At 34.0% G+C, this 465,854-nt stretch overlaps 15 protein-coding genes and 1 long non-coding RNA gene across 55 annotated transcripts; 10 read left to right on the top strand and 6 right to left on the bottom strand.

The window, feature by feature from the left end:
* The first annotated feature begins 8,143 nt into the window (after positions 1 to 8,143).
* On the top strand, positions 8,144 to 11,291 carry Rab32 (RAS oncogene family member Rab32). Its single transcript, XM_066302039.1, has 5 exons — positions 8,144 to 8,758; positions 9,462 to 9,672; positions 10,543 to 10,724; positions 10,778 to 10,921; positions 11,004 to 11,291. The coding sequence occupies exons 1-5, from the start codon at positions 8,258 to 8,260 to the stop codon at positions 11,106 to 11,108; spliced, it is 1,143 nt and encodes a 380-aa protein (XP_066158136.1). The 5' UTR covers positions 8,144 to 8,257; the 3' UTR covers positions 11,109 to 11,291.
* Positions 11,292 to 11,454: 163 nt separating this feature from the next.
* Shark (SH2 ankyrin repeat kinase) lies at positions 11,455 to 16,426 on the bottom strand. The gene is made up of 12 exons (XM_066302022.1): positions 16,177 to 16,426; positions 15,002 to 15,142; positions 14,704 to 14,857; positions 14,453 to 14,651; positions 14,153 to 14,399; positions 13,900 to 14,099; positions 13,706 to 13,846; positions 13,263 to 13,530; positions 12,929 to 13,210; positions 12,676 to 12,814; positions 12,237 to 12,396; positions 11,455 to 12,182 (listed from the first exon to the last, which is right to left on the bottom strand). The coding sequence occupies exons 1-12, from the start codon at positions 16,250 to 16,252 to the stop codon at positions 11,991 to 11,993; spliced, it is 2,199 nt and encodes a 732-aa protein (XP_066158119.1). The 5' UTR covers positions 16,253 to 16,426; the 3' UTR covers positions 11,455 to 11,990.
* A 1,604-nt stretch (positions 16,427 to 18,030) lies between these two features.
* LOC136350397 (solute carrier family 41 member 1-like) lies at positions 18,031 to 21,775 on the top strand. 2 transcript variants are annotated; one of them, XM_066302033.1, is made up of 6 exons: positions 18,031 to 18,321; positions 19,875 to 20,193; positions 20,252 to 20,431; positions 20,485 to 20,776; positions 20,830 to 21,013; positions 21,121 to 21,775. In XM_066302033.1, exons 1-6 carry the CDS (start codon positions 18,311 to 18,313, stop codon positions 21,635 to 21,637), a joined length of 1,503 nt encoding a protein of 500 aa, XP_066158130.1. In that variant the 5' UTR covers positions 18,031 to 18,310; the 3' UTR covers positions 21,638 to 21,775. The 2 variants fall into 2 exon arrangements, with proteins under 2 accessions (XP_066158130.1, XP_066158131.1); XM_066302034.1 differs by lacking the exon at positions 18,031 to 18,321 and adding an exon at positions 18,359 to 19,163.
* An 83-nt stretch (positions 21,776 to 21,858) lies between these two features.
* On the bottom strand, positions 21,859 to 24,402 carry Alg10 (alpha-1,2-glucosyltransferase Alg10). The gene is made up of 5 exons (XM_066302035.1): positions 24,116 to 24,402; positions 23,756 to 23,917; positions 23,361 to 23,520; positions 23,168 to 23,307; positions 21,859 to 23,111 (listed from the first exon to the last, which is right to left on the bottom strand). The coding sequence occupies exons 1-5, from the start codon at positions 24,272 to 24,274 to the stop codon at positions 22,365 to 22,367; spliced, it is 1,368 nt and encodes a 455-aa protein (XP_066158132.1). The 5' UTR covers positions 24,275 to 24,402; the 3' UTR covers positions 21,859 to 22,364.
* Positions 24,403 to 24,546: 144 nt separating this feature from the next.
* On the top strand, positions 24,547 to 29,351 carry LOC136350391 (BOS complex subunit NOMO3). 2 transcript variants are annotated; one of them, XM_066302016.1, is made up of 13 exons: positions 24,547 to 24,734; positions 24,885 to 24,984; positions 25,040 to 25,323; positions 25,377 to 25,542; positions 25,910 to 26,146; positions 26,199 to 26,364; positions 26,422 to 26,677; positions 26,763 to 26,947; positions 27,002 to 27,180; positions 27,236 to 27,952; positions 28,009 to 28,202; positions 28,259 to 28,511; positions 28,572 to 29,351. In XM_066302016.1, exons 1-13 carry the CDS (start codon positions 24,598 to 24,600, stop codon positions 29,190 to 29,192), a joined length of 3,495 nt encoding a protein of 1,164 aa, XP_066158113.1. In that variant the 5' UTR covers positions 24,547 to 24,597; the 3' UTR covers positions 29,193 to 29,351. The 2 variants fall into 2 exon arrangements, with proteins under 2 accessions (XP_066158113.1, XP_066158112.1); XM_066302015.1 differs by having other exon boundaries at positions 26,763 to 27,180.
* A 955-nt stretch (positions 29,352 to 30,306) lies between these two features.
* LOC136350706 (rho GTPase-activating protein conundrum-like) lies at positions 30,307 to 42,385 on the top strand. Of its 11 annotated transcripts, XR_010734190.1 has the most exons (12): positions 30,307 to 30,660; positions 35,492 to 35,638; positions 36,152 to 36,393; positions 37,002 to 37,129; positions 39,363 to 39,618; positions 39,702 to 39,914; positions 39,964 to 40,114; positions 40,300 to 40,644; positions 40,705 to 40,906; positions 40,970 to 41,183; positions 41,410 to 41,477; positions 41,553 to 42,385. XR_010734190.1 is itself a non-coding variant. In XM_066302710.1 (11 exons), exons 2-11 carry the CDS (start codon positions 35,542 to 35,544, stop codon positions 41,561 to 41,563), a joined length of 1,908 nt encoding a protein of 635 aa, XP_066158807.1. In that variant the 5' UTR covers positions 30,307 to 30,660; positions 35,492 to 35,541; the 3' UTR covers positions 41,564 to 42,385. The 11 variants fall into 11 exon arrangements, 10 of the variants coding, with proteins under 10 accessions (XP_066158807.1, XP_066158797.1, XP_066158806.1 ...); XM_066302710.1 differs by lacking the exon at positions 41,410 to 41,477 and having other exon boundaries at positions 40,970 to 41,232; XM_066302700.1 differs by lacking the exon at positions 41,410 to 41,477 and having other exon boundaries at positions 30,308 to 30,660.
* Positions 42,386 to 42,489: 104 nt separating this feature from the next.
* On the top strand, positions 42,490 to 50,797 carry mon2 (Mon2 homolog, regulator of endosome-to-Golgi trafficking). Its single transcript, XM_066302699.1, has 17 exons — positions 42,490 to 43,283; positions 43,346 to 43,481; positions 43,537 to 43,665; positions 43,716 to 43,898; positions 43,974 to 44,345; positions 44,396 to 44,593; positions 44,646 to 44,895; positions 44,947 to 45,091; positions 45,144 to 45,559; positions 45,856 to 46,128; positions 46,185 to 46,448; positions 46,498 to 46,846; positions 46,904 to 47,066; positions 47,414 to 48,807; positions 48,939 to 49,361; positions 49,419 to 49,501; positions 49,554 to 50,797. The coding sequence occupies exons 2-17, from the start codon at positions 43,362 to 43,364 to the stop codon at positions 49,727 to 49,729; spliced, it is 4,938 nt and encodes a 1,645-aa protein (XP_066158796.1). The 5' UTR covers positions 42,490 to 43,283; positions 43,346 to 43,361; the 3' UTR covers positions 49,730 to 50,797.
* Positions 50,798 to 51,122: 325 nt separating this feature from the next.
* Vdup1 (arrestin family protein Vdup1) lies at positions 51,123 to 55,356 on the bottom strand. Of its 3 annotated transcripts, XR_010734191.1 has the most exons (7): positions 55,142 to 55,356; positions 52,655 to 52,771; positions 52,378 to 52,595; positions 51,968 to 52,097; positions 51,656 to 51,909; positions 51,362 to 51,596; positions 51,123 to 51,306 (listed from the first exon to the last, which is right to left on the bottom strand). XR_010734191.1 is itself a non-coding variant. In XM_066302711.1 (6 exons), exons 1-6 carry the CDS (start codon positions 55,260 to 55,262, stop codon positions 51,423 to 51,425), a joined length of 1,014 nt encoding a protein of 337 aa, XP_066158808.1. In that variant the 5' UTR covers positions 55,263 to 55,356; the 3' UTR covers positions 51,123 to 51,422. The 3 variants fall into 3 exon arrangements, 2 of the variants coding, with proteins under 2 accessions (XP_066158808.1, XP_066158810.1); XM_066302711.1 differs by having other exon boundaries at positions 51,123 to 51,596; XM_066302713.1 differs by having other exon boundaries at positions 51,123 to 51,596; positions 51,968 to 52,082.
* A 4,223-nt stretch (positions 55,357 to 59,579) lies between these two features.
* On the top strand, positions 59,580 to 149,327 carry LOC136350451 (lachesin-like). 6 transcript variants are annotated; one of them, XM_066302147.1, is made up of 13 exons: positions 59,580 to 59,894; positions 60,059 to 60,277; positions 60,332 to 60,367; positions 64,771 to 64,831; positions 110,920 to 111,049; positions 132,508 to 132,647; positions 134,015 to 134,038; positions 137,580 to 137,765; positions 137,820 to 138,144; positions 146,045 to 146,164; positions 146,349 to 146,519; positions 148,216 to 148,350; positions 148,428 to 149,327. In XM_066302147.1, the coding sequence occupies exons 5-13, from the start codon at positions 110,971 to 110,973 to the stop codon at positions 148,574 to 148,576; spliced, it is 1,329 nt and encodes a 442-aa protein (XP_066158244.1). In that variant the 5' UTR covers positions 59,580 to 59,894; positions 60,059 to 60,277; positions 60,332 to 60,367; positions 64,771 to 64,831; positions 110,920 to 110,970; the 3' UTR covers positions 148,577 to 149,327. The 6 variants fall into 6 exon arrangements, with proteins under 6 accessions (XP_066158244.1, XP_066158245.1, XP_066158242.1 ...); XM_066302148.1 differs by lacking the exons at positions 59,580 to 59,894; positions 60,059 to 60,277; positions 60,332 to 60,367 and adding an exon at positions 60,376 to 61,452; XM_066302149.1 differs by lacking the exons at positions 59,580 to 59,894; positions 60,059 to 60,277; positions 60,332 to 60,367; positions 64,771 to 64,831 and adding an exon at positions 102,755 to 102,906.
* A 3,266-nt stretch (positions 149,328 to 152,593) lies between these two features.
* Positions 152,594 to 163,087, top strand: LOC136350426 (uncharacterized). 6 transcript variants are annotated; one of them, XM_066302088.1, is made up of 6 exons: positions 153,759 to 153,879; positions 154,239 to 154,326; positions 160,369 to 160,798; positions 160,853 to 161,240; positions 162,091 to 162,325; positions 162,383 to 163,087. In XM_066302088.1, the coding sequence occupies exons 1-6, from the start codon at positions 153,862 to 153,864 to the stop codon at positions 162,532 to 162,534; spliced, it is 1,311 nt and encodes a 436-aa protein (XP_066158185.1). In that variant the 5' UTR covers positions 153,759 to 153,861; the 3' UTR covers positions 162,535 to 163,087. The 6 variants fall into 6 exon arrangements, with proteins under 6 accessions (XP_066158188.1, XP_066158187.1, XP_066158183.1 ...); XM_066302087.1 differs by having other exon boundaries at positions 160,354 to 160,798; XM_066302091.1 differs by lacking the exons at positions 153,759 to 153,879; positions 154,239 to 154,326 and adding an exon at positions 152,594 to 152,726.
* A 1,407-nt stretch (positions 163,088 to 164,494) lies between these two features.
* On the top strand, positions 164,495 to 168,504 carry Crk (Crk proto-oncogene, adaptor protein). The gene is made up of 6 exons (XM_066302810.1): positions 164,495 to 164,914; positions 165,246 to 165,368; positions 166,212 to 166,416; positions 166,480 to 166,608; positions 166,663 to 166,752; positions 166,805 to 168,504. Exons 1-6 carry the CDS (start codon positions 164,880 to 164,882, stop codon positions 167,006 to 167,008), a joined length of 786 nt encoding a protein of 261 aa, XP_066158907.1. The 5' UTR covers positions 164,495 to 164,879; the 3' UTR covers positions 167,009 to 168,504.
* Positions 168,505 to 169,111: 607 nt separating this feature from the next.
* LOC136350764 (IDLSRF-like peptide) lies at positions 169,112 to 190,525 on the bottom strand. The gene is made up of 4 exons (XM_066302816.1): positions 190,307 to 190,525; positions 173,614 to 173,731; positions 173,009 to 173,175; positions 169,112 to 171,554 (listed from the first exon to the last, which is right to left on the bottom strand). The coding sequence occupies exons 1-4, from the start codon at positions 190,449 to 190,451 to the stop codon at positions 171,361 to 171,363; spliced, it is 624 nt and encodes a 207-aa protein (XP_066158913.1). The 5' UTR covers positions 190,452 to 190,525; the 3' UTR covers positions 169,112 to 171,360.
* A 27,713-nt stretch (positions 190,526 to 218,238) lies between these two features.
* LOC136350760 (lachesin-like) lies at positions 218,239 to 299,956 on the top strand. Of its 4 annotated transcripts, none has more exons than XM_066302808.1 (10): positions 218,239 to 218,498; positions 267,306 to 267,412; positions 276,840 to 277,047; positions 277,878 to 278,039; positions 280,345 to 280,473; positions 282,994 to 283,168; positions 283,301 to 283,410; positions 287,418 to 287,486; positions 296,402 to 296,566; positions 297,128 to 297,470. In XM_066302808.1, exons 1-10 carry the CDS (start codon positions 218,432 to 218,434, stop codon positions 297,139 to 297,141), a joined length of 1,206 nt encoding a protein of 401 aa, XP_066158905.1. In that variant the 5' UTR covers positions 218,239 to 218,431; the 3' UTR covers positions 297,142 to 297,470. The 4 variants fall into 4 exon arrangements, with proteins under 4 accessions (XP_066158905.1, XP_066158906.1, XP_066158903.1 ...); XM_066302806.1 differs by lacking the exon at positions 297,128 to 297,470 and adding an exon at positions 298,680 to 299,956 and having other exon boundaries at positions 218,241 to 218,498; XM_066302807.1 differs by lacking the exons at positions 218,239 to 218,498; positions 297,128 to 297,470 and adding exons at positions 232,993 to 233,122; positions 298,680 to 299,956.
* Positions 247,143 to 251,309, bottom strand: LOC136350446 (uncharacterized). 2 transcript variants are annotated; one of them, XR_010734159.1, is made up of 4 exons: positions 251,145 to 251,162; positions 248,113 to 248,138; positions 247,921 to 248,031; positions 247,143 to 247,871 (listed from the first exon to the last, which is right to left on the bottom strand). It is a non-coding gene; the product is annotated as an uncharacterized lncRNA (long non-coding RNA). The 2 variants fall into 2 exon arrangements; XR_010734158.1 differs by having other exon boundaries at positions 247,921 to 248,138; positions 251,145 to 251,309.
* A 4,444-nt stretch (positions 299,957 to 304,400) lies between the features above and the next one.
* Positions 304,401 to 329,530, top strand: LOC136350762 (regulator of G-protein signaling 7-binding protein A-like). Of its 5 annotated transcripts, none has more exons than XM_066302813.1 (6): positions 304,401 to 304,507; positions 311,431 to 311,552; positions 317,846 to 318,012; positions 326,231 to 326,367; positions 327,058 to 327,234; positions 328,226 to 329,530. In XM_066302813.1, exons 2-6 carry the CDS (start codon positions 311,463 to 311,465, stop codon positions 328,339 to 328,341), a joined length of 687 nt encoding a protein of 228 aa, XP_066158910.1. In that variant the 5' UTR covers positions 304,401 to 304,507; positions 311,431 to 311,462; the 3' UTR covers positions 328,342 to 329,530. The 5 variants fall into 5 exon arrangements, with proteins under 5 accessions (XP_066158910.1, XP_066158908.1, XP_066158911.1 ...); XM_066302811.1 differs by having other exon boundaries at positions 311,431 to 311,561; XM_066302812.1 differs by lacking the exon at positions 304,401 to 304,507 and adding an exon at positions 308,336 to 308,398 and having other exon boundaries at positions 311,431 to 311,561.
* A 1,773-nt stretch (positions 329,531 to 331,303) lies between these two features.
* On the bottom strand, positions 331,304 to 450,733 carry LOC136350713 (cytotoxic granule associated RNA binding protein TIA1). Of its 8 annotated transcripts, none has more exons than XM_066302725.1 (13): positions 449,958 to 450,733; positions 416,747 to 416,789; positions 397,392 to 397,424; positions 377,825 to 377,875; positions 360,566 to 360,785; positions 337,949 to 338,036; positions 336,729 to 336,804; positions 336,532 to 336,649; positions 335,877 to 336,054; positions 335,692 to 335,821; positions 335,459 to 335,640; positions 335,263 to 335,407; positions 331,304 to 333,836 (listed from the first exon to the last, which is right to left on the bottom strand). In XM_066302725.1, the coding sequence occupies exons 1-13, from the start codon at positions 450,011 to 450,013 to the stop codon at positions 333,828 to 333,830; spliced, it is 1,329 nt and encodes a 442-aa protein (XP_066158822.1). In that variant the 5' UTR covers positions 450,014 to 450,733; the 3' UTR covers positions 331,304 to 333,827. The 8 variants fall into 8 exon arrangements, with proteins under 8 accessions (XP_066158822.1, XP_066158819.1, XP_066158821.1 ...); XM_066302722.1 differs by having other exon boundaries at positions 331,304 to 333,405; XM_066302724.1 differs by having other exon boundaries at positions 331,304 to 333,405; positions 336,532 to 336,634; positions 449,958 to 450,730.
* Between the last annotated feature and the right edge of the window lie 15,121 nt (positions 450,734 to 465,854).

The following is a 465,854-nucleotide window of genomic DNA, read 5'->3' as shown; positions in this document are numbered from 1 at the left end:
CATAATTCTGCGTGTCTTTTCGGTATTTCCATAAGGAATATATTAATCCTCGTATTTCCAAACGCTCAAGAATTTCATTACCAAACCTAAAGGAGCCCGGAAGATTTTAAAATCGCAGACGTCGCATTATTTATATCGCAACCCGCTGAGCAAGAAAAAAAACATTAGCATTCAGCAATAACAATAAATTAATTAACAATTACCTTTCAAGTGGCTTTATCAAATTGATGCCCATTTGTATGGATGCATTCTAATTCTCGTTAGTAGAACTTAGTGATTAATGTTGATTGCCTACTTGCAAAGAAGGCATCATGAGTATTCTAAGCCCGAAAATAGTGCTTGTTTGCTGTACGAATAATTTTAGAAAAACATTTTGTTACCAAGATAGAGAGTGACAAAATTTCAAATATTTTTCTAATTTTAAAACGCAGTTATTATTATTTTAATTTGAAATTTGAATATACGGTTCCATTTAGCATTCGCACGATTGCAATTCGTAAATTATTGAAATTAAAACGTTTTTGTCGGACACAATTTAAAATAGAAAATTTTCGCCTCGTGTCTGGTTTCCGCATCTGGTACCGTTTTTGAGTTATTTACAAAAACATCTAGGAATGCACATAATTTTCCCATAAAAGTGCACGTGCTTCATGTGTGTTCGCATCTCAAAATAGAGGTAATAATCTAATAAAATTAAAGAAACCACTCTATTTTTACTACAATTTACTATGTACCTGAAAATTAAAATCGAAACATGCATGAAGCACTTGTTACGGAAAAAGCATATGCGTTTCTAGATAGTTTTGCAAATAAAGGAATTCAAGCTCAGAAAAGAGGTGATTAGTGGTTTTTCACAAAAAAGATGAGAGTGGTAAAATAGACGTTGATCTCAAAAAGATACTATCCTAAACAACTTATCGACGACTCATGAATAGTATTCATGTTAATTCTAAAGACTAGTGTATGTTAAAAATTTCAACGTCATGTCTTAAAAACTATAATATTTGTGAAATAAAAATGTTTCTCAAACCAAACATTTCAACATTCTGTAATTTGGTTTTTCGAATACAATTAAAAAAAAAAAGGTAATTTAGGGTGTAGAAAAGAAAATTGTCTGTGTAAATCATTTTATTATAAACACGTGGACACCTTGAATAACCCCCACGGTACACCAAACCATTGGCGTATCGCAGCCTTCTAAAATTCAACAATTTTAAAAACTTCAAACGCTCCGCTATTGAGATAGAGGTGCGAAAATGTCACATTTTTAAAGAATTTGTTTCAAATTTGCTTTAGTTTTTGAGATTTTCATTAAAAATTTGTATACACGGAATAATACTTTGGCCCCTTTTTTTCATGCCTCAGAATTTTGTGTTGTATCACTAGATACCCAGTTCCTAAAATTCTAATTCTTTGCTCCATTTAAAAAGTTTTTTTAATGTTTATTCAGATCTGTGTTTGTTCATTATTTGAAATTATCGCCAATTTTAAAATAATTTAAATTATAGAAATTACATTGGTGTGCCATCTACAACTGCTATATTGTTACTATTAAAAAAAATGTGAAAGTTTACGTGCATCGTCAACTTTGGCTACTGCGAGAAAGAGGGCGACACATGTTAAAACTTATATTTTGTTGCATTGTGAAGAGCATGAGTGATATTACTGCGCGATACCGTTACTACTAGTCAATGAATCAATCGCACCGCCTTTATCATTTAGTTTAATTTGATATACATAATTTAAAATAGATAATATGAATGAAAAAAATTATTACATTTTTTTATTGTTTACTGTAATGATTCAGGTAAATTCCAGCATTTAAATGCGATTTGCCCGAAAAACCGTTTGATGCGTTAGCTGTATGCGCAATGGGAATATTCAAACTTTAGTTTAGTAGGACCATTGACGTACTAAGAATTTTAAAATCGCCTATAGTCCCGTCAAATACCCTGTATCATACGTTAATGATTAATTACGAGCATGGTATTCGCCTCGGAAAAACATTGATTGCAATCTACAATGCAAGCTATCAGAAAGTAAATAATATTTTATCGCATTCGTAAATATAACACACAGGTTAAGAGTCGTGAGTGTTAATGAGAACTGAATACAAATGGTTCATACAAATATCATTTTAGCATCCGAAAATATAGTGAAAGTACCTACGCCAAGTAAACTATAACAAAAAATCCTTTCATTGTAAACCGTGATCGATTTAAAGCACGATTGAACCATTGATATTTGGGTTCTCGATTTCGTCTGAGAAGTTTGTAGTGACATGTATACTCAGGGCACTATGCCGGGATGGTACTAAATAGCTGGAAAAGTCTGTTTAATCACCGTTCCTTATCATGAATGTGGACTTATCAGCAGTAGCTCTGATAGACAAATACGTAATTCACGCTAACGAAGAAGTTATTTAGTGTAGTTTAATCGAAGTAATTTTGGTTTTTTGAACATTAGTGCTCTCAACGAAACAGGAATAACGAAAGAATAATTTAAAATGGTAAGTTTACATAATGTGGATTAATTTCATCTCATAAAAATCTTTCGTGGTGGACGAGTAATTTTGTCTAAATGAAGAATTTTTTTGAGTCTGTAATAAAATTTTACTTGTGAATTTCTGTAATTAACACGTAACAAGAAATAACAGTAACGAAAAACGTTTTTTTTTTTAATGTATACCCGCTAAAATACACTGATTTGCAAAACGATTCCACATTCTTCGGCTTCTATTGTAAAGGCCTTTAACACGTGCCCCTAAGCATGTTTGTTGAATTCTTAATGTACATATGTAGCTGGTATTAGCAAGATTTTTAATTACAACAACAGTTAATTTTTGCAAAGCAATAATAATTACTCAAGAAACTTCCACGTCAAAACAAGGAATTTTAATCCAAATAACGGAAATTTTCGAATTTAGAACCATAATAGTCTTTTGTTTATAGTTATTTAGACGTGTCACTAGTGCTGGAAATTTCGTTTTTCCCACTAGATATAATCAAATCATTAACGAATCCGACCGGTTAATAACCTGACTGGTTCATTTGTTGTGTTTACGGGTTAATGGCGCAACTGTTATATTATTTTTTATAGAGTTCAAGGTTCGTATTTAAGGTAGTTTCTGGAATACAAGAGTCTTAAATGTAACATTAATTCGTGACCTTAAATTTCGATGCGGGATGACCGAAATTTTGGAAATGAAATTATGGGAGCAGCAAGAGACTTGAAGCTGATTAAATGGTAAAAAAGTTGCACATTTCAAATTCCGAAATGAAAAATGAAATTTATTAACTCGGCTGGTAAATGTCATAAGCGTGCGTGAAGGACCAAGAGTCTCGCAAAAACACTTTTCAAAAAATTCTTTTTCGGACATACATCAATGATCTTCTCATACTTTATTATTTCAAAATTTTAACATAAAAGTTGAATTGAAATCCATGCGATAAAAATCACAGGCGTATTCCAAAGTGAATGATTTGTGAAATCAAGGAAAGTTCCCAATTTCAAAATACTAAACATTATAGTGACTTGGAAAATAAAATTCTGGGACTTACTACGCCTATAACATGTTAACATTTTATGCTCTTACAATTTCAAATAATTGAAATTTATGAATCCATCTGGTAAACTCAGAGGCTCGTTCAACGGAGAGCTTTTACTCTCGTAAAATTTACACTTATTTTTTTCACTTTTTGAAAATTGTTCTGTGTTTCGATAGGCAATATTTGTCGACGAACTCTCTGATAAGTAATTACTAAAATGTTGGAATTTATCTACTAGAGTACAGGGGCATAATAAGATCAAGACTATTTCGAAGATGGCTAATACTTTCCTGTTTCTGAAGTCTTTCCCTTTTCAAAAATGAAGTTTTCAGTGGCGCATCTACTATTTTTTAATACTCGAAAGTCAAGCTAAGACAGTTGTTTACCGACTCTCCAAGAGATGTTCCTGATTTTTCTGTTAATGGTAAGCAGGAAATAAGTGAAATGTAGGAAAAAATAGGTAAAAAATAGGAAAAACCAGAAAATAATATGTAAATTATCGATCTCTACGTTTGACTTTTATCTACTTCTATCATAGTTATTGTTGGTTTTTCTATGGACTGCAAAGGGATAAATAGCGAAATTCCTCTCTTGCAGTCATACCTTCTTCGTAGATTTGATGAAGTTATTAGTATAGTAATTATTCTATTAAGTATTGCGACTCCTCATATTTGTTTGTGATTTTGATCGACTATTCTATTCAAACAAATTCGATAATATAAGGCAAAATCGTTGAAAGAATTCTTCGGGTTTATTCCTTAGTTTTGAATACAGCCAAAAACGCATGAAATGCACTTGAAAGATGCATGACGGTATAGAGCTAAGTAGGAAGTCTTGATTGATAAAAAACTTATTTTCCATGAAAGAGAGCTTTTCTAATATGGAACAATATATCGAGGAAATACAAGCTTGCAAGTATACGAGAGCCAAAAAATGACGAACACATTTTTGTCATAATGCTGCCGAGATTGACTGAAGAATATGAGGCGATGACTAGGCATTGGAACACAGTGGTACATAATTACGAGTGACTTAGTCAATACAAAATTACTATAGGAGCTTCGGAACTTTTCACAAAACACAAACGAAAGTCAACGAATCCTTGATGTTGGAAGAGCAAGACGCAAGAAAATTTCAAACAAAACTGCCCTAATGCAAATCCAAATAAAAATGGCTGAAAAACCTAAAAATGGACAAAAAAGGATCTAATTAATGTGAAGATGGGCAAGGTAGTTAATTAAGTCTGAAGTCATTAATTGATGGTGTGCCAGTATTTAACGCATATCCAAAATGGACACATAATTTAGGCCAGATAATCGTGACCAAGAAGTTGTTGCGGCGAACTGATCAAAACTTCAAGTTAAATGTATTGGTGATGGCGCTATTGAGGTTCAAATAATTGCTGATGTTCACGTTCTCAATTGAACTACAAATTTGATGTCTGTTGGTTCAATGACTCGCAAGGGGTACGCGATAGTGTAATAAATAATAACGGAATTTAATAATATTCACTTAATTTTACTTTCTCATGCGAACGCACTTTATTAAAATCGCATAAAAAATTAAATTTTTTAACAAATAGTTCTAACAATGCTATTAAAATTAGCTCTTACTTACATATTTTTCATTTCAAGTTGGATGGAGATCCAGGTCTATAACCTGGGCAGGTTTAATTCAATTGACTAATTGAATAACACAACGAGAAAACTATAATATTGCTCTTATTTATTACATATATATGTAAGTACTTCATTTAGAAAGATAAAATGTCTCAATATTTTTCCGGCATGAAGAATAGATAATTACCATACAGGGCGTAACATATCATCATGGATATATATCAGGAAGCCATAGTACTCTATAAAATAATTAACAAAGGCTAATAGACCTATGGTAAAAAACTTATCACTTTCGATATACAGAGTGGCAAAGTTTCCCATTCTTTTTTATATCTCGCCAGCACTTTTTCAACAGTTTTTATAATTTGATTTTCATTTAGATTTTTTTTTAAGAAATTTGATTATATGTTATGAATGGCTTCAAGTAATTGACAACTGAACCGTACAATTATTTCTTTTCCTTACTTCATTTGCTTAATTTTTGCATTGATAGATATTTTTGCAAATGCTACGAAAACGATGAAAGAGTCGAAAATACTGTAAAACACAAAAAAGCTATAAAAGTGACGAAGAAATTTAAGTTTGGTGGCAAAATTCATATAGGGTGTTTCAAAAAATATACTAACAATGAAATAGGGGATGGCCCAAGAAAAAACATAATATCCTGTATATGGCTACCCACGATTTTTACATTTTGTTGTAAGGGATCTAGAAGAAAATAGGTGTACCAAATTTGAAACATACGTGAGAAACACAAAATATGAAAGAGAAACTGAAATTTTGCCACCCTGCATAATGTAAATGTTGCGTTTTTGACCATGGTCTATTAGCACTCTTTCATTATTTTATAGAATACAATCGCCTCCTGAAATATCTCCATGATAATATGTTACACTCTATATACTTGTGCAGAATATACCTGATAAAAAAACCCTTGAAAAAAATATCATAAATAAAAATTATGCTGTGTGCCATTTGCCTCGTGTAAAAATGCTCGTGTTGACTCTTATGTTTATGAGTAGGGATTTTGATAATTACTTGTTGTGTATTACTAATGTCACTTTAATTGTAGTTCTTGTAGATAAGTAAGACCAAAATTAATTTTTAAGTACTATGTGCAATCCTTTCAGACTTCTCACTAAACACACACCAAAATTTCCCAAATTCTCGAACCTCGTGGAGGCTCGTGGAAGTGTAAAAAAAAATACAAATTTCAATTTTTTTCAGCCTCATTTTAATATATTTTTCTATTCTCTGAATTAACGGTACAAGATTATCAATACCAGAACCCACGAAGCAGGATTTTGGAAATCTCATATTTACAAAGTAGTTATTTCCATCGAAAGAGTACTATCAGTAATAATTATAATTTTATTGACCTCAAGAGTTGTTTATAATTGTCATCAATGGTAGAAAATAATAGTTTTCGTAGTGTATAACCGAGAGCTGCAGAGCAGCACATGCGATTTGTTGGTCGTACAAGTGATAAAGTCTAATTAACCTAAAGTACGAGTTATCTGACCCATTTTTATGTGGTAGTCCTTGTAATGAACTCATTAAATCGGATAATTATTAAAGCTTCATTATGTTTGAAGACCAGTCCTACAGAAGGAGTAACAGAAGAACACGCGGGGAAAGAACGAAAAGAAGAGAAAGATATTTGTTATCTAGTGCTAGTAAAATTAGTTGTAACGGGTTATCATCAGAGTCTCAAACGTCTTCTTTGGAATCTTTGAATAATTCAATAGAGAACAACAATTTTTATATATGGAAACGATCGCGAACGCCAGAGATGGGAAACAACTTGCTGGTAGATATTTGTTTAATTATTTTTATTTTTTCATGGTTTTTGTTTCGGACTTCTTACAGAGCTGTAATTGAAATTTCTGTGAGAAATAGTTTGTTTACATTTTTAGCATTTACGCAGAAGCAGACATAACGCGTACGAAGTAATCCTGGAAATTTTAAAAGTTAAAAAACAGTGCAACTATAAAAACTATCAAATCTGCCGTAGATGAAAGTTTGCAGAAGTGAGGATAGAAATTAATATGAAGGAAATAAAAAATTTAGAAGAAGATGCGTTTTGTGACTATTGCAATCCATCTTCTAAAGTAATATTTTCTGAAAGGGCTCACATTACAAAACTTGAGAATGCTCAAATTAACATATTTTGACGGATCTCAGGTGTGCATCTAAATTTAACAGCAAAATCACCCCTGAAAATAATTTTAGGCTTTAGAATATTTTCCTCTTTTCACAAAAGGGCTGCACCCTTCCAATTTAGTCCAGTTTCACAGCTGCTCCAATCTAAAGAGAAGTCTGATTGACTGAAGTTAGTAACGCCTTGCAATTAGTCATGAGTAAATATGAAATATTAGAAAATAGAAATTCACAAAGATTCACTTAATTGCGTATTGAGGTCACAGATTAATTATATAGTATATAGACTTGACATTTTTTAGTTGGTTTTTAAATGGAAACGGAAACACTTTGAATTTGCAAAGTTATTCCGAAAGGAAATGCATCCTTAAACAATGCTCCGGTTGCCCCCTTTTAAGTAGTAGCTGTTATGTGTCGGCTAGTGTAAATTCTTTTTCGCGTTCTTTTTTATCTTGCGAATTAATATATAAAATGCTTTTAGAACATCACCACATTTAAGACTCTTAGAAATTCCTGCAAAAACAAACTAAAAGGAAAGAGTAGGTTTGATAAAATCTACACCCTTTGAGTACAAGAAAAACTGGTGTAATCTTATTAGTGCAATATGATATGTCTTTTTCACCTTGCAGTGGTTATAATAGATAATTACAGCACAAACCCTGCGAAACCCAACATAAAATCTGTATTTCCCTATTAATAACTACAGAGCCTTGAAGTTCAGTGTTATACTTACTTCCTAGCTAAATTATACCACCCAAAGCTTAATTGCATCTAGACAGTTATTGATCTTGCAGAAGTGGGTGCTAAAACTGCCTATTGAACTGAGTCCCACCACAAAAATAACTAATCAACTTGGTAGCCAATGAAACCCTAACTAAGACAGTTCTCAATGTGCAACCCCACAATCCGTAATGCGGCAGCATAAGTAAGATGAAAAACGAAAGCGATCCTTCGGACAAGTCAGAGGAAGGAACGTCGCTGACAAAACGCGCTAAAAAAATTTTGATCCCACCAAAATCCCCCAAAAGTGTTAAACTCAAACGTGCGAACTTCCTGATTAAGAAGCTGAAGCTGAAGTCGAAGAGCGTCCCCACTAAAGCCGAGTCTGCGGATATTTCTAACCTACCATCGCAAGGTTCCAAACAAACTGTCCCAGTGGAGAGACAAACTCCTGAGGGAGATGACAATTTCGTTCTGACCAAATCTGCTTCTGAAGCTAATTTGCAAGAATCCTGGAACAGCGCTGAAAATTTGGACAAAGAAAATACGTCTGCAACTTCCATCCCAAAGAGCGAAATTAGTGTGGATAATCCAGAATTTTACGTCAGTTCTGAGCCTAGGAAGAGCATTTTAGAGCGCACCAAGTCTCTGGAGAATCTAAGGAAGATGCCTGCTTATGGAGAGCTTTTTCTGGATTCTTCAACTCTTGGGGTAAATAATTGCCTATTACGCTGTTTTCGAGACACGAGATTCCTCGTTAAAATCAACAGACGATTTTCTTATCTCACACAGTTAAGGGACATATTTTCTTAAATCAACAACAGAGACGCTACTGAAAAATCTCTGTTTACTTGCAGGTATTCTCATTAACAAAGTTAACAAATAAGAGTCTTAGGATATTAATTTATTTGGGGCAGAAATTTCTTTATTATACGTAATTAACGTATCGTCAACGCAGATACACATGTGGTTGTATTATCTACCAGAAACTAGATCCCTGCTTGAAGGTTCTGTAAATCGATACTCTAAGCCAATATTCCGTTTCCTACTTACACGTAAGAATTCAGTGGCATGACACCTTCAAGGTGGATCAAATGCGCTTACTTTCGAGTCCCCATCCATCTCTTCTCACTCACACAAAGTTCGAGGCAAAATTTCCAGTGAACCATATTTGAATCGTTGCTAAGTATCTATGAATATCGCATTTAACACGCATAATCACAAACGTTTTATCCATAGTAAATCGAGAGATTGGCGTAAGATCTCGTTAAATATTTACAAAAAAAATTTAAAAATATGTATCATTCGAAGTAACCAATTCGATTACCTCTATCAGGCACTTTCACGGTTTTCTCAAATTAAGCGTTTCCCTATTAAAAGAATCTGAATAAACTTTTTTTGTTTTGTTTTTCAGTCCAGTCCAAACACGAACAAGCCCAAAGACCATCTCTACAAAATCCTGGTAATCGGAGATTTGGGGACGGGCAAGACTTCCATAATTAAGCGATATGTGCATAGATTCTTCACCCAGCATTACCGAGCAACAATTGGGGTAGATTTCGCCTTGAAAGTGCTCAACTGGGACGAAAATACGCTTATACGACTTCAGTTATGGGATATTGCTGGTAAGTCTTAACCAAACATAGGTCGAACTACCTTTCACGATTGATTAGTAATAAGTATCAAATATACTATCAAGTTTAAGTTTTTTTCCATGATCGGTTTGCGCTTATCTATGCACAAATTCGAGAAAATCCAATCTACTGTGGCTTTTAAGATTGGCAAATTTCACAGAAAGAGGTATAATGGTGAAAGTCATGGTTTTTGCCTGCGTCGATCAATATTTCAAATTTAATGGTCGTTTATAGGTAGATCACCTTCGGATCCGCTATAATAGTTTTTGATAGTAATTCTTCTTAGGTTCAAGAACAGTCATATTGCCTGCTGATATTTTTTTACTCCCATTTCATGATTCGGGAGTTTCGCCAAGCATTACACCTCTGAAAATGGCACCCAATGATACCTTGTTGTATTAAGGTCCCAAAGAGAATTAAATTTCAAGTATACGAAAAAAAATCACCTGTTATGTTTTCATATTACAAAAAAATTACTATGATTAAAAATTTTCAATCAAATCTCTAAAGGCGGAATCGAATTGAAAATATTTTTCACTTGTACCCCCTGTCCTACATGAACTCGTAACCTACAGAGAGGGCCGGTCTTAGGAAGTTTGGCTCTCTGAGCCCAATTTTTAATTACCGCCCCCTTGCTTCCAAGAAAAACTGCCGATCAAGAAAGTTCACCGCCCAACCTTGACCCCCCTCCTCCCAAAGTCAGTACTTTCTACAGATGACTTTTTGCCTATTTCGACAAAGTTCATAATCGCTCCTTTAACACCCTTTAGGGCATGAAAAATACTATTTAGTATCCTTCATTTTCTTTCAACTTTTGTTTCCTGCAACCTTCATTAAACCACAATACAAATTCTCCCTTAGGTCAAGAAAGATACGGAAACATGACAAGAGTATACTACAAAGAAGCAGTGGGGGCTTTCATAGTCTTCGATGTTACCAGGAGAAATACTTTCGAATCTGTAGCTAATTGGAAGTCAGATCTGGACTCTAAAGTACAACTTCCAGATGGGTCACCCATACCCTGTGTTTTATTGGCAAATAAGGTAAACAAACCATAAACTTTATTATTAAATTGTTAAATGATTATTGAATTTAGTGTGATCAACAAAAAGAAGGTCTAGTAACAAATCCCGCCAAAATGGACGAATACTGCAAGGAAAATGGGTTTGCTGCCTGGTTCGAGACTTCAGCGAGAGATAACATTAACATAGATGAGGCAGCTAAGGCTCTAGTGGAGAAGGTGCGTATGGCCTACTTCCATCGGTTACCTATTCTCCAATTAAAATTATCTTTAAATTCTTACATTTATTTAATATTTGCAGGTGTTGGAGAAAGATAGCATCATAAATAACGAGAAAAGGGGAGACCAATTTTCAATAACCAGAGATGCAAACCCCGAATCTGGAGCAAGCAAGTGTTCGTGTTGACAGTTTTAGTGTCTATCCTACTTAAAGGTTGTTCTAGCGATCTAGCGTAGATGTACCGAATATGTACTCCGATTGTTTAATTTTTAGTTTGTCATTATGTTTTAGGTAAGAATGTTTGTAATTTTGCCAGATTTTAAATGCGAAACTCTTTTTAATGATATATTAATACATTGCATAATTATATTTATGATTTTTCATCCCAATTTTAGGTTTAAAGTCCAAAAACAAACACTCAAAACCAAATTGAATAATAACAAGAAAACTTAAAAAATGTCTTAAGTATGCTTTTGAATGTGTCCTGCCAGGAATTATCCAAAATTACGTTCAAACCAATGAAACAAATTAATTCATGTAAAATACCACAAAATATTTAATATTGATGACTTACGTTTTATTTTAATTTTGTTAATTGGCCATTCCCAGGCTTATTGAAGATGCAGAACTAGCTGTGGTTTCTAGTTTCTCTATATTCTATTCCAACTATTTATTCTGCAGTGGTTATCTAGACCTAGTAGTAGATATTCGGCCGAATTATTCTATCGTTACTACATTTGGAGTAATTGCCTTCATTGCTGCCAATTTAATATGATTTTTTGGAAATAAACACACTTGTATATATATAAATAATATAGTTTAAAATAGGTCTGCATTGCAAAATATACAAGAACAAAAAATTGCACACACTGAAGATCAATAATTGAAGACATTGGACATATGACTAGTAAAGCATAACAATAAAATTATCTGCAATTATCAATTACTTTATAGTTAAAACTTAAATTTATACAAATAAAACTCAATATCTTAATAATCTAGAAGAATTGAAAGCCAGCAATTTCACACCTTGGAACATTTACAACGAAAAACAGCGCATCAGGCTCTCTAAACTAAATTAGCTTCGGGAAATAATTCCCTTATGTTTGTATAATCACACTGGAAGAATTCGACCAATTCTTTGAAAGCGGGACGCTGATCTTTGTTCTCAGCCCAGCACTCTAAAATTTTCATATAAACTTTTTCAGGGCAGGCCTCAGGTCTCTTCAATCTTTCACCCTTGTCTATAAGGGCTATGGCCTATAATGGAGAATTTTAGATTGTTATTTAGGGAGACAAGTTTATAAAAAATACCTCGGCGCCTTTCATATCGCCATAAGGAGGTGCACCATATGAGTATATTTCCCAAATTGTTACCCCAAAGCTCCACACGTCACTTTTATGGTCAAACTGGCCGTAATTGTATGATTCTGGAGCATACCATTTTAAAGGCCACCTACCACCTTTCAAAGCCCTGCGGAAGGAAAATATTTAATCCGCTAAAAGAAAGCCTTAATCAAATGGATATGAAACCTTCAAAGGACAATGAAAAGTAAAAATTTTACATTTTAAAGAAAATTGCTAACAAACGAAAAATTACGGATCCTTTTATTTGCAATTTGACAAAAGTGTTCGCCTCTAGAAAAATTATATATCAATAATTGAATTAAATTCGACATTAAAAGAGAAAAATTCAGAGAGAAGGGTGGGGGGAGGGGGTGTTAATATTAACTAAACCTTTAAAATCACTCACCTATAATACTCATGATTGGACTCTAAAGCCCTTGACAACCCAAAATCACTAATTTTCGCTTGAAATTTTGAAGAAAGAAGTATGTTTCTAGCAGCTAAATCCCTGTGTACAAAGCGATTTTCCTCTAGATAATTCATCCCTTAAAAAACAATTCAAGAGAATCAAATATTTACCTACTCTCAGGATCCTTGAGGCACAATAAAGCATAAAAACATTATAAGTCAATATAAGAGTTAAGTTTAAGGCGACTTACCACATGCAATCTGCGCAGCCCAGATTGTGAACTCCAATTCCGGGTTTATTTCGTGCTGGTGATTATCGATATACTGCAGGATTGCTCCTAAAGGAACTAGTTCCTGGATCATCTGCAACGGAGGTCCTAGGCAAATCCCTAAAAGCTTCACTATGCAATGATGATTTAAACCTAACATGACCTGGGCTTCTCTGTCAAAATTTACTTTGTTGCTCTCCGAATGTTCGTTTCTAAGGGTTTTTATTGCCACCTTTATTTCAGTGTGATCTCTCAATAATAACCCTAGAAACATTTTAATATTATTAAAAATTAAAAGAAAATCAAAGACATATACCTTCATAAACTGAGGCAAATTCTCCTTCTCCAATTAAACCGTTACATGTCAAGTCAATAGGGTCTATGAACCGATTAACCTTATCCAAAGGATCACTGTTGTTATTAATAATATCATTAGTGCTATCAACTAAGTTTAAATCACTGACAAATGAGATATCTTTAAACATCAATGGCGTGGGAATGTCATTAGAAGTGTCAGTTCCCTGAGGTATTTGGAGTTTTGGTCTTACTGTTTTCAAATTGTTTTTCTTCTTTAGAGTTGATATCTAAAAATGAAAAGTTCTTTCTGTAGATACTTTCACTATTAAAAATTATGGTATTAAACAATAATTAACATAGCAGCTACAGAAATGAATAAAAGGCAATGATGTGTGTTTGTGATTTAAATAAAATGATAATTATTTTGTATTTTGCTAAGAAACACTATGTAAATAATATTACAGGTGGTGCATCAGGCTTTGGAGGAGGCGGTACTGGAATAATCAAATTGGTAGGTAATCCATCGGACATAATACTATAATGTTCCACTAAATGCTCAAGAGAGTTTAATAACGGACCGTCGTCAATAAGGAAATAACCATCCTAAAAACAAATAAAATAGATATTTTTGTTATACAGATAGATTAAAAACCTACCTCTTGTTTAATTATGTAATTCCGAACCTTCTCATGGAACAGAGATAAAATATAGGCTTCATATCTCTCACTATAACGTATCAAGTACACCCCACTTTGAGCATTAAATGCCATTATTTTTTCTTCTGCTTCATTTCTGTCTAAAGTGCCATGGTAAAAATCATTACGACTTATTGTTGGTGAAGGACACTCATAATTATCTATAAGATATAATATAGAAGAAATATAATTATATAAACAATTATTACTCTACCTAAAAATGAGGCACAATTAATATGTCCGTTTTTCTTAGCTAGTTGAGAAGGCACCAGGTTCTTTTTAGTTCTAGGTTTAATTGGAGCATGAAAAGCCAATAACATTTGCACAACTTCGAGATGTCCTTCACTGGCAGCTACATGCAAAGGAACTTCCCCGTTTTCCGTATTTCGTGCCTGAATATTAGCTTTACCAGAAGTTATCAATAATTTTACAGTAAGAGGCCGATTATTCTTGCAAGCATACTGAAATACATCAATTAGAAAATATATTGTAAAGTTATAATTTGCAAACCTACATGCAAAGGAGTAACTCCCATGGCGTCCCGCAGGTTAACATTAACTTGGTGATCAATTAATTTTCGTAAAATTTCATTTTGGCCATTGATAGCAGCTAAGTGAGCAGCAGTTTTGCCATCTTGGTTTTTTGCATCACAACCCATATATCCTGATTGCAGTAGTCCAGTCACTATTTCATAATTTCCTACATCTGTGGCCCTGCCAATAAGCTCTTATAATGCTTGATATTTTATAGTGTTACAATATGAACCTATGAAGTAAATTACTGCTCCCAGATCTCATAGTTTGATGTGGAGGTTGGTAACCTTTGACAAATTCAGTTAAAACTAATCCATTTCCTGACAATGGGGTTTTTTTGTAAAAATCTATAAGGTTTTCTAATCCATGAAATTTTACAGATTCATCTAAAAATTAGGAACAATAAAGTATATGCTACTAGAATAAACCAATTGTTAATGTGGGATTTAGAAAACTGATATGCAAATTTGCTACAAGAGGTCTGCTTATGTAAACAAAATATATCAAATGGGCATAATTTAAAAACTTACTTATGGAAAAAATGGCGTCCTCTTGATGCCTGCGTATTTGATAATTATTTACTTCAGTCTCACACAACACTGAAAGAACATAATCATTGGGAGAAGAAATACTGTCTCTCACAATAAATAGACCATTAACTTTTCGAGGATCTGAAATCATGCCCAATCAAAATAAGTTAGGAATCAACTAGTGAGGAAGTGAATAGAACTAGTAGAAATTGGTGAATAAAATTAATAGAAAAGGGTGATAAATATTAGTAGATATCTATTTTAAAACTTCTATTTGATCTATAATCTATATGTGATTCATACTCCAAATACTATTTACCAATATTTAAATAACTGCAACAATTATATTATGAGTAAGAGAGTAAATATGAGACATGCTTGAAACTATTGATCATAACATATATTAATACATATTTCAACACATAGTGGTTGTTTATTTTGCAAATTCAAGTTATTGTCAATTAGTCCTTTGCAGCAATAAATTGGAGAAAATTTTTTCTTTAATACTATTAAAATGTGACTAAAAAAGTAGATAAAAGAATAAATCATGCTAAAAGTAGGATAAAATACATTATGTTGTAATTCATAATATGAAAAAAATATAACCTGTATATGTCGCCTCTAAAAAGTTAGCTATAGTCCAAACTTTAGTTCCAAAACTCATAAACTCTGAAAGCTATAAAGAAAAAATTTAATAATTTTGAAATTTTTGACAGCCTGTATCTCGCAATGTGAATGTTTGTCAACCATAATTCTTTTCTTTTTTTCTGGTCATAAAATATACTGTCGCAATTATGCAACCTAATTTTGAGTATATTATATATTAAAATATATATTGTTTCACTTTTCCCTAACAAAAATTATGAATGACTGATTAATATAAAAATATAAGTGATTAGATATCACATATAATTAAGCCCCTATTAATAGATCGGTACTCTTAAGTCTTAATTTTTTGTCATAGGGTTGATAAAAGACAAAATGGCATGCTATTAGTAAGAATTTACAAGGATGGTATCTAATAGTAGTAAGTGGTTGAGTAAGTGGTAGAAAGAACTGCTTATGAGAGGATACTATCACAAATGATTAATTATGATGAGATTTACATATGAGTAGATAAATTTAGGTATGAAATGAAGTACTTCATCAATGATATAAATTTATATTTTACATACTTTCTTGCAAAAGTTTTTCCCCAACTTCTCTACTAATCTTTGGATGATACCAACAAATTTCTTCGGACTGACTCATTGTTGGTGTCTCTTCTTATTATCACCATATGTGTTGTGGTAAATGCAATATTTGTTCAATTTGCGTTTATTAAATAATAATATAATTTATACTTTCTCGGGGATTTTAACGACGAAAAGCAAAACAATAACATTTCACTTCTATTTTTACAATTCTGAGAATTGTTTTGACATTTTAAATGACATCAATGACACGAGTGACTTGTTTGACGTTAAATTACATTTTAGGCACTTTCGCAAATTTCCATTGAAGTAACACACGAGTGCACTACGAGTTATAAATTCCTACATTTGATGACCTACTGCATATTTTGATTAAATTCGTATTTACTTCATTTTAACCTTTATAGACAACAAGAAAACGTGCAAAGATGCATAGTAAATCAATTTTTAAACATAAGACCGCATTTATATCTTGACAAGTTGTTTAATAGTTAATGCTTCAAGGGTATTGTTCTATGGATTAAAACTAAATATCAGAGAAATTTTGTATATAAGAATTTTTATAAATAAAAAAATCTATATCAAACACTGGATCTTGTATTATCTCCTATATAAATATAAAATAATGAATCTTAACAGGATGTCGAAAAGGGTTACGCCACCTATTTCATATACAATCTCAAAAGAATAGCAGTATCATACATTTTCCTCTTCTTGGACTATCTACATCAGGGGATGAGGAAAATATCATAAAACTTGACATTTGTAGGCGTTAGATTATAAACATATGATGGAGCGTATGAACTCTCATCAGTTTGATTTTTTTCTAGTCGATCGTACCCAAGCGGAAAGTGGTAACTAAGTGAAATATGACACAATAGAGGTCAAGTGCCTTTGTGGTTTATCTACGACATTTATGTTTGTGCTCTGCATATAATTAGAGCAAACTATAACATATCTACATTAGAAATCATGCCCTGGCACCGGAAACCGATGACGTTTTGGCACCGGAAATCGTTAACGGCATGGCGCGAGATTCTGGGTCCACTGTAATGTGGAACGTTTTTAAACATGAGAGTATGATTTCCTGTGATAGTCTTTGGAATTGGTGGACATTTTTTGATTTAGTCATTTTCCCAAAAAGTTGTCAGGAAAAACTGTACAATTCAATGCTGGTCGAGATATTAGAACTCGCAGTAACTGTTTCTGTTTTGCTACTTATCGATCTGAAACAATTTTATTATGAAATGAAGTTATTGAAATCTGAAAAAAAACGTCATTCTTAAAAAAACTGAGTCAGGTGAAAAAATAATATACGCGGTGACCCAAAAGTAAGATAAAGTACCAAATTATCTCTATTTCTTTATATAATATAATATAACTATAACACACTGACTAAGTTTTGTTTTACAACTACTACTTTAATAAATAAAACTCTAAAAGACCCGTTTAAAATGGTCAAAACGCGATTGATCTTTTACAGGTCAGATTTACCCTGCCTCAATGTACAGCATCAGTTATGGTTTTAACCGACGGTATGAGTGAAATATCCATCTCCCTCGTAAAAATGCTACATCTCTGCACACTGAGCCGATTTGTTAACTAAATAGAGATTCTAAGTTAAAAGTTAGTAGATATACTTAGTGAACTTGGCCTCCTGACCTGAAACTTTAATGAAACCTTATACTTATGCAACTTAAGCAAAGGAAGGAAAATTGCGGAAGGAAGCTAAATAAAGACCTCAGCACGTTAGATTCAAATAAAGTGACTCAAGGCCTATATCTCCTAGCAAATTCAGGGGCCATTTTTACGCATTTAAAGCATTTGAGGGCGTAATAACATAATGGCCCATAATAACTACTAGCTATTGCGACCTAAGTAGTTTGAAGTAAGACTTTCAATTGAAAGCTGTAAAAATAATATTTGCGAAACGGCTATTGTTTCATAGTGCCCTCCTTAGACCCCACAAAATATTTTCCACTGCAAATAGTGAACGTAAATAATCTTAATTTATTTGCTGGAAGTGCTGTGTGTCTCTTTTAAATGTATTGTCACGACATAAGTGCTTCTCAAAAATGATTTCTACTACAGGAAGTTACCTGCATATTCAACACGGATGGATATGGGGTGAGTTAAATCAAATCATCAAAAGTAGGACAATCACAATAACTATTTCAGAATGCAAATATTTGATCATGCGTTATGACATTGCATATTCGTGATTGTGTAATAGATTTTTAAGCACGTTGAACCAATATTGAAACGCTGTAAAAATTATATTTCATTAATAGACATCAATGCGTTTATACCTGGTAAATCCCGTTATCTAAACAACATAGAACAAACCCACGGACTTCTGATGTCATCACAGCGCAAAACGCAAAAAATTTTAATAGGCTCACAAAATTAGGCGATTTACAAAAAAGCCCATTTGTCAGTTACACATGTAATTTAATAATCATATATGTATTAACACCAACACGATTTATTTAACAGCAGAACTTTAAAGGTGGCCGATTATACTAATACATGTTAACGAAAAAATGTGGTTTAATGTTAAGCTTAAACGGTTCTCTGTAGTCCTGTCCGTCTATTAACATAATTTTAGCTTTAAATTAAGATGAAGTACATATTTATTTGCACTTATACAGATGGAACTATCAATTTTTACTGGGGGCACACAAGGAACAATAGAGTGGGTATTAGCGTTACCGAACATGACAGACCTACATTTTATTAATATGGATTGAACAAAATGTTTATTGGTAAATAATTGTACAGAAAGAGTACAAATGAATTTCAATGGATCAATATATCCAGACAAGTCCATGTAAAAAGACATTTGAAGCTAGCAGTTAATGCTTTATGGAGATTTAATTCCAGAAGCGCTTTGCCCTATTCTGCTAATAGCTTTTAACTGTAAAAATTTTATGAAAATTTGGAGAAATTACTGAGTAAGGGTAGTTCAGGTGAGAGCAAATTAGATATTTCGAAAATTTGGTTTTTACATATTTCCACCATAACACAAAAATATAATTCTGGTGTCAGAAAACAGTCACCCAATTTCAATTGTACAATAACTAATTATATTAAGACACGTGTAAAAAGTATCTTATCATGTCTAAAAATGTGAACTCATTAAAATCACTTGAACGCTTCAATGCGCCCAATATTGAAACAATTTCTCTAATGTATTTTGTCTAACACTTTCTGGTTTAACAAATTTGGGTAGTAAAAAGCTCATTTCGATCAAAATCAATTTCAAGTAGGAGATAATATTGAACTGTTTTAGTAGGCTGATAGTTTGAAAGTGGTGAGCTCACTAACATTAATAATCGACTGCTCTATCCTCAATATCAAAGTGAAAAATGTTGCTGACGTCGGAGCAATAAGTATATTTTCTTATTATTTTTATTACTTGCAAAATTGTTATGGAAAACAAAGTGTTGTCTGTAAACTCGATAAAGCATGAAGTACCGAACCGATTCAACCTGCGACTTAGTATTCATACTAATGCTTCACAAGGTGAAAAACTGTCGTTTATTTTAACTAAACTTTCATAATTCTCACCACAGCGATGGAATTTAATTAAAGTATTAAAAATATCCACAGGTATAAACCAAATAGTTAAAATTTCCTTCAATATATCACTACGTCAAATACTGTAAGTTTTCTTTCAGAAAAAATAGAGATGGAGGCAACATGGATAACAGCAACCATATACAAACATCAATGGACAGTTCTAAACCCTCCGAGCCTAAGGGTGACGGGTTTATCGTCTCGACAATAGAAATGACATCAATTATTGCAACTGTGACGGAAACAGACAACAACGAAAATGACAATGGAAAACTTCCAGATATTGTTGCAGAGGCCAATGCATGCCAGGATGTTCAATCTGAAGAAACTTTCTTTTCTATCGCTATTCAAGTTTTCATCCCATTTTTAATCGCTGGATTTGGGATGGTATGCGCAGGACTTGTCTTGGATCGTATACAGGTTGGTCCACAACAGTAAGCATACCTTTGCCCAATAATCTTTACCAAGTGCATTACAGCATTGGGAAGTATTTGAAGAAATATCCGAATTAGTAATTCTAATTCCTGCTCTTCTTGGATTAAAAGGAAACCTTGAAATGACGCTAGCTTCCCGATTATCCACGCAAGCTAACTTAGGACATATGGACACTACCCAACAAAAAATTAGCATTATTATGGGAAATTTAACACTTATTCAGGTAAGGCACCCACATAATAAAGTAATACCATGCGTATCACCTCAATGTTTCAGAGTCAAGCAATTGTAGTGGGTTTTCTTGGTGCAGTAGTAGCCATTGTCATGGGAGGGATTAAAAGCAGCGAAGTGGAGCTAGACCACGCGTACATTCTATGCGCCAGTAGCTTAATTACTGTATCTATAGCCAGCCTTGTACTTGGCCTAATTACGGCAGGAGTTATAATTCTCTCCAGGCATTGCAATATTAATCCTGATAATGTGGCCACTCCTATTGCTGCTAGTTTGGGAGATATCACCTCTCTTAGTTTACTTTCCTGGGTGTCAACGTTATTATATGAATCAATTGGTTAGTAGTTGAATTTGTAATAGTACATTCAATGGCTTTGATTTGTCCATCAGGGCAACAAGACTGGCTAGCGCCTCTGATAATCGCTGGTTACATACTGGCAATACCTTTGTGGGTTTGGATTGCAAAAAAAAATCCTCAAACAAGAGAAGTTCTTCTTCATGGATGGACTCCAGTTGTAGGAGCAATGCTTATTAGCTCTATGGGGGGACTCATATTAGATTTCATGGTTTCCAGGTAAGCTCAACTCATAAATTGTCTTGTAATCAAAATCGTTATAACTACTATACTCACAACCTGTAAACTATGACATAATCGAAGGAATCTATTTCTTTGGTCTATAGATTTGAAGGAATCGCTGTTTATCAACCGGTAATAAACGGAGTTGGTGGAAATCTAGTGGCAGTGCAATCAAGCAGAATAGCGACTGCTCTCCACAAGGAAGCCGAGCTAGGTGTGGTACCCCCGGGAAACTCAAATGAGGAAGACGAAACCAAAAAAATATTCATCTCTCCAATGGCAGCCTTTTGCGGAAAAGGTCCCCATGCGAGAACCACACGGGTACTAATGACCATGGTTATTCCCGGGCATATAATTTTTATTTATACCATCGATTACATCAAAGATGGTGAAACATCTCTCAACTCAATCTTCATTGTAGTCTATTTATTAGCGGCAGTAATGCAAGTTGCCACTTTACTATATGTGGCCTACATTTTGATCCACTGGATGTGGAAAAAGAAAATTGACCCGGATAATTCGGCTATTCCGTATCTGACTTCTGTAGGTGACCTATTAGGTATTACATTGTTAGCTATAGCCTTTCAGTTTTTATATCTGGTTTCTGATCATGATGTATAAACAGATTGAAATTTCTTCTTTAGTTTCATGTGATATTGATGAATTGTAACTCTGATAGGTAGACATATAAGTAGTATTATGCATTTCATGTTAGAAAATATAGATAATTTATTTTTAAATAAAAAAATGTTGCGAGAAGCGATTTTTTTCATTGTGGTTGAAGCAACAAAATCTTATTGGAATCCTATAAGGGACAAAAATAGGAAAAAAAACAGATAAAATATTAAAAACAACATAGCAATATATTGAAATAACCAATAAACGAAGTACATCAGATTAGATCTAAACACAGTAACGTATACTTCACGAAAGAAATGCATATGTATGTATATCATCAAGTACAATTGGAATATATAATCAAATATATTAAATGCGTCAATTTAAAAGAACTTTGATGGAACCACACCTTACAAGATTGAAGCAGAACTTACTTTTAACGTTCGGCCAATGCTTATTTTCTTGTAACAAAGTAAATCACTAAAAGTTTTTCCAAACAAGAACAAAAAAACGCAATAAACAAAATTTTAAAAGTAAATACCTCATCATCACTTTTACGTTTCCCTTTAAACCAAAATTGGGTGGAAAAATATATGGCTCCTATCTTATAGTAACATCTTCCCTAATCAGACTTCTTTAGGAAGGAACATGCAAATACAACCACACAGCCGCTGTTTCTCAATATAAGAATATGTGTTAAATAACCTACAGATGGTTTGAAGATGACTAATTACCATATGATTTTCTGAGGATAATCCATCTTATCCCAATGCAATGTTTTGGTGAAAAATATATTGAATGTTATCATGTTCATGACACTATATGTAACAAATTCTAAAATAACGTTGAACACTCCTGAATCCTTGTTTTTCATTTTAAGTCTTAATATTACATACGGGGTCAAGAAATATCGTAACTCCAACAGCGATTGACTAGCAAGCAAAATCGTCACGCCCAGAGTGAAAGGAATGAAGAAACTCAAGTCAGTTTTGTCCCAGAGAGTTTTAATTATTACGTAAAGGCCGAAAATATAAAATGGAATTAGCGCATACCTAAACCACCAATACTTCCCGAAAAATCGAGACCAAATATAAAATATTAAATGTCTGTTATCTGCTAATAAATAAGGGTGGACTACAGTGTTTAAGTGGATGATAAGACCAGAAACTACAGTAAGAATAATAATTAATACTTTGTGTCTCTTGACAAAATTGGTGAAATTCAATACTTCACCTACAAAATAAGGCCAACCAAAGACCAAAGAAAACAAACTAAAATAAAAGATTTGAGGGATGTTGATTCCAATGTTATGGGCATTTCTATCACCTACCACTATGCCATCATTTAACCATAAAAATGTTAAGAAACTGAATATTATACTAAAATAACAGAATGAATTCATCCAAAAATTGAAGGTACTGTTTCGTAAAATCTTGATTGGATCTGCTAATGCACCCATAATAAATGGTTTCAGGTTCTAAAATATTATTATGAGTTAGCAGCATCTTTCTATATATGTCTTTATAATTATACCTGAAGGGGAAATTTTCCTGCCTTCATATATGAATCTTTTTTCTGGGCCCAAAAGACATGGAGCTCAGTTAAAACATATTTTGCCCCATAAATTGCCACAAAAAGCACATTAGTCTGTCTGCAGACAACTGACAAGAATCCTTAAAGTATTTTTCAGCTTAGATGAAATTTCATTTTTTTTAACAGGACTTACCAGCTATCGACGCGGTGTAATGATAACCTCTTTCATTGGCAATAATGAAGAGAAGCAAAGTTGTTAATGACACTATGTCTGTATAATAAATATGTGACAAAAAGTAAAGTGGGGGTAAAAGTGTCATCATAAGAGCTGAAAATACTGTTTGCCATTCATTCTAAAAAAATAATTGGAAAGTTAATATACAAGGGAATAAAACTAAGAAAAAACTCCTATAGACATTAAAAACAACTCTTAGCATTTTCAAAATCAAATAGTACAATCCTTCTTGGTATTATTTTATTTTACACATTCAAATTAATATGTTTCAGACATCTAATTTGTTTGGTGACTACCTTGTTGAAAAGAAGACATACATATATAAAGTGAAGCATATAGTGGCTATTACTTACCTGAACAGTCTTTGAAAAGAGGATGTAGAACAGTATGAAGTTGACACATGAAAATAACAATGAGATTGATCGGAGCCAATAAATGGAACATAATCTTAAAGGGCCTAGAAATACAGCACTGATTAAGTAGAGGCCTGGTAATGTTGTGACTTTTGGATCCCACTGAAAAAACAATATAAAAGTACTTCATTAATTTGTTTTCTTAGTTAGTAATAATTTTACTCTCAAATGCCTAATGAAGGATATTAACGCTATATTGGAAACTTGATTGGAAGTTACTGTTTATGGGCTTAAGAGGATACTACTAAGAGCATTCCATCACAGGGTGAATAAGTAGGTAAATAAATAATAAACACTTACAATATTAAAGTTTAAATAGCAATACTGTTGCCCTAGAGGCAAGTGAAACTCTTCATCAACAATTAAATTTGAGGTTATGTAAATTTTGTAAAACAGGAATTTTGAGAAAATAGCATACAATGAGAAAGTAATGAATAAATATATTTTAGGGAAGCCCATTATATTTTAATGGGAAACTGGAATAGAAGCACAACTCATGAGATTAAGGTGAAATTAATTAATCAAAAATGAGAAATGATGAAAAGCTGCCCGGACTGTGTATATAAACAAATGAAATAAGGGATTTCCATATTCTGCAAGTCTAGAATTTCTGTTTATGCCTAACTGTTGATATCTTTGTTTATCTACAAGATAGAAAGAGAAAACAATACCATAAATTTAACTAATTGTCATATGTTGCTGTCATAAGGCTCCTTCACCATTTTCTCAAAACTTTAAAAGAAGTTTATGATTTTAAAAAAGCGTAAAGTTAAACATTTAAAATGTTTCTAAGTTATTTAATTTTAGTAGAACTTTTTGGCCAATGGGCTCTCTCAGCTAGAGCTGACGAGGTTCTAGGATGTGGAGGATATATCAAAAGCCATGTCTCCATAGATTTTTCTAAAGTTGAAGTCAAATTGTAAGTGAATTTAGGTTAGAATATTCATTAATTTCCGAAAATTATGCTTTAAATTGCCATAAATTCTCATACCTTAACTTGAGTGATAACTTGGAAATTAATCATTCAGAATAGTCTTGAAGAAAGTAAAACTTCTGTGAATGTTTTCAGAGTCACTAAGCAAGGAATTGTAAAAGACAGGACACACTGTGCTCCTAACAATGGCTACTATTTCTTACCTTTATATGATAAAGGTGAATTAAAACTAGAAGTAAGTAAACAATCTGTGTAATTCCCTCCAAGTATTGTTGTTTACTGCTTTTCAGTTGTCTCCACCTCCAGGGTGGAGTTTCAGCCCCAAAGTCTTCAACTTTAATATTGATGGATCAGACCCTTGTAGTCAAGGGAAAGATATCAATTTTGTTTTTGAAGGTTTTGGTATTGCAGGCCAAGTTCAAAGTTTAGGTAAATTACCTGGTGGCCCTTCAGGGGTTACTGTTAAATTATTATCTAAAGAGGGCAGCAGAACTACTCAAACTCTTGAAGATGGAAATTTTTCTTTTTCTCCTGTTTATCCTGGATCTTACACAGTGTCAATTTCTCATCCTAAGTAATATTGATTTTTTAATTTATATTTAATATTTAATTTCAAATCAATTACAGGTATAAATTATACAAAGATTCAATTAAAGTTGAGGTAAAAGAGGGCAACACAGAATTACCTGGAGGTAGTTTAGTTGTGCATGGATATGAAGTAAAAGGAAAAATCTTGACAGCTGATAAAAGTCCAGTTAAAAACACTATTATTGCCCTTTTTACTCCTCAAAAGGTAAGTTTATCTAGGTTGTTAGGTGAAATTTTCAGATCATTAGTTTAAAATAGGATGCAGATACATAATTTTCTAGTAAAAATAAATAAATCAAGGAATTATTAAGTTTGAAAAGATATTTTCTAAGTGAGGTTTTATCAAGTGTCAAAGCAGGATATGTAGACATAAGTGTCCACAAAATCAGATTGTTTCTTTTACTTTTTTGAGATCGTGATTTTTTTCTTAGCACCTATGAAGTAATATATTACCATTCAATATGATTATAACTTGTCATCTCAGAATCCTACTAGATTAATAGTATCACCAACTCACACCTTTATGTTTCAATACTATTTTAGTGTAACTATGACAAAAAGTATATTTTTAGGATCAAAACACTATTATTACTGGTTGTGATACATCTAAATTATCTGGTTTACCTTTAAAAGATACATTTCTTTGTCATATCACCACAAGTTCATCAGGAGAGTTCACATTTCCAGTAGTACCTTCTGGTACATATTATGTGGTTCCTTATTACAAGGAAGGCAATATCCATTTTCAACCAGCAAGAATTCAGTTCTTAGTTCAACATAAAGATGTAAAATTAGAACAGAATTTTGAGGTATTTTACGTAACAATACTAAACTGAGAAATTAAATTTGATGATTTTAAAGGTAATTGGATTCACTGTTAAGGGTAGGGTAATAAATGATCAAAACAACCCTATTCCAAATGCCAAGATATTTCTTAATGGAGAAGAACTGACTCAAACTGATAATGCAGGAAATTATAAGTTGGAAAAGTTGCGAGTGGGAAAATATAATTTGAAAGCAGAAGCAGGTTGGCCTATTCTTCTAATTAAACATTTCAAATTTCAAATTAAATGTTATGTTTTAGAAAATGTCCTATTTAATGCAGTAATTGTTAATATTGAACCAAGTCTACCATCTTTACCAAATTTAATCCCTTCAGCCTTTAAAGTTTGTGGCAAAGTTGTGAGTGAAAAACCTCATATTGTAGCATTTTCTCAAGTAGGAACCAACAATCTAATTCTTTCTGAAACGAGCCAACAACAATTTTGTCAATATTTACCTCCTGGGAAATATGATATTAGTGTTAAAGTCAGTGATGAAGACACTAAAAAGGGATTACAGTAAGTTAGTGTTGAGAAGTTTTATATCACATTGTATAAAATGCTATATAAATTGTCATTAAACTGGCAATTTTTCTGTCAATAGGTTTTTCCCTGTAACCCAGAGAATAGAAGTTTCTCAAGGTGTCTTAATGGATTTAGTTTTTTCTCAGTTGAAATCCAGTATTTCTGGCAGTGTATCATGTATTAAGAATGAACACAAAAATGATTGTGAGGGAATAAGTGTTCTCTTAAAAACTGGTTCTGAGGAAATGTTTCTACCAATTTACAGTAAGTTGATTTGTATCAAAGTTCCATTAAAGTACATATTCAAATTTATTATAGATTCATTGTACTCAGCTGCTGACATTCATCCAGGCATTTACATAGTATCTCTTTCAAAAAATAATTTATGTTGGAAAAGCACTAAGCAGACTGTTAATGTTAATACTGAAATCGTACAAATACCTCCGTTTATACAGACAGGGTATTTATTGCAGTTTGTGTCTACCCATGATGCCGAGGTAAGTGCATTAAATTAATACTTTTAAAATTTTCAGATAACTTATTTGTACACAGATAACATATAAAAATTTGAGGGACAGAAAACCTACAAAATTAGCCATCAACAGTGGAACAACTTCTATATGTTTGGATGCTCCTGGAGAATATACCTTTTCAATAAATAGCTGTCATGAATTTGAATCTGAAACGGTCACTTATAGCACATTATTTGAGAGGAATCAGATCATGTTGAACGCAAAAAAACACACAGTAACGTTGTCATTAGATAGTGATAAAAATCATGGGCCTATAGAGGTGAAAGTCCAGGTGGGAAATGACCAATTTAAACAAATTGTCCATTTCGAAAAGAACGGGTATGAAATTCGATTACTTCTGAAACCTTTTGAAGTGGCGAAAATAACACCTAAATCTGATAAATTATTTTTCACTCCCAAGACAAATGAAGTTGAGGGTACTATAGATTGCAGTCATGTTGGGCATAAATTTAAGACGGTTCTTGGCAAAGTGTTTAAGGGCCAAATTCAGCCACAGCTAGCTGGTGTTATAGTTACTGTTAAAAATTTAATCAGTAATGAAGAACAATCTTTGGAAACCGATTCTCAAGGAAATTATAAATTTCCTCCTCTGGAGAGCAATTTTGAGTATAAAATAACTGCTCATAAGGATTCTTATATTTTCATTGGTCCTGATAGTAATGGGAAGTTTGTTGCTCAAAAATTAGCGGAAATTAATGTTGAGGTATTGGATGAGGATGACAAATCTCCATTACTGGTAAGTGTTTATACATAGGCAGTAGAAGTTCCCAAATTATTTTTAAATGCTTTCAGGGCGTTCTTTTATCTTTATCTGGTGGAAAAAGTTATCGCAGAAATCTACCAACAAACTCAAATGGAAAAATCACCTTCCATTCTCTAAGCGCTAGTGACTACTTTTTGAGACCTATGATGAAAGAATATCGTTTCGAGCCTGCTTCGAAGATAATAGCTTTGAAAGAAGGGGAAACAATTAACGTAGTTTTGATGTAAGTTTTATAATCGTTATGTGTTTCATTAATGTGCACTCATATAATTGGGTTAGGGGGAAACGGGTTGCGTTTAGTGCCTTCGGCAAGTTAATAACAGTTAATGAGGAGCCCGTAGAAAATGCTAACGTCATTGCGTCAGGAGAAGGCAACTGCACCGGCTTATCTGAAGAAGCCACAACTGACTTGACAGGATCTTTTAGAATACGTGGTTTGCAGCCATTTTGTACTTTTAAAATCTTTGTTCAAGTGGGAACAGATCCTTCAAGTTTAGTGGAAAGAACCAGTCCAGAGTTTTTCAAAGTTGAAGTAATTTTACGTTATTAAAGTATTGTTTTATGTAAAAATTACCTTAATATCACTTTTCAGAACATACATGAAGACATAAAGAACTTGCATCTAACAGTGTTTAGGCCAGTACTCATAACCGACGTGCTGGTGAAAGTGTTTGCCGAAAAAGTAGAACATTACCGGCTTCTGAAAATAATTCTCTATCGCGAATCTACCAACCCTTCGGTGATATATTCAACATCCGTTGAAAGTCCTAAAATAAAGGTAGACAAGGCCAGGAACTACGGAATACTTGTGCATCTACCCTCAATACAATTAGATAACAATGAATATTCAATTCACCTTGAACCAGCGCATAGCCTCAAAGGCCCATCTGAAATAGAGTATTTTAGAGCGAACAGCTCATTTAGATATATAGAAATGGAATTTAATCCTAAAAGCTACGTCAAAGAGCAACCGATCAAGCAAACATCAATTTGGACTATAGTTTTAATTTTAATCATTCTTTTAGCAGCTTACAACATTCAGATTATCTTAAGGTTACTAAAAGACCGTTTGAATTTCAATATAGAAGGACTGAGTTCCTACATTCCAATCCCTAGTAATACTAAATCGGTTAGTGATTATGATAACGATATCGACCAAATAGTGCAGGATATTAATAATGTTAGAAAACATAAGCCAAAGAAAACGAACTAGGAATATAAGCAAAAGTACAGGTATTTACAATAAGCTCAATCTGTAAGAGTCTGGTGTATAGGTAACATTGTTAGTATAATTTGGGATGTAAGTTGTACGTTATAGAATAAGTATATATAATGTATTGTTTAAATGTTATTAAATTTATGTTAATTGGAAGTAGTGAAAATTATTTTTGTCGGATAAAAACTTGAGCCTGATTAATTCTATGCCCTCTTCCTGTTTCCACCTTGTTGGATAATGTCGAAACCCGAGTGCAGCGTTGAGAACACTCAATTCTCTTTCCCGATCAAGTTTTATAGGGCCATGTGGAAAATCTCGTCACGTCTAGAGCAGTTAAGCAGGTCCTGCAGTTCCTCTGGATCCTTTGCACCCTCATGGAGCGGTTCCTAATAGTTTGACTTTGACATTCACAGTAAGTGGCAAAATTATTTCATTGCAGTCTGAAGTATCCTCATCTGTCGTCTCTAATTTAACCTAAAGATGAAAGGCATTTATCATCACCACAATGTGAAGAACATTTGAAATTTGATCGCTGTTGAGGGGATATGTCTATCTTAAGAATCGGATGAACCCATAACTATTACTCCTGTTGTATCAACCATGTCCAAAAGAATATCAAGATCATCATGCTGGAGTATATCCTGCGGAGGCTTACTATACGCGTAGCTGAACGTTGAATTGACCATTGTTGATATTTGCGCTAACTTATTTCGGTGTCTTGAATGCCTAAGCAATGATACTCAATGTTATTTTACATCATTATAGTAAAGTTATTTCTGATGAATCTTATTATAACGATATGTAGTATATCCATTCAGGAGCCTCGCCTAAATGTGCATAAAATTTTTATTTCTTGGATCGTCAGATTTTTTATTCTCCTCCAAGACCCACTGGATCTCATTCATATAGATTTCAGCTAGCACAACATAGATGGCGCCAAAACTGATGGACATTAAAGTTTCCTAATGATTCCAGCCAGTGGTGCCTGTACCTAGGCCCCTTTCCTCTTTGTCTACTAAACCAATCATGTATAATTGTTTCTCTCTTTTTAGACTGTGGGTCGGATTGTTTATATGAAATGAATGACTGAATCTTTGGGTCAGCATTTTGTTTTCATATTTGAAATAAGTTTGTTGACGTCGGTGCTTGGCGTAGGTACTTGTAGTACCTGCTCTATTAATAAGAATGTACTGACAAATAAGTGCGTCTCCATCTACATTATTCTGCAAATTTACCAATCTTTGTTTAATATAATAAATCGGAATCGCAAATTGTAGTGTCTGTTCAGTTTTATAATCTTTTTTCTGTTTACGTGGGTTCTTAGTGGTTCGTCAAGGTTTTATTGAGATGATTACCTTTTGTCTTTGCTAATAAAGATAGTTTCTTGACGCGTCTCTCAAGTAAATGTTAAGAAATCTTATGTTATTGTTCGTTTTCAAAGGTTTTCAAAGAAAGCAACGTTCAGGTAAATATTTATGTTTTGGTGCTTGGTTATTCATTTTTGTGAAGTCTAGTTTTTCTGCGTGGGTCTCATTTGACGTTTTATCTTAACCTAACTTTTGACATTACATAAACTGGACGAGCAGGAGGTATGTTTAAATTTGTAATTTTAAGCAAAGAAATTATCTGTTGCACATAGTTTTAAGGTAGATTTCTATTTATTCATTTACATGGGTATTTTACCCATTTGTATATATGTATGTCATTTGCTCATTTGCCTAGGCTGTGTGTCAGATCTTTAGCATATATACCTCTGTATGTTAAATGTTTATTATATAGTTTCCAGTTCCTAATCAGTATCTCATCTTCTCTAACGAGTCTTAAGACAAATGCTGATGAAATAAATATTAAGTTAGATACAATATTGACAAAGAGTGAATACTAAGTTAATTCTCATTTCTTAAAGTCCTTTAAAAAGTGTGACAGAAAGGCATTTGAAATACCTATGACATCCATCATGTGGATACCTAGCTTGGTATCTATGTACCCAGTTTGAAATTATTAAAAACATTTTCTGTAACCCATAAAATTCTCTATGCTCTTACTAATCTTCCACCTATTTAGGTATCTTACTATAATTAAACATCTTAACATCCTATTTATTTTCACTCATGTGTTATAAAAACCTAATGAGTACCTTAAGGATAGTCTTTATTTACCTAATACAAAATACAATACCTACAACTCACCTTACTTAGCTAAGACTGAAGTAGTCATAAATATATTCCAAGATATATTTTATATACAGGGTGTTCCTTAATTATATGCAGATATTTTAAGGTGAGATTTGACAAGAAAAAATAATGATACTTTGTTATAGAAACTATGTTGCAAAAATGTTCCATTATCAATGTTAAAAAAAAATTGAACTTAATGAATATATCTGAAACTGCTTTAGATATTTCAAAAAAAATTTGGAATGTAAAGATAGTTTATAAAGGAGTATTAATTGCGATAAAAATATGTGAAACAATGCAAACTTATTCAAAATTATTTTAATATGATAAATAAAACAATAGAAAATTTAACACATTATGGGTTGACAAAAGGGTTTTTCCTAAAAACTGAAATAGGTGTGTAATTAGTATTTTTATACGGAAAGTAAAATAAAAATTACAAGCAATTTTCACCTACTTACGTCCTATCTTTATTGCCAAAGGTGAAAAACCGATTAAGTACGTTTATTATTTCCTCAATAAAGTTCATTCTTTGACATTTCTAGGGTATATTATTGAAATAAGGGGGAGTGGTAGATAAATACAGATCATTTACATAGAAAACCGTAACAGTAAGTGAGAAAGGACATTTATGGAGTTTCTTAATGCAGCGGCTTTCAATTGGGAAGTTTTATCAGTGATTCGATTAAGAGAGATTTGACCAAGGAGGTCGTTTCACCAATAAATTAATTAAATTGAATTACGAATCTTCAGACATAAACACAATGGTTTATTGCTTGCTAATGCGGTATATTTCGTTATCAATTGAACCACAATGTGATTATTTGGAAGTAATTTTCATTATTTACTCATAAGCACCTGCATTACTATATTAATTTGTTTCCTTTTATGATTTCACTTTAATTGACTCATCATACTTCATACTTAAGTGATGTCACTTCATAGACTTAATTAACGCTATATTTTTCATATTTAGTTCAAACTTTTCGTTCCTTTCACTTTTAATTTTTATTATTTTTAATTATTGTTGTGAAGTAATTGTTGGGTGGAACCGCGTACCATAGAACCGTGAAAATAGTTGAAGCAGATCTTCAGGAATTTTGTAATATATCCTCAGTGGTATTGTTAATCGGAAATACTCGTTCCACCTTATCTGTAATCTTTTATTCGGGTATAGTCTGTGTGTGAGTTCTGAGTGTAATAGTCTTGATATCGCCTTACACAAGTACTAATAAGATTTAAGGACAGGTAATTAGATAAATGAGACTACAATTAGTTAACTAAAAATCATTGTTCCACCACTGTATGTGCCAGATAAAACAAGGCTGTAGGTAAATATTGCTATCTTTTTATCAGAGTATGCAGTTAATTTTGCATATTTTTATGTTTCAGTACAGTTTGTTTTCTAGTTATATCTGTTTGTTCGTGGTAGTTGTGGGTATGTGTAAGTATTCACTTAACTTCAAGTTGGCGTTATAAAAATATTAAAGTGTTCATAGCATCTGTTTAGCATTGAGAAGGTATACATTATTCCGTTAAGGATCAGTTACCTATAGGTTTAAATGCATATTGATTGTCACATGTGCGTATTGGTTGTAGGTACTTGTTATGGGAATTTGTGGTCAGCAATGCGTGGTGAATTCCGGTAAATTGCTGCTTACGTATTATTGTTTGTTTTTCGCTTTCTTTTGCAATGTTAAAAGAAAGTATGAGACCATGATATACACCAATATTGCTTGTGTGTATCTACACATAATTGTTCAGATTGCGTGTTATTTGTAATTTCCATTTTCAATGTGCGAAATAATTATTATTGGGGAAACTCATCAACACACAATGAAATGCAGCTAAGGAAGTCAATACAGGTTTTGAATTTAATTTTATGATGTAAGCTTATATTCGTAAATTAATACGAAATAGCTTGGTGAAAACCGCGGTCATATTACCTAAAACAGATTTGGTTTAAAAAGATTAAATTTTATTGCAGAAGTTTGGCATAATATAGAAATTTGGCTCTATAAATGACCAAATAACCGATTTTTAACTTATTAAAAATTTACTTTTTTTATAGCAACTGTAGAACATACAATTTAGCCGTTGTATGTTATGTAGCATATCGGGAAGTCTTCTGATCAAAGTACCTACTAATCACCCATCACAAATTGGATCCCATGAATAAATTTTGGTTTATATCTTCACCAAGTTAAGGATCTTTAGTTTGTTTGTTGTTTAAAATTAATTAAGACATATTTTGTTCTGAGTGATGCTAAAATTTTTACTTAAAAGGATTTCTGTTGAAACGGCTAAATGCGATGAAAACAATTCGTCGGTCGTTCCTTTATCAACGACCTTCTTAGATTAAATATTTGTATTGGATGCGTAGTATATATTGTATGTATTCATGTATAATAGGGCGTAGTGAGAGGATTATAAAAGTGGTATCGTGTTTTTAAGATTGCTGCAGGTCCATAAAACATTTCCAAAAAGTATGGAAAGCCTTAATTATTTCAGGAAATATTGCAACAATTTGAACAAAACTTGGCACTTCGAAATAAAAGAAAATTATGCTATCTCAACGATGTTGTCTGTGGTTCTGCTTTTGAAATATCACTCTTTTAACTTTTTTTTGGGTCAAGTGAAATACCGATTTTTTCCTTATATTTTAATAATGTTGTTATTATTTACTATATAATGACTAATATTTTAAAAATTTTACGTAATGTATGTCAGTTATTATATGTTACTGTTTCTTTTTGCCCAATGTGTCCGACAGTATTATGTGTTCAAATGCACAAGTAAACTAACTACTATACACAATAAATAGATTAAATTTGTATAGCACATCTAGAAAAAACCATACTTTATGTATGTATCTGTCTCTGTGTACATCAATTTCTGTCTTGTCACCGGCAAATTACCAAATATCGTTCTCAACCTATACGTGTATAGTACTTATAGTATCACAATTTATCAAACGTATACGGAGTCTGTAATTTGTATGAAGGTGTCCGGATACTTGTCAAAAAACAACACTTTCTCGAAGTGGCCGTGAATTTTTTTAGAAACTATTTTAGTACTAATAGTAATTAACAGAAAGAACCATTGACATGTCGCGGTTGTCGCATGTTATTACACTTATTTGTTTGTTTTTTTTTTCACTTAACTGCATAGATAGTCTTTATTACCGGTACTATTCGTTTTATTACCGCCGCTTTTCTGACCCACTAAGACTAGCAAAAAAGTGTAAGGCACAAAAAGTGCAAGAATGAAGCTTTCTCGACTTCGTTGAAGGTATGTGCAGAACGTAGAAGAAAAGTTTTTACTACCATTTTTTCATATAAAGAAAAAAATACATATTCGTCATCATCATAAGAGGCACAACCGACATGTTTTGAGAACAATAAGTCTTTTTTTTTTCGTACGATATTAACAAAATAATAATAGCACTGCCCTTGAGTGTTAAATACATATGACTTAGCAAATATTGGTTCCATTTTACTGACTAATCTTTTTAAGTGTATCCTCATTTGAAAAAAAAAATGATTATATTCAGACGTTAAAGGTGAGGTGTTCCACTTTACATAATAGCGGTAGTTCACTGATAAGGCCGCCTGATCTAAATGTTCAACCGCATTGTATCGCATGCCGATAATGTACTTAGCCGTGGTTTAAATTTCGACTCATTGTAATCCCTGTGCTACTGCTCTTTTGCGAGAATCCTTGAACATGCTTAAAGTATGTTGCAAATCTAAAGTTACTTGAGGGTACCAAAAAACTGGTTTCAAACATCTAGAAGTTGAGCAAACCGTTCTGATTCAATTTACAATTGAAAATCTGACGACTGATCTTTCATTGCCTTTAGATAATCGCATTTGATATTTTAAAACTGTGGGAAACCGGCTTTGCAAACCTGCCAAATGAAAATGCATTTATAAAATTAGAAATTTGGTAATCCAATTTTAAAGTTTGACGTCTCTATTAGCTTATGCCAGAAGTTCATATGCCGGACCTATAGTTTTCTCATAAAAATTTTCCAACATTAATAATGATTCACTTTTACTTGTTGTACTGCTACTTTGATGTTGGTATTTGAAATTCGTAAATCGCTTTCTCTTTCAGGGAAGAACAAGGGGAATGTATCGCATATGATCGCTCTAGATTTTTAAGTAATGGAATCTGAAGATCCGCTGCGATACTATTTAGATGAAGTCAACAATACTCAACATGATATCAATAATTTAGAATTAGAGGAGCATATACCAAACGGTGAGATTTATTATTGAAGCGTTGTCCTGTAATTCGAGTAAATACTGAGGTTACCGTGCAATATTTAATATTTCCAAAGATACAGGGGCTAGGTTTAACTTAATCTCTTTTATTGCCTGCTTTATTAAATATTGGATAAATACATCAGATAATTTCATTTACCACCTACATTTTCTCAGAATTTTTGGCTTATATGCACATGTACGTATATCACTATCTTATTTTTCCACTCAATTTCTCTAGTGGTTAACCACTCGATTATGAAGCTGCTATAGGTACCTTAACACAATAATAATATAGAAATAATGTAAACACAAAGTTTATTGTATAGGGAAATTCTAATTCGAGGCATTAAGCAAAAACCCCAGCACCAGGAATTATTAATTTTAATTTTTATGTATTTTCAAATCTATGATAAATCAAAATAGTATTTTATGAACCATGTTTAGTGATTGCTTATAATGTCGTTAATGATATTCTCTTCCTAATTTGGTATGGTTCCAACTAATTTAGAAGCTGAAAGAGCTGCCGATTTTCTCGACAAAGCCGATTTATCGAATCTAAACCAGCTTTATCAGCAAGGGCAAGAGATTCCAGAAAATGTGGTTGTAAACTCAGTAAGACAAAAACAATTGACTGAAAAACAGGCCCAAACTGTCAGATCTCGGGTTGCTACCCTTAACAAAACTTTGCGTAGCCGCCAGCCCCGCAGGAAACAGAGGCAGGATGTTAGGGATGTTGCTTGGAATGTGGAGGTGAGTAACAAGTTATTTAGGAACAACACCGTTTTCTATAAAACATCAATTTCATCCTAAAATAAATTGGAAAAATAAATTGTGAAAATTTCCAATTTGGAGAGGTACGTAGCTCTTTTTGTTGTTTTTCAAATATTTTAGTACTTATGGCGGGCATAATTTAATTAGTGTTGAACTCCGTTCAGCAATATTGTACACGCATATTTTTTTGTTATATTTTAGACAGTTTTTTTTATTGCGTTTTATCCATTAGTTTTCCTTTAATTGATTGTTGATACTATGGTTGTTTCCTTTCAAGTCTTTTTTTAGCTATTTTGCTTGTTAAGAAAAACATTTGCGGCGTTGTTATAATTTTTTTTAGTAGTCATTATAGTCTTGAAGAACTTTCCCTCGGTTTATCGGATGTTGCTTTAAAGAACTGTTCTATTTGTTTATTTATTTAACCTAAATTGTTTCTACTTCATTATACTTCTAGTAACGTGGATCAACCTGATTTTTTTTTAATAGAGAATTTCTCTTTTTTTATGTGACATAATTACCTGTGCTAATATATGGCCATTGTATTTTTACCACCCATCTAGGTTGGTGAAACATATTAAAATTTTCAGACCTCAAGCACTGGGACAAGGTCCAGAAGTGCCACCCCAGATTCCCTAGATTCTGGTGAGAACCCAAACTCGCAAAACGAAGATCTCACTTCCGATGAAGATCATCAATTATCTTCTTTACCTCCATTGTAAGTACTCTCCTTTTAATTTCTATTTTTTATAGCCTAGTAAATTATTTATTAAATGGTCAACTTAAACAGCTGATATCTAGCTAGATAAGCTAAACTGTTTTTTCTGTTAAATAACAATAGAATTTTAACATTGTTTCCAAGTTAGTCCTCTAGATATGGACATTTTAATTGAAATTGTGTTGTTTATGTACCAATTAGCGATCATAGTTAATAATTTCTTATTTTCGATCTCTATGGTGTTCAAAAAAGTGGAGGTGTTGTCGAAAATTAAGGAAAATTATGCACTCGCGGAATAGGATGCATAGTTACTTAACCAAAGGGTATGTTAGCTGTTTTTGGATTGGCCTAACAAATTGACGTGAGTGTTGAATGATTAATTTCCTTACATAATGTATGCTTGAGTCCGTTTTGGAAGTTTTTGAGCGTGTTAACTAGTTAATTGTCACCAATTTGCATTCAAAGCGAGATCTTGCTGCATTTATTAAATAGGTACATAAAACTAAATGTTCCAAGGTTGCTTCTGTGTGTATTAAGAAGATCTCTTATTACCTATAAGTGCGAAAAAAGGCCTTTGGGATCTCTCTGGTTCTCGTAAATACGGCGTGACGCATATTTGTTTATATCAACGAGTCTGTGGTCGCTAAATTCTTTAAGGACATCAATTATATTCAAATGTATGTACTCACAAGAAATAAAGCGTATTTCCACCTACTGAAATTCCGTGGCAAAAATTCAGCTTCGATTTATTCACTATTAGTTACATACTTTGTATAGTCGAGGCACTCTTAATATTGTTATTGTAATTATTGGAAGCTAACAATTATGTGTATCAAGACATTATTTATCTATAACGACATTACTGTAATAAAATTTAAATTGGCTTTGCTATTGCCAAGTCAGACAAATTGACAGGCATTATCATGGAGAAGCCATGCATATTTCATTAGTAATTTACATTATCTTTTGCGATGTTTACTTGTTGCTATTTTCTTGATCGCTCGAATTAGACTATTTCAGTTCCTCATTTTTTCAATAAATGATTTGTCGTGTCGCAGAAATGGTTCTGCTCTCGTTTTTACGGTAATTTTTTACTTGCAATTTCGTTAGTCTTATATGAAACAATATAAAGCAATGTGTCTCAAACAAGTTACCATTGTTAAAATGTGTAGTTGCCAATTTTGGAATGGTTCTTCATGGAGTAGTTGCCTTATTTGGGAGATATAGTTGGTATAGCTTCTTCTTACCTATTAACGATGCAGTAGTTTTCGTTTGTACTTTGACTGAATTTATTAACAGGGTTCATAAGTTTGGCATGTATAGTTCATTCGACTTTTACTAGTTTTTTAAGAAAATATTTTAGATAAAGTATTAGAATGTGCTGTTTATTGATTATTTGTAACACCTTCATAAATTATAAATATAGAGAAGTTTTCCAAGGTTTTTATTTTTTACCAATCATGAAACTATAACAACAAATTTTCAAAAAATTTTCGTTTTCTGCACCCTCCAATAATACAAGTTAAAAAAATATGGAAAACTTGTTTAATCTTTACAACTTCGGTATTTAACTTTTTGAAACATCTTACGTGAATTACACAGTCATTTTGAATTTTTTTTAAATGTAATTTTTTAGCTTCAGAAACTTTGGAACATGGAAGAAAAACTTTCCAGTCAAAAGAGTTGGCCCTCAAAAAGTTGATGCTTGAATAATTTATGTTTGGAAGCGGAATTATGGTTTTCAACTGTACTTGCCACTTCGCCCTGGTTGATTTTTATGGTGTGAGAGATAAAATTTGTTGCATAGCAGTAATCACAGTAGATAGAAAAACAAATAAACTAACGGTTCAAAAAACCATAAAACTCTAATTTGGGATTTAAAATTTAATTAATTTAGTAATGGGATTAAGCTTAAACTGTGCACTTAACCTTGTGCAATATTGCGATCTCATCTTAGAAGGCTACAGTGTGACCTCAAATCATTTGCCCTGTCATTCTTCAATAATGCAATTATTTCCTTTTAACATTTCATCAATCATTCGGTATACTGTTGCATAAGAATCACAAGTGGACCATAAAAGCGGCATTTAGCTTGTCAGTTTTTACTCAAGCATGAACTAATTATACTTTCCATACCTACGTATATATGATTTTTCCTAATTTTATGAAACTTTATAATAGGGTGTGTCATAATTGAATAAACCAGTTAACAAGATACTCTGTCAATTTTCAGCCCCTTAGAGCATTCCCAGCAAATAAACACAAAAAAAAAAGTAAAATGGACCTCCAGCGAACCGTTGCAAGGCAAGAAGTTCAACAAGCACGACAACAAGGGCGATATTGCTCATTTGGGCTCCGAAAATGTGGTTTTAAAAGGGTATCAACCTTTAACAGAGAGTGGATCTCCGATTCGTCCCGTGAGGGAACGAAGCGGAAGTGACCCCACTACGGAGGTGCATTTGCTACAACCTCTTAAAACTGAAAATTTGGTAAGTTATCTGTTGCGAGTATTGTAGTTAAAAAAATGACTCAAGTTAAGGGACCTGTAAGTCCACTATGTAAAACATTTTAGGAATTTAAGAAATCAGAACTTTTTCAGGATTTATACGCATCCTCAGCACCAAATTTTCATACTCAATTAACTAGGACTAGCAATAATAGTGTGCCAACTAACAATCATTGTAGTACTGTCTATATTCATCATAGTGACGAACCTAATGAAAATGAAGTTTTAAGCTTTGAGGGACTGATTAAACAGGGAGAAATAAACAATTGTGATTCAGCGGTAAGAATCCATCTTATCCTGTGCTATATTATATTGCATTATGTCATAGAATAGGGAATTAGAGGACGGTGTGTATGTAGAGGAACTTAGTGATAGTGAATACCAGCATTTGAAGCCGCTGTTGTTTATGGAATTAGTTGCCATATTTGATCAATATAAAATTAATGCTCATAAGAAGAAGGCCAGTACAAAGAGTAAAGGTATAGTATATCCTTAAAACTTAGCTTTATTCATTTTGAAACATGATTTTTTGCAATTTATCATTTTCTGATGTGGAAATTTGCCCAGGTAGGGCTCAAAAAACCACATTCGTATACAATTTGTATGGAAATTTTTCACAAACGCCAGACTTCAATTAGAATCACACAATCAACTTTGTCTTTAGGCGGAAACGTGTTTGGAGTAAACCTATCCACTTTAGTAATGCGTGATATGCCAATACCAACAGATAATTCGATGGTGCCACAAGTTTTCCAAAGCATCGTTGACCAACTAAGCATCCGATGCATAACTGAGGAAGGGATTCTTAGAGTGGCAGGGCAGAAACAGAAATTAGAAGTCTTAAGCAATGAAATTGAAAACAAGTTTTACTATAATCGCGCTTTTGTTGAAGACCTGTTAAAACAGGCTACCGTACATGAGCTCACGGGAATCCTTAAGAAGCTGCTCAGGGATTTGCCGGACCCGATTTTTACCATGGAGTTGTTCGATATGTTTTACAAAACTGGCTGTAAGAGTTTTAAATTAGATTGGTTTATTGTTTATAAAAAAAGTTTATGTGAATTATTAGCAATTTCCAATACCGAGGATAAAGTGAGGTCACTGAATTTGTTGGTATTAATGCTACCAATAGAGCATAGAAATACTTTTAAGGTGTTGCTGAATTTCCTGTTAAATATAATTCAAAATGAGAAGAAGAATAGGATGGGTCTTCATAATGTTGCCATGATTACAGCTCCATCATTTTTCCCGCCAAAGTTACTATTACCCAAGTAAGAGTTATATAAGTTTGGTTTATGTTTCTCATAAATCTTAAAATACTTTCTGCTCCTTAGGGACAATCGTAAACTAATAGAAAAACAAGTAACAAAAGAAGAATTAGCTAAACAAATAAATGGTGCTGCAGTGTGCTGCCGAATAATGGAAACTCTTCTTAAAAGTGGAAATAAACTATTTACAGTACCAGAGAGACTAGCCTCACAAGCCAGAGAAGCGCAGCGTAAAGCACAAGTTAAAAAAGACATGGGAAAAGAAAAAGATCGAAAAATAGTACGTTTCGTAGCGGAATCAGTTTTATGTGGTGTTGGAAACTGTAGAGGTGATGGACAAACTTTGGTGTTGTCGAAATTTGAATCGTCCAAAGCTTAATGTGCTTTTGTTTTTATTTTGAACATTTTGTTGCAGTAGTACACGTAATTATCATATATTCTAACTTAAATTGCTCTCACCACATAACACTAATCTAGTAATACGTAATTTTTCTAATTTCTGCCAGAAGTTCCCGTTTATTTAGCCGCTTACACCTACCCAACACTCACAAGTCTAACACTAGTACACCTTCATGTAAGTGCCAGCGCATTGTCTATTCAATACCACATAATTAAGTTTCTTCTTTACTTATTTTAACTAAATTTTCAGCGATCTGGTAAAACGAAGTTAGTGAGAAGTAGTACTCAGTACGAGCCAGGTGCAATGAATCTACCTAGGATTAAAAAGGATTTTTACGTGTAACATTTACAATATATTCCGTTGTTGTTGAACTCATTCCTTTTAATCTATAAGGGTTTTAGTATTATGTGAACCATTGGTTTGCAATTATTATCTACGTATAACTGTCACGTTTAATTTTCATTACAATGTTTTAATTGTAATTTAATGATTAGTAAAAAAGGAAATATTACTTCCTAAGTATGTGTCTTCTATGAACTGATATGTAATATTAACTTATTTGACCTTTCATAGGTTTTTACTAAGTTAAAGCTGTTTTGACGCTTTAAAGCAGAGCGATTCTATGTTGAAATCTTTGCTATTTATAAATTTGATATTATTTGAGATTTGACGGGTATTATAGTTTTAACTATATCAACCATTTTTCTTCAAACTATCAAATTACGTGTATGTTTGAAATATTCTAAATCAAATTTTGACATTAATTTGATAACAATTTACCGATGTTTCCTCGTATTATACACCCAAAGGGGAAACTAACGAAGAATACAAGAAGTTTTTTCTCTATATTTCCCTCAAAAACTTTTTGTAGAATGCCATAAAATATTGCGATACTTCAATTTTCTCTTCAAGTCTTAGTCTTATTTTATTCAGCGTCATATATGTAAGTTCTATTAGCTCATTTTTATCTTGCTCATCTTGATTAATATGTGATCGTAAAGTTATTAATACTTCATAGTTTACTGTTGTAATTAATTATATTTTAATACATCCACATGTGCCAAATTAAAGATTGTTTTTAATGCGTGTTTTTGTCTAAAAATAACTATGCTCTTTTCTTCGTTAGGGGCAGAATTCTTTTTTTCTAACACAGTATACACTCATTTTTTTTTTAGTTTTGGATATTTTTGGACGGTTTTTTCAAAATATTCTTTGAAAAAAACTTATACTTGAAAGTATTCCCACGTAAAAATGTTGCTTTCAAGACAATCGACGTGCTGATTTCTCCGAGGTGCCCAATCTGGTGAAATTGGTGATGAGGTAAACGTGCCCTGTGTGAATCATTATGATGTTCTTGTTTATTGCCTGTTTAAATGTATAAGAGACTGAACTCTTTCTTTTGATGGCCCCGTAAGGAAAGTCTGGGAAGTGTGTCACATACTATACATACAGCAAATAGGAATTATTTGTTTGAATACTTAGGTAACAAATTGGAACTTTTTTTGAACACTAGGTATAGCATTATTAGATATGTTTCACAGTGTACCAGTAATAGGTAGCTATTATAAGTAATATCTTTCTTGGTCTGTAAAGACGATATTGACGCTTACTCACGTAAAGTTTACTCAAGTTATCTACATGTTTTGTTACATAACATGCAAATAGTATATCTATATGTATTTTGCAAGGAACATACTAGATGTCATAGGTGCAAACGTCATCAAACCACAACAAAGAAGAAGAAATAAGGTTAGATTTTTGGCAATATAGACTATCTTCACTATTGTTAGATTTTAATGTTGGTGACGGTGGTAATTCTTGTTAGTCCTACGACAAAAATAGTCAGTTTGCCATAAAAGGGGTTTAAATTAATATCTGTGCAACATAACGATATTCTCATTTACGGAACAATGGACAAAATTACAGTTATCACTAGGAAATATTTTATTTCCAGGAATTGAATTAGTGACAATTTGACAGGTGCCAGCTCACCCAAATATTTTTATCAATACGTGTTATTATTTAATAATTTACACTAATAGATTAGTTACAACTATCATGGCGTTCGAGGGGGGTACAAACAATGCGGAATTAACCCCCGCGTTAGTGGAGTCTCTGCAGCTGGACTTCAAGAACTTGATTTCTGAGTCGAAGAAGAAATATCCCCAAGTTAAAGAAGTAAACTTCAGTTAAAATACATCAGTATTGTAAAGGTAATTTGAGATATCTTTAGGCTTGCGAGGAAGCAATTGGAAAATTGAAGAACTCGGCAGCACAGCAAAACAATGTTTATGCATTGATTAACCAGACTATTTATCCTATATCGCATGGTTGTGAAACCAAAGATGTTAAAATTATAAAGGTAAGTTCAAGAAATATTTCAAAGCCAGGGTTTTACACAAATTGATTTAGATATGCTTGCAAATAATGCAAAAATTAATGACACATCAACTGATTGATCAAAAAGGGGCTGTATATGTTACTGACGCCCTTTGGTCTTTGATGGAATCAGGAATTGAGGAAGTACGAATTTTACAGTCAGTGCTTTTGCTTCTCACTACAAATACCGTTGTGCATGGTGAAACTTTGGCCAGGGTAAGTTCACACTAAAATTGCAATAAAAAAATAGAAATATTGCATTTTATTTCAACACAACCATAATCTTTTCAGACACTTGTCCTCTGTTTCCGCCTGCATTTTGCTAAAAACTCAACAACCATTAACACTGCTGGTGCTACAGTGCGCCAACTAGTCTATGTAGTTTTTGAAAGAGTTGTTGCTGAAGATGAGCAATTATCTCAATTACCAAATAAACCTGAAAAAGCTTCTGTGAATCTTGAGGAATTAAAGTCACCTAGTGGAAGCCCTCCTAAAGGGTTGCCACCATGTGCAGGTGATGCTTATCTTTTATTTCAAGATTTAGTGCAATTGGTAAATGCTGATCAGCCTTATTGGCTGATAGGAATGACTGAGATGACAAGAACATTTGGGTTAGCTTTGCTGGAATCTGTCCTTACACAATTTTATCAAGTATTTTATAAGGTAATATGTAAAAACTAATTTCTGAGTAATTCTGATATATTTTTTTGCAGTTTCCTGAATTTAGTTTTTTGCTAAAAGAGCGGGTGTGCGCTTTGGTAATAAAGTTGTTTTCCCCTAATATTAAGTATCGAAGTAATGTCCCTAGCAATTTGCAACAGGCAACTTCTTTTGAAAAGCCATATTTCCCTATTAGCATGAGGCTATTAAGAGTAGTTTCTATACTCATACAAAAATACCACAGTCTTTTGGCAAGTCTTTTAGTTCTTTCACAACAGTCAACATTAATTAATGGCATTTTAGGTGACAGAATGTGAAATATTCCTGTCTTTAATAGTAAAATTCCTAGATCCTGATAAGCCAACATGGCAAAGGTCATTAGCTTTAGAAGTTCTGCATCGAATGACGATTCAGCCTGAATTATTGCTATCATTTTGTGAATGTTATGATCTCCGAAAACACACAACAAGCATTTTCCAAGATATTGTGAATTCACTAGGTGCATATGTGCAGTCCTTGTTTGTCAGTCAACAGTTACATATGGGCACAGGGTGTAAGTTTTGTGGAGTTAAAAATATTTCTTTCCTCAGATAAAGAATTTTAGTACCTGTAACTCAAACTCAGCCTCCAGTATTTCTTGGTGGTTTACCTGTAGGGCCGGGTATTTCCCCACAACCAGGATTCTTGTTACGTGGAGTTTGGTTGCCTTTGATTACAACTTTTCCTACAGGGCAGGCAAAAGCTACTTTGTAAGTTAAGTTTAGTGTTTGTTTAAATGCATAATCAAAATTAAATTTCCAGCCTTGAAATGCTTGATAAAGTGGAACCACCAGTGATTCAAGATGGTTACGGTATTTCCGTAGCCTACGCTTGTTTGATGGAAATAGTCCGTTCTCTTCAAATCACTATAAGTCCACAACCCCAGCCAGACTCTACCGAGGAGTCTGTCCAAGCTAAAGAAAACAGCAAAGAATTAAATTGTCAGTTAATTAATTCGAGTTGGTGCGGGCTTCTTGCAGCTCTAAGTCCTTTAGTTGATGCTAGTACTGATGAGTCTATAACGGAGACCATTCTAAAAGCCATGCAAACTTACACGTCCCTTTGTGGGTCTTTAGATCTGCATACTCCTAGAGATGCGTTTATTACAGCAATTTGCAAGTCTTCTCTTCCTCCGCATTACGCTTTGACTGTTTTAAATACCGTTAGGGGAGCTGAAGGTAAAATTTCTATGCACGTGATAAGCAGTTAACTGGTGTAACCAAAGATGTTTTAATACCACTTTATTACATGTCACTACAAAACTTCTAGCCAAGCAATAATTTAGGTACTAATTCTAAATTATACTTGTCGACGGCACATATTCATATTATTAATGTATCTCTTTGAAATTCTTTGTTTTCGTAGCAATGACGTGTAAATGTTATTATGTGGAGTAATCAAATTTGGTTGAAAACACTTTTTACTAGGAATTATTTGATACCGCCTTTACATATTTGAGGTTTTTGTGCTGCAGGTGGGAATTTGAGGCAAGGTCAAAGTGGGGAAGTTCAGAATATGTTAATGCAGTATGGAGAGAACGACTTTAGGCAGCAAGTGGTAGCTGTTGGGACTCCATTGCCGACTTCTTCAGTTCCTGCAGGTACTCCTCAAGGCCCAGTTATGTTGACCTCCAAGAATTTACAGTCAATGAGGGCTTTACTTAGTTTGGCCCATTGTCATGGGAGCATTCTAGGCACTTCTTGGCACTTAGTTTTAACCACCTTGCAGCATTTGGTGTGGATATTAGGTAGCATTTAGACAAAAAAATTGTGAAAAATTAGGGAAGTAAAATAATTTTTGAAGGCTTGAAACCGACCACGGGAGGCAGTCTTAAAGCAGGCCGTACTTCTTCAGACACAAATGCGGTAATCACAACTTCAGTCATGGCAGATTTGCCAGTTTTATCTACAATGCTGAGCAAATTATTCGAGTCTAGTCAATTCTTAGACGATGTTGCCTTACATCACTTAATAAACGCCCTTTGCAAATTGTCCCAAGAAGCCATGGAACTTGCGTATTCTAACAGAGAGCCATCTCTTTTTGCCGTAGCTAAATTACTTGAGACAGGTTAGTGCTTTGACTTGCTGACCTCCTAAGGAAATCTGGATTTTCACAGGTTTGGTCAATATGGGCCGAATAGAGGTCCTGTGGAGACCTTTAACCAATCATCTACTAGAAGTGTGTAGGCATCCACATATCCGTATGCGTGAATGGGGTGTTGAAGCCATAACATACTTAGTTAAGTCGGCTTTGTCATACAAACATGCAGTTCCGCTAAAGGAAAACATGAAGTTGCAAACATTGTTGCTAGGGCCTTTGTACGAGCTTTCGTCAGTGCCACATGGAGATGTTAGACAGAGACAATTAGAATGTGTATTGCAAATTTTACATAGTAATGGAGAAACTTTGTCTCATGGTTGGCCTTTAATTCTGGGAATTATTGGGGCTGTTAGTGATCAACATGGGTACATAACATTCAAATTTGATTTTGTGATATAATTTATTAGAGGTTTTATTTAAAGGGAAAACCTAATACGAGTCGCATTTCAATGCTTACAGTTGGTGATAACAGACTTTTTACCTGTTATGCCGTGGCGCTGCTTACCTCAGTGCGTAGACACTGTAGCAAAATTTGGTTCTCAAACACAGGAACTGAACATATCACTTACTTCAGTAGGATTAATGGTAAGTTTAGCGAGTTAACTATATAATGAAAATCAACACGTTAATTATCAATTCGTCAACATTCATTTATTAATCCAAATACATTAAAAAAGAAATGCAAGTTTCTTTGTAAGAGCAGTTCAAAAAATATGTGGGACGGATTTTAAAATTTAAAGTTTTACTATTTTCGTATTGTCTTGGCACATTGCGTATCAGAAAGATGCATTTTTTTTCAAAACTTTCTCATGTAGTTTCGATATATTTCCATTTTGAAATTTTCGGGGACATAACCTTTCCACATTTTTTCTATAACCTCTATTTGATACACTATCATGTTCAAAATAACTTGATTTATTGATACATTTCAGTGGAATATATCAGACTATTTCTACCAAAACCAAGGCAAACTAAGTCAAACTTTGTTAGATGACACTACAGTACTGCCAGATTTCCCAGGTACTCTTGACATGCCTGGTTTCGACAAACTCTGGATGTGCCTATATGCCAGATTAGGAGAGCTATGTGTGGATAGTCGTCCTGCAGTGCGAAAATCTGCAGGTCAAACTTTATTTTCCACAATCTCCGCTCATGGTGGTCTCTTGAAGCAATCCACTTGGCAGGTGATGATTTGGCAAGTTTTGTTTCCCTTGTTGGACAAAGTGAAGCGGTTATCAAATTCAGCTAGTAGCGAGAAGGTTGATGCAGGAGGGAATATTCTGATACACCATTCGAGGAATACTGCTCAGAAGCAATGGGCTGAGACTCAAGTTTTAACTCTCTCAGGCGTGGCCAGGGTGTTTAACACGAAAAGACAGCTTTTACAAGCTTTAGGAGATTTTTCCCGAGCATGGTCGATATTGCTGGAGTTTATAGAGAATGCGGCTTTGAGTAAGAATAATGAGGTCAGTATCGCTGCTCTGAAGTCATTCCAAGAGGTGCTGTTTTTGAGCAAAGCTCAAGGAGGTGATAATAGTGCTGTTTCGGAAGATAAAGACGTTTGGAACGTAGCTTGGAAGGTTTGGCTGAAAATTGGAACTGAAGCTACATCGTCTGTTAAAATTAAGGACATCACTAACAGTGACGATTACTTTCTTCCTAGTCAGACGTTCTTAACTGCTTTAGTGCAAATATTTCCAAACGTTTTTCAGCATATAAAAAGCACATTCACTTTAGAAGACTTAAGTCAATTGGGAGTAGTTTTGACTAATTCGGTATGCGTCCCAGTCTTCGGAGAAACGTCCCCTTACATCATATCAATGTCTTCGGACTTAAGTTTAACCCCTCTGCACGACGGAGTTCTGCATGCCATGGAATTGTTACAAAACGAAGCCTTGCAAAGGAACAATACGAAAATGATCACAGAAATATTCAAACTATTGTTGGTATTTTCGAAATTTACTTCTTCAGTTCCTAGCTACACTAAAGTCGAAAATAGACACTCCAAAGTGTCGGACTGGGTCACAATGAATTATATTCCATTTGGAGAGAAAGCAACTACCATGGTTGTGAGCTTATATGAGAAAACCGCAGACACGGGTGAAGTGATTAACGGAAACATTTTGAAAGAAATCATCGCCACTTTGCACATTCCTTTAGCTTTAAAATATAACTGTGTTAGTAGTAGTGTATGGAAATTGGCAGCTAATAGTCTGATTGCAGTTCTTAAAGTGGGGTTGAAAGTGGCGAGATCTCATGGGAATCCTTTTTCAAAAATGTGGAGCGAACTGGCTGAGACGCTCAATGACTTCCTTTTTCCAAGCAAGTGAGTATTATTTGTTTTACACAGAATAGCTGTTATGTTGCTAACAATTTTGCTTAATTATTAATCCATTATTCGATACTTTCATTCACCTTTTCATCTTCTTATTTATATTAATTCGGATTATTCTCTAGTTGTGTTCCAAGCCTTGGTGAAAAGGGTCTTGATGAAATGGTATCAGACGAGCAAACTGATTGTCAGATCATCGAACTCCTTCGTAGTGAAGTCCTCCCGTATTCTCATAGCATTCCTAAAGAATTCATAATGCAAGTGGTTATTCTCCTCAACAAAGGCTCTATTCACTCTGCCACTAATGTCAAAAATGACGGAGACATAGAGCTCACTCTACGAGAAGATTTTGCCAAAACTTGTTTCGAAACTTTGCTTCAATTTTCGCTTATCGATGGAGATTACAACAGTTTAGTAGTAAATGCAGACGAGAAAAGCAACGGCATCGCTGGACAGTTGGCTGTGACTTCATTGCTCCACCGATTTGAAGAAGTTTTGAAAAAGTATATTGAAGATGAGAAGTTAAGTGGGAAATGTCCGTTACCCAGGTATTGCACACATCTCCTTTGAAATATGTTTCTATAAATTTTTTTGTTTTGCATCAGATATCGTTTGTCTGAAATATCATTCGTCTTGAAGGCTTTGACTACTTTAATAGTGTCAATGAAGAAATCGTCTGTAGTGAAAGGTAAGGAAAACTTTTGGGTGTTAATTTAAAAATTCTTGAATGAACATTTTAGATGATAATAAAGCTTGGGAACAACTGATATCTCTGTATCCTTATCTGGTTCATTGTACAACCACCACTTCAAGCCAAGTTTCCAGGCCCTTAAGAGAAGCCCTTTTGCAGTTTTGCGATTTGCTACAACCTCCTCATAATAAAAACAACAATCTAATTAAAAGCTCCATTTTATAAAAGTAATTTTCTAGTTGACCTTTCACAGAAGCAGTTGGAGAATTTCATCAAGCATTTTACATCAATATTAGGACTGAAGTTTGTTTAAGTATTTTGATTGAGGCTTAAGGTATTTTTTGTCGTGTAAACCTGTTTCTCAAGCACCCTAATGGACATTTTAGAAGCCAATTGAGGTTTGCTTATTGCTTATTAGTCGACTATTTAGCGCTTAGAACTAATTGTTTTAGAAACCAAGTTAGGTGTTATTTGTATTACTCATTATTATCCAGTCTTTGAGTCAAATTTTTCGACACCTATCAGATGAATGAATCGTTTAAAGCGATATTTTACATGGAAGTGACTTCCGACTGTTTTAAGAAATTATATATAAATGAATATACATGTATTTTATACCTACCAAAGGTCTATTAAGTGTGTATGTTTGTAATCGATTCTATCTATATACGTACTTTTTCATGAAGTATAGTGATCACATTCTGATTAAATTCACTCGTTCTGGTGCTGATAATTTTCTGTGATATTTTGCAAACCTGCCAAGGCGACCAAACTTTATTTAGAAGAGACTAGACTTTATTTTTTCTAGAAGATTTTTGTTCAGAGTTTGCCATAAACTTGAAAATTGGTCCTTGAAGATGTCACATCGCTTGTACTACCCTATATAAACACGCACTCTGATCACTGTATTTCACTGTTTTTGTTCTATATGCACTAATGAAAAGGCTAATCCTAAAACATATTCAAGCAGAGCGCTCTGATAACAGGAGAAGTACAAGATAATTTATATGATGTAGTTAGTACCTATATAAAACATTCTAAAACAATCGGAAGTGTAGTGTAGGTAAGAACGCTTCGGATAACAACAGTGGCAGGTATACTATAATGATTTCAACGCAAGTATTATTAAATTGTAATTATTTTATATTCGTTAAGTCTGGCAGTGCAATTTGAATTTGTAAAAAATGTGATCATTAGTTTAGTAGTATGTATGTACGATTGTTTTTTGTATAAATTGTTGCTTAGGGTAAGTAAGATTATTGTAATGGATTAATAAAGTAATAATGTCAAAGGGTTTTTTGTTTCATTTAAATAAAATTGTCTTAATGTTATATCAATTTGGGAAAATACATGTGACGATTTTACGCTGATTCAGACAGAGCCAAAGTATTATAAACATTTTTCTTTTACATAGAAAGAATGTGCGATATCCCAACCCGGTCGGTGGGATGAATCTAATCGACGCATCTGGATTGCATAGTAACGATATCTGGAAGATCAACAGAAGAAAAAGAGGATGAAGGGTGATTATCCACAATATGTTTGATCCGCTTGTTTTGTCCAGCAGTTAATATAGCCGTGTTTTAGAATATTTCCGACATTAGATCAACGCATTACATGTCTTACTAATCAATTTTATTTATTCATCACATATTAGGTAAAAACATTATAAAGGTAAATATTTTTAGCGCACTTAAAAATTCATTTCAGTCTAAAATGTTTGTTCTATGCAAAAACCAATTTTAAAGTAGTAGTTTTACTAGGTTACTTTTTACACTTTTTCCCATCCTTGTTACTACCAACTAATAATAAATTAGAATACGTACAGCCATATTTAGCCCTATAAATGGCACCTACCAGTAATGCCACATAACGTTACTTTAGATTTCTACTCCTTTTTCTTATTAAAATATCACGATTAGTCCTGCGATTTATCTTCCAACCATGGCCTGAAGATGGGTAAAGTTGAAGGGTAGTGAGTCCCAGTTTTATTTCCATTTTCATCATCCGAAGACCTTAAAGGGTAAGTCGCCATCACAATTGGTAGCTGCAGTTTCACTTCTTTCTGTAGTCCACTTGGTTCTACTATAAACTAATAAGGTGTGATTCAGAGTTGCCCCGCATCCAATTCTAGGTGGTTTTGGAACTTACAAAGACATCATAATTAATTCTAATTAAATGGCACCCTCTGAGATTAGTGGGAGGCAAGGGAAGGATGTAAAGCTGCTCGTTGTCCCATTCATCCCTCTCCCCCGGGCGAATTTTGCCCCTTGTTAGAACCGCCAATTCTCTCTTTTCTGTTTGCACCACTTTACCTCTGGCCATGTAAGTTATAGTTTCAGTTAAAGCAGCTTTCGTACTTTTTATAGTTACTCTACTCCTGTTCATAACACTAGCTGACACACCTTGATTTATGAAATAAATTAAGAAACTATTAATCGATTGTGACTTATTTAAACTCACCTATACTCTCTCCAGGCACATATCCTCCTCTATCCAGTGCAACTTTGACTACGACAGACCCAGAGCCAACGCAACTCACTCCGAACTTATGCTCCACTTCGCACCTGAAGGTTTCCTGTCCCGAAATTTTCTATTTTAGATAAGAAGAGATATGGACATATAAATTAGAAACATGCAAAGGAAGGAGATCTGTGGAGAGAAACATATAAAGCCAGAAAGTGCGTGTACAGTTAATTACACAATTTACAACATATAATAAATACTCCAGAAACCAAGATACATAGACTAGCAGGAGACTAGGATGGACATGAAATACCCCAACATTTTGCCAATACATACTTAGGTAGTCCGTGTAAAACCTTTACCATGCACACAGATGCGTTACAACACAAAGAATTCAGCACACTTACCCCTAAAACTGCAGGTTCCAGATTTAAATCTATGGGATTCATGACTATGAACACCTGTTGGTTCTTATGAGTAAGTCCATTGGGTTCCCTAAGGGCAGTTTTACAGTAGTATTGCACCCACCCGTGCTTTCCTAAAAATGTGGATGGTAGTCCTAAAGGGAGTCCTAGTTTGAAAGGAAAGCTGTGGATCCCAGGTGATAGGACAGAAGGACCTTGACCTGAAGCAGAATTGTAGTAAATATCAATTATTGTGGGTACAAAGGATAATTTTGGATACCAGGTTCTCCGAGCAGTCGCATCCTAAAATCTATATAATTTTCTTTGTCATAGACTCTTTCTTGCCGAGGAGTTCGCACTCTTACTACACCTTCTCCCACTACGTGGAAATGAAGACCTGGAAATATGTTGCAGTTTAGTTATACAAAAATTACCAAGATTCGTAGTGAAATTCATTTAAGAGTAAAATAAACACTTTTGCTACAATTTTACTTGAGTCCATCTGTTACAACTCCCGAGATTGCAACACACGAATCCAAACTTTGGATACGCTATAAGTAGGTCGATAAAGGAGGTCAACAGAATATGGTAAACTAAAGCAACTTGGAAATATATTATTAGTCGTTATTATTATATTTACATCATGGTATTCGTAAAACGCACATTAACAAAGATACAGGGTGTTTTTTACAATTTTAGTTTTTTCGTGTAATCATAGATATTTATATAACAATCACTTTTGCTACAAGAAGTTTGGACACCCTGTATATTTACAGCGGGTAATTTTGTTTTTGTCATGCTCGGAAACAAGTTTGTGCTTTCATCTTGGGGAGTAATTTTAACTTAATAGCTCCAGAGGTGCAGTTGAGAAAATCTGAGATGTCTGGCTGCGCAGAACGCTTTTGATTTCTCTTTTCTGTGTTCTCCGGTTGCGCAGATTTTTCAAAACAGCCATTAATTTTTTTTTCTTTTGTGTTGCGAATCTCTCAAGAATTTGTTTTATTGATTTTTCTTGCAGTTACCAATCGCTATTTATACGTGTGTATAAAAGCCTGCGCTTCTTAAACATATTTTGCTCACAATATATAAGATATTTTAGATGTCAGTGTTGCCTTTAAACTAATTTAAAGTAGAAACTTTTGCTCCTTAATCTTAAACCCCGCATTATTACATCACTCTTAATATTCTTTAAAGGTTACATTAGACGTATTCAATGAAGGTGGCGAAGACGCATAAATTTGGGTTGCAAATTAATTCCTACAATAAATTCTTGATTAATATTTCTTATGGGATTTGCGAAATAGTTAATAACACAAAGATCTTTTGATGCTTTTCCTTTGGATGTGTATCTGTATGTGGTGCGACATTCAACTAGCCTTAAAAGTGGGTCATTGCTTTGTGCCTATCGCCTCTGAACAAAATGGATTTATATGATGGTGTTGAAGAAAGTTTATGCCTAGATAGAGAGTGCAAAGTCTATATAGGAGTGTCTGTTCTATGTTTAAAGCCTTGTTAGTTGCTTTTGGACGTACTTTCTATTTTTTTCTAAGTACCTTTATTTTGCTTAAGTAAACATCAAATAATATTTAATATACACATTAGGTAATAAAGTGTGGAAGCGGCGTTAACGAGGTAAGACACGCAAGTCTTCTTACTATTGCTACATTAAGTGTTGACTGATCTGTAGCATGATATCAACTAGATGGTTATAGCGAATAAATTAGTACCAAAAGCGGTGTCGAAATAATAACAGAGCAACCGAAACTTCTTTAAAAATCATCCAAAAGGGCTTCTTAAAACTTTATCAGGTGGTCTCATATATGCAGCTAGGACTCTTTATAGGGGATTTATGGACCATTTTCTGCAGCTTCAAAACTGCAAAAATATTCAAGGCTGTTTGCTTAAAACTGAAAAGTTAGATGCGTGTTTGAAAGTATGTAGGTAAATGCAAACCATGGTGTGTGTAGCCATCAGATTTTATTTTAATTTATTTTTACATTAATGGGCAACAATAATTTATGCCTCGAAAAAGCCATATAATTTGCATAATATGAGAACAGTCCGGCAGTTTTTTAGGGAACATTAACTTCTCACAGACAATTAACGTTAACCATAACCAATTGCCATATCTGAGGCTTCATCGTTTTCATCTAAAGATTTATCGAATGCAGTCACATCACGCAGTGATCTGTAAGTAGGTCCGTGTAAGGAGATTCGCATTGACTTCTTAACCTTCTTCACCCGGCTTTATCTCATTAGGCTTAAATTGGTTTTGTTTTCTTCCAAATAACTTTCTTTATTTCGTTTTATGGCCATAATGCAAAATTCGCATATTACATTAACGCGCTTTACTTATAAATAAATTCTAATATGTTAAAAGTTTGCTGTTCAAATACGATGTTTAAATAGCAGCGTAGGAATATCAATGACATCCTGAGTTTAAAATCTTTTTGCAGTGCCTCATAAGGAGAAATTATATTTTGCAAACATTCACTTTGTTAATTAAATATAGACAATTAGTCATTAATAGGAAATTTAATTTCTATGTTAAACAGCTGCATAATGTGGAGTGATACCAACAGGCGGTTCGAAAAGTCACTCGGATTGCAACATGCATCGGTTTAAGCATTGAAAAACTTTAAACCGACGAAAAGAGACCTGAAAACATACTTGAACAACTAATAATTATTGCCGAACACCAATAAATTACATTTATTTATCAACATTACCAAATCTAACCAAAACCCATTATAAAATTACTACCTACCTAGTGCAGGTGTGTCATCTTGCAGTTCAATGAGTACCCTCCCTGATAGGAACTGCCCTGGAAAGTATAGGAGAGATGTGTTATCGAACAAAATCAAAAATTTCAACAGTTTCCTCGGCATTTTTCATTTATTTGATTTTGACTGAAGTAGTAAATGGTGCGCGAATAAGTACTATGGGTACGCCATAACCAAACTGGTGCCGCTGCACACAACAGTACGCCCAATGCTTACTTAATTTCATGCGAAGGTGAGGGAATTCCAAGGTTGTACAGGTGTGTATTCGCTTTGGATTTTACTTCTTCTTCATGCATTTAACGTTGTTTAATATTGTGGCCAGTGCTGAATTTTATGAGAGAATATTTTTGATGTAGATAGACTTTCTTCGATAATTCAATTTTGAAAATTTTTGCGCATTTATACCTATACATGTAAATCTAATTGGTTAGACGAGACACACTTAGTACGCAGCTCACATCATTTGGTAATATTCTCTGCCTGCGTGAAGTCAAATGCGCATAAATTCGATTTAAATTATTTTATTTATTTGATTGTTTTCTTTTAGTCCAGGTACAATTTTTCCAATTTCAACTGCGGACATTACTTAACTATATTGTTGCATTTGAGTCGACTAGGTATATTTGGACTATAAAAATAATATTACCTCTTTTGTGTAGGACCATATAAATAGACATAAAAGCTAGTTTAATATATTATTTGAAACAAGAATGTAGAAGCCTGTATGAATTCATATGCTGAGCTTGTCCCCAATTCTTATTTATAATTGAAAATAGAGATTTCGCTTACTGTATCAAAAGGCATTACACACGGTGCCCAAACAACATAAAATCGTTTTTCTCCTTGTCTGTATAGAGTTATATCAAAAAGTTAAAAGTACATAGGAATGAAAGTCAGTTAAAAGTGAACATTGACAATTGCAATAATAATTTCTGTTCTATTGAAAGTCGTATCAATTTTTTCCTTTGATGTTTCTTATTTTTTGCGATCTTGGAAAACGCTCTAATTGCGCAGAATAGTTACTTAAATCTCTCTGAGAAGAATTCAATATGGCCACTTCCTTAACACCATAATGAATTTTAAAATTGAATAAAGTTAAAAAATTAACAGATTCCGTCGTTTGTAGTTCAGACCACGCAAGAGTAATCTCTTCGAATTGGGAAAAAAGCTTAAACACGAGTAGAAATACAAAATATTACATTTTAATTTATTTTGATAACGCTTTTTCCATATATGAGATTCTTAATCTAAGGACTCTATTTTGAATAGGGCATTTCTCTTGGCAACAACCAATTCTAGATTTATTTCTTTAAAGAAATATTGTAATAATAATTAAAAGTTTTTTGCCGATTGAATTTCCTTCCTTTTGTGTCGATCATTAAGAAAACTCGAGCGCAAGGCCCTTTTAGCACTAGAAAGCAAATAATCAAAACATTCCGTTATTAAAGTTCGGAGCTAATTTAATTTCTGTCCCTGTTTTGTCAGCTCACAAAACGAACTAACGGCAACGTTAAAGCAAACCAACAAATGAAGAATTTGAAATATCTTCCAAGTCTGACAAGGGAGAATCAATACAAGGGCATCAATAACAGAAACAGAAACTTAACAGGTTAAATGAAATAAGCGGCACGGCGGCCACAATTACTTACAACCAATGGCGTAACCAAATACCCATCATTTCAGCTCATAGTATTGTCATCTGGTTAAATTACTGACACCTGTTAGCTACCCAAAAGCTAGGATAATATCTCTTTGACAAGTGACATTGACATACATGTTTATAATTGCACTGACGTACGTCAACTTCATTGTTGTCAGTTTTAGTCAATCCTTAGTGGAGAAAGTTTCGCTGGAGGAGGATTGAAATTTTGCGTACGACTATGGTTTAAAAGGGACATTAACCGGTGTTTCGTTCGACATGTCGACACTAAAAACCGGAGGCTTTCTGGAATTATATAACCATCAAAGATTATCCCCTTTTGGCAATTGTTTCGATTTACTTAAAATCGACCTTTAGCTACACATGGAATTACTTTTGTTGTCCGTTCATGGACAATTGACATTAATTGAAAGTCGCCGATCGTATTGGAAAGGCTCCTTTCCCTCTCTTTTGTTTCTTCGAAACGTTTTTTTAATCTCTTTATATGATAATAACATGTTCCAATGGTAAGATGCCTTGGAGATTGAGAATTATATGAGAATCACAAAGGGTGCAAAAATAGACCTGCATTTTATGCGTTGAAATAAGTCACGAATTCCATTATATCCTCATATCTCTAAATTCAACAGTAAATACAACATGTTTGTTTATTTTGCTACATATGCAAGGAAATCGTATACCGTACGTGAAATCCTAAAATTTCAGGAAAACTTTTCTTTTGTATTAGCTTATGTGCCACACATAATATGCGTCTTATTTTTACATTGCTATGTACCATTTGGACGTACCAATGCGTTCATCATGATACGAATATTTGAAAACATCCATGACGAAGTTACTTTAATTGTTCTGAGGACTTAACGAAATCACTTATTAAATGTTTTCGTATTGCAGTCTTGTCTTACGGATATTAAAATGTTCAACGGGATGATTAGGACTATTGAAAACAACTTATCATTACGTTTGCCATGAATAAATGTTTTCGAATTAAACTACTTTATGATAGATAACTCAAATCTGCTAATGGTCAATTGAGGCATTTATTGAAAACTGGAACTATCTTAAGGCAACCGAAGAAATTTTCTGGGTAATATATATTATTCTTTTTAAAAAAAATATTTTTATTTAAAAAAGTGATATTGGTAAATGGTAAGATTTCTAAGTTATAAAGAGAAAACGAAAAATTAGTGTTCTTGCCATAAAGTCGAGCCATTCGTTTTATGAGAAATGGTTTGTTTTCTGTTCTGCTACACTTCATCGAACAGAGCTGACGACGTTTGGTCACTGGAGACAAATCATTTTTCTCGGGACATGGGAAAAAATACGTTCTATAAGCGTGGAAAGAATCTTTAGATTTATGGCATGATTAAATAAAGTCCACGTTTTCCTTTCATGATGATTCCACAACGTCGGAATTGAGTTCACATCGACAAACTTTCTAGTTAGTATACTAAACAATTTAGCTAAAGATTAATCTTATAGCGCATTTGATATTTCCGTCTTTTTTAAAGCAATAAAAGCGCTCTGTTTAACGTGAATTGTATAGAAAGTCAATTTTAGTAGATTCAATATGGTAACTAGTATTTGGCAATTATCGAGTACCTACAAGTTTTCATTAGGACCTTGGTATATAAATTTTCAACCTTGTCACTTATTTTTATTTGACATAACATCTCTCATGGCATATATGACTCACGTCTTGAGTGCACAACTTTCATCTGTCAACTATTCGTGCCAAGATTGAATGTTGCGCGTGCTCATATAATAATTTTTCACCTCATCGTTATTGCGCTCGAATTATTTAATAATTTATACGTGTCCATTAAGAAGTAATGGAAATCAGGTAGGTAATAAATTGAACCCGATATTAGCGTATCTGCTCAAATCAAAATCGACGAACGTATTAACTATTTGCGCTGTGTTTTAACTTTCTGAAGCCGGTTCACCTTTGTTTAATCTTCGGATCATCCATCAAAGCAAAGCGACATGAATTTATCATTTGGCATCATTAATCATTGACTGGCAGCTTATTGTTGTAAACGAGGTTTTTCATTAATACTAACTTTAGGGTTGAGCATACGTATTTTTGTGTAATTTCTCGGATAAATCTGTTTTAACGCTATCAAAACAACAGAATTTAGAAATTAGGATACCTAGCCGAATTAATTTTGCTTTCCGTCTGAAACGAATACGAAAAGTAAAAGACTCAGAACACAGTTTGTCCACTTTACAAATGTCATTACTATTCAATCCACGAATGGTTCGTGAGCAAGGCACCCTGTCATTTCTGTCTTTCTGCATACTACACACCCTTTTTTTGGAAGAAAAATTACTAAAACTGTAGTTCCACTCTTTTCGTTTCTATTTTCCTGGAGCATATAATCTTGTCGATATTTTTTATGCTCTTTCTCTCTGATATTGAGCGGCCTTTCCTTTTTTGCCGAAGAGCTATACCTCTAAAGGGTTGTAAGACATTTTAATTTCTGGAAGTTGTTTTGGCCTAATACTTCTCATATGAATCTTTAAACAGATCTCTTAGCATTTGCATTGACTTTCATTCGGTTTTTTTATTAGTCAAAGAAATTGAATTTATGCATGCAAATGTATCGCAGAAACTGTGCGAATTGCCTTTCCTTATCGAACGGAGTCTCTAATCCGCGCCCTATTTATCAGCTTCAAACAAACAAAACGAATTTTCGATTCTCTATCTCGAATACGCAATTTAATTTGCGGACGCCCCTGCAATGAAAACGTTTAAGTAAAGTGTTAGACCCAAGGGCAGGGCTTCGCAACAGCGGGGTATACAGCCGGGCTACATTGCGGTTTCTTGAGATGCCTAATATACTATAAGTAATGAACGCGAGATAGAACTGAAACAACGATCAAGATCCCAACATCGCTTGATGAATAGTGTTAATATACTCAGCTATAAATATGTTGCGCTAAATATAAATTAACCCACTGACTCACATTGTTTGATGTTTTACTTCGCTTTTGTGTCTTGTTGTGGATTAGTTTGTGCTTCATTGTGTGCTGAATCTTACTAGGCAATACAAATACTGTCCTGTTTCTGTTAGGTAAGGACCGAATTTAACTTAAACGATGCATACTTATTTTTAAAAAATAACTTCCATTAGTGTAGAGCTTGTGTGCCCGAAAGAGTCAAAGAAAAGATAAACCTCAAACAATTAAGCTCTATACGTTTGAGGCAGATTGTTCATCATTATTTTTATTTTTTTAGAAATGACGCCTCACACGCCAGCAGGGGTTGTAGCGGCGAAATTGCACACTATTCTCAGTTAAAGCTAACTGAGAATAACATTCATTCTTTAGTAAGGGCTCGGACGAACACCCTTGTTAGCGATTCGGTGACAATTTTGTTACCGTTTTCACGACCTAGAGAGAAAGAGTAAAAAAATGAAAAGGAACGGCAAACTAAAATATATGAGAGATGAATTGTGTAAAACAGTACGAAATTCCTCTTTTCAATCGCTGACGAATGACTGTTTTTCAGGTGCGTCATGTCACCATTCGGAAATGCTGGTTTAAGGTAACTGGTTGGTGTTTGATCATTGTATCCACTTAGACCTGATTAAATTTATATTGACGAAACGTTTAGACTCTTCAAAGAGATAATTGAGGAACACAAAGACTATATTAAAAATAGAAAATTTTGTAGAACAAATATATTATTCTGCGTTCATATACTAAAGGACATAAACATAATATTTGTACCTCGACATTCACCAACTCGTTCATCAATATTTTGTATCATTTAAAATTTATCAACCAGTCATTTGAAAATGAAAGATAATTAAAATAATAATAGCAAAATTTCACTTAGCGCTGGTCAGTCCGTTGAAAATAGAACTAATTTAATGTAATTTTTTACACTGAATTTGAAATATCCAAAGTTGCCCCTTGTCCGAAACTGTCCTACTCCACTACGTTATAAATTTGTTAGCCTGGACTGAAAAACTGTGTTAAAAACCCATTTGGGTCTTAACATTGTAATAAAGCCTGAATGCTGTAAATTATAAGTTTGTCAGCAAGCTTAAAGCCATTTTGGATCGTAATTTTACGGACGAATTAAAATATACTTTACCTTCATGGCTGCCGCTTTGTGACGCTGCTTTATTACTTTAAAATAACAATAATTTTACAATGCCACAATGAAACTCCAATGAAACCGGTAAAAAACCAAATAGAATTTATAAAAAGTTATTTGAAAGGGCAATATTACTGACTAGATTCTGAAATGCTTGCTTTTGAATTTGCTTTAGTTAATTTTTAATGATTTTTGTGAATATGGAGCGTACCCTCAAAGAACAAATGCCGATTCCTAAATTTCCACTTGGAACGAGCGAAATTAAAATGTAAACAAGATCGGGGAAAAACGATAGCAAGCAAAAAAGGGCAAACCTCAAACAAATAGTCATCATTGAGTTCCTTTATATCATTTATCGCAAAGACGACGAACGATAGCAGAAGCTGGAAATAAGCATCCGCAAATTGAGGTAAACTCTGGATTTATATTGTAATCTGAGTCGAGAAGGCCTCGTGCTGCCGAGCGCGTGCCGCTTGATCCACCAAGGGAAAGCTCTGATTCAGCACTTTTCCGGATGAAACTTTTACGTAAGCAAAAAAATGTTTATTTGTAAATAAATGGTTCGAGGTGAATATTCATTAATCAATCATGCGAACTTCCTTCATGATTAAATCTTGTGATGCAATCATTTAGTTTTGATACGTGAAGTAGGTAAAATGTGATGCATCTCGTAAACGGAGAGGGGGCCCAGCGCGTGCCGTCTGAGGCATAGAGTAATGAAACCGTAACCGAGACTTATAACTTTGTTTTCCGTGTGGCCGATCCTTGTGATCTGGACTGAGAACAGAACGGCGCTGTATGCTTTGATGAAATTGCATTCCTGTGCAGATTTCCGTAAGCGAATGGGGGGCGCCGGGGCACTTTTGCTAAAGCAACAGTTACTTCGTAGGGGGCGGAGCATGAAAGGCGCCGCGATGCTTCCACGACGTGCCGCTGCCCTATTGCCATATTCACTTTTTCCATCTTCGCTCTTCAATTTCACTTGAATAACTTATCACATTACTTTGCTGCCGGAGTTTTAATTTTCCCGACACTTGTCTTCTTATTTACAAGGGAATTTTGAGGCTTATGTAGAAGTGAGTGCTCTGCATTACCCTTCGGGATTATTAATGTTTCGGGTAAAACTTCTTGCTTTATAGGCATTCTATTAAGTCAGTGGAGGTGGTTGCGTTATGTCTCTTATAAAGTCGAATGCTCAAATTATCAAGCTTCAATTTCAACTTCACGTCTTGCAAATTAAGCTCTTTGAGACAGGAATGTCTCGTACCTGCGTTGCAATTTTAACTCAAGCGTAAAAATGATTATGAAACGTGCTTATACAGGGGGTGTCATTTTAAAAGAATCAGTGAGATATCTCGTAATTCATAGCTAATACCAGAGAAAGGTTCTTTAAGTTGCAAAGCTGGAAGGGGAAAACCTGTATGTGAAATGTTTGATGAATAGGAGACGTCAGGTGGAGAGAATAGAATCCGATGCAATATTTAATTCTGAACAAAAGAATACAATGTACGAGAATCTCGGAAGCGATAAGAGTTACGAAGTCGGTCAAATGGGAGAACTTCTAGGCAATTATGCTAGTAACTGAAAAAGTAATGGAAGTTTCTTATCGATGCCGCTTTATTTTTAGATTTTCTCAAGGACTTCATAAGATATTTATCGTGACCAATCTCAGGTCATTATGTTCCTTAAACTCTAAAAACGAAAAAACTTTTTTCCATCGTATGCTTTGATTTACTTTGTCCTCTACCATAAACCAAAAACCAATATCACGGGATTATACCCATTATTTAACTTTCCCAAGTTACAATCAGACTTTAGATTAGATCATTTTTCTTTAAATTTTCATGTTAAATGTCTAGCGTTCACGTGGTGGTGTGACTCTAAGCTATTCAACTGAAATTAATTTAGATCTGATAGAAGTTTATTTCAAATTGCATCGAAATATGCAAGCTGCAGTTGATGTGCAGGAAGCACAAGTGTCAAAATAACATGGATAGAATGACGTGGTATTATTAAAAACAATATTCTCCAGAACACGTACCAGTTCGCATGAGCAACCTACTATAAAATGGCGATGTATTCCTAATGAAATTCTGATCATAAAAATTTGGATATCCTGTACAATATTGCATGAGAAACATACTTGCAATGAACTTAGGGTTGTAATAGCAATAGAAAATATGGGGTGCAAACCTCAATTTTCGATTCTCCTTTTTTGAGCCACCACTATGGCATTGAAAATAGTTGTAAAATGCAATTTTTATATCTAAAAGTTCCTTTTTTAAACTTTTTTTGTGGTGGTTTTAGATTTCGTGCAATGCTCTGACACTAAAAAATTCTTTAAAAGCTCACTCTGTATGGGTCATTAATAATTTATTGCAAGCAAATTCTTGTTTTCGAAATTGCCTCTAACGCTAATAAACCCGACAGTAGACAGTTTTTGGAAGTGACTAGGCAAATAGACATTCTTCATTAACTTTTACGTTAGTATACAGGGTTCTCAAATAATTTTCAGTCCGAGTTGATTGGACATCAATTATGACTCAAGCGCCGTAATGTATTTTATTTTAATCAATAAATTTTTCATCGAAAATGAAAATTTGTCGTGCAAAGGGCAGAAAACAAAACAAAATTTTATTAGGTTTTTCTAATAGTTGTTTCCGTAACGGCTTTTGTCTATCCCCTGTCAGCTAATGGAAACCCACGGAATCGATAAACGGTAACCGACATTTCATAATGTGGAATCTGTCAAATAGCGTTTACTGGATTGAACTTTTGTTGCTACGAAAAACGGTCTCTAACATGAAGCACAATTCGTCAATGTATGACACACACGTTTATCAACCCCCCGAACGTCTAAGTCTACACTGTCGATCTCTTTTCGATATCAAAATAACTGTGTTTGTTTAACCCCGTAGTCCAAGTATTTAATTTACTCAAATCTCATGAATAATTCCATTGTAAAACTTGCGAAAAACAACACTTTCAGTTAACTTTAAAACTTGACCGGCAACATTGCGCGTCTTCAAACGCGGTGGCACGCTTAGACTATATTTCGGCACAGTGCCTGACCAGAACTCGCGGTGAACTCTGTAGCTGAAGTTCGCTCTGTGGACTTCGTAAAACGGCACGCAACTTCTTTGCGAAAGTTTGCTTTTCGGAAGCTTCTTGTGGTAGAGTTCGCGTATTTCCTGCAACTTTCATCGGGCGGATTTTGGGTACGCTTTGGTTCATATCCTCTCATTTCGTGTGCTTTCATGAGAATGTTGTGAGTGGTTTAAGCACCACGTGGTTGAGATACCCGTTTACTTATCGTTTTTAAAAAGTTTTATCAGGTTTTCCCGAAATTTGAGGTTTGAAGTTAATTGTTGTTGAAATGTTTTTGTAAGCACTTGTAATTGATAAGGAAGTTGGGCGTGTGAAAGTGGCGTGTTTACTGAATTTAACTTGGCAAGTGTTTTCCAATGAATCATGAATAGTCACAATACAAGCGAATTATTAATTAAAAAGAGGCATTTGCCACAACCGAATGAAGCATGACTGACCTTTTATTAGTAAATATTTAGAAAGTTATTCCGTACGTGAAGCTGCATAAAATATTAATTCTTGCTTAACTTGTTTTACGATACACGTGTTTGAAGGCACACGAATTCTGTTTATATTCAGAAATTATACGATCATAGTGCCACGATTACATTGTTTTATTTTTTATGCAAATTTTTAATTATAAATAAACCAAGGTTTAAGAAATTTATTTAGTGACTTGCCTTGAGTGCATATTAAAGAGTTTTTGTTCTGTTAAACTTTGAGGGTTAGTGCAGTAAAACCAGTATTTTTATCGGTAGGGTGGCAACAACTCTGGGTAAAGGAGGATACATCGAGAGCTGAAATATAAGTGTATGGCTGGTGAGTACTTTAGTCTCAGTATAATGCTAATCTAAAAAAATTTAGGTTTGACCCTCATTCCGACAATCAATCATATTATTAGTTTTTGTCATAACTGCTAATGGAATATAAACAGTATAAATTATATTAGGAGCTAGGGATCGACACTAATCCTATTAGTGTCAGCAACAGGTATCACTCCGTATACATTCACAAAATATAATGATAACAATTATAATAATATAATATCTGGGATGAGGCGATTGCCCCCCGCCTACAGGGAAGTGAAAAGGTATTTTCTTATAGTTGATAATAATAATGTTTAATAGTTGCTTTGGTTGTGATGTCCCCACGGAATCGAGTGGCCTTATTCGCCAGGGGTAAATGTCGAGCTAGGCTGGACACTATCCTGTGGATATTTGACTTACCCACGTACTTGACCTTTGTACATCAACTTTGGCCCCTCCATTAGTGATATTTACCCCTTTTGATGCAATACGTCTCCAATTAACCTTAAATCGTCAAATTTCGCCTTTCAATTAACTTTCTCATGTCCCGTCTATTGGAGAAAGTTGTAGGGTAGAATATCAAGTTGTAAATTGTCTACTTTACCCCGACACAACAACAATAATGGGGCAAACGCCGAGTGCAGGCGAAGTTATAAGCTGAGGACATTGAGCATCCGACTTTCCTATGGACTCGGCCACTGTCCTTGAACTTTAACCTGAACTAGCAACAATCCGGTCACAATTTTCCACATCCAGGTGTCAATTACTTTTGACACTATAATGATCTGAATCAGTTTGAACTTGCCTGGCCTTGTTATCATAAATAATAGTATTAATAATAATAATAATAATAATAATAATAATAATAATAATAATAATAATAATAATAATATAATAATAATATCACAGGTGGTAGCTAGTTTGTACAAGCTGCTTTCAGGTGTGATGTCCCCACGAAATCGGGTTAGCTCGGTCGACTGGGAGTAAACGACGACGTAGTCCTGATTATAATCTATGAGTATTTGACTTCTTAATGGCCTTAGTGTAATCATTTGAACTCTGACTCGTTCATCGGGGATACAGCCACCAGTGCAAAAACAATAATAACCTGAAGTACCCTTAAACTATTCAGTTTGGACTTGCAATGAATTTGTCTTTATCCGGCATATTGGATAGAAGCTGCAAACTAGAGTATTGACCTAATAAAAGGCATCTATCTGGCAACTAAATAAAAATTATCTCATCAATACCAGAAGCCATGTCTAAATACTGAAGTGTCCTTGTCCGAAATCTTGTCGTTACTTTTTAACACAAGTCTACAGCCACATTGAAGCTTGGCCTATGAATTTCTGGACACCTTGCATACGTAAAAGACCTCAATTCCCGAAATGATTTTCAAACTTCTCCAGCGCTTTGTATACTCAGCTATAAATCATTGTGATCCCGTCTCTCACTGCCGGTCTCAGGGTGTTCGTACAGTGCCGCCTCGTAGGGGGTTTGCGCCCTTAGTAACAATACGTTTTTTTTATATGGGGTTTCGCTCCCACCTTTTGAATCAGTAATGAGACAAATGCTGCACACATTTTTCGTTAAGCGATGCTTCGTATACAGTTGTATAATGTTTAATCGAGTCTTATTCCATAGTAGAAAACTTAATAAAACTGTTAACATTCGGCTTAGAAGTTGTTATACAAATTAGGTAAATGGAATAAATTAATTTGCTAAATGCTAAAGTTTTACTTGGAGGGAGAACCGGTTGGAGATTTTTGAGCTATATAGGTTGGAATATTATGCCGTGCGAGGTCTTTTGATGTGCTTCGAAATGGCTTTCAAGCTCCCACAGTTAGAGTTTACACTATGCATTAGTAAAGGATTTCCCATCTTGATTCTATTACAAAGTTAGTGATCAATCAGTTTGAATCTAAGTTAATCCGGTGGGGTAGCTAAACCGCGTCTATGCAAATGAATAATTTTATTTAACGTATGATACATTTGTTTCATAACGCTAACAAACGTTTCGGCGATACGTGAGGATTGACCCTATATATCAGCTTTACAAATCGTTAGTCACATGCCTCTCTTTGATATTTCACCCTTTTAATACTACAAGTGACGCGAAATTGTGAATTATGTATATGGCTTATATGTTTTGCTTTTATCTTCGGTGTTGGAGGGCGAAACACCTAAAATTTCAAATAATTTAATTCATTCACTAGAGAGCCTGCGTTTAGAATGTGGATTGCTTCTTGAACGTTGAAGGTACGTAAATGTGCTCTGCTTTAATGAAGAAATCCTAACATACATAGAGCAGTATTTTGGGATTAATAATGTATGTCGAGACCATTGTTGCTGACAGTGTAACATAAATTGTATTTAATTGCTTGAATAATTTCCCGCATATAGGCCAAATATTTACATCCATTTGGTAGCAGAAATGTTTCCTACATTCCAAATGTATTTCTTAATTACACTTTTTGGTTAATAAAAATGTAAAACATGGAAATATCTAAATGAAGCATCGAGGCAATAACATAGTTATGAAATTGAAATCGATATTTAATTATCTCAAAACCGATGCGACCAAGAAATTCAAACATTCTCCTAAGAAAACTAAGTTTAAGAGTGGCAAAATTTAAACAGTCAAAGAGAAAAAGTTAAATTGACTTTAAAAATCTTTTTAGAGCACCCTAAAAATCCGGATATTCTTAAAGTTTTACCGTAAATATATGTTTAAGTTGTTTTTGATTTAAGAAACGACGCCTGAAAAACTTTTATGTAACAAGGACACTTTTGTCACACGTGAAGATGAATTTGAAAGATGATGGGTTTAGTCTAGATTCGTGAGCGAGTGATACAAGTGCAATTGGCACTACGAATTTCATACGAGGCAATAAATACAAATTTGGTAATACATAATTCTTGCATTCTCGGCCCTAGAACTGCAAACATGATTTAAACCATCTTGAAATATATTTAAATATCTATGTGCCTCTTCCCTCTTGAGATCTTACGGACGTGGAATATATAGCTCACTATACCGCTACACTATGCAAAGCCCATTCTCTAAAATGACAATATTACTCACTCAGCTAAGGTAAATATTTAAGCCATTCAAGACGCTTTCAATACGTATTACATTTTTCTTACCAACGTCGAATGTAAAATATAATATAAAGTGGACAGGATATTGTAACTTCCAGCAGTTCAGTCACTGAATAGAGTTTCAGAAGCAGATTAGCTCAAATTTACAGACAGATTTATCCAAGTGTTAGAAACTCCTATAAGTTATGACGAATATTTTAAAAGATATCACCTTCAAATGCTTCTGTTAAAGTCAGAGTACAGATACTGAAGATGCTGATTTGCTGAAGAATTCAATATCTTTTACTCTCTCGAAATGTAAGGCTATCTCCGGTGCTAAGCTGCAATAAAAATCGCAAAATCATAATAAAAATTTTTTAATCGCAAAATTGTATTACATAGAAAAATTCAAAGCTTGATGAAAGTGCACCAAAAAGATGTTTTGATGAGAATACTAAGTTTAAAATTTTCCCCTTTTTTAATAAATAATAAATTTTGCTGCGTGTCTTACATGTAAATACCTTATGCGGATATGAAATAATTTAATCCAAAGTAACCTAATCGATTTACACATTATTATATATTACTTCCCACTGTTTATTTTACAAAATAGACAAAAAAAGAGTTCACCGCCTATTGACTTTAAATTAATTGTTTTTACCTTCTAGAAGATTAATCCCATTATATAGTTAAGTATTAGTTTAACTTCAGAAATCCAATAAGCTCTTGGCTAATATTTGCAAGAATATGATTCAAAGCTGTGACGAGCAAATAATGTGAAAGCGTTTCGTATAGGTCCTTGCTAATTTCATTTAGCAGCTTTAATAGAACCTTTAAAACATAAACAAATTTGCTGGTAGTAATGATTAAAGATCCCGTATCATTTGCCGTACGTTCGTTAAACTGTTTCATCGCCACTTGATGAGTTGACCGGTTCTTTATGAGTATATTTTCATAGTGAATGATAAGTCGGTTGCATTGTCTTTATATCGAATTGATTAAAAATCTAAAAACAAGACATTTAGTTTCTTTCACACAACAGGTCAATCATTTTAAGATTAATGTTTTTCAAATGGTCGCCGATATAGTACGTGTCCACTGACCCAGTGTCAGCTGGTTAAACAGTCGACAGGATTAATAAATCGTTAGGTTGCAAAACCGAGAAAATATTTGACAAGAACGAGATTATCTCTATTTATCTTATTTTCGGTTATTCTTTTATTTAATTTGCTTCGAGACTTTCAAGAATACGAACTAAACTAATAAAGTGGATAAAAGCAGTCAATAATAAATTACATACATTTTCGCGAGATTTCCTTGATAGCGATTCTTGAGAAAATCGTGAAGGAATTTTGGTCATCGAGCATTTACTTGATGCATCGCCTGTTTCCTCGAGCTCAGCTCAATTTTAAAGAACAGACATTAAAAGTTAATTCGGCCGTAATATGCCCAAATAGTTTTAAGATTCCTATGTTAAATTCAATTACGCCATTTAATAAACTGTGAACTCCAACTTTAATTGTTTCGCAAACTTTAGGAAACGAATTATTAGGGACATGCTTAAGTATTTTGTTTTTTCGCCGTTCGATGTACTTACTCACTGGATGTTATTAAGATAAATCTTTAATTCTTGCCATTAAAACATTAGAAAAAGTTTTGATTAGTGAAGCCGATGATGAGAAAAACGTTAAAGATATATCGGGATGAGTCATTATATTTCATAAGATGCGACAAAGCAGAGTACACGTAAACATATAAAGACCCACAACGATAAAGGTTGACAAGTTCGACGATTGATCTCCTTTAAAAAATTATCTTCAGAACGTGCAAACAGCTTTGTTCTCCCTGTAGAGTACCAAGTAAACAATTTATAAATGCCAAGATAAACGCCTTTCATAAATTCAGAAGCGGGCTGACTGGCAAGAATGCCGCTGTTAGGAAAATATTTGTACTTCTAATAGGTATCTAACTTGTTTTTGTTTTCAATGGTTTGAAGCTGTTAACGTTGTTACTTTTGCTTCAGTCATTTGTTCGTCTGTTTTGCATGTCTATGGCGTATGGAGAGTGGATTTTAATGAATCCTTCATTAGATATTGATAATGAGAATATAAGTGGCCTCCACATTAACTTTTGTTAAAAACCGGGTGGTAATGATTTTTTAATTGTTTTAGTATACCGGGCGCATGTTTCGGGTGGCGTAGAGTCTTAGCATGAATAGTTAATGTAGAATTCATTAAATTGCATTATTCGCGCCTCCATGCATGCAACTGGAAGAGAACACACACCAAGTATACCAAAACAATTATTACACTCCATTTGAAAAAAAAATTTAACGACTGTAAAAGACTTTTTGTGCCATCCTGTATATTTTACAGAGTTTTTTCTCCTTTTATCTTATCCAAAAATGTTTTGTTACTCCGAAATATTATTGAAGATCCATGAATGGTTACGACTGTTAACCACATTTCGGGGAGTTACTTGGGTATTGTTTCCTCAAATTTGCATAATGCCTATAATGTGTGCGCGATTCTACAAGTTTTTAAATCCTTTCCACCGTTAGAACGGGACGCACGGAAATGTACAAGGTGTGCCATTTTCGGTGTAATTGGGGGGTTTCAAGTATTTCCCGAGTAGATGGAGAAAAACGATGGTCCGGGCCCTCGCCCCGATTTTTGAATTAATTTCAATGACTTAAATCGTCTTTTGACATCGCGACTTGTTTGGGAGATACAGGGTATTCTTTATTTTTTGTCGCTTTCTTTAAGGGTCCATAACTTTTCTGTTTGTGAATATTTTCATTTTTGACACAAACATCTTCGGTATATTTTCTTATGTGCACTCCAGTGGCATATTCGAATGTTTTCTAGTTTCGTTTGTTTTAAGGTTACAGTCCCAAATTTCTGTTTTTTTAATGGAAAGCACAGTTAATCATGACTCCATTATCTAGAGAATTTTTTTTAGTTTTCTGAAAACAAAGTGAGATCATTTAAATTTTATATCTAGCCAGGGGCAAGATTATACACAAGAGAAGTAGAAGATAAAAAGTAAATCGTAGCTTCATCATATATATGTAGTATAAGGTTCTATATATTTATCCTGCTAAAAATGAAAATCACAAATGAGTGTTTGGAAAATACCTCCTGATCAAGTCACTGACAAACCGTTGTTTATTGCACGCGTTCGTAGTTAGTTATTTCACCCTTCCGCAGTTGTTTCATATAAATAAATATTAGAAATGTATATGTAGTTAGATTTAAAGATTTAATTATATTTGCTATTTGGAAATTTTTCTTAAAATAATAATTAATTATTCAAATCCATAACTTTTTTTGTAATGGCTCATGTTAATAATGCAAGTATGAAAACTTTGAAAAGTTGGATTTGATTCAAATTTAAAACGATTAAAAAATCGTCTATAATTGTCTCATTTACCAAGATAAATATGTATATGAAACTATATGTTTTCAGAAAGCTAAAAAAATCTCTAGTTAATGGAGTCATGGTCAACTATGGTTTCTATTACAAAAAGGAATTTTGGTCTGTAAGTCAAAAACAGATTATGCTAGGAAAAATTCAAGTACATCACCAGATTGGACATAAAAAAGTGCACAAAAGGTGTTTTTGCCAATAATTAAAAATATTCACAAACAAAAAAGCAATGGGGCTTTAAAGAAAGGGATAAAAATTGAAAAACTCCCTGTATTTCCCAAAGAAATTTATATGTCAAAACGCTGTTTAGATAACTGAAATTTGGCTCAAAAATCGGACCAAGGATTCCGATCACGGTTTGTTTTCATCTACTCGGGGAATACCTAAAATCCCCGAATGACATCGAAAATAGGACACCCTGTACAGATGATCAAAGTCTTCTACATGAAATTATTTTCCGAGGGCTTGAAACAATTTTCGATAAACCATTTTGCACGTCCTGAATTCGAACCTGATCAAAAGAGAATTGTTTGAAATCGCGAAGAGTTCTATAGCAAAAACTGCAACTAGTGGCAAAAGGGGGGCCAATAAAGCCTACACCACTTCTTTTTGATTTATTTTCGGCTGAAATGCCATAAAGCATGCGGAGATTGTGAAATGTCAGACATTTATCGACTTCCGCCCTATTAATTTATAACCGATATTTAGTATTAAATAGGGCCAGAAATACGCAGAACAAAAGCATTTCAGTAATTTAGAATTCGTTTACAATATAAAATTATAATTCAATCTCGGTAACATAGGAATCACATATTTCATATAAAAATATATGTTGTCCATATTTAAATGGCAGTCCGAATACGTTTAAAGGTATCATTATGTGGAATACATTTGTCATCTCACTGTAAGCCAAGCGGCAATATTTCTTTTAAATATCGATAAACCTATTTTCCAAGTCAGCTCTGGTCGATTTTATATATTTTATTGTCGCCAAATATGAATTTCCAACTGAAATCTTTCTTCACGGGACGCTAAATTCAGCCTTTTCTTCCCGCATTTGTCTTTAGAGTTGCGGTGTTGTTTGTCTTCGTTTGGCGTCCATTTATACGACTTACGGTTGTTCATTAATTATGTTAATGTCGCATTAAATGCGATACTGTTAATGTTGAAACGCCTGTAGATGCATCGGTCGAGTCCAGGTTCGTCTCATGAAATCCAATTATAAATTTTAATAAAATGCTCAAAAGCTAAGTAAATTATTTTAATACCAACTTAACAAACTTGCAAGCTGTTGAAGAAATTAAGGAAACTTTATACCGATTATCTTTTTGTATTTTCCTAATACCAAAGGAGAACCGGTCTTGTGGTAGTTTTAACGAAGCACTGGAAAAAGTTAATTTAAACTATTCGTGATCGTATTTCCTTTATTATCTTAGCTTGCCATTAGTATGCATATATGTGCGATAGAAGTATTGAAATTATTTTAAGAAACAAATTTTGTCCTATATTTGGCCAAGTTTGTAGTTTTTTAAATTTTCTACGAGCAAGTCTCAGAATACCAATTGCGAATGGGAAAGAAAGCAATACTAATGCATGAGACAAAAATTGCAAGTGTTATAGTAATTATAAAACATGGTTAATTAAGCAAATTGTAAGGAAAAATACTAAAATAATAGTTTGATTTGGCTCTGAATTGTACCCAAGCAGCCTATTGTTAGAACGTAATCGCTCGATATCTCTTTTAACATGAAAGTTAGAGAACAAGTTGCTCGCGAGAGTTGTACGAAGAAGAGCTGTGTACATTTTGACATTATACATAAAGACATTTTCGAAAAAATGCAGCAATGAATATCTTCGTGCTTTTGTGTCCTAATTATGACTTTATCCAATTCTTATGAAATATATTTTATAACCATCAGTTTTTCAAATAATTTGGTATAGGTTATCGGGATTCGTATTCCTTTGTAATAATTGGAATGGAAGATGGAAGACATATTTTAGTCACTGTGAATATTCTTCTACAATATGAGCAACCACGATTTATGCAATTTTCCTATTTAACTTTTCGCTCCAACTCTAACGCTAAAGGGTATTACACATTTTAATGTATAATATATTTGATTAGAAAATTCCTGCCCGTGATCTGTTTATACAGTGATGACATAAATATTGGAAGAAAAACAAAATACTCTGCCAGAACGTTGGGAAAAATCCTTTGGGTACGGCCACCCTAATTTTTAAGTGCACAAGATCTGACAAAATCATATTTTATGACTTCATTGTTTCCACAGATACGAGGTAACCTTCTTCTAATGGGTGATTTCAGGTTTGGACAGTGACGTATTTTTTTCTAGATTAAGATAAATTAAGTTTCTAGAACCTTTTTCGTGGCGCTTTCCAAAAACCTTTGAAATAACTGATTTTTGGACGAAATTTAATGTTACATGAATGTGTTTCGGTCACAGTTCGATGGTTACAAATTCGACACAAGTGGAAACTGTAATGAATCAATTTAGCAAAAAAGAATTGTACTTCCCATCCACAGTTTTGTCGGACGCAGAGGGCAGCGTATTCTCGATTCGTACATACATCGGAAAACTCTGATAAATGTCCGGAATTAATACCAACGATGATTAATGAACGGGACCGACCGATCAGGAACTGGTGTAGTTATAGATTACCATACCGTATACACATTTACTTCGTAAACGATGCCAACTTTTTATTTGTCACTGCGAAAATTCGACAATTCACTTAAAGTACCCTTGCATTGAGAGCTTGCGTGTATAATAAGCAGATTAATTACGAAATAATATATGCTTAAAACATTTCTAGATATTAATGACAAATACGATCCATGTGGGAATTGCCAACCGCGTCAAACACAAATAATGAACAGCATTAATGAGCATTTAAACTTTCCTCCTGGCGAGAGCTTCACATATTAAACAGCAGATCTTGTTTGGAGCGATGTTAATTATAGGTATTTTTAATTTAAACTTTTCCGAATGAGCTTCTATCTTAATCAGAGGGCCGTATTTCTTTGAAATCACGAAGGGGCTATTGAAAAGTAGTGCAATTGATTTGGATAAGAATACCGTGTGTCAGATGGCCGGCACGATCTCAGAATAGCGGCATGAACATCTGTGTGCGTGCTTAGCAAAAGCGGAAAGTAAGCTATTACAGTGAAAATGCGGTAGTTTAACGGCAATGGAGGAAAAGAAGTGCAAAAAGCATCGGCCAATGGAGCCAGCATAGGAACGCTGGTAACATCGTTCATATTGCCTTTTGTCCGAGTATTTATTTTTTCCCTCAAGTGATATACTGCCTCGACGTTGAATCTGGAGGTGTCGAACTATTGCAAACGGCGAAAATAAACTCTCATAGACAGTGGCGGATACCTTTTATATGGATTTCAGATAAACCTTTCATTTTCTTTCAAACACAATGCAGTACAATCGACTTTAGCATCGTAATGTCGCCGCACTACGAACAGGACTATATTTCAGTCTCCAGGAAAAATTTGTGAAAGTAAAACAAAGAAATATGCTGAGAATTGCTCCACAAAAAAACGGAGACAATAACTTATCACAAAAGACTGACAGATTGATATACAGGGTGGCACAGTAACATTGCTACTTACGAGCACAGCGTGAACCCGAAATAAAGTTTAACTTGTTAGTGGTATTTTGGCCTTGTTACTTTGCAGTTGGAAGTGAGAAAAATAATTGATTCGCTAACATCTCGCCATCAAAGAGAACATAAAATCCTATGTAGTCAGTCGTGGCTTGCATGATTCCTGAGCAAAAGCAGTTCTCAGCTGGCCCCAATTCTACTGCTGACCACGTGCACATAAAACGTTACTACCTTCGGATGGGCTCGATAGGTACTCTCTTAAGTTCTGAGAACGAAGAGAAAACCATTATATTCCGAAACTTTTGCTGACTAATCCTAAAATCAATGTTCCATTATAACCTCTACTGCATAAAAATTGAAACCAATAAATCTGCAATCAGAATGTAATGAACTTTGAGCTTTAATATTAATTAAATAATTTCACTCTAGTCTCTTGCGAAACTACTTAAAATGTATTTTGGTATACCTATTACAAAGTTGGATGAGTTGATCAAACATTATCTTTGCGTAATAACCAAACTTATTAAGTAAGCCTACATGGGGCATAAACTTTTATGCATTGGAGCACTTTAAGCTTTCATCAGAACTGAATTTCCTATGCTGTTTGATGAAAAAGACAATGGTACTGCTAAAATTATCCTACAAAATTAACCTCAAGTTCTCAAGTTCTAGGAAATGCAATTTCTAAAGCTCTTGCTCCTGTATCATTAGTTTAATAAAGCTTCATTACCTTTCGGGAAGACGAGAATTTGAAAATTACTTTTATATTGCAACAATTATGCTTTATTACTTAATTTGTACACAATCCAAAGTTTGTTTCAGCTGTAAACACTTAGTTTAGTAGTAGTGTATCCCTCAGTTTGAACACTGAATATAATGAATAATTTAGCTTGTGTGCTCTTAAGCGTATGTCGGTAAAGTCGAATATCCTTATTACGTAATTATTATAATTGAACCCCTCTAGTCTTTACGGTATTAATATCATTAAGTACGAGACTTCGTTAGAACTCACTTTTTATCAGAGGTGCACCAATCGTGTGCTACAAGATGCTGAAACATGGGTGCATAAACTCTCCGACATGGTCAACGCAAACGGATGGGCGTCAATTATCATGCACATAGATTGATGCGTGTGGTGTTTTCTAATCCAAAAAGCGTCTTTAATCGGATTAAAATGTATTAACAATTTAATTATTGAATATTTAAAGCCGAAAAAAACCGTCTTTAAAATTTATATTCATGACACATACATAATATTTCGTGTGACCCTCGTACCGAAGAATCAGCCTCGTTCGAGCAAAATTTATTTAGAAACAAATTTTTCTGCAAAGAATAATAGAAGCTCTCGTCGCGGATTCGAAAAATGTGTTCATTCGAGATAAAACGGAAAACATTCATGGCTCCGGAATAATAATTAATGTTTGGGCAGCAGCGAGGTCGGTTTTGTAAGGGTGCCTGGCCATGCACTCTCTTTCATTACCAGAATGGCGAAATTGGTTCATGGTTTACTTAAAAATTACATTTTTCCAAGTTAGAGTGGTATTAGTTATAAGCCGATTTTTGGGCATTTTCAAAGTGGTCATTTATTGTATACATCTTTCATGACACTTTCATGACTAACTCTAAAAGGCTTAGAGAGCATTTCGTGTGAGATATACTAATTATACTGCGGGTATACCCTTACGTCCAGAGTTATAGAGATGTTCTTGGCTCGTTTAGGTGCAATTAAAAGATATGCGAAGCTGACTCAAATATTCTGAGTGTGTCTATGGGGAATCATCATTACGAACTTATTACAACTTTAAATATACTGCGTGACATAAAAAAGAGAACACCCCGTAAAAATGATTTTATTTCAGTAATTTTTGGTATGTATGTTTCTTGTGCTAAAACAAATACTTCATTAAAAAATTAAACAAATTTATGTGTTAAAAACCAAAAAAAAAAAAAAATGTCGGTCCTCCACGGTGTCTTACACATTCCTGCACACGAGTAGACATGGATCTAATAAGGTAATTGGTCTCTTTTTGGAGTTCTCATTGCAAGCTAACTGGACAGCATGACATAGCGCTGCTAGGGTTAGTGAGGAGTGCTGTAAATTATGCAACCATCTACTTGCAAGGTCCCATAAATATTCAATCGGTGAGAGGTCTGGAGATCGCGGTGGCCAAGGAAGCAAATTTATTGCATTTTGATGAAAGAAGTCCACAGTTACTCTAGTCACATGTGGTCGTGCATTGGCTTACTAGAAAACTGGATTAACAAGAATTTCCAGATAAGGCATGAAATGAGGTTCCAGAACTTCTTAGATATATCGTTGGGCCATCCTACTGTCTCCAATGAAAAGTAAAAGTGCCACCATATGCAATAGCATTCCAAACCATTACCCCAACAATCTGATGAATATGCCTCTGTGTTGTAAACTGAGGATCCCGTCTTTTAACCTATCTTCTTCTTATTCTTGTCCGATCATCATGCATAACCAAACAGAATCTGGATTCGTCACTAAACTCGATATTATCCCATTCCAGATTCCGATGTATCCGTTCTCTGCTCCACTGCAGTCGATTTTGGCCACCATTTAAGGTGAAGGGTAACACAAGATGCGGATGATAGGAGATCGTTACCCAGCGATAAATGGTTCGAATTCCAATGGATTTTCCATACTCAGCAAACCAATGACTCGTCAGTGTCCTCGACGGGACGAACCTATCTTGCAGGGCCATAATTCGAAGGCAGCGATCTTGGCGTTTTGTAGTGCTACGTGGTCGTCCAGTACCCTACCTTCTGCCCGTTTGCTCTTGTTGGAATCATGCCTGTCAACATCTTGCTATAGTATTAACACTACGGTTCAATCTAGTGGTAGTGTCCCCAAATGATCGACCTGCCTCTCGTAGACCCACTCTTCGACCTCTCTCAAACTCGCTCAATTGATGAAAATTTCGCTGTATTTTGCGTCTAAGGATATTGGATTCATCTAAAAGCACTTTCTAAGCACGCTGTATACTAGTAAGTGATTTTTTGCAGCCACATTGTTGATATTTTATTGCAATTTTTGTAGTAAAAAAAACCTTAAATTCCTAATAACTCGTATATAAATTGATAAATATAGCTGAAAATTTAATAATTTTTTGTATTCTCATATACACAAACGCATACCACAAATTATTTAAATAAAATCATTTTTACGGGGTGTTTTTTTTCTATATCACGCAGTATAATACATACATACATTGGATTTTTTAATATTAAAGATCGTTCACAACACTTTGTCTCCTGCTTTTTCAGACAGAATCTGTTATTTTGGTTCCCTTCTTTGAATTTTCAGTACCAAATTATGCAAAAAAAATCATTCATCTATGGTTTCTGCTGGTTCAAATCTTAAAACCTTTAAACTGATAGGCGTTATGTGCTTAATACATCAGACTGTAACTCGCCCAAACTGAAGTGTACATTTCAGATCACTTTCACATACAAATTCATTGGTGTAACTGAATTGTTTAGGTTTTTATGTTTATTTCAAAGACATTCCGGAAATTTTTGTATAATACCTTCCAACTGGCTTTCTGGTAGCTCACACTGTAATGTCCTCAAATTGAAGACCAGTCTGCTGGCTGCTTTCACCTGCGCACACGTTGGCGTAGTAATAGTTTTTTTTCTTAATTAAAAAAAGTAAACTGTTTTATTGTGGGCGAAGATAAGGGCCGTATTAACTGATTTATTTAAAAATTTGAATTAATTTCAAAATTGAGAAACTGATCGAATATGAAATCTAACATGAGATGCGACGTTCAGACAAAAAATTCTATTCTCGGAACATCACACGGTATGTCATCTATGAGATAGTCGTGGGACTCTTCGAGAAGTTAATACGAAGTAAGCGGAATTGGATAGGAAAGCTATTCATTGTAATTGAAATGGTTTAATACGCTCCATCAACTATAAGGAGAACATTCTCCAGAACACAATTCGGTCCCGTAAATCAAAACAGATTTGTCGGTCGATTCATTCATGTTGAAGCCCTAATATTGTAAATGCGAATATTTGGTTGATGTTTTTGTCTTGATAATAGGCGGACTTAGCAGTGGATTATGTAATGAGAGGCAGGGCATAGTTAGGGAATGATTCGCGATCCCGAAATGGTATTTGGCAAATATCCGAATGGGCGACTAAAATTAATTCATCTGTTCTTAGACATCAATTTATATAATCCCTTCGGTGACATTTATAAGTCAGGAGTGTATTGTTATCCTGAAGCGTTGCGGTTGGGAGTATTTAAAAGCTCTGCTTATCAACGTGATCTCGTGGGATCCGGCCTGTCCCAGCGGGGTGAGCTTCTCTGCAAACAATTTCCAGACAGAACGGGAAAGACCCTTATTAACATTATTTTTTATTTGTTTAGAAACCAACACTTGGTTATTCTTTATCTGGCCCTAATTTCGTCTTTTGACAAAAGAATACCACCAACTCACTGTATTATTGCGTTGCTAATGCTACCTTATGAAAACAAATTTAATTACACTTATACTGTGAAATTATCTAACTTGGAATGAATTCTGGATAATTAAATTTATCCATTTTTCTCAGTGGTTGAGAAGTTTGAACTATATATAAACTTTTTTAGTAACACGATAGTAACAACTTGTTTTAGAAATTGGGCATCAGAATATCGCAGTTGATAATCTTGATTCAGGACCTTTTTATGGCTCCTGTCATGTTTCCTCATGTCGAAGAGGAGTAGTTAAAGACTTTTTGACACTATGAAGAAGTGTCAAAAATCTTTGCGCACCTCTACAAATACTGTCAGATGAAAAACGAAAAAAGTTCTTACGGGACTACTTACTTACAAAGTCGTTTGCATATAACAAGTTATGTCTAAAAATTTAAAATTTCGTTAAGTATTGCTTTTGGGGCACAAAAAATCCATTAAAAGTTTAAACGTTATTTAGCCAAGCCAATAAAAAAATGCCTAAAAAAGTTATAGTTGATGTATTTAAGCGGAAAAAACAAGTAAATTTAATTATTTAGAATTTATTCCAAGTGAGTTATCCTCACTGTATAATAAAACCGAAATATGACATGTGGCACTACTGACAGAATTTGAAACGTTTGTCTGGTTTAAACAGAGACATCCCAGAATCTCGCTCCCTATATTTTGAGCCTCAATTCTAATTGTATTGAAGCTAATCTCCTATCGATAAGCGGAATGTGTGTCCTCTTATTCTAGATGCGGTTTATCTATTATTTGGAACTGAAGCGATGGGGTTGGGTAATATGGATTCAGTGGAGTGTTGAAACCTGCTGATTTCTAAGTGCCGAAATTAATATCGGTTACTAGTTTGGTAATTTGTCCGCATTTCTGATTGAAATACAATATCTTTGTGGCTGAAACAAGGTTTCGACATCTCTAATGAAATAATAATGAATTAACGTAGCTGCAGAAATTTTAGACCTGCGAACTGGAGGAAAGGTTAGAATGTAAAATATTATTTTTAGAGGTGTCCAAATTTATTTATACACAGCGAACTAAAAGTCCCACAAAAATTCGTTAAAAGTCGAAAGAAAGGTTTTTCGCGAAAATGTTGGAACTCTGGTCAAAAATTGTATTTAATTGTGCTTTTTTAGACGTAACAGATATGTTTACAGGTTTACCCATTTCTAAATTCAACAGTCTTCGAAAAAACAAACAAAAAATAGAAATAATAATAGAACCATTAATATTTAGAAAATAACAATATAAACTACTTCAATTTAATGTTTTATATGTTCAACCTGTGTCCCGTTGACTTTCTGACACTGGACAAGCCGGAATTCAAATTATTCAACAACTTTTTCTATTATTTGAGGAGGCGTTTGTTGATTTTCTTGAGTAATTTCATTTTTTAACTCTTCTATGTTGTTGGGCTTATTTAAATATACGGCACGTCTTAGATAATCTCGTAAAAGAGTCCATATGGGCAAGGTCACGCAATTTAGCAGGCCGTTCTAATCGCCCCATAGCAGAAATATTTCGATAACTGTTGAATTTAGATATGGGTATGTTACATGAAATATGTTCAGAATTTCTGAAAGAAATCAAAAACGTCATACTATTTACCACGTGGGTAGCCCTGTGTACATGTTACTGTTACGTCAAAAAATGCTCAATTAAAAACAACATTTGACGTGTTGCAGCATTTGCATGAAAAATATTTCTTTGAATTTTAAACGAGTTTATGCGGGGCTTTTGGTCCTCTATATAGATTCCTAATGTATAAATTCAAAATAAATCAGCTTCTTGAACGGTATAGAAGTAATAATTTTCTTAGCCAATCGAATGACGCTGTCCTTTAGGAAAACATGCACGTAACCCAAAAAAGAGAGCATTTGAGCATAAAAGTAGTGCACTGGACTGAACCCTTATTTTACTTAGTGTTTGCTTCTCTTTTTGCAAACTCTATTGGATGTTTGTGTACGAGGTTACAGAAATGGCTTGACTCCGCCTGTAAAGCTGGCTCTTTCAAGATAAAAAAGGGAGGCAAATAAACACTGACTGTTGAATGGATAAATATATATATATATATACATATCTATATATATATATATATACCTCTTATAAAACTGAAATGTGTTTTCGCTACGCAGAATACCATCATTTGAAATAAAATAAGTTTTAAATTATTCAGGCAGAACACATCCAAATAGATGTAAATACTAAAACATAATTATAATTTTAACACGGAATACTGCTTAAAACGCAACTCCACTTTTACATAGCTTTTTACACTTAAAAGGAAACGTGAAAGTTTTGAAAACCAGCGACGGCAGTTGTACGCTGTAACGAAATTACTGTTAACTTCCGTTACAGTCAGGTTCATAGTAAATCGCGATTTCTTAAATCAGCCTGATTGCAGTCGGCAAAGGCAGCTCTTTTCGTCATCTTGTGCCGCCCCGTTACTTTTATAACTACTTGCCAAGACAATGTAATTAAATGGCATCCATTTGTAATTTCGGGGCGGCGTGAGGCGAATGTAAACGGCCGAACATGGAGAAGGTGTGACTGTGCTGCCACCAGGCAATCGGCCCATCGTCCGTTGATAAAAATAAGGACCTGCAGTGTCAATACTCCTCCTAGAATAATTACTCCGAATTGCTCTTAAAATTAAACATTTCGCCGCTGTTAGAAACCTATTAAAGCAGGGAGATAAAAAATTATGGCGAAATACCTTTAACGTCGCCCTGTTGAATGTGAACTTTTTGGTTTTTGTTTCAACATAAAAACTTCCAAGTCGATCAATATACAGGATGTTCGGATGAGGCAATTCTTTAGATTAAACTTAAATCGTTTTTCGAATAGACGCGGAGTCGCCAATGCTTCCACTGACGAAGAAAATAGCTACTCCAAATGCAATTTCACCTGTCGCAGCGAGCATAATCCATTTCACCCGAATTCAGCAGCAAGAATTGGCGGTCACTGTTGTTGGGTGGTTATTGTCACCAAAAGGAGATTTAAGCAAGAACGCAGGGACGCATAGGTCGTACCTCCTCTCACAAGACAATAATACTACTCTAAAAATAACTATTATAAAAAACCAAGCTGTATGTGATTGCAGAGGACGTGACAAGACGGCTGTTGACCGAGATTCCGCTTAATGGCTGCAACTGAAAAGCGTTTGCCGTTGTGCGGAGACTCACTGTGCTCTTTCACTAGTCACGAGGTCAATGCGGGTGACCACCTGACCATGCTACTTGCCTAATATTGGCTTTTAATAAGGCTTGCAAGGTAAAATGTTTTTCGGCAAACTATAAAGTATACTATGGTGTAAAATATAGGGTGTCCCACCCAAAAAATGTTCTCGCGCATTTCAAAAAAATAGCAACGGTTGAGAGCATGCCATCCCTTCGTTAACCTCTTTGTAAGGTACATGCGTACCTCTAACAGCTTGGAACTAATAAAATAAATTATGAAATTGAATCTTATAATATCATCAATCTCCTTCCAATAGTATCGTCTCGCTTCAGTCGCCAACTAATTCTCTTTAAGTTTCATTGCTAAAATGCCCAGAGTAATTTAATTTTACTTCTAGAATGAATGGTGATTACAATGCAATCAAAAAAGAACATCCAAAAGACCAATTTGTTACCTACTGGGTGATATAATATTGGGACGGCATTTTACTTATCTGGCTCCGTAACGTTCGCAAGCGCTAAATAATGATGAAAAATGTTTTAATTATGCATTCCCATAATATTACAAATTTAAAGCAAAAATTTGTGAACAGTTATCGTCCAAACTAATAATAAATCAACATTTTTATAGTCCACAGCTTTTATTAAAAGCCATTAGTTTGGTGGCCTGTATTTCTGCCCTCGGATACTCGGATATCAGAATGGGAGTGTGGATTTACGGGGAGCAAATGAGTAAATATCTCTGCACGATGGATGTCACGCCACATTTTATCCTACTTTTTATTGTCTGTCCTACTTTTCGTTAAGTGTCGCCACTTTAAATTCTTGAATTCGGATTACGCTGCCTTCTCGGATACTCAGCTTAAATTATTTTTACACATGCCTTTAAAAGCTTAGCTACTAAAACCCACAACTACTTAATTGTAATTAAACTAGTATCATTAGTGAAATATTACCTCGTAGGAATACAACTCCTCACCGCAAAACAAGGGATGTATTGCTAGCATGCTACCCTAGTCAACGTGCTCGTTCATCTTAACGCCAATAACGTATTCCTTTATTTGAAGACAGCTTACGGCAGCAGAATTGATTTCGTGTAAATCTCTCCGCTGACCCTTTTGTACAATAGTCCAGTCAAATTGTTTTATTTGCCAAAGAAGTAAAGAGCCTCTAGATCTGAATTTGAAGCGAAGTAGAAAGCGCACCTTTTTGGAGTTGGTATTTGAGGTCTTCCAGCTTCGCTCATAGGTACTTATTCCTCGGATTTCGTCCTCAAGAGGAGAATTAATTAGTTACGTATTGAAAATTTACCAGGGCCTTAAAATTGTAGAATATTTTTGGAGTTCCTTTCAGTACGGCCCTGATGTTACTTCTCGCCAAAGCCAAACTGGTCTCAACTATTCTCCGAGATTTAGGATATAAATATAATATCTCATTGGTGTATACGTTTTTTCAGAAGAATAAAGGATTTTTAAAATTTTTGGACAGTGTACTAGACGAGGAAAAACTTATATTTCGACAAAATAGTTGTCAGAAAGACGAACTTGCAATATATACCATGTGGCTTTAAATTGTCCCCTCTTGTTAACTTTTTAACAAATTATTGTTTTTTAAAATTCAAAAGCAGCATTAAATCAGACAACAAATCAATTTTTTTGTCTGCTTTTTTACATTTGTTGATTTTTTTCAGTGTTGCTTCTATCATAGGCAGTACAAAGTGACCGATTTTTTAAACTTGAAACATGGATAAAGTGACAACATAAATTGAAGGTCTCTCAAAACTACATTCAATGGTGTATTGCGATTAAAAATCTATGGATTAGATATTGAAAAAAAACAGGATTAAATTTGATAAGAAATGCAGTTCAATCTTGATAAAATGGTACTTAAATAATGAAAAAACTTGTTTATTAATAAAAAAATTGGCTTTCTTGCGATTTTGCGCTGACAGTCTTTGATAAAAAAAATCATTATAAGACTGTTAAAAATAACTAAAAACTGTTTGTGAGCACAAAATCGAAAACAAACCAATTTCCTATCAACTAAAAAGTTTTTTCATTGTTCATATTCTATTTAACTGAGTTTGTAATGCATTGTTCACCCATTTTTCTCAAAAACTAATGGTTAGGTTTTCAATCGCACTACATCATTGAATGTAGTTTTGAGAGACCTCCAATTGGAGGTGTCATATGACCCACGTTTCAATTTTTAAAAATCGGCCGTTTTTGCTACCGGTGATGTAAACAATATTAAAAAAAATATGGTAAAATGTCAAATATATGTTTTTCACATAGCATTTTTTGTTCTGCTTTCGAAAATTAAAAAAATGATAATTTGTTAAAAAGTTAAAGAGGGTGAGGGGGGTAGAATTTAGAGTCGCAGTGGATACGAAAATAATATAAAAATCGTGTATACATCTCATTTAAAAATACAAAAGTAACTCTGACTCCGCCGCTGACTGAAAGGTGTAGATATTTTTATTGAATTTGCGTTGCGGTTGCATTAGCCATTTGAAATCTGCGAAATATTTCCAATTTGATATCGGCTCAAACGAGCCAGACCACAGTCAAAATGACAAACTATATCAGAAGTAAAGCCTGCGCGGACCTGCGTTATCCAAAATAGAGCCTGCCAACAACATTATTGGCAAAATGAAGGTCTCATTAAGTAGGACTTCAATGAGGCATTAATGAGTGAGTATAAGGTTCGAAACTTCCTCCCCACCTTCAGCTGACTATCATTCTCGCTTTGCATGCCACTGACAGGCATCATTTTCGGAGTGCTAATAAAGAGTTTTTTTGAATATCGAGCCGCATAGTTCCGGGGCGACAAGCAGGAGAGGGCCTAGCCCCATCAGATAGTACACATTATTGGTGTTGACAGCATCACTGCGGTCATTTATAAGAGCAAGGTCAATTAGATGTACACGACTTGCCCTGCGGATGATAGCTGATGCAAAGTGACAGTTTTGAGTTTTGTCAAGTGCCTTAGTGCCCTCGATGGGGCGGGATGAATAATTTCTAGCAGAAAGTTTTTATTTTGCTCTGTCTTCTTCATATTAATTTATCCTGATCTAAGATAGGGTCGAGAAAATCTTTATTTTTCCCAGTTCAAAAGCCGTTTAGCAGCACTCGTTGATGTACATAACGTACGTTTCACCGCTTTAGAAAACAAAAACCGCAATGTAAAGAGTTAATTTAAAAAATCATTACTTACGCAGAAATTAAAAATCGCATTTCCTCAGTTTCCCATCTGGCTAAAAGGGACGTAAACGAGGCTTGATGTTCAACGAGTACATTGTTGGTTCAGGTTCAGCCCTTGCAAGGGGGTAAATAGTGAACGCGAAAAAGTTTGTCGCATTCTGAAAAACACATATAATAGAAATCTGAGAGCTGTTAAAGCTGTACATAAATCATAAAACCACAATGCTTTAGGTTTATTGTTGCAAGCTCGGTAGTTTTAGTGGCGCGAAGGAAAAAAAGGCTCGAATGGAAATAAAAATAGGGAAGTGGAGAAAATAAGAGAGCTCGTGTTGAATGACTATCGGGAAGGTTACATTATGCAGACGCATGTACGGCCCTATCTTAAGAAAACAAGCAAAGTCGCTTGTCATATGAAGCAATCGTACGGGGATAAACGATTTCGATAGCCTCTCTAAAAATTATAGGTTTCCCTAGGAAACTTACGATTTTCACATTTCATATATTTTTACGTCGTCTCGATGGGTTTAAAGTCCTTTTTAAAGCGAGCCACTTATGGTTTATGTTTATAAGATCCCGCAAAAATTGCTTCTGTACAATTTATCTCTCCTTAGACAAACTGAACACAATACATTTTTAGAATAGTTGTAATAGTTTACATCCTCTTCTCTCAATCAATTTTAGTAAATCGAAATAATTTTTATTGAAAACACATTTCATTTCAAAAGCCAAAATCCCACGTCTTATTTCTATACATAATCTCCACTAAAAATATAAACATATTGCAGTATTTAGACGATGAAGAGAAATGAGGTTCCGAGCAGGATAAATTTAATATTGGAATATTTTGCGAAGCTATGGAGAAACAAAATTAAAAATCCAACTATATTAAAGAACAAAGTGGACAAAATTCAATTTTATTGGAGGGCGTGTATGCGGCGCATACTTCATTGAGCATTGAAAAGTTCCATCAACAGTCTTTTAGTCTTATATCAGCGACTAATGATAATACAATATAAGGGTTATTAAATTGATAGGCATTGATGTGCTGTAAACCATGAGAATCCGGTAAATTGGTTTTGGGGCTGGGCAATTTTCATACACATGTTTTGATCCTGAGATATGTTTTCAGGTATAACATTGAAAATCAACTGTATATTTTATTGCCGTTGTTCACCATCAAATTAACATGGTAGTTCTAAAGTCAAAAATTAACTTTTTTTTGCATGTTATGTGTATTTTTAAATTGCCACCGAGCAAACGATTTGCGCGCACTCCAAAATTTCGCACTCTCAAAAAAAAAACAAAAAAACATCAAAATAAAATCTAAACTTCAAAATTATCTGCTTTGGTGCAAAAATATTTTTTAAGTTCCCGTGAATTAATAGTCACATTTTCGGCCCACACAACACACGTTAAATCATAGCTTTTCACTTCTGGAACATTCTGAGCAAGAAGACAAGACATTCTTAGAAATTCGCGTCAAATCTACAAACACAACAAAATACTGTGCGTTTCAAGTAGCATTCTACTAGCATTTGTGAATAGAGTTTTATTAGATAGCTTGTCGTAAGGAAGCGCTGAAACGAAAAACATGCTTCGCCATAGTTCGGCCCTTGTCAGGTCGTTCTGTTTTTTTACTAATGCTGTATGCTTCTATTTTTTAGAACTAAACGATTCGCATTGAAATAAAAGAATTAATGGGTGAAACGCTCTATTTTATCTAACTTGAAAGGTGAGCAGCAAAGGAAAACGGCGTTAGCTCGCGCGCTATTTATTAATTAGAGTAATGTATGAACTGTATGAACTCTGGTCGGGTTGTAAACTTGGATATTCCAACCAGATCCATCCTATTGATGTTGCGAAACGTTTTACCTTCCTTTCTGTCTATATATGCTTTTCCATGCTCATAGTCGTATCGTTTTCCATCTGCATTTAGATTTGCTGCCTAATTAGGTAACGTAATCTCCTATAAACATCACTGTAGCTTAATTTCTGTCTAGATTTATCATGTCATTACATTTCTATAGTAGAATTAGACGGTTTAAGTTGGAGAGGAGGAAGGAAATGTATAGTGCGCCACTGTATAAAGCTATGTGTTAATGAAAACTTCCCTCGCCTCACTCGAGTACGGGGTGACTAAGATTCATTGACAACGTCCATATCTTTTCCTGACTTCGGGATTTGGCTCGTCCAGAGTGTTCCCCCTAAAGCTGATTTTAAATGTTTCGTTTCATTGGACTCAACTGTAGCCATTACTACTTCTTGTTTAGGCCAGTTAAGTTTTTGCGCTCGTTCCGCATTGAACTTTTTCTGAATAGCTTTAAACGCACGAAGGGGCTAAATCTAATTCGCGGGAGTAAAGCAAAAGCTATTTCCTAGTCACCAAATTCGCTGAAAAGGGATAGTACAGTTCTTAGGAGTAGGGAAGTTGCTTGAATGTTTCTCTAAGTTACCGCCGCTCGCAAAGCAGAAATATATATCTTTTGCCCTGGGCCCTTTACCAATCCAATTAAATCTAAAATACATGGAGGTAGTGGAATGTTTTCATTATAACTAAGCTACACCACTTATTCACGTTTATCACTTTCTGCGCTTAATTTATATTGATTTGATTGTTTGTACAGTAGCAACGTGTGGGTTATTGATCTGCATGAAATGGAAGAGATTTACTCTTACAAGTAATATTCAAAATATTCATGTGTAGCCTAAAGCGATACGAACGTCAGCATTTATTACATGAAAAATTAGTTCAGGATAGGTGTACTGGCGCACTTTACAAGGGTACATAAACTCTCCCTTACAACCGCAGGATGGTTTCCTGCATCAAATAATATTAGTAAATACGGCAAGATTCGTCTTTTTCTGGTAAGGCATTTACTCAAGTGGAGTAAAATTTTTCCTAAAAATTTTTAAGTATTTTTTATACCTTGCTTTTGATTCATCATAGACCTCAAACAAGAGAGAAAAGGATCTTGGCAAATTACGAAGTGAAATTTGTAGTTACGTAGTTTTATTCGGAGTTTGAAGGATAAAGGAGTAAAGTTGCGGAGATTGCGACTGTGAAACTTATGCCAAATCCTGCCGAATGGAAGGTTTGGGAAGTAATTACTGTTTCTACATATAAAGTGAAATTTATAGTGTCAGTACCATTGTGTCAGCGTAGCTTTACAAGTTTAAATTATGTATATAAATAATAAATTCTAAATTAGGTACATACATAGTTAACCACAATTCCTCATTTTTCTTCCTACCACACATATTTCTAAATTTCTAAAATTGACATTTTTATATTTATTGTTTTATTCACGAATTACTTGTATACAGCAGGATATTCAGTAAAGAATGGGGCATACGTTAACCGGAGATTATTTGCGTTAAAATTAAACCGATTTGACTAAATTTATCTTAGTCCAGGTTGACTAACTGGATAGAGTGTCAAAGTCGAAAAAATAAATCACACTTACTTGAATATCTTTCAACTACTTCCAGCTATTTTAATGAATTTTCTTATACGGGGTTTTTTGGGATGAGAAATTCAAAGTCATCAAGTTCGCTGTATCTTCTAGAAGACACCACCGCCGACGATTTTAAACTCTCTAAACCGTTAGAACTCGTTTGTTCCACTTTGTATGTTATTTTGGACTAGAAACATTTCTTTCCCTGTCTTTTCTAGTTTAGAATGGTATACCTTATTGAAGTCGCTGGGGCCAATGGTTTCCGAGAAAAACGCATCTAAAAGTAATGACGTACTTTCATTTAGTATTACTGGAATGATCCTATAAGGTTATCTTCGACTGTACCAAACCAGACGTTAAATTTAAATTCATGCAGAAAGTGCCGCACCACTGTAATGTTCTGACTTTCTTCAGTTCATATATGACCATTTTTGTAACTAAAAATTAATGTTGGCTGATGTCTGAGGGTGCTATGATATATTTGCTATTGTTTCAATTTGTTGAAATGATATTAATAACATTAAATTTTCGCTGAATAAAATTCGCTATTTTTGTATAATGTCGCGACGTAACTCCTTCTCAAACGGTAAAATGACCGAACGTGAGAAAAGTTTACGTGCAACAAGATTTTAATGCACCCGCTGCGGCAAGAAGTTATGCATAAATTTATCCTAATCGAATAAAGCCCTACCATAAATTGTTTTCACACCTAATTAGCAGATTAAGGGAAACCGGAAATTTTCACCCAAAGAGGGTCTATGGACGACCTATGGTTTGCAGTGTTCAACAGAGGGAAGAGATATTAAATATTGTTGAAGATGATCCAATAACAAGTATCCGTCTTATATTTACCAATGTCGGATTGAGTCAGGGTTCTATTTTTAATATTTTACACGAACAACAATTTTACTGCCAAATGATATTTTAGCGAGAACACATTTTTGCCAATCTGTCTTAAATCAAAATAGATCAGATCCATCTTTTGTAACTAAAATTTTCCTCACTGATGAGACAACTTTTACAAGAAGGGAAATTTTTAATTATAAAAATCGTCATACATGGGCTGAAGAAAATTCGAATGGTACAGTGGTGCGTCACTTTCAACATAAATTTAAATTAAAGGTTTGGTTTGGTATAGTTCAAGATAGCCTTATAGGACCTTTCGAATTTCCAGTAACACTCTGTAGGCGTAATTACTTAAATTTTCCCCAGCATAATTTATTCGATCTGCTAGATGATGTTCCTTTAAATATTAGGGCTGGTTTGTGATACTTACCGGATGGTGCTCCTGCCCGTTGTACCATAGCAGTATAAAATCATTTAAATAACGTATTCCCCCATTAGAGGATCGGAAGCGGAGGTGAACACTTATGGCCTCAACGCAATCCAGATTTAAATCCTCTCGATTTTTATGTCTGGGGATGTATTAAGCCACTAGTTTATACTAACCCTACTGTTAATACCAGAAATAAATTGTGGCAAATAATGAAAGGAGCGGCAAATGTTATTCAACACAACCGCTCATTTTTCTTAGTTGGAAGAAATTTTTTAAAAAGATGTAGAAAACGTATTGAGGCTAACGGCGGACATTTTAAACATCAAATTTGAATTAAGCTTTTCCTTTAATTAGATAACTATTAAAAACTTTTCTCAATTTGTTATTTTAAAATGTTGTCTATCATTCATGTTGTCATATTTTTGTGTTTAAATACTACTTGAATACCTTTATTTCACTTTGTTTTTTTTTATTTTTATAAAAAGTACAAAGTTTATCCTTGTTTTATGGTGTTATATCTTTGTGTTTGTAGATAGGAGTCAAATACGCCAATAAACTAACTCTACTTTTAAATCATTTGTATGCATCTACATTTTTAGATGCGTTTTTTCTGAAATTGTTGGCCTTAGTGACCTTAATAAGGTATACCATTCTGAACGAGAAAAGACAGGGAAAGAGGCTTTTCTCGTTCAAAATAACACGCAAGGCGAAACAAAAAAGTTGTAAAGGGTCAAAGGGTTCAAAATCGTTGCCGGTGGCGTCCTCTAGAAGCTATAACGAAATTGATGACAAATTTTAATTTCTCATCCCAAAAAACCTCGTATAGGAAAATTCATTAAAATAGCTGAAAGTAGTTGAAAGATATTCAAGGAAGTGCGATTTATTTTTTCGACTTTGACACCCCGTAGCTCCGTTAGTATCAATTTTTAGTTTAAGGTAAATTTTGTCAAATTGGCTTATTTTAACGCAAATAACCTCCAGTTAACGTATGTCACATTCTTTATTGAACAACCTCTATATAAAAAATTTACTTTTTCGGATAACAACTGTAATCCTGGGTGGCAACACTTTTTATGTGAGAATAACCGAAAGTGATTGATATTTTTCATTTATTTTTATCTCCTAAATACCTTCCCGGATTTATGGGATGGTCAATTTCTTATGACATGGACGCTGAAGCTGTACATCATGCTGAACTTACGCTAAATAAATCTTTATTTTGGAATGTGTTTTATCGGATTCCAGACCCATTAAGGTTCTTTCCGGAGGCAAGCAAAAGTTAAACATTGGTTCTAGAAAACGCTTTCTTCATCTAGCGTCGAACGTTCATAATACTATCACAAAGATTTTTGAAAAATGTACAGGGTGTCCCAATTCTATTTAGACGGCGGAGCTCAGCGCTCCTGAGATTCCTAGTGATAGTGGATTATTTTCATTGTAACAAAGTTACACCACCTATCACTTTTTATTACTTTTGTGTGAAATTGATATTGATTTGATTGCTTGTGCGGTGACTACGTCTGGGATATTGATCTGATTGAAATAATAATGCTTTAAATTTACAAGTAATATTCAAAATATTCACATGTAGCCAAAAGCGATACGAATATTATCATTTATTACATGGCAACATGGGAAATAATCAAGGGAATAACTTACCAAATTTACCATTGAAAGCTTTTAGCAATATTGGTACCAGATCATTAGCAAATGCATCTCGTGCAACGAAAACTATTGTTTTATATAACCCACATGTAATAAAACTTAAGTGCTTGGCTCTTACACGGTCAAGCTACGAAAAGACCAATATTTTTCGAATCTGCACTATTATGCAATACCCAACTAAATGAAGTGTCACCATAATGGTCCAGAAAGCGATAATATCGTAAATCGAAAATCGCCATATGCGATCACAAAATAATTCAAATTTGAATTTGCAAAACTTGGTCGGGGAAAGGGGCGAATATGAAAAGCTTAGCTCTGTCAGGCTAAAAACCCGCCAACGTATTGGGCCAATGAAATTCTCGGTATTAAAGTGTCCATTTGTTTCATTTATTAATTAATTGGTTTTTACCTATGATTTTGTTTTGAACTGGACTCGTCAGATTAGTCCGCTAGTGATTTCAATTAACTACAAACATTTAGAAGATATTCATAATGCTCTGGCTAATGGAAATTGGCGTTACATTGCCGATTTGGACTAAGCTTTTTATGCTGTATTTTTCAGTTGGTGTGCCTATAAAGTACCCGGTTTTCGATTGTTAATTTTGCTTGCAACGAAAATTGCCGGACAAAGTAAACGGGACAAACTACGATACTACGTAACGTGATATGAAAAAATGTGTTTGCTCTATTTGATTTGCCCAGCAGTTTGTAACATAAATTTAACCAGAAGTGTTAGATTAAGATACTGTTTCTTAGTTGTGCTAACTCATAAAACAAGCGGGAGCCCAATAAAATACGGTTATGTTAACATGATGCTTTAAGCAAGTTATTCGTATAAAGAAAACATGATTAAATTAGTTCCAGAAAAGAAACACTTTGTGGAATTGCCGGGAACATTATGGAGAGCGTTGCTACATATGCTTTTGTTGAGTGGTAAAATTAAGGTTAGGCAAAAGCTTAGTGCTTTGCTGACCGCGTAAAGAAATATACCAGGTTTGATCGAGTTAAATATCAGAAAAAATAAGCTCCTATCGGATCGTCTGAATATTCGACAGGATTTCCCCTTCAGTGCGATCTCTGAGAATGCTGCACAAAACTTTGTTTCAAATTGTAAGTGAATCCCGTATGTCTATTTTTATGGTTAATAAAATTGGAAACACCACTGGCAAAGGTAACTTTAAAACTTTATTTTTGGGATGGTCTTTGAGTTAAATTTATCTTAAATTGTGGGGCGTCACAGAAATAGACACATCAATCCAGAAATTTAATTTCACTGCCTTAGTTTAAACAGAGAGTACATTTTACACAAACATCATTTACAAGAAATAATAACGCGAGGCAAGCTTTTTGCAAAAGGCAGAAACCATCTGACTAGAATCATGTTTGAAGCTATGAAGCCCGAAAGCAACAACAGTAATATTGCACATTTCGTTTTTAGGTTTATTGCTTCAAGTTTGAAACAATACCTTTTGCAACAAGGAAAATGAAATATACTGCACCAGGATTTGCATATCCCAAAAAGTAAAAGCGCATGAAAAATTCCTACCTGTTTTAATTAAAGGGTATTTTATAGGAGAAATTTACGGTTTTGTTTAGCCTCCTCTAGAGGTTTATCTTTTCATTAGGTCTCTTGTGTTCACATTTAAATGTGTCATACGTTTGTGTTAAAGAATTAGATGGAATATTGTTGTCGTAGCCACAATGCCTATTTATAGCTACTATGAAAGTTGTAGAAATAATGACGATCTATTGAGGTTATTTAGCCCTAGACATTAAATATTTATTTAATTGAACGATGCCGGTCACCCTTTGTATTTCGGCAATTCCTTCTATAATTTTAATCAAATTCGATTCACTTTATCCATTGATTCTGTGGTCTTCCATATCTTACTAAATGTCCCAGTCTTTGGGGTTTTTTAAAAATTATTTAAACTCGATTAAATTTATTCGTAATTTTTTCACGAGCAGAAATTTAATAATTTTCCCTTTTGTCGGAAGACAAGTGTGTTTTTCCAAAATACCTTTCCATAATTTCGAATTTTGACCCGTTTTGGAGCAATTCCACACTTTTATAATTAGAGTCGCACTGTCAGTCTTAATTTTGATTAACCTGTAGCTGAATACCAAATTGTTTTTCAGCTTTGACCAATTATTAAACAAACGTAATTAGTTTTCGTTCGGTTATGAATGTACGTAAACACAAACTGGACTGAAATTGATCTTGCAGTGTGAGTTGCAAAAAAGTTAAAAAAAAATACATTTTAGGAAATAGTTTCTTTAAATCTTATGCAGTAGATTGGTATATGATCTTTTGAACTACATCTTGTAAAAATACAAAAATCAAAGCAAATTAGTTGCATATGGAGTATTCCATTGTCTAATGCCTTAGGCAAAAGTCATTCGTCTATTGAACTTTGGGACCCTACGGATCTGTAGGCTACATGTTCTTGGAGTGCTGATCATGGTGTATGATGCGAGGTATTTAGGTGAAGGAAAGTTCAGGGAACGTACTGATCTGGTGAAAATTTTTACAAGTATACCTCAAGTGGTCTGCTTCATTTAGTTAGAGTAGCGATTAAATCAGCGCGTGAAGGCGGATGTCCATGGGAGTCAGCTTAGTTTTTTCAATGACGGACCGCTTGGAAAGAGGAGACTTATTTTTTACCATAAAAATTATTTCTTCAATTCAAAAAATGTATCATATTATAGGCGAATACGCAGGCTGCTGTAAAATACATGTTATCAAGACATTTTGTCAAGGAAAAAACTGCAGTTCCATTCCACAAAATTTTGCGCAAATCAAAACGTCGATTGTAGACTTTCGGTTCAAAATGTTGTTTGTCAAACTTTGAGGGTTTATACTTATTTATTTTTAATTAATAATAAATGATTGATGCTGGACATATCTCAGTTCAAAGAAGCTTTCTTTAAAGAGTGTTCTGGAGTTTCTTAAAAATACAATGCTATATCTTGTTGATTGTCTTCAATTTAAACATTTATGGGTATAATTATTCTTTTTTATATTTGAACACCCCATGCTATTGGAAATCTTTTTAAATCCCCTGAAATATCGTTTTTCCCGAACATTTTCGTGAAAACTTTCGCAAATAAAACCTTAAAGCAATACACTAATTTTTATTAATTCCTATGTAACATTCATATAGTGTTAATCCTTGGAGCTCATTCACGATTACGGATGCATACTGCGTGACGTAGAAACGAGAACGTAAAAAATCGTAAAAATGCTTTATTTAAATAATTGTTGGTGAGCATGTTTCTTAGGCTAGAATAAATATTGCGTTAAAAAATTGAAGAAATTTAATTGTTGAAAACCAAAAAAATAATAATAATTTGTCGGTCCTCCGCGGTATTTTATACATTCCTGTACACGTCTAGGCATGGATTTAATGAGGTGATTGATGCCCTCTTGGGGGACCTCATCCTAGGCTAACTAGACAGAATGACATAGCGCCGCCAGGGTTGGTGGGTGATGGGGTAAATTATGTAACTTTCTACCTACAATATTCCATACATGTTCAATTGGTGAGAGGTCTGGAGATCCAAGCGACCAAAATAGCAAATGGATTCCATTTTGTTAGAAGAAGTTCATAGTCATACAAATTACATGTGGTCGTGCATTGTCTTGCTGGAAAACTGGATTAACAACAATTTCCAGATAAGGCACGAGATGAGGTTCTAGGACCTCTTGGATCGTTAGGCAGTCACACTATCTCTAACGAAAAGTAAAAGTGACCTGCTACCATATGCAACAGCACCCCAAATCATTACCCCAACAGTCTGATGGACATGCCTTTGTATTGTGAACTGAGGATCCCATCTTTCACCCCATCTTCTTCTTTTTCTTACCCGACCATCATGCATGCCCAAACAGAATCTGGATTCATCAATAAACACGATATTATTCCATTCCAGATTCCGATATATCCGTTCTCTGCACCACTGTAGTCGATTTTGGCCACCATTTAAGGTGAAGGGTAACACAAGATGCGGATGATAGGAGATCGTTACCCAGCGATAAATGGTTCGAATTCCAATGGATTTTCCATACTCAGCAAACCAATGACTCGTCAGTGTCCTCGACGAGACGAATCTATCTCGTGAGCCATAATTCGAAGGCGGCGATCTTTGCGTTCTGTAGTGCCTCGGGGTCGTCCAGTACTTCTCCTTCTGCCCGTTTGTTCTTCTTGGGACTATGCCTGACAATATCTCGCTATAGTATTTACACTACAATTCAATCTAGTAGTGATTTCCCCAAATGACCGACCTGCCTCTCGTAGATCCACTCTTCGACCTCTGTCAAACTCGCTCAATTGATGAAAATGTCGTTGCATTCTGCGTCTAAGCATATTTGATTAGTCTAAAGGAATTTTCTAAGCACACCGTATACCAATAAAAAGTATTTTGCAGTCATATTGATGTTTTATTGCAATTTTTATAGCCAAAAAGCTAAAATTCCTGATAACTCGTAAATACATTGATAACTATAACTAAAAATTTAATCGTTTTTTGTGTTTCAATATACAAACATGCATACCAAAAATTGTTTAAATAAAACGATTTTTACAGGGTGTTCCCTTTGTTATGTCACGCAGTGTATTTAGGCCGTATACTCATTGGATTATCTATTCGCCAGCATCTCCTATTTGACTGCAGGTGGATTGTAAGATGAAGGTTGGCAATGGGTCTTCATTAAGCGACGTTCATTATGTAAGTAAATTTTTGGCTAAACTTGTGGTCTGTAATACTCCCTAACTAGAGCAACTCTAGTGTGGAAATTGGCCATGTTTAACCGGGAAATTGATGAATATTGAAATCACAGTTAGATGTATGAAATGCAGTTATAAAGTAATATCAAAAACCGCATTCCCCTTCGACCAACAGAAAACAAGCCGGAGGAGAAATTAGGTTTATTCAAGTAATATCTAACGCTAGGATCGTGGTAAAATATTTATTAATCCATAGGCTTGCGAGTGTAAGCAAACGGGCCTGTGAACACTCAACATCAATCGGCGGGATTCGTTTGAAATGTAGAGATTTCCATTTATATATATAGCCCTTCCATACGGTTTATATACATCCACTCTAATTAATAAATGGCAGTCTCGCACATAAGATGATTAAAGCTATCACTCTGGTTGCCGGAATCGACTTTCTACGATAGATGACTGTTTTTATTATTTAATGGCTCCAGTTAGTCACGATTCAATACCTATAGTTAGGACAATCATCAATCTTTTATCTGCAGAAAATGTTCATGTTTTCCTCTCCGCCCTTAAGAAAATTTTAAGTGTTATCTGCTCGGCCTCTGCAAGTCATTTCGTTTCATTTAAAAAAGCCTCCCTTTCGTCCTTTTGTACTATCTGTTGACGTAAATGTATTCCGTGCCCTTCTTACGATTATTAACGACAGGAAAATGACTTATTGTGAATTATCCCTTAGGGCAAAGCTTAATTACACCACCTGATATAATTTATTTGCACTAGCGCACAATTTTATTTGATTAAGCACCCGCACCCTTCACGCCCCTTTTTAATAGTTATGAAGTAAGGGTGACCTCATGTTAGTGCGAAACTAAATGTTATCTCTTGCATACTAATACGTTTCTAAGGGAAGTTGGGAAGCGTGTGCCCTGTGAAGTTTGTCTCCGTATTATGTGACAGATTGAGAAGTTATCGAGATTTAACTATATTCTGATTAATAGGCAAATTGCGTTATATTAAAGCTACTGAAATTGTTGGAAATTGTTTTTGATCCTAGCTCCGCTGCGGCAATTATACAAAATGTCCGCAATATTTCTTGAAGACGACTGTAGCATTTTCCTTCGGGCACTTCTACTAACAATTTTTTTACAAATTATCAGAGCATGAGAAATATGGCAGATGACCACTGTCAATGGACCGCTCTATCCGCAAATCACGATCGATTTAATATCGATTTTAGTTTATTTGCTAGTTGAACTGGAGCGCCGCTGGGCTTACCTTTCGACAGCGATGTTCTTAATCTAAATAAAGAGGCAGAAGAAAACACTAAATCGTCCATAGCTCAAAGGGGGATGTAAAAAGATAAAAGCGAAATAAACGAATATAATAGATTTATTTTAAATAAAAAACCTTAAAGATAAATTTCCTTTTTGATGTTGCATAATTCAGTCATTATTCATTTGATCTCGCTTTATCATCACTCCTTTGGTGTGGGCTCAAATTTGATATAAAACCATAATACTAACCCATCAGCTTAAAAAAGGATAAGGTCAATAAAAAGAATGTAATGGCGGATTTCTACTTGACGATTGATGCAGGATCGGACTTGAAGGGACCTCTCATTTATAACTCGAATAAAATGAGAGTCCTATGAATTTATTAAGAGTTAGCGGAAGCTGCAAACAGAGAAGGAATATTATCGGTTGTGGAGGAAGGAAATTGAAATATTTCCCACCGTCCAATAAAAATATAATGTAACGACGGTTAACGTAAAATAAAATGGAACTAAAGTCTGCAAATTTCAGATAAGGTTCTTTCAAATTGCGATCATCAGCATAATCCCGGCATAAGCTATAAATCATTACCCTATCACGGATGTCATATATTACGTTGAGAAAGCATTTAATTAAAAGTTTCATTGTTTTGAAGTAGAGTGGTTTATAAAAATAACCCTGGCAGATTGCATTATACACCTAATGTTGAACTAGCGGCATTGATCTATAACAGGCATTTCCTTCATCAATTGGTCAAAAAACTTGTGATGATATCAACTGTCTTTAATTCTCGAGATAAGCGATTATGTTGATTCTGTTTGCGATTTCGAAAGTGCTTCTAAATGATGGCGCATTCATTTCTGAGGTTCACAGTTTTCTAGTGAGGTAGTGCCCAGTGAGATAGTGCTCGAGTCTCATCATTCTCATTGACGATGATCATTATTCACTAAATCTCTAATTCATCGCTTAAAAGCACTAGAGCCATTGATCGAAAAACTAATCACTAAAATTCTTCGCCAACTGGTGACGAGTAACACGATGTCCTTAATGGAATTTCTGCATAACTTTCTCTACACTTAAGAGCAATTTTCAGCTGAGAACTGGTTTCGATGTCATTTTTCAATTTGAGGAACTTTAACGTCTATGCAGGTATTGTAGGTTTTATATGACAGCAATTTTCTGACAATCTCGTAGAGATAGAGATTTTCCGATACGAAACTAACTATATGGAGCCAGACACAAAAGGTGATTATTGAATGAAATCCTTATTAGCTTTGAAATACCAGAGATGTGTCTTGAATAAGTTCACCTACTAGCTATTGTGAGTGAAATGTTTGATAACGAATATCAAACGGATTAATCAACTCAGTACGTTTACGGGTCGCCGCTAACTTCGAGATATTTTTTTGTATCGATATTAATTAATTTTTATCGCCTGTATATTTGTGTGTTTTTAGACATTCTTTAAATTTTTAGGTTTATTTCGTTTCAGATTTCCTATTGCCATTTCGAGCTGCTTTTGAAATATGGCGCTTTTGCATTTTGGATAGTTTCCGGCTGCAGTTATGGACAGATTACCTGTATATTCCTATCCTAATATTTGAAAACAAATTGGAATAGCAAATTTACCGTGTACCAAAAAGGTGTCTAAAAACTGAGATAGAGACGAAAAAGTGGTTTTCTTGTAACTCAAAAGGTTCGAGAGCTACGAGTCTCGGAAAGCAAAACATTTAATATTTCAAACTTCGACATTTCGAAAACGATTGAAAATAAGATAAAAATAATATTGCTAAGCAATTTGCGAGAATCGTAAAAAAATGATAACTTCGCTTAATGTAAAAAAGTTTGAATTCCTTAGCATGTTGGATTTTTTCGGGATTTATTGCAACGAAATTTTCGTAGATACACGGCGAAAAAACGAAGAATATGAGCCAAGGAAGTCAACCACGAAATTGAAAATTCTACAGCTGAACATTTTGACCTTCGCTCTATTCTCTTCTCATGCCCCTCTTTTCCTTGCTTTAATTTGTAGTTTTACTTAATTCCACATTTGGTCTCCCCCGGACCACCACATTTTGCTAATTATTATCATACATCTTTCATTGTCTTGATTAAATTAGTACCTCCAAATAATTACCTTAATTTGTCCGAAGCAGTGTTCCAGTAAATCCATGCAAGTCTTCGGGAATATAAAGGGTCGTATGACATTATCGCAAGAAAGTTTCAGGTTACGTTGACGAGGTTGACACAGCATATCAATTATCTCGCCTAAAATACCCATTAGGTACGTTTAATAAAGGAGAGTTTTAAGATTATGTCCCCCTCAGAAGAAATAATTTGAAGGAAATGAAACAAATGGGATCCTCATGAGCGTGTACGGACCCTGGCGTGTAAAATTCTCCTTCACCCGCTAAGGAACTTGGATGTTCAGCAATTTAGACTATATTTCTCTTCCCTTGCTCTGACGTTAATCGACTTCTCGGCTTTTGAACGGACACGACGAAAAGATCTTTCTTTCCCCTTTCCATCCCGGTCGCCCTTTTTACCATTCCTATAATGTTACGATTCCTTTTATGGATTGTTCTTTTCAATTTCTGTTTACGCCACCATAAAAGCAATTATTCATTATTTTCTTAATCTGTTTGTTCGATTTCGCTCCAGTGGCGTAACTACAAACTTCCAAAACTTCACGCAAATTCTAATTTTACGCCTTAATGAGCAAGGCGATAAATTTTCTCCTGGAAATAGTTGCATCTCATTTGTGTGCCAGTACTTCGAGCACACTGGAGATACATTCGTAAAAAAATTAGTGCGAGTTGATTAAACTTAATATAATTATAAATATACGAAGGGGGGGGGGGGGGGAGTACTAAAAAGAAAATGGATTAATAGTAATGTTTTCGGAGTTTAAAAAGGAAGTCGCTTAAAAATAAAAAAAAACACGATAAAGATGAAAAACCATTTACCATATGTTGAGTCATGTTTTGCACAATTCATTTTCGCACATTAGCATAATAAATGTAAACCAAACTAAGTATGTATGAGTAGTTATATAAAAATCATTTATATGTAAATGCTCCGACATCTCTCTGTAGCTCGGTGAAATTTCATACAAATTTTTGTGTATCATGGAAGGTCTTAGAGAAGATGTGACTGCAAAAAAAAAACACATTACGGTTAGACATTCTCGATAGGATTTCTGTAAGTAGACCCAAATATGTCTCCATTTTTTGCTGTTTTTTGATGATAAATGTACCACATTTTCATTTATTTTTCGTTTATTTCAGACTATTGATCCAAAAACATTTTATGATAGAAAAGATGAGCCAATGGATATGTCAGATGGTACCCACGAGGAGAAACTCTCAGATAACGATGAACCGCCTATTATATTGATCCAAGAGCCAAAATTCAGTGTGAAATATTTTTTGCTGGTGCAGATGCACAAACTTTTTTCAAGGTTTCTATGAAATCAAATTTCATGTTAAATAAAATAGTCAACACCTGTAGTTGATTGATTTATTTTAAATAAATCTTTTTTGCATAAGCCTGAGATTTTTTTCCCCCTCATACATTTTTTCAGAAAAAGGAAAAAAATCGTGCAGTAATGCGTTAAATAAACGAATAAATTAATTTCAGTTAGGATACTTTGACAGTGATAGTGTTAATATCCTCGCCAGATTTCTCGACCTCACAACTTTTACCTGAATCTCAAAAGTAGCGTGAAAGGGAAGAAGGGCACTTCCTGGCACAATGTAACATTTTTGTGTACAACAGCTAGCATTATGCCTCATCCCTTTGAGGTATTTATCGTATACATTAAAGAGCGAGAGCGGGGTATATGGTTAAGACTCGCCAAGATAATAGGTCCCTTCCGGAATGTAATATGCGAATTATACTTTGTCCCGTAAATCTCTCGCAGGCTGTAAAGACACTATTAACTCGGAAGCAGCCAGATAACATTATAAATGTGTAAGGCATATCTCTGGAAAGACTGATGCAGACAGGTCATCGTTTAGTGGTGCCCTTTTTTGCGTCGACCATCTAGTCTCTGCAAGTCGCCTTCATAACTACAACACGTACGATAGACATTTTTTTATGGCGGAAAAGAATGGTGAATCCTATAAGCCACGGTTATGAAAACCGAGTAAATCGAGGTTAAAGTCCGAGCGACAGGTTCAAGAAGTCGTTTTTAACTGAGCATCTTATGACAGACGTGGAAGAAAACTGGGGCAACTAGTTAAGAGATGTAGCTACATACTCAGTTAAAGAACGGTTGCTCTGTTAATTTACTTCGTTGCGGCGCACTGATGGAATGTCACATCAGGAAATTGAGAAAGTATTGTAATGGAACACCCTGACACTGTCTGAGTGACAGGCGGGGTCCTTTTATCAGTCGTGACTGCTCTGAAACCTTGCAGTTCCTTTAAAATACAATTTTTAAAAAAATGTGTGCCTCAAAGTTTGCCGGACTCTTCAGTGGTGCGAACTAATTTTAATTAAGTATAGTCGACGCGTCAAACAGCTAATTTATTTTTTTTTGCAAATCGATATTTTGGAAGTTAATTAAACGGAGATGAGTACGGTTTGTCTGGGTGTCAGTTCATTTGACGCCCATTTAATTCTAGATAAGTATTTTTCTTAGCGGAACTTTTAAGTTTTCAACAGGGACACAGACAGGTAAGACATTTGGAGAATTCATCTCTTCTTCGATCTTCAGTTAGGCGAACATGTGCTTTAAGAAGGATCCAGTTAACGAAGACATGTCAATCTTTCCCAAAGCCTCTGCTTCTTGCTATGTAAATCTTTCCATATTCGAGCGCGATACACACTTTACTCATATATTATTTTTTAATGTGAATCAAATAGTATGAAGAGGAGTGTCACGTTTTTAATGTCTATGCGTGTCTCAATCTATCATTTGGTGTTATTCACACTCTAATTTGTTCCATTCACGTGAGCAAGCCGAATTTTAGTGAGGCTCACAAGACAGATGCTAAATGAAGTTCAATTACAATTTCGAAAAAAAAGCCATTTGTCGAAAATCGAGTAGTCTCAGTCGGGATCGAGGTGTGAATGGTAGATAGACGAGCTTGAATTCCTTAACGAGAGAAAGAGCCCGGGTCCCAGTTAAATAAATAGTCGATTTCTAAGTTTAAACTGCGTGGAGTTGGCATCGCAAGTCCTAAGAATTGAGAGCGATAGAATCTTTATGTTAGGGGACTAAATACTATTAGAAATTGGTATTTTCATGAAGATTAACAGTGCATTTTCATGAACAGCTTTCAGCATATGTACTTCTTTTCTTGTTTGTAAAAAAATTTCTCATATAGCCATGCGCAACCTTAGTCGCAGCATGTCACAAAGGCACGGGCAATGTTACCAAGCCACCACGTGTAGTTCTTTTATAGGCTTTTCTGCTTCTTCCGCATTATACTGTAGAGGATCGTGACTGCATTCGTGGTCATCACTATGCAACTAGACCAAATAGATGAAACAATTTATCAAATTGGATAAGATAGCAGGATTTATTTGGGGACAAAAAGGATTAATTCCACAAATTATTCCGAAATGCATGTGAACACTTACGAATAATTTTAAATCCTGGAAAGCCCTAATCATATCTAAATGCAGCAAGCAACCCCCGATGTAATATATCTTGGCCTTGCCATAGCTCTGTAAACGTTAAGTTGAAAGCTGTAAAGATAGTAGCGGCACAACACGCAAATTTAAAATTAATGTTGTCTACTGATTAAAGCTCGCCGTGAATTAATCGTTTCCAACTATTTTAATTGATTTTCGGGGGCATATCTATTCAACAGTCGCCTTTTTCGTTTTCTCATTGAAAAATTATCAAGCTTTTGTTCTTTTTCTGATGGGGAATTGAAGTTGATTTTCTTGAATGGGGGCAATTTTTTTTTTTTTTTTACTTGTACTGACACGAATGGGACTCCTTTGTGAAGTTAACGTATTGATTGAACCTAATTCAATTTTGCTTTTGTTGCTAGTTCTACACAAATCACTGCATAATGAGCAAGAACGTATTCGAATGTACGTGTATGGCCATTTTGTATGCGATAATTTTATTTAATTTAAGTAAAAAATTGAACATTTCCGGGTCTAAATTATTTTCCCACGTAGCACACCTAGAGAATGCAAAATGTTTTAATTTTCCCCCTGCATTTACTCTAAAGCTATATGTGTGTATGAGTCGTGTCCCGGTTTAAATGTAGTGAAAATTACACTTAGGTACGCTTCTGTTCGAACAAAGAGGTTTACTAATTAAAAGTGGAATATATTTTATGATTTTGTTTTGGAAATATGTGGATAGGCTACGCTTTTACAAACAACTTCCTATAGGAATTACTCGGGAACAACATTTTAAGAAGAATTTAATTACACGCCAGCATTAGACTAGACTCTCTTAATTGTGGCATGGTCACAGAACTAATCCTGTAGGGAAATAACTGTTTCGTTTGTAGAGCACACCAAAGCTAAAACAAATATACTTTACAATTTACAACAACTGAAATGAATATGACACACCAGTTTTCATTGTCCTATATAATTGTTTGTTTAAGTTTATCAACTAGAAACGTGAACACTTCGGTTTCGAACAGTTACCTCAAATGGACTTAAAACTTTTCCAAACTGGGACAATATTTTCGGTTTCTGTATGACACGAAACTTGAATCCTTATCCATCTTAGTCGTTTTATGAATAAAAGCTTTTAATTCAAAAACAGAAAGTTCTTTTAAGCCGCACATAATTTTAACACCATTAATTTCGGCCCGTCTGGACTCCTTGACTTTCATTAATCCACTTACTTTATTAGCCCTTTTGTAAATACAAATAAAAACATTTAATTTTTGGTTTGAAATCCTTTGAAAAAGTGCTACCGGGGATTCTGCGAGCGTTTCGTTGCTCTTCCGAGTGAAATCTTTTTTGTTTTACCCAAAATTTGTCACGGTAAGTTTTCACGGTTAGACCGGAAAATTATCCCATGTCAATTTACGATAATTTCAGCAATGTTCATTGTCTTATCATTTCCGAATCCAATAATCCAAAGCTATAGAAATTCCCAATGAATAAATTGCATTCTGCGTTGTAAGGGCCGTTTTATGTTGGAGATTTAGCTGCATAAAGTTAAAATAATCAAAGGCCTGGAGAGTGTGAAGCACACGCGTAAAGAGTCCATAATGAATATTCAAAAGGGATCGTCTCAATTATAGCTTTACAAACACGTAACACTAAAACTATTATGTTAATGCGCTTATATTAATTAGAAAGGAATGTTTTGATCGTTTTTCCGGATAGGCGGCTTTATTCGCGGGCTTATTTAGAACTGGAAACCAGCTTTCACTCCTCAATAATTATTTTCGATAGAATAATAGATATCTATGTTAAAGCTTTGTCATTAATGCAAACTCTCGCGCCAAACGCAACGTATTTTGCTGCCTAGTGAATACTGAATTGAGATTATCACCAATAAAATATATTCATTTTTTAAACGTTTTTGGGGAGATAATTACTTTCAACGCGGAGAAGGGTTTTGTGTGTCATAGTGAAAAACCATAAAATTACCCATTTTAATATAGGAACATTACTGTGAATACTCAAATTGTCGACTACGTAGATTGGTGTAAATATAGAAAGCCTGTACATCAATGTACAGGTGGACGTATCATTAGATCTCGCCGAGGGTAGGCTGGGGGTAGATGTGACATTGAAGACATCTTTTCCCGCGAAGGGAGCGATGGGGACTATTGCGCTACTGACCCAAAGGTCTTCCTGTCGGATTAAAAAAACAGTTTTTACAACCGAAGGTCGGGTCAGATGAGTTGATCAGTGTCACCAGTCATGATCCACATATACATGGAGGAGCTTGGAACTGACTCCGCCACAAACAGCCAAAGTGTTGTTTCGGTGCCCGAATTAACCTGACCGAATATCGATGCAGCCCTGTAGACTCTCAGCATCAGTCGATATGCAACATCGTGTATGCCCTTATGAGTAGTTCACTCCCACTTGAGGCGTTGACCGCAAAAGTGGTCCAAGTTAAAATTTTTATTTATAGAGATAACGGTCTTTGAGTTTTTTTTTTTGTTTTAAAACTTCTGACGCGATCTTATCGTAACTTATCATTTAAACAGTTTTTTTTTCTAACAGGCATTGGCATCACCGTCGATATGACGTGTGTAACACTAAATGTTCAGTGCTGCTTTATAGTCACAACTCGATGTACTGAATTCTGTTTGAGCCGTTTTTGCACTCAACGCTTTAATTTGAATGAAATATTTTGCATGTTTTCGGAGTTGTAAAAAAGAATGCGCACCATTTTTAAATTTTAGTACAACTTATTTCAATAGCTAAATGGTTCTGGAACAGTAGAAAATTAAGAACAAAACTAAAATTTGTAGAGTTCTCTGAAGAGCATTTGTTACTCCTTTGTATACTGCTGTTGATAGTAAATTGTCAATCTCTTCAAAATGTTTTGTGCACGTACAAACATATTTTTTCCACTGAAATTTCCCAAGCTAATGGCATTATCTTCAAACAATTGTTGCAAGAACGAAATTATACCGATCTCCGCCAATGGGGGAAACATTCCTCCACACGTTGTAATGTGTTTCAAATACGTGCCGCAGGAAATGTATTTGCAGGCAGAAGTTGGAATCTTCTCTTAACACGAAAAGGAAATGTTCAAACATCCCTGGATCGGTTGTTGGTATTTTATTCTGCAGGGGCAGCAATCGGAGATTCTTCGGTTGAAAACTTTTTCTGATTTTCTTTACTACAAATTTATTTAATCTGCGAAATAACTTAAAACTAATGAGAAACAAAATTAATTGTGATCTAAAGTATTGCCATTTTTATCAGTTGACAAATTGGGTATTGAACATCAATTAAAATCTACTTTATCAAACGCCAACAAATCTGACCTTAATTGGATCGAACAGAATGATTGTATCACACCGCCAGTGGTAAATAAATTATATCAACCACCTTTGAACAGGCAGGTGTAGAGCTTTTATTACAACGTTAACTTCGCAAACGATTGACCCTAAATCTGTACTTTATAGTAAAAAAAGGCCACTCGGGGAACTTTCTTAACATAATTCCCAAATCGTTTTTACCCTTCTGCTATTATTGGAAATTAAAGCAGCCCGACTTCCGCAGCTAAAATCATTTTAATGCGAGAAAATACGTTCAGCTCAGTAAATGATCCTAACATTGCTAAAACATCATTTCTGGAAGCCAATTAAAATTGTTACGGGGTGCAAGAAGTTTTTAGCATGCGTCATTTCGGTTTAACTGAAAGCTTAGGAATTTCAATTAGAATTTGTCACTTCTCGAAACGAATGAAAGTGATGAGGTTCGGTTAAAAAACTGTAATTCTGAAGAGGAATTTCAGCGCTTTAAAACCAAGATATTTTTGGGTAAGCTCTGAAAACAGAAAAATAAAGGAAACACATTATTCGTAAATTAAAAACCTCCAACTTCCTGAAGGAAGAGTCTTTTTAGCGGTGGCTTTTAAGTTAAACGAATAAATATTTGCCGAGCGAATTATCAAGGTTTTCATTTTTCATTCCCTGCCGGGTTAGTTATGTCATCCCGTTTTCCGTCTTAAAATTTAGGATAACAGTAGGGTTATTTCAAAGAGAGTAGGAGCGAAAAATCTATTTTTTAATTAAAAAGGAGAGCCGCATTAAGTTAAAATAATTTATCTTTTCCCAGTGCGGACTCTTCTTGTTCTCACTTCATTGTTCACTAATGTTTAATTTAGGACCCAACGAAGTTCTGTTTCAAGAAAGTTCCATCCATAAAACGCTTCGTTTAAACTTTCATTTTTGCTTGGAACCAAGCCCGAATGTGTAGCTACAATTCAAAAATAGGTTAATTTTAATCACCGCCAAATTTTCGAGAAAAACATGCACGAAATGGCATTGTAAAACTCACGGGTGAAAACAAGTCCATTTAATTTAACCTTAAAATTAAAAAAGTGTTGGATTTGACCCTCCTTTGCAGCATTTTAATCAAACTTGGTGCGCCAGTCTATATCGAAAAGTAGCTACAGTGATAAACTAATCAAAATGGGCCACTTCTATAAATGCTCATAAAATTAATTCCCAATTTTTCTTTATTTAGCAAATATTAGGTTAATTAGGGAATCATCAGGTTTAAACTTGACGTTTGGTTTTTAAAGACTGAGCAAAAAATGATAAAGCTATCAAAGAACTACTGCAAGTATTTAATTTTATACCAAGTTGTATTGTTGAAATAAACTTAACAAATTCTATAAATCAAGAGAATGCATCACGGGTGTCTGCCTCGGAACAATCGGACTTCTTGATACCGCCTGGGCATAGAGGTGATTAGGTTTTCTATCATTTCCGTTGGAATGTCGTTCCATTCTTCCTGGAGCATTTCTGTCAAGTGATCTAAATTTTCGGCAGTTGGACAATCTCTCAAGAATATCCAAACGATATTCTATGGGGTTTAGGTCAGAGGAATTGGCTGGCTAATCTGAAACTTTGATATTGTCTTCCTCAAGGTATTGCAATACTAATCAGGCGATGTGGTGTTTCGCATTATCTTGTCGAAGGACGAAGTTTCGACCTTCTTCTGCTACAACTTGGATGACGCAAGATTCTATGATGACCTCTAAGTACTGACGGCCATTCGCAATTCTATCTTGAACATGTCCTCATTGGTCGATGTACCAGTTAATATGGGATCTATGGGTTCTGGAAAATTTTAATCGCCCTCGCCGACGTTCACAGCTAACTGGAGCCTCACAGCTATGACCCTGGATCGCATGTTGACGTCATGAAACGTATTTCATGCAATCTGAGAATTCCCATAGCGCCGAAATGAATATCAGCAATGTTTTTTGCTCTTTTGCTGAGTTTTGGAATGCTGATCATGTCAAATTGCGGTCTTCACGAGGTGTTATCTTCTGTTGATTGTAGTAAATTTTCTATGCCGATTGTGAAGTTTAGAAATTACCGAGTGGCTTCTTTGAATTCTTCGGCAATTGCTCGGAACGGAGTAACCTTCTTCAAATGTCCTGACAATTTCATCTCGATTTAAAAGTGTCCTTCGGGCAACGAAGCTTCCTACAGCGTCTAAATTCATCGCGAGATGCAAAAAACGCAATGCCATGTACTGTACTGCAATGAACAATGCAAAACGAACTAAATGTTTTTTTCAATATTTTATGGTATAAAATTTTGTCGTCTTTTTAGAAAAACATAGAAACAAAAAATGAACATTCTTGATATTCCTTAACTTTCGTGTTGAGAAGGTATCAGGAAATAGAATTATGCAGAACCTACTTCAAGAGGTACTAAATTGCAAGCATAACAAAAAGTGGTCCTTAATTGATTTTGACTAGCTTAAGTCTTTATAAAAGTTTCCTGTTTACCAAATATGCCAAAAATAGTTTAAACTGGGTTAAACTTAATGGTAACTTTATCATGAGTAGATCCAAGTTTTTTACTATTCAATAAAACTAGATAACCCTAAGAGACTTTTTCATATTTCTTAACAGGAAAACGTATTTACTGCTTGAAGTTACCTGAATTACGAATTTTATAAATACGTTTTTTGTCAGGACAAAACTCTAACCTTTGATGATTCGAACTGACCTTAAGAAAGTTGCTTCAAACTTGTGACAGGAAGATATTCCTATAACCTTTAGTAACCCTAATTAGCCTTTAGAGTTTTTATGAAGTGAGCTGAGTAGGGTTTCTATAAAATTTTCAGAGGAATATCTCCCTATAGCTTTCAGTAACTTATACACACTCTAACCGAATTGGGACTAAATCACAGGAATTTTTAAGGTTTTTTTTATTGGTGAAGACAAATTGTAAGTCTGTTCATTGTGGAGACTAATGTGCAGGTTGGTACGGAAGGACAGTTTTTGGTATGAAAACGATTCTCTAACCGTCACTCACTTGTAAAAACATTAAGAGGAATTTTCTGAATCATCGGCAGAAAAATCTTCTTCACATAATAGCATAAACGGGCCACAATTGTCCATTTTATTAATTTTTCAAAAGATTTTTCTTGTCTCCCAATGTGTGCTTTAGTCTGGAATGATTAACGATAAATTGTACCTTTTTTCGTCTTGAGCGAATGATAATCCTCACTGAAAATATATGTATAGTCATAACAGAAATGTAACATTTCCAAGTACTGGAATAAGGTATTTGCCCGACAAGTCAAATTAAGTCATTGCTCGTGAGTTCCGAGATGAAATAAATTTAACACATTGTAAATTAACGTTGCGTATCTAACCTAGAAGGATTAAATTCGATTAAATGATAAGATCAAATAAAATATCTCGACGTTTAATGGGGACAGAATCCTAAAGGCTTGACAAAGAAAATGTTTAATTTTGTCAGAATATTAATGAAGATATCACTTATCAAGGGGGTGAACTTTCATTGTTTGAGAACGTTTTTCTAATAGAAGGGTGCTAGTTGTAGAAGTAGCAAAACTCCCAGAGGAAAATAATATTTGTCTTTATTAAGGCCCGAGCGGCTAGGAAATAACACTTAACTCTGCTGAGATACAATTGCTCTAACGTTTTCGTTACAGGCGTTCTCATATTTGAATATTAATTCGAAGAACTTCCTGTAACCATAAGAAGATATTATCGAATTCAATTTGTTCTGTCCTTTGCAGGGCCATGGAAGTCGCAGTCCAAATAACTGGAGTGGATTGAATCGAGCAATCATGCATACGCCACAAACTTTTAGCAGTATTTCCACTTACCCACAGCTGTTCTATATTTTGCTATTACTTTTGTTTAATGGTAAGTCATTTTCTGTAAAGTTCGATTTTATTGTTATAGTCTAGTATTCCGAGGTGACGGTTTCCTTTTGTTTTGCTAAATCGAGACGAAACAAACTTTTACATTAACTCCATTATGTTTGTTCCATACACTCCTAATACTAAACGAAGTTGTTTTTAAGTTGAAATAAAGAGGCCAGATGCGGGATATTTAACTACTATCGATTTAGAGTTTTATTTTATTTAACTTTGCCCGGCCGCATTAACCTATTTATAGTCAGTCGGAATCTGCTAAGTCAGAAGACATCACAAAAATTCACTGCACTGGTGGCGGGGTCAACTCTGTACATTAAATACGCCCAGCCACATACTTCCCCTGAATCTTTTTGCCAATCTCGTAAATGAAGAGTGTGAATAGTTTAAATTGGATGCCACAACCGAAACTCAGCGGAAGTGAAATATATCTTTCAATGTTCGCAACTTATCCCTCAACCCTCCCCAACCCAGCAACGTTTCGTTCTCTTTAAAGGTTCCATCAGTTTGGCTTACAAAAATTTGCCACTTATTTTGTGATTGGTGCATGCATATACAAGGTGTCAGTTCAGGTTATGAAATGTCGAAAAACAGGTTTCTGATAGGCACTTGCGAGGTTTGTTGCCGAATGAACACGTTGTAATTTTTCGCGAAAATAATAATCAAAAAATGCGATAGCAAAACACAATACGATGCATTAAACCAAGTTGAAATAAGATTTTTTTTTTAATTCTGTTAGTCGGTATTCGAAAAACTATTGGAGATGAAAATAATTCATACGTTTGGGAAATAAGTAGAATCGCTCGCAAGCTGTTGAATATACAAAGATTATTCGCGATCACGATTCATAAAGTTTATGATCGCACACGTCCAATAGCATAATTCGTGACTTTGCCTCCCGTTTCACAAACTTAAAATAGTGCGACAATGAGCTACTTTGTAAAAATGGTATCTTAATAGACTGCTTATCCAATATTGTGATAGACCCTTCATAACTGATGGCTGAAAGAAAGTCCAAACCGCTTATTGCCATTTCGCAGAGTTTAAAATCTATGGCTGCGTAAAATGCGGAAAATTCAAAAAATGATATTAAATTATTCAAATAAGTCAAACCCCTCACCATGCCTCATGGTAATGGGACATCAGAAATCAGAAATAGAAAACAAGAAGATAATAATACTGAAATTATTCCATTAAATCAGCCAGTAATGCCGCTCCTTGAGGAACCTGTAATTCCATATACCTTTCTAGTACTCTGCTTTGGCTGAAATTCCCATGTCGAAAGAGATTTAGACCGATTATACATTTCTGCGTCTTTAATAAGTGTTGATGTAAAAGAAAGTGCAATTATAGAAAAGCATCTAAATTAGTATTTTAAGTTTACCAACCAACCAAGGGATAATGTTTTTACTGTGACGAGGCCTGAATAAATCGAGGGGGTAAATTCTTTCCCCAGTAGAAAGTTTAATCAGTATTCTGTGAAAAAGAGGGGGGTTCACTAGCTTCTAAATCGGTATTGTAAATGCTTGGCAAACATCGTAGGGGCGGTTAATATAAGCGCGCTAATTAAGAGCTGAGCTTGGAACTTAAAAGGGTAAGATCTCATTGATGTGTGGCACACGTAGCGGAATTGTGATTCTAAGGTGTAAGTTAATTATTCAGATCGTTGGAACAAAAACGTTCAACGGCCTACATGCAGCAAGAAATTAAAACAAATTCATAATGAAAATGGCGCGGAGCCGCAAAAGGGGTTTAATGTGAATACATGCTCGTCGCTGCATTGTACGTACACACGATTTGTTTTCACTCCTCATGCTGGAGCGGTGGATTTGAGTTAGGCTTGGATAATAAATGCCAGTATACTAATATTTGGGACAACCACAGTTTAGGAAGATAAATTTGCTTCCTCGTATACCATCCTGATAAATCGATAGGAAAAACAAAATTAAAATTTTGCCTAACTTTTGAACTTGCATTTGCTCCTGATATAAAATCAATTTAAAATGGGGGAAAAAAGTTGCCTTTTATAGAGATTTTTAATGTGCCGTTACCCGGCATCGCCAAGATGTTTTTAGTTTTTCGAAATCGAAAAAAGCTTATTACATTTTATTAATGTTTTCCTTTACGCAACACGGCGTTATTATTGTCTCATGAATCACTTTTTCAAACGCGGCCCTAGACTTTCTTAACACCATGTGTAACGCAGTTAATAACGCTGGTTTACACAATATCTGTTGCTTGAAATGTTTGAACTGTTGCCAATTACTGATGATATGCTCAATTCGAAAATGTAAGTAGATTTTTTTTTATTACATCTTGTTTTCGATTTAACAATAATTGAAGTCAAGAAAAGAAATAACACGTTTTTCGTAAAAGAAAATATTTTAATAAAACAGTATCAATTGTTAGCTTCAAAAAAGCTGCTTCTTAAAGCCTTTTTGTCTAATGTTGGAACAATGACGCGTCAGAGACCAGCAATGGTCGGACATCATACGCGTATCCCAAAAACCCCGGTAACGCCCCTCACTGACATGTAAATCTTGATGCATACATTTCCTCGCTCTTCACTCATATTATCTAAGTTGTCAGGAAACTTTCCAAGATGACTATAAATAAAGTTAATTTTTATATTGATCTACGTCACGCATTTTTTAATCGCAGCAGTAGATCTTGTGCTAGTTGGGCGTAATTATTCGATTTTCTATTACCCAAAAAATTTTACATCACTAAAACAAAAGCCTCCCGAGCATTTGATTCAATATCACTCATCGAATCTATGAAGTTGGTATCTTGCTTGAGTTGTCCGATTTGAGGACCATCAAATATACTTGTTTTTAGCTTTTTCATTGTAATTTGAAAGCATTTTCGGTGAATGCATACGAAACAGCTTCTATTTCTATGAAGACTTTTGAGAAACTGTTTCGTGATTCCCAGTTTTGTATATAATGGTGGCAGGATGATTTTGTCACGAGATACCAATGGATTGTGAATCGCATTTTGTTTACCAGGTGTCATATATTATCTCAAAGGCCAATTCCTTCTTACCCAATGATCATCTTTGGCTCTGCTATTCCAGTGACACAGCAAACATGGGAACTGAGTATACCCACTTTGCCAACCAAGAAGGATGTTAACAATTTTCAAATCACACAAGTAACCCATTGACGTTCATAATACTTCATTTTTTCCAAAATTAATGAAACATTACAAAATTCTCCTTTCAATTTTATGCTATGTGCAATAGGTGTCCCAGCGTATTTATTTCCATTATGTAAAAAAATCATTTAAAGCTACGTTTTGAACTATCAACAAACAAACGCCATTCACTTGGTTCATATTGCATCAAATCCATTTTTATCAACAAACTTTTTATATGTAAACAGAATACAATTTTTTCATCGTGATCAAAAAACAGCGTAAGTTTTTCTCTCGCTCTCGATAAAAAGTAATTTTTGCGTCTAAAGCAATAAAGCTTTTTTTCTTGTAACTGTGATTCCAACGATTCCGGTGATTGTTTAGAAAGATTTAGATCACTTACAAGATCATCTAATTCATTTTACGGAAAGAGTTGAGGTTTTTCATCTGATAAACTTTCAAAATCAGTATTAGTTTCTGTTGATGCAGAACGTTTTCTTATATTTCATGTTCAGATACAGTTTTAGTAACTGAAACTGAAGAAATTGAAACTTCAACCGAATGTTGTATGGGACGCAGCACAGATATAGTATTTGGATAGTGCAATTTAGTTCGATTTTTACTATTTATACCTTTTATATTCACACTACAAAAAATAAAAATTTTTTAGTTCATTTTTTGGTTTTTGCCAAATAGTTGGGATTACAAATTTAAATGCAATCCTTTTTCCGCTTTTCCATAATCCCCAGTATTCAGTAGACAATTTACAAACACAATCAGGTGCCCAGAGTTTATCATTTTTGTCCAGCGTCAAGCTAAAATATAACGAATAGGTATTTCTAACGCAGTTGGTGATAGTTTTTCTAGAATTTTCAAACACATATTCACCAAATATGTCAGAAATATAGTTCTTATTATTTAAACAACACTTTTGCGAACTACTCGTAATACCAAAACTTTGTTTATAATTGTAACACAGTGATAATGCTTAAAACTTGCACGTTATGAGCAAATAAATAAAAATAAGCAAAAAACAAATATTGTAGAGACGAAAGGTGTACAAAAAAAGATTCATAAATTTAAAAACAGCATGTTATAAATAAGTCTTATCAACTATAATTTCTGGCAAGAGAGAAAAGTTAAATTTTGTAAACCAGTGTAATCAACAATTATATCATCGCTATAGTCGAATCGATGAATCTTTGTAGAGGGTTCATCAACGCGCTACCGTTAATGTTGCGATCAATTGTTATTTGAGTGTGGAGGACGAAACATCTATTACTTACTGTTATTTTGTTAGTAAAGATAACCTATCCACCTTACACACTAATACCTGTAAAGCGTCAAATTCATTTTTAGACTTATGTTAGATTATATCTTCGCTTAAAACCAAATATCTTTTAGTTTCTGATTTTCGGTTAGAAAATACTTATCTTCTGTATCTGTTATGTCATGGAAACTATTTTATAAATAATAAACATGAATCTGACATCTTGCGTTGCTTGAACGTGGTTACGTGCACCAAAAACCAAAACGTCAGTTTATAGAACCAAAGACGCAATTTCCAGCTGGTTTGTGCTTGTCTGTTTGCAAGCTAGTACAAGTACTTGATACGCAAATCTTTGTAACGGCGAAGCTGAAACCTTGCTCAACTTTATAGAACTTATACACTACCCACAGCCACCTGAGGCCGATCCTTCAAAGCCCTAGTAACTTTGCCAGCAAAATAATTTCCATAGTAACGACGAAGTCAGAGCAAGGCATTAGTGAAAATCTCAATTACCGCGGAAAGTATCTTGCTGGCGTAGTTACCAGCAGTTTGAAAAACCGGGCCTCAAGCCAATTACACTTGAATGTAACTAAAATGAGTAGGTATGGTAAATTTAACGTACAAGTATCTATCCCGGATACTCGGAGGATTGCAATGAGAAATTTCAATTACATCATATTATTGTGCGCTAAATATTTAGAGTTTTTTTGTCGCCCGTTTACTATTATTTCAAAGATTTTTCCAAAAGAATTAATAAGGCGATAGTCTTTAATTGGTATTTTTCTAAATATCCTTTCGAAGGTTTTCTACCAACCGGTAACACTATCTTCCATTCCCGAGCGGTATTTCATCCAAACTAAAGCTTGGTGATATACAATCCGTTATCTGCCTATTAGTGTCCTCATTTCATATTTAGCCGCCAACATTTCGATGTCGATGTAGAGACTGGAACAATTTAAGCTCCTTTTACCATAAGTGAACCAATATACGGGCCAAACGCATCACATCTCGTGAATTTTAGTACCAACTTTGAAATTTTAAATCTGGAAAACACTTCACTGGATTTAGGTAAGTGAGATCATGTCAGATACGCCTACTGTCCAACTAACTTACCGAGATAGTCAAAGGTCTGGATTTTTCTCAGGTTCAGAAACACGGAGCTGAAATATCATATTTTGTAATTTTACTGAAATTTCTTCATAACAAAATTTTTAGGGAATAAATCAAAACTGACTTTCCTGGTAAGGAATATCAAGCAGAACGTGTTACCTCGAGGCATGTTTGGGTTATTTGCGATATCTTGTTTCGTTCAATAAATGTAATGCATTTTGAAAAAAAATTACTTTTTACTGTTTACTGTTTATTTCGCTATATAATTACCTAAACCCATCTATGTCCAGGAAGTGATTTTTTGGTGGTCTAAATATAAAATGGTGACAAAAACATTGAAATTCAACACCCATTTTCACCAACTGAACCACACACAAGTTTATTTATATAAAAAATAAGGTTGTTTACGTTTTCGAAACGGGCTGCGATGTTGTTGACGAATTTCAGTTTTTTGGAACGGTCCCTGTTTTTTCTGGACCAGGCATTTCTTTGAGGATATTTTTTATTTCGGATTCGTTTTCTGTGGGAAAGTGTCAGATCTTAACAAGATAAATAGTTAATTAGATTTGCTGACTATGAGGTATCCGTCAAGTGTTATTTTAGCGAGAGACCTAGAGGAAAGTGTCGGTCTGGTAGGAAAGACAAAAATTATATTCCCATTCTTGGTTTTTACCTTTGTCTTGAAACGGTGTTATTTTGACCTCAAAAATACTCTCTTAAAATACACTTCACCAAAAAATTAACGCATCACCAAAAAGTAACCAAAAGTTTCAAGTGTTTTTTTTTAAACCTGCTCGGTTGGTTTAGAATTTTTTTTTTTAATATGATGTCTCTTGTGGAACGTTGGTGTATTTACTGCTTTCGCATAAAAACTTATTTTTTATAATAATATCCTATAGAGTTTCGCAGTTACATTATCAAGTTTCAGTTGAGATCACACTATTGCCTAATTATTTTTTTTATTTTCTTTTTTTATTTATTCCATTGTATTTCCTATTACACAAGAAACACCATTTTGTTGCATAACATGATTTTATTGAAAATTAATATTTAAAAGGAACAAAAAAAACGAAATAAAGTGCAAAGAATCAAGTCAAACAAAAGCGTCAATAGCGAGTATTTTCACCTCCGGCGCAAATAACTTCTTCGCCACGACGATCCATACTTAAAGTAAGAGACCTTATGTCATTTTGTTCCAGTTCTTCCCATATTTGCATCCGTGTCTGCCGTACGTGTTTCAAAGTATTTGAGTTACGTTTCTCTTGTAATCTCCTCCCAAGAGTGTCCCAGAGATTCGCTATGACTTACATTAAAGTTTCTACCAATTCTTCAATAACTTCAACCTTCCTTAAACAATTTTAATGCCTGGGCACATTCTTCATGCGTAAGATTCCGTGGTTCTCGCTGCATATTAACCAATAAATAAACTTGCAAAAAAGACGTGACGAACACTGTATCTGTATTTAACAATTACTGTCATTCTTTGGTTTTCGAAGGACTGTTACTTACTTTGGTGTTTATAATGATAATTATAATCAATAAAATCATGTTATGCTATAAAATGTTGTTTAGCGTATAATAGGAAAGATAATGGAGTAAACCAAAAGGGAAAATTAAAAAAATATATTTCTATGCGAAGAGAGCCAATACACTAAAGTTCTGGAAGAGACAACCTGTCATAAAAAAATTGCCCAAATCGGAAAAGAAGTTTTGGGAGAAAATCATTAGAAACTTTTGGTTATTTTTTAGTGGTGCGCAATTTTCTTGGGGACGTGTATTTGCTCTCAACTTTGAATCACCCTGTATACCAAATAGTATACAGCGCGCGTAAGGGGGAGTGGCTCAATTTCGAGAAAATGACGCAGAAAGAGGTTTTTCTCTCCCTCACATCATATCATGTGAAATGCGAAGGGGAAGATTTAATCAAAAAGGTCCGTTCTACATAGTACTTTAGGGACCGGTCAAGCATTCCAAAGGGCGGAGGTGAGGAGAGAGAGGCAGAGGGAGAGGGAGAGAGAGTGAGAGAGAGAGAGAGAGAGAGGGGGGGGGAGAGAGGGGGGGAGAGAGAGAGAGGGAGAGAGAGAGAGAGAGAGAGAGAGAAAGAGAGAGAGAGAGAAAGAGAGAGAGAGAAAGAGAGAGAGAGAGAGAAAGAGAGAAACAGAAAAGGTGAGCAATCTCTCTCTCTCTCTAAGTTCTTTTTCGAAATTGGCTCAGCCTACCTCATGCGTACCGAACAACCAGTTGCGGCAGCGTAACAAATTTGGTACTAAAGCTCGCTTGAAACGTTTCGTTTCGCCAGTGGTTTACTTGAACTGGTTTTTTATAAAAATCGTGCGGATGGAGGCATAAATAAAAATCCTTTACAGGAGATGAATAAAGAGTGCTTTCAGTCCCGGCGTACACTAAGGCAGTTTTCATGGCCGATTTCACCGGGAACTGAAAGAACAATTCTCAAGCTCAGTCCAGATCGGCGAACATTTGTCAACAAGACCGGTCAGTGAAACGCCGGTTGTCCATTCGATATGTCATCATGGCAATCACACCCCGAGCGCCAATCATTCTCCCACGGCTTCGAAATTGAAAAAGCGCGAGAGTCACGTCGGCAATAAAGCGGGCCGAGTGGCCGTCGGCCGTCAGTACGCGTTCCCTGCGTTTATCACGATAACGTTAAGGTCAAGCTGCCCATGTTGCCGACCCCACCACCCCCCTTTCCATACACTTTGAATCATATCCCCAAAAGATTAACTAGGACTACCGAGCGGCGCCACGTTTGCAAAGGGCACATTCAGTGCGACAACCTTTATCGGCTCCTTGACAAACCCGACGATTTTATGTCTTTTCTTCTTTGTTTTTATACTCGAGAACTCCACGACTTGTGTATGCGATTTTTCAGAAGGGGACTCAATCATAGAAATAAATCAAAATTGCCTTCAGGGATTGCCACGCTGCTTTCGATATTACTAAAAATATACAACTTACAAAAGTCTGGGAAATATATAGGGTGGTCCTGAAACGATAATACAATCCTCTACCGAAAATTCCATCACCAGGAACAAGGCGTTGTAATATATATAATATAGGCAAACTTACCGATATCCAAGGTTGCTTCGTTAGCTGCTACAAAACGCCGAAGTGCTCAGATTAATATCGTTTTATCAAAATAATTGCTAAACGTTATTATCGATTTTCACTATTTTTGTAACAAAATTCATTAGATGCATTGCCGCATTTTGCCGTAAATGGAATCTTTTTTTAATGCGTGAAAATACAAAAAATGGCGCGTGATTCGTAAATAAAAGTTTATATTTTTGTAACCCTCTGTATGAATGACTTTAATTTCTTCTCTGCAATAGCTGACTTTATTTTGAAAGTTTCTCGTCTCTCGTAAAGTTTTCACCAGACATACAGTTTCTCTAGAAATAAATTATTTACGATACCTTGCAATTCATCATTGTTGTTTAGTCGGAACAACAACATGAAAAAAGTTTTAATTCTAAATAACCACCGACTCAGTTTAATTCTTATAACAAATGTTGAAAATGTTGACCGTTTTCCTGAATACCCAAACAGATTTATGTCAAAAAATTCATCAGAACTTCGGGTATCGTGTCCGGCTTTTTTTAATATAATTTTCACAAGGATAAATTGCAAGTTATCGCAAATAATTTCCTTGTAAAAGTACTGTGTGTGGTGAAAATTTTACTGACGACAAAAAAGGTTCAAAATAAAGTCAACTAATGGTAAAAAAGAAATTCGTACAGGGGGTAACAAAAATACAAACTTTTTTTACTAACCACGTCATTTTTTATATTTCCAAGCATTAAATAAGGCTCTAGATCAAAACACGCTACTTTATGTAGCAACTGTTAGTTCCAAAATTAATGAAAATTTCTTAAAGCGTTTAAAAATTATTTTGAAAAAACTATATGAACTTAAGAACTTCGGCGTCCTGTATTGGTAAAACACAACATCATTGGATGTAGACAAGTTTGCATAGAATGTCTTATTTATGGTTTAGGAGCTTTTGCACTGTATAATCATTTCAGACACACCCTGTAGGTTTCCAATTTTCCAAATGCACCTAAAATTCAAATTTCTTCCAAATTCCAATAACACTCTGCCAAATTTCCGGCAGAGTATTAAATGAAATGTCCTGTTAAATGAGGATAACAACACTGCCATTTAACCTTTTTTCTTTAGAAGCTCAAATTTTCTTTTTTTCTCTTTTTTGTAATTCATTTTAAGTATTTTCCATAAACTATGTTCTGTTTTCATCTACAAAAGTGTATGAAACAGTGACGCACATAATTAGAGTTTTTTTAACTAAATGACCAGTAACTCCGTAACGGTTTGAGATAGAATAAGACGGTTTGAATTTGCTCATTTGACTTTTCACTGATCTGGCAATAGGACCAGGTTGTGTCGACGTTGACCATCGGTCAAATTAACTTGTTTCACACTCTTCGAGTTTTGAATCGATGGTGCAAGGAAACTTGTGTCCGGGGTTTTATTTACATCTACTTTAGACATCAAACTCAATGAGACTATTGACAAAGCGATCTTTACGATGATCGATATAGCAATTGGATCGTTCATCGTATCAGAATAGTCTCCAATTTAATACAACAGCACCATCATCTTGACCAGGAAACAACTTTCTGCACATGAGTTGTGCGAGCTGGTCAAAGGGGGGGAGGGGGGGTAGAGTTCTGCTGTAGTACCATCTAAGCTATCCAATCAGTTAAAAATTCAAGTTAATTATGAAACGAATATTTCTCATTATTTACCTAGGAAGCTAATGAAGAAGTTGGACACAATGCTACCATCAACTCCATGGCTTATTTATGGTTGGTTTCCGTTGAATAAAAATTGTATATAAACCGCGGTTGTTAAATAATTATGATCTTCATGCCTTAAATCTCTCGGCACGTTGGGTTTTAAATTTGACGTTCAGATTATCATAATGAATTTCACAACTTCGGTATAGAATTTGTTTATATATGTTTATTTATTATTAAATATATTTTGTATATCATAATTTATTTATATGCTTTATTTATATATTAATATTATCATTTTAACTATCTGCTGTGAATCTTTTACAAGCTTGAATATGTAAAATTACAAATAAGTTCCATAATGCCAAACTAACCGTAGAGGGGCGAAAGTTCACCCATGTTCTGTCTTTACTTAACTGAGGGTAATGATGTTTTCCCGTAAATAGCTTATGGGAAATGTTTCATTGCCCTTGACACTAATTTGAAACAAGGCCCCGCATTTGGCATTCACACTGCCATAAAATTTTATTTAGAACTCTCACCTTAAAGTTGCATTTTTCACTTTAATAGCTAGCGGCTTAGCCCTAGTGAATGTGAATGGAGTCAAAAAGAAGTTTATGTTTATGAAAACTTAAAAATATAGCACAACAGGAGCAGCGTTAGTTTTGCCGGCCGGTAAAGACCATTTAACAGAATTTTTAAGTATCTTATGAATTGGAAAGATTATTCTGTAGAGCAAAACGTATATGGCCCAGAATAATTGGTTCAATTTCCTAGACCCAATTAACACGACCGGCATAAATTGCGTTAAAAAACACCAGGTGGCAGTGTTAAAATCATCCTACAGGGGTTGTGAACATTGCCGCAACACATAAATGTTATACCATAATTAAATACGCTACTGCATGCGGTGAGGGATGCACAGGCCACCCCCCACATACAACTCCATATTAAATAACATTGCTTACATCTATGTTACAATTTCACGCGTTCATAATTTTATTACTGCATCTGCAGAGTGGGCCACCAAGGCATTTTGTGTTATCGACTGCACGGTGCTGAGGAGATAATGCCATGGCTTGGTAAGTTGTAAATTAATCACCACAAAAGTGGTGAAACTCGGGTTGTTGAATAATAATTGTTCATTCGGTAAATTACCAAGAGACATTTTACAAAAGGGGCAAGGAAAATTATATTTTTCGGAAATTTTGCTTTTTGTCCATCGCATGTAAGAAAGAAAAGAGGGTGGCTTATTTAGGTACTGGTAAAATGATATTGGACAGTAATTTAGCTGAGAAATATGTAGAGCTTAAGTACAGTATAAAACTCGTGTGGAACTCTTGACATATTTAAGGATCAAAGATTTTATTACGCAAAACGCGGAACCATTGAGTGGCCTGTAAGGCCGCCAGACTTGAACACAGTATAGCAAAATAAATCTCTCCAAAACTCTATGGGTGGTATACGTGCGATGATGGCATACTCCACTGCTTGCACATCTCTGACAAAATTGAATTCTCTATTTCTAAATAAGTAAAATTTTTTCTTAATTTTTCATATCTTTTGCAAATCGTGCTTGGCATGACTCATTTTCTAAAATCTAGGTAAGTTTTTAATTAGCTTCTGATTCATGATTTTGTCCATCAAGATAAATACTGTATTGCTGAAACCTTAGAATGCTGCTTAGGGTCGCTGTATCCAAGTTTATTCAAGGTTTTGATGAACGTAAATGGTCAGTTAGTCTATTGATATAGAGGGATCGAATGACTAATTTGTGTCCGTCTATGCAGAATCTTGCGAGCCACATTAAATCCTTGAATGTGCCAGCAAAGATGACTTTGTTCCTATCCACAACACTTTTGTGTAATTTTAGTTTCTCGTTTTAGATTTTTTAACGAACTAGGGTAGTCTCTTCGCTGAATAACCCCGTGAAGTATCGCGTAGTAAAATAATTTTCCTTGACTGGACATGCATAGGCATTTTATTTAATGTTCCCTTTTAGTTCTAAGTTACTCCTGTTTGATATTCGGTGAAGTACCAAGCTGAAAGATACAACTTTCAATCGTTGCAGTGAAGAAGCGATAAACTACAACTATCAACTAATTTATCGTTGTAACAACAATACAATTATGAAAGTCAAGTATGTATCAACCTCCTCCTTCATTTTTTCAGACAAAAATTTCAAAATTTCCGTACAAACTTTAAGGAAATATTTTAATAAAACTTTTTTTTAATGAAGTATTCGCACGAAGTAATGTAATTTAGAAAGTCAAAAGCATTTGCAGGTATCGTCAAAGCCTTACTAGACAATTTAAGCCGACTTAATGTCCGGGTGACGTTTACGTGAATTTAGGCAAGGGTGGAGAGAAAAAGCATCAATATTATAATTTCTTTGGTGTACAGGGAAGCAAAGCGAGCCTTCGGAGTTTGCCGAAGGAAAAACTTAGACGTGAAAAGTTTGGCTAGAACAGGTTTTACAGGCTCGTTGCCTAAGAGGAAAAGTTTAGTTTAATATTGTTTGGTTTGACGTTAAGCCCGGTTCCTGTCACTTTCATCCTGACTGTTGTTTGGAGCGGCGGGAGATGTTTCCTACAATATTTGCTTTGCTTCTATTTTAAAGTTATTACATAGTTTCGCATATCTTTTAGAACTTACACGGGTAACCTCGAATGGTATCCAGTTTTCTTTGACATATGATCTATCTTCTTTCGTTTTGTATTGGACTATTATTTCTCTGAAGTAGCTTCCAACAAATGTCTTTCTCCAATTTACAACAGATCAATACGGTATCTTGTTTGCTGTTATGCAGATGGCATTTTAGTGAGTGCAAGCGAAACGCAATTAGGCGATTGATAAGTGCGAGGGAGACGGACTACCGTTTCCCCTTCCACTGTCAACGATCGGCTACCGTCGTTAATTCGCAAGCAGTACGCTTTAATCTATAAAGGGGCGTAGTTCTACATTATTTTGGAAGTCGGAAATTACGTGCATACATGCAAATTTGAATGTATTCTTCGAGAATAGGTTCCAATGATAAATTTTAATGTAGCCTTACCTATATAAACGCCACGGTAGAAATGGTATTTTTAAAACACATCAATAAAAAAACAAACCATTTTTGCAACATAATCCGTCCTAAATTAACACGTACTATTAGGGGTACAAATAAGTTTCCGCCGTTTTCTATAAAAAAATTGGAATTAATTGTGAAAGAACGGGATATTACGTTTTATTCAAAGTATTGCCCATCAACGGCCACTACTTTTTCCCATCTTTCTGGCAGCATTCGGATACCACGGCGAAAAAACTCTTCATCTTTTGAAGCTATCCATGAATCGACCCAATTTTTGGTATCTTCATATGATGTAAAGCGCTGCTCAGACAGACCGTGTGCCATTGATCGAAACAAGTGGTAGTCGGATGGGGCAAGGTCTGGTGAATATGGCGGGTGGGGTAGGACTTCCCAATTAAGTGTTTCCAAATAGGTTTTAACCGGTGCCGCAACATGCGGACGAGCATTATCATGTAGGAGAATAATCTTGTCATGTCTAGAGTAGTAATGAGCGCGTTTTTCCTTGAGTGCTCGGCTCAATCTCATTAATTGTGTTCGGTAGAGAGTTCCAGTAATAGTTTCGTTCGATTTGAGCAACTCATAATATACAACACCAAGTTGATCCCACCAAATACACAACATGAGTTTTTTTCCATGAATATTTGATTTGGCTACTGATGTTGAAACATGGCCAGGTGGACCCCATGATTTCTTCTTCTTTGGGTTATCATAATGGATCCATTTTTCATCCCCAGTGACTACACGATGCAAAAAACCCTTTGTTTTATGCCTGGCAAGCAGCATTTCACTCATGCAAAATCGGCGTTCGACGTCTCTGGGTTTCAGTTCATAAGGAACCCAATTCCCTTGTTTTTGAATCATTCCCAACATTTTTAAACGATGTGAAATTGCTTGTTGCGTCACTTCTAATGTAAGTGCAAGTTCTTTTTGTGTTTGAGACGAATCTTCCTCCAATAACACTTCCAATTCCGTATCTTCGTACGTTTTCGGCCTTCCACTGCTTCCTTTGTCTTCCACGTTAAACTCACCGTTTTTAAACTTGTGAAACCACTCACGACAACTTCTCTCACTCAAAGCAGCCTCACCATATGCTTCTACAAGCAATCGATGCGCCTCAGCTGCAGATTTCTTCAAATTAAAGAAGTAAATCAAAAGTTCCCGCAAATGACGCTTATTCGGCACAAAACTTGACATTTTTGCAAGAAAAAAAAATGTGATGCTGATACGAAACCACTAATACTTCTAGGTTATGTTGTTACTAGTTGATCAAACTTGCGATAGTAAGATTTACATCTAGCAATTTCAGCATAACCTTCTGGTGGGACCATGCTTTGTTAAACGGCGGAAACTTATTTGTACCCCTAATACTTGCGACTCAACGACAGCAGTCTATCTCCATCGCACTTATCAATTTCCTATTTGCCTTTTGCTTGTACTCACTGAAACTATATGCATAGCAGCGAAAAAGGTGCTCTATGTCTTTTGTAAACGGGTTTGATAACCCCTCCCTTTCCGCTAAGCAACCAATCAATTCCATAAATGTTAGTTAAAACTTAGTGCAACTAAAGACAACAAAGTATGAATAGTCACAAACAGGATGTTCCGAAATTTGGAGGCTTAAAGTTCAACAGTGAAATCTTCAATCTTTGATTTGCAGCTGAAAGCAATTTTGCCCTAATCAAAATGGTTTAAAAGTTCCAGTCATACAAAGTGCAAAAAATGGCCAAATAGTGCAAAAATAGCTCAATACCGTCTAAATTTAAGTATAACGTTGGGAATGGAAAAACTAGTAAGAATCTTGCGACAGATTCTGATCTGTGGCGATTAGTGATACCTCAAATTTGGGTACTCAGACGGGTCAATTCAGGTGATGCGTTACATCCCTACTAATCTCCTGTTAGGTCTCTGGTTGATACCGTGCACATAACAAAAATAACTGTACCTTTTTTCACTTTTTTGTCACACATTACCAAAGAGAAGAATTCGAAAGGAATGGTTGATCTACATAAGGTGAATTTTCTGTTGGGTCTACCTCATCCTTTCAGACGGTCAATGTGAATTTAATAGAGGTCTGCAAGCTCTTTTTCTTCATTATACCTAGACGTGATAAATAACCTGGTAAATAATCTCTTCTTCTTTTAGAAATGGCATAAGATGAATAAAATAATCCAAAGTACTTCAAACTCATAAAAAACAAAAACTACTGGGCACGCAAATTCTGATGTTTACATAAGAAATCTCAGTAACTATAGAAGAAAGAGAAAATACAAGTCTAATGGAGTGATTAAAAACTTTCGTTCGTTATTATTTTTAAACTGGAAGCAAAGTTCGATTTTGGCCCAAATGCCAAAAATTCTATGCCCATTCTTTTCATATTAAATTAATTAATTTATCACTTCTTTTATATAAATAAGTATGTCAGAAGGTAAGGCAACTTGTACGAAGCAAAAAAACATGATAGTGAATGCCTTTTTGGGAGGAACGAGCGTGACTGCTATTTCCAGGCAGTTTATTTTGGCCACAGACAGTGTGTATAAAATTATTGCGCGTTACAATGAGAGAGGGCATGTAGAAATTATGCCGAACTCAGAAAAGCCTCGCAAAACCACATTTTAGACGAATGGAAAAATTAAAAGAATGTCTCAAAGAGATCTGTGGACGTTTGCACCAAGAATAATTGCTGAAATTCCTGATTTGAAGGTTCACCAGAAACATATTATTTACCGTCAAATTTCGACATAAAACTTGCAGTTTGGATGAAACGAGGCGTGTCTGCTTAATTCAAGATTCCACCCCAAGTACGTTACATCGACAGTGAAACATGGACAGGCTAGCATATCATTGTAGGGCTGTTTTTGTGGATCAAATTAAGTTCATTGCACTTCATAAACGGGACTATGGATCGATTGGTATACAGCGACCTCTTCAAGAAGTTATGTCGCCGTATGCTCGGTGGGAGATGCCTCTAGGATTTGCATTTCAGTAGGACAATACAGTGGCCGACACAATCATCGAACTGGAATACCATCGAGAATGTATGGAAAAAGATGGAATGTTGGGCTAGTACCACATGGTGCGCAAACGGTCCCTGAAGAAAATATTGATTAGTAGTACCTAGAATTTTATTTCATCCCTGCCGCCGCATGGCAACAGCAAAGTGTCCCATATAATATATATAAATTCCCATATAATATAAGCATATCTTGTCATCCTAATATATCTTTTATAGCATCCAAGACTAATAAGTGTAGTACCATTCTGCGCTTGTACTTTGAAAATGGCAAGATACATTCGACTATTGAATTTAATCTGTTTTAGATGCCCTATCGAGTAACCATTCTCTCCTCGCTGGACATGCTTCTCCTCGGCTTGAAACAAATTTGCTACTTCATAATATTTTATTATATGTTTAAAATACATTTTTATTATTTAATTTTGTTAACAGGCGTACAACCCGAGCGTTCGCCTGTTCAAGCTCAACCATAAAAGTGAGATTAAACCAAATCACATTTCCTACATTCTATCTTTTCTATATATTCTATATATCCCCATTTTTTCTTGTTGAAGTCTATTTTTATGCATGTACGTACACTTCGTTAACTGTTTGATAGTCACGTGTTACGAACTTGAAAAAGGCAAAGTCACTGTCATGCTTCAATCGCCAATATGTCGAAAACATTTGACAATCAGTGTAGGACTGACAGACAAGTGAAGATACTGGCGCTCCCGGTGTAACCGGTATTCTATGAATTGTTCACATCAACAAAGGAATGCCTAAAAAATTTTTAATTTTTGAAAATAGAAAATTCTCTTTTTAGCTATAACCTCCTCAGACTCAATCTTAACTGTTTAAGCACGAGTTGATGCGAAAGACAGATAAATCTTTGAAACACAAAAACGGTTTCTTCCCATAGTAAAAAGACAATTTTTCTTAATCGAAAACATATTGCTTTAAATTTGTTTAGAACATTACCGAACCATACATGCAGTTTAAATTAACGTATATGTGGAAGTAGAGTAATACCCGTCATTCTACCGTCCACAAGGAATTTTATTTATGGTTGTTTTACAAATTGCCGGATAAATACCCGTCTATAATTAATGAAACATTTGTTTATTTAGTTTAGTTAATCAATAACCACTGTGGGGCTAACTGTTTCAACATAGATCGGTCCATTCAGATTAAATAAAACGAAATTCAATTAAGCTTTTAATTTTGTAAATATTGCGTTATATGAAACACCTTAAACTATTCATGCCGTAATTGTAACCATTATAGAGTAAGTGCTTTTCTTATTATATTTTACTCTTACTCGGGTTTAATAGTTTTCTAATTCTCCTTAATGTAACCAAATTTGTTAAGGGGCATTCAATTTAATTGTAGTACTAAACCGCTAAATATGCTTTATTTAGCAGAAATTACCATATAAACAGGCAAAACTATCAGAACTTAAACAAAGGGAGAGAGCTTTAATAGCAGCAATATGGCTCATTCGTCCGGGTATGTGTTTTGTGTTTTATTCATATTATGCAAATTATCACTTAGCCAACACGATTTATTGGTGACAAATGATGTGTCATTGGGTGAATAATGCAAATGATACTGATTAATTAACAAAGGCTACAACACCAGCGTCCTGTAAACATTTACCAACGATAAAGTTCATTATATCGGTTATTAGTTTGGCTGTGTAACTGGGTTACGGTATTGTCTCAAGACCTTAATTATAATTAAAACACTATTGTTGCGGTATGCAGCAAATTGTGTTACTTATGAAAAATCTAACGCAGTATCAAGCAAAAAATCGTCCGCGTACTAATAACTTGGATCCGTCATTGGGACAAAATAATCCACTTCCTGCTAGACTTCGAGAATCTCTAGTTTTTCCGATAACGTCAATATGTAATTTACTGGCCCCTTTGATTGCTATTTATGGCACCGGATTTAGCAGTTTTTCAATAAACTCCTACTAACATTTATGAATCATGTCGTCTGCTTTTTTGATTTATGGACCAACTTTTCTCATTTTGTTTCATTTGCACCGAGCGCCAAGGCGACAAATTATTTTTGCCTTTATCGCCGATTTCCTATCCCCGCGGCAAATCCTTATTAAAATCCGTTTAAATCAGAAATCAATGAAATCGAAAGTATTTCTAAACATAATTATCGTTTATTTATCATTTCGGAACAACTCCTGCACATTACAATCATACCTGTTGCAATAAAATTCTTCAAGTTTCATGCTTGGAATGGCGAACTTCCGGATAGGATGTATCCAATATAAATACAAAATACACGTTCAAATAAAGGAAATAACTGGAAATGGCCATTTCGAAACAACAACGGGGCAAAGGGAAAAGAGCAGACACTTAAGATTTGATGTCCACACATTTAATCTATTTGTTTTGAGGTTACATTGCCTCAAAATATTTCTAATGTTAGGAAGAGCGCAAATCCCCCGTAGGACTCGCGCAATTAGCCCTTTATTAAACCTGTTAGAGATAGAGGAGAAATATTCTACAGCTTTTAAGATAAACCTATACCAATTTTCTCATTCAAATCAGGAAGAAAGGAAGAATTTTCCTTCAAATTACCCCTGAATTTGTGCAATTCACGGCATCATATGGCAATATCAAGCTCTGTGTAAGGTGAACCCCATGAAATGTTGATACATATTTACACATTTTTGCTGATATTTCTGAGTTGATATCGGTTTATCTTCCTGTTGAAACAGATCTATGAATACACTGAACTCCTCAGTTATTGCTTCAGTATAGGTCGAAAGACGAAACTTGTTCATCACCTCGTCGTTTTTGATAGTGACCACTGCAGTTGCGGGTGAACTATCAGGACTCAGTTCCATTTCATACCTATCCATCATCGATTGTGTACCTCGGAAACAGTTTCAATACTAAGCTCGTTCAATATTTTCTTTCATTTTCGTTTTTCATTCATATTCCTACCTAGATGTCGCAACTCGCAAAGACCATTCTGAAGTTTTTCATAGTGCGGAGGACTATGAATTCGAACTCCTCTGGGAAAATTTAGCACCGGACCTAGGAATTTTTTTACGACAGAGGACCCATGAAACCTCGCACTGAACGACAAAAAACATTTTCACATTAACTTGGGAGTTGCCAACAATTTGATGTAGTGCGGTTAGGAGACATGATGGTAAAGGAGAATTTAGATGAACGTTTTGCCAATGCGCTTAAGAAAACTACAAAGTTACAAGTTAATTAGGAACATACATTAACATACCAGAATATTTGAAATTCATAAAAGGAAGTAATGGATCACGCGATCGGGCGCGACGGCACTTAATACCTTTGTTTTGGCTCACCCGTAGCAATATGTACTGGGTGGACGTTTTTGGGTTTTATGGGGGTTCAGCGCAAAAGGTGATGAATGGTGAAACGATCAATGGTGAAAAGGTGAAAAAAAGAAGATAGGTGTAAAAAACTAACATTTAAAAAAATTGGGAAAGTAGCAACAAGACAAAGATAATGGCGACTCTGTATACAGTGTGTCAGAGTTAAGGATTTACCTCCATGTAAGAATATTAATTTTTCTACCAATTACTTTTATTTTATTAGTTATGTGCCCAAAATGCACATTCAGTGAGTGGGTAAGTTTTTATCCCTAATCAGAGCCCACTAAGCAGCGGGGCTAATATTTTTATCCGAAGAAACGTTATTTTTATAATTCCACAATGAATCTATAGTTCAGTAAATATCTAAAAATTACTATCAATAACTTTCTAAATATTATAAATAATAAGATAAAAAATAATATGTGATACTAATTATCGAAATTTGCCAATCTCATTAGAGGCGTCACAGATGAATGGATCTAATAAATCGAAAACCCATATCGTTTAAATCATTCCAAAACAAGATAACAATGAAATTTCAACTTTTTTAACTGGAATGATTTTTCTTAACTAATTATGTTTGTTTTGGGGTGACTGGAGGGCAGGATAGGGACAAGAAAATGAGCTCGTGAAAATGACATAGGCGGTTCGCCGCAATGTTACAGTGGTGTCATCCGCAGAGATCGTGGTAGACATCCGCAGGGTCGGATTAAAGTTCGATGTCTTTAGGCTATTACGGCCACGAGGTTAACTGTCTCAAAAGTAAAATTTTCGTTAACAATCGTTGCCCTTGATGGAGGTTAGGAAGAACAGCCTAACGTATTACTTTGATCTCCGTTCTTCCGGAAATGCTCCTCTGGCTTAAGGTAGAATTATGACGTTTATTTTTAAACACTTTTAACTACTTTTTCTGAATCTGTCTGAACTAAGTTAAACTGCGTTGCCAGTTAATAAACGGCTCCATGGCCGTCAAGGAAGTGGAGGGCAAGAAAAAGCTAAGCGATCCGTCCCTCTGCATAAATGAATACCCGGCTTAAGATTAATTTCGCATCAGCTGGATTCTTCATACTTGTAGCAGTAGAGCAAAGCGGGCAGTTCTACCCAATAAGTTCCCGAGAATATGCGAACTATGTTATAACTTTAAAATAGAAATAACCGCATTAAACTTAATTAAGTAAGAAACAGGAAACCCGAACAAATAGCATCTTTAGGCATTCGTTTAAATTAGGAATTCTTGGAATGTTTAGTTTACGGTTTAGTTTTACATAGGGATCATGTTTTAAACTCATTGCATGAAACCTAAAAGTTTTTATAATTTTATGCATCCATTGACGAGGCCCGGAATAAAAATTTCTGCACACAGGTCCATTCCTCTCGTGCACTTTCCACAAGCTACCGTTTATCATCTATTATAGGAAGTATAAGTAAACATTTTTACTTTTCTGTGTACTCGGTGTTAGCAATGCAAACAGGCATGCTCCTGGAAATGTTATTGTAAAGTATAATGGAACGAGTATCGTTCGTACCCACCTCCTTCGAACGTCTTCCTAATTAGATTTGCCAAATTAAACAAAAACATTTTTCGGGAAAAAATTCGATGGTATTTGAAGCCCTCTCGGAGTTTTATACCTATATCGTTCTTGTGTGCCTAACAGGACACAAATATCTGGATGTATATTTTTCTAAGACACCGTTATGTTGTTTCAGACGCCGCATTCGGCTTTGAACCAGACTTCCAGTACCCTTTAGAGAACCTTACAGTATCTCAAGGGAGGGACGCCATTTTCACCTGCGTAGTAAATAATTTAGGAGGACACAGGGTGAGTGGGGATTCCGCGACAGCAAGGGTGTGTATCTTTTCAATATATTTCTCATACCACCATTGCGCTGCAAGCCGGAGCCACATTTTAAAACAGTTGTATGTTGATTACAGTCTAAAAGTATTTTAATAGTGCTGTTTTAAGATTGTGGTCTTTAAGTGGCCAAAAGAGCGCAAGCACCGAGCACTGAAGCACTGATGCACAGCACCAGCACGTAATTAAAGAAGCACATCTGCACCATTTTTCTTATTCAGTTTGAGTTTCTTGTTTTATCTTCCTTCTTGTGGATTAATTATTTTTAGATTATCTACCAATTTTACAACTAGGTATATATGTAATTTTCCGAGATAGAGGTAGAAGTGCGTCTCTCGACGCAGATTGAAGCAGTAACTGAAAGATTCAGTTTATTTATTCTTTCGTCAACTCGTAGGGGGCCAGTGGTGGCAACCCGAATTAAGCGCAGTGATTTCTACTTTTATGTTTTGAAGTCATCCTCCCCTTTCGCTAGTTCAACTTTAATCGGGAAAAGCAATCACCGCTCTTAATTCGCACTAAAAGCGGCACCCTCCTGGTGCGTCAATGCTGCACCTCCCCCCCCTATCACGAGAGGAGAAACGAATAAATACTCCAGACTCTCCAGTTATCGCTTCAGTCAGCTTAAACCAAAGTGTACCCTGAAACTTATATTAACCAAATTAAATATAAAATAAAATAGTTGTTTTACCACAGTTTACAACTAGCAATTTTAATATCGCATAATATATCATGGGATAAAGGACGATTTGCAGTAATATTCCGATAGAAATTTTACGTAAGCTTGGAAATAAAAGGGAAGAAAATTCGCATCTTACCTGCATCAATATCTCCAGTCATGTAAAAACTGCACATACCAGAACTCAATTACAGAACATGTCAGTTGGTATATTTGTTATCTCTGCACCGACTGACAGGCTGTTATGACCCTGCAAAATTCTTTGCATGTTATTTATAGAAATATATTTTCGTATATTGAATTATTATCGGAAATAATTTGAATGACTTGTATTTAGTAGCACATGCAGCAAAAACAGTCAGCTAGCTCCCTGATTCGAAAGCAATAAACTTTTAACCTAATAACTCGAGAGTGTGAGAGGAAACGCGATAGCTATTTCCTAAGTTTTAAAAGCTTTCCGGAGCTTATAAAAACACAGAGATAATTAAAGAATGAAATAAGTGTACAGAAAAGTTTTAAAGAGTTTCAGAATTAAATATTACAGCATGGAACGTTTTTATGTGTAAATATTTTTAAGAGCAATAGGTGTAGATGTTGACTGTCTTGCCATTTATTTTGATAGAGTTTTGATTGCCATAACTTTGAGTTCCCCATTTAAATTTTTATTTTTTTTTTATTGTAGGGGATAGGATTAACACCAACTGGGGTAAGTTTACCCTTTATGTTAACAGAATTTTTTTGATAATCATCTTCCTCGTCCCTATTTTAATTTACAGAACACGTATTTCCTAAATAAGACAATTCATAATAATGTAACGAAGGATGCGAGTTTTAAAGTAATATTCCTGAAATGAAATAAGTGAACAAGATAATTAGATTTATTAACCCTTGCATGATATGTATCTTTACTATTGGTCGTTTTTCCCAATTTTCATGAATCGAGTTCTATTTTATGTCCAACAGTTTTAAAAATAATGAAGTATAAAATTTCAGACTTTTCACAGTTCGAGGGGTTAATAGTAAAACGGGGAGGCCGAAGCCCTACAATTAGACCCTTGAGGGCTGTTTTCGCTCCTCAATCTGCCTTTTTTTACTCAAGTCATTCGAGAGTCGGAAGTTGTTCCCAGAGGAGAAAGATTGCTCCCAAAACCCTGTGTCTAAGATGTTCCACCTATTGTACACTTCTAGGAAGTAGTATGAAGACTCCTCTTCAACATCTCAGTATTTGCAGAACGAGTTGTTATTCATTACCAGGAAATCCACATGTCTGTTTAGCCTGCCATAACCTGTGGGAACCCCCACTAGTATAGTCACGTATTATCAAGTGCTATAAATAAAATAATCACGTTTGTCACGTTTCATACTGTAAAACATTTCATTTATTTTATTCGAATTTCTAACGCTCAATTCAAAGATATAAATATTACTGAAAATCGAGTTATTTAGTACTTGTCATATACCAATTAAATAACATGGCACGAGTAGTGCTTTATAAAATAATTATAACGTACCAGAAATTCCCTATTTCCCTATTCTCAAGTCACATGCGAAATATGAAAGCGATGTGGAAAGCGAGTTTTACAATCACGGTCAGACACCAAATGAAATAACTTCAATTCACTCTGCAATTCTCTTCATAGTATAATTTGCTTCAAGTTAGTTCTGACGATCTAATAATTGCATTTATTGCGCCCTCTATTGGACATTATTTTCAACTCTCGAATAAAAATTTTTGAGAATCAACTTTCGTAATATTGGCAATTCTGGCCATACGTGAATTAAATAGCTTCATATCATGGCAGGTTGTAAAGTAATAATAATCTATCAAAGCACAAATTAAACATATTATCACTACTTCCAACAATCTTGCTGTAAACCATCAACCTTCCATACATTTATAATTTTGAGATACATCTTTCCACCTGACAATTAATAAATGGATATGGGGAACGAATTCTGTGATAATTTTCAATAATTCGCTTAAATAACTTTAGCCTGAAAATATGCGTCCAGTAAACCCTTACGACAAGAATTACCTCATTTATTAATTTTCCTAGTAAATATCACCCCATTAACTAGATTTGGGTTTGCAAGTTGGTATGCAATGGCAATTTATCGACTCGTCGATTTGAATAACAAAAAGTCAGTACTACAGTCATTATAGAAAAGACTGTTTCTTAAATCTGATTGCCGTTCAACTCTAGGTTATCTCGGTTCTTTTAAATATCAATTTAAACTGTTCACACCTCATTAAGTTTCAATTTTACAGCTATTGTCCCATCTGGGTTATAGCCTAGGGTAGCATGCCGCTGAAATCTGAGATTGCTGCGCGCGTGCACACCACATTGCTCGTCTCACAATTGTTTTATAGGAATTTCCTTTCAGTTTAGGTTTTTCTGCTGTTTTGGCTCGGATGAAAATTTAAAACTAATGAGATTTTATCCCGATGAACATTCCATATTTGTCTATAGTGCATTCAATTTGCTCTCCATCTCATGTTTGCAATATATTTCGATGTAATTTAAATAAACAATACAAAGAAAGAAAAATAATTTATGTTGTTGGTGCTGCTATTATTTTTAAAATTATTTACGTGGATGCCATAAACAGACGGGAAACTATAAAAAGACTTTCATTAATGTGTTACAGCCATACCACCGATTTTACTGAGGTGTTTTTAACTTTCGTTATTTATAACCGTAATAATTAGGTTCAGTTAATATTTCGTTCACATGGGACTCATTAGCATGAACAATATCAATTATATATTTTTTAGGTTGCTAGAAAAAATATCCCTCCGTCACTGTTTCCCAATTTTCTAGAAGTTTACCTCTAATTTGAATCTAGTTTCTTTTAAAGTCAAAAATAACAGTAAAGGAAAACTGAGGCGGATGTGATGTTGTTTGTGCCGGAGGTAGCTCTGTGTCCCATCACCTGTATATGACGTGCATGAAGGTCGATCCAAAGGTCTAGCGACACGGGACTCTGCCATAGCTTTCATATGTAAACAAGATTACCATTATTCACCTTCGACATCCCTGGTCCGCCCCAGCAGGCGACACATTCTTACATACAGGGATGAAATGGCCAAGTCAACTACATATGCATGACCTGTTTACCTTTGCAGTTCCATGCATATTATGTAGTTATTAATGAACCTCCACGAAGGATATTATTATGAATTTTTTCGTGGCCCTATAGATTTTTAGTCTATCACATTATTGGTTATCGTTAGTAACATTGTTATTACGCCGTTTAGAGACCACTTAAGAGTAATGGCCTTGCTATTAATTTGGTAGTTAAATATGGCGGATGTAGCGGTCAGGGGTAATTTACCATTCGTTATGAAATTTAATTTTAGTAAATGTAAATTTTACCACTTAATTTAGATTGAGACTCGGTGGTTGTCTAGTTAGTTATGTAGGGATGAATTCTCTATGGTTCGGGAATTAAAGAATTCATTTTCAGGCTGAAAATTAAAACTTAATTTGATAGTAAAAGAAGTTAACAGTTTTTTCAAATTTGCTTGAATTCCGCGACAGATCAAGTGCTTCGCACTTGATTTCAACGTTGTAGAAATTGAATTTCTAAATTAAATTGTACATAATCAAATTCACGGTTGAATATTAAAGTTGCATGTACAGCGATAGCTTTGAAATATCCATATTTTGGCGAGGTCAAGTTCATTTAATCATTTATTGAAATGTGTTTAATCATTAAATTTAATCGCAAGTGGCACGTGCAATTTCGGGAACGTGTTATTAATTTTTAGGCAATTAAGTTGTTACAAAATGACAAGTAATTTTGTTACGCGAAGAGCTGAAAATCCTGTTTATGTAGAGATTTGATGTACTACTTCCTGTGGGCCGGGAACTACTTAATTTTGCTTTGGAAACTCCGAAGCCTTTGATTGTTAATTACTGTTTAAATTATGTGTGTGTGTACAATGACTTCACAAGAGGGAAGATTTTGCAAGACAATTATAACGCATGTAACAAGCGTTTTTTGTCAAACATAAACACTTACTTATCTTCAACGAATGAAACGCTTGATGTATACGTTGAGTAGATTTAAGGCAAATAGATAAAGAGGAGAGCCAATAAGACCTAGCGTTTCCGATACTACCCCTTCTTTATCTAGAACCATGCACCTAAAATTACTGATCCTCAAAGGCGTTTAAGAATATTTCAATCACTCATAGGAGTAATATGAGCTTGTAAATTATCCCCTGCCGAATTATGTCATAGGTCGCTTGGATAAAGGCAGACACCAAAGCAATATTAGCCATTCACGAAAGCGTCATAACCAACAATGCAAGATTGTCTGTAACTCACAATGATTTCAATACCTGGACTCTTAATATTCGAAATGTTAAAAGGGAGGATCGAGGACAATATATGTGTCAAGTCAATACTGACCCTATGAAAATGCAGGTAAGTCAACAGAAATAATCTTGACTTTATTGTAAGTGGTACTATTTATTACAGACAGCATATTTGGAAGTAGTCATTCCTCCAGACATAGTCTACGAAGAGACATCTGGAGATATGATGGTACCCGAGGGCGGTTCCGCCAAATTGGTCTGTAAGGCCAGGGGATATCCCCCACCAAAGATAATCTGGAGAAGAGAGGACGGAGGGACAATATTGGCCCGCGGGAATCATTCCTCAAAGAGGGAAAAGCTGTCGGCTGTTGAGGGGGAAGTACTGAGCTTGACTAAAGTGACGAGGTCCGAAATGGGGGCATATCTGTGTATAGCTGCCAATGGAGTTCCGCCCTCAGTGAGCAAAAGGATGATGTTACATGTACATTGTAAGTAACAAAAGTCCGAAATATGCGACAGAAGGATTTAAAGTTTAATAATTCATTTGCGCCCACTTTGCCAAATCAGCTATAAAACTTCACAATAGGCCCGGGCAATTGTTTTTAATTCATGTGTCATTTGCGAAAATAGCAGACGCGTAGGGTCAAACAACAGCAGTTTACAATGAATGGCAAAACACGGCTGGTAACAGCACAACAGATTATAAATCCATCATTACAAAATAATATTTGTGTCTATTTTAATTATTGTCCTTGTTTCTGTTTGCCGCACGACACATCGCTCACGATTAATGTGATGTACCTTTTGTTTGTAAATGTCAACGTAACTGACTTGATATATCGTTGAAGGGGGATTTTTCTTCTCCTGTTTCCATTGACTGCATTTTTCCAGGTCTGATAAACAGTTTGGTCATTGATGCAAATTCAATGAAACTCGGTCGTGGATATATTTTAAATCTTTAAATTAAGGTAACTGTAGCTACTTTTAACTTTATTGACGAAGCTTCAAGCGTCATTTTTCCATTAGATTTGTAAGGTTTCTATCACATTCTTCCCGCCTAAAGTGGAAGATTACCGAAGCAGCACACTTTAATTATGTTTATTTTTAAGCCGCTTAACCTTTCTGTTCAAATCAGTTATGATGCAAAAATCTCTTTTCCCTGGTTTCAAAAATACGATTTACCAATATTTAATTCAGCTATGTGTGAAATAATAAAGTCCAAAGTTTCGCAAATATAGTTGAATTTCATGTCAAGAATTTAGGTTCGTGTTTCAGTACACTATATTAGCTATTCAAGTAATATGCAAGATGGTTCATTTAACTTGATTCAATTGTCCAGAAAATTATAAATAAGCGCGAAGAGTTTCAATGATTGAGATAAAAGGGTAAATAAGATGGTAACGAGACCAAACATGAAAAAATAATAATCATATGATAAAATGAAATTTGGAACGTAGGCCACGCTACATTTACATTACATCTATAAGACGGCTGTCAAATGTTTTGGATGACTGCGTTCGATATCCCAATTTGGATACCCTTTTTTATATACATTTCCTATTTAAATTTATTAGTTTAATGAGTAGCCCAAATTCAAGACTCAATAATTGTGTTAAAAGACCCGACTCTCTCTTAATCAAATATATTTTAATGTTACCTTAATTTTCCCAAACGGAAATCTAGTTTATATTCGGACGCTTCAACAACCAAAAAAAAAAAAAAGCTTTTTTTTATAAAATAACGAACACAACATTAATTCATAATTCAGATATTATTCGGTTAGATATTGTTAATTTATTAAGCGTGTCTACATTTTCCATAAATGTTTAGTAATATGATTAATTTAATAATAATGCTAAATTAGTTATTTGAACACTAAAGAGTATAAAAAAGTTGGAAAGCAAAAACTCCTTATTTATATGTTGAAAATGATGAACCTTATTTCCGTTATATGCGATATTATTCTGTAAAAAAAATTGCGAATTTTAGCGTTTTTTTTTAATTGCCAAAGTGTGGTGTAACATTGCAAACCAATAAATACGTTGTATTTCTTGCGTAAAGTTTATTGGATCGATTAAGTTATTCACCATTTTTGATTTGTGATGAACTAAAATCTATCTAAAACGTTATTAGATCTTTGCAAGGGACATACCGCTTTCAAATATTTTTCATGAACGTGCAAAAATTAATCAAATAAAAGCACCAAACATTTTTAAATATTGGAGATAATGACCGAATTCAAAGTAATGAAGGAACGCATTTCGGAAAATGATTGGTAAACGATCGAGACAAATTGATGAAAAATGGGAAAAGGTGTTATTATTCGAAAAACGGGGTGCTTTTTTATGACACAAGTTGAAAATGAACGCGCCAAACGCTAAATGATATTCGCTGGTCGAAGCCAGTGATTCATAACAATAATCCGATAAGCCTGCAAAGTGCTCACTGCTGAATTAAAAATTCTCACGCTTTTTAACAGAGGATGGGAGTCCTGCCTTTAGGACCACATGAAGGTCCTTAAGAGATGACTTTCAATTTCAGACTTTACATAATATATTTACAGAGCCCTTTCTCGGTTCGGCACATTGGGTGTGTGGTTGAAATTCATTCCCCTCGGCGATAAAACTTTAGGGCGCAATCAAATTATTCACCATATTGTTGCTCGCCTAACAGAAACCGAAAACTGATAACAAGAGAGTCGAATTGATTGACTTCCCGGAAAGTAACCGACTTTTCCCCAACAGTCATGAATTGAAATTGTTTCTCAACTCCGCGAATTCCATAATTGTCCATTTCATTGAATTTTGAATTAGATTACACACGCTCCTTTCATTTTGAGTTTCACTTCGGCATAAATATGTAGACGACACAAGCAAAGAGCCTCACAACATGGATAAAATTTAAACGAGACGTTTCTAGCAAATATAACGTGTTTGGCTTGAAGGTATTTATGTTTCTTTACAAAGCCCCGGAATGAAATCAAGCTCCGGCATAAACGAAATGCACAAAGCAACCCATTTTAAGCTCCAATTACAAAAAAAAAATCTCAAAGATTTCGGAGGTGTGTTTTGTTTTGAGCCTTCTTAATCACGAAGCTAAAAGGAAACATGGCCATGATGCACATCAAAAGATCTTCGGCTAATTTCAACTTAATTAGTTGCTTCAGGCTTTGTCAAGGATATGTTTGTGTGTGCGGTCAATTCAAAATCCAGCAAATTGGAATCGAAATGTTTTCCAAATAAGCTGATGCGATGATAGTGCCCGAGTATAATTACGAATTGCCCAGGGTCAGTAAATATTTAGCTGTCCTAAAAGGCAATAAGCAAAATGAATTACATTTAACGGGAGGCATTTATCAAATTTTTACGGTGCATGCAGTCATTCCCACTGTTTTATTTTGGTGATAGCATAGGATTCGTTTTTCAGTAAATCCAGATCCTGTCTACACCCGCCTACTACTGATCAGCCTGAAATGAATGAGTGATGAATGAAATGTTTTCGGTCTTGCCTAGAGGCTAATAATTCATTATTACCCAATTTTAGAAATAATCAACCTACAGATTTAAACACATGTGCCAAAAGAAGTATTAACTTTCTACGTTATTACACTTCCCGGTAAAGTTTCTTCATGATTTGTGTGGTAAATTGTTTCGAACGTGTTGTGAAAACTTCAGAAATATCTAATCCCTCGTTTGATTTATCTTTTGTAACTTTATAATGAAACTCGTCATTTTGACATATTTCCTACATTCTTAATGTTTTTCCTATATTGTCGTGGCTTATTGGACTTAATTTGGGTATGGCGCACGATGACATAAAATATCCGAAACTTATTTTCTTTTCAGTTGCGTCATCCGGGGATATTTTTTTAAGCTCAGAAAAAACAGATAGTTGAGTTATGGGATGAAATTGAAACGGAGAACTGACGATAGAGCAAAATCAGCCAGTCCAGGCTTTGGTAATTGGGTTCAGCTTCTGTGTCCTTTGGCAATAAATACTGTAGAAAAATAAGAAAATAACGCACTTGTTTTCTTGGTGATACATCTAGGTGTGATTTTATTATTTAGATAGAGGGAATTTGTCTAAAAGTACAATTTTGCTTCCATTCCAAACCGGGCCCTAATTTTTCGCATTCTACAACATATCATACGCTACACTGAAAGGTAATTTCAAATTAAAATTCATTTAGCTAAATTTTTGATAAAATCGTTTTATAATGGATTGTAATAATTTGCTTTTAATACCTGATATGATGCAACCAAGTAATGGTATCAACTTGTATTATTAATAGAATAAAAATTATCGGTTATGTCACAAATTGCAGGTGCGGTATTATTGAAAAGATCAAAAACAACATTGATACATTCGAAAATTAGATATTTTCGTAAAGTTGGTAAAATTGCTGAAAAACTATACAATCAAACTTTCCCGGTAACAAAATTAATATTATAACATCAAAGCCCCTGATACAATAATTATTGTTTTAAAAGCTCATATGAATATGGATGCAGATCCCAGGAATGCACAATAGGATGGGCTAATATTTCTGCGCCAAGTACACAATGGCTCATTATAAATGAAACCATAAATACAAATGTTGGCAACTTCAATCATTTCCTGACACGTTTTATTCACTGCCGTATGTAAAACGTTGCACCTCTTTGCAAACCACTCACCCTTCGGCGCTTTTGTTTATGAGGGGATTTTTTCTCTTTCTGCTTTAGGATTAACACTTGTATAATTTGGAATACAGCACAGGAAGACTGGGCAATAAATTTTAGGTCGGGTAATTTTCATTGTCGTTCCATATTGGGTGATGTTAAAGCAGAAAAATCCAACTTCAAATAATGCTCTAATTTTTCGATGTTTGTTAAAGTCACTGACCAGTAGAGTTTCAAATATATTTTTATTATCCTTAAGAACGGAAACTCTGGATTGCAATGGCCCTCAACGGATTTTTAATTGCTGAACTTATCTAACAATTATATTTCCCCTCTGAGACTCCAAGGGGTGTTTTATATTCCTAGCGCGTTTTTATCCGCTTTACTCATTTAAAAATAAATTCACATCAAGCAAGAATTGTCGATTCGTGATAAAATTTAATAACTATTCACTGCAATAGCAAAGAACAAGAGATTGATTAATTCGAGTAGCTTGATGTTTTTATCGAAAACTTTATTTTATTCTAAAATGGAATTATTGCAAATTATATGTTTTTCTTTACTTTTCAGTTTGTTTCTCACCTGTATTCATGTCACTTTGGTATAATCAATAATGTGGAAATAGCAACACCAAGAAAGCATGAAAACTTTTTGCACTGCTGAGGCCTTTAAAAGAAATCAGAAAGTCTCCGGTGCTGAGACAAAGCCTTTCTTCAGAAATAACTTTGGACGTTGCGGTCTTTCCCAATATTTGCTCTGATGTATTATAGATGAAAGCAATGCAAAAAGACATTTTCATTTTGAACTTGCAGATCGAACAGTGTCATATCTCTGCTTTTATTGATATCGGGTGTTGAGGCGAACCCTGGACATAGAATATTGATATTCGAAATAATTTTTTTGCGCCTGTGTAGATATTCAATTCGAAAACTTTCACATAGAGGTTACGGTACTTAGAACCGGCCGTCATTTCTCATTTTTGTCAATTGTTTAATTAGAGCCGTTATGGCTGAAAACGTCCTCAAATTTCAAAAATTTGAATATCCCGCATAACTGTTCGGATAATTTGTGCAGGCTTAAAAAAATAAAAACGTAATTCTCATGCTAATCTCCTATATCCAAGTTCGCCTGGACACGCGTTATATTGCTTCAATGAGAGTAAGAACGACCGTTTAAACCTCTCTTCTGAAAATCCTATAAACCTTGAATACCTCTCTCCTGTGGATTATTATGAATAAAGTACAAATAAATCTATGAACTCTTCTATTTCTTCTTTAACTAGAGAGACCATATTGGTTCAAATCCCCTTAGTGTTTCCGTTCGAGATCCAATCTCACCCATCTTCCAGAATGCTCATGAAATCATTTTACGTCGTTTTTATTCTTTAGAGAGATGCCTCATGCGGAGCCAGTATCTTATAAGACATATAAACTGTTAATGAAAGATTATTTAGATTGAGGTCATAAGGATTTCATTGAACTTCCTGGCGATAAGGAGAGCCCTTACCATCTATATACCCCACTATTACGTTTTAAAGCCCGGCAGTTCAACTAAATTTCGTGTAGTAATCCACGTTTCAAGAAATAGATTTTTTTATTTTATAGAAAATAATGCCTCACACACCAGTTGGTGGGGGTTGTTGTAGCATAGACATTGTGCTGTAAAAAATATTTAAAGAGTATTGTCAAGATTTAAAAGCTCCGACCCAAGTGAAAATTTCAATTGAACACTATCCCATATGGTACCTTTTCGTCTCCATTTTTCCCCACTACAACCATCTCTCGATAATGAGAGCGATTACCAAATGGCTGCTCAAGTACTACAATATAACACTTCCGTGGTTAACATTAAGACGGGGAAGTATGGGTGTGAATACTTTATAAAATTGGTTTAATTAATGATGGGACAATTATTAAAAGTCCTGGTTTGCTTTGAATGTTGGTAATGCAGCACCTATCATCCGGATATTTTGTCTCGTCTGGATTCTGCTTTAATCAAACCAATTACTTGACGTTTGATAAGGAATTCGGCACAACAGGTACAATCTTGAAATCCAAAATTCGATCCCCTTAAATTTCCAACGCTAATAACTCTTGTATTGAAGCTTGTTGTACAGAAGTTATGGTCAAGAGGTTTAACCTGGAATGAATTGGCTCGTGTTGATTTGGTGAATAAGTGGCGATGCTTTAAATTACATATCGATTTCATTAGTCAACTCTCTCTTCCACAAGTGATGTTTATGAACAATATTCACTCTCTGTAAATTCAATCTGTTTTGCAATAGCTAGAAGTCTGCATATGCAGTTATGCAGTGGTGGAACATTTCTCTGCAACATTTGAAGAATACAACATAAAGATATTTTTGATTTATTTAAAAATTCGGGTCGTTCTTCTTGACACTAATGCTATTCCTGAACTCGTGCGTCTCTGTTATTAATAAAACTCATTATATCTGAGTAATCTAGTTACAAACGGTATTTTTAGTTGTTTTTCGGCTTATACTTAAGCGGATTCATCAGAGATCATTCGCCTTGACTTGGATCAAGTGGTCACTTCACGGTTGAAGTACGTAGTAATTGTGTGCCTCAAACACAAGAAATTGTTCCCTTTCTGTGTTGGTCTTTCATTCGTTCAAAACATAATCCAGGTAATTATGTGACTGCGAAATAGATCTGCTTTAGAATTATTTCTCTACAAAACAAAGATAGAGAAGACTTTTCCGTCTGCATTGTTTCGTAAAGTTCAAGCCAATTATTACGATAACTATATACCTCTAGCTCCAATCAAAACTGAGATACTCAAAACTTACGAGGAAAATCTACATCCTATGTACTTGACCATTAAATTGCCTGACCTTGCCTGATATTCTACGCATATAAATTCCGTGAAGTTGACTTGATTTGAAGTCAAACTTAAAATTGAAGATCGACTTGAAATCAAGGCTAGACAAATGCTAGAACACAGTGAGTCTACATAGGGCTAGCAATTATTTATCATTTCAAGGGGGGTGGTGGGGGTGAAGGAGAGGGAGGGGGGGTAGTGATTTTGTTCACAACACTAATCGCATACTCCTGACGGAAATCTTGTTAGGACTACGACCTTTCAATTACTACATGGAAAAGGCTTTAAGTTCAGTAATAAGGTCCAAAACTGGATTTCTCTTTATCAATTAAACTAAGCCCTTCTAAAATAATGGCAAAGGCTTAGTGCGGGATTAACCCAAATTTTAAAAGGCACTAGAGTTTTATATACTGACGGTGAACATAAAGTTCGTTTTCTTCATATAGAAAATTTGTTAACAAGAAGCGGGAATTCTATTAGGAGACACTTTGCACATTTATTTATTTAATGCTATACATAAATTATCAAAGGCCGTATTGCGTAAATTGCAAATATACGTGTACAGGGCTGTCGACAAACCAAAACTGGTCCCGCATGTCTGATGCTCTAACCGCAAAACCACACTATGGTTTCATTGAAGTTTGTTAAAAAATTTAATCATCCCACTGACTAATACCCTAAGGTAAATACGTGACTTAATAGGCAATTAATGGTTGTCGGTATGTATTTACTATTCAGCCAGTCTGCCCTAATCATGTATTATTCCTCTTTGGTAATAGTAAGCTCTGATTGCATCGCCTCAAGAAGCCCATTTGGTGTAATGTAAACTTGATCGAGTGATTCGAACCTCGGAATTTTTTCATTTAACAAAGTGCACTTCTTTCAGTTCATCCCCTTATCCAAGTGCCAAACCAGTTAGTGGGAGCACCTGTAAATACCGATGTCACACTTCAGTGTCATGTAGAGGCATCCCCAAAGGCAATTAACTATTGGACCAGAGAAAGCGGTGAGTGGGTAATATACGAACCTTTCAATCAGATTTTGATCAATAAAACAGCATGATGGATTTTGTATAAGGTCTATAAGAGGTTACACCTTTAGGGAATCATTATTCACCATACCGCAGAAGATTTATTACTAGTAGAGTTTGCCTGCATAAGTAATTAACACCCTGTGGTGGCCCTTTGCAGGAGAGATGATCATTTCCAATGATAAGTATCTGATGACTGAGATCAACAACTCTTACTACAGTGTCCAAATGAAGCTCACTATTCGGCGAATTCAAAAATCCGATTTGGGAGGATATAAGTGCATATCTAAAAATTCAATTGGGGATGCTGAGGGAAATATTAGGCTTTATGGTAAGTTTTGTGTGTATTTAATAATATTATTTTTTCTTCTGGTGTTGTTTATTAATAATTTCATTATTTATTTATTTTTTATTTTCCGAACAAACTCAAATTTCCTGATGGGTTTAGTTCGGCTAGTAATGTTTGGTAGTTTCGAAGATGCAGACCGTTTTTTTTTCAGTTCCCAAACTCCTCAAGGAGATTTCTTGATTCTCTATATTTTCAAAAGAAGTGTCTTGAATTTTTTAAAATTTGGTCTTGTTATCTGTGTTAATAGCGCAGCCAATAGTTTATAAAAATGTTTTCTTTTATCGACTTATATAACTAACACCACACAAGACGCTTAAGAATTACCAGAGTCACAAAAGGACTCCCTTATGCCCATAAATCCATAATACTTCATTTTCAAACTATTTAGTTTTAGCTTGTTAGTGCGTAAACCGAAACAAAATTTAACGTTCCAAATAGGGTTATTAACATTTTGATAATGGACCCTTCAGGTTTTTGCTTCCGTTAGTCATTTCAGAAATTAGACGACATTTAACATAAATTTTCAAAGTCACATAAGAAACTCGAAAGACTCCGGAGCGAATGGAGTATTCGTTCGTCTCAACGGTAAGTTGAATTCGCAGTCAGATTTATAGGGTCGGAACTATGAAAAGTTGATGAGATTTCCACTTGGAATTGGCTACAATAAAATAAAATTGGATTTTTTAGAAAAGTTGAGAAATTTTCAGTTACAACTGCTTTATGTATCGCGAGTTATCGGTTGAGTTCAGGGACGTCATGAAAAAAATCGCTTATTTTCCTCACATTAATTAGAATATAAACTCATAAACTAGCAAACCTGGGCTGTGTTGAACTAATGAAGTCTGTTCAGGAAGTTACCGGAAACCATGAAGGCAATCGAGATAAGCAGTTTATGAAGTTGTAAAGACGAAAGAGAATATTGCAGGGCGCAATAAAAATAAAAGGAGGAAAAGCGCTGTATTGGTTTCAACTGATAATAGGGATAAGAAAAGGGGAAACGGCAGAGATGGAATACGAAAAATTTCGATCTCCTTGCCCTTTTTTATTTGTTGTATGATCTGACTTAATAATTGGATGCTAGGCACCTTTCAATTTTTGTTAAGTGATATTCGAGGTTACTTGTCGTCAACATACTGTATACCTGCAAAATACACATGTAATAATATGCACAATGTTAATGTGATCATATTACAAACTTTGAAGGTAAGCTTCCTGCCATAAATTCTAAAAAAAATTCAATAACAAAATATTCGCGAACGTCTCATCTCCATAATACAGGGTTTAAGCTTGGAATTTTTAGCGTTTACACAGAAGTAGTTGCATTGAATATGAAGCAATAAAATTAAAATGAAAATTTGCAAGAAAATCTACTTGGAGGTTATTCCACTGGTTGAAATTGATTGTTACAGATTGATAGGGATTGAAATTGCGGATGAAGTCACAAAATAACGCAAATAACGAAAAAAGTTGAGGAAAAAATTAGATTGAGTTTTGAAATGAGGTTCATAGACAACTTATGTAATAAATAGATAATTCACGGACTTGTGAACATTTTAGTACTGGGACATTTTCATCACTTATTGAGAGAAGTCTTTCCTAAAAATTTGTAACTTGAGCAAAGTAACAGCCTGAGTGCTTTTAATCCGAGAAAGAACTAATAAAACACCTTTTTTTCTAGAAATGGAATTGCAAAAAGAAGATTCCTTGCAAGAATATGATCAACTAGAAATCAACGAAGAAACGGAAAACACAGAAAAACACTTATATAACGACTTCCACGGTCCCTCCACTATCGAAGAAGAAAGCCATCTAGGTTTGAATGTCACAGAATCAAAATCTAGAGCAATCGTAAAAAACGTTTATCTCCTAATTCTGGCCTTGTTATTTCAGTTTTGACAAATAGTTCACTTTCAAAGAAACAGTGTCTGAAACTATGTGATATGTGCCAAATCATTGTGCTTCGCTCTAAGTTAAACGCTGAGTGTCGTAGACAGATGCGACGAAATGGGACTACGTATATCTTGGTCGCATATCAATAATGTAATTTAAAACTTGAAGGTAAGGTGAAGACTGCTCATATAGACTAAAAACTATTGTTTGTAAAGTCATTCATATTTCTTCTGTAAGGATTGCCATCTTGTCATGCTCAATCATCGCCAGTTTCTTATGTTTCAAAGCTATTTAAAACAAACAGTATGAAAGACATAATCAAAACTTATTACTTATAAAATTGCGTATGGTACAACGACTCCAAATTTATAATTAACATTTGGAAACCTTACAGTATTGTTTCACGAAAATCTAGTTTCATGTACCATAAATATTTTATTGTAGGTTTAGTAAAGAATAAATCAATTAATACGTGTTAAAAAGTATTCGTTGCTGCAAATAGTTGCATTTAACATCTTGGTAAAATTATGAAAAAATGTTTTTGCGTTGTTGGTTCATTGTTCAACTGAAGCTTTATACCGTACCGGGTTGTCAGGTTTTTTGAGTTTTTTGACAAGGACTTTTCTGTCCAGACAAGGCAACCCTGTACATTTCCATTTCAAATGCGCAAATCATTAAAAAAAAATCCCCAATTTTTTCACTCTTTTGTCGGTGAAGATATTACTTTTGTTAATACGCATTTGAAATTGGAATAAGGACATGTTTTCCATACGGTTGGCTTTAATTTTGTTCTCAAGAAAGATAATTTAATTGCAAAATGTTCTGTTTAATAAGGAAAATGTTTATATATACATACGAGGATATACTTAAGTGAAATAAAGTTATTTTAAATCTGTAAAACCCAACTTTGTTTTTGAGTGTGAAGCATGGCATTGAAACTAATATTTCACTAGCTTCGGAGAGCGCGAGCTGGAAATATTAGAGTAGGAAAATAATGGAAACCCTCTTCGGAACGCAGTGTTGTTAACAAAATTTGTCCGTTTGGGTGAAAAATTGAAACATGCTGACTGATAGCATAAAAATGTGGAAACTCGCTGGCAAAAACGCGCTTGATTTTGTATTCAGCAAACACCCCCAGAAAATTAATCGTCATAGGGGAAAGTTTACAACACGTAGACGTAAATATCCGCCTACATGTCTACAGTGGCGTTCATTAAACATTAGAGTTAATTAAATTACCCGTAAGATTAACCAAACTATAAGTTAAATTCGTGTCAAACTTCTTAGCACCTAATTACAAAAAAAACTTCAAACATTCGATAACATTCGAATTGGCCGCTTCTATCTAGACATTAAGACTAAACTATTTCATATACTAAAATTGCCTGAAAATTTTATGGATGATATATTTTGGTGCGCCTCTGGGAGCTTAATTACAATTCCGATTGCAGATATTGGACTGTCAGATTTAAATTGGTGGTAAAAAGTCATCCTGAGTACGATGTTGAGGACTCACTCGTTAGGCCGATGGGGAATATATTGGGGAAATCCGGGCAGTTTGTCAGTCGTGCATAATATTTTAATCAGGAATTATATCGACGGATAGGAACGTGACTTCCGCAATGAAAAATTCCACTTTTTTCGAATATGGTGGGAAGAGTAAAACATCTGGCGCCACCTGTTGAGAGCAAACACCACTTTAGCTGCAACATAATGGCGCCATTGTCGTTTTATATAATGTTTTGTGCAATTACGGTATAGCTACTTTTTTAGTAATTATTTTTTGTTATATTTTCCGGCTCAAACGAAATTCGAACGTAACTCTAATTGCGAGCGACTTGCCTTACTCCCGTGAACACTATCAACAAATAATTCCTCCAGAATTTAGTTTAGATTTGTATAACGTAATAGTTCTTATTACTCTGAATCGCCATCTATTAGCCCATCTACAAATGATCGCATTCCAGGAACAGGCTGCTTTCTGACGCTACAGATCGTTTATTTGTTGATTACGATAATTACACTACTAGCCTTTTCGTCGTCGTAAGGTGTTATTAATTTTCAAGGTCTTGTGGCCCTGGAATGTATAACCCACGTTTTCTTAAATTCTCGTGGCTTTTGTTTAACAGCGCCATCTGCTACCGTTATCCCCAAATATTCTTTTTAAGCATATGCAGGTTTGTACAAGAGGTGGAGCCATAGATGTTTTGTCACTATATTGACTCGATTTAATTCTTTTCAAATAGCTGGAAAAGGTGGCGCTAGTTGCGTTCCCTGTAGTATTTGAGTAATTTAGATATCTATGAGAGTCCTGTGATTCCAAGAATTCTGGTGTTGGAGCAATGGAAAAATGAGCATTTATTATCTGAGTTAGCGACAAACTAGTAAACTCCAAATTTTACAAAATTTCTACAAAATTAATTAAATTAATGACAAACGTGTTTAACAACTGCAAGTTTGGACTTTGGGCTGTTCTATTTTTATTGATGTATTGATAAACAAGAACGTGGATATATTTCAAAATGTTTGTGTTCCCAACAAGAATCATGTAGGTTTTTTTTATGGTCATTAACTCTTTTGTGTATATCGAAAAACTCATTCAACAATTCATCATATCCAATATACTTCCTGGCACAAATTTAAAACAAAAAAATTACAGACATTTATTGGAAAATTTCGTCGAGAATTTATATAAATCCTTCTATTGAAAAAGCCTTTTAAAAAAGTTTCGAAATCTTCTAGAAAAATTCAAAATTCCCGAGCATATTATCACGAAGGGCTACTTTCTAACCTTACCAGATAGACTCATGGTGTATTGAGTAATCTAATCTAGAGAAAAAACTATTGAAAATTGGTTAATGAGTACTTCTATCGATCATTTAAAGAACTTATCGTGTGATCAGCAAGTTAAACCGAAAAAATGTTCTATTCCAAAAGTTAAGTTTTACAACGTTACTTTTGTAACACAAAATCGTAGCCCACCAGCAAAAAGATGATGACCAAAATTAATAATATAGTGAATATGACGAAAAGGTAAAGTACAGATTGGAAGAGAAGCGATAAAAAAAATATCGGCACCGAATTATAGTGGGATAAAATAGAATCGCATAAGGTCTTTAAAGACCCAAGGAAATGGTGACGAATTTACAATTCAAACAAAACGGATTTTTCAACAAGCAAATAATGACACATCTTATATTGAAGATATAGAGAGAAAAGTTACAATAAATAATTAAATAAAAGTAGAACTTGCGTAATCGCACCCAAACTGAAACAGATCACACGAAACCCATAATGAGAACTGACAGCAACTCCTCAACAGAACTGAGTCGCCCCTTGTTTGTTTTAGATTTTATATCTTAACAAACAATATAAGCTCCCTGTGGTGCAACTTACTGAACACATAATAACTTCATTTATTGAGCAATGGCTAAATTGATTAAACAATAGTATTTTTCTCTTGGTCAGCTTACTCAGCACACCACGAGCCTATTTGAGAAACTTGCACAATGTTGGAAATTAGCACTTTCTGAAGTAGAAAACGTGCTGTGAAATTGTAATTCTAGCCAAGATTTTGCTTTAACAACTTCTGATTAAAAAAAAATGGCCCGAAAAGCAGTTAAAATTATGAATGGTGTACTCGTGATAAAGTTTCAATTAAGTCTCAAAGGATAGTTTAAAGCATGACAAAATAGATATTTTTATACATTAAAAATGGCTTAGGGTTTTAAGCTGTACGTGCAACGTTTTTCCAACTGAAAACGCGCTAATGACGTAATTTATTTCTCCATAGACGCTACAGATGTATATTATTAACATGAGAAAGGTGTTCGAGGGAGCCATGTGGGTCAGATATTTGTAGCCTTGCATTCGAACTGTTCGATCGACACATCGTTTCATCGAAAACGATGTGTTACGCCACTGGAAATGCTACTGTGTTAACGTAATATTATGATGTTAATTCCATTTTTCAAATAACTGCACTTCTTCATAAAACAAATCTAATTATTCTCAGCCCTTTCGCATCCAATATTACCTTACTCAGTTACGGCCTTTTACGCAAATCGCGAAAACCACCCCCGTTTTACCCTCTACTATAAGCTTTCATTGATTCCGCATATCGTAGCCTCCTGTTTACAGTGCGTCTGTGCAGTATCTTTGTCACCCTTAACGCAGCACAGCATCCCTAACATCTGTGGGGGTAAAAATTCCGAGCTTCCGAAGATTTGTGTTATACACTTAGACGATTTGTGAAACATATGGACAGTTATCCTGTTAATGTTATTTGTCATAGACCTGGTGAGTTGTGTTTTTCTAAGGGAAGATGTGAAAGTAAGCATAAAAGGATACATAATGCGTTGTTGAGTCAAAGAGACAGAAATAAGTATGATATCGCAGAGAAAATTTTATAATATTGCTTTACGGTTGTCCACAAGGGCCTCATTAAGCTAAAATTTATACTCAAATGACACTCAAAGAACACAAAGATATTCGCCTTGCAATTACTCGCTTCCTTCCTATGGCTTTGCAGTCCCACAGTTAAGTATAATTTACATAAATTCCCATTATTTTTAAGTCTCCATTGACTATAAAGCCGGGTTTGCACTAATGGTTATATTAGGAGACAATGGGAGAATGGTTTTAAGCCACTTCATTAAGTGATATGAGATGTCGAATTGTGTGGGGTGATGGTAAAGACTGTGCGAGAGCTTTCGATTGCTTATTTTTCGGTCAATATCTCGGAAACATTCAACACTTAAAAAAAGCAATAGTCTATTTCTCGAATTATGCTTCTGAAATGCGATAATTGGTTATCATATGAGACCTGATGTGTCAATACATTGATGATCGAAGACAATGAAAATATTATGTAAATTTTCATTTATTGAGCTTACATTTTCCGGTCTAATTAGAATGATGGAGGTTATGTGTAAACTTTGAAATCAAAAAGTTGAGTATATGTATGTATATCCAAAACATATTTGCCAATGGTAAATAAACTCCTAGACTGAAATGGTACCACTGTGTTTCGTTAATCAACCCAAAGCGATATGCTATGTAGTTCCAATAAAATTGCGAAGATATATTTTATACAGGGTACCACTAGAAATATTTCCACTGCAGTCCATAGAAACACTGTTGGACCAAATAACAACAAACCCACTTTTAGATTAGTCAAGCGAGGCATTAATTTATTGTCATATGCTCTTATGGAATACTAAACGGCATGGACACCTAATCAATAGCCTACGTATGATAAGAACCCCGTATAATGCCCGTAGGGTACCGTTAATATTAACTAAATCTACCCATTACGAGCCTGAGTTACTGTTTACGCTCAGCAAGCGTATCGTCGAGTCTTCAAAGAGTGGTTCAACAAATAGCTTCGAATTTGTGGTGTTTATTAGTTTTATGTGTTCTAAGGCTCTTTTTAATGATTTTTCTGATATTGGTAAGTGCCCAAATATCTTATCTGTTTTTACTGTTTGTCGGAAGCGAAAGGTCAGAAATTCGTTTAAGTAATTAAAAAATTGCCGCTCTTTTCGGTAGTTTTACGCCCGGTTTTGTTACGGATGACTAATGCATAAGAGATGTTTGTCTATTGTCTAATTGGTTTTATTTGAAGGTAATGAATCGATTATTTAGAACTGATTCATACTAATGCGTTCTAATCTCATAAATATTTTTTTTAAGCTCAAGTGTTACCTGTTTTTGGGGCGCATTAACATAGCAATGACAATCTAATATATCAATTAATCTTTATTAAACAAATAGAAAAAATATTGATAGAAATTATTTGGAAATTCGCAGGCCACTTGTCAAGACATCTCACAAATTCAATTTGCGCAGAATTATAAGTGGACTGACTATACGGGGCAGATCTTGGAAATGATAAGAGGTATGAATTCAGGGAAATTAGGAAAAAATATGCTTCTCTAAATGCCGAATTCGCATATTTCCAAAAAGACGCAAAATTCTGAATGCTATTCGAAAAAAACGAATATTTCGATATTTGTTTTTTCAAAATATTCAGTTGCAAACTCAAGCCTTCCGTGTGCAAGGGCCCATGGTCCTATTCTTAAGCATGTGTTACATAAGGTACGTTGGTGAGCTTCATATGAGGAGTCCGAAATTACACAGATCATCTTAGAATTACTTTAGACCAAATTTTATTGGTTCTATATTGGCATTTTGGGTGAAATGGTGATGATTTATTTGAGATTATTAGGAGATTGTTATTATTATATGCAAGTATTGTTAAGACCGAAGATGAATTATGTCATCGGATTATTCAGAAATGTAACCTCCTGAAGAATCATTCAGAGGTGTTAAGAAGCGTCCAATTTAGTTTCTAACTAAGTCCAATTATGCATCCACGAAAATGGCGGTCATTTTGAAAACTTGCTATGGTCTTTTTTTTATTTATTATTTTTTGCATTTATCGTTTATCATCATGCATTTAAATAATAATTTATTATTTTAATTATTTATTTTTTGATGAGTTCAGTCTTCACTAAAAATAAGAAAACATGACCGGCTATTCAACTGAAACAAAACAACTGTCAGGCTATCAAAAAACCATAATTTTAACCATATCGGTCATTTTTTCATTAGAGAACGCCATTTTTGATCTCAAAAGGAAGTTAAAAAAATTCTAACACATTTTTATATTTTCCATAAGCCACCTCAGTATTCGCATCGACAAGTATCAATAATAATCGAAGTGATGGTCAATAGGTGTTCTGTAACAGAAAAGAAAATAATTTTTTCGACGTGAATGGTTAACCGTTCAAGATATTTCCAAGAGATAAAAAAGTTGAAGAAAAGGTTATTGCATCATCAGATGAAAAATCAATACGATGCAGCTACCCAGTGACAAGTCCTGATCATTTTTATACGAAGGTGGCTAAGAGCTTACCACTTGCATATTGCGAATAGATATGAATTTTATACGAAGATAATCTCTGTGCTAATGAATAAATGCACAATGAGTTTCACTGAAATCCATTGATACATTCTCTAGATATAGCAAAAACATGGTTTTTTTTTCAAGATGTTTGGCCATCAGTAGCGTCTAACGGAGACACTTTTTTAAAATAATTTTTGAACAAAATCTTAATATATTGACCCAAACAATCTCATAATATTATTTTTAACATGCATTTTCGGAATGCCCTATATATCTCACAGTGAAATACTGTGTAGGGTTTGTCTCGCGTAGTTTGTATGCCTAAGCGTATAAGGAATTTTCTTATTTGAACTGAGCCTTTTGCATTGAAACATCGTACAGCTGAACGAAACTGGGAAAGATAAATATGATTGACAGCTAAATAAACTGGTTCTATTGTACCGAGTTACACAAAAGTAAATGTTGGAAGGCTTAGTCATTATATCAAGTTGCTCTAGTTCCTAGAATAACTCTTATGCTCAGTACATATATTAAATCTTTTGGCTTTTAAGGCGATAATAGCTATCATTCATCGCGTTTCTACATCTAGGCTAAGGAGATTTACGATTTCTGTGAATATCTGAATTAATAAGTCTTTTGTGGTAATCGGAGCACGCTGCCTCAGTCTAGTCCTTTAAGGGCTTTTTGTTGAAGGCTATAAGAGCCAAGCTCCACAGAGAGATGATTTTGTTAAAGCTATATAAAACCCGTGACTGTTTAAATTATTCAGCTTGAAGATGTCTCTCTCGTTGTGCTTCAAATTGAATTATTGAGAGACAGCAGGAAACACCGAGTAGCGTTTAAAATATCAGATAAAGGTTAGGCGTGCAGCATGGTGTGAAATTGATCAACAATAACCTTCCTTTTGTTTATAAGCTATTGTCAAAGCAGTAAAGGTTAACTAAGTTGAGAACCCAAATAGCAAGAAGTGCGATAATAATTGTAGAGTCTCGTTGATATCTACAAATGTTACTTGGAAGAATATTATAGGTTGGTTTAAACCTACCTACAATTTCCTTTTGACATTCAAATTGTGGATACACTAACTTAGTTATGCAAATATAATGAATTGTGAATAGGTTGGGTCCCAAGGCTCTGCGAACCTGCCGAAAATTTCGTGACTGTGGTTTAGCATCAAATTTGAACTCAATTTTATAATATATTGATATGGGGCATAAAAGAAATATTCAATTTTCCCATGACACTGTGATAGGTATGAATATCAAGTATTCAGGTCCCTCCACTAGCCCCACTGTTTTATGATATACATATCCTTTTCCGCTTGTATCAAATGTAGAGGAAATATGATTTTTTAAATGAAACTATGTGAAATTTTAATAGCTAATTGCTTCATAAATTATTCATCGTTATGTAACCCTATTTTAATTTAGTTCAATTAAGAGAATAAAATGCTGCATACGGAAAAACATCTATGTTAAGCTGGGCGTAAAGGAAAATTGTGTCTCAACCTAGGCATAAACTTAACTACTTGAAACTTTCGCTTATTCCCATTTTAAACTCCTTGATTTCTATAACTAAAAATTCGATATTTTTATCAATTTTTGGGCTTTTGAAAATTGTCATTGTGATTTTTAATATTTTTCCCTATTTTCATTCTTATTGTTTTCAGGTTATAGAGGCTCAAAGAAAACTATAAAAAAAAAATTCTAAGCTCATCTATTTTAGTTTTTTCAGGATTGTGCAATTCAAAACTCGGAAGAGATTTTACAGTATTCTGTCACAGGGATATGTAATTTGCCTAACATTGAAGGTTAAGTAACGATATAATACTATAAAATCCGTTCAGTTTAAAAAAAATGGCGTAAAAGAATCAAAGAACGATGGAATTTCTAAACTCTGAAAAAAACTCCGAAAACCTTGGGGTCCGATAATATTTATAAATTAAATAATTTATGGAAGACAGAATCCGACTAAAAATCAAGATAGAGAAAATTTAGGCAATAGATTGAAAAATTTAAGAAAAACATTAAAGTTTGGCAGCGTTGTACCAGTGAAATTTTTAAAGGTTTTATGAAATAAAACCTCAGAAAATACATTACCCTGTATAGTAGTTACAGGTAGTCTACTTTTGTATTAAACAGCACCTAGTACCTCATACGCATATAAAATTTGAAAGCTTTATCCGTAGTAGATCAAACATAATAAAATAAAAAACTTCTTTTTTCTTATCTTTTAACCCCCTGTAACTCCGCTATCGAACGAGATTGGCTACATGCATATATGAACTTTTTTCTTTATTTTTTACTAGAGAACATACACCTCGAATAATGCAGTGAGATTCTGAAATACCCTGTATATGTACGTCTGACCTACATAATGTCTTTAGACTCCTTAGAGAATTATTCATTTTCATTTCAGGTTTCTGACTCCTAAAACTCCAAATTTTTAATGAAGCACCCTGAGTAATTTGTGCTATCATAAACCGTAACTACGGGGAATGGCTTTTAACTTAAGTGTAGTATGTTAAGTATGCCTTACTCTGCTCGAGTTACAGAGTTAGAAAAGGAGCTTGATACCGAAGAATTGAGGATAAAGCAAAATTGCGAACAAATTTAGAGAGCGATTTAATGTAATTTAGTGCATAAAATAATATTTATACTTGCGATTACTAGGAATTATTGAACAATTATGTTCCCGAACAAAAATTCATATCTTATTTTTTATCTTATTCTAAATTGCTCGTCCAGCATAGATTTGCATTGAAAAAGCCAAAAGAGCTTTTTTGCTTTCATGGAAGCGTTATTCCACTTGGTCTGGTTTTGATCAACATTCAAGTGTTGGCCATGATGAACTCTTAAAGTAATAACCCAACGAGATAATTGAATTCAGTAACGGTGTTATTAATCTGACAATCTAGACGTCATTAAATGCATTACTCATACCGTATTGAGGAGCATGGTAATTAGGTTTGTACTTCATGTATGCATGTCAGGTTCTTTTAGGACAAAAGGTGGTTGGTCACTGAGGCAATTTTTGCTCACAGAATATTAATAAAATGACACTCATATAACCATTAAAGCTGCCACTCTAAATGGAATGTGGATTAAATTATTATTGTAGTGCATTTCTGCATAGATTAAACTTTTTTTGGTTATTACTTTTTTTGATCTCATAAATTTATCCATCTCATGTATTTTCAATGTCAATGAATTCTTATGTTGCGGCCTTACAGCTCGTTAAGCTTTGATGTTTGATCAATGCGAAATTCGAGCGGTTCGCGGTTTAAGGCAAAATTCAAGAAAGCATCAATCAACTTAAATTTAAACCTTATCTTTGAACATTAACATTGCCAGCTTGCATCTACATATGTAAGGTTTTATCGCCATGGCCCTAATGAATACTGTGGCTTCAATTTTAGCATCTGTTTACAACAAACAAAGTAAGAGTTATTTTGATAAACACAGGATCACTTTATATACGTTCTAAGATAAATGATCGTCGGATTCCTTTATGTTTACTTGTTTGCCAATTTATGACGTGTTTTATGCTTCATATGGGTTTTGTCTCAAAGGGAAGTGTTCTCCGGGGTATGTTTAAGCGGCTTTTAAGAGGAAGCGCGGTACCAATAAAGTTATGATATATTTATTGTTAAACAAACAATTATCTAACCATTAAGATAAACATCAAGGTATATTAATAATTTGAAATTTGCAATCTTGAAACAGATGCTTGCAGAAAACCGTGAGACACCTTGGTGGATAAACCGTCTGCATTTAGTCAAATGCACCCAAGGACTTGTATCTGCAATATGATAGTAGAGTGCCCCGAAAATTATAAATTAAGAGGGAACTTATTTGAAATAAATTCCAGAAGTCAGTAAGTGAGTTTTAGTAATACTATATTCTACAGTACTGAATAACATCATTTGTTTTATTGAGGAGAGACACTCTTTAAAACTCTTCAAAATAATATTGGTGTGTTAAATCTGCTTAACTACTGCCAATTATCTCTGCAGCGAGAGGAATTAATTAACTTATTAAAGAAAACATTACAAGTTCTAAGTTTCCAACATGGTACTAGAAAGTGCAGGTGTCCGAACTTTATCAAGCATTTCAGTTTGGCTTGGCTACCAAATTATGGTTCATTTATCTTATAAAAAATTTTAATGTTTATTGAAGCATTTGAACCAATTCAACTGAAACCTTCAAGCCTCCTGCCCAGGCAAACAACGTGCATATTCAAAAAGAAGGTTCCAAGATTCTTTTTTACGTTAGATCACCTTTCATTGGTGATCAAGACTAAATCACTGTACCAGGGTTTAAATATGATGAAATGAAGATTAAGTCAGTTCAAATTGCTTTAAATTTAAAGCAATTGACACCAGCTTAGCGATGGAGTGAAACTCAATTTCTTTTTTTCTTCCAGAAAGAATCTCATATGATTTTTAATTCAGTATACACCTAGAATTTAAACGTGATTGTTTCAGAACTAAATGAATTTAAATCACTTTAACTACAAAGCAAAATTTTTGGTTAAGGTGTCCCGTTGCGAAAATCTGCCTTATGATAATAATCCGTCCCTGGATGAACTTTCCGATTTCCTTTGAACCATTGATTGATGCCCATCAAATGCCTTCAGGTTTAGCAATAATCATAAATACAGCTGTTCATATTCAGAATGAGAATGCCATGTCACAATGTAAAAGTCTTAGTAATGTGAATTTAATTTGAATAAATTACACCGAGCCCTCCTCCGTATGACTAAATAATATGCACCAGGTACCGAGGTACTTATTTGTGTGTATATCTACACAAATATTAAAAATAAAGACGAACAATTTCCATGGTAATTATGACTCGACAAGGTTAGTTTGTATACCTGAGCCACCCGCGACTGCCTTCCACACTTAATCACTTGTGATTTAATAATTTGTTATTGCTTCGCGCACTTCTGTTTTGCGACCATGAACCATCATTAAGTGCTATAGTAATTTAATTTAGACTAGGTTTTATTCAGGGCCACGTTTTGTAGATCTAAATGGCAGCATTTCGCAAAAGTGGAAACGACTTCGCCAATGCTGTGCCTCGTTACGAGGTCATAACTCCGAGGCATCGAAAAGTGCTCTCCTCGAAGAAAGTAGCCCTCACATCCTAGTCAGCACACCCCACACGACCTCCTCTCTCAGGCTGCCCAGCAATACTAAGAAGACCAGCGTCCAAGATGTCCTCAGAGCCAAATTCAGCCAAATCCACGTCGGTCTCAGGAGAAGGAGGGCCTTGTCCGTCCAGGAGTTCTTCCACGGTGCTGCTAACGGAAAGAAGGAAGAGAGTAGCCAACCAAAGACTGCCTTTTACGTTCCTCCACCCGAAGGTCTGACTCCTGACACCAAGAAGTCAAGGTCCTTTCATTCGGCCTCGGAGAGGAGACCTAGGTCTCGACGTCGAGAGTCTCTAAATCTTAGGTAAGTTTTAACTCCACGCCTTGAATGACATCTTAGGTTAATCTGTGAGGTCAGTCTTCCAGGTACTGAGTACTACTACGAGCCTCCTCCAGATTATGACGTGGAACCTGCCAAGTACCGTCGCTGGTCTGTGGCAGCTAATCCCGCCCAACATTTGAGCCTACCTCAACACACCATCCACACCCATCCAACGAAAACCCAAAACATCTCTATCATCGAAAGTTACAACATCAAGATTCCCAAAACTAAGCTACAGAAACATCAACAGCACTTAGATCGGGCAAGGTCGCAGTCGCCGAGTTGGAACAAAAGACAATCTGAATGCACTAAGGCGGAAAAACAAACGAAGTTTAAAGTAGCCAACTCGAAAAGCTATTACGAGTTGGGAGGCGTTAAACAAAAAGCGGAAGTACCACCGGACGGTACATTCGAACGTGACCAGGTATACAATTGTTTTTTGTTTCCCGTAGTTTACATTATTTACAACTTTATTCAATTAGGCGTGAGCATAGTATGGCGAGCTAAATACGGACATCCTATATAAAATTGTTAAAAAATTTCATATTAAGTAACTTTTCAAGTTAGATCGCTTGTTAAACAAATATTACTGCAATGTTAGCAATTTCCACCAGTGAAGTTAGCTGGCTAAAACTGAGCATCTGTTAGATAACCTAGATACAAAGATAATAATGCACATCAAAATAATAAACAGAAAAAGTAGTAATATTTAGCATTAAACTTCAAAAAGCTGCACATAAAACTGTATCAGTTATTTCCATTTGAAAAAAGATATAATAATTTGAGTACGGTCCTGGATAATGCCACGATTCGTTATAAGAAAGTATTTTACGATAATTTATATCGACATATTTATTATAATTGGACACCAAAAGCATGAGGAAATTTTGAATAACACCGAGATAAAAAGAATTATCCCAAATGATAGTTCTCAAAAGAAGGAAAAGCCGCCTGCCTCCATCCCACGTGAGGGCAATAAAAGTGCCATGTAGTAATTTTGTTATTACGATTGTTAGAAGTCATGGCATCTTTTATGCAACAATAACAAGAAAAAGACATAGTGTAGGTGGTCAAGTTTAAATCCTTTAATGGAGCTTATAGCAGTTTATGTTAGCTAAACAGTCTCGTAATTCATTATCAACCTTTAACCTTATGTTCCAGTTATAGTGGCATTAATGCAGGAGTTAAAAAGAAAAGCCTAATTTATCGAGTGCTTTGCATAATCATTTGGCTTCAATGTTAAACAGGAAATGTAATTTACAATTTTCTTTTAGAATTCCATAGAGGAGTTAGAGGAAATCGAAGAGGAAGAAAGCAAATTCTGTACCCTTCCGAGAGGAGGAAACACCTTCACCATCAGACAGGTTGCATTTCAGAAAGGACATAATTTTAAACCTTTAGGCTTCAGTATAGTGGGTGGCAGGGATTCCCCTAAAGGCAGTATTGGGATTTACGTTAAAACTATTTTTCCTAATGGACAGGCGGCTGAAAATGGGACCCTCAGAGAAGGTAATAAAGTTCTTATTTTTTAGAAGTAATAAATTTAAAGCAAAAATAATTTTTCAGGTGACGAAATTTTGGCAGTGAACAATAAGCCACTGCACGGGGCCTCTCACAAAGAAGCAATAAATGTGTTTAAACAAATCAAGTCCGGGACTGTGCTACTGCATATAGGCCGTAGAATTAACAAGAATAGGCGGGAACGGCTTGTTAATTAAGTCGGTTGTTTATGTTCTCTTTCTAGGGTAAATCATATTATTTATATACCAAAGATTTAACATTTTAAAATGTTTTATCGTTAATGTAGTAGTATAAGAATCAAGCCTAGCTTTTATAATTATAGGAATTTTAATTCGTATCTGTTTCGTGTGTAAAGAAACTATTTGTGCGGTCGTAAAGGTTTCCTTAAACTCCCACAGCAACTTCATATAGTACGTTGAAAATTGTTCAAGAAATGAATCATGGAGAATATAGCATCTATTAATGCAATACTGCCTATTCTAATAATTATTTCGCTTGAGAAAAGCTACTGAATATGGCCCATATATTAATATATAATGTATTAGTACAACAAAGTAATATTTAAAGAGTGAGACTTTAATAATAATTAAATTATTACAAATAAATCTTAAACATAGGCATTAGTGGAGGAATCTGTATCTCGACCTATATTTTCATTTTCAATAATCGCATGTATTTTTCACGTACTTTGAGAGTAATCAAAATGTGATACTTTTATATCATTTTTAATAAAGGAAAATGCTCGGTAAATTTTTTATTTTGTCTTTCCTTCGTTGATCTCATAAAGGTAGCTTGGTGGCGTGTTCGACCACTCACGTAAAAATTTGGTTTGTTAATGATAATTGAAAATTCTTTCAGATATAAGAAGTCGTGGATGGAAAATTTATAAAGCCTTTAAGCAATAGAGTTTAAATTTTTTAACGTGAAACCTAATAATACGCAAAATTCTTGCCGTTATGGTGACGAAAAATTTCAACCATAACAGCACCAAAAATAAATTGTAAACTTCAGTTCTTACTTTAACACTCAAATGGAAGGCTTAAATGCAAATGGGGATGCGAGTGGCTAAGCCAAATTTAAAAAATCCCCCAAAATCATAAAACCACTAGGAATATCGTGAATAATAATGTGTGATTACAATATAGAGGATAGATCCGGCTTAGACCAATCCAAAACCATGTGAAACACCAAATAAAACTTGATAATAATAAAGTACTAAAAGAGTATTTAATATTTAGGGAGAATGTATAATTTTTTTCAGATTAATAGAAAAATATAAAAACAAAAGGTTTTGCAGTATAATTGAATGATCAGATAGTAATTTTGACCACGTCAAATAGCGGCTATGTTAACAATAAGGCAATCATAACTGAAAAAAGTAAGTTCTTGAAAATCCATAATAATGCCTGAAACAACGCCTTCCACTGAGCTCTATGATCGTCTAATGAATGCTAACAAGCACAAAACGAGTAAAAATCCTAGTCTTGGGTCATATATTTCTATAAATCAACAAATAAGGACGACATATTATAACAGTCGTTATATTATGACATCGCTTTTGCAAGGAAATCGTAGCTTAATTCAAAGTAACAATCAAAATTAAAAATTCTCTCAAATGAGGTGTTACTTGACCCATAGGAACATTTGAATTTCTAAAAAATACACCACCCCGTGAAGGAGGTCGTTTTACTGAATCTGCATTTAACCACAAAATGTGCCCCCGTCGAAAACAAAATCAACTTGTTGCGGCAACTTCTAATATTTTGATCTTAATTCAAATTAAACCAGGTGCAAAGTTTTCAATTGTACACCCTGTATATAAACAAGTCGCTTACATCAACCGAAGTAAAACTATAACCCGAAATAGAAAAGGAACTTTGTTAATGGTAGTACTAAGTTCGCTTACCGTATTTACTGCGATAACTATTTGTAAATTACTGCACAATACGTCATTTTGTCACCACCAAACACCATTAAATAAGTTAAATTTTAGTTTTTACTTGTTATAACTGACAGATATCTCAGCCTTAGCAAATAGACTAGAATCATATGGGTGTGAGTGTTGAGTGTAGAGTATTTCGAACAACGTCGTGTGACAAGCGATTATGACAATTGAAGTAAGAGTGACACAATTGACAGTTGTTATAAAAAATGAAGCACATATGCGCATTTGTAATCGCCATTGTTGTGGTTTTTAATCATTATTTTTATCAGTTTTAGCAAATTTCGCTTATAGTTTGCAATTTTTACATATTTATTGGTTTAATTACTTCTAGGAAATTAAAATCGAATATTCTAATGTAGAAGATAGGCAAAGATAGTACGAGTACTGGTACCAATATTACGAAGTTATCTGGTGTGGGTATAGCAAAATGTTGGGACACCCTAGAATAAAAACTAATTAAAAATAATTATTCCAATAAGGACACTTAATTTTTAGTGTCTTTGTTCACTGTATCGTTAACTGAATATGTTCCTCTAGGCAATTTTGAAACAGTAGCCTCAGTTTGCTGCATATATATTTATTTTTGTACATAGAAAAATGAGCAGTCAATTTGATCATGAGGATGAAAGCAGGTAATTGGTTATCTAAATACAATGCTAATTTACACGATAAGCAAGCACCCAACTCCAATAAATGCAATTTGTTGATAAAATGTTAGGTACATTTTTTCAACTAACCTTAGTTTTCTCTATGTTACAAGTTATTAAGTTCACCCAACCCTTACTATTCAACAGTCTCAAGTCCTGATTCATTTCCTTCTTTTAAAAATGTTAAAAGTTCCTAGGTGATTAACAAACTAGCTCATATTAGTTATTGTTGGTACATTCATCAAGTTTTTATATTGTATAGTTAGTTTTTCCTAAGTTTTTCTAGCAAGAGTGTTCATTTCCCTTTGAATTTTAGCTGGTTCTTTGGTGCCATCAATAGGCAAGAAGCACAAGAACTCCTTATGGCTGAAAAGGAGGGAGGAGTATTTTTAGTCAGGGATAGTACTACCTCAATGGGAGATTATGTTTTATGTGTTAAGTAAGTTTTGTTTTCTATTTATTTCGTTCATAAAGTAAAGTATCAAATTGTTTGTAAAAAGTTGAAGTGATTACTGTCTAAAATGTTTCAAACCATTCTATAACAGATAAGTATAAGTCAGGAGATAAGCATTTCATATCATGAAGTTCTTTGTGTAGAAACATAAGGAAATTATTTTTCTTTAATCATAAATTGATGTTTCTAAACTCATAAAAACAGAATTCAATAACAAATTTATAAGTATTTTTTTATTATTTCCTTTTATTATAGAAATACTGTTTGTTTTACTTCTCCATTTTATATTAAGTTTACTGGTGTTTCTGAATAAGTAAATTTGAATACATTATTCATATGTTTAGCTTATCAACGCCATAATGTGTAATATGAAAAGTAATAAATTAAGATGTTTTAAGCAAAATTTGATATTGAAAAGGCTTTAGTTAGTTGATAGAGTTTTGGAATTATTAGTGTGATTTTTTGCAAATACATTAAAACTTTAGATAAAACCAATATCAATATTATTGTGCATAGCTTTTGCAGGGCCAATCCTTAGTCTTTAAATTTTATTTGAAATTTAGGATTTAATTAGGATTGTAGAATATTACATCATGTTAATCTTTTTTGGAGTGATATTTAAAATATTAGTAACTCTACTGTAAAGTTGTATTTTCTCTGCAGTATTTGTTAGATTATTACAAACACACTTAATTCACAAGGTTATTCACCTCTCAATTGAAAGGAAAATAATTTCTAATCGTGCTGGGGAGTTCTCAGGTCCTAAATATTAGTTGCTATTCTGGTTGTAAATCTCTTTCACCATTTAAACAAGAATTACATTTTCAGAGAGGATAGTAAAGTCAGTCATTACATAATAAACAAAATGCAAACCAATGATCAGACTAACTACAGGATTGGAGACCAATTTTTCAAAAGCCTGTCAGAGCTGGTTTCTTTCTACAAGCTGCATTACTTAGACACAACTCCTTTAATACGTCCTGCAAAGAAGAAATTAGAGAAAGTTGTTGCTAAGTTTGATTTTGAGAGTACTGTAAGGATATCTTCATATATACGTTCCATCTTAGGTGTCTCAAAATTGTACTTTTTTTTAAAGGAAAAAGACGACTTGACTTTTAAAAGAGGAGATATTCTAACTGTGCTTTTCAAGGAGGAGGAGCAGTGGTGGAGAGCGAGGGATAGAAACGGCAGAGAAGGGTGCATACCGGTTCCATATGTTCAAAAGGTGTGTACACAATTAATACAAATTTTAGCCTGAGGTTTTAATGTCAATTTTAAGGTTGAAGAAAACTCGTCTCCAGTGGATGGTGCAAGGCCCCAGGAGAGCCAAGTCAATAGTACTCCTGAATCGAAACCAAAACCAAAACAGGTTAATTGATTATTTAAATGCAGTTTATGTTATACATTAATTAAAATTTTAGCGAAAATTGCCAGCCAAAGCACGAGTCAAACAAGCAAGAATCCCTAATGCCTACGACGGCTCGGCGTTGAAATTAGACGTAGGAGATATAATTACAGTGGTGAAGACTAATATTAACGGACAATGGGAAGGAGAACTGAACGGGAAAACCGGCTTTTTCCCATTCACGCATGTAGAGTTTTTAGATGATGATACTGTAAGTTAGTGATTTAATTCAATACTCTTTGTCAAAGGTTGTTTTACCTCTTAACGTGTACCTAATCAAGGATCTTCTGCTTCATGCGCATATCTGGTGCTGAGGCTTATTGGGTTATTCTAGGAAATACATTAAATTGCAGTTATTGCAAATATGGCTTCATATGTATTAATGTTAAATAGATGATGGGCAATCAAATTTTAATTTCAGATAAAAGATGCCAATCAATCTGTAAATGTAGCTTAATCTTGGTAAATAAATAACCTCTTCAATATGAATCATCAAGGAGGTATAATAAACCATGTAATTTTGAAGTGCATTTCTTGATTTCAATGTATGGAGCACTGTCTTTATAAGGGTATAATGTATGATCAATAGTTTTAGGTAACCTAAAACCTAAGCACCAGGCTGAGACAATATTTATGTTAAATAATTACAAATTTCCGTTTAAAGTAGTGTTTTTGCGCAGACAATACTATTACGGTTTTACTTAAGGTTATATTAGATTAGGTTCTATGATGTAGGTATTAGTCAGTTGCAGAAGTTAGTCAAGAAACAATGTTAGTCTCTTGTCATGTGATATCTTGTTTGGAAGGCCCGAGAGAGGATTGTTTGGACATTTTGGATAGTTCTAAAGACGTTAAGAGTTTACGACCAAGTATTTTAATCGTATAAGGATAGCTGCTTTGATTGATCCATAATAACTCTTCAAAATAGTCAAAAAGTGGATCGATCTAATCTAACATAAGTAGCATTAAAAGCTAGGTGGATCAATTTGCACATTCTAAATAGAAAAGATTGCCAAAATAGTCAAATATTACTGACTGCCACAAGAGCAACATAGTTGTCCCTTTGTATTAGGTGTATTTTGATTGTCTAAGCCTTTTACTTTAGATGTGACGCAGTGTCTTGGATTTAAAAAGCAACATTCGCTCAGTTGTAATGGGGATTTTGTCAACTAGAAAAGGAATTTTGAGATACTCGCTGTAGTTCTATACGCCTCGAATTAACATTAAACGTGTCACTAACGACATTTACGGTATACATTTATTTATAAATTCGTTTGTATATTTTTGCGCATTTACGAATACAGAGTGCCTCGAAATTATTTTATATAATTTTAATAGCATATTCAACGGTAATCGGTAAAGATTTACCCCCTAAAAGGTAGCTATATTTTAGATTTCAGCTAAATATCTCATATATATTTTTGTGCTATAAACACACTTTCATATTTTTGTTTCCGAAACAAAGAGTTTGCGGACTTATGTTTTTATGAACCTTTTGTTTTATTTTCAGCCGTAGAATGTGTTGCTAAAAATATACATCTTAATTTGGAACACTTACTGTGAAAATGTAATTTTAAGTACATATCATATGTCACTATTTTTTCATCATGTTTTATGCAATACATAATAGAATACATATTTAAATCTATCGCTTTGAACAGTCTGTATAAATAATATGTATACGTTTTATTGTGTATTATACTAAAACACAATTTAGTTTTATTTCTAATTTTCCCTTCTTTCCTTTTCCAAAAATTGATATCCATTTTCCAGGAGTATGAGCTTGCTGGAAAACTTCTCTACTCTGATATAAATTATCGGGACACGTTTTCATTGAGTTTAACGTGTATAACAGAATGACATTATAGCTAGAAACTATTTTTTTATTCATTAGCAAAGTCCCTGGCAAGGTTCTTAGTGGGATGTTTTTTTTTGCAAGTCATAAATAAAGGAGTTTGTTTTGCTATTTCAGATACCCGAGAATATTTCTCTATAGGTATATTTTATGTCGTTTATAGGATCGAAAGACAGAGAACAATATACATGTGTAATTACCTATACGCAAAAAATGTATATTAGATATTTTTGTAGATTTTCACAAATTCACTTTTCTTAAGTTTCTTTCAAAGTATAATTTAGAAAAATTCACTGTATCGTAGTTTTTCCTATCTGCATTCTTTTAGAGTTACATATATTACTTCTTTACACACTCTTCAAATGTCGGATTTGATATTCGCTTCTTTTAGCTCATTGTCCATTATTAATTATAATATTAAGGAGAAGGAAACAAAAATTCAGACATCTACAAATAAAACACACAATATCACGTATTATATGTATTTAATAAGAAAATTTGTTTTCATAATACGGCACAACCGAATCGAAAACATCTGTTAAGCCCTGAATCTACCAAAATTACTTCAGTACTGCCAAATCAGTAGGTTTGTGGCAATCGATGAATTAAATAGGCCTGCAAACGGGTTCTTAACCACAGCTTTTTACAGCAAATTACTGCATCAGTACTTACAATGTGTTACAAAAGTATGATATGTATACTAATACAAACATTTCTAGACTTAAAACTTCGTAAGTCTGATCGCATCCAAACTGAACTTTTTTCCTTATTAACGTGAGCCTCTGTTAGGTTCAGAAATATGTTCCAAGAGAAAATGTGAACTAGATCTCAAAAAGCTCACAATAAACTGCTAAATTGGAGCTGACTCAGATTCTTTCTTGGACTTTGCTTCTAAGAATCCGTCATGAATCAGCAGGATGGTAATTGTCAGGTCGTTATCTTGACTCATGATGGGTCCTTTCAGAATTAACTTTTTCTGTAGGAACGAGAGTGATTTCTACACAGAAAGTTATTCTAGATCATTCGGGAAAAGTATGATGATTTGCCAGACTGTTATTATTGGGAGAAAACAAATTAGTCATACTTTTACTTTGGCAATTTTCAAGTAGATTTTGCTGTCTCCTAAGAGGCTCTAAAATAACCATGCAATGCAAATGAAAAATTACGAAGTATTGGGTTTTTAATTATAGTGATTTAGGCTCGGATGTGGTCATAAGTACTTCAGGCCGATCGTTGCAGGAGAGTTGAAAAAATATATTTTCAAGAGGATAAAAGCTTGTTCTAGCCCATTGCACCTCATGCGCCTTCAAGAAAATCTTATAAACAAGCTTTTAACCACCATCATATTAGTCTATAAATAGAAATAGAAATACATATAGATAAATATACTTCGATAAAGATAAATATTTATTTGTTAACATGACTAAAAATCTAGATATAGATTTCGTGCGGTACACCACATGATTGTGCTTTGTTGATTCTTAAAATGGCAAGAAGAGTGTCGCTCATGGGAAAGATGGTAAGTGTCAGGTCGTTATCTTAATGAGTGACACTACCTCATGGAATTTTCTCACATCGATCACAATATATTAATAGAAATTTGCTTTTTATTAGAGAATAGCAGGTCATATTTTATAATAGACATACGACTAAACTATGTGCAGTTCAAAAGGTAGACCCAAATGTGTGCTACAGTAATTGTATTGGGAGTCATAGAGAAATAACACATAATATATACTGGACAACGATGAGATAGTGATATAATTGTTAATTGTGAAGAAAATAGCCTTCTATTTATGTATTTGTATATACGCTTCTCGAGACCAAAAAGCCGATTTAAAGAAAATCTTTATTTTTCAAAAATATGACTGTCAATAGAAGACGAAAAATAGAAAAATACAGATTATAGAGTGCTAGTCATATTGCACTTTGTATCATATACATTTATATTTAAAATGAATTATATGACAATACGCTTCATTGATATGTATTGGTTTCTAGCCGCAAATGCTGCATTGGATATATGCCACATTTAAAGGCTTTGTTGATATGTTTTCGTACTAAGAACATCTCCTAAATCTACCACTTAGTCATAGAGACGATGTGTTACAACGTCATCTACGTTATACATTTTTAGTGATCAAAGGTGCTCCAAAAACTAATAGAAAGGAGCCTCTTCGAGTATATTTTTATGGTATTCATTCCTCTCCTTCAAATTTGCTTTCCAAAACCAAAGGGACGGAAATTTTTAAAACTGACACTGCTGCTGATTAGTTAAGTAAATGTGACCAAGGTGGTTGCCTCACCATAGCAGATTAAATCAAGTGTCCAGTTTAGATCTATTTCCTCACCCTTGTAGGTCTTAGAATTTAGTTCTTACATAACTAATAACTTAAGTATAATCTAAACAAAAAAAGCAATTGACGGGCTCATTCTGTGGAAATCCCTTCGCCCGATCCATAAACTTATTATTGAATTCTGTTAATGGTGTTCAACTAGTTGGTCGCCATGGTAAGTTGCAAGCTTTGCAATATCGTCTTTCTTGAAAAGTCATGACTTATCAAGAGAGAAAGTACTGCAAAGCTCCCAAAGGAACATTAAGACCAACGTCTTCAAGCAAACATTTAATTATGCAAATAAGAGTAGAAATGTTTGCTCAACGGCAAGTGTGGTTGCGGATGGGCATAAATTATTTCAGCAGCAGAGTCAGGCCAACCTCAATCTAAGAATCCTGTGTTTACCAGCTTCTCAAGGAAAAACTTCACATCCCCTAACTCCGAGTCTTTTATTCCCAAAGATTTTAGCATTCCCAAATCTCCATTTTCAACAGCCATAAACACTGAACGTAGATGCTCTAAATCTGAACGCATCAGATGGAGTGCTGCTCCAAAGTCTTCTATGGTCTGAGATTCTGAAATCAGAGAAATAAAATCTAAAAATACATTCTCGAATTAATCGCCGCACAGTCGTCGAGTCGGAGCTGGGAATTTCTCGTTTTCTCGCAATTTGCATCGTTTTATTGCTTTGCGCGTGCAATTTCTTTAAACAGTAAAATAATGATTTTTAAAATTCTTTATGATCAACATTAAAGTGTTGCGTTTACTTAATTCATAGATTTTTAAGAGTGTGGTTTACACTGCGGTTTTACTTTTCAATTTGGTTAGCGCCTTTGTGAGATATAGAAACAGGAGTTCTGTTGATTGCTTTTATGTAAACAGTGTTCTGAAAGAGCTAAGCGTAAAATCAAATCATGGTTGAATTATAGTCAGCGAAAATGTGGTTGAAACGATGATTTCAAAGCAATGAAGTGCTGGATTAAAAATAAGGGTTTCTGTGCTTGTCTCTGATTATCATAATAGTTCATGTTAAAGAAGCTAACCATAATCACTATTATTATTGACTAAATGGTGAAGGAAGAAATAATTGTATCAATGATAACAAAAAAAAACATTATAAAGGTTCAAAATTATTTTGCTTTATGACGCACCCTGAAGCGACGGCTTGTTCGTGGAAATATCTTTTTCGGTTTTTAACCAGTAACTATTAAAACCAAAAAAGGCATTTACCTTACCATTTCGTTATCGTTTTTGCATCGGAATAATTATTAACTGAAAATTTTCAAAGCATTTGGAAGATATTGCCTCAGCTAAAATTCTTAATTATTAATTAACTATTAAACGTCTCCTGTTAAATTTATTACAGCACTTAAAATAACCTATTTGCTTTAGCTTTTAAATTCAAAATCAACGGACTTGTATTTCCTTGTTGATCGCTGTTGTTTGTTAATGATAACAATAGCGTATAATATCGATATTTGGCTGTTTGATGCGATATCTAATAATATCGACAAATAAACTCACTTTAATTTAAGGTCAAAGTTCATTTATAGCATGGAAAATAAAAAAGTATAAAAGTAACAACTTCATTTATTGCTGAGCTTTTTTTTTTTGAGAGTTAATAACATATCGAGAAACAAAGCAAAACGTGTTTCAGGCAATTCTGAAAGAAAAATATTTAAAACCCAAAGTTAGACGCTATTAAGTTTTATGTGTACATCGGCTCTATATCCCCTAAGGTAAAGCCACCTACATAACAGCCTCTGCGTATTAAATTTTTAAGAGCTTCGTTCACCAAATGAATAGCTATTTTTTGTCCTACACAGTGCAAAATGGGCCGCTGCTCGGCATTTAAGGTTTTCTTTATCGATGTTTTAATTTTTGTTTACAAAATAATTCATTGGTTGGAATATTTCACGTGGAATTTCCCGCTGGACTTGGAAAATAGGGCAGTTTTCTTTTCAGAAAAACAACTTACACTAATTATTGTAACCTTCTCTAGACTGCAGAAACTTTTCTACTTGCTTACCTGATAGCGCAATAGCAACTTTATCGACTCCCCCAAGTGGTTTTAGTGCATCTCTGGCCTTACTTCCGAATAGCTTTTCCAGGTAGTTGGGACCATGGCTGGCCAATAATGATTTCAGGAAACTTCCTGTTTCTTCAACTGGAGGTCTTTTGGCTGCGGTACACAACCTACAATAGTGTCACTTCATTAAGAAATTTAATTAATTTAGAAAGAACACATCATTGCAAAACACAGAGGTCATTGTCACGTAAATGGAAAACACAAAGGTGTGGTAAGTCTGGTGGCATACAAAAGTAACAATTTAGTTGTTTGGGTTGTCTTGAACATATAATTTCAAAAACATGAATGGGGGAATATATTGCGTGACCAAAAAACTTATTATTGAGCCTCGCAATAGTTGAAACTATTAATCAACGATTGATGGTGAAGGCACATTTACCGATAATGGCTCAAAGGAGGGAATGATAATTCTCTGATGAGAAAGTTATCGTTATACATCGGCTCACATCCTTAACATAATAAGTTACCAGGCTGTTTGCCGGCATGATCTGTAATCTACCTGTCATGTACCATAATAGGGCAATTAATAGATAAATATAACTCGCCTAGAATCTTCGTCATATCCATCAGGACAGTCTGGTGCTCCGTCGCACAAATATTGAATCGATATGCAGTTTCCATCTCCGGGACATTTGAAAGGTTCGTATGGGTGGCAGGCGTCACCTGAAATAGAACATTCGAGTATATCAATTTGATATCCTTCCGTGAATAGTGGGAAATGGATCAGATAAATTGTGGCATGGATAAGCCATTGAAACGTATCGAGCGCGACGGTTCGGAAGTAGATTTGTGCGGGAAAATTGCCATAAAACTGAAAACGGATGATTTTAAATCCAGTTTATCGCCGTATTTGAGAATTAGTCATATTGAAAATGTGGATGATGAAGACAGGCAGGCGAAGATAAACCGTGATGGATAACGCAAGCAAATGAACACAATCCATCATACTCGTCTACATTTCAGTTTTTTTAGCGTCCTAGGGCGGACGTTTATGTAGCTGAGATATCACCTGAGAAAATAGTGGGATTCAAAATATAGACAATGACAATGTTAGATATGTAATTTATCAATCACAGATAAACTTGTTTATTTTAAAACTCGTTGGTTTTATAATTGGTTTATTTATTGCTGCATTTGAGAAAATATTTATGTTGAAAATGTGGATGATGAATATGAATTTACGAAGAGGAACGGCAACGGTAATCAATCACACCAACCTACATTAAATTTTTTGAACGCTCTTTTGAGGAGAGTCATACATCACAAGTATAATTCTTTAGAGAGCTGTTAGAAATAGGCAATTCGGGAGTTAAAGCGTAAAATTTAGTATCAGCGGAGCTACATATAATTCGAAAACCTCAGGATATTCGAATTCAAAAGAATGCAATAATAAGTGTTTACAACACAATTTATACGTGTCTTTGCAGTTAATATTAGCAGTAATTAGAAATCAATCTATATTATTATGTTACCAGGGTGAGTAGAAAAAAGGGCATAGTAAAAATAGACAATAAAACCAACAATAGATAGTCAATGCCGCATTTCATTTTTCTGACTATAAATACAGTTTGCCCACGATAGATTTTACAGCAAATACCTCACAACCTTTTAGGAATAAAAACATTTTTAAATAGAAACATATAGGGTTGAGTTGGGGCTACAAATTGAAATGATAATAAAATATACAGGGTGGCGCATAAAACTAGGACGGAAGAGACTTGCATTTTTTTTATACACCCTGTATATTTCTGTATATTTGAATTCCTAATTGCAATATAGGCATGTTTTATAGAGCATACGCTATTCTTAAATTTAAGAGATTGTCAATTTATTGATGATAAAAAAATGTTTACTTCTGAACAAGTCCTTTTCATCAATTATTGAATAGGATTCGGTTCTCTATAGGTAAGGAAAGCTCGATATTTAACCCCACTGGATATATATATATATATATATATATATATATATATATATATATATATATATATATATATTTTTCTTTTTTATTAAACTTGGCGAATGAATTTAAAAGACATGAAAGATCACATTCGAGAGGCTTGCCGTACAGTTACACCTGATATAATAGAGATAGTTTGTGCTAGGGCACTGATTGGTTGACTTGAAACATGTTTTAGAATCTCAAAGAGGACACAATTCGAACACCTTCTTTAAATACCGTTATCCTATTGTGATAAATATTTATTTTCTAACTGGGCCTTATTTTTTGTAAGTGTAAAAGTAAATTTTTTAAATACATAACTGCAATTAACTTCATAATCTCTTGATTTAGATATAGCATATCCTATATCAAATATATCTAGATTGCCTAGATTGAAATATACAAAAAATATAGGGCGTACCACTTAAAAATTTCAAGGTTTTTTTTGTTGCAGCTTTATGCGCCATCATGTATATTTTATTATTACTTCAAGGTCTGGCCCTAATACAACCTTACATGTTTCAATGAAAAATGTTTTTTAAATGTCTACAGGGTTGTGAGATATTTGTTGTAAACTTGGTTATGAGACGTTCATGTTCGTTTGCTACCTGCCACAATTATGTAAAAAAACACAATTATATATTCAAATTTTGTAGTAGAGATCAACGTGAATCCATTTTATTACATATGAAAAACCTTCCGAACGTTATGAAATAGTCTCTAGATTTTCTGTGTTACCTCCAGAAGACTATTTTGGAAGAAAACTGGCAGACAATTTTCGTTATTAGCTCAATATAAAACCTTTTACTGACTTTATGCAATAAACTACTTGCTGCTATGTACAAATCTATGGTTATATTGTAAGTGCGTAGAAAGTAAAGTTTATATATTTTCATTTTTGTTGGATGAAATACAATGGAAAGCCATTGCTAATTAAAGTGGAAGTCAAATTAATTTCTTTTTTGTTGTGGATACATAATAGGTATAAACCTATAAATAATGAATATGTTAAGCCTCTTCGAAATGTCAGTAATCTTGTGTGAATAATGTAAATAATCATTAGCTTGTAATGTTAGCGCAAATTATTTTCACACGAGCAACATATGCTTCTGAATATCTCAATTTCAGAGTTAGATTTTCTGCTCGAACCCTGTCGCACAAATTCTGTTTTTGTTGTTCCTTTGATTTTGCTTATTATATTTCCAATAAATTTCCATTAATGTTGCTAAAATGAAAATTTCACCCACGTAATGAGATTTTTAACGGGTTTGCCTTATACATTATGTATCTACCTTACGACCCACACGGTTTTGAGATTTCGTGCTTCAACACCTTTCAGGGGTCTGTTCAGAGATTCATGATTTTTCATGTTTATGACAGGAAATTGATGGTGAAGCTTCCTTGAAGCCAAAATTCGAATTTAATGATTAAATGTATGTAATAAACGCAGTCAGTGCCCTCTAGTACATATTGTACAAAATTTAGCATGCATGAATATTGTAATTTTTTTTCTGCATTTTTATTTCTTATTTTAGCTAATATTTGGTATCAGAAAATCTAGGCCAATGGTAAAGTGGATTCATTTCTTTTGCACCCATCAATGATAGATAATCGAGGAACTTTAAATCATTCGCTTCGAGGTTAAATCATGAGTGGATACTAGATTTAATCTTCGTGTATCTAGAATTTAACAGGGCAAATATATTCATTTTGGATTAAAAATTATCCCAAAAAACAGGGGAAATTTTAAGTTCACATTAACTTCACGGAGTGAAGTGAAAGAAGATGTCGAAGTCACAAAAATGTAATTTAGCACTTTCTATTATAGGTACCTATTCCTTCTGTCCATATTTTCTGATGTTATTGATTTATTTTTTGAGATCACTGCTGCTGAAGTTTAATCAATTTATTTCCCAGTGTCCTTTAATTGGCGTAAATGCATTTTGGAGTTGGAAGGTTACAAATGTACCTCGGACACGTAATTTTAGGGCGGCACTGAAAATTTTATTTTTCGTTCATTATTTAGGGAAATACAATGAAATATCTGATGATCAAATATTAATATTCTATTGTAGTCAAATTTGTCGTAGGTTCTCACGTTACATTGAGAGAATTACTACTTGAATTAGTTACACAGGGAATTTTAAATAAGTCGTTCGGTCTAATTAATTTTTTACCCGTATCTGCTGGGTGTAATAGCCCCTTTAACCCTCTTTGTGTCCCCTTCTAAACGTGTTAATATTTAAGTCTTTAGGTTATGAATATCGAAGTACTTTTAGTTGATTTCAGTTTTCCAGCGAACCGAAGTTCTGATTGGTTTCTTATTTACGTGTCTAAAATTTTAAATTGTCGTTAATAAATTCATTCACAGTCGAAAGCAAGTTAAGGGTCTCCATGAACCAATAAAAACTTCATCTCAACAAATATTAATACATTTACAGTTAATTTTCACATGTACAGTTCACCTATATCTTTTTCAAAATCAATAAATCAGGAAGCTATTACTGAGTTTTGTGTAATTTGCTAACCTCTAGTGACATTCCAACTTGAAAACCCCCAAAGGCTTTATATAAAACATCTAGATATTTTGTCCGAAAGAAGTGCAGAAGGACCATTTGTTACTGTCTGTCATATATTGGATTATAAATGATGGGTAACCGGGAGTTTTTAAACCGGATGAGGGTTTCTTTTGGTCTATTGGGAATAAATTTGGTCCCAGAAGGTTGAATTTAATGTGTACCTAACGCACGCCTGTGTTTTGTTTGTGGGAACCCTTTGTATTTTTTTACTTCCTCTTGAAATTTCCTTTTTATGCCTTCATTGTGAATTACGTGGTGTTATACCTAGGGGCTCAGAAATGTAAATAAATAAAAGCAGCATCCCACAAAATCACGGGCATTGCCGGATATATACTATTCAGATTAAATTACTCTGTGTGACCACAGTGTGGATTAATAATTATCAGCTCATGCGAAATGGTTTTGAAAAAATTGAGACCCGAAAGGAAAATATTCTAGTTGGAAAATTATCCAAAAAAAAACAGATCTAGTTGTGACTCTTGGCACTAAATCTAATATTTTCATAGAAATCAAGTTTAACAAATATTTGGAAATCGGAATTAAGAAGGTGTTTTCCGATAAATTGTCCGGAAAAATAGATCTAGTTGCACTTCTATGAACTCCAAATATGGCAGATTTTTATATCAAATAACCACCCAAACACAAGGCATGAATTTATCCTTTTTCAGAAAGTAGTTGAATAAATTGGTCAGTTTAAAGATCTTAAAATAATTAAAATCTGAATAGAAAACACACATTTATGTTAATCTATCAGAGATAACAATCTCAATATGAATATATTCTTGGGGCTAAATTAGGCAATTCATTTCGACTTAAATCACGAGCGCACTACATAGTCCAGGGACTTACCGAAAAGACGAAAACATAATTTTGAAATTCTAGCCGCTGGTAAATTTTGACACTACAATTTCTGTCTCTATAGATTCTAAATTAGCACTCTCTATTACCGCAAAATTATGGAGACGTGACTCACGAATCTGCGAATTCTCACGGAGAACTTTTAAAGTTCAGATTGAGCGGTCCTAATTGTCCAGGAAATTAACCTAATTGTTCATCCATAATCTTGCACCTCCGCTCAAACTCTGAATATAAGAAAAGCAAATCTAAGAACTTCAGAACGTTATTTGATCGACTACCATTAAAAAAGTTCCAAATTGGAATTTGAATATGGCTTGAAACGGAATGGGAATGGGAACGTGAATAGAGCCGTGCTGCCATGCCAAAGAACAGCTAGTTCAATTTTATATGTTCTTTGTGCATTCAGCGAGCTACATGCAGTGCCATTGTTCAAAATAAAAGGGGTGTTTCGTCGCTTCATAATATATTTAAATTCAACTAATCTCTATAATCAAAGTTACAGTTAATATTTACCAACCAGCAATTTTCCTTGATCCGGAGAAATTGATTTTCATAACAGATGATGTGGAATATATTTCGACGGATAAACATTGATGGTTAAAACTCGAATTTTAATTACACAGAGTGTCTCTCGATTTTTGAAACAAACTCGTTTTCTATGTATATATGCAGAACTTGACGCGAAATCGATTTAAACAGAAAAAAGTTGCATTTTTAATGCTTCGGATCATTGCATGAGGCAAATCAATTATGTGAGCGAATATCACGTGATAATTCCTTCAGTCCTCATATGAATGTGTTAGTGTAATTAGTTTAATGTCATTTTATCGTGTTGCGTTATGCATGCCTGATATTGTGACTTGTACGTGAAGGAAATAATTTACAGCGTTAGTATTACGAGGACACAATTGTAATTTTTAGTTAATAGCCCGCCGAGATAGGGTTATGGCTACGTAGATTTATAAGGGTTTTGAGTGTTTGTTCATGATGAGGTGTGGCAGATTTTAATCTATAAAAAAAAATCTGAAGCGAACCGAAATAGAGGCATGTTCTCATGACTCAATTTTTAAAAACACCAATTTAAATAACACAAAAATATTTATTCTTGTTGTTGCGAAATAAATTTCAGCTCAAAAGCTTTGGGATCTACGTGCATCAGTATTTCATTTGAACGCTGTTTGTATGTTTAGTTCACCCTTTCTCTATTTTAAATTCAAATTTATTTCATAAAACTAATGTAATTTCTACAATTCTTATTATGGTAAATAACTTACCCGCCGAATCGATAGAATTGCAATTTTACTTCTCAGTTCTTGTAATTCGAATTTTCGATCTCCTCTGAATATTACAGGCAAAAGCAAGTAGAAAATTCCAAAGTTATTACATTTCCTCAATTTCCTTGGCCGTATCTATTAATATTCCACGAAGACTTTTTTCTAATTATCTTTATTAGTTTGCAAGCTATTGGTACGCCCTAGGTTGTTGAAACCTAGCCTATAATTTCAACAAACTTTAAAATCTAATTAAAAGTTTAGTGACTGACACTGGCGTAACATTTACTATGTTTTTAAGCCCTATACGGAAATGTATACGTAGTTGAAATTACATAATTCGTAGCTCGTTTGACTTTCAAAGAAAACACTCGTTTATGCGTTGTATGACCCTCAACAATGTCTTGTCACGGAAGCTAAATGATCAGTTTTAATGTAAAACAAACAATTTTACCAAACAAAAAAAAACTTTAAGTTCGAAGAATTGCCTACATGTAATTTAGAGGGACTACACAATATTTTTGTGGTAAATAAGGAACTGTATAAATACTAGGAAACCTAGTCCGGTAGCGCCATTAAACCTATTATATGCTAATATCCGCCAGCGGGTCTACTTTTACAGCAAGTTGACATGGAAAGCAAAATATTCACAATTAGTTGTAATTTGTTAAGTACTTTGTTAGTTGATCTCACGACATGAACAAATCCTGCATTTGTTTAATGTAGCAACTAAAAGTTCCCCTTTGTAACCTCAAAATAATTTTCCCAATGCATTGTTAATGGCCTAAAACGAAGAGATTTTGTCGTGAATTTTTCCAACAATGAGGCATCTTGCTGTATTTCTGAACATCATCCTTTTATTCCAGACTGGATAAACTGTAGAGTTTGAAAGGCTCTTTCCTGCTGATAAATTTGCATGTACCCGATGTCTTTTAACAGAAAACATTCATGTCTAAAATGTGTAAAAAATATGCTAGTTGTAGTGAGTAATGGTAGTCTACAGTTTCTTCTTGTTTCTTCTTATTTCTATTAAAACTTATAAATAAATAGATATAAGACAAATATTATTGCCTATAAACAGGATCCATCAATTAATCTGCCTTGTATTTTATTCAATTTTTGTTTATGTAGTTATTGTTTTCAAAAATATGGTTTTTGGGTTTGTGGAATAAGGACAATGTAACCTTCTCAACGGAGAAAATAATTGATAGATATTCCCAAGCTCGGGATGTCTCGACAATCTCAAGATCCCATTGAGTATTCTCCCGACACCATTTTCGTCTGTTCACTCTGTATTCGTATTATCTCTTTCTGCACCTTCAGTACTCCAACAGAATTTTCCAATCGTATTGTTAATTAATCAGAAGAGAAATTCTTTCCGCTCGATTTCCACAAAAGCAGGGCTTTTTGTTGTATATAGAGAATTTTATCCTTTTATCTCAAAGCGAACGAGAGTGGGTAGAAATATTAAAGATATTACAGGGGACCGTAAGCTGTCTACCGTTACCTTTTTCTGCTTTCAGCATTACGTTCAACTAGCTATTGTGAATGAAATATAATCATGTAACTGCGTAAAGTATTTAAAAAAAGAAAGATAATCTTATGAGAGCCATTCCCTTTTGAGCGATATAAATATGGAAGATTTACATTGCACCATATGTTTGCTGTGCAGGTAATTATTCACAATTTACGGTAATTACCTACTAAATATCTACTTATAACGCCATGTTAGTTTCAGCGAAACCATAAAATATACTAGTACGGGAATAGTTCCTTAAATACACGATCTGACATACAGATAACAATTTTTTTTGTTAAGAATTTGTCTTAATTACGAAAACCTGATTTTTAAAAATTTTATGTCTTAAATTTATTTGTGTTGATTTTGGAGTCGTTTTAATTGAACGCTTTTGGACACTTTATGAACATGGAAAAAATAGGTAATCGATACGCAATTTAACACTTCCATTTGAAATATCTTAGTCCATCCAATATCAAAGCAGAATTAGATTCTACTTTAGGAGAATCTGGTCCTTCATTAATAACTGTAAAATATCAGGTGGCAAAGTTTAAACGTGGTTGCACCGGCTGCCAAGGCGTACACCGCAATGGTCGATCCAATGACCCTCCAAACCTGACCACTGCACATATTGTGGTCAAAATCCACAAGACTGTACTGGAAGATAAGCATTTCAAACAGTACTCTACATCGCATTTTGACTGAATAATTGGATACGAGAAAGCTGTGCGGAAGATAGGTGTTGTGTTTGCTCACAATTCAAAAAAAATAGCGCTATGAAGATGTTTCAAGGGAGTCTGTGTTTGGAAAAGATTCATAGCGATAAAGCCGAGTTTTTGCGTCGATTCATAACCATGGATGAAACATGGGTCCGTCATTTCATACCTGAGAATAAAGAACAGTCAAAGTAATGAACACACAGTGAAGAATCTGCTCCAAAGAAGGCGAAAAACTTTCCATCTGCAGGAAAGGCGATGGCGTCAGTTTTTTGGGATGGACATGGAGTAATTTTTATTGACTATTTCCTTAAAGAAAAAGCAATAAACTGAGTATATAAAAATTTATTGCAACTTTTGAGCGAAGAAATTAGGAAAAAGTGACCGCATTTGGTGAAAAACAAAAATCTTGTTTCACCAAAGCACCGCACCAGTCCACAGTTTCGTCATCGCAATGGCTGAAATCAATTAACTTGGTGGCAAACTTTTCTTCATCACCCCTAGTTGCCAGAGTTAGTCCCTTCAGATTATTTTTTATTTCTAAACTTGACAAAATGGCTCGGTGGAAAAAGAGATTTTCCAAAAATGAGGAGGTATTTTGAAACACTCGAAGCTTCTTACTATGAAGAGAATAGAGAACGTCGCGGGGAAAAGTGTGTCAACCTCAAAGGGGACTATCTTGAGATATAATGTAATAACTTCTAAAATTTCATTTCTTTAGACCGTGAATTTCTGGGTTTATTTTCGTAATAACTACACTATATCAAGGTATTTTCACATACAGTTACATTCTCTGACCATGGGTGAAAAGAGTGTGATTTTAAGAATTTAGGAGAAGATTTAAATTAAGGTTGAGACGTATCAAATGAAAAGGTACTTATGTGAAGATCTTTTTATTAAAACATATTTAGATTCGACTAAGTTCTAAGGCCAAAGCGTGATTCAATCTTATCGACTATCGATTTTCTTTGCATGGATAAAGAAGAAACGCAAACTCTTGATTTTATGATCATAAAAGAGACGAATGGTTTGAAGATAAATGTAAAGATTGATTGAAGGGGGAACTATTTTTGGGAGGAAGGTTTTTAAGGTCTTTTAAGAATCCGATGCACGCATTGCCAGTTTTATGGTTCACGAATATTATTGTTTTAAGTAAAATCACCATATAATCACCAATTAAAACATTTGTTGATGGTTCGAAAATGCATGTATGGCTGTATTTGTCCTTTGTACCAAATGATTTGAAAATTAAAGTAATTACTAACGTTCAATATACAATACTAGCTTTCAGGAACGCAGATAAAGGTAAGCAACAAATATTTACACTAATAATGGAGTTAGGTTAAGTAGAATTAATAGTAGTAAGTAGTGAACAATTCGTTGAGGTGAATGGTTTTCGGAATACAACATTTTAGTTTTCTCAATAATTAATATTAGAGACGTTTGAGTGGACCCACACTTTCTATTTAGCGATCCCTCTCTTACATGGCTTGAGCAGAAATAAGCAAAAAAAAACAAAGCTCGTTATATTTTCCAATCCAGGCAATATTTTTCTTTTGAGTGTTGAACATAAAAGCGAAACGTGACGTTCCTATTTCGGTGAAAAAGTGCTGAGACGTTAAAAGCTTTTTTGCTGTGCATTTTCAGCCGTTTCAAACCATGAATTAAGGAATTAATGTATTACAACAGCCCTTTTCTGGTCGTTATGCTCTGAATAACGCGAAATAAAATCTTCGTATTTATAAATTATAGTTGACCTGATAATAACATAAAAAGTGAAATTCATGAATTTTGCTATTAATAAAAGTTGGTAGAAGAAATTTATTGTGATTGAAGGGGAAACTTGACAATTATTGATGTAAATGTTAGGGCATATCAAATTTGTAAATATAGGTTATAGGTTACAATTTGATTTCCGGTGAATCATAGTCAATTAGCTTAATGGAAGCACTGGTGGGGCACGGTAAATGTTATTTTATATTTTGTATTCTTTGCAAGGGTAGACACAAATCTAGAGCAACCCACACGAGTTGGGATATAATTTCATTGAAACAAAAAGGTTAGATCGATTCGGAGATAATGGATGATAATGCAATTGTATACAGTAAGGCTAATGGTTATAGGAGTGTCATGTAATTCACGACTTTTGTAAAAGAAAGATGTTAAGATGATATTAGGCGGATTATATAAAACTCTTGATGGTGAGCAAAAGGTGATGCTTAGAATTTTGAACGTAGCAATAGAAACTAGTTGGGTTATGAAATATTGCACCACAATATTTCGTCGGAATACATAATTTTTTGATAGCTTTCTTGGGTTACTTTTAAAAAGTTCAAGAAGAATTCGATCAATTCCCAATTTGCTACGAAGCCATTAGAAAATTGTCTCTCCATACGGGTATATTTGTTCATATTATATATAGATAAAATATGTACACTCAAAATGCTTTCACCCCTGTATCAACCAACAATCAAATTTTTAATTCCAAATTACATGAAATCAAATTTATATGTATCTAGTTCTGAATTTTCAATTTTAATAAAAAATATACAAAATATTTCTAACAGCTCTGTACAAAATTCTACCACATATTTTCGAGGCGAATTAGAACATTATGACGATTTAATCCAAATTATTTTAGTCAAAAAATGAACTGAACGTCAAAGTGATAAATAAAAAAAGGGAAAAATTAAATATTTTGTTTGTAATGATACTATCCGAATAAAAGGTCGCATTAAGGGATTTTTAGGAATGAGAAATCAGAATCCATTTACATTTTCGATGCACTTTGTAGAAGGCGGTGCAAGCGATAGTGAACTCTCTTCAAAGAGGCATAACTTTTTTACCTCCCGACCTAAAATGTGTTTATGTCTAATTTTGTATTTCCTTTACGTTCCACGAAAAAATATATCTCGGTACAAGTCCCTACGGGCATTCCTTTTTGAAATATTGAAGTTTGAAATTCGCTGCATGTTTTGAAAAATAACTTTAAAGTGCATATTTGTTCGTAGAGTTGAAACGAAAAAAATGAAAACATTCGATTAATATTCTATTCTTATTATTTTTTTGTAATATTCATGGTTTCATTTAGCTATATCATTTTTTTATTATTTGTTTTGTTGTTCTGTATAAAAATGTATTTAAAGTTGTTTTTCATGACATGCAGCGAACTTTAAGCCTCAAATATTTCAAGATGGAATACCCGTAGAGATTTATACCAGCATACTTTTTTTCATAAAACAAGAAGGAAAATACAAATTTAGTTGTAAATAAATTTTATACCGGGCGATAAAAAAGTTATGCTCTTTCAAGCAGAGCTCACCTGGTGCTGACAGCACCTCTTAAAATGTGCATCGAAAATGTAAAATGTAAATGGATTCTAATTTCTCGCCTCTAAAAACTCCCTGCTGCGCCATTTTGTTTAAAAAGCACCAATTCAAAGTTACGTTTTTTTTCCTTTTTTAATTTTTACTTTGTCGTCCTGTATTTTTAAAACCGCCCATTTTTGAGCTAAGATAAATTGGGTTAAATCGTCATGTTTTCTCCTCAGAAATCGGTGGAAGAATTTTCTATTGGAATAGCGCATTTCCGCAAAATTTCATGGGCATCTCACTCGAAAGAAAAGAAGCTGTTTGCGAGTTATTTTGTACGAAGTAGGTACACTCACATTTATGGGACATATATCTTAGTACATACGCCCATTCAGCTGTAGCTTAACAAGGGATGAAAGAGAAAAAGAAAAAGAAACCACGGACAGTCATCGGCTTTGCTATTTGTGCGAATTCACAGAAAATTTCTCAATATGCTGGAGATATGTCCAGGATTTCCACGATAGCATTGCCATGGATACTTGTTGTGGAAAATTTCAAATAAGATCGTGATTGCGCAGATGATTGTACATAATAAAAAAGCATTGACGGAATTTTCGTTAAATTTCATGTGGTTTTAAATAGGAAGAAGAGGGGCTTTCTACTTAAAGAACTTTTCTACACCTCTTTTCTATAATTTTCGACCAAGTGCTCGTCATCGAATTTCAACAGAAAGTTTCGTAAATCTATAATGTACCTTTGAGAAATACATACAAATTCGTTCTGGGTAAACTAGGGTTCAAAATTTGGTTCAAAACAGAAGAGCTACAACATAAGCATAACAATAGGAAGTAGATATTGTGGAGTTTGAAGATTGTTTAACCACCGTGCCGGATCCTATCAAATACCCTATTAATGTTCAAAAATTGATTTGCTGATCTTCTGTCATTTAAATATGTTCTTTGCGATTAATAGCATTTCGGTTAAAAACCATTGAATTCGAATTTAGTTAAATTCGAAAGCGCAAGAACGCTGGCCTTTTCATATTCTCATTAACACGAAAACTTTTTTTATAGAAGTTTTTCCTTGAAACTCGATCCGATAAAAAAAAAAATGAAAACACTGCAGTTTGAAAAAGATGAGATCAAGATGTTATAACCTTTAGAAAATATCTTTTTCCATATTCAAATATTCAGATTTAAAAAGATCTTTACGGTTGCTGACCGACCGATGTAATCCTTTCCTTCAAGAAATCATGGACTTTTCTTAAGATACTTTTGTATTCTAATTATAAAGACTTTTGTAATCTGGCTCGAGTTTCTGTTCTCGTTTATTTTGAGTTTGAGATTTGACATATATTTTTCCAAAGGAGAATATGTAGCAAGTTAAAATTGTTATCGTCGAAGGACAGATTACTAGTTCCATAATTAACTGAAAAAATTGCAACTAGAGCAGGTAATAAATAGTAGATATTGTTAACGGCCATGAATCCGTCGGTTAGGCTTAATTGCTGGACATGTAAATTTCTTGACTTTATGCAAACAGAGCATGTAATAACTATTATACATACAATTAGATATAGTATAATACATTGTCAATTAACTAGTGTTATACTCATATTTGGCCCAAACCATTTACGCAGATATAAACTGTAGCAATAAGTAACCTTCGAGGAAATCTGTACTGATTAACTTTTAATTTTAAATAATACTGTGGCAGTTTCCATTCAGGAAACTTAGTTCTGCGCCCTCTTAAAAATTCACCTCTTACTTACCACAACTTTAAATCAACCTTGTCGAAAACTTTACTTAGAAATTTATGTCAAGGTACGAAATTCTCGAAAAGTTTGGTACATAATATATAGACGCACATAGCCATTTAATGACTAAAGGCGACCTGTGGCTTGTAATGGGAAAGCAAATAAATTTAACGGGAAAAGAGCAATATCCATTTTTTAACTGAATTTATTAGGTTAGTTCGCTACTTTGTATGATAGAGAGTCCAGAGAAATTGATTAAGATGGTTTAATACGAGCAATAAGTTAGCGATCTAATTTGTTTGATGGATAATAAAATGTGCGATTTTCTAGAAGATGTTGACCAATTGCATTCAAATAGAAACGGTCAATAAGTAACATTCAGTAATCGCGATATGAACCCAATTAGTTAACACCACTATAGCACCATTAATGATATAATATTACCCCCACAAGCAGGAATCATTTTATAGTTAATTGTATCATACGCTTATATTTGGCAATTCAAAGAAAATAAATTCGACATTTCCACCACCATCTGGTTATATGATTTTTCATCTGATGATTAATAGATAGAAACCGTTGATAATGAACGATTAATAATCCTTCACTATCGAATCCATACATCATTTCTACTATATCCGAAGCGGCTTTCAACAGCTAATTACAATATTACCCTTGTAATACTAAGGCTGTAAATTATTTCCTGACCTGAATGCTAAATATTACACGTTAAAAAGGGTTTTATGTATCTAGTAGAACTTGACATACTTTATGATTCATAGAGGTTAATTTTCAAGGTACTAAATACGCTATATGGGCAAAACGATATGGTAAAATGTATTATTGAAATTTACTCTCTCGAATATGGCCAAGCAGAATAAAAATTTATTGCTCAAGTAGCTATAGTTAATAATGGCTATCTACGCTAAAAACTCCTGAATAATTCCTAAACTTATCGAGCGCTTTGGTCGCGCAGCTATAAATCACCTTTTCGCCACCGACCAATTTCGATTATTCCAGCGTGTTCGCACAGCGTCGTCTCTTAAAAAATAATTAATAATTGTCGTTATTACACACCCAACAGCTGCAATAGTAAATATATATGTTAACGTATCTATTCAGAGTTACGCTGCATAAAATTATATTTACAATAACACTAGTTGATGTAGATCATAATTGTTTTTTTAGGTATTAACTGTCGAAATAATGCAAAAACTATTAAAAACTGATAGTTTGATAGAACGTAAAATTTAATAATACGATAGACAATAAAAATGTGGCAAATATAATGTAAACAACTTGAAATTCAATATACACAAAATTGAATGACACATTTGCAAGTGAAGAGAATTCGATTGAACTAATTTGCCGTTTGGTTTGTTCGCTTTGAATTAGACTGTAATAATCGAAACGCGAAATAATTTGTCTGGGTTCTGGTTTGTATGAAAATGTGCTGTATAATTTTGCATTCGTTAATATTAATGAGCAGAGGAATTAATGGATTATTTCAAAAAAGATATCAGGCTACGTCTACGTCAAATATTTATAGCTACAACTGGTGTTTTCCAATTTATTAGTAGAACCTTTTTTTTATATTTACTGACTTTAACATGAACATACAATTACAAAAATGGTAATGCATATTTGAGTAAAACGTTTCCAATTTGGTCTCTTTGTTAAGCTCAATTAGATCTAATTCGTAGAACCTACATAATAACTTAAACAGTAAGTGAAAAAATAAATACATGGATTGTCTCGTAATTTTCTCGTTATTTTCTACCGTATGCTTAAAAATTACATTAAATTGAATTATTCTGTCATAAAAGTGTAACCCAGTTTTTTCTTTTAAGTATTGAAGCCCTCACTATAAACCTATGGGGGATTATAAATGAAATTATATACATAACATCTGCATAATTATACGAGTTGTGAAATCACTATTGTTATGATTATTGTTAAAGGTTAAAAACTGTAAATTTTATCCAATGGTTATTATCTGATAAAATTTGCGAATGCAGAAGTGATATTTAGGTCCCTTCCTTCGAAGTTCAAAATCATTTGTGACGAAATTGGAACGAGATCAAATTTACGAGGCTTAGAGAGTAACACGGGAGGAGAATATCAATAATATATGGACGTCAACGGAATTGCAATGATGAAAGCGGAAAACTTTAATGTAGATTTAGAACAGAAACTGAAATTATTGTTTCTATAAACCTTAGATCGAATCGACACGTTTAGAGTTTCAACCAATTCTGATAGTTTTAAAATATCACAAAACGTGGTTCTTATTCATTTATATCTTCATATAACAGTATCCAATTTTTGGAAATGTGCCATCTGTTTTATCACGTTGAATGGTGTGATTTCTCTTATATTTATAAACGAGTGTAAATCGTGCATATTAGAGTTACTTATGGCATACCTAATGATGTTTATAATATTTAAAAAGGGGTTATTTAGAAAACTGTAAACGATTTTAAAACTCGTAGCCTTCATCGGTTTGTTTTAGTTTCCATTATCATCCGTTTTGGAATGTAGCGTGTAAATCAATGAAAGGAATTTTCCGTATTTGACCAAGGAAAAACACTTTTATCTGCATTCAAAATCAAAAACGGAGACATTTTTTACTTTGTGGTTGCAGATTTGCAGAAGATTAATTTTATTATATTAGAAAAGAATGGTAAATATTGCTTTAAAACTCATTTTACTATAAAAATAGGCTTAGCAGGCTAAAAATTGTCGTTCGAGGATATCTAATTACGGACTACCTCAGAGATTCGAAGTAAGTGAGTAATTGCTCAAATGAGTATGTATGATTTTATTTTTGTTTGCTCTCGACACAATTAAATTACGTGCAGGGGAGCCATTACGTATATCGATGTTATTTTTACAAATTATTTATTATACAAATAAAACTAATGAAATGGAAATTTAAGGTGATAATGTAGTAAGGGCCAATATTGGCGTGAAAAGGGAAACGAATACTATAAACGATATCGATCGCACACTGCGACACAACTGTTGATGCAGACACCCAACAAGTGTTGGAGTGCCAATAGCAAAAGAATAAAGGGCGTATGAAAGGGCCAATATTGGTGTTTATTTTTGTGTCATTGTCTGCCCCACAAGTTTCTTTGCATTCAGGAAAAATTGTTCAATATGGTGTAATATATGCTAATTAAGATACATGAGAAAGAGTTTTTTTTTTCCTTTAAAATCAGAGAAATTATTTGTAAGCTCCTACAGAAAGTGTTAATGTTAGACAGTAAACATATTTACGACTTACCCCGCTTCGAATTAACGTGCCCATAAAGACGGCTTAGATCGATGGCCATAACCGCCTGCGGGATGGCAGCTACCATGGTTAAAATAACCAGCACCAAAAGGAGAGGATGAGGCGACTCAAACATCGGCCTTACCATCCGGACCATGGCTGGGGCTCAACAGACCGTCGCCGACTGAGCACTGCGTCTCCGTGCAGTTTCACCTAGTTGCTTTATACAGAAGCAGCGCTCAGCGCTCAGCGCTGTTGCCGGCCCTTTTGTGAACAGGTTGGGGGGCGGCGCTGCGCCCCCGTACCTTTTACCCATTCGCGAGCCTGTACCGGAAAAGATATCTTATAATGGGACCTGTTCTCGGTATTCCACGGTGGCAGACTTAGATTAACTTCAAAGCAGTTATTGTGATTGATTTCCACTGAGTTGAATGTTTTTGATTAGGAAGTGAAATGGGTGTTGTCGCTCACATACTTGCCTTCATCAAACTTCGCAGAAACATTTTGTAGTTAAAATCTATCCATTTTGCTAAAAAATATTTCGTAAACGAATTTACATTAAAAATAAGACCCTACCGTATAAATATTATGCTAATTGACCTTTGTTGCCCCCTATAAATCCCATTATTACGCCCATTATAAACGAATGTTAAATTTGTTGTCATTTTTATGAAGTGTGGAAAAAAGCTCATATCAGCCCCATTTCAAAAGCAATAAATCCGAAGGAATTCAAGGACTTGCGATCGATAAGTATTCTGCTAGCGCTCTCTAAAATTCTGGAAAATATTGTAAAATGCCAAACGTTAGAGCACATAAATGAGTATCAAATATTGCTAATAACGTAATTTGGGTTTAAAGGTGGTTAAAGTTGCGCAATCCGCAATGGCTGACGTGGCCGATGATGTCTTGTAGGATTGGGATGGAAATAAAGTTAATATTTTGGTGTTATTAGCTCTTATTGAAGCTTTTGATTTGTTCAAGCATGGAATATTAATCTCAATTTTGCACTTCATTGGATTCTTAGAGCACGAGGATTAATGTTTTACATAATTGCTGACTCATCAAAATCAGCAAGTTACTTTTAATGGTTGCTCTTCTAACGCAGTAAATATTAATGTCCGCCAAGGAAGTATACTGTGATCTTTATTACGTACAAGTTGCACTATTTAAATAAACAATTGTCTAACATCACTTAGTTTTCAATTGTATTATTTACATTGATCGTTGTTTCCAACTGGACGATTTTTTCAGGTTCAAAGTACTTATTACATTAACGAAGGTTTTTAGTACTTTGTTGTGGGTATTGTCGCCTTTTTATAGTTGGTGTTACTGGGCCTATTATTTTGATAGTGAGTTAAATATATCAGTTTCTGTAAAGGAATTATGAATACAAATACATATGTCATGTCAAAGTACCTTTAATAAGAAAACGTTCCGCAATTAGGTTACGAAGGGTTCCGGCCCGCACATTTTTGACCAAGGGTGGTATGTGTGTGTGCCTCGCATTCAATTTTTCCTTATTTTCTGTGTGTGTGTGTGTGTGTGTGTGTGTGTGTGTGTGTGTGTGTGTGTGTGTGTGTGTGTGTGTGTGTGTGTGTGTGTGTGTGTGTGTGTGTGTGTGTGTGTGTGTGTGTGTGTGTGTGTGTGTGTGTGTGTGTGTGTGTGTGTGTGTGTGTGTGTGTGTGTGTGTGTGTGTGAAGTCAAATAATTTGATCAGTAATTAATTCCAATTAAAATAAGTCACGCTTGGTTTAACCGTGACTACAAATTTGCTTTGTTAACATTTATCTTTTTCAATGTCGCTTTAAATATATTTTCAGCTAATTCTGTTTCAAACCTGCTAACTCTATTTGTCACATCAAACGGTAATCCACCGCAATTGATAGAACCATTCCACAGCTGGAGAGATGATAAGTGATTAGTTGCTGAGACATGAGTTTCAGCGGTTAGTTTTAAACGCAAAAATCTTTCTATTTCATGTCAGTGAATAACATGAAACTAAAACAATATTAAAGTTTCTTTTGAAATATATTTTATTTTATGCCTCAGTGGTTGAGAAGCACCATTGCAGTAATGTTATTGATTTCAGGGAACCTTGAGGCTTGTTTTATTTGTGGTTCCACCCACATTTTATTTTCTAATAAATCACGGAAAGAGTCAGAAAAGTTCGATAAAAGAGAAATAATGTTGACAAGAAATTTGAAGAGCAAACATCGAACGTCCTGAACAAATTGTTGAAATTTAGGACAGACACATAGATAGGAACGTTAATTAACTCTGTTGTCAAAGAAAGCTTAATAGCTCTTACCAGCCTCTGAGGCAACGCACAATTTGATTAAGAGTTCGTCCATTTTCGTGACTTTTGGAAAAACCTACTCGTTAGGTAAACATGGAGAAGTAAATGTGGCTAATGAAACAATATAATTGGGGAAAAGTTTCTACCCTCAATGAAAACACTTACTTTGATCAATATTTACACATTTTAATGCGTACCATTAGAGTAAACTGAAACGTGTGCTGGCGAGGAATTAAATTTAGATCAAAGTGAATTTAAATTTTCATTGAGGAGGGCATAATGAAGGAATTTCATCTTAAAATAATATTCTTATGTTATGCTATAAAACATGTCACAAAGGTTTATCGCTTCAGATCCTAACAAGTTTTCTTATTGTTACCGAAAGACGGTCAGGGTTTAACTTCTCTAGGGCAGTTCGGACAAAGTGTGGAAATTGTCCCATTATATCAATTACAGCTTGCCTCGGATTTCTAAAAATAGAACTGTGTGTTGTATCATTCTAAAAGTAAAAACATTACACAATGTTTTTTAATTAAATTTTAGATATATATATATTTAAGAAAGTATATTTTATTAAAAATTACTTATACATCTGTGCGTTAGAGACTCAGTCATCTTAAAGACCCTTTTGAAAATTTTTATATAACTAGAAAACTATGACAGATTGGTAGAAAGATCTATATAGGTAAACTAACCTTATGAGTGAATAAAAAGAAGTGTTCTAGCCTTCGAAACATAGTGAAAATATTTTTCGGAAATTTTCATCTTGATGTCCCCTAGACGTACCTGCTCTGTGCAGGTTCTATTACGACTCACCTTGTATAACCTATACAAGACTTTCAAATCAACATATTTAATAACAAAAAGTTATATGCACCCATTACTTACTCCTGGGTCACTCAGTATATTTATGAGTAATACTCATGCAACCAAATATGATTTGTTCCTTAATTCATACCACGACAGTTTACAAATAACTCTTGAGGTCTACAACAATAATTAGTCGGACTTTCTTCCTCTTCGTGCTAGATAATTATTTCAAACCAGGTAAAGGGTTTCTCGCCTGTAATACTTGATTACCTCATGTTACATAAAATCTAATTTATGTTCTGAAATAAAATGGTAGCGTTAAGGGACCCAATGCAAATTAAAGGTGCCCTCCCTTTGTCGGTAATTTTTGGGCAGTGTAGGATTTAATTTGTCGCCGTTATTAATTCTCTTAAAGGTGCACAGAGACGAACTATACAGTCAAAATTTCGACGATTACATTTTTATAAAGCTTTTATTCAAAGAGTGCTTCAAAAATTGTCCTTTAACCTTTTCAATATGAGCAATAATTTTATTTTTAGTAGCACATTTGCTGCTCTAAGTAATTCAAGCTATTTTCCTGCATCTTCCTAGTACGTCTCTGTTCACAGTTAGGAACAGACCAATTCAACTCAAAGTTTTGTCTGCGGTTCAAAATAGAACGAAACCTCTTCAACCAACGACGTGTTGGTATTATCCTCACTGAATGTTCTAGGAATTTATATCATGTTTTGTGGATTTTGGTCCTCTTCGGACCAGTATAATTTATAACTTGGTACAATCATTTATGTTAATGTTTTTACGATTTTCGAATTTAAAATTGAATTTCAGAATTAAAGTTTTCGATCAATACGCGTAAGGATAAATTTTCAACGGAATACGAGTTTTTCTGCAAATTTTCGAGAAAATTAACCATCAGTGCGCCATCTGTGAAAAATTTTAGTGTATTTAAACAGAGTTCACAGTATACTTTAACTGGGTGAGCGATTTTCATTTCGGCATGTTCTAGAAGGGTAGTCGAATATTGATGTGAGAGGCTGGCTCCATCTTTGTTAAGAATAAAGAAAACACAGGAATTTTGTTAGATATGATTGGCGTAACAGACGAAAATCGATTCAACAGTGTTGTTATTTCCGGGAGATGTCTCTTGCGATGGTTAATCGAAGGAATTAATGTGTTATGTTGCTTACTACAGCATGAGACAAATTCTAAAAAATTTACTTGGCTAAAATTTCAATACTTTTCTTAATGATACATTTTTTAAATGAATTTTATAGAGAACTCGTAGATATCGCATTGCATTCAAGGTACGTATATTTGGGGATTCTTCATGGTATCCAAGGATTCCTTTTTGTTCCAGCGAGTTTCCGGCGAGGTTTTTTAGAAATTTCAGCAAATTAGAATGAAATACATTTCTTACAGATTGTTAAACTAGTCATTATATAACGTATTTGGATGTTCCACATCGTTTAGAAGGTATATGCTTCGAAATTTAGCTTAAAAATTTGTATGACTCCAATCTAAAGTTCAGTAATACACTTTAAATTGCGAAACCGGAGCCGAAGATTTGCATTCGCTTAAAAATGTTAATCCTCAAGTAAGAGCGGATAATTAATAGACGATTGTAAGTTAGAAAGAAATATAGGTACTAGAATCCATTGTTGGTTTATTGCCGAAGTAATATTTGGTACTTAGAAGTACCTTCCTATAATTATTGCAAGCGAAGATATTGCTGTGTACGAATGCGACCATTGCGATAGGAAAATAATAATCCAAATTGATCGACTCAAGTTTGAAATCAATTAAAGTGGCGAAAATTCTGTTTAACTATTCTAAAACTCTCAGCTATCGAAGATTTGTCAGGTATCATGAAAAACGAAGGGTTTAAATAGTTCGGCCAAATCTATCAAACTTGGTCTCATGTAAGTATGACCAGGAAACATTCCATCAAATATATAAACTATGATTCGTGCAAAATTTCTTATCAAAAATCTTAACTATCTCCAGATAAGGCCTTTTATAATGATAGACCCATTTACTACTTAATATTAAGTTACGTCAACAAGGGGTAAAAGCCTTTAGAGAAGTGCTAAATAGTTACAAGCGGATGGTGTTTTGGAGTTGGTTTAGTAGTAAATATCTAATGTCTGTTGATTGGCATTATTATCGAAGCCCGGAGTTGGAAACTGGCGTAAGCGGATTTTGGGTTCGTCTAAGTTAAGTAACTGAGGCTATTTACTGAGCAAAACAACCATTGCTTGCCTGAAGATTCCCAATTTTGCAAATTTCACTTTGTATATGAAATTTTCGCTTTTGCTTCCAATCATTGATTTAAAATCTATCAATACATTTTATTTTGATAGCCACTCTATTCTGTGAATAGTCACCTAAATTCACTTTTAGGACATTCCGTGATATATATCCAATAAAATCAAATAATACTTGATAAATTGGTCTGTATTATATTTGGAATATAGTGTAGTTAAATGTCTTGCACAGATTTTCATCTCGTTTTCTGTGTTTATTAATTTACTCGATTTATTTTATAGAAACTCTATAAAATTTTAATTGGTTTTTCAATCGCTTTTGCTAATAATAAATTGTTTTCGCTGAAATGAAATTTGGAGTATAATGTTATTTAGCCAAATGCTCTCTAGTATTAATTTATTTTTAATTAAACCAGCGCGAAATAATGATAAAATATTAACACCAGCTGCATTGAAATTCTATAATAATCCATTGAAAATGTTTTAATATTGTCGTGCTTTTTTTTTGTATAAACTCGCACGAATATTTTTTCCATTTGTCCTTCATATTTTTTTAACTAGTTAGTGCTAAGATATCAACGGTTAAAACATTCATATTGTGTGGACACAGCTGTTCACAAAAACCAAGTCATTAACGGCTTAAAAATTATTTTTGTGAATGATTGATCGCCAATGAAGTGTTGATGCCAAAAACCATTTATTAAATATCCGCGAATTTTATAACAAAGCACCGACCTCATTCATGCATATTTAAAACATAAATTAGTTTATTTTATAACTATATACACATTTGAAATGGAAGAAGATATATTACCAGGCTAACTGATCGAGTCTATGCATTACTTATAATCTCTACTAAAGAAGTTTTGAAAGAAACGGAATCTACGGGTTTTAAGTTCAATTATGCCAATTTAAGACCGGCTGTAACTTCTGACACTGCAGCTGGATATCTCAGAAATAGGATTAAAACTTAATGTGCACTAAAAATTTTATGAGCAACTCTGCCAATTATTTAAGCATTTCAAAGACATGCAATGCCGGACGAGCGCAAAATTGATATTTGCGTTTCCTCCACGTCTAAAAGCGCAATATTACATTTGCTTTAGACTTTATTCATGTTATCATTGTGAATGTATATTAAACTTAAAATATATTTTGTGTGTTGAATAACTGGTCTTATATCCAGACAATTATTTCGTCGTGTAGTTTTTAGGATAAAAAAAAGTTTTAAATGGGTAGAAAAATGTATTTTTTTGGCCCAAGTGACAGTTGTCTTTAATATTACACTCAGTTTCCTATAAAATGCACCCCTCGGTAATAATAATAATTAAGCATTGTAATTTTAGCAAAATAATGCTTCATAATAAAATATCGAATGCTCAAAATTTCAGTAAAAAAGAACAAACGCCAATGATTTTTTTGTCATCGACTTTCAAAAATTTTTGATTTGATTGTTAATAAATTAAATAATATTTACATCGAAATATCAGTTTATTTTGTTGGCTAACTGTCACCAAGACATTTTAAAATATCCCCTGTGGGACATTGTCGAAATTTCTCTCACATCTCGGATTTTAATAGAGGGCGAATTATCGGCATGAAGAAGGGCGATCTTCCTTTTTTCGTGAACTTGACCGAAAAAGAAATCGGTACCAATCCACTATTGAGAGAACATGGTCAACAAAGCCTTAATACCTGGTGTTATGTCGCTCGGGGTGCGATACGTGTTGTCAAAGATCTCCGCTTGTGTTACTCCCAGGCATCCTAAACGCACATAGCAATCAACAATGTCCTGAGATCAGTATTAGTATTCTCCCTGCAGATTTTACCAAATGGCATTTTCTAACAAGGTAATACAAGGCCATACACTGCGAACATTAATCGAACGTACCTGGAACAAGTACAATTGGAAATGCTGCCTTGGCCTGCACGGTCACCGGACCTATCACCTATTGAACATCTTCGGGACATAGTGAGCCGTCGACTTCGAAATTTAATGAGGCCTTTAAACAATTTGGTTCACGTACGACACCTCCCTGAGGGAGCATGGAATGATATACCCTAGAAGGATATTGACCATTTGGTGCAAAGCATGCCGTGAAGAGTATGTGAATGCATTGGTGTACGATGTCACTCATTATTAAATTTTTAATTAATAAATGCTGCTTTTTTTTACTGAATCTTTGATCATTTGATACTCCGTTATGAAGCATTATTTTGGCAAAATTACAAGACTTTATTATTATTACTGGGTGGTGCGTTTCATACGGAAGTGAGTATATTTCAGAAGAAAATAACAGTTATCTAAGATATAAAGGGTTATATAAAAAAATCGCTAATTTTAGAAAATCGCAAGTTTTTGTATAAAATCTTAAACAATGGTAAAAATTTAATACACACTCTATACGGAGTGATTCCCAAATACTGCGAATATTTCTCAGGAAGTGGATAGGAAAAAAATCAAAACATTGCAGAAGGGAATGTGAACATTGTAAGAAACAGAATAAGGAACAATAATATATAGAAATTAATTACAGTTGTGTCGATTCATGAATTGCATTAAATACAGAAATTGTCGTTGAAAATTTCCAAGAAAATATTTTTGTTACTCTCTGGCATGTTTCTTAATAAGATTTGCATTTTGAACTTCTACCATTGTTATAGCGTCTGAGAAATGGCCCCTCACCTCGCTTGGTTGCCCACTCCGCACATATAATTCTTCTAGTTGTTGCGCACTAAAAATAAAGCAAAATAAATGTGGAACATTATACGCGCCGATGCACCTAAAACTTATTTTTTATGTGTCTGTAGTTGAGTGCGTCATCAAAAGGGCGTAAATTTCGCATTTTAAAAGCGAAATATCGCATCTTGGCATTAAAAGTCTCTGAGAGCAAACATAGCCCGCGAAAAGTAGGGCTTTCGACGATTTTGATGTATTCAAGAGCACTTCAAGTGCCGCATCCGTCTCGTGGCGCTTTATTTTGGTTTCAAAGAGCAGCAAAATGTAAAACTGAATATTTTTCATTATTTTCCGAGCTCTGGCCGGGTTGCAGTTCAAATGTTCATTCGCCTTAATCTGCCGCTTACGTGCAGAACGCATTTTATCATTAAATGCTACGTTGATTTTATTAGCTTCAGTTGTGATTTCTTTGATCATTCGTGCTTAGCAAGAAATTAATTACCGTTCCGATCATCAACACTGATGAGATCAACCTAAAAGAGAAAAATCACTTGGAAAAAGTGTATTTAGCGTTGACAAGCACTTCAAACGTAAACACGACCTGGTTATGACAAGACCTCTTCTGAATAAAGCGATTCCTGTGGAATAGCTTAGATAAAGAAGGCGCAGTCGTGATCTTGTCAACGTGTTATTCCATTAACCCCACGGATTGGAATTGAAACAAGCTATATATTTTGATACATAGTTTAGATGCACTGCTCAAACTATCACATTATTGGAAATCGCTTTTGTATGTATTAATTTTGAAGGAAGCGCTAGAATTAATATTTCCATTTGAAGGAAACTGAGAGAGCCACTTTATACCAAATGTAGGAACACAACTGTGGCAACTGTTGGAAAATGGCTAGCGACCTTAATCTCTAATCTTTCTATATGTAATACAAATAAAACAACTAATTTATCATACTTTTTCCGAGCAAAGGAACGATTTAATACTCAGCCTCTTTGTAGCTCGTTTCCTCCAAGAGCGCTAATATTTTCAGATAACCCATTTATATAACGAATACAGAAAATTATTAAGAAAACTCTCATAGACTTCGACTATACAACTACAACCAAGATGATTGATTATTCGGAAGGTAATGATTGCACGTCCGGGTTAAGCAAGAAACGGATTATAAAAGAAAAATAAAATTGGTCAGTATTATGAAGTGGGAAAAAACATCTGAAATACAGGCTGAATTTTGACAGAGACGAATTTATTTCCTATTAAGAACATATTCCCTAATTTATCATCAAGAAACTGTCTGCCTGATGGAAGTTTTCATAGATTCACGCGTGGTATTTGATTATTCGTTTACAGGGTGTGTCCTAAATGCGCGTAGAAAATTTGAAGGCGTAATCCCGGATTCAAGTGGAAATGAAATGTCCGCAAATACTTCGTTTTCAAAATACAGGATGTTAAAATATGCCATCCCCCCCCCCTCCCCCCCCAAAAAAAAAATTTTTTCAAATAAATGGATTTAAACGAGCAAGAAATTTATTAATAAAATAGGACTCAAGCCTGTGTTATTAGTAGTGGTGGTCATTTTCAATAGTTCTTCAAACATTCAATTAAGTGATTTTTTGTTGTTTTTGAACTAAATAAACCTAGCACTGATCAATTAATAATAAAGCATTTTTAAAATTTTTGTCGCTTTTGTTTGGAAGAAGGAACATAAAAATCGGTCTTCATTAATGGCAAAAGTTGCGTTGAACATTGCGCGTATAAATAGAATAATAAAAATATTCTAAGCGAACATTATCGTCGCATGCACAAAATTTGAGTACATGTAAATATGGGGCCTTTTTCTACACATTCGCATGCTAAAATAAAAAATCAAATTTGGCCACATTGTAAATATTCAAGGAAAATCATTTTTTGGCGTAGTTTAAAACCATGTGTTTCGAAAACGACGCATCTGCGGACTTCGGTTTATTAGACATCTTCCACTTGAAATGCATCCAGGATTATGTCTTCAAATTTTTGAATACGTAGTTAGGAAATACCCTGTATATTTGGTGTCTCTAAATAACTGTGTGCTCTTTAATCCTTTGCGCCAGCTGTAAGCGAGAAGTTAGTTTATGTTCTCGAAAGGGTTGGCAAAGTTGAAACCACTTTGCCCCGAAGGACAAAACATAGCCATTGGGAGTACGGAAAATTTGTTTCAATGCAGCATGCAAATAAGGGACATTTTTAGGCATAATCAACATGAATATTCTAGCCAACTCAAACTGGACACTAACAATCTCATCTTAATAAAGGGATAGACCTAGAGTAAATTTGAAACTATATTTAGTCAGTTGCGGCCAGGGTACAAAGAGTTCGACGCTAATAATTAAAATCATCCACTTCAAAAGCACGTTCAAACAAAATGTGCTTTAGCTCGTTGGGAATGTTGTGTGAATATGGGATTAAATTTTGATTAAGTTTGAAATTGTCCCTCTGCTTCTGATAGAACTGCATGTTACTTTCAATAACGTAGCACGCCCAATCTTTCTTTTTATGTTTTTAAGTGAATCTCGAAAGTTTCCTTTTTTCAGTATTAATTGGTTGGTGCATTATTAATTTTTTTTACACGTTTTATTCGCGATGTCCAGTTAACGCTGTGTTTATCGCCAACCGTTCGTTGGTGATTTGATAAAACAATTCAGTTCCGAAAATGTATGTGAGAGGTAATAAAGGTACATTTTAAACAACTACGAGGCATTCCAAAAAGGACGGTATTTGTTCAAATTTGACTCAAACGGTTTACACGTGACAGATTTTTCTCGTGATCGCATATTAATTTCTAGATTATTTAGGCTCTGATAACTACAACAATTTCAAACGCCTCTTCACATTTGTAGTTTCTCGCATGAAATTACTCGACTGTTCTATCACGTCAAAGAAATACAGAGATTTCAATAGCAAATACTTCATGACGCCCCGTTATTTTGAGTCTCCCTGTAGATTTTTCTCGCGATTTTTAAAATTTTTTAAATGGATGCATGTCGATGTGATGTAAATGTATTGGCAACCTATTTTTTTTACTAAATCGCAATTTTTATTAAACACACTGTATAGTTCAGGTTAGGTTAATATATTACACATAATTTTTTATTAACTCTTACAAGCAGCAATGGTTACTTAAAAAAAATGTCTATTTTGCGTCTATAAACAGCATGCAAATATACTATTAAAATAATCAAAATTCGGAATACACAGACAATAGCATTTAATACTACCATTAACCTAGTTTCAAAAATTGTTATGAACAAACACTGCGAATAAATTCACCGAGATTAGTGAGTTTTATCGTATCTACCAAGTTCGATTAAGTTGACATATTAAATAATCATTATTATTAGAAAAAAATGGAGATTTGACATACTTATAAAATTCAGTTTAATTATTTTTGTTACCGTACGAGTACGTTACAAATCACTGGATTGTGGTTCGCGCAAAGGACATAATGTTTTTCACCTCTGAAAAAAGCAGGCTTCCATTAATTTATTATTAATAAATAGATGAGCTGTAACTTTTCAGCAAAAGCCTATTGTTGCTGGTTGATAAAATTAATTGGAATTTTACTCGTTAAAGCAGTGATATGTAGGTGAGTACTTCAAGTGTTCATTTGACTGTCAGAATTTACATTTCTGCTAATTACTTTTATTTCAAAAGCGAACACATTTCACATAATACAATGCGTGTCATGCTGAGACAGCAACTAGGGTTTTATTACACGATTCCTATTTTAGTAGATGTTTTCTGTTTGTTTGTTATACCTACCGCTAGAACATGTGTACAGTTTTCCTAGAACATTGTTGCAAACTCCGGATTAATTGGAGTGGCGAAATATAAAGTTAGAACTTACTAATGATTAAAGGAATGTAAACTAGCAGCAAAAATATGTTCCATTTCACATTTGATTAATTAAGTGGAAATCGGCGTTATTATTTAATGATGTAAACTCAACCCTCTAATAACCGAGTACTACTACAATAATATATCTCAACTTACAAGACAATTTGCTCATTCTACGTTAAATATGAATATTAGAGCTAAACATTCAGCTTGATGTAAACAATAGGGCAAGGCGGAATGACGTCTTGTATCGCGAGAGGGAGATCACGGAATTAATGCATTTAGTAGAGACTTGTTCTTCCGTAGATCATTCATAACGAGAGTATAATTATTACAATCCTGCAAATGGAATTACATTAATGTAAGTTCTTAAGTATCATCTATCAATATGTTCAGTTGTATCAAAACGAGAAATTTGTATTCCAGAGTTAGATTTAGAGAAGTATTTTATTTCATTTTTGAGTTGTTTCGAAAATTATGAGCCCTTGTCGTTTTGGTTATTATAAGTAAAAAATCAATTTTATAATTATTTTAATGAAGGACGCTCTGTATAAAGAATGACTGTTTCTCTCACCCAATTCAATCTTAATTTTTTTGTTTAGTGTTGTTAAATAAGTACCACTGCAACTTATACTATACGATGTCTCTAAAAGAACAAAATAATATTCAACATGAAGATAGATAGATCCTAGGTAGAACATATGTGGAGATAAAACTTAATTTACCTATATCGAAAAATGTTTCACTTTTACAATAGAGATCATCAAGAAATGTTAAATAAAAACGTTTTTCTAACATATTTTTCACATGTTCTGTGCTATTTCCATAAAGCTGCTCGATTCACTAGACGACAGTACTTTTTCTGCTTCTATGCAGATGGAGTTTTAATGAGTGCAAGGAAGAGGTAATTAGAGGATTGCTAAGTGAGAGAGAGACAGACAACCGTTTCCCCTTCCATTTTCGACGATCGACTATTGTTGTGGACTCGCAAACAGTACGCCTTAATCTATAGAGAAGTGTAGTTTTACATTATTTTAGAGGTCGTAAATTACGTGCACCATGTATATTCGAATACATTTTTCGAGAACAAATCCACGATAAATTTTAATGCAATTTTACCTCTACCCATACAACGGTAGAAATGGTGTTTCTAAAACGTATCAGTAGAAAAACAAGCCCTTTTTGTGTTATGATCCATCCTCGGATTAAGGCGTACTGCTTGCAAGTCAACGACGGTAGCTGGTCTTCTTCGCACTTATCAATTCCTTAATTGCTTCTTGGTTGCACTCACTAAAAATCCATTTGCATAACAGCGAAAAAGGTACTGTATTGTGGAGTATCCCAATGACATGGCATTTGTGTGTTATTCTATTGTATTAAGTTGGGTACATTCATAATTATCCTCCATTATAACCTGAGATCTGCGATGGCCTACTCAATGTAACAAGCCCCCATTACACATTTTTGATTTTCCTCTAATAAGTGAACCTCCTTAGCGAACCTCATTTCCTTTCTGAGTTACTCCCTGTTTAGGTCTTTAGAACCAATTACTTCTATGCCGAACAGATCAAATCTACGTCTATATCTTATTCTCTATAATCTTTGCTTGGCAGTTGCAGGGCATTCTCACAAAACATGATTCATCGTTTAGTCCTTTTTCTCAAGACACAGTCGGCAATGCAAATCCTGAGAGCTCTCCATTCTGTTGAAATGAGCGAAGAGCAAACTGTGCCCTGCGTAAATCACCATGGCAAGTCTTAGTTGTTATCTGCTTAAGTGTATGTGGGATCGAGGTCTTTCCTTGATAGTCCTATCAGGAACCTCTTGGAGCATGTCATGTTCGAAAGGTTGTTCCAGTACTCCGGGAATCGGACTAGCTTGCTCCACCTCTGGAGCTCAAAACTACGTATTGAATATATTATAGACTGACCCAGTTCCGATCCAATTCACTAAAATATCTCTTTGCTGGCATTAAATCCCTGTCTAGGACAAAGCTGGAATTACATCGACAACATCTCACATCTACATTTAAGGAAGAACTGAACCATTTCAGTTAATACTGTTAAACAATGATCAAATACAGAAATCGCAAATAAACCTTCTAAACATTGGTAATTATCACGGATATAGGAGCTTAGTGCAATATTATATTGTTCGATTGCACGAAATCATATCAGCTGCATTACAGCGCTCGCATAATAATTAGCTTAACAAATATAATACCACAGGAAAATTTTGAATATAGTTATAAACTTGTTGATTAAATATAGATTTTAATGTTATTGCACACAGAGACTTTAAATTAATACTTTTAACATAAGTTGCAATTACTTTGCCTGCTGTTATGACACCCCCTTTAAGAAGTTTTAATATTTTTCACAATGTAGCATGTGGGAGAGACATATCGATTTGTGAAATAAGTTCACAATTTAACGTAAGAACGTGTTGGAAAATATCGAAACAACAACACTGAATTCCTTTTTGGATAAAATTTTATTGTTTCAAAAAGTTCAGTTAGGAGTGGTTTCTAGTATTTTAGTACAAAGCTATTATAATATTTTTCTAATACTAAAAGCTTCGCAGCTGTTTGTATAAGAGCTATTTCCGGCTTCAGATTGTTGAAGTGGCGAGTGCTCGGGAGATGTTCCGAGTATGTATAAAACTAATATCAGACCGGTTTAAAATGTTATTAGTTAGGTAAACAAGTGCGTTGGAAACACTAAGCGGATTAAGGTAAAAGCTAGGTGCAAGGGCTCAAATCTCGCCCTTGCAAAGACGAGTCGCTACCATATTAGTTTCCCCAATTAAGGAAAATTGTAACTTCAACCTATTGATAGAGATGGACCATGATGTGCATTATTCAACTGTTATATCTGTAATAGAGACAATAATTGAAGCAAAACGTGTAGTCAGCTTGTTTCACGCAGCTGAAAATCTCTATTACAAGGAGGTAACTACAATTTCACTTGTAATAATAGGTTGCACGTTTTACCTTCCATTGCTTGTAATGCTATTATTTTAATGGATAATGAGCGCCTAACAATTAGCTCACAAAATGTTTCCAAAAAACTTCACAGTAGATGGATTATTACCATATTTTGGTACACATATGTATGTTTTAATCAGTAAAATTGAAGTGTGATTATCTTAAATCCATAAATTCGAAATATTTATTGAGAAAGCAATTGAAAGGGACAATAATCATTAATAATGCTCCTTTTTTGACTTGTTAGGGGAGGTAACGGGGATCATAAAAGGGCTAAGTGCAGTTTCTTGTTTCCATATGTACCTCCCCATGGAATGGTACCCTATATGTAATAAATAATAACCAATTCTAAAGACGAAAAGTGCAGTCTAGTTGTCTTGTTGGCCTGCTTCTCGTTTTCTAGTCGTCTTCGCTCCACTTCCTGCTGAATTTCTTGCCCTTATTTTTCCAGTTATCTGCGTCTCTCTTCATCTTTTTTTTTTAGTTGGGCTTGGTTCACGGTTCAACACAACATCTTCACTAATTGTTCAAACTTTGCGAGACCCGACAAATTTTACTAAGTACAAATATAATAATAAAGTAAAAACAGACAAATTGATTAAACAATGTCTTAAATTACTTATGACACATTTACTTGTAATAAGTGTTTTCCATGAGACATCCAACCCTTAATCACTTTTCCGATGGGACACCGTTCTCTTATATCTACTGGCTGGATCTGCGACATTTCTCCCTCTTAAGCTTATGCCAGGGGCTCTCCTTAAATTGCCACATATTCTGTCATACATAGGTAATATATGAAATACATGGGGTTATATTTTACGCTTATTAAGACTTATTAAGCTGAATTTGCGGAATCCTTTTCTAGATATTTTACTGGGACTCTTTGAATACTAGACCTCTTCATGGTCTTTAAAATCTTTAGATGTTATGCTTTAAGGCATGTTCGAGTTTTATTTGCATTACGTAAAGATCTGAAGGTATTGACTAGAAAACAGAGAAATGGCTCTTTGCATTATCATGACAAGAGAAATGACTGCGATTTAAAACGTATATTGAACCTCCTGTATTTGCATATAGATTCCGACTCAGTGAAGGGGCAATAATACAAACAAAGAACATTATTTGATTATGCAGAAAAGCAGTAAAGGCTGCATTATGCAATGAAAGGAATTTTACTAAATCGTGCATTTGCGTTTGAAATATAGTATTCACTTCAATTTTGGCACAAATTGGAGAACTATGAATTTCTCATATCAAATGTTTTTTGTAGGAAACCAAATAAAATATCGAATTCGCAGAAATATAGCAGTGAAAAATAAATATTTCTCAACGAAAGTTCCCCCATAATATTTTACTTCTCAACAACCTAATTTTCTCCAGGGGAATCCAAATACTGGGCGAAAAAATAGCGAACTTTTTGTTGTCTCCCTAATAGGTATAACTAGTAATGTTAATCCGATTACATCCCTGCTCCTTCAGAGATTTAATGTGTCTCTCTGAGTGAATCTCAGTTATTAAATTACTGCTAGATTGTCGTTTAATTTAATTAGAATTCGGATAATCCTTGGACGGATCCAACGTTAAAATTCTGTTTAAGAAATAATTTCCGATTTTCAAGATGTCTTTTTGCTTGGCAGTTCTGGCAAAAATTATGAGTGACGCGAGAATAAGAATAGATTACGCATTAATAATTTGAATTCACCAAAGAATCATCGACTACTAATAAGTTATGGATAATGAGATAAAGTAGAAATGAGTTGTGACCGTTTTTGTGGCAAAAATTACAAATACTTTTGTAAATGTTTTAGCTCTGAAGATGTAAATGCATAGTTCATCTGTGTGTGTAAAACAGGATCACTAATATTGCAGGTTACATGATAATTTTGGTTTCAACATTACCACAAACCTGCAAATGTCATGCTTATTTTACCGTGCTGAAAAACCAACATTTGTGTTATACATGTAAGTGGATTCAGTTATCATGCAGTATGGCATTATGCGAAGATTTTATGTTTAATTAAATAAAGCTCCCATCAGTTGGATTTGTCTTTTATCTCGTTCGTTTCAAATAAAGCAAATGAGTATTAAATTTCATTTTCCCAACCGCCTTCGAATGTCGAAAACAAAGTGTGGAACTATTACCAGTAGATTAGTAAAGTATCCGAAAAATCTCTTTCCCTTCCTTTAAGTGTGGATAAAAGGCTGCGGCGCACAAAAGAACTAGGGAGGTTAGTTAGAAGCATCAATCTTTCGAATTTCAATTTAAAGTCAATTAACAGAAAATTAAACGTTTTCTCACCCCGAAATTCTCCGAATCTGTGTTTTAGTGTATTAATCTTCTTTATTTAGTGTGATTTGGTATAGGATTAAAAAAAGATTTATTTTACTGGAGTCAAATTGGACCGGGCGATTTTTCGAGTTAATTACCTTGGAAGAATTTTTTGGTAAAGCGTTCTTAATGAAATAGATTCTCATGTTCGAGAGACGCTTAAAGGGTGGATTATGCAACGCGTTAGGCATTATTCTTTAGGGCTTATGCTCAACTGGGGATCATGAATCAAGAAACTGCATAATGAAAAATGAAAGAACCGATCGGTGATTCAATTTATTTTCATCACACAAGTAATTTTCACTGCGTATAGCGACAAGGTAGAAAATTCCCCCCTTTGCTTGTTTTCGCACGTATACCTGGAAAAATCTACACAACGATTCTGGGAAAACGCATATGGCAGATGTATCGAACGGAAGTGGGCCTGAGAGCAAGGATACGGCTAAAACCACAGCTTTAACATGAAGTTTCCACTAAATATTCAAGATCGGCGGCATCTATACATCAGATCGAATCGGAGGGTGTGTAAGGAATACAAACCGAAGTTAACGCGTCCTAAGACGAATAGAATACATCGGGGAACTAGGAGTAGTAAAATAAATTGCGGAATTTTCTTTGTTTCTGCATAAACAATGAGTCGGAAAAGTCGAGGAGAAGGACAAAGTGATTTTTTGCGTTTAGCAAATTTGCCAAAGTGAATGACCTTTTTAGGTCTGATAAATCTTGAAAACAGAATTTCCAACTCATTGGGATAACTAATTTAAGAGTGAAATTTTGAAAATTCATTTATACTTAAAAAAATGTCTACTGAGATCTCACTTTTGCACTAACATTGAGTGCATCTCGACAAAAGTTGAACTTTCGCTTGATCGTTGTCTTGGGATTACGCGTATTCTCGTTAACAACCCTCAAGTTTTAAATCGAGAAGTGCAATTATAAAAATTAAACGAAAACTGATTTTTTTTATACGTGACTAATGCTCGAGTGAAGCTTTTTAATATATTGTACATAGCCCACGGTGCAATGTAAGGAAGCCACATATTTGTTCCGACCATTGTAGCAAGCTACGAAAATATCTACTGAAATATTTCCGCGTTATTAATTTGGAGATTTTTTGTTAAATTAATATCAACTAAATTAAATTCTTCTCTTAAAATTTTAGAGTTATGTGTACAATAAAATCTAATAATATAAAAAACTTGTTCTTATTTTGTGTGGAAAATATTTAGGTCGCGGCCTTACGTTTTGGAGGAGGGTTATTTATCATTACACCATAACTTATTTCTTTCCGCTAGAATTTGCTGCAGGCTCATGTTGTTTGATATCTAGTCGACTAGCGAAAGAGACAGATATTATAGTTTTTCGAAATGTGCGGAACCCAGGAAGATTGAATGATGAAATTACATTGCGTTTTATTTGAGGAGCAACGTTTAAGGTAAAACTGCAACATTGGATCGATATAATGATGCATGGAAATTGCCAATTAGACTAAAATTCGCCTCAAATATGCTGCAACCAATAGTTAATCAGAAGCAGAGCGTTATGCAGATATTTTGTAATTTGAGAGCATATTTTTGATGAATTTTCGTGGGAGTCACGCTCAATAAATATAACTGGCAACATACAAATTTGGTCAAATTCGTGGAACAAAAAAAAAATTATTGAAAGCTTAAGTAAAGGCACCTCTTGCACTTACCTTTAATTTGGGGTATAACCATGCAAATTTTGAAAGTAATATCGTCTTAGCTTGGTCAATATACTCTTGAGGCGTATTCGCCTAATGTAGATGAAGCTAACCAATATCACTTTACACACATGAAATTGGCAATTTGCATAGGGATCTTGACGAAACAGGAGTGTTTATCGGCTAATGCACTATTTCAGTTGATATAACTTTCTAAGCTAAATTAATTGAATTGGTGAAACCCACTTGAACATTACCGTTAAAACGGTTCCCGTAATCGTAAAGTTTTAAGAGCATCATGTACGTGTTCGCAGTTGGAAGCATTTTTAATTAGCCAAATTCAGCTGCCGGTTGTTTAGCCTTAATATTTTAGTCTCGTTTTAAAGACGTATATATAACTTGTACTAATTAGAAGCGGCAAGAAAATTACGCAAACGGCAAACAGTCAGTTTAATCTCTCAAGTTGGAGTAGTTGCGAGATACTGAGCTGCATTTAAAAATAAAGTATTTCATTTTTGGACTTTTTTTTTTAATCGATATTAGTGGAAAATCATTAAATTGTCAACTTCTAAGTTTTGAAGAGTAATAAGAGTCGAACAATTTGGAACAAGACGTGAATCTCTTCTTATTAAATTCCACTGCTCGCCGGGCATGGAAAAAATAATAGAAAATAATACTGGAAGCAGGTTAAAAGAATATTACCAACGATGTGTTTTGAAACTCGTTTAACTTTTTACAGGAAAAGTTTTTGAGAAGAATAATATAAGACATATTTCATGTAAAGGGCTTATAAACGTCTGCGAGGGCATATGCAATTTGACTGTAAAAAACTTCTGTGAACAATATTTTATTCACCCTTTAAATTCATTTCTTAGCCTAGTTCCCAAAACGCTCCATAAATCGTATACCATACTAGTATAAATTTTCAGAAACATAATTGAATTTGATTATCTTGAGATTTGGCAGATTCATCAGTAAACATTGAACCCTTCTGAAAACTTCCGGATTTTTGTCATGCCTCATGGTGTAATAGTTTTCCTAAGATAATCGATGCCATGCGTAGAATACAAAATCCTTTTTATGGGTCGATCTCCGAGAGATTTTTCTACCTTTAACTGCTAGGACAATAGCCGGCGGTCCTCATACAGATGCCTAATGAATTTTAATTCCACGGGGTTGATTGATCTCGTTGGTTATATGTCGACCTTCATGAGTACAAATTTTCATAATTGATGCCTGCATGTATAGGATGCACGTTGGGAGCTACTGTAATATTAAGTTTTTCGTACATTAACCATTTGATGAAACGAAGGTTTTACTAATTTACTACTAAGTTCTGTAATACGTTCATGTGCAGCAATTGATTAGAGACAACTAACTCACATACAAGGTGTTTCAGAGCGAGATTGTTCCGGTTTAGCTCTATGTATGGTAACGCCCATTATGAAGAAAACCTTGTTACAACTTTTACAGAAAGTTTTCCTCTTAAGGGGATGAAACCCGTAATTTACGGATCCCACAATTGCCTATTGCGAACTCATTATTTAATCATTGAAGTTAATATCATGAAATATTTCACATGCTAATAATCCAGCAAAGAGCTCATTCAGCAATAGAAATGAAATTTTTAAGTTCATTTTACCAGCACTCCAACTAACGGTTTTTAAGAAAAAGCGGCATGCCAAAGTTTTTTCTCCAATATATTTTTTTTCGCCATTTTCCGTTAAACTTGAACTTATTGTCTACGTACTGTTGAAGTTTTCGCGATTTCATGAAAAATTAACGAATGCGTTAAAGATAAAGTCACTTTGAGGCTGTTTTAGGGCTATGTCCCTTTAAGAGGACACCTTCGCAAAAGTCGTAATAAAGGTTTCTTTATAATTCAATTTGCTCTACATGCAGCCTACGGGAGACCATCTTTTCGTGAAGTACTTTGTATATGCAAAAATTCAACAAGTCAAACACAACTGGTAAGGTAAAACATAATTTTTCAATTTTTGTGTAATATCGTAATTTGGCGGAAACCCTAACATGCTGCTCAAAACGTAATATTCAGGGTTTTCTCGGGATGGTGAAATTTAATTTAATTTAAATTTTGATGTAGAGTGCTGTTGGCAGTACTTTCCATATGTTTAAAAGCTCATAACTTTTTTATGCCTGGGCATATACATAATTAGACTTCCTGGTTGGAATCCCCCTTTCATTTTCACGGGGGAAAGGTGCCTTTTTTAACTATCGCCCTAACGAGTCGGTTTCACAGATATTTACATTTATGCATTACAAAGGACCTACTAACGTTTGATAGGTTAACAAACTAGATTAAATTAAATCGCGGTTGTGCGTGTTACCTTGGCCATCTCACATGTTTCGCTAGCAGCAAACCTGCAGAATTACAATAAATAATTTCATTAAATGTTTCGAATTAAATCGTCCGAGTAATTGTATTTCCTGTCTGTATAAAGAATAAATACGCTTCAACAATGAGACTTAGAATAGTCAGCCTTCCCGTATACAGTTTGCCATCATATCCTTGAAGGGAAGTCGTAAGGATATGTTGCGGAATTTCCATTCCTTTATAAAAGAAGGGAACGACTGAAACGAGAATTGAGATGATCTTTCTCTGTGCTCTTTCTAAAATAACAAGTTGCAAACAATTTTTGAATTTGGATTTTATCGCCTTTATTTTTCGGCATTTCTACATAATCTAAGGGCGAACGTACTCTAAATGGTGTTGTCGTTTTTTCTTTGTTTGTATAGTCTATTTGGAAATACAGCAGATAAATCGAGGGAAATAAAACGCTTATACTTCCGCAAAGAGAGGTATCAAGCAGTAAATTGATGCCTAAAAAGAAATAAATTCCATCGTATATTTTATTTTAAAAGAATTATGATAGAAGCATATTGCTCTGAAGTTTAATCGACTCGGATAATAGGAAGCCAAGTTTACGAGATATTTTTGTCAACGGACCATAAAAAATATAGCACCAATAATTTGAGGAAACAAAAGGATATCAAAAATGCCACGAAGCCAAGGGTCTAGCGTCAAGTAATCTTAAAAAATGACCATTCGTAAGATGGAGCAAACAATACGTTTGAAATTGCCTAGTTTTTGTTTTCCTCTTTCTTGGAGCTTTATATATCTTCTCTGCCGCGGCAGTTGCTTACTCTTTTATTAAGCTTCGTATCTGTCTCGAGTCAAAATGAATGGTCGTGCCTTAATAACATCCCCCAGAATTGCTGTCATCAATTCCAGGTTAACTCCTTGTATGTTTTCCGCTAACGGGCCTAAAATGTGTCGTTTTTTATTTTTAATGTGATAGTTTTACAACGTTATGGCGCCACCGCACCCCAGGTAGAACTTACTACATTTTTACAAATTCACGCTAAATCACTTTTAGTGCCGTTATGTATCATGCATAGTTGAAATTATAGATGGCACGCCGGCTTACCACTTGAAACTGTTCTAACTTGGAGTGCTTATTTACGATTCCAAGATAAAGCTGGGTGATATTCCACATTTGCTCAATTAAAGTTCGCAGAGCGTGTGCAAATATTGATCTTCTTAATTTAGCTGGCTATCACTGGCCGCTTTTCCATTAAAACAACAAGTTACCTCAAACAGTATATGACACATATTTAAATGACTCTAAAACATTGTGTTAACCTTCTTTGTGTAAATTTAAAAAATCCTTATCAATTATGTAGCCACATGCTTCTTTCAAAACGATTTAATATAACCCTTTTATCGCCTATTACCACCCTCATTAGCAGATTTATCAACAAGATTAAATAAACCAGCAGAAACGTTATCCTCAACGTTTTAGGACATATTGACATTAAAAGGCGACAAATCCATACCCTCGGAAAATAAATTTCAAAACTGCCTCGTAATATGTTACGATGCATAAAATCTTGGATAAAGATATTCGAAGATTTAATGTTATACGGTATAATAGCTCTAATGCTGTAGTAATGATCGTAAAGCTTAAGATATTTAGAAGGTATTGGATAGTAATATACTGTACGAGGTGGTGGATAACACAATACAAGCCTTATTAATGCAAAATAATTCAGTCTAAGGCTTTTTCTTATTGTTCCTTTGGGAAAATGAATCAATATCCTGTAAGGCCTGTTACACCGCGGGGGCGTAAATGATGGGAAAGGCTAAAAACAGCGTTCGGACACGTGAAATTTAATATTGTAAAATACGCAAATTCTAAGAAATAAACTTATTTGTTGACGTCATCGTTGTCGCAGATATAATGTTACCTTCTCTTCTTTTAATGGCAACTCAAAATTTTAATGGTTCCATTCGGGAGACCACATTATTACTACACCGAGTAATGAGATTTCAGACACATCTTACATAACAAGCGAAAATATGTTTTTTTATTATTCACGCTAATAAAAGTTTAATAAAGTAAATAAAATGTAATAAAAGAAAATTTGATGAAAATTATATTTCAAATATGCAAATCTAATAATAAAATGGCTCTACGGTGAAAAATTTTAAATAGAAATTCAAAGGTACTTCCAGGGCCATTTTCGAAATGGCCCTGGAAAGCCAACCTTTACGTCTTCACTCTACAGACTCAATAAGCCAAAATCTATATTATAAACGAATCCATATCTTTATTTCTATTTTATGCATTTCTATTTTCGCCACGTTAGCTTTTGGACATTTTTATACGCAACACTAATCATAACATAACTAACCGTAACGTTCAATATCAACGATAAAAAATCATCTTCATATATGTCGAATTGCTAAGCTTTCCGAAGCGAATTTCATTTTATTGCAAAGTGGAAAAGACAATGTAGTCCTCTGCGCTTTAGACGTATAAAATCGACGATATGTTTGGGAACTCATTTAACTTTTTTGCCTTATAACTTTTTGCGAAGGACGTTATTAGATGTAGCTAAAGTTAGAAGTTCCATTCCGCTCGTTGTTTTCTCTGTTTCATAATTTGCAAATAACAACTTTGAAATTTGCGGATGCAATTTTTATATAGTATTGTAAATGCAACAGTGATTGAAAAGGCGAAGTATGGAAGAATGCATATTGCCGATAAATCATTTTGGCCTGTTTCTCTAAATGTTAGATAGAATTTTAGCATAGCCAACAAATGTACAGTGAGAAACTTACATCGAAAAGCACTCAACATTTTACGCGGAATTGTACGTATCTTTACAAAGTTTATGAAGGCAAAACATTACACTACGTAGTGAAATAAAACCCTTTAGTGAGTCTTTTTAATGATTTATATTGTATCTCGGCACGTATGGTGCTCGTGCAGGTGGTCAATGAAGTGTTCTTCACGGTTCGTACTGGCCTCTGATTCCCGTAGTCCATAAGCTGAACTTAATGCCAGGAGTAACAAATTTGAAAATGAATTCGTCAATTTAAACCATTCATAAAGTTAAGGCTAGTAAACTTACGGACAATAGGGGACTAAATCGTTACTGCATATTGCTTTAAGGGATCAATTTGTAAACTCCACCAGGTTGAAATCCTTCTTCTGGTCCCAGGATATTTTTGTATTCCTGAACGAATTTCGCCATTTTAGAAAACTAGAGCTAGGCGTGACCACATTTTCTAGCATATTATTTTGTTCCTTTACTCTTGCAGAGAGAAATTTAGTTTATCCATGAAGATTTCTCACTTTTTCGGGTTTTAGGAGCGAACTATTTTTCACATTGATGAAGGACAGTATAATTTTACAATAATATATTAACATTTCGCCAAACGTGCGTTTTCCTATACCCGATTATCGTTGACGTACGCGGCAGTAACTTTTTTCACAAATGTTCTCTGTTGCCGAAAGTCCAATATTTCAGGATGTTGGAATGTAATGTATAACGTGACAAGATGCGCTTCGGAAGGATTGAGCCGTTCATGCAAAAACTCTCGGGAAATACATTACAATTACGAAGGAATGCAAGAACAACGTGCAGAAAGATCGTTTATTCGCACGCACACTCCCCTAAACGACTCGTCAGCCTTTTCGCGCTTGTTCCTGCGGCCTTGGAATAATTGCTAATAAATCAAGTTTAATTGAATATGATGTTAATTCCGCTAACACCGTTGATGACATTAGAGAGAATTTGAGCTGCTTAAATTATAACACTGGTTTTTCGTAAACCCATACTGAACATGCGCACACAAAAAAGCACAATGGTTAGAGGCAATTCGCGTAAATAAAATTTTTATGCTTTTTGGCAACAGTGAAAGCACTTACCGTTACCGCAATCATTTTTTTATTTAAAATTTATTATTTAGAATCTCAAATCCACCGTAATATTTTATAATCTCCGAGGAAGCTTAAACCAGTAGTTATTTTTGGACGTTTCTCTATATTTTCCATTTGCATCTTCTGACTGATCTCAGGAATAGAGGATCAAAAACAGAATTTTCTTAATTATCTCCATATGTCGAACGAACTGTGTCATTATTTTTTTATTGTCATCGTTTCTCTACTTGCAATACCAGATAAGTTGTGTTAATTTGAATTGGCTGAATGATTTTATCGCTCAACTCGCAGTCCGCTAAGAACGTTAACAGTCTCCGTAATTTGCCGGAGTTCGTTAACGTAAATATCGGTAACGTTTACGGCTTGAAGTAATCTGCAGTCTCGGAATAACAATAACCTTAAGGAAATGCTAAATTAAGGGTATCAAAATTTGTCTATTACACACCCCTAAGGTTTGAACACTAGCAATATCGATGCCACTATTTCGTCGAATATCGAAAAATGAAAACTAACGGAGATAAAATAATAAATAATTGTATTTTTTTAAGGTGATCTTATTTATCCCAGCCTTAACATGCATTTTCCCAAGCACAATTTCAAAATATTCACATGCCTGCATTTAATATATCTACAAGTATATAGTCATGTCTGATTTATATTGAATTTGATGAGAGACTTGTGCAACTACAGTCTCTGATTTACAATACATTAAAATAAAAATTTTTTTAACATGCGTAAATATTTACGCATGTTAAAAGAATATTTTCAAGTATTGTTTTTCAATTTTGTATGAAGATTAATCCATATCATTCATTAGAATAATTTGATTTTTAACACTTTTAAACTGTAAAAAATACTTTGCATGTATTTTTCTACGAATAGATAACTCAAATATTATTTCTTAAAATATACTCTAACTAGCAATTTCTTGCTGTATAAGAGTCACAGTCAACGTTTCCTTATAAAAAAAACTCCTGATAGAGAAACGGTTTAAAGTTGAATAGCCATAAAAATAAAATTCCCGCCATTTTATAAAGCATTGCATTTTCTATCATCAAAATAATGCAGTTTTATTGAATTTTTTAGGAAATAAATTTAATTTAATTTAAGGGGTTTCAAGTGTGTGGCAGATCGATTCAGGCTAATGAAATGATGCGCAAGCTTGCTCGGACACCCTGTATATTGTCCGTAAACTTTAACCAGACTGGCAATTAGGGAAATTTAGGTTTATACTTGTTAAACTTCGCCTTTTGTATATCATTCATAATTCTTCTCCAGTAGTTGATTTATTAAGACATAAATAGTGATGAGCAAAATAATTGTGAGCTTGATCTTACGCAAAATAGAAGACTCAGACAATGCTAAGACCAAGTAAGATGGGCTTAATTATAGCGTTCTTTTCCAATTTTGCTTCAACAGGCACATAGAAGGAAATAATGTAGGAAATAGTACTAAATGCGTTCATTATAAAAATGAAGGAAAATAGGAACACTTGTTTATAATCGCGTATCTCTTCGATCTCGTGATCTTATTATTTTTTCAATAACAAAAATAATCTACACATTTTTTAAATTTGTTGCCATAAACGCCTCGCACCAAAGGTTGAAAATAGAAATCTCCTGTGCAAAATAAATTCAATTTCGGCTCATAACAACACCATTGTCCCCGGATTACTTCAGCTCCCTCGTAGATTTAGATTTTAAATTAGACTTTCTATGTATCTCTATGTATCAGTTCGACCCTTTTTGCTTCAATACTAGCCCTGCTTTTTTCTTCCAAAACTGAGTCGGCAACAATTTGTTCTTTTTCATTTCCCTCGACATTCCTTAAGTAATATTTAACAACCGTTTCAAACCCTGATTAATAACGAAAAACACGGATAATAAAAATAACTTTAACTAACGTTTAACTCCTAACGTAACACACATTTGATTTTAACTAACGATTATATGATATGATATAAACGGAGTTATAAGTCAAAATAGTGTAATATCACGGAATATCATTATAAAGGGAACGGAACACAACGAGGAGTTTATTTATCTTATGGTCGACTGTATGTAAACACTTGTAGTTGTTTGAGGCTATTAAATAATGCTTTGCTAAACGCAACATGTTAGTAACCTTGTAACTGTTAGGTTGTTCATTCTATTTGATTTGAAGTTGAGTTAAAGGGAATGCATTCGTATGTTGTGCTTTTCGATGCTTTTTTTAAAATCGCCATTTAATTATAGGGGCGCAACCAGAGAGAGATTTTAATTTTCTAATAAGGATTCCACACACATCGCTTTAGCTTAATGCATCCTTTGCATTAGGCACCTGCATATCTGTTTCTTTAATGTATTCTTCACCCCATTTGCAATTTTGCTGTCTGCGTTTTAGTGACGCAAATACCGTCCCGACGTCTGTTAGTGCCATTGAACTTTGCCGTCGTTTGAATTTTTAGACAATTAACCGATTCTTTGAGTAGCAGGATACCAGGCAAAGTTCTTCATTATCCGCCTATGCTTTTGAACTCAAAGAGGAATTTAATATATATTTTAGCTATCACAATGCGTTCATATTAAATTCATAACAATTATAATAAAGCGTGAAATATGTTTCGCTTTTTTACAGGCACACGTCCTCTTTCGCGTAGGAGATAATATGGTTCTTTCATGCATTAATAATTGGTACAACTATATACGGAGCATTGTCGAAAAAGGCTTGATGCAGCTTTCCAGCTTCCCGCTTTGATCCTCCATGAGCGCAGCTATCTTCCAGCTTCTGTCGCATATTCCAGTCCGCCTGCGGCAGTCGTATCACGACTTTTGTCATGCTAACTCGTTCCGGAAACTCGCGGTCCGATCCAGAACCACGCGATCATCGTAAATAATTTTTTCGTCTTTTCTTTGGCGGCGCGCAACAAAGTTTGTGACTATTTTGCTTGAACTAAAAAGTTGCAAAAAATGATGAACCGAAAGAGGCAAAGTGTAACTATTACTATGCTATACATTTTTGTGATTGTTAGGCAAGGTAGGTCAGGAATTCAATATTGCATTAACTGGTCCTAACAGGTGTCTTCCAGAGCAGTAAATTTTTAAAAAGCGTGGAACAGCTCTCAGTAAGTGTGGGGGATTTTCGCACTTATTTGGTCCCGAATTAAAATATGTATGCGGTCGATTTTATTAATGGGATCGGAGTTCCAAAACTTGTTATTGTTGCCACCGTATGAAGTTCTGAATATTTCATTTCGCCGAGGGTGACTGTAGTGATAAATCATATAATAGTTATTATTCGGTTTCATATTCAGCAGTCAGGTTTATATACACACCAACGTATTTGATATTTTCTCGTTATCAAGTTATTTTCGTTCATTATGTCCTTCTTGTGGAATTACCGGACAAAGTCAAATTTTAAAATTAACTGTCCAAATTAAAGTTTCGTCCATGTACTGGCCAATATTTCTATACGTGCGCCTGACACAAGATTATCTGCTCTCTATGTTGTGTGTGTTGGAATTAAATAAATATTATATCGACAACTTAATGCTGTTTTAAAATAGTTGTGATTAATTTAAAAAATAATGGGAGTCCCGTTAAAGCCCGAACACCAGCAGGCTTACGCTCAACTAGAGGGCTTGAAAGGTGATTAAAAAGGAGTTTTGCTTATTTAGGCTCACAATGGTTTGTGCAGGGTTTCCCGTATTAAACCACGCACTTTTAAAGGCAAATGAAAACTTTCTAATCAACGTAAAAGAATATTTTATTGAACTAATACATAGCAAATTTTATGGGATTTATTATTAATTTAGCTAATTATTACAATTTAAAAAATCATGTCTTCTAAATGGTCTCCATCAACTTCAATGCAATTTTGAATTCCAAGTTCAAAATTTTGCGTTACCCGTCGAAGCAAATCGCCATTTTAATTTTGATCCGCGAAAGAAAAATTCATCAGTTTTGTTAAGAATTAAATTAGTTATCGAAATGAGTGGTTCTGTAATAATTATTTTGAATTTTTTTATCCCTGCTCGTTCATCATTGAAGTAAAAATTCTCGTGAACTGTTCGCCAAAAACCTCCAGACTCCAAAAGTCGTTGTGTTTGATGTGATGTACCAACAATTTTCGAGCTAATACAACGGATTCGAAACGAAATTACAAAAATTGATTGAGATTTATTTCACAGGGTAATTCAAAATTTTGAACTTAAAATTCAAAATTGCGTTGGAGTTGATAGAGTGCACTTAGATGACATGATTTTCAAAAATTGAATAGTTATCTAAATTAATAATAAATCCTATAGAATTGGCTGTATATTAGTTTAATAAAAAATTTTCTTTCTTTGATTAAAACGATTTTAATTGATCAAGGTGTTTAGTCTAACATGGGGGATTCATATAGTATTCTGATCAAATTAGGGTCTATATTCAGGAGTAATAATTCCGCTGGCGTGAGAAGGTTAAATACTTTAGTTGCTGTTGATGACAATGTCGAAAATGATGTGTAACTTTTAGGAAATTATTTCGTCACGTTATACAAAAATAAATGCTACAGAAACATGGAGATGCTGATCAGAAGAAGTGTATAATCTAAATGTAATTTTCTACAAAAGTCCTTCTTTATCATTTCCAAGAAGGATTAGGTTACAAAAAAGTGGTGTTAGAGATACAACAGTTAAACAATTCCTGTTTAAACAAATCGTGGATCAGAAACTATATAATCCCCAACGTCAAGTTTTTTAAAGTGTTTGTTCGAAGCGAATTGCAGCATATCTAAAACAGTAAGAATTGTAGGGCACGTAGAAGGAAGTTCGTAATCACCAAATTTATAGCAAATGCAGAGAAGAGCACGCCCTCTGAGATAAGAACCTCTGTGATAAAAATAAAATACTTCAGATCTATAAATGGTCCTAAATAGTATTCCCCACTCGGGTTTTGCTTAAAAAATTTAGAAGTTCCTCAAGGAACCAAGAAATTCAGACTTCCAAAATTTTCAATGAATTGAGCAAAATACACGCTCTATCAAAAAGAAAACTGATTTCAAAAACACATTGGTACTTGAGTGCCTTTATATGAGTTAATTGAGCATCTTGGAAATGAATCAAACAACTATTAACATTTATTACCAACGACTTCAGCATTATTATTTTCAAGTATCTCAAAGTTGACTGGATATCATTACCACTTCACGGTGCAATATATCTAGATACGTCCAAGGCACAAAGTTAGTCACACCTTTGAATTAAAAACAATTTCTCAAAGGTTTACACAGCACAGGATGTGTGAGTTTGTGTTAGTTTGATTACTCCTTAAAGTTTGTTAAACAGATTAAAACTCTGAAGTCTCTTGCAGCAAGAACACTTGGTTTCATTATGGGTAATTGCCCCAATTGTGGCACTTTTGCGGGATATGAAACACTGCTGCACAACACGTTGATTTTATTTAATATTGCATTTAATTGCACTTCATAATAACGAGAATTGGTGTCCTGCTACGTGCAAGAGAGTACGATACATTAAACATCTCAACGATCGAGAAACGTATGTGTTTTGCTTAAACAAGAAAAAAAATTACTGTAGCATCAAACTATTTGCTTCTATGCAATGACATAATTCTAAACACATAGGAATTCAAGGAAGAGGATTTGTGTAGTTAACTAAAATTTTCAGTATTCTAGTGAACTGGGAAATTCCATGTTTTATAAACCCAAAGGCGCAATTCGTTGTGACAGTTTTAAGCTCAATAAGGAGAGCTAGAGTTTAGCGACTTGAGCTTTAGGTCTTGAGGGAAGAAGCCACAGTGACAGCCAAAAAATTGTTCCTAGACAGAGCAAAGTTAACGTTGGCTGGTGCAAAATAAATCAATTTATTAAGATAGTAGTCTCCGAAAATTTATTGTCTAGAAAGTCAATTCAAAATGTCATGCCTGTGTACAGTTTCATTAAAATTTTAGCTCGTGGGTCTCGTCAGTATAGTCGGAAAAGTAATGGGCATTATAACTTCGTGCGGTTGAACCTCTTCCCTTCCCTGCCTGACATAAATTGTCGCTGAGATCGTTATCTCTAATTGGAGCTGAAACTATCTACACTAAATAGATAACTAAATAGCAAGAGAGTTGAAATTAATGGAAGTTTTTCATTCCACTGTCAATAATATTGTTCGCCGAAGATTAATGCGTGTTTGAACCAACTCAAATTACGAAACCACTTATAGATGCACAAATGTAAAATAATTTTTTTCTCACCATGTAACGAACTCGTCAACATTATTACTTGATACTAACTTACGATATAAATTTCGCATGCATTAGACAAGGGCCATTTAGCCACATAACACTTCATCAGCTCTCGCAGGTGAGCCGATGTAATTGTGATTGAAAATTTCCTTCGGCATAAAGCATCTGTTATGTGTCGACCCTCTATGTATGGCCAACACTGAATTGACTCCCGTGTGACTCTATTGTTCCGATTGCTTTCAATTGACTCCATCATGGAGTAAGATTTCAGGTAAACAGCAAAGTAGATACGGTAATTATTGCTTTCTTGATTGTTAATTGGCGTAGATGTATTGTTTTATTAAAACGGCTATTCAGGAGAAGGAATAGGGGTATTTAAATGAATAAGAAATATTCTGATACTATGTGCCATACGATACTAATTTTGGAATTTTTTGGTACTATTTACTCATCGTGAATTCGAAGATGGAGACCATAAAAATTGCTCATTGCGGACCAATAAAAAAGGAACGAAACTATAATAGATAGTACAGTTCTTTGTCACAATATGATGAGCCGCAGAATTTAAGAAATTTTCTGAGCAAACATAAAATAAGTTCAGTTTGGAGTTACTGGGAGTTTTTATGTGAGTATACCAGTCGGTACTAGTAAAACTTTTAGCACTGAATTTAGTTGAAGTTTTGTTACTACAATTTTAAAATTTAAAACGAGAAAAACTGAAGACTCCCGACAGTTCAGCGGAGTTGAAAAACGTTCAACATTAAGCAATGTAAGTAAATCTAACTTACGACATTTTAGAAATGACGAAAAAATAAATGTATATCTAGAAATGCGTATGGGAGTATATCGGTCAGCACCAGAAAAACCTTTCAGGTCAAAAAAGTCTGCATGGATTAAACACTTATTCTAGCACTGAAGAACATGACGCAAGATAAGAAAAACTAATTCTAAATGTATTACACTTAAATCACATAATTTAAATTCCTACTTGTACAATATTACAAAAAGAAGTATTAAGGCTGTGTGCAAACAAATTTCACTTTTAAAATTCTATTCGAAATTTCCATATCCACCAACGTGCCGTTTCCAATCAGTAATCAGGAAATATCAATGTTTGCGGTATATGGGAATCATAACAATAAAATTATGCAAAGCAATAGAAATAACATTAGAGAATAGTTTCGGTAAAATTAAATTCTGACATGCAATTCGAATTGTTTCCCTTGACTACAACTGCTTAGTGACGCCATTTTGAATTATTATGGCCATTTCGAATCGCTGTGGCATCTTTCTTCATTAGTCCCTCTTGGGGGCTGTTTGCTAAAGTTGGAAGGCAAACCACATGATCATGGAAAATCTGATAACTTCATTGTCTTTCCAGCCATTAAATTCAGTTAAATATATTCAAAACATTAGATTTCCACAAATAGCTTTGTCGAACATTGATTCGGATTGAATTACTTGAAAATGGGTCACTGGGTAGAAGTATGAATTTGTGGTTAAGTTATTGATAAGTTAAACTTTTCAGGCCAGTTAACAAAGCTGCCACCGCCAGTTATGATTGACTGAGTTTTAGAGTGGTAGGATCCAATTTGATTACTTCATTATCTTTCCACCCATTCTTAGCGCAAATGCCTTGGTGGATCTAAAAATTCCGATGCTTAGAGGCAATCCTGGGCTAAACAATTTCTTTTCTCTCAGTTTCATATGCAAAATTGAGAATCAAATCAGTTCAGACTCAAGTAAATAAAATTGCTATGTGTCTATTTCCGTCAGTACCAGTACAAATTTTCCAGTCAGTGACAATGCTGCAATACATCGGAACTTAGTATACTGAGGTATGATAGGATCCAACTAGATTACTTCACCGTCTTTCCAGTCATTATACTGAACTTCAAATAAAAAAAAAACGAAAAAAAAAATCTAGTTGGAAGTAATTGAAAATGTATATACGTGTATACTGGTCAGCATCAGAGAAACCTTTCAGGTTAGTTGACCGCAGAACGTCAGTTCTGATTATGTTGTGGTGCGATGTTATTTCTTAATCTCATTGTCTTCCCAGGAATTCTATTCAGTTAAATAGTTTAAAATTATTAGGTTGATAGAAATGTTCCTGTCGATATAAAAATTCTAATGCTGCGAGGGATTCAGCGCCTAAACCATCTCTTTTATCTCAGCTCCCCTAGGGTTTAAATGAAATAAAGAGAATAAGATAAATTCAGAATGAAGTAACTAAAACGGGGTGCGTTTTCTGTCAGTATCAGTGCAAATTTTTCCGGCCATGATAATATTGCAAAACCTCAGGTCTCACTATGGCTTGGTAGAATTCAACTTGACGATCTAATTGTTTTTCATCCATTATTGGTAGGTACAAGTTTCATTGCATGTGTGCCTATCCCTATCAGCACCAGTAGAACTTTTCAGGAAAATTAGCAAGCTATTGTGAAATTTCAAGTTTATCTATAGTGCGTTAAGAATTTGATTCGTTCATTGTCATTCTAGTCATCACATTCATGATGGTTTTAAATTATTAGGTGAGTGCAACTTTCTAAAAATTCTAATATTGCCAGCGAATCCTGGCCCAAACAATTTCTTTTCTCTCAGTCCCCAAGCTTCAAATGAAAAAGAGAGAATAAAATGAAACAGGGTAAGCCGATAACGTATGCATTAAGCAATGGCACCCTATACCATTCCTTAGGGCATAACCGAGCTAAGTGTAGCACTGGGCGGTAATATATTCTTTGTAAAAGTACGTTAGTTGGTCTTTTGTGTTGTTTTCGTTTTCCTGTTATACAGTTCTCTGCTCATTGAACGAAACAACTCTGCCAAATAAAGTTTATACACGATGATTCTTGAAGTAGTTCCAGTGGAATTAGGATTGTTCAGATATTTATAGCGCGTTTACATTTTAAATTTCTCTTTACTTTTGGGGAAAACTTCTTGGAACACTTAAATATGTGTCTATTGAACATTCCAATTTCGAGTAAAGAGGGCAATTTAGATCGAAACTTTCCCTAAAGTGACAACTTGCTTAGGCTTATTGGATGTGAATTAACTGCAAAGTTTTTTATTAAAACAGAAATCGAGCAAATAAAACCGTACAGTAAATAAATAAAGGTAAATAAATAGTAAGAGGCAATAAAGGCAGATATTTATATAAGTGCTGCACTTTCCCAGGAAAAGTTGTTCTTACATCAAATTGCTTGTTGAAGGAAGTGAAATGCTTTTTCTTGAGGACGTGGAGAGAAAATTATATCTCTTTAACATTTATCAATGTTGCCATCTTACTAATTATAGATCTAATTGCGAAGTTTGATGTTTATCAAAATATTAAACTAATAAACTTGGTTATCATAAATTTGTGGCTAGAGTTGGGGTTTCACAAAGATCAACGGTTGTCTAGGTTTTGCTAATAATTAATCAGCGTAAGTACATTCTCGTCAACATGGAAACATTCTGTATGAACGACTATTCTCAAGGGAGAGGTTTAAAATTTAACTAGGTCCTAGTTTCAAAACAGCGACGGGATGCGACTATATTGAATATTTGACTTAATACTAGTGGAGAAAACACTTGGTGCAATTTAGCTTTTAGTTACTAAAACAACACGAAGTTTTTTATTCCTCCTCCAGGTAATAATAATTGGTAATAATATATACATATACCTCGTTCATAGACCATTAATATGGGACTTTTATATTCTTTGAATAAGCTCTTCGCTCTGACATTTTAATCTTTCATAGAAGATATTTATCAAAGGATATGCTATTAAACGTCTTCAATTTTATATGCGTGTAATATTCTCAGGAAGTTTCCCAGTATTAAAGACATTAAATGACTTAGAGATGAAACTTTTTAACTTATGGGTTTAAAGTAACGGTTATCTGATGCTCTGAATTTCATCAAAAGATTTTTCATATTTGTTTGTATAAAGTTAATCTCGAGAAAAATAGTTTTAAAGCAGAAAAATTGAAAAGCGAATATTCCTTTTTAACTTTTGTTCCATTTAGTTATTATTAATAAATACATAACGGAAACTAAAAGACTGAAAGGATTATTATGTAATTTTCCTTCAGATTGCGCAGTAAAAAATATTCAAATTCCGGAAATTATCTAGTTCAAGTATATAAGTCACGGTGGTATCAACGATAGAATGTTTCAAATGGTTCTAAACGCGAGTGAGAATTGTTTTGGACAGAAAATCTTGACTCAGGACCTGACACTAAGCATTAATTTACATCAATTTTGACTTCATTCATTGCTACATTCGTATACTTTTCAAGTTCCAGTTTTCGATTTTTAATTCTGATCGGTACCTATGGAGATAAACTATGTTTTTTTGAAAAGTCGGAAATACGTTCCAAAAACCATTTCAGAACTTTTTTTTATTTCAAAGGAAGTACTTACGATATTAATACATTTTTATATTACGTGTTCTATTGATCGTATTTTCTATGAGGCATGCTCTACACTTATCTCCAATTTGAGATAACGACGCGTAAAACTTTTATTATTACACTTTCTAAGGATCTTCAGCTCCTCAGCTTCGTGGATATAGTAAAATGCATAGCACGTTTTCATCGTAGTTGTAGGATTTTCGAAGTTATATTAACAATATAGATTTTTCAAAAATGTATTCAATTTTTGAAAGATTTACAAGGGCACTACAACAATTTAAAAAGGGACACTCGGAGAAAGTATCGACCATATTCCTTGTTCCCAAGAAAATCTTGGTCTTAAAGTTAATGGTACATTGATTCTTTGGCACTGGGTGTGCAAATTAATTTTCTAAATTTACAAGGTGCGTGGAAAGATGAAGAAATTTCACGAAACTTAATTTGAAATTTTCGAACTCGAATCGCTAATGGAGTAAAATTTACTGAAAACTACAAAGTATATAAAAAATTTGATGCCTAACAAGGTGCAAGAGTTCCACACGTTTTACATACACTGCATATCAAATATCCCAATGATAATAAAATATAAGCTGGATTCATAGATATTAGCTCGCTTTTACTTACAGGATAAATTACAATAACAATATTCTTGTTAGTTTTACGAATTTCTGAGTTAGTACTTTATAGTTAGTTCAAACTCCACTGAATTAATAATAAAAAATAGTCTAAAAATGCCTTGATTTAAATTTTCATGCTGGACGCTAAGAACCTTTTTAACCGAGTACATCCAATTTAAATTTTTGAGTGGTAATCGGGCACCTCCCATTCGCTTCAGGAAACAATTAACATTTAAAATTTAATTAATCCTTACCTAATAGATTTTCGTAACTTTTTTTAAAGTCAAATGTTATTCGAAACCGTTAATTTGGGAGACCTTTTATTCATGAGATTCGTGAATATTTTTAAGTAATTAAGTAGTCCCACATGCTTTATCAATAGATATTTGCTGCTTCAAGTTTTTTAATTAAAGCTGCCAGTTCACTCTCTCATTCCCGGCGTTTGTTAAAGGTATGTATAATGAAGTCTCTAGCCTGTCTCGTTTTAGGCATTGTTTGCACAGAGTTCAATTAGATTTTGGATGCATTTTATCCAATCCCCCCTTATTAAATCAGATGGGAATGATGTATTACTTTACTTCTTAATTACTGGAGATTAAATGTTATTATAACTGGAAAAAGGAACTTTTGTCGCAATGAAAATTATCCTTCTACATACAAATGGAAAATAACCTTAAAGGCTGGGATATTTCAAATTAAATCGTACCAATACCTTTGTAATTAAAGTAAGGGTTAGCGCCTTCCGTTCTATTACAAAAGAAAGGGGATCTGTTCAATAATTGGCAGAGAGTTTATAATCTTAAATGGCAATCTAGACAGCATTAAGCCTTAATCAAAAACTCCTATATTAGGGATGTAGTAAAATCAATATACCTTTTCGTAGAGTTACTTTTCCAAATGTCTTCATCCGAACTACGAGAAATATCGGCGATTCTATTAATTTTGAATTTGGACTTGGTTTTGCATAGAACTCACGAACAACTTCCTACTATTGATGCGATTTTAAACTTGTATGTAAATTTATCATTGGAACTTAGATAGAATGAAATCCCTATAAATTTAGTTACATCAGCCCAAATCCGGAAATTTAACATTGTGTACTAAGCTGATAGCGCTTAACCCTTAATTAACTTTTCAAACACAGTAATATTTATGCATTTGGCAATTAGCTACATTTCATACACTTGAAAAATAATGTAAGTTCCAGGAGGGATACAAGTAAGTGTAATAAAATATATAGCCCGCCTGGGAAATTAATATAGAGTGTCTTAGTCTCGACCTTTCCGGGAACAGACGGCTGCTTATTTTTCAGCAGCCTGTGACCCAGTGCATTATGGGGTAAAAACTTGGGTTGTTAGACTTAACCCCAATGAAATATGACTGTTTCTTGTTTCTTAATTTTTATCTTTTGAGCTCTCGAACAAATGCCGTTGTTCGTTCTTAAAATACTCGGCGCGTCAAGTGAACAGAATAACTCTTAAATTTAGGTGCTCACTTACTTTTACGTTAACAGAATTAAATCGCAGCTTTATTTCTTTAATGTTATCATTATTTCTAACATCATTTTAATAACAACATTAATGAGCATAATCTGATGCTGTATGACTCACCTTTTGCCGTAAAATTTTATCATTCGGCGAATGTTTCGATATTGTCATTTTGAATTGGAACTTGTATGTTTAAGTCATTAAACCAAGTAGGATAAATAACTCGCTGTAATTTAAATCCAATTTATATTGACTTCAATAACATCTAAGACAAGCTTAATAGAATCACTTTTCATATAAGGTTTCATTAAGTATCGACTTACTCTCTTATGAGACTAAATTATTTAACTTAATGAATCCCAATAAAATCTTCCAGGGAGTTAATTATAGACCTACGGCGTACTTATATTTTCGTCCCTGAGCTAAAAGCAGAAAATCCAATATTGTAGCCGTCACTGGCCGTTTTTAGATAAACTTTCTTAATGGTAAACCACTGCGGGTGAATCAGGACAAAAAAAGAGTTCATATAATTGGGAAATTTACTTTCCCGAACGAAAAGACAGAGCAAAGCACTGCTGTATGTACAAACATGAGATGCAGATTTGTTTTTAGTCCGTGTTTTATGCAGACGATGAAAAGGGACTCGACAGCTGTCGCCTGCTCGGCCGGACAGCCGTACTGGACACTATAAGTCTAACAGGGATCCAAATATAGTTTTCTTGACAATTTGGCTCGTTGTCCCTTTCCAACCAAAATGGAATATTAATTAATCTTTTAGTTTTCGTACAAAAAGCAAACCCAGCGGTTTCCAAGTTCCGAAAAACGATACTTCGGATCCTGGTTTGGTGATAGACATAAACTAGTTTGTGGGGGTTTAATGATGTTAAATCCAGAGAAACTGCTATAATATATTTATATCAACTAAACATACGATATTGCGGAATTTATGGACAGGTTTTGTTCAAAAATTTATGAGTTTCGGGGATTAAATAGTCAAATTGGTCTACACAATGACAGGGAATAAAATTAAATATTGTTTCTGTCATATGTTCAACCTGTCTCGTATTTTTTTTTATAATTATATTATTAAAAAATTATTGGGCATTCAAAAATAAAGGAGAGAAGGGTTTTTATTAATAAACATTGGATGAAATTTTCTTATCAAACTAAATTATTAGAATTGATTTCCATAAAAACGCATTTTCTGTCTGTTAGATCCACCTCAATCTGTCAATATCCACTCATTGGGTTTAGAGTGGAAAGCCATTTTACGTTTCTCAAGAAAGGAATTGGTCTGTTCTTGGCAGAGGATAATCGTCTTCTTTGGTGAAATTGTTGGTATTCTTATAATTCACACATAACCAGATTTTTCCATCATTTTAGAACCTCTTCAACATTGCAATTTTACTACCATTTTGTTTATTTGTAAGGCATGTTTTTGTAGACAGAAAATCATCCTATCGATTTCAAGATTTTGATGATATGTCGTTCTGTGTATGGTATAAAATATACCTCACAATATACATTTTTTGAAAGTAATACTAAAAAACATTTAAAACTTTACCAAAACACATTCATATGACTTATCTTAAGATAAGTTTTTTTCTCGTATGCATTGACTAACCCTTCGCACATAATCAATGTCAAAAAATTGAGAAAGTCAAATAGGCAAATAGTGGCGCAACTAAATTTTGATGAAAAAAATGCTTTTTAATAAATATTTTAATGAAGCTTCATTTGGTTATCAAATAATATGAAATAAATTTCATGTACAAATTTTATATTTCATTATAATTAACATTTTTATGCTTTCAAATCGAATGTAAGCTGAAATATTTGGAGTACCAGTCGTTGTTGATTGATTATTTTTAATTTGCTAATTCCCTGTGGTAGCTGTGAGTAACAGGCGCAGTTTTTCTTAACTGGGACCTATGAGTATACCTTCTGAAATATATTCTTCAAAACGACGACAAAAACATATTTTATAAAGACTGCGAATATTAAAAAGAAGCACAGCGAATAATAATTAAATATTTATACTATCAAGATTGATTACAATGAAACATTAAACAGGAACATTAAATAAATAAGGTGACATAAAAAAAATATTAAAAAGCATGGTTTTTATTAAAATTGACTGGTGCCATCTCAACATTATAATTTTTTTATTTTAAAAACTCTTGGCTATTATCATTCTATGGGTCTACGCAGCTCACATCAGTCCATTAAACGGCAAAAGTATGCTCACATAAAACACAGTTACCCCATGAATTTTTTATTCATATTTGAGTAGTTATTTTATTCATAAGTAGTATTATGAAACGGAAAATATATTTAAATAAAGCCTAAATGTATAGATTAAGATTTATTTGTCAGCTCAACATTTCGTGGTAACGTAATATCATTTTGCATTACACGGTATTATTATGTTTCCACAAGCCACATGTGCGGTGCACAGAACTGTTGTACCAAGTATAATTTTGATGGTAATTACAACATAATATAAAAATATGCTAAAAAACGTGATGAATTTTGTGCCTTGGGACATTAAGCGCGTACATACGTGTGATACCGAGGATTCATAAATATTCAAAAGGGGTATGTACTTACCTGAAAAAAAGGTGCTTTTTAAGGCTCGACTTGAAACTGAATTGCCATAAATTGCGTTTAAACTAAACGTGATCAACTGTGACCTCCTTATTGCATGAAAAGCTGAGGGAAGCAAATAATTTATTATGCGAACCGCCATAATGCTGGAAGTGGCAAACAAAAAATTAAGATTGGAGACCCTAAGTTTTTCATACGACAAAAAGTAATAAGATGGATATAATTTGACATGGAACAATATCCAGACAGCAGAGCTTAAAGAGTGTTAGAAGATCCAGCGTATTTTTTGGTATACTTGAATTAAGTCCTTTTGAATAATGTTATCAACCGTTCTTCGGTAGAGTTTAAAGATTAAAAATTCTATAAAGAAAACTTCATTAATCGTTCACTCATTATCCTCTATTAAATTAACACGTATTTTCCAGATAACACTCCATCTAGTAAAAGGGAGCTTAAGACATCGCAACAAGAAGTAAAAAATGTTACGGCAAGCATGGTGAACTTTAATAAATGATGATGAATTGCACTTAACTTTCGACAGCAAATTAGCTTTTGATGTTGTGTTATAAAATTTCCTCGGAACATATTTTTCATAATTTATTTTCCACAGTCGTTCCTCTTGTCCAAGGGTTCCGATATTTTTATTTTGTTAAGCTTAATAGTGTTACAACAAAACAGCTAACGACCTGCTGGGATGTTTTTCAAATTTGAAGACAAATTTGAAAGCATGCTTTTACGACAAAATTAGAAGTATGCTGTATATTTAGTTTTTTGTTTAGAAGTTTTGTTTTATGTAATTAGCTAAAATTTCTTTCCGATCTTTAGCTGGCAATCAAATGAGTTCCGCCTTTAGAACTAATCTGCCTCCCAATATTAAAATATAAGAGTCTAGATTAATTAGTTTCCGAAACATTACTATTAGTTGAATCGTTAATTTTCGTAACGATTTTAGGAGCATTATTACAAGATAAATGATACGATACATCATGACAAAAAAATACAAAACTAAGTTGTATGAAATTTATTTATTTTTAATAGTTCTATTTTTATTTCTTGAAAAACTTTCCATTGTGACTGGGGGCGAAAACGATTCTAAATTTACAAAAATATGCGAGAGTTCACACTCTGATTTTTATTGTAGGGAAACTTTTAAAAATGCACTTAAAAAGCTTCACGCGAGATATCCGGAAGGTTTACAGATGTGTGACTTTTTTCAGGCAGACGTAACGAATTTTACGAGGACGCGTGATAAACGTGTGTATGGTGTAAAAAAGTTAGCGAAAGTGGTTTTAAACTTTATTTTTAAAATTGTCAATTATTACTGTATTTAAAAGTTTAAATTAGCAATTTTTGTGTTATGTGAGATCACGCACTCGTTACTCTCTATTCGTTAAAAATACCATCAAATTTACATTTAAGCACTTACTGTTATTGCTGTTACTTTGGGAAACACACAATTTTCGAAACGAGATCGCCGAGACATGCAGCGATTCTCACCAGCTGCTAACGAGTGTACCCATTGTACCACACTTTTTTACACAACGATAAAAATGGACTGTTTCGATTTTTTAAACGCGAATGCGTAAAAATCCATATTGGATAAAATTAGTAAAAATGAACGGTTGTTGATTAGATCATCAAATTTTACACACTTTTATGCCCAAATTTAACTATCGCTCAGTCGATTTTCATCATCATATGTCGTGCGTACAATTATGAACATAAGTGCTCGTTTCAAACTAAAAAACTACATGAAATAGCTGATACTGCTAGGAGTTGTGGAAAATAAATTGATAACTATTTTCGAGCCTTAATATCCCCCGCGTCAGAACTGAAACTGCTAGAAAACATACAAATCACTACGTATAGCAACATTTTAAGTCTAATGTCTTATATGCAATCAATTGAGTACGTTTTCTCTGCCGATTTCCAGAATGGTGAGAAGAACATTTTCAAGTCCCTTAACGGGAATTTGTAGTCTTCACCCTCTTAATAACTTCGACTGCAGATCCTGGTTATACATTCTATTCACACTTGACTGCATCGCTTGAAATGTAATAGAATTATGGAATTTTGATTCAAACATCATTAGAGTTATTCGTACATTAGACACTGCATGTATGTACAACACATTGTATAAATTAGCATGGAAAATTTCTGCTTGTCAACTATAGCGCAACAGTAATGTCGACTAAATCCGAAGGAACGTTTGTTTATTCGTAGAGTTGCAGTTCATAATCTTTAGAGCAAATTGTGATAATCCTTTGAACAAATAAACGTGGGCATTTGCCGAAATTGCAATGGAACTGCTAACCAGTAAGTACATGATAATTCAGCCTCAAGGCGTTAATAAATTGCTTATTTGATTGCAATAGTTGGAATGCAATATTTTTGGAGCAATATTTGCACAGTTGAAAGAGATTCATCCAGTAAATTGACACAATATTTCCTAGTCTTGAAAGGTTACCACATTTCACAAAGATCGTGCGTTTAAATAATTTGAGTAATCCGAATGATTTAGGTCATACGACGAGTTGTTGCTGAATTTTAGGCAGAATAAGCCGCGATCGCATTTAACTTAAAGTGGGATTTACAAACGCTAACGACTATTCGATTAGCGTCAGCAACATTGTGCGTTTAAATCGTATTTATTTGTCTCTTGTTCAGGGGTAAATGGAAAGTCTGTGATGGTAGGAATTACAAATTTACCGTATCAAACAAACCAGCACGTGCGGAGTATGTGCTTAACAATACTCGCTTTAATTCAAATTAAACCTTGAGCATTGCGCACGTCCATTCATGTGATGCTACCAGTAATCCTAAATTGAAATTTAGAGTCTGATATTCACCATTCACTGACAAACAAATTTACAGACTGCTCTTCATTAGATTCTCAAATGAACTAGTTATCTGGTGCAATTTCAATTCAAAGATGATTTATGTGTCTGTAAGGCTTATGTATATGAAACACCAAATCTATCTCTCTTGGAGCATTATCTATCTTACCATCCTATGACAATATCAGTGGTCAGATTAATAATAAGCGATTCACGTGTCTCATCAGTCAAGCAATTTTTTAGTGACAGGTACGTGAGCGGCAAAAGAAAAATTGAATTGAGCATTCAGACTGGGAGAAGACACTCGATAATAATGCTTACTTGAGCGTGGTGAAAAATAAGCAGACATGTGTGTGCCGTGTTTCTCGAAAGATCGGAAAGGCACTCTAAGAATATTAGTTTTTTAGACTTGCAATATATTTTATTGCTGCTATACGATATGGAAAATTTATGACAATATCAAGGAATAATTTGGTGGAGGTAGCAGGTATTTTACAAATAATGTCGGAAACATGTTGGGTGAAACGTTCTTATTTTTGCGCCCATTTTTCTTTTGCATAACGTCTTTTGAATACTAAACCACAGCTAAAACGAACGTTTTTAAGCACATGTGTAATAACACGTTTCACATGTAAAATACCTATCGGCATTGAACTCCGCGAAGTATAAAATAACACAATTTCCTTTGTTAACCGTAATGTAATTACACAATAATTCCAACTAGCGATTTAAATAAGTCAATTTCTATGCAAATAATGTATAAATCAAATGAAAAACAATTGTAACTTTGCTTTCTGTCACTAGAATAAATAAATTAAAGTTGCAGATAACCGAGTTGCCGTCATTTTAATTTTTGTTTTGTTGCCTGGCGCATTCAATAATAATAAATTTTTGTACGGGGTTACTGAAATTAAATGCATAGGGGGGAATGTACAGGTTGGCTCTAACGCGCCCATTTGTTTAATAAAACCGCATATTCTTTCCAGTAAAAGTGGTCGAAAGAATTGCGTTTAATTATGATAACAATTTCGTTAATCTAAAAACAAGTTTAATGTTTAATTGAAGCCATGTTAACTAAATTATATTGATATTAGTTCTATATTAATAATTGAGCAGAGATAAGGAAAATATCAATAGCGATTAATAGAACTGAATATAATAATAATGGATCTGATAATTGCCAACAAAGTGAGTTTAAAAATTATTAATTTAAATGCTATTAGTTCAGTCAGGTATGTCTAAAGGGCAATATCATTAAAATTACTTTCACAGTTATAAATTATAAGAATATCTACGGAAAATTAAAAGACCTGCAGCACTAAAGCCGATGAGACCACTTAATTTAAAATATTTTCAATTGACACTTTACCAAATGTCTATATCCATTTCTAATTTTTTTTTGCTTGAATCGGTATTTTACAGTGTTTAATCGAAACGAATCTCTGTGCCTAATTTGGCATATCATTAAAAAATGTTGGATATTTACAAGATCAAATTTTATTTTTTTGTATTCGATTAATACCTTTTTGCCAATTTTTCAGTCTTTTTTATGTAGTTTTATATTCAATTTTCCTCTATTCAATTTTTTTCTTTATCTCTCCACTGTCAATATCTTTCAGCTAAATGTGAAAGTGCTCAAATTGATACATATTTCTTCTTAGAGTCATTTTGAGATATTGAGTCTGAGAGGGAAGAAGAATCTGGCCCCTGGACGTGGGCCCACTCCTCGCCACAACAGAGTAGCGCAAACTCAGTGAATTTCTCCTCAGTAAACAAGCGTCTCATTCGACCCCTTTCCACATGAAATATAAAAGGGGTCTCATGATTTGAGAGTTCAACGGCATAAACAATACAATAGACAAACTTAGCGCAGGGTTTTCAGCAGGGATAATCAATAATTTTAGACGAATCTTAGATGACTCTTAACATGCATTCTCATATCGTTGGCCAGTGAAAGGTTCATCAAGTACTGGATGGTGCCAGAGATTTTATCTATAAAATTCATGCTTAAATCCTCAGTCAGTATCATGTAAGAGTAACTCCCCAGTCAATATCGCGTAAGGGTCCCTGATGTAAAATGGTTTCTAGATTATTAAAGAAGATGCCACAATTATAAGACGGGGATCGGTGTGCGCACATAGTGAGTCAATTTAAGGTTTTTTTCAAAATTATACACATCTCGTACGTTTTTCCCATAGAAACATGGGGATAATTAGACCCTGAAATAAATCCGTATCCAGTCTCCCGCTCTTGTCTAATAATAACGCATTATATTATGAGAGTAGTAAGAAGCATGTTACGAGCGAGACGAAAGTTTGCAACCGAGCCGCAGGCGATGTCAGTAATTTCATCGAGAAAACACGCCTTGCTCTGGAGCATTCTGTAATGGTTTTTTCTAGAACTTACCAAGGATAATAACATTAAGAGAATATGCGTTATACGGACTATTTGATCTTAAACTTAGTGAAACATTAATAATTGTGACAATCTCCAGCGGTGACATGTGACGAGTTCGTCTTTTGAAATCTTACACCAACACATGTAACAAATATATCATGGTGTCGCTGTTAGACTTCTTACATGTGAATCGTTTGCTGTTTCATTACATACGCTTACTTGTAATGGCTATTTTTCCATTATTTGTAATTTACATAATTCAAAACTAACTTTGAATATAGATTGGTTCTTCGACTCTTAGCCAATGTTCTACAATAAATGACGGATGGGGCCTGAAAAGAGTAATTAAATAAATTTCAAGTACATCAGTATTATTCTTAATGCTAAAGAACGTGACTGGTAATCAACGGTCCATATCTCCGTCCATGTCCTTCCTCTGTTCAACACCCGTATGTCGGTCGGTGGTTCCAAACAAGACTTCTCTTGCAATTCGTCAATCGGGAAGTTCTGCTACTAAGACTACGTACAGTGTCAATGTAAAAAATGTTTTAAATTAATCGAAATAGACATAAAGGCGAATTTAAAAAAAGGTCGACACAAATCGCTTTCGTAGCTAGCTTGTCACAGAATTATGCTAAAAGCCGTAAGCTCTGTGTTAATAATTTAATCACAGCAAGAAGCGTTAAGTATTGTCAATAATTTATCTTCCTTGTCAGTCCAGGACCATCAATCTTCGTTCCTGAATTTATGCATGCCTCGTGGCCATTGTCAGCTAGGGTTATATCGTCAAAACCCTTCTTGTAACCGTAAAATCTAAGGACCTTATTTTCCTGATTCTTGATTTTGAGCCGCCAGCTGAAGCGATTAATTAGAAAGTGGTTTTGGATCTACTGGATGAAGAAAAACCAGTATTTGCTCTGAGAATATTTTTGGAAACAACAAATCGTTGGGTAGCGTAAAGCTTAACGGGGACTTCGAAGGAGCTTGTTTGTTCATGTCGGCCAAGTTTCGAGTTAAGAGTGAACTATTAAGTATAGTTAATGGATGCGAAATCCGCCATCGCCAAATAATAAACAAGAATTCCATCTTCACACTTCGAAAATTCAAATTGCTTACTGTAGTGATCTCTTTTCACCTACAAGCTTGATTCAGCAAAAGATTATAGACCATTAGTTGAATAACGTCCAAATATTCAATGCTAGACTATTAATAATGTGGAATGCATGTTCCATTAATTCACTAACGACGATAAATCTAGACTAGGCCAAGGTACAAGATGAGAGTGGGATGAATATGCTTCAATTAAAACCTTCACCTGAATTTTCCGGTTTGGAGTAAATCATTTTGAACCATTCCCGATAACAATTAGTCACTGGAAAAGTATCAATTTACACTATAAAATTTGAATGTAAATTGAATATAAGTATAATTAATTGGAAATTGCACAGTTGTGTTCATTGATGGGTTTAAATTTGTAATGGAAATTGAATTCAAACAGTGCCACGAAGGTTTTAATTATAAACATTACATCCGGCAATACGACAGCGCTTCCGCAAAATTCCGAATTTGGGTATCAGCAAAAACTATAATTGTATTAGTGCGATAAAAACAAATTTATCAACAAATTATTACGGATTTTCGCGATATAAATCGCTCATTGATTTCCCCCACCGACTTTGAATCAATACAACCGTCCTATTATGGTACCTATATTAGTTTTAATTAACATTTTAACAAGGATTCAGCCAAAATAAATCAGATTTTGTTTACCTAATTAGTTAATTATAAAGTTAATTTGCGATTGTAAATATTGAAATGAAATTTATGCCGTTGTTACATACGACCCTGTCCGGATAAGCACGATAACTTTATTGACGGGTCTCTGGTAATAAATTATGATTTCAATTATAAATTAATACTTCTATTCGAAAATGCAATACTAGATATTGCGCTAAATACATTAAACATTATAATTTTTATGCAAAACGTATTCAGGACTGATGAATCATATGCACATATGTACATAAACAAAGACCTAACATAATGCCAGCCAAATCCATCTCATGCTATATAAAACATCAGTCTTAATATTTAATAACGTCGGACGGTTTGGGCGTGATAATTTTTGTATGAGCCTGCCAGTAAAAGTTTATGGAGGCAACCAGCCACGGCATTTTAAGAGCCTGACTGAAGAATTCATAAAATTGCTCCTGTAACAATGGTCCGCTCAAACGTGTGTCCGGCATGGGCCACGCAAGTTACAATAGCTCCTGAAAATTGCTTTTTTGGGATAAACCCATTAATAATATAGCTGATGTGATTGACATCGAATTATACAAAAGATATGATGTTCCCTAGTTTACGGGGACATTTTGTTCGTGCATAATATATTATCCCTTCGCAACAAACAAAATCATGGACAATAACATTCCACCGAAAGTGTAAGGTATTATAGCTTGCTGTGCTTCATCTATTTATTATTATCGAAGGGTAATATTTTCTTGCAAGTCACAGGCAATAAATTGAATATCCACCCACCTTTCTAACTTCCTACCTAAAACAACACTTTCAAGTTAAGTGTGTTATAAAAAATTAATCGCGATGCAACATGTGCTCTCGCGAAGCGTATGACAGCATTCCCTATAATGTAAGCATTCACTTTGAAAATCGTCCTTACTGAGATTCCATCTTAAAAGCAATACTTTCCGATCTACTTGGCTTATAAATAATTAAGCACGTTTTGCTACGATTTTAATTCGCAAGCTTCCTGCATAAATACGGAAGTAGATCCGAATAACTTCTGAATAATATAGTCTGTTTTCGTACTGTCTGCAACAAAGTTCGTCCGCAATAATTAAACAACAATGATCATTAAACTTAACCGATAAAAACTGGTTTGGACATCTTAATCACATGAACATTAGACACTCTAAAATTTATAAACGCCTGACAAGTATGAGGCTAATCTTAGCTTGGGTACGGCAAAATTTAGTTAGAAAACTTCACCGAACTTAGGTTAAGTGGTTCGAGGCTTCACAGTGATAAGAAAATTGAATACATCAGCTCGAGCAGCCGAAGTTTGCATTGAATAAAAGCCACGAAACTTCAAAGCTAAACACTGTTGAATGCCGCTACTTTTCCCCGATTTATATTGGGGCTTCTTTGAAAGGTAACTATCAAATATCGAACTAATATTTAGTTTAGAAAAGTTTTGAAGAGTTGGAATGACGCTATCTTTTTAAGCGAAATTTCTGCTAGAAATTGTTGCGGTTGCAATACTTTATTTTATGGTTATTAGGGAATACTGCAAGTTTTCTCTCGAGTTTTGCTTCCTTAATTTGAATTATTTATTCAGGTTTAGTGTAAAAGTTCAAGCGGACTAAAGAAATTGCTAAAGCTAAAAGTAGGTGCATTTTAGTGCCTGATATTGTTTAAGCATTCGAATGCTTTAAATTATAGTACAGGTGAGGCAGTTTATACCTGCAGAACTCCGGCATTTCAGAGAAAGCTTTAGTAGTAAACTAGCGATATGGTTGAATGAATAATAAAAGGGAGTTATTACGGCTAGTGCATGAGCAAAATGAGACCAAGGCCAAGACTAGGCTCGTTTTAATATTATGCTTGTTACCGAAACGCGACCAACGCGGGCGGATTTCACAGGGTGTCCCAGCAACATTGGAACAAACTAGTGTGGGTAGCGGACAAAATAACAGAGTGATTCGGTTAAATTTACTTATAAAAAATTTCTAGTTTTGATTCTTGAAGACGTTTCAGTTCTTTCTTCTGTAAACTGAGAATAAGTTTCTCAGTTTCTGATTTACCGGCATGAAATGGCTTCCACTGGTTTTTGAGCACGATTAATGTATTTAGAATCTCTCTTCCAAGCTAGTTGATAAATGTGGAGGAGCAAAAAATGGAATTGACAGTTCTATCATTACCGATAACTTCAACTTTTTAGAAATTCTAATACGTTGGTACTTTAAAAAGATGTTCTGCAAAAATCTCGCATCTCAAACAGTTTTCGAGATACTTTCAAATGAGTTTTTAAGCCTCCAGTATTTTCAATGCATTATCTGCTTGCATTACGAGGTGGGTCATTAAAACTATAAAATTTCACACTGGCGCGTTTTTATTGATTTTTGCAATATCGATAATCACTCATAATTATACTAACGAACACCTTGTTTCATCAGTGTGATAAATAAATTGTGTTATACCTTCACCAAGACCTTGACACGATGAATTCGCTCAAGTTCAGATGACGAATATGGTTTGGGTTTATGTGCAAATAAATTTTTGAAATGATTGTGCTGAGAAGTAGTTAAAGTTTATCCTAATAATAGAAAACTAGACCATCGAACTTTTAAACGACTTCGCGACAAACTGGGTGAGACTGTGAGAAGCTGTTTCCATACAATTTTATGTCCGTTCAAAATTGGTTGCTAAGGTATTTTCCACCCAGAATTGATTTCTGCATTTGTTAGACGAAAAGCGACATAATGGTACTTTGCTCTTTGATGGAATATTGTTCATCCACGAGATTACATTTATAAGGAGAGGTGTATTTAATATCAAAAACACTCTACATATTTCTTGAAAGCAACTCTAAATTTCATTTTAAGCACATGACACGAGCTGTATATCATTAAAAAAACACGAACAAAATTTTAAAAGTTAATACCTTCAATATTGAAATCCTCGCGGTCCTTCTATATTTTACCGCTAAGGTCACTTCAAGGTGAATGCAGATTGCCAGTAAAAGGGTGAAAAAACATGGCGCTTCCAAATGTAGGTCACATCAACATTCCACACATTCCACTACGAAATGTTTAGCGCAAATTAAAGGGGATAGTTTATTTAACAAAGAGATAGCTCTGAAGGATGGAGGTCGATGTGTCACTGTAGGTAAAACAGAGAACTGAAAGACCGAGACGAATACCAGTAAAGGATGGCAAATGTCTGACATAGATCCGACGTCAGAGCTCAACATTTTAACCCATATGCTCATCTTTGTCTCGGGTTTCCAGGTCCTACGACTCAGAGAGAGAGAGAGAGAGAGAAAGAGAGAGAGAGTGAGAGGATGACAATAGAGCGAAGTTTCTCCCAGACATTCTTTGTTCGTGCCATCGTAGCTTCAAATATATTCGTTTTTATTTTAGCTACAAGATCGTTGTTAAGTTATTTACAATCACATTTAATTCAAACATTTACTTTTTACTATGTACTAATAAATGTTGGAATGAATACTACTTTACGTCATCAGACGCAGTGCTGTTTAACTTTAACAAACTAACTAAGTGGCTTTAAGGTAGTGGACAACTGTGCCATTATATGCTATGAAGGGAGTTACAAAACACAAGAAATTGTGGTCGCTTAGTTCTATAGCTACATTTTCTATTAGTGTTGTGAGTGAGGCGTGAAAGAGCTATGCTTATGACACAAAGTAACTTCTAGCAAAACTGATTGAAAATGGTATTTATGCATGTTGAGAAACGACTTGTTTTTAGGTTTGGACCATGTTGCTCTAGCCTTACCGCAACATATTTGGTTTATACAAATTGGCTGTCCTACCTATTGCTCTATACAAACAAGGAAGTTATTGAATACAAATTTTCTATAGCGATGAATTGTTCAGAGTGGTGAATATCTGTGGCCAGCACGTTATCCCGACTTAAACGCACTGGATTTTTTTTGGTTTTTTAAAGTTATTTCTATACAAACAATATAAAAACAATTTTACCATGATAGATCAGTTTCAAATCATTATTGTATACAAGTATATTAAGTTCAAATATCTTATTTTCATGGAAAGAACAGCATTGTTTTCGTTAAGTCTTCATCCCTATCATCCTTGACAGCAGCAACAGTAAAATATATATAATATTTGAAACAGATATCACTACTTTTAAGGGGCAATGTTAACTTTTTCCAGGTAATAAAATAGGTAGCAATGGCAACTCGAAAATCAAGACCTACGCCAAAAGAAAAATAGATAACAGTTTTCCGACTATGGCATAACAAAAGTTTTCCGATTTCGAAATTTACGTCCCGCGGTAAAATCCGTATGCGCCCGAGATAAACGCGTTAAATAATAAGACATTAAATCAATATTTTCCGTGAATATGGAGAATACATCTCCTAGGAAGTTACGAATTATTGTGGTATCATCCCAGGAAAAGTTGCAAACTACCAAAATGCACGGTTGTAAATTCAGAGTGAAGTAGCAGTTCCAACAAAGATTAAGTACTGAATCTATGATAAGGATGTAGTGCTATGAAGTTGAATGTGTAATTTTCACACCATAGCCTTGAAACTACCTTAAACCCATTTAATGAATATTACCTGCAATATTCTAAATCGCGCGAGTACAATTTCTCTTTTATTAATGATGAAAGTAAAGTTTGGTTTCGGGATAATATTTGTAAATTCAAATATTGTTTTAACCTGCTGAAACTGTTGGACCTTAAATCTATAAATTTGTTTGGAACATATCGCTTCCAATGTAAAAGCATATAGTGTCCCTCGTTAGGACACAGCAAATCTAGTTAGAAAACTTTCCTCAAATTCAGGTTCTAGAGGTACGTCCGTCGAGGTTTCTGAGTGGTAAGGCAATTTAATACATAAGCTCATTCAGGCAAAGTTTAAACCCCCCCAAAAGTACTGCGGCTTCAAAGCTGAAGAACTGTTAAATACGGTCGAATCCATTTTACGCCACAATCTGTTTAACGCATAACATGGTGACATGTTTTAATTTAAAGGCGCAAAGATAGGAAATTGTACCGAAATACATGGGACTTGTGCAAGTTAAACAGTTTGAATTCGGGTTTAGTGGCTTCATGAAAAGACAGACGTTTATGTCTGTATTACGGGACAAGGATTTAACGGGTTATGTAACTAAACTAAAGAAATTTAAACTGTTTAGATTCACTCTATAATACTTGTTACAAAAATGTGTAAGAAATGTGCATTTGTGCACAAACCTCCTTATCGTCTCCGAGTCGAAAAAATGCCTGTCACACTTGTGATAACGAGCTCTAACACAGAGTGGAAAATACGAAGCTGCGGACCACGAAATAGAAAGACAATTCCCAAACGAGTTCTGCTGAAAAGGGTAAAATAAGCTGGAGCAAGTGAAAATAAGACCAATCTGTTACGGGTGATGCCCGATTGTTCTTTTCGTATAATGCTTTATTACAACCACATAGACACAATCGAGTTTCATTAGATCACAAGTTTAAATTCCGCCAAAATGCGTAGTGACAAATGCTGGTCGAGAGATTCACAAGCACCTGAAGTTTATATACAACGAAACAAACAGCCAAAATCAAGCACCATAACCATTCCGTTTTAATTGTCTGACCTGCATTACAGCACTAGATTACCATACCAAATGTTGGCTCAGCTTTGTGGTGTAATAATTTAGCCCTCAATTTACTTTATTAAGGTCAAGCCCTGAATTTAGGAAAACAGAGAAACACCTAAAAAATATGCAGAGAACCAATCAGCACTGATTACATGGAAATTCCACCTAACCAAAATATTAAATTATTAAAGATATAATTCAACAGCTGTCGCTCTCTCATATGCCTCAGTGCCATTTCCAGCCCCTTCACGCGTTCCCACAATTCCTTATGACGTTATCATTATTCAGAGTCGGAATTATTAATAACAAGCCAACAACACAATTTGGCCCCTTTGAAATACCTCACTCACACCGTTTCTTTGAGATGACAACATGTTAAACTAGGAATTTACAATGGCTCATATAAATTTAAAATCCTCTAAGTACCTACTTAGATTCGCATCCGCTTGACATAGAAGCATCGGGCTAATCCTGCTTAGGACATAGCAAATTTAGTTAGAAAACTTTTCAGGAATTTAACGGACTTAGGTGATTCCACAGAGGTTTCTCAGCGATAAAGCAATTTAATACATCAGTTCGTGCACCCAAAGTTTACACCGGGTAAAACCAGGCAGCCATAGAGCTGAAATATACACCGTCCTTGGATTGAGATCTAGACATACTGTAAAATTAACCTGATTATAGACATTTTTAGCGATAATTTTTACTATTTATATGTTAGTTTTATCTAATTTTATAGCTTTTAGGAAATGAGTCATTTGGTTTTTAGTAAAGCCTTTTGGGCAGCACAAGCCCAAATGCAAATTTATAAATTACGAGTAGGAACAGTTAGTGGCAAGTCCGCAAATATAAATCTGAAATAAATTACATTAAATCGAAAATGAAAATTATCTTGAATATATTTCTACTAACTCTATGGAGTGCAGTAACAATGGCATGGAGCGTTTGTGCGTAAAACGCTGAAGCTTAATCTAAAAATAAGGGAAAAAATTTGTTTAAATTTTTGTTAATTTAAACACAGTTCCAGTACTGTGACTGCAATATTTCAATTGATGTGGGCTTTACTGGCGTCGGTCATTTCTGATTGTTTGTTGTTGAATCTTATTCGCTTTTCCAGCATAAAAGATACGGATGCTCTTCAAAAAGTTTCCACTTTTTTAATTGGTTGCCTTGCATAGCGGACGCATCGCATCCAATTTTAATAAGATGAACTAACTGTAAAAGTTTGTTTGCCTGGAGAGTCAGTGGGGTGAAAAGAGAGAAATTCCTTTTCCACAAGGAAGGAGAAAAAAATCTCATAATTTTGTTTTAAATCATGCATTAATGGACACAGATTCGAGGGGTTTGAACTTGAGAGCTTTTATTTAAAGGGTAGTTAACCGCCTTGGGCAAGAATTCGGAATGTTTCTGGAAGTTTTTTATTTCGTGGCCAAAAAATACGCGTGTGTTACACGCCAATACCCGAAAAGTGGAAATTTTTTCAAAAGCTCCCATATTATTTATTCTGCGCTAACAACAAAAAAATCAGTCAAAAACGATTCTAAACGCGGCGAGTAACGCCAGTAAATCGCATATCAATGAGAGTTTTGCAATAACAGGACTGATGATTGTTGACAAACGCTCTACGCTGCTGATTCAGCACTCGAAACAGTCCTGGGTTAATTTACCTTATTCATACAGGGTCCTACATTTCCGCCATATAGCAGCAACTGCCAAAATGTGCAAACTTTTTGAAAGCCCCAATATTTGTTTGGAAAATTAATTAATAGATAATTAAACAAAGTTTTTATTAATTTTTATTTCGCCTTGATGAAACATGCCGAAGCAAAATATAGCATTAATAACTGTTTTAATTAAAAAATAGCATATATAGGTAACTCTAGAAGAAGTGAATTTTCAGATCAATTATAAAGTATTTATTTTTATATGATCATTTTTAAAAATGTCCCATTTCAGAGTGAAGTGTATAGCTCTGCTATGGTGACAGATAGCGAAGTGCAGTTTTCTCCATAAAACTCCTTCGATCTCAATAGTAATTAGCAAATAGCAAATATTTTAGTCATATCTTAACAAGTGATGTGTTGGATTGCAACTTGTTTTTAAATAAAAGAAATTCCAAACAAAAAGTTTGAAATTTTAAATTTTATAACTATTTGTTCTTTTTGTAGTATCTCTTTGTATATGCAATTTAACAATTTGCATATTACTGAGGAGCAATTTCGCGCTGTCAGCATGCTAAGTTTTGTAGATCCGTAAGTCTATTATTCGTTGGTCATGCGTCAACTCGGGATTGATTGCATAAATTAAGCATCGTCTTGCCTTACTCTCTAAAGTAAATTACTGAATTTAGATAATCTGCTTATTAATCTGTTTATCATTAAAATAAAGAATTATTAACTCATAATTCATAGCAAGCAATAACGTTGCAAATTAATTAACTCGAAAAAAAAATAGGGGAGTGTCAGCTCAAATAGAAACGTAAAGTCTCCCATGAGAGCAGGATTTCCTTCGAGGCCGGAAGAGTTATTTGGGCCACATGTTTCCCTAGACAGCTACATCAAAATTTCATCTCCTGGGTTGTAGCTGTACATATTATATGTTTCAATATTCTTAAATATTTCATTGCAAAATGCACTAATAACGTTAAAGGTCACTTTACAGTTGACTAACCTTTCGAAAGGCTTTTAGAGGCTATAACTCTGAAAGCCCTAAAGAAAATTCTTTATGATACTTTCCATTGAAAGCCCGCAACAGTGAAATAAAACTTGAGATCTTTAACGCCATCAGTACTCTTGAAGCATCTGACTCTAGGAGTCTGGGAGATAGGATTTTCTTTAAGGACTCACATACTACACTCCGAATTTATAGCGGCTTATAAATATTTAAAACCGTTTAACCGGATTAAAATCCACAAGCTCCAGACGCATAAGTATCTCACTATATTCCCGACGAGGTTTGGGTGAGCCTTCTAAATAATATTGGAAGTTCTCTGACTCCTGTTCGTGGGCTGCGTGTTAGCCATTTAACTGTTAATCTTTAATATTTATTACTTTTATACTCTTTTACTACTCCAAAGAGTAAAGTCTAAAAGCAAACCTAGAATTACTGGCCCTGCATATCTTAGACCTTATGTTCGAAACCCTTACAAATCAATACAGCGTATGTTAAAAATTCTGGAAATACTCAAATATCTTCTTAAGAAATACGTTGCGTCTAAACTCCTTTAGAAAAATGGTGGAAGATTTGTTTTTAACGACATATTTTGACGATATTGCTCTTGATTTTCAGTGATATATTTCAAAGTTGTGACATCATAATGACGTTTTCTAAACCGGTAGATGATTGTATAAAAAAGTTTATCAAATCATCGAGTGTACCATACTGTGCCATTTATCCCAGCAGCAACTAGAGCCAATTCGGAACTCTTTCTTATGGATTCACCTCTATTGAAACTCCCCAATACAATTGTGCTATGATCTCCAAGGATATGATCTCTATGTCTCACAATGTTCGTGGATCGTTCCACTGAATTGTCACGGCAATGAACATTATTTTACTCCGTAGTGGCATTTTTCTGAGGAACACTCTCATTACACCTTTCATGTTCTTCTACAATCGTACTTTTCATACCTGCCTAGTTTTCTCTACATTTTTACATTTAAAAGAATGCCGATAATTGAAAAATGTTTTGCGCTATTGTAGCTTGTTTACCACGTGATTGCACTTTTTTACGTGAACTTACTTCCATGTTTTCCTTGCTTAATCAGATTCTAATTGACACGACATTGATTACGATTTACTATAATTTCTCTTAATCAGCACCGATATATTATTAAGGCAACATGTACATGTATATGTCGGATTATCAATACGAAGGTTTTCCATGATGATATAAAGTATTTAATTCACTTTTAATAGCAAGAATAGAACGAATTCGCTACCACACAAGCGCTTCTCGTCACTTGCCAATCTAATCTGCCTGTTCCTTTTTGGTTTCTGGTTTTCCGGATCTCGCGAGTCCTTCAAATCCGAGGGATATGGTACCTGCTAGTCCCTGTTTCCTACGAAGACTCGCACGCATGGCCTCTCGATTTCGCCCTTGGTGGTAGCACCCTCGTTCAACAGTGCTTTTCCTTAAAGTGGCCCTGTCAGCCTGTCCTTCGTCATATTATCAGCTCGTAATGTTACACTTTATCACTTAAGGACTAATAAATATCCGACACATATATGTATGTGTATGTGCATATGCTTCTCAGAAGTATTTAGGTACGCCGTTCCACTATAATGTATTCTAGCGACTTATGTCTACACCCGGTTAATAAGACCCTCTAAATTACTAAAACATATTAACATATTCAGTGCTATGATATATAAGAATAAACGACTCGAAAAGGGTGTCGAGTCTTAGCTTACTATGTAAACGACGTCTGCTCAGGTCCATATTCGTTAACCACCAGGGGGCATGTACCTGTGAATCACCGTCGTTCGTCATGGTGTTTTTGGATATGTTATCGAACCTTTTAAATTATAATTCAGAGAATCCTGAGAGGAGAACTTCAGTGAAACCAGGCTGCGTACTAAATATCCCATTTATATCCAAGAGTGCCTATTGTTTTTTTAAGTCATCGCTGCCCATTGTTGATTACCATGCCCAAAAAACTCATTTTCAATTAGAAGCAATAATGTACCATATTATTGATTCCAATTACCGCAATGTTTAGTAGTCTTTGAGAACCTAAAAAGGAAATAATTTTTACTAAAATATACCAAGTTCTTTCTACATAAGCAATTGAAGCCATCCTCTTTACACTCTTGATGAATGTGGGTACATACAAACTTAGTACCCATGCATAATTATATAAACAAATAATTTATTATTATTACTCTTATAATGCTTTGCTTCTCAAGTCATTCCCTAAACTTTTCGACCAGTTTATTTGCTTATTATACACCGATCTTGTCGTATCTAGAGTTTTCGCACAGCGTCATCCCGTAGAGGCTTTATGCACTCTTCGTAAAACTACTTTTAATAAATTATTAGATTTATCTTTCAACCTCAGAAAAATTCAATTTCAATAACGTCCTGAGCAGTAAAACTGTTACGACTGCGGGAACATCCCCACAAGTTGTTTTTCTCTAGGATTTTCCGTGTGTCTTTTTCACATTTACGAAAACTTAAGGGACAAAAGGTAGACGAGACATCAGTCCTTTCTTTCGCATGATATATAGGTTTCTAAAAGTAGTAAAATTAAACTTGCTGTTGCTTTACTTGTGGGTCAAAAGATAGATATATGGAGGTAATTTCGTTTATTAAACCCTTAGCTTGACAAGATGAAACATTCAAAAGCCCGACTAATTGTTACCAGGTTTCAGACGAATATTTGAAGTTTAGCAAAGACACATTTAATATGTAGATATGAACATTAAAACGCGAGACTTCGGCTTTGTTTCAACCTAGACTCATTACACCAAATTGCTAGACCCTTCTAAACAATTCCGGAAGATGGTGAAAACCGGAAATAATCTCTTAAACTGTTGTTGTCACTCATTTTCAGATGGCTGGTATCGATTGCACGTACACTGCCGGCTCTGGTGCCGTAACACTCTCGTTACAACCCCACGATACATCCGCAAGCAGCCATGAAATATTTAATGTAATTCGGTAGTGGATCCCGAAAAACTGAGCCTGTCCCATATTTTTCGCTTTAAATTCGTCATGTTGCTATTTATATGTTTTTTTAATGCGAACCAGACCTGACGTATACATACGGATTAGCTCTATAAAGATACTGCTTGACCTTACCAGTAACTCTTAGTCACATAAACAACTCTCAATTTTTAGTTTCTTAAGAAGCAGGGTGCTACAGATGATGTGGGAGACGTTTGAGATTGTTCTAACATGCAGGGCGTTCCTAGTTATCATCACACACGGAAGAGAATGATTATCTATTTTATGTCATGACTAAAAGTTCATATAAATATAGGCCCACAAACGCTACGTTACCTATTTATAGGGTGTCCAAATTTCAGAAATTTGTTAATTCTGTCTTGACAGCTCTTTCGGTATTTAGCTCAAATTTCGAATACAATTTACACTGTTGGACTTACATAATTGGCCATGTCGAATGGTTTTGATAATCTGCAGGGTGATATTTTTTCGAAGGCCACACTCTCTGCCCGATTCTTTCACAGGTGCGTCGCTAGTGAATTTTAAAATACAAAACGACTTTTATTTTGTTTAATAACTTTAGTCTCTTGCAGTTTTTTTCGTATTTGCATCGGTCATCACTAAAAAAAAAATAGAAAAACGAGTTTCGGTGATTCACCAGATGAAATTGAAATTTATTATGGGTAAGCAGTTGTTTCCTATAACGAATCTTCTTCTTTTAAGAATTTTGAGTTTCTTTGGAACTATCTGTTAAAAATTAAAGCCGGGATGACCCTAAATAAATCAAATAAAAATAATAGTAATCTTCACAAGGAACTACAGTAATTATTGAAAGCGACCTCCTCCATACTTTATACATGTGCCCGCCTATCTTATTGATGTCCTCCGTACCATTTCTAATATTTCGGGAATATTTCTTACGATATCAAATGTGCAGAGTGCGACATGGGAATCGAATGTTTTTGAAATTATCATAGAATTGTTAGTTTTTGACATATAATTTATTTTTTTATTCTAACAGTATGATCGAAAATACAGCATTTTATAATCATGAACAGAAAATTGCATCTGGCATGTTCTGTCAATCTTCGTTGATACAATTATAAAGACAAACCAGCAGGTCTCGGTTAATTTCGATGATTTGATATCGGATTGCTGCTTTTAATTCTTCTAATGTACAAGGCTTGACCTCGTAGGCACTTGCCTTCAGATAACCCCATAAAAAGAAATCACCTAAGGAGGGGTCAGGCCACCGAGGAGGCCATATAACGTCACCAAATCTGAACTTCAGGCACAGACTCACCACTCCTAACGAAACAATCATAAACGAATAATCGTTGTTCTAATGTCCACGATGGCTCCATGTTGGCAAATGAAAAATAATAATAAAATGCTATGACCCAAAGAATGAAAGACCTGTTGAAACACAATCCTTCCATTGTAAACGGTCGTTCTAAAACGCTTGGTTTCTGCGTCGCACCCTGTCGTCCAATGGATTCGATTTTGTAATTCATCAAACAGTATTCACTTTTAATTGTTTTAATTTGAACCCACTATAGGTAGGAAACGAAGCATTTGCGAAGCTATATTTATACGAATTTTGGTCATGTAATAAGATAAAGAATTAGTCTCCTCCGTATACATGATATTTAGGAACTCTGTATATGTCTTAGTTTTTCCGTGAAAAGTTTCTTTAAGGAAACCGAAATGTTTTTAAAAAAATTTTGATTTGCAACGCTTTGTGCGATACACTGGGAATAATTACATGAAAATTTGCATTTCGATCCGAAACTGAGATCCTCAACATAAAGACATGGCAAAATCCAAATATTTTCAAACCAAACAAGGAACGTTTATAGGATAAACGATAAAACTTCAAACCATACATAGCCAGCTACGAAACGTCGATATCTAAATCGCCTTTTCAACTGTTAGTATGAGATAAATCCTATTACCTAGGGACATCCGATATTTTATTCTAAATAAAAATAGGAGAAAATCTATATTTTCAATCTATTAGGATGCTTAAATATTTTCTTCCTAATTGTGCCTTATTAGAATTAAATAATTCACCAAATCGCTTTAACCGATGAATTGATGGAACTTGTGAGGTGTAATTCGAATAACACTGCGAGGCTAAAAGACTTCAATTTTATTTTAAAATGGACTTTAAGCATTATTTAGAGCTTTGATTCCTATGGCATGCTTGAAGTTATATTGAGTTTACAACAATGAAAGAAATTCTAAGTTGTGCGAAATGAAATGAAAGTTTCCCATTTAAATTACTACGACATTTATATTGTCAGAAACAAAACAGTATGTTAAATGCTTTTTGTGGCAAATTGTTTTTTGTTTGTGATTGTGTTCAAATGTCGTTAGTTCCAAGATTTAATTACAATACATTTGAGCATAATAGTTTAAACTATGAACTATGTTTTTATTTATAGAATGGGTGTCTTCAACAATGGTATATAGCGTGATGGCAGAGTTGTCATATTAAAATATTGTAATAGGGTCACATTTACATTAGGTCAAAAGTTGATGTTATCGAATATGCAAGCAGTCAGAATTTAAATTTTATTCAGATTTCGCAACAAAAACCGATAATCCGCCGTTTTTAGCATCAGAAATGAAAATATTATGGCGGTTTGGTTCTTGTCTGTCGAAGGTCTGTCCAACCTACATCACATGGATTATGTTTAAACTATTGCGATCTTTTTTGGCTAATCGGTGAAGTTTGTTTTTTACCAAATTATTATTAGTTAGCAGTTTAATAAACGATTTTTTCGCCAATGAATTCTCCAACAGAACATGTATTTCAGTAAATTTTGAATTGATTTTATTGCGTTCTCAATTCATTTCATTTTGTGCGGTATTCCTCGATTTTTCTTTAGTTTCCATAAAATTTGGATTTAATATCTCCCCATACGTAAACATCCGTAGGATTGAAGTTGGGACTCCGTGCAGGTCAAGATATCTGGGATCGCCGGACCCGTTCAATGGGCCATCTACACAAAAACTTTATTTCGGTGGTTCCTCACCATCAGATTAATATGTGCAGGGCCACCATGCTTCGCGAATGTCATATTTTGTTTAAAATTTAGAGTTAAGTCATTCAGAAAGACAAGCAGCTGGTTCTGGAATTAATTTCCACTTTCGGCTACGACGAAATATTCAAAGCGATTGTCAAAACGGTTCTCGAAAAATATTTAAAGTTTCATCTACTGTTCGACACTGCTTTAGCCTATGTTCGGCGTTAGCTAATATTTTATATCATCCGAATATACGTTTTAAAAATCGTAACGTTCATTTTGTGCGTGTAATATTGGACCGCGGCAGTAAAAATTAATTGTGTTTACTGAATATTCTTTAGCTAGGCAAACTTCCGGCCAAATAATACATCAATCATCGCATAAATAATTTCATAAAGCCACGTTCAATGCATATTCCCTAAAAAACCCACAGCAGCTCCTAAAACCATTGTTAAAAAGTGGCTTAAACATTGACTAGCAAAAAATATAGGTAGACGTTTTATAGCTTCTGGATAATAAATTATTTGCTACATTGACGGGCAAATAAAATAGAATTTCTATGACCCTTGCCACTTACGATGGTCCAGCATATTTATTTGAGAGCAATGTCATATTTTAACCCTAACAAATGATGCTTTGACGGCATTATGGGCATTAATAATATGATTTTAGGTAGTTTGATAGCACTAAAGGCGGCTCATTTCCATAACGTTATGACTCGGTGAAATTTTAATTATCGTCGTAAAAATATCTCATTATCAAACAAAAGGAATGAATGATTTCATGTCTTTAGAATTAAGTAAATTCAATTTGAAAGCTCGAATTTATATAACAACAACAATAACATAAAGAGCTGACCTACATGGTCCAAAATTGTTGGTTTTGCTGGTTCAAGCTAAAAATTGCAGTCCATGCTACGTAGATATTCCCTTTCAAATGTTTGCTTAAGTTTTTAACTTTACTTAGAGCTATTCTAAAATACCTTTTTCGGCTTAGTCGTTACATGAATGTAACATGAAGATCCAGCGTCGAACTTTAAGATTATACCGAGTGGAAACTTGAGCAGATGGATGCTTTTTATTTTTGCTCGATAGCCTTGAAGGAGCATCGAGTTTTACAAATAAAAGGATTTTGTATATGCTCGAGGAAGCTGTTAAATGTATCTTTCGCTCGATTTTTGTCACTTCAAGCCGTATAATTAAAAATTAACCTGGTGGACATAGAGCGAATTTCCTTGAAGCTTTCCAATTTCGGTACAGGAGTAATAATTCACCGATCCCCAACCAATTTCAGCTAAACGATCTGTGGTGAACTACTCTGTATTTTTAATTATTTTCCAACTTCTAATAGAGATTGGCGTGAAGTTCATTCGGAGTATGCAAGGAGAGAATAAATTTAAACTACAGTTGCCAGAAATTGGCGTTGTGCAGTTGCGATTTCATAAAAAGTTTTGTCAATACCTTGGTTATGGTTGACCCAATTTTTATAGACATATTTTTCTGAATCGTGCCGTAAGTGAAGAGAAAGCAACCATAGACAATAAACGAATTATGCTTTCGGTAAATGTGGTAGAGATAAAATAGAGCAAGGGATACGCCAAGTAAGCAAATAAAAGAACGGAGGGTAAATTATGATTATTAGAAAGTTTAATCTTATTGCGACATTTTTTTCCAAGGAAAGAAGAGAAGATTATTTCCTGGATAAACCAATTTATCCTTGAATGAAATAAATTTAATTTTTCTGTCTTATTTCACGTGGAAACGTGAATTAGGAAAGAGAAATATTAACATTCCTTAAATACAGCATTTGTGAGTATTTTATTTTATTTATAGTTAAGTTTAAGCAGCTCTTCAATTTTTCTCAGTTCTTTTAAAACCATTGGAAGATTGAAATTAAAATTTAGATTCGAAGAGTATTTCCAATTTCCTAGAAAAATAGTCCGGTTCATATGGCACGAAAACTCGATTAGCGGATTATTTTGATTACAATGCAGCCATGTTATTCTCCATATGCATATTACCTATTTGCTTTGTTGATTTTTAATAGTCAATGAAATAGTTGATAAATATGTTCACTGTTGTCATATGTTCCAAATATTTGGAATACTAATATTTCTATAATTACGTGTTTGTTTGAGTGAAATAAATGAAACAAAATTTAACAAATTGAACAAGCAACTACGTAATGAGATAATTATCGCACCACATTAAACCAGCTTATTTAGTGTTACCCACAGGTTTTATCACCAGATTGAGAGAAGGGCAATATAAAGCTAATAATTCAGCAATCGGTAAGCGACTTGAAACAAAACGAACACTGCTAGATTTTTAATTATCCCACAGAGACCATTCGATATTCGTTTTAAGTTTATTAGGATCGCTCGAATTGCTGGATGAATTTAAATTGCCTTTGTTAACATGTTATTAAAAAAACCAATATAAAACTTGCGTTGGGAAATTGGGATATTTTATAGAAAATATTTTATAAGAAAGAATATAATCAGCGATAATTGAAAATATTATCCGAGCATCTCATAAGTATTGGTGCAATGTAATTACATCCTGACGTTTCGTCCACAATTGCGGGGGATACTATCAAAAGCGATCGGTAGTGGAACGAACGATCTTCCATGTTTCTCGGCCCTTAACCTGAACTCACCTCAACTAACTTGAAGCAGAAAATATAATCCTACAAAACTGAAAGTGTGGTATTACTGATGCGTAGCTACGTGGGTTACTGATATGAGATATAGTTGAGAAAAAATTATATACTCGGTGGTGACTTAAAGTTCAAACTATAGGTAGGTACAATGCCAAGACTTCAGTTTCACTGAACATATTATTAAAGTCAACCGCACGTCTTATTCCTAGGTATCGCACTGTAAGACATTAAAATCATTGTAATTCAAGAGAAAACACCAAAATTAATAATTTATTTAACGCTTGTTTAATCAGTTCGGAAAGGCCAAAATAATATTGTTTCTAACGAATTAATTTGTGCCGGGCGAACACCGAAATCTATTCGAGGAACAATATTCTCTGGAGATGCCTTCGAACATCAATTCGTGAATATAATATTCTTCAAGGTGTGTATGCCTATAGAGAGTTCTCAACGCATAAAACTTCCAAATAAAAAGTGTATGAAGGTAAAGAGTTTTTAGAAAGTTTCGTGGGAATAGTTCGGCTATTGGGGTCATATGAGATATAAGGGTCAAAAATAAATTTCCAACAAAGTGAGGTATGATCCAAGGAGCATAAATCTTTAGGGAAAATTAGTCGCAAACAGTATTGATACTTCCTTACCTAGAAATGGAGCCCCACAGGATAAAACTAATCACAGCATTTTCCCTCAGAAATAAACATGGAACGAGAGAACTAAATAAAGCCCTTCATTGATGATTTCTAACGTTTTATTAATATACTGTTACGTTTTCGATGTTCCGTAGGTTTCAGCACATTTTTAACTAAACACTGTTAATTTAAGGGAAGCAAGGAATAAATTTCTTGTCCTGAAAGTTCGGAAAATATATAGGTCCTTTTGCAGAATGCAAAAACGCATTTAAATTGTTAGACTTCTTTTAGATTAAAATTTTAGACCTTTCTCTAGTTTTGGTGAAATTTGATTAATTGGTTTTAAAATGAAAGCTGACTTGATTTCTCCTAAGAAAAGCTTCAGTGGCTTCAGTTAGATCTTTAAGAATATCGATTTGCAGCAGCTGAGTTTTTTTTGATAAACTGAGATATTGCCAGGACGTAAATGGTCAACATTGAATGAATTCGTGATAGCTACAAATAAGATACTACATCTCATATGTTGATACTAAATAAATGTATCGTCACCATCATGATGACACAAAGATGGCAAAGAAACAAAAAATATAGCTGAATTGTATAGATTTTCAAATCTAAATCGTCGAGTTTCCGCATTTCCGTTGAGTGTTTTCTTTTCCCAGTAGAATTCGGGTTTTCCAAACTCTTTCTTTACTGTATTTAAACGTCATGCATTTTGCATTAATAAAAGTGAAAATATGTGGCCGTAAATAACCTGTCACCGCTACTACTAGTATATACTTTCAATGGAACATTTATATTTTACAGTTGTTATCAACGTTGCCTACGAAATTTACAGTTAAATGAGAATAGTCCTCGAAATAATTAATAATACAAAAGTTGATTGGTGCGGGAAATAAATACACAGGGAAATTATTTAGTCCCTTTAATAGAACCAGGGTCAAATATTACATTTCACTATACGTGAATAGAGGGTAGCACACCTACATCACACCTCTCTCAATTCGGTCATTAATGTTTACCTCAGCAAGGAAAGGCCGTGACTGTTAGCAATATTGTAAGTTGAATTTATGTAGAAAGATATTTTAAGCTTTGAAAACCTGTTATTAGATAATAAGGTTTTGCTCGAACTTAAGATGGGAAACTGTATAATTGAACTGTCACATGAAATTAGCAACGTTGAAATTTGCCTGACGTACACAGTGTATTCATTATAAACTTCTCATAATGGATTTTTAACAGATTAAATGGAGTTCGAGAAAAAAATGTAAATATGTATTACATTTAATAATTGAATATCAAATCTTCCATCTAAAATGTTATGGTGGTTTTATGAGAAAATCAGCCGCATTCACATTTCCTTAGACCTGGAATTCTAATAACTTAAGGAAATAAATACATGTGCCCCCGCATAATTGCAATGATCAATGTTTGAAAAGATCTTCCAAAAGAATTTAAAATTCTCTCCATGCAACGAAAGCAGATTAAGGAAAAAGCTATTTTTCTGTTAGCAAAGGTTTTATCACAGTGGAGTTTGCTCAGTCTTGCCCACAAGTTCTCAGACAGTTATAAATGATAGGAAGGCTGTTTACATGAGGTTAAATTTTATAGATAACTCATAATGCCGTTACGTAAAGAAGATATATTTAAGTTCCGTTAAACTCCGATAAACATAATAATTTCACACGCTTGCGTTATTGCCATTTTGGCTATTACCAGAATCGGCAAAAATTATAAACTCCAGAAATTGCTGAAATATTTTCTAACTTTCAACAATTAAGTGTGCACTGAAAAGTTCAACGGGAACTACTCGATGCTAGAAAGTTTGAAAATATAAAAGCATTGTTTTTAATGTTCTGAAGAAATAATTGGCTTGAAAAAGGTTCCCCTGTATTTTTGTTATGCGCAGTCAAGCGAAATTTGCTTAAAATTGCCAAGTAAACAGGTTCAGACACGGTTACAAATGACCCTAAATGCAAGTTACATAGAGTTATACGTATAAAGATAAATTATATTATAGGGGAATATGATATCGGGGAAGCTGTCAAGCTTGTATAGGATATTTTGTAGGAATAGCTACATCATCCAAAGGCGTCAAAATACTTGTATAGAGAATTTTGGGTAGAGTAAACATTTGTAACACACGAATTTTGCATGAAAAAATGTTTTGAAATGTACATTCGAAGCAGTAATGCAATTACATTTTTAATATGCACAAAGGCCGGGCTCAACAAAATATTTTGATTTAATCTGTTTGTAATTGCCGAGCTTCAAACACGTGATTTCAGTACTAGCACATATATCTGTTTTGTTTACCTAAAAAATCATTGCTCTATTTGTTTGTTTTGATGGTCAGTTTCAAACAGGATTGGTCGTTAATGTTTAAATATATAAAAACTGCAACTGCGCTCTATATTAACATGACAACATTGAATTTAGTTATTTTCTCTCAAAATATATCATTTGGCTCTTCTTTCGCTTGTTGTGTTAAGATTTCTGTGAATGCTACTATTGAAATTCTTTTCTCATGAATTTGAGTTTCTTCAAGTCCAATGTTTCATAGACAATAATTACAAAAAATTCTTCATAGTTTTCAACTTTCAAGAAGTCCCAGTCTTACTTCTGGTCCGTGATTACCCAGGTTCTTGGGGAACTGAATAGGTAACGAAAAGAAAACCTTCTGTGAGATGACACTACTTATTCTTATTAAAACAAAAGTCCATGCTCATCGATTCGGTAATATAAGAATGTGTTTCGGAGCTACAGTACCTATGGTAATGTGAAATTTATATTTATGGGTTATTTTTGTGTCGAATAATGCCAAATCAGCAAATTAAATGTTGCGGCCAATAGATTAAGTTTGAACCTCAGTAAATCACTCGGTATTTTCTTTTCCGTGATGAATTGTTCATGTTATCGCAAAGAGGCGGCGTAGATTCTGGAACTTCCTGGAATATTCTAGTTTCTTCGCGAAATCGTCGCTTATACTAACTTGACGAAGAATGCGAAATTTTTTTTTCTAAATAGAACGTATGAAGTATAATAGGAAGTAATCTTAGCATCCCCCACTTGTAATCAGCTTGATCGACGATCGATTTTCAAATAGCTAGTATTAGTATTAGAAATCCTATATTTGGTTTGAATTTACCAATGGCTATGATTCCAGGTACGAGTTATTGCATCAAGTAAACTATTAAACCAATTAGCGAACTAATCGTTTCTGATTTAACAGTGACCATATCCATGTATTTCGAACAAATCAGCAAAATCTGCTTATTCAAATACAAACAACAGATCTCATTAAAGCTCTAATAGGACCCAAATGAAAAAATAACGATAATAACCATTTCGATGTTCGGGTATGCAATGGCAAATACATCATCATACATAGAACACATCGTGTAACACCCGAAATCTAGTAATATCGGTAATTAATAAATATTATGGTTTATTGCAAGTTATTGCAAATATTAGCTTTATTCGTAGAGAAGGTAATTTGTATCGAAATACGGCAATTAATAGTGAAATTTGTAAGGGAATGCCGCTTATAATGAGTTGTAAACTGAGCACAGATGTGATGGTTTATGTATCGAGGGTGGAAATGGAGATGTAGATAAATGCGAAGAGATTTGCACCTTTACGTTGTGTTGTGCAAGTGGCCCAATTATCATCCAATTTTCATATAATCGACCATGCATATATTACTCTAGTTAGTGAATAAGAATTCCCGTTCGAATGATATTTCTCATATTTAGTAATTAGGTATTTTATTATACCTAGGAAACTACATTAATTTTGTTAATTAATAAATGCTGTGGTATATTGCGAATTATTGCAAATATTAGGGTTATTGCAGGAGAAAGGTAATTTGAGTTATGTCCTAGGGAGCAGTTGGGATGAAACACGCTTTCATGGTTTACTGTTATGTCCACAGATGATAACAGTTGAAGAGTTTTATTGGTTCCACAATCAGATTGCTTTTTAAACATTGCAGGACCTTTTTTCAGAATCAACAGAAAAATCTCGTAAATCATTCTCCAACGTAAATTTTTACTGGTGCTTAACGGAAAAACAAAATGACACAAACGAACCTTTTTTAAACGGAAAACCCTGTATGCTATTATTTAAGTGGATGGTAATATAGGGATCAATAGTATTGTTACGGATATAAGATGTGATGATATTATATGTGATAATAGTTTTCACGCTAATTAAAAATGTCTGTTCCATAATAATTCCATTGGGAAATTTAATTGCTGATGAGGGTGTTGGAAAAAGCACACAAAATGACAAAAATGGTTCAGAATTACTCATTTTTATCTGTTTGCATTTTTCCACTAGTTATTGCGGTCATTTTTGGGAGTTCCCAATTCTATTAGTCTCGACGGTGTTCTTTGTCTAACGCATCATTATAATGGAACAAAAATTATACTTTAGCATGAAAGTTATTAGAGGCAATATCACATAAAGTGAACTAACATGGTGTCCCATGAAGAAAATTATAAATAATAATAATGTCGTATATCAAAAACGTGTAGCTCAATTAAGTTCACATTAAGGTCCTGAAAACTCGACGTTATAATCTACAAATTCCGCATTAACATTTTGCTCTAAAATAATAAATAAAAAAATAAAGCAGATTGCCATTTTTATGAAATAACTTCCACTTCTCTACTTTCTTGAGAGATTCGTGGTAGGGAAGCTGACGTCCTCGCTGGCATTCTTTGTACTGCAACATCCCCATTAGAAAATTTTAAATGTCCGTTGAAGTGCGAAGATTTTGACAAAATGAAAAATAACATTGCCGTTTTCGTGGTAAACATTATTCGGCTGTTAGCAGATTTGAAGTTATTATAATTACGTTTTTCAGACTGCCGCCTGATGGGTCGTTAAAAAATATTAGGAAAAGTTGATGGGAGCTCATGATGAACAGTAATCCTTAAGTGAGTTGCAGCTCTTTGAATGTAATTTTCAAGATATAGTTTATATTCAATTTATTTGGTAAGGTTTGTGCTGCACGCAGAAAATGGGGATGCTTGGTAAGACCAACAAAAATTACATTTTCAACATCAAATGGGAAAAGGGTTTGGATAGATGCCATTAGAGAAATTTTGGCACGCTTTTATGTATAGAGGTAAAGAATCATAAAACAAAAACAAGAACCTAGAAAGCAAATAATGCAACGCCGAGGCTCCGACAGCGAACGCCGATAATTACCGATTGAACTCCTGGATATTGAGTGTTGACTAGGGATTCACAAAGTGTTTTACGCCACTGACATACACATATTCGACATTATAAATAATACGAAATAAAACTATTTAAAATGTATAAATTTTTTTATACTACTCAAAATTCATCGAGATTAAGGGGACTAAAACTAAAATTTTGACACGATATTTGGTGTCCTTACCGCGAAGCCTCACGTATGCGTAATTTCATTAGCGGCTAAAGTCGCTTCATGATTTTAAGATAACTCGCTTACCTTTATTTTATTTTCGCTATTAAAACAATCCCAATAAACCTACTTTGTGCTGAGAACTACTTGAGAAAATTAACAACGAACGTATTTCTTGAGCGATCGTGGTTATTTTATTGTTGCCCGAGTCGGAAAACGGATTCGGCAAGGCATTGTGCGCTATTGCTGGTTTTACGACTCAGAGACTTACAAATACATACTGACAATCTCTTGAACCTTTATAAAATATACATTGCAGTACTTGCTATAATCACATGAGACTAGGAAGAAAGGCCGTTTCAAACATGATATAAATATTACGGAGGCCTCAACATTTGCTGACGCTGAGAAAATTTCCCGCTTGTGCAAATTTCACCGTTTAATGTCCAAACCTTTAATCTGCATCATAAATTTTAGTCCGATAAGAAGCAGCATCTTATGCCAAAATCCTGAACCTTTAGCGAAACACAAATTGAGGGATTTATAAGCCTCCAAGTTGTTTTTAAGTAAAACGGCTGATTATAATGTTTCTTTACAGGCTTAATCAATTACTCGTTTGGTAAATGTGTTTTTCACTTCAAGCTTAATGCTGAACTTATTATACCTGTCTGCATAAAATATAGGAAAATGATTTATTTATGACGCAAATAAAGTGAATGGGATTTCATTTTCAGCTCTCTTAATTTTTTTTTTGCTTAATGTTCCTGTACTGGCTATTTAATAATTAGGCTCGGCATTAACAGCTGTATGTTGAAAGAAACTATCTATATCTCCGATTTCATTTTGACCCGAAAAGGCCTATTTTATTATTCTTTCCGTACATCCCGATGAAATAGGATGCTTCTATTGCGCAAATGAATGCACAAAATCCCGCTGGAAAAATATCTTTCTCGCTATTTTTCATAAAATTCATCAAGTTCATTGCGGTATCATAAATATCCGTCCAAAAGTAATTCTTTAGCTTTATATTTCCACTAACTTTGTGCCAATTGTCCTGCAGGTCACATATTTACATGGGGTGTCCCAATAAATCTCCCCCCAAACCGACCCAAAACAGCGTTTTTAATTTGTATGAATGTACTGACGCCTCAGTTTTATGTACGTTCAACTGCCCTATGTGCAATTCTAAATTCTGTTTGCAAGTTCCCTCTTATTTTGTAAACATATATCAAAGGAACGTGACTTCTCGAGAAGTGTATTCTGTTTTGTTTACACGTCAATTTTGTGGTAATATTCAAGAGTATGGCTCGCAACGGTGTGTTCTCTTGCTGCTTGTTTTGCCAGTTTGGCACAATTTCTTTAAAGTTATATGCAGCAGGATATAGTTCATACCCGAGGCAGAAACTGAAATTTTTATGTGACCTAAGCCTGCGTATGCTTCCTGGTTAAGCCATACCCTAGTATGCCTGTTAGCAAAGTTAGAAGGAAACATTATTTATTATTGAATGTACATAATTCATATTAGGCCGATGCAAGTCGCGAGTAGTTAAATAGTATGTCGTGGGCGCATCTAGCGAAATGATTTTAGATACTTTCTGCAGACCTGTTTGCGATCTGCTGAATAAGCTGTAGAGTCCAAAGATGTTATTTTTTAGATATTCAAGTATTTAATGGTTTATCTCTTGAGTTCCACGGATTCAGCTTTCAATTGAATTATACGATAAATTCTTTAATCTGCCCAAAAATTTGAAGTCATCTTATCACACAAATGATCTATTATGCAAGTACTTTCAATAAATATTCTAAATTCTCTAATAAAAAATTACTAAAAATATTACCTTACAAATAAACAGAGCCTACCCAACGTTTCTTATGCCATAAAATCCTACATTTCGAAATATTCCTATTTGGGTGGACAATTCTAAAAGTAATCTATTATTAATACGTAAATACCCAATGTTTTTTAGCGTTTAATTATTCCAGCGAAATTAGAGCTTTATTGCTGGTTTAATTATGTATCTCATAACCTTCTTAGGAGAGTTTATTGAATATTACTAGTTGAACCCCGGAAAGTTAAGTTGAAATTTATCTAGCGTAGAAACTGTACCAAGCAACGATATTTGGAAAGTAGATATCAATGTCCAGGTACAAAGTATATTACAGGAGTCCTCGAATAAGAGGTAGGCTGCCAAGTGTTTGAGTGAAATGAAGGCAGACATGTTTTCCCACATGTTTCCAGCCGGAAGCGCTTATTTTATTGTTGGGTACTGTGTAAACAGCAATTTCATTACGTGTTTTACTATTCTGCATCTACTTTTGACGACTGTTTCTATTTGCCAACATAGCATTCAAATCTAGGTGCTGGTTTGTTTAACTTCAGACAGGTGTTTTGTGCGGCTTTTCCAGAAGGTAACTTTGTGCACAAGGGGACGATAATGACAGGTAATTTTCCATTGAGTTCACTTTGTGTTTTAAACAAAAAAAGAAGCCACGATCTGCTTCTAATCAAAAGAGAAAAACATAAAATATTCGAAAGAATTTTGCTTACCTTCTTCTCGAATATAATGAAGTAGCCCTCTCAAGCTGAAATCATAATGAGGAACTGCATTGATGGTTTTGTTTCACTGCCATTGTTAGCGTACAATGTAGTTTCATTACATTTCAGAGTTTCGTTTAATTATCTACTTTTTGTCTAAGGTTATTTTTCCGAGGTGTAAACTCGCGTTTATATCAACTTAGAATATTTAAGGAACATTTTCTCTCCATTCTGCAACGTCTGACAAAAAGATTTATGCATACGAATCCATTACTTTAGACGAGATTATCTTGCAAATGAGAATAATCCCCGACTAGATCTTATTTCGAAGTAAACGAGCGAAATCAAGACTGAGGAGATATTAATTGATTTATGAACAAACCCGATACCGGAAGCTCCATCCCAAAATCCAGAGTGCGAAAAGGAAAAAGCGCAATTTTATTGCCTGCCATTTGTCAGTCTGCTTTTCTCGCCTGAGAGAAAATTTGGTCTATTCGTCACGATTTGTGGTAATTAATAAACCTCTGGGGCGGTAATAATGAGTGCCATTAACATTAATGCGTATAATAATACGAGCAGTACGAGGCTGTTATAGGCGTCAAACCGAGCCATGTCGTTATCGGGGCCTGCAGAATAAACACTTTATTAAGAGCAAATGTGCTCACAGCTCAGCGTATTAGGAATAACCTAATTACTATTAATAGGTTTCCTTCTACCGGGTGAACACCAAAACCGTTCGATTCATAATGCTGAAGTCGGCAAATTCCACGTTAAATCAGTTACAACACATCAAATGATACAGCTGTTTCTGCTAATTGAACCCGATGGAAGAGCGATTTCAAAAGCAAAATTCTGTTTGGACAAACATTTCAGACTGTACTTTCGAAAAATGGCAATTCCTAACAAAATCACACATTAAAAATTTGATAATTAAAGACATTTATATGGATAAATTTCATAGTACTTCTCACATCGTACTAACATATAACTATTAGTAATCGGACATGCGCCATGTAGTCAAAATTTCAATATGCAGTTCTTTAAATCTTAAGTAAAAGTCATTTTCTCTACGAGATCTAAAAACTTATTCAAATTTGCTGCTCACCATTCGGATCTCGCGAATCGTAAAAGATACGAAATTGGTTAAGTTGGGGCAAACTCGCATATTTTCATGTCCAACAAAACGACGGTTTAAAGTTTAGAAAATTTGTGCTAGTTCCAGAAATATTCGAAAAAGTCCAATATTTCCTGAACTAGATCTTACTTTTTCAGTTTATCCAATCGGCCTAAAAATATAACAGGTTAATCAAGAATTTTTCAAATTTTCGAAAAAGTTGCTTTCCGTTCGTTTTCCTGTCAAGCAAAAATGATGCATAGAAAATGAAATATATTCAAAATTTGGGGTGCTATTCTATTCTTTGGCGAGTAGAACGTTCCCGGAGAATGACGTCAAAATAGCCTATCAACACAACGCCGACATGTACAAGTTTAACAAACTCACGTCATTTTGACGTCATTCTACAGAAAACCTTCTATTCCCCAGAGTACCGAATTGAGCTGGTGCTTTATGAAAGTATTCGATATATTAGGTTTGAAATGCTTTCCAACAATCAGCTTTTCGATAATCCACGTATTCGATCTACGACAATTCCATTCATACTTTTTCCAATTGAATAAAGAATTTGGTATTTTTGAGGATTTTTCTAAATTCAAAGCAACTTTAAGAAAAGAACAATCTATAAATCCTGATTCTTCATCCTAAAATTGGCTGAATACCATTCCCAGTTCCATTAACCCCAAAACATACCGAAATATAAAATTGTATCTATTGGTAGGAAAATGCAAAAGTTAGTATAAACCTAAAAATTTGTTTGATATATTTTAGACGTTAAAAGATTATTCCCAATCTAACAATACAATGTTGGTTCAAAAAAATAAATTTTAAAAAATTAGTATAGTCAGTCTTACACATGTCATTAATTTTTATTTGTATATCATAGTTTTAGCTTCATTTAAATACATGCCTAGAATCGACATGACGGTTATGTTCGTCCATAATTTACGCCTAACAGCAGCATCATTTTCCAGCATAGGTTGAAATTCTAAAATGCCAATTACCAATTTGGCAACGTTAATGCCTTAGGATTTGATTTGGGTTATCAGTTATAATCTCCCAACGAAACACTCATCACGCTCTGATCAGAAATATCCGATAATAATTTCGAATCAATGAAAACTAAATATCATCACATCGCTGGTACGGGACTAGGCAATTTATAAGTTTTTAATTACCATAAATCCTGAGGGTTATCCCAAATTATCTCTCAGGTGAAAAATTCAGGCTGATATATAGCCGGCAATAAAATTGTGGTTTTTTGCCTTCTCTCGTCCTTTGGGTAGATAGATCTAGCGATATTGCGATAATAATAAATCAATTAATATTAGCCAGGCGTACAATATTTTCAAACATGAATGCAATAATACCTGCTTTTGTTTATTCTAGTTTAGATTTAGAGTAAAGAAATTTTCAGTTAGTTTTGAAATATTGGTATTACTGCTTTCGATTTTTCTTAGAATTCGAATGCATATTATTATTAAATTATTCGAATGCGGGCGAAGTCCCATATTAGGTCCGAATTTGTGTCACCGTGACAAGAAAGTTTGCTGCTTTTATTGTTATGCCTTTTGTCGGAGACGCATATAGTAACATAAAAGATGGACAGTTTCTTCCTTTTCGATGAGTATAAAAGGTAATTTAACAGCTGCTACCGTTTTTGAGATATCGTTCCGAAAATGAAAGGCTTACGCTTCAAGTTGTAAAAATGTCCAAATTGGGATGTTTGTGGAGAGGAAGAACGGCGTTTTAATTTTCTTATGTTCTTTATTCATATTTATCAGTGCCACCTAGTGAGCTGTGAATACCAAGCAATTGATATTTTTTAACATTTTTTGACTTCTCCTTTAAGAAAAATTATCACATTTTGATTTTTGAGCCGGTTTTCGAGATATAATCACCTAAAAGTCAATAATATTCACATCGAAATGCTACAACGTCCACATTGAAAGGTGTCGAGAGGAGAACAATGCCACTAGAGGGCGGTGTCCGCACTTTTTTTCTGCTTTCTGATGATATATATTAAATCGGTTTCGTTGGATGTGACTTTAACACTATTCTTGCAGAAAGATGTGTATTAAAATATTTTAGATAATAAATATTTTTCTATTTATCCGTGAAAAATAAAAACATATTCGGTTTTAGTGTGTGTTTCGAAAATGGGAGAAGCTGCCTACGTCTGCTTGGAATGGAGTGGAAATATGGAGTTAAAACAAAATTAGATCTGAGTTTGTTGGTTTTCCAGACTACAATGGAGAATGTACAAACATAGAAAAGGAAATCTTTCCTATTTGACAGAACATTCGACTTTGAAAAGTTTTCGAGTTCAGGGTAATCGATGATAGCACGATTATCCCTATGTCATTCCTATAAAAAATCACTACTACCTGTCACTACTCTAAGTAAAATATTCTTAGGGAACGAAGAAATATAACGTCGTTGAGCTAAGTGGATGACAAAAGTCTAGATCCTGATAATAAAATCTAATTTACTCTTGTTGTCTGAAAAGCAAGTAGAGTAATTAAGACTGAATACATATTAATTGATTCATTAGCAACTCGACACTGCCTAGCTGCAGCTTCAAATGTGGAGTACGAAAAGATAAAAGCACAGTTTTATTGCAGGTCATTCGTCAGTCTGTTTTTCATGTCTGAGGGTAAATTTCTTCCATTCGTCATGATTTGTGATAATTAATAAGCTGGAGGGAAGACAATAATAGCGGCAGTTAAAACTGCGGGTCTTGATAATCGCGGTCTTAGATATACTGCGCGTTTCCTGGAATCTATATGAAAACTGAATTGCGTTTTTCACTAATAAACTTACGCGTAACCATTACATTGACTAATTTAACGTATTTCTTGCAGCTCTTACAGATGGTCCACGTTTCGTAGAACCCATTCCAAACGTGACAGTAGCATTAGGAAGAGACGCCAGTCTCCCATGTGTAGTTGAAAATCTTGGCACATATAAGGTAAGTGCGTTAACAATCCTAACTTGGAAGAGTTTGCTTAAAATTGTAAGTTCTCTAGAGAGGGGAAAGGCCAAACTTTCAGTCTACTAGCTAAAATTCACTCTATAAATTTTCACAGCCATAAGGAAATGTCACGAATTTCATAAGATAAAAATAACGAACAAAACATTCGTTTCGAAAAAGAAATGAAATCCCAAAAGCAGATCACCAAAATGAAATTTTCTTCCGAATACAATTTTTAGAATCATGGTATAATAAAGTGTAAAACCGCAATTGGTTCTGTATGAAATCTTCAAATTTATACTCCTTATCTCCGTGAAATTTTATGAATACAATTTGGTCTGCAATGCACGTATATATATATTACATCAAATGACAGACGAAATAGCTGTAGTAATAAGGCGGGTTTCTTTGCGGAAAAATATACCGAAAATTGTGATTACTATACTAAACGATATTTCTTGGTAAAATTAAATTAAAGCAATTTACCGAATTGATGGCCAGTTTTCTTCTTGAAAAAGGAGGCATTAATCAAATGAATTTCCCTTGCTTTAAATTGGCTCTGCACGAAAAGGAGTTGATCGTAAACTACATAGACTGTTCCAGAAAAGGTACATTTATTCGGTTTGATGCTGCAGCTAAATGATTCTATTAAACAATGATAGTTTCTTTAAATCAGCTTTGACAAAAGATTTTCAGACTGTTCCGCTGCATTTCTGCCATAGAATAGATCAATTCGAATAAAGGAAAATGCTGAAACGTATCCTCTGCATTGAATATATACGCCAATTCTGATTTATTAGTTAGTCTATGTTTAGATATAGTCAAAGGAACTGACTCGCAATGAGATGCAAAGACTTTGACTTTAATGATAATGATAGTTAATAACTCGATCTGTATTGTTCCCTCAGAAATTGTCAATACACGTAAATTTTCTCTACATTTGGTCCTTTATATATATTTAGTTGTTTATATATTTGCTGCACTAATGTTGCGTTTGCTGGAAGACGCAAAACAAACATTATCAAACGTACGTATATAAATTTATAACATATTTAATGTAAGGATACCATAACATTAGAACAAATATTTGTATTCGCACCTCTGCTTCAGCATAATATATTAATTTTATCGTCCAAATACTAATTTCCAATTCATCACTCAGCATGAATCACATGCGGTGCATGCCTTAATGCTTCAATATTAATTATTGAATATATTATATTGTCTTGTTTGCTATGTAATTTCATATGTTCAATATACGAAAATATAATGCGCATTTAATAATAATTTCATGATTTTGAGGTTCTGATTTGCATTGTTATGACAAATATTTTTTCCCAAATTATGCACAAAATTGAACTTTTTATGGAACATCCTATATTTTAGAGAATGTTTAAAATCCCCAAAAAACAAGTTATTGGAACGATCTCATTTTGCAAATGATATAACATGGAAACAGAAATTGGCCGCTAGTTTGAAAACTGTCTTAAAACTGGCTGTTTTGGGGTACCTTCTTTTAGCACACTTTTTGGCGTAAGTTCTTGAGACTGGAACTGGGTTTCTTTAGCTTCAGCGAAAGAAAACCACAATTTCTGTCAGTTCTTCTCGACTGAAATTCATTTTAGAATTCAAGAATTAATTGTGGTTTGCCTACTTCGCTTTCTGTTAAGCAAAATAGGCATCGTTTGACTTGAATTTTATTAGCACACAATATGAGGGTTATTTCCAAACGTGTGCCATAGGGATGTGGAGACATATAGATACCAAAATAGGGCAAATCGAGTGGCAATGACAGTCAGATAAAAAACTGCAGCGTCAGTATCGTGCAAGCTTGCGACTCTTTTAGAAAAGCCCACGACATCCCCCCGAAGTTCTTCTTTGAAGTGGATTTTATACCCATTATTCTAAAATACCGAAATATAGAAATTTCGTTTGAATACTATATTTTAATATATCGCATATTACCGGCTCCGCATCGTTCTGTTTAAGAAAACAAGCGGAAAAAATAGCAATTTATTGTTTTTTTATGGTCGTTGATAAATATTCTGATGATTTTTTAAACTATAAAATACAATAATGGTTCGCAATATCATGTTACACGTTCGTGTTGCACCTATCTTTTAGGTTACAATAATATATTTCTGCCGTCCAAAAATTAATTTGCCGCACATCCCTCAGCATGCACTTTATGGTATATATATATATATATATATATACATTTATGCACAACCGACCAAGCCCAGAAACTATTGAATTTTAGTAATTGCAAAAATATTGCCTTCTTTACTGTAAAATTCAATACTGATGTCAATGCTGAAAAATCAATTTGTAGAATTTATCGAATAGAAAATATTTCTATACTTAATAAAACTACTTCAAGTTTCTATTTATATGCTTTGACATGTCACTTTCGCTTAAGTCAAGCCCTCAAAAAGAGTTAAAAATTGCAAAGCTGAAAGTATAGAAGCCATAACTTGCTGTGTAAACTTACTTTAGATGCAACTTTAAGCAGTAGAAAACTTAAATAACCACATTATGTTTAAGATTTACTGTTTACGATACGTGTTGGACTTGAGCCAAGAGCATCCCAGGCCGTAGAGCAGATTAGGTGTCACGCTTTATCCTCATATTGCACTTTGGGCTATAACGCGTAAGAAACAGCTGTTGTTTCCCCTCAATGGCGTCTGCATTGTCGCCCCTTTACAAAGTGCCAAGGTGCAGCTATACTCGCTCTAATAAAATACTTAATAACAAAAGCCTTTTCGAAGGCTCTCATGTATTCAGCTTAGTTATCTTTGTCTATCTTCTAGGAAGTACAAATAAAACAAAAAACTCTGCTCGTTTCAGTGAGCGCTATACAAACAAGAGATTACGAGGCACGGCGTAAGCCTTTTTAACTTCTCTTTTTAGCACTAGATATAAGACAATGTTTCTGTTTTAATAATTATGACTGGAGATACGTTCAATACACCCTCGACAACTTTTCCCACTGTGTTTTTCGAACAATAAAACTCCTAGAGGGATGCGATTTACAAATGTCGAAACAACTGTTGCTGGGATATTTATTTCAATAGCCCCAGAGCAGCATGTGGTCTCCTTCTGGTAATTTATGGCCTTATGGAATGACGGCAAATATTAGAAAAAACTTTTTCAATAGATGTTACGAACTTTCCTTTTTGTTTCCGGGTATAAACAAAAATATCCAGACGATCTTTATTTCAAATGCCATACGGCAATGGCATAAGTCATATTAAACGCAATATTATATTATTAGCTATGAAATGAAATTTTACGTGAATTTTTACCGAGTTATATTGAATTTATAAAGAACTATTTTACACCCTTCTTATTTGATTACGTCAATTCGAAAAAGGCAGGCCTCTATCGATGGACCACAGCTGTCCCAATTATCGGATTTCGCATCGAAATACAGACATTGAGATGTCAGAAACACCTTTTAAAAGACATTTTTGCGAAAACTGCGACTAGCTGACAGATAAAGGAGCAAAGAAGTTAATAACATATTTCATAAAAATTGTATCCCTCAACAGCGTAAAGCAAGCAAGTAATAAAGCCTTGTTCGCCAAGTAATGAACACTTCATCTTTAATAGCAACACACCTATCTAGACTTTCATAAATTTCAATTTAAAAGCAATAGTCGACGATCAAGTCTCATCTAAGCGATTTCTTCACAACAACACTTCACAACGAGGAGTTTAAGAGTTCTTTATCAAGCTTAAGGGCAATTTGTTTTTAAGATATTTCTAATAGATGGTTTCATTTCGGTACTGTTATGAGACTTTATTATTTCAAATTCCTTTTCGGGAAGTAAAAATCTATATTTCTTTTCAAATCAGAAGGTGTTTAAGATCTTGAACTCGTTTTAAGCCATTCACCATTATTTTGAATATGATAAACGTTACTATTACGTTGTAAGAGTTACAACGCTGCCCTTCTTCAGCTCTGCCAACTTCTGTTGTGCTGCATAATCGTCGCTAGAATGCCCGCCACTCAACAATACTCTCCTTCAGGCATGCATCTGAGTACAATACTTTTCCCGAACTGTCTAAAAATGGCATAGAAACATTAATTACACTAATTTTGTTGCAAAGTAAACTGTATTAATTACGTTTAAAATATTGAATTAATTTTGCGCGTGTAGACGTTTCTGTGTAAACTAGACCCTTAGCAGTGTTAGAATTATTTAGAACTTTAAGGCGGCTTAATTGCAATTTTCAGTTAATGCCATTCAAACATCGATGTCTTTGTATATAAACATTCATATCGAAATGAATTTTTTATGTTGAAGAATCTAATAAATAAGCAATAATGCGTCTTTAAAACAACAGATTTCAAATCTGACTCTCTTTATTAAAACACTAGCTAGCTCATTATCCTTTTCCGTTTGTTGACCTTTATCTCAGACGAAATCTAAATGCAATAAAGGAGGTTAATTTTCAGCCCCTCTCTTTTTGCCCTACTAATTTTAAGAGATGGGGTGTAAACACAAAGTAATCTCCCCGGTTGAGTTTAATAATTCATTCCAGATGTGTATTAAACAGAATTTGTCATTTTCCTCAATCCTTTTTAATGGGGGTTTGTTTGGAATTCAATTAAAATTTAACTATTTTATTTTCAATAGCAGTCGGTAACTCTTTCGGTGTCTTTTAATCAGCGGCCCCAAAGAGCGTGCTGTGTTTCTTAAAGTTTCGATATTGGGAATTAATACTTCGAAATTAATTGTTCGAAGAACATTTGTTTGTGTTTGCACAATCACATTGTTTTACTATGAAGATGTTTTATTTCTCTAAGCGAGTTATAAATACTTTGAAATTTACTAATAACAGTAGTTTTAATATTGCTAATTGCGAAAATTAATTGAAAACTGTGTGAAACGTTGCATGAAAATTGTTAGGTAAACTCATTCAACAATATTAGTGAAACGCATCAATAATTTTTGTGGCTTTTCGGGAATGTACTTCATGGACTGCAAAAATTTTAGCTTAATCGACTGTAAAGCATTCTATTATACGCGTGTACATTTCCAGCAGCGCAATTATTTTTTGTGGCTTATAAAATAACAAATTTTATTGTTTATCAACAATGACGCCTACTTGTCAAACACCACAAGTTTATAATGAACGAGGAACCTGACGAGAATGGTAAAAAATTTGCACTGCTTCAGTGGGTTTATTACATTTATATCAGAGAGGAAGGGTTGAGTATTATGTAAAAAAAGCACTTCAAGGAGAAATTTTATAAGGCCTAAAACCTTTGTATCACAAAATTGCCTTGTTTGGACATAACATAAAACTTTTAATGAAGAAGTCATGTCTCGCGTGATGTGAACTAACAGAGAAATCCGCCATAACTACCTCTTGGAGAAGATTGTATTGTGGAGTTTTACCAAACCTGCTCATCTAAAGCTAAACTCGTCTGTCTGAGTCAATAGTAATGAAAATTATTATTATAAACATTGTTGCTTTAAAATTTTCTTATGCTTTCTATTCTGCTTAAGTAAACGATTTAATGATATGTGTTTAACATAACCGTTTTTGCTGGTATTTTCATAAACACAGAAATAGCTGTTTTGCATTCCAACATTAAGAATAATTTGGTCTAACCATTAACTGTTTTATTCCCCCCTTTAGTACATTCAACATCTCTGGTTATAATTTACCGATCCGCGGATATAATCTTGGAATTGCCAAGTTTGGGGCTAAGCAAATCTTTGTTCTATTAAGTGTTGCGATACTATCGGTTCCAGTCCTTATTATTTATTAATTTAACCTTTTAAGGTTTGGAGGGAGCATTTGAATTTTAATGTGTTAAATGTCTAGTTTGAAATTTTATGTCGTTTAGCCTGCGCAATTAGAAATAATAGAAGAAGTATTCCGATTATCGTTAGAAACCTCTCAAAGAACATATTTAAAACAGTGATTCAAAGTTGAACATAGTGCTGTTAAATAGCTTGCGATTTAATAACTAAAAGTATGAGAAATAGCATAAGGTCTATTACAAAATCTTTTTAGTTACGCACTTTATAATACGTACACAGGTTTTATTAGACTTTAGCTTAAATTTTATATATATTCTTTCACATATTTTATAATTATTTACATTATCATACATAAATTTTATAAAAAAATGTTTCCGTTATCACATGCTATTTACCAAACAATAGTTGTTTTCCTAACAAATGCGGAAAGTAATAATACATTCCACGCTAATCGCAGATAACCGAAAGTCGAGAAACCCACATTGGTCAAGAATTGAGTTCGGTAAAAACTCTTTCGCACGCGTTAGGTACGATATTTTCCTACGAACGCCTGCGTGCTAATTTTACTTTATTCTGAAAGTTCAATTAAAAATGAGCACGCGTTTAAGTGAATTGCCATTCAGATGATCAACAAATAAACACCATTACAATGGTCTAAAAATATTCCACTTCTTATAATTATCAAAACTTTCCAACGTTTATAGCTCTATAGATCTGTTAAATTCTATTTTATAATACAACAATCTAACTTGTTCTTTACAAACAACAGGTTCTTTTATATACCTAAAACTATTTGTATTTCCTAATAATGCCAGGATTAGGGCTGCGTGTTTCGGTCGTTGAAGCTAGCGTGTTTGTACAGTGCCGTCCAGAAAGGGGCTTGCGCTGTTCATAAGAAATATTTCATACTACAGATTTGAACACTCCTAAGCTAGGTATCCATATGTTAGATGATTTTTATTGGAAACGTGATCCTGGGCTTTTAAAAAATTCAGAAGCCCCGAATCAACAACTCTACCTAATAAAGTATTTAAACATATTATTTGAAACTTAGTCATTTTTAAAGTCATATATTTTACACGAAGATTAAATCGATGATATGGTAATTGAACCAATGTAGCAATCGACTATTTCGATTGCGACTACTTTCAATATTCGACCTATTATTTGAATTCGACATCCTAAGTAGAAATAGAGTTTTTGAATTCGAATAGAAGTTCCCTTGCCCGTTTAGGTGGCCTTCGGTTTGTCGATCAGCAGGCATATTACTTAATAGTTCGAATTGTTGAAACAGATGGTTGACAATAAGTTTATGCAATAGCTTAGAATATTTGTTAAGAAGCGTTATCGTGCAGTAGATCGAATTGTGATTTCCATATTTACCGGGTTTGAGGATAGCTACGACCTTGGATTTTTTGAAAAGAGCCAGAAGTGCTCCAGTTTCGAGGATGTTGTTATAGAACTTCGTTAGCCACTGGACTGTACGTGGTCGGCAGTGCTTAAGAAATTCTGCATATATTTGGTCCAGAGCAACTGCCTTTCCTGCTCTCAGATCTTTCAAAACGACCTGGATGTTCAGACTTGTAAATGAACCACTCAGTGTATTATTTTCATTAGAAGCTGCTTTCTGAGCTCTAACGTGGGTTCCAATGCTTTTGATATGAGTTTTGGCAATATTTATGTCAATATGATTTCTGGTAAGTGTTGTCCACGTAACTTATTGTATATGTTTAGAGTAATTTCAAAACGATTAGAGGCATTGTATTACAAAAGATGTCTTTGTAGATCGTGTCTACCTTTAAAGCCAAAAGAAGTTTTCAGGTCACCGTTATTTGCGAGTTATTTAAAGAAGTAGTCTTGACGAGTAACAAATACCATGTTGCTGAATTATTAAAGAATTCCGAACCTCGATCTCGTCGTTATATTCGATTTAATTATAGCAGTTTACTTCCTATCTATTAACTCAACAAATATTTTACTCGAAAACAAAATTTTAGCTGTTTTTTTTTTTAATATTCGGGCTAATTTTGCAGTAATCGCCTGTCGATGGTAATGAACGCTAATCAGTGTACTATAACTCTTTGTATCCGAATGCCTTACAAATATAGGTGAATTTTGATCCAGTAACATTTTCTTTTCCTTTCTAAATTGTTGTTCATGACTAATGATAATCGCACGCAATAAACATCTTAGGTTTCTAATAAATATAACACACACGCCCTCTAGAGAAATCTCTAAGATGAAGTTTGCAATACAAACTGGTAAACTTTTGAGTAATAGCTTTTACAAAAATCATGCAGCAGCTAAGCGTAACGTTTAGAAGTAGACGAGAATAGAGAAATTGACCTATCTGAGAAAAAAATTAACTTATCTGTCTAGATGTGGCGGTCTTGCCAATATAGAAGTATTCGAATGTGTTCATGTGTTCTTTGCTCCTCGATTCAACGATCTAAAGCAGCAAAAAGGAGCTTGAAGACAAATACTTCAAAATCAATTTTTCAGATTGCCTTTTCTGCTTTCCATGTGCTATCCATAAACAGACTTTCTTTTCCAAGGGTATTTTCTCATAAGCCTGCACTCGAAAATTTTTCTTGATAGTTACACCGTTACATTGAATTAGAACTTGAATATTTTACTCTCTAAACGCACTCGGTTTACTTTTATCAAAGTGTTTTTTCATTATTTCCTAATTTGGTTAGGGGAAAACAATAATTCATATGCTGCGTTGAGCAGAATCTGGTACCAGCAAAGCCAAATCAAATGTGCACCCGTTGTTCTAAATCATGCATGTTGAATGGATAATAAAATAGCCAGTTCAGGAGACTAAGGCAAAATCTATGCTCCAGTCAGTCGTTTCTAATCAGTTTACGTCATCCGTTGTTAACTATACGCATTATCGTTATAACCGGGTAAACCCCTCGATGTTATCGATTATATGATATATCTGAGATCAACTAGCTGCTGAATGATGAAGAAGATAGAAGATTTTAATAACAGTTTATTTAAAATGTTTCATTTGAAATCGACCAGCAAAAGGACAACTGTCCTCTGGATGGACCCATTAACATCATCGTTCCTATTATTTTTTGTTACAAAAACTCCCTTTACAGAGGTTGCAATATCATTAGCAGAGTCAAACAATCCTAGCTATATATCTATTTTCCCATAGAACTTTACAATTTGCAATGATTATCCTCCCAAATCCAGGCATTAGTTTTTATTACGTCGGGAAGGAATTTAAATGTTTGCGGCCTCAGGGTCTAATTGAATGTGTATATCAGGACCCGCCGCTAAATGCAAACAGATAAACACAGTGGATTTTGGTATGCTAATGCAGCATTAGGATGCCATATTTCTAGTTTTAAAAAGGTCAAATTATAGATACAACAACGAGGAAATTTCCTCATTTAATTGTTTCTAAACTCTTAAGCAAACAATAAATGAACACAGTCCGCAGCACTATAATATGAAACTCACTAAAACACACTCCCCCGGCCAAGGGATTATTGCTTTCCTATATTTACTTTATAAGACATAATAAATCTTTTATCCGGTCTTGCGTGGAATCGCGTAAACACTCTCAAAAGTTTCATTAAGAAAGCAATAAAATACGATATATTTAAACCTTTTTCGTCCAATTCCAGGTAGCATGGATTCACATTGACAGACAGATGATCCTCACTATTCATCGACACGTGATCAGTCGGATACCACGTTTCAGTGTATCACATGACAATGCTAAAACATGGCTGCTACATGTAAATAATGTTCATAAAGAAGATCGAGGATATTATATGTGTCAAGTTAATACTAATCCTATGATTAGTCAAGTCGGTTATTTGCAAGTAGTGGGTAAGTGTGAAAAAAAATATCTTTTTTTGTGTTACTCTTAACACTGTAACAAATACATAATAAAATGCCTGCGATGGTACGGGCAAGCAATGCTTACCATTATGTTTCTCAACAGTTAACATGTCGGGCTAACAACATTTTTGACTTCTTATACTCCTATGTCTCCTCAATTTGCAACTCATTTTCTGTGAGCAACAGTTGGTGATGAAAATCATTAAAATTTCATTAATTCACGTTAATGGAGTAAATTAAACCACGAAGAGTCAGGTTGTTTTTGTCGATCTATGTAATGCGGAAACAAAATTGCTACCTATGTGACACCCAGATCTTGCAAAACATTCTTTGTTTCATAATTAGAAATATTTAATTGCATCTTTGCTGAACGTTGTGGGCTGTGTGTCCTAAACTGCAATTTGTCGTAAGAAGGAACAAATTTGATATAAATTTACTCTTACTGTTTGCTGCTATTTTAACAGCAAGAAGCAGCTCCCAGCGACTGCATGGCAATTAGCTCTAATTAAATTCCCATTTTAATTATTTCCTGCAAAAGATTAAAAAAAAAATCTGGTAGGATATGACATGCATCAACATATTACGACTCCTCGATAAGTTAATTAAACACCTGATGCGTTAAATTCCTTCAACCATTCATCGACATTTCAAACCTTTCGATTTAAAGTCGATGATTGGCAGTCCTAACCTGAAATCCATTGTTCCGGACAGAAATAATGAGTCAATAGAAAAATGGAGAATTGCGTTCCGAGTCGTTTAAGCTTTTAAATCTTATTTGTAAAACGTGCTACCATCTTAATTTTTTTTTTATGTTTCAGTGCCACCCAATATAATCGATAGTTTGAGCACTCCATCAAGTGTAGCAGTGAGAGAAAATCAAAATGTGAGTTTGACGTGTAAGGCTGAGGGCTTTCCGACTCCTAAGATAATGTGGAGGAGAGGGGATAATCAAGAAATAAATGTCGACAGGAAGAAGAAAGGTAAGCTCGTTACACCCCAGTAACGTAACACCCCGCTTAATAAGACTAAACGGTTGATGGTAAGTGTGTGCCATAGTAGTGCCAGTCAATAGTGAAACAACGAAAATCTGATTTCTGGTTGAACAGGAACAAGTCAATTCGCTTACCTAATGTTCAGCAAATACTAAATATTTGCGATTGCCACAGAAATGCTCATTTAAGTCTGTAGCACCTTTCTAACATCATATCTTCTAAAGTCTCGCTAAGCCTCTTGGATGAAAACGTCCCTAAACTTTTTAAAACTTTTTGTGTTTATTGAGATTGGAAATAATAGTAAAATGGAACGTGGAATAAACATGAGTTAAGGATGTGGTTTTTTTATATCTTTTTTCTTTAGCTTCTTTTAGATTACTTCGTTACAGGCATTATTTGATTTTTTGGGAATAGAATATTGGGTGGGTAGTGGGAAAATAGGGAGAAAAAAGTATTTTTTTGTGTAGAATACTTTAAATGAGCGACTCCGAGATAGCCCATTCCTATCAGAAAACGTGGCAGCACTAAGCGAGCGACTCTTTGCATTGCAAATGAAGGAAACTACTCCGCTATAAGTTTATAAGAAGTCTGTTATTGGATTGTAACTTTTTCTATTTTGGTTGCTTATTATTGGAGGCAAGAAACCAATGCATGAATTAATGTGGCGTAATCTTGGAATGACTTTGATAGGTAACTTTTCCGAGAGCAATTACTGGAACTTTCTGAAGTTAAAAATTCGCTGAAGTTTTGCCTGCATAATTTTATGTATTTGGAAAAAGAATTTATTTTTGTCAAAACTGTCGCCTTCCTCGTCGATTTTGATTTGGTTACGCAGGGACTTTGCCATTTATGAGGGTTCTTGATACACATGAACAGGAAGTGCAAATTCACGGTGGGTGCATAATGATAGCGTAAGGCTATCCAGGCTATTGCGAAAAATATTCACTAAGGGATATCGCGATATATGCGAACATTTTTGAAAGATAAAAAATCCTAAAGAATATTCAGAAAAATAGTTTTAAGTTTTATTTGTTTTGCCTCAAAAATACATGATCAATTCATATTACTACACACAAAATAATTATGGTGTTACATGGAAAACTCAAACACATTATTGTTCCATATGTTGAAGACTGTTGCAAAATACTGGGTACCCTGTATACTGCAGAAATTAAATGTTTGCAAAATTTCAAATTATATTGACGCATTGCGTATGATGTCAGGTATTTTTATATTCGCTTTCACTTATGAACAATATAAGCATGGCATCTGGGCTTAGGAGGACTCGATTCTGAAATGCACGAGGGAAGAAAATCCCTTCAACAATGAATACAACGAAAACTTCGGCTTTTATTTAAATTATATACGAAATAAGTATGACCATATTCAGTTTTTATCATCCCAAACCTTCACTTTTTTACATTTAACTCTCCCTAAATTTCAGGTTGAATTAAATCTTTCATTGTTTCAATTCTCTTCGGAAGAGTTATTGTTTTCCTTAAATCCTACGTCTAATGAAATAAAGTAAATTTTGGAGCACTGAAAATATGTCCGCCCCTCGTAAGTTAAGTAACAAAAAAAGGCCTATTATTAAAGCCCCCCCAAACTTCTTTGTCATAAACTTTGGTGACTTGCATGGATAATTAATTAATATGAGTCGTTTTTACACTCCATTTTTAATGACTTCAAAGGATTCCGAAGAAAAAGTTACTTTAAAAGTTCTTAATGTTTTAATGCCGTAAGTTCAAATTGTTCCCGGAGAGCTTTTTTTATGAATTAGTAGCTTTAAAGTTGAAAAGACTAATACAGTTCTTTGATGTTTTGCATAATTCCCGCAACTTGAGTTGAAGTAAGAAAAATTTGTTCGTTTTTGCTTGGCGCTGTTTTTCAAACTTTTTGTTTTCACCTTGTGGCAAAAACATTGGATTGCATTGTTTTTATTATGAAATTTTTAAACGGAAGTGAGCAAATAAAGAAACCGCTGAGAAGTTCTAGTTAGACCGTAATGAGATTCAAATAATCTAATTCTCTGTAAACTCAGATTCAGTGCCGCATTTCTTTCTTACAAGTTATAGTAAAAGATGTAACTATTAGGGCGCGCAAAAATTCCTTTGCAGAGCTATGGAATAGAGTATCTTTAACCACCTTCAAAAACAAACAAACCCAAAATAACGTGCTGGGAAAACAAGAAATACCAACCGTCCCAAAAAGAATAATCTTAATAACAAAATAAACACATTCCTGTCGCAGTGTTGGGCAATAAAATTCTCTAGTTGAAATTACATTGTTACAGTGACCATTTTCGAGGGAGAACATCTGAATCTAACACGCATAAGTAGGACAGAGATGGGAGTTTACCTCTGTATAGCCACAAACGCAGTGCCGCCGTCTGTCAGCAAAAGGGTGGTTGTAGATGTAGAATGTAAGTACCTTCCCGCTGCTTTATACCTTTATTTATTGTTTTATGTATCCCGTAATCGCATGGGTTTGCACGAGAGAGAACACGGCCCTCTGAATATTTTAAATGCGAAGTGAGATTTCATTCCGAACAAATTTTCTTATTTTTCTATAAAGCGCTGCTTGAGGAAGTGTTTTATGTCAGCAGCCCTTGCCGGACCTTCCTCTTACCTAAGGCAAAGTTAAAGTCTTCACGAATCCTCTAATTTGCTTGTGGTCTCAGTGAAAATCCCTTTTAATCTTGCTCCGACTCGAGGGAGGAATTTTTTTCTTAAAGTCGAAAGACACTGTAACCTTGTCCAGGCTTAAATGGGAATTATATTTTGGAAGTTAGTGGTTCTTGTGCTCTTGCAAAAGACGCTTCCATAATTCTTTGAAGAAGTAAAGATATCAGATGGTATATGGGGCGTTGATGAAAAAACTCCGTGAGATTTTTCTATAAGTGCCATTCCTTCGACGGGTATTTCACTTATCTTAATAAACACTCTGTTATATTAAACAGTACCATAAAAAGCCTTGAATTTCCGTGACACCACACTCCCTCAGTATAACTTGTTTTTCGGGTGACAGATATGAGATATAAACATAACCCGCTGAGAAATGAATAGCTACAAGATGTCACAAATATAACGGGCTCAAGATGGCGACCGCCGTCGTGCGGCTCACTGTAGGAATATGTCCGGAAAATATACGTTTCCCCGGCAGAAAATATGTGGAAAACAAAATAAATTGCCTTTTACCTTAACAGCAACAAAAATGATTTCTATTTTATATCTACCAAAGCGGTTGCCAGACAGGTAATTTCTCTATGAACACATGCTTTTTAAGGTTTAAGGAAACGTTCAACGGGTAACAAATATCCTCAGGCCCCTCGATTTATTTTTAGGGTATGCTTCTAAAATAAATACCAACGCGAGCTTTCAAAAGCAATTTAACCATTCCCTGCATGATTGAGCAGACACATGCTTTACATAATATGCATTTAGTTTAAAGGAGTTAAAATCTAAATACAGGGTGTCCGAAAAAAACATGTCATAAATTCTAGGGGTTTTTTGAAGAAGACTAAAATGCTAACTCCTTATATAAAAAAAACTCTAGCGACCTTCGTTATCGAGTTATTCGTTTTTAAAGTAAGAAGCTAAAAAAAGTAACTTTGCTGTAACTTTTAAATAGTAATCATGATGACAATGAAAGTGGGGCTGTTTAAGTAACTTATAGTCGTCCATTTTTCATATGTAAACAGATGTTTCGTATGTCTTCCTTATACAGAGGAAATTAAAATTTCTCATTTAGGCTCATTCATTTCTTTAGTAAGATAACGAAATCAGTTTCTTTTTTCATAGCCCGATTCTGTAATAATTTTCCTTCAAAAAAGTTGTATCTTCTATTAATCGATATTTCGCACCGTTTTTGAGAAAATCGTATTTCATTATCAACATTTCCCATACATGCCAACAATTTGAAATCAAATAAAACAGCAGTTTATTATAAAAAATGGTATGTATTACAGATAAAATTATTAAAAAGGTTCACGTCAACATTCAACATTATCAACACGAGTTATTTTAATAACATTTTGAAGTTTAGAAAGGAAGACTATGCAGATATGCATTTAATGTTCGGATTTGCAGAAGATAATGTTGTCGAAGCTGCTGTGTTGTAGTTCAAGATGCTCGTATTACACATTCTTGACAAGCTTTGTTGCAATACGTACGATTTTTTGTAGTAAACTGCAATTTTATTTGACTTAAAATCGTTGGCATGTAAAGTGCATGTTGATAATAAAATGAGATTCTCTTAAAAACGGTACAAGATATCGATTAAAGCGAGGTATACATTTTTTTTGTAAGAAAAATTATGAAAAAATCAAGCTATGAATAAAAAACTTATTTCGTTAACCCAATGCCGCCTTCCCTTGTATACGGACGATATGTGAAACATCTGTTTGCATATGAAAATAAGCACGACTTTTGAATTATTAAAACCGTGCAACTTTCATTGTCACCAAGATAATAGTTTGAAACCTGCAGCAAAAATACTTTTTCTAACTTCTTACTTTGAGAGTGAATAACTCGGTAACGAATGGCGCCTTCCGGACACCCTATATATAACAACATTTATGAGATGTTGGTCTAGAAGTTCAGCAAAACGAACATAGATTCGTAGGCCAAAATTAAGGTTCAGGGTGTCCTAATAACGTCTCACCGTTCGCTACGCCTTTCGGCATCTTAGTTAGAGCGAAAGCTCTTTCTGCAACTAAGTTTTAAGATGATATGGGGTGCTCGCGTGGAACATCCTATTTATAAATAATGCTTGTCGGGGGTGCTTAAAATACAGAGTGGAGACATATAACGTCTAAGTCTAGTGAGGTTATAGATTGGAAACCTAATGTAAATTATCATTCAATAAAATGCCTGAAGCAATAATATCTTGTTTCAGGACACCTTGGATCCTATTGGTGAAACTGATAAAGCGTTATTTTTAGTTCCACCAATGATATGGGTGCCAAATCAGCTAGTTGGAGCTCCAGCAAAGACAGACGTGACTCTGGATTGTCACACTGAAGCTTACCCTAAAGCAATCAGCTATTGGGTACGGGAGAACGTTATGTTACTGCCTACGAAAAAATACGGCGCTGAGTTGACCGAGAACAGCTACATGTAAGACACGAACTAATCAGCTGAACAAATTTACGAATATTAATAATATACTCGAAAAGCAATACTTGTGTTGCTTCTCTCTGGCGAAAAATCCAATTTTGGAGCATTAATAATTCCTGAATTCTGTTTCAGGGCACACATGAAATTGACTGTCCGAAACCTCCAGGCGACCGACTTCGGCAACTATCGGTGCATCTCGAAAAATTCCCTCGGGGAAACCGAAGGCTCCATCAGACTCTACGGTAAATAAAATTCTCCTACAAATACGTAATTTGTCTAGTCGTTTTCTGTTTTTCCTCTTTAAAACAGTATTAGAAGCATAGAACAAGCAGTTTACGGTTTGTTGACTTAGATGGTTGATAAGCCTTTGTATCGAAGAGGCTCCTTTGTATTCTAGAATTCAATGCATGCACGACCACAATGTGATGCTTAAGAATTTTTAGGGAGAGTTTCCGTCACTTATACTGCACTATTACAAAATAATTTATATCATGCGCAGGAAACGTCATTTAGAATGTATTCAGCAGAAAAATTATTTTGATTGGATATTCGGTTAGCCCGGATCCTAAATTAGAGACAAAACTTTAACCTACACCTTTACTGGAAAGTTTGTTCCATTAATAGTCGAGGCACAAAGCTGTTAACCTGAAACAAATTCGGATAACATATTGGAGCGAAATACATCCATCTTCATCAAGCTAAAACTGGACATACTATACTCCGCTTTTCCAGATACTAGAAACTAGAGTTTCAACTCAATCTCTAATGATTGGAGTTTTAAAATAATTTCCGGGTCGTTTGGCTCAATAAAATGGTCCTTTGGCTCGAAATTTATCATTTCTTGTCAAACGTTACTATAATTTTCCTCCGGAAAGGTTCGCTCAAGAATGCATTAAATGCTTAATGATTTGAAACTCTAATTGGCTTAGTTACATCCGATCTGAACTTTCCCTTATAATACCTACATATAATCCCGAAACAGAATATGACAATACACGCTCAACTGAAGTGGAAGGAACAAAGGCTGCATTCAACTCGCCGAATTATTTAGAAGTTAGCTCCACTCTATAAATTGATCTGTTCTATTGAAATCTTTACCCGTCTGATTTCGCGCAAACTTTCAAACTTCTAATATAGATTAAAACTTTTCGCGTATGCCATTGCACAATAGAGTTATGGCGATACCTTTAGAGAAGAGCTTCGTATATTTTAATAAAATGATATTACTTCGAAACCTAACACAAGACCTCCCTATTGCAAGCACATTGACGGTTTCGTTTCTGTCTGGCTTGGAATCAATGTTTTTCTGTCTTTCCCCAAGACTAATGAACCGACAAAAATATCGATTGACCTTACACACAATAGGTGTGTATCAATGATTTCCTGTTTGCGTGAGATTAATGATGAGATGTGGGTAAATTTACGGATTTTATTTCCTGTCATCGAGTTCTTACATAGGAGCATAACGAATTAAAAATAGCGCAGAGCATGTAAAAGAAAGGAGAATGGATTTTTTTTTACTCGACGCTTTTAGAACCCAGAGCTTTTCAAAATTGAATCAGTCTAAAACTACTTCCAAATAATTTCACATCTATGAAAAGCAGATATTGGATACATTGCACAGGAATCGCAAATCATAGAGATGTCGAGAGTGTCTCTTGATCAGATGTGGATCAGAGTTCTGCATAAATTTCAAAATAATTTTGATTTAATCCAGACCAATCTGCGTCAAGAAATTTAACTAATTTAAGTTCAAGTTGAAGAAATAAAAATGGACAGTAGTGAATGCACAAACATAATAGTGTTTTTATGCATTTTCAATTGTGTAATAACATTTAACATTTTTAATTATTTTATTTTAACTAATGATTTTAGCCAAGTATGGACGTACGATGGGCTCTGACACTTTGATGTATGAATACATTTAGCTCTGATATTTGATATTTTGTATTAATACGTGTTATACGTTGTACCGATACAATTACCTAAATATTACATCGCTCGATATCTGTTTGAGTTTGAGGATTCAGGTGGTTTCGATCGGCAATTGATATTAATAAGCATTTGACATCTCAAATTAGAATATTATTTCCTTCTTCTATCTATGAGGCAAATAAAGATGCATCTAACTCACTAATTTGGAATATCAAAGGCTTCCGTGTACTAGCCAGTCGACACTACCTCAAGATTTCAATGAGATATGGAATTAGTGTATTTTACTAACAAATTCATTATGCAAAAATCTGATTTTCACATTTGATTTTGTCTTCGAAAGTTTGTAAAATCAAATTATTTTATATTTATCATGTTGCTATCTTCGTAGCGATATATCGAGTGTATCGATAGAATTTTCATCGATACGATGGAATGCGAAAAATCGCTTCTTTAAAGAAAAACGAAAATTCTTAATGTCACGATTGTTAAATCCGAAGCTCATTGAACAAATAATTTGTATCAATATTGATTAACTGAATGAATCTGCGCTCTGAAAGAACAAGAGAAGATCATTGTTTTTCCTTAACACTTTGCCCTATATATTTAAAGTTCTTTTCTATTCCTTCTCTGTAATCTTGAAGCGAACAATTAAAATAAATCTTCACGAAATTTGCTTTTGTTCACGTTTCGCCATCTCTTGCAACGTGTTTCAGTAAAATCGACTGATGCTTTAGAAGTTAATTTTAAGTTTGATTTTTTTGGTTTGGCATGTGGCATGAACGCAAAGCTTGTAAGATGGACACAGTATGGAAAAACCGTGGTAAGAAACTTACCGTAGAAACAGCTATTTTTTCAATGAAATATTTATTATTATATATTTTTCAAATATAAATATATAATTTTCTAGAGTTATCAATAAGAGAAGAAAAAAGTGATAAAACCAATATAAAAAAATGAACAGTTATGTATGTGTATGAACGAAACAACATTTTTCCTTTCGATTATAACACATCTCTGCAAAAACTCTATTACGTACAGTTCTTACGGTAAATAAAATACCCTTACAACCCTAACAAATACGTAATTTGTCTGGTCGTTTTCTCTCCTTCCGAAACAAAATTGAAATATAGGTGAATCGGCTATGGCAGCGATCAGTCACCCTGAGAGGATTAATCAAAATTCCACAACCAGAAGGTACAGACACATTGTTTTTTTGAGGATTTTACACGTTCTTGTGGAAGAGAATTTATTTGGATTATGATGCCGAAAGCGTTGAAGTGACAAAGAACCTTATCCTAATCGTTTTCCCTCTTTATGGATATCTCGGCTGAAGCCAGAATTATGAGTTGTTAATTTTCTTTGAGTTGCGTTTCTGTACTACACATGGTGAAGTTGCATGTAATGAGTCCTTTAAAACTTAAATTGTTTGTTTGGATTTAAGCTTGAATTAAATTCTCAACTCAGCTTAGGATAGGAAAGCTGCAGTTTTAATCAATGGTTAGTAATTGGTCCTATAGGGACAAAACCTAACAGACATAGGCAAATTAGAGATTCGGTCTAATCACACGAATAGCAGTTCTTCTTTTTGCAGTTTAAAATTGTCCCTCAGTAGAAAAGCAGATTTATTCAAGGTTGCTATGTGTCGTTGTTACAGGGTCGCTACTGTGGTTTTTTTTTATTCATTTGATTTGAGTTGATGTGTCTTTCATGTCGATTTTCGATTACTGGAGTATTAGAGGTGAAAGCGTTACGTTTCCTAGGTTATTTTCATCCGACATAATTGAGTATCGAACAAAACCGCTACTGAACTAAGCAGAATCCAAAAATGAATCGATCCGTAGTTATACATAAAATTTTACTGTCAACTAATATTATCCCCTGTAATGTCGAAACTAAAACAAAAGCCTTATTAATGAAAAAACATTTCCTAACTAGTTTCTTCCTAAACCCAGGTCCAAAGCTGTTCATTTCAGGCAGGGAACTTTTACGATCAGTTATCAATATTCACTGAAAAACTTTCTTCAACAGATTAACCATATATTAGGAAGTTTCAGAGTTTGCAAAAAGGGAAAAACTTCGCGATTTATATTTTATGGAGACGGACGTTTTCGGAAGTAAGGACCTTTCGATATATCTTATAAATTAAAAAACAAGGTGTACCTTTTTGTATTTGTGGAGGTGTCATTTATTATTAATAAAAAAGGGGGAGCTCGTGAGGGTTTCACAGATGCATAAAAGCCACATTATTTTCCGTAATTTATTCTTGCCATTTATAGTGTATGAAGCTATCGAAGTGAAAATTGCTTTGTTTCAGAAATACCTTTGCCCACGACTATATCGAAGCCTACAGAAGTTAGGAGTCAACTGCACAGAGATAGAGAAAGTAAGTCTACAAGTTTTGATTTTTAAAAAAATAATGAAGATAGCACTTTCGGAGTGTATTTAAGAAAATTCCTTTTTAACGTTGAGTAGTATTCTCCGGACGGCTCAAGTTTAGCCAATCCATCTTAAGCACAACATGACAATTTATTTGGGTATTTCGCATTCAAGAAAACATGTACTGTTGCTTACAAAGTTAAATATATTATCCTTTGGGGCGTAGTTTTAACTTTCAGCTCAAGTTCTTAAAGCTGTAACTTTGTTTAAGGTATAACAATACTTTTCAAGTTCTTTTATTTCCGAAGTCAATTATGTTCTAGGGATTTTCTTTTTAATTGGAGCATTTTAACGAGTCCTTACAGACGTTTTGCCTCATTTTTCTCACCTCGCTCACTCCTTACTTTCCCAGTTCTAGCCGAACATAAAATAATAGAAATCTGGCCGCGAAATATAGGGAGTAGGTAATAAATAAAGTTAATCCATCGTTGCCAGCCAATAAACATAAGATTCCGTCCAAAAGCCCTTAATACAACCCTGAGATTGCTGTATGGTGTCGAAATTGCCCGCTTCCCTTAGTTAGGTATTTATCTTTGCATATTCAGAAAACGGCACGGCGGGCATACGCCCTGCGAAATACATCTAAACGACTTAACTTTGCCAGTTTCCGTGTAAATGAGATCATGTTTAATTTAAAATGCTTTCCATCTTCTTGCTACAGGGGCCAGCCAGTGGACTGCTTTAAGCTTTGTTTGTTACTCCTTCAATTATTTTTAATCGTATTATTTTGAATTTGAGGGTTGAGGTGTTGGCATCTAATTGAGGTGGCTGCTACTCTTTATTTATTCATTTATAGTAATAAGCGTCCGAAAGTATGTTTCCCTTTTAAGTGAAGATATTCATAAATTCCAAACCATAAAATTTTCGAACATGTTCACCGTTATACATTCTGCATTGTGGATAAGAGATGATCGGGGATAAATCTGAAAAAAAGATCCTGAAAAATTATTTTAACTGCAACGAAATTAAAGCTCTCTTCAAGTGCTTAAGTTACTCATTTTGTTGGATTACATATAATTTAGATTAAAGGTATGGTAAATATCTACCCTATTTTTCAGCAAGTATTTTTAACCTGATATTTTGCCTAGGAGACCAGACTGCAAACGAGCCACATTAAAATAATAATCGCAAACTTTTTAGAAAAACTTTGGAATACGGACTGCAAATCTACGTTTTCTTTTAATCGTACCAACACTAGTAGCCCTCCTAAGTATTTTAGTAACATATTGTTTTTACTCGGGATGACTGAAGCGGGACGCCATATGAGAAATATACCAGAAGTCCTAGGCACTTCAGAAATCAACTCGTTCTACTAGGAGTAGTGATTGAGATAGGAGATATAATTAATTTGATATGTTAACGAATTGATCGGAACGTTTTTCTGCGAACGCCCATTGGGACGATGCGCGTTTTTGAAAAATATTATATCTTCTTAAAACCGCTTTATTCTGTATCATTCTATTTTGGATTAACACAAATTTTAAGTAAACGAAAATGTTTAAACTACATGTTTCTAAATAATACTGTTCTCATAGGAAATATCGAGTCAGAGACTAAGAATCCAATAATATCACAGGAATGTGTCTGCTTTTGCATGTAACGGTTCCAGTGCTATCTCAGATCAAGAGTTCTGGTATGCAGATTAAGTTTGGCAACAGCTGCCAGCATCAAAATAATTAGATCGGGAATAATTAGAACCCCTCGTATGCCAAATTTTATAAATGTTCATTTCGAACTTTTTTTAAGGTAATTAGCTTCCTCCAAACTTTATATTAACGTGGGAAGGAATATTTGGGTAATCAGCCTGGGCAATGATTAAAGGAAACTCCCAAGCTACCAAGCTTTCGGCAATGTTCATTGACATTATCAAAGCTACAATATAGAAATAATCTAAAGGGGCTAACAGAGTGACGTGAATGTGATACGATTTATTATTAATTGTTTGTTGTGAAGGTGAGAGTTGCGACATGACCTGATTACTGGTGCGTTAACCACACAACGAAATCACTCGCTTGATTGGTTGCGAATTGAGGTCCTTAAAATTGACAAAATTTAAATTCCACATTACGGCACAAGCTCAAAATATACAGAACTATAGAATAAAGAACAGATTAAAATGTTCATAATTTTTTTCTTTTATCAGTATGTGTGCATTTACACGTTTACTACCATGAGATAAACTAACGCCACCACACAACCAGTAAAACAAGAAAAAATTTTAATTCGTTTCGTTTCGTAAACCACCAAACAGAAAAAATCAAAAATTAGGAGTCAACTCCTGAAAAGTTAGTGCGGACATTGCTCCTTAAATGTGTTCGCTGGCATTCCCTAATGAGGCTCAAATAATTGTGAATGAAGCCTTCGATGTCGGGTCTTTTATTTATTGATTTTGGATGAGTGACTATTTCTACTAACTCTAGGAGAAATCTTTTCTGGCAGTTAGTTTCTTTTCCAAGTACTCCAATGCTACGGAAATCCGTGTGGTGTCGTGTATTTAATGTATGTTGCGCTAATGCACTGTTTTCCTTTTGCAACTTGCAATCGCTCTCGTGGGCGAAAACTCTACTCTAGAGAAAGTTAATACTTTCTCCTATGTAAACTTCCTCTTACCCTCAACAAAGGAGGCTATACATAACCCCCGATTGCTTTAGCACTTCATCTTTACCCCTCAGCTTAGTGCACCATTTACTGTAGGTTTAATATAAAGAGATGGTTAGCATTCGAATATGGGAAGTACTCACTTCCCAAACCTTTCCGAAATGGACGATCATCTTACTATCATGTGCCATTATGGACGATCTAATTATTGACTGCTTATTCAGTTTAAATTTTCAACCTCTCTTCTTTAAAAAATATGTAGATGATATCACAGCAATACGGACTAGCCAAGCTCCTCAGATAGTTAACATATTTAATGATTACAATGAAGATATCCAATGTACAGTGAAAAATTAAAGAAAAACTAGAATGCCTTTTATTGGCACTTTAGACATCGAGATCACTCAAGAAGGTTAGCCTGGCACCCAAATTGACTAATTCTGGAAAAATACTCAATTACTATTTCGATCATTGCCAAATGAGGAAAGTATATATCTGGTATTAGCTTCGAAAACAAGAGTGGCGAAAATATCACATTAATCTTGTTTACATCACAGTTTAAACAAATTGAAGTAAATCGTCCTAAACAAATTCACGTTTCTAAATTAATTAATAAACTTTGATTTAAAATTCCGTAGATACCGTTAACTACTAATCTGTCAACTATTAAAGATATTGGTACACAAGCATAGAAACTCATTTCCCTATTACAATATTGTGATTTCAAAGGATACCTCGTTAAGCTTCAAGTATTTTTCTTTTCCGTGAATAAAAGGAATTTTGAGCGAAATTACTCAACTTTCCCATAACATAACTTCAATTAGGTTGTTTCAAAAATCCAAATCCTTTGGTGACCTTAGCTTTAGATGGAAAAGTATAAATGAATTGCTGAAGCAATCAGGGGTGCTGTACTGCATATTTTATTTAGGACGTGAGGGAGAGTACGCTGGTCAATCAAGTAAGTTTCTTCACAATAAACCTGTCTTTTACAAGGGTGATGGTAGGTTACAAAAGGCAAATGGTGCATTAACCTAAGATACATCAGATACAGGACAGTACATGTATTTCAGTTACGTTCAAGTGCTTGACAAAGAAATCAACTACCACGAAAGGGGTTTTCTAGAAATGGTAGAAAGAGTCGATCACAGTAATTCAATAAATGAAAGAATTGACGTGGAAAACTCGAATAACATTTAATCGAACCTCATTAGAAAATGCCAGCACACATTCAAGGAACAAGGACAACTGTAACTTTTCAGGAGAACTTCCGATTTTTCTGATTTCCTTTTTTGTTAATGGTTCACGAAAGGAAATCTATTTTCATTCTTAGCTTGTTTTGCAGGTTGTGTGGTCCAGTTAGTTTGTATCTGAATGGTACACATGTAAACGGATACCTACTGATAAATGTGGGAGATGATATGGAATTCCTGAAGAGAGATCTAGGCTGAAAATTCTATGAACTATAACATTCTGTTTTTTTCAATTTACGGGGAATTGTAAGTGAATTAATTTTAATCTGCTATTTGTTATATTGTCCTGTTTATTCCGAGTGTGCAATTCAATGGGGAATTTAGCTTTTAATATTTTTATCGGGTTTAACTCGCAAACAGTGACGTGGGTGGTCCTGCTTTGTCGGTAATTTGGTTATGTCGAAACTCACACCTTTCGAAGAAATATTTAGCAGTATTTGAATCCGAAAGTGAGGGAAATATTTCCATTCTGTCAGGTTACTTCAGCATTTTTTCTCTATTTCAGGATTTAAATTTCAGAATATACCGAGAATTCTTGGCACTCTGAAGAAAATATGAAAAAATATCTAAAATTTCAACAGCCTCTATCTAAGAAAAAGGATTTTCCGGTACATGTTCGTAGAGTGAACTTGCGTAAAAAATGTTATTCCCATCTAATGCAAGTGGTGCTAGCATAAGTTGGCTCAACGATTCATATTAATTTTTATACTTTTAATATAATTCTTCCTTCAACATTAAATATTTTCAATACACGCATAATTAACATGATTAAAACGGTAATAATTTCTGAAGGAAACTGACCACTAGAAACACAATTGTTTCCCTTCGGAACCTAATAAGCAGCTGAAACTGAATGCTTCCAGTTATTAATTAAATTAACTAAAACTTGAGAACAATAGATACTGCAAGTATTGTCAATTCCACCCTGCGACAAGCTGGCTCTTTCCCTTATTCTCAATGGACTAAATAGGGAATTGAATTTCACCAAGAACGTTAAAATGATATTTTCTAATTAGAGTGCATACGTAGCATAGAGTAAGATTAAGACTTGTCTTGAGTCCTTCTCTGTGCATACGCGTCGGATATAATGGGTAAAGTTTAGCAAAGACACAGGACAGGGTATTTTCCCTACGGCTATTTTCGTATACGATAAAAGTTGCGCTTTTGCAGTTTCATTTCGCTACCAAGGAAAGCAGGTGCTTTCTACAGCAAAAGGGACGAAACTTCAACCATGTTACATTTAAATAAAGTGCTTCTTATTGTCGTGGAATTTCCACGTCAGTTGTAGGTCGGAATGCGTAACTTAATGGTACTTCTAACACTGTTACCGATTTCAATATGTTTCGGACCTTTAGGGGAGAGGATTTTCCTGTTTAAACTTTGTTCAACTTTTGTGAGAGAATGGATGAACAGGCGGCTATTTTCGCATAAGGCCGGATAAAAGGAAAATGTTCCTTTATTACTTTATAAGTTTCGGATGTACTGGTTTCCTTTCAACATTTCAAACAATTTGATGCTAACAGGCGAATGCTGCTACTACCGGAATCCAAATACATAAGCACATACAAACAATGTAGCGAAATAATACATTTCATTTTCCCTTCCAGAATGAGCTGCTGATGTTATTCCTCCGTATACGCTACGCATTTTCCGCATTACAGATCTAAGAAAATGTCAGGTGCATTTCGGAGAATTTATTATCGCGGATATCAAGTTGACAGTAGAAACTAACAGCCCCACTACAGGCTTATTTGCATCATCTAAGGGAAAACAAATGTCTCAACCACGAGGGAAACAATGCCTTACACAATGTATTTTAATAAAACATGCATAGTGTGGAAGGACAGAATAATACTAATGGACTTTATTTTAGCTATATTTTCTAAAATTCATTCATATTAATGCAGGGTTTATTTAAATATTTGTGAATCATTGCTTTCCGTCTATAATTCTCCGAATAATGTCATGGACTGCAAATATCTTCCAGGTAGTTGTGAACAAGCGACAGGTTAAGATGAAACACGGTAATACATCATATTTTTAATTGTAATAAAATGATCACAATGAAAAACATCACTGATCTTTAAAAGAAATTAATTCGTTAGATTGTTACGTGTCTAAGTTCAAATCCTAACTGTAGTCTACCTGCAACTTCAATCCGGACGACATAGGCTTTTTGATTGATTATTCGTGTCCATTCATGTACATATTATTCATGTAGTACTTATTCTAGCTAGGACGGCACGGATCTCAAGAGGAAAATACATATACGATTTCGGAGTAAGATTTGAACGTTCAAGATCTTTCGAAAGATAAATTATCAAATACTCACCCTGAACTCTTAGAATTTAAATTAATTTAATAACCGACTCGAATTGCATTCCAGTCGTTTATTAACTCCAAGAAAGAACAATTGGATTCCTGATGAGCTGACAATGACTCCTACAGATAATTGTTTGTTGCCTGTTGAATTTCCCTTCTCTGAGACACTTTAGTTGAATTTGAAATACACGCATTAAAATGTAAGTTACACGATATTATAATCTATGCTTTAATATCCTTCCCCTCTCGAAAGTACACTCATATTGCCATTATGGCTTTTGAACTAATAGGAAACCGCTGTATTAGCGAGGCACTGCATTAAATCTGGGGCTCGCTTCGGCATAAACATTCTAAATATAAATAATCGAGGCTCATTTTCAGGCAGAGGATAATAAGCAATTATTTTGCAATGTCATTGCTTTCTACCATGAAATTTCTTCGAACTAATGAAGTCCCGTTCGTCAGTTAATATTACTGGATAACAACCTAATTTTATACAAAGGGTATTGAGTAACATTCTTAAATTACTTTATTTATTGCGCTTATTTATTTACATCGATCAAAAGCACTTGCTAATTGTTTTAACCAAATATAATTACCAGGAAGCAATTCGACGCAAAACACAAGCGTTTCAACCAGTTTTCCGCCTCGTCAGAAATTTAATTGTTTCTCCTGGAAGTTAGTAAATACTTGGAATGCAATTCATGTCAGTTATTGAATTAAACTAAACGAATGAACAATAGCTTGTCCAACTCAATGCCAATTCCATCCTTCCGCAACTGGAAATATATTATACCACGTTCTCATTCTTTGCTGGTCTATTTTTAATCGACAAAAAGGAGTGTTCATAATTACTTGTCTTCTTATTTTCAACCATAGTTTTGTTTGGCAAAGCTGATTTCCATTATGTTACTGCAATACAGATGTTCATTATTAAACAAGGGCAAAGAAGCCGCAGAAGCTCCGCTACGATATTGCCATGGAATTATTCAAATGGTATTGAACCCCACTGATTAATATGTTAATTATTGTTTTACATTTACATATAATGTTGCTTCCTATTTGTAGTACTCTACATGATGTTATATTGATCATGACATATGAAATTCAAATATATACGAACACAAATTTTAACGACGAGAATCATATTTTATTTTCTGATAAAATAGTATGGAATAATGCACTATCATAAAGCTTGTTAAAAATGTAATACCTGAGTAACAAATTAAATTTCATGGCATCATTACACACAGCTATCTTCACTAAAAAAAAACTTCTTCCATAAATTCTATACATGTATGTATATAAAGGGTGTTACAATAAGAACGCAAGATTTCAATTGTACGTTGTTCAGGCTCTAACCTTTTAATAAGTGAATACGCGTTTCAGGACGAAAGAAGACAGATGGGAGTAAGTAAACATGGAGCGATATATAGTGCAGCATTGTTAAATTTTACTATCAAAATGGTGAAATTTTGGTAGCTGCAATTTACAAAGTGCGTCCAATTTTTGATAAGAATATTGTTCTCACTATCAACTGTAGAAGACATCATAAATAAATTTGAAAAGGCTGATTCAATTATCTATGTGAGAGCCACAAAACAGCCTCTTGATAGTCGTTCAAAAGAAAATATCACGGCAGTTCTCCAGATGTAGGCGTCGATTCGAGGACCACAATTCGTTGACGTGGACAAGGTTGCAACAGTTACTCTTCATCGCATTCTTATTAAGAATTTATATCTTCATCTTTACAAAATCTAACTGACTCAACATCTTTTACCTATAGACCATATACAGCGAAGAAAGTTCAGCGACTTGATAATTGAGCCGCATTGGTCGGATCATCTCCCGTGATGGTGTCAAGAATTGGATTCCACGATCGAGTTACGTAACACCTCTTGATTTTTTTCTTTAGGGTCTTTTGAAATCTCATATTTTTGCAAACAAACTTAATACTATACAAGCATAAAAAGCCGATATCGACCGTTGTTTCAGGCAAATATCGCCACATTTATAAAAAAAACTGTTATTCAAAATTTCGTCAAAAGAGTGCATTTGCGCCATTAAAGCTGTGGCGGCTATTTATCGGATGTGTTATTTCATACTTAATTCGCAAATGTATGGTATTTTAAATCAATAAATATTTCAGTATTTTGCTACCAACAACGGAGTTTTATTTCAAATTCAAAACTTGCTTTGTTATTGTGACATCCTTTGTATGATGGGATCATTGAAAGTAATAAGAACGTAACTTCTTTCAAAAACTTGTAGATGCCACCGTTTCATACATATACAAGCACGTAAACATAAACCCTTAACTCTCTCACCTCTGCAAGACAAATTAAGTGCATGCCTTCTTAAACAGAGATTTATAGTCTATGTAGATGCAAATGATTATACAACTGTACAGAACATACACTACAGCTTTCCTTCCTTGATATTTCTAATTAAACCGCAAGGAAGTTTTTGTACAATGATCGTAAACCTTGATAATTTTTACGTCGAAATTTTGAGATATATTGTCATTGCTCGCTTGCCAAGTTAAGGTAGAACAAATTATGAATAATGAAATATAGCGGCAATTTTGCTATTAGGGAAGATTAATTGCAACTGCAGACATAGGTTGTCCATGGCTGGTCGATAAAATTTCTAGTCAGGGGGACTTTAAAGTTAATTAGAAATTTTTCTGCAGGTATGTCGAAAAGGAATGTGAGTAAAGCTGCCCAGGAAGAAAGAAAGAAGAGTAAGATGACTTCGTCATCATTCGAAAATGATGAAATTTCTTCTCAGAAGAAGATCGAAGTGAGGCATGAGTATGGGTCTGGATATCATACACCATCGAGCCCACAATTATCTGGTATGTTCGGCAAATATTTTTTTTTGGTAAATTAAGTTGGATGGTATTTTTAAAGCAAACACTGTTAAAAACTGTTTCAAAAATGTTTTATTCCATTAAAATGGAAGATATTAATTGGATCGTTTTAATTTTGCGCTTCATTCAATTCTATTTATTTCAACGGATAAAATAATAAATCGTCTAAACATGTTTAACTAGTGTTTACTCTACTGTACAACGCGATGGAGCAAAATACCTTTCTGCTAAACATTCCATTAGAAAATCGCATTCTTTTGTGCAATAGTGTAATTTGACAGCCAGATCCAAATAGCAGAACTTAAAGGCGTTAAGCTCAATTTTGACGGTCTAAACCAATGAATAATACATAAAAGAAATATCACGGTCCAAACCGGGTACAAATTTATTACTAAATTATTTGAAACGACCCAATAAAAATCCTGCAAGAGAAAAACTATAAAAGCATTTCTCTGCACCATTTCGAAGAAATCGATTGAAGCCGTGATATTTGCACGATCTGACATTTTATCCCTGATCCTTTAAATATGCATGCTTTTGTTTCAGTTCTCTACTTCTGAGGATATTTTATTCCGAAGAAACTGGATCGACTATGTTTTTGTTAGAAGCTACCCTATTACACCTGCACCAAATACGTTCTTATTTAGTTTCATGTATGTAGCAGTACCAAGCAAATGTCAACCGAAGAAAAAATTAACAAATTTTAATGTACTATACTGAAATGTAATCGAAACGAAATGCGAGCGAAAGTATTTAAAATAGACAGTTTTTCATTAAAGTTTATGGAAGATCGACTGAGAAGGCTTTTATGGTCAATCAAAATGCAACTGAAAATACTTTCCGGATGTTTTTGAACTTTGAGAGAATAAATTTTGTCTTAATTGTCCAATTTCCTGTTTGTTATTGTCTTTTCTGTTAATCCTTGTCACTGCAGATTATTAAAAATCTTATTCTATTTCTTCCGTTACTTCCGTCCTTTTAAAGTTTTTTTCCATTGATTGCAGTTATTAACTTTTTCCAGTTGCTTTTCAATGATATATTTAGATTGCCGAAAGAAGCTCCCGAGCATATTCTCACGCGGCTTCGTGTTTCGCGTTTACTACAGTTACAAAAACTTTACAATTTTTTTTAATCGTTCATATATTTAAAGGGGAGAAAAGTTAATCGACTACCATTTCACAAAATCGCTATTGAACTTATTTTTTGTAGTTGTATCTGTCTTTTCTAAAAAACCAAACACTACTACTTTTTAAATTATCCAATAAGACTGTGTTAAAGTAGGTTTTAAATAGTTAAACGATTAAAATAAATTATTTGATTGTCCACTACAGATATTAAATTTTATCTCTCTGTGTATGCTAACTGCTGACTTTTTACCAATTCTTGAATATTACAGAGTGGGCCAATTTGATATTTCAACTCATGCATGCATATTTACCGAACGCGATTAAAAATTGAAACCCCGAAACCGAAATCTCGTATTTGCAGTGCTAATAAATCGGGCCAATACTCACAACAATTTCTATGGGTGCGGAGATTTGGGACGAAGTCTAAATATTTATTTACAAAAAAATGAATTGAACAAATGATGCATGAAAATTATATGTCCATAATGCAAAATAAGGTGACGGGGAACAATCATTGGAACTTTCCTACGAGGAGGAAAACGAACACTGAAATTGTATTTATTTTCCGCAGTAAGCGGAGGAAATTCGTTTATCAAACAATTGGATATGAAAACATACTTCTGCGTTTTACCAAAATTATTTACGCATGATTTTCCAAAAGATATTTTTTTTAAATTAAACAACGGAAATTATTATTTTGAATGAAAAGGATTCGATCAACATGGAGATACACCCTAATCTGAAAATAAGCAAATAAAAGATTTATGTTCCTTTAAATTATACGACATAATAGACTGAAGAGGGGCAAGAATTTTCTAATTAGCGCTTCCCGTTTACTGACAATTTCTATAATGTTTTCAAACCATCACACTTCACATGCAGCCTCTTAGTCCCAATCTAGTGAAGCGCCAATATTTAAACTATCAACGCTGAACGTAGTAACTGATTTAAAAATAATGTTTTTGTTTCAGGATGCGTCAGCATGGCCAGATGGACGTTTCCCCAGTTCGCAGCTGTGATCCTGAACTGTTTTTTCTATCAGCGCCTTGTTTAAACCTTTCCGATAATCAATGTTTACTTTTGCCTTCAATTATTTTATTATACCATCCTTTTTTATCAACTGCTTGACATCATAATTTCAAAACAATCAAAGATATTGCAATTTGTGTTATGCGTAATTGTTAGACTGATACGTTAAGATATTATAGATAAGAACAACACCATTACCTATTATTCACGTCCTTTATCACATTTATATCATTTAACAGTACAGTCTTCCCTCTTCCAACCACATGCCTTCGAACTGAAATGTCTTTGGTTGGAACAAGTCTTCCTATTCGATGTTGTTTTCCACCTGACTACAGCATAGTTTTCGGTTATTTTATTTATATTAATATACATTTATATTAGTTAACCTACTGATTTTCCTAACTAAACTTAAATGCTAACTTAGTGAATGAAACTTGCTGATGTAAATATTAAATTTTAATATTATCTCTTAGGTAGCTTAAGCATACTGAGCCTATTCATATCATAGGTAGATCTCTAGGGAAATGCTTATATATTAATATGTGTTTTATAATGTTGAAAGCCTAACTGTTTAGTTGAGAACGATTTAGGGATGTATCGTCTTTTATTAAATTTCGTATGCTGATTGACATAGTGCTTTAAGAAATATAGATCATTGTAAATAAAATCTTACAAAAGTACCTAAATGAAATTTAGTAGAATTTATATGCAGCTTTACTGTTAAGTTTGGATTATTTTGGCTCTAGCATTACATCTAATCCTATTTATATCTCATGTTGTGTTGTAGTTTTTGCGTTAAGTTACTTTACGGTAAACTGTTTCAATGCTATGAACAATAACAGCAAAACAGTTCTCATATATTCATTCCTAACATTATGTAAAAAGTTTTTATTGCTTTAAATTAGGCCATCAGTTTTAGAAGTTAACAATTTCAAAATAGCAGGTTCTCTAACATATCACACATGGCACTTGACATACATATCTTATTTTTTATGTTATGGTTAGAATTTGTAGTTTTATTCTTAATTCTACAGTAGTTCTTTTGCCCCTAGCTCGTTACAGTAGATTATAATATGTTAACATATTTTTGGTATTGTATTAATTTATTGCTCAAAAATATTCAACGAAAGTTTTAAGTACTGTATAAAATATTATATTTTGTAAATAATTGTAAAAATATTTATCTTGGAAGAATAAATGATTAAGTGAGATGTTTAAAGTTGCTTTTTTATATTATCAAAATGATCCTATTGTTGTTTTATTTCCATTCGATTTGTCAGGGACTTTAAGTTATTGGTTTTTTGTTTGTTATTGTTCATTTTGGTTTTTGTTATGTATTTGTATTTTATCCCTTAAGTTACGCCCATGTGCGGCCATATTTATTCTGAGAATACCATCTGGGTGCCAGACCAAATGGCTCATCAGGCCAAAACTAAGGGTATGTTTAGGCTGGGGAATATACTACTAGTCAAAGGAAGCTTTCTCGGTCGGAACTAGTGCCACGATGAGCAATTTGTTGGGCCTGTAATATTCCCAGAAAAACGACTAGTATAGTTATTCCCCAGAAGGCCGCGATTTATGGGATCCGGCGTAGCCATAGCCCGTAAGGGTTCTTGGTGGTGGTGCGCCCCTGGTTGGAATTTCTCGTGTTTAGTACTTAAGGGATAATCGAAGTAATTTTTCCTCTCTCTTTTTTTTTCTCTTCGTGTGGAAGCTACGTCGGTGTCGGGATATGGTCGAAATCATAGTGTGTAACCCGCCCAATTAAGCATTCTCCCTCTTCCTACTCAGACCAAAGCTCTTTCATTATTTGATATAAGTGCAAGTTACCTACAGTCCATTTTATGTAAACCAAATTGGCATTTTCGTGGTTTCATTTATCCAAGGAACCCCTTAACACGATTCGAACAAATTATAATTGCGTTGGCTGTACAGCAAATATTGCATAATATATTACTATATTTTTTACTTTAGTTTAAATCTATGAATACACATAGGATCTTTCTCTTTTCGCCATCTATGAACTTCGTTTCCAAGTTATTTTCAATGGATCTAAAGCTGAAGATACGCAATCAATCTGGATACAGAAAAGAGACTTTTCAGATTTTTTTTATGGCGCTCCCTCTCTGATTCTGATCTGAACTAAGCTGTTCTATCGATTATTTCATGTATTTTTTTTGGGAGATTTCTAAAACAAAAATACGTGGTGCTAGAAGAGGTAACGTATAGAGTCCTCAAACATAGTTTATTGAAATATAATACAAACATTTCAAGAAGGGCGGCTGCACCTTTTTCTTCCGGGAAGTGAGTGTATAGCAGAAACTTTAAGGTCTTGTTTTTTTGTTATTCCTAAATGCATTTTCCTCAACCCTTTTTGTTGCCATTTAACTATGGAATCCTATGAGCACCTTACCTCCTAATCGAGCACGATGAATGGAAAAAGTGGTTAATGGTTCCACGGAGTCCGTCAACCTCATTATCTAATTCCGCTGTAGAGAGCAGCTGCTGTTCGTTGGACTTAATGGTCTGATTTAAAAGTTCCTTGAACTTGGCCCAGTATGTCATTATTGGTTTCGTTTTCGGGTCAATACTCACTGCATCTGACTCAATATGCTATGAGTGAGCTTACAGGAAACTGCGAGCATTCTGCTGAATTTTTTGTAGTATTGATTTCTGCAGTGAAAGCAAAATGACTTGGTGGTTGTCTATCCGTAGAGTGCGTTCAAAAATTTATGCAAGACCATTATCGATGATGATTTTTGAGAATATAAAAAAATATTATTGTTATTACAGTAAATTAATGTTAATAACTCAATCTCAGTATCACTGAAAAAAAAATGATTTCGTAACAACGTTATTAATTTAACATTTACTATCATCTTTTCCTTCACTTATATGGGTACTAACCATAAACTAAAATTATGAGCAAACTGATAGATGTGCTAAAAAGGTTTTATCGCTAGCACCGGGTTTATATTAATTAAACCTCAAGCGCTAAACAAAATAAAATGAAGCGATCGATATTCAGCACTCTAAACAGCAATAAATCGGCTTATTGGAATTTCAACGTAAAATTTGTCCATTCAAGTGTAAAGTAACGTTATTGCAGTGAAATCGATTCCCTGTAGACGACAACCTGATATACCCCAAAGATGGGATTAAACGATGCCAATTTTCCAAATATTTGAAAACGATCATTTTATTTACTTTCCGGGATCACGTCAAACCTACGTTAATAAAGGGATAACGTCCAGAAGGGTTTATGCACGTAAAGCTGAAAATGACTCAATGCTCGCTTCCGAGTCCTATTAGCCCTCTAGGAAATAAAATTGCTCGAATATCCGGTCCGAAATTGAGTAACTCGGTTCAGTGCGTGCAATCAACTCTTTTATATACTATGCTTTTATGGGTTATTATACCGGGGATCACAAATCATTTAGTTTTGCATCTTTTTGCGTGGAAATTGAATCTGAATTTTTAGAGAGGTACATTTGAACTGGATGGTTTAAAATCCGCACCAAATTTGAATTTCACATTTTGCTACATTTATGAAAAAGAAGGTGAAATAGTTGCAATACAAATAAACTAAGATACTGTATCTCCTTTAAGGAAGGAAAGTAAAGTCATAAAATTTACCTATCCAGATAACAAAGCTTTGTCAGCTCTCAGTAAAATATCACAGCTGAATATATGTGCATATATATGGTTACATCTTTGAAGTCATAAACAAGCACTTTTCTCCTTGCCCAGATGAACCTGTCGTAAAATCGTAGGGTGACAAATCTCACTGTAAACAGAAATTGCATATCTTTCACAAATCATTGGAATACTATTTGAAAGAAATATAGTCGCAATAAAGTTTTATTGTCCAACTAAAGTAGATTCTTTAAAGTGAAGTGTGGTTTGACAGGACTGTAAAGGCATTGTTGCTGCTGGGCGACGAGTATAGAATTCCTTCTCATAGGCGCTAGCTTGAAGCCTAATAATATAAATCACCAGCTAGAAAATTGGAAAAGTTCTTGTCGGATGCCCATAAAAATAGAAAAAAGACTAGAAATTCTTCACGAAAAAAACTCAATATCTATCCATCAGAATTTGAGTAATGTTGGAAAATTCCCTCAAAGCAAAATTGCACTTCTCGGCCATTTACTAACTGCTCACAACGCATTCTGGCAATTTAATATTTGCCACAACGCTCGATTCCAACACCCTCCAATGGGGATGCTGTTAGGTAATTGAGTAAGTGATGTGGGAAACTGCTAAATGGCAAACTGTGTTAACTAACCCAAGTCTAGGACACTAATATGTCTGTACAAACAATTTTATATCCTGGATTTTACTTGGACTAGCAGCTATCCAGAGAGAAAACAAGAGGTATATCGAAGATTGGCAATTTCAACAAATACATATTTACTTTCCTGCAGGAAAAGCGCCCTTTCGTAATGTGATAAAATGGAGCAAATATTTAGTTCAAATACCTTCATCGAAAATTGGGTGGGTATTTTTAGAACTAACAAATACATTACATCTTGTAAACCATTGATTTTAAAATTGAGTAGGAATTAGTTTTGTGGACCTTTAGCAGAAAAATATGAATATGGATATTTTTTAAATCTTACTAATTGTTACTTCTGCGTGTACATTTCTCTGTAGTCAATAGAGACATACTTTTTTAATTTATTCCAAAATCGTCAAATCTAATGGGGATTTTATTAATGGAGTATTAGTAATGCGGTACTTTGACTTTATAACGTTTTCTATATGATTTTATGCTTTTTTCACATTACATAAGACAGAAAATTGACTGCAACAGTTCGAATATAAATAAACTTGAACACTCTATCTCCTTTCACGAATGTCGGGAAAGCCGTGAAGTCTCTCCACTGAAGTCATAAAGAATGAAAATATATGTAGAACATTTCGTTTACAAAAAGTTGAATTTATGTCTATATCAAGCACTTTTTATAGTTATGCCTAATTTTTTTAATAGAGTTTTTAAGACTTTATGTAGTCGACTAAACTTTCACTCGTAAAATCTATTTTAATATTTTCCAATCGCTACCAAAAACGTTAGTTTTCTATTCTAGAAACAGTGGCAACATCGCTCAGCTCTCTTTGATGTTTCTGATAAGCACAAACATTTGCTGCAGAAAGTTCTATTTGTGGTAAGTAGTATGGCAGTAACCTACAGATTCCTTTTAGTTATCTTGATTGGCCCACTTTCCTCAAACAAAACTGCAGCAATATATATATATATATATATATATATAATTCCCTGCTGACAATTTTATGGTGGGCAAGAATTTATTGACCTAGTGGATCCCATTCTTCAAGCAGTATCTAGAACTATTAAATGTATCACGCGGTGATTTCTTAAGTGGTACAAGTTTTGTGGTCCCGGTGCAAAAAAAGGTCTTTGGCGGAATTCTACTTTTGAGGCATTATTGCAAGGATCTAAAATATTGCGTTACTATTTAAGCTCTATGGCGTGCTCGGAAAATGCTTTTTGCTGAGCAATGGAAAGCTGGTTTTCCAAATGAACCATAATCGGCAGCACGACTGGAACTTTTTTAAAATAACTCTAATGATCTAAAAGTTTTAACCGCGAAAGTGGGATGAGGAATAATGCGTAAAATCATGAAAATATCTCAATTCTTCGCGAAGCACGTGCTCGGTGCAATCGATGGTGTGAGTTTGCGCTAGTTCTGCTCTGGCTCTTTCAGTCTTTCTGTGGGCGTCGGCTATTGCACAAGGTTCTGTATGGATGAAGGTAATTACGAGAACGTGCTTCAGATGATGATGCTCCGATATAACCTAGAAATTTTTTAGATAAACTTTTACTTGCTTTTAGTGCTTGCAATGTTCCCTGCTTAATTTTTAATTAAAAACTTAACATTAACTTGTGACTTTTTCTTGACTTTGCAAGATATTTTGAAATGTTCTTTAAAAAGTTTTTCAAAAAGAAAAAGGAAACTTCCTAACTCTAGAAACTAATTTCACGCGGTTTATATGCGGAGCATTTGAAGGTGATAGCGAAATATCCTAGCTTTAGTAGTGGATAGTAGCGATATGCAATGTTTTGTATATGATGATCAAAATTGGCAAATTGGAAAACATTTCGCACAATGTTTTTCGAATTAAACTGAGTGTTTCCGAGTGAAAATGAAATTGGCGAGTTTAAAATAGCTTTTTACGCTACTTCAATCAGAGAATCCATTTTTAGAGTCCCTTGCGGGAAATTTGAAATGAAAACCCAGCCAGGGAACCGCAAAATAAATTTAATTTGCATAGAAAAATATTAGTTTGTGATTTTATGGTGTCGGTAAATTCGGTTGAATATTAATTTAAATGTCAGTTTTAATTCTTGCGGAAATTAGTTTGAAGTTGCCAATTAGTGCTTGTTTTTAATTGAATGCATTCGTGAAATTGAAACTACGTATAGCACAAAAAACTATTCAAAAATGTAAATAGTAGCGAATCATATTTGTTAAATTCAACACGAAACGTGAAATAATATGCCTACGTCCAAAGCAATTTATTCTAACTTCCATTTCTTCTTCCACAAAACTTAATATAGGTTTTAAAATAAGATTATCATCGTAACGCTTTAGTAAAACAGGTCGTGGCACATTAGTAGAGTACTTAAATTTGTAACACGGCTCGATTTTATGTAGAACAAGGAAGTACTTAATTACTGCCCCCATTGTTCTTTTGGGCTAATTATAAAGGAGGGTTATAGAAAGGTAAAGTGAAATAATAATAATAAAATATGGCAAAAACATTTGCAAATGTTTCGAAACTCCTAACTAGCATCGATCTGTTTGTTGAGATTATTTTGGAGAAATTGTAAACATCTGTTTAGTATACACTGATATCAGTAAACATTGATTGCACTGAAATTTAGTATATTGAACGTAAATCGATATAAATGATTGAATATTTATCATTTATATATTGTGGTCATTTTATGCTATTAAAATGATACATTTTGTTTTTGATGTACCGAAATAACAGATGAACAACACAAATTGAAAACCATTGTGTATCTGCCAGCATTATAACCAGTGATGCATGAACTAGTAAACAGTCCTTGGGAATAAAAAACTGATTAAACTCCAAAATTTTATTTTGAGGATTTTCAATAACATATTTTCATAAAGATTTATAAACGTATTTTATGAACGCAGAGTTTATTCAAGAAATATTATCTATAAAAAAAATCCAGTAAAAAGTTATTTGAAAGCCAAATATTTTACAGAGAAATATGAGATATTAAAGTCTCAAGAAGACTTAAATGTTTTTTGAACTAACCTGAAAAATGATGATAACCGAAAAACTATAAAAGGTAGAAAAAATGAATAATACGACGGCTTATTGAACAGATTGGGAAGGAAAAGTATATAAAAAATCTCTTGGTTCAAAATTACAGAAATTTGTGTTCGGAATTTCGCATGAAAGAGAAATCGACGATTAAAATAAATTGAAAAAAAAACATAGATTGTCTATTATTACTCAAATGGCTCGAAAATGGTTACGGATGGAAAAGACATAGCAAGACCAAAACAAGATTTTAAAATAAACAAGGATTTTAAATTTAATGAAATTATCGGTCATAGTCTTAATCCAAATAAGATTGGGGTAATTAAAAGAGGCTTAACTCAAAGAAAAAGAATCACTCTGTGGATTGCCGGCTCATTTTACATCTTAACTGTACAATAAAAACTTTGACTTAAACATCTCAAAAGCTGTAGTAGCTATAAACAAAAAAACATTATAATTTTTTTATTATATTTACTATTTAAAATTTCATAAGTTTGTTCTTGATAGCTCTGATGAGTTTGATTAAATATTTATTTATTTTGAAATAACCCGCCATACTGTTATTGTAAAATTCCTATTGAAATCACAATATAATTAATTTAAAATTATTATAAAATATGTAAAAGAACTAACTGGACAAGATGTCATAAAGTTTTATTGGAGCATCCTATCAATTAAAAAAAAAGTAATTATGTCATATTTATGACTCTTTGTTTGATACAGCAGGGATAATTAAGGTAAGGAAGCTATACGAAGACAAGCTATAAAAAGAAAGCTCTCAGATCTCAGAAGACGGGTTTCTGGCACATAGCACAAAAGAACCCTCATTAGTGTTGATTGTATCTTCTTCGCTGCAACGAGGTCTACTTACCCGACGTAGAAAAAACTAATTAGGCCGCCACGTTACAAATTCACTGCATTTTTTGAAGGATTTATTAGCATAATTATTCAATGTAAAACGAAAAAATTGTACTACTTCCTATTTAAGTAACACATTTTATAAAAGTAAATCAATGTTCCATACAGTATACATTTATTTATAGTCTTCTTTAAGAAAATAAAAATTAATTTTAAAAGTTTATTGAAAAAAAGTGATATTCCATTTAAGAAACTCATTTAAATCGCGCCTCAACTAATTTTCCGCAAATTGTGAAATTTGTTTCCATTGAAAAGTACCTATTTATTCCCTTCAACGGTGGAAAAACTAATTTAAAGAGATCGCTGCTTTCCAGCCTCGTTCGGAAAGACGTGCTTTACACCATCCTATATCGAATTTACAGTGTTAAAGTAATTTTGCGTGAAACTTTTATTCATCGACAGTATTGACTTAAAATTATTCTCTCCACAACTGCAACTCAATTTTAGTGTAAGAAATACTACATGCAGCATATTTGAGTCCCTTAGATATCCATTACTTGCCAAACTCACCTGCAAAAAGCCACTATACAAGGTTGCAATCTGAGAAGGGATATCAATTTCCGATCACCTCCAAGGGAGAATGTTACAGATAGCTCGAGTTCCCTATTTTCTTTAAATTGCATCTTCAGGTTTATATCGCTGACAGCTTGTTATATATATATAATTTTTTTTTGAAAAATTACACAAGGGAAGATTTAAATGAATTTCTTAAATAAAATATCGCTTTTTTCAAGAGACTTTTGGAATTAACTACTATTTCCTTAAATAAGATAGTATATAAACTTACATTCCTTGAGATATTGATTTACTTTCATCATAAAACATGCTACGCCTGATAGCAAGCAGTGGGATTTTTGGGTTATAAATTACGGTTTGTAGAGCGGCACAAATTCTCTAATATGCTCCCAGAGTTGCAGTATTTTAGTCGCAATAAGAAAGTGTTGTTTTTTTTGGAATTGGGTGTCTTATTTATTCAGAAAAGTCCGAAGAAATTTTAGGAAGTCTCCTACTTTTTAAAATTATAAGTATTTTACTAGTGTTGTGTTTTGAATTTATTCAGAAAATAGGCCAATTATTAGATCTTCTGTGATGTGTACTTGAGTTACAAGTGCCTCACTTTCGCAAAAAAAAATTATAAAAAATAGCAAGTATGACATATAAACTAATGGTTGAGTGAGTGAGAAACCAATATAGATGAAATAAGAAAATTGAAGAAAAGTTATGTGTGGGTTTCCAAGGAAGCGATGGGGAAGTGTCTCTATGAAAAGAATGAATTAAATGTCTTGTTATGATTAGGGTGTTTTTCATAGAAAATATGCATTTCTTGTAGCATGTAGATTGGCTTTCATGGCTTCTTAAGGTCATCTAGAAACGTTTTCCATGACGATCTTATTCATCATAAATCTCTTTTCAAATTACTAATGTAAGTGCTTAAAATATTAATAAGAATTACAGTCACATGCATACCAGCAACAATATCCCCAATTAATAACATATCATTTTAATAGTATTAATTCGGATAGTTCCTTACCATTTTCCGAGCTAAACCATTCGTTAAACATAACAGTATCGAAAATAATATCTGTTGAATTATGAAAATATCGATTCGAATTGGGCAAACAGATTATACATATATCACTGTGTGAGAGCGATGATTGCAATTCTTGTTGAAAATTACGCACTTATTTATTCTGTCTAGCAATCATAGAAATTAAAAACGAATATTAAAATTTATATAAAATTACATTTTATGATCCACTATTTGTTATGTGAATAGCTCTATTCTCAGGACGCTCAGTAGCAACTTTCACGTTTTTCCCATGAATCATAAAACCCAAGTTATTTACACTGCCACTCTATCTTTATTTTTAAAGCAAAACAGTATTTGGAGGCTTCAATTATTAATACACCTTAATTATCGAGCTAATTTATTCATAATGCGTGATTAAACTTTCCCCTAGTAGGTTAGTACACTCATTAATCTGCCAATATAAATTTTAATTAAAATTAAAATACAAACATAAACATTAATTTCCCATAGAACCTTATAAAGCTCGGAAAGTAAAATGGCATTTAGTGATTCAAAATTAATATTCCTGTTTGATCAGTAATATGTGTTAATTTATTATTTGAAACTCAAGCAAATCAAGGTAGTTTTATTTCAAAGTAAGCGAAATAAACTTTTTATTGACTTATTTCATATGTCCATCCTGACACACATGTCAAAACCAACTCTATTCTTTTCTTCATTTCTGCCATTATCTGCAGTATTTTGTGGCTGTTTATGCTAAATTTCCTTGATCATCTATCTGTAAAAACCATTGCAATCAATGTAACTGAAGATCAGATTTATTTGCAATTTTTCATTTTGTAATTTTATTATTTACTTCATATCCATAATATCTATTTCTGGGTAAACGCTAAAAATTCTACTCATACTATGATCTTATTACGACCGTAATTTACTTCTAGAGTCAAAAACCTTTTCACAAAATTTCCACGTAAAAATCATATTTCAGCGGCAAATCCTTATGAAGCGCATACATGTGCCCTATATAATTTTTGCATTAAGACCCTTTTCGGGATCTAGAAAATCGCAATCTTCCGTATTTGGTACTAGTCTTGCAAGAAAATATTACAAAAATTGCGTGAAGTAGGATGTTACCATAATAGAATGATTTGTTGAATGTTCAATGAACTTCAATGAAACACATCACGTGAGCAAGTGTTGTTCGTCTAAAGCGTCTATTCTCAAATACTGATTTGCTTAGTTGATCCACTAAAATTACTATTTATAATTCAAAAACTTTTTAGATGAAGGGTACAACTTCTCAAATTTAAAAGTTTTATTCAAACTGGGTCCTTCTGAAATTGAATCAAACGTCGGTTATGCGATAGTTCTTAGGGGGCTATCAATATTTCACCGGCGTTTCCCTAACAGAAGGGTAAAAGTTTCAGACAGGAGATATGAAGGGTTTTCTCGAACTTTTTATTAAACTTCCTCAAAACCTTTGATGTTGAAGTGATACTGGAAAATTTATTGACAGTTTTTAGCTCCGGGTGTTTGCAAATATCTGAAATGCAAAACTTTTTATCATCATGCAAAAGGCAAATTAATAACCTTTTATTAAGTTTGTCATTTTTAGTGAAACTTATTGCTTTAAGTTGCAAGGGTTATGTAAATTTTGAAATAATTCAAACTCAACTGTGGCAAAAATTTCTTATTTGTTGTAAGTGGCAGCTGCTTAACATAACTTAAAGTAAGTTCTCTGCAAAACAATGTTGCTTTATGGTGACATTTTCAGGAACAATTCGTGAGACACGCTAAGAAATTGATTTTTTGTTGTAAAGTACTTACATTTATATCTACGAACAAAGGTTTTCATTTAATAATTGTTCCTATGTGAAGTTAATCTGAGATCAATTATTGTGAACTGAACATGTTTAACAGGCTGGAAAATTTTTAGTGAAATTGGTGAACAAGACAATTTAATGCAAGTAATTAAATAAATTAAAATATGGATTGTCCAGTGAAAAATTTAGTGTTTACGATGAATGAAACATTTGACCAGAGTGCAACCACAAAGCAGATTTAGTTGCAAATGTCCATTCTGATTTTTTTACTTTGCTCATATTCATTGCATCTATCTCTAGGTATATGATATGTTTACGTGACAAGGTTAAATTCAAAATGCCACCAAAGCGAATTAACATTCAATTACTTCGACAACTCTCTAATTCACACAATTCAGTCAGTTCATGGAACAGCTTTTAAAAATTACCGGTATTTTTATTGAGCCTCTGAAAACAAGGGAAAAATCACGTGTTCCAGCTGTTCTTTTCCGTAATTCAACTTCCTTTCCTTTCAACTACCTAAATACTTCTTAAGATCTCAAAAGTTTTGAAGAGTGATTTATCACGATTAAAACGAGGACTCCTTTCAAAGTCTAAAGCAGACAGGAGTTACTCGTCTCTGAAGATAAAAGCTTAAGGAATTATTTCAAAAATTTAATTACTTATCTGCTAATCTTTATTATCGTAAAACTTTATGATACCTTGGAGACGAACAACATTACTGTATATGGAATTTTCAAGAATCAAAGTTTAAAAGATCTTTTATATATGCGTGAAACTGGTTATAAGTGCCCGTTAGCATGCTGAGCTTGTTCTTTAAATTTCCTGCTTGAATTACCTTAGACAGTCAATAAAATAAATTATAGCTTTAATGTTGACTAAGGCCCACTTCAACAAAGCTAATTTACATGCCCTACCGTCTATGTACGGTAGATGAAGGGTAAATATAAACACTATGCTTGGAAACGTAAAATATTTATAAGCTTATACCACAGAGTATTCGCCGGGGCATTATGTTAATGTTGCTCATATGTAAAGAATTTACTCCATGGAGTGTTATTATAGCTTGAAAACTGATTTTTTTTCTTTTTTTGTTGCTAGACTGATACTTCTAAGCTTTTCCTGAATAATTGATGGCAGGCAGAAGATCTAGTTCCATTGGCTGCAAATCACTAATCAACAGAAGGGCTTCAGTGTATGTTAATGCTTATGACCCCATTAAGGTAAATTTGGTTAGTATTCCTTCTTTTAATATTTTACTTAAAATCTAGCTTACTAATTAACCCCTCGAAATAACAAAGCTAAGACACACCGTTTTAGTTGCTTTGTGCTTCATTTCCCTTGTTTGCCAGGTACTTGAGCAAACAAAAATCTTCTCTTTGGTTAGAAAAACTACAGATTGCAATTTGAGCTGAAAGTCTAGGTAATTACTGTCCAACGGAATGATTGTTATATCCCCTCTGTATTGCTGCCGGCATTTTTTGATTCCCAAGGATCCTAATTTACCGTGATATTTTCAATTAAAAATTCTTTTCAATGGGAATTTATGTTCAAAGGTTCACTTTTCGGGAAAGGTCGTGCCTATGTGGGATAAAGGTTTCCCTTGAATATATTTGAACAACAAAGAAATAAATGGAAATTACAATGGGAAACGCATAAACTTGCGTTGAAATTGGTTCAGGTTTTACGTGTTTTGTAAAATTGGTTAATCTACTTATGGGCGAAATCGCTTAAATTGTTTATACTAAATTGAGGAGTGAAAATTAACGCAATTTTTTTATCACAGTGGTTCATTCAAATAAACTCTATCCTTTATTTCCATGTGGCATTCATTACATTTTCCAACTTATTGATTCAACGGTAATTCGTATATTTGTTCTGATTTTAGCTACATAACAAATACTATGTTGCCTTCCAACACACAAATCGCTTCCCCTTGATTGTAAATATTGATAATCCATTATTGAATCAGTCATTACTACCGGTATAATGGGCTAATTCTCTAATGCCTTATTTACTTGTCAGAACTACATGTCATGACACCAAAGAATAATTCGAATGTTCCATAATGTGTTTATAAATACCGATATTCCACGTGCCTTCATAATTCATTTTCTAACTTGCATCAACCTTTAAATATGCGAATTTTCATCAGCACCGCTGTAGCGCTTTATACGCTTGTGAATGGGAAGTATACTCATTCACTTATTTTTAGGGACTATATCCATAGTTTTTATTTTCTATTTTAGTAGCATTGCAAGTTTGCAGAACAGTTTATAGTTCTGTTAAAGAGAGGTTGAATTACCAGGCAATTTTTAAAACTAAAATTAAAAATCTAAATAGACATTCAGGGAGTTTAATTTACCTCGTGTATGGTCTACTTCCGGTGCAAACTTGTAGTTTTAGTGTTAATGATCTTAATATTATTTCCCCTCTCTAACCTCCTCCAATTCCCAACTTCTCTTTCATTATTTCTCATAATTTTCTGATTTTTTTTCTGGTTTTCTCTCTCTAAAAACGTACTCGATAAAAATTTTATAGGTCTAATTTGACACATTACCGAAAAATTTGATAACTGATAATTACTTAAAACCACAATTTCCTTTCACTTTCTACTCATTATTCATTCACTACCAGCCTCATTAACAACTATAAAATTATTTTCTCTTACTCTCACTCAACAGTTGACACAGATATACATAGAAATTATTTTGATAATGATCAATACTTAGAAGCATGCAAATATACACCACTTTCTCACTGAATTTTCCCAACCGCTTAAATACGAATCGTTTAACTTACAAGACTCTGTTTTCAAGTGATCTAATTAGAGTAAGTGCTCTATAGTGTTGGAATATTTGTGGTGTTTTAAAATACCTCGTTTATTCACCTGGCGATGTCTGTAAGGAATAAAACGTCTGGTCTAAATGAAGAATATTGGATACCCCTTAAAGGGAAATAGATTTAGGCACCTTTACAGAGACAGGGTAAAAGAGCGGCTTATTCCCAATATTGATCCCGGAAGTTTAATTACGAGAGCGGCCGAGTCATCTGATTCCGTAGAAGTTATCTGTTAAGAAAAGCACAATAGCTTCTTATGTTCGATCGTAAAATGATAAAGGATGAAAAATTACCGTTAGCTCAAACGAGATATTGCTTTGTAGTTCGAGAACAATAGTTTTATAGCAGCTCACTTGTATTTTACTACTCTGAGATAATAATGGCGTTAACTGACTATGTAGTATAAAAAGCAGACAAGTAGGTAGAGCTAATTTCACTAAAGTAATTACGTTACATAATTCATGAGACACTCATAATCATTTTGCACAAACAGAATTTAAAACGAGACTTAGAGCGGTGTTATTTAAAATGGGCGGAAACCATCTTAGGGGACAAATGCGCCCTAATTTTTCAAAGCATCTTCGTTACCGAATTCGACTCGAATAATCTTCCAAAAAAATCACTGGCTTTAGCTTTCAGAGGATTTAAATTATTCGTAGAGTGGCAGAAAGCGTATTTCTTTGTGGCCACAACTTTGCAGATTGACCAACTATGGAATGGAAATGTAATGTTCCAGTTTAACTTTGGGAGCTAAACTGATTTGATTAAATTGCTCAATGTAGGCAACGCATTAAGAAGTAAATGGACTCCCAAGTCATGGAAAAAATAAATTTAAATGCATTATTTGGTAAGCAGAATAAGACAAAATATACATCATAAGTTTCAGCTAAGCTTTTAAATCGCTACATTAAATATTCGCCGAATTGCGAGCTTAGTAAGAAATAGAAACTTCGAAGGATGGGAAACGAAGAAAGTTTTTAAATAAAGGATTACCAAGCTTGCTCAGCATTTTATCAAAGAAACCTGCTTTTACTTGAAGTGTTGCTTAAAACTTAAAATAATCTCCATTCACCTATAAATCTGTTTTAATTTTTACATGTTGCAAGTTAACAGTACTAGTCTTAATAATAATAATAGTGATAATGAGAATACTACTAATAAAAATATTTAGCCATGTATATAGGGTGTCAAGGGAATAACTTTTGGAAAGTTAACCAATGATTAAAAACATTATTTTGAATAAAAAAGTTCCTTGCAACGGGAGTCGTAATTTAAGCATATACCAGGAATTTTTTTTGAGAATTGGCAACGTCGCGTAGTACTTATTTAATTTCGATATCTCCTTAGATAGCGGCACAAACCAAGTATACATTTTTACACGGGTTTTTAGATCTAATAGATTTTACAGTTATAATTTAAACATTATGTGATTCTTATTTTATTATTTTGAAAAGCCACTTACCATTCAATTATTGTTGTCATTTCTAATTAGCATAACATGTTACGTTATACATTTTGAACCACCCACATCACAGTCAAATATATTCGAAATGTTCACTATTTGAGTTCATGCACACACGACAGCATTTTAACCAATTTTCCCGTACATGATGAAAAATTCCGTTTGTTGAGCTACAAGTTTCCTTCTGGATGGCGATTAGTGTAAATGCGCCCAGCTGCTTCGGAATTTTGTAACGCCTCTCCATAAATCAAAAGCATGTCATGATACTCTCGTAAAGAATACATTTTCACATAGGTACTGTTAATAAGTCATAATAAATTAATGCATTAAGAAAAGATCGTAAGTTATATTATTAATTATTAATTAAATTTTAAATTGCTTTCAGCAATGCTACAGCTGAACAATTTAATTTTTTTTGTTACACGACAAACAATCAACATCTGCCAAGTACGTTTTTCATCATTTTATTAAAATTTTTAGCTTATTATAGATGTTCGGTTAACAACTTTAACTCGTTTTTGTTAAATATCAAGTTTTCGACCTCTGCTGTAACGTAATTTTCTGTTTAAAATGATGTTCTTAATGATTGGTTAGATTTACGAAAGTTATTTCCCTAACGCCCTGTAGATGTTTGATTGCTAAATTGGAAACAGCAGCGTCGATAAAGACAACACATGCTTGACAATGCTTAAGACCGAATAGTATTCAAAATTTATGAGTTTCCATCTTAAAGATTCCAGGAAGAATCTCTAATGAGTCTTCGAGAGGTTTCCTTCATTATTTCTTCAGTTGAACTTTTGAATATCTCTTTTTATTAAGTCATTATAGTTTTCTTTTAACTATATCATCCTTGGTATCTATCAATGGTCTATTTGGTATAAGCCTTCGTGATTTTGCTATTTTTTTTTGGTGGAACTTATGAAAATAATGCTTTACTTACGTTTTACGAATTGTGTCTGCAACGTTTTTTTGTTTGTAAGAAGGATTTTTGTTTAGACTTATAAAATTCATCCGAGTTTTTTTCAAGAGCATTTGAAAAACCTTCTTCAGGTTGCTTTCATATTGCCATCCTTTAGATGAAAATTATTTACTTAAAATCTTAAGTTATCGCCTTTAAATTGCACTGTTCAAACTACTACTAACCACAACATTGTAATCCGTCGCAAGCCCTCAAATTCGCCTCAATTCCACTTTTCTCCGGATGTACCTCACCCTTAATGATGCGGATTATAAGTTAAAATTCCATCTTGTTAACTATCTCACGTAAAAGCACTTCTATTTTGAAAATAGAGCCTATGATGGTGTGTCGGCGATAGGAAAGTCATTTCAGCTTTACAAGATATATTGTGATTTATTACATAAAATGTCAACATTTGATGCATGAAGACAAATCCATCGGGGTAAATACATAGTTTTATTATTATAAGATATTAGTATCCTACACATCTAAAATATCAAGGCTTTCGTACCTTACAAGTTTGTAGTATCTCCTTATTCCCGCAGGAATTCATGGAGCGATACTTACATGAACGGGTTTCCCCCTAACGAGATAAGTTTAGTTTTGATAAGAGAGCGGTTTGCTTGTTTGGCACTAGTTAATCCCACTTTCATGTAGGATTAACACAAAAGTAAAATATTTGCAATTATCACTACTGAAATTAATGGATAAATATAACTCTCTTTGAAGACTTTTTGTAATTATGTATTACTTAAGTTTACCTAGAAGCCAATTTGCCAACTTAGGAGTAAGGAGATTGTTGAAGCAGACTATGATTAATTGACTGAAGCTGAGATTTATGGGAGAATGGCTGAAAAACCACGCTATTCGATTTGAAGCTAAAATAATTTGTAAGTTGGCTCCAATCTTATATTTTCGCTGTTGGAATAATCAATTTTCATTCTTTATTGCGAACTGAATAAGACAACTATAATAGAGAGTACAGTAATCCTTTTGAAAATTCAGCAAAGTAAAATTGATACACAGTGCATAAAGGCAATGTTTCATTCTTGTCATATACATTCTGGATTGCTTCACATAATGTTATTTGTGCTACACCGTGCAGTCGAACTGCAATGTTCGATGGCCTGTTATCATTTTGTCATGCATAATTATGATTTGTTTCGCAAGTTTGTCATTGTATTCCGTGTAAAGTAATACACGCGCTATAGAGTGCTCTACCCAAATTAATTTAGGTTATATAAGAACCGCATACATGTCCAATATTCAAACAAATGTTTTTGAATCATATAAGTGTCAAACGCGAAACCTACATTAAATCCATTTACTTGGTCACCCTGCAATATTAGGTTGTCACAGTTCATTACCAGATAATATAGCTGGTAAACCCACATTATCTCATCTCGCGCTTTCTCTTGTAAAATAGGGTCCATATTTTACCGTCCCCGTACATGATTTTTTCTAAGTTAATGTCTTTTCCAATACCCAGTTCCCTCTAATTTACCTCAAGTAAATCAAATTTAAATTCTATAAATCACTAGCACTGGTCCGATACGATTGGTAATTTAGAGAAATTTATTCCTTCGAGGAATTCCCCAAACACTGGCTAGAAATTTCCTATTCAATGAAGAGAAACGTTCCGAACTAAGGGAAATGTCTTCTAAGCTGATGAATTAGTGCATTGAAGTACATCTCTTAGAAGTCAAAATTTCATTATTGAATCATATTTTTTGCTGTGAAATATATAAGTAGACTGGCAAATGTCTCAATAAAATAATGTTGGTACACAATTATTGTCGTTTCTGAAAAGACAGAGGATTGAGAATAATATGTTGAAGTGAGAGCAGGAAAAGTGTATTAAAATTAGTAATGTTTAAAAGAATTTTTTTATACTTCGTTCGTAATTCACCGCGTTTATAGAAAAACACTTAGTTCTCTGCCCGCAACAGCAATATTAATGTATCAAAGAGACTAAGGGCAAGAATTTTTTAAATGTTTATCTTTTGTATTTACAATGTAACAAAAAGGACATGATCTATTTACTGTAGGATAGGCAATGTAAATGTGGCCGCCAGTAAGTGTAGGGATCAAGTAAATTTTGAAATTATTTTAAAAATATTATAACTTGACGTAAAAATGATTTATCGTATTATATTGCAACATGCATTCCAAGAAATGTAACTCGTGGCATATATGTTAGCTAACTTAACTTATATACCAAAAACACGATGTATCTTAAGCAATTTATTTTTTAGTTGGTATTAGACATCAATGCTCAAATTGCACTCTTCAGGGATCTCCTAGTTGCCATTGGTCAATCTCGAGACTGTCCAGAACATCGGGAACGAATTCGGAAGTTACGCAGGAATTGTGTGGAAGCATGCAAAACTACAAGTCAATTGATATTACCGCATATACAAAGGTAAGATTGTTTTTTTTTTCATGTTACAGTACGGTTGTAAAGCCTACAGCTCTTTACAATAAAATTGTTAGAATCTCTTTTGAACAAGAATACTCAACGCAGAGTAATTTATCTAATCTCCTTGAAGAGCACTGGGGAGAAAGGTTATATAAATGTAATACCTTTATTGGATTACTATTAAAATGTCTTATGAATTGGTTTGTTGAATGTTTTTCTTCCCGGCCAAATTCCATTCGCGGTTGCGAAAGAAGAGAGAAAAGAAAATAGTGTAACCATATTACTGAGGCAATTTGATTACTGTAATATCAAAAAATGTAAAAGGGAGTGGAGCTTGATAATAGAGTTAGACGGCACAGTTTAAGAGAACACACTACGACAAAGGTAATTAAATTAATTTATCAAGTGCCAATGGAAAGTTAATTAAGATGATTAAAGCTATAACCTGAGTAGAGGAGGAACTTTTTTGTATTAGAGCAAATGAAATATACTTGAAATCAATTTTAAATAATTCGTGATTATATTACTTCTGACTGAGAAAATTGTTCCTTTTATTTGAACTCGTTTCCTAATTTATTTTCCCCCTTACCCTTAGACTTTTACAAAACTGATTAATACCGGTACAGAGAAAATGTTAAATTGAATTTGGTCTAAAACGTACTTCATGTTTGTGATTTTGAATTGAAGTTAAAGCGATACGCAAACAGCTAGGACTTTAAATGAAATTGTAAGCTTTGCATTTAATCAAAATGATGGCAAACAATAATAAATTCTAAGTTGTTTGATATGCTAAGAGTTCTGGTCCTTTGTGATCTATATTTTATAATTTTCGTGCTTTATTTAATGTAAGACGTTTACCTTTGTAACTTTAGTTATATACAGAGTTAAGCAATAATTGGAGTGGTGCCTTAGAAACACCTGAACACAAGGAGAAAAGATGAAAAACCTCAATTAATTGATTTACGAAAAAGCTTCGTTTCTATGGTAGAAAGTTTCAAAAATGCTTTAGATAGAACCATTTAGGTAGGAGAAATATTAGGCACGTAAGAAAGAACTATTACGAGAATCTCCTAGGTCTTCACAAGTGTGAACAAGGCCATCTTAACGTATCTCTGAAAGCAGGTTCCCATTTGAAAAGACAGTAGAGAAAATAAGGCCAACGGAGGCACACAAATGGTGCATGTCTGTACTTTTCAAGAATTTAATGATCAAATACTGTCTGAGACAAGCTGCAGAATATTATCACAAAACAACGTTTAAAATTCTATAGCGATGTCCATTGGGTGGGATTTACACGATGCCTAACCTTACCTGACCTTTCTGAGGAAGGTAATTGCGAATGGTTCTCTCCAAGAATCGAGAGGGAAACACAGAGAAACTGCAATCCGCTATCCGGCTAGCGATTGAGACTTTTTACAGAGGGGTTCAGACGAAATTGACTTATTAGGGCGTCGCAGAAATGAATCAAAGAAAAAGACTCAGCTGACGTTTGCTGCTTTTTCGATCAATAACAATAGGGATAATAATATCTCTTTAGGAAGAAAAATTTGCAGTCGAAAACTTTTTAACTTTTTGTAGCGAAAGCGGAAGAAAAATTTTAATTTTCAGCAGGTACGTGCCATCGTCAACAATCTGTAAACTACTTATAAAAATTTCGAATTGTTCAATGATGGTTCAGAATTTTAAACTAAGGGAAAAAGTCGAAAAGTTTGGAAATACAGTAGCTATATGATCTAAGAAAAAGAGAAAGAATTTTATTACTAAGAACTACAAAGTTACTTCTCAACTTATCCTTCCGTCTCCCTAATTTCGGAACACTCGGTAGGCAGGGATGTTTTGTAGTATCGTGTTATTGCTTTATAGTATTCTGCAATTTACACAAGTGAATCCGGTTTCACAAAAATGCTACAGTCTGTTTAAAAGCTATACAAAAATAAAAGGAAGCTATGCAAGCGTGTTTTGCATAATCGACCTTTTTCCATCTGAGAAATTAGTGGTACATTGAGGATACTCTATATATTGGGTTGTTCGATAATTAATGTCGTTTTATTCTCATAGATGGCTTAATTTATATATATTGAGTAATAGCGATCTCGTCGCTTATATTATTATATGCCATTTTAAAGGTTATGTTTTAGACTTTTTTCGATCGAAAATTGAACGTGATTAGTAAACAAGAAGTTGTTTAAAATTAAAGTTAAAGGTGGACGATCAAAGTGAGCATTATCGACACATTTTTTATTATTTTACTTTCGAAAGGGCAAAAATGCAGTACAAGCTCAAAAGAAATTGTGTGAAGTTTATAGTCAGAACTGCCTTACTGAACGCCAGTGCCAGCGTTGGTTCTCTCGCTTTCGTTCCGGAAATTTTAATGTCCAAGATGCACCACACACTGGACGCCCAATCACCATTGATAACGATAAAATAAAGGCCTTAATCGAAGCTAATTGGCGTATGAAAACTCGAGAGATAGCAGAAAAGTTGAACATATCGAATACAACCGTTTCTCTGCATTTAAAAAAGCTTGGGTACGTTAGCAAATTGGATGTTTGGGTTCCTCACGAATTAAAGGAAATTCGCCTCACCCAACGCATTAACATATGCGATTCTTTGCTGAATCGTAACCAAAACGACCCACTTCTAAAAAGAGTCATAACGGGTGATGAAAAATGGATTGTCTACGATAACGTAGTCCGAAAACGATCATGGACCCAACAAGACAAACTTGCGCGATCGACGTCCAAAGCCAATATTCATCAAAAGAAGATTTTGCTATCTGCACGGTGGGACTACAAGGGTATTCTTTATTTTGAACTGCTTCCGAGAAACCAAACTATTGATTCGAATGTTTATTGTCATCAGCTATCGAAATTGAACGAATAAATCAAAAGAAAACGTCCTGAACTCGCTAATCGCAAAGGGGTACTGTTCCGTCATGATAATGCTTGACCCCATAGGTCTTTAATGACGCGTCAAAAATTATTGGAACTAAATTGGGAACTGATACCTCATCCACCATATAGCCCTGACTTGTTGTTTCGTTCTCTTCAAAATCATTTGAATGGTAAAAATTTCGATTCTGATCAAGTCGTTAAAAATGAGTTAAATCAATTTTTTACTTCTAAAAATCAAGGCTTTTTCGAACGCGGAATTTTCCAACTTGCCGAAAGATGGCAAAAGGTCATCCACCAAGATGACCACTACATCAATGATTAATATTTATTATTAATATAAGTATATTCACTTTGAAAAAACATAAAAAAATACGACATTAATTATCGAACAACCCAATATTTCCACTTTTACACAGATCCAAACCACAAAATAATTTTTTTCAAATCTTTTCTCCTCCAATAGTAACAAAAATTTCACCAATTTAATTTTTATTTTTCTTCAAAAATCGCACTTGCTTCTAAGAGGATCCGAATCCGGGCGTTTATAAAGGGATTCCGCAAAACCGCATAACTTAAAGTTTGCAACTTGTTTAAAATTCGGTCCTGTACTTGACCTAATTAAAAAAATAATGAGTTCTCAACTAGGGAAAGGGATGGATTCGTATTTTAAAATTTCTTACTTTGAGTTAATTATTCGGTTTAATTTTGTTAAAAGCCTAATGGGACAGAGCGTAGGGGTGGAAATAAATAGGGTAAATGGCTTTTACTTGTGACATTTTTAACAAGAATTATGGAGCAACGGTATCTTCAAAAATTCAATGCTGCCGAGCGTGGACGATAAAGATATTTGGCAAAATATCTAACGAATATCGCCCGGAACTAATCAACCAAAGATTTCATATCATTCAAGCATGACAAATTTGTCAAGCAGCAGCACGTGTATAATTTATGGCCTTTATTGCCAGACATCGCGGAATCTTTGAAACTGACACATGAAGATGTGAATAAATGTTGCGCAAATTGGGGAGCTACGGTTAAAATAGACCATTCTCCTATTACATAAAATTGGGGAGGAGAAAGTATTTTCAAAGCCTGTTAGAGCCAAACAAGAGAATTTCTCCTATCATGGTCTCGCTATACATATTCATCTCATATTTGCAGCGTCTATACGTCAGCCTGATAAGAAGTCTTTATTTTGGCACTAACAAAATCTATTTTTGTATCCTTCTGTGCTCCTTCAATTTACATACTTATTTGCAAACCTACTGAGACGAAGTTCAAATTCATAATTAATGTTTTTTATAGTTCGAAGAGAGTTAGAAGTGAGAATGTATTCGAGAGCAAATTGAATAATTATGAGATTTGCAGCTCTAGCAAAACTGGCAAGGGAACAAAATGAATATTTCCTCAATAGGGCAACTAAACAAACACAGCCGTTTGGTATTAAAACGGATTTAGAGATCAATTGAGAGTCAATTGGAAGCTTTTATTCTAGTTGCTGTAGAGCTTAAATGGGAAGCGGTATCGTGTGTACAGGAAGTCGACATTAAAATAGATGATAGGAAATTTACTCTTGACAATTTCGCTATTCTATCCGAGACGAAATAGGTCATCCCAAGTTGCATTCTCCATGCGAAAGCTTTCGTGTATACTGCAGGAACGAGAAATTAATCCGACGGCTTTTACGATGTAACAATGAATGTGTTTGGGGTTGATGAGGAAAAAGTGTTTTGTATTTATGAAACCGGACGAGGAGTGATACTATGAGCAACGCTACACTGCCCTGCTAAAGCAACCTCCATCAAAAACGCGAACAAGATACCCCTACAGTAATAATTTACTCTTTTAACCAGACCCAGATTCAGCAACAGGAAGCATGGCCTGAAGTACTTTTACCCACACGCCTTCTAAATTACACGACGGACATTAAACATTCAGACATGCTTGCAAACTCAAGAACGATTTTTAAAGTAAGTTTCTAAAGGAAAGCCACAGGAATTGGTTTTTAAATAATTCCAGCGATAAAACAATTGTATTGTGAGTAATATCCATTCATTACACTTTTGTTACCGTTGTAATGAAATCTATGCGGACAATTTGAATACCAAATTGTTTCCAACACAATGTTATGGTCTACCCTTTATGCCATGCACCCAAATATTTGTAGGGGAAAGTAATGATTACGAATAACATAGTGAGACTGCATGTGGTAGTAGTTACAGTTTTTACATGGGACTATGGTTTATGTCCTGTAATTAGGTGTCTATAATTTAAAAAATTGAATGAGAATAAATATTTTAATGTCCAATCTTATCTAGATAATAAATACCGGGATCCCGGACATTAATATATGTATTATATTATAAAATGTAAATTCCAGCATTACTGGGTATTAAAAATGATGCATTTTCCCATGAATTTGTTCCACATTATTCATAATAATCGGGTTGAGCCACGTCGAAAAGCGGGGCGCCAAAAAAGACCAGAATATTACCAGTATTTCAAAACTCTGTTATATACACTTTCGAAAATTTGCATATCACTGTAGAAAATTAAGCTGAGATGTAAGACATTGTCGTAAGACTGAATAGTTCTTATATGGGCAAGATGAGTAATTATGAAAATTAACCTCATTATTATAAAGTTATCAAACATTAAATTATTCAAATGAACTTTGACACCACCTACTTTTCGAAACCAGGTAAAGATGTAGTGTTCGATTTATAAAAAAAGAAAGTTGGGCGATTTGCAGATCAACCTGTAAACTTGCATAAATCGTTTGATCGTCACAAGTAGCACTCGTAATAGTTATCGTGCAAATTTTCAAAATTAAGTATATGAGTTTTTGAACTAAGAATTTAACAATCTGCAGCGCATCTCTCTTTAACGCAAAATGTCAAAAAAATTACACGCCGAACAGTAAGACAACCAAAAACGTGTTTGTTCAATTCAAGATAGGTCAGGTTAGCCAAATTTTTTGACACGTTGCATATTTTTATTATGTTAGAACTTTCGTGTCGTTATTAATAATTAGAAAGCCAAGTTTTCCAGGTTCATCACCCTTATTCATTCTTTTTGTTGAATCAGCCTGTACAATATGATTTAAGTATTGGATTTTTAAAAACTTCGCAATTTCTAAAATTTACATTATAATCAAAAGAAGCAGGAACACTCATTCGTTTGAACTAAATTCTACACTATTTTTAAGCACTTAAAAGCAAAGCTATGGGTCATTGTATTTAAATAAATAAAAGCAGTAATTTTTGTCAAGGTCTTACTTCAGTTCGCTCACGAAGAATAATAGTTCGTAATATCTTTAGAGAGAGTTCACACAGGAAATAACAAAATAGAAATGCGCTCATTTAAATTAAGAAATGCCTGCGGCTTTTTTGAAATAACTGGAAAGAGACCACATTTTCTAAGGTTTCTATATATATGATCAGCTGTGGCTCGCTTTTCTATTAACTCCGTTCCGGGAAATTGTCTCCCTGTTATCAGGTGACTCTCTTAGATCTTTTTCGTTTTTTGCCAATAACGTACAAACGACTCAGTGTTAGGTCTCGGTTATCATCGAATAGTAAATAGTACTTACATTTACTGAATAATTTGTCTAAATACTAAAAAGGTCGACTAAAACTTAAATAAGTGGCGGATATATGGGGTGAATCGAACGCTCAAAGTTTGCAGGGTATATTGGATTCTGGCTTGACCCCATCCTTATCTCTTTGAACGAATAATGGAACAGTTTCTACACCACATTAGCACAAACAGAATAAATTTACTTGATTTTAGCATATTCGCAGCGAGAGCAAATACTAAGTTTTGAGCCTCTAAGGGACACATAACATATTTTCATTCATTTCCTCTGAATTCATTTCCCATTTCCTTTATGTAAAAGTAGAAACATTTATTCTTACTTTGCGGGTAACAGCAATGGTCTTTTTTCAATAGCATTCTGGGTTAAAATTTATCAGGAAAAATGTTGCAAAAATTTCTAGCTCAGTAAAGAGCTTATTTACACCCCATTTATTTGGCACAGTTTACGATCGTAAATTCCAGGGATTAATATCCACTTGATATATGACTAATACTGTTAAAAATTGCTGTTGACTATATTTCATTAGTGGCATCTTGTATTGGAAGTAATTTTTCAACGTTCGTATTGCGGTAGCATGAATTTATGAAGTTATGTGTATAACCTTGGAAAAGATGCAAAAAGACGTACCATAGAAGAACTGCAGACCTCTGTTCTATTCAAGTAACATACTGAGCAAAAAGTTAGACAAGGAATTGAATTATCTAAAAGAAGCTTTAGTGTTAGTGTAACGGCTAAACCAAGAGAAACAACACCGCAACTAGTTCGTAGTTTATTCGTCCTTCACGTGTTTGTAGTTAATATTTCACCTGCTCGTAGTTTATTTTGGACGTACCCGCAGGGTGTCGTTCATGTTTGTAGTGTATTTTGTATTTAGTAAGAAAAATAAACTAAAAGAACAAAAAAAAGACCAGGATAAGAACGATGACAAAAAAAAGATCACGTGAAGAATATACTATAGCGTGTACTGAAAAAACTGTGATTACGAGAAAGAGACTCTGATGATAACCATGTAAGGTTATTAAAAAACTACAGACACGTCAATAAAGGAAATTATTAATTTGATATCGGAATGTACCCGTAAAGGTACAATAATGTACAGATCCAAGAAATGTGTTTCATAATTACTTAATGAAAAATTCATGTGACCAGTGCTCTGGTGGAAACCAAAAATAGTGATAATTTGCACTTTATTACGAAGATGGGACCAAAAGAGACATATTAGCTGCTAAAAACCTTACAGCTATATAACTCTAAGGAATCTTAACAAGACCTATAAATATTGTTCTTTGTGAGTAAAAATCTGTGTGGTTCACTCAAGCTGTTTGCGGCCACGATTTCTCTCTTAACGTATTCCCAATTAGTTATAGACGGTGAAAACCTTTCACAAAGGGTAAAGTACTGGAACTTTTAAACCTCGTATCTGCAACGAAAGAATCCCAATTAGATGAAGAAAACGACACTAAAAGGCAACTTCTATTAAATTATTAATTGTCTGCTCGACTGCAGACATCAGGGAAGTCAGATTAAAAGTAAATCCAGCTGGTCGAGGAAGTTTATAGCAGTAATAGTTAGGGAACAGCTAAGCACTTTTTAGACATTAGATGCGCTTTAGCTGTGGAACGTGCTCTTGTAAATAACTCACTAACTTCTCATCCACGAACGATGTTAATTAACATTAAATACTATTGTGCTGTGTTATTGCTCACTGAGTTGATGTGGTTTATTTCAGTGCAATAGATGAGGGAATACCCGCGGATAACCAGAACCTTGTTATGCTATATTTCATGGCACAGTTGTTCTATAGGGAATTAAGCAAATCGCATAGATTGGTGCAAATTGTCCCCATGGATATGTCCGGATATTACGGTAAGCACATATTTTAATCTTCAATAATAGTTGCCTTGGAATTAATTAAGTTATTTAAATGGTTTTAGAATAAATAAACTCTAGTGTAGTATTAATTAACATCAATAACTATAATTCAATGGAGTGCTCTAGGGAGAATTACATCGATTGAAATAATGTTTATCTGCGTTCATTCTATTACTAGGACCGTTATGTTGATATTCGAATAGCTTCTGCTGGCGCTGATGAAGGACGAAATCCAATTTCATGAACATTTCGTGTTTTTTTTTAATGCTCGAATGCAAATTGGGGGGAGCAACATCACAGTTATGATTTAAAATCACATATATGGTTTACTTATTTACAAATTGAGCTCTTTTCCTAAAGCCAACCGCTTTCCATCAATGATATAGTTCTTTTAATATAGGTCGTGTTAAGTTTGATTTCATTGGTATTTCATTAACGATGTAGCACCCTGTGTATAAATGGCTTTTAATTTTAGCATTGAATGATTTACTATAGTGTTATTAGTTTTTTATCGACTTTCATACACACTCAATGAAATTAAGGAAAAACAATACATAACAAATTTGCCAAGTTTTACACAATCCTTCTTAAAGTAAATATTACTACAAACTTATACTCAATTTAATTTTCAAGTTATGTTCCAAGGTACGTTATGTTTCAATCTTTTTCTCTAAATATTTCCAGATAATAGAGCTGGTCCATCAAATTTGGGAAATGTTATAAGTCAAATTCTGCTATGCAAGCAAATTACCCCAGATTTCAACCACGAGGAGCTGTGTAGTATCGTTAAAGATTCCGAGGAGATAGCTAAAATCCTGAAAGAAATCGGCGAGTATATGCCAAAACAGGAAAATAACTTGGGTAAGCTTTCATTGTAAAATCACAGTTTAAAATGTAATTTAGGACAATCCTTCTATTCCTATCAGTCGATGTTGAACATGAATTTTCACTTCGCTTGCCCCGTGTTTTTCACGGAGAAACTTTTTTCATTATCACATTCCGGTAATGCTAACCAGAGCAAAACTTACGCTTCTTAACCATTGAAACCTTCATTGATAGCATCTTTAAATCTTTTCTTAAGTGCCTTTAGTGTCCCTAATGTTAATTTATTTAGGGCCATTTAACAACCTTATGGACTATCGAAATAAATTGTCCAGCTCTTACTGGGATTTAAATCCGACATGCTATATTCATTTCTTTGTTTACTCCAGATAGTAAACTTTCATTTTTACTATAAGGGGGTATTTCCAGGAAATAGTGCATAAATTCTGTTAGAAATAAAACCATGATCCTTACACTCTATCGTATTTTTCCATGTTAAGCCGGGGTTAAATGTGACGGCGATGGGAAAACGTGGATGTGGATCTCGTTCTACGTAACCATGAGGGGAGAGTTCACTTCCAACCAACACAGTGAGATATCTCACGTGTCTTTGAAATAAACGAACACTATTCCGATTAGTATTTCCGGATTACGACTATCTTATTTGTCGCCGCGCTATCACAAGACTGACTCATCTACGAAATGATATCGGTACGAAAACATACAAAAAACTTTACAGCCGATATACGCTAGGTAATAATAAGCAAAACAATAAATTGCTAAAAAAATGGTTTTGGCCTTTTTTTAGTTTATGTTTATTGTGTACAGAATGATAAAAAAATTTATAAATCCAAGGCGAACTTTTTAAATTGGAACAACGACAATATCTTCAGCTTAGAGAAAAACATTCGACTATCTTCCTGGATAATTAGAGAATAACATATTTTTCCTTTCGGACCTTGATTTTATTATGCGATTCTGTTTACAAGTATCAGCATTGAACTTGTGTATATAATTTTTTTCTTCACAGAAAAATCATCTGCCTTGAATGAAGATGTTTCCAACCAGTGGACCAAAAAGCACAGAACCTTCCTTTATAAGCACATGAATTTGTTTTGTTGTGCTGCGCAGCCGAGCTACCTCTGACAGAAAGGCAAGTCGCCCAAAGAAGATAGAAGATTTGAAAGGAAGAGAAGCATCTAGCACTGAAATAGAATCAAACTATGTCGTCCAAATATGAGCAAAGCGCGAGCCTTGTTTAGCGAAGTCAATAACATTTTAATATGGGTCCATTTTTCTAGTTTAGTGAGAAAAAAGTTCAGAAGCTTATGGGGAATTAAATCTACGTTTGATTTGATTGCCAATGGCTAAATGAGATAATAATTATTATTAAAGTAAGGGGTATGGGCAGTTTCGAATTATAAAAAAGGTTCTTCATACAAAATACCTCTAAGTCATTTTCGAAATTTATTTCCATTAGTATATGACAACACCTTCATATGGAAACTTTATATTTTGTATTCTGCCAGTACAAGAGGAAAATCTAATTATTTCTCTATTGCTAAAAGCAAAACATTTTATGAGTTAAATCACAAAAATAATATTTCTTAAATTGTAAGATTTCTATCTGTAGTGGTGGTGAAAAAGTGCTTGCTTAGCCTCATGAATGCAATAGTGAATTATTATTACGGATAAAATAGATATAAAAGTAATGGTAGAATTACATTTATAAATAAATATTCACACACAAGTTCCTTAGTACGTCGGGTTATTTCTTAAATTCTATATACCCGGTAGAGAATATAATTAAATTTTAATAATTCTAGGGTAGAGATCATTTGACCATGTTCAATTAATGTAGGTACCTAGTTCATCGCTCAAATATTCGGGTTTTAATATTACTATTTACGCATATTATTTGAAGGTTTACGCACATAAAACCATATAATAAGCTTACAGGGTTCATGAAAATTCAATGAAACTGGGCACAACTCAGCAGGCACCTTCAACGTAGTATCAATTACATACAAAAATACAAAAAACCAAATTGATTGCCATATTTGTTCTTAGGCCTTAATAGTCAAAGTTTTCTCGAATTATATACAATTAAATTTCAAAATGTAGTTGGACGCGGACCTTATATCAAGGACAATTCGCTTCTAGACCAAAATATTGACTGCAGGGATGTGTTTTTAAAGTGTACTTTAAGACCTTAAAATTGCTAGTCAACATTCGGGACCACCTGAGAAGATTTCTTGATATTTGGGCTTTCCGAGTTTAATTTGAGTTTAAGGTATTAGTAGTTATAACTGTTAATAAAATTGCAGGTATTAAATTAGTGGTGTTTTTGTTACTTTTTGAGTGCCGATATTTCGGGAATTTAACGACAAAAAACAACTGAGATAAATGGCCCGATAAATTGTATAAATTTGGAAAAATCGATTTCACATGTCTTTTAGTTTTTAACACGAAAATAGCACCTCAGAAATTTGATGACTTTCCAATTTACAACGCTTCAATGCTTGTAGTAACCTTCAAAATTTTGAACAACCGATATCTCAGAAATCCCTAGAACCTGAGACTCTAAGCGTTGCCTTTGAAAACAAAGCTCAAACTAACAAATATTTTTGAACTTTTCCTATCTTGTTGTATAATCCTGCATAAACAAAGCTCTAACATACCTTTTTTTTAATATGGAATCATTTTAATACAGATTTTTATTATTTATAAATTGATTTGAAATAAAAACATCTTGAAATGCATTTCTGCTTCCTCGGATCTTAATTTCTGCATTCAAATTCAATACAGTGTATGAGTCGTGATGTATGTAACAATCAGTGAGGAGCGTGTAAGTTATGAGAACTTAAAATTTTTATCAACTGTTTCTTACAAATTTGTAGTTGTATTAAAACGTAGAGCTCAAATCAATTGTCTTGTCGAAGTTCACAAGCCTGTGCAAATCAATTTATAATACCTCTCTTAGTTTCTGGGAAATGAGGTCACTAACATAAAAAATGACTCAAATTACACTCTCGAGGCTTAAAAACCCTAATTCAAGCATCCACGCTTAGTATAAGATTTATATTAGTAGATTAAAGCGAAAAACAGCTCTTAAAAAATTTTAAACTTCTGCTATTTTTCACAGATATGGACTACTTAACCAGTCTGAAAACAAATTAATTTTCCGATATTAAAACCATACTGTTATATTTTGCCTTTGGGAGTAATTATTTAAATATAAAGGAAGAGATCACATTTATAATGTCAAGAATGTCAAAATGGTGCTCGGAAGGGTCGTTGCGGTTTGAATTTTTATAATCCATATAAGAAACTTTCCATTTAAACTGCAGTTTACCTCACAGAAGTCCTTATGCAAAGCATAGTCGTTATGTAAGTTGGGGCTTTTAAATACACATAAGAGAAAGTTAAACTATCTCAAGTTATTTAAATATGAAAAAGTTCTCGTCAAAAGCTAAATTGTGACGGATTGAAATTTTAAAACTGACTTTTTTACATATTGAAAATAGTTCACTGAAATTCAGAGACATTAAAAATAAATGCTTAAGAATTCTTATATTCAGATGACGTCCATGACGACACCTGGATTATCTGCCACCTGAGTGCCCGGCACTATACATTAAAGCCAGGTCACGAGCAGTATGCAGCATACAAGTCGCCAGCGTCCAATATTCAATTCACCGTTCCCAAAGGATAATAGAATCCGTTAAATTCGGGCTGCTAAGTTTCAAGTTCCATTTCCTCTAATTAAACTGTATTGCACCTGAATATACACCGTCTTTTAGTATAATTAATTCTAGTTTCCTTTGTGATTACCTCTCAAAGGGCACATAAGCGTCAGATTATATTTTGTTATGGAAATCTTTGAACGAAGTTCTAAACCAAAGTATCGAGTTTCGAGCTAACGCCATCTTCAAACTAAGAACAGCTACAACACCACAAGCTTTATATAATATCGATTTACTACATTGAAGAAAATTAAAAAATAGGTCTTTTTCGTTTGTGCCCCGTAATTTTCCACATGTTTTTCAATATCCGTTATAATTTTTTTGACCTAATTTATTATTGCGTTTCAAAAAAATACGCGATATTGGTTGTGGTATATTTTATTTTCATTTTAGTGATCCTTTTACAATTAACATTTATACAGTCGTCATATATGTATAATCGTGCTATTTGGGTAAGCGTGCAAATACATTTTTCTTCAAGAGCTAACTTATATATATCCCATTTTGTAATAGATACACCACTATATCTCAGTTGTTATCATCATTTCACTGAAAACATCGTTCCGTGATTATTTACCTGTATGGAACGTCAAGGAGGGTTTTCTTGATGTTTCCTGTTTAGTACAACGGACATATGTGGTGCAATTGACATTTGGATACAAACATCGAGAAAAACGAACATGTCAATAATAACTCAGATATAGGGCAATTGACGTGAAATGGGACAATATTAATTTAATTTAACTAAATGGTTAACATATCAAGTGACTTGACATTTATATTAACGGTCAACTTAAGGAAAACTTAATTAATTAGTCGGAAGTTATCAATTATAACCATTCAAGAGGGTCAGCCAAATTATTACGTTAAATTATACTCCGAAGCCAACAATGCCAAGCCATTTGATTACAACTTTATCATTGAAGAAGTTTGCTGAAATGCCTGATTGTTAACTGAATATTTCAAAATTAGCCTTTAGATCGCTTCTAGCAAACTTCCCAAGATAACAACATTATTATATACAAGGTATTCCTTCTTATCACCTGTCCCATAATTTTTGTGCTACTCAGTAAATGGTTGGTACGGACTTAAAGTAATAAAGTTATGTGACTGGTAATTTAGCGGAATTCCCATATTTATTTTCAGTTGCCAAAGAAACCCAACAACTTCAAAATATTGCACTATTTCCCCTTGCCGACGAACCTTAAACTAGAATTGAATACATGGATTTTGCGTGAACTTGCCCTAAATCCTCTAAAGCTATTTACCTGCATTACTTAATATTTCTATTTGCGTTTAAAGGAATTACAATATAATTTCGGAACAATCTGAGATGATGTGGAGGATAATAAAGAATATTCTGATATGATATTATCGTATACTTTTTCTATTGGTAAATGGATAGATTAAAATCACAAGACCATTTGATTAGCTGCCAGGTAATTAGAAAGGAAAGGATTTTCTAATATTTGATCCCAACTTCAATATTTGTAGTTCATGTACAACCCACTTTAAATGATATATTTGCTAATTTTTAATTATTCCTAAGTGTGTGATTATATCCCTAGATATGGTTTTTACTACTCTAATAATATGTTTGCCATAACTTACAACGGTTGTGGGCATGCATCGACAACATTACAATGCCGATATAATATATAAGGAAAATGTGAGTTACCTCGACCTCTAACGTAGCCTCCCCCTAAATTATAGGCCATTCCTTTTCCCTTCTAAATCTTAACCATGTATTCAATTGTAATTTGTCACAATATTTCTCTAAAAATACCTATGTAATGGTAATTCTAATTTTCGGGTCGTATTTCTATATTTGGTATCAAAATTTGCCCTCTGTTGAAATAAGTATATAAAATTTCTAGAGTATCACGTTAGATTTATGTTTTTATCACTTATTTTTCGATTTTTTTTCAAAGCTCCATTTATAACTTACACTTACAAAACCTATTTTATAGTAGCTTTGGGTACTTGCGTCCGATATTTGGTTTTATTTACATTTCATTAAAATCTGTACATTGATTCTTTTGCCTTAACCTACGTACATAAATCAAGTCGAAATAGCCTGCTGCATCTTACAGCTAACTATTGCGCCGAGATATACATATAAATATACTTTTATTATATATATATAATATATATATATATAAATATTTATTTATCCTATCTACGTCACATTTACACTAATTGTGTTTGTACATCTCAAAATCAACCCTAAATTATCACTTTTAGGTGGTTACAAGAATAGCCTTCGAACTTTGATAATACCCTTCTCTTCGGGGCATAACATCAATTTCATCCTTATCATAGGAATGGGAATGTAGAAAAATTCAGGGCTAAAGGTAACTCAAGTACAACTTTCATCGACATTCCTCATCGATCTTTTTCCCTAATGTTGCGTTAGACAAATTCATACCAGGAGGGGTGTCAACCACTCGGTATCCTCTGTCAACTGCCAAAAAAATCAATTTCAACCACTATGACAAATTTTGTGAGTGTGTACGTAAGACTAATTTGTCAAAGCAAGTGGCAAACTAGATATGCACATATGTAAATTTTGCATCTCAACTGAAACTTATAAATGATCATTGAAATTTAAAAAATCGTACATGAGCAGTTGTTCAGCAAAACTTAATACATCTGATAACACATACTCCTCCGACTCTCATACTGTTAAATCTAGGCCTTTAGTTGGAAATAATTATTCTCCTGGACTGCTTGGTAAATAGCGAGCACTTGTTGCTTAAATTATTTTTATATAGTTGTATTTAGTGACCTTTACACCCCACAACCATTCAACAATAAAAAAGTGACAACAATTTGGCACAACTGCTTAAAATGAAACCTAAATTACTGAAATTTTCATGTTAAGAATCATTGGGCCTGAAATAGAAGAAAACATATTTAAGCAACTTCTGGCAATCTTTAATGTTATAAAAATATACACAAGCATTCTACAGGAGTAAGTTAATGTATCGTGCTTCGTAAGATCACAACACTTATAGTTTGGAATGTTTAACTTAACATCATTCATTCTAAGCGATAAGCCAGTTACATGCATCAGCCACTACTACGGAACTTAATATAACCAGTCGAATATAGATATTCCTTATTTCAATTTTTATTTATCAAATACGTACTATAGCAATTACAGTGTAAAACTAAAACAATTAGATTATTAAAAAGTTATGAGTGCAAGTTAGTTCAGTTATTAAAAACTCTTTATTCACATCCATCATAGTCTTTAGTTTTGTCAAAGTTTAACTACAATCCCCATTAAAACCGATTAGTTTGTTTCTTTTATTATCACACTCTACAGTTAAATAAGTTGATAATGAGTGATCGTAAAAAAATCACTTCGTGGACACTTTTTACGTTAAAAAGCTCTTCTTCCTGATCGAGCCAACTTTCATTTGACCAAACTTACGACAAGTGGTCTACTTCCTGGCTCTTTCATAAAATTCTAAGTTGCATATTCCCACTGCATGCATGAATTTCAAAATCAGAAGCTTTATTAAATTTGCACTGGTGCTGACTGGTTTACTCAGTTATTCATTTATATATGTCGATTTGAAATTTTTATAGTTTCCTGATTCATATTTTCTCTACATTCGTTTTGGCAACTTTTTCGGAATATTCATATATTTATGATTGGTTGTGATATAGAATAATGAGTACGTGCTGCAAACCAAGAGTAAATAATTTTTAGATTCATCTCATAAACCTTTTTTAAATTTTAGTGTAATTCCAATATTAAAATTTCACAATCTCGGCATTTTTGCAAAAAAATTGTCTTGTTGAAAACGTGTAGGATTTACGATTTTCTAGAAACTTGTGAATTTATGGTGCTTAATAGTACATTTACTGGTCCAGTTATAAACTCTAAACTAGATTTTTAATGACATCCCTCATAAATTTATTGACGGAAGAGCACTTGCTATTTCTTTGTCAATATTATCTGCATTTACATTAACTACGCTAAGCTCGCAAGGTGGTTTAACGGTTTCAAGGTAGTCCAACATGTAATAGGACTCAGATCAGTTAAAAAACGGCGTCAAATATTTACAGCTAATCCTAATAATTCGTGACTACTCTTCTCCAATTTACCTACAATCACAATTAACTTCACTCAAAACTCCTCGGTCATAATAATTACCTACACGACTGCTAACAAGTCTTCTTTATTCTACAATCTACCACTTAAAACAATTCGAATGATAAGGAATACCATATACTCAAGCTGCTTTTACGTCAATCTAGAAACTCAATCCACAGCGAACAATACTCTAATACTCTAATTATTGCCTACTTGGTATTGTTGTATTGGAAAAACTATCCCTGGCTGCTGTAAAGTTGTAGTTGGAGTAGCCATTTGCTGAGGAGTTGTGGGTATCTGCGAAGGAGCAGGAATGCTCTGCCATGATGTTGCTGCCGTAGGTACTTGTAGCCCCATACTAGAATTTAATTCTTTATTACCAGATCTGGATAGTTAACAATTAGCATACCCCATCGCAGCATAAGAGGGAGATTGATATCCTCCAATAGGTCCGTAGGCGTAACCTTGCATACCTCCGATGAACTGCCCCGCAGGCAGTTGAGAAGTGCTTGCTGTAGTATAGCTTTGAGGGTACCAGTAACCCAGTTGTTGCCCGTAGGTTCCATAGGGAAAGCTTGTTCCAGATATTGTCTAAGGAAGGCAATGAAGTAATTTAGTGCTGCAATTGCATGGTAAACTTACTTGATTGGCTGTTGGAGCGTTATTTGGGTCTCCAGATTCTTTGCCCCATGAACACTTCACTACTTGGCCGATGATATCAGTATTGTGAACTGCGACAATGGCGTGTGTGGCGGACTCTTTAGTAGAAAACCTGTAGGATGAGTTAAACGGTAATTTCATTAGTACTAGCAGAAGTGGGAACATACCTAACAAAAGCATATCCCTTCTCCTTAAAAACCCTAATTTCTTGAATGGTCCCAAAAGGTGCGAAGGTCTTCTGCATTAGTTCCTCGGTTAAACCATTGGTGATCCCTCCGCAGTAGACCGTGCAATTTGTTGGACTACTTTGATTGTATACCTCGTCGAATGTAAGTGGTTTTGATGCTGCAAGTCGAGAAATACTTCAAAGTCAAGAAGTTATATCAAATCGATATTCGGTGTCCGCAATGAAGAATGTATATACATCCCCAAACCCTCAATCTATTCCTCGCTTCTGGAGAGATAATAAATTTTAGAAATTGCTTCGGACCCGAGCTTTGTGGACCACTGTGCCTCGGCATTATTCCAGGGAAATTGCGTAAAAGTTTCTAGTGGAAAATTCCTAGGGGGCATGAATTTTGTAACATTACCTACATCAAGAATCCTAAGGGTAATTCCTCGGACCATAGAACATTCGCTAGCACCGTGTTTACAGACCGCTATAAATTTTCTAGCTAGGAAAGGTTATACAGAAAGGTCCCAAACTCTAATTGAGTTGTGTTGCTACTACTGCTGCAGCTGCTGATACTCGCCCGAGGAATATTGAAGCAACCAATTTTTTAGTCGAAGTGCCAATTTTAACAACAATTCACTTAGATTTACCTTCATTTTTGGCAGTTGGAGGTTTCCGAGTAGCCCAATTGGTTCGAATGCTTCGGTTCCCCAGCCATTGTCCGTTCATTGCTGCGATGGCACTTTCCGCCTCCTGGAAATAGTTTCTCTTTAGCGCGCCCAAGCATTAGTAGTTTTAAATAGCATAGTCATAAAATGATTGAAAACGTAGCGTTTAGCATGCTCACCCCTTTTTTAATAAATGATACAAATCCATATCCCTTCGACTTCAAAGTTTGCGGATCTCGCACTACACGGCAATCCCTGAAAAATAATTGTTGATTTTTGTTAGACTTGAAGGCACTGCAGAAAAATCAAACAGAGCTACAGATATCATTTAGTTCATTTTTGTTTTTGTTGAAAAGGAGAAATCAACTTTCGGAGAAGTATTGTTAACACATATCGCAGAATATCGAACAAGTTAAGAAATATTAAAACAATGTGTTACGAGTAACAACAGGGTAGGCGGATGAAGAGAAATCGTTTAATTTAATAAGACACATGAGAAAGCATGGAAAGTTCCTTGTCATACTTCTATCCTTTTACAGGATGAGAAAACAAGTTTTAAACAATTCAGTAGAAACAATTGTTGTCCTGTGTGAACTTGTTGCTGAAGGCCAAATGCGCAAAAATAAATCAATTTTAATAATTGTAATGCTAAATTCGGTACATCAACGAATTTCAATTCAAATATTTCATAAGCATGGTAATAAGAGCAATCTAAAAGAAACATGATGTTCAAAATTATTTAAAAATAACTGACAACTTGACCTAACAACCTTCAAAAAAATTGTATTGCTCTCTTATAGAGCTTTGCAGCTTACTGAAAACCCGAAAATGTATGAATTTGTTAAAAATCATTTATAGGCAACATAAAAGAACTCATAAATTTACTTCTTAACGTATGCTGAAGTTGGCTGTCTTTGAAGCAAGCCTGTGTTAACCAGATCAACATTTCCTTTCCCTTTCCCTTCATTCTTCATCACTACAAAGTAATAGTTTGTGATTTTTTTTTCTTTGATATATTCCATAATTAAAATTACATTTAATCACTTCCTATATCCATCTACTGACAACGAAATTCCCCGGCTATCTGGCCTACTTTCATTTAAAATAAAAACTACTACTTCCCGGCCATAAGCAAAACAAACAGGCATATTTGTCAAGTAATGGCTAGCGTGTCAAGACCTATAAGGCTGGAAACCAACCCCATAACCAAAAGAACTAATTGGCAGTCACCACCCTAATTGTCCAAACCTTTAGTTTGCGTTTCGATATTGGAAATGCTAACACTGGAATTTTTTTTTACTTTCATGAGTCACGCATGGCGTTAAATAAAAATTAGAGTTCCAGGGGGCATTACCGGGACGAAATGTTTGGTTTTCCTTTATGGAGTGAAAATACTTACGAAATTTCTCCAAAGGCTGCGAATGCATCTCTGAGAGTTTGGGTTTCTATTTCCGGACTAAGGTCCCCGACGAAGATGTGATGATGTTCTAGAAGGAGAAAAAAAAGATTTTTTGATACTTATATTTTCTTCCATTTATGAGATATATTATCGACGAATTAAAAACTCTCGTTCCTGATCACCATGGTGCCAAATTAGCTTCAGAGAAATTGGATATGTAAATATAATAAGCTTGGTGTGGAATGGTTTTACCCCTCGTTTGCAAACGAGGTCGTAAGCTGCTACATTATGTACAAAGCCGCCCTATATTGCGAAATAAATAATCTAGGAAATGCTTTTTCCAAATAATTTTCGCGGAATACCGTGACGAACCTCAAAGCTTTGTGTGAATACCTAAAGCTCCCTCAACAAAGGGCGACATTCAAAATGTCGTGCATAACGAAACTTCATTTCCTTTCATTAGACTGGATAGCGCATTTTTCGGAGTCCATCAAATTAAAATATTGTCTCGTTGCGAGCGCCCTCTGGAAGGGGATAGTGGACTGTTCGACTAGAAATGGCCCCCCTGATAAAAGGAGCACTACACTCAAGTATTGCCGATGCCAAACCAGGCCAATAGATGTCGTCTCGCTACCGCAAGACTTTTATAAAATGAAAATTTATAACCTTTTCGTCGCGTGGGGCTTTGTGTGAAAGTATTTCCTTTCTTCGTCTGCAAGCGGCACTAGAGCGGAACTAAAATTCAGAAGGGACTTGGCCTGGTGTAGGCCAGGATTGGCTTTATTGCGTTATGGCCCTTGCCTGCTTATTTATTTACAAACTTTAAATCGAAAGCCATTCGGCTAGGTATTATCAATATGAAGTTTCTGAAACTTGGAGTTTCAAGAAATGTTCGTTATACTCCAGTGGCAAGATGTTGGGAGCAGATTCGGTGCTCCATTTGGATATAGACGAATTAGAATTAGTGGTAGTAGAAAATGTTTGAGAATTTCGCTCCTCCATCGTTGCAATAGAAGAGCAGATTTCACTTTATTAATGAGTTCCGATTTATGCATATTTGGAAGGAATTTAGCAACGAACAAATGCTTCCCTGCGATCGATGCTAATTTTGAAATAATAGATTAGGTTATTTGTTCGGTATTAATTTGAGATATTAGCTTCTTGCTCCTAAGATTGAAAATTAATTTCGAAATCATAAATTATTTAAACAAAGATAGTTTAAGTTCAAGTATTCATATTTTCCTTCAGAAAAATGCAGAATTTTTGTAGAACATCTATTTATGAGGCTGAAAATTGAGGAATGCATAAAATAACACAAACATATTGTAATAAGATATTCCAAAAACGTAGTCAACGAAAGGTTCTTTACATACGTAAATGTGGCAAAATTAAAATTTAAAATTAATTTTAAATTTTAATGTTTTAAATTTAAATGTTAATGATTAAATAATATCGATGTAAAAGTAGAATAAACTTCACTTTACCAATTGACAATATCAGAACTTCTCCTAAAAGCAGATTATTGCATTCCCAATATTAGTTCCAGGATTTATGCACATTCAGGGAGTTATTAGTTAATGGAACAACACTCTCCCAGATATCAAAACTCTATGCTGATAATGAAAAGAAGTAAAATATCTAAGGAAATTTGTTGAGGCAGTACTTTCTCATAAAATTTTATTTTTTGATATCATCGAAATTTGCAGAATTGAATATGTGTGGCTAAGATTAATATTTCATTTTTAGCGCGCAAAACATTGTACTTAAGGCGTTTCAAAATAATCAACAATTTAGAAAGTATATTTTTTTATTAGGCAAAAACACGCTTTTCACGTAAAAATATAATTTTCAGCAAATCAATTTTGGTCGCATTAACCACAAAATGAGTGCTAATAATATGTTTTGGAATGTTGATCCCTCATCACCATAATACTGTACTAGATATCAAATTACTATTTTATAATTATATGTATTTCAGTATAAGTAGATTATTCTATTTCCCCACATAAACTCTATGGTTTATGAACATCGGAAGGAAGTTTAAATAGTAAATAAAGAAAATTATAAAAATGTGCTAACTTTAAAATGAAGATTTCTCGGTTATAGATTTTCGGTATCCTATTGACGTCCTACGTGTAACATTAAAAATACCCCTCGTCACAAGTCCAATTTAATCTATACCTTAGGCCTCTCAAAATGTTGTATCGCGTTAATATTTTTTGAGTTGTTCGTCGAATAACAATTTAAGTGCGAAACCATTTTTGCTGGAAAACTTGTGTTAGAATTTTGTCACTTTAGTTGATACTGTTGATATTATAACATTTCGCTGGAGAAAATCCTACGTAATTGATAATTTCGGCCCGATAAAAATCTAATTTCAGCACGAGGTAAAGCATTATTTAAGGCTCCAGTGCCCCCATATTTCTGCCAAAGCTCTAACGCAGAATCAACCGATAATTTTTATGAAGGTATATTCATATTTATATTGGTCGAATTTTGGTAAGAATATGAAATTTAGAAGTTTCGATTAAATTTAGGCAAATATTTATATACTTTTACCTAAAACGTGAGGCAATTATTAATATCCGTTAACGGTTTTTAAATGCTATAATATATTTCCCTAGGTACTGCATAACAGCCATTTTATAAAACAACTTTCCTAAATCGTTAAACTCCGCATTAAGTAAAACTTTATTTCGCAAAATATTACCCTAAAAATTTACTGTGCTATAAATTCGTTAAAGTTTTAATAAACAAACTTTCAGTATTTTTTAATTGCATTTTCTGCTCAAAAGCGTAAATGGACAGAAACTGAGACAACGTGAACTTTGTTTAATTCTTAGCACTTAACAAGGTAAAGTGGTTTAACTTTCAGTCTCGAGTCAAATAAAATTCTTTAATTGCCAGACATTGAATAACATCTTTATACTGTTCATGGAAGGGCCTCAAAAGTACCTTAAAGCGTTCTATATACCTTTCAAGACGGTATATGGATATTTACGGTTTGTTTGAGTTTACTGGTTTGTCAAGGGACCCGGGCGGAACAAAGGTAGAGTGCCCGAATTGACGCACCCTTTCAACCTTTAATATCTGAGAACAGATAAATTATTATTCCTTTCGCCTTCATTATCTTCGGAATTTTACCCTTATATATCGTCGGAGGAAAATTCGACATTTTAAAATTAGTAATTTCTGAGCCGCCTGCCGACCGACCGCAAATCTCGTTAGCAATTATTTCATCAGGTGCTCATAAATCATTAGGTAAGAATACGAACAAGGGGACTCTAAGTCACTTAATAAAATAATGAAAAGAACGCCGAAAGAAAGTCATTTATGTAACGACTAAATTCGTCACTGTTTGTCAAAAATCATCAATTTGGCAAACAAATTCAAAATTGGCAAACAATGGCAATAGTATGTCAAAGAATGGGCTACGAGGTGTAAAATGAACATTACCATGTTGGAAATACAAGGAATATAAATAGCGGCAATTGTATGAAAATAAATTGCTCTCGGCTTAGCTCCATACATAAGAAACTATTTAACATCCTCCTCACGTATAAATCAGTAAAATTACCTTCTTCAGCTAACATTATTAAATGCATACCATCTCAAGTTTCAACCCGCAGGTGACAATTTAATGTATTAGAGTAGTTGTCAAGTCCCCATGCGGGTTTTTAAAACTCAGGTAGCTAATGAACGAAGAGAAAAATAGTCAGAACAAACCGAGCAATAAAAAGTAAAAGTTTTTAAACACGGTCGCTCAGGCGACTAATACAGATTCAAAATTGCTGAATTCTTATATTTACACCTTTTGTTTATGTATATGTACAGTTTGAGCAGCCTGGCAATGCCGGGATATATAAGCTAGTATTAGCTAAAACCAACATATAATATTTAGGTTTTAAGAGTTGAAATCTCGAGTAATTTGCAGAAATGTCTGCACTTGAAATGTCATATAAAAAGATTTTAAGAGATGCTCTTTAATATAATTTTTGACTTGTGATATTACCATATTTGTACTTTTATTTGCACTTTATTTTCAATGCCTATGATCAACCATAAGTAAAAAGAAAATAAATTACTTGAATAAAGAGAAACGAAAAGTATTTCATTATTAGGTGAGGCTTAACTTGAAACAATTAGTGTGGGACGATTTTAGCACCAGAGAAACTAGTTTTCATTCAGAAAACGGTCTTAAAAAGGCTCTATTCGTCCAAACACAACATGTCAAGATAGATTTTGTCTCGGGAGCCTTTAATCACGAGGGTTAAGCATTTTTCCTTAATTTAAAGAGACAACGTTGCTGCAAATTGGCATCGGTCAGAATGTAAAGAAGAAATCTTTGAATATTTTTGCAGATAACTGTTCCAGTTAGGTGTCTCTTGTTCGTGTTCACATGTATTTTTCATAAAGAAGCAATTAACTCCTTGAACAATTTTTTAAGGTTTTTTGAATGTTCAGACATAATTATACCATTCCGAAAAAATACTCTAGTCGTGACAGTGGTCTTCGAAGAGGCCGTTTTAAAGTGATTCAGATGACAGATATCTAATCTGTTAAAATTCAAACTTTTAAAATGATGATGTGGTTTGTGCCAAAAAACCTCAAATTTTCTTCAAAAAAGAATGTTTACAGTGTTTCACGTTTTACTTACGGAAAATCGTATATTGGTATTGAAATTAAATCTTTTATACAATTTTTAGCGGCACGAAAGGTCCATGGCTGTGAAAACCGAAACGAATATCTCTTTAGAATTGCATTTCTGTAGAGAATAAATACGAAATTATGAGAATATTTGCCAAATCCACAACCCATTTCCTAAGATGTTTCCCACATCACACGATATTTTGGAAGGAAAACATGTCTTTGGTCCTTTCTGTCGCAATTCGAGAGAGAATAAGTTCGAAGTCCTAAGAACCTCCAGATAATCCAGCGATACGGAAATATCATAACATAAATACAGTACTCTACATTTCAAACAAAAACGATAAAAATTTGGGGCAAATTGAATATCAAATTTCTGTGCTTTTTGAAGATTTTTACTGAAGGAACTTTTATTATACTCAAAGAATACCCGCGGTATGATATAGCACATTATATGTATATGAGCATCATTGCGTGAGCAGGCATTACGTTGGATTCCTTGTTAGTAATATTATGTTCTCTTTGATATCTGAATGATCTAGTTAACATCAATAGATAGCGTTTAATATTAAATTGCCCGTCATTATGTTAATCGAAGGGAAACTAGACCAGCTTAGCAAGAGTAACAAAGTAGACCGCAAACCCCATGACTAAACTATTATTTCGTCGCAATAAGCCTCTGAAACTAGGGTCACCCAGATTTTGTCCATTAAAACAAAACAATATATTAAACTCACAGCTCGTCCTGTATTAATTAGGCGAGAAAGATTGGTCAATTAACGCGTTCCCTGCATTGCGGATGTTATAAGCTTCAGTATTTAGGCAATTGGAGCGGGAGTTATTTTAATTGAATTTCCTTTAGTTTTGGTAAACGCTAACTCATTTAGAAAAGGCATGCAACTGAAATACTTTAAAAGGCAAATACTCGGAGATGTCTTTTTAAAATTGGCTTAGAAGATGTGCAAGGATAAACAGATCTAGTTTTAGGGTAAATATTTAGATTGCTTGAAACAATAGGAATAAAATTACCCCTAAAGATGGTTAAGAAGGGAACTGTACCACACGTTCATGCATTATGCAATTATGATAGTTAACTCTGTTACAATAAGACGAGTTCTACTTTTGTTTTGCTTTTATCAACTTGCCCCAATAGGCATCGATGGCACGTCAAAGCTCGTTACTGCCGTTACAGACAAAATCCCTAGATAACTTTAAATTAGGGCGAAATGTTTGCAGAAACTGACGATATTAATTAATAAAATAGCTGACATGGCATATAATATGATATACGTAACATAATATAATTTATAGCCTAATTCGGTTTTGCCATTTTGACCGCATATTTATACATACTTTATAACGTTAATATTTCACTGGAAAATTGATCGAGTTTCCCTTAATACGTAATTGGTTGTTTTCAAAGGTTAAAATCACTTTTGAAACGGGAAAACCATTTCTAATGTTTGTACAAACATCGTAAATCTAAATTAAAAAACTGAATTGAGCTCTGCACGTGAGTTCCAAGGATGACAGCCTTAATTTCTTTTCCATGTAACTCGATATCACCACATTTAGAAACTTATTTTCTTCCATTTAAATAATTTCAAAACTAGTCAAATAAATCATCATACATTCCGAAACTTTTCAGCTTACACGCCTTTAAGCCTTCTATATCACTTAAAGTTTACAGACCTGAAGTTTACTTTAACCATTAGCTCTTGTAAACTGCATTGTTTGTTTTATTTCCTTATACTATTTTTACGGTTTAATGTGGAACTCTCGTAAATAATAGAGTCGTTTTTAAAGTTGACAAATGTCCTGGTAACACATCGCGTGGCTGTTCAAAGGAAATTCAATTTTAACAAGTTTTCTCTAGTTGTCGCTTTATGAATGATAGAGAAGAACGATCACTTAACAATTGCGGTAACTTTAAACGAAATAAACGATGAAAAACAAATAAATCGGGATGCCGAAGCTCATCACATTTTTTCAGACTCTTTCGAAAAAATTGATATCTAATGGTTCCTAAATAAGAAATTGGGTAGAGCTTAAGGGGAAACCTTTTATATTTAGCTTCGTTCTAAAGAATTACCTGTAATGTGTAGGTGGGAAACCTAACTTCCATTGAGATAATCTGGATTAATGCTTTGATTATTAGTGTGATGTTAGCATCCCTTTAGAGAGATGATTAACAATCCCACCATGAAAATAACCATTGTGAACATAATTCGGAATTGCTCTGGCAACTTTTAAATCTGCCGAAACGGCAACAAGGAATTCACAAGCGTTTAAACTGGCAATTTACATTTATAAAAAGCATTAGTTATGCAATTCCCCGAGGGACAAACATAGGTATTATGGCTTATAACCGACAAGCATACCAGCCTTTGCAATTCATTAAACTAGAACAATATCCGGTGAGATTTTGCTGAACCCGGAACGCATTAATAAATTAGATCCCAATTTTGGAAGTTGTTTTAAAGCGCGGATAAATTAATCATGCCTAAAGACGCTAAGGGACAAAATTGAAAAATTACCCTGAAGTTTTATTATTAAAACTCGAATGAAACTGCAATGGCTTCAGTCATGTTTAAAATATCCCTAAACGATCTGTACAAGACCCTAACGTTGATCTCTGAGATCGAAATTTGACATAACCCAACATGTGTATTGTAGTGAAAAAAAATTATGGCTTTCCATTGGTTCTGAAATTACTTCTTATATAGTGACTGTATTGAAGCAAAATTTAGTATAGTTGGGTTGTTAGGGGCAAAAAATTGTACACCGTTTAAATTTTTGATTTTCATTGTATAAGGCAACGTCAGCTCGTTGTCGAGTCTCTTTGAAGGAGCGTAATTTCTTTCTCACTTTATACCAAATTTCATACTGATAAAATTTGTACTCGACAACAATTTTTCTACAAAAAAGTTATGCTATGTAAGGGGTTTTTTAAATATTTAAAATTCGCACTAAAAGAACCGCTGTTTATTGACCAATTTTTTACTATTTCTTATAATTTGTGCCGTTCCTCGGATATTGCTTAACCCCAAATGATAATGCAGGGAAATCCTTTTATTTCGTGTTATAAATATTTAATGTGCATGAGATATTAAAAAGGGTGGGATATTTTCAGAGGAAATTTTTTAGTTACGAAGAAGATGTTAGAAAATATTATGCAGAGAATTCTAGGGGTAAATGTTACCTTCAAAAATACAAAAGAATGCAGAGCATGAAAAGGGTTCTCAATATTTTCGTGACAGCGACTAGAATCTATGAGATCGGTATTTGGTTCAAAGTGGTGATAAGTGCAACTTTTAGGGGCATATACGATGTAATACCCCATATTTATCACAAAAGCATTGGCTTCGAAAGCCAACCTATGTAACAAATAAGCGCTTAAAAGCGCGATGCAGGGGCTACCTTTTTAATAAGTGCTTATCCAGTACTTTTTAAACCGTGAAGAATGTTTAGGATTCTTATCTTCAATTACCTTCAACTTGCAAAATTCGTATTCGAACCTGTGTATTACCCGCTGAAAATATTCAATAGATGCATTTGTGTCTGATTGTGAATGCCATATTGCTTAAATATCTAGTAAAGAATACCTTCCTTGACCTTTGTACTTATACGTAACGTAAAATAATGCAGAGACGGAAAACGAGAAAGGGTTATCTCTAAACGATATTATTCTAAACCATCGTTAAGACTGTGCTCCAGATTATCCCTTCCACTGTGTAATATATTCAATTCTCAAAATCTGAACTAAATATTTCAAAATCTGTTACAGCTGTAGACAAAATTAGAGAAAAATTGCATCTTTGAAACCCTGTATATCGAAAACTATTATCTTTCAAATAACACAAAATTGACCAAATCCTATTATTTGCGTATAAGAGAATATGAGCATGGAGTTTGGTGAGAGTCGTTCTGTAGAACTATCAGGAATTTATGGTAAAACTTTAAATAAAAAATTGTAAATTCGTGTAAATTATGGACAGAAAACACTTATAATATTGAATAATTTGATCAACGAATATTGCAAATATGTATTAAATAAATAGTAATAATGTACCATTGCAAATAATTCGACACTGTGAATTTTATATTACAAATTAAATGTAGTAACATTTGACTGATAATAAACTCAATCCTAGACAATCTTTTGTTACTAATGAGTTACTAATGTGTGAAAATACGGACTATATGATTTGAATCATCAATTAAGTGGTCAGCTTCCAAATGGAGGACGCTCCCAATAGTATTTCTGGGACATACCTCTATTTTAGATCAATATGTACAACAAAAACTGTCGAAAGGAAAATTTCTTATTCATATGTAGTGACGGTTTTTTTTTGTTGCTGTCAATGAAGTAGCGCAGCTCAAATTCCAGCAAAAGCGTTACAGTAATAAATATTTGAAACACTCTTCTTCCTTATTAGTCTTCACAATACGGCAGTCTCATATGTTTAAGCGGAGAAACTCATATAAAAGGGAAATTGGATTTCTTGAAAGAATGAAATGAAGTTTACTTGATTCATAGAAATTCGAACTAAAAAAGACCATTTTAGCCGGCATGTTTGAATAAATAATCCCGTGCTTAGCATGTCGGTATGTAATGGACTGAATGTGCACGTGCGCTTTCTGTCAGCATTTCGATATTTCACGCAAAACTTAAAAGAATCGACTTCCGACTGTTTTCTCATTTTTATATTACTTCTTTGTCTCAAACAAGTAAATATAAATCTTCATCAAATTAATTCGCAATCGACTAAAGGATCCGACACCCTACTCCGAACTCGAACTGTCCAAAATCAATTAATCAACAAGCTATAATCCACAGCGGTTCAATAATGTCTTTAATAAACCATAATGTATTTACCTAGATCAGTTGTTTTTCCTGATTTTCTATTTTATACCTTCGATAAATGTCGTGATGCGTAGTCAAAGGTTATTCTTAACGGGTGCAGATTTTCGTTAATTATTAATATTTGTATTTTATTACAGGACTAAAATAAATCCAGTAGCACTGAAGTTTCCCTTGGGACTATGTATTTCTGGATGAATAATATGATTTATACACAGTAATATATTAGATAGATAACTCTATTTGCATAGAAGCTGATATTTTGGGGCGGCTGTAAAGTATGTTTCGCAGTTTCGATGTTTTATTTACCAGCAGTGATGGTTGCGAGTCTAAGGCAACCCATTTTTTATCATTCTTATAACGGCCACATTTGACATTCTACTATTAGGACGTTGTTGTGCATATTGAGTTCTGAGGAAAATTTTGTCTCTAAGTTGACCTCCTTTGTAACTATATTAGATGCATAGGCGGTTGGCGTGGGTTTGTTACAGCGGAACCACATTTTCTTCCTTCAAGCTTAAATTGAAAAACTCGTGCCCAAAATCGCTTTAAATATTAAAGCGATGAAATAATTTTTGGAAGAGATGATTTTCTCAAATCTCGTTAATCCACTTTAATTAACTTATTTCCTGGATAATCTCACAAGAGTTAACGTAACCAAAAGAATTCAACACTGTTGTTTTGAAAAATGCTTCTTTTCTTTTAAAAGACATATCTCGTATGTCTCCAGGTATTGACTCTCAAAAAACAAAAAGAATTTACAGTTTATTTTACATCGTTTAAGATTATTGAGCGGTCAACTTAAGATTTCGGAAACATACTACAAAAATTCGATTTGCTTTTTTGAGTTTCAAGATTGCAAAAAGTTCTTGTTTAGCATGAATTTCCTTTTGAATATTAAATAACTAAGACTTATCACACGACTTTCCTTCTATTTACGTTATTGATCTCTGCTTATCAAAATTGAGAAATATTTAATTTTTATGTAATATTTTACCATTTTTCCAATAATATTTTATAAAACCCCCACCCACAATCATTTTTAGTTATGATATCATTTCACTGATAATTATTTTAAAATTTTCAAACAATTAAGAGAGCTTTTAAGTAAGATGTTAGATCCCTTTACAAGGCAAAATATAAATATATTTCATTTTTTGCAAGATCAGTAATTCAGCCGTTCAGGCCTACCACTATGAAATTGTATTTATCCTTACATTCCGTCTCTAGTAAACCCTAACCTACGTTTTTGCAAACTTAAACAAAGTTGCCCTTTTACTTTCTAACCCATTTTTTACACCCATCCGCCCACTCAATGTTGCTATTAGCATCTATCTACAAAAGTTGCCCTTTACGCCATCACCTTACGAGGTAGTTTTACATACTCAGTTTTTGTTTTAATGGGTTTTTCTTTGGACTGCAAGGCTTTAGTGTTAAAACTGCGCTACAGTTTGCAAAGCATTGGTAACTGGCATTTCATGAGTGAATGTGAGATATTTTTTATTCAGCTTATTTGCCCCTCGAGCAGATGAAAGCTAACTGGAGGTCTGAAAATGTTCATGGGGTCACCACAGGAAGCCTTTTAGGGAACATAAAAATTTTAGGCAACATTTTATGACAGATTGCCGAGGCTATTCTAAGAGGATAATAACCGTAATGTGAAATAAAAAATGCTCGACGTTATTGTCATTCCCTTGTATACAACGGTTGCTCTTTTAGGGCAGATGAGATGGACTTTTTGCTAAATCAATTATGTGAACTAAATATAAAGAATAAAAGGAGAGGATTAGTGCTGATTAGTTTTAAAGTTTAAAAACTCCTTCCGACCATCTTTCCACTTAACAGTGTTATAATTAATACTCTTGAAGATTCATTGCTATGCAGCTATATTTCACAGACCGAAGAGCTTTTTTAAACGATGTTTAATACATTTTGCGTGCAAACGTGGCTTTTCGGTTGGCCAGCCCTCAAAAGGTTTTCCTATCGGCAGCGGCAATTTTGTATGCACTCGAAATAATGAGATGTACCAGAAAATTGCATTTCCCCCAAAAATAAAACAGTAATACACAGCAGAGCCAGGAAGCAGATTAAAAAGCGGGTTATTCCACGGTCCTAAAAATTAAGCAAATGCTTTTAGCTTTACACAGTTTATGTCACCTATGTATAGGATTTTACAGCGTCCGCAATGCGGAGTACGCGCGTTAATTGACCAACCTTTTTAGTAATAAATAACCCCGGAGGCCTCGTGACTTCAACACATTTATTTCCTCCCTCAAAAATTTTAATGCATAAATTCGAGCATCGCAGGTGTTCATTTTATATCGTTAAGTGCCATAGATTTGCATTCAATAGACAAAGCATCGTCATTAGGAAGTTTGCCCATTGTTTTTGCAGTAAATAGGCCTTATTCTCGTTTCTCCTTGGAATCAAAATGATAACTCGGCCAAAGAAATGTGTGTATTCTTGATTTCGTGTGACGCTAATTTTACGTATTTGGGTCAATTTTTAATTGGAGAATGACGTCTTCATTCTTATTGACCCAGTTGTTACTGTCGTACACTCGAGCTTTGATTATAATAACAGAGCTAGCGACAATAATTAACATCAACAGGTGTCCAACAAGGTTGGTAACTCAGAGGGAAGTAATTTAGGGCTACCCCGTTATAGTCACGTTTTTTGTAATAAATCATTTGAATTTGAGTGCTTTCGAGATAAAAAGATAAAGCGCATATTAAGAATCTTCCATTTGTTGATTAACAGGCGCGAAACTAGGTCAAGCAAATCTATTATATTTGATTCCCCAAACAATTTTCTCGCTTTTCTATCCTGCGATCGAAACTTTCAAAATTTCAGCTCCGCTAGGGTGGTAAATGTGAAAGTCATGGGTTTTTTGTTGCTTTGGAAAAAACACAGTTTTCAAAAGTTTTCCGCATTGCGGTCAGAGATTCGTTTAACAGTTTTATCTAAATATAAAGAAATATTACAAATCTGGATTTATTTAATTTTCTTTTCAGGGCTGTTCATGCTTCTTTCTGACATGCGCAAAGCTCATTTGAATTCTTGATAGCATCTTTTCTTTCTTGGGCACTTACGTACGTATAACAATATGTTCTCAAACTGTTATCGATATCTTAAAGGCTAAATAGGACAAAATATGTGTTAACATCATTATGTTGGTAAAAAAAACTGATAAAACTTCGTATTCTAACCATTTTTTGATTTAAAAGTTTTTGATTTTCTTTCAATTTTTCGTAAACAAGAAAAAGTTTGGCATACATTTTGAGCCTTACTGTACCATTAAATTTATTAAATTTTATTTCGTGTAAGCCTCCTCTTTAAAACCAGTTAGGAGGCAGAAATGGGAAATTATCCCAACCGCACTGCCCTGTACGAACTCCTGGCTGAATAAATAGCAGCAAAGTGCAAAATTTGTCATATCAATATCGATATTTAATACATGTGTAACGGTTTCATATTACAAGAAGGAAATTTTCCAACATCGAGAAATTAGATTTATAAAAATACAAAATAAAACAATAGGTAGAGGTTAGCAGATTTGGGACAAAGAAGGTAATTCCTTTCTATTTCTTTTACTGTCTCAAAGCTGCTGACTTGACCTACTCCATGCTTACATTGAGACGCTAACTATTTTCATGATAAAATAAAACGAATTACATTTGATCCTGCATTGCCCTAGTTTCTATCGAAAATTAAAGGATCGACTAAGTGCAAATTACATTTCAACTGATATCACCTATCTTTGATTTGAGATGATCTCATCTACAATTGGTCAATTTAATCTTATTACTTACATTTGCAGATTCATGGCGAAATCAATAATGAAATTGGCATCCTTGGGCAACGTAAAGACGATAGAGGAATGATAAAGAAAATATGTCAAAACAGTCACGACAAATTCAAGCAAAATTCAGATACCCGAAAGTAGTAATTTTGAAAAGTTATTTGCTCGCCATTTTAATTATAAAGATGAGAAAAAATTATTCTATGTAAATATTTACCCAGCTCTAGTGAGAAAAAAGTCTATTAGAGTTCAAGTGTTTACTATCTGTTGAGGACTAGTGCATAAGAAAAAGTTAAGTATTTATCTATTTAGCAAAGCTTTCAAGTAGAAATGTATCTATTAAAAAATGAATTCTTTTAGACGATTTAAGAATTCTCCTTTTCTTAAACCATCTGATTTGATTTGAGGCATAATTAAGCATAGCTAATAAAAGCACCATGAAAGATAGCAGGTGCTACGAAAAATAAAAAATATTAATAGCTTTTGATAATCAACAAGCTCGCAGGGGTTTTACTACCTAATACGGAGTTAGTTTAGGTTATGAGCTTTTGGGATCGAAATTAGGCTTCTTAAGTATACTTTATTCCCTTAAAACAAGAACTTTACGTGCAATTCACTAATAGAGATCAATTTTCATAGACTAATTAATTACGGAGTATGCAAATGACTAAATAGAATCAACAATAGTATTTGTCAAATGTAGAGTGGTTCTTAAAATAGTAAATTATATAACCTGTTGCCCTTCCCTTGTGCACTCACCACCTCAATCTAGTGAAATATTCCTGGGTCTAAAGTTACATTGATGACGGGCATCTATATCATATTTCTTTCGATTGTAGTGGGATGTTATTATGTTTTACTGAGTGGCTATAGAAATTGTTAAGGACCCTTGGTGTTTAATTGCGGCGTTAGTGGTTTCAATAACAAAAAGAATGGTCAATTAGCGCGCTCGCCGCATTGCGGACCCCGAAGGCCTTGTGCTTCGCTCTGTTTCTATTTTATTAAGTCTCCTTAATTAGTTTTCAAAAAGAATATCGTTAGGGAAAGTTTCATATTCGCTGTTAAAAACATCTGCAGTGGTCTCAAGCTTCACTCTCGCGCTGCAGGACGCTCTTAAAATTTCATTTTGCTTCCCGGCTGTTATTAGGATATTAAAAGAAATTAGGTAGAAGGTACCTGACTTGGTAGCAGCTGGTGTTGTGGGAGTAAGGGCCGCAGTGGTGGAATTCGGCGAAGTGTGGTTAATTCTTATAGCTTCTAACTTTGGCACTGGCAAGAGTCCAGGAGCAGACATACTGGCTGGTACCGCCGTGGCAGGCATCATAAGAGTAGACATAGTCAACATTTTCATCAACTAACTTCGCACAATAAATAATTTCAAATTCGCGCTAAAACTTGTGCGGGAGAAAACGCGGAAAAGTTGTTGTTCAATGTGGCACACTGGCACACGGGCCGCAACTCAAAGACTGCATAACGCGGGTTGTCTGTGTTATGTCGCGTTCGTTAGGGGGTAGAAGGACGTGGGGGTGGAACAGTTATAGTGGCAGTGCTGGTGCGAACGGCGGGTTATTCCAACTGCGGCAAACTGGCATCAGCTTCGGCGCTCTTCGCGCACTGTTTGTGGATCTCCCTTAATAGGCTGCAGGAGCGAAATAAATCATAAACTAGGCCTTCGGAGGGATAACTCGATTTGATCTACTTATCGACTCCTTTGTCCTGACCGGCCAATTTTTTCTATAAATTTTCTATGCTTAGTTTCTATATACCTAGTGCCCGGGCGAACGCTACATACATGAGATTAACATGGGAAATTGGTTTTTATTTTTTTACGCCTGCACGGATTGTCCAATTGAAAAACTTTTGCATGGACTTCATAATAATCTAGACCGGCCATCATTTCGCAATTTTGTCGATCTTCTAATTGGAGCCGTTTTGGCTCAAAACCCGTACAAATTTCAAAAGTTTGAATGTCCCGCTTAACCGTTCGACGCCACGAATGGTCAGAGTCAATGCTTTGTGTTTATTTAATTCTGACCTTGACTCTGACCAATCGTGGCGTCGAGTGGTTACGCGGGACATTCAAACTTTTGAAAATTGAAGGTATTTCGAGCCAAAACGGTTCCAATTAGAAGATTGGAAAAATTGCGGATTGATTGTCCGGCTTGAGTATTATGATCTCCATGTGAAAGTTTTTCAATTCAATCATCCGTACAGGCGCAAAAAAATAAAAACCGTTTGCCCATATTGATTTCTAATGTCCAGGGTTTGCCTGGACACCCGATATGAGAATTCTTCAATAATTTGCCATCGAAAATTCCATTCCTAAATTAGTTCGAAGCTTTTTTATTTTGCCCTATTTACTCAAACTGGAATTTTAAATTTTTTTATTATATTTAAATATACATTCATTCTTCGTCAATAAATACCTGTACATGTACGCAGTCATTATTATATACTTCAACCTTAGCAAATCTCGTCCTTTAATGAGGAAGATACTCCTTCGACATTTCTGATGCCCAAAAGTTCAAACTCAATATCAGATGCCCTTCTCAGGGCTAATGCAATGAAAAAAACTATATCACAGACGTAAACAACAGCATAAATTGCACTAAGACTAATTACAAAGATAAGACACCCAACCAATTACTATACGAACGTGCAAACATGACAGGAATAACTAAAAGACTGCAACAAATTCAAATAAGATGAAAAGACAATCTTCACAACTGGACTGTTCTGAACCGTCTTTGTGTTACAAGACAACCAAGACAAACCCCTCTCCCTTCAACCATTCTATTGGAACATTTCCAAGTCTAATTTTTTTCGTTTCGTATCTTTGCATTTTATGAATAATTACTTATGTATAGAAGTAAGTGGTTTTATTACGTGCGCAGAAAGACCAGTTGACGGACAACATTTTCCTTATGAACTTATGGGTTCATTAGAAAAAGATTGCATTTCCAACAATTATCACTAATTATACATAGATGAAAAAATTATTATGAAAATCGAAAATCTGGCAAATACGAATTATAATTATTTTATTAAATACACATAATTAATAGCGTAATTGAGCTGCTTTTACTTATTAATAATATATTGGCATTCAATTTATTGTACAAACATTATTACAGCACATATGACAAATTAATTTGGTATGTGCAATACACAGGACACGAATTAAATTGTTTCCGAAACATTTAATGCATTTCATAGAGAAGTAAGTTAATTAGGCGTTTGTTATAGTTTATTGCCAAACGAAAACAATTTACATTGGGGGTCGTAAAAGTCACGCTCAGCAAAACTGAACCTAACGAGCTGAATATGTTCAAACTGAAACTTCCTGGCGAGTCAATCTTACAAAAATAAAGTTAAAACGACGACCTCTTGGTATAGATAAATATTCAATGAGCTAAGAGCAAAAAAATGATAGTTTTCCTTATCATATTAAATGGCGCTTTAATTGACTTCTCAATAAAACTACCTCCAATAATTGAGCAAATTAACTTTCTTGAAGAGACGGTCCTTAAATGGGAGAAATTGCACCGCCTGAGCGTCGGTATCAGCGCTGGGGGTGAGGGTTCAATTAACTAATTGATATCTGTTCGTCTTTTGAATATATTAAGCCATGTAAAGCCTGATTGAACATATAATATCCGGAAAGGAAAATAAAAGGTGTACTAAATTTATATATAGGAAACGCCAGGCTAATAAATCATACCTACTACATCAATTTGAGTGAATTATTTAATATGTGCTAAACTTAAAAGTTTCCTTACGAAGAATTTCTCAAAAGTGATCCATACGGCTAATAATTTATTCACCTGCAATGGGAAGGTTAAACACTATTATTCTGATATTATGAATTTTCTTTGTCAATACTAGAGACCGCTGGTGTCGCCGACACTGAGATATAAATAATTTCAAAGTAACATAATAAACTATTAAATAGATTCGGTTGAAATTAGAAAATTGTGCCAGTTTTAACCGAAAAAAGATATAAAAATGCATTATAACAATTTTTTTTTAATAAAGGTAGCAACATTGACTTCATTATCTTTAGTAGCTTTGACATACTGGTGCATTCGAAAAATTGATATCTGTAACATACGGAAAACTAAATTTTGAAGACGGTAACTGAAATTGGAATATGATCATGGTGAAAACCATGTTTGTTTATATGAGGCCTGTTCATAGTTGTGTTAAATAGGAAATAACAATAATTAGTAAATATTTGTTAGGTGAACAAAAACATTAAATATTTATTAATCACATCAATGTAAAATAAAATAAAATGAACCTTCGTTTGCCAATTACAAATTTTCCATCCCGGTTGTGGATTTTGCTGCAAAGAAAATAATTTTGATTTCATATATGATTTTACATCTAAAACAAGATTTAACACACACACAATTCGGTCACATCGAACACCCTATTTTACCTAAACCATGTCAAATTTTAATACCATTTCGATTACCAGTTTCAATATAGGTTCATCAAAGTGTTATTAACGTTTAAACAAACTTTTACATGCAACAGTGGACATAAAGCAGCTGACACCTATGGAAATATGACAATAATTTAGCTGTTCCATATCATATATGAAATTAATACATGTTCACCAGTTTAAAGGTCCATTATTCAAACTGAGAATAGAATTTATATGTTAATAATTAGCCAATTAATGTACTTGTGTCATCTCTGGTTCACTAGAAATGGTTAGATATTAGCGTGTTTTTACCTATGTTTTTGGCGTATTTATTTTTATAGCTCAGTGCAAATTAATTAGTAACTAAAAATAACAAATTAAAATCGTATGCAGAATACGTGATTGTTATTATTAAAAGAAACTGATTGCAGTCAAAATTACAAATGCAAACAAAAGGAGCGTATTCAGTAATAATAGAATGTATATAATGAATTTCGTTTTTGCATTTGCAACATTTATACTGTTTGGCCTATAAAATTTTAGTATAAATATACCTGAATAACATTTGTTAATACAATATTTGAAATTGTCTCATTTATTGGAAAATTTATTAGAATTTTCAGGTTTATACCCAGCAGAGCTGAAGAATTTTAGCTTTGATAGCTTTACCGCGCTAACAGGAGATAATTCCCCATACAAAAAAAAAAAAACAAAGCGTTTAGAAAATTCTCTTCCTAAATCTATTTGAAATCTTGAGATACATTGTTTTGTGCCTGTTTTACGAGCAGGAATATAATACAGGAAAAGCATTTCACCATCATGGTCCCTTTACAGCCGAATCCAAGTCAATAAAAGCCAACTTTGTTTCTATTCCCTTCAATGAGAGCGTCTACACAATGTAGTCCTGCATTGTGATGTTCCATTTAAAATTTAAAGTCTTTTGTGTGTTGCGCCATATCTTGCGTAGCTATTAATAATGTAGATCTACATAAAAGGGCGTGTGCCAATTTGTTGTTCAAACTAATTTGCTGGGTTATGTTAAATATTTATAACATCTTTTTTTAAAGCAACCTACAAGGTTGGGCCAAGCTAGATATTGGATAAAATTCCCCGGAGATGCTAGCCGACACGCACTACATACACATATGTACATTGCATATGCACACGCATAGTTTAGGCTTAATGAGCATCTAAATAAAAAAAAAGAAAAAAAAAAGAGGAGTGCTGTTTCTAAACATACTGACACTTTTTTTTCATCTTCTATTTTTGTTCTCGAGTCTCACACTCAACTTGTCATGCTGCACATATTATTTAAAATGAAGTTTTGGAAGCAGCTTTCTAGTTAGGAAGTAAAAAACTTCCCTCTATTTAAAAATTGTGATTTAATGCAATATAAGCTAAAAAGCTTTTGCGCCTCTGGATTTTTCCGGAGGCAAAATCTAAAGCTAAAGCAAAAAAGTGCACTAGTGCAAGTACAAGGCAAACATTAGTCACTCTGTTTACATTATAACACCTCATCATGTCTAATCTTCATCTAGCAGCACTCTTGATAATATTAATTTATATTAGTTAGTATATACTTTCCCCGTCTCGCTCAATATTAATTCCGCTCCCTTGCTCGCATGCTCCCTCCAAACGTAAATTAACTAATGCCGTTGCTCCAAAATATTTTAGGTTTTATAACGAGAAGTTATTAACGCAGGACAGAATGCGTACAGATCACAAAAACCTCTGTATATTGGAAACTTTTACAGCTTATTTTTATGAGTTAGGTTTTCTGGAGTGTTATGGCAGAAATTTAATAAATGGTTAATGAAAGGTGTGTCATTCAAAACGAGGCTTTCCCAGCATACGAGAAAAGGGCTTTTCAGTGTAACACGCTGTTCCATAAAAAGGTTAATGAACATATTATGTTATGGTGCTGATGTCATAATTCCCCCGACCCTATGTTGTAGAAAGTTAAATTATGTTCTATTAGGTGGAATATTAATTTCGACAGATAAGGCTTTACCTACTATACCTTTGAAGTCGCCATGAAAATCAAACATAATAATTAGTTAACGCTAAATATGCAAATTACTTCAGTCCCGCCCTGTTAAGAGATAACATGGGACAAAATGAATCTCTTAGATAATACTCAGGCTTGCTCTTTTAGGAGATCCGGTGAAGGTTAAATCCTTTGATGTTCCTCGCACCGTTCATGTAAAGTTAAATACAGTGATCAAATTTTCATGTAACGGCAGCTAGTCATGCTCTTGTTTTTGTGCAGGTGACGAGTAAGTTAATCCTCTAATTTTAAGAGAGATGAGGTAACAATCTAGAGAGAGTTCCGTGTACGTTTCAAGCCGGAATAAAACGTATTGTTTATAAATAGTTTCGGTTTTAATTAGATATTAACGCGGAGTTTCAAATAAAGTTACTTTTCTAGCTAATTAAGCCAATTGGTTATATCCACAGTTTATAAATATGAAATGCACTCCACGGTATAAATTACAGCCAGCATTAGCATGAAACATTAGAGCACGCAGTAGGTGGCAGTTTAAATTCCAGAAAAAAATTGAGCCCTCAACACGCATAACAAATCGAGCGTAAGGATTAAATATATTGCAACTTCGCTTTTGAGTGTTATTTGACAGGATGAAGTATTGTTTAGCGGGGCAACTCAGGTATCCAAGGGTTAACACAATAGCTAATAAATCTACCATATGTTAAATAATTGAAAAAGGAATTTTGAATGTGAAGTAATTGGCTCTGTACTTAGTGTTGGTTGATTTTTTCGATAGTAATCGAGAATATAAATTGAAAGTTCTCACCGATGATTTCCCAGCAAACAGTCACTTTTACCACTTTTCATTATATGTAATTTCATAATGTTGGGGTGTCAATATGTAGAAAAATTGTCATATAAGTAGGCTCCAAATTCCTTTCTTTTTCTTTCTTCTTGTTCAAAATCTCTGTTCTTCTCTTTTACTTTCTGAGATGCTGACTAGTTCTAAAATATGTACGTGTCACAAATTTAACATGACCTATATATGCCACCGTCCCTTCCGAATTAACTTTACAGATTTACGGATGCTAAGTTAAATTCCAGGCATTTTTAGCATCTTGAATATAGGTCTAAAGGAATTCGCGGTTAACTAACGACGTTAAGCGACGAAATGTAGCTTACGGGACAAATAGGAAATCCAAACTTGTGAATTTAGCGCTAATATCGATCCGATTCCCCCACCTCTAATCAATTTTTTCCTTAAATGAAATTGAAATCCGATTTACATGGACAATTAAGCTTTCAAATCCTAAAATGTCCATGTCGCAATGAGGAATACTTTCAGCAAGTTTCCTTGCAATTTACACGTCTAAACCTCAATGCATCAATTGAAACCTAACTGTTAACAAATTTGCCAAACTCCGCAGACAATTTCATCCATTTACAGATTAGCTGAGTACCTTTTGACCATATAGTTTCGACCGAAACTAATATAGCCAGAAACTGGTGCCACAAACTCACACAGAATGCCCCCGCATAATGAAAGTGAAATGGGATTGTTTAGTAAAAGGTTAAATTCTGTATAGCCAAAGGGGACGCCCAAAATATAACGAGTTTACCTGGTTGATGGCAGATATATAAGTGGCGGATTTAATAGTCGATTTTACACACAAGTGAATGCGTGTTACACTAATCGATACTTGGACCGGAATCTGTTCTCCAGGGATATTACATAATGTATGTTTTTATGGATGGCAGTCTAAATATAGCGTATAATCTCATTGACATGGGTCAGCATAATAGTACATGTGCGAAGCAAATTGCGCTGCATAATCCATTATGGTACGATGCACATTTAACCGAGAAAATTTTGCGATGCAAATTTCCACGCATTCAAAGCTGGAAAATTTTCAAAGTGTTCATCATTCGAAAAAATTATTCTATGCGCACTAAAATTGGAAATGTATAATCTGAATCCCTATCAAAAGTCACGGCATTATTGAAATAAGTAGCTCTACCTGTTTCGGACTGTGCGTGCAAGTCCCTCCTAATTTACATATTTGCCTCTTGGCGCGCAGTACGCACATTTACATATTATGTGTCATTGGCTCTTACAGAAATGCGTTGTGACTATTAATTATAGTTATAAATAAGTGTTTTACAATTTCTCAGCTGCAACATAGGGAGATATGCAAGTCATTAATGGAATTTTGTATTTACAACCTCATGAATATTCTAATTGCACTGAAAATGCAACAATTTATTAGGCTATCGAAGCGCAACACTGTTTTCCTTTTATAAAGAACTCAAAAACGTTATTAGAACAAATTTGTTGCGATTAGACATTACGATAGAAAATTTATTTGTATGAACACCGAATTTGCTTTTCTTAACTCCACTTTCCTGCTATTCAACTTGCGCACCCGCCAGAAGCAAAAAATAGCAGTAACTTTAGTCACTTTAATCAAAATAACAACAGAATTATGAATACACTTGTTTTTTTCGAGCGCTATTGTGTTGCATTCACCTAACTAGACGAAAATGCCGGAGTGGAGTGAAATTTCTGTGATCATATATGTTCGTTACCTTTTGCTACAATTTCACATACCAGAAAAACTTTACGTTCTAAAGGTTCATCCACGAATTTATATTTCAAATTGTAATTTTTATCGAGAATATAGGGACCATATTTCTCCATTTTGCTCTATCAAATCCAGGATACACTTAACGCTGTAGCGATTTATCTCGCAATTTTGATTTCCGGTGATGCAAGTTTTTCTCGAGAAAACCTACCTCACAAACATTCTAGTTTGATTGCTTATATTTATTAATTTTTCGCTTCTCAACACATTATTATTTTTTTGTTCCTTAGTGAAAGAAGTACTTACTTGATGTGTCCTGCTTTTGTGCCAAATTCGATATGGGTGAAGTGACCATAGATGAGTTGTTCTTCATTTGAACTGGAACAGCGGGTACTGCTTGTACAGTAGCTGGCACCGTAGTGTTGGAGGGTTGCTGCGTGATGATAGGAGGTACCGCCAAAATTGTTGTGGGCTGATTTACGGATGTAGAAACCGACGAATTGGAGACCCATCCTGTTTTCAGTTCCTGCAATTAATTACATGTCTCATATTGGGCTTAACTCATTTAGGGCGGAAGTTAGTGCTTAATTTCCATTTGTGGAACCCCTACTGCTAGCGAATTTTTACGAGTATAAATTTTTGCACCAATAACTTATAAGATTATTTCGCCAGCGGCAATTTCAGATTTATTCGAAGATTTCCGGGCTAAACGGATATTAGTTCTTTTTATAGAGAAATGCCCCCAAATATATTGCCTGACTCAGTAGCCCGATTTTAGGATCGGTGTTAAGGTAACAGTATAGTTCTATCGACTACATGAATAATTCTGGAAGGTAAATAGTATATGCTGCAGTAATGATCCACGCTCGTACATTGGAATTTCGATACAAACTGTAAAGTGAGCTCACATAGATATTTTCGTATGCATGAAAGCGGGATTCAAACCTTTTCAGGGAGCAAGAAAATCTGAATAAATGATTTAACTTCAACTTAAAAGCTTTGCTTGTCAGCCTGCGACAGACAAATGCTTTGTTTCTTTTGATTACTGAATTCTTGACATAGTGCAAAAGAGTAATATGATACCGGCGTGTCTAAAAAGAATTCCAATATGTTGGGATCTAGAAAAAGTTTCTCCACTCTTCCGGGTGCCTTTCTTAAAATTTGATCTTTTACATGAATCCTATAGGGGTATACTTACTATTGATTACGATATAGGGTGACCAATTTTTTATAGCAGAGTTTTAAAAGCCTGTATTTTTCAAACAACATGTCATTACAAATTATACGCCCATTATTTTCCACATTCAGGCCTTCACAGTTATTATTTTATTTTACCTATTACTCCAGTAGTTTTTGGATATGTTTGACTTTTATTTACACCGCTAGATAGCAGCATCTCAAAACATGTCGAAACAGTCGACAAAAATTTAAGAAATAAACGAAATTTTAACGTTCTGTGTCTCGAAATCCAAACTACGTTTTTGCAAATTTTTCCAGACAGTATTATGCTATATGATGATTCTGGTTTGGATCTCGCAGATCTTCGACAAATTTAACGGTACGGCCATTTGCCTCGGAATTTCGATTTGCAGTTTTGCAAATTTTCCTCGAGAATAACCTATATTCACCCTTGTTTCCATGTTGCGCTTTCACATCCCAGACAAACCAACATTTTGGTTATTTATCCAGGAATGTAGACCCCCCATTTTTGCAAATTTTACTGGCGAATATAGGCATTCTGTTTTCTACGTTTTGCAATTTGAAATCCCGAGCAAAGTTCATGTTTTGCCGATTTGCCTGGGGAATTTAGTTTTATATTTGCAATTTTTATCGAGAACATAGACGCCCAGTTTTGTAGGTTTTGTGCTCCCAAATTCCGGCCAAATTTAACGTTTTGACGACTGGTCTCGGGATTTCGATTTACAGTTTTGTTTCATGTTATTTGCAAACACCTTTATCTATCTTTCCGCCAATATGCTACTCTTTCAAATCCCGGGAAAACTTTAGATTTTGTCGATCTATCTAGAAATTTACATCTCTATTTTTGCGTATTTTTCTCGAGACTGCCTCTGTTCTACTAAGACTGCTACTAAGTAAAACTCGCGTAAGAAGGACGAAATTGAATTAAATTAAAACTAAGGGGCGGGGTAATTTTTTATTTCTTCAGAAAATTGATTACAGTTAATAAGTAATATTTTAAAACTGTTACGTAGCGTGTTCATTGAATTCCGAAAAAATGAACCAATTTATTAATTTGACGTATATTTATAAACACCTTAACTACTGTTTACAACAACTGCAATCTTCAATTAGTATATTAATCGCCTGGAGCTTAATTCCATCTCGTCAAATTAATTTTGAATATTAGTCGGCGTTATACCCGAAATCCAAATTGGGAATTGTCGTGTTCCAATTGTAAATAAGTCCTTGTCACCCAACTATTTAAATTTAAATACCATTGTCATTTCGATATGCCTCAGTTACTTAGCCTACTTTACATTACCAACTTCGAGTTGACAATTAACGTTGGAATAGCATTGTGCCTTCGTAGAACTTAAGACATTTTCAGAGTAGCGCCGGGATGCCAGCTCTCTAATATTTACAATTCACGGTGTATTAAGGGTTTAAATCAAAAACCATTAGAGTGGGAAATTAGAAAAGGGAAAAACTCAATCCTGGCGGACCTGTATTAAATAACGGAAATTGCCATTTCTACTTCTTTGGATTTTATGCTACTCTCTGTGGATCCACTGTTCTCAGTTCAACTATAACTTAGGTCTAGCATTGATTTCGTAGCGTCATCAAATCCGACAGCCTCCAACGAAATTCAAAACGGGTAGGTAACTATGAAATTTTCCGGCACGATAAAGCAGACGTAGAGGATGCGTTCTCAAAGGCAAATTTCCGCGAGATTATTCCAAGAAGTGTGCCTTTGGATAACTAAATTCAATTTAAAAGAGGAGACGTAGGACTATATGCTATATTATATGAGACTCCCGGAACTCTATTGCCTATAATTTTCCTCAAATACACCGTTTTTACATTTTATAACGAACATGTAAAACGCATGAATCGCTAAAATGGGATTCCTGCATTGCGGAATAAGTAATTCTCGTTGGATAAAGACCCAGCCAAATTTTATGCCTTTGCAGCGCAGTATTAATAACCTTATTTTTATTGAATACTTTGTTAACACTTTGACTTTGACTAGAAACGTATTTATCCTAATATTGAACATAGAAATATACAGGGTATGTCTAAAGGGGCTTTACAAAATTGTACTGCAGAGTTCTAAAACGAAAATATGGCGACATAACCTAATTTAACTTACCCTAAAAGTGAACGGTTTTCGAAATATAGGAGGTCAAAGTGAATATTGAAAAAGAGAAAAAATCAATCGCTTGTTTTGCAATACTGCTGTCTGAACAAAATGGAGTATCGGGCAGTTTTTCGGGGCGAAAAATCGGAATCTGTTTAATTTTCCGATACACATTGTAGGGGGCGCTGGCAACACTGGATGAACTCTCTTTACAAGGGCGTAACTCTTTTATCACTCGTTGTAAAATTTATTTATGACAAAATCAGTATTTTTACAAAAAAATGTGTCTTACAACAAGTTCCTACAGGCAGTCCTTCAGATATTTAAAGTTTAAAGTGCGCTACGTGTCCTGCAAAATAACTTTAAAGTACATATTTATTCATACAGCACAGCAAAATAAATAATAAAACAAATTGATATAGTCAAATAAAAACATGAAGATATAAAAAAAAACATGAGAATTGAAGATTAATTGAATGTTTTGATTTGTTTCGTTTGAATTGTATAATCTGTACGTTAAAATTATTTATTAACACGTAGGAAACCAAAAATTTAGTCACAAATTAATTCTATACGGGATAGAAAAAAAGTTATGTATCTTTAAAGACAGTTCACCTAGCGTTGACGGCGTTTTCTACAATGTATATCGACAATGTGAACGGATTCTGATTTGTCGCTCCGAAAACCCCTCGATGCGACATTTTGTTCAGATAATAGAATTACCAACCAAGTAACCATTTTTTTCCCTTTTTTAATCGTCATTTCACACTTCCCTTTGACTTCCTGAATTTTGAATGCCGTCCATTCTTGAACTAAGGAAAATTGCGTTAAATCGTAATTTTTTGCCTCAAAAATCTGTAGTGAAATTTTACACAGAGCTTTTGTGTCGCCCTGTATATATTATATAATTTTAGATTGTCACGCATCGAGACATACATAAAATTCTAGACAAAAAGTGTCGAAATTCACTATTAACATTAATTGCAGGTATTACATTATTGGTGTCTTTCAACACCTACGTCACTACCCAACCAGAATAACGGCAACAGCAGTCACAACAACAATATGATTTAATTAATGTCAATTCTCGCTATTAATGGGTAAGCTTGTAAGACAAATATAATAATTTCATATAAGTTTAATAATAATTTTTTATTAATCTTAAAAAATAAGTGATGTTGTAACAAACGGAAGTAACAACATTCAAATAATGCTACTGCTCATCCATTGAGGATGTTTGTTGTTTAAAATTATACAGCAACATGTTACATGTAAAATGAAAATAGAGATTCGATGCTGCTTTATGAATAAATCTCTCTGGAAACATCAACACAAAGAAAGTGTTTTCAATTATCCAACACCACGCCGGGCTCACACACAAACCAAATAAGTGGCATAATATAATATTCAACTGATATTTGCGCAACCACTTTGTCTTTGTCTGCCTCGAAACACGAGTATACAGGTAGACCATATAGTTTGGGCGTGCCGATGCGTATATGAGCGTACAGGTGTGTCATTATCCGTTTGCAGGAAATGAGCGGTTAGAACAAATACGGGCGCATAAAGAATGAGTCTCCCGTGTATAAACATGCTACCGTTATTATCGGGTTTGGCTAGAGACATTAGTGAGATTTGATTTGAAGTTCTTAAATTACATGAATAGTTTAAGAAAAAATATATCTAACACAACTTCAATTTAATAGGGTCAAAAACTCATTCCGGATCTTCAAAAACAACTAGGTATATGTGCAAAAGTATTGAGAACTCTGCATCGTATTTCTCCTCTCGCCTCAAAAATATGTTGATAAACGCGCATTGTCATGGAGCACCGGAAAAAATCTAACGAGGTGATGTCCGAAGAGCGGGAGAGCCAAGGACGTTCCGAGTGGGTGCCTGTCCATCTTCCAGGAAATCAATGCGGTAGATATTTCTGCACAACTCTTGCATTATGTGCGGGTGCGCCATCCTGCTGGAACCGACAGTTATGTGTTAAAGCCAACGGGAGATTATTTAAGGCTTCCTCCAAATGCATTTCAAGTTAAATGCCGTAGTGCTCGTTGCTAAGGAAATGGCTATAAAAGGAAAGACAAATTATTCGAGTGCCAAATATCCCAACCCACATGTTAAACCCAAAGCGATGTTGATGATGTGCCTAAATTCGAAAATTTAGGTTTATCAAAATAACTGAAAAAACAAATATAACATTGCCAATCTGTTCGCATAGTGAAAGTGTTCCCTCGAATGTGCAACCGTTTTTCGATTTAACCAAAACTGTATGTATTACCGTTTACGAAATCCTAATACTGCACATCCCTCTTTGGACACGCTGTACATTGTCCGTTTACTCCTACGTCTAGCTCATGATAAAACTAAAAAACAATAGATCGTAATACGCTCATTACGTTATCGTGTCGAACGAAAAAGTTCTTCGTCTTAACATGCAGAAGAAAATACCTTTGTTTATAATGCTAACACCTGTGTTCGTTTCAATTGGATGTTTGATTAACCACCTAACTGGCAACAAGGACAGTCCACTAATTAAGTTAAGAATTGGATCTAACCGAACATCCTCACCGCCTAATCCAATACATAACCAGAAATAAGATGTATAAACAAAGTAGTGAACAATATTTTGTTCACTATTTTTGTTTGCAGTATATGAAATTCTTCCACAAGCACTTAATATAAATTCAAAGAACACAAATTTAAATGGACATTGGGCCATAACGGTTCACTTAAATCGGATAAGCTGTGTGATGTAACTAGTGTCGGAAGAAAATTATTACTGTGCATGAGCAGTTCTTATTTTCTACGTCTACGTCTACGCGTCTATCATCGGCGTCCGTTAACGTAAGCTGCGGTAATGTTTGCGGCTGGAAAACATGCGCAGTCTCAGAATATCAAAAACGTAACGGAATGCTAAATAACGCATATCAAAATCTCTTCATCCTTGTGTTAAGTGCGGTTCTGGGATAGCTACTACTTATTAATGCATTTAAGTGTTCGTGGAAAGGTGTACACGAAATGGGGCTTAATACGATCAGTTCCTCCGCTGAGGCCGTGAATTGGTGATGCTTCTTTACCTAAACTGATGTTCACTATTCGTTAATTATTTATAACAAATGGGAATTAAAAAAGTATAGTCAACCTTTGACAACAGATTGTTGCATGGTATTTTTCCGGTTGAAGATATCATCGTTTTTATGAAAATAGCTGGTCATGCAACGTGGCGTGATGAACTGTGACAACACATAATAATAGCCTTCTCTAACATTTATTTTACTCATTTTTGTTTTTCTTTCAGAATAGACTGTCTGCAATTAATTCAGGAAAAATTATTCAATAGATCTTTATTGGACATTATTTCAGACGTACCCAAAATATGTTTAAAGAGAAAATGAAAAATAAGTTGATCATACAGAAAATGATTCAAGACAAAACAAATAGATATGATGAAACCTCACCAAACATATTACCTCTAGGGAAACATATTTCAAGTAGAAATAACTTATATAAATAATAACGCATATAAATATAAAAATGGCGAATTCCCTTCCGGGAGAACTCTCACATAAAGGCGAATTGGAGAATTTGTGCAATTCTATTGCATAAATTCTGCAGTTTTGCGAAGGTCTCAAGATAAGTTTTAAACAGATATTTATTAATATAATGTAAATGTTCAAAACTGCAAATATATATTGTGAAAAAAAAATTTGGGGTGGTAATTATTAATGCAGAATAACGTCCAGATTTTTTGCACATGACTTACAGATATCCTGTATATAGTGACAACTCGTTCATTTCGTGTCTAAAAATCTTTCGTGTTTTCATCCAAATTAAAACACACTTGTATTAAGTATTGCTGGATTAAAGATCATGACTTGAAGTAGAAATATATGCGAAGTTCCTATACAAGCGAAGATAAATCGTTAAAGAAAACAATAGGAAAACAAGCTTAGAAAAATTCGTCTCTAAACTTGAGCAAATATTTACTAACAGTAAAAGCTAAACAACGATATTTCACTTTTTGTGTCAAAAATGCAGGCTAAGAGAAACCGAGGAATAAATTGAGAAAGAAGGAAATATGACAAACTTGAAATGTAATAACATTGAATAAGTGACAGAAAATTTTTTCGCACAATATACATATATTAGATGATTTGTAAACCGAGCTTATTTTCAATAGCTCACGATGAAAAGCTACTTTATAAAATTTACAGATTATTCCATGAGAAATATTTGTCTACTTTTGTCATCGTCCCTGATGAGCAATTTCCAATAGCCATAACATTAAAATTTTATATCCCATTTTACGGCATCAAACTCGCTCCAGACTGAAGTTTAACACAGTGAATTTTTTAACGTCCACTACATAAAGGATAATTAGATATTCACGACAGCAGCTATATTGAAGTATGAGCTTAGTAAATTCTCCTCTAGAACTGCAACCATTTTAATAATAAATCCAATACAAGCTTGTTCTCATAGCCCCCATGAAATCTACGAAATCATTAATGTTGCAAAAATTAAAACCGCTATTAAAAGTTTCTTTTGGCCAACTATATCCAACTTATAAATAATATATTTAAATTAATATAACCCGACTGCAAAGTTCGGAAGTAAAGAACTTGTTGAGGCATTGGAACCAAGGAAGTCATATTTTATGCATGTAAAATACCAAGGACCCTTAAAGCGTTATAGATGGAAAATACCGTTACCGATTTATTACCGACTGAAGAAAGTAAATGAACTTGCTTGTGCCAGTGGCTTTGAGTAATTTATTAACTTGTTTTTGAGAGAGTGTCTTTCTCGACCTTGCCCAACAACGTAAGTATTACGTCTTTGTTTATATAGTTAGGTGAATTTCAAATAAGAACACCGATTCCAGTTCGGATTTGGCAGCAAATGTATTCACACATTATCATGCATTAAATTGGGCTAGAATGAAGAATACAATAAAATGTGAAGTAGCCTACCTGGGAAAATTAGCTGTAATAGCTAGACCTAATCAAATATGCTATTATTAATTGTAAATTTGACATGTGAACAATATAATGAAAGCGTGTTATTTAACCTAAAGTATTAAAAATGTTGCAGCCTTCAGAATGATGATGGACGAGAATTTTTAAATTAAATTTAAATAAATTTTTGCTTTATCGTGTAATCACGATTCCAATTGAGAGAGTGTTACGCATTTCTTTTACTCGTAAGCAGAATTTGAAAAAAACCTAGATGAAAAAAAAATCGTTGAATGTTAAAAGAATTTAAGCGATGATAAATGTATACAATGTTAGTAAAATTGTGTGTTAATATATACCATATATCCATATATCTTGGACACTAAAAGAACTACAAATATTGTTCTATAAGAAAAACTTAAGGGAATTTAATGGCCAGATCAGTGTCATTTTTGTTACAATTTTATTTTTTTTGTTCTGTAGTCACATTTCAAAAATCCGCTTGAATTGTTCGAAACACACTGTAATCTGAAATCTGCAAAAAGTTTACTGAAACATTTTTTACGAGTTATCCAGCTGTGTACATACCGTCGTCCTAAAATAAAAACAATTTCGACTGAATTAATGTGGGGCCCATTTTTGCCATAGTTTCTAGTATTTCGAGAAATCCTGCAAGAAATATTGACGATAGCGATTAACCGATTTCCATAACTAACCTTTTCACTATTTATTCAGTAATATAAGTTTATTGGCATATTTACTTTGTTTCTAATAAACTGAACTTAATGAACTCATAATAAAATCCAAGACATTAAGGCAGACGTTGAATTTTTATGGGGGGCGAATTTTATAAAGTAAACTTGCATGATATATTCATTATTGTCATTGGTCATTGCAGCCCAACTATAAAAGGGTTCATTTTTTATTTATTTCTCAGTGAATTTGAATCATGAATGCAGATTTTTTTCGGGCAACATGGAATATTTGCTTATCCTATATTATTTTATTTAATTTGGTAAAGTATTTTTAAAGGGAAATAAAATACCATCAAATGATTAAATTTGCGTTTAATGAAGAACATATATAGTTGAACATGAAATAGTTAAATACTACCATTAGTTGATGTAGTCAAAGACACTGAAACGCATTGCTGATCATACGCATAGGATGCCAATATACTAAAATCATAATTTAAACTAAAACATCAAAGGCTCATCAGGGCAAGTTTAGCTCGGAATTATGTATTCCAAATGGCTAGGCTCATGTTCAGATTCTTCATACTCTGAAAATTGTATATATCGCATAAAACCCAAAAGCACTCAAACTCATGTAAGTTTAACATTCTTTTTTACTGAAGAAATTGGAGAAGGTGCTGGATAAATATCTGAAGGAAGGTGTTCGCAAAGACTTTTCTCTTGGGACCAAACAGTCTTTCTATGCAACTACAACAAATTCGGGCAAGATGGAAAAAATATCGACAGTATTGGACTATTTTGATGTCTTTTTGACTTACAAGACAATTCCGCTTACTTTTTCCTTCAAGCATTTTATTGGAACATTTTCAAAAAACATTTTTTTTAAATTTATGAATGATTATTAATTTATAGATTTAAGAGGATTTTTATTTGCGTTTTATTATAACAAACTACATATAATTAAGAATCTATGCGCATCTAAGAGTAAGAACCAACTTGAGACGTAAAAACGAAATATGGTGCTCATAAGTCTGAAACGTCGGCTTCAATATATGGTAGCACCCAAGGGTAGTTTAGATTTCATTCTTAAATTTTTGTCGGCCATAAATGGGATAAAAGTTTCGTTCTTTGTGTCATATGACGCCGCAGATTAAGTGGAGGAGACAATCGGCTCTTCAGTACCGACCTCAGTTGCAACGTCCTTATTCAATTTTACCCTTCAGTGCGACTTCACTTGCAACACAAGCATTTAATTTCACTCGTTTTTAGTTTGTTTGTTATTGTTCGTCCTAGTTCTATAAGGCAATTTCTGATAAAATAAACAGCTTCTAAAGTAACGGTTTGTGGATTAGTTCTTGAATATTCAAGTAAGAGGGTGGTCCAGCCGGCAATAATATACCTGCAGACAGTGGAAGATATTTAATAGTGAAAAGGTCATCCACCTACAAACAGTTCGTTAAAGCATAAAAATTATAGATGTTCTGAAGAAAAATAAATAAATTTTCGGCCCTTTCGTAGCGAGCTCAGATGTGCGAGGCACAAAATAGAGTTTCTGAAGGGATGGAAAACAAATTTTGGACGTACATTGTGGGTTTTAATTGGAATTTGTTCTGAAAAAATAGCATTTAAAGTTTCGAGGAACGTACGGCAACCAGAATAGGAAACAAACAAATATGCTGCAGAGGACTGTCGAAAATATATGAACAGAGGGTGAAATTCACTGCAATGGCTGAAACAACTTTCCTAAACAAAATGTATAGCCGCAAGCGATGCGGTTAACGCGCTTTGTTAAAATTGTACATGCCGTATACGCTTGCGTTTGCGTTTCAACATCGCTTCGTGGCAAGGCAGTTTCCCCATATGTCGGCAACCAGAGAACATGCAGGTGTTTCTCTAAAAAAGATTATACCCCTCAGGCTGTCGGGAGTGGTACATGTTCATTTCGGGGTAATTGATTATTATTTAACTCAACATCAAAACGAAGAAGCGGAGAATTTAAAAATCGTCTGCGCGGAAGACTATTAAGCGCCGCAACTCCCTTTTGCGGGTAAACTTCCACTGCGGAAAGCACACTTAAAGAAGATATCAATATCCTCTAAAAATATTTCCGTGTTCGCGGCCAAATCTAATTTATTTCCTCAGATATTTGACACTTCATATCGATTTAACGTTCCTTTGTTCTGTTGCACTTTTAATACTCCCTAAGCAGCTACGCTTAATTTAAGCCCCGGACTAATTTCACGCGTTAAACAGCCATATATAAACTTTCAAAGTCTTCACTTTTCAAATTCCTTGTATAAACTCTATCAGAAACTTCTTATCTCTAGTGTTGCTAAGTCTAAGCTGACAAACGACATTCTTTTGCCACCCAATCCTGCTTTGTAACTCTAAACTCGAAAATACCCCACTTCATTGTAGCCCGAAATGTTTGTTGTAAAATTAAATTTGTACGCTCGAACCTATCTCCATTAAGATTCTTACGCTCTAAAGACACTCAAAATTTAATTTGAAATCTTAAGGAAAAGTGGGGAAGTTAGTAATTAAGGGTTTGTTTCAAATGGCTGTGGATTTATGTAGCTAATATGGAGTATTCCGAATTAATTGGGAAAAAATTTCATGTGATTTTCTTAGATGGAAAGTTTCGAACCATTCTGGAGCTAACAACATTAGTAGCGGTATTTGAATCAGTAAGAGCTGTAACAACTGCACATTTATCAGTTCTTGATCTACCCCGGAATTATTTAATTATTAATTTAGGTCCGGATTTTTTTAGGCATTTGAAACGCGCTCATGGCTGGATGTTTCTTATCAAAAACACGGTATAAACAATATTCGCAAGCTGTACAGAAGACGAAAACATACAAACTTGTGTTTGTGGAGTAAATGCTCAGACGCCCAGAAATAACTTGTGAATGCCACAGGAAAATCATTGCGGGCAACAAAATGTACTTTGTGGAATTAATTGAAAAAAGGAATGGTCTAAGCATGCATTCCTCATCCAAAGTCTTCAATTAATTTAAGAGTCAAAAAGCTTTAATTTATTTTAGCTTTATTTTAAAAGCCAAAGTCCTTTTGAAGAAAAACTCGGTTTCTTTAGAAGATTTACTTCTAGATTGCCAAATATTAAGTCGAGTTCGTTCAGGTTTAAAAATTTTGAGTTAATAGTAATTTCCTTTTATCAAAACTTGATAAGAGCTTCCATGTAAAGGAAATGGAAGGAACTGCTGCTGGACGCCTTCGGGGGAATGGAAGAATTTACAAAATATTTATAAGTGTCACATATAAGCGAAGACAAATAGTTTGCTTTATTTGAAACACGAATCCCATTTTAAGTCATTCTTATATGAAAATAAAATGTAAACTCACTTGCAACTAGCAAGAAGCCTCGATGAAAAAATTAGTGGAAGTGAATTCCTAGAGAATTTCTTTTAAAAAAAATATATATATATATACACAACGACAATAAAAGGTTATTTTAACTTAGAAAATGTCTCTAAAATTGTGTAAGAAAATCCATAGTTTAAGTAACAATTTCAAAAAATTTAAAAGTTGCGAGTCCCAAGCAACATCTGACTAACTAACCTGAACTAGCTTAAAATAATTCCTTAGTCACTTTCCATGCTCCAAAATTCTTTGCTACAAAATACTGAAAAGCAAAGCTTAATTGAACTACTCTGAAGTCTGCTTCCTAAATGCTTTTTCATTAAGCTCTCTTAAATTGATAATAAATGAGCATTCTTATCGTATTAAATTAGTTAGTTACCTTGATGTGTATATGTGTGTGTTTGTGTATGTTCCACAAAAAACATGTATGTGTATTAAATATTAAAGAGACAACAAAAATAAATATTCGTACCCCTGTTAGATTATTGACTCAAACGATCTACATAATGCACGAAACATGCTGTCAATAAAACTAGTTTAATATTGTAGTTCTTATTATACCATTTAATACTTTGAAATTCATATAAGCTCGTGAAGCATTGATTAATGGTTCCTGAAACTTGTTCCGTGAGTACGTTAAATTGTTGTCGGATCGCTTGCTTAATACCTTTTCAAATGATTTTCACATAACACAATTCCATTACTAGACTTCGACAATTTATTGCATAATACAATTGATAGTAATATAATCAAGGGAACTCCCATTAGAGTTGTTAGTTAATTAAAAATGCGAGCCTATGTGTGGGATTATTGATAAAGACAAAATATTGGGTATACTTAAGAAAAGTTGATAAAGGAAGTTTAACCGTGCACTTATTTTCCCTTGCTTCCTGTAAGAGAGAGTTTTCAAGAGTATTCCTGCAACAAACCGTCTTAATCCAGGTGCAGAAAACAAACAAATCTTCTGCGAATTATCCAGGGAAAACTTGGCAGATTTTACGTTTAAATAATGCATGTACTTTTTCCAGTGAAAAATTCTAAAGGGCTTGGGAAACGTATTGCTCTTTCCTTTGTATAGACTTAATGCTGTCATGAAGCTTCCAATATGCATTTTAACTGCTGGGCTAAACATAGAAATCTATTACTCTGAGTGCCTTTGGAAAGCCGGTGTTCGTTTTTCTGGGCTTGCGAGCTTAGAAGCTGTAATAAAGTTGTTGAAGTTATAACTGAACTATTTTACCGCTAATTGAAAATTGAAATTAAACATCCGGAAGTGCAAAGTAAATTTCAGAATCGATGACACGGGCGTTTCGAAAATTATAACTCAACATTAATTGTTTCCGATATTCCAGAATTAAACTTTAATTTGGTTTGACGCCCCCATGCTCCTGAATTGGGAAACTTTGGGTAAGGTATCCCTTTGAAGTTAGAACTTTTCATCAGTTGTCAAGGACTTCAATGAGAATATGTTATTAGCTTTTCTCAAAGTTTAACTATAATGCAAATATTTATTGCAGATATAGAGTGTTATTACGACGAAACTATTTAATTTGGTGCTTTATGGAATCCCCTTTGCAAACCATATTTATTGGCAATGGATCTAAAAAGCAATTCAATTAATATTCATGCACGGTCGTTCATCTTTATTTATTAGGATGACAAAATAAAACTGGAATATTGTTGGAGCTTCCCACTGTAAACACACCTATTCAATAATATTTTTCATTTCAAAGATAATAATATACGGTTAACTAAAATATGCAAACCATACTCAAAACTCATTTATTCAACAAAAATATTAACGTATCAATTATAAATAGCATTTTGGAATATAAAATCAAAACAAACAAAAAGACAACTTTGGCATAAATATTTATCAGGTTGAATTGCAGTACTAATTGAATGCATGTATTTTTAATTATGTTGTGCTTTGTTGATTTGAAGTTAGTCAAAAAGTTAATGTTGTGATTCCACTAAAAACCTTTTTTTTTAATTACAAAATGTATTTAAAAAGATTACTCAATTTCAATGCACTTTAATACTTATATTCCTTGATATGTTGAGGTTATTAGTGGTTTGTACACTTTTAAAGTTTCTTGTTATTTTAGAGCAGAAAGTTAAAACGATTTTTCCCTCTCTTCAAGCATTTTCCAGGAACTTAATTCTTGTCTAGCTTAAAGATGCCGGAGGGCTATAAAAATTACTGATGCGAAGTAAATTAATACATATAATAATTACCTAACGTTTTCTTCATAAAAGCCAATGCTTCTCCAATTATACAATATCTAGTTTATTTGTTACGATAAGGATCCTATAGCCGGAAGTCTCTTCAAATTATCCCGTTCGAACCTTTCAACCCTTATAAATAAATCATGCCGAGTTAAATTTGTATTAAATAATACCGGGCCTTTTACCGGAAAGTTACGTATTTTCCGGTGCTATTGAAAAATTTTAAAAGCTCTGGGACAATTCGGTCTCGTGTGTGTTGGAAGTTTAACAGCCTTAATGTAAACCTGACCTCAACGTCCCGATTGGGAATTAGCCATTATTTAGATGGTTTCGATTTGAAATCTTTTTACACGGAGGCAATTCAGGATATGTTTGTTAAGGTCTATATCAAATGGGAGTTAAAATATTTTTTCTTTCGGAGTTTTTTAATTATGAATTATGAATAGTTAAATTGACGAGAACGATATAATAATGATGCTGGTGATGCTAGAAGAGACTTATCATGCTTTCTATACCTAATTTCTTCAAGCAAACACAACATATAATTGTTAATCACAAACATCCCTAGCATCCAGTACTTCACGATTTGGATTCTCAATTATGTGAATAAGATCATATACCTCAGCATCCCACAATCAGATCCGTACCAAACAAATCTAAATCCAATTCGACCAAAAAAGCATTACGGATATGAAAGATATTTTAGGATGTTTTATTCCGATGGCCGAGAAGGAGAATTCGGACAAATTTATTTGCCACTAAAATTTATGCCATTCCACAGCTGCAAAGGGGGACGAATATATCAAGTACCCTACACCTATAGCAGCTAACAGTCCCATTAACACCTACACCCGTTCCCACCCTACATTCACTCATTAAGTCAATCTTGTTAATTAATGAATCAGGAATGGCAATAATATTCGATATTCGAACAAACCATATGTCCAAATCCGGTCTCTGATAACCCCAGGAAGCGCCCAAAGTTACTAACTAGGTCTTAAAAATAAGTGCACATGTTGTCTTTTCAGCGGAATTTCTCGACATTTTCGCAATTTTTTTCGAGATCTACGGAAATTGTTAGATATCCTCAAGGGAAGTTCGAAGATTTCTGTAGATTTTCACAATGAAAAGCTATTGTAAAAGTGACTTTTGGGGATTCTCGAATATTGAGGGTGCGCTGATATTTTATCAAGATATTTTCAGAATTTTCATGGAAATATCTAAAAAAATTTACATTTTGGAATATTATTAGTTTTCTTTTAATTCTCATTGTTTAGACTTCTTGTGCATTCAAATACATTTTGGAACCATGCCAATACTGGAGAATTCATCAAGTTCCTAAGAGTTGTTCAGAAATATGAATTTCTTGAAATTTTCTAGGATTATCAAAATTTTAGTTTTTTTACCACCATTGGGCGCGCATTTTCGGAGAGTTTCAAATCGAATGTGAACAATTCATTGTATACTACAGGGAGAGAAAACATTATACAAAGGTATATAATATTGAGTGCATGTTCTTTATGGAGGGCGAAGAAAAAAGAGCATATTATAAATGAATATCCTTAATGTGGAAAACTGCGTGGACCAAATTTAATTCAAACTAAATAATGATATAATATTTTTGTTGTTAAAGGAAAAAGACCCATTACGTTATTTTTCAGAACAAGCAACACCATTAGAATAAACATAATTATTTTTCAGTTCTAACTAATAGTAACAAAGTAAAAAAAGGAGCTTGTACCCACAATGAATAATTACCCTCATTCCACACTTAATTGCCGCACTTTCCAGCTGTAATAATACGTCACTAAGCAGCAAATGCTCATTTATCGCATTGTGTACTGGATACATCTGCTCTAAATTGAACGTAAACAGAATTACATCCAGCTTAGAGATTCATTGCACTTCAAATATTGCACGTATCTTCCTCTAATTACAAAATCGTGTAATATAGATCTATATCTAATGCGAAACCGATTTTAAGTTTAACTAGAGAGTGATGTAGATTTAATATTAATGTATATGCAAATAGATTCGTGCCAAAAAAAAAACACTTTTCAATTTTCAAATCTCGTTTCCTCGATCAATTTGAAAATATCATGAGATTAAAAAATATATTCGGCACGAGAATTGTCCGTAAGGTTATGTTTATATTGTGTTTTAAGATTTCAACATAGCAAGCAGCAATTAGATTCTTTATAGAATGTAAAAATAAATCCATGAATATGTTGTTTATCCGTGTATTACCTTCAGGCTCTTCATAATTAGAAACTGCATTCTTACAGAAATCCTGCTGCAAGTTTCGCATTTCGTTTTGCCAACTTCAGGAATCCGTTCGTGTTTTTACAAAAGGTCTCGTTAATTCTTCTTGTTAGGGATTAATATTTTCTTGCTTTACCGTCATCAATTAGAGTAGAAGGAATGTTAGTTATGGTATTTTATAATTAAGTGAATTAATTAACATATTACCTAAGGCGATATTTTGAAAAATAATTATTCCTTTATGTGTATTTATGTATTTTTAGAAAATTAATTTCATTTAAATGCTTCTTTTAGAACGTCAAAAGGGAAATAAACATATTAATACTTGTATACTTAACAAAAATAACGTTAACCAAGCATGGCAATACGCAAATCTGGTATGAGCTGTGTTATCTATATTATTCGCAAAATGAAAAAATCGCTTTTCATTTGGATTTCGATATTTTTATGAAATGTGTTCCCAGAAATGTGTTTGCGGAATTTTCGAAATCACAACACCAAACTGGTTTTAATAAAAAATGTCTTTCATGTTACTGGGTTTGATGTCGTGGGTAACTTTTTTGATTAAGATATTGTATGATGGTTCTATTGTTTGTAAAGGCGTTTTTCAATTTTTAATGCAAGTTTGCAGTATTTGAAGTGAAAAGAAAAATATTGTATACTTCCCAATATTTCAAGATGATCAACCGAATTGGAACAGAAAAGTTTTGCTTACCTTATAATGCTCGACGTAGGGCAGCGAGTTGTTGTTGCCAGAGGACAAAACCTAGAAATAATAAATAAAGTTGCAAACAGGAAAACTTTATATTTGTTTTTAATTTTCTATAAACCAAGAAAATGTGGAAAGTTGTGTTCGTATATTCACGAAAACAAATTTAAAACTTCATTATTTTTCATTTACTTCTACCTGGGGTTTTTATCTGCGTTGCTAAGGAGCAAACATAACCTGCGGCATATGGAATCAAGCTCATGGAAATAATAATTCGTTTTCTTAAGGTTTAGTTGAAAAAATTTAGTAAAACGTTTATTTTTGTTGTCAAAAGATTTTTCCAAATACAATAACACGTTTCAACAGCGAATTGCTGCTTCAAATTTAAAGTAGAAAACCTTTTTGTGTCCGAGACATCTAGCGGTGAGCTTTGAATTCAGTTCGTGTAGAATCGATAAAGTTTATAGAGATCTTACTGGGTATATAAAGATTTTTTAAAACCGGTATGAGGTTTAATTATTTTTATTTCATATAGTTTGATAATATTTAATAATCGCTATTTTCTGTATTATATACACATAAAGCGAGCAGCTGAAATTCATTCGATATTGAAGACAATTTTATAATTGACTTTTAAATTATAAAACATTATATCAATTCTGGTGATCTGGTAATTGCTAACGCTAATAATAACTATAAAGGTAAAGATAAAAAATCATTTGTAATAAATTTCTTTTTACATTAAGGGATCTAATACTTTCAAATACATAAAGGAAAATCTATAATAGATATAGTGAATAGTTCTAATACAAATGTTTAATTCGTTTTTTGTTAGAAAATTTAATTTCTAAGTAGTTAGTCTAAACGCCTTTGGTGAGAGTCCAAAAAAGCTTTACTCGAATATCCAATATTTTAATAATATTTTTTCCCAAATCCCGTGAAACCTTTAAAAATTTTTGCATTATTACTAATTTTTGTCCAATACTTTTATATTTATCATCAGATGTCAATAACTTTATAATAATGGTCGAACGAACACAAAAGTTTTGATTTTGCGGAACTCCCAAGAGATTTCCATTTTGTTTTGGAAATGGACTAAATTCACATTGACTTTCAAGGTATTTTGAACACTCTGGGAAATACTAAGACAAAATTAGAATCTTCTTTTTAATGTTCAACGCGTTCTCTAAAGTTATTCAAGTTCTCGACGAACATCAAAGGAGATACATTCCGTCCACATCAGAGGTTCCTTAGTAGTTGCCAATGAGAACATCTAACTGTAAATTATCAATTCTACTCTAGCATAGCGTTCATAATAGAATATGTTACTGGTAATTGATTTAGGTACATAGGAAGTTGTTAGTTGGCTGTACAAGTGATATATGGTTGCCAAACCGAAGGAAAATTAAAATGTACGAGATATAAGAAGATCTACACAATCCCTGGACACCTTCCAATATGGTGCAATACCTAAAGTAATGATTTCGTCAAAAATTGTATAAAAATGTAAGCACCAACAAAAAAAAACAATGACAGTGACAAAAACAATTTTTGTGCGTCTGGGTGTAAAGTATAATTATACGCCTCCATTTGAGGGCCTAAAATCACAAATAAGCCTTCTAAATTTATTTTCAATTACTTTACTTTGGAGAGCTTAGAGAAAAATATTTACAATTTAGAGAAAAAGAATTACAAAATAATATAATTTCATGAAGGTTTAACCATCCCCCTGGTATAAAAAACGTTATTTACACCTTTGGCTTAAAACCCCTTAACGCCATTATCTGATTGTTGCCCTCGCACAGCTTCGGCAACAACTTATAGCTGCTGGCGTAAACGTTGAATGTTGGGCTGTTGGTTCAAAGTTCTGCGCCAAAAAATATGTTATAGTATTAATTTAATTACCTAAAATTTAAAGGTGCGAATGCATTTCATTGTTTGTGCTCTCTCTAATTTTAAAGTGCCAGTAAATTTTTAATGGTATCACATCATCAAACTCGAAAACCTTATTAATTTACAGCCTAATCAAATATTCTGCAAGCTGAGACTCACGTATCAGAGACCAAAACAAACTTGACAATGTTTTCTATTCAAAATTCGAAATAAGCACGTTGTTGGTCAGTCGCCTACCAATTGGCCGATTCAGGAGGAGATGCAGTCGGCCAACAATGTTTCCACTGATTCTATCTCACTTGACACATTGCTTAATTTCTTTTCCATTGGTTTTTTCGTCAAGTTTTCTTGGTTATTTGCAAGTGACTTGATTTTTACATAGTTCTTAAAAGTTTTCAAATACGCATTTATGTGAACAGTGATACCTATTTCTCAGAAATAAAAAATCTAACTAAGTGAAAATTGCGAACGCGGACAATAAATTTGTAATTGACAATGAATTTATTATGATGGACCTAAGTAAATCATAGAATTTTTATTATCATTTTTTAAAATTGTAATGTAAGTGTAATGCTATAAATAATGCACTAATATAATGCTTGCTATAATAATGTAGTGCTTGGAGAGTTTTCTAGAACAGTACATCTTCTTGGACTTTTAATGCGCAGTGTAAGTACCCATTTCCGAATTATAAAAGCTGCAATGGTTATAGCATATTGCAAAATAAAATGTAAATTTAAAATAAGAGGACGATTGAGGTTAGTTCAGCAGTCTAGACAGTCCACATGCACTGTTACACGTTAAAAACTTTCTAAGCCACATAAGTATAAATCCAAAAGTGGGATAAATCTTCGCGAGCGCAGGATTGCAGGGTACCACCCATTGGATTTGAATGGCATAAAAAGATTAAAATGATCCTTCGCCACTCCCTCAGAGAACGCACATTGGGCGCTAGACGACGCCTCTATGCTGACGTCAAAGTCCAAAATGATGCCAGCGCCCTGCCTTTAAATTTAGGAAAACAATTATCATTCGAAATCGACACAGGTTCGCAAAAAATTCGGTGGACCAGAAAAAATTCAAAGTTTATTAGGACGGATCTGTGCAGCTATGGTCCGTGTTGTGCCGTTGCTTTGTGCCATTTCGGGCTCGGAGAGTAAATATAAACAAGGGAGGGGAGACGCGAGTGGAGGAGGAAACGTGCAGTGGCGTATTCAGCTTGTGATACGCTTTTAAAGTGCCTTCATCTTACAATTTTGTTCTTACGGCATGAAATAGGCATAATATTACGCCGCTCAGGTAATTTTAGTCGCCGTTTTCATGCACCTCAAAAATGCAAAATAATTTCGTCGGAATTTAATTTACAGAAAAACTTCCACACAAATATTATAACCCTCTTTTTAAAGCTTACAATTTGCTTAAAAACAAACAAAATACAAAAAGCCAATTAGTCTCGGTTTCAAAACATTAAAGGCTGATGCTCATTACTACAAGCTCCAAACGGTCGAAACATACAAAGGGTGAAAAAGGGGAAATGTCAGCCACAGGAGTCAGGATGTTGCTATTTCAAATATAAACAAAATAATTTTCGAACGAGGCACATTTGATAAATTATTAAATCGACTTTTTTTAGAATAGTGTAATATTCTTCCTTAAATTGTTCAACATCACTTTATATTTAAAAATGGGTTTTGATTAAGCCAACAGAAAACAAATCAATATAATAAATACAGAATTCCACAAACGAAATTAAAAGGTTAAAAAGGGCGTTAGGCTGGGAGTACGCTGGGCCAGTAGGTAGTGGTGTTGTATGATTTGTCCAACTTGACTTTCTTATAGGATTTTAATTAAAGGAAATTAACGAACTTAAGTAACGTCAGAACAGGAAATTGCTCTCGAACTCTCCTAGCACATCTAGTGAACTGGAAATGGTTTTCTGGACTTAGGTCATTCCTTACCATCGAAATGCATAGAATTTACGAAATATGTTGCGACCACTTTCACCACCGTTTTTCTTAGAAACTGTTGTTGGAAAAATAAATAGCAAAAGCTTAAAATTGAATTAAAAAAAAGTAATAATAAATGAAAAAATATTAACGAGTGACGACCTTTTATATCGTGAACATTAAGGGAATCTCAGAAGCACTACTTGTTATCTCGTTAGCTAACAGGTATTCTATTAATATGATTGATATGATTAATAATGTTTTTGCTGTCCTAATTTGTTAAATTAAAATTTCTTGGAAAAGTGATCTAATTTCTGTTTTTTAGTATTTTTTCAGGCGTTTTCTGTCATGTCCTGATCTTTTCGCTCGATACTTTATTCATTCGATCTGACGCGATGGCTTTGTCCGATGTTCTTATTTAAATATGAGCTAACCTAAATTTCCTTTATAATAATTTTTTACTAATCACAATCAAACTGGCGCATAATAGAATTTTAATCTAATAAATGGTTTACATCTGCTTGATAAGCTGTAAGAAGTTTCATTGAATCTGGCAATAAATAATGGCATTCATTCTTGTCGTGTTTGAAATCAAGTGCACCACAATTTGGAAGATAGATTTTGAAAAATTGTAACTTCCAAAATTGAGACAATATATAATTGAAATTTGCGAAAACTACTGCCATAAGCACCTCTAGTAATTTATAAAAATTTTGTTTAAATGGAATTTTAAATATTGGGACCTTAAAAATAAAATATTTCAATTAAATTGCTTTAGGTTAGACTTAACACATTGACTTAAGTATCTTAAGTAATTTGCCAAATATTTGGTATAGTGAGGTAGTTAATGTTGACATACCAACTTCGGACGTTTATAGTCTTTATGTTTGTCTTTAATGTCGGTATAAGTAGGAAATTATATTGATGTAAGATTTTCCAACAAAATTTTTCATATGACATTTTTACCTTTTCAAGTTGTGTAATTTCCTACTCCTATGAGTTACAACGGAATGCTTTTACACCGATTGAGAAAAAGGACATTTTAATGACACAAAATAAAGAGTAATAGGTTAGTACATTTTTACGATCCACCCCCTGATAATATCATGAGTGAGGACGTGATGATCATGTGGCCTTGTGGGGTATCCTCGACTTACTACCCAACTAATATTACATGAGTTTGATAAGTACTTTCTTAGTGTGGCACATCGAACACCGAAGGGTATTAACTTCGCAAACAGTATTGATGGGCTGGTTTGGATGTTTATGATCTTCAAGTTCTCATCGAGTCTATGAGAAAAAAGATATTTTAGCCAGTTACTAGACATTAACCCGGGCACTGAGCAGGCCTACTTTTCTAAGGCATGGAAACAGGCTTGGTTTGTTCCGATTTGTGAGAATAAAGGAAAATGGAGTAATATAAGCGGCTACATATCTAAGTATATCATTTTTGCCTGTAATATTCAAGATATTTGAGATGTATGTATATGTTTGCGCAGATGCTGATGTACTTTGAGGAACACTACTTCTTCAGGGACGATCAACATGGTCTCAAGGCGGGACGCAGCGCGGTCACGTGACTGGTGGTCGATTCTTGAAGCTTTTTAGAGAAGTGAGTAATTTTTTGCAACTTGAACAATGTACTCGAGTTCGGTTTTCATAAACTTCTGATTAAAAAAAAACCTTTGCTAGTTACGTGTTTGATGCTGGGACTGTGCAATTTATCAAATCATACCTCAGTAATAGGAGTGGGGCATGTGGTATTTCTAGTAAGAAGAGTTTCTATTGAAACCCCCACAAAACTGTCAGTGCCATTTTTTCCCTTTCAAATTGAAACTGCAATAGATAAAATCACAAATAACTACTTACATTTAAAAGTAACAAGAAAGGGAGCTTCAAGCCTGGTTTTTGCTACATCTTAAATTGTTTGGCACAGATACTTTAATGAACCCATCAAAACTGTAATGAAGATAATAACACCGGAAATTACTATTTTAAATACTGACAGCGCTATGTTGGTAAAGCTTCATCAAATGAAATTAAAATAAAACGACTGAATTAAAGCAAAACCGCGAAATGACTGTAGCGAAATAAAGCAGGCAATTTTGGTCGTTTTATTGCTAATTGCTTGGTAATGAGGTAATGTTAAGGACTATTTCTTCGAATTTGCTGTTTAGTACAATGTAAGAGCCGCTTGAGGCATATTGATGGTGATGCATCTTTCTGTCGAGAAACAGAATAAAGTATGAGTTTAGAGTTGAATATTTTATTGAGCCTCGAGCAAACATTCTAACTGCAGCGGCCACATTTCAAAAGTTTTCTCTTATTTTTTGGCATTGCATAGCAGCTTAGACCTGGCATAACCTTTCTGACACGAATAATATATATTACGAAAAACATACCCTGATTAAGAGCTACCTCAAAAAGTTTAGATCTAAATATCGGATTGCCGGATGGTGATTTATTCTTGGGAAATATATATTGGCTGCTCCACTCTCCGCGATGCACCAGGCCTGATTTATAGAGAGGTTAGTTTAATCCTTAGGCACCCCTGGCTCGCCATAACTTTAAATTTGTACATCCACCATTCACGTCACATGCACGTACCCAATATTTTCAGATTTAATCGCCAGATTTTCAACACGATTAAGGCCTGCAAATTTCCAATTTCTCTCAGATTTCACAGGAATTTGTATGAGCTAATCCCTTATTTGTTTCGGCAAATACCGCTTTTGAGGGTTCGATAAAAATTTAATGGCGAAATGACGAAATATTGTAATCGTAACTTGAGGCCGTTGCTTTCTACATTTATCTCGGACAATAAAATTAAAAGTAGTCATAAAATATCTCCATGTTCCATATATTTGCATCCATAGTATACCGTGGAATATCGTGCCACTGCCAATAAAGAGCATAATTTACATTTTGCAGGGGCCTTGGGTAATGTCCTATGAATGGCGATAAAAGTTTCTCTTTCCTGCTGCAACACGCCACAACGAAACTTAGGGCCGGCTTGGGAATATTTCCAAACAAATAAATAGCGTTGATTTCCTAATCCTGCAGGACGGTTTAATTTGTACTGCAATGGAATCAATTTATGGTATTTTACTTCGGGTCAAGCTAATGGATTCATCCTCCTTTGAAACGCCCAATTGGAACACGACAAAAAAATTTTTGCATTTGACACTTATTACTCATATTTTGTTGTAAAATGTGCAAAAGAGGCAAGTCATTTCCATGATAAAGTAAAAAGTGAGGAGTGAAATATCAATTTAATCTACTAAAAATAATGATTTCTTTTTTGAAAAAATGACTTCTTTGATATTTTAATATGTGATTGGTTGTAAAACATTTCCATTTTTTAAATTTATTTTCCACACAAATATCTGCAAGTTTTCGGGACCGTGGAGTAAATAAGGGTACTGGGTGGGGTAAAATAAAACAAAAAAACAGTTGAAAACTCTAATAAAGGATATAATGAAACCTAACCTAACAATAACCACACCCACCATTCACATTTCAAGTGTTTAAATTACGTTATATGTGTATTTTATTTGGATAAGAATGGTTTAGTTAAGATTGTTTATGTTTTGGTGGGCTTGACTACGAGTAGGTTAGGTTGAGTTAATGGTTCATTTTATTATCTATTATATTTTTCAACTGTTTTTGTTTGGCTTTATTTTGCCCCTCCTAGTACCCTCATTCGCTCTACGGTCCCGAAAGCTTGTAGATACTTAAATGGAAAATAGGTTTAAAAATTGAAATTTTTTTGTAAAGCATCGCGTATTACAATAAGAAAGAAGTCATTTTTTTCGAAGAAGGAACCATTAATTTTTTATGACTTAAAGTGATATGGACCTAGTAATGTGTTATGGTCCATCAAAGGAATTTTTAAATTAAATTTATGCGTCTGAAAATAAGAAATGTTAGTTCATTTGTAACCACTCTATATTACATCCAGCCATCATTGACGATAGTATAATATTTAAAATATTATTTGGCCAATCATTCTATTGATACAATATTCTATTAAGCATCAAAATATACAGGACATCTGAATATGTTACTTTATCATATAATTTTCCCACAAGCAAAGGTGAAAATCTAATTTCATTATTGTTGATAGAATATTGCTGCAAACTTCGAACCTTCTCAACTATAGGAAGAATTATCCATTAACGCCTTAAAAATAATTCACGTGCACTCAACCTGTCTGAATCTACTTCATCAGCGTATCTCATTCAATGAGATACATGCAAAATGAGCACCATCATTAAAATTTGAGGTTGTTCCTGTGTCTGCAGGACAGCTAGCATTTTTAACTCTCCATGAAAGTCTTAGTTTTATGGGGTTTTCCTTTTCCTTTGTCTATTAAATTTTTAAACCATGTATAACCATCGTTTCCGAATAAAGTTTCAGGTAAAATGTCTTTTTCATCTAAATCTGCACTTTGTGTTTCAAAACTTTTACCAGAAGCACGTGAAGGAATTTGGACGAGTGGATTTTAGCAAAAAAAGTTTTTTTCCTTTTGGACCTAGATAAATAAATAATAACTCCATAAATTTTGTAAATCCTTGTTAGATATCTTCTACTCTGTTTCGTTTGGAATAAGGTTCCTGTCGGCATTATTATCATCACCAAAATAAGCCACGTCTACTTCCGCATCGCTGTCTTCTATCTCGCTCTTGTCACTAAAATCAGTGGCAAGAATTTCTGTCTCTGAATCCTCGTTATTTAATATATACTTTTAAAATTTTGAGTTTTTAATGTAAATAGCAGTGTAATTTAAATTGCAATAGACAAACGAATAATATATACTTCGGAAAACTGTTTTTTTCGTCTTGTGTCCACATGACCACCACTGAAATATCATCGTTGAACAAAACTATATATAACCATTTCGAACGTTGTGAGGCAGGTTCCTGATAAATAGTAAAAAGAAAATGAGTCCCAGGACGGACTCCTTAACACAATATCGATAACCTGCGTTTCAGACTTATCACTAAAAATCTGGGCATGATATTCCCTGCTGGTCAAGATTGGTCTAATTAATTTACACATAATTCCTCTCATGCCGTGGTTGCGAAGATTGTCGCAAATAATATTTTTTCCCAAGATGCCAAACGGCAGAGACAAAAATTAGTTCCGAAACTTCCTTATGTGGATGTCTATAAAAAATGTTTACAAATTTATAAGTCACGGGTAAATTATGCTAAATGCTCGACAATACATAATTTTACTTTTTTCAAAACTTTCACGGCTATACAGCCATCAGCGACGCAATTTTTGTTTTTGTTTTTTTAATTTAATATAATTTTGACTATTTCATTGTCGTCATATGGAAGAAAATAAAAGCTTTCTGCAGTTGCCTGGCCAGCAGGGAACATTCGTATGGCTTCCCTTATAGAAAAGTTTCTCTTAACCGCTCACGCGTTATGGTTACAAAATAAGATCCAAAGTAAGTAGGAACATTTTTGTCACCGGATATCTTCTACATTATTTCCGACATTCTTTAATACGTCCTTCCCAAAATTTTTGTACCTGCCAAGAACCTTTGACCAAATTACCTTTGATACGTTTTCACGATCTTCTATAGTAGAAGTATTTTATGTCTTTTAGCGTGTTTTATTTGCATATTGTAATCTTCTTTATCGTTATAGCTGATATGCCAATTTTGGTTGGTTGCAATTTTTAACATGTTCGTATGAAACTTTCAGGTGTCGACCGATTCTCAGAGCATTAGCTGACACGCATTTACGTTGTTATCTCTTTTGTCCGCCGTCCAGAAATCCATATACTATGTATGTATTTTTCGTTACTATTTGGCATTCATCTCGTTATGAATCTTGGAAATGCAATACATTCGAAATTTTTTTCCGTGTCAAATCAGCAAAGTTCGAATGGTTTGATATCTAGACCATTCCTTCCTCCATTACAAATTAGACTTCCCTCATTTCCGTATTGCACGCCGGAAAATATACTGACTTTATTATACCCCGGAATATTAAGTAAGTATAGCAGCCACTTTTTCATTGCACCAATATTCCTAGTTACCCGGAAAGAAAAGGGGATTGTCAATCGCTCTAAATACATAGTAAAAAGTCCATTGGTGAATCAAATATTAATTCAGCGTATCGAGTATTTTTAAGTTCATATATCCCCAAGATGATATATTTTCGTAAACTGAGAAAGGGTATTTTTTCGTTATGGTTTTCATTCTGCTAAGTAAATATGGTATGGAAATAGAGCTGCAATATGCACGAAGTAATTCTCTAATTGACTTGTGAGTCCTACTAAATTCAACTACTGTCATTGATCTCTTATTTCAAATTAATATTCTATTACTTTCGATTCAATCAATATTCTCAAATTAGATGCATTTACTTAATGCTAAGTAAAGAAAATACTTCCGGATTTAGATATTCAAAACGACTATTCAGTTTTATCTGTATATTTCCAACCGGGGTACGTTTTTGATAATAGTTGGCATATGTACAATAATCAATTTGCAGTTTATGGTTTTATAAGCTTTGGCCTCATTTTTCCCCAGAAAACCATTTTAACCGTTTTTCTGTTCTTGTCGGTATTCTTGTTTCCCTCTCTTTTATTAGATTTATCTTTGAGATAATCTACATAATATTTGATATATCCATGGTCGTCGTTCAAATGGAGAGGATATTTTGAATAATTTGATCTTGGTCATAACCTTCGAATTAAACTGAAAGCTCTCTATCTACGTTGAGAACAGTAACTGCGTGTATCTATTCATACCTCAGAGTTCAACGATATTCTGAGCAGAATTCTTGCTTTTTTTAACGAAATCCAGAATAATGTTGGACTTATTCTTCTTCAAATGCGAATAGTTTGAATTTAAAGTGAATTATTTCTAAGGCCGAGTATCTTCGCTTCTATTTAATTTGGGATATCTATGATCATCATGTCGAGGAGACGATAAAGAACAAAATAAATTGTCACTTAATTACTACTACTTTCAAATGGAGGAGGCTAAAGTCTGCGAATGCGATTATGCTGTATATGAAAAAAAAACATATCAAACGCAGAGAATATAAAACCCAGAGAAGAGACCGACTCCATGATAAAGGAAAAAATCATGTGATTTTGCAGGTCAAAGAAATTCTTAAATTGAATTTATATTTTTGAGAAAAACAATATAAACATTAGTTCCTTTGTATCCGCCCGATAAAACATTTATCCATCTTTTATTTCAAGATACAATAAGTGTGTTCTTTGGTTAGCACGTTATTTCGCTCTACTCCTAAAGAAATCGTTTAATTGCCGACCAAGCAAATTCTGTATCTAGAACAAAGAATCAATAATTTAAACGCATGGACATAGGTACTCTTAATACACCAATTCAATGAATACCAATTGAAACATTTTGCATTGATGCTATGAGCTCCAAGCCACATTCCTTCTCGAGTTGTAATTTCTACTTCCAACTTAGGGGATACGGACACAGAAATCCCAAATCTTTTGTCCAAGGCTCTTTATTTTTACTACTTTCTCAGTTGAAAAAGACAACAGAAAATTTCCAGACACCACTATATCAACCACCTAATAACCGATGCAAATTGTTTTGTCAAGTTGCCCGGAAAAACGACTTTAAAAGAAGATGTGGTTTGATATATTCGGGGAAGGTTTTGTCAGCCGGTATCGAATCGATTCCCGCAATACGAAACTCGTGTTTTGAATTTAGACCAGATGTTTGGGATATAAAAATATTGAGGGGAATAAGGTGATACGGTGGCAGCAAATCGTCTGGAAATTATAATTTCGGAAAAATAAACTGGGCGTGTTTTTATAGTTTTACAAGTAGTTTGGCCTGCAAAAAATTTCGCATAATCCAGAAAGAAACTTCCCTCGAAAGTTTTATTAGCCTTGGCAAGAGTAAGATTTTAATAACAACATTAAGTAGTAAGTGTACGCCTTCTGCTGTACTGCCAGCAGAATCAAATTATGCTCAAAGAAGGTGGACCACGTACCTAATTGCTAAGTAATGAGAGGAGATGAACATTTACTGATTAGTAAAGTTTACAGAGCTCGAAGCAGTGAGCCTTTGGTTCTGCCCTAATTATTAAATATTTTGTAATAACAATAATTTAAAACCAAGTCACAGTGCACTAAATTCAGTTTTCCTAGTTTAGTGCTAAACTGGGATAACGTCGGCGCATTCTATTAATAATAGTTGGTTTTCGCTTCGAACTCTGTTACTTGCTAGATTAATTAAATGCCCATGTAAAGGATAACGGGCAAGGTCCATCCGAAGAGGGTAATCTTTTCAGACATAAGGGAGGTTTCGATTGTGAAGACTGTTCCCAACATAAAATGATCTCGTTCCTGAATGAATTTTAAGTGGTGCTTCTGAATATTGGAAAGTAATAAATACCGGAAGATTAACTTCAAATCGAGTTAAATAAATCGGAGAGCAACACACGATTTCAGACGTAAAGGGGAGAATGTTAGGCAAAGCAACTTCACAAAATTTAACAAGACAGTCTTGATGGCGATTGGTTACTGGCACTTTACTTCGCTTTGTTTTCCGAAAGTAAATTGAACGAAATTTATTAAATAAGTAAATGGAATATACAAGATTGAATTTCTCAGGTTTAACTCGGCAATAAAGTTCGAAAACAGCCACTTCAGTTGAAAACGATTTCTCTAATTAAGTGTTTATAACACAAACGGGTTTCTCGATGATAATTCATGAATAATTGATCTCAGCCTTTCCTCTTTTATAAATAATCGATGTCATGAATAAAATAACCCCTTTAGTGTTGTTTATTTCTCAATGAGGCATTTAGCGAAACAAATCCATTTTCCTCAATTTTCTGTTTACTGGTTCTTTTCAACCTTGCGTTAAATCGATACTTAACCACTGAAGAAATAATTAGTACTTAACGAAAACTTTTACGCCCCCCCTTTCTGAAGTAATGACTTGTTGAAAAGCATTAAAGGTTAAACCTGTCAGGGATTTTTAACTTCTCGCCATTTTTATTAGGATTGACAGGCGACAAATCTCTAAGGGAAAAGGATCAAAAATGTTTTAGCGTGAAGGACCAAATGGAAGCCGTTAAGACTTTTTATATCTTCCTGGTTTGGCTTTAACAGATAAAATGATTTAGGTGTACGTGACAACCTGATTTTTTCTGGCGCTGGAAATAATAGCTTTTTGTTTTGACGGGATGCTCCCGAATGTAGTTTTGTGAAATTTATCAGGTTCCTATTCAATTTCCGGATAATTTTTCATGTTGTCACAACGATTATCCGCAATGAATGTTTGAAACATATCATCAAAGGGGTCAAACAAAGCTGCGTGTAAAGAAAGTTTATTAATTTTTATTGTTCATCACGTTAATGATCTTTTTGAGAATCTATTTTTTCCGTGAAACAATTCTCATTGACACATTTTGAGTTACGAGACGCACAGCCATTTTCGGTCTAAGAAATGTTTTCATTTTTGACCGTCCTTTTAATTTCGAATTCTATGATGTCATTCGTTCTCAGAGATCATTTTAAAGAGGAATATCTTGAATATTTGTGTTTCACTTTTTTAACCACAAAATATCGTAAAAAACAACAAAAGCTGCAATTGCCGTTTCTTTCAATCTCAAACTCCCGTTAATATTTAACCTTTTATTTGCAAAAACCTTTTAAAAGCGTAAAAAGTCTTGAAGAAGATCAATTAACACTGGGCTCGTATCGGCTGTTTGTCGATGGATCCTACGTAAATATTAGCAGATTTGTGAGTGTTGAACCCAACACAGAACGAAAACGATAAATTGAGTGCAGAGCGTTTTGAAACTTTATAAAGGATTTAATAGGATCAAGTTCTAATCTTCAGTCAAAGTGTACACAGAAGGAAATGTTTAGTTGAGACTCTGTTTTTAGCATTTGATAAGATTGTTTACGTTGCTCTGTTTGAATTTCGGATAAAGATTAATTATGAGATAACTTTGGTCGTCTTTTATGGCTTCTTCTTTACATTTTAAAGCTAGAGCTTCGGTAATGCGGATATTTCCTGTCGACAAACATTCACTACGGAAAACTTGTTTATAAATCATTATAATTTTATAAAATGTGTCCTAAACTTAATGGGACAAGTAGCAACAGCAGATTCCTGCCATAAAATTATTGAGATTTAGGGCAATTATTGTATTCCGAAAGTTAATATTAATAAAGATGCAGGGTGTTAAATTACTAAACTTGTAATAATAAGTATACCTTGTTTATCTAGAATGTTAAACAGAATAATATTTTTTATTAATAGGATTAGTGAAGATGCGTAGAAACAAATTGGAGCCCTTTTAACTACCTAAGACGGTTTCTAATGGCGCCCCCTATTAACTACAATAAAATCGCTAGAACGAAGTTGTTTGCCACATCTGAACACTCTCATATACTAAATTTCAGCACCATAGGACAAAAAGCTATGAAGATATGAAATAAAACCAACATAGAATTTAAGCTTTCACACTCTGTGCCTTTTTTTTAATATTAATTATCGAAATGCAACAATTACGCTTAATCATAATATTTTGATGATACGAATCTGCCATTGCTCCTCGTCCCAGTACGTTCGGGACACCCTATATATTAATGTAGAAAAAAATACAAACATTTCTCACATGAATATCACGGTTCGTTAATATCACAATCAATTTGTGACATTAGATAGTCATTTTCACATCACTCAGCTGGTAATGTCTCCTCATTCTCTCTCGAAATCTTTAATTAGTTTTACCAGTTTAACTTACTTCAGTACCGGGGTGATTGGGCATTTTTTTAAAATCGTTTTCGGGATTTTCTGGTGTGTTGCTCACCTGATGCATGCAGTTTTCATAAATTTTGTGAACATAACATACTTATGGATCATCGAAAAGGTGCTCGATAGAGATTCTCTAGATAAACGTTTAGTTACTCTTTGATACGTGTCAATTTTACCGTTAGGAAAATATTTAAAATGCTATAAGGAGATTTGAGATTCGCTAGTACAATTAAACAACAATAAAATGGTATTGATTATAACGCCTGAAGGGAGATCCATTAAAAGTATTGAAATAAGTCTAAAGCACTGAGGGAAAAGCTAATAATATTTGTCTCAACTTTTATTGAATATGATACACCGCAAGGACAAAAGACGCTTAAATTTCCCCCGACAATAACCTCTCAGCGGAAATTAATAACCCACCCTAATTTAGTATTCAAAAAAGAATAAAATATTATTTTTCCCTTACCAACGCCCTCAGCAATTTAACGGAGTTTACTCTAATCTATAAGAAGACTCGGTAGCTTTTTCGCTTGACAGGAGCTCTTTATTTTTTTCAAGGGACAATTGGGAGGAATTTGTCATCTGGGGGAATTTTTCAATTACGTCTCGCGCCTACAGCCTGCTAATTGGTTTGTAGAAATAGCTTTTAAGTGGCTGAATTATCAGTAAACAGTCTTATACGCAATAAAATTTAATTTCACATTTTAATTGAAGTTGTAAAAAATGTGTAATGTAACATAAGAATATTTTCACATTTTCTCAAATTTAATAATCTTGACGTGACTTTTCCACACTTTTTGTGCTTCCTGCCTTTTACTTGGGCAGATAAAGCGTGCCTGATGAGCACGATTATTTGTCAACGTGATGGGCCGCAAAATATGAAAGCGTAAAATATGAGAATCGTCTGTCCGTTAGAATCTTCAATGACAGGCTTTTAGAGTACATAAAGTTCGGAAATTTTTGGAAATAAAAATAAAACCAACACAGAATATACTTAATTTGGAGATAGTTCATACCGGAAATGCATTCATAAGCTATTCTGGCTGTGCCAATTTATCCTTCCTGTTTTATGCCAAGCACTAACTATATTGCAGCTAGTTAAGTAACTTTTTAATTGAAAAAAGTATTTTCCAACACACAAAGGCCTTTTTTAATGGAGAAGATAAAATAATAATTAGAATTTCATTACACTTTACTCTGTCTGGCCAACTTTAATATCTATTAACGAAATGATTAATTAAATTCGATGTCAAACTCAGAGATTCATGACTAGCCTCCACAACACTATTGGAAATTACTAGCACGTGAAGTTGGCGGTTCATTTATTTTTGATTAGTTTCCATGACCATATAAATAATTCCAATAACAGCTGCAATTTAAAACGAATTTCAAAAATGGAATACGTCCACGAAGGAAGATTTTTCGATTTGATTTCAATTTCATGAATAGTTTATCAACCATAAGAATTGTACGAATACAACTTCCACTGTAATTAGGTAATAACGCCAAATATTGAGAAAAAATTATTGAAAATTTATTAGAAATTTATGGTCTAATGACAATGCTGGCTCTAACAAATTATTACCTGCTTTGTTACGCCAAATATACCTTAAATTTCCATCAAACTTTCTTTTACGTTCTTTTTCCAGTTAAATGAAATATTAACTTATTTAGGGGTCTGTATCGCAATTTTCGTTTATAAATACTTAATACGAGTTTTGTATCAACAAGTAAGGGGTTTTCCTGGATTTTATGGCTGCTCTTTGATTGGGTGAGTAAATAGATAAGTTAAAAGTTTGGCAGGTTCTTCTTCCCTTTTCAGAGGAGATGTTGTTGGCAGTTCTGCGTAAAATTGGCATTTGATATTCATGAATTTTTTATTTCAGAACTTCCGCCCAATCCATATATGATGAGTTTGTGCACAGGATGCCCGAAATTGGCCAGTAACATAATTTGGAGCTCAACAAAGCATCGTTTTGAAAATTGATAAACTCCGAATATATCCGGAAAAATCTTGGTAACTCGAGAACTTCAGTGAAGAGAAACGTTATTTAAAATCTGTTACCACACATCTAACAGAAACAGCAAAATTTAAACAAAGCAATTTGATATACAACAATAATTTTCATGCAGAGCAAAAGCTATTTAAAGTGAAACCTCATTGTAAATCACTCTGAACAAAAATTAGTTTGAGCCGTGATACATTTTATCAATTCGTAATTGTGTATGACTCGTAATACACATCATTACGAATTAGTTGCAAATTTGTCATATCGAGTAATGAGAAAAGTGAAAACAAGCAAAATGTGGACATTTTTTTTGGGTTCTCGTGTATAATTCATAGTACTCTTTCAGGAACGTAATAAAATAGCCTTAAGCAAATTTTAAAACATCGCATGTTAAATAAATTATCAGAGCTCACCCTCGTCCAGTCCTGCATTTACACAGACACATTCAAACTCTTTTCAAACTGGTCGAATATCTTTAAATCCAAGCCTTGATAAACAGAAACTTTTGTTGTGAGCTTTTCAAAAGCTTAGCAGATTTATCTTCCATTTAGCGGATTTACAGTCACGAAATCTTAACTGCTATGTTTGAAAACCAATTTATGCATAACCATCGAGATTACGTTGGTCGATAGTGAAATGCGGACACCCAGGAAATGAAATAAACTTTCGAGAAGCGTTTTTGTTCATGCTGCTTATGTAGATTTACGTCTTTTGATTTATTTAATTGCATTAGTGTTGATTAAAGGTTGAGTTTGTTTAAGACGATGAGAGAAGTTCTTAGGTTTGAAAATATCGTTTTATTAATTTGTGAAAGGGCCAAACCCTCATTTTGTGGCGCACTTCTTTTAATTAAAGCCCAAAAGACAATCCGCGCCTAAAAATAATTGACGAGCCAGAAGGCTCTGGATGTGTAAACTTCGTCAGCTTGAAGATCACAAAATGTTAGAGTTCTGTGAAACGGGAATTAGGCTTCCCTGATAATATTCACCAGAAAATGTTGAAGGAAATAACGTGCTCTTTATATGAAAAACAGAAGTAAAACTTTCCCCGAAAGCAAAAACTCCCATTAAGACTCCGCTATCAAAATGTATATTTCTTAAAATTTAAAAGCACTGCGCCCTTAGTTACATTAAAACTGCGACCGGCTAACCCTTGCCATAATGCCTAATTTACCACATACAAATTTTGAGAGGTTTTCAAAAACGCGGAAAGAAGTTTGGGGTAAATTTGGGGCTATAATTTGCCCTCAAGCTGCCTCGACCTGTGCAAATGGCAAATACAATGCCGAGCTTTGTTATACCGAAAACACCCTAACTGCTACGAACAGAGCTATTCGGAACAAGGGGTTTTTGGTTAGTCAGGGTGCATTACCTAAAGAAGTTCAGTTTTTGTCAAGCGCAGAAATAACTTTTGGGGGAAATTTGGGGTAAACTTTGATGGAATGTAACTCTCGTTGTATTCTGGATATGTTTTATGTAACGGAACGGTTGTTTGTTATGTTTAAGATATGACATACTTGGAGTAGAGTTTGAACATGTAAGTATTATACAACGAAGAGGGACGAAAATAAGTATAGACTGAGGCCTCTTTTAATATTCAAATAATGGTCCATAAAAATAACTTGATTCCCTTTTCCTAGCGGCTATTAAGCGCTGAAATGATCAATATGAAAATTTGCTTATAATACGATGCTACTTAAAAATGACCTATTGTCGTTATAAATTAACGATCCTTTTCTTTGGTCCACGTCATATTGCACATTTTTAAGTTTCTTCTTGAACCAAGTTGTATATAAGTTTTTACTAAATTGCCTAAAAAAATAAGAATAGTCACACTGCCTTAAATATACCTTGAAGATGTCATTAGAGTTCGGAAAATGGTAAGCAATTTAATTAGCTTTGCTGAGGACCTATTAAGCGCTGGAACAACCAATGTATAACTTGGCCAAGAATGCGCTACCACTTTAAAATTACACAATTTCGCCAACAAAATTGGATTTATTAGATCTTCCGAAGTAATTTCCTAATCGGTCGGTCTCTATGATGCGTAGCAAATTCGTACCTTTTCACATCTTTAGTAATTTAAGCTTCATCGCAAATATTGAGCAGGGACGGGTAAAATAACATTAAGAACAAGTTCGCTAGAGCCTTTAAAATAAATAAAACTAATTAAATAAAAACCTTTTAGGAGAACCATTAACAATTGTTGACCTTAATTATATCCGCGTACACGCTCTAATTAGAATTTAGGAATATGGCCATCCACTAAAGATAATGTGCCCTTGGGTGGTCCACATAATATCTAGACGGCGGATCATCCCCTCGCACACCTCCAGGGATGCACTTAACTCCCAAACATGTCCCTGGCAGGTATCTAACCCTGAATATTCCTCTGGAGTGTACACAAAAGGGATCATAGTAATATTTTCACAGATAATAACCATTTAAGATAATATTATTTGCGGCTCGCGCGTTATGCTACATTACAGCTGTTTCTCATTCTTGGTAGGGTTATAAACTGGGGAAATAAATTAAGAGTTTTCGTATATGTGTAAGCTACATTAACGCTTGGAAAATAGAGTGAAAAAGAACTTCATAATATTTACGACTAATTTAGGAAGGTTTTTTGTCCCACAGCTTTTGCACACGCCCTGACGTGTACGTTCTTGATAGGTGTAAATGAAAATTCTTCAATTTCAGAGTTACAAGGTGGTCTCCAGAAATGCTCATTGTTTAAAAGTGTTTGTTCAAACTCTATTAAAACATTTTCACAGCACTTTTCTCTAGATATTTCAACGATTCAAGCTTTATTTTATAAAAACAATGTTTTCGGAGCTATTTGAGGGCAATAGTAAGTTTTCGAATAGGGCACCCTGCGAAGGTAATCCCCCGTTTTATAAAGTCTAGATTTAAATTCTTCCACACGTTCATCCTTACCATTATTTTATTTCCATTCTCGCCCATTGACACCTGAAACAAAGACATGTTATATTTCAAATTAACGTATGCATTTCGAGTTCGCTGAAGTGAATGATTATCCATCTTAGAGTTGATTTGCACCAGTAACAATAAAGAGGTTTGCGTGCTGCAATATTGATACTTGCAGTTAAGAGCTAAAATGTTGCGTATGTACTGTGCTTCCTGGTTGGGTGATAGGAAACGTCAATTAGACCATTGCTTCCAGTTTACGAAATAGAATAGAGAAACACAAGAAAATTATAGTTAGCGCTTTGAAATTCAAATTTTCACATGCGAGACACACAACTGGCCTCAACTAAAATAGCAACATTTTGTATCGCCTAGATAATGGCGGGTAATCGATATGAGCTTTGACTTAATCAACCACACCTATTGGTTCGTTAACGAAAGGCATCGGATAAATGGGATGTGCGTTCCTGGTTATGTGATCTGGCTTATGCACACAGAATTCGCTTTGGAATGCAAGTTGCGCGCTATATCACATCAAAGTAATACTGAAGAGTGAAACTAATCGTTCGAAACTGGACATAAACAAGGTAAAAGTGTGAGCGCGATGCTGATAAAATATTTTATCAGTGTCTCAAGTTTTAATGAGATATTTTATTTGACTTACGTTTGGGATGCTTTCAGGAACGTCGCGTTAGAGATACTGTTAAATTTGTCAACGGAACAAAGGGAGAATAAAGCAACAGCAAACTTACAATAGGTAGGGATAACTTTCTGAAATCTCCAATTACTTTGGCAATGTAAATATGTTTCTCGGCGGAGATAAATTGCAACACTTTTTCGGGCTATTTTCCTTCGAGAAGATATTCTCAGGCTTGTTAGGGTTTCGGTATTTTTTTTGGGTGGTAGCAATTAATTATCATTGCTCAAATTAAACAGAAGTTTGATATTTGAGAACGAGGAACGCGGAAATCCTCATAAATTCCCCACGTGGGCTAGGGATACTTTTATCTAGTTGGCCATAAATAAGAATGATGGAAATTCCACTCATCAATTTCTCGATGGAGTAGCAGGTCTTTATATTATAAGCTCACTCCGTCATAATCGAAGCGGTCCCACGCAGTAAATTAAGCCATCATACATCAAAATCTGAGATAGATTAGCTCACTGTCAAAGTTTATAAAGAGCACATGTAATAATTCTCTTTTTGCAACAGAGCTGAACCCAACACAGCGATAATACACCCTGCTTTGTTCTGTATTACTGCAGATATCTTACTGCGGATATCGATTTAGTTTACTTTTATTCGCCTGGCCTTTTTGTATCATATACAAAATGTATTTAACATTGAGCCGAGATCGATAGTTCAGCTGAAAATTATGCTATTAACCATAATGACTGGGACAGACACCTTATTTTCCCGCTTGCTTTTATCGTCCTACCATGGAAAAAGTATATAATAAGCATAGCAACATAAAACTCAAATAGAATATAACAAAGAATAGAACATCTGGATCCATTGTGGTGGCGTTATCTGACTCCATACATTAGTAGAGCAAAACAAACTTTTTGGCTCCGAGTTAGTTGCAGCAGCGATGTTAAAATAACTCCGAAAATTTTCTACTAGATCTGAAAACTTTCTATAACCCATTTTAAAGCAATACTCCGCGAAAAAGACCACTTTTTAAAGTTTAAGAAAGGAATTTGAGGGGATTGAAGTTTTAACCTGTTATGGAGGCAATAAATATGTCTAGAGTTATCCCGTATCAATCTGAAAATCGATGGGTTGGTGCACATCTACATTTACTTAATAAGAATTCGGAGTAATAAAGTTATGTGTAAACATAGAAAATGTGGAATGTTTTTACGAAACACTATAATCAACACCTCATCATTGAAGTCAGGGATAGTGTCTTGGTGAACATTAGACGATTTTGGACCGTTGCCGTCTTTGGAAGAGAGAGTGGGCAATTGCCCAGACTGATGACATTCAGGAATTATTTCTCAACTGATCTGAAACACTTGGAACGTGATTTTAGCACAATAAAACTTGGACTGTCTCCAAACGACTGGATTGGCTTAGAGCAAAACAGTTAGAGATTGAAATATTCTAAATTTTTCTATAAACTTTTGATAATCGGTTAGCGGTTGCGTTAGTTTTTAAAAATTGGAAGTCAGCTCGAAAAATAGTACCGTAATAAGTACACGTACATTCATTTTTATCAAAATTGAAGTATATGTATTGTTAAATCATTGAAAGTCGCTCAAAAATTCCTGAAAAATTAAATATAAAATGTCTAAGAAACGACAAACAGTAACTGGTCAACGAATATTCAAAAACAATAACAATACCTGTGGGGACAGTTCAAAAAACATATTTAATTTTTTTTTGTTTTGTTTCTTTCATAATTTTCTATGTAGTTTTTTTTTTAATAATGTGGCACTGCTTATCTTTGTCGCAGTGTACTTTACTATTTACGCTAAAGTAAAAGATGAAAAAAGGTTTACTACAAAAATTCTAAATGGAAAATAGTGTGGGACATGTTAAGCATTACTTTAGATCACACGATCTCAATTCACCTTCTTACATCGCTAAATATGAAATTTAACAGTAAAACTCTAAATATATCCCCCTCAGTAAAACATACGCGACAAAATCTAATTTGGAAATCACTTGGTGGCACTCTAAGGGTGAATGTTTTTAAACTTAATCAATATTTAGAAAGTTAAGGGAGAACTCACATTATGCAAAACCGACCGGCGCGAATGAAGAAAGAATAGCAAAGAACAAGAGGGTGATGAGACCAGAACCTAATTTAATAAGGCTAAAACAGGCGACAGTTCAATTTTACTTTTGGTTGGGCATTAATTTTTAAGACTCCTCCGCAGTCTTTCTGTATTAAAAGTTTTTACCTCGCAGGATTATAGGAAGGTAAAAAGTTACATCCCCTATTAATTTATAATTTAAAACCCTAAAGGCGGGTGAAACTTGCTAGCTCAGTTAGAGTCTAAGGGAAAATGGGTTTGTATCCGGCATCTTTGTGTTTACTCCTCCATTTATTTTAAATTAATTCGGAATTTTACAAGCGCTTAATATGCGGAAGAATCTTTAAAGGAGGACTCGTTTGCTCAGTGCAGAGTGCTCCGATTAGGTTTTTTTTTTTTTTTGAAAATGGGTTTAAGAGCTGGGCCCAAACGTTGCCTCAGTATGTTTAACTTTACCACCTGAACAATTGTACGTTCATCCAAATGTCAGTTAAAGACACGAGATAATAGTGTCCACTTTTATTTTTGATTACGGGAGCTATGGAATGCAAAGTTCTTTGTTTGCCATTTCTATTATCCCATGTGTCCAAGTTATTAAATTAAATTTTCAAAGATAAACTCTGTGCTCGGAAGCGGGGTGAAATATTTACATATCTAGAAAACCATGTAAAAGGATTTCGTTCCACTCAACGAAAACAGTCCAATGTCACAATATGTAACATATCCAGCTCCACAAAAACATACATCCGCATTAGCTACCGTGATTTATTTTTCATGGAACAGGAGCCGAACATATCATAAACGTGCCACAACGTTACGTTGACAACCGCCAAACGCCCAAACGTAATGCAATTATTTATGTCTGTGTCTAAATTTGCTGTTGTTTAGTTTGCAATCCTTTTGTTCCTCCCAATTCTGCCTTACAGGTAATTTACGCTGAATGTCAGCTAGCTATGGTTTATTCCTTTGATACATTGCGAGATATGAAATAAATGTTTCGAAGTGAGTAAGCTGACAACTTCCTAATAGGATTATTCAATTTGTAATCATCTTGGCGTTTGCCACTGTATGTATTAATGTGATGAAGGTAACGCTTTACCGCTTTTAATTGATTTAAAGGAAGCCCTTGTAAATCAGCCAGATTATCCATATAATATACAAAGTTTTTGTAGAGAAATTTATGAGGGTTGTAAATAGCATCATATATTACGTGGCAAAAATAAATTTTATTAATTCAAACGAATTCTGTTTAATGGCATTATGTTTAAGGGGGAAGTGAGCTGAATTGGTGTTTTTGTGCATCGAACTGTAAGCTGGCAAATGTTTGAAATACGATTTAGCATACAGTATTTCTTCCTACGCGGAAGATATGCAGCTCTAGTAAAAAGTATCGCAACCCTTTTATAACTTTCATAAAGCTGATATTATTTTATAACGTTTAAGTGCATATAATTATATATAAAAAAAAGTCATTTAATGCGTTATACCCGATGTCCAAAAATTTCACCCCTATCCAGCTACCCGCACTAACTTTTCATATTTCAAATTGAAATGTATCCACTGTAGTATATCAAATGAAAGGTAATTCCATAAGAGATACAACGATATACTTAGAACTAAAATTGGATCTACAGTTTCCATAAAAATAAAATTATTAGGTATGAAATAAAGTAACCTACTATTACATCAAGCAAAATTGAAATTCGTACAATAAATGCTTAAATTGGGCTTCAGTAATCGTTTGCAATGGCTCGATCGTTCCTCGAACTCCCTTATGCAATTATCCAGTGTTGCTTTTGTTATTTATTTTAATTCTACTTGAACTGTAAGATGCAAATCATATAAATGTTCTGGTCCATTTTTGTAAATAGAACCTTTTGAGTGACCCAGAAAAAAAATCGAAGGGTGTAAGACCCGGAGATCGTGGCGGCCATTCTATTGCGCCCCTTCTACCGATCTACGTTCTAGGGACAATCTCATCAAGACACTATCACAGCCATTGCATAATGAAGTGATGCACCATCTCATTAGAACCAAATAATTATTAGCTGTTGGTTCCCCATTTTCTCCATGGGTTGATGGAACTATGTCGTTTTGCACTAAGTACAGGTTCGATGCATTGTTTACAGTCGCCTCTATGAAAAATGGACCGATCAATTGATGACCAATTATGTCCATCTATAGATAGAGTTTTTGAAGATGTTGCATATGCAGAAACTGCATTCAACGACGATTCCTTTTTTTTAATATCCTGACTGTAGTAGGTGGGTAAAAATTAGATTCAACTATTAATGAATTATATGAAAAACAAAATATTTTGTATTAAAAATTGTTCACGTTAATAGTGATTTGGGACTTCTACGTCTTATTAAGTGAAAAAATATAATAATTTTTTAGCTCTATTTCAAACTGATATAAGAAAGGATTGTTTATCTAGAAAACAAAGTCTAAAAATTATAATCGTTGAAGGATGTGAATTTTGTTCTAAATTTTTTTAAAGGGAAACTGTAGATGCAATATTACTTCCGAGGATGGCGTTGTATCCTCTTTTGAATTATCAATTATTAATCTTTCATTTGATATACTACAATGGGTAGCGTTCGATTTGAAAATAAAATTTTGGGATAGGCAGCTGAATAGAGGTAAACATTTTTAACATCGAAAATAATCTATTAAATGCCTTTTTCAAAATAAAATTAGACGTGTTTAAACGTTTTGTTAAAATAACGAATTTATGAAAGTTATAAACGGGTTGCAATACTTTTTCCAAGCACTGTATAAGATTTAAAGTTCTCAACTCTCAATCTCATGTTAGGTTCTGTTCTTTAAAAGTCGCAGTTATAAAGCGGAGCATATAATTAGTTTTAAATGACCCTTATCAGTTCGATCTTTTGGTCGAAGCTTGCAAAAATAGCCAAAAAAACTATTATTTATCGAAAATTACCATGTCCTTGTACTCTTTGTAATTTATGTTTTTAATCTTTGTGTTCCAAGTAAGGATAAGCTGGCATAATTTTTGGAATTTGAAACGTATATAAAACATAAACGTTTTCAATTCAACATATAGATTATGTTGCTTTTTTTATTTTTTAAATGATTCATAACAAATGCATGCAAATTTATTAACATTGTGACCACATTTAATTTGGAACACTATTGACTACAATCAAGTGTTTTGAGGAAAATTGCAGTGCAAAATATCCATATTTTAGTAATATTTTACTTTGATAAAAACATGTACATGAAAAGCTTGTAGGTATTAAAGATAAAATCACTTCCATGGTAGACTATTTTCCTAGCTTTCTTGCATGAGATTGCGGTTTTATTGTGTCGGAATCATTAAAACATATTTTTAATCTCATTTTAAAATCAAGTAATTTTTCTAATGCATATACGGAAGATGAACAAAATCTGTCCGATTCTCAAAAAAAAAGTGACTCCAGTACGACGAGAAATCACAAACCTCCCTTCAGCCTGCATATTCTTAAACCAAGTATTCGAAAATTACTTATATGTAGTACATATTTAATGTAATTATAGGTCTGTTATTTCCGTCAGATTATGTGTGACAAATCTTGTGTGCTTTCCTGAGAAAGTAATGACTTACTAAATGATCGAGCAAATTTGAACATTATTCATACAGATCAAGGCAAGGCTCCCTAGGGGGTTGACCATGATAGTTTCATATAATTAAGCTCGGGCGTCAGTTTGGGTTCTCTAGCAGATTAATGGGATTATTCGTTCGTTCTTGCCGGACTGACTGCAATAAATAGAAATAGAGGGGCATAAATCGTCTGTGAACTTCACCTTGTTTAGTGCTCTACAGGACTCGAACTTTGGATCATAAAGAAATTTAAATATTTTACACAAATTTAATTTTTTACTAAAAAGCCGCATCCAAATTACACATATATTATTACAAAGTGATTACATTATGATTTTTTTCCTACGTTTGCGATGGACAATAATAATATTGTTGTAGTGTTCTAAATTAAAAATTGCTAAATAGCTACGTAGAAAATGTTAAATACCAATATTTAACATTTTCTCTCTAACAAGGACATTATTACATTAGTCTTCCCTCCACTAAGATACCAAAAAGAAAATCCTACAGTGTGATAGGTTATATCAGTACATATATCACAAAAAGAATAAAAAACAAACACCCTTCCACTGAGGGACTATATTTTTTCTTTAATGTGCGTAAAGTATGTTTATCTTTATGGCTTTATAAAACATTTCAGTGAAATTCAATTTTAAGGTAACATGGCAACTTCTCTCTGTGATAAATTTTACTTCTTACATATATGCTTTTAAGTTGCCCGCCTGCTTTACAAGAGGTTATATTGCTTTTTGCCACGGTGGGAAGGAGTTTATAACATTTAGAGGAAACTACATTATAGTAATGTACATTTTAGACATGGGGGAATTCTTAATACTAAATGCAGAGTTTGGAATAAGCACCTTCATGTATCAGAACACCACATTTTATTTAACTAAAAAGGTTTATTTCAACTAAAATTTGAATCAGTGAATTCCTCCATGTCAATACAACACCCATACAAGTAAAGAGAATATAGGAAGTAAAGCTGGGTAAATGAAAAACTTAAAATATTAACTTATTTGTGTGTCTGAAATTTATGGAAACTGAATGAGTTTTTAAATGTCGAGTAAGTACATAAATTAAAAGAATTGATAATCTTAGTACGAACTTTCGGTTTTTCTGAAAAATTTTCTGATTATTGTACCGTGCATCTCTGCTAGTAACATTCTTTACGCTACAGTTTACACTGTTATACAGAGAATTTTTTGATTCGTCCAAAGTGTTATTAAAGCATTAAAAGATTTACTCATAAATCCATGCATTTTCTGAATTTTATATGATGTTAATATCGTAAAATTCAGCAGTGAAAATTCACCAGAAGTAAAGCGAAACAAAGGATTTGTAGATTACGCATTTATGGAAGAACAGAAAGGTAAATGAAACTGTAAGCCTTAAAAATGCTGAGACTTTAATTGGGGGAACAACTTGCTCTAGCTTTATAGTAATTATAAATTAACAGGAATTTTTCACATTGTTTTAAACTAGCTCTGCACCAGCTTTTAATGCAACAAAGACTAGCGGAGTAATTAACCCTCGACAGAAAAGGAGAGGGAAATTGTTTCTCTTTTTCCTATTTTTAGATTCTAACTTGACCTCGTTGCTTTACATTTCGCTATTTTTAAACACCGTCTATATCATTTTACAACGTATTTTGGTCCAGTAACAGGGAAATAAAAATTAAATGTTTTATTTTTTAATATGATTAAATTAGGTTCCGTCCCCATCGTCCCCTTGTTCTTCGCTATTCTTCCTTCATTCCCTCCAGTTGGTTTTTGCATAATGTAGCTTTATCCTCGAACTTTCCCAATATTAACATTAAAATGTACGCGCCGGCAAATCGGGAACGGAATTGTGCCTTAAATTTAAATTAAATGTTGCCTAAACGTTTTTTTTTACAATTATTTTCCCTATATTTGAATTTTAAACGAAGTTTTTTCAGGCGTTTGAAACTTAAGCGTTGATTTCCTTCTGCGTAAAATGAACGACGAGATTGTCAGGAAGTTTTCGTTTATATTTTAGTATATTTTAATTTAGATTTTGTTGGATTATATTTTCGAAATTTACTGTAAGCTTATTTAAAGTGTCCCTATAATTGCACCTTGCTACAAGAAATAGTGGTCCAGTTACATAAAAAGACTCCTCATTTGTGAACATTTCTCTTTAACAAGTCATTTCACTTTTTTACAACATAATTTATTTCAAACCCATAAAATATCTCAAGCAAGGCAACATTATCCCAAAGCCGGCTGATTCGATTAACTAATTAACAGCAAAATTGGTTGCTGATAAGGACAACGAATAAATTGCATAATCCCTAGTCTACAATCCCCTCCTGAAAATAAAAAACCGGCTCCAAGGTCGATAAGAAACCCCTCGTTACAGGAACAAAAGAGTGTACCAACACTATCGACTTTCGCGTTAGCAAAAGAAGAATCGTTCTTCTTACCCTTTTAATACAAAAATCCATTATTATGTTCCACCGAAACAAAAGCAAAGCTAAACGAGGGGATATTTTGTCATAAAAACTGCACAAATTAAAGGGAAAGACCTTTAATTTGAATGAATTTTATTTTTAAATATTCGGAGCATTAAAGAAAATTGTTGGGGTTTTAAGGATAAGAGCTTGAATTATTGCTCCTCTCAAAAACACACAGCCTTATATGTTTATATATGCTTTTACAAAATAAAACGTAATCCTTCTCAAATATCCTAATTTATCGTCAAAACGGCAGAAAAATGATACAATTCCAATGAATTTTATTTAACGGTTTCGCCGAACTCAAATAAGCTGAATGATAATAGTCTATAATAAAATACGTTCATTTACGTTAATATTCTTGCTTTAAACCTATATTATCCTTGCTACCTTAAAGATCGTTAAAGATCTCTTCGAGCAAAAAATTGTTTGAACATTCTTAGCCTAAATTACTTTATGAAATATATCAACGTTCTTAATATACTCAACAACATTTTCAAAAGCTTCATCAAATAACTGCAAGTGTGCACACTATCACCTTCTAAAGTTCTTCGCACACTTTAAGAAACTCTGTATATTAAGGATTTTTTGGATCGATTGCAAGAAAATGTGCGAGAAAATAAGGCTTTGATTCACTCTAATCAAATTTAACAAATGGCTGGATGGACGTAAAAATATGTTGGACAAAATTTCAACGTTCATTACTTTATAGAAGATTACAGCATGCGTAAATCTTCTCAAACTAAAAGACTGTTAAAACTTCAGTTTGAAAAGTTTTGAGATTTCAAGATATTTTTATTGTATTTTCCCTCCTAACATGAACTAACTTCAATTTATCTCTCCTCTGCGGCATGAATGTTGCTATTATAAATAAACATTCACACTCAGAAAAGGATAGTAAATTGTGCAACAAGCCAAATGAAGATCTACATGGCGGCAGTTATAGAAAAAGGCCTAAAAGACTTAACACCTGTAAGCATCACCAGTGTCATCACGCGGGAATTTATCAAAGACCTATCGCCAACCTTATCACAAAATATCTTAGCACTTATAAAACTCTGCATCCAAACAACTTGACGGAATCCTCAGAGGAGTTAATCAGTTTTGAGAAAATCAAAAATTTCTAAGAACTGGAGAAAGGCAGCTTAGCTCTGTTGAATAAACTGGACAAAAAAAATGGACGATCCAAGAGCCCAGATGCTATTTTTCCTGGTAAACTAAATTCTCAAGACAAACGTGCACGAGCGTCTAATTACACATAGATTGGTATATAACTGGGAGGAAACCATCGGACAGGAAATTTGACGATGTAGAATATAATGGAAAAAACCATTCAAGCTAAAACCCGCAGAATAAGGGAAAAATAGTGCGCCTTCACAGCGATAGGCGTTAAAAATGCATTTAATAGTGCTTCCTAGCTCTGTATTATTTAATAATTACAAAACTGACAAATATCCGGCTACCCACGGAATATCTTATTAAACCATTTTACCCAAAGAAAAATCTGGTTGTGTTGTAGTCTTATGTGTTTCCCGGTGGGATAAGCAGATGATGTAGCTCTAGTCGTATATGTCGAAAACAGGTATCAGCTCATCGATAAAACTAACGAGGCAATAAGGAGATGCGAGGTATTGCTTCATGACGGTGCCTTGAGCTGAACTCCGGAAATTTCTGAAGAAGTTATTCTCAGTGGCAGGAGAGATAAGAGAACTATAGTTGTTCCAATAAACAACACGAAATCTTAGAGGTACCTGGGAATCCCAGCAGCAAAGGCATCTCGTTCATCTCGTTCTCTCCACGCATCTGATCACTGGACTCAATAGGGGAGAGTGCGAAGGTGAATCTCACACTGTCCAGTCTCTAACTAACTGGCCGTGTGTCTTTAGAATCAAAAATGCTTTTTTATGTTTTTTATTGTGTTGCGTCTCGTAGGGAAACTATGCGAAAAACTTTATCTCTATATACAGGGTGAGTCTTAAATAATGGGACACAGAGCAACGATGGATTTATGACATAAAAATAATGCAATATAGATAAATTTATGTTATACCAAAAGTTGAAAATAACTGAGATACAGGGTGCCAAAGTTGAAAAATTAAATCAAATTTTCCTCAATATCTCTGGAACCGTTCGGGCTAATTTCACGAAATTTATTATATAGGGGTTTTTGGAGATGATCAATTCAAATTTATCGACGATTTCGGTGTATCTTCTAGAGGGTGCCACAATCGACAATTAGGAGTCATTTAAGCCATTTAAACTTTTTTGTGCCACGGCGTATGTCATTTTGTCCTCATAAAATTTGTTCCTCTACCTTTTCTAGTTAAAAAAGTTATACCTTATTGGTGTCGCTAGGAGCAACGGTTTTCGAGAAATTCAATTAAATAACTTAAATTCCCATTTTTTCTACTTGTTGACATGTAACAACAAAATTTTTTTGTATTGTTAAAAAAGCACAAAAATTATATGAAAACATTTTAATACTGTAGTTGGTCTTCTATTGACATATTTATTTAAGCTCCAAACGAATATTTTAACAATAACAAAAAAAATTATGACGTTACTTTATCTTAGTAGTCTATGATAAGCCCTGAAGGGATGCCGAAAGGCGATACCGGGGCGAAGAGGGGAGGTGGTTTTAGTGGGTAGGCGGGCGACATAATGGTCGGTCAAATCCCACGCTACCTGGTTGCACGTCGAAGCCAGGTGTCTTAAGAAGATTCCCACCTCCTCGAAAAAAAAAAGTAGTCTATGATAAAACAAATGAATGATATAACATATGAAAACAAAGATATGTCAAACAAAAATTCAGTTTCACTGCATTGTGTTTGTAAAGTATACAAATAAATTTACAATTTAATTAAAATAAAAAATTATTTGATAACTATTTCATAGGACCCTATGTATTACCACCCAAATTGAATGGTCCTCTGTACTTAGAGTTCCTCCAAAATGAACTAGGGAACCTTCTTGATGATGTGCCTCTGAATTTAAGGCAAGCAATGTTTTTTTGCAAAACGGCGCACCCGTACATTTTTCCCGTCCAGTAAGGGATTTGTTAAGTACACGTTTTGCCAATCGTTGTATATGACGTGGATTTGAAATACCCTGGCCCCCACGTAGCCCCGACTTCGATCCTATGGACTTTTGTGTATGGGGTTACATGTAATCTTCCGTTTACCAAAATACAATAAATACACCTGAAAAATTATTTAAAAAAATTCAAAATACAGCCACATTATTTCGGAATGAACAATTGCTATTTAAAATAAAGAGGTCGTTCTGTAAAAGAATTGCAAAATGTATCCAAGTAAATGGTGGATACGTCGAACATTTATTGTCACAGAAAGATATGTTTAATTTTTAATTTTTTGTTATTGTTAAAATATTCGTTTGGAGCTTAAATAAATATGTCAATAGAAGACCAACTACAGTATTAAAATGTTTTCATATAATCTTTGTGCTTTTTTAACAATACAAAAAAACTATGTTGTTACATGTCAACAAGTAGAAAAAATGGGAATTTAAGTTATTTAATTGAATTTCTCGAAAACCGTTGCTCCTAGCGACACCAATAAGGTATAACTTTTTTAACTAGAAAAGGTAGAGGAACAAATTTTATGAGGACAAAATGACATACGCCGTGGCACAAAAAAGTTTAAATGGCTTAAATGACTCCTAATTGTCGATTGTGGCACCCTCTAGAAGATACACCGAAATCGTCGATAAATTTGAATTGATCATCTCCAAAAACCCCTATATAATAAATTTCGTGAAATTAGCCCGAACGGTTCCAGAGATATTGAGGAAAATTTGATTTAATTTTTCAACTTTGGCACCCTGTATCTCAGTTATTTTCAACTTTTGGTATAACATAAATTTATCTATATTGCATTATTTTTATGTCATAAATCCATCGTTGCTCTGTGTCCCATTACTTAAGACTCACCCTGTAGATAGACAGAGAACTATTTTAATGATAGAAATCTCTTGTTTTTTTATTGCGTTTTTTTTTAAATGTCACTCATGTAGATGTAATTTCGATAATTTTTTCTACTTTTGTTACCTATTCGGTTTGTATTTAAGAATCTTTGATGGTAGAACGGTAATACTGTTCTTTGATTCCCATATATATACACAAAAACATGTTAATTTTCGAGCTGGGGATGAAGGTGTTTCTGCAGTTTCGAGAGGTGCTATACAACGTCGCGAAATTGCTGCGACGGAGTATACTGTGCAAAGTTAATGCATCTCATTTAGTAGGTATACGTGTTGCAGAAATATTAACGAGTCTGTATGCATGCTGCAGGAAAATTTAACCGTAAATTAAATATGCCGCCTAAATAATTTATTGCTTAGGAAGTTTTATTAGGATACCCTGCGAATTATGTCTTAAAATACATTTTGTCGTCGTAATTGAAATGAATATGTTTAATGCAGTTAATGTTGAAATTTGTCCGCACACAGTCACTGATAATAATTCCGTCCAATAGCTGATGAGGATTAGGGTGCGAAGGGTTTATTAACAGGTCAAATCTTTTTTTTTTCAATTTTAACACTCTTTTTGGTGAAATAACTAAATAACGAGACAAATTAAGGTGTTTGAAATTGAAACAATTCTATAGCGTGTAGTATAGAGCAAGACTTCATTGCACATGCATTTAACATATGAATTTTTGAAATAGCTTTCGTAAATATTCAATGAAGTTCGCTTAAACCGCTGCATGTTTGTGCAGGCATTCACTTTTTAAATCAAATACGTTCAACGCTAATTGCGACTCATGTAAGCGGTTATTTATTACCAGCCTACAAATGAACAATTTAAATTAAAAACGCTATTTAGTCTGAACGTTACACAACGGGACATTATAGTAAATATGATTTAAAAGGCCGCAATACAATACGCCAACAGCTGGCCATAACCGCGAATATCTGCATTGTTGACACGATAAATAAAATACTTTGCAGTGGTATTTTTCAAATGATCTGAAATTTCGTTTGAAAAATAGTGCAAATGCGCTTTGTGTCATATAAAACCCCATAAACAATGTTGTTATCGTTTCAGAATGGCAGCGATTCGATTAATAGTATTTTTGTAGGTTTTCACTTTGCCGGGACTCACTGGAATTGGCAATTTTCATTTAACTGACAATTTTACGACATTCTTGTTGAGTACAAATTCACAACAGTCCAATGACGACTAAATCAATTTACCGAAAAATCAGCAATTTTTTAAATACATGCGATCGGACATCCCCAAATTAGCACTAAAATTTTCCCAGTTCTGAAGTGTAACTCGAAAAATATAGAAATCATTGAAATTTTGTCTTTTAATGAATATATTAGAAAAATTTATTCAGTGAATACATTAATTTCCTCTGAGAGGAGAGTGGGAATATGAAAATCGGTACAGAAATAAATCTATTCATAAATATCCCTTAAGATTATTCCTTTAGTACCCTCGCCCTTCAAAATGCAATAATGTCTTTTGTAAAGTAAATGGGTATCAAATTTGCCCCACACAGAAGCATCTTGAGGGTATCTTGAATAATATTCAAAAGCTGACATGGTTCCTAATTAGTTCAAATAGCTCTTCTTAATATCTTTTTAAGTACAAAACAACAATAAAAAGCCCCTCCTTGCAAAATGTTTTTATAACATGTATATTCACGGAGTGCCAGTATAATGGCACTGATTTGCATATATTGCTCGTTACCGAACTTTGTTCGGTGTATCTAGTTATCGGTATTTTAAGTTTTAGCATTTTACGTTAAGTGAACTTGCTGCAGAATGCGGTCCCTATACGAAGGCACAAAGGACATAAATCCATACATCTGGCTTAACATTTCAAGGCTTGTACGCCTAGTAATTGCATTTGCATAAAAATGATAGGGGGATTATTAATATCCGCTTTATGAATGTAGACAAATGAGTGTTCGCAATAGAGGGTTTTCTGATAACATAAATATGTAAACTAAACAGATTTGCCATTGAAATGGAAACAGGCGAAATGTGGGTTCACAACTCCTAATTTGAATTGTTAAAGAAACAAAGATAAAGTAAATAAAGATGCACCAACTAAATTGCACGTCGCCTCCAAAATGGAATAACCATCCGACTTATTTTGCCGCCGCACAAGTCTACATTAAAAATTAAAATGACATTTCTCCCGTTCTTTAAGCCGTTGTGTTACAGTTTTCTTGGGATATATTCTACGGTATTTATTGCAATCTAAACATGGCGAATCTTGGTAGAAATTATTCATTTCGTGCCATTAAACGAGCCCTAGTTTGCAATTGCCACAGAAAAACTACCATTTCAAGAAAGCCATCACCGAAACTGCACAAAGAAATTGACAAACAGAATTTGAGTTAATAGTGAAATACCATCACTTTTACCCTTTGAATATAAAGGCCGATTAAACGTTCACTTCAAACAAAGGCCTGGATAAGGATGTCGCTTTGCCCTACAAAAAATGCCTGCAATAAACGTAACGATGAAGGTTGAAGTTCGTCTCGGTTGTGAGACCAGTTTTTAGGGTTAAGTGGTTAATCTGTATAAAAGCATTTTTTAATAAGTGTATCTTAAACTTAATTGTGAGGGAGTTGCCAGGAAAAATTACGATTATTTAGAAGGAAATTAAACTGACATTAATGAGGATTTGTTAAAAGTCGGCAGTGAGATGGTCAAGGCCTCTCTTTCAGTTTCATTTTAAAATGTACATATTACACATGTCTGAATTATTTGCTGGAAAAGTGAAACTTAAAGAACTGCGATTGGTATCCACACTGTTTTAGCTCATAAAAATGAAAATGTCCGTTATATTTATACAGCATAAACAAGAGAAGTATTTATATATGAACATTTGTCTTTAATAAATATCCTAGTCTGTTATCTATGCTCGGACAATATTTGCATGACTAACCCAAATCAGCTTGAAATAATATTATGTATTTATGTTCAAACTGGTTTCAGATCATTTTGAAGATACCACTGCCGCAAAACGATATTTTATTTTATTGTCAACAGTTAAATAATTCCTACGTTGAAGAACTGCCATTGTAAATAAAAGGGACTTTAAAATGAGGAATTTAGTCCGTTAACACAAATGAGACTTTATGTATATCTAATTTAAACCATTAAAATCTAATTAGGAGAAGTTGTATTACGGCATAATACAGTATTTACCTTCGACATTTATATATTCTATGCTGTACGGACATGCCCTCCAATAAAACCTAGTAAAAGTCGTCACCATAAATAAAATATCGCGACAGCACCTAAAAGTACCTCTCAAATTCAGGACAAACCGTAAATTCTGTACGTTGCTATCACTTAGACCATACATCTGGGGCATTTTAAAAATAAAATTGACATTTAACATGTACACCGCACGAGAAAATATTTCCATGGCTGTAGATTTTCGTGCGATATCTTCAGCTCCTTACTCTTGGGCAACATAGGTCACAGTTCTCTTTGTTGACTTCTAGGAACACACGTGATTTATGTCGCACACGGTATCTTGTCTCATGAAGAAATTATTACGACCGTATACGAAGTGAACCTACACTTTTGAGGTACGAGCGAAGGTAAGAGTATTTTAGGAAAATTCATAACACTCTCGTGCTAGTAAGTGCACCTGAGGCTTATTTATTGAGTCACGTCTTTTAAAATTTGTCTGGAGAACATCAATACTTTTACTAGATTGTTAAATATAGTTGCGTATTTCACAGGAATGAATAATTTCTCTAGATTCTAGAAATGTTGGTTTAAGATATATAGAGTTATTATTATCTAAACTTACGTTTATTTTTACATATAATAGGTAATGAGAATGATTTTTTTTACTCGAGGAAAATTATTTGCTGTCAGAGTATGATTTCAAAATGGTCTAAAATTACATTAACGTGGAAAACCAGGTTTCTGTGACGATTAACATGATTTTATATATTATAATAACATACATACTTTTTCTCACAGTTTTGAAAAAAACCGTCAGAAAGTTCAGTACAATATTATCCACATGTGCGATTGTTGACGGATGCCACACAGGTTTACGATCAAAAAGTAGAACCAGAAGTGGTCAGAAGTAGTCCTCAAAGGAAGAAGTAATAAAAGATAGAACGTTTAAGGGGGCATATATTTCAGTTTGCATAAAATTCATTTAGGATTAAATAACTCAAAGTTTTTGGATGTTCGGACTACGAAGAGCAGAGAATTTTCTCTTATATTCAAAGCTGCTTGGCTTCTACAAACAAGAAAATTATTAACACTTTTTCGTCGAATATAAGGGTTATCTAAATTCTACTCTAATTCTGCCCATCTTAACTGTCTCATATATGAATGATTTTCACAGTAATTTTGACATCTATTAACGTACGGATTACCAACGAATTACTGGGGATATTGGCTTTTTCAAACTGATCATTATCCAAAGATTGCTATTTTATATATTATAAATGAGGTAAATACTTAACAATATTCCGGACATTTTATTCTTAATAAAAGTGTCACATATCCGTGGTGTATATCACCACTTTTGCCTCGAAAGCTGAAAAATCCAAGTTTTGTAAAAATTGCATCTATTAAAAAATCTCTTGACACTGGCTGATAATTGATCGTTATTAGACTTTAATGACCTCCGAAATCTTTGAATATGCATTATTCTATAATGGTCCAGCATCTCCATAGATAACAGAAAGGGATTCGTTAACAATGGATCTAACGTTGTCAAGCAATATACTCAATATTTGAAAAAATTATCTTTACCAGGTTTACTAGGAATAGCAATTAAAGTTGGTCCGTTTGACAGCCGTTTAAAACAATCCAATATTACCAAAATATTTGTATTGTGAAAAATCGATATTTAAATATCCCGTTTAACTAGATTTGTCTTATGTTATTCTTATATAGCCTATGGTTAGTAGAATGGTGTAGAAGTGTGTGAAAAAACGGTTCTGGCTAAAATAGGTGTGTTATTTTAGATGAGGCGAATAGTGCGATACCTATAAGGATTCATCTTACACCCAGACAACCGATTCTATACTCTCGGGAGTAGAGCATTCGCCGAGGAATGACGTCATAATAGCCCATCAAAACAGCGTCAGCATATACAAGGATAACAAAAACACGTCATTTTGACGTCATTCCCGGGGCGCGTTCTATTTCCCAGAATCAGGAATCAGGTCCCAGGTGTGTGCTAAAGCCCGAAAAGTAACCCTTTGCTGCGAAAATTGTGAATTTGTGCTTGCCGAAAGTACAAGAAACTAGAGATGTGCCAAAAAGTTACGGCCGATAAATTGGTAAATAGAGTTATCCCATTATTATTATGCTCCTAAAATCCTGTAAAACTTGTCGAAATGACGCACAGTTCGAATCGAATTCACTTAAGGGGACACTGAAGGCAATCGTTTCGTCAAATTCAGCAACATCCTTATTAAGCATTAAGGTAGTTTTTGCAGTAGAAACGTAATAGACTCCGCAGACAATGGAAAGGAACGATATTATGAACTGTTCGTAAATGAAGTGTTAACGTGAAAGTATAAGAAATAATCATGAAGTCTTAAAACGGGATTCTAACCAGGATAAATTAGCTTGTATCAGAAAATGAACTAATAGACTCAATGGACGTGTACTAGCTCAATGTACAAATCTATTTCTAATAGAAGTATCCAAACGAGGCAGACATGCTAATCAGGACAACTCATCTGCTCTGGTCTGAAAAGAACATGCTGACTGCGGTAGCTGACCTCTACTACTAGATTAGAAGATTAGACGATATTTCATTTCCCACGATTAACAATAACACTCCACACCTTTTAACATAATTGTTTGTTAAAGAACGGTTCGGAACGATAAAGAACGGTTTGGCGCGAGAAAGAACTTTTCGTGCGTATTGAACGTCTCTAGTGTGTCTCCCATGATCGATGATGTACTCGTTCTATCAATTGTGGAACCAGACATGATGTACAGAAGCGAGGACCAATAAATTGGTGCGTTTGCTACAGGTACCACGTACTTTTACAATCGGTACTGAAATGCAAAATATTCGGGTTGGTCGCTTAATATTAAAACTTAATAATATGCGATCAATTTCACTATGATCCACATTGTGAAGATTCGTAGGAAGAGTACGCTCTCATTACGCCAGATGAGATCATTAAATTTACGAGAGCTCTGTTTGAATCAAATGATTCATTAACGATTATTTTTTAATACTCGTGTTTAGAGCCTCTCACAGACACATTTGCAATATTTTACCTGGACGATATTCTCATTCCAACAAGAGGTTAGTCGAACATGATTGACCATCTGGAAGTAGTTCCTACGTTTCTAAGAAAACCAATATTGACTATGAGACAATATTGACTATAAAAATTAATGGTAAAGCAGTGAGATGGTGCAATCTATTGATTAAGGAATTCAATTCAATACGATGATGCTTTGCCAAGAACGCCAATAGAAGATTATAGTGCTGGAATAGAGGATACGCTGATAGATAAGTGTTTATTTAATATTTACCAGAGAAGAAGATATTGCTTTATTCCAATACAGTGGAGACTTCCTGCAAAGAAAACAGATATATTTAAGAGGGATAGGTAATTATGGACTAATCGCGCGATGGCTGAAATTTTAGCGAGGTTATAAAATGATAATAAATATTATACTATATTGAACTATAAATCCGGCGATATCCAGAGTAATCTATACTTTGTTCCTTCTCATATAAAGAAATGTCCAGTGATAATACTCTCGATAAGGCCTCGAAATAAATAAAATGGATGAGAACTACTTCTTCCGAATCACAAAAAGATATATGTTTTAAGAGGCATGTGAAAATATACATAGAGCTCATATTAGCCAAGCGACAACAATCGAACATCCCATCTAACTAGGCAGAAGACTTCCACATTCATATGAATCATTTAGGACATTTTCCAGGTTCGAGAACAGAGAACAAATACCTTTTGATAACATGAAGAAAAATTGAAACATGAACAAAATACCTTCTACTAATATATCACTTAACGAAGTGTGTACGGCTAATATCTATTAAAATTACACAAGTTGGACTAGTGCTAAGAAAATTAAAGACTTCTTCAGGAAATATCGTTCACCGGAGCAATTTTGTTTTCTGAAGTGTTCCATAGATATTTATTGGAAATATGGTAGCTTTGTGCACTTATTAGGACATGATTTCCAAACGTTTACATTAAAATGAGGTGGCTTCCACACACTTACTTTTTCAAGGTGAATCAAAATAACTGATGTTTTGTTCGGCTGGTACGTATAAATACGGAAAATTCCTGCAAGAAATTATTTTATCAAAATATAAATGTATCGGTATCGTCGTGTGGACTCAATCTGGAAAATATTTTATATTAACTATTCTGGCTCAATTGGGAAAGTATTAAGAGCTCCCTAGTCACCTAATCCAATCAAAGCGAGGCAATAAAATCCCAAAATGATAAGCGATTAAATCAAAAGAAGAACTAGCATTGTCAACGATAGGGAGTTGAGTTGGTCGGAAGTTATTGCTTTACTGGATTAATGAGGTTATTAGTGTTTCCGACAAAGCCCTGCTTCCGAACAACCTTCACTTAATAAGAGGTCCCATGTTTCTACGTGTTATCAGACTTTGGGGATAATTTTACCTAATTATTATTTAGTTTAGGGTTAAGACTGTCAAGCGATTGACTAATTTTCGAAGGAACCGTATTGTGTGACGAGTTTCCTTTACGCATTGCGGATTCGGTTTTGATTGACGTGAGGAGGCACTAATAAAGGGAAAATTACTATTAATTGGTTTCCTGAAACTTGTTCTATGAAGTCTTACATTTTGTTAATTACGACTAATGATACGCTAATGTTACGTACAATAGTACCTGGAAACGCTAGAGCCCGCGAGTAAGGTATATAGCAACTTCGTTCAGTAATGTGGAATGGGTAACTTTAAAAGCTCTTTTTCATACCTGAAGCGAAGCAATATCTCATAAAGATATCATATCCACTGCATTGTTTCTAAAGTGAATTAAAAGGGGGCAAAAACCGGGCGGTCAATTATGCACATCGCTTTGCATAAACCATGCGGTCCGAACATAGAGGGTCCTAAATTTTTAACAAGGCGGACTGCTTAAAAATGTGCTGATTTTATTGAAAATATTTAATGACGAGGTGACGGAATGAATAAGTAAAAGGGGAAAAGTTACAATCAGGAAAATATTGTCTGCACCCTCGGCGTCTAAATTGAGGAAGAGGGAGGCATAAAAATGGAGAATCGGAGTTGGCGGGTAAATAAACGATTTGAATCCGTATGTTTTGATAAATGAAGAGGGTGATAATAATAAAAATCCTTATATTTTTACAGTTAAATATTAATTTGGAGACCAAGAAACTTTCTGAGATATTGCATCACACATTGTCAACTTTCCATTAGGCAGGTCAATATCAATTTTTCCAACGGTCAGATATTCGGAACGGCCATCTCATAAATCTTCACGCCGAGTTACCCCATGTTTTTCTTTAAGGATTTCGCCACAATCACTCCACAGGTCTGAAAGTTCCTGATAGGAAAAGAAACGGGGGTTTTATAACTGTTTCTGGTTTTTGGCGTCGGTTGTCTGACCCTCTTAAAGCCCATATTATACGTCTCCTTTTTTGGGCGCAAATGTGTTGGGCGGTAAATTATATTCATGTCTAACTGAATGTGATTGGGTTTCCCAAATCCGGAATATAATCTCCAAAGAATAGCTGGCTATTTATTAGCATAATTCGATGTCTTAGAGAATCGATTCTAACGTCAAATGTTATTTTGCAACGAAAATATATAAGAGCATTTCACACTTTTTTCAGACAGCTTTGAGATACGTTAAATATTGAAGCACTGCATTCCATACTTAATTAAGTTTATTGATATGAATGCAAGGCATTAATAAAATTTAGATGCCTAAAGGCACACTGAATCAATATTATATTTTAATTGAATTGCGAATTGAGCACACACCGGTAAAAATTTATTAGAGTGTTTGTTTCAGAATGATTTGAATTAGACCGGTAATTTAAAGTAAATATTATGGCACGGAATGTAATTTACTTTGTTGTGTTTTAAAACCAACATAATAAATATTCGAGCTGTAGTTTGTGTTCTTCCAAAATGTGACTTTTTTTTACACAAGAACAAAACAATGCAGTTTTTGTTTGATGGTTTTTTTTTAGGCAATAATAGAATTTTCATGCTGGAGGATTTTTTTGAAGTATTATAGTTTCACAAGAGGGCTATTTTTAAAGCTCGAAATGCGTCATTTAGCAGATTCTACTTTTGTTGCCAATGGAATTCATCGTGAAGGCAAAATGGCAAAAATCAAAACTCTTTATCCGCAACTCGACATCAAAGCTTAAAATATTCACTGTTCCAGGATTTTTAAAGCAAATGCAACTCGAATATTAAAATCTATAAATCGGGGAGATCACCATCCAGAAGATTCCATTGTAAACATTTCGAAGATTTGCATGTTTAATGACTGCGTTCTGATTGGTTGAGTTTATACGGAGAATGTAGCAAAATTCGAATTCGTTAGATTAACAAAAAATAGTTCCTTATTATGATAGTAAACTAAAGAATCAGTTTAATTAATGTGAAGTGTAAATTTTATACATTCTTCATAAAATGATGCCAAACAAGTTAGCATCAACATCCCTTTTCTAGCTTTTACCCTTTAACAAGCCATTATCACATTATCCAGGATCTATTTTGAGCGTTTAATATTAAACAAGTCTACCCTTTAAAATACCTCGAAAACAACAACATGCTTCATATTAATCCAATAATAACAAGCTGTGTTTGCATAAGATTAATTAGCTTAATGAGGTATATCCTCACATTTTCATTTTCGTATTTTCGGGTCCTTACGCTTTCATTTTCCCATTTTTTAATTAAACAAAAATACAAATTCATGTTTTTTCGTATAGCTTGTTCTATAAGTTAATGTTTGTTAATGTTCTAGTAAACTGCAATAAGTTATTATTTCGGTGTTCAAATTAGGATCATGCCCATGATCTACGATTTCACCCATAAAGTACGCAATAGTCAACAGTCAGTTATTTATATACATGTCAATGTGCGATGCATCCGAAAACATCTAGGAAGTAGCAAAAAATTCCCCCTTATCCCAACTTACAAACTTCTAGTTTTGATGCCAGGTTTCACCAGCACATTGTTTACGCATAATTTGTATAGGATAAAGAACTAAATATACCGATGAAGGACAGGAGTTTTTTTATATTTTACTTTATTGAAGATTGTAAGTATATTTGAATCTCCAGCTTTTGAAAAATAACACAGAAGCGATACATGCTGAAAAGAAAATTATGAAAACCCATAAAACATTGCTGTCCCAAAAGAAATAATGTTGACGATGTTTCGTTAGGATTTAATACAATTACGTTCTCCCTATCTAACCACTTTGTAACACGGGCGTCGGTTCTCTGCCATCTGTTCCATGCCGTGAATGGCGGTCAGATTCTCTCGCTTTTCGCACTCAATGCGGACTTTTTCATTATTAATTTAATAGGATTCCTGACCGGGCCCGGCACTGTAAATTTCTAAATCACGCCACTCATAAATAAATTAATACCTAAAATCCTCGGTTATAACCTGGAAAATCTTCTAGAGTGGGATTGTTTTGGATTCCACCAAAAGATCGTTAAGTGCAGGTCATAGTTTCTGAAAGACTACAAGTGGTAACCAGAATAAAATAATTATATCTTCAGAGAGGCTATATATAGGTTAACGAGAGAATTTCGCCTAGCAAGTGCTTTCGACTATTCATACTTCGAGCTATATAGCCCGGTAGCTTGAATGCATTTCATTCTTGATACAAAAACAACAAAAACCGCGAATAAAAACGTTAATGTCTAGAGAATTACGGGAAAAAATCTTTTCATCTCAAAGATTACACGATAAAACTGGAGCTTTTATAATATTTCATGTATTGTTTCTGTAACAATGAAATGTTTTATATAGCTTCGAAGATATTTTCGGGCCATGAAATATTTAACCAACAAGCTCTTTAACCCGCGCTGTAAGAATGCGTATGAAGATTAATAGATGTCAGGATTGACTGAGACTGAATTGAGAAAAATTGTGGTTCGAATATTGTCTGCTCTCATTCAATGCATCAACTTTTCTTGATTGATTAAACCAATAATTTAGTTTTTCCTTTAAAACACTAAATTCTTTCAGAGATAAATCACCAATTACACTTTTATTCAAGGCGAGTCATTACATATATATTAAACAAAGACTTTTCAATAATGAGCGAGACTAGTTCTTCGGCCGACACCCCCTCCGGATCTGGCTTTTAGCAATTTTCTCTCTTATGGCTTAGATCCAACGCACGAACTTGTGTTACGGATTTAAAAACTACAGTCCTCATGAGATATTATGAACTTTCAGCTCACGGACAAGTTTTTTATGCTAAATTATAATGTTAAATCTCCATATGCAGACCACGATGCCTTGGCATGGTTTATTTTTTAATTAAAAATTCGAATCTTAACACCGCCTTTGTTTAGTGGCATTTCCATCTGATATTCTGTAGTGTGTAGTTCGTCGTATGTTGGACCAGAGGGTCCGTCAATATTTTATGATTAACCCACTAATTCGGTTCAAAAAGTCTTCGAAAATCTTTATTTTATTTAAAAAATGGTATTATTTAATACGGCATTCATATTTATGGGTACATCGTGGTTCGACATAGGATTTTATTGATATTTTCTAAATGACACACCCAATTAGAGGTAGAGTAAAATTGTCAGTAATGAGATATCTGCAACTACAACGGTCACATCATCAAAAAGCCCCCCGGGAGATGTTTATTTCTGGCGGGGTTATTCATATAATACAGAGCACATCTCACAACACTAGTGATATGAAGGAGTGTATGTTTCTACGCATCTACATTTATAGTATACAAAGAACAAAGCAAACGTAGTGGGGGTCAGTTACCCTACTGTATGTTTACTGGTATGGTCAGACCGTCCTCTGCAATATTGTCGCTCTGCTTTATTAATTTTTTTGAATATATAATATCGTATTTTCAACGTTTTATGACCGGCGAGGTTAATATTTGCACAACAAGGAGCCGATTTGAGCATTTAATTCAGTTTTGGTTTCTGTTTAAATTTCCATCGATAAATTTTTATTGATTTTTTATATGTCTAGAATTTTATTTTGTTTCATGTTTAAAGATTTCTTTTAAAGATTTTATTTCATTTTAAAAAGAAACATTTTTTAAATAATTTCGACAGCGATCTTAAAATAACAATCTAGCAATCTGGCTGTTTAAAAGCAAGCCGGCAACATTGCAGAACTTTCCCTGGCTATAGTGGTGTATGTGCGAAAACGTAGACTCCCTCACATCACTAGTGAGATGTATAGATCTGGTCATTTGATGACATAGCAGACTTCCAATTGGGATTGAATGATTTCATTGGTTTAAGAAAAGAAAGAGACCAATTTAAAATTGAGAAAAATAGAGGTAGTGGAGCTTTGTTTGCAATGAGAAAGGTCTTAAAAGACATCAAATACAACTCCACGGATTACGGCGGCATGTCGTAATGAGTTATGTATCGAGGTTGTAGAGAGATAGGAGTCTCTATTATTTAGTAGTAGTAGTTAGGACATTTTGCCCAAACAGTTCAATAGAGGAGTATAAGCTGTATTGTAAAGTTATGGAGAATGTTGCTCATTATATTTCCCACAGTATAATGCACTCTACGTTGTTTTAGGTGGTTATAATTTACCAAGTTTGCATTTTTTGTTTTTTGATCATCATTATAATTCTGGAGACTTTTTGTCAAACACAGTGAATGGACGTTGTTTGGATGCTTCCATCTCATACTGCAATCAGATTAATGGTGTCCACAATGCAAATATGGTGCCGCTGGACCTAATTTTTAGTGATTGATGAGATAGAATAGTCAAATGTACCTGTGATTTACTACAGGACTGTGATACGTATGAGTCTGCATTAAATTTTCATCACTCTTTAACTGGTTAACAAAGTGAACTTAAAAAATTATAAGCTAGATATATTTCGTGAAGAATAGGTATTAGGTTAAGATAAGAAAATATGCACTATATAGCTAAAAATGGGTACCTCCTAGAGATAACTTGGCAAATAATCGAATGTTCGCAAATTAGGAAGCCCTGAAAGTCAACGAAAACAATACGTGTAACGTAACAGCAATAATCTTATTACGCCTGTAACGCAATCATTTAAGTGCAAGTCAACACCCAATCGTTGCTGGCGCTTTTTCCTTCAGTTTAATCGGTTATCATCTAAAATTTATAGCTTTGTTCGGAAAATTCTATTACGCTCGCGCCAATAAATTTTAACCTTACGAAGATTTTATGATTACAATTCTTATCGATTTAAAAACTCAAACATTTAGTTGTGCTGGCACATGGGGATATTTTATTAAAAGCAAACACATTCGATGATTTAAGAGATAATATAAATATTCTTTATTTTATTTACCGCTTTATTGGAAAATCGATAAAAGTTTAATTAATTTTTTTTACGGTTTTTGAGAGCATGTTTTTATTGTGAGGACGATGCATACACAGTGTGTAAACATTTTCGCATGCTTTACTCCTACTGTCCAAACAAGCATGTTCCATTCAGCATTTTTTAATAAAAGTATTATGCATCGGTAGTCAGCAATATCGCCCCGTCGTATTCTCATCGAATTGCTCCCGATTTTTATTGGAGATTATTGCCACGTCTGTTTTAAGTCTGGAAACACGTACATCGAATTTTAATTAGCGTTTCGTTTATTGGCTTATCGTATATTTGGTATTCGCATACGTGCACTGATTAAAAACACCAAAAATTTCTGTTTGCCTATTAACAATTAAACAAATACATATACCACAGAATAATATATAAAAACTGGGATTAATAACCTAATAAATAAAATGTGTTGGCAGAATATGCGACTATTACTTTAAAGCAATCTCAATTGAAATATTGCCAACATATTGAGTAAATACCTATTGGCAGATGTTTTTAAATAGAATTTGGCAACAATCCAACCATCAGGATATATTTTATTGCAACAATGGACTCACACGTTCAATTGTGTTTTTTCGGGGCATCATAAAGGTCCAAAATATATTTTCCCTGCTCATAATCCAACTGTAAAATGTCTGTTAAAAACATACGCTTTTATATCCAAAGTTAAATCGATGAAATATTTTTAATTATGAGGAAACGTACCAAGTAATCATTAACAAAGTAGCTCATTCGCTCAACACACCAAAAAAATATGTTTAATGCTGAATAATGTCGCATACGAATTGAATATATTTCAGGCAACGAAATCATTTTCTTTTATTAAAAAGATCCACAAAGGGAGATAAAAACGTCAGCGTCATTTGCCAGAGTGAATGGAGAGAGCGATGTGCCTGTAATATTAATATATTCGCTCAAACTAGACTCAGTTTTTGGATTATTTCAAATGTTGTTTTTTATTATAAACTTGTAAATTCAATTTAAAAAATCTGTTATTGATTGGAATTCGACAAGGAATGATGAAATCTTGCTTCACATTAAATACGTCTTCTCTCGATAAAGATATTTATTATTATCTGTCCAATAATTCAGTTATTCCATTCAAGGTAAAGCGAAGTCGACAAGGTTTAAGCATCGAAAACGAGTGACGCAAATACAAAATAGCTGAATATAAAGGATGCGTTTTTAGTCTTGAGCATTGTGATAACGAAAAAAGGTTTATTTTACAGCAAAGCTTATTTCATCTCTTAGAACCCAATAACAATACAATAGTTCTCTGTTTGATGTTATTCTTGAGATCATATTAGCGGTCCTTTTTCACGAAAATCACTGAAAGAACCTGATCTCCTACGTAGTTAAACATTCAAAGCATTTCAAAAAGTAAAGTTTTCAACCCCTTTTTTTTGTTTAAACCTTCGAGACAAGCAATCAGATCTAAATACGTAAAAAGGGTTTCAGATAGCACTTTGAGTACAAAAGAATATTTTGAGCCATCATCCACAAACATTTTTTTTTACTAACAACAAAGTTAAATTAGTATAAAAATTAAGTAACGCAACTCCCAATACTCGTTAAACCGTTATTTGATATATCGAGTCGTGTTTCCAGCTGAAATTTATGTACCGGAAGAATTTACAGGCATTGGAACTGTGAGTTTGTAATTTTCCGACTATACGCCTTTACCTATCAAATTATTGCAAAAGTAATATAAATGTGACATTTAGTTCGTTTAATCAATAGTAAGATTAACCATCCTAGTTTCGGTGTAGGGTCCACTAAATTAGTAGGTAACGGAAGATCCTCCCATAATTGATTATCAATCAATTGGATTGGACACTGTAATAACTGGCCCCAAATAATAGAGGTGTGCCTGTTTAGGTGCATGCTATTGACGAATGTTTAATTAAATTTGAATAATTACTGCCGGTATTTATTTTGCGCATAGGGGAGTTTACGTTATCCATGGGAATGATGACCGCGGCATTTATCAATTTGGCACCCGTATATGACTGTCTCTTTGTTGCCAGTTCGAAAATGAATAAATAGATTTTTTGGCAGTAGGTTTGACCATACAAGGAAATTTTATATTGAGCTAAACGTATTTTTTAAACAGTTTTTAAGGGCCTGATCTGCTAACTCTTATGCATATTACTTATTAATGCTTCATCTCAATTCAATTTCCAACAAAAAAGAGATTGAAAAATATTTCATATACATCGACTGCGGCCGAGCTGTCGAATTATGGCTTAAATTTGTAACGCTTCACGTTTCCATTTAGTTCTGTAATCACATCAAAAGCATGCTCAAGCATTATCATAGTTACAGGTGTTTCCATTCTCTTCCATTTAAATATATGGAAACCTGCTTGAGTACTAATACATGCATATGTGCCCATTGTTTACTTTTCTTATCCAAAGTCCCCTTTCGGCATCTTTCCATGATTATCCTGTTTAGTTCAAAAATCATAACCTGGCTTGTACTCGGACGGGATAAGAGATATTTCGGTAAAAGCACTTACAATTAAAAGTTTATAGGTCCTAAATTGCATGCAATTGCCAGTAGTCCGTACAAGAACCACCAGATGTTGAGGAAATTAAAATAAATGTTTTTGTGGTAGTGGTACACCATAAGCCAGATCCTGCGTAATCTTGCTGACAAGCTTAGAAGGACTGTTAACTAACATGGCAATTCAAGGAAACAACTAAAATACAACAATATATTTCCAGGTATATAATAGGCTGAGCCAAACATTAGAACGGTTTTAATAGTTTATCTCAAATGTTTACTGCGAAGATTAACGCAGAGTATTTTAATGTTCCGCCTTTAGGAGTTTGTCAACACGTGTGCATATGTGTACTTTATTGAAGTAGCTAACATGTACTTTACCTTAGGTCTATAGCTTTTGATATTGAACATTGTTAATACAAACAACACGTAGAAGGTTATCTAGTTTCGCGGTCATTGCGACAAAAGCTAATTAATCGTCAATTAGAATCAATTTTCGAAATTATTCCGCGTGATTCCCAAACTAAACTAAGTGCGACTTTCATGGCTCCTCGGAGCCAAATATCAGAAATATAGCCGAAATCTGTATTCCAATAACGAGTGGGATAATTATTTACTGACAATTAATGGTTGATTAATGGGGGCAGCGATTCAAACAGAATTCCAAATCTGGACAAATATTTGCTCCGGAACAATTATTTGTTCTAACGATAAAGTATCTGTAGTTACGCTAGAGCTTATTGCTTAAATGCGACATTAGCATCTGACTAGTGTGTGGAATAGCAATGAAATATATTAAGTACACGTAGAGGCTTGAAATTTAATCTCTAGAAGCTCGGCAACAATGGCTACCTGTTAATTAACCTGAGTAACGACAAAAAGCGAGGGGACGATTTGAAAATACGTGGTGGGATCCTGAATAACCACCAACTACTGAGTTTTCCCTTCTGTTATCCCTCTGTCCCAATGCGTCGCCTATCTATGTTTACTCAGCTTGGACCGCAAATTTCAGCCATGGTTTGCATAACGATGCCGACATGTAAAAACATGAATTCGCCTAAGGATTGTGTTATTTCTTATTGAAGAAAATGAAATTAGCAAACTGAATTCAAACGTTTTTACGTATCCTTAGATATCATTTCTAAGGACCTCACACGAATTAAAATTGTATCCTTCGAGCAGAAAATGGTTTGTAAGACAAAGGCTTTGACTGTACCCCTCGTAGTCAATATTTCCAGCCAATAATAAGTTCATTTGCATTTTTGGCGATTGAACAAAGTCGGATAGAGCCCTCGGAGCTTTGCTGCCGACATACGTACCCTCTTTTAACCGCCATTTTAATTTTATATATTGCCGGCTCAAAGCGCTAAAGCGCAGTTGACAATAATTATAACTTTCAGAATTAGGGATAAAAGGGGATATTAAAAACAGACAGTTGTGGCTTAACGGGATATTTTGGTTTTAATTTTCTTTCTGCTTTCGTCGTATTGGAATATTTGTTCAGTGGTCCTAAATGACCTAAATATTGTTTGAACTTCATATTTGTCCATGGAGGCCCACAGAACACAAAGCTATTTATAGTTACCTCAAATTTGTTCGAATATTACTTTCTCTTTGTTTAAAAATCTACAGTGTGGCCCTGCCAAAGAGAATAAACAGTATCTGAACAACGAGGTATGACCTGAAGACATTTTTCAAATCAGAGGCTGCTCAGTATCCTATTACCTAGTAGCGTGACTGAGGGCTGTTTGGCAAACATTTACTTTCATATCAGCATAAAATCAGATACTTATCCAATAAATTCAGCCACAAAAAAATTATAATTAAGCCATTTCCTCCATGTGATAGTGCTACGAGTCCTCAAACAAATTAATATGAACCTAATATGTCGTCACATGCCGCATCCACAAAGTGCAGTTTAGCCCGCCTATTTGCATTGCCAAGTCATGCTCAGAATTAAAGCTGCAGGATTTGCATTCCAGTAAACATATTGTTTATTAACCAACCATTTGCATATCTTTGCGATACAGATAACTAAAATAGGCGTCTTGCAGTCAGATTATGCCGTCCAATTTTGATATGTTAATAGGACCGCACTAAATTGATCTGACTTGATTTCATTTGAGGTAGATATTAGCAGGCAAATATTGTATATTATGTAAATTGCAGATCGTTTGGAAATAACTTGGATTCAAAATTTTACTTCGGACCGCAAAAAGTTCGCCTAACCAAACATAAGAATGTCTTTAAAAATAATTTTATAATACAACCGACATTAACAAGCAGCTCGGTGCCTTTGTTTCCCTTTTCTAACGATTATTACCGCTGGTATTTGGCGAATAGAACATGCAATGTCAGTATTCACTTAAGCTCTGTAATAAAAGGAAAACAAGAGCGCTATGAATATTTTCCTTTTTGGAGGGAGTATCGCGTTGTTATTTCATTTTCAGTCACAATGGAATTATTATACTTCGTTTTCTCTCAGAAATTTAAAAATATGTCTTCAAGACGTCCTTTCATCTAAATTTAGGTCTTGTTTCGTATTTCCGTTCAGGAGAGCGTTCCTACCAAAAAACAGTAATATCTACAAACTCTATGGGGCTCCCTTGCATAGTTTAATTGTAAAACTTAATAGAACGTTGCTTCAGCTTTTAAGTCTAATGAATAAAATTAAACTAAGAGAGATACTTTCACCAGTTGTTTAAAATTAGCTGGTCGAAATAGCTCTTTTGCATAACAATACCCGTTAAGTGCCTGTAATTTAAGTTAGTAAACATTACTGCGCTACCTGCGAACGCAGCTCTTCTATCGTCTCTCTCATAATATATGAACTTCAAATAAAACAAAGAATGCTAGTAATTCACGTTATAAATTAAATCCCAGTTAAACCCTGATTTATTACTCGCCAAATTTAATATTTTATTTAACTAATATAAACATATTCCAACAAAACGGAAATTGTAATATATTACAGACATTATTAGCATTTCCTGGCCGATGGTAATAAGGTATATTTATTGTAAAATGTTAGTCCCAATTTTAATACAAAACATTTTTGTAAATATTAAAATTTATTTATCCTAACCTATTATTCAGATTAATATTTACGAATATCACAATTCAAATATCGTAAATTTGAAAACGTGCGCTTCCTATGTGGTTTTAAGGGTATAATGGAATTTTGTTCTGTGTTATTTCGCTCTAGAATAAAGAAAAATAATAAATAATTGAAACTGAAAATTGGAACTAATCTAATAACAATTTTCACTTTTTGTTTCAGAATTTATTATTAAGTAACGCAGTGTGCAATTGTTTCTCACAATGACTTATTTGATAAGACACCCACACTTACTGACCATTATGATATGATCGTGGACCAACATCTGACTTCGTAGAAATGATTTTTTTAGCGGTAGTTAGAAATCATAACATTTATCTTACTGCACAATAAAAAGAAAGATATTAAGCATTAATAGGTTGATAGAAAAAAAGGATAAAAGACCTTGTTCCTTTGCGTACTCTAGCAAACCATATGTTGAATAATGTTGACCGCACAAAGGAAATGTAATATTGAACGTTATCATCAATTGAATATTACGCTTGAATTTCACGAATTTTTGTTGACCTAATTGTATTGTGTTACTTATCGAGAGCACTATATATGTCGATATTGCACAGCAATATAATGCGTAGGATCAGCAATAGCACGCACCAGCAGGAACGTAATTAACATCTCCGCCAATCAAACGCCAATCAGTCCTAACAGACGGATTTAAATAAGATATCAATCTGCCATATCTGACACAAAACATCTATTATAACATCATTATGTTTGTAGGGTATTAACTCATTTATTAACAGCCCTATTTGTAAATGTATTGTGCCGGGTCTAGCCAGGACTTCCATTAAATTAATAATTAACGAGCCCCAACAGAATGCGAAAGGCCAGAGAATGCTGACCAGCATTCAAGGCGAGAAACAGATGGCACCGAGTGTACGGCACGCTACGACCCAGCTTATATGAGAGAACATAATTTCATTAAGTCCTAACGAAACACTGTCCGCAGTGCTTCCATTGTGGGAACATTAAAACTTTTTCCTTTGTTATTATTTTATATATGAGATAAATCAAGTTCTTCTCAGTGAATCAAGCGGGCACAATTTAGTGTTTACCTTGTTTTTGTATGTCCATTTGGAACGCCGCAGGATTCTGATAAACTCTCCTAAATTATAAAGGCAATTATCAAACTGACAGACAAATCTATGCGATCGCTAATGCATCAGTTAAGAGATTAAATTATTTATTAATGAATGTGAATTAAACTGTAAAAGCAAGATTATTCCAACCAAACGTCCACGGAATAGAACAGATGGCCGAGAATGGACAGGCGGTCACACTACGAAGTGGTTTATACAGAGAGGGAATATAATTTCATTAAAGCCTAACGAACCGATGTCCACAGTGTTTCCATTTCTGAAACATTAAAACTTTCTACTGTTTTTCTTTCTCATAAAAAAGAACTCATCAACCGAAGGTGTCTTCTTAATTGAACCCAGGGCCAAAAATTTTCTGTCGAAAACTCGAAACACAAGTGTCGGAAACATTCAGGTTATAAAGTAGATTCATTAACGCGGAAATACCAAACCATACAACTAAGACCAAGATGGAATTCCCCCTGACAGCTTCGTAATCAGGACGTTTATTTGCTTGTTGTGGTGCTGGAATATTGGTCAGCTTTTCACACCAAGTTGGGACTCATTGATTAATAATTTTCTAACCATTTCGACCTTGCTCCCTATACACATTTCAAAATGTTGCACAGAATTAATTTACGAGCCACCATCCTGAAAAACACTTTGCCCTTATACTGTATAGAATTTCAAGACAGATTACAGCGTTAGTTGATCATATCGATTGAGAAACTCACTTCTTCGATCGCTCTGTATTCAATCAGCAAGTGAGTAGCGCTAGTGCTTTAGCGACTTTTCAGTTTTAATGTTCGCTTTAAAAAACGACAAAATGCAAATTTGCTTTAAGCAATAAAATTATTTCATAATTTATCGTTACAGCATTTTTACATTAAAAAAGTAACAACTTAAGAACGGTTAGTAAACAGTTTATAAGCGTATTTGCTACTAAGTCGCTCGATTGACTAGCTATAGAAATTAATTATTGTCAGCGACGAGATGTAGTAAAATGTCCAGTTTTATTTCCTAGGAGTGGGGTGGCGAGAGCGATGGCTATTCTAAGGTCAAATTAAGGTATAATCTGCTACCACAACTTTTTATTTTAAGGGCTCTATGTGATTTTTATAACTCTGTATCGCTGGACTGGCGGACGAGCTACGCAATACGAGGAATAAAGTAATTTTCAAGCATTGTGAATTTTAGCTAAGGTTAATAGAAATTTGTATAGTAACATAATTACTGCTATGTTTTTTAAGGTTACTAACCTTTCATTTTATGACAATTTAATTAACATTTTCCAAAACGTAGGATCTACTTTCATGTGGAAATTAAACTAATTTTTCATGTTAAATTAATGTAAACGAATAATTAACTTTTCACAAACTTTCTCCAACCTAACATAAATGTAAAGTGTTTCTGATATTTATTAGCGCGAAAACTGGAAGGTTTCAGCATAGAAAAACTGAACATTTTTAAAGATCGTCTAGGGATTCTCCAGGAAAATATTTTCTCCCGTTTCATAAAGCAACATAAAATTGTTTCTTGGGCAGTTCTTAATGCGTCTTAGATATATTTTTCGTTTTTAAACGTTTCGAGTTAAAAGTTGCGGGAGGCAAGATTGTGCTTTGAACTATAACCCACATGAGATATAAAGCGAATCTGACTACATGAAAGTACTTGCTTTGAAGGTGAAGCTGAGTGAACACATTAGCTGCTAACAGACTCCGAAAGGGTTCCCGTTAGTTAAGCTAAGAAACTTTCAAACATGAATATTTCAGGCCCATCTTCCCTAACGTGAATAATAATTTGACTTTACGTTATTTAAGTAAACCAACATACAAGCAAGGTCGAATATTAAAAGTGACTCAATATGCACTCGTCTCGGCTGGCTTTCATTTATTTACATACGTGGCTTGTCTTAATGAGGTTGAAGTCCAATGCCGAAAATTCCAAGTACCCAACTTTGGATCCCGGTGGCCCTTTAGACCTCCGTTTCTGTCATAAAAACCGCAAAATACTCCCCAGTCGCTTTAAACTATGTCACCCATATACACAGAAATAGAGCAGTAAAAAGCCATTCAAAGTTTCGGACAGTATCTGAACATGGATAGAGTCTCAGCTATAACGGCAATGCAGATAAACTTATGTTGCATCATATAAATGTTAAAGATGAAGCAGTATTATTTTGGGTCTGCATGAATCCTTCATTACTAAGCATTCTGGTTGAAGCAGCAATTTCTATCTAGTTTCCAACAATGAACTAAATGCGCAACAGTCTACTGTTGCTATAAAATTTTAACAGTGCGCTATGCAGTGCAATTACAATCTCCATCCTGAAAAAAAACTGCAGCGAATTCTGGTTCATTGTTTGATTGCCTCATATTTCTTCCAAATAACCTCTGCGCCCTGATTGTTTCCGGTTTATATAGCTCATAATTATTTATTGCCCGGAATTAAGCCAACCAGGCTGTAACAGAAATATTGCTGCTGAGCCCGGCTAGATAGAAGCATTCAGATACTCGTCGTGTGTACAAAATTAATGTTAATGACTTGCCCTAGTATAGAACTTGGCTATATAATACAGAATTCATACTTAGAGGTACTCAAGGAATATAGAATACGACAATGTAACACCTCAGAATGTATCGATTAAAATAAGAATGTTGCTCATAGAGTATATAGGATAAACACTCTAGGAAATCATCCTCTCAGTTTATTCTAAGACAACAGGTCAATGTCGTTAAAGAACGGGAAAGTTCACCCAGAAAAAATCACTCTGTAGATTTTCGCAACCATTTAGCATGTAACAAATTTTTGTTACGGAGCCACAAAAAAATTGAATTATATCGGACAAAACTGGGGAAAATCAGTCATCAGAGGTTTATTGAAAAGATCTCTATTATCCGTAAACATTTCAACGTTTTTGCCAAATCTCATCAAAAAATGTATTATCAAGAGCTCAAAAATTAATATAATAGAAAATTAAAAAAAAAACAATCAAAATCGAAATCCAATAAAAATTCTAATTTAATCTTATTTACTTTCTTTAAGCATGAAATTTGTAAAACTTCTTATGGTGTGAAAGGGTCTAATATCTATTTGAATCAGTAATGTGATCGTTTTAAGCTTACTTAATAGGAAGTATAAAAAGACTTAGAAAACATCCTAGTATATCCTAAAATGGTTGGAAAAGTTCAGAAATATCTCAACACATTGTCTATTACAAAGTTCACCTTATAAAACTTGAGACGTAATTCAAACCTTTTAAAATTCAGGTAAGAATCGTTTGGAGCTTCTGAAATAACGACAAAATCGCATATATAGTTGGTAGTTTGGATCTTTGCGTGTGTATCGAATTAAGTAGCACGTACGTGTTTAGGGTGTGTAAAGAGAACGTAATATTCAAATAACAAAGACAGATATATAATATGCACCTCTTCTACAAACTAGACTAACTGGTCAAAATTGATAATGGGGTTTTATACATGTTGAATAAAGATGGTGGTATGAACGTATTTCTTTAAATTGAATACTTGTTACAACTATAGAACGATCAGAGGCGTGACAATATATGATAATGATTTCACTGTATTGCGTATAACTGTAAACGGTTTTCGTTATTTTGATTTTATTTAGTTTATATCATTGATTAATCGTTCTTCATCTCCTCATTTGTATCTGTCCTTGTTATGCCAACTTTTCTTATTTCCATCTAAAAATATAGAATTTTTGAAACGCCACTGGCTCAATTTTGTGTTGACTGGAAATTGATTAGATGCATAGGATTCGTAGATGTGATGCACGTGCAGAAATTCAAACTATAAACTATACATATTATATCTGATCAGCACAAAACGACGATGATATTATTTATTTAAATTTAATTATGTCTTTCATAGGAAGAATTCCAAGAGGCGAAGTATTGAAGAGTAATCTAAAACGACAAATATGAGGAGATTACTCAAAATATGAAATAATATTGAATTAGAAGTAGTAACCTTTTGAACCATGGATGAATGACGATGGATGTACGTGGGTAGCTAATAGAGTACGTTGCAAACGTGTTGTAGATTTTCAAAAATATGAAGTTCTAAAGTCATATTGATTTGCTGATGCAGTAAATTTAATCATTGACAGACACAAACTTCAATTTTCCACCATAAATATAGCCAACACAAATCCATCACCAGTGTAGACAAATCTTAATACATCGAAAAAGTCTTTGCTCAAGAAAAGGAACAGGGCAAATTTAGGAACGTAAGAAGAATAAATCCGTCCAAATAAACGCAAGCTACATCACAGAAAATATATCCAAACCATGCCTTTACATACCATTTGTTTGTTCAGTCCGTGCTTACAGTACGTCATGCTTGAGCACATCATTACGTTAGAGGAAGATTTTCCTAACAACCAAGTTTAGGGTTGGTGCCACAGCGCCATGTTGATTTAAACGATTAAGTCCAATTGATTTAGTTCCCTAAATTACATGGCTGAGGAAAACAACTTTATGAAAATAGTGTGAGCAAAATGCCGGGTAATATATTTGTGCTTGTAGGGTTTAATTAGCAGCTTTGGCATGACATTAAGAATGCCAACTTTAGATTCAACTATTTAAAACTTTATACTCTGATAAATTTTCGAGGTATTTCCTGAAATTATTTGTTTCTTGCAAGCAACTTCTGCTAGCGGGATAAACCTTTTCTCTGTTCGCAAACTATTTAAGCTGTTATCTCCCAAGACAGAAGGTGCTTTTACTTTTCGCCTAAAGGGTTGTCTCCAAAAGTACAGCTATCAGTATCGCTACACACCAGAAATAAGCGCAACATTACCTTATTCGTAAATAGATTCTCTATTGGCTCATTTAAGCATCCAAAAAGAATCATTATAAAATGTGGTTTGTGCATTTTGATAAAAAAAAATATTAAATAGAGTGTTTGGTCAAGTTTTTGTCACAGTTAACTGCATGAATGAGGATTTTAATTAATTTTTCCTCGATGATATGTGAACCAGTGACTGAAATTTCACTACTTTGAAGCTAACTAAAACACAACGCACTACAAAATTTCCATCAGCAAATGAAAACTTGCCATCAATAAAAATGAGATGAAATTAATTTATGACGTGATACCGAGTTAGATGCCATATTATAACAATTGATTGTTTCAATTAATAATTTAACAATATAACTCCATTCTTAATTAATATTTTCGAGGCAGAAATATTACATAATTTAATTTACGAATGATTTCAATTAAAATACGTTTCCGCTTCCTAACTAATTCGTTTCGACGTCGCTAGACGTAGATTTCAATTTGAAGAATAAGTAGCCTAAACGAATTCTGAAACGCAATTAGCTAGTTCATTATGTAATGAATTTCCAGGCCGTTTATGCTACCGGAAATGCAAGAAATTTTTCTTCCCTCTAAATACGGTGGAATTCATAATTCCGTTCTCTGCAACGCCCGAGGTAAGCAAAGGGTAAAAGCGAATTTGGGAAAATTTGCATTTGCGCCTAGTTTCATTCAAAACATAATACCATTAAGCACCCAACACAAGGAGGCAGCAAAGTGTTCGAGGTAGTTTACTCTATAAATGAATAAATTACAGCAGGAATTTGATCTCAACACCACAGATCTTCTTACTTATCACCTTGTTCGAGTGCGCCAACAAATATATCGACCGAGTCATGTTTATTTTAGTGCTGCCGGTGTTTGATACAAATGGTAAAATACGACTTTATCGCTTCATATTGTTTGAATATTTATGGTAACTTGAGATGTGAGTAATGCATATTCAAAAGTAAATTTATTTCCTGAAGGGAAGATATATTCTACGCTTGGTGCTTTGAATTAAATATGTTCGGCCTAACACCATTTTGGTTTGCAATACGATAAACTGACTCCGCCTTCAAACCGATGAATCATGCCAGTTTTCAAAGGAAATTCTCTACTTACAAGTTTTGAAACAAGTTCACGTAACAATTTCATCATCTCAAGAACTCACATCGTAGTCCAGACGCAAACTTACAAAGTTCGAAAATCAAAGAAATTATCGTGGAGAGCTGAAAGGTTTCATACGTTCCATCGAGTATGAGTCTGTATACGTAAACCGGCTCATGGTATTTCTGAAAGATTGATATTGAAAGTGCACGGCTCGATAAGCTTCTTAGGTAAGTGAACTTGAATTGCAGGCAGGAAAGTTTTCAATAACTTCAAGGCATTTCAATAACTGTGAGCAGCTGTCTGGCTGTATCGTTGAGTGAAACGTATCAATAAATTAAGTTCGGGCTTCGCCAGAATTAATTTTAAAGCTCTCGCTATTGTGGATATTTCGTCCGACCTGTTAGCCCTGGATTTAAATTAAAATTACTTCATTTATTTACATTTTCACACGTTGAGATTTTATAATGAGAAATAGTGTAAATATTGAAGAACTGAGCCCGAAATATTGTAATTGAAATAGCTATTTTAGTAACATAAATATGTCCACCGGTAAATGGCATTGATCTTCACGGTGGTAAAAATTCAACGATTTTTCACGAAAAACTTAATCTGCAATTCCTCTAAAACACTGCGATAAACAAACGACATTGCTACTTAAAATTTTATTGTTCTACAACACCGCAATAGCTCAAATCCTCGTTGTAATCCAATCGATTCAATAGAAAATAATAAAGCCACCAGAACAACCTGTTCTAAGGCAGGTAAAATGTAATCTCCTAACAGTGTTCAGATATAAAAACCTAATGCAGTGTTCCTAAGTATTGTGTTCCAATACAATTAAAGTCCCCATCCGGAAAATACTCGGCCATTGTGAGATTCCGATCGAAAGGTTAGCACAATGTTCGTTATTTGATTGTTCCTTTTCTTCCTGCAAATTACAGCAAATTTGCAATTAAGCTTGGTTTTGTTTTTTTTATTCAATTTTCTTTAGTTTTTATTTAGTCGGTTGGTATGATGCGTTTCATAGAGCTTCGTTTGGAAAAATAAATAACGTGACAGATATTGATAACTATTAGATCTTAATTCAAAACGTTAATTTAATTGTCAGGTGGATGACGGGTGAGAGTTTTCAAACAAGTTGAGGTAACGCATCAATTAAACATAGTGGCAAAGGCAGCTGGTTAACTAGTATTATTTTAAAGAGGCAAAGCCTATTTCGGCTAAAATATAAAGTAGTATTTCATTGCTTGTTAGTTTTAAAATTCTGACTCAACTCAGAATTTAATAATTAAATTAAGTCGGACAGTAATTATTTCAGCTCAAAGTATGCGACAATTTTATTGTTACAGGAATAAAGATATTTTTATTAGTCTAAATTATTATCGACAAGTGCCATTTATCGAAGTTGTTGTTTCATTATATAAGGTAGCCTTCACCTAATGGTCAAAATTTAGACATTCGTTCTTTCTGCAAACCGTCGGAGCGGTAGTTTTCTAATACCTGTCTTGGGACATGATCTGTAATCGAAATAAAGTGAATGGTACATTTATTTATTTATTTCTTCAACTCTAAATTATGATTGAATTAATGTAATGCCTTGTCCTATAAGTCGACTTGAAATCTTTTTAAATTAAACGTTTACTATCTCTTCAAGGAATTACATACCAACTTTTTATCGGTGTCTGTAAACAAAAGGTTATTTTAATGGCACCTATAAGAAGAACACGTCTGCAACAGTTTATAGGAGATCTACGTGCCGATGTTACGAAATGCCCGATTTAGAATTTTGGGCATTATATTTTAATGCGAATCGAGTAATCTATAGCCTTTCATGGCGCGTCGCTTGTAAATAATTTAGCCGGGATTTCCCGCCTACCGTAAAATATTTCTTAGTTTCTATAGTAGTTCAAAGCCCACATCTAATACCTATAAATTATGCATAATAATGCTTACCCTTATTTAGAATAGGTTAATATATTTGAGCTTTAGCGCCGCTATGAAACCGAAATAGTCGAGGGTGAATATATTAATATTTCACAGAGTACATTCAAGAATATGAATATGCGTTTTGCTGATGGTTTTACTGTCTCTTACCAGACCGTAATTAGGAGAAGTAATTGCACTTTATTTTATAACTTTTGAACATCGCTAGCTTGTACCTAAAACTGATCTACCAATTCGCTCCAATAAATCCGATTCTTAATGGCCAAATCCTATTGTTTTTAAATGAAAATCGAAATAATTCGATTTAAACTGCTACAGGAAGCTAAATGCTGTTAAGCCTTTAGCTGAACATAAATAAACTTTAACCCCCGACAGTAATCGAACTGATAATAGGTCAAGACTTGTTTAACTGGATATCTGTTGTTTTCAATGTTTAAATACCAAATCATTAAAAGTAAAAGCAACCAATCAACGATGTACAGATCATATGTTCTGTATCCTGCTGCGGTCAACAATCCCTGACCCTTTACAGTCAATTCTGGCCACCTCATTACAAATTTATCAGTAAGCCCGACTCCCTACTCCGGAAATTTTCGAATTATGGGCTTCATACATTAGTTAGCTTGCAGTTAATGCTGAGTTTCCTCCTTGTTTTGACTTTAATAGATTTGGCTCTCAGAGAAGATTAATACTGCATTGTAGTCAACTTTCAAGGATTGAAATTTAACAAATTATGTTAATAATAATTAATAAAATTAAATATGCCGTTCGTGTTTTGTGCATGATGGAATATGTTACAAAAAGGCGAATTTATAAGTTTTAAAATGTATTAAAATTTGTTACAATTTCACCATTGTTTATTTTTCTCCTTTAAATACCCACATTACATCACGCAATCTACAGGGTGTTTCATTTGAAAGATCACAGTTGTATATTTTTTGATAGTTCACATTGCACATTCGTTTCTCCAGAGGGCCTTATAAGATAAAAGGTAGTTTTGAGAAACGACAAAATTAAAAATTATAAAATGCAGGTTATCGTCTATTGCTACTGCAGATGTTTGGTAATGTATAGACGATTGACGCAGGAATTACGGTAACAAAATGCAGTGAAGCCAACCTCATTACAAGTTTATCTTTGTCCATCTCTCGTCATATCTTTGCTTAAGGGCGCGTAAAACACCAAATCGCCAATCTTACAAAATGGCACAAGACAATCTGGTTTAAACAATGCAATTCTGTAAACGTGATTTCAACTAAAAGCGAGAGACACAAAAACTATTTCGTAATCGTTCATTTAGCGTGTAGATTAACGTTTATTTGATAAAGAAAATACTGTCCAGTAATCTGTTATCTACAACTTATTGATAAAGCTGCAAGAGATATCAAACTAAAAACTAAACCCGTGTGAGTGTCCATACTTCAATCGTTGTCAAAATTTTGTCCCGCCCTGTATGCTTAGACAAATAATACCGCTAAATTGTTTGAACTTCAGCAAATAAATTGCTGACAATGAAAAGAGTAGTACAAGCCCGTAAATCAAGAGTATAACGCACCCCAAATCCAGCTTTGATAATTAACTCATTTTCAGACATTAGCGTTCATTTCTCAAAGTTCATGCGGGTTCATTATTTAATAGTCAACCGTCGGACGGATTCAAGGCCCGCCCTTTTGGAAACATCATTTTTCAATGGCCATTTTATATTTGAACATTCTGAACTTTGATGCATTTCGTCCGTGAAAATTTGCGCTGTTGCGAACCCAGACTGCTAATGTGACGTGATTATAGCTGCAATAGGATTTTTAGGCAATTAAGGCAATATGTGTGCTGCAATCGAAAAGGCAATGTGTCACGCTAAATTCGTGCTTTGTGATGCTATCAAAGGTTTCAATTTGAATCGATTCGACTAGATAAACAGAGATTGATCTATATAGCGCTTGATAAATTTGTTTGATTAAGTTGAGATACCCAACTTGCCACCCATCAATAAAGTAAAGATAACCATCACAGTTGAAACAATTTAATAAAAATTTCTATTTTAAGGTTATCAATTATATGTGTTTTATTTGTGGCATTTCAGTAACAGGTTTGATGAATTCCTACCAACTCCACTTATGCGATAAGCATCTTCCCCCATTAATGTAATTGAAAGCACGGTAATTTACATAAATGTAAACGTTTACGTTGTCGTGCAAGGCGACTAAGAGTGGGAGTTTTATAATATTTTCTATTGCTCTGATATATCTGAATTTGAATAAATCGAACGTTTCATCGAAATTATTAGATAATGGCGAAACCACATGCATATCAATTCCGGAAGTTACTTATATTTACCCCGGCAAATGGCGCTGCATAATATTTCTATGGCCCCTTAGCAAATGAAACCTATTTGCCAATTTAGCTCACCCTTATCAATTGTAAACTTAAGTTGTGGGTAAAGCATCATATTTTTTCAAAGCGAATCCAATTAAAATTTACAATTCAATTTTCGCTGAAAATTTTCAGAACCTCCAAAGCTTAAACTGCGAAATATGCAGCTGGGGCTCAGACTGTATGCATTTTATTTACCAGCAAAAACCTTATTTCCATTTGTTAATCTAAACAAGAAGTAGTCGGTATAGTTATATGTTCTCCGGAATTCACGTACGGAATTGAAACAGAACTACGTATATTGAAAAGAAAACATTGAGCTCGACGTGAATTCTAAATTAATTTTACTGAATAGTTTAGGAAATATTTCGCCTTATTTTAGTATCATCATACTAAATTACCGTACTGTTTTTAACATAATGCATACATGTTGGTATTTCACGTAAAAAACGCAGAAGGAAAAGGAAGTTATTCAAATGGGCCTCGCCCTGTCAAAAAATATAAAAGAAGCCCTTTGTTTGCGGAAACCAATTTGCTCTTGTAGATGCTGCAAAGAAGTACAGCGTTCCAAAGACGAGGAGTCAAAGAATTCAGTTTACCTCCATTAATAATGAATTTAACTGGGAAATGTTTGGTTAAGCCCTCTTGGCCGGTCTTGTTGGTTAATTAGGTTTACATGATGCAGTAGAATCGTCGCATACTGTAATGCAGTGGCATTTGGAGGATTAACCCGAAAGCCTTGCGTGGTCTAACTAGGTGACGTCGTAATGATGGAACACTGTTCTATAGAGACGAGAGCTATTAGGTTGGAAGTGGGTTGATGGGCAAATTGATGATATTTTATTAATGTTTCATAGAGCTACATAAATATCATAATTTACAGCCCTATTGAAATTGAATGTGATAAAACAGGAAATATTTTTACCCTATAATGTTCAAGGTTTTCCCATAAATTAAAGATTCCAAAATGATCCTGAGTTTTTTAAATAATAATTCGTATTTCTAGACATTGTGACAAGCGCATAGAAAAACAAATTTTGAACTTTTTATGTTTAAATCTCCCTCGAATAAAACACATAAAAACGCATTTTTAATTAAAAAAAAATTTACGCAAATTAAAACATAGAGTAACATTGGTTAGACCTGAAAACTGATGTCGCATGCAATCAAGCCGTAGTAATTTTAAAGTTTAAGGACGGTGCAGTGTTGTACGTGTTTTCCTTTTAAAAATGGTCCCAGTTCATTGTATATTAAAAATAAAATCCCTATTCAAGGAGAAACGAAACCATTAGACGTTTTCTGCAACCATGTTAAAAAAGACATGTTTCATCCTCCTCTATCCTAACCGAAAAGGTTTCATCTCTAGAGATAAAATATCCCATTTGATCTCTAAAGGTGATAGTTTGACAGTGATACGTGAACGTAGCCAACCGGTCATGGGAGTATTGTTGTAAGTGTACGAGTACCTTATTTCAAAAACTCAAACCTGATGAAACTAGGTGAACCATGACATAAAGCAGAATAAAAGATGACAACACTGACTATTTTATAACTTATTTCTCTCTGCTGGATAAGCGTAAAGTAGAACAATAATATAGTGGTGCTGTAATTATTTAGTAATGAAATTGAATGTTTTGTTGGATTTGTGTATACTTGGCCGCTTATAATAATATCGTGCACTATCAAAGCGCAGCGTGTTTGAACACCCATGGTAATGTTAATAATAATTAAATTGTTCAATGATTTAATCACCACTTGTACCATATGTGACCGTAGGAAATATATGGTGTTTTATTTGTTGACACAAAACATAGTATTTTAACTACTCGTTGAATAATACACTTTTTTCTTAAACGTTAAGTCTTCTTTCAAAAGAAATGCGGACACATTCTAGGCTCAACTAAACTTATAGATTCTGTGGTTCATTCCAAGCATTTGCTATTTAAAGGTCTATGAGCCTCAACCCAAAAGCTTTGGAGATATTTAGAACCGAGATAAAAAGATATACGTGCAATTACTCACATAATCCAACAACATGATATCGTATTTCCCTTAATTTCTTTTATTTTTATATTTAATTCTCCATGTCTACCTAGTGTTGCCCATAATAATACGTTTCTCGATGTTGTAAATTTTGCGCATTTTTACTTAATCCGTTCCTGGAATATTTTCAACTTCTATATATATATATTATTTAGAGTGTTTACCTATAAAGTTATATTCTGACAATAGCAAGCAACCATAACCCAACAAAAAATTTGCAAATTTGTACAGAAACCAGTGCCTACTTTTGCTCAGTATACAAAACAAGCGACACACTCCGGTACCTGCTTTGGTATTGAGGTATTAGAAAACACCAAATTTCAGGAATTTTGAAAGAATACAATCACCCGATTAAATATTTTTGACTCGTTTGAAATTATTTTTGGTGTAAGCAAGCTCTGCCCATTACTATTCGGACATTTTATCCATCAAGGAGATAAGGGACGTGAATTGTGGAGTATTTTGTATGTTAACAACTTTAGACCCCAAGTTATCCAAATTGCTTTGTCCGAAAGGCACAAAGCAGCGATTGATTGAAACCAAAGTGGGCAAAGAATTTCTAATAGATATCTTCGGGACAACTGTCGAATTTAATTCGCAACAACTACAGGTATAACTTTTAGATTAAAAATGTAAAAACTACTTTAAATTTCTTCAATTCCAAGTAGAATCGAAAGGCATCATCTCCTTTGATACACCTGAAATTTAATCCTTTGTCTTGACTGATAAGTATTAACACAGTCATGAAAAAGAAATATGCCTTTGATATTTAAAATTAATGCATAAATTAAACTAAACTCCTTAAGTTTCATATCAAGAAACATTTTTTGTTCCACAAATTGAGTTAAAACTACAACAAAGACGCCGTATACCTAAACATATAGAAGGAGGTAGAAACTGGAAACCCGTGAATGCAGGGCTTAATATTGAGTTAGCTATAATTCAATGGTGGGCAAACTTCAGTCTTGTACTAATAGTACTGTGCAAATAACTCATCTGTTTGCATTGACAGAACAATATTATGGCGAGATCTATGTAAAGTGAATATAATAGAGTATCCAAGAGAGTATTTATAATTCATGTGAAATCGAAAATACTTAGGAAACTGCTTTACTTGATGGGCTGATTCATGGCGCGCATAAAGTTCTCGAAGGGAATACGGTTTCCGCCGAAAGGCCGTAAATTCACTTCTAGAATAGAGCTTAAATTTATGAAATATATCGCCAAATATCTCGTACGATCTGTATCTACATATTCCTTTCTCATATCTTCCTATTTATAAGTTTATAATAGAATTCTTCGTATTATAGATACTGCGGGCAGAAAACTCCATTTTTTAGATACATTCTGCGCGTTAGAGTTTCATGTTTACATAAGATATTACTTTCTTACAGATACCTACTTTATTTTAAATCAAGATATGCAATTTTTTGCAACTCTACTTAAAACAAATATTCTTCGAATAACACCGTATTGAAACCTCAAACTTTCGACGAACACAAAGCATCGGGAATTATGAAAATTGACTCTTGTAAGAATTCGGCATAAGGAACGTTACCATTTGTTATTTTATGTATGGAGATGAAAGAAGAATTTGTTATTTAAACTTGACGAGAAACCGAGAGAGATGATAATAAGGGGATATTACTTCGGTCCGAAATAACGTCATTTTCAAACTCCACAGTGTTGAAGGAAACAAAAATCGATTTTTTACTATTTAAGGTCGGTTTAATTAAAATTTTTCGCCGTTTAATAACGATGTGATGGTGTGTCTTTTCGATATATCAGAGATCATTCCGAAATTTCAGGGGCCTGGGCATAAGCCGGGTTTGTAAAAATTTTACACAAAAATGACAACTAAGTAGATTTTTCAATTTTTATAATTATTTAAAACCGAGCATCTGAACATACAACTTTTCTGTGCCATCATTTGTTTGATAGTTCAACCAAAAAATATCCCCTTAAATTAACGCTAACTGTAAGAAACACCTTGTGTAACAATAAAACAAAATGATACCATTAAATATACAGGGCAAGGCACGACAGAGGTGTTGTAAATATTATTTAGAGTTACCATGTACAATGTCAGATTTGAAATCATAAAACAACATAAAGTTCCTTATTCAGCAAATGTTATTTTGAACTTTTATCTGAATCATCTCACAGCGAATGCAATCAATGAAGTATTGGTTTCTAAAGGTAAGCAAATTCGACTAGAAAGTATTCAACATGGATTCTGAGACGTTCTCGAAGTTTCCCGACTTGGTTAAATATTATTAATTCATTAAAGTTATTGCCAAGTTTTTGCACTAGTGGTTGATCCTGGAGCCACATCAAAGTTTCCAAGCTTCGCATATGTATATTTAATAATTATTGATTGTTCTACGTGATGCTTAGGAATTTCCTTTAAGTCTCGCTGAAAATACTTTGCGGCCTGCAAAGAATCACAGTACCAAAAAAAAATCCCTCTAGAGTGCTCCTAGTCACCTTCTTTTAATACTAAGTTGTCATTATTAATATTGTAGCAATACCAGGTTGGATCTATAGGAACATTTTCATTTCTTGGGCATGAAGTAAGTACGTTATTAATATATAGAAAGCCTACTTGAAAAAATGAACGAAATGTAGATAAATTACAATATATTATTGAAGCACCTCCAACACTCTAATCGAAAATAATTCAAGCGTCGTTTCTTGTCAAGTTTAAATAACAAATTTTTCTCACACAATGCTAACGATCCTTATGCCGAATTCTTACGGAAGTCGAATCGAATTTCCAAATCTCTCAGAAAAAAAATCAATAACTATCTAATTTGCCTATGCATATACTCAATAACTTATAAAATACTTAGAAAATATAATGTTATATTGGAACGTATTACGTTGCTCTATATTGCAGTATAGATTTTTAACAGCCACTGACAAGTATAATTTGGTATGTCCTACGCATATTTGTAGACGAAATCAAAATAAAATTGCTTTGGCCTCAATACTTTCATAATATGATTTCTTCATTACTTTCTTAATAATTATTTCGAATATATTTTTTATAACGACGCTATAAACCAGTCGCATTTAGTGAACCGAAAAAATGAAGACCTTTATTAAAAATGTATTATAATTATGTTTTTAAAATATTTCTAGAGCTCATTTGTAGAACAATTTAATCATGTGAGGCCAAATAAATAATTCGGCATCACAAGTTATGCAGTAAAAGTGCACTTCAGACAACATAATACAGCTAAAACGAAGTAAATTGTACAATTATTTCAAAGTTATAGAACAAATTTCATAGTTGGGAATAGATTTTCAACCACCCAAAAGCCTCTTCTGTGTTCCTCCTCCCCTGAAATACGACTTATACACCTGAAAAATCAGTTGTTAAAAAAGATCTTCATCTCCTTTTTCTAAGCTCAAAATCTTACGCTGAAATGCGGAAATAAAATGTTGACAAGGCGAAGTAATGGAAAATCAAACCAAAACTAAAAAGGTAAAATCGCTTGAGTGGGGATATTAAGACTCGAAATTTCTGGAATGGTATTTCCTTGAAGTATTCGTAAAATCTCAAATTAGGTTTGGTTATTCAAGCCTCTCTATATTTGCTGTAGGTGACGTGCGTGTTAGCTACGTTTTAACATAAGGAAAATAATCTTTGAAGTTTAAAAGAATTTAGTCCCCTTAGCAGTTGTTTCTGTGAATTTGATTTTGTTACTGTTTTCCTGAATTTCCCAAGGTTAATTCAGATTAATTTTTATTTTCACCCTACGTGAAAGAATCATTAGGAGTAATGATCATTCACGTTACTTTAAATTCCCCTTGCATTTTCCTGTATATACCATTCCTGGAATGCAGAATTAGAACGGAAAACTTCTTATTCATGTTGCGTGAAGGTGAAATGTGAAACTTAGCCTTTTGACACAAGAGTTTCTAAGGCTTTTTGACCTTAAGTGATAAGTTTGTCGGTGAATCGATTTTTTGATATGTTCATATTTCAAATTTTCCACACCCTTCTGAAAGGAAATTGGCCACTTAAAACCTACACAATAAAAGTGGTTTAACAAGTAAAATTAAGACAAATAATTATGAATTCACAGGGAAAAACACGTCTTGAAATTTATACGAAAATTATCATTTAAAAAGTTTTCATTTACATTAATGAAAGGAAATCCAAGCGCGCGAAAGATCTTTTTGCGCCCTTATTTTTGGTGCTTAATTAATTATGCAAGCAAAACTTAGCCGACTTTAATCATTTATTAACTTTGTCTGACAGAATTCTTTCGAATACTTGATTTTCACATAAACAGAATTTAGAGCTTCCAGAAACTTGTCATAGAGGTATAAATCATAACTAATAGTTCCTTAATTAATTCATTTTATTACCAGCGATTTATGAGATTCCACAGCATCTTCCAGATCTTCTTTCAATGCAAAGCGCCGCTTATTAAAAAACTTTCAAGTTTGATTAATAGCCCTGGAAAACGTTGTTTCGTTATCATCCAACTATTAGATCAAAAGTAAGTTTCTATATCACATTGTGCTACACGAAACGTTCTGTTAAAAAATTCAATTTCAAAGAGAATCGATTGAGAGCTTAAATTTGAAACAAAATCCGTTTGGGAGATGCTCTACTATTACATCCATCTTGCATTCATTTTGAGCGAATTACAGGGGAATACTTCTTACACGGTGGGCAGCATCTGCTCCCCCAAGTTCGATGCTAATATAATTATTTTGTGCTTTGACGCATTCGAGAGCATTGCTCCTATTTGGTTGGGGTCTTGAAATGGCGAGTTCTACACACGTTAAGTTATTTAATCTGATGTTGGTTTTAGGTATCAAAAATTGATTAGTCCGCCTTAGGTCTGGGTGTTAAATTTCCAAAGCAAATATTTGATTTGTTGCCGACCACCCTGCATGGAAAGTATCCCTGTATGCCGACTTTACCTAGATACTTTTTAATCGATTTATTTTTCCTAAAATAAAATCTTGAAGGCACGTCAAAGAAAAATCCTCCTAAAGCAATTCATTCCTATAAACGTCAATTCTGGGCTTGAAATTTTAAATGTGTAGCAATTTTATGCTTTGACGTATGTATATATCTATGCATGTTAGGTGTAAGGAATTCAATTTTATTTTGTGCGTCGTTTTGTATCTTGAAATAGATTTATCGTTTGTTGTCCTGAGAGATATTTTCAAATGATTGACACGTAAGTCATTATTTGGATGGTTCTATCAGCAGCACCTGTTACTCAGTATATTTGGAAATTCTTAATTTTAGACGAAATTGGATGAAAAATATTAATAGATGTAGGGAGGTGTTTTACAATCTCGCTATCTATATCCCCATAAACCTGGGATTTCGGCTATTGTTCCGAAGATCTGAAAATGCCGGTGTTATACAATGCTTCCAGAAGTTTTCGGAATGCATCAGTTCCATGAAATGTTGTATAATAATATTCACAGCATTCTGATTTTATGCTACGTAAACTTAAATATGTCCTAATATTTCCTCTACAACTCCTAAAACTTATCAGATATTTTATTTACATGCACGATTGGTATCGTAATGAACCAATAGAATTTTTGTGCTCTTTACATGTCCGCAGTCAACCCCCAAATTTCGTTCTAGTTAGGTCTATTCATGTGATGAAAAATGTTTCCATGTTTTTTAGAATCTATATAAATTATAAACCAGCATGTTATTTCTTCTTCCTTCCTTTCTCTTATTAACAAATTCTCTGCGAACGCCCTGTCCCTTACGTATTGGCTTTATGTATCCTGGGGGAGACGGGTATCCGCCATATTGAATAACGATATTTTGTGCATAGGCGTTCATATTTGTGAATATTTAATTATTAATTAGCCGCTTTGATCCTTGTAAATGGCCTACATGTTCTGGTTGCTCAATAGTTAATACTTTAAATTTAGTGATTATATCCGCTATTATGGCCAATATGGTATGTGAAAATAATTTTTAAAAACAAGGTCTAGAAGCCCACACTGGACACGTTCCTAACTAAAACCAGTTTAACCGACATGTTCTTCTATCCAAAATAATGAAAAAAGTGACATAATATTTTAACCTAAAGTATTGCTCTTCTGAGATACAGGTTGTTAAATAGTGTTACAATTTTTTTTATAATCTTAGACCGTAGTGTAATTCAACAAAGTTCGACCGGGACTATAGTAAACATATTGCATATTAATTATAGCAATGTACTTACTTTCACGTAGATCGCATTGCGCAAGCGAAATGAGAAGGCTGAGAAGTTTCACGCGACATGCGCTTAAGAAATAAGTTACGTCAAGAGGGGCCCAGAACTGGTCACGGAATTCCAGAAATAAAAAGTTTTTATCCTGATATTCCAGGAATCTTGAACTGCTTCAGAAGTTTAGATCACATTTTTGGAGGTAAAATTCATTAAATTACAAATGTTTCCACTTAATTTAATAATTTAAAATCAAGAATATACATACGTGTTCATGCAAGTACCTTAGGTGTAATATGCTATATTAGCCGAGCTCCAGCATTCGATAGAAAACATTATTTTAAATCAAGTGATCAGCTTTGATATGTCTGATTCAAAGTTTATGACACACAAAATGATATACTACAATGAATTTTTATTATTTTGAGTGCATGCAAGGACTTGTGGAAAATATAGTATTTCACCACATAGGGAATCTCGAGATTTAATTAATTGTACTTAAAATTTTAAATACATGCTAGTTTCGGTCATATTTATCAAACTACGCAAGCGCACTAACTAATGAGTATGAGAAATATATGGAAAAAAATATATGTTTCAATTGTCAAGTAATATTTTTATTTTCTAAAATGCTCCATATATATATACGAACTATTTCACCTACTCATAGTAACTAATTCTTATCTGACTGATGTAGGAGAAACAAACCAGCAAACATAGATGATTAAGCGATTTAGTTTTTGTTGATTTTGAGGTAGTAATTAAGGTATTAAATTATATCGTTTTGATGTTAAATATTAGAGTTCAGCCAATATAGCCAAAGGAAAAAAAAAGTTTTGCAAGTTTTAAAGGCTGGTCAAGTACCTAATAACTCGAGATGATAATATTTTAAGTATTCCGAGACCATGTCTGTAGAAATGAGAGAGAAGCATTGGAGTACTAAAAATATGCAAACCTTAGGTGTCCCCATGTTTGGCAGAGTGGTGACGGTAGCCGCCATGGAGGGGGCATAAGTGGGGACCGTAAACGGCACGAACAACATAGGCGTAGATATAGATGAAGACGCGGCAGACGTTCCTTGCACTTCTGGTCGCGTTGCGCTGTTCTTACTTTCAACAGTAGCACTCGGTTTACTGCAGCCGCAGGCAGTTACCACCACCTGTGTTGGTTGCACGACCGTATTTGCTTGTGGTTGCACGGCGATTTGCACCGGTATCTGCACAGTTTGCGAAGGATATGGAGACGGTCTGCTAGTTGTGTCGCGTTGATTACGAATAGGGCCAATAGAATCTTGTTGTGGTTGATTCTGGGGCTGCCAAACGGCGCAAGGATATACGCCGACAAGGCTGTAGCCCACAAGTGCCGGTGGCGGAGCCAAGGTAATGGCTAAATCTAACTTCAAACAACAAATACAGCTGCCAAATTGCAGCGGATCGGAGATTCGGTTACTCGCACTAAACTCGCGCGCCTTTCCCTCACGTGACGAGATGCGTGAAGAGGATGCGTATTTACGTGTTTACCCTGTTGATCATGTCACAAACACCACGTGGCCAAGTTTTGTTTACTCGCGTTAGCGACGGCTAAGAACTCTCAAACAACTCACATGGATCGTCAGTCAGTTGAGGGAAGACGCTCCGGGAGGCGACTCCACTGCAGGAATAAGAACAGATGCGGCAGGTAATGTTCAACGTCGCGTTTGAGGTCACAGTCGAGCGATAAATAAGCAGCTATAGAACGAACAGAAACAGGCCCCCCAAAGTCGGACGACGGCGGTTCCAGAGCCGAAGGCGGCAACGCGTGCTCACGCGGGGGCCGGCCGCCATCGGGCGTGTCGCCACCTCTCTGGGACTACCCCTAACACTTTCGCAGACATTGATATTTCTTGCATTTCACCACTATATCAAACACTTGATTCATTCACTTTCCTTTTCATTGATAAATCTTGAATTGGCTCGTAAACTCTGATTTTACTATTTCGATACAGATATATCGATTAAGATTTATTAAAACAATATACTATCTTCGCATCAAACTTTTGTCACATTTTTCGTTCTTGTGATAGCAACATAAGTATGGGATGTACTAGTCAATAAAGAATCCATATTGATACATTTAACGTCCTCTATTTATTAGAGTATGTAAATATATTTGTGACAGAAATAAAAAATCTAATAAATTTCAACGAATTGAAATATCTAGTTTTATGAATTTTAAATATGTTCATTGAATACACTTTATCACTAAAATTGAGTATTTGTTATTTGATGGGCAAAATTTTTTATATTAAATAATATTTAAATAAATATCTGCCAGAACCGGATATTTATTTCAAAATTGTATTACTGTCTACCAAATACGTTTTTAAATTCTGTACCCTCTGAAATATTATGTTTTGAGAAACACCAGAAGTTTTCGGGGTTTCGCTGCATAAGCCTGAAAAGACTCTGAGATTGCATTTAAATGATTTTTGACAAGTATATTTTATATCCTTAAAAAGAAAACTCACTACAGCGTTCAACACACAACGTCATATTAAAATTTCCTTGGGAATTTTAATAAATCAAGTGTGAAGATGTGGAGCAGCAGGTCATGCTTTTGCTTACGCTACGACTAATGCGACCAATATGGGGGAGGCCAATGGCAGGGGGTCAAAATTCATCTTAATACTATGAATAAAAAAAAACATTTGTCAGCAGAGTTAGATAGCAATTTTCTAAAAGTAAATGCTCTTTAAGGTATTTCTGTAAGCTGTTTTGACCTATTTGGCAAATTAGGGTGGGCTTAGGACTTCAAATCTTACTTATGCTAAGCTGCATAGCGGTAATTTTAACACAACAGAACCTAACAGTGGGTTAAAGATTTAATTCGTTGTTACATTTATATTGTTTTCCTACATATTAAGAGAACCTATAGAGTCGGCAATACTGCAAAGTAGGGAGGATATGAAGGAGGAAGAGAGGGGAGGGTTTGAGCCGTGTTAGAGTTCATACGTATTGAGACGTCGCGAAGTTTTCGATTTTTATAAAGGAACTATATTTTCATTAATAATAATTAGAAGTAGTGAAATAAAGTCTATTATTGTTATCGTGTCCCAGAGACTATAAGAGCAATCAAAAAGTATATAACATTTTCAGAAGTGAAATCTCAACGAAAGAACGGACTCAATATATTGTATATTTAAGAAGATCTCAGAGGCAGAGCGACTATACCACTTTTCAAAACTTAGACTCTTAGCTATCGTATTATGCGTCGGAAGTTGGGATGCTGATTGAACAACAGTAGAGTCTAGCTTAGAGTTGAAAAATTAATGTTTTACATAAAACATGCTCTATAAAGAAAAATATCGAATATGTTCTGAAATAAAAATAATTCATATAGCGTTAACTTTTCTGCTAGCTCTATATCAAGTGTATCTAAAAGGTTGTTTACCGTTATAACTTTTTTAATTTTAGCAAGCTTTGACCAAACAACAAGAAGAATGTGTTCATTTAAATTTTCATTCAGTGAGCATTTTTATCTGTTTTTGAGTTGTTCTGCGGGTATCGCTAATATTTTCTTGCACGCTGTGCTCATTGATATCTTTGTTCATCGAGTTTTCATTGATGAATCGTGATTTGACTCGTAAATTTTAATTTTTACTATTTTGGCACAAATATTTCAACCAATTTTTATTAAAACTTCATATCCTGTTTAATATCACAATTTTATCATGTAATCTATTTACGCCGTAAATATCTCTATTAAATTTCATTAGGTGTTACTCTATTGAAAAATGTGTTACGTATGAAAAATTTAACGTACCATATTTATTTATTTTTAATAGATTTATTTATACTAGGGGAGTCAAACAAATCCAATAAATTTTGACGTGTTCAAATTTCACGGAATGTCTTCTCATTCACTGTATTTAATATTATATTTAAATTTATTTTAGTAAACAAACATTTTTAATATAAGCATTAACTTGAATTAGGCTAAATTAGTACAAGCTCAGGAGTAATCCAAATTATGTCAGTCTCTAAATTATTACATTTTCAGCAAAATAGCTAGTTTTTTAAAGGTTTGAAAGGCTTGCAATTAAAACATGCAGTTACTTGATTATGTATTTTTTCATTCTAGTATTTAATTGTTTGAAAACTCAATGTTACATTCACTGCAACAGCAATGAATTCAAAAAATGCAAAGAATGATAAATAATTCAGAAGGGCGGATTTGTTGAAAAAGTGGATTAAGCAGAATGTTGGTAGGCATCCTTAATTAAAAAAGTTCATAAAGTGCTAACTTTTACGTTTGCACTGTATATTAGACCTGATTGCGATCTTCACTCTGTACAAGGTAAATGGTTTTTATGCAATAGACTAGATTCAAAACCAGTACATAACAGACAATGTCGACATAAATTAATATGTACATATATTTAATTTTTGAAACATAGGGCATGAAATCGTCAAAATTTCACGAATTTCTGATTTTTTTCCTCTAGCTTAAAGAGTTTGTTAAATATTTAGTTAAATTTTTGTATGCAAATTAACTGGTTATTAAGCTACACTGAAGTCTACCTCGAACGGATCCAAAAATGCCCAGGCTATTTACGGCTAATCGATAGTTTGTATTAATTCCCCAAAACCATTTATGTAACACAGTACCTTTTTCACTGCTATGCACATGAAGTTTTAGTAAGTGCAAGCAAGAGGCAATTAGGCGATTGATAAGGGCGAGGGAGACAGACTACCATTCCCTTTTCCATTGTCAACGATCGACAAACACTACGCGTTAATCTATGGAGGTGCATAGTTCTACGTCATTTTGAAGGAGGTAAATTACACACATACATGCAGATTTGAATGCATCCTTTGAAAACAAATTCTCTTATTCATTTTAATTTAGCTTTACCTCTACAAACATCACGACAAAAACGGCATTGTTAGAACGCATCAGTTCAAAAATAAGCTCTTTTTGTTACATGATCCGTCCTTGGATTAAGACGTGCTGTTTGCGGGTCAGCGACGGTGGCCGATTGTTGACAATGTAAGAGGAAACGGTAGTCTGTCTCCCTCTCACTTATCAGTCGCCTAATTACCTCTTGCTTGTACTCACTAAAACTCCATGTGCATAACGGCGACAAAGGTACTGTATGAAGTGGGAGTGATTCCTTCCACAGTGAGTAAACACTACAACAGTACAATAAGTTTTCATTTACATCCCTAAAAAATACAAATGAAATCCATGGCCTATCAGTTTCGGAAGTTGAAATTTATTAATCGTAAAAGAAGTACAAGGCGCTTTTACGAGACGGAACAACAGAACTGTGGTTTTACTTAATTCCCACCGCAGCCATAACCGTCTAATTTAAATCCTTAACTTTTGCGTACTTAATTAAAACAATTATAATTACGATAAAGTCTAATGAGCTACTAAAGTTTGTAATTGATTTCCAGATACCGGCCAGGACAACTTGAACCTAATCCCTAGCATTATCTGCCCAAGTCACGTAACGAAAATAAATTCGGGATAAAATTCGAGGTCTTTCCAGCACAATGGTCTTACATTTCCGTTTCATGGAAATAATGTATTTCTACCAGGTAAAAGAAAATATGCGACTTTTAATAAACACAGGGAATGGTAAAAGGAAACTTAAAAGTTTAAAAGTTATTTTCCGCATCATTTCATTAGAATAAAAGATGTTTTCTCAACATCTCTTACCCCTGTACCAAAATCCTTTTTAGTAGGTGTATAAATCAACCAGGATGTCTGCCACGAAGCGTAAGGCCTGTATTAGGGAGACGAAAAACTTAAAGCTAACCGTCTTTACTCTAGCGAAAACTACATACGACAGGAGCCGAAAGCACACATTGAAAATAAAGGGTCTTTGTTTGAAATTTTCTACCCGAAATGAGCACAAAACACTTCAACAAAAATAACTTTCATAATAATTATTAATAAGGCCGTATAATAGGGCACATAAAAATTTCATATTTGATGAGACACGACGGAGGTAAGTTAAGTACTACTAGATTAGAGGCAGTCTTTGTATTGAGGTTTATTGTGTGTAATTGCCTATTCCGTCGATAGAATTTTCTGGAAAATATCCACTTTAAGTTGCATCTGCAAAATGTAAATGGTGGCTCATTACTCAGCCTCTGATATATGGTAGAATTCAAGCAAAGTGATCAGTTATCTAGTAATTCTTATGGGGGAGAATCTTCTAAAGATTTCAGTTCTCAATTTTAAACACTTTTAATTAAAAATTAAAAAGACACCTGTACTAGTGCAATACCAATACCTCAATAGATTTAATTCCCCTATACGTGTATGCATATCATTTTAGGTCACGTCTCCAAAGGACAACGGGTGATGCCTCATGGCACCACCATAGAGGTTATTTGTATTGTAATAAATAACAAAACAGTCTGGCTCGTTAGAACCAATAACCATTGAGTGTTTTCAATGAAATAGTCAGTTGCATAGCAATAGTTCAGTAATGGTATTCACTATTTTAGTCTCGGTTATCTGAGGAATGTAACGTTTACTATTTTAATTGTTAATTTTGTACGTTGGTAACTTGAGAAAAAACAAATTTAGATTTTAATGTCATTTTAAGTGAAAGAGGAAGGAAGAAAGAGAGTCTGGTTCGTTAGAGAAATAGCTATTAGGGGTTTCCGACAAAACAATCTTTTGTCTGGTAGTGCTTAAATAGAAACATCAAATATTGTATTCTTAGTTGTATGCCCAGAAAAATAAATGCTTCCACAAATAGAATTTATGCTATGAGGTAATTTTTAGTTATGTCTTCAAATGACACTGTCATAAAGACCACTTACATCGTAATACATAAGAAAAGTGTCTGTGATTCGTTGGAAATATAACTATAATATGAAAGTCTTCAGCAAAATAATCAAATGTCTACGGGTGCTTCGGTGGTATCATCAAATATTTTATTCTCAGTTTCCTGATAGCAAATTTTCTGGAAAAATTACTTGTTAAATTTAGATTCTGCTGACTTGAGAGAAAAATTCACCTCCTCTAATGCAATTTGTCCTAAAATACATACGCATCCTATTTCAGGTAATATCTTAACACTATCATGAAAGATGCCTACATGGCAAATACACGAAAACAGATTCTGTATTGTTATAAAACTCTATTTGTCAGTTAAATAAAATTTATGACAGGTACTTGTATTTGCTCCAAATTTTTTTCATTCAGCTTCCACTTTTGGAGTTCAATTTCAATACGTCTACAGGCAGATAAACTCTAAAATGTTTGTATGCAGCGTTCGATATGCAAATAGGAATCCATAGTCAGTGATTCAATTGAAAGACTTATTTAACGTTTGTTTGCTCTTTGAAAATACACCAGCAAATAAACACTACAAATTAAACTCATTTAGCAAGTAATCAAAATTAATAACAACAGTTTACATTTAATTTTACCAGTCATCTATAATAATCCAAACCTATTACACTGAACAAACCGTACATATACTAGGAACAGGTGCATTATACATTTAATTATAGTTTAGATCCTGCAGTTTATTAAACGGTAATCTAGTGCTGTGGTGTTATTGGTCTTCGGACAACATTCCACAAACATCCTAACCTGTATAATCCATTAATTGTCGTGAACAAGTTAGATATCTAAATTAGCTTATAATCCCTGATGCTACTGCAAGGTGTAACCAGTGAAAGAGAAACCCCCTTCGAGTCTTGACCTGAGCATAAGAAATACAAGCAAAAATAGCGTGCTTTTAAAAATACCCTAAGTTTATATGACCATTCCGAAATGATTTTCAGCATCATTGCCCCATGAGAAAAGCGGCTTTCATGGCATCTCTTACCCCCTTATTCCGAAATCCTTTTTAGTAGGTGCATAAATCACCCACCTTGTCTGGAGCAAAAGCATGGGGGCTTATTTTAAGGAGACGAAAAACAGAAAGTTAACCTTCTTTATTCTTAGCGAAAACTACATAGAAGAACATCTGAAAATATGTCCTTTGTTGTGAAATAGCTCTTTGTTGGAGTAATATAAAATCCAGTATTAAAATTGTCAAGGTTGGTTAACAATACAAAAAGCATTGAAATGATATCTCTGACATGCATGCCCCCTAACATCTTGTGTGTATATAAAGTGGTCCTAAAAGGCTTTTTGAGGTAAATTTCAACAGAGGGTGAAATTTTTCTTGAGTGTTATTCATCATCTCCATTGCTCAAACGTTATTCATGTGTTGTTCGTGTTTTATGAATAAGTTATTTGTAAGTCATTCACGTCCGCGTTGTCGTATGCCAAGCACAGGTTTCGGAGCATTGCGGCTATAAAGTGGAGTTGGAAGAGCTGCATTACCTACTTGCCTAATGGCGGAAACTCGGAACCCATTTTGCCTGCTTTTGAATAATTATTTCAAGGGAAGTGATCGACGTTTCAATTAAAAACATTGCAACACCATTAAATCTGTATTCATAAATGTTCGCGAGAGTATTTGTGAAAAGAAAGCAGTAGCAGCCAAAACAACTCCTTGAAGCATATATTAAAAATTGTTCCTCAGGCTTAGTGGCTGGATGTAGACATGAATTTTGTATAAAGTACAGACACTTTATTTCAAAAATAATAGCCACAAGGGAGCTAAACGTTCCAGAAGTTTCTTTTTAAACTTAAATGCCTCGTTGCATCTAAGTTTTCATTTTGAAAGAAAATTAAATTTCATATTGTCAACCATTGTTTAGGGAATATTTTATAGTTCAGGTGCAAGTCTGTTGAGATTAGATTGAGAAAATTTAATCCAGTACCATGCTTCTGAAGGTTTATTATAGAGGTTTTATAATAGAGATGAAATATTTGTTGAAGTAGTAGATTGCTGAGGTTGCTACTAAGAAACTTGTCCATTGTACTACTAGTAGATAAATAATTAATTGTGGATTCGCGAATGAATCATAAGAAAGAAGGGAGAATGGGATGATGGAAGAGGAGGACGGGGTGTCGTTTTTCTTTAAAAATATATTTTTTTGCATATTCTGTACTGTTTTCTGAGCCTTCCTTAGACATCAATGGTTACCTGTGATATGTAAAGAGTGACTATGGTAAATACTGATACTTTTACCTCTAAAATATACAACTAAATTATTTTCCATTTCAACTCATGCTTTTATTTTTAGTACATATTATAAATAGAAATGAGCAAACATATCATTTACGATAACCGTACTTATTTTCCGGTTAAGGGGTAGTTCATGTTACAATTTGTTTATAGATTTTGTTTTGTGTTATCGCAACTAAATAATGTTTTCTTAATTCAAAAATACAATGATCTACAATAAAAACTATTTAAGTATAACAGTTATTTTTCTCTTTTCTGTGAACTTCTACTCCCTGGAGTTTCACCGTTTACTACTGAAATGAGGGGCGGACATTTGATGCAAAATTTATAGGTATATTGACAAATAAGAAAAAAGTCGAGGACTCTTTCAATATATCTTTTAGGAATTCTTCGCATTGTTCATAAATAAGTTTCTTGTTCAGAATTTAGAGTCCCTTGGGGAAAGCGCGCAAAGATACGCAGTGTAACTGTTTTTGTTTGACTTATTTCGCAAATTCCCTCTTGAGAGCCTGTCCTTAGCCATCATTTGTAAAAAGATAATTTAAATATGCCACTTGCATTTCTCGTTATCTTTAGAATTTCTCTATATGTTCCGAAATACATGAAACGCCAATAACAATTTAGGTTAAATTTTACTTGAAGCTATTGCGTCTATCACGGCCTTATTATGGCCAATCGCATATGTATTTGAGGATTAACATCAAATAGAGTGCCCACACCAATTAGGCGTCATGTTTCCTTACACGCAAGAGATAATTGATAACAGCTGTATCAAATATCTATGCGTTTAGAGTAATCGAGCATCAGCTATGTGTTCATTGAAATAACATAAAGCTTAGCAATTTAATAAAGAGTAACTAATTTGAATATTGGAATCCCTTTGTCCCAAATAGCTCATGTCATGGTAAATTATTTAGCAAAATATCTAATAATTAAGCTACACATATCAAATTCCAACCGTTCGCACGCTTCGGTTTGTCTACAAATTCCTTTACAAAATTTTCTGAATTACGATGCACTGATTAGAGACGTCCCATTTTGCATCAAAGCGAACCATTACATACATTCCTTGTTCCTTAAATTTAGAGCTAATTATGAGCCTCTACATGATATTCCAAATGTTTAATAATAACAGCAAAATCCACTTTATACTTCCTTTCCAGACTTTCAGAATAACCATGTCTCGAAAATAACTTCTGACTTTGTCGGTTATACCTACTTTTGGGATAAGATAACTTATTAATTCCACTTACAGTATTCCAGCATGCCAGGAAGGGTAAATCGTCTCCTTTACAATTAATGTCTTGGTAAAGGACTGAAAATTAGGTAAACAACTTTGAAGTTTAATTAATTGTTTCACTCATTCTAGGGTGGGTTCGCTCATTAGCTCCACCTATAATTATCAACTGTTCACGTTTTAGATTATCAAAAAAATTAAATATCGAATTTAATTTGAGTTAAATTCTACTCAGCACCCATCACACACAAAATTACATAAAAACAGTTTTCATAGTTTGACCAACAGGGATTATCAGTTCCTTTAAAGACGGTTTTAGTAGTGGTTACACGTTAGTTTCTGCGGCCCAACAAGGGTTACAAATTTAATTTCTTGTAGAGTTTCATTAATCAAAGTCCTGCGGTCACGGTCTACGAAATACATTCAGCTTCTACGATCCCTGACACTCTAATTCACAAATTAATACATAATGTTGCACAAGCTCAATCACTTTCCCAGTTGCTTTACAGCATCATATTTGCCACGAAGGAATGATAAATTATACCTCGCCAAAGACTTTGTTAATTATTGGCCTATTTATCAGTTGGTGAAAACGTAGAGATATATGGATTAACCGTGGTGATTTTGGCGTCTAGCGCAATCCGGCCATTTGTGCAAAGTTTTGTATAGATAGATTAGTTATTGGATTTATAATAGGGAGAACAATCTCGAAGCATTTCGAGATCTCAAGGATTTCCGGACCGAATTTGCCTAATTCCGGATATATATAATTTGAGTGTGAAGTGGCATTGAAAATAAAATAGAATATAATGCAAACACAAGTAGACTTTAAATTTATTCATAAAAAGTGGATAAGTGATTTATAATACGAAAAGACCCGACATGATAGTTTAGAAAAACTCCCAAAACTGTCATGGTGTATCCCTTTTTCTAATAGTACTCTTACATATTGTAGATGAAGACAAAACACGGAAAGAAAAAGGAAACACGAAAAAGGCTTTTCTGTGAAAACCACTGAAATTTCCCCAATATCTCAAGGTTACAACAACCTTGGCCAATTCACAAATAACTATCAACAAAATGGTATAATTAAACGATCTTGACCAAATACCATACTCTCATGGATTCATAAATTTTGTGGTCCTCGTACTAATACCTTATATTCTATGATCTTATGTTTCATGTTGATCTGAAGAATACTGACGATATTTACGGTTTATTGCACACAATATTGGTAGGTATTTATCGTAACTTTACGCCTACAAACAACAACCTCATGGAATCCCAATGCTGAGAAAAAGCCGAAAGATAGAAATGCTACCAGACAGGCAGAAGTCATTTAGCCTTTAACAAACGTATACATTCGCCTTATAGTCTTGGTGATCAAGAACTACGAGATAACAACGTTCTGAATGAACAATAGCACATTCAACAATGTCCTTATAAAATACTGTTACCATCTCCCTCGAACCTCATAAACACTCTGGTCACATACAGAATGGTTCTCTATCCTAGGTGAAATTGAGAGAATATCATTCTGAAATTACGCAAGATGTATGTCTCTTTGAGAAATACATTCGACAACCCGGTATTATTTAATTAAAATTATTGCAATGGAGATAAATAAGTTCTGAATCACCCATTTTCAAGATATATTTTAGTAAACCTCAAAGGTTCATTGGCATTGATCTGTATTGTCAAATTTTCCATAGTCAGTTGTACTTGGAATTGATTGCAAACCGCCACAAAGCCATTGCATGCTTTCACTCTGATAATTGCTGTCAAAAGATCTAAATTGAAATTTCAGGTCTATAGAGGCACAACATTATTCTAGTACAAATACCTAGTCCTTTTAGCAAACATGTTATTTTGATATACCTCGTATGTGTGCCTATTCAGAGAGCGACCTTGCCAATTAATCTGCCATAACATTTCCGGTCAAAGCATGTCGTTTATATTTGATATACAGGGTGTCCTCGAATTACGTGGCCAAAATAATACCGCAGATTGTTTGAGTGAAAATAAGTCGATTTAACTAAACTTCCCTTAGTCCAAAAGTTGATAATTATGGAGCTACAGGGTGTTAAAGTTGAAAAAAAAATCACATTTTCTTTAATATCTTTCGATTTCTTTGAGTTAATTTCACGAAATTTCATATTTGAGGGTGTTTTAGGATACGAAATTCAAATTTATTAACGATTTAGTTGTTTCTTCTAGGGGGCGCCACAAGCGACCATTAGGACACATTTAAATCTCTGTAACTTTTTCGTGCCACGGTGTATATTATTTTGGTATTTAAAAACCTTTTTCCCTACCTTTTATACTTAGAAAAGGTATACTTTATTGACGACGCTAGAAGCAACGGTTTTGGAGAAAAACGCATAATTCTAATGCGCTGCATATTTGCGTTGGCGCTTTTAAGTAAATAACTCAGTTGGCTATGTTTTTAATTGACATTTTAACACTTGAATTTGTTTCTCAAATGTCAGTTTTTTTATTTAGCCCTCAGTTTTTCTTGTCAGTTTCGCTTCTTGTTCCTGTAAATATCCATAAGTATGGCCAATAAATTCACTTATTCTGAAATGGTGGATATGCTGTTAGTTTATGGACTTTGCCGTTGTAATAGTCAAAAAAGTGTACGAGTTTACAAGGAAAAATATCCTTTCCGTAGAATCCCAAATCGGAAAACTTTTGTTAATATTGAAAGGCGTCTCCGCGAAAATGGCAAGTTTGAACCTGGGCATGCAGATTCTGGACGCGGACGAACAATAAGTACAGTAGAAATGGAAGAAGAGGTTTTGGATGCTGTTCGAAGAAATCCAAAGGCCAGTACACGAGGTGTAGGACTGCAATTGGGAGTTTCGAAATCACTAGTTCATAAAGTTTTTCAAGAACAATTGTTGCACCCCTATCATATTCAAAAACTTCAAGACCTACAATTGCCCGTGGATTCTGCTCAACGTTTAAATTTTTGTCGATTTATAATCCACAAAAGAATCGAAAATCCAAATTTTAGTAAGAAAATTTTGTTCGCAGATGAAGTTGTTTTTACTAGATACGGTATTTTTAATATGCATAATGAACATGTTTATGCTTATGAAAATCCTCACGAGACAACAGTGACTCGTTATCAGCATCGATTTAAAGTAAATGTCTGGGCTGGAATAGTAGATAATTTTATTGGTGGTCCCTTTGTAATGCCAGATACGCTGAATGGTGATAACTACTTGAACTTTTTAGTACAAACTCTACCTATCTTATTAGAAGATTTGCCTTTACTCCTTCGTCGTGATCTTTGGTTTATGCATGATGGCGCATCTCCTCATTTTACTTTAAATGTAAGGCAACATTTAAATGAGGAATACCCACAACGTTGGATTGGAAGAGGAGGTGATGCACCTGTGAATTGGCCGGCTCGATCACCAGACTTGACACCCTGTGATTTTTTTTTATGGGGTGCCTTGAAATCAAAAGTTTATGCATCTCCAGTTCATACGCGACAAGAATTGGAGGCAAGAATAATTCATGAAGTGGAATTATTGAAGAATACCCCTGAAATATTGTTTAGAGTACAATGTAATTTCTTAAAAAGGATGAACTTATGCATACAGGAAAATGGTAAACACTTTGAACATTTGTTATGATAGCAGATTAAATGAAAAAAAATTAAACCAACAATTTACATAAGTTAATTTAATTAATTAGTAAGTGTTATTCTCGCTTGTTGTTGTTTCTTTGTTAATTATTATTTTTGTTTTCTATTTAATAATATCTGATTTTGAAAACTTATTGTTATACCTTTACTAATAATTATTTTTGAAAAACTTAATTTTTTTTAACGGAAAATAATTTTAAGGTAATTTGCATGCATCATCAGGCTTAGATGCATTTTTCTCCAAAACCGTTGCTTCTAGCGACGTCAATAAAGTATACCTTTTCTAAGTATAAAAGGTAGGGAAAAAGGTTTTTAAATACCAAAATAATATACACCGTGGCACGAAAAAGTTACAGAGATTTAAATGTGTCCTAATGGTCGCTTGTGGCGCCCCCTAGAAGAAACAACTAAATCGTTAATAAATTTGAATTTCGTATCCTAAAACACCCTCAAATATGAAATTTCGTGAAATTAACTCAAAGAAATCGAAAGATATTAAAGAAAATGTGATTTTTTTTTCAACTTTAACACCCTGTAGCTCCATAATTATCAACTTTTGGACTAAGGGAAGTTTAGTTAAATCGACTTATTTTCACTCAAACAATCTGCGGTATTATTTTGGCCACGTAATTCGAGGACACCCTGTATATGAAAGGGGATCATTAAAAAAGTGTTGTTCAAGTAGGTGTTGAAATATCAGAGGAATGTCTGGGATAAATCGATCTGCTATCTATTGTCAATGCTAGATTTTTAAAATACATAGTAGTTGACTTAATCCCAGCTTTCCGTTTACAGCCTACTACAAGGCCTTTTTTTTAAATCATCATCCGTTATAATTTCTTGATAATATGCTGTAACTCTATTTCTCTAAGATGCTGTATGATATTTAAAGTTAACATTTATCGAACCGCCTCATTCATTAAGCAGCACCAGACTAATTAAAGGGGAATTCAGGAAAACTCCCCATCGTACAAAACATTAAAATTCAAATCCTAAATGTTCATTCCAGCCCATAGCGAAAAGGGGCAAAAGTAAGGTGTCGAAAGTGAAGTAGCCCGCAAAAGGGGTCTTGTTCCTTTAGGGTAAATTTTGACGATGCTATGTCAAAGAATATCGTTAAGGTTTTAAAATTGCCAAATATTATTGCTTTTTTTCAACCATCAATCACCGTTGAAAAAATACCAAAATGTTTATGACGCTTAAAGTAAAAAATCAGTTATGAGATCCGTGATCCTGAGAATATGGGCTTCCGTGGTTATTAATTAATTAAAACATTAAATCCTCCCGGCTTTAAAAACGCCAAAAATATTTTTATTATCCGGTAAAAAGCAGAGCTTTGTCATCTTCAATTTCATTTATAACTGCTTTTATCTCTCGCAAATTTACGCCAAAACAATAAGCAGGTGTTTTAATTTTTTATAATTTTCATCATTACGTCCTTTGCTACATCACAAAAATGAAAGCAGATTTTGTATTGCAGGAAATTAACTCGATTTCTTTTTAAATATTTATACCTCGCCTGGATGAGTCAGTTCTTTAGGGAGGAATTTAATAAAAGTCCCGAGACGAGTCTCATTGTTTGACAGTTTCCTATCTGCTTTGCAATAATGATGTTTTGCATTTCTTAAAATTACTTTTTACGGAATTGAAAAATTAAAGATTCTTCAAGAGACGTTTTTGTCGACGCTAAACACATATATTATAATTATTTACATTATAGGCGCTAGTATTTTTTATTTTATTTTTATTCAATTTTATTTTTCATCGCGCAAAAATCACAACCCAAAAACAAATTCCTATGTAATAAAGGTCCCGAAGCTCATCAGCGTTTTAATAAATAAATATGTATTTACCTAGATAAGTTTTTTGAGAGAGTTCGATTTATTTTTCTTATATCCGTACTAAACCTGATTTACCCCAGTGAATATCTCATCTATTCAAATGGGATGAAGGGGTATTTATGTGCAACCTTTAGGAGAAGCTTATAAAAATATTCATGAATAATGTAATAGAGTAATTAGGCCAACGCTAAATTAACATCCATTAAAAACACTTATTAAAACATAATGCGATCTTCCAAAACACAGTTCGCTTCTTTTGCCGCAAATATGGACGGTCTTCTCTCAGTGGCCCCGTTGCTCAGTTCTTGATTTCCCAAAGGATTTCCCACGATTATGTTAAGTGGATATGAAATTCATTGGCTCGCCTTACTGTTCTTGTATTTCATTTTACATCCTGAAATTATCAATTCTTGAAGTTTGCTTATTGCAGTACGGAATGCATTTTTAATGTACCTGTTCTTTGTAACGTTCTTCTGAAGTTAAAAAAAAAACTACCAGAGACAACTATTATTCCAAAACCAACAGTTTATACTTCAAAAATTTACTTGAAAATGTAAGTAGTACAGCCAATGTTAAAGATCGTAATTCTAAATTGATTGAAACTCAACATCCTGCTTATAAACTTTGACCATCACGTATAAGCCAAAATACGAAATAATGTTTAAAGAATAATCAGATTAAGTCTAAGGGTATTATCCTTCAGAGACGTAAAAGTTGAGAATAATAAAATTAGCTCTCCCAGCGAGCCACCGATCTGCCAGAAGAATAATACCCCCGGCCATCCAGTAAAACAAACAGTGCCAAAGAAAAGGGCTTTTAGAAATAACAGTAACGTCGACCAAATAAAGGGGGGGCTTAATCCTTTGACCTTAACACCGCTGTTTGGTCACTGGAGGAAGATCTCAAGTGTTTGAAGATGGTAACTGCACAGCTACAGTGCAATCGGTTTTCTAAATTAAAATGGTGCTATTAGAACCCAAAAAGTTTTACTACGCTCAGTTTTCATAATCATGATGAAAGCAGAATTA

This window comes from Euwallacea fornicatus, chromosome 3 (genome assembly GCF_040115645.1).
Source record: "Euwallacea fornicatus isolate EFF26 chromosome 3, ASM4011564v1, whole genome shotgun sequence".
Classification (NCBI taxonomy): domain Eukaryota; kingdom Metazoa; phylum Arthropoda; class Insecta; order Coleoptera; family Curculionidae; genus Euwallacea; species Euwallacea fornicatus.
This window is presented reverse-complemented; position numbering and strand designations above follow the sequence as displayed.

Excerpts from the sequence above, each read along its gene's own strand:
- Rab32 (XM_066302039.1), top strand. The coding sequence starts at position 8,258 with ATGAAAAACGAAAGCGATCCTTCGGACAAGTCAGAGGAAGGAACGTCG. Across the intron at positions 10,725-10,777 it reads GTGTTTTATTGGCAAATAAG|TGTGATCAACAAAAAGAAGG; the intron begins GTAAACAAACCA and ends TATTGAATTTAG. Across the intron at positions 10,922-11,003 it reads CTAAGGCTCTAGTGGAGAAG|GTGTTGGAGAAAGATAGCAT; the intron begins GTGCGTATGGCC and ends TAATATTTGCAG.
- Shark (XM_066302022.1), bottom strand. The coding sequence starts at position 16,252 with ATGAGTCAGTCCGAAGAAATTTGTTGGTATCATCCAAAGATTAGTAGA. Across the intron at positions 14,100-14,152 it reads TAATTGTGCCTCATTTTTAG|ATAATTATGAGTGTCCTTCA; the intron begins GTAGAGTAATAA and ends TATATCTTATAG. Across the intron at positions 12,815-12,928 it reads GGCTGCGCAGATTGCATGTG|GGATGAATTATCTAGAGGAA; the intron begins GTAAGTCGCCTT and ends TTGTTTTTTAAG.
- LOC136350397 (XM_066302033.1), top strand. Across the intron at positions 20,194-20,251 it reads TTGTCTTGGATCGTATACAG|CATTGGGAAGTATTTGAAGA; the intron begins GTTGGTCCACAA and ends AGTGCATTACAG. Across the intron at positions 20,432-20,484 it reads GAAATTTAACACTTATTCAG|AGTCAAGCAATTGTAGTGGG; the intron begins GTAAGGCACCCA and ends TCAATGTTTCAG.
- Alg10 (XM_066302035.1), bottom strand. The coding sequence starts at position 24,274 with ATGGGCTTCCCTAAAATATATTTATTCATTACTTTCTCATTGTATGCT. Across the intron at positions 23,918-24,115 it reads GCTATTTAAACTTTAATATT|TGGGATCCAAAAGTCACAAC; the intron begins GTAAGTGTTTAT and ends TTGTTTTTTCAG. Across the intron at positions 23,308-23,360 it reads TTACACCGCGTCGATAGCTG|GATTCTTGTCAGTTGTCTGC; the intron begins GTAAGTCCTGTT and ends AAATACTTTAAG.
- LOC136350391 (XM_066302015.1), top strand. The coding sequence starts at position 24,598 with ATGTTTCTAAGTTATTTAATTTTAGTAGAACTTTTTGGCCAATGGGCT. Across the intron at positions 27,181-27,235 it reads TGTCTACCCATGATGCCGAG|ATAACATATAAAAATTTGAG; the intron begins GTAAGTGCATTA and ends ATTTGTACACAG. Across the intron at positions 27,953-28,008 it reads ATGACAAATCTCCATTACTG|GGCGTTCTTTTATCTTTATC; the intron begins GTAAGTGTTTAT and ends AAATGCTTTCAG.
- LOC136350706 (XM_066302700.1), top strand. The coding sequence starts at position 35,542 with ATGGAATCTGAAGATCCGCTGCGATACTATTTAGATGAAGTCAACAAT. Across the intron at positions 35,639-36,151 it reads AGAGGAGCATATACCAAACG|AAGCTGAAAGAGCTGCCGAT; the intron begins GTGAGATTTATT and ends CAACTAATTTAG. Across the intron at positions 39,619-39,701 it reads CTCTTAAAACTGAAAATTTG|GAATTTAAGAAATCAGAACT; the intron begins GTAAGTTATCTG and ends AAAACATTTTAG.
- mon2 (XM_066302699.1), top strand. The coding sequence starts at position 43,362 with ATGGCGTTCGAGGGGGGTACAAACAATGCGGAATTAACCCCCGCGTTA. Across the intron at positions 43,899-43,973 it reads ATGGTGAAACTTTGGCCAGG|ACACTTGTCCTCTGTTTCCG; the intron begins GTAAGTTCACAC and ends TAATCTTTTCAG. Across the intron at positions 46,129-46,184 it reads GCATTTGGTGTGGATATTAG|GCTTGAAACCGACCACGGGA; the intron begins GTAGCATTTAGA and ends TAATTTTTGAAG.
- Vdup1 (XM_066302711.1), bottom strand. The coding sequence starts at position 55,262 with ATGCCGAGGAAACTGTTGAAATTTTTGATTTTGTTCGATAACACATCT. Across the intron at positions 52,596-52,654 it reads GCGACTGCTCGGAGAACCTG|GTCAAGGTCCTTCTGTCCTA; the intron begins GTATCCAAAATT and ends ATTCTGCTTCAG. Across the intron at positions 52,098-52,377 it reads TGGAACCTGCAGTTTTAGGG|AAAATTTCGGGACAGGAAAC; the intron begins GTAAGTGTGCTG and ends TATCTAAAATAG.
- LOC136350451 (XM_066302145.1), top strand. The coding sequence starts at position 93,315 with ATGCTGCACAAAACTTTGTTTCAAATT. Across the intron at positions 111,050-132,507 it reads GCTATTACTTTTGTTTAATG|ACGCCGCATTCGGCTTTGAA; the intron begins GTAAGTCATTTT and ends ATGTTGTTTCAG. Across the intron at positions 134,039-137,579 it reads TAGGATTAACACCAACTGGG|GTCGCTTGGATAAAGGCAGA; the intron begins GTAAGTTTACCC and ends ATTATGTCATAG.
- LOC136350426 (XM_066302085.1), top strand. The coding sequence starts at position 153,630 with ATGCTCTTATGGAATACTAAACGGCATGGACACCTAATCAATAGCCTA. Across the intron at positions 153,880-160,353 it reads TAATGATTTTTCTGATATTG|GGCCACGTTTTGTAGATCTA; the intron begins GTAAGTGCCCAA and ends GGTTTTATTCAG. Across the intron at positions 161,241-162,090 it reads GTACATTCGAACGTGACCAG|AATTCCATAGAGGAGTTAGA; the intron begins GTATACAATTGT and ends ATTTTCTTTTAG.
- Crk (XM_066302810.1), top strand. The coding sequence starts at position 164,880 with ATGAGCAGTCAATTTGATCATGAGGATGAAAGCAG. Across the intron at positions 164,915-165,245 it reads GATCATGAGGATGAAAGCAG|CTGGTTCTTTGGTGCCATCA; the intron begins GTAATTGGTTAT and ends TTTGAATTTTAG. Across the intron at positions 166,753-166,804 it reads CGAAACCAAAACCAAAACAG|CGAAAATTGCCAGCCAAAGC; the intron begins GTTAATTGATTA and ends TTAAAATTTTAG.
- LOC136350764 (XM_066302816.1), bottom strand. The coding sequence starts at position 190,451 with ATGGTCCGGATGGTAAGGCCGATGTTTGAGTCGCCTCATCCTCTCCTT. Across the intron at positions 173,732-190,306 it reads GCACGTTAATTCGAAGCGGG|GTGACGCCTGCCACCCATAC; the intron begins GTAAGTCGTAAA and ends GTTCTATTTCAG. Across the intron at positions 173,176-173,613 it reads GGATATGACGAAGATTCTAG|GTTGTGTACCGCAGCCAAAA; the intron begins GCGAGTTATATT and ends ACACTATTGTAG.
- LOC136350760 (XM_066302806.1), top strand. The coding sequence starts at position 218,432 with ATGATGAACCGAAAGAGGCAAAGTGTAACTATTACTATGCTATACATT. Across the intron at positions 280,474-282,993 it reads GGTGGTTGTAGATGTAGAAT|TTCCACCAATGATATGGGTG; the intron begins GTAAGTACCTTC and ends CGTTATTTTTAG. Across the intron at positions 283,169-283,300 it reads TTGACCGAGAACAGCTACAT|GGCACACATGAAATTGACTG; the intron begins GTAAGACACGAA and ends ATTCTGTTTCAG.
- LOC136350762 (XM_066302811.1), top strand. The coding sequence starts at position 311,463 with ATGGCAGGCAGAAGATCTAGTTCCATTGGCTGCAAATCACTAATCAAC. Across the intron at positions 318,013-326,230 it reads ATATTACCGCATATACAAAG|TGCAATAGATGAGGGAATAC; the intron begins GTAAGATTGTTT and ends GGTTTATTTCAG. Across the intron at positions 327,235-328,225 it reads AAAACAGGAAAATAACTTGG|AAAAATCATCTGCCTTGAAT; the intron begins GTAAGCTTTCAT and ends TTTTCTTCACAG.
- LOC136350713 (XM_066302722.1), bottom strand. The coding sequence starts at position 450,013 with ATGCCCCCTCCATGGCGGCTACCGTCACCACTCTGCCAAACATGGGGA. Across the intron at positions 377,876-397,391 it reads AGAATGGAAATAAAATAATG|GTTTTGTCCTCTGGCAACAA; the intron begins GTAAGGATGAAC and ends TATTATTTCTAG. Across the intron at positions 335,408-335,458 it reads CCCTCTTATGCTGCGATGGG|TATGGGGCTACAAGTACCTA; the intron begins GTATGCTAATTG and ends ATTAAATTCTAG.